Source organism: Cololabis saira, chromosome 3, assembly GCF_033807715.1.
Source record: "Cololabis saira isolate AMF1-May2022 chromosome 3, fColSai1.1, whole genome shotgun sequence".
Lineage (NCBI taxonomy): Eukaryota > Metazoa > Chordata > Actinopteri > Beloniformes > Belonidae > Cololabis > Cololabis saira.
In genome coordinates, this window is record NC_084589.1 from 19,803,090 (window position 1) to 20,300,374 (window position 497,285).

General features: G+C 39.2%; 9 protein-coding genes across 15 annotated transcripts; 3 read left to right on the plus strand and 6 right to left on the minus strand.

Moving 5' to 3' along the window:
• Window positions 1-13,194: 13,194 nt before the first annotated feature.
• Window positions 13,195-258,751, minus strand: cdkal1 (CDK5 regulatory subunit associated protein 1-like 1). Its single transcript, XM_061718279.1, has 15 exons — window positions 258,615-258,751; window positions 255,065-255,228; window positions 252,750-252,862; window positions 217,963-218,047; window positions 179,150-179,246; window positions 175,338-175,386; window positions 167,510-167,630; window positions 143,097-143,200; window positions 115,027-115,193; window positions 108,243-108,388; window positions 84,286-84,466; window positions 73,508-73,570; window positions 35,751-35,834; window positions 29,881-30,045; window positions 13,195-13,859 (listed from the first exon to the last, which is right to left on the minus strand). The coding sequence occupies exons 2-15, from the start codon at window positions 255,220-255,222 to the stop codon at window positions 13,707-13,709; spliced, it is 1,686 nt and encodes a 561-aa protein (XP_061574263.1). The 5' UTR covers window positions 255,223-255,228; window positions 258,615-258,751; the 3' UTR covers window positions 13,195-13,706.
• A 172-nt stretch (window positions 258,752-258,923) lies between these two features.
• LOC133426961 (transcription factor E2F3-like) lies at window positions 258,924-274,062 on the minus strand. The gene is made up of 8 exons (XM_061716425.1): window positions 273,553-274,062; window positions 270,711-270,822; window positions 269,844-269,974; window positions 266,861-266,949; window positions 265,919-266,077; window positions 263,611-263,725; window positions 262,719-262,860; window positions 258,924-262,407 (listed from the first exon to the last, which is right to left on the minus strand). Exons 1-8 carry the CDS (start codon window positions 273,832-273,834, stop codon window positions 262,112-262,114), a joined length of 1,326 nt encoding a protein of 441 aa, XP_061572409.1. The 5' UTR covers window positions 273,835-274,062; the 3' UTR covers window positions 258,924-262,111.
• A 5,875-nt stretch (window positions 274,063-279,937) lies between these two features.
• On the plus strand, window positions 279,938-294,349 carry mboat1 (membrane bound O-acyltransferase domain containing 1). Its single transcript, XM_061716426.1, has 13 exons — window positions 279,938-280,226; window positions 280,459-280,604; window positions 280,920-280,997; window positions 282,463-282,558; window positions 285,540-285,595; window positions 285,966-286,020; window positions 287,508-287,700; window positions 287,863-288,055; window positions 290,420-290,523; window positions 290,687-290,751; window positions 290,842-290,974; window positions 291,094-291,245; window positions 291,659-294,349. The coding sequence occupies exons 1-13, from the start codon at window positions 280,137-280,139 to the stop codon at window positions 291,828-291,830; spliced, it is 1,533 nt and encodes a 510-aa protein (XP_061572410.1). The 5' UTR covers window positions 279,938-280,136; the 3' UTR covers window positions 291,831-294,349.
• A 2,970-nt stretch (window positions 294,350-297,319) lies between these two features.
• LOC133426993 (transmembrane protein 65-like) lies at window positions 297,320-332,948 on the minus strand. The gene is made up of 8 exons (XM_061716427.1): window positions 332,721-332,948; window positions 331,673-331,976; window positions 312,007-312,051; window positions 309,196-309,263; window positions 308,535-308,589; window positions 305,159-305,201; window positions 299,952-300,057; window positions 297,320-299,495 (listed from the first exon to the last, which is right to left on the minus strand). Exons 2-8 carry the CDS (start codon window positions 331,938-331,940, stop codon window positions 299,349-299,351), a joined length of 732 nt encoding a protein of 243 aa, XP_061572411.1. The 5' UTR covers window positions 331,941-331,976; window positions 332,721-332,948; the 3' UTR covers window positions 297,320-299,348.
• A 2,248-nt stretch (window positions 332,949-335,196) lies between these two features.
• LOC133427009 (protein MTSS 1-like) lies at window positions 335,197-384,534 on the minus strand. 6 transcript variants are annotated; one of them, XM_061716432.1, is made up of 17 exons: window positions 384,015-384,534; window positions 381,060-381,121; window positions 373,539-373,612; window positions 352,599-352,683; window positions 351,651-351,742; window positions 351,383-351,457; window positions 350,085-350,096; window positions 346,657-346,814; window positions 346,330-346,437; window positions 346,065-346,162; window positions 342,915-343,044; window positions 341,591-341,713; window positions 340,563-340,805; window positions 340,153-340,371; window positions 338,928-339,087; window positions 338,569-338,829; window positions 335,197-338,425 (listed from the first exon to the last, which is right to left on the minus strand). In XM_061716432.1, the coding sequence occupies exons 1-17, from the start codon at window positions 384,084-384,086 to the stop codon at window positions 337,980-337,982; spliced, it is 2,418 nt and encodes an 805-aa protein (XP_061572416.1). In that variant the 5' UTR covers window positions 384,087-384,534; the 3' UTR covers window positions 335,197-337,979. The 6 variants fall into 6 exon arrangements, with proteins under 6 accessions (XP_061572416.1, XP_061572412.1, XP_061572418.1 ...); XM_061716428.1 differs by having other exon boundaries at window positions 342,915-343,173; XM_061716434.1 differs by lacking the exon at window positions 350,085-350,096.
• A 4,606-nt stretch (window positions 384,535-389,140) lies between these two features.
• On the minus strand, window positions 389,141-398,751 carry mal2 (mal, T cell differentiation protein 2). Its single transcript, XM_061718280.1, has 4 exons — window positions 398,482-398,751; window positions 395,736-395,906; window positions 390,685-390,885; window positions 389,141-390,349 (listed from the first exon to the last, which is right to left on the minus strand). The coding sequence occupies exons 1-4, from the start codon at window positions 398,596-398,598 to the stop codon at window positions 390,278-390,280; spliced, it is 561 nt and encodes a 186-aa protein (XP_061574264.1). The 5' UTR covers window positions 398,599-398,751; the 3' UTR covers window positions 389,141-390,277.
• A 6,456-nt stretch (window positions 398,752-405,207) lies between these two features.
• colec10 (collectin sub-family member 10 (C-type lectin)) lies at window positions 405,208-417,800 on the minus strand. The gene is made up of 7 exons (XM_061718281.1): window positions 417,618-417,800; window positions 415,442-415,513; window positions 410,936-411,007; window positions 407,356-407,409; window positions 406,943-407,038; window positions 406,498-406,709; window positions 405,208-406,361 (listed from the first exon to the last, which is right to left on the minus strand). Exons 1-7 carry the CDS (start codon window positions 417,718-417,720, stop codon window positions 406,128-406,130), a joined length of 843 nt encoding a protein of 280 aa, XP_061574265.1. The 5' UTR covers window positions 417,721-417,800; the 3' UTR covers window positions 405,208-406,127.
• A 51,045-nt stretch (window positions 417,801-468,845) lies between these two features.
• LOC133440940 (tumor necrosis factor receptor superfamily member 11B-like) lies at window positions 468,846-487,661 on the plus strand. The gene is made up of 6 exons (XM_061718282.1): window positions 468,846-468,979; window positions 477,589-477,816; window positions 478,284-478,428; window positions 483,989-484,201; window positions 486,116-486,340; window positions 486,433-487,661. Exons 1-6 carry the CDS (start codon window positions 468,932-468,934, stop codon window positions 486,825-486,827), a joined length of 1,254 nt encoding a protein of 417 aa, XP_061574266.1. The 5' UTR covers window positions 468,846-468,931; the 3' UTR covers window positions 486,828-487,661.
• A 2,702-nt stretch (window positions 487,662-490,363) lies between these two features.
• On the plus strand, window positions 490,364-493,398 carry LOC133440941 (tumor necrosis factor receptor superfamily member 6B-like). Of its 2 annotated transcripts, XM_061718285.1 has the most exons (5): window positions 490,364-490,436; window positions 491,192-491,585; window positions 492,302-492,481; window positions 492,572-492,653; window positions 492,746-493,398. In XM_061718285.1, exons 1-5 carry the CDS (start codon window positions 490,428-490,430, stop codon window positions 492,978-492,980), a joined length of 900 nt encoding a protein of 299 aa, XP_061574269.1. In that variant the 5' UTR covers window positions 490,364-490,427; the 3' UTR covers window positions 492,981-493,398. The 2 variants fall into 2 exon arrangements, with proteins under 2 accessions (XP_061574269.1, XP_061574268.1); XM_061718284.1 differs by lacking the exon at window positions 490,364-490,436 and having other exon boundaries at window positions 491,138-491,585.
• The last annotated feature ends 3,887 nt before the right edge of the window (window positions 493,399-497,285 follow it).

Here is a 497,285-nt window from a genome sequence, read left to right on the forward strand (position 1 = left end):
ACTTGACTTTGCTTTAACTACCACTGGACTCTATATTTAGATGAAAATGCAAAATATCCAGAGCTTAAATAATCATTAGCTGTTGAAAAGAAAAAACTAAGTTTTAGACCAGCCCTACGAACTGGTCAATAACCTAGGATTGATCGCAGTTGCTGCAATGTGGACACAAGACAGACATGGAAAAGCACAAAAAAGCACCTTGATAAAAGACATGGAGGATCACTTTCTTTTTCCTTCTTTTATGGTCAATTTAAAGGGGACCTATTATGGCATTTAATGTATATTTTAACAGGCCTTGAATGTCTTAAAAACAATCTAAAGCTTGTTTTTTCTACATAAAACAGAAGTTCAGCCTGTGGGCCGTGTCTCTAGTTTTACTGCTTCTAAGCCCACTTTCTGTGAGTGATCCTGAGGGGAGGGGGGGGCTATGATAATGAGGCTCTGTGCTGATTGGCTGACTGAATGACGTGTAGCAGGGGAGGAGACAAAGCCTCTCTCTGGCTGAAGAGCCGGCTGCGTACACAAAGCGTGTCCCATGCGACGGAGCTTTGGCGACAAAATAAATTCCATTGCTTTATTTTTTTGTATTGAACTGTCCTAACTGGCCGCGAGTTTAACGGTTTCAGTGTGGACAGAGAGCGTCCGATGTCACGCAGCTCAACGCGATAGTCGGACGCTCGCATTCAGTTACACGGTTTAAACGGATCTTAAAGCCTGATTTATGGTTCTGCGTTAAATTGACGCGTACCCTACGCCGTAGGCTCTGAGTTGGTGAAACGCGGAACCATAAATCAGCCTTTAGTTACGTGAAGAGGGATCCGGGTCACCTCGTCTTCACACTAATTCACACAGGAAGATTTAATTGCATTCTAAACAGGTACACCACAGTTATTTACTCCGATTCCTTATCGTTTCACTTATGTTAGAAGACAAATGAATCATGTTAACTGTAAAGAAATCACAACACTGAATTTTCACAAATGGCAACTTTATTGTCAAAAAAATAAAAGAACATAAGTTGAATATAAATAACATGTATGCACTATTGCTGGCTCAAGGAAGGACCGTGCATTTTCTGAAGGTGTTGTTGAACAGCTTCAGGTGCTTGGAAGATCTGAAACCATGAACAGAAGAAAAATGTATTACTAATAAAGCTCCAGTGTTCCCTAACACTCCGTTAGGGAACACTGGAGCCACCGGGGCCCGGGGCTCCTCACCGGTCCGGTCGTGAGTGGCCCCGGTGCTCCGGAGCTGAACTAAATACTTAGCCCATGCAAAGATCATACTTGTAGACAAATAATAACATAAAAAAATAACGTCACTTACCGCTGACTCGTGTGCAGTTGCCGGGTCCGTACTGTGGGAACTGATCCTTTTATGAGGGTAAATGTTGATGCAAAACCTAATTTTTACTGAAACCGGTGGAAACAGTCACCGCTTCTAAACAATGGCTGAAGCTCCAGCCAGCTTAGTTAGTTGTGGGCGTGGTTTCAGCAGCGGAGGCCGAACCTCTGCGCCTACGGTGACATCACCATAGGCGCAGATTCTGAACGGCTCGTAAAAACCACATGACACTGAAAGATTCAGCTGTGCAGGGTGTACAGACACTGCAGAATTTCATGGGATTTCATCTTTTCTGTGTTGGCAGGGTGAGGGGAGACCACTTTATATATGTTAAAACAAGAAAAAACGTGTTTTTCATAATAGGTCCCCTTTAAGGGAATACATGTGATTAAATACATCGTAAAAGCATAAACATTATTCAGATTACTGAGACGAGCTTTGAGTGTGCAAACCTACCGTGTTCAGTTTATTACAGACTTTTTTAGCATAATTAGCATTTCTAATAGATACTGTATGTTCTGCACTTAAATGCAGTAGCACCTTTTTAACCTTTTAACCATTCACACAAACGCAGTCATACAGCACTTCTTTCTGTGTGTATATGCACTCTCTCCATAAAATACCGTATGCAGTGCTTTGAATCTAGTCGTTCCCAAGCAACTGTGTTAGCAATCAATGTCTGCTAGTAGAGCTTCAACACGTGGTGGTGTTAAGGATTGATCTGCCCTTCCTTCCAGTTTGGTAGACGGGCTACGCCGCCGTCGGAGCTACAGCTGCTCCGTGAGACAGAGAAGAGGTCTTCAAGAGGGATTTTCCTGACTCCACCTGTTTGACATCTCGGTCTGCTTAAGAGCCCTACAGTTTACAGGGATGACCTTAAGGGTTTACGACGTGGGTAGAGAGAAAAATGTGAAAGTGAATGAGCAGAGGTGTGTCAGAGGTGTGACCTAGTCAACCTTCCTAAAGCCCCCAAGTATGCATAATGGCACCGGAGTATGTGAGGAGAGGATCTACTGCTCGCAGCCGCCTGTAATCACTCGGCTCCCAGCTGCTGTGGGACTTGTATCTGCCCATGCAGAGAGAGAGAGAGAGAGAGAGAGGGAGAGAGAATACTTACTTTCTAACAGGCTTTGAAACAGGTCCAGCTTCTCTGGTCAGTATACCTTTAGTGAGAGTGTGAACGCTGCCCTGCCGTTGCACTGTGGGTTGTTATAACGTGCCCTTTGCATTTAGATATAGGGGGTAACTGGAGCTGATGTGAATGCAGACTAGGTCTAGTGAAGATGCAGAACCACTTTGGAGAGGATGTCTGCTCCATTTATGATACAAATATTTTAGCTTGTTGTGTACCTTCATTCGTTCTTCATTGTACACAGAGACAGGAGCAGATGGGTCAGTGGGAATGGATGATTTGCAGAGGTGTCAAGTAACGAAGTACAAATACTTCGTTACCTTACTTAAGTAGAAATTTTGGTTATCTATACTTCACTGGAGTAATTATTTTTCAGACGACTTTTTACTTTTACTCCTTACATTTTCATGCAATTATCTGTACTTTTTACTCCTTACATTTTAAAAACAGCCTTGTTACTCTATTTCATTTCGGCCTTTATTAAAAACTATCCAGTTAAATTGCTCCATCCGGATAGAGTGAATTTGGTTGTGGTTGTTTCAGATGTTCTTGTCCAGTTTTGTTCTTACATCCGTTGCCTCAGATTCCTGCAACTAAACTTGGATGTACATTCCAATAAAGGTTAGGATAAATGATAACATGCCTCTGAAGTTTGACTTTTTGCACCATTACAATACTTATAGGCAACTAGTCATCATATCTCCTGCTCTCTGAAACACATGTTAATGCTCAATAGTACACATATATGGTTCTTTAATATATTTGCATTATACTAAGATGCATTCATTTTCAATGGCTTTTGTCCTTAATGGCTTTTTCCCCCCTTACATTACTTTTACATTTATACTTTAAGTAGTTTTGAAACCAGTACTTTTATACTTTTACTTGAGTAAAAAACTTTAGTTGATACTTCAACTTCTACAGGAGTATTTTTAAACTCTAGTATCTATGCTTCTACCTGAGTAATGAATGTGAATACTTTTGACACCTCTGATGATTTGTGACAGAATACAAAACACACACCCAAGGTCCAAACCACACATATATACACGCTTTAGGATCATTTTTTGCTATGAAATCCTGACTTTTGTATATCTGAATGACGTCAAACATTTATTGCCGACAATATCTGGAGAAGTCAGTGAGTTCTGCTTCTTTTAAGTAGTAAATCAAAGCTAGCTCTCATTCAAATCTGTGACCTTTCACATTGTAAATGAAACTGTCGGGTTGAAGATGAGTTTTGGTTTAATTCCCAACTTGGTGCTCTTCCTTCTTCCACTGTTGATGTTCCAGTGAGCAAGGACTTCTGCCTTCAGGAGCAGTGCAGCGACTCAGTGAACTTCAGGATCGCGCAGCTGCGTTTTGTGGGTGCCGTTTGTGAACGTGCACCTCGGACTGATGTAATAAAAGGAATTGAGCTCAGTTGACTTTCTCAGGATGAAAAAAAGATTGATACCCCATAAATGCTGATGACTGATACGAACACTCACAGATTATGTAGCAGCGTGTAGCCTGCAGAGTATGCCAAAAGGAATCGGATAGAGGGACTGGAAAGTGGAGATACTATTAAAACGGATGTAAATCAAACTTCCCACCAAGACTGGAAAGTGAAACCTGACTTGGGCGATAAATCTTTAGTAATGTAAATAAAGCAGGGGCATAAATTTGATATAAGAACTTCAGTATCAGATGGCAACACTAGGCCATCTCAAAAACGGCCTTTGAAAAGAAAAGAAAAAGAAATCTTAGAAACAAGATACAAATTAGTTTGTTCTAGGAAGAAGAAGATGAAGAAAAAAGGACAGAAAGAGAGATTATTAGGAGCAGTAGTCAGCACGGGGGAGAGGAGGAGACAGGGATTATGGGTACTTTTCTTTTGCACCCTCATCACAAACAAGTAAGCCGATCATCAAGAGCCAGCCAAGCCATTAATATTCAAGGAATTTTTATTTTTTTTAAAGCCCCCCCCCCTTTTGCTGCACAAGGACCCTTTCAGTGAGCCGAGGCTATAAACAGCTTGAAATCACTTTGACAGCCTGATATCTCACAGAATACACACGCACACACACGTACCGTGGGGAATTTTAATTTCAACCTGTGAAATTGTAATTGCCTCTCCTGTCAAAAAAAGCCAGTGTTCTGGATTTTGCCATTATTACTCATTATTGATGTGTTTTTTTTTCTTTGCCATTTTGAACTCTTTTCTTTTCCCTCACTCTCACTCACTCCTGCACTTTGTTTGTCTCATTGTGAAGAGGAGCACCGGCATGAAATTAGTCGGAGCTGCCAGTGACAAGAGCAGGGCCGCCAGGAAAGGTAGAGTAAATGGAGAAGAAGGGAAAAACGGAGGGAAGTAAAGTGGAGATTAACAAGAGGGAGAAGAAATTGATCCATTGATAAAAGGGGAAGACATCACACCGGGTGAGAAACCCCATGACATAGAAAAAAAGAAGGAAAAGATTAGATGGAAATACCTTAAGGACATTCAGATGCTGTTATTATTTTTTTCCTTTTATTATTATTATTATTATCATTATTATTCCATCTCTGACTCCTCTTGTTGTGAGGCTGCCCTGTGAATGACTTCTCAACTCTGTTTGGGTGATTGTTGTGTTGAAAAGTGTCAGAGAGGCTGCCTGCCTTACAAACTGCCATCAAAGGCTACGCTTGAAGCACATACAACAAAACAAAACAAAAAAAACTAAATCTGCCAAAGCAGAATGCAAAACAGGCATGAAAGGTGCACATTTATATTGAATTAGTTCTGATATTTAGTCATTTCCAACGTGTCACAGGTTCCCTCTCACTCACACGAATGAAGAGATGATTATTAAATAAAAAGGTTCCTCTTATCAAGGCTTAAAGTACAGTAAGAATATCAGTGTGGAAGTGGTAGCTTTTTTAAAATGTGTTTGTGCGTGAGGTGTTTATGCGCTGGCTGGCTCGCCACTAACCAATGATGGGGGGGCAAGAAGGAAAGCTCCCCCATTTCTTAGAGTATGTGTTACATGTACTGCCAGTACACGAGGAATGCAGGGATTAGTGAGATTGAGGCTTGTGTTTCTGGTCAGAAATTTACATATGCTCATAAATGTGATGGGATTATTGAGCTTTGAAATATTTCTTTGAGGTCTTCCTTTTCTGAAGTAGAGTGATTGTGCAATATAAATATATACTACAAAAAAGTGCCAAAAGATTTCTGTGCTGGATTTTTTGGAAATAAATGAAAGTAAATACACCCACTTAGATTATTCATTCAGTTCTACTAAAATAAAAAATAAAAACAAGCCTTTTAACGCATGAGTCCTCTTAACTTTGGATTAGTGATGTCTAACTACACTGACTTTTTATCCCAAAATGAATGTTTATTTGAAAGCATTCATTGGGTTTATGAACACATGGTACAACAAGGAAGTCCAATGATTCCAGTGCAGATCTAAGAGGGGTTTTATAGATTCAAAGAAGTCAGAAATGTGTCTTGGATCATCCGCACAACCACTTGTACTCGTAAAAATTAACAGGAGATGCAGCCTGTTAGAATAAATGATTTAATATGACAAGAAAGGCTTACAGTAATCAGAATACTGTGATGGAGGTTTATCTCTTTTAAGTACCCTTACACCAATTTAGCTATTAATTTAATCAAATGAAATTTAACTTGTATTGATGTCAGTATAAAAGAGGGAGAGGCTCCTGCCAAAAATCAAGTTTTCTAAAGTTTGCTACATGGAAGCAGAAAAAGCTGTCTGGTAATGGATAGTGATTGATGAGCTTCTTTGACCAGTTCTGGGCGCTGACGGTGGGAGATGCAGTTCCAGAATTACCGGGTCAACCAGCAAGCTTTACGACGGTACCGTCATGGTTTGGTCCATTATACCACCCCGTCTGCTGCCAGATGGAGTGGTATTATCCACTAAGTTGATGTAAACAATGGAGAAAGACATTTAAATCTTGATACAGGTCACACAGCTTTTACTCTGTTTTGTTTTCTGAAAGAATTAAAAAAGAAAAGTATACCATTATTTTGTATGCATGATGAACAGTAATTCTGGCCCAAAGGTAAAATAAATAATGTAAACCGTCTACGATGTGTGCGTGTTACCCTCTCAATGAAATGTGTCAGAGGGAGACGAGGACGTGCACACCAGGTATGATGCATTATAGGAGATTTACAGTTCTGTCTATCACATGTTGTTCACTTTTCCCTGAATGCCACTCAAAAGATGAACTACTCGCCTGCTAGATAAAGGTCTCTCCTGTTTGTGACACAACTACGCAGGTGTCGTCAGTCTAACCACTTTTCCTAATGACGACAGTAACTTTCTGGAAATGAAAGTGAATCAGTCATCCACGTGCTGCTGAGCCGGAGCCTTCATTTGTCTCGTAACTGCTCACAATGCTCAAAACTGTCAGCAGGAGAGCTACAGCTTCCTCTGCTCTGATTAGTCAAGCATGTATCAGGCTTGAAAGCTCTAATTTGACTGCATGATGCACATTATTGCTTCTCAGCAGAACAATCCAGTGTAAGTGTTGACCTTACCTTAAATGAAAACTCATGAAATGAAATAATATGTTCTCTTCAGGTTGGATAGAGGTCAACGTGAATACAATTAGTTCACTTTTGATGCTTTTAAGTGAAAATGTGCAACATGAACCAAGTTATCTACACTTGACATCCTATAACGTTGGACCATGGTTTTGTCTTTGACGTTGAAGGAAACATGTTTGCTCAGTGGTTATATTTCATTGTTCCTCTTGAATGGCCTTTTCTAGCAGAATAACTCCCTCCTCTCACAGATATGCACATCTTGCCATCCCTTTCCTGTCGTGGCTTGCCGATACAGCAGAAAAAGTCAGCTTCTTCTTTAACCTGACATGTTGGACTGGTTGAAAAAGAACAGTTGGTGGGTGGGTATTTTGGCTCCAGAGCAGCAGTAATACCTAGTTATTTTGGTCAAAAGATGGAGAGGAGACCGTGACTTTGATATGATTTCAAGTAGTGAAAATGTATTTGCCTGGATCATAATAAAAACGCCACGAATTTATAGGAGGTAATAGTACTCCTGCCATGCATCTGAGAATATTCCCAGGAGATATTAACATTGTTTCTCTCCACTGTGAATGTGCAACATTTCCTCCGTGAACAGCACCAAAGCAACAATTTACCATGGCAACAAGAAAAAAGCTATCTGAAGTCTAAGGCAGTGTACAGTTACTGCCATGACAACATCATTAAAAGTTTTTAGATGCTAATCAAATATCGGCACAAGGAAAACAGCCATATGACCTCAAGGTGATCTCTCCTCCTCTCTCGCATAAATCTTATTTAAAGAGATGCAACTCACATTTGTTCTTTGATTTAAAAAAAAAAAAAATCAACTCGGAAGGTTCATTAAGATAAAACCGGGAAGATACGGTAATTAACAAAGTTTTCCGTCTCTGTGACTTTTCGGACCCTTCTTACAGTGAACATGTGTTGTCTGGCTGTAGGCGACATTTGTTATTTGAAAAAAACTGGTCCATGAGAAGTAAAAAAAAAAAAAAAGAAAAAAAAAAGGCTTGTTGAGCACATAATTAGGTGTTCAAAACCTGGAACAGGTTTTTGACAATGTTCAAAAGCTTATCAAAGAGATAGCTGAAATTGAAAGAGAAAATTAATATATATAAACATGAAGAATGCGGCATTATATGTTTATTCATTATGGAAATGAGGTCATAGTTAACTCATGAGGTCTTTCCGATATCAGAGGTTTTTTTTATTACCTTTAAATTTGAGGTCAAAATTATTAGCCCCCCCAAGTGATTTTTGCTTTTAAAACACAACTGAAAAATCAATCAGGATTTGATTGTAACTTGAGAGATTCTAGCTTTGGGACACTTGACTGAGACAGAGTCCTCTTGTCATTCTTGTCAGGAAGTGATATCACCATGTGAAAAAGTATCATGGTGTAAATCAGTCTGGAACTTAGAACATAGTGAATCTGAACGGGAGCCACCTTTTCTGAGGGTTGCACTGTCTAGAACAGCTGTACACTGCACCACTGCCAACTACAAGGAGACACATTTTGTTACAAAACAAGCCTGGCCGTGGTCAAAGCACTTCAGAAGTCTTGTAAATCTTTGAATAGTGATTTTGTCTGCAGAGGTGTTTGCAACTGAAGTGGCCTCTTCTGGACTCTTCCTAACGGCGGTCTCTGAGGACAGAACATCTGCACTGTTCACTCAGCAGCACATCAAAGTCACACCATCTAAAACACCGTTCTGGAAGTCTGTCCTCAGGTCTGAGGAGAGCAAAGTTGAGTTGTCCGGGCACATGGAAGCTGCGCTGTTGCTCGGTGAAGGAAGAGAGAGAGGTCTTCAACCCTAAAACATGGTGGTGGGAGCAAAATGCTATGGGGCTTTTATTTTTGATGATTTTGGCACAAAATCCTTGTTCAGGTTCTTGATATCATGAAAAAAAAGGATCATGTTGATACTCCGAGGACTAATGTAAATAAATCTGCTGTTAGTTTACTCTCAAGAACAAGACAGGGACCCAAAACATTTTAAAGAACACCAAAATCAAAGTCCTGGGGTGGCCGTCTAAGAACCTAGATCTCAGTCCCAGAGAGAATCTGTGGAGGGAGCTCAAGGTGAGCGTCCGTGCTCTGAAAGAGTTTGGATGACCCACAACTATTTTCCATGGATGAACGGGCTGAGATGCCTTTGGAGATGCGTTTCAACCTGGTGAAACCATCAGCTGGAAGTCACAAAGTCACACTAGTAATGATTTATTGTCAGAGAGATAGTAATACTCATTACAAGTCTTGTTTCAACTGAACATGTCAGTAAAATAATTTAACTTGGAGACTTTTCTTTGTTGCAAATTTTAATTATAAACACACATGCAAAACTAAAGGGTTAGGTGTGATATCATCAAGGGGGCTAAAACTTTGACGGGTATTTGAGCAACTCTTTTTTACTTTTTTTTCCAAAAATCTAATAAAATCAAAAAAGAAATCAGCTCAAGATTATTAAAAAGAAGTTTATCATACATGAGAAACTTTTTGTCTGTTATGAAAGAAACACAGTCAACTCATGGTGGTGGCAAGAGAGGTTTAAACCATCCTCAAACGAACAAAAGCTCTTAACACCGAGTGGTCCTGCGGAGCCGACGCGTCTCCATGTGCTTATTAAAGCGTTTTCAAGTCCACTGCTGCTGTGGAGCCGCAATGACGACTTTGGTCTCCTGTCCCACCAGAGACTACAAAGACCCTTAACTGCTCAAAGTCAAAGATGGATGTTAAGTCCATCAAACACAAAAAACACAGACACACACAGATGCACAAAGAAACACAGTAAAACACAACTGGCAGGCCACCAAGACACTCAGAGCCAATCTCACCCCTCAAATGGCAGGCTGCGAATTCCCAGTGTGCTTTGCAGCGACAATTGAGTGTGTGTGCGTCTATGTTTGTGCGTCTGCAGATAAAAAAAATATACACAGCAATCACTGAATGCAGACAGAAGGGCCACCAAACTAAATGCTTGGAAAAGCTGGCATGAAGACGTATTTATGCACACATACACACACACATACACACACACACACACGATTAGGAATGGATATGCTTGCCAAGACGGTTTCTCCTCTGTTCCAGAAGGCACTGAGGTGCTTAACACACAGCGAGCAGACCTCAGCCTATATAAATAGAAAGACAGAGTGTGACACAAAGAGAGAGACGGCTGGGAGGTAAAGACGGAAAATCATGAAGCACGGTGGTCAACAAAATTGAAAATAATAAAAAATAATTTGTCACACTGGAGTGGGCTTGCATTTGCACTTGGGCGTAGTTGAAGGAAATTAGAAACCAGCGGTTTTCAAACATTTCCAGTGAGAGACACATCAGAGGGAAAACGTCCCTCTTCTATTTTCACGGCGGGTAATGGCAGGTGAATTTGTTGTGAAAGTCAAAGTGGAGAGAAAACAATAACTGCTAATGGAGTCAGATTAGGAAGAGGGATTCCCTCTGCTTGTGTTTCTCCATTTCTCAAACCAACACAGCGAGGTAGGCAGCGGCAAATTAAGGCAGTGGGACACACACACACACACACACACACACACACACACACACACACACACACACACACTATCAAGCAGGCATGGGTTATAGGGTGGTGCCAGTCACTGCTCTTGTTCAGCGCTGCCCTCGGGCTAAGCAGGCCTCATTTCTTCAACATTCACACAGAGAGGACAGTATTTTCAATTAACACCAAAATGTGAAAGCGCTGATCTTATAAATAATTTAATTGCACTTTCAGCAAAATTGTCTCACTAACAAAACTTTAAAAAAATATGTAGATGCCTTAGATGTTGGTAAGATTTTGAGCTTAATCACAGAAGAGAAAGAAGAAATGTAACGTAACCATGTGGAGGCATGCTGAATGACAGCATGGAAAATTGAATACGCTAAATTGGACTTAACCTGACAAGTTCAACTGTAATTATGTCAGGTTTTCCTCCACAAACTTCTGCTTTTTTTTTTCTTTTTTTTTTTCCAGCTCTCATCCAACCGAATCTTGAGGTTTGACTTGCTATTCATCCAATGAATAATTTATATTCAGGTAAACACACAAGCAGGGTCGACAGCACAGTTACATCTCTGTGTCAGATAAAAAAAAAAAAAGAAGATGGTGAGGAATTTACTTCGTTAGGCAGAAATGAAAAGGTCACCGCCTGAGATGGCAACTAATGAGAATCTCTGTCAGCTCACAGTTAATGTCAAGATCCTCTGTATTTGCTAAAACTTCATGCCTGTTGTTGGAATCAATCTGTATTTATGAATATCTGAAAACGCATTTAAGTGCACAGAACTCATCATCTGTGAAATTGAAGTTTAATCTCAAATTAATTGTGCTGGCCTGAACCTTCGATCACTTCTGTGTAAAAGGGTAACCGGCGAGCTGCAAGAGGGAAAAACACTTTCACACTTCCGTATGCTTTAGGATATCATTTGAAATAGTGTTGGATCTGCAGGACTTTGAACACACGTTTCTAAAGAACAGAGGACTGTGGAGCGGTCTTATGTATCAACATACATTTTAAAGAGATTGGATCATTTTCTGTCACTCATTTCAAAAAGTTTTCTTTCACTCTTTTGTTGGATATTGCAGTTTCTTGCACCAAATGGCAGTGCTCTTAAAGCTCTTAAATCAGTGAAATTAAATGAGGACAAAAAAAAGTGCATTGACGTTCAACCCCTTTCGCTGGCCTAGAGTCCAACATTTCTCGGCATCATTTCGAACCGGCCCCGCTGCACAGATGACAAATTGACAGCATCTGCCACCGAGACAGGAAGTCAGAACTCTTGCTTTTATTAGAAGCAACTGAAGTGAATGATGGGAGGAGAATAATGATCTCGTTTCGATGGTTTCTGCCTCCATATTTCACAGTAAGTGATGATCTCCTAACTATAAAGGGTCGTTGTTGCATCCATATTTCACTGGAGAACAATGCAGTGTAACTGGCATACACAGGGAGGAAACGTGCTTACAAGGCATCAAAAGAGCTGTATGGATGGCTGCAGAATAATATAGGTCACTGCCGGATGGATGCAACAAGCTTCAGAGATACATGAATTGTTTGATCACATAACACAAAGTAGTGTGTGTGTCGGTGTATGACATGCATCATTTGATTGGGCAACATAAAGCTTTGGCGCCCGTGCTTGCGTGTGGATTTACCTGACATGCATCATTTGCACATATAATACAACGCTGCGATGTGTGTGAGAGAGAAACATGCATCACTTAGGCATGTATCCTGTTGTCGTGCCTTACTTGTTACTTCAAAATATGCTACTGCGCGTAGAAATGCCTAATGAGTTATCTGAATGAGACTTCCAACACTTGTGTACTTTATGTCAATCATTTGTACTAATACGGCTCAGTGCGCTGAGCGGGCGCCATTCACAGAGGCTATCGCCCTCGTGCCAGCAGCGCAGGTTCAAATCCCGGCCTGTCACTCCTTCCTGCACGTCTTCCCCCTCCCTCTATACGCATTTCCTGTCCACCTACTTTGAGTAAAGGTCATTAGTGCCAAAACATCTTGCATTACACTGAGCAGGCAAGTATGTGTACACCCTCAGACACACAAGAAAAACTAGTTGGATATGTTTGGATATGTGCATTTAAAAAACGCACTTGTTTAGATAAAAAATCTCTCAGAAATGAGTGTTCGTCTCAGAAAATAGGACATGCGTTATGTAACAGAACCCCAGGGCTTGTGTGGACAGTTGGGACACAGAAACCATCCATGACAGCAATCATTTGGGAGGATTAATGGACACTTTGATCATTCTTTTGACAAATTTATTTTACGAATGTTTCTGACAATTGAGAAAAAAAAAACTAAATGACTACTAACTATACACACACCACACTGTCCACAATCCAATTTTTACATTGGATATTCACCTGCTTTGAAGTTTAAAAATCCTGACAGTTTTAACTGAAGTGCATCCGTGTTAGCAGATACTGTATCTGCAACTCGTACTGCTTTCCCAAAAGTTTGTGAATTTCATTCCAGAAGTTAATTCAAATCAATCAAGTCCATGGATTATTCTGGATCACAGAAATGTTTTCATTTAGGACGTGTGAGTAGTGGGAAAAAAAGATTGCTGTGGTTAGATACATTTCAAAGGATGATATCAGTGAAGCACACCTGCAGAAAATCGAGAAAATATTAAAAACTTTTATTTTTGGTAGTAGATCGGGTAGCAGATCAAACAAGTGTGGCAACAAAATGAGGATCAATAATCATTCACAAATTGCAATTTTCATTTAATCTATGAGGTAAAACCCACAAAACTGAACATTTTCATACAACCAGTTAAAACACAAATAAACATGTTAAACCAACCTAATTGACATTCACTATGTAGATCTGGAAACACACCGCCATCTTTTCAAAAATAAATACTTTGAAATGAATTTAGAATGTCATAAAAATAGTTACTAATTTCCACAAAAAAAAAAAAAAAAAGTTTCAAAACTTTTATTCACCCCCCTTTGGACACTCTCTCCGTCAGGATCCAAAGAGAGACAAAGAAGGCATGTAGCAAATAATTTATACTTGAACCAGATTTTAATCAGATCCTGCACCAAATCTGCCCGTATAAAAAGTATTGGGTGAAGACAGGGGACTGGTCATTACCCCTGTGGACACTTATATTTGATATAGAAGTTGGGCTCAGTACAGTTTCTCCACGATGAAGGCCAGGAGAGCGGCCGCCAGCGCCAGCCCCAACCCCAGCGTCTTCAGCGCCTCCCGGTCAACGCTGTAAGAGCCAATCATGAGAGGACTTCCAGGCGTTGAGGAAGCAAGTCCATTCACTGAATATTCCTGTGGAAAGAAACACACAGAAAACATGAGCCCTTTCAAGTCACACTGAGAAATGAGAGAAATGAAAAAAAAAACAACTACTGTATTTAATACTTCTTTATTATCACCCAACACCAGTTCTAATCTTATATCCGACAGGCTGCTTGGTCGGGGATTTTGCTGACTGCGGTGCTCTTCAGAGAGATCTCTGGGGAAGCTGCAGACACTGAGTGGACAGTAATCAAGGTGCATGACAGATGAGGCACTAAGACTATAAGTGTTACAGCCTCAGTCTATGTTCTCATTTGGTGAATCCTGGGGTCAATTTCCCATTAAATATAAATAACCAAACTTTAAAATTCTGTTGGAAATCTGAATATCCCTCTGATGCACAAACCGAGGCAAACAACAGGTCTGCCTTGTTGTCTCCAACACACATGGACGCACAGATCGCTGGAACTCACAGCGTGTCAAAACCATCACAGATCATCACAGAAATGTCTTCAGAATAAATCAGCTGGTCAGAGCTGCGAGCCAACCAGCAGAGTGGTCAGTGATCCGACGCGGCAAACGTCTCAATCGGAGCGCTGTGCTCGGTGAGAATGTGTTGAACCATTAAAATGACACCCGACGACGATGAGAGATGTCAGTGAAGGATGGGAGACGCTGATGCTGAAAGCAGCAGAGCAGCAAAGAAAAATGTAATTTAGAGAGGGGTATAGGAGGGGCGCTAAAGCCTCACTATGTGTTTCAATACATTTCATGAGTTCTTGACACATAAATTAGCCAAATTATAATTTACTGTGTCTTTGATACCATGTAAACATCATTTTGTATATGGACATACATTACCATACGTCTATTAAAGAAATACATCTATTAATGCCACGTTAAAAGAGGATCAATAGATTTGATAGCGTTGCGAGACATCAAAAGGGAACTCTGGGACTGATCTTTTGCCTTCTCTTGCTCACACATCTCCACTTAGTCTGAACTAATTTATTTCTCTCTGTTTTGACTCCAGAATATTCTTTCATTTTGTTGACAACAACTATAATAAACTTAAATGATTTAATATAGTTTTTATGGAGTTCTTTCAATATTTTCTGGTTGAAAGCATTCATAAAATCAGCCATTTGCTTATGCAAATGAGCGCATTTCAATTATGATGCTTTTATTTAGATAACTATGTAAGCACTTAATGTAGTTTTGCAGCAGTGCAGTTATTGCAGATTGGTGTATATTGAATAAGGTGGTGACGAGAAGTTAAAGAACCTTGTAAAATGATGAAAAAGTAATCATTTTAAAGGCCAAAGGCCTATGTTTTTGAGGTGGCACATTATTTTAATGTTACTTTGCTTAAGTGTTTATCCAAGTCTTGTTTATCCAAGATATTCCAGGAAAGTTGCTATTTAGGCAGTGATTGTTTTACGACGAATTTGAAAGGGGTTGGCATGAGTTGTTGTCATGCTGCATCTAATCAAATATTAAAGTACAAGTTTATTTTTCTGCTTATTCAAACAACCATCCTTTTCAGTTTCTGTTGGCATTTATATAATTTAGTTGGTATGGTCAAATGTGGACCAACAGCCCAGTTCTTGCTTTGTAGCCCTCCAAAACCAATCATAGTTCTAATTAGAGATTCATGTGAGCGTAAGAGAATTAAGGTTGTGTAAGAGCAGACCTGCTGGGACATTTGAACCTAGAGGAAGCTAAAAACAGCTCATGAGTTCAAGTGTTGACAGTCCAGTCTTCAACTAGATTTATATTTATACAGCTAATTCAAAACCCCAGATGTACATTGCAATCAAAGATCTTGGGTTTTCTTAGATGTGTGACAATCATTGTTGCAAATTAGCACCTAGTGTGTAGTTGTAGTTAGTGTAGTTGCTGCTTAGTTTGCTAAAACTACCAACCAACATGAGACAACAGGTTACCATGGCAATGCAAAAAAACACAAAGCTGCATGTGATGTCATCGCTACGGTTGTTGCTATGACACTGGTGGTTGCAATGACACTCCAATCCATTTGGGATTTTAACCACACTATCCAACAGTTATCTCATGTTACTTCAATTTTTTTTCCAATTAACAATTTTTTCTTTCTTATACAGTATATATTCCTTATTTATTTATGTTGCAACAATATAATTTCCCGTTGGTCATTAATAAAGTATTACTCAATTCAGAGCTGACGAAAAACCCAGGAAGGGACACATGGCAAGTATGCAAAACTGAAAAGTGAATAATGATGCTGATAATTATAATAATGATGATGATGATGAGGATGATAATGATCAACTCCTGTCAAGTATACGATGAGACATGCCAGACTAAAGTATGTTCACCGTGCCACCAGTACTCTTTGAAATGAAATAAAACAAATAAATATATTGTTCGGATGAAAATAAACTCAAACTTAAGCAATTAAAGACCATCAGTCATCCAACTGCCACATCATAGTTGATACAATCAAATATCGACCAATCAGAAGAAGGGGCGGGGCTAATTTGCACCAATTTTGTTCAAGAACTCAAAACTGAGTCCGATGACACCACCCACGACTCTTTATGTCAAACCATTCAAAGGTTATGGCAAAAAGTAGGAACTATTAAATATGGACCAATCAGATGATGGGGGGCGCGCTTTTTGGCGTCGTCGCCACCGTAACGCTTTTGACTGAGAAAAGTAATGCCCATCGTCGCAGGATCAAGACGCACATTTTGATGTATAACACACCTGGGTGCACGTTACGGTTCAGGCCGTATTAACTGCCGAAGGAATGGCATAAATTGCTCCAAAATTACATGATTAATTCAAAATGGCCGACTTCCTGTTCAGTTTCGGCCATGGCGCCAAGAGACTTTTCTTTAAGATACAGGTGTGTACCGATTTTCGTGCATGTACGTCAAACCGTATTGTGGGGCTTGAAGCACAAAGTTTTCTAGGGGGCGCTGTTGAGCCATTAGGCCACACCCATTAATGCAATTAAATGCATTAAATACCAAATCTTCGCCAGGCCTGGCTTGCGTGCAAAATTTGGTGACTTTTGGGGCACGTTTAGGGGGGCAAAAAGGCCCTCATTTCGTTGGAAAAAGAAAGAAAGAAGGAAAATTCCTACAGATACAATAGGGCCTTCGCACTGTAAGTGCTCGGGCCCTAATTATAATAAATAACAAATTGGTTTTTGTTTCTGATCTAGATTATATTCATTTCATTACGGGGCAAGTGACCATATTTAGTAACTTCAGCAGAACTACAGTCTGTGGTTATTACAAAAAAAAAGTTACAACGTTAATATTCCTTTAATATTCTCCACTAACACTCTAGAGTTGAAATTTTGAAGTTTCAAGTATGTTATTGACTGTCCTATAAAGGGATGTGGTTTTAGTGGCCAGATTAAAATGTTTCAGGATACACCTTAGTTTCTGTTAAAGTTGCCCTCAGGTCAAAAGTCCAGTACACTACATACAATCTGCCCTGTGAACTGGAGGTAGCACATGACAGAACTTGTTGAGGAAAAACACCTACTGGTAGATACATTATTCATCTGCATGGAGCCGGGTATCATTGCACACCTCCATGTGTGTGAGCAGCTGCGCAGCGTCCGTCTCAGTATCCTCCACATCACTGCCGGTGCTCTCTAATAGATGTGAACACTACTTAACCACCCACTCCTCTTTTACTGAACCGTTATGAATGGTTTCCTCTGTTACAGAACATAATGGAGGATGTATTCTATGTCAGACAACGCCTGCATGATACATCCATGGAGTATTTGCAGGAACTTCAGACAATAGGTGGAGGGAGAATCTTTAACATAATTCTGGGTGACAGATCCACAGTTATATAATGTCAGGATCCACGTGAGACTCCCTGATGGCGTAAGTGATACCCTCTCCAGAAATGTGATTGGAAAACTACTGTATGAGGTAGGTACTGTTATATAATATAGTCATGACAAGTACAAGTACTACAAATCTCAGTCAGGTTTGAAGTGCTGGCAAGAGACAGCAAGTCAAAAACCTCAATGATCACAAAGGAGCATAAACAGGATTAAAAGCATTATCACAATTATTATAATTTTTCTTTCATTTTAATGAATAGTTAAAAGAAATATAAAGTAGCCTGATAGATCAGACCCACATCTGGAAAGATGTAGGGTCTGAAAACGACCCGTGGGGCATTCTGATCCCAAGGGAGGCACCAACAGCTTATCAAACTGCCTGCATGCAGTTGGTTAGCGCTACGAACAATCAGAGCAAAGAACAAGGGGACGAATTCAGAGCGCCGTTAACGAGTCAATGGGATAATGTGTTGTGTAAAGGAGTTTGACGGAGTGAGAGAACAGTGTTATAAAAATGAAACAATGATTTTGACAGCAGCATTTGAGAATAAACAGTGAGCAAAAGCACTCAAACAGTAACTTTCATATCAGGGACTGTGTGTGATACAGCTGGCTACAGCGTTGGACAGATATACGTAATCAGGTTCAGATTACTTCCTTAATAGCTTACTTTATCATTAGAGCAAGCTTACCAGATACCTCTTACCATTTGTAAATGAGATGGGCCTCATCCACCACAATCCCTAAGAGATTATCACGGAAGACCTTGGTGGCCAACATGTCTCGCCATTTCGTCTACTAAAGCCAGGATTCAGGATTGCTGGATATCAGCTGGCATCGGGCACTTTGTTTGGCTCTTTCACAAGGTCCTCCATCAGGACGATCAACGGAGGGACAAACCACCAGTGGGTTTTCAGCAAAGTCTCATTTAGCTACCACAGGAGGTAACTGGTAAATTCAACTTTTGCCAGAGCCTGTCGGCAAAACAGCAAATACATCTACCTTGCAGAGGAATGATTTGAGTGTAATTTTCTGTTCAATTTTTAAACAAAAAGTTCAAGTCTATAACTGCTGATGGCAAATCTGATTTAAACATGCACCACTCCTCAGCTGCAGCAATCTACACTGTTCAGCTTACAACATTCAGCTTACAAGATTTTTGGCCATATGGATGGTAGCTAGACGCACTTGCAAAACGTTTATGTTTGCTTGCAGTACATCTAGGTTCATTTAACTGAGATCAGACAACTAATGAAAAAAAAAAAAAAAAAAAGAAATCGTTGCACACCTAAACCATTATCTTCCTCAGTGCTGACAGGCCAAGTGCACCGCCTTCTTCTTGATGCTTCTATTTATCCGTCTCTCTGCAGGTGTCTTAACAACGGGGTGCCTGCAGACTGACTGAATTGTACAGTCAAAAATCTATTACTGGTAGTGAGGATAAGTGAAAATCCAAGTACCAGTAGGTGCGTATCAGCACAGTGGGGGGAGATGGGTGGGGTGAGGGAAGAAAAAGAGAAGAAATGAGGAGAGGAAGAAAAGGAACTGGGAAAAATGAGAGATGTGGCTTTCAGTGATAGTTCACCTCCTGCTAGCTGCCGTGCTGAGTTTGTGCATTTGTGTACGAGAAAAAAAAAATAGTGTGTGTGTGTGTGTGTGTGTGTGTGTGTGTGTGCATGTGTAAACCCGTGGTGGATAATGTCTGTCTCTCTGCTCGCAGCGGTTGCACAGAGCAAAATAATCCTCCCTGAAAATCATCTAACACTATACTAGGGGTGCCGGGCTGGCGAACACAGCAAGAAACTTTTCCCTCAAAAGCCTAAGCCTCTCAAATGTCCCTCAGTCTCCTAAAAAAACAGAAGAAACTCCTGCTCCCATTCCCATGTGCACCTTTAGGTGTCTGGTGCAGCGTTCACCAATACACTGACATTTTCACTCATAAAACATCCAACACTGTGGCACGGACAACACACCATGGGAGTCAGAGAGCACAATGCACGGGGGTCACATTTCTCACATGATCCTCAGCAGCTGCCAGTGTCACTCCGAACACACACAGGCCATGCAATTGTGTATTTGTGTGTGTGTGAATGTAAATGGATACTGTAGCAGACTCCTTAGTCATGGCTGATTCAACAAAGCCAAGAAACAATCACAGTGTGCTGCAGCTGTACTCACAATGGAAGAGATGGAGGGAAGAGAAGAAAACGTGATTAGGGATACTGCTGAACTTCTGGTCAGTAGAAAAAAATAATATAGATGTTTGTACAACAACAGAAAGAAGACAGAAGCTCAGAGGGGCAACTTTAGGACAATATTTTTTTTACCTACTTTTTTGGAGACTCACCTCGACTCTCAAGCCATTTGTTTCCCTTTATGAACACAACGCTACCAAATATCTTAATATTTGCAAACATCTCAGCTGAATTTGCTCTGTCTTGAAACTTTTGGAAACTGCAGTTTAACAAAGACACACCTCCACATGCGCAAAGGTTCACAGACAGTATTAACCTGTTTTAATGCGAACTTTACATGTGAAGAAATAGTTTAATTTAATAATTTTAACTCAGGTTTGCAATCAACGAAGATACAGTTACAGTGACACTGTTCCTCCCATGATGCTTTGTGCAAATAATGATCACAGCGTAAGAAACAACCTTTGTGATGAGGTGTTTCTTGTTTGAACTGAATTTAATGGATTCAGTATGCACACGCACGCACGCACGCACGCACGCACGCACGCACGCACGCACGCACGCACGCACGCACGCACGCACGCACGCACGCACGCACGCACGCACGCACGCACGCACGCACGCACGCACGCACGCACGCACGTCATTTGAAGAGCCAGGACTATTGCCTGCTCTCACTCACAGTTTGGCTAAAGCTATAGAAATATCAGTTTTACATCACTACATATATTTAATGTCCCCGGTGTGCAAAAACTCTAGTATATGAAGATTTGAGCTAAAAATATGAATGTATCGGTTATTGGTATTGGACATGCAGAAGTAGCAAATTATCAGTTATCGGTATTGGCTTAAAGTTTTAATATTTTGCATCCCTAGTAATTGGTAATGCAAAAACATCAGTAATTCTGTCATTAACCCTGATGTCTTTGTGAGGATGGGGATACTATCTTTTGTATTTTGCATTGCCCACATGGGGAAATTACAGCTATTTTCATATCACTAAGAGAAAAAAAAAATATTAGAAAAAGATTAGTCAATGGCATCTTCTATTTCTAACAAAACAGCTTTTGGAAGATGATTTTTCATTTACATCTTTCATCTGCAGCACACAAACAAAGCTCAGTATAAGGGACATTTAAAGCCCTCTGACATTCAAAATGCACGAAACAGAGTGAAGCTTTGTTATGCGATTTGACAGGTTAGGTAAGAATACCAAAAATAGATGTGATTGATATTTTGATGGCTTAACATTTATTCCTCTTTTACCCTGACTTTGGTAAGGAAGTGCAGCCCATGTAATACAATTTGGCACGCTAAATGAAATGCTTAAAATAACTACGCCTGCAATTTTGAAAGCAAGACAAATTATTTGCTATTTGAGTAAACAATGTCATGCAAAGGCCAAGTAAAACCTTTAGACATTTTGAATAAAAAAAAAAGTTTTAAAATAGATTTAAGAGGATTATCTGTGTACTAACCAGAAAGGACAGCCTTATCTTTGATTTTTTGTTTTATTCTGGATAATAGGTTTGACAAAGTGAACATAACGCAATATCAAAGCAACAATTCCTAACAGTTACATATCAGCACAGAGCAACCAACAATCAGACCAGAGAAATACAGATTTTGTTCAGGCTTCAATGTGTGTATCAAGCATTGCTTGTGTTTTGCATGTATGTGTACTGGAAGTGTGTCACGTAGCCAGAGGCCAGTCGCAGAACAATGGGGGGTGGGGGGAACTGCATCAGCGTATATGTGCATTAACATGGACGGACAAGGACCGCCGTCTGTGCCTATGCCTTGTTTTTTAGCCTCTGAACTAATGATGTACGTGAGTGTAAGCAATATGATGCAAAGCACAAGCAATCCCACCCACTTTGTACTAGAAAGCTATAAGCTGACCACATCAGTGTTTCATCGCTATCTGTTAAGGAAGTACCTTGGGGTAGAAGAAAGGGGCCTCTTATCCCTTCATCAGGATCAAAACGTGCACTTCTCAGTAAAAACTCGGAACTTTGAATAAAACTTTGCACTGATGATTTCAGGTACATGATATAACCAAAGGCAGCAACAATGAGAGGAGATTATTGATCTGGGTGAAGATTATTATCAGCAAAGTGGAAAACTGTGTGTATGTTTGCGCGAGTTAGTTTTACAACAGATGTAAGCACCACTTCATAAAATTTGGGGATCTACATGTTGAAAATGAAGCTTCATTATTATCATCATCATCAATTCCTATGTCATCCTATTTGTTTGTCTGATTTGGCGTTATATATGAATACAATTATTATACAAGTAACCTAAATGTGTTTTCAACCACAAGAAGAACTGGTTAGTTAGAGCTGAAAATGTAAACAGAACCAATCATTCACAAAGAATTGTTCTTTCAATTTTGATCTGCGCAGAACAAATTTGATCAAACAGCAGGAAAAATAAGAAAGAAAGAAACAAGAGCGAAGCAGGCAGTAAAAAGCCCCCCAAAAACACTACATTACTGGTGTTTTCCAGAAGGCTAATTTAGTATCTCTCGAAAGCGAACATTGTCCGTACAGATTTCCTCTCAGGCTAAATCCCATGGTACATGAATGGTCACGCCAAAAACAAGACCGTTCTCCATATGCTCAAATTACAATATCATACAAATCGGTCGGTCAACAAGGGTGGAATAAAAAGAAAGTGTTTCTTCTTGTCAACGAAAGGGACAGCAATCACCCAAGCCAGGACTGACATGCATTGTAGAACCCTGGCTATGTCCTCATCTGTCCTCTCCTGGAATATGCCTATCCATTTATCCCTGCAGACTTTGAGCAGGGACTGCCAACAGCTCCTTAGGGATTATTCAGTACCAACAATTTCAGCCAACATTGATATGCTGACCTTTGTCTAAGAGCTTAGGTTTAAAACTATTACACTGACCTAACAGAGAGCTTTCCATCCCAGCTCATTTAAACTACGTAACTCATTATAATGTCAACGTTTCACAGTGTAACAATTAGCCAGTTTCATCCTGTTGGTTTGACAAGAGTATGCCTCTCAAGAAAGTTTCTGTTTACAAATTTACAACTGTTTTGTGGCTGGACAAAACTCTTTATAACCATTCATGAATAAGGCACAGTGTTGAACAAGTTGCTGAAAAGCGGTGTTGGCACGGCGAGTTTGTGCCTGGTTCTTTTACATTTGTATGTATTGGAGTTTCCTTAACAGAGAACAAAATTTGTGAATGGCATTATCCAAATGATTCCTGCTAACTGTCACAGTTCACCTCTGATCAAGCTGTTATTTACCAGGACACTGTGCAAGACCAACAGGAGGATAGAGGTTATTAAAAAAATGAATTCTTTATTTATGTACATATTTTTGGCATCCCTAAATAAGATGTTTTCAGAGCACTGATTTTATGAGCTGACAGGAGGAAATACTGCATAAATTTAACTGAAAATCTCTGGGTAGATTTTTTTTCCTCAATACCGGCTGTACTGACACTTTTGACACAACTTTTTTGAAACAAGGCAAAGTGCTTTTTTTTAAAAAAAAAAAAAGCAGATTCCCCGAGTACTGTATTTCATTGCTTACCACAGTGCGTAACTGATAATAGTTTTGGGAACACTAGAGACCCAGGTCCAAGGTACAGCACGGGATGAGACCAGCAGGTACCAGCAGTGATACACTTCCTGTTAGCTAAGTGACAAAATACTCCCCTTTTAAGAAAACCAACCACATATTTATTCATCCTGGAAGTAGACGTGAATTTGGCATAACCTGTAAGGTGTCTGACAGCCAGAAGAAGCATTTTTGCAACAGTTAAAGAAGCAAACTAAACTCTCTACCGCCAAACTCTCAGTAGTGTTTGCAGAAAGAGAGTATGAGGGACAGGAGGACAAAAGAAAACTCAAGGAAATTTGGAAAACCAGATCACCAATCAACGGCTTCAAAGCTCGACTCGAGTGTTGTTTAATAGTTCCTAACTTTACTAACTCTCCATTTTCTATGTAGTTTTACACACAAACTACAAATGTGCTCTCTTGTGGAAGTATGAGCTATTTTCTTCCATCGCTGCTGTTCTGGTGGTCTTTCTTGAGGAACTATGCTTTGAAAAGTGCTGATTATTAGAGGGCACTCTAAGCTGTTTCTCTGTCTCCTCATCTCTCCAGCTACTTCACTCTGCCCTTCACTGTAGCTTCAATTTTTTTGGCCTCTCTTTTCTATAAGTTAATTTCATTTGAAGACGAAAACAGGTAGATATTTCTCCTTTCTCTTTTCCCCACCATGCTGATGAGTGCCTTCTCTGCTATTTTATCCTACCAAAAGTCTCATTTACTGTCTGTCCCAGTCTGCTGAAAGGGCTGTTTTTGTGGATGAAGGACTGACGGACACAGAGGGAGGACAGAAGAGGGACTTTCCATTCATGTCAATAAAATATATTTGTCACAAAATCGGAAAAAAAGATATTTTAGTGAAGCTGTATAAGAGGATCAAATTCTTATCTAGTCTTTTATATTTCCCAGGTCATCTGACCTGATAATCTTTGTGGTTTTGGAGTGTATGATACTTAATAAAACCCAATACACTGGTGAAAGAGAGGTCACATGAAAAAAAGTAGAGTATCAAACTCACTGGTCTGAAGTAAAGCTGCCATAGATTGTTGCTCTGGTCATCTTTAACATTCAAATACTGGTTTTGATGGTGATGTCAACTTTACATTCATTTAGAGAGGGCAAACAATACTCCCACAAATACAGTATGCGACTATATATGTGAATAATTGTATAATTTTGGATTTATTTCATACGTTTGTCATTATATGTCTTATTTTCTACTCACCACTCTCTACCCATCCATCCCGTTACCTGTCAATATATTCACACATGCATCTACCCATCCATCACATTCATCAGCTCATCCATCAGCTGTGTGCATCTCAGCAGTCATCTCCTCACGTCAGCATGTATCCACATCTTTGAGTCTGCTCTCAAGTCCATCCATTTACAGCCATCAACACGGGCTTTCATACTCCACTCTATAGATCCATCTGTCTGGTCATATTGCTTCACTCCCCCACACATCATTATGGATGCAATCATCTCTCTCACTATTTCTGACATGATGGATCTCTCACTTTGCTCCTTTTTTTGACAAATACACATTACAGATCTTCAGTGGTTTCTCTGACTACCTACTTGCAACCACTCTCTTTTCATCCAACTGTCTTACGTTACTCCTTTACATCTTGGATAAAATGAAAGACTCTCCTCTTTCCACTTGCCTGTCTATCATGTGCCATTTCACACACTGTTTCTCTTTGCACTTATTTGCTCTCCAATCTTTTTCCTTTTGGGCAAAAACTAAGCAACTATGGATCCTTCTGGAAGGATGAGTATTTGTATCCCCATAAATCACTCATTCACCTCAAACATGCACATTCAAGTCAGTGTAAGATGGTATCATGCAGTCTCACAGAAAATACTTTATTTATTCATTTATTTAGTTAATAAGTGATGTAGTGCCCTGTGCATTAACTGAACTGAATGATTTTTTTCTCTAACAGATATAGATGACTTATTAAATAATTAAAATAATGACTTTCATCATTTAGTCTTTGTCAAAACACTTGAGAGTAGAGTTATCCAGCCATCCCATGATTTCCAAAGTAAGTTACATCACAAACCAAACTGTATTTGGTGGTTCCTTGGTAGAGATAAGTTCAAATAATAGAGTTATATAATCAAGAGTTACATAACTAACTTTAAATTGAACCTAGTTTGTTTAAAGTCTGAATGTATACTAGGACATCTGATTTCTTGCTTAGGTTCTTAAAAAGCCTTACAGTTGGAGGATGGAAATCCAGTTTTCCCAAATGTTTATAAAATGCACTATTAGCAGCAAAGGATTTCTACTTGGAAAAACAAAGTAAATGTAGCCAGTAGCAACAGTTCTTGACCTTTTTCATCCAAGAGTATAAGCAAGACAGTGGAATGGACTAAATGAGAAGCCCGAGGTTAGATTCCTGCCTTTGAGGGCCGCTGTCCTGCATGTTTTAGATGTTTCCTTGCATCAACACACTTGAATGAATGAATCACTACCAGCTTGTTATCAAGGTCTGCACAAGTCTGTCAATGACACAGTTATTTGTATCAGGGTGTTGATTCAACAACCGGATGACTGTCATTGGCAGACTCAACACTGTTAAAGAAGGTAAACATCTAAAACACGCAGAACAGCGGCCCTGTATGACTGGAGTTCAACACACTTGTTTATCAAACAAAGGAGGAATGACATGATTTACATGATTTTAAAGTGCTGCCTTAGCATTAATGCATCTGTGGTGCAGTGTGTTAACAACCTGGAGTACAATGCATACTGAAAAGTACCTTTATATTACTTTTCTATGTGGAAAGATGAAAAATGCCTTAAGAACAACAGATTGAGGAGCTGTCTATAACTGCTTTTCAAAATGAACAAATGAAGCAGCCAAAACCATTCAGCAAAATACAACACACTTTAAAGAGCAAAACTTTCTTTAATCATCTTGTGTTGGGGCCTGTCGTTCACCTGCTACACTATTGCATTTTACGCATTACTTGCACTTTGCAATAAAAAGTATTTTATGGATTTTGATCCTTAATATTTAACATTGAATGAATGAATGAATGAATTAATCTTTATTTCGGCTTGTACAGAACAAGATGAAAAGGAAGAAAAAAAAAAAATCAACATTTCTTTTGCCGAAAAGGTGTAGGCTGAAGCCGTAGCTTATAGTGCCTACCCTTTTTTCTTTTGATCAGCAAAAAATATGAGACATTAGCTTTTACTCAGTGAAAACAAACAATACATAAAGAAGAAAAAAAAATAAGTAAGACAAAATATAAAATTGACATTTCACATCCTAGAATGTTTTTGATAGTATACTTTATAATTATAGTGTTTTATATTTATTTACAATATTTTCTTTAAACAATTTCTTAAACTTGACGATAGAGCGACACATTCAAATTAAAGAAAACATTTCTACAGACACCATTTTAAACTAGTGGTGAGACGAAATCTGTTCTCTTAGCTTATAAATGGTGGAGAATCATGTATGGGTTTGTAACTTGTACTTTTGCTTTAAATAGAAACTTATATTCAAGAAAAAATTCCTGCACACAATTTACATGGTTGGATTACAAATCTGCAAGCATGAATATCCTGTACACTTTATTGGTTCCCAGTTGGCAAAAAGGAAGCTCTACCGGTTTATCTGCTGTACATCCTGATCTGCAAGCACGACTAGTTCTGCTCTACTACACTAACTTTCACCGAGCATCTTTGGACGAATCCATGTAGACTTCAAGACTAAAATGCCACTTCAAGTTACAGCAACTGGCTGCTTATGAATAAGGTAGGTTTTGTTTCTAACTGCAGGTTAAGGTAGCTTTATAACATTTAGGATAAGAGTAACTGTATTGTCTTAAGGCTAAGCAATACATGTCGTATTGGAACGTACAATAAGTTCAGACAGACTTTTTCTTCAATATTCTCATTCATTTGTATTTGGGACACAGAGACCCTGTATACCTTTCAAATTACTGTAAGCTCGACACCTTACTTTTTGATAAAGCTTATAGTTCGGGATGGCTCCCTTACTTATGCTGCTATAGGCCTCGACTGCTAGGAAACTTCCCATGATGCACTTCTCTTTCTGTTATCTTCTATTCCACCTCAGTTAATGTCACTATTGTTGTTGGTATTAACCTGTGTTCCTTCTTCTCAGCAGGTGTTCCTGATCTGGTCTTTCCACGTGACACACGGTGCTGCTCGGGACAGGGGATTGTATCAAATAGGTTTTGATGAGATCTGTTGGTTTCCTTAGTGGAGCAATAATTATTAGTGATTTTATTGACTTTGTATCGGGGAGTGGTAGTAGCAAGGCCCTTAACCCTAATTGCTCGGGCAAAATTGTGTTTGTTCCCTCAGATGTAAGTCGCTTTGGATAAAAGCGTCTGCTAAATGACAGTAGAAGTACTATCAACTGGACTACTTTAGAACTAGTTTAACTGTATTGTTGAAGTGCCTTGATGTGTCAATTATCAGGATTTGAGGCTATATAAATAAAGTTAAATTGAATTGAAATTCTTAATAAATAAGTAATAATATACAGATTCTGAACTCATGCAGCAGTCAAGGACATCACATATATCAGCGGGCCTCACAATGAGCAAGTCTGTGTGCACAGCTTGGAGATACTGCTGTGTTTCCACACCATTAGGTCAGTTATTGCATTGTGCACAAGTGTCAATCAGTGCCATTAAGAACCACCAATGCAAATCATAAGGACGATGGATTAGAGCTCATCAGCAGCATCATTGGAGATTCCTTAATATAACTGAGTCTTAATTGCACATATGCTGTAGAATTCAAATGGCAAGATTTAATTATCCCCCCACCCCCCAAGTTTAGATATACAAGTTTAAAAAACAAACCCCATCTACCAGTTAATCTCTATTTAGTGGCTTACGTTGGTTTTCATATTCTTCGTGTTTACCTCAAATCATCTATGAGTTTTTTCTCATGAGATCATTTCATGAATCCACATCAAATCCACATTCTCAATGCAACACAGTGCTGGTGTTACCCAGAAAAGGAGAAAAACACTCCACTACAGGCTAAATAAAAACTAAGAAACAAAACTGTTGCGCTTTTGTCTTTAAATAAAATCTGTCAGCTTCTTTACCTCTGCAGATGTGCACCATAGAGATAGATGAAATGTCAAACTATCAGGGAATGCATGTGTTTACAGAACAAAGTATAACAGTGTATGCAAAACAACATGTGCAAGAGTGTGGTAAGTGTAAAAATGTTGTTTAGGAAGATAGATCCAAGATACACGAGTCACATCTACTTCCCTAGAATAAGACAAAGAATATAGCTGGAAGATGTGTTTTCAGAGAATGTGAGGAAAAATAAGGGGAGGTGTTGCAGAGTAATGTCAGCATTTGTGTGTGTGTGTGTGTGTGTGTGTGTGTGTGTGTGTGTGTGTGTGTGTGTGTGTGTGTGTGTGTGTGTGTGTGTTAGATGGGCTGCAGGCTTTAAAAGGCGTCTAGTTTTCTAATGTTTAGTCCCCACTCCACTGCTGCACTCTCCACTGCTGAATGACGTTGCTCGGTATAGCACAAAACTCCTTCTCCTTCTTTTTAATCCCATTTTCTGCTATCCATTTTTTTCTCTGCTTGCTTTCCTCTTCATCTGAGTCCCCCTTTCTCGTGTCTCTGTCTGTTCCTTTCTTCCCCTCCCTCTCTGTCTGGCAGTAAAGGCTGATGGAGTGTGAAATTAGAAAGTGTATCATATTCTGCTCAGTGGCTCCGTGTCCTGAGCTATAAGCTACAACTAGTCAGAGTGAAAAATAACATGCAGTGAAACAGATACATTAACATGGTTTAGTGTGTGGATGTGTGTGTGTGTGTTTGCACATGTGTGTGGTGAAAAAGCAGATAGGGAACAGTTTAGCCTGTGACAGCTTATCTAAAATTACTTATCTCACGGATGATACACTACTGCTTCTTCACAAACTACCGAGTCAAGCCGGGATTAAAAGTACAGGCACATATATTCACATCATATTCATGTGCTGAGTGCACAAAATGTGAATAGCCTGCTGGAAACACAGATTTCATTGCGTTGATAAGGAAGTAGCACAGTGAGAGCTTGAAGAAACGTAGAATGGAGATCATACTATTGGCTGAAAATACTTGTACACCTGCCAGATCAACTGACATTATTTACATATTCCTCCATGCTTACATGACACACACTTGCAGTACCAAGGTTTTGATAAAGATGTGAAGGCCTTATAATGTTATCCCTGCAATAGCTTTGTCTCCAGGATCCATCACAATGTTTCTGAGATCCAGCAGCTGATTTACTATCAACCATAATAAATCCCTGACCTTCACCCTTATGCATGTCTTTTACAGCCCATTAATGTTTTCAAATCTAAACACATCCACGTGTGTGTGTTTACCTGCATCAGACCAGAGACTTGTCCTTTTTGAAGTGGTGCAGCGATGGAGGGAGTGAACGGTTTACTGTCTTCTACTGGCTGGCCTTTCATGAAGTGCTTTCCTGCCTCATAGATGTCCACCTCAATCATCTTACCTTTAAATTCAACCCTCTGTGGTACCAGCACCTGTAAATAAAGACACAAGTTCATTTAACAAAGAAAAAAAAGAAAAGAACAAGGACTATATTAAAACGTATAAAAAGTATTGATTAGGGATACCATTATGGCAGTGATTGATGGTATATTAATGGTCAACGTTCAGTGATATATCGTGATTTTCATGTTCATTGATTTTAGATCCATCACTAAGACTACTGAAGGAATAGTGGTAAATAAACATCAGTTTTACCAAAAGATCTACAGACTGCACATATCTTTAATTGTCATCTTTTTTTTTAAACCAACTACTGCTCAAAACAATGTTTTTTCCCCACATTTCAATTTTTGCTCCTCTTAGTTTGCCTAAAAAAAAAAGCCGTTTCATTTTTCGGGAACCCTCAAGGTCAAAAAGCAGCTGGGAGATAAACCGGAGGGATTTGCATTTGACTTATTATTTCACCATGGCAACTACAAACCTCGGCTGATCACAGCAGGAGGTGAGACAAAACAATGAATTATAATTACACCTTCATGTGAATCAGAATGTGTTCTTAATTAGTTATCCCTGAAAAAAAAAAAGATTGTATAAAAATCCCTTTTCCTTCAAAACTATTTTCTAACCAAGCATAAGATTGACAGGCTTACAATGATATTGGCACAATTATAGCACTGAGTTATTCCTTTTCTTCAGCTCTTGTTTTCAGATCAATCTCCTTTTCTGAACACTAATTAGATGGTTTGTTTTATGTGATTATTGCGTGGATTTATAAGCAGAGATGTACAAGGTTATGCAAATTAGAAATCACAACTTCAAGTTTTCTTTGTATATGTGGTATGATTTTACTCTCACTCCAAGGTGAAATATAATTGCTCTTTATGTATGGAGCAATGTTTTAAAGATTAAAAAACATTAATGTTAGCATTAAGTCAGCTAAGCACCTTGGTAAACTAACACTGCAGCAACACTCAACATCGTTTCTGGCGCGCCTACCATAAACAACCGCAATTCTTCATGGTTCCTACACAAATAAGCAGCTTATTTGAAAAAGTGCTGCCCCCACATACGTGTCATTGGCTCTAACTGTGAAGCTACAATTTGCGCGGCTGATACCCGTATTGACACATGAAAAGTAGAAAACTCTCCAAACTTTTGACGAAAGCAACGTCGCCACTGGAATACACAGAACCCACAATTCACTTCAGAACTGCTTGATGCCACTCCAGAGTGGATAAAACAAATGTGAAAGAAAAAGGAATAATGACATGGGCTATTGCAATGATGATTTGGTACAAAAGCAGTAGGTGACACGCAGAGTCTTTAAGGAGCAAAGATTATCAGAAGATATCCACTTTGTCAACAAATGTGTGAGGAAAATTGTCATTATTAATATTATTTTTAAGTTTTTCAAAGGAAGCATATTTCTCCTTCAATGTATAATATGATTAGATAATTAAATGAACCTCAAGGGGTTTTAGTGTGCAAAGACCAACGGTGCAAGGCTAAGCTGAACAACCTGATCTCTGATCCCTCAGACGGTGTCGAATTGAGAACAGGCATTCATCATCATATAATTACAGGGACAAGGGCTTACTCCGGGAAACCTTTATCAAGCAATATAACGGAGGGCCGCATTCACAAATGCCTCTTTAAAACTTCTAAAAAGATACCCTCATATTTGTCCCTTATGTACCATGTCCATTGACATCTTTGGTTGGGAGACCTCTGTGACGGACCACCACACAGTGGCAGAGTGTTTTGTTCTCAAATGAATTAGTGTTCCAGATTATTTTTTTCTTCATTAATTTTTTTTTTAAAGAATTCTGCCTATGAAGAAAAGATTAAACGATTTACTTTTATTTAAGTACATGAAAGCCATAGGAGCTTTAAGACAGTGCTTATTATCAAAATGCTGTTTAAAATGCTGTTTAAACATTCCTCCTTTTATATATAGATCAGAGAACAATATAAGCAGTCCTGGATTTAGTTGGAATTTCATTTCTCATGTCAGCAGGGATGCTACATGCTGACTCACATCATCTGATGGTCTGTTTAACCATCACAAGTCACTGACGGGGCCAGACAGTATCGTACGAAGTGGTGGAGAGCTTGTCCCTGGTGTGATGGCAGGACTGCACCTGCCTCAGTGTTAACCTGCCAGTCTTTATCCAGCTGGTGAAATATGATACGAGAGGGAGCACAAGTCTAACAGACACCAAGGCAGTGCTACACCTGCCCTGTCAACACACCTCCCGCTCAACTGCAAGCTTGCGCAAGTGTGTGCTTGTACTGCTGCGTCCAGCAGCCAGACAGCAGGCAAAGACGTGAACCAGCAGGGTTGTGGGTTAAGTAGATGTGAGTATGTGTTTCTGTGTGTTAGTGACGGCCATTCTTGGCTCATAACGTGATGATTAAAGGATGAAAGAGCATGTCCAATTTCATTAGAAACCCCTTCCCCTACCCTCAGATTCAACTACACACACACACACACACCACAGGTTGGATACCTATTACAGGTGCCAGCACAGATCTGATCATGTGCAACCAGGAGAGCTGTTCATACTTCTCCTTATCACCCACTTCCCTCCCATCGAAGCTCACCTGCTACCCATTTAACTTCTTTCCTGTTTAACTGTCTACTCTGCACTTCTCATCCTTTATTCAAACTAACACTGAGGTGCTCATTCTGAAAAACAGTCATATAGATTAGAGTTAATAGGGATAAAAGAGATACAGCATGAACATAACTGGACCAGGTGTGAGTGTAGCCTTTGATGGTTAAAGAATTAACTGGAAGTGTCTGCGTATCCGGTGGGCGTAGACGTGTCCCTTAGGGGACAGATTTAGAGACAAATTGGTGCATAGTTTCAACACAAAGTTCTTTCTTTTCTCAAGTTAAAAAGTAAATTACGCGCACAAGAGGGATTGCAAGTAAAGACATCAAACGCATCTTTAAAGTTCAATCAATAGACAATCAAGCCTGGATATGCAGAAATCCACACGTGTGCGGGAGTGTGCACTCAAAGAACACTTGCATGAGACGAGCAACACTTGTAACTTAAGTTTATAGCCTGAAGAAGGAGGTGCAAAGCAGGAGGAAGAGAGGGCAGGACAGGGGAGGGGAGTGGAAGAGGAGAAAAATTATTACCATCCCATGCCCTCTCAGCTAATAAAAAGCATAACTTCAAACATGTTTCTGATGATGGTTAAAGCAGGAAGAAATTGATTTATTTGAAGATGTTTTAAAGTGAATTTTTCTCAGGTTGACTGGATGTCTTTGAAGCCACGTGAAAGTGTGTCTATGTGTGCGTATGTGTGGAAATTTCATGTCTTTAGGGCTAACCTTAATGTTAGTACAGTGAAGGAAAAAAGTAAAACGTATTGCTGTTATCAGCTGCCAAATGCTCTCATAAACACCGTAGGGTGTGTTGCATGTATGTGTGTGCGAGTTTGATATTATAGCTAACCTACTTTAGTCAATACAAGCTTAAGCCTCTGACACCTGCTGTGAGTACTCCTGTAACAGCCAAAGCAAACCCTCTGATCTGTTTCCCTAAGTGTGAAAACGAGGAAAGAGTTAGTTTCCTCTAAACAACTCTAAACACACACACACACACACACACACACACACACACACACACACACACACACACACACACACACACACACACACACCCTCATCAAATGTTGAGTGTTTTACAGTTTCTTTATCCTATACATTATTCACGCAGCTGAATTTGTTAATATTAAGATTCATCACACATGCAGAAGTACCATGGATAATATACATATATGTCCCTTACTTTAGATGTGATGTATATCTACAGAACAACAATTAAGCCATACAGTCCTGCAGTTAAACCCACCTGGATCTTTGCAAAAGTACTGCAGTTAATATACTTCTGCTGACAACAAGGGATCTAACAACCATGTCAGATGACACCTCCTCTGGTTGTGGAAAATATGTTTACAGGAGTATTAAAGTATCAAGCTAGCACAACCAAACAGTTAGCTGAAACTAGTAAAAATTAAAATTAAAGCTGCAAGCAGCGATGAACAGGCCCTCGCGTGTGCAATTTGCACCAATTAAGGTCAAGGACTCAAAACTAAGTCCGATGACACCACCCACGACTCTTTATGTCAAACCATTCAAAGGTTATGGCAGAAAATAGGAACAATCACATATCGACCAATCAGAAGAAGGGGCGGGGTTAATTCACACCAATTATGGTCAAGGGATTCAAAACCATTTCCGATGACACCACCCAAGAGTCTTGATGTCAAACCATTCAAAAGTTATGGCCGAAAATAAGGACAACCAATCAATCATTGGCCTGAATTAGGCGGGGCTAATTCAGGCCAATGAAGGTCAAGGACTCCATACCGAGTCCGATGACACCACCCACGACTCTCTATGTCAAACCATTCAAATGCAGTCAATAGGGACAACCAAACAGAAGAAGGGGCGGGGCTAATTTTCACCAATTATGGTCAAGGACACAAAACCGAGTCCGATGACACCACCCACATGTCTTTATCACAACCCATTCAAAAGTTATGGCAGAGAAAAGTTTTCTAGGGGGCGCTGTTGAGCCATTAGGCCACGACCATTAATGCAAACCATGAATTAACAAATTTATCACCAGTCCTGGCTTGCATGCAAAATTTGGTGACTTTTGGGGAACTTTCAAATATGGACCAATCAGATGAAGGGTAGGCGCGCTTTTTGGCATCTAGCGTCGCCACGGTAACGCTTTTGAAAGAGAAAAGTAATGCGCGTTGTCGCAGGATGGAGACGCAAATTTTGATGTATAACACACCTGGGTGCACGTTAAGGTTCGGGCTCTGAAGCGGCTGAAGAAATGGCATAAATTTCGCCAAAATGACACGATTAATTCAAAATGGCCGACTTCCTGTTCGGTTTCGGCCATGGCACCAAGAGACTTTTCTTTAAGTTGCGACATGATACAGGTGTGTACTGATTTTCGTGCATGTATGTCAAACCGTATTGTGGGGCTTGAGGCACAAAGTTTTCTAGGGGGCGCTGTTGAGCCATTTTGCCACGCCCATTAATGCAAACCATGAAATATAAAATTTTTCGCCAGGCCTGGCTTGCATGCAAAATTTGGTGACTTTTGGGGCATGTTCAGGGGGGCAAAAAGGCCCTCCTTTCGTCAGAATAAAGAAGAATAAAGAAAAATTCCTACAGATACAATAGGGCCTTCGCACTGTAAGTGCTCAGGCCCTAATTAGAGATCACTTAATCGATTGGTGAAACCTAATTGAGGAAAATCAACATTTCCACATGTGAAAATTGTGACTAAATGGCTGTCCCCTTGTCTAGCCTTAGAAAAAAAAAAATACTCATCAATGAGGCGATTGAAACAAAAAGGCTTTAATTTGCTAAGGGGGGCATAAAGGTGTCTGTGAGCTGGAAACAAGCCATGTGGCCTGATACACACAAGTTTAACCTGTTTCAGAATTAAAGAGTGGCTTATGAAATGATGCACTCATCCTGCCTACTGTGCTGTGCTTATGATCTGATCTTTGTTTAGACAAGTCCGTATTCAGCAGCATTCTGTCCCCCAAAAAAACATGTCAGATTTTGTGTTTATACTTCATTAAAACATCAGTTTCTCATGGATGAACCGGTTCTCCATTGAGAGCCACCCCCTCCCGCCAGTGATCATGAGACTGGTGGTTGATTATAAACATATCCTGACAACTATCTTACCTGCTGGTAGAACTTGTTGTGAGCCACATAGTATTGGGCATCAAATGACTCTTCTGTCACCAGAACATGCTGCCGTTCTCCCACCTACAGAGTGACAAAGAGAAAGAAACGACAAATATGAAAAACTAAATTCGATGAAAATCGCTTTCCCGTTGGCAGTCTATGTGCACAAAAGCACCATATATTTTCCAGTTTTATTAGACAGAAGCAGAATTCCTAACTTATGCTTCCATTCACCAACATAAGAAACTTTTCTTTTACAGGTTTGTATTTTTTCAAGTTTTATTTTACTGAAGCTCACTTTTTCATTACAATCTCAAGGTTTAGAAGCCACTTTACTTTTAGTACAATAAGTGAGAGTGTTGAGAGGAAGGTGGGTAGAGTACAGTTCAAGAGAGAACTCAATTAAAAAGCTCACAAAGCACTGAATTAAAAACAGTCTATTCAGGCGATCAGATAATAACACAATAGAAGAAGACCTCCCAATGTGGCAAAATGAAATAGTTGTTTTGTCTTTGTTGTTGGACAATGTTGTTGACTCAAAAAAGGAGAAAAGGTGAGGAAATGGGGAAATTCTTTTAAAGTAATGCAGACACAAATAAAGCCAAACAGTATTGATTTATACGGAAAGAGAGATGTCTTCTCACAATTATCAAGTCATTGACAAAATTGAATACTGTTTAAAAAAAATGAGGTTCTTGGTTCATGGCTGGATCTCCAGTCATTACATGTATCATCGTTGGTGTTGTTTACATTTCTCCCAGACCCAAAGCATCTCCTGAAGTGTTTTGATTGATGTACAACTCATTTTTGGTGCGGCTACATCTGTACGCCAGGTAATTAAGTCTTCGTTGTCGCAGTCTAATTGCTGCAAGCACATTCATGCCAGCTGAAAACATCATTTATGGCTTCCAGGCGCATGAAAACATGCTAATGTTCCTGTCGTGTAAGGAACCACCACAGAAAGTTCAGATCCGAGGTAGCAATTTAAGAAACACTGCTGCAGAGCAAAACCACCTGGGTTTTGAACATGAGCAGCACATATTTGACAGCGTTAGGAACAAGGTGTCCTGTGGGCTCAGCAGGCAGCATTTGCATTTTAGGTCTCTCTGTGATGACTCCTGTTCTCTATAACTGTGCTGACTGATCACTTCCTTAGTAATATGTCAGAGCCTTAGAAGTCCCGGCTCTGACATATAGCCCAAGGTCTTTCTATTTTTGCAGACACCCATAATCCTTGCTTGTTTCATTCTTTTGCTTCTTCCCCTCTTTATTGTCTCTTGGCGTTCCCTTTGTTGTGCATTCCTCTTCCATCCAATAAAACTAACTTCCTTTTCTGTTTTCCTCTGTTTTAGTCTGTTTTTTCTTCTTCTATATATTCTCACTTTAGCACGAGTGTATGAAAGATAATGTTTTATAACATTGCCGCTAAATTTACAGTGATTTGCTGTAGTTGGTGCTCCAAACTTTTCTTCTTTCTAAAGTTCCTTCATTATTTTTTTCCGAATACATATGTTTTCTATTTTTGTAACATATTTAATACATTTGGTATTATGGCAATTTAAAGACTTCAAAAACGTTTCTGTATTTTTTTTTCAAATTTTTTGTGAATGATATAATAATAATATGTGAAAGGTGGACGGCTCTAAAAACGTCATACGATATATTTAACATTAAAAGGTTAAAATCAGGCTCAAGTGCTAAGGGTTTGCATCAAGTCTGTGGAGAGTCATAGCAATATAAAAACAAGCCTGTGTGCAATACCAGAGGAAACCTGCGGCAGGAGATAGACAGACTCAAAAAAGACCCTAAAACCCAAACTCACTTTCCAGAATAAAGTTAAAAATTTTTTTTTTTATTGTACTGTCAAGTAGAGAACCATCATACATTAACACACTTCTTTAACACAGCGACAAAACAATCCGTTTATGATTCAGTGTTCATTCATTTTGAACTGTAGATAATTTAATAAATAAAACAGATACAATGCAAACACACACACAAAAAGTGGAGGGTTACATTTCTTTTAGGATAATGTATTGTACATTTGTCTAATGTGCATGAATCTCAAGTGTCTATGCGCTTCTCATTTTAGCATAATTGCCTATAAGACACACTAAAAACCAGAAAATTAAACATTGCTTGATCAAACCTTTGAAAGATCACAATCTGAAATAAAGAATTTCTGTTAATTTATTTTATTTATAATCACTTCATTATAGTAACAATGGAGGCTTATTAGTAGAATCATTTTTTTGCAAATTTTTCTATGCAGAGCTGTGTGATCTACATTATTTTGTATGCACGTTTGAAATATACATATTGATTTTGCTTTGTATGACCGCCCATCTTTTCTTGCAGATTTAGCCTCGTATTTACTCCATCTGTTGAGAAACCTCAACATACCAAATACAGCATGAAAGCCTTTGTACACTGGGGGCTTTATTTACTTCCACCATCCAGAGAATAACATCCCGTGATATGCAGCAGATCCAGTGCAGATTTGTGGGATCATGAGTTTAATTGATAATTAATCCTCATCATATCAAGAATAATGAGAGAACTGTGGCTTTGAATTCTAATCAACAATTTCATTTGCACACCCAAACAATTTCTCTACATCTGTGGCCTTTTGAGAAAGAAATTGGATTTTATATCAAACAAAAGTGAAATGTGAAAAAGGGTTAGATTTCGTTTAGAGGAAAGGCATATTTATTTCTACAGTTCAAGATGTGCTATAGGCCACGGGAGTCTATCCTCCTAAGACCTGGCGTACGCACGTTAATTAATATATCATATGTGTTAACGGGAGCCCAAAGTGACAGGAAAAAAAAAATTTCACTGGGTCTTAGGAGCCTATTAATGCAACTATTATGGCCTGCTGAGGAACACAACAGAAATCTGTGTGCTTGTTTGTGTGTGATTGGAAATAATAACAAAGTTCATCCTGGGTCACCAAGTATCCTCCACTGACTGGCTAAACCTACAGCATATGACCATTATTTAAGACAATGCACAAACATACCTTAACAACCATATAGACAAAACATGGCAACGGAGCATCAAGCGCTGCTGACCTTTTCTGTGCCTGCTATCAGCTGTTGTGCAGCTACAATCTGCATCTAATAATTTTGTAAATATCTGCATTAGAAGGAAAAAAAAGCCATCATTAAGGTAACATCCAAACTTTCCTACCCTGTTTTGTGCATGGATGACCGTTGAGTATTGATGGCTGTGTGATATGCAGGTGAGGTGATGTAATCAGACATTTTTTGGGACACGGTCTTTAAAATGCTTATGTAGATCATTTTCATCTTTAAAGTAACATTTTAAAACAGAAATGTACTAATGTGGCCAGTCTGATCCATCTGAACAGATTCATAACTTCGAACATAATTTAGTTACAACCAATTTGTCCTTCAGTAGGTAGGGTTAAGAAGAGTAATATAGATTAATTCCCTAAATAGAAAAAAAACATGTCTCAAATATGGATGTGGAGGTAACTTCAAACATTAATTTCCAATTTTTGAGAGTCCTTAAACCCATCCTGGATTGATGACTGGTGCAAAGTGACTTACAGGATTATGAAACATACACAATTTTCCTGGGGCTTGAAAAAAAACATTACTGGTTCTAATTAATGTTTAATTAATTTAATTTGTTTGCCCCCCCCCTCCTCTTTCTGATAATAAAGAGTATAAGTGAGCAGGGACAATAATGCTTTGTCCTCCTCTTTATTGAGTACTCCATATAGTGTATAAGAAATGCAACCCCATGGTACCTACACACACAGACTACATTACCAGAAAAACAATACAGAAAAAATTGTTAAATATGTTATGCAAATTGTTCACAAACCTTGCGAGATTATCACAACATATAATCACCACCACACTCACACACAAACAAGCACACAGATTTCTGAAGCCACTTGTAGAAAGAGACTTTCTTTCCTGCAAAACAATAGCTGTGGGGAGTGATTTAACAGGGATAAAGAAAGAAACTCTGATCTTTAGGAGATTCTCTTTGAATGAGCTTCTTGAAAGATGAAAAAAAAAAACCTCCTCTGTTGGTTTGGGTATTTTGTTTTACCCTCAAAGTCAAATTCAAAGAGACTCAAACTTTTTAGACTTAGCCAGGAAAACTAAAGGGATTAAGAGCAGCTTTAGTTAAATGTTTGCAGGGCTAAATGTACAATACACACAGATCAAAGTTACACAAACAGACAAGAACTCACCATAAATACTTTACACAGTAATTTTCCAAAGAAAGAGCATCTAAAAAAGACGTACATGACGTGAGCTCGTTGTTTTTGTTTTTAAAGAAGATTCTGTAAGAAAAACTCCTGAGTGAAACAAGAAGATCCTAAAAATTGTTTTCAAATCTTTGCCGTCATAAAAACATTTTTCAAAGCTTGCCACTTAATTTAAATACTTATTCAGATAAATCCCAAGGCATGGTTGTTTTTTCACAGACACCTGCAGCAGCCAGAATTTTCCCTTTTTTCAACTCTGCTTCTTTTTTTCAAACTATGAGAAGCTGTAATAGTCTGGTTCATGTTAGGTTTTGAGTTATAAACTGCTCTGTTCAGCGCGAAAGCCTGTAATAAGCTGTTGAATGTTACAATGAGCTTTTAAGTTGTAAACTGTTTTGTACCTTACAGAGGATGTGTTGGAAAAGGGGAACAAGAAAGGTTTGTGGGAACGTGAGTAGGAAGTTATTAGCAGCGGATACATTATATGGCTACGTTATGATTCCGTAGCACGAGTTGTGGCTGTAAGAATAACTCTGTTCTTTTGTTTACTCATTAAAATCAAGAAATTGCCGCCCTTAAATCATCTTTAGGTATTAAAATCCAAAAAATGTTCTAGAATTGTGCTGTCCACATGAAGGCACATGGACAAGTGGGAAAACATGAACCCTTGGGGACCTCGGTGAGAGGTATAATGTCACCTGTGGGGAGTAAATGGTTTAGTTCACTAGTCTTTTAAGGGTGAAAAGTCACTATAAATAAAACAAAAGTTGGGCTGAATATTGACGTTTCTTTAATGAACAAATACATGTTTTTTCTAAGATCATAGTAGTCATGATGTTAGTTTGTACTTTATTATACTGTACGTTGCTTAGCAAGTCTATAATGACAAATTATTAGCCAATGATTGTTGTGTAGACAGCCAGTTGAAATTGTAATAGATTTAGAAATAATCACAATGTTTGGTGTATCTTATACTGCATTCTTTAAATGTTTTTCCACACGGATCAACACAAGAGAACAAAGCTGACAAAACACTGTAAACATTAGCTGTAAGTTTAAATAAGCAACTAAACCTTTAAAACCTCCCCAAAAAACGAATTCTGTGAGTAAACTTAAGGTACATTCTGAAATTACCTCTCTAATTTATTAGCAAAAAATCACATGCACTAGTCATGTGTTTTACTGAGATGAAATGAAAATAGTATTAAAAATATAAATACAACAAACTGCTTTTTAATGCATATCTGAGAATGATCTGAAGAAATGTTTAAAAATACAATATTTTTCAACACTGCCTCAGCAAAGCAGCCGAGTCTACAGAGCATCTTCCCCATGCTATCCTCCCGACCTTGTCAAAGAGGCATTGCAGCAGACATCGCACAATACTTATGCAAAACCTACTTATAACTTATTTTGACATTCTCAAGCGCCAAATTTTGTACACAGGAATATGAATAAATATACTTTATGAAACTCATGCTGACACCAAAATTAGAACATTATCTTAATTAGAATAAGGTCAGCCGTAGTCCATATACAACAGTGAGCTTGAGTTCTGACAGAGGGGATAGAGGAAATCTTGCTCTTTCCTTGCCCTTTATATATAGACTACTTTGTCTTATTTTCATGGGTCTCAATATATTGGTAGAAATGATGGCTACCAATGACTGAGGGAACATTTTACTTCCATGGATGCAGTGCATGGGACAAGAAGCATTTTTCTCTTGAGTGAAAGTTTATTCCAAAATATTTTGAAAGAGAGAAAATCAACTTCATACCTGAACAATCTCACCAGACTTAATCACTCGCCAGCAGATGATTTCTGTGTATCAAGGTCTGTAGCACCGAGGAGCCAAAAATATTAAAACCATGTGAAATGCTGTACTGTGATGTAAATGTATATCTCTTACGCCAACAACGGGCCCTTGGGGCTATCAAATTGAATTAAATTAACGGTGCGAGTGAAGCCCAGAGAGACTGAGAGAAAAATCAATGTTAGGAGGAGGGAGGCAATAAGAACACTTAAATAAATAAATAAATAAATAAGAATAAAGAGAAAAAGTTTGAAATAAGACCAAGCTTCAACTGACACATATAGACATACAAACAACTAAGAACAGTGTTTCTTTAGGCTGGTTTAATACCAATTACCCTAATATACCTGTGCAAATGCACACTGGGTCAACGCCTCACTAGCTGTGTGTGTTTCCCCATTTCTGTACCTTGAGGCATACACAGACCTCTAATGTTCTCTTGGCACCTGTAGCCATCCCTATCCTCCTGCGAACTGTTAGGGAAGTGTGAGAGGTTTTTTGCCTTAACAGTGCTGTGCACCTGCATCAAATCTATAACACCGCTTCAGGCCCTTAAAGCATTCCCAAAGCCCACCAACCCAAGCCTCTGAACACACACACACATGCACGCATGCACACATGTTTGCACACCCACTCATAAAATTTCATACAGAAAACGTATACTCTGTGTACTGTACATTTGTTTAGTACATATGGCATGGTTACTTATTTCAAATAAATTACATGTAAGAAAACTGTCCAAATAATCAGGAAAGGACAGATTAGCAGCTAAAGATGTAAAAGCAATTGTGAAGAATACCTAAAAGAACATTTTTTAAGTTAAAAGAAATAAACAAATAAATGCAATTCAATTGAAATGATTAATGCTTCGATTGCATTGGGTTAGAGAAACTAACTAATCGGCGTTAAACTTACTCAAGCTTTTCCCTACAAGATTTTTCAAGAGGGAAGAATTTTATCTTTTTTGTGCTCAAATTAAACAAACATTTGTGGTTAGTTATCATGAATATTGAGGTCATGAAACTTATACACACAAGGTCTGTCAAATGTTAAAGCGAGAAAGTAGAGAGAATTGAAAACAAAGAGAAGGTTAGTACATAATGCTCCGTGACAGCAAGTTTGGCATTCAGCTGCGATAACCTGCTCTAAACATTCTCACGGTTCTTCTTAACAAGCTCACAAAACACCAAAAAGAAATCGTCTCCCATCAAGGTTTGTTTTTTTTGTCAAAGATATTGCTCTGTTGATCACAAGGAGGGAATTTTGAGAGTTAGTATATCAAATAGATCATTTCACTCTAATCATCGTTTATGGATGTTAAAAACACAATCCAGATGTTTAACAACTCAAAAACGGACCTGGTTTTCTGTAGAACATCCACTATTCCAACAGTGGTACAACTGCTTGAGTGAATTATATCACGTTGTAATTTTCTACCATACTCTTCACACTTCTGAAAGCATTTCTTGTTTATGCTTACATTTGGTTCAAATCTTGTCTCTGTGATATTCCCTTTTACACCAAAATTAGTAAATCTGCTAAAATGAAGACAAAACAACATGCCTCTCTTTACCATTTCCAGAGGCCCTGTGATTATTCTTGAAATAATTTGACATCAGTATTATTGGTAACTACGGACAATTTTATAGACTACAACACCGACAAATTAGAAACATTTCAAGTGGTTTTGGAAATGCTTAAAACATAATTTATTTGCATTTTTATTTCACTGCATGCAATGTGGATCCAAAGTATTTCATGTTTTGTCTTTACTATTTCAAAAATGTTTGACTGGACTGTGGGAACCATCCTAATGTGGCTGCACCGAATCCTGCCTATTTCTTGTTTGAGCAATACATTTAGTTCAGCAAACATTTTAACACTGATGTTAGGACTGTGTGGGCTTCTGCAGCTCAGGGACAAGCTTACAAACAAACAAAGCAAAAAAAAAAACCTAATCACTTGGGTGCTACGTTTCCAACACTGTCCACAAAAGCTGGTGCCTCACTACCGTGGAGACATTTAACTGGCAGTGAGTTGAGATTGTACTTTTTCATACTGAAGAGAAATCATATCATGGATATGTTTATCCAGAAAAAACGGTACCAGTTTAGATTAAAACTAACCAGGAGAACCACTGTGGGTGATTATTTCTAACAGTGAAGCATAGAATGAAGACTGTGATGAGATGCTGAGGATAAAAGGTATTGAGGGAAATGACATATGCATGAGGAGTATTGTCAAAAATATAGAGTACAGACCAAAAGTTTGGACACACTTCCCCATTTGTTTGAATGAGAAGGTGTGTCCAAACTTTTGGTCTGTACTGTATATTGAAAAAAAATGTGGGAAGATGATACATATTTTGAGTCCCAGAATTGTAAGAGATAATGCACATGGGGTGCAGTCACGTTGGTTTGATCCAAGTTAGGTCTAGCATGAGAATCTGATCTCAAAGAGACTTTTCTAATAAATATAGTTAGGAATATATTTTTCACTGCGTCCTGAAAGAATTGGATACAAGACATGTTATAAGGGTTACAGTGACGTGCTAGTCCCAGACTAACGAGTTATACAAGGTCAACAGATCAAATGTCCTTGAACAGTATCCTGCAAATATATCACAAAAACTGACTATGACTTTCTACATTTAAAACAAAAAGTTTTAACATCAGGATGGCATATCATACTGCCCTCTGATCCAATATCCATAACACACCTACAAAGTAAACAAAATATACTCAGTTAAGCTAAGCCTTTTACCTCTTTGATTTTTGTCATCTTTACAGAAAAGACAGTCAAGTCTACCACCAGTGTGACAGATCTGGTTTGTCAGCACAGACAGACAGATTCATGTCTCTCTCTCTCTCACACAGGCCTGTGACAGAAACCCGTAGGCTGTTTTGTGTCTGAGATGCTGGAGTTAATCACATCACAACAGAGTCATGGCAGAAAACACAGAATGAAAGGCTTAGAGACATCACATACTAAGATATATGACACCACACAAAGAAATCCTAAAACAACCAAAAACTAAACTTTGTAATGAAAAAGATTAGCCCTGAGAGCAAAGATTAGATAGGGTCAAGAATGAGAGACGTGCAAGACTTAGAAACAAGAATGAGAAATATCTGCGTTGAATACAAACAAAAGTTGCGCAGCATAGGGTGCATGAGTGGAAAATATAATGGATGGAAATTACAAAGTTTACCAAATGTAGTTTTAGCTCTAACATTTCATTTAATATTTGAAAGTCTAACATTAATTGGCAACAATGGGCATGTATTTCCTTCTTGTGGTAAAGTGATAATCTCACACAGCCAAAGTAATCGGAAACATTCAAGACAACTTTATCCATCCACCACAGGTACAAGTGGAAACCTGCTGAATTTTTCATGGGTGTCTCTGTCTCTGGAGTTGGGTGTTGGATGGAATAGGCCCATGACATTACAGCATCTCTGTGTGCAGACTGTGTGTGTATCCAACTGTAGCATGAGCATGAGCTACCCTGTGATAGTCCGGCTGATTGGCTGTTATATCCCTGTGGGCCTAGAGGCCTTATTTGTACTTTTATGAGTGTACATGTATGTACAAAAGGGGAAAAAAAGAGAAAAGGACAGGGAGTGCATGTATAAGTGCACACATATATTCCCTCACATGAATCTATAATTGCTGGTGATATCATTACACAGACAAACAATATATTATTTGTATTGAGAGAGATGCCTGAGGACACAACAAGTCATGCAAACATAGGAAGGCCTGTCTACCAAACTGGTATGACTGCTGTTTAAGGACTAACCCTCCAGTTGTAACATTAGAATGAAAGAAAGTAATTGATGCGATAAAGATGTAAAAGAAGAACCTGAGCTGCAAGACTGTCATGGTGGCTCTGTGGGATGAGCAAGTGTAGTCCTAAAACCTGTTTGTGTTAAAAACTGTGACCACTGATACATATTCTCTCTGGGTTTCCTTGCTTCTGTTTTCTTTTTCTTCAGATTTGTATCATTATTTGTATAAATATATTGATATTATTTATGCAGATGGTGCAGATTTTTAAAAAGTAGGCTTGTTTTCAGTCTTGTAAAGATAAAAATGTCAAGACCAGAAACCCACAACCAGCCATATAGCACAAATTCATATGTCCCCTGCACAAACACTACTCCAGTGATAAGGCATCTAAGACAGAATGAGAAAATCTTTCTAACAGACAAACAAAAAGGACAGACAGTGAAATTGTAAAAGAGAAACTCAGTATATTCTTGAGCAGTACACTGAGAATTAGTTTTCAATCAGCTTATGTTTATTATTACGTTGTGCTATCAGTGAAAGAAAAAAAGAGAGGAAAACAAGCGTTTTCTGATAGAAATGTCTCGTGCATCATCTGACATTTATGACTACCCTGCAAGGATTAGAAATAGCAAATAGATAAATGAGTCCTCCATTAAGTAAAAATGTCCACATAAAATAGAGCTTGTGGCTGTCACCATGGAAATGACGCATACATGGGGGGTGTGGGGTCTGAGTACCTGATCTTCCAAATAACAGTCCCTTTTGTGAGGCTGGTAGTGTACACAAAAATCTTCACAATATGTTAATGGATAGCAAAGGTAGCAGAAGACTAATACATACAAGAATCATGATCTCAGTTTAATAAAAGGTAAGTGATTTAACTTGGTTTCTAAACTCAAACTCTTTTTCACATCCATTGAATACATTTCCCTACTATCTGCTGGTAGGTGAGCAAGCTTAAAAATGACTTCATAAATATTTAAACAAGTAAGTAATAATAATAATGCTGGCTCTGTAAACTGTAAACAAAGAGTGGGAGAAGCCTACTACCAAACTACTGCCTTTAATGAAAGATGACACAAACCCACTATCAGACATATGCCCACTGGCCACATCAAAAGTTACACCTTGCTAGTACCAGGTTTGACTCCCTTTGCTTTCAGAATTGGCAGTTCTTCATGGAAAACATTCATCAAGGTATAAATCATAGATTTCTCATATTGACATAATAGCGTCACACAGTTGTTGCAGAACTGTTGGCTGCACATTCATGATGCCAATCTCCTGTTCCACCAAATCCCAAAGGTGCTCTATTGAATTGAGATCTGGTGACTGTGGAGGTCATTAGAGCAGAGTGAACACTGTTGTGTTCAAGAAACCAGTTTGAGATTATTTCAGCTTTGTGATATGCTTCGAACATGTCAACAGACGAAGACAGTTGAATCTTTTCTAAGTCCTATGAATAACTAATTATCCACAGTGTTTAACAATTGTTCAAAATAATGTGCTCTGCATTGATATCAAACTTGACATCAATTTATGAATGAAATGTAAACATAAAATAAAACATATATATGTAAAAAATCTCCTCACAAAAAGTGAATGACAAGATTTAAATCCATAGAAAACGTATCGGAAACTGTACCAAACAGTATAAAATAACAGTAGAGGTTAATCAATAATAAAAATGCAAAAATAAAGACAAAACTATCAATCACAAATAATCACCATGCTCAAGGATCTTTCTGAATGGATTGAGTTCAGGTATGCAGTGTGACGGCACTCAGGCCAGCCACAAGGATTCTAAAATTATAATCATGCACATTTTAATATTCAACGGTTCAATAATATATACATTCATTGTCACTAAAAATTTAACTATGTGCAAGACGAGACGAAAATTCTGAGCTTTTTTATTTGTGTACACACAGTCATAAAAACATTTTTAAATATTAAAATATTTCTGAGGCAAAACATTGATTTTCTAATAAAAGGTGACATAAAACCAAGCGGGGCATTAAAAATCAAACCAAACCTAGGGATATGGTAGTTGGATCTCTTTTAACTCTGACCAAATACTGAGCAAAACTATTCATTGCAAAAAATGAAGTGAGTTTTACCCATCCATCATCTGTACTCGTTTAATCCTATTTTACTGAATCCTACCACTCAAATCCTGTCAGTCCATCGCAGGACCACATATAGACAAACAACCACACACACGCGAACCTAGAATCCCCAATTAACCTAATTTCGGGATGTCCCAGAGGAAAAAAAAAAAAAAAAAAGAGCAAGCACCGAGAGAATATGTCAGGATTCAAAACAGCGGCCTATTTGCTGTGACGCAATAGTGTTAACCACCCTGTGCTGCCCCAAGTTCTTGTCATTTTTCAGTCTTTTATTAACCATAAAAGTACAGGAACACGTGGGTCTGGGAGCATTAATCAACCAAAAGAGAAACATCGTCTGTATTAGCTGATTTTAAAAAAACAAGAAAGATTTTATTTATCAACAAACAGTTGACTTCAGAAGGAGGAAGTCTAACCAGCAGCCCACCTACATCTGTGCGTGTGTGGAGAGGTTACCCAGCTTCAGGTACCTGGGCCTGCACAGATGCAGACCTCAAATGGAGCTCGGACACCTCAGCCTGTGAAGAAGGCCCAGAAGTAACATTATTTCCTGAGGATCCTCAAGCGCATCGACCTCAAAAGAAAGTTGCTGACTGTCTTCCACCACTGCTCTATTAAAAGTGTGCCAACACTGCATCTTAGTGTGGTTCGTGAACTGCACCATTCCACACAAGATGGCACTTATAAAGGATCAATAACACCACCTAAACACAGATACCCTTATCTCTCCCTCATGGACCTCTACCCCACCTGTTGCCTCAAAAAGACATGCTGCATCATGAAGAACTGTACACACGCTGAACACAAAGCTGTTCCGGCTGCCCTTTGGGAGGAGATTCAGGCCACTATGATTGTGCAACGATAATAAAGATCCATCCATCCATCCATCCATCCATCCATCTCCTGACATACATGAAAGAATGAGAGGAAATTGGCTGGAACTATTAAATACTTTTAATCAAGAATCTAATTTGCTGATAATTTTTTCAATGTCATTAACACAGAAAAACATGTCATCATAAAGATGAAACCCAAGGACAACATTTTTAAAATGATCTTATTATCAAAGAGTTGCAAATTGATTTTTTTGCTGATCGGATTATCAATTAAAGGACTAATCTTAAAAATAATCAAGACAGGCAACGAAAGTCCTCATTAGTGAAAGTCAGGTTGGCTTCAACACGATGGGACTTGAAACAGAAAATGGCATTCAAAGGTGGAATTACTAGCACTTCATTGGTGTTGATTGATTTGAGGCAGTGAGGGGGTCAGGCTGAACTGACTTAGAGCATGCACACACACACACACTCTTACATTTACATACACACATGGACATAATGAGCATTAATCAAAGGGAGCAAGTAGTAATCAGACAGTGCTTAAAGAGCCGAGTATGCTCATACAGCTGTGTTTTTCAAACCCCCAGCCATCAGAAGAAGACAAGACAGACAAAAAGCCCATTTTCAACATTCACCCACCACCTCAAAATAATCCTGCAGCTAACATCACAAGACACGCTCACAAGAGGATTGTTGTTTACAGATCCAATATAGCCTTCACTTCAAACAAGTATGCTAATGAAGTTGCAATGCTTACGCGTACCTGGCTTTAGTGCGAGGTCTGGCTTTTAATGGTCACTGAGGTGTGTGGATATAATACAGCGGGTAAAGTGAAGCATCTTTGTGTTCAGATTTTATTATCCTTGTGCTTCAACACCAAAGGGAAGAGCTATGAACATGAAGCAAACAGTGAGTGAATTTCCCGCATAAATACATGCATTCATTGTGGTGTACCGGCACATATGCAAACAAAGGAATGATCTTTGTGACTGCCGAATAATTTGAGTATGTGTGATAGCAATCTGTGCCTTTGTGATGACACAATTATGTATGTGACTGCATGCACTAGAGAACATGTGGTTTAACATTTGATTCCATGCATCTAACCAGTGTTTTTGCCTTTTTGAAGAAATAATTTTGTACATAGAGCTAAGGTCAGCTGTTTAAACAATTTGACAAATCTATACATATGCTGCTCTTTTAATGTTGTGTAAAATAGCAGATAAAAAAAAGGCAGCAACAAAGCGTGTATTTTTTTGTGTGGGAGTGTGTGAATGCTTATTTAGATGTTTTTATTTGCAATAGATAAAATAATTAATCCTATTACTGTACAATTGAGCCCCAGCAGATGCCAGGACTCTGTGGCATATGAGTGTTAGGGCTATCAAACTGCCGATGTTATGTGTCTTTGAGAGACAAGCCACAGACTGAGAATTGACTACGGTTTGAATACAATTTTTTACAGTTTAAAGTTTAAACAATTTTCAATCACCATCTCGAAAAAACAGAAATACACAATTACAGACCCACAAGAGCATCTATGCTTGGCACCCGGGGCTCTGTAAAAGTCTATATAAAACAGATGCTTTGAACCGTGCATGCACATTGCCGCTAACACATCCACCCATATGTGTGCACATGTATGAACAAGTATTAGAAGATGTTACCCTCTACAACATAAACACAGACACTACACAAATATTTGCCAATGCATGCTCAATAAGCAGCAGTGTGATGAATATAGTTTCCTGAATTATGCTTTATGCATCATCAGATGTTCATTTTTTTTCCTCTTCACTTTGTACATCAGATGCTTCAAAATTATTAGGATTTTCTCATGACTTAACAATGATGAGCATGTATGTTTACTGTACCCAGCATGTTATGCTTCAATAACTGGAAAAATCATAACTTTTAATTCATGTTAGCATCATACACAGTGTCTTAAACACAACACTCAAATTTAGATTAAAAAAAAAAAAAGAGGACATCGCGTTTCATTGAAATTCTCTAGAAATTCAAAGTGTCTCTCTGTACAAATCCTGAAAGTGGAGAGTAATAACACTAAGGTAGGTGGAGACATTAATTTAATACAAGACTAAAATATGGAATGGGTCAAAGAGGCATAGCAAGAGTTGAGTTGTGTGGAGTGTCCCTTTCGGACCAGCTACTGTGGACATAAATACAATATGCGTTCCAAAATATATGTGAAGATCTTTGCACATGACTGACCTTTGCTGCATATGGTGTCTTCTGAGATAACATAACATAATATACTTGTATAAGCTCCATTTGCCAAAGGCTTTTGTGACCTTTTTTTTTTTTAAAGCAAATTTACTTTACTCTTTAGTCGCACATATTGCATATAACATCTCAACTTGCCCGTCCGTAGAAGACTTGATACATACACAAGCCTGTGTATCCAATAAGATGCTATGGCCGATTTGCCAGCTCCATATACGTCACTGTTAATGGGCACGCACCTCCGTGCTCTAATGTCAACAGGTCAAAGAAAGGAAATTGCTTCACACTCCACAAGATTAATAAAATAGCCTCAGCCTTCCTTAAGTCCTCAACAAACTACTCAATTTGTTCCATACTTTCACGTAAAGGTTACAGTGTCATATATGGTACATTACCAACTTATGGCCACGATAAAAGCCCCAAGGCCTTGCATTGCTTGTAAAATAAGCTGTGAAATGCAATAATGCAGTCATCGAATGATTGTTGACATTTTGTTTAGCCTGAAAGGAAAAATACAGGCGCACACACATGTACAGTATCTATCAATCCAGTTAACAACATTAAGTCATCAATGCAGCAATTGTGAGATTTTAACTCAAATATATCATCCATCCATGATCTATACCCACTTCAGTCCTATTCAGGGCCATGGAGGTCTAACAGCGCTTATAACAGCTGTCAACTGGTAAAAAGTGGAGTACTACCTGGACAGGTCACAATATCATTTCAGGTGCACACGGAGACAAACAACCACAGACTCTCACACATAATGAGATTTTAGAATCCCCAATCAGCCTAAAGTGCATGTTTTTGGAATAGAAGGAGGAAGCTGGAAAAAACCCAGGCAAAGCATGGAAACTTTCAAACTCCACACGGTAAGGGCCCACGTAAACCAAGCAAACTGAGTTTCTTCACCATTGGCATGTTCTACAGTAAATACACATATAAGTGTAAATAAAATCCCTAAATTATAGCCACCACCTGAAAAAAAAAAGATCCATCAAGTGACAAGTGGCAAACAGCTGACAACTGGCATCACAGTTGAAAGGAGAATAAGATTGTTTGTAATGAGACACTGAATTCTTATACAGCTTACACCTGATATGTAGATGTTTACTCTTAACAGATGAATTATCCTCAGATGTATCACATAGTCCATAATGTTCTTGCCTATGGGACATTAAATGAACTGGTTGTCTTCGCCCAGATTTAGCTTGGGGACTTCTTGTCATTACTTGTGCTGTCTGGATGGAAACTACTCTCCAAACAATGTAATTACAATGTGGCCTTGCAGTGACTTGTACAGACACAGCCTCCGAGTACAAGCAGTCAGAACGCACTAAACACTCACATGCACAAGGAACGGCATGGCTTTTCAAACAGAGCCATAACAGAGAGGCTACACACACACGCACACACACACACACACACACACACGCACACACGCACACACGCACACACGCACACACGCACACACGCACACACGCACACACACACACACACACACACACACACACACACACACACACACACACAACAACCGAAGCAAAGAGAGTTTGCAGAGACCCTGATTCAAGGATACACGCAAAGAGGAGGCAAAAACATCTCGAGATATGCACGCACAAAGAGCTGTAAGGACACTTTGACTTAATTTGTTTATGCTGCAATTCCTGGAAAGGACTGTGCTCAAGGCAACACATCCCTCCTTCTGCATGAGAGGAGATGACTAGAACTGGTCTGGCTCTTGACTATTTATTTATTTATTTCCCCTTTACATCTAATGCCTCTAATGTATTTACCTGTTGTCATGAGATTTTCCTACATCTCTGTATCCAACAGGTAGAAAATGTACGGTAGTATTTTATTACTTTTCCCATCTCTCTTGGCAAATGAAATGAATCATTTAAAAAAAAATGTTTTAAACATCTCTAAATGTTCCAGTACTGTGTCAACAAGATCAAATGTATATTAATTATGATTTGTATTACAAAAAAAAAAAAAAAAACACATTGAAACCAAATGTAAATGCATTGGCTGCATATGGAAACAAACTGGACTTAAATGTAGTTGACAGGAATGGGAACCCACAGTTGTTTGCATTTTGCCTTGTCTCACATGGACAAGGTTCAAGGCACCGAAGGCAACACATGGCAAATAAAAGCGCTACAGGATTACCATCAGAGAGTGAAAGAAATTCCCTTTCTGCCAAACAGTGACAACACTCAGTTATGTAAGCTACAGTAGGGACAATCTTCTTCAAGTATTGGCAACCTTAAAGCACATCTGGAAAATATACATTAATGGGAGTGTGACCTGATAGCATGAGACCTGTTTTATGTTGAAGTGAATATACTTGTATGTACTGAAGTAATTAGATCATCGCAAGTTAAATTGAGGCCTTCTTGTTTTCAAATAATTAAAATAGCTGTCTGATTTACCAAATTTTCATAGCCCTAATCTGTCAGGCCTATTCCTTCCTATTCTTGTATTTCTTTCTTTTTGCTTGATATAAAATGTTTTTAATTTGACAAACAAATCACAGAAGCGTGTCTCTATCGTGAATTGGCTGTATCTTTGTGCTTATAAGTTCAAAGAACTCACAAGCACAAAGATACATTAAATACACAGGTGGCTATTAAGCACTTGATCTTCCCAGCTTCTTTCAACAAAAGTGTCATGTCATCAAGTTGGCTGACAAGCCCTCGGGCTGCTGCTCCCTCCTTTCAAAGTCGCCTTTATTTAAAGTAAACAGCAGAAACACGTGCGATTCACAGATAGATGGTTTAGAAAGATAACAAAATGAGGAAAAAAAGGGGAGACAAATTAAGGTCACTAAAACTACAATGTGTGAGTCTGCTTAAATGTTGTAAATGTAGGTATAACGTTTGTGTTCATTTGAAGAGGTGAAAGCAAATGAAGGTGGAAAACATGTAATAAAGAATTACATTTTGATTTCTTTGAAAGGAAGAAGTTTATTTTTTATTTTTTATTTAGTATCAGGAGAAAGGAAATGTATAAAGGTTTTGGTTTTTCACAGACCCCATGTGCACTTAATTTGCTGTAATTAGTATTGCTAAAAACCTGTGGTCACGTTTGTAAATAATTAAGACCAACAAGGACGAGTGATTATCTACTAAATGTTCCCTGTTATTGGCACATAATTACAACCTTGATAAAATGCTTGATTACCACCTGAACCCATTCACCTGTTTTCGTTTTTGTTTAGTTTTTCCCCCCCAAACCTTTTTGCAAACATAAAATACAGCCATCAATGGAAAACACTGTTTGCTCTAGTTAAAAGGAAGAAAATCCCCAATGCTTTTAATGGGCTCAGACTCCACTTTTTCTCTGGCAAGACTTCAAACAGCTATACCTTGTTTCAACAAGTCTGGCTCTCATATATCAACACAAAGAGAAAGATGAGCAGCATTCAAGGATAAAGTGAGTAAGAGATGGTGAGCAGAATGACGAAATATGTTAAACCAGAAACAAAGACATAAAAGAGAAGAAACACCAAGACAAACTCGTCAGTCTTCGAATATAAAGAACAAAATCTACTTATTTCAAAAGAATTATAAAAGTGAGAAGACAACATAAAAGATGTGAGGAATTAAAACAAAAGATCATACACTCTTTTGCTTTCCACTTCATATCGACTTTTTTTCTCTTTGTACAACAGTCATTGCTTTCTTTGGATTTCAATACATGCTGAAGTCAGCTTAAGCCCCATTTTAGGATTGGTTAGATTTTTGTTTTTTTGATGTTGTCTTTTTTAAACAAATGTACAGGTTTTCAAAAAAAAAATTGACCAAAATTGTAATAGCGGTCCAGAAGAATCCAAAACATGCCATCAAGTGATTAAAAGCCACCCTAAATAATCCATACACTACATAAAAGGTTGTTCATCTTGGCCACTTATGTTACAATTGGTTTGACCAAATAAGTCAGAAAGTAAATTAATATGTTAATGGATAAAGTACATGATGCGTAATGCAAATATGACATTTGTGTAAGAACAAAAAACTGAATAGATTCAGGCCCATATCGCAAGAGAACAGATTTACTATTTAAGTGGTGAAGCTTTCCTGTGTATGTGTGTGTTTTTCTGTATTTTGGAAGCATTGTTACATCTTTTTTTTCTTCTCTCTCTCTCTCTCAAAATCCGTGTGTAAAGGCGCCGTCTACACACACGGAGCGCCGCCTTACAACAACACAAGCACACAAGTGTGCATATTTAAAAATATAGCGGGAACAAAACTTAGTTTGATTGTACTTTATTTAAGATATTACATTAATCAGTTGTCAGAGGACTCAGCGCGTCAGGTTTCATCCGAGCCTGATCAGCTGAGACGGCCAGAGCCCGCAGCTCTCTGGCTGCGGAGCAGCCGAGTCTTTCCGATGCTTTTGCGAAACCCCGAACAACAGTCCAGTCCAGCAGACATGTCAGCCCTGCATCTACATGTACAATCCTTCAGCAGTAAACGACGGAGCCCGCAAGGCCGAGCGGCACCGACCTCCCCGGCCGCGGGGATAAATCACGCCGCACTCGCTCGCTCTGGGCGCAGACCCAAGTAATCGATCCCTGATCCTGGCGGATCTTAACCTACTCTGTGCAAAATGAAGGATTTACTCTGTAAATACACACCATTTCTCTTACTATTACACGTAAAGCTAGCTGAGTGTCTTCTCCTCATTTGGTCGGGAGTTGCTATGCAGTCCCGCGGCCCTCGCGGCCCACATGTACAAAACTGAATTTTTTTTGCGGCCCACTAGGTGGCACACGCGGCCCAAGTGTGGGCCGCGGCCCTATGGTTAAGAATCACTGGATTACAGGATTGTGCAGCAGAAGCTTTTCTCAATGTCCTGTGGTCAAAGGTTCCAGGTGAACGTAGCCACACTGTAGTTCACCGTTACCTTGAACTGGGCCTGGAACAGTTTTAACATCAATATATCACCCATGTCTGCTAATAGCAGCTATTTATTAGTACCAAAAACCTAACTAAAATGCCTTAACGCACTAATCTATGCACAACACATTGAGAAATTACTTACCAAAAATTATGGAGACAAGGCGTATAAGCTGTTGAAACAGTTTATTGTCTTTTTTTCTCTTCAGTTCCATTAATTTTAAGTCAATTCATTTCCCAAGGTGATTGTTTTTGTTCTTTTGTTCAACTCCTTTATCAGTTAGTGACTCTCTCCTGTATTGTCCAAAGGCGTCCTGGCTGTTTTGAGGGAGCAGTGAGTAATGAGGTTTGGCCGATCACATCGCTCTCAGAGGGGTGCAATGGTAGAAAAACAAAACACCAGACACGCTCGTGAAGAAAAGATATGGTAAACAGCAAGATGCTGCACCTAAATTGGAATTTAAAATTCTCAAACTATGAAAGAATGTTTGTTAGATACCATCAACAATTCAGTTTCAATCTTCAGTAGTGGAAAATGTCTTTTGCTTTTGCCTTGATATAAAAAGAAAAAGATAAAAATCACACTAAGCTATACCAGCCAATCTAATCCATTAATAAATAGTTGCCATCGTACTAAATATTGAGCCCTCACTCTCAAAAAATCTGAACAAACCCTTTAAAGCTTTTTTATTTTGAGCGTCATCTGATGTGAGCTTTATCCGTGCACTTTATTGCTGTAATGTATACAAAGCTGAATTATTGATCAGATGTTGGCAGCAGATTTATTGTTCTACACTGCATTGACTGGCATTGTATCTAACCCCAAACATTTCTGGGAGCAAAGCAATTTATACGTTTTTATTTCTGTATTGATCTATATATATATCTTCTTAAAGAAAGGATGAAAGGTAGTTTTCATTCTCTATTTCAGAAAGATTAGTCTATACTCCTAAAGGCCTTAGTAAATGAATAATAAAATCAATTAAAGCTGCAAGCAGCAATGAACGGGGCCCTCGCGCGTGCAATTTTCACCAATAAAGGTCAAGGACTCAAAACTAAGTCCGATGACACCACCCATAACTCTTTATGTCAAACCATTCAAAAATTATTGCAGAAAATAGGAACTATCACATAGACCAATCAGAAGAAGGGGCGGGGCTAATTCATGCCAATGAAGGTGAAGGAGTCAAAACCGAGTCCGATGACACCACCCACGACTCTTTATGTCAAACCATTCAAATGTTATGGCAGAAAGTAGGAACTATCAAATATGGACCAATCAGATGAAGGGGGGCATGCTTTTTGGCGTCTAGCGTCGCCACGGTAATGCTTTTGACTGAGAAAAGTAATGCGCATCGTTGCAGGATGGAGACGCACATTTTGATGTATAACACACCTGGGTGCACTTTACGGTTTGGGCCGCATTAACGGCCGCAGAAATGGCATAAATTGTGCCAAAATTACACGATTAATTGAAAATGGCCGACTTCCTGTTCAGTTTCGGCCATGCCGCCAAGAGACTTTTCTTTAAGTTGCGACATGATACAGGTGTGTACCGATTTCCGTGCATGTACGTCAAACCGTATTGTGGGGCTTGAGGCACAAAGTTTTCTAGGGGGCGCTGTTGAGCCATTAATGCAAACCATTAAATATAATATTTTTCACCAGGCCTGGCTTGCGAGCAAAATTTGGTGACTTTTGGGGCACGTTTAGGGGGGGCAAAAAAGGCCTCATTTCGTTGGATTTTTTCGTCTTTACGTACATTTACAAAAGGCAAATAAGCTAATTATCTAGCACAATACACCACAGCAGATATTTTCATCTTTAAGCATTACCCTTACAGTAAACAATCAGCAGCGTTAAACACATTAATGGTTTCGTAGTCACTAATTTTAAGATAAAAGGAAAGGTTCATTGCCTATATGGTATAGGTAAATATCTTGACACATGCACGCACGCACGCACGCACGCACGCACTAAAGAGCTTTGCTGAGCAGGATGTGTATCGACTGAATCAGAAAGCAGTCACTCTCCTGTCGAGGAAACAATTTAGCAACAAAGGCCCCAACACCCCTCCGTCATTAATTTCTCTGCCACACTGGCTCTCCTCCCCAACACACACCATCCACATGCATCCTCCAGTTGCATGTTGGTCATATAGTATGCTGGAGTAGCTGAAAACCAGTGGTTTGGCTCACCGATAATGGTATATGTGAGTATATACTATAATCTGTGTGCATGCTTACTTATGAATAAAACATCCAGGCTTTAGTCTCACCAATGGAGGAAAAAAAACACTGCAAAACATTTTGATGGGGGGAGGTGGCACCAGGGATATAGGACAAGAGGCAGGCGGCGATGGAAAGGTAGCAAACACTGAGATTTTATTTAATTTATTTCATATACTGTATAAAAAGAACAAGGAAGAGGCAAACTACCCCGTCAAGACTTCATAAAACTTCAATTTTCATATATTTTGCAAGATAAAATGTTCTTCAGCTGGTTCTGTAAATGTACAACAACGCCATGCATCTTGCTTTTGGTTTTGGGTAATATAGGAATCTTAAAAAATAGTCTCCTGGTGAGAATAGATTTGCGTGTCATCTGCGTAGTTATGGTAACTCCACATATTATTTTTGTTAGCTCCGATTTGTAGTGACTTAAAGACACAAAATAGTCCCTGTCTTTTAGACAGTGCCAGAAAGTCCCACCCTTTTCTTCAACCCGTCTATGAAGATGTCATTGTCGAATGCAGCACTGAGATCCTGTAAGACCAAGACTGAAATGTTGCCACTATCCGTATTTGAGCAGATGTCATTAAAGACTTTAAAGCTTTCTCAGTGCTGTGATGTGGCCGGAAACCTGACTGGAAAACGTCACAACAGTCATTTATAGTTAGGAGGTTATACAGATGCTGAAAAACAGCTTTTTCTAAGATTTTTTAAGAAAGGGAAGGTTTGATACGGGCCGATAGCTGTTCATAAGTGACCTGTTTCTTTTTAAAAGTGGCTTAATGATGGCTGTTTTTAGTCACTGTGGAAAGCTACCTGAAAGCAGAGATGTATTTAAAATGTCTACAAGATCTGAGTACAAACAATTTGCAACACTTTAAAAAAATCCTGTTAGCAGAGTATCAAGGCAGCAAGAATTCAGGTGATGTATGATGTCATACAGGTTCTTGTGAGTGATTGGACAGAATTGTGTCATGGTTTCTCTCATTGGACACAGAGGCAGCACATATCCTGTATCTTGTCAGTAAAGAAGAGGCAAACTCATTGCATGCCAAGTTGGGTAGAAGTTCAGGGTCTATTGACATGGGGGGATTTGGGGGGATTTGTTAGTCTGTCAACAGTAGTGAACAAAATGTGTGCATTATTGTTGTTTTTGGCAATGGTATCAGAAAAATATGATTGCCTTGCAACCCATATTATGTATGCTCAGTGTCTCTTTGTAGATGTAATGAATCTGTAATTTATCTTTCCGCCATCTGCTTTGAGCTTTTCGACACCCTTTTTCTTGCTCTGACTCGCGCATCATTTCTCCATGAAGGTTTCTTTTTAGCAGTGATCATCTTCACCTTGGTGGGAGCAATGGTATCAGTAATACTAATCATTTTACCGGTGAATGTATCCATAAGCTCTTTAATTGAAGGTGAGTGGAGGAGGGGTGAGGACGAGTACATATGAATAAACACTTCACAGGTGATTTCATCTATGTATCGTTTCTTGAGGATCCCTGCCTCGAAGCTTCTGTTGACATTAATAAAGCTCTCAAAGAAAATACAAGAATGGTCAGACAGAGCAATAACTGTCACCATAACCTTAGGATATTATTAATTCAAGACAATGTCCTTTGTTGTGTGTTTTTTCCATCCCATGTTGAGTCAGTCCAAAATGATCATGAACACAACACAGTTCTTTTGCCCATATGTCCTGAGGGTTATCATCATGGATGTTAAAATCCCCAACAACAATTACACAATCAAAATCAACACGGATGTATCCAATTAAGTCCAATATCTAGTTTCATGATGAGTCTCAGTTCAGAGATCTAATGAAATCTTATTGTCCTTGATTAGGTTGAAGGCAAAATTACAGGCGTCAAAAATAAAGTAAATCCTCTATTGGGCTTCATATATCTGGACATCATAAGATTAATCAGACTGGTAAATAAAAGCTTTCAGATTTAAGTAAGTACATGCTCAGGTGCCAACCTAAGTGTAAAAACCTAACCCTGTGTTCACACTGAAAGCGTCACGGGCGTCATAGGCAGCCGGCTGCCATTCATTGTCTATGAAAAAGTTGTTTTGGATTGACAAGACCATAATGCACAGTACCATATTCATGAAATGATGACTGTGGATTCGTCCCACAGCCTAAACTTGGCTGGAAATTGGGTTATACAACAAGACAAATAACCAAATTGTACATGCAAGTCTACAACAGAGGCTGGACAACAACAACAATAAATCAATAAAATAATCAATCAAGGAGTTACCATGGCTGGCTCTTCACACCTCAGCACTGAACCAGATTGAAATCCTGTGGTGGAGAAAATAATGAGCGGGTCAAAAGTTCCCCATTATAACGTGAGAAACTTATGACGTCAAATAGAAAATGATTTCTTTAAATTATTACTCATTAAATGTTTTTCTACAAGCTACTCATGATTCATGGGGTATCTTACTTCAGAACATATTTAATTTTGCCATGATAAGTAAAACCTTTACATTGAAAGAAGGTATACTTTCTATTTCATGACTGCAAAATCTAATCAGTATTTTCTTATTAAGACTAAAAATGATTTCTTACTCATTCAAAAACTCTTTGGAAAAATGTTGGCTCCAAACTAAATTTGCCTAAGGATGCAAGGGAAGATTCAGTGACCGAATGAAATAAACATTCAACACATTAAACTAAAGTAAACATGTTTCACTTTTGAGTTTCACAACTGAGAACCTGATGAGGGACTGTAATGTGTCATACAGCAAAGTAATTTAACCTTCCTCTTGTGTTAGGGTCGGCACCAACCTGTTTTAGTTTTTAAATGCATAAAAGAATCACTTAAAAAGTGTTAATTACATCAAGGCCTTTTGACTTGGAACCTTGATTTTAACAAAATTAAGCAAAAAAGATTTTTTTTCACTACATTATAAAATGCTCTTGTTGAAATTGTGCTGTCAGCCAACACACTGACAGACACGTCATCTGCCAATCATGTAAGCTTCAGGTGATGCTCATTGGTCCACTATGCAAAAAAAAGCTGAGCCTGGAATCTACAGATTTACACAGCCAAAGGTGCAAGTGGCGTCCCTGAAAAAAAACAAGGAAAACATTTGGTCCTTGACATGACCACTAGACTTCAGTGGTCATCTTTTTTTTTTTTACCAGCTATGACCTTGGACAAGAACCTCTCAAGTTGAAACTTACCATGGGCACAATGAAGAAAAGTAAACCTGAGTTGCTTGCTGAAATTTTGCAGGTGAAGGACAGGGCTCCACTTTCCTCAAAGTTTGCTTTTACAGACACCATCACTGTTGCCTCATATTGTCCAAAAAGAAATAGGAATGTGATACTTCTGTCTACTCTTCACAAAGATACAGCTGTGTCACACAATTATCCTTGACTATGACAAAAACAAAGGAGGAGTGGACAACCTAGACAGGCTAACAGCCACCTACATTTGCCAGCGAAGGTTGTGTTCTGCAACATCCTTGATGTGTCTGCATATAATGCATTTGTGTTGTGGATCCACATCCACCAAGGGTGGAACTCAAATTAAAAAAACAGTGTTGAATGTTTCTTCAGGGGGAATTCCTTTGTCAAGCCACACATTGAGCGAAGGGAACAGGTGCCCTGAGACCCAGATGCTACAGCCTTTGTCAGACAGTTGCAGAGCTCACCCAGCACCCCGTCTACACCATCAGCAATAAAGAGAGAATCTGCATCAGCATACTCCTCAGCCAACTCTGCCTCAACACCAACTGGAAGAGCCAAAGCCACAACTCCAGTCAGGCCACCTGAATCTAAAAGACAGAGGTGTCAGGTCTGCCCAAGCAGCAAAGACAGAAAGACAAATGTATTCTGTTTTCAATGCAAAGAATACAAATAAAAGTAATTTATTTGTATTGGTTTGATTGGTTGTTGTTTATTTGAACCTGCACATCAATGTTTTGTGTCAAGCGATTCATTTTCTTTGTGATTAATTAATCAAGATCTGTAATTAATTAATTAATTAATTAATTAATTAATTAATTAATTAATTAATTAATTAATCATTTTTTAATCTCACATAAAAATTGCAGAGAGAAGCCCTCAATTTGAGGATAACATTATTGTGGCAAATTAAAAGATTGATATATAACAACAAAAAAGTGGCTTTATAAAGTAATTTAATTGTATTTTTAACAGACTTGAACAGATGCAGTTCTAGCTATTTACATCCACTTGGCAAGAACATTCACCAGCCTCTCGGTCGCAGACGTGCACGCGCTGCTCTCCTCGAGTCTATTTTGGGGAAGAGCGTTGCTGTGGCTCGATAAATAGCTAACATCTTTGCTGCTAACGTTAGCTGTGGCTGCGCTCGCGACCGGGTGCTTTGCATTTATGTGGTTAAACTTGACCTGCTTTGGTGGTGAGCAAAGTCCTTTACACAATGAACACATATCTCTCTACCTTTATCAATGGTGCCGTCGGGGAGTTTTAGAAAATGTAAATTCCCCATTCAGTGGACCGACAACCTTCACATGTTCCTTCATTTTCACCTCTTTCCTCCGCTACTCACCACCCCCCCCCCCCTTCCTGTCCTGCTACAATGGGAGTCTACCAGCGTATCTAAGCACGCCCAAACACAGGGACCATTGGTGTCCACCATGGATCTATTATAAAACTGGAAAATGGCCGCCCATTCATTTCAATGCATTCTGTTCAGCCAGCGCATACGCCGAAAAAATGTCTGACTTCCAGGTTTACTTCCGCGTTATGCGGCCCATAGAGCATGCGCAGTTGAGTCACCTCCCATGATGCTCTGGGGCCTCCCATCATGCCCCGGGGCAATTACGCGAATATTAATATAATATGTATTAATATAATATATTAATTAATGTATATTATTACATGTATAGTATTACATATATTAGTAATGTATTAATATAATATAATTACATAATATATATTAATATAAACATCCGTGGAATGCACGGACACGGCTGTGACGTCACGCCCAGAAAGAGACTTTTCCTTGACTTTTCTGGCCGTTATAAAACATTTTTGACGGATATAAAGTCCATGACTTAAAAATATAGAATACAAAGATTAGTAATTGCCGGGGATTACAGCTGGAGGTGTCCTGTGAACAGTTTTAGAGGCTTCTCTTTTACTATTGCGGTCTATGGGAAAAAAGCTTTCTGGGCCACATGGGATTTTTGGTTGCAGTACCGCGGCTGGCCACTGGGAAAAATCGGCGTGCCTTCTGAGCGCCAGACCCGGGGGCTGGTGTCCACCCACAACTCAAGCAAAAGAAGCCCACCGAACAAACACAGATTTCAAAATAAAGGCAACTCAGAAATTAAAAAAATAGATTAAGCAATTAAAAAACATTATGCACTAAATACGCTTGTAATTAATTAATCGCAATTAACGCGCTAATTTGACACCCCTAGTTTTGTGTTCAGAGCTCTTGTGTGTTTGATGTGTTTATATTAAAGTTCTATTGCTATCAAAAATATATTCCTTTACATCTTGAAGACAATATATATGGGTGGAAACTGACCCGTAACATCATAGATGTTATTAAATAAATAAATGTTCCCTTAGTAATCCCACAATGGAGAAATGTATTTAACATGCATTTAACCCATCTCTAGTCAAATAGGAGCAGTGGGCTGCCATTTGCACAGCACCCAGGGAGCAGTAAGGTTTAAGAGCCTTTCTCAGTGGCCCAAAGTGGTTGACCTTGGTTGCAATCCAGGGGCTTGAACCTGGGTCCCCCCTCAGTAACCACTAGGCTACCACTCCCCATCAATCTTAAAATGAAAAAAATAAATCAAGCAAATTAATTTCAGAGATACAGTATGTTCTATACCCCTCAGTAATATCAAGGTAACACAACAACCTTTTATTTATTTATATAATTCTCTTGAGGTCATTTTTTTTTTTTTTTATAATAGCTATACTGAAAAAAAGGCCCAGAAACCCACACCAAAATATTAAACGCAACTTTATCATAGTAAAGGAAGTCTTACAAGGTAGCCAAGAGATGAAAAAAAATATTGAAAGATAGGTAATTGTTTTTAGGGTATTTTAATGCTAATTTAAGACACACCGGGGATGGTAACAGAAAGCTAACACAAGAGGAAGGTTAAGACCCCTCTGTTGATTGTTAACGTGTTCATATGTTTTTCTTTTTTTTTGTACATGCTCATATACCTGAGCTGAGGTTAGTGATGAGTAAACATAACTTAGTTTTTTTTTTTTTACTTGGAAGTACAACTCCTATATAATTGGATAGACAAGACCAAGAAATATCAAATAAATATCCCAGTAAATTTATCATCTGAGTTGCATTTATGTAAAAAATTCTGTGTGACAACTAAAAATATAAAATCGTTATGTGATGATGCATTAATTAAAACATTTAAGAAACTGTGTAAATATTTGAAAGTCAGACGTGTGGCTTAACGTGTGGCTTAAACCTTCCAGGGTATGAAACTATCAACATACATTTTATACCATTTTATACTTTTTGTACTGTAACCTTGGATACATAGTGTGCACACACACACACACACACACACACACACACACACACACACACACACACACACACACACACACACACACACACACACACACACACACACACACACACACACACACACACACACACACACACACACACACACACACACACACACACACACACACACCTTTTCCACTAGTACCTACTCGGCTCTACTCATCTCAGCTTGACTTAACTTGGCCTAGTTTCTTTCCCATAACAATTCAGCACCTGGAGCAGACGCTGCTGTGACGTATTTGATTGTGTTATCTAAACGGAGAAAACAACAACACTAAAGATGTAGAACCTGGAGGAGATGATATATATGTGCTGCTGGGTCTGTGGCTTGTGTTCAATATCAAGTTAAAAAATGAGAGTGAGAGAAGCTTTGAGCGGCAAGGCTTTTTAATTTTTTTTGTTTGTCTCGGCGCTGATGAAAAGTCCGTTGGTAGCCGCGAGCAGCTGAGAAGTGACAGAGCTCCTGGAAGATCTTGTTGTTCCTTATCGCCCGTCCAGATCCCTTTTTAATTCTCTCCTCAGCCACCAGGTTTAGGAACATCTGCACCTCAGAGTTGGATTATGAAACTTTTTTTTAATGAGACTTTTGCGCTGCCATTGCTGTCGAATAAAATGAACAAGAAGCCGCCATCAGAGTCACTCTTTCGCTGATGTCCACATCCTGAATCAGACATCTGACTCCCAACCCCCTGACCCATCGGTGGCATGTAGTGTGATGATGTCAGATGCAGCCCGACTAGAACCTCGGCAGAGTAGTTACAGAAAAAAGTATCTACTCGGCACGACTAGACCCCTAGTGGGAAAGCGGCAAACTGAGTGGAGGCGAGCCGAGCCGGGCTGAGTAGGTACTAGTGGAAAAGTGCCAATAGAGAGAGAGAAAAAGCTTCAAATAGGTATTTTCTTTAACAGAAGCTGTAATATCATCCTGTAAAGTAATCTATTACTCAGCCCTCATTAAGTCACAAAGGAATAAGTTATTCAACTGTTTGCTCGCAGAGGTCTTGAAGTTAATCAAATTATCTTCAGGCAGTGCAGCTGCTGTAAATTAGAAGAAAAGAAAACACAACCTAATATTTAATAAACACTGTATAACATCACTCCAGGTCTGTTGTTTAGGGCAAAACAAGTGGCCACACTTAAAACATGAGTAAAAAAAATTAAAACATTTTATACAAATATACTTTATACTGATTGAATATTCATTTCAGAAATATTCATATTTCAAATATGGTGCAAACAGAATATCAACATAAAAATCAAAAATGATATCAATAGTATTTGTAGGCAAGAACAAAATAACCCAGCAAACAGTGGGATAATTTAGGTTCAGTATTTAAGGGAAATAATTGGGCATTTCCAGACAGATCTGCAAGACTGAGTCTACAACAAAACAGAGAGCACACATACCAACAGATACAACAAACACATACCAACAAACAGCAAAGCCTGAGGAAGAAATAAAACACTATCACCATTTTTTATGTTTTGTGTACATTCTCCACTTTCTCCTTTTCTGCTCTGAACAGTCAGTTACTTAACTGGAAAGGAAAATGTTGGTGACAAATGTCAAGTGAGACAAAAGTGGAAGCTAGCTCCTTTAAACAATAAGTAACAGCAGCTGAAAGACCCATTGCAAAAGATTAAAGTAATCAATACTGCGAAATGGAATAAAAAGGAAGGATATTTATTGTTCTGTTGAGTAGGACCCAGCCAGAAAATATGAGTAAAAAAATAAAGATCTGTTGTGTGGTGAAAGAATTGCTAGACTAATTCACTTTTTTTCCTTTCAAATGATAATTATGTCAAAAACTACGAGGCAGAACAGGAGTTCAGACTAACTGAAAGGGGGTGTTTACAGCATGTAATTAAATGTTTTTTTCTATAAATGCCTTCATTCCCTTGTTAGTCTCTCAAAATCATAACTCCATTTAGCCACCTCTGCTTCTCTCCCTCTGTATTTGCTGTTGTGCTCTCCGTGTGCGTATGTGTCGCGAGCGGTTGGGCAGGTGCAACAGCCCATGTTGACAGCTTGTCCCTCCTCTCTTGCCGCAGGGAAAACTGTCACCCCTGTCATTCAGGCCTATGAACACAGAGTGGAGACTGTCTGTGTGCGCTCTCTGGAGACTTGTGTGGTGAGAGGCAAGAGGTGTCCTGTTAACTCTGCCAGAAACGGCTGAAAGTAAGCACACTCACACACACGGCTGACAATGGCTTCACAACTTCAACCTGGAAGGGCAGACCCTTCAGGGAGCAAAACTTTACAACAGATGACACAGTGATGCAGCAAAGGGGCAAAGGTCTCGGTTTGGAGTCTGTTTGTGTACTTTTTCTAATGACACACATACATACCGGTACACTTAAATAGAGTTTTGGCAGTTGAGGAAAACGATAAATAAGAAAAACATTCAGATAAAACTGCGTATCAGTGGACACAATTAAACTAAGAACAGGAGAAGCAATGGCACGTAACAAGCTTGTGAAGCTGACAAGTGAAAATCTTCCCATCAGACAGGGATCCCTTCAAACTTCGCTGCAATCAAAGGGTGAAACACTGGATGTGCTCCATGAGTCCATTATTAAATGCGTCTGAGCATAAGGAAGGATAACTGAAACAAAAAACACTCTTGAAACAGTGACTGCGTTTACATGCACTCAATAACCCTTTTAAAACCTGAATATTGGCAATAACCCGAATTTGCACGGCCATGTAAACACCAATAACTCCTTTGAATAACCCAAATTTGCTCATATTCCGGTTTTTAAAAACCCGAATATGACCCCGGGGTTACTCCTTTTAAAACCTGAATATTCGGTCATGTAAACGGAATATCCCGATCAAACGGAACATGAATTTGTTTTCTGCGCATTCTCTGTTCACAAGGAATCCTGTTCTTTTAAGTCCAGGAAGTTCTTATAAACACGGCAAAACGCAAGACCACGCCACACTTTTGGAGTGAGGAGGAGACTAATCACTTTATAAATGTAATGAAGGATATGAACATTTTGGCATTTGTAGACGGTAGAAAGTACGGGAATAGCGAGATTTACAAGAAGGTGAGCGAAAAGTTGCGCGAAGCAGCATTTGTTTTGAATTTGGATACAGGAAAAAGAAGCGGAAATTAAGCTAATTGCGTCATGATGTTCTCCGCGCGTCGCTGGTTTGATCCAGATATCCCAAATGATTAATTACCATGTATACAGGGATAGTCCTGTTTGCTCACGCATGTAAACGGAATATTCTGAATGTTTCAGTAACCGGAATATTAGCAATAACCCGAATTTTGACTGCATGTAAACATAGTCAGTGTTTTTTGTCTTTGATGAAAAATGTGTTTTGATTCTGAAACATGTGTATGACAACAAAATTGATGCTTGAATTTAGAGCTGTTACAGTTCATGGATGATGCAAGGTCTGCACGGGCCACTTCCAGATCCGATTCATTTTTCTGATTAAAGAAGAAAAAAAAGTTTGGTGCGACGGTGTGGATTGCGCGTAGTAGTGTCGAACATTCGGAACAGGAATGTTCCGAACTGTAGCAATGGGTGCAGGGCTTGACAAAGGGTTAATTAAAAATGCCTTCTCCACCTTTTAAGGTGCAGGTATGAGACCACATTTGATATGGAGATGGCCTGCACTGAATCAGCACATTGTTACATTTTTGTGGTGGTGCACGTCTGGCTGCAGCGCTCCTGTGTGCAGAGAGTGCAGAGTCTCCAGCTGCAGCAGACATACACAGCTGGTTCAATGTGGAAGCATAAATTATATTACAGGTGATAAAGCATAAATATCTTTAAACGTGAGCATAAATCACCTTATATGTGATTTATGATTTATTTGAAGATGAAGGGAGTAAACGGTTATGGGTGAGGAGGATCGCCACACAAGGAAGCCATATGAACATGGCAATACACTGAGCACGGCATATTAAATAGCATTTTTTAAAGTAGGTTTCTGATTAAATTTAAGAGAAGCCTTGACTTTCATTAATTAAGTCTAATGGTGAACAGTGTGAGTATTCAGCCTCTTTATAGGACTTGATTTATTTTATTTTTTTAGTAGCCTATTGACGTTTTCATTTAATTTTTTTTATGTTATAATTTAAGTGAAGACACGTTCTCTGTTGCAAAAGTATCTAATTAATGTAGATTTCTTTTATACTTTTTAAATGCCATTGTTTTGTAATGATTTAAAAAAATTTACCTGTTGAATGTTGTTTCTGGATTTAAGTGTTTTCCTTTAAATAAACAAATAAATAAATTAGGGGTGTCAAATGAACGTGTTAATTGGAATTAATTAATTACCTGCATAGTTAGCGCGTTATGTTTTTTTAATCGCTTAATCTATTTTTTTGAGTTGTTAGGGGCAGAAAACAACGATCAGTCACACCTTGAAGTAGACATTAATTGGCTGCCCTGTGTTTGGCCGTGTTAAACGTACGCTAGTACAGTAGACTCCCAGTGTAGCTGGACAGGAATGGGGGGGGGGCGGAGAGTAGCGGAGAGAGGTGAAAATGGAGGAACATGTGAAAGTTGTCGGTCCAGTGAATGGGGAATTTACATTTCTAAAACGCCCAGACGGCACCATTGATAAAGGTAGAGAGATATGTGTTCTTTGTGTAAAGGACTTTGCTCATCACCGAAACAGCTCAAGTTTAGCCACATAAACTCAAAGCCCCTGGTCGCGAGCGCAGCCACAGCTAACGTTAGCAGATTTTACCACAGCAACGCTCATCTACTAATTAAATTGGAGGAGAGCACCCAGTGAATGCGCACCTCTGCGACAGAGAGGCTGGCAAAAGTTCTTGCCAAGTGGATGTAAATGGCTAGGACTGCATCTGTTACTTTATACATTATAAAGCAACTTTTTTGTTGTTTTTATATATATATATATATATATATATATATATATATATATATATATATATATATATATATATATATATATATATATATATATATATATATATATCAGTCTTTTGATCTGCCACCATAATCTAATGAATTTAAGGGAAAACACCTCAAGTTGAAGGCTTTTCTCAGCAATGTTTAGGTGAGATTAAAAAAAGCGATTAATTAGATTAATTAATTAAAGACCTTAATTAATTAATCGCTCAATTTCTTTAATTGCTTTACAGCACTAAAATAAATTAAACAATCCAATTTGTGGATCAGAAATTGCAGTACAATATGAACTCTGTAGTATGTGATTTATTACAGTCCTACTTGGATTGGTAGAAGAAATATCCTTTAATATATTCGTGGCATTGTGTGCTTGATCATTAAACGTTACCACAAGCCTAAATTTACTACCTGATTTACCAGCCAGCCAATGAGCTAGTCTACATCTCAATTATTCAGATATCAACCAGAAAGTTGTCCAAAATGTTGGTGCGTTTACTGTTATTAATTACTCTCAAGTACTTTATCTGTTACTCGGCTATATTTAATCCATGAAACAATATATTTCCTGATTTTATTCAGACAGTCTTCTTTATGTGTTTAATTTGTCTTGCACTAATCAAAAATCTCCATACATGCACAGTGCAGAATTCCTGTCTGAATATCAATGCCACCATCTAGAGTGCATTACTGCTTGTCATTAGCCCTCCGCAACTTGGTTTGGTTCTTCCGAGGCGTTCACGGCCATTTACATGTGGCCATTCTGCATTTACATCTCATTACCTGCTGACAATATCATATACTTCAGTCATGAACATGGACTCCTGTTTCTGCCCATTGGTTTTTCATGTCTTTAATTGTGCATTTCCAGGCATATTGTTATAGTTTCTCTGACTGGGAAGAGCCAACAGTATTTACCACATGTCGTTTTGAATTACCTTCTTGAAAGAGTTTTATAATCAGCTCTATTATTTCATCTGACAGTTCTCTTGTTGGGCGTCAGGTGTCACGTCAATCAGAAATGTGCAGCAGCTTGTCAAGGTCTTGATACAGTTATTATTTTTTAATTCTAAATCAGGTTTACCCAAATTTTTTCAGTCAAGATCCTCAAAAAATTGCAATTAGGTGTAACAATTTACAAGTACAACCCAAAATAATGGTCAATCAAATATCCATGACTTTGTTTTTCTATTTTTGTTGTGTATTGGTAGTGTGGTACTATTAATACTGTACTTTACAAGAGCACCACAACACACCTCATGTAGGACAGGGGCAACAACAAAACAAGCAAGAACTTGTTTTCAAAAACAAAACACCTGGTTCCAACACGGCTCAGTGGGTTACACAGTCAATCCCTGAGAGTACGTGTGTGTAGTGCGTCTGCATGTGTGTCTGTGTGATTGTGTCCGATGGGGGCCCTGGCCCTAGATAAAGTGCTCTGCCAACTTTATGCCCACTGGTCTTTTCAATGCTGATGGATGGGCCTTTTTCAGCGCCATCTGGCCAAAGGATACCTCACATTAATCATCACAAACACACAGACACACACACACACACACAGACACACACTTCTGTTTCTTTAACATACACACTATAGATGAACACATCTGTAATTCATATTTGGACTGAAGAGAACATTTAACACACACATCAGTCTACAGCTGAGAGCAGAAGCAAAGTGAAGGAACAGGGAAAAAAAAAAAAGAAAAAAATACAACAGAACACATGCAAGGATGAAATGTAGTACTTTTAATGCCACTTTCTAAAATATTTGTATTTTGCCCTGCCATATCTCTTATTTGTAATTCAGAGTTATTCATGGGAGATTAAGGAACAAGCTAAAGACTAAAACAATTAATTCCTTTAAAAACACTGATTAATTTGGTCGGTTGCCTAAAGCTGCACAAATTCACTTCCCTATACGACCACGGTCTCCCCCAACTCACTCTTCATTAATGATCTTTTCATAGTTATCAGGGGAAGCTTATTAACAAGAAGTGTAAGAGACAAAACCCTCTCTCTCTCCTATCTCTCTATACACACTCAGTCTCTTATCCATCTCTCTATCTCTCTCTCTCTCTAACACACACACACACACACACACACACACACACACACACACACACACACACACATACAGAAAGCTGTGTTCATAATCGCATTATGTCCTTATATAAACCATAAGCAAAGTCAAACACCCAGGGGAATTAAATGTGAAATGAGAGACATTCTGATTTGAATTCTATATAAGGGATATATGGTCTTAATACAAGCGGATTAACTTAAATTTTTATATAAACATTATTGTGGTTTATCTGGAAAAATTATGCTTGACATCTGATATTCTCATTATTAAATCTTATCTCACATCTGTTTTGGTTTATTTGAACATTTATGCAATCTATCGGAAAAGAATAGGAAAAACAAACAATGTATCTAGACGTTCAGCATCAGTGAGGATTTACAAGAAATGTCACTATAGGATATGGGCGACAGAGACTAAGACCTTTACTGGTGTCTGAAATCCTATTAATCACCAGTAAAATTCCACATGCAGTCACGTTTCATCTTTACCTTTAATGCCAAAAAAGTGGACTACATCAGTCCAGCTTTGAGGTCTGGCTGGCTGTCTGGCAGAGGCAGCCAGTGTAAAGTGTTTAAAGTTCTGATGCTGGTCTTTTAGTTCTTTTTTGTTGAAGTTTTAAATCATGCTTTTTATTTATGTTTTAATGTCTTTGTAAAGCGCTTTGAATCACCTTGTTTTTGAATTGATAGAAATAAACTTGCCTTGCCAAGACAGACTTACGTTTCCAATATTCCCTCCTCCAGTGAATGAAATCTTACATGTTCTCCACAAACAAGTGATGCATGATGGAGCAGCTTTGAACAGCAAATACAACAGGGCACAACTGGTTTTTCCAATATGTCTGAGGAAGGGGTATGCTCACAAACACTAAATATATGACAGACACCTGATGTGTTGATTTATTTGCTGCATTACTGCAGACAGAAGTGTGTTTCTTTGTGTGGGAGGCAAAGATGTATGTCTTCCGTCGTGGAGACGTGATCTCTCTAAAATTACTTTAATTAGTCCATAATGTAAAATGCACCATAGGCTCTAGACCCTGACAAAAAGAATCCCGGCTGAACAAAAGCTTTGTTAAAGAACAATGTCACACCTGCAAAGATGGTTTAAATCACTAACATGTTTAAGACACTTACTCTGCAGTTACAGGTCAGACACACTCCAACATGACGTCTTACTTGTTCTTGATTTTTATGATAAGCTCATGAAGTAGTGTTCGCACTACGAGTCAGACACTGGGTGGAAGTGTCTAACCCATCCTTGACATCAACATTACAAGGGCAAAGTAAAGGATGTTTTCCTCTTTCTTCATGAATAATACAGTGATGGGTTTTTTTCATGAAGTTGTCACTTTCAAAAGCTTTTTGAGAATGTAGTTAACAAATGGTCTTCCATAAAAACTGCAGCCACAAGGCTCCTATTAACATAAACACGCCTGAAAAGTGGTCTGCTGTCACATATCAACCTGATAACCATTCTCTCTCTCTCTATCACACACACACACACACACACACACACACACACACACACACACACACACACACACACACACACACACACACACACACACACACACACACACACACACACACACACACACACACACACACACACACACACACACACACACGAGTATACAAGCAGAGACACACAGCTGATTAGATCCATCTCTCACTTCAGAAATCTCTACAATGTAATCAGGAACAAACACTTTTCCTGTCCTCATCCCCGGGACTGTTGAGAAGAGGTGTCCATCTCGGGGCGACAATGAACCAAAGCCATCAATATAATATGAAGACAGGGAAGTAAAAGAACTACATCTGATATGAAATAAAGAGCTCTGGTCTATGGCTGATTGATGCCAGATACCCGGGGCTCTGATCATTCAGGAAGCAATACAGACTAAATAAATGAGAACAGCACATATTTGGGCAAACTGAGATGTATATACTGTAAAAAAAAAAAAAAGGAGAAAGAAAGCTGGGGAAGATCTTACCTCGTGGTCGTAAGGGTTGTAGGAGTGGAAGAGCTGTGACAGCTCTTTAGTCCTCTGCTTCTTCTACAGAAAAAAAAAGACATGAAATGTTTGTATAAACTACTCATATGATGAACATTAAGCTATAGAAGTTGAAGCCTGAATGCATATACAGTATCCATAAAATACTGTACATATGAAAGATACCCTCGGTGTCAGTACTACTCAGCCCTTTTCTTTACAATAACATCCTGATTGCAACAGATTGAGAAAACATTTGATGGATTCACTTTGCCTCATTTATTCGTTCTTAGATGGACATCCTTTTATTTTTACTTATGATCTAATATGTGGCTTCTTGGCATTTTCCCAGGCTTCTGTACTTGCCTTATGAAGCAAAAAGAAAAAAAAAAAAAACATATGGCGTTCATATGGACATACAGTACAGCTTCATTCATTAGTTGATAAAGAGACTTAAACACAACTAATAGCTGCACCAACAGTGTTCATTAAATCTAGTGTTTTGACAGTGGGAATACCTTCTATTTGTACCCTAGCAGTGGCAGAAAAATAAAAGTAATGCAAGGACAAAGTGTGAGACATGAGTGTTTGATTTGTTACAGTTGTTAATGCAATCAGTTACACGAGGATGATTCAGTTACAGCGAGCGCTAATGAGCTTGTTGATTAGATCATGTTTGGCTAAAGGGGAAAGATGTATACTATAAATATGTTACTGTAGCTGAATGGACTATACATTCATAGCATTTCTCCTTCCTCCTCTTTTCCTGTCTTTTTCAGAGTTTGAAAGTACAGAGCTGGATACAGTCTGGTTAGGCCACATCTGTAAATATCAATGAGACAACTATCTGCCTTCACACACACACACGCACGCACGCACGCACGCACGCACGCACGCACGCACGCACGCACGCACGCACGCACACATTTACAGCATTTTTGTTTGCCAAACATCTGCAGCCTCAGTATACAGTAAGTGAAGACAGCTTCATCTGAATGCATAATACATTTTTTTTTTAAAATCATCAATTTGTCCAGTGTGAGTCAAAAATGTACATGCTACATTGACTGGTGTATCTTAATTTTTTGTATGAGTGTGAGCATGAATGGTTGTGCTCCCGTGACACGCTGATGATCTGTCTGGTGTTCCCTGCCTCACGCCATGAGACAACTGGGACAGTCGCTTGCCCCCTGTGATCCAGAACAGGCTGAAGCATGTATAGAAAATGCATGAATGAAAAGATGGATTGAGAAGCTATTGTGATGCATAAGGCTGCAATGATGATCTTAGATTTGAAGGAAAAGAGCTCCAAAAGAACAAATGGAAAAATGGAGCGACGTAAAGACAGGTTGTGGCAAGTAAAAGGACAAGATATTAATACAAATACAAATTCTCGACTAGTCCCTGAAGGGAAATTAACGTGTGCAGTAGTTATAATTTAAATCTCTTCAAAGTCATTGTTGCGGTTTATTGCTGTGTCTGTTCTGCAGCGGATCTCAGGGAGCCTCTGAGTGAAGACAGTTTGCTGCAGCAGCTCTTCAATTGTTACTAGCTTTCACTGTTTATTTTTTAAATGTCTAAACGTAGTCTCTTTACTAATATCATTGGTTTTGAAATGTAGAGTTTATGTTGCAGCAGATCTGTTGCAGCCTCTGCGTGAAGACACTCCGCTGCTGAATCACTGTGATGTGAAGAGGATGTTCAGCGTTTTATGAAGTTCACTCCGTAGCACATTCAGCTCCAGAGGGTCCAAAACAGTCCCCAGAACAGAGCGAGCCTTCTTCATCGGTTTGTTTAGTGTATTTACGTCACTGGCTCTGATGCTGGTCCTCCAACAAATAATTGCCAATGTGAATGGACTCTCCACGACAGACTTATAGACATACAACGTCTTGCTGCAAATGCTGAAAGACCTTTACTAAGAAGTACAGTCTGCTGCCTTTCTTAAAAACAGTATCAGTGTTGTATTTCCAGTCCAGTCTGTTGTCTAGGTGAACACTGAGGTATTTCCACTTCTCCGCCACCTCCACTGAGTATTTCTGCAGATGACAGGACTCCAGCGTGTACAAGATCTTAGGTCTAGATGGGTTACGCTGTTAGGATAGAAGTGCTTTAATATGATTTCCATCCTCCTCACTTTTGACATGTACTGTCATTCCTCTCCTCTCTATTAAGGCACATCCTTTGCTTCCCATAGTATATTGCTTTAATCTGTTTGTCTCATCTGCGTATCTCTCCACTTCTTTAGAGTCTCCGTGGGACGTATCTACACATCTCTCACTCTGCTCACACAAGGCTCTTCTGATCCACACAATCCTGTAATCATCAGCCTTGTCCTTCTACCATCCTTTTGTTCTTGTTTTTATGTGATTCCCTTCCTCTTCTTCTGCCAGAGGGCTACACAGAACCTTCAAATCATTTTTTATTTTATTTTCTTTGACTTTCCACGTGGCCCTCAGTTCTCTGTATTTTGCTCCTTTTGTTTTCTACAATGGGAGAATACTCATTGAACATTCAATCTCCACTACCATCCTCCCCGTTACAAGTTTGCCCCTCCACAATTCTCTCTTTTTCTTATTCTGCCTGGAGCACCTTGGATGAGAGCCACATTTACTGCATTTCTTTTTTCAACACTATTCTCGCCCCTTTTGCCACTCCATCAATTACATTATCAGTCTCTATTCTGAGATACTCGCCTGTAAATCTGTGAGACAGATGCTACTACAGGTACTGATTTTGAAAATTTGGAGTTTTGTGATTTGAACACGACACTCCAAATGGACAAACATGTTAGTTTTTAATATTTATATTCTATCTGGTTATGTGCAAAAAAATCATTTGTTTTGCTAAACTTAAAAAAATAGAAACATTGTCAACAGACAATTTTTTTCAGAAATGAGTTCCATACAAAAAGCTATTTTACTTCATGAAAATACGATGTGTAGCATGTACAGTTGAGGACGATATTATTAGCCCCCCTATGGAATTTTAAGTTTTTTCAAGTTTCTGGCAAGATCCTTTTTAGCAGAGCAAGGCGGTTCTAACAGAGCATTCCTGAACATACAATTTGTCATTATATGGGCCAAAACATTTATATTTGTGCACCAAAACATTATAATGTAAGAAAAAGCTAAAATGACTAGGGACATTATTATTAGCCCCCTTTAAGAAATTACCATTTATTAACTCATCACACATTAAGTCATGCTTTTATGCAGTGATGTGCTTATCCTTCACAGGTGATGTGCATAAAAGGTAATCAGGTCAAACAGGTGATTGCACTCAATTCAGTTAAGTTAATTAACTCAAGCCAAAACATGGTATAAAAGCCTCATTATGGAGCTGGCAGTTGAGGAAGCAACATGCCAAAAACAAAGGAGACCAGTGTGGACCTCAGAATAAGAATTATAGATGCCCACAAAGCAGGGGAGGGATATACGAAGATATCCAACCATTTCCAGGTGTCAAGGACTGGAGTGAGAGGCATCATTCAACGCTCCAAAGACAGCAACACAGTGCAGAACAAGCCTGGCAGAGGTAGAAAGAGAAAGATTTCAGAGAGACTGGAGAGGAAACTAGTGAGAGACGTGTCTAGAGACCCCAGATTAACTTCCAAGGCGCTGGCAAATGACTTGGCCACATCAGGAATCATTGTCTCGAAGAAGACCATAACTAGAGCTCTGCACAGGAATGACCTACGAGGGTGCAGACCAAGAAAAACCCCACTTTTGAGGAAGATGCACCTTCAAGCCAGACTTCAGTATGCTCGAGACAACCTGGAGAAAGATTATTCATACTGGAAGCGTGTCTTATGGTCTGACGAGACCAAACTAGAGCTCTTTGGCCACAGGGACACTGCTTACGTTTGGAGAAAAAAAGGACAGGCATTCAACCCAAAGAACACCATCCCCACAGTGAAGCATGTGCCGCTTTTGCACTGGTACCACCTCAGCTCGGTTCTACCGTTTTGCGCTTTCGCACTAGGGCTGAGACGTGTAGAGCCGCTCCAAGTCGGTACTTTTTTCTGTAACCATTTCAGCCAGGTTCTTTGCGGGCTGAGCAGGGACTATTTCTGACGTCACCACCCTCCGCGCCAGTGATTGGTCGGGGGGCGGGGACGTCACCACCCTCCGCGCCTCTGATTGGTCGGGGTGCGGGGCCGTCAGACGTTTGAATCAGGAAGCGGGAGTCAGCGCGAGAGCGACCCGCGGCTCGCAGCGATTTTATTATGAAGCGCAAAACGTCTGTTTGGTGATCTAACTCTGAGGTGCAGATGTTCATAAACCTGGTGGCTGTCGAGAAAAAAATAAAAAAGCGATGTAGACGGGCTGTTTTACTCTCAGCCGCTCCCGGCTCCAGCTGATTTCTCATCTGCGCCGACATGAACAAAGCGGTTGCGCAATCGAGTACGTCACAGCAGCTTCACCACAACCTGCCCGCTTCTCCCCTGGCAGTGCGAAAACACACGTGTGGAGCCGTGTAAAGCCGAGCCGAGTCGGGCCAAGTAAGTCCTAGTGCAAAAGCGGCTATGGTGGTGGGAGTATTATGCTGTGGGGATGCTTCAGTGCATCTGGAACAGGAAATCTTGTCAAGGTGGATGGAATCATGAATAAAGAAAAATATTTGGCTATTTTGAAAGAGAAGCTTAGGCAGTCAGCTGTGAAACTGGGTCTGAGACGTCACTTCATCTTCCAACATGACAAGGATCCTAAACACACCTCCCTCTTGGTGAAGAACTATCTCCAGACGACCAAAGTGAATGTCATTGAATGGCCTGCACAAAGCCCTGACTTAAATCCAATAGAAAATCTGTGGGGTGACCTAAAGAAACTTGTCCATGCCAGGCACCCATCAAATCTAGAGGAACTGGAGAGATTTGCCAAAGAAGAATGGGCCAGGATTCCTCAATGAAGTGTGAGAGACTTGTTGTAAACTACAACAAACGTCTGCAGGCAGTAATACAGCAAAAAGGATACACAATTGACTATTAGGGTGTGGGGGGCTAATAATTTTGACCCTGGTAGTTTTTGTGTTTTGTACAATATCTTCATTTCTGAGTGGAATATAAAATAGTGTAAGCATCCAAAATAAAACTACAAAGTCTACAAAAAGCTATGTTCAGTTTATTTTGCTCTGGTTAATATCACTTGGAAAACACTTAGAAAACAAGCACTATTTTGTAAGGGGGCTAATAAAATCGTCCTCAACTGTATATGCTTGTGTTTGTCTTTTTACACGTGTGTGATTGCAGTAGGCTTGGGAAGAAGAAAGCTACTGTGTCTACATGCCTGTGGATTTGTGACTGTGGTGATGATGAACAAGGGTTTGTTATTATGAAGTCCATCTGTTGTTGTCGCCAGAGACAGGTGCTGCATCTAACGGGAACTGACATTACCTCCAGACACTTCCATTCACCTACAGATTCCAATACGCGAGAAGTGTTGACGGAACCAGAGACAAATGTGCTGCACTTTTTCTTTTAATATTATTTGTTCTTTTTTATTGCACCAATCACCACAACAAATGTTTTGTGTGTGTTAAACTACTTGGCAATAAACTTCTTTCTGATTCTGATTTTGATAAAACAGTTACATGTTACAAAATTATTCCAGTTTCCTTAAAGGGGACCTATTATGAAAAACACGTTTTTTCTTGCTTTAACATATATAAAGTGGTCTCCCCTCAGCCTGCCAACTCAGAGAAGGAGAAAAGCAACCAAATTCTGCAGTGTCTGTACAGCCGCCCGGATGAGCCATCCAGTGTGATGTGGATCTACAAGCCGTTCAGATTCTGCTCCCTTTCGTTACGTAACCAAAATGCGATTTACATCGGTTGGCCTCCGATGCGTGAAACCACGCCCACAACTAACTCTGGCCAGAACAACAACAACTAACTCCGCCAGCCGGAGCTTCCGCCATTTTTTCGTAGCAGTGTATTGCGTCATTCAGCAGCCAATCAGCACAGAGCCTCATTATCAAAGCCCCGCCCACTCAGAATCCCTCATAGAGAATGAGGTTGGAGACTGGGATGATAAAGACATGGCTCAGAGGTAGAATTTCTAATTTATTTAGCAAAAACAATCAAAAGTTTGTTTTTAAAACATTCAAGGCCTGTTTAAAATAGGTATTAGATGCCATAATAGGTCCCCTTTAAAGTTTTTGGTTGGACATTTTGCATGATGTTTATACTGATATGTATTGGTTGCTACATAGTCCATCCCAAGTAAGTGTGTTACCCTTAAAGAACTGCTTAAAAATCCTCTTGGTTATACATTCACATCAAATTTTATTCCAAGCCTTTGCTCACAAAAACCTGTCCTGTTAGGCTGAATGAGTCCAATCTCCTGTGAATAGGTAATAACACTTTTTGGCACTATATTTTACATTTTCCACTGTTTTTGGTGAACCACAAAGGAAGGTTGATATTCTTGGTAAACACATCACATAACACAGTGGTTTCATGAAATAAAACTGATAAAAGTAGAATAAGACCATCAGCACGGTGTAATGTTGTGTTATTTTTTCACTTGAAGTTGTATTTAACTGGTTATAAGACACTTTAGTGAATATTTACAATGTCCTAATACATTAAAAATTTTAGCACATGGCTTCTTTTTCAGTGTGTGTGTACACACAAAATACAAAAATACATACACAAAAAAATGTCTATTTAACATTTAAATGCCTGTTTAAATATTGACATATATTTGTATGTTAAATACTTTTTTTTTTATTAACATTTTTTCTGTAAGCTTTGTTCGTTACTGTTCCTGCTCTTAAGCATCAATTAAATTCACCCTCAGGGAGCCTTAAATACGTAATGGAGATCTTTTTCCTTTCACATCCTGTTACTGTCAGTCCCTCTGGCTAATGAACACCATGCTGGTATAATAAAGAGGTGAAAAAAGCATAATCTCAATGTGGCAAACAGAACTTGTGATCATTAAAATGCAAAGTGTTAAATTTCCCATTATTATTACTAGGTGCTCATTAATCAAGTACAGGACCTTAGAGGTCTCAGACAGCAACTTAACCATTCACTCAACTTTAATACCTGTTCGACTGCCTTTAACCAAGTGATATTATTATCTCTCTTGATATGTCTGAGACGATAGTCTTGAATGGAGACGGTGGGTGGAAAATGCATGCATGCACTCGTCTGATGTGTGCCCATGCATGTGTTTGTGTCTTTTCTCCGAGATAAATGATAGTGAAACCAGAAAATAGAACTACGCGTTGCTGGCAAGCTGTTTAACTTTGACAGCTGCTGCACTGGTGCCACATGGGTAATAGAGTTTTTAACCAATTACAACCTGGGGAAATTAAAAACACTGTCCCACTAGAGTAGCTAATCTCCTACTCTATCACTTTGTCTTTTTTCTCTTTTCCTACTGCAGCTGCTCCTTCTCAATGTGTCCTAACCAAGAGACACCCAAACACACACATGCACACAGCCTCCATTCAGCGAGTCCATTTATCAAGGCTAAGTTCTAGTCACTTGGGGATGATTATGGAGATCCAAGCTAATAACGCTCACATCCTTTTATTCTCAACATGCTCCCTTTTCTCCCTCCAACCCCTGTGGTCCCTTATTCTGTCCATCTGGGTCTATTCTCCCATACATCCATTTTCTTATACATCATTTATTATAGTAGGTATTAGGTTAGACCCACAAATACCACAATGGACCTGGACCTCATAGCCGGTGGATGCTTTTTTTTTTTTTTTAAGTAAACCATATGCGCATTACTAAATACCTGTGTTTTTCTCATCTACTGTGTGTTGTGTCATGGCTGGAAATCACATTTCTGAAGGTGAAACAATTAGTATCATCCATCACAATACACAACCATATAAAACTGGTAATATGACAGTGTTTTCTGTAAGCAGCCACTCCGGTTTTCAACCAGCAACATGTTGAAAAAAAAATCTTCAAAAGCAATATGATGGCATACATTTCATGTAAACCCCTGTTATGTAGGTATGCTGTTCCACAAAAGATGAATAACAAGTCTAACAGAATCTATAAGAATTTCTTTCTTGGGATGAAAATGCATTGTTTCTTGAGTGTATTAGAAATATGAAAGTGCTGTAAACATACTAGAAACTTCTTAGTGAACCTGAGTATCTCTACTTCCTTTTTCACTTTAATGGTAGAAAAAATATAAAAAAAATGTCAATGTACACCTGACATCTGTACACCTGACATCTTCATAACACTGAGTTGTCTGGAGTGGTAGATAGGTCGTGGTAGATTCTCCACCTTATATGAAGTGCTGGTATTTGTTTCTTTCTGTCTCTTCTTTTCCTCCATACATCTTATCCTTCTTTCCTCCTGTTTTACTTTCTTTATCTCAGGCCTCTGTCCCTATTCTATCTAGTTGTTCATCCATCCCTCCTGTGGCTATTCAACACAGTTGTGTTCCAGACAAACCATCTGGTGCACTTTATTAATGACTGACCCTACACGGGTTAGACGTCGCCTTGCTGCCACCACTCACAGCGTGTGTGTGTCCATGTATGTGCGTGAAAACAGGTGCATGCCGTCTGATGAAGTGATGCTGTGTGCACTTTAGCCACTGAAGCAGGTGTGCTGGTTACAGGAAGCATAACATATTTCTTCTGACTCCCTGTCAAGGATAAATACACAGAAAAATGTTGCCTTTGTGCTTCAAATAATTTGAAATTTCTGAATTCTTAGTCTGGCACAAATATCAATATGAATAATTAATAAAACTAGATGCCAATACAGGTTTATGTGTTTAAGAAAATGCTGATTTGGTAAGACTTTGGCAAAACAAGTAACGCATCACTGTCTGATACTGAAACAGCTGCCAGCAGAAAGAAGCCTTGAACAGATTTGTGCTGACATGCAAATTGCACAAATAAAAACACGAGAACAGATGGAAAAAAAGGAAGAAAAAATAGAGAAAAGAGGAGAATCATAAACATGGCAATGTGGTCGTGTGGGGGCTGATCCCTCTAAGATATACTCCACTTCTCCTCAGAGGATCAGGAGGAGGAGAAAAAGGGATTGACTTATGAAGACGCTCTCCTTGAAAGGAGATGTGTCAACACTTTGATGGTAACGGGTGAGAGTCGTGATGCAAGAAGAGACTTAATACACAGCACAGGGTACAGCATATGTAAGTGGTTAGACAGAAAAAGGTCAAAGTATACCATTTCAAATATATGTAAAACATAAGTAGTGTGTGTGTTATGGTAATGCTTTATTAATCCAAGAATTGTTGCAGTTGGTTGAATAATAACGTGCAGCATCTTTGGGACCAGAATCCCCATTCTTGGATCATACAGGGACAAGATGAAACATGGATTTAATCAAGGAAGTGCAAAAAAAAACCCCAAATAAAACAGCATGCACACATGTACGCACACATACTCATACATGCATACATATGTTGTGCATAAACTCTAAACCCGCTCATCATCTGAGAGTGGTTGCCCTCTTCGAACTTGGGTCTTCCACCAGAAGCTTCTACGCCTTATTTTGATGTTCCTAAAACTATAAACTTCTGGACTGAGATTGTTTATGTTGTTCTTGGAATCCGCTGGAGCCACTCTCAACCCAGTTTGGAGCTCACAACTCCAAGTGCTGATTTTACCACTGGTATCAGCGTTGCCTTCTTTAGTCAACCCTTTCTACTGTTCCACCTTCCTTGTAGAGGGGGCGGCTGATGATTGTTTCACTTTGGAACTGGTATCCCTAGCAACTCTTTGCAATAAATCAACCAGTATTTGGTGCTTGCTTCCTCTGGGGTTACTTCCAATTACCTTCTGGGCTGTTCTCATGTGTGGAGTCATGTGCTTACTCATCTTGGCTGCCATGATCCCTGACAGGAGCTTCCATGTTGTGTAGAACAGGTTATTGGCTTGTATTTGGATGGGATTGCCCCTCTCTGGGGTCCTTCATGATGTGGACAGCTTGGATTAACCATGCTGGGTGTGTCCCATCTGTTAGCAGCTAGGTCATTTGTGTTGCGAGGCACTCATGGAGTGTGGTTAGTTTCTTCAGCCAGTAGGTGTGTATCATGCCCAGGCCTGGGGCTGTCCATCTCTTCATAGTTGAGAGTTTGTGTTGGGTGTTGCCATTGTGATTGTGACTGGTTCATGTTCTGGGAGACTCCTGTGATCAGCTCTTAGATCCACTAGCCACGGGGCACTGGTGTTGTGTTGCCTCTTTCTCTTATATATTTTTCCAATACTGTTCAATCTCAGCCTTGGATAGATAATTTCTCATATTCTTATCCTGCCACTGAGTGTATACTTTGGATGGTCAAATTGAAAACATCCTGCTTCTTCCGCTAGCTGCCGGTTGTGTCACATACTTTCAGAGTTGGGTTGCCAAACGGCGAGTCTTTCGCAGATTTCAGTGTCTCAAGTACTGAGAGATTGTGGTACTTCTTAGGCAGTTGTCTCTTCATCACAACTTTCAGCTGTTCTGTCAAGTGCCATTTCTGTGCAGTCTTAACCTTGTTTTCAAGCTCTCTCTTACATTGCATAAATCTTGTAACCGAGGACCTCTGAAATCACTGCTTCTGTACTGCGTACTAACTGATTGTTCTAGTAAGTGTTGTTTGTAGTCCCGCATCATGCAAAAAAAGGTTCAAATGCAATACTAACCAACAAGGGTCAATATCTAGGGCTTTATGCCACCTGGGTAACTAAGAATATGTTGTGTGCAGACAAACATACTGTGCAGAATTGTCACCACATAACAACAGTCTTCTCCTAACAGAAAACTTCCATGTCCTCACTTACCACATGTGCAGGCACTTGCTCCATTTTAGCAGCAGGTGTACCAGGCCTGGGGTAGAACTGGTTGATGAAGAGACTGGGGAACTGATAGCATTTCACTAACTCCACTGTCTCTTGGAAGTCCTGGTCAGTCTCACCCGGAAAACCACAGATTATATCAGTGGCAATTGTTACACCAGGTACTCTGAAAAAGAAAAAAAAGAGGGGGGGGGTTGCAGGTTACAGAACTGCACAAAAATAAAAATGTAATTCAGTTATAACAAGTTTTCTTGTGATACGAGACTACATTATTATTGTTAAAAAACAACAGATATTTAGAAAATATCAATAGGATTGCATAGAGCAGCTTTGAAGATAATGTATAAAACACCTGGCGACAGGCTCATAGCATTATTGCATAACAAGCAATACAACAAAATTACTCTAAAGTTTGCAACACATGTACATTTTTCAGCTATTTACATGTACCTCAGCATTACCAATGCCTTTCTCTATGGACTCATTCAACCAATCAAAACCTGATTAGCAACCTCTGCTGCAAATCACTGGTTACAGGTTATTGACTCATTAGCTCATTCGATTCATCGTGGCCAGTGGGATGGTATTGGAAGGAACACATTGATTTCTTCTCCTACGTTATTGGCATTGATAGCAGTTGGGTGGAGGAAAAAAAAAAAAACCCTTCAAGCAATGTCATCACTATCTGTCAGAAAATGTACCTCTGAAGGCCATAGTTGACCTTCCAAGTGAATGAACATTTTTTCTGAACATGCTGCCATTAAGTTTCAATGATTAAGCTTGATCCAAAAGTCATTTATCATTTTCTCTGACAGCTCAAGTAATTGTCAATTAACATATAATGCTAAATTAGCATTATGAGAGTTCGGTAGGAAATGGCAATGTTATGAAGAGAGTGCTATAGTGCATAGCTTGCTAAACATAGCCAGACTTTTTTTGACAGATGTATCTAAGGAAACACTAAAACCAAATTAAGAGATAATCCGGTCTACAATGGCGATCAGCTCGACACTTGTTTTACAAGAGAAGGCTGTTTCATTTAAGTTACGAGTTTGTCATATTGAGGTGACAATGAAACATCATGAACAGTAATGAAACTCTTGAACTCAGAGCCCCTTCAAACAATCCACATTAAACACCTTTTCCACATAGGAAAAATACTGCACACAAAATGTAACACAAACAGAAAAAACAGAAGGAAAAATTGAATAAGGTAGAAAAATAAAGTAGTAGAAAAAATAAATAGACAGAAGGAGCAAAAAGAATGTTAAATAGATGTAATGTAAATATAGAACTATCAAGAATACTGTCAGTAGTGCCGGAGGATTAGTATACTGTAAATTACAAAGTCATAATAACACCCATATATTTGTAATTTTTTTTATTAGCGTTGCAAAATTTGAAAAGGCTGGATCGAAACAGCCAAAACATCCATGTAAGGGGGACATCGCAATTTCTATGTATATTATATATACATGCATCCGGAAACTATTTACAGCTCTTCACTTTTTCCACATTTTGCTATGTTACAGCCTTATTCTTAATTTGATTAAATTAATTTTTTCCTCAAAATTCTACATACAACACCTCATAATGACAACGTGAAAAAAGTTTTTTTTTGAGATTTTTGCAAATTTATTAAAAATTAAAAACAAAGAAATCATATGTACATTCAGTAAGTATTCACAGCCTTTGCTCAAAATTTGTTGATGCACCTTTGGCAGCAAATACAGCCTCAAGTCTTTTTGAATATAACGCCACAAGCTTGGCACACCTATCTTTGGGCAGTTGTGCCCATTCCTCTTTGCAGCTCTCTCGGTGCAGTCATTTTCAGATCTCTCCAGAGATGTTCAATCGGATTCAAGTCTGGGCTCTGGCTGGGCCACTCAATGACATTCACAGAGCTGTCCTGAAGCCACTGCTTTGAAATCTTGGCCGTGTGCTTCGGGTCATTGTCCTGCTGAAAGATGAAGCGTCGCCCCAGTCTGAGGTCAAGAGCGCTCTGGAGCAGGTTTTCATTCAGGATGTCTCTGTACATGGCTGCATTCATCTTTCCCTCTATCCTGACTAGTCTCCCAGTTCCTGCCGCTGAAAAACATCCCCACAGCATGATGCTGCCCCCACCGTGCTTCACTGTAGGGATGGTATTGGCCTGGTGATGAGCAGTGCCTGGTTTCCTCCAAACATGACGCCTGCTATTCACACCAAACAGTTCAATCTTCGTCTCATCAGACCAGAGAATTTTGTTTCTCATGGTCTGGGAGTCCTTAATGTGCCTTTTGGCAAACTCCAGGCGGGCTGTCATGTGCCTTTTACTGAGGAGGGGCTTCCGTCTGGCCACTCTACCATACAGGCCTGACTGGTGAATTGCTGCAGAGATGGTTGTCCTTCTGGAAGGTTCTCCACTCTCCAGAGAGGAACGCTGGAGTTCTGACAGGGTGCCCATAGGGTTCTCGGTCACCTCCCTGACAAGGGCCCTTCTCCCCCGATCACTCAGTGTAGACGGCCGGCCAGCTCTAGGAAGAGTCCTGGTGGTTCCCAACTTCTTCCATTTACGGATGATGGAGGCCACAGTGCTGACTTCATGCTTGGCTTGTGCTCTGACATGCACTGTCAACTGTGGGACCTTATATAGACAGGTGTGTGCCTTTCCAAATCATGTCCAATCAACTGAACTTAGCTCAATTTTGAGCTTTATGTCAAAGGCTGTGAATACTTATGTGCATGTGATTTCTGAGTTTTTTATTTTTAATAAATTTGCAAAACTTTCGAAAAAACTTTTTTCACATTGTCAATATGGAGTGCTGTGTGTAGAATTTTGAGGAGAAAAAATTAAATTAATCAATTTTGGAATAAGACTGTAACATAACAAAATGTGGTAAAAGTGAAGCGCTGTGAATACTTTCCGGATGTACTGTATATATATATATATATATATATATATATATATATATATATATATATATATATATATATATATATGTATATACATATATACATACATACATATACATACATACATATATATGACCCAATCCCAATGCAGCCCTCTACCGCCATCCTGCAGGGATCCTGCAGGGCCAGACGTGTCCCCCCTGCTGAAGCCAGTCCATGTCCAGGCCCGTCTGAAGTTTGCTAGAGAGCATTTGGATGATGCACAAGAGGATTGGGAGAATGTTATCTGGTCACATGAAACCAAAATAGAACTTTTTGGTAGAAACACAACTTGTGTTTGGAGGAGAAAGAAAGCTGAGTTGCATCCAAAGAAAACCATACCTACTGTGAAGCATGGGGGTGGAAACATCATGCTTTGGGGAGGTTTTTCTGCAAAGGGACCAGGACAATCCGTGTAAGGGAAAGAATGAATGACGAGCCTTGTTTTTCACGTGAGGGACAGGCCGCCCCACATCATGACCCTACCGCCAACAATAGATGTTACTCTATCGGTGCAGCAATCAGCATAGCGTTCTCGGTGTCTTTTCCACACTTTGAGCCTACAATCCAACTGCTCGTGGCAGAATCTGGACTCATCGCTGAACAACAACGTTCCTCCACATGCTCAGATTCCAGTGCACATATTGCTAACACTGGTGCAAGACTCAATAGCAAAAGCAAAATAAGCTTTTTGGCATCGACGGAGGCACATTTTTCATAAGCACAACCCACACACTCAGCTTTGTTGCTCATTCTACAAATGCATGTTCCTTATACATGTGGCACCATTTAAAGGGAAAATAAACAGGATTTTTCAACTGTATGAGTTTTGAATTCTGCACTTCTTCAGCATTTTGGCAAGTTGAAACAGTTGAAGCCAGTAGCTGTTTTTTCCCAACTTTCTGCAGTGGAGCTGGCTGACAAGAACAACAAGGACTTCTCCACTATTTATTTGATTTAGCTAAAACTGTCATGTCCAGCAGTTGTTCAATGTTCTTCATATCTGGATGGATCAGGTCACAACAGTGGGATAAAATGAGGAAGTACACACTGCAGCAATGCCAGTAGGGGTTGGATGAAACTGAAATGAAGTGCGGAGGGACAGTCCATTTAACGCCAGGTCAGACAGACACGAGTCACAAGTCTTTGCACTGCTGCCCTCTTCATGCCCTTATATCCACATGTGTGGCTGTCTGTGTGGATAACTGTGTGTCTGGATGGATTTGTGATGCCTGTGCTCTCATTATTCCTAGCTCAGACTAATCAAATGTGTACGTGTGTGTTCTCATTACCCTTCTCCAAGGCTAATGACATATGTGTGTGTATGTGTGTAAAATTGAACTGCAGTTCTGCTCTGCTGTGTTCAGGCTATTTCATTAAATGATAAAGTTTACTGATGACTCCAGTGGGATCATTATTTACGTGGCTTTCCGTTTATCCCACAGAACCCACCTCAATCTTTACAAATGACCTGCTACACAGACAGATAGAGATTATTTTGCATTGCAGGTTTTAAGACGGATGCCTTGGAATTTACTTAATAAAGCTTCACCCTATCCACCATGTTTACACACCCCTTATAGATTTATATCCAACATCAGATATTTACCTACAGTGATTTAATTTCTTCCCAAGTGAAATAAAAACTAATCAAAAGTGATTAAGGGAAGTAGACAACGCCTGTGAGAACGAGACTGAGTGTGATGGCACAGCTTCATGCAGCTCTGCCTGCTCATGCGTTTGTGCATGTAAAGGATTTTTCACTTGAGTTAAAGAGAGAATTCATTACACATGTCAACGTTTAAAACTTATAGCTAAACCCAGAGAACACAGATAATTAACAACAGATTCAGGGTGATTCTGTTTCTCCTGACAGCTTGACAGCTCTACTCAGGCAAACATGCCATCATTCACCTATCTCATTCTCTTATCTTCACACTTTTAAACATGTATCTTTAAACATATCTGCATTTTTCAGACGTTGAATTTTTTATCAGCAAACAGCAAGAGAGCTAGTGCTAAAGATTTTTATCTTCCATCCAAGCGGCAGTGCTCACAGCCGTCACTTTTACTACTTCTTTTCACTATTAGGTGGTGAACTTTACCCAAGGGTCAGAATGACAGCCATCGTTTCCTTTTATGGCTTTCATCAAAGTGAAATATTTATGTTATCTGCTCAGTCACCTGACCTGACATATCCTTAACTGACACCGACAGTCCCTTACTTCATAGTTGATGGTGGCAGCGGGTAAGGAAAGTGACTGATAACCAATCAGACCTGTTTTGTTCTCTCTCTTTTTCACTCCTTCCGTATAAATTGAGCTGCTACATGACAGCACCATTACCTACAGCTGCCACCTCTAAATCAGACACACTTAAGTGTCTGAGTGATTACAGACACTAATCACAAGTGTCCTTATTCTGGCCCCCTTTCATAGGTTCCATCTGTCTCCCCTTTGATGAAAGAACATGCTCTGGTAGATATAATGAAAATTAAGCAAAGTCAGTAACATGTTTTTCATTTGGTTAGTAAGCATGATGATGAAATTATGAATAAAAAAAGTGAAATTCAAAGAACAAGGAAACTAAATTCAAAGCGACGAACCGAGACTTGGAAATTAACACTGTACAATCATAAAAAAATGGGTGCTGAATTTTCATTAGCTCTCCAAGAAATGTACACGTATAATTCCAGTGGCCAGAGTAATAAGTGCCTCAATTGCACGGGGGTCACTTCCCTCGCACTTCACCATTTTTGTACAAATCAAATGACTTATCTGAGCAGACTGTACCTTTCAGGAGGTTCTACATAATTATATTGATGATTTTCTGATGCAAACCTGTTCAATTGGCTTTTAAAATGTGCAAAGTATGGGCTCTTTGTAAATGGAAAAATAATTGAAAATAAAAAGATAAATGTAAAAAAGAAATCTTTAACCAAAAAAATATTCTAGTATGATATTTAGTAGGATCAAATCTGAACCTGCTTTCACACAATTGGTCAGAGTTGCATAATTCTCACTCTAGCTGCTGTTCTTCTCCGCCTCACATTTAGCTAAACATTATAGTAATGCTGTCAGGTACAATACTCAGTTTATTTAGGACTCACAGTTGCCGCAAGCCAAAAGCTTTGCAAACTTTTTATATTTGACAAAAAAATCTTCCCAAAACACATCTCCTCTCATTAATGTTCCCCCATCTCCTGGTTGCTGCCATCTTTCATTTCACTGTTTGACTCCTACGCTACAAAAGCGGATGTGTGCCTCACATTATCATTTAAGAGAACACACACACACACACACACACACACACACACACACACACACACACACACACACACACACACACACACACACACACACACACACACACACACACACACACACACACACACACACACACACACACACACACACACACACACACACACACACACACACGGCAGCTTGGTATCTTTCTGACACATAAATAGGTAAATATTTACTTTTCAAGATTGTTTTCCTTCTTATTCCTCCATCGTTCCTCACATTTTTCTCTGAAAATCTGTTCTTTTTTTTAACATATCATTTTTCATGCATCTTTTGTCCCAGTGGGCTTATCACAGAGGTGATCAACAACATCTGTTCTGCAAACATGCATGTATGCGCATGCACATATGGAGTTTAAACATGAGATAAATAGGCTGCAGTCTTATGTATGTGATGAATAAAAAGTCGTAGGGCCTTGAGATACAAAAAGCTGATTATAACACAAAAAAGGTATGCTGTTTGAAGCTTATTTAAGTTTATTGCACATATGGAATCTTAATAATGTAATTTAGTCTTTTATAAATGCTTACTACTTGTGAAAATCCTAACTCATCCTGATACAGCACTGTGCCTAAAGGCTACTGTCCCTTGCTATGTCGCCTCTTTGCCTTCGTGTAGCAAGAGCAGAGATGACAGGTTAAAAATGCAGAAGACTACTGACTTGTTTTCTTGCCCCATTATATCCTTTTAGGGTTTTCAACCATTTCTTCCACTCTGAAGCAGCTGTAAGAGTCTCACCCAGCATTAGTCTTCATACTTTATTTTTAGTAATTCCATATATACAACACTAACCCCTGACCTGTACAATGAAGGCCTCCTCTGCAGCATTGTGCTCACACAGTTTGCATCCACTTGTCCCTTTAAAAGGGGTAGATCACCAAAAATAAGTGCAAAGCTGTTTGCAGTTTCAGAGAGACAAAATGAAAGCATTAGGAACTTTAAATACCATTAACATACCACTAACAAACATTCAGACTTATTTGTGATGCTTAAAAACCTTCTTCCTCCCATCTGTTATTTCATTCTCTGTTCTATATGGAGGCGACTCACAAGAGCTGCAGGACCTGGTCGCCAAGTCCTGATTAATATGCAACTGCATGTACAATATCTAAAAATCCTCAGCTCTCACCCGCTGCTATTCCACCACTGAATTAAGACAGCAACCCACAGAATCCACCCACTGCATTCGTCCGATGAGAACCAGTTTAACCGCCTAAGAGTCAACAGCGTTGACTGACTGACTTCCCTCCGTGGTGCTTGTCCCATGGGTTAGCTGCTGTATAACTGCCCCATATGAAACTCTCTTGCCCACTGGTATTTCAGCAAAGTTAATAGTTGTCATAATTTGTTTTTTCAGAGTGATTTCAGTTTATTCATTACTTGCAATTCACTTCTGTCATAGATGGCTGCACCAGTGTCACTAACGTGTCCTCCTCAATAAAAGCAAGAAATGAAGAACATACTTTAGCAGAATGGAGTCCCATCCTTCTGGTGGACTTCCAGGGACATTCATAATTTCCGTGGTGGCTCAGACTAAGAAAGAACCTTTAAGATGACGTATAAAAATGTAATATTGGAAGGCTTATACTCTTCAATCAAATTACACTGGTTCAACATTTTTCACCTCATTTTCTCCTGCATACCTGCAGTCTTGATTATAGTTATATATTTATTTATTTCAGGTTTAATTAGGGCCCGAGCACCTTCAGTGCGAAGGCCCTATTGTATCTGTAGGATTTTTTTTTTCTTCCTTTCTTTCTTTCTTTTTTTCTTCTGACAAAAGGAGGGCCTTTTTGCCCCCCTAAACGAGCCCAAAAAGTCACCAAATTTTGCATGCAAGTCAGGCCTGGCGAAAAATTTGATATTTAATGGTTTACATTAATGGGCGTGGCAAAATGGCTCAACAGCGCCCCCCGGAAAACTTTGTGCCTCAAGCCCCACAATACGGTTTGACGTACATGCACGAAAATCGGTACACACCTGTATCAGTACACAACCTAAAGAAAAGTCTCTTGGCAACATGGCCGAAACCGAACAGGAAGTCAGCCATTTTGAATTAATCGTGTCACTTTGGCGCAATTTATGCCATTCCTTCGGCAGTTAATACGGCCCGAACCGTAACGTGCACCAAGTGTGTTATACATCAAAATGTGCGTCTCCATCCTGCGACAACACGCAAATTTTCCATGCAAGCCAGGCCTGGCGATAAATTTGATATTTCATGGTTTGCATGAATGGGCGTGGCCTAATGGCTCAACAGCGCCCCCTAGAATACTTTTCTCTGCCATAACTTTTGAATGTTTTGACATAGAGAGTCGTGGGTGGTGTCATGGGACTCGGTATTGAGTCCTTGACCATAATTGGTAAAAATTAGCCCCGCCCCTTATTCTGATTGGTTGTCCCGATTTTCTGCTATAACTTTTGAATGGTTTGACATAGAGAGTCGTGGGTGGTGTCATCAGATTCTGTATGGAGTCCTTGACCTACATTGGCCTGAATTAGCCCCGCCCCTTCTTCTGATTGGTTGTCCCTTTTTTCTGCTATATCTTTTGAATGGTTTGACATAGGAAGTCGTGGGTGGTGTCATTTCTGATATGCTTATGGGGGCGGTGGCCGTGAGTGCGAGGGCCTGTTCATCGCTGCTTGCAGCTTTAATTAATATTTTGTGATCTAATCAATTTATGCATCATTGCACATTTATTTTTATTCATAGTCCTTCTTTGCTGCAAATGCTGTGCAATTCCTTTTGGATGTGATTACTTCTACAACTTCATCGTTTTATGGTAAAAGATGCCATTTATATAATGTTCTTATAAACAATTTTAAAAGGGACCTATTATGAAAAACAGGTTTTTTCTTGCTTTAACATATATAAAGTGGTCTCCCCTCAGTCTGCCAACTCAGAGAAGGAGGAAAGCAACCAAATTCTGCAGTGTCTGTACAGCTGCCCGGATGAGCCATCCAGTGTGTTGTGGCTTCTACGAGCCGTTCAGATTCTGCTCCCGTCGTTACGTAACAACGGGCGCAATTTACATCAGTCGGCCTCCGATGCGTGAAACCACACCCACAACTAACTCTGGCCGGAACAACAACAACAACTTTGCCGCGGTTCAGAAAAGGTTGGAGACCACTGCGTTACAGTAACGCCGTTAGTTTTACGGTAACTAATACTCTAACGCATTACTTTTTAAATTCAGTAACGCAATTACCGTTACCAAACGGTGCGTTACTCCATTATTTCTGGCTACAGTGAAGCTTTTTTCCCCACACGTGGAGTCCAGAGGAAACATACTGTGTGCATTCAAAAACATGAGCGATCATGAGCCAAGAGAAGGTGAGTTTCGCGTGGAGATATTGTCATTACAGTAATCCCTGGTTTTTCGCAGGGGTTAAGTTCCAAAAAGAATCCATGATAAGTGAAATTCTTTTTACAATTATTATAGAAGGCTTCAAATTGCAGAGATCAGCACCGTCTCGCACGTATTTCTCTGCTCTTCTGAGCCGCTGCATCCTGACTCTGTAGCGTCTTTTTCTCCTAAAGCCGTGGTGCAGGTGTGTTTTTTCGAGAGAAGAAAATAGTTATAGGTAGTTGTTGTTGCTATTTTTTCTTCTGGGCAAAAAGATTCTTATAAACCGACATGCCACCATCGGTTATATCTGAGAACTGTAATGAACGATTCATCAAGGTCTCGTTCTTCAGCTGCGAAGAGTGAAGAAGCGGGGAGACTGTGTAGAATGCAGAACATGATGCACAATGCAAATCCATACAGTACCTGCTGAAATGAAGGCTAGGGGGCCATGAAATGGGAGCATTTTAAATAATGTTTTTATTTAAAGTAACTAAAAAGTTACTTTTCATAGTAACGCATTACTTTTTGGTCTAAGTAACTGAGTTACTAACTGAGTTACTTTTTTCAATGAAGTAACTAATAACGGTAACTAGTTACTATTTTTCAGTAACTAGCACAACACTGTTTATTACAAAATAATAATTTCACGAGGCGTTCGCCGGAGGAAAAGAAGCTTATTAAGGAGCTTGGACTGGACCAACCAGACCTAAAAATTAGAAGAGAACTCTAAGTAGAGTTTATAGTTGTGTTGTAAACCCCACTCGCCAGTGCGCCCCCCCCAAAATGTTTTATCACAGCCGCCACTGCTTCCTACTGTCCTTTTCTGGCTTAAAGGAGCATGAGGCTCCTTTTAAGAAATGAGACTCATTAGCGCCACCTTCGCCACGATGGCTGTCGGGGGTACTGCAGCCAACAGCGAAGCCGGCATGGGAGAACGGGGAGAACGTGCATGCAGCGTCATTTGACGTCACATCCGCAGGACAGTCACAATTGCAGCACATTTTGCAGCACACAGCCTGTTCAAGGCAACGGAGAGATACACTAGAGGGCTCATTCTTTTTGGTTTGGAACGCTTCATCGGACATTATTACTACAAAACTTAAAACGTATACGAATTTTTTTCATAAATCCTGCCTCATGCTCCTTTTAAAAGGGAAAATAAACAGGCTTTTTCAACCGTAAAAGTTTTGAATTCTGCACTTCTTCAGCATTTTGGCAAGTGAAGACAGTAGCTGTTTTTTCCTCAACTTTCTGCGGTGGAGCTGGCTGACAAGAACAACAAGGACTTCTCCACTATGTATTTGACTTAGCTAAGACTGTCATGTCCAAATACGCTAGAGGGCTCATTCGTTTTGGTTTGGAACGCTTCATCTGACACTATTACTAGAAAACTTAAAACGTATACGAATTTTTTTCATAAATCCTGCCTCAAGCTCCTTTAAGGAAGAAAATGTTTGTGTTTGAAGTGACCTACAATCTCCCAGACGCCAGCTTCGTTTGGTTTTCAATCACTGTTGTAACTTAACTTTTATTTATTTGCCTCCGCTGTAACACCGCTGTGTGCATGCGCAGATCACCACAAACAAACAACTTTATTGAACTCACTTTACGTGACAGCCCACACTCCGCACCCCCACATAAACCCATAGCTTTCTTCATATTACCAGCGTTGTCGCACAAAATTACATGGACCTGTTGCTTGCTGATACACCGGTTGTTTAACATTTTTTCCATCATCTGTTTGATACGCTGGTCAAAATAATGAGAATGAAATACATATCCGATCCCTGATCGGGATGCAATGTCCGATTTCGATCAAGTCTGAAACAACGTGATCGGGCCCGATCGGATCGGGACATCCCTAGTTGGAATGATCATTTATCTTCCAAAAACACCCCACTTGATGGTAGTTTGACATAGTTAGCAGCAATAGTAGAACCTAAAACTTAATTCTAACTCAAACCCATCATTGCACTGGAACAACAGGCATGTTTTAGGGTCGTTTGATGTATATAATAAAAATGTACTTTTGTTTGGTGGGCAGCAGATGAACTCTTCTCTTTCAGAGACAAGAGGAGAGGCAGCACAAATCTCATTGCTGTGAAAACCCTACCCATCATTGTGCGGCAAAAGTTCTTTCAAGGTTGGGTAAACAAACCTAATTTTTAGTTGTGAGGTTTGTGAGAATAGATATCCTCTGCTTCAGATAAACTAAAAACAGATTGAGCTGAGATCTAATTTATAGACTTCTTGATTTTTCCCCATTTTTGCCTCAATATCTTTGCTTCTCACTCTGTTTTAACAAGGAGAGTGTCAAGGCAGTTATTATTCATCAGTATCACACATCACACCTCTATCACCCTTAGATCTGGGAGAAGCAGACGTGTCAAAATGACACCAGGATTTTTTTCCCCCTTTCTTTTAACTTACTAAGCCTCCACCTCAGGAAAAATCCACAAAAGTCAATTCACACCAACCTCCATCCCTGATCCTTTTCTCAGTGCTCCATCTCTTTGTGTAATTTGTGTTATTTTGCAACCTGGAATTACACATAGTATTTTTTCCCCAGCAATGGTGCCAATCTTCAATACACCTACAACGATTAAAAAAAAAAGAAAAAACCCTGAACACCACTACAATCTAAAGGCCACAACAAATTGGCTTACAGAGTTTACATGAGCTTACAAAACAGTAAAAAAAAAAAATTGAATTTTTTGATAAGATTAGACCTGAGAGATTACTTAAAAATGTATCCTGGGTTAAAGAGAAGGAAGAAGGAAGGAGGCTTCAACAACAGACTGTGGTGGTTTGAGGAATTCCAGGAATAACTTATTTGATAAAGACTTTAAGAAAATCAGTTTAACAATTGTTCTTTTGTTAGATTTATGAAGTTATACTTCTACATGGGGTAGTTGTCAGGCATATCTGAAAGGTCAAGGATGTTTATGCCTGCAAGCCACTGGTTAATATTAATGAGCATGAGCCAATTGGAAGTCATCAATAGGTCAGAGGTTATCTTTGGGTAGCAGATGCAGGAAGTTAATATAATTAAAAATGCATCATGTCATCAGTGATAGGGAAAATGTCTTCCCCACTTTTTTTCACTTCAATTGTTGAGCTTTTAGTGGTCTTTTTGAAAATGCCTACATGGATGTTGCTGCACGTCTGCTCTAAGTTTTTATTGATTTTCACGAGGAGATAAAACATTGTTTTCTTCTCTTTTACTTCAGTGTTGTTTTTCCCTCCAGAGCAATTCTGAGGACAATTTCTTATCTTAAAAGAACAACAGAGGAGAACAAGGGAAGTGAGATTAAAGATAAAATGAAAGTGTGAACAGACAGAAACATAAATTACTGGGGAGGTTTTGGTCATTACTAACATCCTGGTTCTTTGTAGCAAGATTGCTACCATGAAAACAATTACCTTAAAATTTTCCTGTGTCCCTCCTATCACACTGCATCTAGAGCTTTGATGGAAAGTGTGTAATCAATGTCTTGGCTTGCTTCAGTTGAGAATGATTTCCACTTATTTCCACAATGTATACCATTTTTAGTTGTGCTTTCAGAAGGAAAGGAAATCAAAAAACTGCATCTTCAATAACAATCTTCCTGTCAAAAATAATTTGTGCCTTTCTGACAGGCAAACTATGAAGCGAAATAAGTGCACTAGTTAGGTCTGTTGAGTCTAAAGCCAGGATTACCAGAGGCATGAAGGTGTCTTTTTTTTTAACCTGGCTAGATTACCATGGTAACATGCACTGCTTCAGAGCAGGTTATGTTCAGAGTTTCACATAATTTACTTTTGAAATTCTTCACTCTTTATGTTCATGATCATATCCCTGATTAAGCTGTGCTGAAACAGTTAGAGGTACTGAATGCTTATATCTCACATCATAACCAAATTAAAGTATTAATTCAGGATTTTAAATAATTCACAAGTCCTTTTAAAAGATGGTCGGTGTATTTACACAATGAATTTGTTTGATTTGTTTGAATTTTGTATGATTAAATTTGGCAAATCAAGGTTGATTCTGCTCTGAGCGTGTAATGATTAATGTAATATAGATTACGAAAAGATTTATTCAGTAAAATTCAAATATAGGCTGGCTCCAAAAGTGGCTCCATTGATAAAATGTCCAACTTTAGAGCAGAAATAAACATACTTGAAGCCTGGTTAAAAAAAAAAAACATTTTGGTCCGAGTCGTTTCATTTCACACCCATGACAGCTCTGATGGAGGTGAATCATTTTTTTTTTACCAAAATGGGAGGTTTTATTTTTGTAATAGATTTAATTTGAATATGATTGACAGTCAGCTCAGCCAATGGCTAATGTATTTATGGTTCAGATGAAAGTAAAGTTATTTTGCTTCTAGATCGGCCAATTATGTATCTCTCCAATACATTTCCTAGATGAAACTAGTAATAGCATGTTAAAACCTCACAGATGTAATTACCATAAGCTAAAATAATTTCAACTGAATAATTTGAAAGCAGAAAAGGTGTTAAAACCCATTAAAACCCATGTTTAAGATCACTTGCTATCACAGAGCACATCCAGCACGCACACACTGCTGCTGCTGCTGCTGCAGATTGATGCCATTACCAGCGCCACAGTTCATAATTATTATAATTTATAAGGCAGTTAAAATAATTAACAAGTTACCATCTGGAAGAGACACTGAGAAATAAAAGGACCACTGCTGTAAGAAAGTAGTGATGTCAGCCTATTTTCTGTTTGAATTTTTTGACAGGCTTGTCATGCAACAATCCAAGAACAAGCAGAGAAAAGACTTTGTGAGCACAAGTACAAGAAGAATAGCTCAACCTGGAGCACAGGACATTTGAACTTGTAGTAAATCTGGGTGCACAGATACAGTCCTGAAGTGGAGGAGACACTATCTGCAAGCAAGCAATCAGGGATTGGTTTTGTGTGTGTAAAGACTGTTAAGGGAGAGCAGCTCAATAACAGAGTGTGAAAACACAGATTAATGATCTCACGTCAAAAAACTACACTCTAGATTAAATATATATATATATGTAATATAACCATACAACTCATCCATCAAAGAGTCCTGACAGTACTTGGAAAAGTCACTGTGTCAATCTTGATGCCCTAAGACCATTACACAAGGAGGGAGAGTGTGTGCAGCATCTTACCACCACAGTTAAGGACAATAGTTGTAATAGGTGTGTTGTGATTAAAATGAGTGGTCTCTATACACTGTGAAGATTGAAAACTCAGACATTCGTACAGTGTCTGATAGGTAACAAGTTGTTTCTCCATGCAAAATACAATTTGACTTAAAAATGCAATTAAATTCCTTCATTTTAGTGGTGGCAGGTTATTTTTTATCCTAAATTCAAATGGTGTATACAGGAAGACCACACGAGGGTAAACAGTATGTTGACAAAGGTTTGCAGCTTTGCTGTGACCTCACATGTCTCTTATCCTTCCAGCCCTGTTCTACATGCTGCTCCCCCAAGCTCCGCAGAGCTTAGTGAGAGCGTAGTGATAAGAGGATACAGGCCCATAACTCTGTGAAGCAATAAAGACAATCTCTGAGTTAGAAGGACTGGAGTCATCACCTGTATTTAACTAAGTAAACAGGAAAGAATCTCACTGGAAAAAAGTACTGCAGTGATAAATATGTTTAATCTAGCAGCAAGTTCTTTATACCCTAACTTATGTAGTGGGTATCTTCTCATTCACAACCACGTGAGAAAACACATCTTGTGGTCATGGAAACGAAACATGGGGTAAAATAATTGAGAATTGATGCAACAACAGAAATTAGGTCAAAAACGGTTCAATGTAATGCTGAAACCTGGGACAGCGGTGAAACATCATCTTCAAAGGAGAAAAAAGTAGTCGGAAAAATAAATCTTGAAAGAACATGACTGCAGTTAACGCAAACTTCTGATGAAGTGTAACTCAAAAAGTCAAATAAATCACATATTGGGACTAAACAAGTGTATGAACCAAGAGAAAACTGGTGAGGCTAATCAAAACTAAAGGGTATATTTTGTCAAACTGGATTGTGGAACATTGGAAAAAGGTTCTGTGGTCTGATGAGCCCAGATTTAGCCAGTGTCATATTAATGGGCATCTCAGGGTAAGGAGAATACCAGTCATGCCTGGTGTCTACAGTGAAAGCATGCATATTCCAAGAATAAAATGTCAGGATTCATTGGGCTCAAACTGAAAGAATGCTAACCAGACCATGACACTTCATTTTCCACACATGGATCGTTCTTAACCCCATTAGGTCCTGCACTTCCCATCTTTACGCATGAGGTTAGTCAACCAACATCCACATAAAATCACAGTAAAAAAATATATATTGCAGCTCCTGATGGAAATAAATGTTGTAACATTGAATAAGCTTATCAAAATAATGCAAAAAAGTTCTAGTATCTAAGGTCCATAAGGTGGGTAGGTAGGTAGGTAGGTAGGTAGGTAGGTAGGTAGGTATCTATCTATCTATCTATCTATCTATCTAATCAACCAACGACCCACCAGACATTGTATTTTAGACAATGAAATGCATTGGACTGTTGAGAGGAGAATTGTAATTGAAAAGAAGTGTGTGTCCAGCTAAGATTCACAGCTTTAATAAAAACTTTATTGCCTTCCATTTATTTGCTAAAGTATCTAAATCACAGTCATAGAAAATGTCTGACAATGCAGTGTTCTGCTTGGAAAGCCCAAGTACTGCCATTCATTTGGATGTTACTTAAACACTTGTCATCCACTTCAAAATTGCTTGAGACCAAGAATGGTACTAGAGATTGGATTTAATACTTTAACAATTGTACAACTGGTAGATCTTAGATTGTCATTCCTCAACATTTAAATGTTTAACAGCACTAAGACTCATATCAAATATCCCTCCGTGTGACAGCAGTGTACATGGATTTCAAAACAGACAAACTTTGAAGTAGTAACAGAGCAGAAGTACTGCCACTGAGGATGAAATAAATGCCACAAATGGTGAGTTAAGAGAAATTAAACTCAAATGCATCAATTTAAATAAAGAGATTAAAGTCTATAAACAGAGAAATTGTGAGTGGTAAAATGCCTAAAAGACCAACTGAATCCAAGTTGAGTTAGATTGCTAAATATTACTGAGCTCCTAGACGTCCTCAAGTTTCATGACCTCATGTGAGACAATGTGCTCGCTTACTGGGATACATGAGCACACACAAAAGGAACACAAGTTATAGTTCGTCACCTGACATGTCATTGTGTATTTGAGATGCTGCTTAGAATTTCACATTGCACTGCTACACTACCTTACTTGCAGCGACGTATACCTGTGAAGATGTGCGTACCAGCAACTTACAGCAATAAGAGAAGTCAGAACAAATCTTCATCATAAATTAAAAGTGCATAAACTTGATCTGGATAGTCATATGATCATGTTTTTGACCATTTTATATCTTATTGACTGGCCTTTTACTACTGCTTCATCCCCTTTTACTAAAGCTTACAAGACACTGTCTTCCACTGTCTTCCAAGATTGAAAATTAATTAATTTGATTTCTAAAAATCGGTGAAAAAATTTGTTTTAGTGTCTGTAAAGAGAAATACATTTCTGATTCTGGTTTTATGAATCTAAATTTATCTATGAAAAATAATTTCATTTGATAAAACAGTCAACAGAATGTGACTGAGTGAATGTAGCCAGTGGCCAGAGGGGGTCCAGTTTGGGAACCACAGGATTTCATCTCTACTTTTTGCAGATGATGGTCTCCTGATGGCTTCATCAGGCCAGGACCTTCAACATGTGCTGGGGCGGTTTGTAGTCGAGCGTGAAGCAGCTGAGATGAGAATCAGCACCTCCAAATCTGAGGCCTTGGTTCTCAACCGGAAAAAAGGTAGCGTGCCCTCTCCGGGTACGTTGAGAGTCCTGCCTCAAGTGGAGGAATTTAAGTATCTCAGGGTGTTGTTCATGAGTGAGGTAAAGGTGGAGCATGAAATTGACAGATGGATTGATGCAGAGTCCGCAGTTATGCGGTCGGTGTACCGGACCATTGTAGTGAAGAAGGAGCTGAATCGAAAGGCAAAGCTCTTGATTTACCGGTCAATCTACACTCCCACCCTCACCAATGGTCATGAAGTTTGAGGTGTGAATCAAATATAAAGATCGTGGTTACAAGCAACCGAAAAGTAGATTTTCAAATATCAATTAAAAAAAAAAAAAAAACACTTGGTGGATTTTATCATTGTAAGATGGATGTGAACACACACGTCCAACACACCATTATGTTAAAAAAACAACAAAAGGGAATTTTGCATTCGATAACCCCTTTAATAATAAGCAGATTGAATGAAGAAATCCTTGAAGAGACTGTGAAACATCTCCAAGAAAAAAAAAGAACTCGTAAATCTATCAACATTATTTTGGTGAAGTGTGTGAATATGACCTGGGTTTCTCTTTTTGCCATGTGCTCTCTGAGACCAGTGGGAGGCACCGGGTTTCAATGTCAGGCAAACCATTTTAACAAGCAAACACTTTACATAAGGTCTCAATATCCTTTTGATGCACGAAGATGAACCTCCTACTCTCCTTTTCTTCTTAAAGGCAGGAAGGAGAGGTGATATTCTCTGAGAAGCTTAATACTACATAAAAACAACTTAATGAGGGAAATCTTGTCTCCTGTAATTATAATTAAGCTGTTTGTAGCTTGTGTGTGTCTGTGTGTGGTTTAAGGGAAGGAAATAAGATTTAATCTTGAGGAAGTATCAATAAGACAACGATGGGTTAGGAATTGCCAAAAGTCATTATCCACATGTTAGTTCTCGCTCTGTGCACACTCACACAGACAAATATTCACACACCTCAGTTTCAGACTGCTGTGAAGTTAATGAGTTATCTCTCCTTGTTTCCTGTTGTTTAAAGTGAGCCAGTTCACAATGCCAGATGCATCGACACACACAATGTTTATACAGAAAAGAAAAGCTCCTTCCCTTGCACACTCCCTTGCTCTTCAATTAAATATCCTCTATAGACAAAAAGGCAACAAAAGCAAACATAATACATTGAATAAACAAAAATGGCACTCATTCAACCCTGCTGTTTTTCAATCTCTAACGTATAGTTTGTCAAAAAAAGGAAATATGCCCAGATACACATATGTTGAAGTTTGTTACATGCTAAAAATATTAATGTGTAACCTTGGGCACTAACAAGCAGGCACTGACTGGTGAGATCAAAACAATCCAAGTCCACATGCGAGTCCAAGAGCGGTACGTCCCGTGCCTACAATTACTGAACCAGGCAGTTTGCTGTACGTCCTTTGCTGTGGCTAAATAGGAGTTTAAAATCAAAAACAGAGGGTCAAAACAAACACTGAAACCAAATGCCTCATTTACTTTACTTGTTGAATCATCAGGAAGAGGGAAGGAGGCGAGGGAATCTGTCAAGTCCCGCCAGTGCATCAGGTTATCGCGGTAAACTTTTCTCACTCATTGGCCTCTTCCTGCCTCTGTTACCCTCCCCCACTTTAACTTTTCCCTGCACATGTCTCACCTATTTTTTTTCTGTGTGTTGCTTTCTGTGTCTTTCCTATGCTTTTAGGGAAGTTTCATCCCTCCCTCCTACGATAGAAGTGAAACATTACCTCTAGTCGATACCTTAAACCCTTAAGTGCGTGAGTGCTTGTGTGCAAACCAGTAAAGATATCTTCAACAACAAACATAGCAAGAGACTGTCTCCACGCTGTAAACACACTGCGTTGTCACGCCACTGATGCACGCGTCTTGCCGTAACCCAGAGAGGTTTAATAAAACCCTGTCACTCCTCATGACTAATGGCAATGACTAACACATGAACTCACGCACAGACAGGAGGCAAACACAATACACAACTGTCTTGGAGTTGTTGCACTCAAGGAGCACTGAGACGGCGATACACAAAGTTGATCATCAACAGATTATTTCCACAGTCACAGCGTCTCCCTGGCTGCTCATTGCAAGAGACGACTAACACGTAAACGTGCCTCATCATACGAAGAAGCCAAAGCATTTGAATGTATAAAAAATAGAACAGAGTTAAAAAAAAGTGTATATATATATATATATATATATATATATATATATATATATATATATGTATATATGTGTAGAGAGGAGTTTCACCAACTACTACTCCTACTGTCATTTAGCAGATGCTTTTATCCAAAGCGACTTACATCGCAAACACCATTTGGCCTGGGTCCAAGCCCACCTCTGTAGCCACTAGACTACCACTCCCCTGGAGTCCCCAGTCCCTGTACAAAGCAAGAGCTTGCTACACATTGCAGGTTGTGAGATGGATTTGTTCCTAGTGAAACTCAGACTCCATCAGGGCTGCCTCGTATCACCAATTCTGTTCGTAACCATTTGCAAAATGTGATAAACATGCATGTAGAAGTTCTTTACATGACATGGTTGTGTAATAATAAAGATAATTTACTTATTAAAACCTAACAAGTCATTCCATCTCTTTAAATTAAACAAACCCCATGTAGTGACACAGGTCCTCACTGCAGCATGTTTGTACGAATCTCATTCCCAAGTTTAAAAAAGAAAACTTATGAAAAAAGACAGAAACATAAGGAAGTATTGTTTTGGTGTTTTGGGATGATCGCATTATAAGGTGTAATATCAATGAACGGGTCTATTTTCATACATAAGGCGCACCAGGTTGTAAGGTGCATGATAAAACATATAAAGCGATACAAAACAGTCTGGTAAATTAAACTTGAACTATTCAACTCATTCACAATAACTCAGATTATTGTTCAGTTGTAACTAATACAGAAAAACATACTCACATTTTAAATCATTCATCTTCTACAAATCCAGAAATAAAAAGTGGAGGTGGTAAGCGTCGTACTACGTCCTATTCTCTGATTGGTTCACCACTACCAGCGATAGTGGACACCTAAAGTTAGTGTGAGGTTGGAACAACATTGTATTCCAACAGTTGATCATAAGTGGATTATAATATAGATTTGAAAATCGGGTTTACTCTAAATGTAAACTTGCTTGTCAGCACGACATAATTAGTTATCTAATGTTGTCTCACGTTACAACCCGTATCCAACCGAGGACCGACTTTAATGTGTCAGCTAAGAATGGTCCGACAGTCAGAAAAGCGGAGCGGCTTTATCGCTACCAAAGTCTACCGCTAAAACTGCACTATTTTTGAGAACAGTGTACCACATAAAATTGGTTAGAGGTCAGTAGGTGCAACAAAATTCATACATAAGGTGCACCTGATTACAGGGCACCCTGCTGGTTTTTGAAAAAAATTAAGGATTTTAAGAAAAAGTTTGGATTTTAAGTGCGCCTCATAGTGCGGAAAATAAGGTAATATGGTAAAATTCTTCTGGTCTGCACATATACCCAATCAATCCCAAATTCACAGGCACACAGCTTTTATTCCTTAATTTCCTTTTATTTCTTCCAGGCACTTAATCTTTATCCCCAGTGGTTCAAACATATTTAATCCTGAGGAGCAGTTCAGACAAAATTTGCCCAGACATTATAACCAACTGTGAAACAAAGTGCAAAATTCTCTGACCATGTTCACACACGATGTAACAGCCTTAACTCAGCGTAACAGGATTTTCACCATACATCATTAAAGACTTGTTCATTATATTTAAATTGACGGAAGTAGAGAAGAAAAATAAGACGGAAAGAATTTGGTTTGTACCAACAGTCAAAAACAATTTAAGCATTTTAATTTTAATTACTGTTATGCTGAAAGATGTAATTATTCACGGCAGAAAAGGATTGAGTTATAACGGCCAAAAAACAAAGAGTTAGTAAAGCGAGAGTATATTAAATACATATTTCATCAGTGCACACAGATGGGATGAATTTATTGGACAAACATTGCACAGTAAAGTAGTAATTTAAGCCAAATAGTTAACTTGCGAATAGAGATATACTGCATGTTCTATTCAAATAATGTCATAATCCGAGGTTGAGGGGGCCAAACACAGGATAGAAAAAAGTTATAAACAGGGTAAATTAGTATGTGATCAAAGGAAACAAGTAAAGAAAATATTAGACCATAGTCGTTTCCAGTGGCAAGCTGGTCCCAAGGGAGAAAAGACAGACCAAACGCAATTAACACACCCTGATGAATCGGGGAGGAGGAGCAGGAGCACCTTGTCCAGGAAAGGTAACTCAGAGTGATCCTCCCAGAGGCAGAGCTGGGGGTTAAGCACCCTGACAACCGACTGATGGGCAGGCTATGACCCAGGGGGCTTTGGTGAGAAAAACCTGTCAGACCGTCTGAATTGTTGCCAAGTTGACTCCCCAAATGTACAGATAGACAAAGAGATCAAGCCTGCTGGATATCCCTGTTTGTAAGGCCCTTAACCTCCACCTCCAAGCTATGTTCCAAGCCTCAACTGTAAAGCAGCTGCTAAGAGGTTTCATCTTAAAGTCTGCAGTCCCTGCTCTGGTATCAACCTAAAAATGGGCATCAAGTGAAGGAGGCAGCCTAGCTGGAGGCGGGGTACTGTCGCTTTGGGATTTAGAGGACCCTCAACTTGGAAGTAGGATGTTTTTATGTAGCCTATGGAGAGGGCTGGGTGACACAGGGTTAAAATAAAACCTCTGATTTCTTTGACACCAAATCTGATACTGATTAAGTTATACTCTCTAACTAAATAAATAAATAAGAAGTCTCCTCCTTTGCTTCAGGAGTGAGGAGCACAGTGCCCCCCCAAGTGTGACATCTTCTCACTAGATCTACTTCTCACAGGATACTGCAGGGTGTGAGTGTTACACATACACAACAGCGACAGCATGAAGATGAGAGGACTTAAGCTCAATCACTACCTCTCTATGTGGCACCCACTCCCTCTTGCTCGCTCACACACACCTATAGACGAGTATGCTCGCTCTATTGGCCAAAAAGAGACTTTCACATAAAATGTGATGATGCAGCAAACTCCCTCTGGGGTAGTGTAGAGATGTGGGTGACTTCTGCTTTCAAACATTACTCATGTAATAGAACTGGCAAATTAAGTTTTATTTCTCTTTTTTACTACTTTCTTCTGCAACTGCCAGAAACTGGCATCTCGCTTCCTCGTGGAATTCTGCCAAATCTAGGATTTTAATGAGGAACTCTGAGCAAAGCAGATGCTGTAAAATGGCTTGATAATAACCTGTTAAATAAAATTAAAGGTGTTGCATTACAGTAGTGATGACAATAAACATATTAATGAAGAACAAAACATCAACATTGTCTAAATAATTAATATATGATGATGCCAAGAGTCAGTTTTTTCAGCTGTCATGGTACTGATGTCAGATGTTGAGCCTGGCACTTCCAGCTCAGCTTATATCATCCTGAATTGTGTTGGCTTCAATAACGGTGTAGTTAATATCTAATACTGTAATAACACTAATATACATGCAGCTATTATGAATAACACTTGTGTCAGTCTTTATTACATTATCTCAGAACAGAATTAGGGAAATATGTAAATGTTAAGAGCTTAAATGGCAATTCAGCTACCGGTACAGTTTGTGAGCTGAGAGTAGTAGAGGGAACAGATGGTAACCTGACTCATTTTAGCTACTACGGCACTGAAACTACACAGGAGGGATTTTCCCACTGTTGTGGGAAATTTGCTGTCAAACCTAATCACTGATATCTTCAGATGCCCTAAGTGTACAATGACCCGTGTGGTCACTTCTCTAATCAACAAAAGAATGTTTGCTGCTCTTTGATTGAAGCTTCCCTTTTTGGAATTTCAGTGGCTGGATTGGTGGTTAATGAGTGGATCTGTCCGCCAGCCGTGGGTAGTGTTCTCCCCCTTCATGACATCCTAAACCACTGCAGTCTTATAAGTTTAATTCAGAGACAGTGTAGTTAGTTTTTTTTTTTTTTTTTCCAAATTGGAGATCGTTATCTTGGACAAACAATATCATGCTCCAATTACTGTAACTTCCCACAGATAAACATACTTATACTTTATCCTGCGATAATAGCCACAGATTTTAGACAGAAATACAAAACAAACTAATTTTCATATTAACTCCTTCAAAGCATATTATCAGAGCGTCAGTTGAAGATTTATTTACTAATCTGACCCGCACTGCCTAAATTAATCATATTCAAATTTCATATAATTGTGTCAGTTATATGGTAATCTTTTTCACTTTTCAGGCAACATCAATTCTATCAAATCTTGATATATTCTAGACATGTACAAATTCAGCTGTAATATCCATGAGTGAACCTCACAATGTTTTGAAGGGAAAGCCATTCTTGGAAGGAAGATAACTTCTCCTTTCTGATGGACAAAAATTCACAGCCATTACCACATCCAACATTACCTCTCTTTGAGGAAGTCCACCACTCTTTTGAAGTCATCGATGCAGTATTCTCTCTTCATGTCCATCAGTACGCTATCTGAAGCTGACTGCACAGGGACATGAAGGAAGGCATAGACACGCGGATGATTCAAAATCTTTGCCATCTCCTGGAGAAGGACAGTGGAGAAAGAAGCGATGGGAGAAAAGAGAAAATGTAGCATCAAGAAGTGAAAGGTTTTAACTCATTTGGAAACTGGAAATAATCACCTGAGACACACTAAAGGAGAAGGACAATTCCTTTTACTCTCTCCTCTATATCTCTTTTTATTACTTTGCTAAAAGAAAAGAGAAGCAGCTCAGTGGTTTAATTGTGTATCTACAAGATCTGAAGTCACAGGTGTCAAGGTTGATACAACACATGTCCTTTATTCCTAGAAATGACTGTGGCATTCACAGCCTTACTTTAATCCAAATCAATGAAAGGAAAACAAGAGAAAATGTGTTTTGTCTGCAATTAAATCAATGAGGAATTCAGACTCTCTGTCTTTACTAATATGGCACACTATGTATTCTTGTTTCTATAATATAGAAACCAGTGTTTGTGGTTAAAATCTATTAAGGTAAATGTGAAAATGAAAAAAAAAAAACTAATGGTAAAATGTGGAGTGAACAAAAGGCTCCCATTTTCAAGGTCTTTCACTTTACTTTAATCATGTAGATACCCACCACAAGCAAAATATAAAACGTTACTAGGAAAAAAACTGATGATCTGAATGATCTGACAAATGGCAAAATGTATGCTATACTGAACAAAAAAGACCTTCAAAGACCTTCATTTTGTTAACGATCAATATATTTTATTTGAAAGAAAATCTAAGCCAACTGTTTTTCTTCATTTAAAAATCAATCAACATGAATACCTAAGAAGGAAATGAGTTTCTGAGAGATCAGGATTATCTAGAGGCTACATAGAATATTAAATCTGTACATTTTCCGTCCCAGCTGTTAAACTTTCACTGAAAGTGTGTGTGTCTGTGTGTGTGGTTAGGTTTTGTTTTTCCCTTCATTTTTATATTAATTTCCTCTCTAAATGAACTGGAGAGACTACAGATGTCAGATGCTCCTAATGGACATAATCAGTATGCTATCACCACCATACTATGCCTCACGAGAAATGAAAAATAAAAAAAGGGGGAAGAAGGAATGATTTAACGATTTCCTACAAGAATGTACTGATTGCAGTCCGTCTCCTCAATTAAGATCTATTGTTGAACGTTCTCTCGTTCATACAAACACTGAAGCATGTCTGCACGAGCACACTTGCACACGCAGCTCAGTTGCAGCACCACAGGGGGTTGACCACTGGAAGCTCTAAATTAGAAAGAATTAATTTGGTTGGAAAATGGAGCTTGATTGGTGACAGAAATCAGGCTGCTGCATGTGTATGTGTGTGTGTGTGCGCTTTTTCGAGGCAGGAAAACATCTGTAATAAAATATGACTTTATGTAAGTTTGTAAGGTGTTTCAGTAAGGCTATGGATTGCTGCTTGTCTCAGTGTAGTATAGTTGCATTAGCATATTTCACATTTCTAATAGTCAACCTCCACAGACCACAACCTCCAGGGACAACAAGCGCAGAATTGATAACTAAGGAAATATGAAATGTAAAAGCAGTTTGCGTATGTTGTGAAATTCCAAGTGAGAAACAAAGGAGAGGGATACACATGTTCCAGTCTGTAATTTTGTCTTTGCCCATTTCATTGATTCTTAGGAAAAAAATAATCTCACGAGGAAAACAAAAATATTGCTCACGCCTCGGAGCCTCTTCACCATAATATAGCAGTCAAAAAAGAAAAAAGAAAAGAGAAGTAAGAGTAATACAAAACATTTACTGTATGTTGTACTATTATACAAATGTATTGAAACACATGGCGAGTCAAACATTTACCAAAGCAGCTGCCAAACACTCCTAAACAAGGTAGCCGGAGACGTGGGTTCTGCAGAACTGCAGCAGTAAATCCTTCTAAAGAGTGGCGCTCCGACCAGGAGCTCCATTCTTTAGAAGGGATTTCATATGGATCCAGACCGTTAATAATCATTATTTTCTCCATATACCGCTCCCTGGCTTCCTTGTTTAAGGTATCCCAGTAAATTCCAGTTCCTTTCCAGCAGTTTAACATCTTTTTTTGCGTTCCGTCTGTTCACTTGGTGAAACAGAAAAGTCAGTTTCCGGCAGTACGCGCTGGTGCTCATGGGAAACGTAGTGTTCTTTCTGGTAAAGCACTACCTCTTTTGTCCAAAAGATGGCGCCGAACTCAGAAAAGCTGAAAGTTCCGTTGTGCTGCTTTAATGCAGTTTCCTCAGTGCCAGTTAGTGAAAAGGCAAGAATGCAACAACCAGAGAGTCCCTTTGTCTTTCCAATGAAAGAGAAAAAATGAACAAAACACCAATCAAAGGTTATTTTCAGTACCACAGTTAGAAAACAGTCATTTTTCAAAATATTGAGGATTCTTTTTTGTGGTTTGTCCTGTTCCTTTTTAAATGTTTCAGTTCTTTCAGCCTTTTCAAGATGTGCACAAAAAATTACTGCTGCTTCAGAGGATTGTGAGCAACGTCTGAATGACACGTCTGATGGATTCTGGTCAAGCTGAGATGTGCTTTAAGGATGTTCTTTAACGGACATCTGCAATTTTATTCATCTGAGCCGATCTGATTGCCACATACAAGATGGGTACTTTCACACACCATTTACAATTTCAGCTTGCATAATGGATTCCATCTCTCTCTCTTTCTCACACACACTTCCATAAGTAGTTATCTACATTTATTATATAAGATTAGATGCCACTTTATTGCATGTGGAAGTAAGCTGAAGATGAATAGACAGAATTATGGGCTTATACACATCTACCTACCTACCTATTGTACAGTACAGACCAAAGGTTTGGACACACCTCATTCAAACAAATGGGGAAATGTGCCCAAACATTTGGTCTGTAATGTGTGTGTGTATATATATATATATATATATATATATATGCCAGATATGTGAGATTATGAGTCTACCCATAAGTTTCTAGATGAAAATCCCACTGTAAGCTGCTTGTTTAAAGACAATTCTCTCCATGTCCTTTTGTCTTTTTTGGAGCTGCATATATACTGTATATAGGAGCGGCTGATTTGACCATGCAAGTTCGAATGGCTTGACCACAGTTGGTCTTCGCGGTTAAAAGTGAGGAAACTTCTTCATCAGTGGAAGGGAACTCAGTACTATTGCCAGTATTATTCTGACCCGTCAACACATTCGGGAGGATGTTAATAACTTCTTCATTGTTGAGGACTGCTGCAACAAGTTATCGTGCCAACTCGCTCATGTCGATGTATTTCTTGCAACATCCATATGAAATAATGCTATACACACAGAAAAAACAAGATGGCGCGAGACACTTGGTGATGTCCGACTTCATTCAATATATACACTTTCATTCCAAATAATCATGTTTCATTCAATATATTATTTATATATATATATATATATATATATATATATATATATATATATATATATATAGAGAAGGATGGAAAAGAAAAAAAATAGGGAATTAAACAGACTTTTCTTTCCATACAGCTATTCCAAAAGAAACTACTGACAGCACAATGCAATCAACCAAAATGACAGAGATAAGTGGCCTACGAGAGGTGACAGGGCTTTTAACTGCCCCAATCAGCAAATGGTGCTATAAGGCTGACAACATTCGTCAAAAAAAAAATGTGCCCATAGAAAGAAATTGCATGCTCTTATATGACAGAAGGAGACAATGCCAGTGTTCATCTGAGTATGTGTGCAAGAGGGTGATCTTTAACTGGATGGTGATAAAGTTACTTGGCCTTCTCATCTATCACAGCCATTCAATATGATGATCTTTTTATAAGTGCTTTTAATCTGTGTCCTTTATTTAAATATTATCAATAAATATACTTTAGAGACTTGGTACTCATCATCATCACACCATTTGTGTTAATGTGATGATGCTCAACACAGGGAGATTTTGAGGAGAGAGAGAAAAGTTGATAAAACTGGGAGGAACAACATGACAGACGGACAGCCAGACAGACAGACATTCACAAAAGAAATGGCTAGAAGAAGAAATGAAAGATTAGGTGAAGAAACACCAAATCAAAGAAGAATGAGAAAAGTTTCATGAAACTTTTTAAAATATATAATTTCTCAAGCCTGTCAGGTACTGGACCTCTAATCACAAAACAAAGGAAAATTCAGGGTAAGGAGAAAAATTGTGTCTGACAGCAAAGGAAGGAAAAATAAAGGAAAGGGGACAACGGTGCAACAAAAGACAATGACAAGTTAAAGAACACCATTCTTATCTTTCTTTATGTAGGTTAATTGACTGAGGAATTGAAGAAAAAAAAGATATAATTCTATTCAATACATGGACGTTAACAGTAAAAGAGGAAGTAGCATATGAAATGATTCTTAACATACACACACAGACCAAGCAAGTGTGTCATCCAAGTATATTTCTAATTATCAGTTAATTGTTATTTCGTATCATTAGGAGGGTGGTTTTTTAATTGTAATGTAGCCAAGCAGAAACCCTACCTATACATGAGGGGGGCAATTAGCCACCTCCATTAACCCCTGGTTAATTACAACCTCCATTGCTGCTTCCCACAGCACTTTTCCCAGTCCTCTTTACCCCTCATCTTTATCCTCAGGCCTTTATGCCCCCCATTTTTTTTCTAATTTCTTTCCTCATTCCATTTATCTACAATATCAATCATCTTTGATCATTTGATTCAAACCATCTGAGTGGACAGATCTTTTTTTTTTAATACAAAAGTTTTTTATTTATTTATTTTTGCAGGTTACCAATGCCCTATTTTTGCTCCTCACTTCATTCCTTTACTTCAGTTAAATTTTTCGAAAAGCAAATAAGCCAAAGGTCTTTTGATGAATGAGAAGAATCTATTACTTTTCTACTACCTTTGTTTTTGTGGGTCAACAGCAATCAAATTTATACAAATAAGTGTCAATGAAAAATAAATTTAAATAAATTACAAATCGCATGCGTCGAAGGTCATCTAGATGCTCTTCAGTTGATCTTAGTCATGGGCTGCGTCCAAAATTGCATACATTTTTTTTAATAAAAAAATAAATAATAATAATATTGGTATATAATAATATTATATAATATCATCTTGTTTCGGCAAGGATAAACATAGTGGAGCGGTGCGCTGCTACTGCTGCTGTGACACGTCACTTCCTCCCAACGGCAGGAAGTGCCATGTGCTCTGAATAGTACGTCCGAATTAATGCACACTACTGATATTTACTCAAAAGTGTGCTGAACTTAAGTATACATTTTAGTATATACTGTTAAATATGGCATTTCGGACACACCGATCGTTTGTCCAACATGTTGCTACAGTAACTCTGTGGAAGGTTTCTTTAATTAAAAATCTATGTGGGACAAAGTCTCAGAAAGGAAGGTCTATGGCTCACCTTGTTGCTGACAAATTACATTGGAAAGGTGGCATTGTGGGTGTACCATGAGTGAATGAGAAAATGAAAAGACATGACTTTACAGAAGAAAAGGAGAGTATCAGATTCAATATAATTTTTTAAATTATTCTTCTGCATCTTCTACACAGTGTATGGTAAAGGGAAGGCTCTGTTAAGGTGATAAACATGCCTTGTATTGCTGTTTCATGGGAGCTCTGAACGTAAAACTATGGCATCAAGAAGTGCGTACAGTACATTAACCCAAAACTGGTTAAAGTTTGACGTTTCCACATGTGTGTGATTATTTCATTTTGGGCCTTGGGACGAAAAATGTCTGTAAAAACACTACACATTTATGTTTCATTGTTGTAATTGACTATTTTATTGTTGCAATTGCTACTCCCTCTCTTTATCCTTCCCAAGCATCCAACCACCAGCAGATGCCAACGGCCTGAGCTGATACAGTCTTGTCAGCTGATGGCATGAATTGAACAAATTTCCCTGCGATACAACCAGATTTTAGAGTGTTAATAGATACGAACATGAACAAGGCAAAAAGGTGGAGATAACTGATTTGTAACACAGTTTAATTGTGACTTTTGATTCAAAAGTCACAATTAAACTGGTTATAAAATATTGTAAAAAGTACATATTTTGCATACAAGCAAAAACTTAAAGGCAAAAATAGGGATGCGGGGTGGAGGAGGGTGCTAACAATGCCCATTGTTCCATTAGAGAAGACAATAATGGCTGATAAAATGAGGCTGCTAAAGAGGACACAATGGCCCTTAATTGACTCATTAGAAAAGAAAGGAATGAACTAATGAGTGGAAGAGGAGGTCTGCAGCTAAACTGCTTGGTGAGCAAAATGTGGGGTCATTCAGCTTATTAAATCTAGCCAAACCAATATTGTTTGCTATGAAGCAAAGAGGAGAAAAATTAAATGTTGAAAAGGAAAAGGTCTGAAGTGCCCCAACATTTTAGTTTTATTCGCCACAGATGTATCGTTATCCATGATGTTACTTTTGAGTGAAACAGTAGGCTCGATAGCTGTATTGTTTACGGGTTGTAAGGAAATACATCTATTTACACAGTTAAAAAGTGTCCTTTGGGGGGACAAACTGAAAGTCCTGGACCTATAAATCATTAAGTGCACAATGATTGGTTTAAGGCTGTGATTTGGAAATGGGAAATGGTTATGGTCAGGAAATTGAGTTATGCCAGTGTAACATCCTCTGAAGCTAGGAAAACATAATTTAATTGGCCTGTGTATCAAAGGGTATACCTCGAGATGTTCCAGGATATAAGGTGGGTTGGTCATACCCAGCCTCAGCATGGCTCCTTCAGGAATCTCTTCCACCAACTTCCAAAGTAATGACGGGAGGTCTGTTCCAATGTCTCGTCCATAAGCACCGGTGTCTTCACTAGTCAGCCAGATCTCACACACTCCCTCTGTAAATTACAAGAATCACAATGATTAGCCATTTATTTTATTTTATTTTTTATAGGTCTACAGCAAAACTGATATATAACTGTACTGTGGCAGTTAGGTTAGGCATCACCCTAACACGGGTCATGAGGGCCCCACCCTGGAAGCAGGCATGGGGGAGGGGGTCATTGCAGAGCGCATGTGGGTCCGACACAGTGTGTTATGGGCAGCATTCAAAAGCATGTGCCTTGGTGTCCTGAACGCCACCTTTCTGGTGAGGAGGGAGCCTGAACTTGTATGGTTGAGAGGTAACGACTAGATATAGTCAGGCTAGCCTCAATGTACAATATGGGTAATGGAACAAATTTCCTTAAGAGGGGCAAGATCTCGTTCGCTCTGGGGACGCCCATGGTAAGAGGGGTCAAGGCTGGAGCAAGATGTCGTAATATTACATTTTATTTATTAGGCGCCTTTCAAGGCCAATATGTCAAAGATTTAACCTCAGTAGACAAGAGGGTAGCTTGCCTGCACCTTTGGGTCACGGAATGGGTTCTGTCGTTTTTACTTATGCACTAAACACTAGTTTGGAATGCCCAGCCTTTTTTTCTAGTGACAGCTTGTCCATAACAAACACTGTGTCCAGACATAAAGGTAATATGTGCTCGTGGTACCAAAACACACTGGGACCCCAGGTGAGGGCATAACTTTTTAAGAAGTAGTACTGGAGCGTGTGTTCAAATTGTATGTCAATCTTTCCTCAGCCTCCCTGTTAAGGTCTATGCAGGGGTGTTGGAGAAGAGAATAAGATCGATTGGCAAACCTTGAATTTAGGAGGAAAAATGTGGGTTTTGTCTTGGCTGTGAAACATTGGAACAGATATTTACCCTTGCTAAGATCCTGGACGAAGCATTGGAGTTTTCCCAGCCAGTCCACATGTGTCTTGTGGACCTGGAAAGGGAATTTGACCGTGTCCCTTGGGGTATTTTATAGGGGGGCCCCAAGAGTACTAGAGGTACTACAGGAGAGCTACTGGGTCCTTTGCTACAAGCTCTTCAGTCCCAAGACTAATAGAGTGACAGTTTGGTCTGTAATCCCAGTAGTAAGTCAGGATTTGTACCAAGTGAGAGTTGAACTCCATCAGGGCTCCCCTTTGTGACATGCTAAAGAAATTATATCTCTCAGCTGGTGTGGGAACACTGCTGTATTCCCCTGGAAGAACTGGCGGAGGTGGCTGGGGAGAAGGAGCTCTAGGTCTCTCTGCTAAAGTGACTGCCCCCTCGACCCAAATTCAGATAAGAACAAGTTAATGAATAGATGGAAGGACGTGAACACTCTTCATATAGTATGCTTTTTAACAAATAAACTGTCAATCTGTCTCTTAGGAATAGTTCCCTTGTGGGCCTTCTAACTGTGACTGAATCGTCTGTACAGTTAAGATAATCTCAGATTTACATTTCCTTAATTGAATTTAAAATAACCTCACCTACTGAAGGTAATGAATACCAAACCCCTAGGCAGGCTTTGGGAAATTTGCAAAAGATATTATTTTTCAAATGTATTTATTTTTATAAGTGAATTATTTTATACACATTGTTATTTTATCATCCAATAAAATGTCCAATAAAGAAATAAAAAGTATCTCATTCCTGATCTGAAGTTTTTCAATACTTTTTTCATGTGCATCTTGGCTGTTTTTGTGACAAATGGGCAGCTGTAAAAGAACAAGGCCTGATATGAAATACTGTAATCTTTTGACATGGTTAGAATAGTCATCCTTATGCATGACTGTTTAGCATGGCTGCAGCAGTTTATAGCATTTATGAATAAATAGGAATAAGTATTGACAAGATAATGATAAGAAACAAAGCCACTAAAAAAAAAACACTCATACTTTACTAGAGAGATGTTGTCTGTTTTGTGTTAAATTCATCATCACCACATCAAACTTAGATGTTATGTTCACACTGCAGTCCTTAATGCTCAATTCCGATTTTTTCCCATATCCGATTTTTTTGTGTGGCTGTTCACATTATCTTTTAAAATGTGTCCTATATCCGACTCGAGTGTGAACGCATCGCGGCCCTGAACTGACCCGCATGCGCAGAGGCGTGGGATGATGACAATGATGGGTTTGCATCCAACAGGTGCCTGTGAACTGCCAATTATCCATCAAGCTCCACAATTATCATGTTAACATTAAATCAGATAGATTTGTCAAGGACGTTTCTCTTGCATCTCTATCATTGTGCGGACATGAATTCTCAGAGTTTTACGGGCGCGGGCGGGAGCGGAACACACACGTTGCGGGTGCGGGTGGTAATGGTCAGAAATGCAGCGGGAGCGGGATGAAGAAAACAGTCCCGCTATAGCAGGATGAAGAAAACAGTCCCGCTATAGCAGGGCTCTAGCTCCGCTCCCCGGAGTGTCAGCTCTGCTCTCCGGCGTTCAGCTGGGTTTATCACCTAACACACGGTCCAGCTCGTTGTAAAACGGGCAGGTTATGCAACCACGACCGCTTCGCTGGTTTGAATCCTTAGCTTTTTTATTTAGTAATGCTTAAATTCAGCGGGTTGTCTCGTCTGATCTGAGGGGTAGGCGAAAAAGAGGTGAGCGGTGGGGAGGGGAGGAGGAGAGGCGGAGGCGGCCCGGAGGGACCCCCGCCGTCTCCCGTGTCTCCCCCGCGGCTCGGGGCTCTGCGTGTGACGTCAAAGTCGCATTAATTCCGACCTGCCTGTTCACACTGAGGTCGCATTGCAAAACATCAGACCTGTATCCGATTTAGAACCACATATGGAAGCGACCTGAATCTGATTTGAAAAGATCAGATTCCATGTGACTTGTGCTGTTCACACTGTCATAAACAAATCGGATCTGAGTCACATATAGGGTTGCAAAGGGGTGGAAAATTTCCGGTAAATTTCCGGAAACTTTCCATGGGAAGTTAAGCTGGGGAATTTTGGAAATATTCCAAATTGGAAACTTTCCATGGGAATTATGGGAATTAATGGGAATTAATGGGAATTATTGGGAATTAACTGGAAATTGGGGGTAATTTAAACAAACTGTATCATATCCAAACATAAATTTAAATATTTATTTTGTCATAAGCAGATATCCATGCAAGATAATAAAAATTAAAATAACATTTGAATATTGTGATAAAGTTCTTTATTTTATGTAATGCAATTACAAAAACAAAAATGTCATACATTCTGGATTCATTACAAATCAACTGAAATATTGCAAGCCTTTTATTATTTTAATATTGCTGATTATGGCTTAGAGTTTAAGATTAAGATTCCCAGAATATTCTAATTTTTTGAGATGGGATATTTGAGTTTTCTTAAGCTGTAAGCCATGATCAGCAATTTTAAAATAATAAAAGGCTTGCAATATCTCAGTTGATTTCTAATGAATCCAGAATGTATGACATTTTTGTTTTTGTAATTGCATTACAGAAAATCACAATATTCAAATTTTTGAGACAGTCCTGTATGCTTCAATGTTGAACCAATGTTTTATGACCACTACAGACCCTGTGCCTTTACCTCCGCTTTACAATGATCATCCAAAATGTATCTTGGATGGAGGAATGCACAGTGCCTGTAGGGGGCGTGGCCTCAATAGCCCTGCAGTAAGCAATGTGCTGCGTGCATGTGATTGAGGAGTGTACTTGCATTAAATCTGGTTGTTTTAGCCAAGACTATGCTACAATATATTTTCCCCAACTATATTTAAGTTCCCTGTTAAGGGCCAACCTTCAATTCTGTAAATTTCTTATTTATTCCCGTTAATTCCCGTTAATTCCCATATATTCCCGTTAATTCCCATATATTCCCGTTAATTCCCATATATTCCCGTTAATTCCCATGGAAAGTTTCCAACTTTGAAAATTCCCGGAATTTTGCAACCCTAGTCACATATGAGCAAAAAATCGGATTTGGGTCACTTGGGAACTGCAGTGTGAACGTAGCCTTATACATAGTGCTCCAAAATTGTGTGTACACTCATGGTTTGAAGTTGTTTGAGTTGTAACCTTGTCTTGCTGCACATTTCTTCTCTATAAGTATGGGTGTCTCATCCAACCCGAGAATTGATGACTACCGTATTTTTGCGACCATCAGACGCATATGAATTGCGTGTGAATTGCCCGTGATTGCCCGGCGGCGGCTCCGTGGCAGGGCTCCTGGGGCGGACGGGGAGACTCGGCCTCCCTACAGAGAAGGAGACGCTGCTCCCGGGGGGAGCTGCACCGCGGAGGCGGGCCCAAAGGACGGAGGAACCACCAACCGAGTGGCAGCTGACACGTCGGCCGCCGCTTGGTTGGCGGGCTCCGTCGTTTACTGCTGAAGGTTTGTAGATGTGTGGGCTGACGTGTCTGCTGGGTTGGACTGTTGTTCGGGCTTTTGCAAAAGCCGGCATCATTTCCGAGGGGCCGCACGGCACGGAAAATGACTCGGTTGCTCATCGCGGCCAGAGAGCTGCGGGCTCGTGCCCGTCGCAGCAGTTCTCCCGGTCTCAGCGCGATCAGGCTCGGATGAATGCAGAAATGGAGGATGAAGATTTTGATGGGTTTGATTAATGTAATAACTTAAATGAAGTACAATCAAACTAAGTTTTTAAGAGGCTACTGGTGAAGCCTCTTTTTCCCATGTCTTAAGGCTTCGAGGCACCGTCAGTGACTATAGGTTTCAAGCCTCAGACAGACCGCATTCATGACAGTCAGTGACAAATGTGAGGCAAACTTACAAACATTCATTGAGAGAATATGAAGGTCACTCTCAGTGAGATGTGACTCAATGTAAATATAATGTAAAATACAGCAACACTGACTACACAAGTTTCACTAGGCTGTCATTTGGCTTCAGGCTTGTAAGTGTCAGCTTAACCTATGCGTTAAGATGTTATGTCATGCAGCCGCAGAACAAAAACAGACTTACAGATGAATAAGCCAAAGAACAGCGACATAAAGATAGATATATAAAAATAGCAATTATCATCATCACTTGGACAAAAACAGACTATTTATGTATATATAAGACATAACTAAAGATGTTGGCTGTGAGTTCAAAGAAGCACATGGAGCAGAAGCATTACAAATGATGAGACTGTTCATCATCACAGACATGAAGATCCACATGAAGCCATCTATGTCTGAAAGACCATCAAAACCATTCATCAATCACAATGGGTCCATCTCCCACCTCTGTACCTGAGGGCCATTTCAGAACTGCTACAAAGGCCCAGAAGGTCCAACGTCATACAGGGACCCATTAGGACATATTCATTTACAGAGAGCCTATGCTTAAATATATTGCATTTCTAGTAGTTTTTTTTTTTATCCTAATTTATTATGGTGTTTTAATCCTTTGAACCCAAGCGACAGAGTTAAATTGAAATGACTTTAGACCTGAACTGGTTGCTCTAAAAAACAAAATTCCCCACATTCCAGCAACACAATAAAGCTGATATAGTACGCTTATGTATTGTCTGTTCTAATGTACCTTTTATGACTCCTTTGTTAAGTATGTTTAGAGGACAATGGTGTATCAGTAAAGTCTCATTTTTACTCAAGGCTAAAGCCATGCATTGATCTCCAGATAAACCCAATAACCCGACCAGTGATTTGCCCTCTGGCTTGCTTCTTGGTTCTTTTTATATTAAATGTGTTAATGGTGTTATTGTTGGCTTGAAATGCAGGAAAGGTAGCCATCAGGAAATGTCTGCTTTCTCTCCCCATTCCCTATCTGGTCTAATTCAAACAGCACAGGTGCTTCCTCGGGGTGTAGTGCAGGGACGGGCTGCAGTTGTCAGACATTAAAATTTCTCATAAAGATTACATCAGAAGTTATGGCCTGTAATCAGAGACATTTGTAAACCTAAAAACTTCATTATATGTGCTCGTGCCATCTCAGAAGTTTGTGTTTTCAGTTAACAGAATATAAACTGGCATAATCAGTTGGTGAGTGTCTCACTGAAACTGCACCAGTATAAGAGGTGCTGCTCCACAACCGGCCCTTGATCCCACAACTGCATGGACAGCCAGGACACATTTGAACTTTTGTATGCAAATAATGTGTTAGAATGTAACATACAGAAAGCCAAATCACTTAAATAAAGCTCAGAGGGAAAGAATTCCATTTCATGCGTGTTCACACTGCACACCCTTCACCTATGTCCTTTTTTCCATGTCACTTTATGATTTTCTCTTTACGTCAGAGCAGATACAAACAAGGGAGGGGAGCAAGACACTTCCTAAAAGCTATCAACAGCAAATTTACTTTAATATAACAATGAAGAGACATCACAACAATCAGAAAAACAGATGGAGAGAGGAGGGAAAAACTGTATTATGTCAACGTTCCATTTGTTTTTGTCCAAGAATAACACCATCAGTATGCCTGACTGCACAATACACACATCAATCAATCATCACGCCAGTTCTGTGCTAAATACTTGTTTGCTGTGCGCATATATTGGTGTGGTGCACAAATGCAATGTGGCTTAATGGCAAATATTGCTTTTGCGCTTGCATGTTCAGCAGCCTTCTGGTGGCCAAACCAGACTATGAAAAATGTGTTCCCTTCCAAAGAACAAATTAACTTTTTTCTTTCTTTCTTTTTTAGTTTTGAAACAAGTAGGGCAAACACAGGTGCAATTTCCATATCTACATCAACTCTTCAGAGGTGTACATGGCATTTCTGTAAAACTCCTTATCCTCCTCAAAACAAGACAAGTACCAACAATTGCCGAACCCCAGCTGTGAAGCACTGTTAAGGATTGGGAGTGTCTGCTGTAGATAAAGATGGTGACTTTTTTAAGACGAACTGAACTAGAAGATACTGTCTTTAACCCCAAATAGTGGTGGGCAAGATAAGCTTTATGCTTCAAGCCCAGACCTTTTCGGTCAAATAATCACAATGTTGACCAGGGAAAAACCTGTGTTATCTTGTTTGTTGATTTTTGTTTGTGATTGACCGAAATAAATATTGAGAAAAAAATAAATAAAATACGGTCATGTTATTTATTTAAACAAAGTGAAAAAAACAAACAAACATTTGCTAAGTTGGAAGTGTTTTTATATGTGTAATACCTGAGCCAATCAGAATCAAAATGCCTTTGTTGTCATTATATCTTAAAAAAAAAAAAAAGCAACATTTGAACGCTATCCCAAATAAACATCTCATACTCATCCGTACCATTCATAATAAATAATGCTGCAGGGGAAAAAGAAGATAGAAAAAGCTCTCCAAAATCTCCCTTTTCATCTAGTCGCACTGTTTGCAGTTTCTGTCTCCCAGTTTAGTCTGAACAGCAGGTGGAGAGCTGTTGAAACCCACTTCTGCAACCAGAGCCTGGTCCAAGAGATATTGCTTAATTGCCATCAGTTCTGATTTGTATTATCGGTGCTTTGAGCTCTACATTTTATGTGCCAGACAATTAAGCGGAGAAAAAGTTTGAAGTTCCCTTTATATTGCCCACCTTTTTACTCCTGCCCTACTTTCTTGACACCTCTTCAGCACATATGGATTTGAGGCATTGGGGCTTATTCTGGGATTAGCTGGGATCTGTAAAGTTCAGTCAGCTACCCATTTGTAAACAACTTTCATGCTGCCATGGTTACTTATCATAACATGTTTAAAAGAGAGTATTTTGAGCAAAAGGCCTTGAACTGCATCAAAACCCGAAAATAGTGGAAAATATAACAAATCTTTTATAAGGAACATTAAGTAGTAACAGCAACCAACGACTTCAATTGTTGCTAATTCTCTGCAATATATAAGACAAGAAGAAGCTTGCCAAAATAATATATACAACTGCAGGAAGAGTGTATGAAATATTCATAACTTTATACAAAACCTCCCTTGATTACTCATGAGCTCTGGCTCAATCCTCATCCAAGTTCTTCTTTTTGTATAATCTATGAATAAAGCATTCTGAATTGACAAATGACAGTTTGGTTGTCTTTTTTTTCATCCATTCCCTGACTGGACTGATTAATTATCAACCATGCAGGTTAAAGAAAACAATCAATAAATAAACCAGGTACAGTCATTACGTTGGTAGTGTAGGTTATATGTTCAGCTCTACGCTTTGAAAATTAATGTCACCCGACCCAAAATAGGGTGTAATACAAATCTTGGTGTGGGCTCCTCTGCTACCTCTATGCTTTGCAATATTTGAAGGTGAAAACAAAACTGTGCCGATTAAATTTGCACACAGTCGATCTTAGGAGAGATTGTGTGAGAAAAAAAGCCAATAAGCCAAAGCAAAACATTTAATAAACACCAGAAATGATGAAGGAACATGTTTTATTTGAAATCATGATATTTGTCTGCTATGACATGGGCTGTTTAATAAACTCATCCCAAAAATACGAATTCACTCAAAGTAGTTAATGAGTTAGGAATGGTCTAAAAAAGTCTACAACTTTTCTTTAGCAAGAAAAATACTTGGATTCACAAAACGTATTATTATATTATTTAACTGCACTTACTTTAGTTATTTATTTTATTGATCTGCTTTTCTGGCTGATAATATATGAAAGAAAAAAATACATCTTTATAGGCTTATTTTCAACAAAGATGTATGAAGAGTGTTAATAAGTTTGTTTGTAATATCGATTCAGAAATCCTGACAATTTCAAAGTACTTAGAAATATGTTATCCTTCTATTATATAATTTGAATACAAAACATATTAAACTTCTTCTTTAGAAAGAATGACTTTACATTTGTACATTTAGACCTTCCTCAAATGCAAAATGAAGAAAAACACAATGTAAAAGCTGCTGCTTGAAGCTATCAGTTCATTTGTTCAACATGAATATGTATCAGACAGAAAATTTAAATTGTCTTAAAGGGATGGGAATTCATAAATACTGCAGTAATTTAAACCAAAGTCTTTTCAAGAAATGACTCATTTCTTCATCCTGTAAAACAGACACACACACACACACACACACACACACACAGACACACACACACACACACACACACACACACACACACACACACACACACACACACACACACACTTCAATTATAACTATGCAACACTTCTGCACAGCACCAGTGGCTGCAGGGCCTGTCTGACCTTCAATCACATTAGTCTCTATCCTCTCCTCCCTCAAGAACTGCTTCCCTCTGGCTGTCTTCCTCCACCGTAAGCCTCCCCAATCATCACGAGGCTGTAAAAAAATCTAGGGAATATATCAGCAACCATGTTTTTAAGGTTTTTTTTAAAATATATATATATATATATATATATATATATATATATACAGTATATCTGTAAAGATGATGTATTCAGAGGGGAAAAAAGTGATTTTGTATATGGTGATATTAAATTAAGAGGATTAATTTGGAAGAAACAGCAAGGTGCAAAAATACTGCGAAGCATTTATTCTGTTTTTCAAATGTTTACTGTAGTAAATTTAAAAACACGTTAGTGAACAGTTTGGGACAAAATCTCCCACAAAGATCAACTGAATATTCTCTATTATTGTTCTCTATTTTATATCTAATTCTCTATTGTTACTTACCTTAAAAAATCCACAGACTAAACAAATCATTTAATTACTATTTTGATTGGTTTTCTCCCTCCTTGACTCCTTCTTCCAAAGATAACACACAATCGTAAGTGATATCACTTACCAAATCATTTCAATTTATCCATTTCATTTTCCACCAAGAAAAAAAAAGAATAAAACATTACATTTAGACTTTAAATTCATAAACTTTACTACATTTCCACACATGCAGGCAGAAACACACCCATTACACAAATTTACACACGACTCATGCGTAAGAAACACATAAAAAGTTCAACTGCAGTAATTAGCGGCTTAATTTGGAGCAATGAACATTGGTGTGGTGCGTGGGTGTCTTGGCAGTGTGCATCATCTCCACACATTAACATACTGACTTAAGCAAGTTTATCAAAATACATGTGGATATACATTCACGTATTCTTGTTTCACATGCATGTGTATGTTTTTCATGTGTGGATATACATTTAGGTCTTAATCAACAGCCCAGAGGGCCCTTCATATAAAAACATCAGTTTCAACCCCCATTTACCAAGTGAAGCTTTGACCTGCTGGTATGACCTTCTGCGTGCACCTGTGAATAACATTTAGATATATTACAGCTTGTATATGTGACTGTGTGTGTTTATGCATTGTGTATTGCTACCAGCAAAAAGATGTACGTCTGAAACGTCTGGAAATTACAAGTAAATAGGTGTGGTTTGAATACCTTTGGCAACCGTTTAAGTTCCCCATCCGTAATAAAATTGTAGATCAGTTGTGTTGTGTTTGAACTTTGACGGTTATGGTTTTAGGTTTGGCTAAAAACGGGTTTAACAAACAATGGATAGTCACCACTGAGGGTTCTGTTGGAATCAGTGAGACTCGATGTTCCTGATTTGAGACGTGGGAAGATAAATACAGTATATATACAAGGTACATATGCAGGCTACTTGTAAGAGTGGAAGTGGACCAAAAATATAGGTGTCTGGCTATGTGAAGGTCAGTTTCTTAGTTGAAGAAAAGTTGTGACAATAATGAAAATGTAACCCTCTAAGGGGACAGGACTTCCTTTTCTTTTGTCCAGTTGCTTTGTGTGAAGCCTCTGAATTATCATGACCTGGATGACAAAGTGTAGCCCCAGTGTAATGGGAAATCCAATAAAATAGAATAAAATAAAAGATTCTTCCAGTGACTTAGACTTCAACTTTGTTGTGGACATCATGAATATAGTCCCTTCTACAGCAGATTGTATCAACACACAATTCTGCAAATTGTGATTTTGGAGGAATTTCAGTGTGAAAGGCGAGAATGCAAGACTCAGGAGTGATCTGAGATCTGAGAAAGCACTGCACAAAGAACAATCAATCCTCTTTAGAAGATATAATCCTATATATATATATATATATATATATATATATATATATATACATATACACACACACACACACACGCACACACACTTGACATTGTTACTTAAACACTTTCAGTGGTGAATAGATTAAATGGTCACCTGCAACACTATCAAATATTTAAAATAAATAAATACCAGTATTTTACAGTGAATTATATTATTGTATGAAAGTATACTGCCAACTCTGTCTTGAGATTTGACCCAATGTCAGTGTATCAAGATAATGAGCTTGTACCATACGCCATTAAAGGCACATGACTGGAAGCTCAGAAGGGACAGCAGGCTGATGGGACAAGTGGATCAGACGAGAGGGAGTGTGACACGCAGAGTGTGAGGGGAGAGGGAGTCCAAGGAAGCTGCAAGGGCAGTTCTCATTTCGGTATGCTTCAGAGACCTCAGCAACTGGAAAGTGCTTCGGGCATTACACAGACACACACACACACACACACATGCACACACACACACAGATTACATATGGAAATGAGGTCCAATTAAAAAGTCATTGATGTAGTAATGGTTCATATGAGCTGTCAAGAAGTCATGGCAATGGGGACACGCACAAATATTTTCAATAGCAAATGACACACGGACACACGAGCCAGATACACAAATAGCCATGCACAGATAACACCACAGTTGTGTTATTAATAATGAATAATAAGGTTTAACTCCTTACAATTCAAGGCTGTTGACCTCATTTGAGTGTATGTGAGTGAGTTTTGTGGGAATGTGTGCTCTTGTGGAGGCACTAATTTGATAAATAATAATATGTCTGGTCAGTATTTATGCTAATATATTCATGAACCACCAGCAGGCATCGTGTTTATGTTTTTTAATTCATTTAGAGAGCATGTGTGTGTATGTGGGTGTGTGTTCATATGGAATTAGTTATTGCAGCAAAGCCCAGGCGAACCCTGCACTCTCCCTCTTAAAATGAGTGTTTATTAAGTTAGTGTTAGCTAATGCAATAACATGCATGCATTAATGAAGAACTGTACTATAGAACATTGCCCTATTATGTACAAATGTGTATGTAGATATAAATGTGGGGCATTTAAGTCTTTGTAATAATGACTCTGGTAATTTACAAATAAAAATATGGTTTGAAATAAATATGCCATTTGCAGAGGTACTCTTCTCAACCTCAAGGGACACCAGAAGCACCAGATGTGCTCAACCTTTAGTTGATCTTTCAGATACAATCGCTGGTCACTCCATTACACACAGTTTTTTTTTCCACCTGGTTAAGGATTCTGAACAACAGAAAAGCCTTTGGAAAAAAAAACAACTTTTTTTCTGCAGAATTGCTCCTGGTCTTTTCAAAATAATACAAAAGTATTTTTCGTCAAATGCTACCAATGTACTTTGGAGAAAAAATAATAATAATCTGAGCAAAGTATCTTCCTCCATGTGTTTGGTAAGTCACCCACATTTGTTCTGGCAATGTGCTTTCCTTATTTTTTTCTGTGATTAATAGCTTTCTTTCAGCCACTCCTTCAGGAAGCCCAGCTTGTGTACAGCATGGCTTCTAGAGGTTCACTCAACTGTGGAGCTCTCCAGGTCCTTCAATGTTCCCCTTTGTCTTTGTTCCTCTCTTGCCCTCCTTGCCCAGTCCATGACTGTTGGTAAGCAGCCTTCTTCTAGCAGGTTTATCATGGTGTTTTTCATTTTGTGACAATGAATTTAAAGAACTCTGAAAGATTTTTTTAAGTTGTGTAGATTTTTTTTAATACCAGTCCAGAAACCTGATTTGTGCTCGTCCAGAACTTGAACTGACAAGTTTGGAGCACTCCTAAGTCTGCACGCTGTTGCGTTTGGTGGTGCAACTGCAGCCTTTCAGGGCATGCTTAGGTATATTGGGATCATGTGACATTTAAAGTGTACGCAATCTAACTTATGATATAACTTCTGCAGGCAAATGGTAGCACCAGAACATCTTTACATAACTCACTATTGTTTTCTGTTTTCTTAAATGTGCTAAAATTGATATAACTTCACCAACTCGGAGTATCTTGGAAAAGCTTGAAAAACAGACACTAAATGAAAATTAAATTGAATTCCAGGCTTTTATATAATGTTTTTCAGCTTTATGACATCATGAGAGAATGTGAGAAAATGATGACTGCGGTAATATACCATCACTTGATCTCAGGTCCAATCTTATATGTATGTCAAATATCTCACACCGTGGCTCTCTTCGTCACTTTCAAAGGATGGAAAATGCACTTTTTTTTAACATAATGGTGCGTTGGAAACGTGTGTACACATCTATCCTATAATCAAGAAATCCACCAAGTGCTTTTTTTTAAATTGCCATTTGAAAATATCCTTTCTGAAATCTGTTTTTGATTCCTGTCAAAATGATGTAGTTCTGCACAAGCCCCTACAACGAAAGTTGGTTATCAAGGCCATTTTACCTTAGACCTGCCCTGAGTGAGCTATCAGTTAGCAGTTAGCTTCTCAGCCTAAAGCTGCACATAAACTTTCACAGAATAAGATCTCCTGGATATTTCTTCCACTTGGTGCTTTGCAAGGTGAAAATGCCAAGTAATCCTGCTGTGGGTCAAGTCCCCAAACAATCTTTAAAAGCGGCCTGAGCAATCTCATCTTGACTATCATGAGCACATTTATACCTGAATCTAAAAACGAGGGTAGAACGGGGCCTGTGTTAGCTTACCACTGTGATGTCAGTAAACTATCTGAGATTTGTCAGACAAAGAACAAGTTACAATTCTGAGACTTAGGACTTGTAAAAACTCTAAAGGATACATTTCTATCAAAGAGTTTTATGGATGGTTTTCAGAGAAACTACCACCACTCCAGAAAACCAAAACAGGAAGCAAAGTAATTCACATGCCCGTTTTAACATACATGGCTCAAACTAGCAGGCAAAGGCCTTTAAGAAAATATTGTGTCCCTTACACACAAATACACACAAATATGCAATGTTAGGTGAAAGGAACTGGACACACTGTGTTCTGCAACGTTACGTGACACATGTGGTGACAGGCTGTTCAGTCAGACAGAAGAACTCAACAGCTTCTTCATCTGAAGAACTGGAGTGACAGCAGCTTTCGCCTGAGTGACATGTCCGCGCATGTGCCAGTCAGTCGGAAACACAATGAAAACCATACCCAATATTGAGTTTAAATAACTTGGTTTTAACTTAGTTTAACTCAAAGTCTCACACCAGCATTACTGTATATTTCAGTCCCCTTTTCCTAGAGTTTTTATGACCACAAGTCTGCACTCTTCCCAGACTAAGGGAGAGACTAGTATTGACTCTGTCCAGTCGTACATCTGCAGTTACCTCCACATCTGGATGAAGGTCTCTCCTGCTCTTGTCCGGTTATTCCAGCTGCTACTAAAGATCAACCACTAGTGTGTGTCTGCGTCTCCTTATAGGCTGGACAAAAGATAGTGATTTGCATCTCGGGATGATATTCATAGAATCAGGGAAACTCCAGCAGTCATATACCTTCATACTCTTCTTACTCACTTTAGTCTAGAAGGATCCAATTCTGTGTTCCACATTCTTGTCAAGGCCTTGAAGGGGACCCGTTTCTTTTTTAGACTTCTGCTAAGTACAAATGTCCTTTTCACTACCCTGCTCCTGGGTCATGCATTTCTCCACCCCTTTTTTTGTTTTCGCACTCTCTTGGTTTGTTCCTACGATAAGACATTAGTAAAAATAAAAAAAATAAAAAACTTTTTTTTTTGTTTTTAAAAGAAGCAAAATGTGTTCTTTAATACATTTTGCCAAATACTGTCATTACAGTGAGAAGATCACTAAAGCTCAATGCCAAACTGCAGCAATAGTCAAGCAAGGGAGAGAGGGGGGAGGATGAACACTGCAGACATGCCCTAACATGTCTGAACATGTAACCAGCTGTAGAGGCTAATCCATGTCATATAGTGTATAACGCCTTCTCTTCTTTGCTGATAGAAACAGTCCCTGCAGTTTTCAACCCCAGTTTAGTTGGTTAGTAGTCCCACAATCAAACCATTTAGTAAAGTTAACACAATATACATGGTATGTTCATCTTAACTTGACCCATTACATGTGTTTTTTGTGAACTTCCACTTTGATGAAGTTATTTTGCTTTCTAATGTCTTAAAATCAACATCTGTAGCAATTCACCTGCCCTTCTCAATTTATCACCTTTAGTATTTTCTTGGTCTGCTTTGCCCAATCTGCAATGCATCAGTGTGACTGGGAATTATTAATCTTGCAGCAAAGTACACGTTCTACAGTGAGCTACAGTTAAATAAACTAAATCAAAAACAAGACAGCCTATTCCTAAACCTAAATCTATAGATTTATTTCCCAATGGTATTTCAAAAGAAAGTGAGCCAAAAAAATGTGTCTAATGACAATGTAGTAATCTAGGTTAAACTGTGAAAATACATCCAAGCTAACAAGGAAAATATGCTGTAAAACAACCACTGTTTAATAAGGCAGTGTAATATCAATTGATATCACTCTCATATAAATCTATAATATATAATATGGACCATCTATATTGATGTGAACATGGTTAAAGCTTGTTCCTGACTCGTTCTTCCAGTCAATCTATTTAATCCATATTGTCGCATTAAATTTGGACTGATATTTAATATGGACTAATCCGCAAACAACAATGTGGATAAAAAAAAGTCTGTACTACAAATTATTTTGTTCATTGTTTTAATTGAATATGTAAAGTCTTAAATTTAACACTTTTTTTAAAACATTAAATAACCCTGCACCTGCTTGATTTGTCAGACAATGCCACCAGCCACCCACCTACTTGATTTGCATATGGTCCATGAACATGCCATCTGATAACACTGCAAACTAAATATACACAAACAGCAGGCAAGTACACAGTATTTGGATACTGTATTGAATGTGGATTAGACTGTATTCAAATATCAAAACAACCTTTAACTAAATTTTTTTAAGCTACTACATTGTTTTATAAGTGTTGTATTTCAACACTTTATAAAGATGGCAAGCAATATTAAAGGGGAGCTATTATGAAAAACACGTTTTTTCTTGCTTTAACATATATAAAGTGGTCTCCCCTCACCCTGCCAACACAGAGGAGGAATGCAACCGTACAGCCGCCCGGATGAGCCGTCCAGTGTGATGTGGCTTCTACGAGCTGTTCAGATTCTGCTCCCTTTCGTTACGTAACGACGGCAGCGATGTGTGAAACCACGCCCACAACTAACTCCGCCAGCCGAAAAAAAAAGCCATTTTTTCGTAGCGGTGTATTGTGTCATTCAGGCAGCCAATCAGCACAGTGCTTCATTATCATAGCCTCCCCGCCCACTCAGAATCCCGCATAGATAATGAGGTTAGAGAATGGGAAGATAGACATGGCTCAGAGGCTGAATTTCTAATTTATTTAGCAAAAACAATCAAAAGCTTGTTTTTAAGACATTCAAAGCCTGTTTAAAATAGGTATTAGATGCCATAATATAGACCCTCCAGGAATCCGCGATTCCGTGATCGCGGAATTTTTCGCGGATTTCACGGCTGTCCGTGGATTTACAGACCTTCCGTGGATTTCTACGTCTGGTGCAGAAAAATCACTTTTACTGGGGTTAATATTGCATATGTCCGCGCTGAATATGCGAATTATGCGGGGCTCGCTTGATTTCACCGCATCATCGCCGACATTTTCGCATAAAGTTTGGAAAAAGGGGGGAGTGTTGTGAGTGACATATCGGGACGCCCGGTCGCGACGTGCGGGACCCGCCCGGGGACCTCCGCACCCCCCAAACAGCAGCTCTCACCCGCGGGGGTGAGAGGAAAAAGAGAGTCCCCCCGCTTGCGCGGGGGGCGCGGCTGCCGGTGGACTCAGGATCCGCGCTGACCGCGTACCACTGCGCCTGCGAGGGCCGGCGGAGGCGGACGCACGTTCCCATCCACTTGGGGGATAGTGGCGGCGGACGCGTGGGGGGGGGGTGACGGAGCTCTGTCTCGTCCCCCTCGTCGCGCCGGTGCGCCCGGCAATCACCCGAGCACCGAGCCGCGGGTGGAGAGGAGCGTCTCTCCTCTCCACCCGCGCTCTCCTTTTTTTTCTCTTACGACCTCAGATCAGACGACCCGCTGAATTTATATATGGAAGAGCTCAGCGCAGAATCCGCAACTTCCTGCATATTTCGCATAGGCCTATTTTGCAACTTTCCGCATATTCCGCAACTTACAGCATATTCCGCAATTTCACTGCATAAAAGCACAGAAAAAACCCGCACATTTAATCGCATAATCAATGATTTTAGCCCGCAAAATCAATGATTTTAGCCCGCGGAATCAAGGATTTTAGTCCGCGGAATCAAGGATTTTTGCCCGCGTTTTTCTGGAGGGTCTAATAATAGGTCCCCTTTAAAGTTTGAGCTGCACTGATGTCTTCCTCAATGAAGGTTATGTTTTTGGTACAATGCTCTGTTTGTCAAAAGTATTGCTCAAATTTATAAAAACTTTAAATTAGGATGGACAAATTAAAACTGAAAAACTCCAGATGTAAAGAAATATCTGAAAACAGGATTGTCTTTTTTTCTTGAAAGTAGCCTGGAGAGAGGCCCGAAACCTAATTTTATACTTATATTATCATGTTTAGAGTTACGGCATTGGCTTTTGTTCCTCTAGATTAAAGTTAAGGTACTATAATTTTGGGAGGAACATATCCTCGCACTATTTTTGGAAAGATGCTAAACAAACATTCAGTCAAGAGCATACTAGATAACTAAAGGTTAAAGTGTAACGCTGCTTCAAACATTCTTGGCAATACAAAATAAGTCAAACCTATGATCTAGGCCTTTTGACAGTAAAATAAGTTTCCAAGGAGGACAAATGGCCTGTTTTCTAACAGCCAAATAATGCTGCATCCTAAAGGCAGTTTTTTTTTCTCCAATAGTTAAGCTGATGGAGTCTTTTCAAACTTCAGTGGTGGAAAAACAAGGTTTGTTTATCAAGGGGCAATGCCATGTACAACCCGCAGCACAAAGAGCGAGTTTGAATTAAATGAGTCAACATTTACTAGAGGACAAGTACAATAGTTTTCAGCATTTGCATAACATTTCTCTGAGGTGTCTGTGTTTGGGCATAATCTGTATATGAGCGTGTGCATCAGCTGTCTCCCCTGTAGTCCTTTCATGTCACCCAACACTAGGGGCTCGTGGCTGTGGCTATGGGTGGTCCAATAGTGAGAAATGGTTCCTGTAGGGGGTGTGAAAAGACCCCCTGATGGTATCAAACTATATATCACCAAGGGACAAATATACACACACAAATACACAGGGCTGCAAATCATACAGCGAGGATGTGGGTGTTTTATATTCCAGCTACAGACACAAATATGTCAGAAAAATGAAGGCTTCACTTTCAAAATATCCATCAATGCTTTTAGCTTCCAAGACTAAACTAAGTATCTTTCTATATTTACTTATCTCCTTATTCAAAGCACTGAACTTGTTAAAACCACCTTGACCTAAGACACAAGCATACCAAAAGAAGAAAAGGGAAGACTTAGCCATTTTACTTGACAACTATCTTTTTATCTACCTTCACATTCCAGTCTTTTATTCAAAAATGTCCAACTTCTTTTTTTTATTGAAGAATGCAATGTTCCCTTGACCAAAGTCCTGACAAAAAGGTTGAAATATGGGTTGACAAGGAGGGTTGCTCTCCATGCAGCTGATGGGATTCTGATGAAACTGAACCACGGTTTAGTATCTTTCAAATATGTCGGTCCTGAACATCTCTGAAGATTACCAGGGTTTTCTCATAAGAAAAAGGAAATAAAGACAGAGAGAAAAAAGCGTAAAACATGTCTATGCAAACTGGATCAGGACAAACATTTGAGAAAGGATAAATGGATGGACAGTTTGCTGTATAATATTTTAATTTAGTACAATTACACTGTCATTTTCTTTCTAGGTCTCCCATGTCTTGCTAGTCAGGCTTTCATTTTTTTAATTTGTTTATACACAGGAAAGAAATTGGGCCATAATGACACTCAACAAAAAGATTTGTTGGCCGAATGCAGTCCTGGTAAGAGAAGAGAACAGCTGCCGGTCCAAAACTCACTCTAAAATCAGTCACAGTATCACTGAGTAACAAAACGCATCTGCTAATGTGATTCAAAATATGATAAAAGTGATGAATTGGAGCTTTGATTTAAGAGGTCTCCCAAAACCATTCAAAAATTACAGTAATTTAAAGCCAAGCATCTACATTTCCAGGGGTTCAAATCTATTTGGACAAAGTGACATAATTGTAAATGTGAAAATACATTTTAATATTTGGATGAAAATACCTTCTGTCTTCAGTTTGGCTTTCATTAATTTAAAAGTATGCTTTGTTGGGTTGAGCTCAAGCAGCTCACTTGGCTATTGATTTTTATTCTTTGCCTTCAAAGTCTTGAGTTGCTTTCACAGTATGTTTAGAGTCGGTAGGCGTGTTTCCACTAGCGGGAGTTCTGGGTAGATTTCTCGGGCCGGGCCGTGTGTGCATGTTTCCATTACCAGAGACAGCCCTTTACAGGGCAAAAAAAAACGGCCTTGTAGTAGGAGAGGTACTCAGGTGGCCCAAGAGGAACATCCCGGCGGGGGGGGTTCTCTGCTGATCAAGATTTCTAAATTATGTTCAGCCCTCCACGTGTCCACAAATCATTTAAGCATTTGGTCCAGAGACATCTTGCTACAAGTTTTGTTTTGAGTTTTCTTTTTTCTTCTTCTCCATCTCGTTTTATGCTGCTGGCCATCTGCAAAATGCAAAAAATTTGTATTACCGCTACCTGGTGGTCGGTTGTGCATTTTTTCCAGACAAAGGCTCTTGTGTGGCGCTACAGTGTCTGTCTGGCAGATTTACTCTGAACTCCTACTAGTGGAAATGCGCCTATTATTAATTATTAATTAACCAGCTCTTTCTTTATTTTTAAGAAATTACCAAATCAGTGATTTGGCAACACCTAAGGTGTTTGTCATCTTTCTTATAAACTTAAGTTGTTTTTTTGTCTTTTCTTTTTTTCAGGCTAATAATGACCTTCACTTCCACTGATATCTCCCTGGACTTCATATTGGTAGCTTCAGTCAATCAGCTGCCAGATACCAACCCAATACCTGATATGAACTCCCAACCTTTTATCTGCTTCATTTGTCTTAAAGTAAAGTGGGAATAGACCCACTTTTCAGTAAATTGTCCAAATGCAGTATTTTTGAATGGCGGTAATTCCCAAATGGCAAATGTTACATTTATGGTGAAACATCAAAATTAAAGATGAAGGCCTGCACTGTGATCACATCTTCACAGTGCAGATCACACCAATCCATCAAAAAACTGTTCAAACTGTCCAAATGACTCTGGACCTGACTGCTGATGCAGTAAAGCAATGGTAGTCATAAGTAGAAATCTGGGAAGCAATCATTATGAATAAAAAAGAAAAAATGTGAAGGATCCATAAATAAGAGCAGGTGGTACGTAGCGACAGCAGCGGAGTAAGACTAAAGGTATATTAGTTGAAGAGTAAAGTACATCACTTTTAGGTCACGTAACAAGCCAAGCAAGACAAAAATGTTATAGCTTAATTTTGAAGGATTCATCAATAATAACACGTCCTTGATTCTTTAAATTGCAGATCATTATAAATATTTATAAAGTTTTAGTAACACAAAAGGGGGCGTAATTTGTTTTTATCTTTTGAGACTTTCATAGACTATCTAGAAGGAAGTTGTTATGTGTTGTAATCAGCAAAAGTGCACTGAACAGCTTACACACAAAGATACAAAGACACATATTTAGGGAGGAAGAACTAAAAGCCAAATGTGACTCAGAGGACAGAGTTAAATATTTTATCAGCCACAATCCGACTCTTAGTGTGTGTGTGCGTGTGTGCGTGTGTGTGTGTGTGTGTGTGAGAAAGTGTAGCTACAAAGACAAGAACAAGGCCAGAGATGCGAGCACATGGTCCGCATGTTAAACTAAGTCTCCGACTGCCACCTATTGATTTAATGGAGAACTGTTGTCCCATCCCCCACTCTGGGTTGTGCAACAGGAAAATACAGTAGTGCACACTGCCTTTATGGAGGAGAAAAAACGGATATAAAGTGAAAGAAAACATGCATAGGAGGCACATAAAGAGTTTAACATATGTCACAGAAAGAAAAAAGAGAAAAAAAATACAGATATTCTATCAGGAGAACATAAAAATATTTAACCAAAAACTTGTTGTTTAGAGGATCATTTGAGCTCATCTGAAGCCATCTGAATTTCTTTGAAGATTCACTTGCTTTTTCAGAATGCATTATTTCACATAGCCCAAACATTAATATATTTTTATTTTTACCATGGTAAGAAAAAAAAAAGAAAACTCAAGGTACAGATGTCAATCAGGGTTCGCTTAGACTGATCGCGGTGTTGTTGAGACTTAAACACGATATACATCACACATACAATGAGAAGCAATGGTAAGAGTGCAGATGTTGCTGGTAGTAATAAACAGCAATTAAATCCAGATGCAGAACCTTATGCATTGAGCCTTTAGTAGGGCAAAGATAAATGGCTTTTTGCAGAAAACAAAAAAGGACCTTAAAGTGATTGTGAAAGGTTTTAAACTATTTTGCATTAGCAAAGTGGAACAGGGAGAGGAGGGGTGTGGACAAGTTCACAGAGGACAGAGCAGATGGTGTCTGCTGGACTTACACAATCAGACACACACACAAGTGCACGCAAACACAGAACACACTGGTGACATAATAGCAGCATGCCAGGTGTGCAGTTGGTGGCCTGCAGTCTGGCATTGACTGTGAGCTGTGCGTGTGTGCCTGTGTGCATGTGCTCCCTTTGTATGAAAGGGGCCCCCTATTCAGTACTTTCTGCTGCCAGCTTGGCACTAAATCACAGGACAAGAGGACAAGACGGCACACACACGGGCACACACACAAACACGCGCATGCACACACCACCCTCTGTTGTCTTTTTGTCCAGCCTAGTGAGAGAATTAAAAGAGGTCAAACAAGAAAACACAGGATGAGACACAAATGAAGGACAGGAACAGTTTAGTTGAACTGTAAGGACAGACTACGACAGCATTCAAGATGACTCTCACCTCTCCTATCTGGAGTCTCAGAATGGACATTGTACATGTCCATGCATAATGAGCGGTGGTAGAGTTGAGACTGTGGCTGAACCTTGCCTGTAGAGACAACCTCAGGAAATGCACAAGTGTCTGTGTGTCTACATCAGACAAAGCTGTGATCTTACTGGATCATCAGTGTCTGAACCTAATAATTATGGGATTTAAGTTATATAAACTCCTGCTCTTAGCATTTTAATAGTTATTTCAGTTGGTCGGTTGCAATTAAAGCACAGGTGGAACCGATATTATAAAGAAAAGCCCCGTCCCACCATTGAGTCTCTACTGTATGTGCCTGTTTACCTAAACCGGGTATGTTTACATTTAATGTACAGTAGCTAATGACTGGAATTTTTTCACAAGTCAAAATATACACTATAATAAAAATTTATTGAACTGACTTCCCAACACTGACTGTACAACAATGATCCTGCTGACTGTAATGAGATTTTTATCATTTGTAAAAGGGAAGTAGCAAATTGTTCAATCACTAACAACCTCAATATTTTTTAAGCATATTAAAACTGATTTTTTTTCTTTATTAGAATCATTTGTCTCATCTCATTGAAATCATTTCAGATATTAAGTAAAAAATTGCTCCAAATGTGCACATCATAATTGGAGATATCAGCCTCACACACTGCTTAATATGTGTTAACAGCAACATGTACATGCAACTGTCATAAAACTGCTGGGGAGCTTTCATGATTTTGCTCATCTAATTTTGGATTCTGCTTCATTTGCACAGCTCAGCGCACACAACGAGATACCACTGTTTGATACAGCTGTAATTGCATAATGTATAGCTTAGTTCTGGTGATTTGTTGCTGTAGTCTGAGCTAATTCTCAGGTGAAACACAATTGGAGAAACCTCTATCTGAGTTAAGGAAAAGAAAAAAGGGGAAAAAAAAAAATCAGCGAGTTAGTAGGCCTTGAAGCGCTTCAGAAAATCCATTTTGGTCTCTCCATGAGAGCTCTTCCAGAGGATAATGAATTTGACTGCTTCCACACAGGAAATTTGTGTTAGTGCTTGCATACTCAGCACTTCTCCACGTCTTTCCACTGAACACTTTGATGACTCAACAATGATCAATATTCTATCAATATTTAGATCCCTCTGCTTGTCTCCCTTAAGTTTGAGCTTTCTTTTAATCCTATTACCTATATCTAATTACTATAATTAAATAAAAAAATAATGTGTGTACTTTACATACCAGATTTTCTTTTATATATTGAACTAAGAATTTTGATGACGCTGCCAGGAAATTAACCAAATGAACCCTTTTTTTTTAATGTTTTTGTTTCTGCATGACCCCACAGCTCACTATGCTTTTTTTCTAAATTTGTAATGACCAGAGACCTCCAAAAAGTTAATTGCATATTCTTAATAGGATATAGAAAAATATATATATATGTTTGAGAACATATATAAAACTGACATAATACAGACATGTCACATTCTCCTGGCTAGTTTTAAAAACATTTCATTCAGTCAGAAGCTCAGATTTCCATTGTACTATGACACAAACTTGGATCAGACTTCACATCATGCTGCCTTTGCTGTACCTCAGAAGTAGGTAACAATCCAATAATACCAAAATTAAAAAGAGACATACTCTGTATAAGAGAGGTGTGGAGCAGTGTGGCTAACTCCCCCCACTAAAACGGGTTAATATGGAAAGAGATTAGAAAACGTGCTTGAAAAGGAGGGTTTTGTGACATATCCATGTAGCACTTGACCAAAGCATATCAGTAACATGTCAGAAAATCCCTAAATCAACTTTAGGGAGACAAAAAAAAGATAATTCTCCTTTAAGTTGAAATTCAAAACCAAATTTCAATTAAAACACACAAAGGTGAATGATCCGCACAGCCGGAGGATGGTTAGAGGCAAACTTTGGCAGCCATCTCTGACCATGCTTCACGTAGCTGCAGTGGTGGATGTAAACAGGAGCTGACACCTGTCACAGATGCTGTAGTTAGCCAACAAGCTAGTCTATACATCTGTCTGTCATATGTCATCCAGCTGCAGCCCAGAAACTAAGCAGCATCATTACTGCTAATATCTGGATTCAATAGGGTTGCCAGCAGCTATGTGTAAATAAGAGTAAAAAGAATGTCTGTAGACATTAGGAGGTATTTATGCTTGCAATACATATGCATACAGTAATAATAAAAAAAAGAATAAATAAATTGTGATGTTTAAAAAAAAAAAAAAAAGTCTGAAGCTGTTCAGCTTCATGTGTATTACTTTACTTGCTTAGTGTTTGGGGGGGGGGGGGCAATATTGCTGATTTCAGGTCTCAAATGTGTGTTTTCTACATGCCAACTATAGTTTGAGCCCAAAATCAAAGCTGTGTCGTGACTGCTCTGATGCATGACACACACTAATGCAGTGTGTCATGAGCGAATGATAGCGGCGTGTCTGCATCTAGGAAGCGTCACATCCTGTTTCAGACAAGACCATTTCAAAAACATCCAACTGACAGTTTAAAATGACAAGGCGTCGGCCACAGTGAGGGTCTGAAGATCAACAAAGCAACCCTGGCACCTCGATCTGTGTGACTGGCTCCTCTCCCCCTTCACTTCTCAGAGGCAGCCCGGCCACCATGTGGTAGCTTACAGGTTCAAAAGCAGCAAAGCTTTGACTTCAACATAAAGGAAAGACATAGCACATGTGAATGATGAAAACAACATATTTGAGAACACGATCAAATATGTGTGTGTAAGACCTCACTAATAAGAGTACTTTTACTGAAGTTGTTTGGTTGATGCATTTCAGCAGATTTACTGCAGGCCTTAAATTCCTAAAGTGACTAATGGAAGACTAGAGTCTAAATCTTATAGATCCATAAGATTAGATTATAGATTCTTTTATAATCACATGTGGATCAAAAATGAGTTATTTTGTCACTGGAATAGACAGAAAATAAGGGACTATACTGTGAAACTCAAAATTATTTGTACTCATGTTTTAACAAACATGCAAACAGTCTTTCTTCTGGCCAGATAAACAAGCCCAAACCCTCATCAACAAGTCACACACAAATACGCACACAAAATCAGCTTCCCTCCTCACCAATACAGTCATACACATGCACAAACTTGTCATTTCCTGTGACATTCACATCCTCCATTACCTGCATGCGTGAACAAACCTCTCTGGTTTTTGAATAATTCAGATTGCTTTAAAAGCTGTGCACTCACACTCTCCCTTCCTTTTCCAGATGGAATGAAAGCTATTTACCTCAAATCGCATTTGAATATATCTCATAAATCCTTTCAAAAGTGCCCTAAGATAAACCAATCAAATACCCCTAATGCAGGCTGACTGGCCAATCAAAATTAGCAGTTCATACTTTCAGCCCATTTTTATTCAAAATAAATCAAATGGTAAATCAAATTGCAGGGTCTATTTGTAAGGCTCCATTTGTTTGAGATAAGGAAAAGGTGGCTAATAGAGTGAGACGGGAAAAAAGGGCATTGCTGCAATGCCGTAATGTAATTCAAAACCTAACAAAAATATTTGATTGAGAAAACAGTGTGCCTTTCATTCCTAAATGGGGGAGATGACTCTATTTGTTTAACAAAGGAGAAATATATTATATGTGACAGACAAAATATACATTAGATGGCCAAAGGTTGCAGAAGGCAATTTATTCCTGAGATGAAACCTGCCCATCACACTCACTAGTGACACTGTGTGTGTGTGTGTGTGTGTGTGTGTGTGTGTGTGTGTGTGTGTGTGTGTGTGTGTGTGTGGTTGCAAGCGTGAGAAACAAACGGGGAGAAAAAATAATCAAGAGAAGTTGGATGATTGTTTCTTTCAGAAACAAGTTAAAAGGTTTAAAGTTAGAAGTAACAGTTTCTGTCACCATATCCATGAGGAGCAACAAAGGAAAGATAGTGAAACCTAATTTCTTGCTCTACGTTCATTTCCATCTTCATCGTATTCCAAGTGAATGCTGCTCTAATAACTAGGATCTGGTTGTTTAATTAGCCAATTCTTGTTCTGAATACCGCCAACTGTTTTCATGAGTGCAGTAACTTGATTGTACTTAATTTTGTGACTATTTCACAAATGGAAGTCGTTGCTGGGTATCGGTTTTAATACCGACACAGCAACATTATTCATAAAGGGCTTTTTTCAAAATAGTGCACCTCCCTTCAATTTTGAACATCACTCTCAAGGATTATGGAGGTGCATTTTCACACACATGACCCGTGTGTAAAAACACTAACCCACACCAAGTTTCAAGCAGCTGGTGAGTTTGTCCTTGACTGCCCAGCCTGTGGCAGTGGCATACATGCAGCTGTTTTAGACGGTTCTGAGCGGGATTTAGAAAGACATGTCCTTGTCAAGGGTATATTCCTTTCTTTATTACCCCTATGAAAACTTTGAGACTGTCCACTATCGAATAAAAATTGTTTATTTGTCTTTTATGTTATCATGACCACTATTGGGGGTGGGAGGATCATCTCCGTATGAAAGAAAGACTTTTATAGTTTTAGTTTTTTTTTTATTTTGTCCCTGTGAAAATGATTATGTAAAATATGATCAGATGTTTTTGTGCTTGTGTACATTTCCAGACAAGTAAATCTAGAGTGAACACTGCCCCTAACCATGGCACACACAAGTTCTGTTTTAAGCAAAAAGTGAAGGTCTTTTTTTTAAGCAAGAGGCCTGCGCTGGGTTTTACACCAATAAAACATCTGTTAGCTATGTGAGCAAAAAATTTGGTTAAAGCCTGTGAGTTACTTTAATACTGATATATAAAAAAAACATGCCAAATGGGTTAGAATACCTGCTTTCAATTTGTTGAAACAAGCTCAGCAGTCGCATAGACATACACACTGGCTTGTTCACCTGCATGCTTGTTCTGTAGTTTTTGGGGTTAGTTAGTGGTAGCTTAGCTTAGACTGTATTCAGATCTCAAGATTTGGGTCGATTGCTGCTCGTGTTTTGGTCGGCTCCGTGTCGGTTTTGTGTTTCATTTGTGGTTTTTGTTGCAGATTTCCAGTGCTCGACGTGTGCCTCCGTGTGCTCTTGCTTCCTGGGTTAGCAGTATATATATATATATATATGTCTATATATATGTATGTGTATGCGTATATATATGTATATATATTAAATATAGTAATAATGCACATATATATGCCTTAGGTTTTTACCGGCATGGTATCAACCATTAATATGTGTGCAGACAAGGTAAAAAAAAAAAAAAAACAAGCTCAGCAGTAACGTAAAGAACAAGATATTCAAATGGAAAATAATAATTATTATCAATAGTATTAAAAGTAGTAGAAGAAGCTGCAGTCATAGTAGAAGTAGTAGCGGTAGCAGTAAATTGTTTTATTAGTCGTAAAAGGGATGATAAAGTAGCTCCTGGATAAGATAGAAGGCCTCATGGGTTATCAGTGTGTAGACTTGCCCTTGACTAACCTGCCTTGGGCTCTGACAGAGGCGTAGCCTGCTGTGCAGTCAGGAATTCAGAGTGTGCTTTTAAGGAACAGATGCCAGGGCACAACAGCTGTTCCTCTGGCTCAAACGAGAGCCAAATGGCTGCACCCTCTACCCAAGAACAAAAACGTCAACATGTGTTATTAAAACTACCCCATCTTAATAGGACAAACAGTCGAACTGAAGCTCCACCCATAAACAAGAACCGCACTTAATCATAGGCAGTTTAAAATATAATTTTAACTAAACCACTTTACACTTTCAAGAATGTCACCCTCAAAACTCATCAATACAGTCAACCCTATTGCATTTCAGCAACTGGTGGATTTTTTTTAATTTTTTTTTAATGGTTCATCATGTAAACATTGCATGTGTCCTACAGGATTAATGTACTCACCCTGGAAAGACTGCCGCGCTCTCTCCACAAGCTCCTCTATAGGATAGCTGGCGAGATCTCCTCGAGCATGTTTCGTCTTGCAGTACGTACACGCATTCAGACACCTAGATCAACAGGAACAAACAAACAGAGACAGAGAGCTCATTAAGGAAACATGGAGTATTTTCACTAATGACTTGACAAAGCAGACTGGTGTAATCTTTGAACAACATGCTGTAGGTTTTGATGCAAATGCATGGACTGCACCAACATTGGTTTATCGCTGGACCGCATTAGTTTCAGTTCAATGTTCAAATGAATTGAAGAGCCTTTGAAATCACATGTGTCAATAAAGTGGCAGATGGGGGAAAAAGAGGGGGCCCAAACAGCTTTTTTCTTTCTCTAAAACTGTTTCATAAACCTTTAGTTTGTTCCAGGCTGATCGTGGACAGCTGTCTTTCAGTCTGAGGACTCAGTGCGCTGTTCTGTCTTACAAAAGTACAGAAGCTTAATTCAAATTAAGTGTGACTAGAGGGAGGTAAGACAATGAAGCGGCAAAAAAAGTATGACAAAAAAAAGAAGAGCACTGCCACACACTAGATGTACAAGCACAGAAGAGAATCAACTCTTGAGGAGACTTTGCTCACAATGACGGAGAGTTTTCATCAAATTTGTAAATTGACACGGAGAAGTAGTAGAAATTTCTCTCTTAAAAGCGTTTTACTACAAATGAGTTTAACTTTTGACATCTTATTTGTTTTTTCATTGGGTGAGAAAAAATTTTCCATCCCCAATGTTCTGTTTTCAAAAACACTTAACGTTTTGCCAATAGTTGTAGCTGGATGCAGACATGGTGAGTTCCTCTGAGCGCGGCATCCCATCAGCAAAATAGCACATATCAAGGGGTGGTTTTGCTGAAGGCCCCTGCAAACACCACTGTGACTAATGATGGCTCACAGTTGAGCTACTCATAAAGAACACAACATGACTGTCTAATAACAGAGCATTTGTGATGTAGCTCCTGATCAAAAGCTCCTTTTTATCTTTAATAGGAGAGCCACAAAGTTAGAACTGCTTTCCTGTAGCATACATTCACTTTACAGAAATGACAAAAACATTGTTCTAAACATTTACATCATCATGTAGAGCAATGTAGAGAGAGCAGTCACTATGAGATATAAAGCAGCTTAAAACTCAAGAGGACATTAACTGATTCCCCTGAAACTTGACACAAGTAGGACAACAAATTTACATAATTGTCCTGTAAGGTATTCAAGATGATATAAATATAGGGGAGTGATTAAGAATACCATTTTCTCCATTACTAGTCATGATATGATGTCTGTCACATTGACAGATCGTACTAGGGAGTTTTTTCCTTAATAGTTTCCATTACCCATTCAACTGAGTGTTGAAAATGAAACAGGTCAAACTGAGGTGTTTCAGAATAAAAAGTAGTTCTCTAAAACTACAGATAGTGTGGCTCTGTGATTCATTTAATAAACTACTTTAAAAAATATAACGACTTCTTAAAACAAAATGTAGAGGGAAAAGAGAAAGAAACATCAGTTTGCTGTATGTCGCTCTTATTTTTACCAACATTTATCAGTCAGACTGATAGGACACCGCAGGACATTCATACCAGGGCTAGGCCTGGTTCGATCACAGTCAACCATTGCTTGCTGGTGACCAGATTCTTTGTCCCTGCCCTGGTAACACAAGAACCGTTTTTCAAAATATCGTGATCTGTACAAATGTATCTAAACGAATAATATAGGCTGTTAGTGATTACACTGTGAAGAACCCACAGTCTACATTTCTGAAGGCACTTTTTACTACTGCTTGTGTACAACCATGTACGGCCTTCCTTACAGGAACAACTGCGACTATACCCCTCTAATTATTCTGCAATACAACCAAAATGACAGGAGCATTATTAACGTCACAAATCACCAAACACAAGAAAAGACAACAAAGCTATCTATCCATCCATCTCTCCCTCTTAGGGTATTGCTTATTCTAGCTGAGGGCACTAAAGATGGTAGCTAGGTCACAGGACCTAGCTGTGGAGAAAACACAGACAGATGGGGCCCTATGTGCTCACACACACACACACACACACACACACACACACACACACACACACACACACACACACACACACACACACACACACACACACACACACACACACACACACACACACACACACACACACACACAACACCAGGGGGTCCATCCATCTTAATGTGATCAGGCCCAGCTGAGTGGATCACACCAACATTAATCTCAAGAGACAGCCAGTGGCTTGGCTGTCTGTGTGTGTATTTGCATCAATTATGCGCATGTGTGTTCATGTGCCTGTGCGAGCACACTGCTGCCGACCATTTGTCGAGTATCACAACATCGCATTAGCAACTTCGACTTCTCCATTGGCCTCAACAGACTGCGACAACTAGTCAGCACCGTTAGACTAACAGTGACTGAGGGAGAGGAATGCTGCCAGTCTCCCTGACACCCTGTACAACTCTGCTGTGAGCTCAGATTTGAACTGGAGGACACCAGACACCATATATATTTACAATTTCACTCTATTTTTGCCAGAAACATATGTATAACTTAACAAGATATTGATAAGAAAATAAAAGCCACCAACATCTGCAACACTCCAGTGGTGTGAAGGACAAGTGATAAAATTTGAGATAAATATTGGACGCCCTTATCAGACTCCATCTTTTACCTACTTTGCTTCTGTCCTCTTTCCACTCTGTTTCAGCTCTGTTAATTAAACCACAGTGGTGGCTCCGGTACCTGACAACAGTGTAATTCATTAATGTGTTGTGTAGCGATGAGAAAGGCTACCACCCCTGTGTGTGTGTTTTGGTCAGAGAGACTATTGTGAGACTGCAGCCTTGAAAATGTAACAAAGACAGGAAGGCCCTCAGGTTTCTCTATACATTAGTAAATCTCCAGTGACACAAACACATAGACTATCGTTCCCTTTGCGGGATCTCCCTCGTGGAGCATCTTAAAAGACACAGATTGGAAGAAAGTTGAGAAGAAGATCGCTTTTTTTCTGTGATAAGCACTTAGTGTCTACACATTAATTAGAAAACTGCTCTATGTATAAACAAATTGGTCCATTGGTGCATTTATATGAGAGTTCCTTTGTGTTCATGGGGTTTTGTATTGTGCCAGCTTCAAAATGTAATTATGAAAACAAAGCTTAAACTGTGGGGAGGGGGGGTCTGAGTGCTTTGCAAATTGTAAAGCAAGATTATTCATTGCACTTATTGTCAAGACTGGAAGATGGGTAAAGTGGTTATGTGAGCAAACAAAATATTTCAAACTCCTATTATATGGCTGAACAATGCCTCAGGCTTTCAAGTTCACTGTTAGTGTCATCTCAAAGTCAAAGTGGAGGTGGCAAAATAATGTGGAGTCAACGAACAAAGAATGCTGACACAATAGACTGAAGACCTATTAAGAGCAATGAATAGAAGATGATTAGTAATTCAGAAAAAGCTTGGCAGTTAAACCCACTTCAAATTACACATGAATTTTGCAAGCACACCAAAGGCATAGATAAAGACAACATTTCTTGAATCTTGTACATTAAACCGTAATGAGGATTTTTGGGTTTAACAGAAGTTTCTCATCATGGAGCTGAGCCATCTTGGCTCACCTTTTCAAGCTAAAACAAATTGTGTTTTTTACATGAATATAGATCTGTCCAAACAAAGCAATATTTTTATGATCCGGCCCCCTGACCTGTTGGGATCTGGATAGGCCTCAAACTCTGGGCCAGATAAGGATAATAATAAACTTGGAGGTTTCTCCTTAACATTTCACATTATAGCTACAGTATGTATGCACATTTGTCTAGATGTGATTTTTCTGTGTTTTACTGAGCGTGTCTCAATGCAGCTGGAGCCCACTTCTCGTGGTTTTCAATAAAGCCTTTGTGTCTGACCTACTGAGTTCTGTTATTGAGTCTCATATTCCCAGTACCATACGTTGAAAGAGCTCTGTGTCAGACTGTGTTTTACAAAATCTGCTGCATGCCGACCTTAGCTTTCTGCAACTACTACAACAACTTTCTTTGTTGTTTTGACTGGAAAAAGGCAGCATGTGTCAGCATGTACGAGCATAAAGGATTTGTGGCTGAAACTACAACCCCACGTCTGCGTAGGAACTGTTTTCTCCCAACTTCTTGTTTTGTCTGTAGGCAGACCTCGAGGCACTGTTTGTTCTAGATCAATCAGCCCGTTGTTACTGGACGAGAATGGTATGATGTTTATTATTTAACATCCAGGCTTACTGATAATCGCAGTAAAAGTATTTTATGAAGATATGATCTCACGTTAGACCTACAGGCAGGCTGATTTACTTCATGACCAGCTAATCAACGATCTTGCTGCCTGCCTGCCTGCCTTACTGATCACTTCATTTACACAAAGTCTGAATAACTAGCAAACAACAAATTATTGAGGCAAAGAATTACACCTGCTCTAAATACCTACTGCTCGACTGTCTCAGTGAAGCGCTTTTCAGATATGGACATGTGACACTGCTGGCTTCGGCTATCCATTCGTGATAATAGTTGATCAGTGGAACATAGTCATAATGGTCACATTGTAGTAAAGAGCTGTGGTAAAAATCAAAGCATTTGCTCGCGGTACTTGATATTTTATGACCAATAGAATCAACCCAGTAAGCATTCTGTTTTTGAGAAAAACAACTGAAAACACAGCTGTTAGCCATGCAGAAGTTGAGTTAACAGGTAATATATTGAAATTTATTTTTATCATCAATTCTATTTGTGAAGGTTTTACTTTACCTGCAGCACAGAAAATACTTGTTAACTCAAGGCAAACAGTCTTTCACTTAACCTGAGTTTACCCTCTATATTGTATCTTTATGGTTTATGTCACAAGCTAGATGGTGGACCTAATGAAAAGACATTGGGGTTCAAACTTTAGAGAGCACTGTTGTTTATTAAGTGACATGTTGTCCAGCACTGATCAGTTAATTTGACTTCCTATATATTAAATTTCAGCATGTTAAATGGGATAAACGCTACCAGTTTAAGGAGTTTGGATATCAAACCCATGTGATCCAGCAGATTAATGGCAAGGAATGCATGTATGTGAAGGGCTTGATTCACAACTTTACAGTAGAACCGTCTAATAGAGCCTCCAACAACAGTTTTAGCTAAATGTTTGTAAATTTAACTGTTAAATCTATAACTGTGGCAAATGGCAAAGTCAAGGATTAGTAAATGGTACATCAGATTACATCACAGATATGTCACTCAGTATATTGACATGCACAAACAAAGTCAAATTATTTCAAATAATTTCAAAATTTTATGTAACTATTGTTCTCTGCTGTATAATATACTTTTTTGTATATGATGGAAATATGCACGTGTGTATGTGTGTATGAGGAATTGTGGGTATTGGGTGGGGAGGGGGGGGTGTAAAGTGTTAATTATAATTATTGTAGGTTTAAGAGGGGAGGGTTGCTTATAAGCCCGTCGGGCTTCATGATCTTTCCTGCACATTTTAACTTTGTTTTATTACTGCTATTTTATCGATGCTTGTATGTTTGTAAGTGCAAACGAATAAAATAAAAAAAAATAAAATAAAATTATTGCCACAATATTAGTGGCAGACGCGGCAGGGATGAGAATCAGCACCTCCAAAACCGAGGCCATGGTTCTCCACCGGGAAAGGGTGGCGTGCCTTCTCCGGGTGGGTGGAGAAGTCGTGCCTCAGGTGGAGGAGTTCAAGTATCTCGGGGTCTTGTTCACGAGTGAGGGAACGATGGAGCGTGAGATTGACAGATGGATCGGTGCAGCGTCCGCAGTTATGCGGTCGATGTACCGGACCGTCGTGGTGAAGAAGGAGCTGAGTCGAAAGGCGAAACTCTTGATTTACCCGTCAATCTACGCACCTACCCTCACCTATGGTCATGAACTTTGGGTAGTGACCGAAAGGACAAGATCGCGGATACAAGCGGCCGAGATGAGTTTCCTCCGCAGGGTGGATGGACGCTCCCTTAGAGCTTAGAGCTCGGAGTCAGCTGAGGTGGCTTGGGCATCTGTACCGGATGCCTCCTGGACGCCTCCCTAGGGAGGTGTTCCAGGCATGTCCCTCCTCCCTAGGGAGGTGTTCCAGGCATGTCCCTCCGGGAGGAGACCCCGGGGAAGACCCAGGACACGCTGGAGAGACTATGTCTCTCGGCTGGCCTGGGAACGCCTCGGACTCCCCTCGGACGAGCTGGAGGAAGTGTCCGGGGTGAAGGAAGTCTGGGCATCTCTGCTGAGACTGTTGCCCCCGCGACCCGGTAACGGATAAGCGGCGGACGATTGATGGAAAATTATTGCCTCAGTCAGACTAATATGAAAGTTTTAAAAGCCATGTATACACCTTAGCCGGGCTGTAGTGGAACCAAACTGGAGCTCTTGAAATCGAGCTATTAGAGGCAGATAATGCAGTTCTAATTCAAGCTATTCCGGCATGTATACACAAACGACGGTTAGCCGAGCTATTGACTGCCCCGGGACTCCTCCTTCCAGAAGTGACAAGACCGCCGAAGCGGTAATAACAGTCACGGCATCATAACAGCACAGAAGTAGAAAAAGAAGAGAAAGACTTTGAATGCATCTTACCTGCAATGATCAGGCTTAGTGTATACGAAAAGTACAGCGCTGCAGCATCATTGGCGTTTATATTTCCGCATGTTGTTTTCCTCCTCCTATGTTTGCTTAAAATCTGCCACACTTGTTCACCATTTGTTGTAACTAACTGGAAGAATGCAAACGCGAAAGGGCGTGTAGCGCCATCTAATGTCGCTGAGTCGAACGCACCGCACTCATTAATTCGATTCACTTCACACGCATGTACACTCGGATTTCTTGGAAACTCCAGTTAAATCCTTAGCTCAATTATTGCCATAAACTAGATTTAGATGTGCATGTAACTACTGATCAGGAAAGTCCTATTTAAAAAAGCTTGTCTTGGGTAAGATGTTTCTCAGGCTGATAGTAAGATACTCTTCAGCTAATTCTATGACCTTATTAACTTTCTCCCACTGAATTGGGTAAGTGAAGCTACCTTGTAATTGTACAACCTTAAAAGTCCCATTAAAAAGGGTCAAAGTTCCTGCCCTTTTGGTTCAGTGTAGATGTAAGCTTAGTTTTTATTAAAGCTAAGATGGTCTTTGACCTAAGTTCAAACATTCTTTTTAAGTTTAATGAACTGGATAAAGTCAAAAAAATAGTCCAATGAATTAAACAATACACCACAGCTACACTTTACCAACAAAATTACAAGCATCAAATCAAATATTTGATCACTGTGATGTTTTCGTCTCACAACTGCTCATCATTTACACCTAAAGGGAAACATGTAGGAAACAGCAATCAGTTGTGCGCAAGTGTCCTTGTGTGAATTGTTTTTTGTCCCAATCTGGGACTAATTCAGTTACTCAGGGGTTCTATGGTGTAATACCTTGTAATGACACAAAAATCTCATTTTGTCCAAGGAGACATCAATCTTCTGGATATACTGTGGGGATCACAGTCTCTTCTAGTGAGTGCGTGTGGAGAACGTTGAATGGACATGGTGGGTGTGTGTGTGTGTGTGTGTGTGTGTGTGTGTGTGTGTGTGTGTGTGTGTGTCTTGGGCATACATTTGTGCGTATGTGTGTTAAGCAGCGGGAAACAGGGAAATGGAATAAAATGTTCAGACCACTGGAGCTGAAAACTACCCATACATTGGTTTGATAAACAGCAGGCAAGGCCACTCTGGTACACGGCTAGAAGATGTGTGAGGGTGTGTGTGTTCGTCAGAGAGAGTGTGTGCGTAGCTGCATATGATCATTTGTGTGTCAAGAAGGAAATAGAAAAAGAAAATGGGAATTTCTTTGTGGAGGAGTGAGTTTGTATGTGCTCTATGTGTGCTAAAGTGGAAAAATCAAAAGGGGACAGTGTGTATAGTGTGCATTCAAGCATCTCAACAATTTTGCACATGTATGTACGTGATCAGAAAGCTTAAAGTAAACAATCCCCCTTCCTATGGAAGACCGGGAATGCCAAAATCCAAATATAAAAGACACATGGCTCAGTAAATAATCCAATAAAAAAAGTATGTACTGTATATGACGAGATCGAATTGATAAGTCTGTTTTAAATTACGGAATTCATTTCAATTTCTATTGATAAAACAATTTAAAAACTGTGTCATTGAAGTTGTATTTATTAATTTCCTAATCTTTTTTTCCCTTCAAATCTATGTTGGTTATTTTTTTGTCTCTATAGTATTTCATTCTCAAATTGTTGCATTTTAATCATTTGTAATGACATTTGTTTGTAATATTTTTATAAATGTATTGTGCCTCTTTTTTATTTTCCTATTTCTGTTTGACTGTGTTGATCCAATCATCTTCTGATACAGACCCTGTACTGGATTGTGGGGACATTCTGAATAGAGATCTCTGGAGACCCAGGAATCTACCTGGGGGTACACCAAGTCGTTTCCAAGCCAACTAAGGCTCCAGCAATTTCTGGGTCTGTCCACAGGCTTCATTCATATGGGAAATGTCCAAAGCAATTTCCTGAAAGACATCTGAATATCCTTGTGTTTCCTTTTTACTTTTCTGTATGTATTTCTGTTCAGCCATGGAAAAGAGGGGAGGTTGCCTTTCAGTGTTAGTCCGGGAATGTTTTTTTTCACAAGATGTACAAAAGAGGCCCACACTATTAATAATCACTATTAATAATCAATAAATAATTGTGTGTAAAAAAAAAAAAAAAGGCTCTTGGAATTAAAAGTTGTTTGAAGAAGGACATGATGGGTAAGAAGAAAAAGGAGAGCTTCTGGTATCCTTCTGATGAAAGCTATTGTTGACAATGACACAAATTTGTATTTACGGTATTTAAGTAAGAAGTGCAAATGATGCATAGGAAGGAAATACATTATTTTTTAATGAAAAAAATGGGCTTTTACAGTTCCCTCTTTGTGAGAAGATGGAAAACTGAGCACTGATATTAGCATAATGTTGTGCATTCTAAGGAAATAACTGCTTCACAGAAAAAAAAGCTATGATGACTTTCATATATTATATTTTATTTTGATGGAAGTGACAGTTTAAGTGGGTTACAAGAATATGAAATGAAATAAACATGTTTAAGAGTTCCTTATTCATATTTAAATGTATTAAATCTAATAATGTGGAAAGAAAAGTAAATAGACTGCCTTTGTCACTGTGCCTTAGTCACACTGTTCATGGATGTACAACTCACAAATGGCTAAAAGCCACATTTAACAATAAGCATGTTTGTCTGTATTGGTGTAGCTGTAGCTACATTGTAACTCTAAGTTGGCCTGTCTTGTATTTTTGGTTTTGTTTTATTTGCTTTTTGTTGAGGGGTGGAGGGAAAGTCTTTGCCAAGGGGCACACAAATATGACAGACACAGTTTAATAATAATAACAATTAATTATTATCTTTTATTTGTCCCACAAGTCCTCTGCTTTTAACCCATCACTACTTGGAGTAGGAGAAGTGGTCTGGGTAGATAAGTGTTAGAGCTGCATTTCTGACCATTACCACCCGCAACGTGCGTGTTCCACTCCCGCCCGATCCCGCAGTGTTTACATCCGCTCCCGCAAAACTCGCCTTTTGCGCACGCATCAATTATGTGATTGCGGTTATAGCAACGGGAATAGGTTGTGAGTGGCTCAAATAACACTAATAACATAAAATAAACAATGTTAATGAATGAAACAAATTACTGCAATTTAACAAATGAATCGCTTTGCCATTACATTGCTGTTGAGGAAGAGAATGCTGCTGACCGACTGCGCTCCCAATCCCTGCGTCTCTCTTCCAACATGCGCCCACAGACACTAAATGCAGTTTCTCCAAATATCTGACTGGCCTTGCTTTGTCTTTGTTTTGTAAAGACCTTGTTTGAGGTTCTTTTCCACATAATTGATTTCCATCTGGTCGCTAGACTACATCCCGATTCCACAGTGTTTTTCTTTGTCCGCCCGCTCCCGCCTGCAGCAAAATTCAAACCACCCGATCCCGCGAGATTTGCGTTGGGTCCCGTGGGACCCGGCGCGAACCCAATCCCAATGCAGTCCTCTAATAAGCCTGGCCAAAGTGGTTCCCCTCAGTTGCAATCCCAGGGACTTGAACCTGGGTCCTCCAGACTCAAGCCCATCTCTGCAACCACTAGCCTCACCCATGAGCATTCAAATGCACCAAAATCCACTATCTAGAAGACATGAAACCAAAAACAGCTATACAAAAAGATACGCCCGGCGTTTCTTGCACATGAACACAGAAATGAATGAGTATGCACTTTGAAAGCAACAGAAGAAAATAAAGTTATGCAAAGATCATTTTAAGACTCATTTGGAGCTAAAATATTGATTGAAAATAATGTCAGAATAAATCTAACCAACCTCCTCTGCAAAGCCAACAAATTAAACAAAATGTGAACTGTATGCATGGAATTTTTACAGGGACACATATGGGTGAAAGAAAGGGAGATTTTGCATTTGAAAGTGTATGTTTGGGTGTCTGAAGTAACTTCTGAATTAATACAGCCTTGTTATTTTTTTTGTGGGACACCTGACTGTGAAAATATTAGTGAGCGGTTTGGACTTGCAGGGCATGGCGACGTCACTTATGCCCCACCTTCGCTTCCGGCCTTCTAAAGTTTTCTCCTGGCAAGAGCTTAATTGAGTGATTAGAGATTTCTCCACATTCAGGATGGATATTGGAGTAGTTGTGGCTATAAAAACATAATTCTTTTTTTTTTTACCTTGTCTGCACAGATATTAATGATTGATACCATGACGGTAGAAACCAAAGGCATATATATGTGCATTATTACTATATTTAATATATATACATATATATACGCATACATATGCGTACACATACATAAATATACACATACAAACCCAGTGATTTTATTTTATTTTTTTTTGGGGGGGGGGGCCAATTCAGGAAGCAGGAACACACGGAGGCACACGTCAAGCACTGGAAATCTGCAACAAAAACCACAAACAGAACACATAACCGACAAAACCGACACGGAGCCGACCAAAACAGGAGCAGCCATCGACCCAAATCTTGAGATCTGATCACAGTCTGAGCTAAGCTACCGCTACCGCTACCTAACCCCAAAAACTACAGAGCAAGCATGCAGGTGAACAAGCCAGGACCAGGAAGAACCCGGAACCCAGGCCACCAGCAACCCCACAGAGGGGAGAAGTAGGAGGGAGGCAACCCACCGCCAGCGAGCCGGCGGCGGCCGAGGGGCCCCCACGGCACGGGAAGAAGCAGCCAGAGATCCCGCGGCGGCGGACCGCGACCCAGGCAATCCCCGGCCACCCGGTCCGGGCCAGACACGTGGCCAGGAGGCCCTCACCCTCCAGGCCAACGACCCCCACCCGGCAGGGGGCCAGCCTGCCCGGAGAGACAGAGCCGCGGCAGGTGCACCCGCCCCCACGAAAGTGGCCCTCCAAGACCAGAGGGGCGCCCCTCCGCGGAGGCAGCGGGGGGGACCGGAGACGGGCTCGGAGAGAGGGAACCCCCCAGCAGGGCGACACCCGCGCGGGCCCGACAACGGAGGGCCCCAGACCCAGGCATCCCATTCATTCATCCATTCACCTATCCGATACCTATACTAATAATAATATGATATACTATACATAATAATAATATTAGTAATAATAATAATAATGATAATAATAATAATAATAATAATAATAATAATAATAATAATAATAATAATAATAATAATAATAATAATAAATATAATAACCATCCTTGTATAATATAATATTTATAAATTATTAAATTTTGTTGTCCTGCCAATGGAGACCCAAATCCTCCATGGCAGGACCCTTCCACACTGCATTCTCACCGACACAGACGCACAATCACGCACAGTTTCCACCAGCATAAAAACATAATTCTAACATGGCTTTCAGGACTCTCTAACAGCCTCCTATCTCCAGCGAGGATTCCACAGGTTTTCAGTTTGGTACTGCTCTTTTATGCAACATTTTCAGGCACCTCTTCATAACTCTACATCACAAAAAAGTGGATATGCTAATTACACCCCTTTAAACTTGCTGCAATGAACAGATCTGTGAAACTGTGGTTGAAAAGGCAGCTTTTGCTGGGTTATTTTGAGCAAAACATGTCACAGAGATTTCATTAAGACCTTAGAAAATAGTGTCAACATTTGAATAAAAAGGGCCTAATTTGATTTTTTTCAACAGGAGACGATAGAAGTCTATATTTAACTAGGTACAATAAAATAGAATCAAACAGTGGATTGAGTAGGCTACACAACAAGTTTTATTCAATTTGTCAATGCAAGTTCTAAAGTTTTGAAGTGTGAGCGCCATAGATACTGTACACCTGTAGTTATGGCAACTACCCAAATTGTACATTGATGTGTACCCCTCCACAAATGTAACTAAAAGATTCAGCATTCAGATTAGATTAACTCCCTTTGACCCTCTTGTTGTTTTTTGTGACTATTTAGAATATTGATATTATGTTTTCTGTCAAAGACACCTCTGGAAAAAACACAAGGGAATTGTAATAAAATGTATGACATCCTGCCTGGCCAGGAGGCTCACAAGAGTTTTCTTAAAATCTGCTTACCTTTTTATTTCAATGCTAAAATACACTCCACTACCCCCCTCCCCCTGCTTACTATGCTCAAACACAAAAAAATGAAGTAGTAGCCTGAACAGCTTCATCCCAAACGTTATTGTCCTCTGCTTCTCTATTACCTGACTGCGTTATCCCTTGCAAGCTACAAAGAAAGCAACTCAATTTCTATGGAAATTAAGTCTAAAGAAAATATAAGGTTTTGTTTCCCTATCTGAGCTTGCATCAGAAGGATCTGGCCATTGCCGTGTTACTTGGGGTGTATCAGGTCAAGAGCAAGAGCTATTAAATGCTAATGTTTCAACCCCTTTTTCTCAAGGACTTTATTTTAGATACGCCAAGCATTGCTGATAGAACTGAAAAGCCAAGTGCTATGTATTTTCTGCCTCTTCAGTGAATCTAAACATTGGTAATACCAAACAATTGTCTTTCAGGTGGTTACAGTCTTGAACTGGAAGATTAATCTACATTAGGTGTTAGCCTGGAGAGTGGATGAAGAAACTGACGTAAATTGCAGGCAACAAGCAGCTTTCACACTGAGCCCCCTCAGCTAACAAACGTATAAAAGCACATGCATACCATAATTATCTATGGTTACTACATGTGCAACTGTATAAATGCAATGACCGCATTACAGAGCCAATAGATGTATTAAAATCATATGTGTGCGTGTGTGTAGGAAAACATATAAATAAAGAGTAGAAAACTGCACAGAAGTGACCGGCTAATTTGAATAATAAAACGTTCAATATCTTAATTTTTAAATGACATTTAACATCCAGCCTAAAAAAGAACCATAGAATAATGTAATATTCAACATGGCTCATTGAGAGGGCTGAATTATATTTCTGTAGAAGATAAATATCTTACCATTCATGTTAGAGGTAAAAATAAATTATTTAATTAAAGGGAGTGAATTTAATAGAAGAACCTGAACAAAGAAAAAGAAAGATAAATGTTGTTTGGGCTGCAAGGTTATTTATTGTAGACTGGATAGGTGAGGGCCAGTACCTCAGAGAGCAAGAAATTTCCCCTCTCCTGTAATAAAAGCCAAGCCTATTAAAATGAGATCCTTTGATGGTTGCCTCTATTCATGAGACATCAGCGTCTCTATTTGGAAACCATTTAACACTGCAAGAATTTCAAGGAAAATTAGGAGCAGAAGGTTGCCAAAGAAAACATCAGCCCTGAAGTGGCTGAACATCTCTGATAAAAGGAAAATCATGATCAAAAGGTACATGGAAAAGTTTAGGGAAAAAAAAAAAAAAAAAATTAGTATCGATATGTATGCTCATAGGTCAAACATTTTCATTAACATTCACGTTTGTCTTTGGTCAGTCTGATAATACACCTAGAGTACTGTTTAAGAGTGAGCTCATCGACTTAGAAGCCGACTGCCACAGCTTATTTCTCTGAACGATCTCGTCTTACCTGCCTGCCTGGAGGAAACAGTTGCTGAAGGTTATTGATTTGGGTTTGAAGCACAGGATCACTGATGCCCAACTTAAGCATAGTGTAACAACAATAGAGATTATGACCAAACAGAAAACAGGGAAAAGATGGCTAATGAAATCTGAGTAAAACAAAAGGAAAGTTTCACATAAAAAGGCACAGCGAGAAAAATAATGCCAATTTTTTAATGTCCCAAGAAAATCTGTGTTTTGCCTTACACTTCTACCAAAAGTTGTTCCATGTTTATTAACGGTATATTTCCTTTTGAGAGAAAGTTAAGTGGTTTTGCTTCAGCGTCAACAATTTACAACCTCAAAGTTGGAGTGGTTTCCAGAATGCAAAACTGGGACTAAAAACTGCATCAGAAATGGAGCAAAGTCTCTTAAAACCTAATGTAGAAGGAACGCAAATTTTCCCCTTCGGCTAATTTGTTTGCATATAAAAACTACGGATGAAATAATTCAAGGAACAACACAAAAATAAGATTTGCAGAGGGTGAGTATCAGGCCAAGACAACACTTTGACTTTGTTGGGTTTTTTTGTTCTTAACTCCTGTTTTATGTTAGCAAATACGTCAACGTTCGCTCTGTTCAAGTGTAATGCAGCCTACACTGACACCATCTGACGACACAAAGCAGTAGCCCTTGTTACTTACTTACAGAAGGAAACCTGAACCTTTGTATCACTGCTGTAGCAATCACATTAACGAGTGTGAATCCACCAAGTGCTCAAAACTGCAAGACAGAGTTTTCATAATAATGGTTGGCAATATAAAGTCAAACTATGATGAACCGCTTCTTCTTTATTCTAAGGATGAGGCAAATCTCAAGAAGACAGGAGTCATCCCTTTCTGAAACAGTATTACTCAAGTAAAGCATTCCTTGCATATCCTTTCATTGCATTGTTGTTCATGTCACATCAAGTGGCAAAAGCATTCATTTCTATACTACCACCACGCTGCCCTTTGTGTTGATCTTTGCGCAGGCTGGCATCTTTTTTGAGGAAAAATAAATGAGCCTGAGTGCAGTTACATTTAAATAGGAAGGATGAAAGACAAAAGGAATGATATAATTTCAACATGTTTCATCAAATCTATCTTTACTCTCCATCTCTGTGCAGGATGTCAAACTAGCTGATGCAATTTTTTTTCATATGTAAATCTTATTTCAACATGTAAGAATTAGAGGAGTGTTGCAACACTGAGTACAAGCTACTATCATTGTATCAGTAAACCAAGCAAAGGAACAAGTTTATGAGACAGAGAGACGAGATGGCTATAAAACACATGGTAGTTGTGTTTAACATCAGTAATGATGAATAATACTGGTGGTGCTAGTGGAGTCAACACTGAGCTGAGGAGGTCATCACTGCACAGATTATGGATCCACAAATCCATCACAGCAGCACCCGCCGGCATAATATCTTGGCTTTCTTTTTGCATGGTGGAAGAAAGCAGACACGCCTCATCCACTTATTAATTCTATGATTGAAATGTCATGAGCTATCCTTCTTAACATCTATAAGTATACTACACTCACTTTAAGAAAACAAATTAACCAAAATGAACTCTGCCACAAAAAAAAAATGAACCAAGCTATGCAAGTACAAAACTGCTGTCAATTCTACATGCTGCTAATGACCTAAACCTTGAAAGAAGCACTCAGTGCTTCAGTTAATTTATGTATGAAGTAAAGAGAGCCCAAATAAGTCTGCTAATAGCCCTGGAGAAACCTGACATAGTCCCTTTAATACAAAGCCAGAGGCTATTGCAGGCCTTGCAGGACTAAGTTATTTCCTGATGGGGATAAAATTACCTTGGTGAAAAGAAGCCAATCTAATTTGGACTTAATAGGTGCAAATGAAATTAATATGCAACTTAATGAAACTAATATTGTGAATCAATTTGAACGCAAAATTTAATTTTCCTGGGTAGTCCCAGGTGAGACACTATGCCCTGCTGTTGTGAGGATCTGCATTAATAAAGCGAGGGGGATAATAAAGAAGGGTTATCTGCCACACCGAGACCAGGTAATCTTCTTTTGGGGGGGAGGGGTTACTTTAAAAATATTAAAGTTAAGATGATCATAGTTTACTGTTCAAAAGAAGAAAAAATAAGTATCTGAAGGTTATAGATCTTATAGATCTATAGAAATAGGTCTTAAAGAAACACCACCAAGGAAACACCGCTTTGGGGCACTCAGGAGACGTACAGGATTTCTAGCAGCGCCTCAACCTGCAACGCTAAGATAATGATCCTTGATTAGCTTCCCATTTACATACATGACTTTCAGTGTTCAAAAGAAAAGGAATTTGGAAAAAGCCAGAGACTAATTTTTTTAAAACACTGATTGAAAATATGAATCAAAGGGGTATATGACATTTTTAGATAAAAACAAACAAAAGAGAAAAAGTGTAGAATTCCAATGTAATTAGTGACCAACTTGTTTTTCTATGAGGAAAACTGTAATTTTGACTAATAAACTAACTTAAAACTCTAATATCTGAGCACATTTACATTTTTGTTTCTAGATTTCTGTTAAATGACATCAATTGAACTGACAATGTTCTCCTTCGTACACAACATCCCTTCCATGAAGGGAGGATTAACCCGAATCGTAATAATGCTGACACTCTCGCAGTGACAGAGGACACAAAACTTCCCCTGTCTGGGTGTGAAGTAGATTATGAGAGTGTGCAGCCGGATTTTGATACAAAGCGTTCAGCAACCTCTCCGTGTGAATCTAAGAACCATGCGTTACGATAAAGAACAATGGACCATGTGTAAATCAATATAACTAGTTTTCTAATACACTTCTTGATTGACAATTTTTACACATGATTATGTCATCCATGAACAAAAATGTGATATGTGTATTATGTTTTGTAATTCAAGGCCACAGATCTGTGAACTGTAAAGAGTTAACAAAAAAAAATACTGTTGTATATTGACTGTGTCATTTGGGATTGCTTTAGCTCAGCAGGAACCTCAAGTACAGGGTACCACCTACAAGGGAAATCCAAAAAATAACAAAAAAACATGAGTGTAATCAAATCAAGCCATGCTACACCATGCAATGGCAATGGGGTATATGGTGTACCCATGCTGTCACATATTTGTTATGGTTATGTACAGGCATGTGATGACAACGGTTCTCCTTCAAGAGTGTCCATAGTAGTTTTATCCTGATACTACACACACACACAACATGTTTGTTTTCTTAATCAAAACCCTGCAAAACTGCACTGGTTTTTACAAAATGTCATCAGTGTTTTGCCTCCACCATTTAAGATTTATTTCTGGTACTTTAATCACTTAATGTGAAGAAGACTTGGACTCTTTCATAAGTCTCATGACACACATTTCTACAGAAACCTGCTGGTGGAAAATTAAAAACTATTTATATGGTGCAGTGAAGCAGTTCTTTATTAACTGCATCAAAACCTTTTAACCTTTTGATTGCCATAACAATTATTTGGGCTTTAAGACTTTCAGGATCTGAGGACATCCAGTGGATGTGGTCAAGTCTGAAGCATGACATCAGCCGTGACATTTTAACAAGAAAACATGAGATAGACAAGTTAAATGATTCCACATGCCCATCCAAAAAAAGACATTTGGCGAGAAACTTGGGATCGAGAAGAAGTTTAGATGAAAAGTACAAATGATGTTGCGCATGTGAGTCCTGTGTCACACAAGGATCTCTCTGTTTGAACAACTGACAAATGTCACCAATGATGTCACCACTACCTCAGAGGAATACAATGAACACAGATTATCTAAAAACAGAACATACAAAGGACACATTCTTTCTCATCTCAGTTTTCTAAATTAATTAGACCATGTCAAATTGACACCAGTTTCTGAATATTTCAAACTAAAGCCAGAATTGATCGTCAGTTAAAGAAGTGTTATTTTCGACTTTTTGGTCAAAAGTTGATTTATTCTGTAAAACATTTGTGTGATCCACTGATCTACTAAAAGGCTTCCATTGTAAAAGGTAAAAACAAGGGGATTTATCTGTAGCCAGTCTAACCCTTTTGAAAAACAACATCTGGGTCAGATACAGACCCCCTGCTGGAGGGATGCTGGCAAGGCTGACATATACACACACACCATAATTTGAATATATCAAAAAGTATATTAGGGGGTATCAAATTAGTGCGTTAATTTCAATTACTCAATTACAGCCATATTTAGTGCGTTATGTCTTTTAATCGCTTAATCTATTGTTTAATCTCTAACTTTACTTTTTCTGTTTGCGAGTTGCCTTTATTTTGAAATCTGTGTCTGTGCTTGACTTGTTGGGGGTGGAAAACTCTGGTCAGTCCCAGCTTGAAGTGGACATTGATTGGCTGTCACCGTGTGTGGGCGTGTTTAGCTACGCTGGTAGACTCCTAGTGTAGCTCGACAGGTGGGGGTGTAGCGGAGAAGTGAAAATGGAGGAGCATGTGCAAGGTTGTCGGCCCAGTGAATGGGGAATTTACATTTCTAAAACGGCCAGACGGCACCATTGATAAAGGTAGAGTGACATGTGTTCTTTGTGGAAAGGACTTTGCTCACCACCGGAGCAGCTCAAGTTAAGCCACATTAACGCAAAGCACCCGGTCGCGAGCACAGCCACAGCTAATGTTAGCAGTAAAGATGTTGCCACAGCAACGCTCTTCCCCAAACTAGACTCGAGGAGAGCACTGTGCGTATGCGATAGAGAGGCTGGCGAATGTTTATGCCAAGTGGATGTAAATGGCTAGGACTGCATCTGTTCAAATCTGTTAAAAAAATAAATAAATGACTTTATAAAGCCACTTTTTTTGTTGTTATACAGTCAGTCCGGAAAGTATTCAGAACGCTTCACTTTTCCCACATTCTTTTATGTTACAGCCCTATTGATAATAGGAATAAATTCATTTTTTTTCTCAGAATTCTACACAAAATACCCCATAATGACAACATGAAAGAAGTTTTGTTATGATTTTTGTAAATTTATAAAAAATAAAAAACTATAAATATCACCTGCATAAGTATTCAGAACGTTTGCCATGAAGCTCAAAATTGAGCTCTGGTTCATTCTGTTTCCACTGATCTCTCTCAAGTTGTTTCTACAGCTTAATCGGAGTCCACCTGTGGTGAATTCAGTTGATTGGACTTGATTTGGAAAGATACACACCTGTCTATATAAGCTCTCACAGTTGGCAGTGCATGTTGCAACACAAACCAAACATGAAGTCAAAAGAATTGTCTTCAGATCTCCGAAACAGGATTTTTTCGAGGCACAAATCTGGGGAAGGGTACAGAAAAATTTCTACTGCTTTGAAGGTCCCAGTGAGCACTGTGGCCTGCATCATCCTTAAATGGAAGAAGTTTGGAACCACCAGGAATCTCCCTAGAGCGGGCCGCCCGCCTAAGCTGAGCAATCGGGGGAGAAGGGCCTTAGTCAGAGAGGTGACCAAGGACCCGACGGTCACTCTGTCAGAACTCCAGCGTTCCTCTGTGGAGAGAGGAGAAACTTCAAGAAGGACAACCATCTCTGCAGCAAATCACCAATCAGGCTTGTATGGTAGAGTGGCCAGGCACAAGCCTCCTTACTAAAAAGCACATGGCAGCCCGACTGGAGTTTGCCAAAAGGCACCTGGAGGACTCTCAGACCATGAGAAAAAAAATCCTCTGGTCTGATGAGACAAAGATTGAACTATTTGGCATGAATTCCACGCGTCGTGTTTGGAGGAGACCAGGCACCGCTCATCACCTGGAGAACACCATCCCTACAGTGAAGCTGTATTTTAATAAATTCACAAAAGTCGCATCAAAACTTCTTTCATGTTGTCATTATGGGGTGTTTTGTGTAGAATTCTGAGAAAAAAAAATGAATTTAATTCTATTATCAATAGGGCTGTAACATAAGAAAATGTGGGAAAAGTCTGAATACTTTCTGGACTGACTGTATATCAGTCTTTTGATCTGCCACAATTATGTAATGAATTCAAAGGATATATATATATATATATATATATATATATATATATATATAAATAAATACATCCATAAATAAATACATTAATGCATATATAAACAAAGTCATTGATAAATAAAGACTAATATTGTGAAGCACAAATTTTAAACAGGAAATGTTTGGGTTGTCTTCTCCTTAGACCACTGCTGCTTTGCTGCATCCAGATTAATCCTTATTTTCTTTTAAACATAAGTTATATTTTAATGGTACGTCACCTTTAAACTTTTACATGGTCACAGGTTTACATGTAAAACGTGTACGTCTGACTTCTGATGAGTGTGATGCATGAGTGTGGCTCTCATGGGTCAGTGCAAACATAGTAATCGCACCAAAACGTTGTACCAAAACCACATCAGGTCTTAGTGTACCCTTCAACGAACTATGATGCAGGCCGTTTGTGGTGTGAAAGCTCTGCAACCTTAATTTGTTCCAACTAAGCAGTGTACTCCACATGTTTGAGATTAAAAAGGCTTTCATAGTCAGCTGGGCAGTGCATTGTGGGTTGTGAAGGAGCACATATACAAATATGGCAAGAGAAAATAACACCAGCAGTTGCGGACAAACAAGTTCCAGATGCAGTTCTGCTTCATTTACAAGCTGTATAGTTTGCCTAGGGTCGTAAAAACAAATATATTGGAAAAAAAAAGCCAAGCACTGGGGTCAAAACACATTGTAGTTCTGTTGCCATGCTTTTCAGCCTTTCACTTCAGGCCAGTTGTCATGGATACATGACGCTTAACCGAGACTGATATTGGCTAATGATAAGACTGGTCATTGTCAAGTGGCTTGTGGTGCAGCGCATGTGATAAAGTGAAAACAACACTTTTAAACATGAACCAAATTCTAAAAACCAATCTATTCTGGTGTGCACATATGAAAACAACCTGGGAGTCTCAAAAACTCCAGCAACAAAAAACATCATTCTGGTTCCCAAAAGGCATAAAAAAAGGAAAAAAGATCCTGAAATCCCCTTACTGTTATTAAGACATTTTATAGTCTTTAATCAAGAGCTTATTATCTCAAATTAAGAACATGCTTCAATGGTTTTATGCTCAGATATTTTACTGTGTTCCCTCAAAAACTCTGCCCCTGTGTATATTTCAGGGACTACTGCATGGGATTTTTAACAGGACTGCTTCACAGAAAAGAAAAAGCTAGTTTTACAAGTGTACAGATAAGCCTGCATGTAAGGGAGAAGGACTGACTAGAGAGCAGGACTTTTTAAAGTGGAACAGTGAATCTGAGAGCAAAAAGCTCAGAGGTGAAGAAGAACATATGTGGACAAAAAAAATCGACTTTCTAAGAGGGGATGTCAAATATTATTCAGCTAAGAAAAGCATTATTAAAGGAAAGCAAGATTCCACAGAAACACTGGAACTACAGTCCTTGAGCACATGCTTGCCACACCAGCTGTCCTCGTAAAGGCAACAAGCTCCCATTGCTGTCACTGCGTCTCTTTGTAAAATTTACAGGCAGGTTTGGTTGATATGAACCTGAAGGCGTAGGTGTTGTACAGAATATAAGTTTGCAACTAAATGGCAATTACTGTTCGATCTCGGGGCGATCGACCAAGGTCCAAATAAATTGATATTTTAACAAGTTTTTTTTTAAAGTCAGTCATTGTACTGAAGTGATAGTGTGAACCCATGTTATTTTAACTTTGAGTATACGAAACGTGTATAAAAAGGACCGTTTATACAAGCAGTGTCTTATCAGACATCTCAGTGTTTCCTCTACATTCATTCAGCAGGGGGGATGTTTTCTCCTTGCACGGCTCCGGAGAGCTGAGGAGCCGCTCAGCGCGACACGGGCAGCCGAGCATTTAGGCTGATTTATGGTTCCGCGTTACACCAACGCAGAGCCTACGGCGTAGTGCGCGTCACCGTATACTCTACGCCGTAGGGTATGGCGTAGGTTCTGCGTCGATTTAACGCGGAACCATAATTCAGGCTTTTCTCTTCCAGAGCTGAGAAAGGTCACCTAGTGTGCTTAAATGTGGCCACATGAAATCAATCACTATCATCAAAACAAAGTCAAACAAGACTTTATGACGTCATATTTCTAACAATAAGTGAAAGTGATGCAAAGTAAAGGAGGAGAGGATGAAACATTGCAGTCCCTACACCTACAATTTAATATAAAGGTGCGCTAAGGGGCCCCTCCTGCTCAGAGCAGCTCATCCTGGTAAAACCTGGTAAGACCGGGTAAAAAACTGTTATGCAAACTTTGTCATATAGTCAACACAGCCTCATCTTGCTGATGTTTACATGTTATTTATTTAATGTTATTGTTTTTATTTATTTTTTACATTTTCAACTGGTTAGAGTTGAAGTTGAAGTAACATTTATTTATTGTTCAGGGATTGTTCTTCAAAAGTTCAGGGATAAAAGCCAATAAATAGGTTTTGAAAGTTACATTTGCTGTCAAGTGGTCATTTGTGTACGCCGTACATTTACGCCGCCGCCGCCACCCCCCCGGGAAGCATGCCCCCACTGCTGAAAAAATTCCTAGAGGAAACACTGCATCTCCCTCCAATTACTGTCATCTTAAGTCCTTACAAGTGGACTGCGAAATGTGGTTCTAACGCCTGGATATTTAATCATAAATATTTAAATACAAATGCAGCTCTTTGGAAAGTAAGGCCATGAACTTTTTTTCTTCTACATCTGCTCACAGTAGTTTACATGACTGTTAGTGAACTTATGCAGCACTATAACAAAGCGGTACATACATTACAAGGAGCATATATTAATTGCCAACTCAAGTAGTTCAAACAAAGGGATTTTGTATTTCTAAAATTAGAAAAAGATTTAAAGACTGTATTCCTAGCATTTAGCTAAAAGGAAATGCAAAAAAAGAAGAAATGACTGCCTATTCATAAAAAAACTCAGTGTCACATTAGTAGCTTACATTAAAATTCAAGCCGCTGATGTATAGACGTGGGAGACATGCGACAGGATGATTGATGGATTATCATCAATAGAGGTCCAGCACAGTGAAATAAGCCCGTCGTATGTAAATGCTAATGTAAGTATACATATATATATATATATATATATATATATATATATATATATATATATATATATATATATATATATATATATATATATATATATATATATATATATGTTTGTAAATTATCTGTTCTAATATACAATATATTTACAATATCCAATCTGGCTTTCTACCAAACTTGATTTGCATACCAATTAGGGCTGGGCGATATGGACCAAAAGTCATATCTCGATATTTTCTAGCTGAATGGCAATACTCGATATATATCGATATTTTTTCTGTGCCATAATTGGTGTTTCCCCCAAAGCATTATAGCATAGCATCTCTGTTAGCTTCATTTTTTTCTGAGGCAAACCCTTAAAAAAACAGTTTTAATACAAAGCCTCGTGCCAAATGTCACACAGGTACCTTTGTTAACAGAGGTCTGCACAATATCAAAATGTATAAAACAAATGAAATAAAAATAAACTGCCTGCATATATAGAATAAAAATGCTTCTTGAATAAAATAAGACAAATATCCCTTTCCTGCATAACAATTAAATTAAAATACACTATTAATACAATGTAGACAGTAACAGGCAGACTTTTTCACTGAGGTTGACAGTTGTGCAAATAACAAAACATTTGTGCAAATCTCAAATAAAACATTCAAGTCAAATTGTCACAAAATAAGCTATATCAAAATCATAAAAAAAAAAATGTAAAAAAAAAAAAAAAAAGTTTTTTTTTTTTTTTTTTTTAAATCGATATAAACGATATTGTCTCGTACCATATCGTGTTTGAAACTTTATCGATATATATTAAAATCTCGATATATCGCCCAGCCCTAATACCAATGTATGACAAAAGTGCATGCAAAACCATACATACAGGACATGTGCAACACATTTTGATGGGACTAACTAACACTGTGGGTGTTTGTTCCTCTGCTTTCGGAATGGAATCAAATGGCAGCTTAAAAAAGGTCAGGCAGCTGCTGGCTTTCTATTACAGTACATTTACATCTGAGTAACAAAGCACTATATGTACATAAACAGCAGATTACACAAGTCCAAATCAAACCATGTAGCCTGATAAAATTACTAGCACAGAGGGGTTCTGCTAAAGCACTTGGGCAAAGAGAGATGGAGAGCAAGCGTATATGCGCACACAGTCAACCATAACAGCAGGGAGGTAGCAGAATTGAACTCAAAGCTGAATATTTCATGAGCTGTGTTCTCTGTTTGTGTGTCTGTGTTTTACCCAGTGTTAATGGAGATGATTTCAATGAGGGGGTTCTTCCTAATCTTGGGCAGGTCCAGTCTTGCTCCTCCAAGTCTCCGACCTCCACCTTTCTTCTGACCCAGCAGACGAACTGAGTGACCTGGAATCAACACACAAATACCACATCACAACAGAATCTTTTTCTAAACTAAAACACACACACTGTGAGTCACTGGAGTCACATGTCCCTCGACCAGACCCAACCTGGAGCCAAGCCTAGGAAAGGGACTCTATGCGAACTGGGCTTTACCCATGGGGTCTGACTGGAATAAGCCTGAACAAGCGACGTGGGTTTGCCCTTCTGTGAGCCCACCACTCACAGGACAGTGAGAGTGGTGGTTCTTGACTTGAATGCGGGCCTGATGAAGTGTCCTATGGGCAGTACCCAAAAGCATTCACGGGCTTCACGTTCTGATCCTCGGCTTCCAAAACTGGCTGTTGATATATGGAATTTCAGTTCTATGGTGGAGAAGGCGCCTGAAATTGTTTGTGAAGTTGACAGGTTGGTATAGTCGGGCTCACTTCAACCCACCATTGGAGTTATGGAACCAATCTCTTCGGTAGAGGCTGGACCTTGTTTCCACTCTGGAGTTTGCCAATGGTAGAGTCATGGGGAGCTGGGGTGGGCTTGGTTATAGACCCTCGGCTCAGGCCCTGAACGTTTTTCCTAGTCAGGGAGAGGGTAGCTTACCTGCTCTTTTCAGTTGGAGAGGAGCTTCTACATGTGGTTTCTGTTCAAACAGCAGTCTGGAATACCCAGCCTTCTTGGAGTCCCTGGCAGATATGCTGGAAAATGCTTGTAAAGGGGACTCCATTTGGGGATTTTAATGCTCATGTTCAAACATAAGTGTGATGAGTGCATGGGGCATAGGGCTGGGCAATTTTGGACAAAAATAAAATTCCGATTTTTTTCTCTGAAAAAACGATTTTCGATTTCGATTTTTTTGGTAAAACTACAAGAGACAATGGAATAAATTGTTTCAAATATTTTATCTTTATTTAAAAAAAAAAAATAGCAAACAAATTTCCCTATTGGGAATGAAGTGCAATTGAAAGATACTGTAAATCCTCCTTGAGTTTAGTAAAGTGACAACATTTACAATTTTCTTGACCAAACAAAGATGACCCGACGAGCTGTCTGTAATGCAGCCAGCTGCAAAAAAGGAAAATCGATTTTCCGATTTTCCTTTTTTTAACATCGTCTTGATTAATAAATCCGATTCAGATTTAAAATCGATTAATCGCACAGCCCTAATGGGGCACCAGGGCACCCTGGGTCAGGTTGTAGTTCAACAATCAATTTTATCACTGGATTTGTTATGTATACCAAAAATGATATATGTTTTTTTTTTTTGTATGGCACCGACGAATTGCACCTGTACTAGGAATTGAAAAGGACCAATAAACTAAACTAATGTAGAGAAGAGGTAATGGAGAGGAGAGTCAGATTGATCGTTGAACCTCAGATTCAGGAGGACCAGTATGGGTTCCACCCTGAGCGTGTAACTGTGGATTGTATCCCTCGGGGTACTTTGTGGAGGGTGCTGCAAGAGGATGAAGTACTGGGTTTGCTGCTGTGAGCTATTCAGTCGCTGAGAGGGATCCATGCAGCATGTCCAGAAATACACACTGTATTAGTCTGTTGTGGTGAAGGCAGACCTGCGCCAATAGGCAAAGACTTCTATTCACCAGTTGATCTACACTCCTTTCTTCACTTATGTTCACAAACTGTGTGTAGTGACCAAAAGATTAAGATCACAGTTACATGCAACTGAATGTGTATCATCCGTTGGGTGGATTAACTTTTCCTTAGAGATGGTGGAAATATCAGTCATCCAGGAAGGATTCGGGGTAGAATCGTTGCTCCTCCACATTGAGAGGGGCCAACTGAGGTGGTTTGGGCACCTGGTGAGAATGCCCCCTGGACTCCTTCCTCTGGAGGTCTTTGAGGTATGTCAAACTGAGAAGAGGCCCCAGGGCAAACCCAGGACACGCTTGAGAGATTATATTTCCCAGCTGGCCTGGGAAACCACAGTGCTGCCCTGGTGGGAGGTGGCCAAGGAGAGGAAGGTCTGTGTCTCTCTGCTTCAGCTGCTGCCCCCCGGCCCGATCCCGGATAAGTCGAAGTCAATGGATGGAAGGGCCCTTTTGATGGTCCAATAAATCCGTCTTGAATCAAAACATTTCAATGTTTATGCAAAAAAGACAAGGCCCCAGAATTGTAGAAAACCGTGCTACTGACACAATTTACTAAGGACACAAGTCAAACAGAGTTATCAAAATAACTCACAAATTTGAAATGTGGGCACCAACAAGCATATGTGAATTACATTGATTTTAAATATAATCACCACAGGTGAAGAAAAGGAAGATGGCTACCTTTAAACTTGATATTTTATAAAATAGTCACAGTACGAACTTTGTGCATATCATGTGTCACATAAATAAATAATAATCCAGGGCTGAGTCTAATAACTAATGATGTCCAGCTTTTTGTCATCCATCCTAATCACCCAGTAGGTTATCAGCTGGAATTATTTAAGATGGAGGCACTGAGGGATGGAATTGTCTTCCTGTTTTCATCCGCTTTTGGAGGGTCTCCTGGGAGGGTGGGATCAGGGTGGGAAGCATAGTTATCAATTGGTAGATAAAAATGACAATCTGCCCTAGAGGATCACAAAAGAGCCAATCAGCGAGGCGTGACTGGTTGTAATATCCCAGTACAAGCAAGGAAATGAAAGAAAGAAAAAACTTTCCTTGTGGAAAACAGCTGAGATCTTGAGCACATCTGGTCAAGCTTTCCTCTGCACATGTCTCATCATAAAACAAGGAACCGAATGATACCTACTCAAACATTTACACCTCTGCAACTGCTCCATCTGCTGATTAAATATTTGCTCATTTTATTTATCCATTAACCACTGATGCAATATAACTACAATCATAACCAAATTATCTCGTGTTACTGAGTTAAAGTTCCATCATGTATCATTTAGAAGAATATATAAACTATTATCAACAATAAGCCAGAAGAAATACCCTTAATATATTCAACATAATACATAAATAATGTTTCATATACTAACAAACAGTACAACAATACATTTGACAAATACTGCTAAATTCAGGTGTTTTTTTTACCCTTTAGAACCACTGAGGGTACCAATAGAAACTTAAATGTTTACAGGTCCTTTGTTCAACCACAATTTGTAAGACATGCAACATTAATAAGGCTTACATTAATGTAGCTATTGATTTGTGATCAGCTTCTATATTTTATTGACCACAGTAAACATTTGCTTTGGTTGACAAAGCACAAGTACCAAATATGTCATTTGAAGCAAAGACTTGTCAGGGGAACGCAATCACGGTATATCGGGGTAGATTTCCAACATTTTCCTACACATTATGAGCAGGTCTATTCTGATAGAATTTGAAAATTGTTATTCCATATTTTACACCCCCCCCCTGAAAAAAAAAACAAATTTAACAAATAAATGAATAAATAAAAAATGAGCAGACCCTGTCAATGTGACCACAGATCAAGACTCAAGAAATAATCTCATTGCCATCACAGAGTTGCTCCAGGAAAGGCACCAAAAGTCAAATTCAATTTCAGAGCCTGAAGTCTATCATGGAGAAGCAGGGAATAAAATAGCCAACAAGAGGTCCTGAATAAAAGCAGTACAAGCTTCCCTATTTGTCATCTAAATTACGGAGTTAAGAATGGTCAGCACTAATGAACAACCTCACATAGATACAGACACAACATCCTGTGTACCAGGTTTTCTTCTTAGGTATTGCTCTTTCTCAGATTTTCTCCAGCAGTTTTTTAAGTCTCTTTTCTCTGCAAAGCAATAACTCATTGTATGCACTCATAACAATCATAACATTTAAGCATAATAGCGGAAAGGTGGGCATGAGGAATGAAAGATGGATGGAGAGCTGAATGGAAGGATGGATAAATGACAATTCACCCAGAAGAGCCAGATGGATGCGTCTCTGAGACAGCCAGAAAACAAAGAGGTGACCTGTCACCCTGTGTCTGATGTCACATCAGTAGATGGGCTTGTTGTGCTCTCTAGCTCAATCGTAAAGCAGTCAGCAAAATTTGGAGGGGAAGGGATATGTTGGGGTAGAGGTGGCGTAAATATAATTGAGTGGTGTTTATTCCCTTTTTACATAGTTTGAAATCAGTGGGACTGTTATGGAAAAGTCAGTTTATCCTCTTTAGTCAAATCACTCTTGGTGGGTAATAGCTCACAATGTACAGTATATTTCACAAATTCAGTAATAAGAACATAATTGTAGCCATCTATCATCTATCAGAACCGTGAAAAAAGCACATACCGTGTTTTCCGCACTATAAAAAGGCATACTTAAAATCCTTAACTTTTCTACTAAAACGGCAGTGCGCCTTATAATTAGGTGAGCCTTATGTATGAATTTTGTTTTTCTTAGTGACCTTGAAACAATTTTATGTGGTACACTGCGCTCAAAAATCTGTCAAAATGTTTTAGTCCAATTTTGGTAGCGACAAAGCTGCTCCGCTTGATTGATGGTCGGACCATTTCCAGCTGACACATTAAAGTCGGTACTTGGATGGATACTAAGGGTGGGTTAAAAATATCGATATTTTATCGATATACATGTGTAGGAACGATTATCGATACATAAATCCAAGTATCGATTTTAAAAAAAATTGTTTAATTTTTTTTTATTTATTTATTTTTTTTATCATCTAGTGCTCCTTCCTAAGTCAGACGTGGGCATTGCTATCCTCTACCAACCCGGGGAGGCCCTGCACTGAGCCAGACAGGGTGGGGCTTCTCTGGCCGGAGGTAGCGCGTGGAAGGATCACGTTATTCCATTATTGTAACTAGAATATCAATATCGTATCGAATCATATCGGAAATCATATCGTCTTGGGACCTGGTGTATCGGAATCGTATCATATCGGGAGGTCAGTGATGATACCCAGCTCTAATGGATATGGGTTGCAACGTCAGACAACGTTAGATAACTAATCATCCAACTTCTAGTCAATGTTACCTTACTGTAATTAGACTTCAAGCCAACATTAGGTTTTTAGCGTAAAGCCAATTTTCAAATCTATATCATAATCAAATCCTAATTAAATACAACGTTATTCCAGCGCTGTCAGAGTACCATTACTGGACAGAGAACAGTACTAGTACGACGCTTACCTCTGCAACTTTTTATTTGTGGATTTGTGGAAGACGAATGATTTAAAATGAGTGTATTTTTCTGCATTAGTTACAACTGAACAATATTCTTTTTTATATATTTTTATCGCAATTCTTTTCCCATTTTTATCACTCAGTGCTCCTACCTAAGTCAGTCCTGGGTATTGCTCCCTCTACTTTTGCGGGGTAACTCACATTAGCTACCCAAGGGAACACGGGGAGAACAGAAAGGCCATTTCACCAACCCAGGGTGTGGGTGCTGAAGTCCTGGGGGAACTCAACACATACTCAGCACCCACAGCTTCCTCGGTGGGACGCTGCGGGTGCTGAGACGGCTGCACAAGACAGCTGCACTATCAGCTGTGCCACCGTGCAATTGAACGATATTCTGAGTTATTGTGAATGAGTCAAGTTCGGCTGTTCTGTTTCGCATTATATATGTTTTATCATGCGTCTTATAATGCGCCTAATGGTCCGCAAAATACGGTACTCATTAAAAAACCCACGACAACTTGATGCTTGACAAGAAAGAACTCCACACTGCTTCTTTATGTCAATTCCTTGGAATATCTAAGAATGACTTGAAATACATTTGAAGGTGTTAACTGTATCTTGACACATGCTTGTCATTTCTATGCTCTCCAGCCTTATCCTTCTACTTCTGTTTCATTTTTTTCAGCATTAATCCAGATAAACCGTTTGTTTGTCCACACAAAATCAGGATCATGAGGTTATGTGGGATTCATACATCCTCTGATCTTTATCTAAAAACATATATTAGCCTATCTATCTAACCTTGTATGCTTCCTGTTTCTATGTGACTCACATACACACCAAGTCTTTAAAGGATAAAAGAATTTGAAGTGAAAAGATGTATTCCAAGTCTATCCTCTCAGTGAGAGGAGAATCAATATTAGGAACCAAATAAAAAAAACAAAGTTAAAAAACAGTCCTATATATTGGATATTTAAAAATTACAAAAGAGTATTTTTTGCTTTTCTAAAGAAAATTAGCTTCTGAAACAGTGAGAAATAAATAAATTGAATAAGTAAGTTTTACACCCAGCAAATCACTTACATTGTAAAAAGGTAAGCAACACAAGACTGAGCAGCAGTAATTGTAACATGTGCAACTGTATAAATTGAGTTCACACCCCCTAAGCAAACTCAAAGTAATGTTGAAGGATAACAAACCTTCTCATTTACAACAGGTAATAACTTAAGGTTTATGTTACTGGATGCAGCATAATTAAAAGCAGTTTTGCAGCAGTCAGGCTTTTGTACAGACTGACAGATGTAAAGCTCTTCATAAACCAGAATCTAAACAGAATAGACAGTATTACAGCTCGAGAACCAAGTTCATAAAAGCATACTCTGTACTCTTGTCATGTGGAAAACAGACCTGCAAGCAATTTTGGAGCTGCAAAGACCTGCGACTATTAGCAGTTCATTGAAGTAAGTATTTTAGTAGCCATTATGAAAGGCAAATCCCACAGCTTGAAGGTTTATGCCCAGGCCTGCGAGACAAAATAACAGCCCTCAGTTTATACGAGGTCATAAAGAACTGTAATGATACTTGGGAAATTGGTTTCTGGGGAGGGGGCAATGGTGAGAGAAGGAGGGAGCAGGGCAGTAAGGAGGTAGAGGGGGCAAAAGAGCAGGGAAGAGATCATAAGATGTTCAAAAATAGTGAAAGAAAACAAATGTGTCTATATTATAGCGCAGAAGGGTTGAAAAGTCACAGTGTGTACAAGTGAATGTGCGTATGAGAATTGGCAGGCAATTTAAAGTTGATGGCGCATTGTAAAATTAAGACAGAGTTCAGCTGTCCTTCATTAAAATGAAGCCTGCAGTGCAAACTCGTTACTCATACACTTTCAGAAGCAGTGTAAACTCAATCTGTTCTTTATTAGAGAACAGCTGGGGATGTATGACAGCTTGACTGGACACTCTCTCCGTAAACTCTCTCTGACCTTCATTAAACAGTTAAGTGCAGTGACTAACAGCTTAAATGCATGAACTAATCACTGCCATGTGAGTCTGTCAGTGAGCTTCACAGGCAGAGATCACCTATCAAGCACCTCAGACAACAAGAGAGAACGGATGCAAAAGCAGCTCAATGAGTTTGATATCTTAAATACTAATGTGTGTCTTCATACCGTTAACCTTCAACAAATAAAACATGTTTTATGTGACCTTTGTTCAGTAAAAAACTAATTAATATAAATCTAGTCGCTCTGCTCTGTCAAATTTTAATCACAAAGCATCTGTTTTCATTAATATGCCATGGACAGTTTTATTATGGATACCAATTTTAAAAAGAATATTAAAAATGTCTCGATATTGTTAAATAACAAAGCGATTAAATGCATTTCTAGAATGGTGTGATATCTTCTATTGACATTCAAATCCATCTTAGCTTTTGTATTCTACTAATTAGTGCTGCTTTGATGAAGAAAATTCATATGAAGCTGAAACTCCTAAACTTTATTTTTTATTCAGTGAGAGGATTTTCATTTATTCATTCATTCATGCCTTAATCAATGCTTTGCACCTCGCCCACCCACACACACAGGTTCTTAGTCGTACATGCTGAAATACCTTTAACAGCCTCGTCCACTACTTCCACGACGCGATCAATCTGTTGGACCTGAAATACAGACAGAGACACATGGGAAAAGCTTATTGATGCTGGCGAGTCCACACAGCCAAGCACATAATATTGACAATCCACACACACAAAATTATACAGGCTGGGCATGTAAATATCCACAAAGGCAACATGCAATAAGTATAAAAACAAACAAGTGCCAAACAAGATGCAATGACCACCAACTTTCTCCAGTCAGGATTAAGAAATATGGATTTTTGTAAATGCCACTAAGTGTGTTTTTACACAAGTGCAACACCATGTTTGGTAGCTATCGACAAGAGTATTGAGACTGCAGAAAGGACAAAGAACAGGTCAAAGAAAAACAGGAATATAGATTGGAATGCAAAGAACCACATGTGATAATGTAGAATCATATCATTATAATCACATTATCTACTCAGATTAGACTATCAAAGAATAACTCAAAGAACTGTATTATACCAGGGATTTCTGACCAAAATGTAAGCTGAGGTAGTGGACAAATAAAGCTAATAGCCTGCATTTCCTACAGCAGGAAAAGTAACATCCATACACTGCTGGCCTAAGTTACCAATCATGCTGTCTTCAACCACTGACTGTCAAAGCCACTTATTCTGTATTTTTTGTAATATACAGAAATATAAAAAAAATAATAAAAGCATGCAGCCTAGATTGGCTTTAATGCACTAACATTCCTTAGCCTTGCTTCACCTTGACTCTAATCATCACTCATGACATCTTGTGACTGTTTCACACTCGTATTCCTGATAAATTGTGTTGGTTTTTTGGGGGGGGGTTTGTTGGTTTTTTTAAATACAACAACATTCTTTCATAGTTGATTAATTATTTCTGTTCCCTGCACTATTTCACCTTTTGCCACCATTTTCTTCCTGGTGAACTCATTTTGTAAGGAGGTTTAATTGTAGACCCGTCTGTACTGGACACAGACGAGATGTTACGTAAATCCAGGGAAACAACAATAGGATATATTTGCATGTCTGTAAACTGGATTAGGCCACATTTATCCCTTTCCAGGGGTATCAAAGTGAAGAGCCACAAAGTCAGGCTACCGTCATCAGCCTAAACTTTGTTCCTGCAGTGAAAAGCCACAATTGTGGTTACAAATGTTAAGTATTCCGAGTTCATACTGTTTTCCATGCATCAAAAAGAAAAAAAAAAAACTCTTATCAGAAGGCCGAGGCAGCATGAAATTTTGCCAAGGCAACCATCTCACATTTCTATGCAGGTAAAAAAGTTATCATGGACGGAAGAAACAAACTGCAAAAGCTCCAATATTCCACAAATCAATATAAAGAAAATAAGTAAATCCGATTTGCCACCATTTAAATACAATCAGGCTGTAAAAGAGTTCAGAAAATTTCAAACAATCATTTTATAAATTACTGTTTCGGGAGAATAATAAGAGGGAAAAAGGGAATGAATTAAAGAGATGTAGGAGGCATGTAAAGGGGGAAGATATTTTTTTTTTCTTAAGTATTATCTCCTGTCGTTCCTCCCAGCACCTCTGTTGAGATATATACGCTCTGGATCTTGCCATTAGCTCTCCGTACTTCCAGGTCCATTAAGCAGTGAAGCCTTCATTCAAAAAAATTTTTTTTTTAAATCCCATGGATGCACACTGAGCTTTGCAAGCACCAGTTGCATGCGTGTTAACACTGAAATAAAACCCATTTACTTATAATAGCCAAGCAATCTGGACTCATTCAGAGTTGCTCTGAATGAGTGTGTGTCTCCCTCTGTGTGTGTGAGGTGGGGGTCCCTGCTTACTTTAAGAGTCTGGTAGTGCATACATTTTTGCAAACTAATCCAGATTTCATTTTATTTATTTATTGGTTAAGTATAGATGATTTAAGTAGGTAATTAGTGTCTTACTGCAACAGACTACTACCCAGAGGGATGAATTTCCACTTTTTAGAACAATCAGTTCAAATCTCTTAAATTGCATAGCAGTTTGAGCAAATGCCGTATTAAATATATTTACACTGCATCACTGTTGCACCAGGCAGTTATTTACTTTGCCACTTTGTTTTCTTTATCACAGAATGCAACATCATGTCACGAAATGAACCAGTTTGTGTAGATACCTTGTAAGTCTCTAGTGCAAAAGTGACTGTGTAAATTTGCTAGAAGCACTACAACATTTATGAGGTTTAAGTAGGTTTAGATGATGAAAGTTGGCTCCTCTATGACCCTCCCTCTTAGTAGCTGTTGGCCTAGCTATCCAGCATAATTTCCCCTCAATTCACAACACAGAGAGCTGTAGTAGGGCACCGACTTCCCCCAACTACCTCTCATCACCACAAACAGATTCAAAAATAAAAAGGAAATTAAATTGATGTTTTTCTCACTCAAGTTCTAATTTTAAACCTTCTAAACAAACTTCTATATTTCAGCATAAAAGTATATTTTATTGTTTGTGTCTGATGTTTGTGACAACTTACATGTTTATTTCTTATTTTATTTACAATGTGTGACATTTCCAGCTCCTAAAGTAAAAGTCTGTCTGACGTTACGTTCCAAAATCCCCAAATTTCCAACTTTGTTTACTGGTCAGATGAGTTGTCATTTTGTGTTCTAAAAATATAATTATGCCTCAAGAAGTAGACCCTTACATAGCATGTCTTGAGAGCAGTGGTGGATGGGATCTCATGCATACAAGATTGCTTACCCAATGAAATCCTGCGATTACTTAGCTAGTATTGTTTGTACATGGGTAAGGCAGTGTGTGATCTCTGTCAGATACAGGATGTGACAAGTCGAGTTCAGAGAGGGGAAATTCACCAGGCTTGCGTGACTGCCTGTGTACCTTTCCAAAGTAAACTGTCATTCATTTTACAGAAACTTCTGACAGCGAAACAGAAAAACAAATGCACACAAAGGATGCTGAAAACAAAGGTCACTTAAAAAGGAATGATTCAAAACGAAGAATCCTTTTTGTGACTAGATCCCTTCGGTAGCCGTTAGTACAATCACTATGCACAAATTCTCGACTTGTTATTTGCATCCCATTTGCATAACCCACCAACTGCCATTATGCAGTTGATTGTGAGTACCAAGGAAAAAAGGAAGTGTGTGTACACTGTCATGCATTTCCATCCCTGTTTTATGAAATGCAAGTCTATTCATGCATTATGTGCACGCATCCGTGTATGTATGACCACGTTTGGTAATGAAACCCAGAGTCCAGGTTTTGCAGAAACTGACATCAAGTACCCTATAATTACTGTTAGATATTTTAGAGTTAAGATTTTAGAGTGAGGATTATAATTGGGTTAATTAGTATAAAGATTCAAGGTAGAGGAACCTCGTCAGTCCTGCTCTAACATTAGAATTAGTATAAATTACATATTACCTGATTTCATGCGATTTACTAAGTAAAATTGCAGACCATAAATGTATTATTTCCTGGAAAATGAAAATCCAAAGATACACCTCACTGAAAGTTAGCTTCTCATTACAGCAGCAGAACAGGTCAAACAGCTACCAATCAAGAGATATTTCAGGTAGAGAGAGGGAAACATTCAACACTTCAGTATGCAAGTCCAAATACTCCAACATCCAGTTAATTTGTTATTTTTACCAACTACATTTACACAGATTCTTTTGTAGTTCTTAATCAAACTCTTTCATAGATTATTAGACAAATATCAAGACAAAAAAGGTGCCATGCAGAAACATAGTATGTGTTGTATGAACGCTGAGGACTTTGGTGTAAGAAGGTCCGTGTATAAAAGGCCCATATGTAAAACAATACACGTACCCCGATAATGCTGAGACCTTTGAGGTATTCCATCCGTGGCTGGGCTTGGGGAACACAACCGGCTACGACAACCTTTTTCTCCTGTTCCTGGGCTTTTCTGTATAACAAAAACACACACACAAAAAAAAAAATCATTAGATTAAATAAATACACACATGTAAAAAGTACTAGCATCCTGTATTGAAAAACTGTATTGAAAAACTTCCAGAGGAGCCAACACATATTTTTGCAATTTCAAGTAGAAATTCTTCTTTACAGACTTTTCACCCTAAATATTCACATGGCACCCATGTAATATGGGCCAAAAAAAAGACACCCTTGCCACCCTTATGGTCATTTATTAAGTTTATTAAATGCTGATAATGCCAAATCAGATGAAACTCATCATACTTATCGCAAGCAGTAGATGCTAGGAATTACCAGTATGAATTTGTAATATATCTTACAATTCATTTTGTAATTAACAAACCATGTCACAAACTAAACAGAGGAAAGATTGCAGATGGAAAATAGTGTAACAAACCACAAGGACAGCGTGTGTGCATGATCTATCCAGGTTTTCGTGTCACCTCCAGTTAGTGGTTGTGAGATTTGAGACACGCGGCCTGTCTGACACAAGCTTTTGGAGGAGCTGCCCAGCCTCTGCCATAAATCTTTAATAATGAAGCCTCCTGACAGCTGGAATGGGGCAGGGAAGGAAGGATGGAAGGGGGTAGGCATGTAAGTGACAGAAGAATTGTGAAAGGAGCCCAGGGAGAAGCTCTGAAACTGGATAAAAACTGTCACTTGTGTTTTAATGCAGGCTGTTTGTATTCTCCAGCAAAAGGAAGGGGGGAAAAAAAGTACTGATGGAGGTAGGAAGGTTGTTTGAGATTATAGTGTGAAGGCAGACGTCTCAATGGGGAACGAGTTTGCGCTGTCACATGAGCTGGAAATGAAGGGATTCTTGAAAAAGTAGATAAGAGATTTTAAAAAACATAGAAAGGTAAAGACTGAAATGAAATAATTTCATGACTATTCTGTTCGTAGTTTAAATTATTTATTAAAGTATAAATTGTTCACATAGAATTGAGAAAACGTTAATTTCTCCCCCCGCTTTGATTCGCTAACACTATATACATGATTGAGAATATTCAATTCAATTCAGTTTTATTTATATAGCGTGTGTTACAACACAAGTTGAACATGACCCCAGAGCAATTATTACATAAACAATGGCAGGTAAAAACTCCCCTAGTGGGAAAAAACCTTAAGCCAAACAGTGGCAGAGAAAAGCTCCCCTTTAGGAGGGAAGAAACCTTGAGCAGGACCAGGATCATAAGGGGGGACCCTCCTGCCGGAGGCCAGGCGGAGCAGGAAAAGAGAGAACAGACAGAGAGAATGAAAAACAGAGAAAGAAGAGGCACAGACACAATGGTTGGATGACCATAGACACAGAACACCGAGGTGGTCTGAGGTTGGGACTGCAGGTCAGGATGTCAGTAGGTATTCAACAGTGGGACTGTGGGATAAATCTTGCCAGCAGGAAGTGAAATTGAATTATTTATATCTGAGTGTGAAGCATTCAATTTGAACCTGAATTGGTGATTTAAATAATTAATTTTCAAATCTGAATGGACCAATTTAAAATGAAATCTATTGGTCTGAGTGTGTACCATGATGAAATCAGAACTGCATTTCATTCTATTGAAAAACAGTTCATTCTCACTTTCCAGTTTTACTTCTCTTTATTCAAATTCAGTTTTTCTATTACATTTTTTCCGCCACACATATGGGTCCTTGTGTCAGGCAAAACTCGTCAAACGCAGATGGGAAGTCAATTTTATGACAGAAACGTGTTTTACTGTCTATACCTGGTGTAAACACCTGGATGAGTGATGTCCATCGACCAACGGCCCAACGCTCAGGTTTATAAACAAAAAAATAAAGGAAGTCACAACATGAATGACAGGAAGACTAATGTATGTATTAAAATTATGTTTGCTAAGGCAGCTCCATGTGTGTCATCTCTCTGACAATTACATGCATGATATAGCATGCATGATATAGCATAATGCATATCTGTGTTTCACCCCATACAAGTAATTATTGGAAATACGATGTACCCAGCGGCGTACTGGCCAGCTGGCATACCGGGACAAACCCCAGTGGGCCGACCTGATCACTCCCGGCCCCCGGCGGCCGTTCCGGTAAAGTTGGACGGATATTCGCAGATTCCCACATCTGCGGTCTATTACTCCTAAATAGAGAGATCTAAAAGCATGAATGTTGCCTTTGTCCAACCATTGAGACACAAACAATAATCTACAAGCCAACTGTCATCAAAACGAGACCTTAACTGCACAAAAGACAATATGCAACTGGCTGTATGACTTACTTGTGAGCCGTATACAAATTGTGATCCCCAAATAAAACTTCACCAACTGTAGTGGCAACAAAATAAAAGCAGACAGACATGTTATGTTGAGGAATTGAATGGACAATTTGTTCCTGTACCTTGGCTTCGTGGTTAGCACTGCTGACCAATACATTCAATCCAAAATAGTCCATCCAGACTTTAAAAGGGGACCTATTATGAAAAACACTTTTTTTCTTGTTTTAACATATATAAAGTGGTCTCCCCTAACCCTGCCAACACAGGAAAGATGAAATCCCATGAATTTCTGCAAGGTCTGTACCCCCGCCCGGCAGAATCCCCCAGTGTCATGTGACTTTTTTGAGCCGTGCATCGACATTTAACCTCATAAAAAGGATCAGTTCCCACAGTACGGACCCGGCAACTGCACACGAGTCAGCGGTAAGTGACGTTATTTATATTTGTCTGAGTATGATCTTTGCATGAGTTAAGTATTTAGCTTATCTCCGGAGCACCGGAGCTGCTGCCGGAGCTGCTCACGGAACGGACCGTCGAGGAGCCCCCGGGCCCGGAGCCCCGAGCCCGGAGCTCCGAACCCCGGAGTTACGGACTCGGGGCTCCGGGCGCCGGCGGCTCTATTAGTACCGTAATACATTTTTCTTCTCTTTATGGTTTCATATTTTCCAAGCAATGCACCTGAAGCTGTTCAACGACACATTCAGAAGACGCACAGTCCTTCCTTGAGCCAGCAATGTTATTTATATATTTTATAGGGCTGTTCGATTAATCGATTTTAAATCTTAATCGCGATTATGTAATTAGAACGATGTTAAAACGTGAAAATCGTAAAATCAATTTTTCACTTTTTTTTTTTTTTTTTACCTTGTCTGCACACATATTAATGATTGATACCATATTAATGATTGATGGAAATACCTCTCAATACCTGCGACAAGTGCCCCATCGGAGAGGCTCTTTAGTGTAGGAGGGGGCGTTGTAACATGCCACCGGGCATCCCTCAAGCCAGATGCGGTAGACCGGCTCGTGTTCCTTGCAAAAAACTTGCAAATGTGAATAGCAAATGTAATGACTGACATTACACACCTCTACCTCCTTCATGGGTTGCATTATTATTTAGCATGCAAAGACCCAGTTTAGTTTAATTAGAAAATGTCTTGTTTTATTTAATAGGAAATATAACTTACTGTATGTTTGCAAGTGCTGATTTGCAGATTTTTTTTTTCAGAGATAAAACTTTATATTTTATTATATTTTTTAAAACTTTTTTTCAACTTATTTTACAGAGTTTTGCACTTTATTCATTCATTTTTGGTTTAATAAGAGCAAAGTTTGCACTTAAAGCCCAATGGGGCAAATGTTCAATAAAAAAACAGCATATTTGAAATCATTTCTTTGCCTTTTGTCAATTCACAAAATAATCGTAATCGAAAATCCGATTTTGAGAGAAAAAAAAAAAATCGAGATTTTATTTTTGGGCAAAATCGAACAGCCCAAATATTTTAACGATAAAGTTGCCATTTGTGAAAATTCAGTGTTGTGATTTCTTTACAGTTAACATGATTCATTTGTCTTGTAACATAAATGAAATGAGAAATCGGAGTAAATAACTGTGGTGTACCTGTTTAGAATTATATTAAATATTCTTTTCTGAAGACGAGATGACTAAAGGCTGATTTATGGTTCCGCGTTACACCAACGCAGAGCCTACGGCGTAGGGTACGCGTCGATTTAACGCAGAACCGTGGACACGCTTTGCTACGCAGCCGCTGCTCTTCTCCCCAGAGCGACGCTTTATTCCCGCCCCTGCTACACGTCATTCAAGCAGCCAATCAGCGCAGAGCCTCATTATCATAGCCTGCCCTCCCCTAAAATGAAGCACAGAAAAAGGCTTTAGAAGCGGTAAAACTAGAGACATGGCCCACAGGCTGAATTTCTGATTTATGTAGAAAAACAAGCTTGTTTTTTAAGACATTCAAGGCCTTTTTAAAATATACATTAAATGCCATAATATGTCCCCTTTAAAAGCAATTGTTCAAATCAATAAATTCAGGTTCAAATTGAAAGATTCACATTCAGATATGAAGAATTCAAATTCACTCTGGCATCCTACTGGCACAAGATATATCCCAGAGGAGACCCTGTTTTTCAATTAAAATGCCAATATTTATTAACATGGCACATTGGTAACTTAGCAGCTGCTGGTATCTGCTGCTGCTGGTGATGGATCTGTTATGTGAGTAAAATAATTCATTTATCAGTGTTTTTGAATACATTGTAGAGCTCTTCTTCTTTGGAAGAGGTTTGAAAAACGAAACACCTTTTCACATAAGAGCATAATTTAAACAAAACAAAAAAAAAAAAATCTTTCTCCTGATTTTAAATTTAGGTACATACAACTTCAGATGACCAAAAGCACACAACTTAATACACTGTCATTATTTATTTAACAGCAACTATGCTGAAATGCTGGAACAGTGTGTGGGAAAAAAAGTTAACAATGAAGAATGTAGGTAGCAGCCAGGTGCTAGTAATCGCTGCTACTAGACTGATTGATCATCATCAAGTTTGACCACCTATATCGATGCACAAGTTTTGTGGTCTGCAGCTTTCAGGTGTGTGTTAACACAATGCCCAGGAGGAAAGACTTCATCAATGATCTGAGTAAAGACAAATCTGCTCAACATCAAACTGGGAATGGTTATTGGGCCATTTCCAAACAATGGAAGCTGCTCATCTGACCATTGTGATGGTTCCTGCTGTAATGGTGCAGTGCATTGAAGGATGTAGTACACTATAAAGTGATATACCATCCAGGTATTTATCATACACTGCAGATTGTGGAGTTGCTTGCAACCTTTATACTGTGGCAAAATAAATATGCCATTTTGAAAACAGCCTGTCATTTTATTTATAAGTGAAAAACATTCAAGATATGTACTAATATTCTCAGGATTGAATGTCTCAAATTCATCCTACGATCAAAGACATGTAAAAGATATTGGACTTCAGTTAGGGCATGTTTGGGCGCATCAACACCTCATAACAACCTGTCAAGCATTGTGATGGAGAAGGGATTTTCGCTTGATTTGCAGCCACAGGATTCAGACCCCTTGTAGACACTGAGGATTTTTGCAGACATTTTTCCCAAAGTTTTCTGAAGTTAAATTTGAGACCACATGGCCAAACATGCGCCTTCTAATGGCCCTTTTCCACTAGTACCTACTCAGCTCGCTTCTACCCGCCACGCCCCAGTCTTGCGCTTTTCCACTACGGGCCGAGGCGGGTGGAGCCGTGCCAAGCAGATACTTTTTCTGTAACGAGGCTGCCGAGGTTCTAAGCGTGCTGAGTCGGGCTGGATCTGACATCATCACCCTCCACGCCACCGATTGGTCGGGGGGCCGTCAGACGTTTGAATCAGGAAGCGGGAGTCAGCGCGAGAAAGCCTCGCGATTTTATTATACAGCGCAAACGTCTGTTTGGTGATCCAACTCTGAGGTGCAGATGTTCATAAACCTGGTGGATAACGAGAGAATTAAAAAAGGGATGTAGACGGGCTGTTTTACTCTCAGCCGCTCACGGCTCCAGCTGATTTTCTCATCAGCGCGACACGAACAAAGGGGTTGCCCAATCGAGTACGTCACAGCAGCTTCACCCCAACCCGCCCACTTCTCACCTGGCTGTGGAAAAACAAACAAGGACAAAGTGGGTGGAGGCGGTACTAGTAGGTACTAGTGGAAAAGCGCCATAATTGGCTGAAAAAGAAAATAATCCAGGTCTCATCATGATGATGCAGTCAAAGTTCAGACTTCAGCCCACTTAAAATGCTGCTCCAGGACCTAAAGGGAGCTGAAGGCAAATGAATGCCCAAAAAATCTAATCAATTACATCAATGTTGTAAAAAAAGGGCTGTCCAAAACTGCTCCACAACTACAACTACTTAAGAAAGAGAAAGCCTAACAGAAAATGATTGCTTCAAGTTATTGCTGCATGTATTAACTTGCAATAAATAGGTGATATATATTTATGATGGTTGCAGTAGTAATACCTATATTTGCTTTCATTTTAATATGTATAATTTGTTTATGAGCTGTGAAAGGTCTGCATGCAGCTTCATGTTTGTGAGACTCTTTGTCATTGTATGAACTCTGCAACATTAGCAGTCATAGCGGCTGTCAATAACAAGTCTTTCTTAAACTCTGCCACTATATCTGCTATGAGTGCATTTTTCTCCTTCCACTGTTTGCCATTAAGAAGTCACACTGGCATCAGTGCACATTCAGGCAGATGCACAGTAGGGGTGCGCCTGCATAATTGACTTTGCCTCATGCCAAATTGCGCCCAACGTTCCTTTAATGCGACTCTCGCTTCCTTCTCATGCACTCACAGCCATAGCTGACACAGCGAGTAAGCAGACTGTGCCTGAGTCGCTGCCTGAGCACCCTGGGGGGAACAGGCCAATCACGTCGCACTTAGTTCCTGGGTGGGATGAGATACAAGGGGATTATGCGATGCAGTTGCCGCAGTAATACTTCTGAGCCCATCCGAAAGCTTGTTGCCAGTGACCCAGACGAGAACAGATGTCCCCCCCAAAGATCAGAAAACAGGGAGTGTTGAACGTCTGGCCACATGTGTGATCCTGCACACATTCTTCCTCGACTGCATGTCTGCATATCACCTTAAACCTCACGCCTACAGCCAGATCAACACTTTGTTACTGCTCCCCACAGTTTATAGACCACATACACACACCTACACATTTCAGCGGTCGGGGTTGGTGATAGTGAGCGTTTAAAAGGCCCATGCATACATGCATGTCCTCTGCAGCATGTATGGCAGCGAGAGCTGCGCTGTACATACTTGTTTTTAACAGCTGAGTGAATACAGAGAAACAGTCAAATTAGACCAGACTAAATGTCCAACTGAATTGATCAGGTTGACTTTGATATGCCTTGTGCTAGTAATATGACATTAAGATAACTCTAGGCATCAGACGGACCAGGGTGCTTGACCTACATACTTATCAGCATTCTCACAATGAAATCTGACCTGAAATAGCAAGTTTCCCTGCGAGAAGTAAGGCAGTTTTCTATCAAGATATCTAAATGGAAACCACTGAAAAAAGTGACATTATCAGATAACATAAGCTAAATTACTAATGTTCTCACACTTTCCCATCTTAAAATGTATGTAGGCAAAACTTAAAAAGTACTTTGATGCATTGACCTGTATCTCTATTTTATCATGCTTGCAAATAAATAGGCAACTAATTAATTATGAATTAACCTTATTATTTTGTTGCTCATATGTTCATAGATTTTTGTGTTTCTAGAAAAGATCAACTAAAACTCAAATGCAGTTACCATGATAACCATCTAATGTGTGTTTTTTATATATTTTTTAATTTAGACTTTTAATCAGGTGGAAAACATTTTAAATTGGTAAGCATTTGTGTGTCCTCTCAGACTGCCCTTGCTGCTCAGCATCCTCAGTCCTATAAGGTTACAGATTCAGCTTCATAGTGGGGGAGAGGATGAGCTCATCACACACACACACACGCACACGCACACACACACACACACCCCTAGCCATATGTTCTTCAAAAAATGACGCTTTAAGGATGAGCTCATACTGGTGGATGTAAAGAACTTTGTACAATTAAGAAGAACAGATATGCATGTTATTTATCTCACCTAATTATTTCATTCCCCACAGCATATTTAATTGTACAATAGTAATAACAGATTGCATTTTTCTCATCTTTTATATTTCCCTTCATGTCTTCTTCTTTTCCCTTAAATACAATATCTGCTGTGTCCTTGTTGCTCTGTCTTCCTCATCCTCTAATCTGCACTCTGACGGTCATTTCTGGTTGATTTGACAGCGAGTCAGCCACTCTGCACACACATGACCTCCCTACATTAGCATAAGCAGCAAGGGGTGAGGTTAAGTACCCATCAAGCCTCTATAATTAAGATTTGAGCCAGTGTGTGTAGTTATGTGTGTGCTAGTGAACAAATGTATTAAATTTCTCCTTCACATATTTTTTTTATTTTCCACAATCTTCTAACGAATCAGTCCTACAGTTGGTCACTGTCACAATTTTAACTTCACAGTACACATTAAAATCTAGCACTTCACCTGATTTTTGTTCCACTGGGGAGGAACGTCCATGTATATTTGGTTAATGTTTTATTCATTGTTTCATATTCATTTCCCTGTGTGTTTCATTGAAGCAGCAGCAGGAAATGTATCTTCACTGACTGACAGCACCGACTGAGCAAGTGTGGAGAAAAACAGTTTGTTGCAGTGGTTAGGAACGTAGACTTTCTTATGAGAATAGGTGCATTGGCATAGTTTACCAAAACACTGTCAAATTACAAATATTGCAAATAAAACAGAAGCTAACACTCGGCCTATGGGGTTTCATCTATCCATCTACCCATCCATCCATTTTCTGTATCCGTTTTATCCTGTACAGGGTCACGGGGGTCTGCTGGATCCTATCCCAGCTCATTAGAGGCGAGAGGCAGGTGTACATCCTGGACAGGTCGCCGACAGAACGAAGACCAAAAACACACAGCTAAAACCACCCAAAAATGGTTGAGAACAAAACATTGGACTATTCGTATGTGGTTGAATATATATATATATATGAGGCCTGATCTAAATCCAATTGAACGTCTGAAACATTAGTTGAGTCAAAACATGCAGTCTGGAGAAGAAACCTTCAAACCTGAGACAGCTGGAGCAGTTTGATCATTAAAATGGACAAAATACTTGTGCAGTGGTGCAAAAGTCTCAGTAGGCGTTTATAGATTAGACCCTGTTACTTTCTTGCATGAAAAATGTGTGTTTAATCCACGCTGGGCAGTGTAAATGCCAGGCGTGTCATTGCCAACCTCCTTCCTAAAGAAAGGTTGCGGGGAGGAAAGAGGAATCAGGAGGGGTTACGTTATCCAGTGGTACTATGTAACATCACGACCCTGCTGTCTATTTGGTTGGATACACAAACACCTGAGGAGCTGAATGATACACTGCAGAGCTCCAGAATAACAATGGGATTCCCCCCAAATCTTGTAGCACGAATTAAAATATGACCACCCCAGTTCTTTCGATGCCACTCCTGCTTTTGTGGTTCGTGATCACACAGAACTTATTTCCAAGGTTCTTAAATTATTAATTAGCTGATTTTTGTTTCTTGCAAAGCCATTTGTCATTTTAGTTGCCAGTTGCTCATTACGATTCCCATAAAATGCAGATTTTATTGAGTCCTCAGCTCTGAGGATAAGGAGCTTGCGGATCTCCTTGTCTTCAAATAAATAAATTCCAAGCACAACTCGCCATCTCGCATATTTCTGTTTACATCAGACTTGAGCGGGGTTTAAGTGTACCATCTGAGGAGAGTTATTTACGGGGCCAACTTGACACCCAACCATGTGTCGGTTAATGTAAAAGGGACATGAGACACTCTAAATTGGGGTAATAAATATGGGGTACCCAGCAATGTAAAAGGGGCTAGTGAGCATTACATAAATGCCTTGACTGCAGTGACTTGCACAAAACACTGTGTGGACTAGCTTCATAAGTTTTAGTTTTTTTAACCTTTACATGAGGATCATATGTTATGCAGCATTTATTCAGTCAACTTTGCAGGAAGAGCTTTTTTTGTCTTGGTCTTAATACAAGCAGGTGCTAGAATAAGCCAAAAGAGAAGGGAAAACTAGCAAGAGAGTGAAAGCTGGAGATTACTGCAGAATGAAATGAAGACAAATAAATACAACAGCACATCTTCGTCACTAAACTAAAAAGCTGGAGAGGAAGCATGACAACGGATATCAAAAGGAAATGAAGCAGAGGGGAGGGTGTTGTTGTCAGGTTTTCATTGCCCCTATATATGTGCAAAAACCAAATATCAAAAAAGAAAATCTGTAATGCATATGGCTGTAATTTAAAAAAAAAAAAAATATATATATATATATATATATATATATATATATATATATATATATATATATATATATATATCAGAAAAAAATGTTTTTGGCCTTCACAAGATGGTTTTTCAGACAATTGGATAATCCAGTTTAATGGAAACGCTTTTTGCAAATTTCTGAAGCGCTGGATGTGAGGTAGCCGGTCAATCTAAGGTGATCACAATCTATTTTCCAGCAGCTTTTTGGCCTTAGTTTTAAGACATAGTTATGCTACAACACTATTTAATCATTCAGCATTACTGAATTACATAGGGGGCTTTCCCTCTGAATAATCATTTGAATGATCATCCGCTGCCTTCATCATCTGACTCATTTCTCAACAGCGTTAATCACACTAATTTGTCAAAACACAAAATATTTGTCCATCTTCCTCAATGTTGAGATTTTCGTTTTTGTTATTTGAAGAGAAGTCTCACAGGATGGCACACAGTGTTACCAAAGTTACTACAGCGGTAATTTTATTGCAATTTCAGAGTTTTGAAAGTGTAATAGAAACATAACCTGTGAAAACAATGAAAAAACAGATATAGGATGGTTCACTTAATTAATCAAATATTATTACCCGTAAAAGTTGGTTAGGGTAAGTGATATTTCACAAATTTCAGTATTGCATCTCTTAAGCACTAAAAACAAGTTGCACATTTTTGCTAGAATCTTGTTTACAATCTACACATTTTTAAAATTGTTAACAGCAGCAGCAAAACTGAGACAAAGGGACTACTTGACAATGTCCAAACCTATTGGAGATAAAACCTCACACAAGAAAAACACTGACATGTTTTCAGTTTTAAAATTTATTAGGATTGTGTTTAATAAAAGCGCTCATATTTGAGCTGTGTTTTACAAGATAAAAGTAATCTGTTGGCCAATCAATGCACACCTATAACATGGCTCTTTATAGCGAGCTCACACAGCCCTCTGGAATGTCGGTGATAAGATGCTGCCCTATTGTCAACATGGGCCTTGTAAAGGTCGGTCAAAGGAAATGCAAGGCTTTCAGATTATGGCTTTAAAAAGGGTAAAGAAAAAAAAACTGGCAAAAAAACATAAAAAGCTGTGAAAGGGATGGTACCACTCTTGTTAAAACAAAGAATAAATAAATCAGTGTAATGTGTAATAAATATTGTATTACTGTAAGTGAGTTGTATTCACTGTTTGAATGGCTCATAATATAGAAAACCATTAAAAAAAAGGCATGGCAAGTGGAAAAGGCATAACAGGCATCTTCACAGATGGGAGCGGAAACTGCGCTAGAAATGGGCACTCAACTGAACATCAAAGAGGAGGATCTAACAGCTGAAAACTAATAAACTGCATTTTTTTCCACATTCCCTTCACTTAGAGGTTTGTCTGAACTAGATACAGTGTTATAATCTGCTGCCACTCTCCCATTTATCTCTTAGTGGTCATCTCTTTGGACTGTATTCTTTGTGTGGGTTGTTCTCGTATTCAATTCTTATTCTCTCACTTTAACAGCATAGTACAATCATTGCTTCGAAGACACCACGCTGAATTTGGCTTGAAAAAAAGTCTCATGCATGATTTCTGCTCTCTTAAATCTTTACATATTTGCCCACGTATTTAACTATTTTTAGTTTATTTGGGTAACTGTTTGCATTTATGCCACAACAGAAATATATCCCAGAATCACATTTTTGTCTCACACAGCTATAAATATGCAATCACGTGTAAAAAACCTAAAACGTCTTTCGATTCTTCAAGTATCAGGGCATATATAAAGGAAAATTTGTTTGTTTTTTTAAAGTATCTAGTCTTTAACAGGGTGTTACAATTATATAAAAGTGACCTCATATGAACAGGAAGACATCACACAGGAAATTGATAAAGGATTTACCTGATACAAACTAAACGGAAACAAACTAAATAAACACTCATGGTAAACAGTTTGTATCCCTTCAAGGTACCGTAACGTTTTCCTAGCATACAGGCGTTTGATTGACTTTATTTTTATCTTACTTAATACCATAAATATATATAGGTATGCCTGGTTTGTGCAGATGTCAGTTTGTTTTAGAGCAATTATTTTGATCCAGAAGGTCAGAATATGGTATAATTTATGCTATGGCGACACCGGTGAAAGGCTATTCTTGGATGAATGCCTTCAGACAAAATTAGTCCAAGCATAAATAATTATGACTCGTTTCAAGGTCAAAAAATACTATAAAAGGAAGGATTTGAATAGAAAATGGCACGTTCAGTGACCTGAAATACTTTAACAATCTAAGCAAACTAACCACAACCTAAAACGTAGAAAGACAAAATAATTACACCATTTTATTACGTTTGAAAGACAATAAACCAACATGGAAAATATTTTGATGCAATATTGCCAATTTGTGAGTTTATTTAAGGGGCACAGAGAAACTGCTGCAATTTTTAGTTCAGTGGATCGTCCTACAGGCACTTTTACGTCACTGTCCAAAATTTACTCTTCTGGTTTTTTTCTTTTTTCATAATACTTTGAGTCTTAGTCACCTCTACTATAAAGTCCACTGCAACTCTGTGAGCTTTCTCCATCATTGTTGATGTGTGACATAGTGCCATAACATGATCCACAATTGTGTCAAGGGACAACCGGAACAAGAGTCCAAAGTTATCTAAGGGTGCTTTCACACCTGTCCCGTTTGGAGCAGTTGTTCCGGAACAGGGAACGTTTCCCCCTAAAGATCGGAACATTTGGTATATGTAAACACAGCAATCGCGCGCAAAACAAGCGAGCCGAGATCACCTCGGAGAGGTGGTCTCGGCTCGCTTCCATTCGAGACCTGAAACGGTACATTTTTTTTATTTGGAGTGAGAACATAATCGACACAGCAACCGATACAACTCCATTCATTGTGTATGTGCGACCGCGGCACAAGGAGAAGAGTCGGCGCAGCCTCTACCATCTTCTCTCCTATTGGACGTGCCGAGATGTCGTCCAAGCGCGGCACGGTGAAATAATACAATGTTCAATTCGGGCCGGTAGCACATAAATGAATGGGTAAAGCCTGAATTATGGTTTCGCGTTAAATCAATGCAGAGCATACGGCGTAGGCTCTGCGTTGGTGTAACGCGGAACCATAAATCAGCCTAAAGCCGGCGGCTGCGGTCTGCGCTGCGCTGAAAGAGGCGTGTTGTTTATCTCAGGGTGTGGAAGAGGAAACTCCTTCCGCGTTCATTTGACCAATCAGAGAGCATCTGGTTCGCGCTTGGCATTTGTTATCAGCTTTGAAACGGTACAGACATTTGCCTTGTGAACACAAACCCCACAAACGAGAAACGGAACAACTGTATCGATTTAGCCCCTGAATCGGAACAAAACAAACGGGCCACAGGTGTGAAAGCACCCTTAAGATAGAACACACTTCCTAAAAATCAAAGAAGTTACGTTGTCATGACATTTCTTCGTGTTTTTAGTGTTGATTTCTTCATTTTCTTAAGTCTTCATGTCTATATACATGAGACGCCACTACTGCTAAATTTGATTTGCAAAGTGCTTGTTTGGTTTGATTTCCAATTCCATGGCTTTTTTTTTTTTTACATGGCTAGGGATAGTTATAAAGTTATAAAGCCAATTTTCTTTGGACTAGGGGAAAAAATGATTGTTGTGCCACTCTAGAGTAATGGAGATAAGCTATCACACAGCCACGTGAAGAAGGATAGAATGATGATTTTATTTTTTTTATGTACATAGTATCATAACGTTAGCTGACAGGATGGGGTAGCCAAGACACTAATAATGTATTTCACACTTTTATAAGAGATTGCTACCTTGCTGTTTTTGACTGTCTCCCTTGCCATCCAAATTGTAATAAACTACCTGTGTTAACCATATGAAGAAGCAGATAGATACTTAATACTTAAAACTGGCGATACAGTCAAGATACTACAGTATGTCTTGAAAAAGTGTGTCTTGTGTTTCCTCCTCTGTTACCAAGTTACTGCACCACTGCTTAACTTATTTACAAAAACGTGAGTAATAGTAAAGTACAAAACCATGCAGACTGTGGCATTCATGGTAGAATTAATGTCTAAGAGCTATCCGTGTGGTTTATTTCCCTGCATACAGTGTGATGTGGCTCTAGAGTGGCTCACCAGTCCCCATTAAACTGTGCCTTCTTTATTCTATAATTGCATCACTCATATATAAAACTGCTGAACCATCACCTTCAAGAAAGAAATGTGGTTAGCAAAAAAAATCTTTGAATCTTGCAATTAATCTAATTGAAAGAAATCAACAGCAGAGCCAATTACAGTTTAACAGTGGAAGTATTAGTTAAAAATATAAGAAAGAGCATTTCCATACTAATAACACCAGGTAACACCTTTTTTAGCCTTAAGAAGGCCGCTTATTAATCAAGCTAATGTACAGAAAGGCTTTAGTTTACTGGGGAGCAAATAGACTGGACAATGAAGCAATGAAAAAAGGTCATGTGGTGTGACTTTCTACCCTGTTCCAGAATGATGGATGCATCACAAGAAAGGTAAATACAGGGATGTCACTTATCAGTCATGTTGCCTAATGTGCAAACCCGTGGGTAAAGTGTTATGATCTAGGTTTAGCAACATCATATGCCCAAAAGATTTGGTCTATTTTTTATCTGAATAATACATATTTTTTTCTCTGACGGCATAGGAATATTTCAAGAAGACATGCAAACTCCACACAGAAAGGCCCTTTCGCCAACCCCACCCAGGGTGTGGGCACTGAGTCATGGGGGAACTAAAACGCACTTCAGCGCCCACAGCGAGAATTGAACCCAGGACTTTCTTGCTGTGAGACGGCTGCACTACCTGCTGCGCCACCGTGAAAAGGTCTATTTTTAATGTGAGACATTCAATGTGCAAAAATTATCAAAAATTGCATTTTAATTCTACATTCATCAGCTTACCAGTTTCAAGACTTCAAATTTCAACCTGCTTTACATTTTTCTAAAGTAATAAAACACCATACAAAACTGTTACACAATACGTTTTACACCAGATGTGTGAAGATGGCATGAAGAGATATGTTCTGGTACCTCATAAAAGACAAATGCACAGCCAGACATGCAAGTTTTCTCATGCCACTGCAAAACTGTGCTGGTATTTGGGCAGCCAAGCAGAGTCCAGTCCCTTTAATTCCACATGTGGCATGATCCCCCACAGCATCTTTCCTTCCATCTGTATTCTGCTGTCTGTCTGTTAGTCTAACATCACCTCAGAGTTTGAACATGCTCGGGTACAACTGAGGCACTGACCCACCAAACCCAGGCTTTACAAAAGCTGGCATATTGCCGTGTACGTTTCCAAGCCTTCATCACTCATTTCACATGTACCTATGGATTAGATGTGGGCCTTGGGCTTGTGTCACGTCTCGCTGTTTGGTACAGCTGCTTCTTGGGAAGTTTGCCAACATACATGTGCTGGTTCAGTGGAAATAGAAAAAAAAAACAACCTACTTAATTAGCTGCTGGAGTACTTGACAACATTTTCAAAGTACATACGTGTACATGTATATTATAAATAACCCTACAGAATGAAGACTGTGACCTCTCTATTACCCTTATCCCCGAACCACTTTCCTGCTTCTTTCTTAAAGTTGAATAACTCCTCACTCGGTTGTCTGATTTCTACTCCCACCTTTTCTTTTCCACTGTGTGTATTGCTCCGTTCAGGGATTTGGTGCGAGGCCAACAAAAGGTCAAAGATCTCGCCGTCATATTGCATGACTCCCTGTATGTCATAAATGTCTCCATACTTTAAACATATTGAATCTGGATGTGAAATGTATTGACAGAGACTTTGAGAAAGTATTTGTATCTTTATTAGTGTGTATGCAGCACTGCAAAGTTCCCAAAAAAATGTGTTGTCACTTTTCACCCGATGGGTGAATACTTCTCTCATGCAAGGGGAAAGAATGTCATATTTTATAACTTGAAGCTAGTACATAGTTTCTCAGCGATTCAATACTTTCCAGGTCAGTGCTTGTTTAGCTAACACCCGCAAATGTCATCTTTTGCAATTGTCAACGCAAAACAAGACCATGGGGAGACTGTTAAAAGCATACAGGTGCTCCTCAGGAGGAATCACGAAACTATAACCTGTCAATTCCTCTTTCTGTAGAGTATTTACAGTTGAATATAGTTAATAAATGATAACTAAAAATCATGCACAGCTTTCCTCTGGATGCGTCTTCTTGGTTATATATTTGTACACTGAAAAAATACAGTGATTCTTACGTCTGCTTTTATTTTTATTATACTTAAAACATTATTAACTAGAGATGCACCGATCAATCCGCAAACAATCAATATCGGCCCGATAATGGCCCTATCGGTTTTGATCGGAGATTGGTATGCGCTACGGGTCGTAAATATTTCACTGATAAATCACCGCTGGAGTTTTACCAACGATATACAGTCCAAAGCCTTACACAGGACGACAGTCGTGTCAGACTGCTTCATGAGTAACATTTGGAGTTCTAGTGTTAAGAGTTGTGCTTCACTCACAATAGTTTCCTCACACGCGGCGGATGCTATCGCTAAAGCGTTCACAAAGCTTAATAATTCATAATTCATTTTTATTTTAAGATTTAATTCCTCTTTCCACAGGAAAACTAAGGTTTATAGTTTACAACTTGTATCAACTTTTAGAGAGTGACATGTCAAGCTAGCAAGCTACACTTGCTCTTCGTAAGCCAAGTCTAAGTCGTCTCTAAAGGGTGAAATATTGCATATTGCCTCAGCCTGAAATTATTTCCTAATTTTTATACCTAATAATACAATGTCAGTGTTGAGTACATGAGACAACACTATTGATGAATGTATGGATTTCACGCTGTGATCGGTGATCTGCAATATCGGGATCGGCAGATACTGCTTTTGGAGATCGGTTATCTGCCCTCAAAATCCTGATCGGTGCATCTCTAGTATAAACCCAAGTGTTTTAATGTTTTCTTTGAACCAATAATCATTATTTGATTTCTTAATTTGGATCCTTTAAATGGACTTCAGGCCTGCAAAATATCTAAAAAGGGGTGGAACCATTAACCATTTCCAACGTTGTAATGTTGGCTTTTTAAACAACACTTAGAAGGCGCTCTAGCTTTAAGAGTCCCAACTAATAAAACATTTTAAGTTATTTTGTCTTATTCTTCTGCCAAAAATGTCTTGGAGGACATTGCTATGTAATTGAAGATCAATGTGATATAATTTCAATTTGGGGATTAATTATTGCAGAATTTAACTGCATTTTTTTATTTCAAAATTCGCCACATCTTCATTTTCTTATTCTATTAAGGAGGCCACTCATATCGGCATCATCTTCTTCCTCACCTTGTTATTTGGAAGAACAATCACGTTTAATCAGATATTGATGAATGTTGGATTTTGATGCAGCTTGGACAGAGATGTAAGATCACAGATTTCCAGCTTAGGCTTGCGCCCTTGTCCTTTACACAATGTAAGTCCTCCAGATTCTTTGAATCATTTAAAAGCAATGTGTTGCTATTTTTCTCAAACAAGATATGAAATCACAATATAGTTTATATTATCTCATATAGCCTCAACAGCTCTCAACAAACAATGTAGTTGTACTCCCACCATAAAGGACTAACTTTTCTGTCCAGTGCCTGGAGGGGTGTTTTAATATTTCTCCCAAGAATGTCCGTGCTTACAGTAGTTCTGTTGTAGTGTTTCCCTTCATTTCTTACTACACTGAAGCTAAAATGTTTCACAATTCACTTTATATAAAAGGCTTTACTGAATCATGAAATGTAAATTACTCAATTTCTTGGCAGGAAAAAAAGAAAACATTCTAGTTGGAATATGAGGCAACACAAAATAAGAGGGGCATTTCGAACTCAGTTCTTTAAGTGAGCTATACAACTTCGGCTTTAGACATATACGGTTAGAGTGAATATAGTGTGAAGATATGAATCTAAGGTGTAAATGGGTGGCTGGATAATTCAACTCAGAGCTACGTTGTGAAATAAAGGTACTCGTCATACCTCAGAAGCGAACTAAATAGGATGTTTTCAGACAATGAGAACTCCAAACAACGTATAAGAGCTGTATTATGTGGGAGTTCAAGTTAGTCATTTCAGACATTGAGATATATTTTCACAAGTAGAGAATTCTTTATATTTTCAATCTATGTCCTTTAAATAAGACTTAACCAGTCATGCAGATTATTTTATTTCTGTTCTGTAAAGTCTGGGTGAAGGGCGTTTTCATGCAATGAGTTGCAGCGTTTGCATGTGCCCGTCTTAATTTCACTCTCGTCCTAAAGCAGCTAGAAGGCTACTCCAGTATTTTTATAGTATCTGCATGACAGAAATACACTCACACAAGCAAACGGGTGTATTAACAGAGGAAATATCTTCATACCAAAAAAGAAGCATTTTGTTATTAATGACAAACACACATTACAAAAAAATAAATGTGAGAAGAGAAATAAAAACTGAAATGCTCCATAAAATTGTTTAAAAAATAGACAATAAAAAACATTATAAATCATTTCTAGTATGAGCACTCTAATATGACTCCTGATACCATAGATGACGTATAGACTATATACTAGGTCTCTCAATCAATGATAATCAAGAGTACTCACACACAGACACATGTACAGAAAGCATCTCCAAGTCCCACAGACACAGCCGGGTGATTCATCACTTGCTGCAGAGAGAGCATAATCTCCATAACCTTTGTGAGCCCTCTGACCCTTCTCTGTATGACCTTTTCCAAGTGTCACTGCAGATTTATCAAACAACATAATGAAAGTTACAAGCATCATCACTCACTAATGTTAGCTCTCTCACAGGAAAAATACAATACATACAGGCCAAACAAAAATAACATCCTGACAGCATCCTGCTGGGACCTCCCATCTCAACATAATTCACCATAATCATATCACAGCCTGCAGCTCACATCAAACTTAATCTTGCATGCCGGACCCACTGCTTCACTTGTTTTTTTTCTTTTCACCTTCAAATCCCTATCATTGTCTTTGTCGCATATTATGCATGCATACATATAGTACTGTATGCTCCTAGTCTATTTCTATCTGAACTCAATCTGTTTTGTATCAACCGATTCACAACAAAAATAATTTCATAGAATTTTTCAGAGGGCAAAAAATTTCAATTCAAATCTAATTAACTACAGTGGTAATCAGTCAAATGTGAGTTTTGTGAGAATTCAGTCGAATTCAGTAATGTCTTGTGTGATAACATCTAATTTAATCTGCAATTTCAAAAATGTGGAAATTATTAAAGAATTTAACCAAATCAAGATCAAGTTAATTATAATAATCTGAAATCTTAAAAACATACATCTATTCTGCATCACCAATTTCATTCCTGATTCCCATAGTAATGTGAGGTAAAGCCCATCTCCCTAAAATCTGAATTCGAATTACAAGAAAGTATTAAATATGAATTTGATGTCAGGACTCATTTTGGTTAAAGTTAAATCTTCTGGCTAGAAAACCCTGGACAGAACATACTGGCAATCAGGACCTATGCAAACATACAGACACCAAAGAAACACAAATGAACACTGGTCTTATTTGCTCACTATCACGCCTTTTAATAGCCCTTTTATTGTCACGGTGGAGACAGCTAAACTTTAATGCACTGATATGCTTTATTATGCCAAAAATATATACATAAATTACCAAATCTGGAGTCGTTACTACTATAGTTGCTATAAAAATGTGAAATTTCTTTCCCAGATGTCATTTACAAATAAGATATCACTTTTTAAGTGTAAGACTCACATATCAAGTCTGTCAAAACCCCTACAGAGGGATTTAGACCCCTTTCCTTCTAATAAAGCTCTTACAACAAGTAGACTGATCCGCCAGACAACGAAAACAGTTCATGTGGAAAAACTGGAAATCCTGTCGCATCAATGTGGGTTTATGAGCACAGTATAAAAAGAAGATGCTGGCTCTGGTTGAAAGAAAAGTCAGAAAAGTAATGTATTCCTGCTTTGCCAATTGGGTCCAAATGCATCGACACCACCAAATCAGACTTAAATCAAGTAATTTAGCCTTTCCTAAAAAATATCATTAAAACACCAATTCCAAATTCAAACATGTAGATCAATTGACCAATGAATTTAGCAAAAATAAATACAAGTTTGTTATGTAGAGGCAGCTCAAATATTTAAAACCCTAATCTAAAATTAAATGGAAACATATGGGCCTACAATTTGGCTCTAATTTTAATCTGTTGACTAGATTGTGTTATAAGATTTTCTCACTGTTAACACTTTATAAAAAAAACAGATCGGTACAGTTCAAAATGCAATCATTTTTTTTTCCTTAGTCTAATTTATAAGTTAAAATAATCAATATTGTTGCAAAATTTTGAATGCCTTAGAATGATTACAAGATTATTTAAATGCTCTCAATCTAACTCAATCATTTTACAAAATCCAGAATGAAACTTTCAAATCAACTAAGAGACCCAGTCACTTGCCATATACAAGGGTGAAAGGTCCCCCTTTATCTTCAATCCTATATTAACATGGCCTCACATGGCTTAAATCCACAATGGGGGATCAGCGAAAAGGCCGGAGCCCAGTGGGGGGGCCTTAAGAGCTCAGCCATCTGAACAGATGAAAGGCAGGAGTTGTTTGTGATTTCGGTTCAGGTAGAACTTATAAGGATAGCACAGGTATGACAGGCTATCATTATACAGCCATTTATTTAAGGTCAGTCATGCACAAACATCAGTTGAGTAACACAACCAAACACAGAAATACAATAAATATAAATTTGTTTTCAAGCAGACTTAAGCTTTTGCTCAATTTGTCAAAAAAAGCTTAGGATGCTATGCCACACTTAATCGGTTTGTAAGCGCATTCATAGTGTCTACCACACAGATTACTTAGTATCTATCACACTAATGATTAAATCGCAGTAGAAAGCCCTAAATCTGTTAAATACATTAGTACCAAAGAGTCAGAAAAATTACAAACTAATTTTATTTCACATACATGCAAACGGAGAATCATGGTAGAAGCCAAAGGGAAGCCGTGTCTAACATGGTTGGACAGTGAGAGACGTTGTGGCCCAAAGCCTTCAGTACCATACTGAGAGCCTGCCAGCATTGTGGCCACAAAACACCCCATATATTCAGGCTTTGATACAGGAGCCACACAGAGCTGAGCATGAAACTCAAATCACTTTGAACAGCAACTATGGCATGTTGTGAGTACAATCCAGCAGTACACTTACATGTGTGACTACATAAAACGTGCAGACTTCTGAATAGGCAAAGGACCTTCTCCACTGATTTCCATCAGTGACAGCTTCTGAATCTAAGAAAGGCAACCGTATCATCTAAACGGGCAATAAATGCCCTTTTTGTACATGCTTGTCCATCTTTTCAAGGCAATTTTCAAACTAGCGAAGGGGAGTCTTGGCAGTTGTGCCAAACTAACAGAATATTGTATTTTCCATGAATGTGTTATTTCCTGTTGACACAATCATACAAAAAACACTTGTGCTTTGCATCTTTGAAGTATTTCTTGTTTTGGCAACATGCTCTCAAGACTCCATCAATCAGAAAACACAAAAGGGTAGAAATAGAACTCACCATCTACGATTGTTTACAAAAATCATCTCTTTATATTACTAGACATGTTTACGGTATATTTTATCTGTTCTTCAGTAGATATAGATAGCTGATTGTTTTTTTCTGAATAGTGTAAAATTAGTTGACTACCAGAACAAGTGGCCGAAGGGCCATATCTATTTTTTGTTTGTTTTTGTTGGGGTTTGTTTGTTTTTTTAAAGTCAAGAGAAACACATTAGATGAATGTCTGTTTGGTACAGTAAATAATAATAATAACAATATAAATAATAATAATAATGATTATTATTATTATTATTATTATTATTATTATTATCATCATCAAATCCCATTAGATTTGTACAGACTAATGTGATTTCTATCACTTCTTTCGTCCAACAAGACAATGACAATGTTAACGCTGTAAACTCTGCCGTCATTCTCTCTTATGAAACAACCATGTGTGATGAGAGTATTTGTCTTAAGTGTCTTAGGTTAAGCTGAAACAAAAGTACCCAAATTAAGACCAGCAGCAGGTGAATTATTTTAAAAGGATATGCCTGCTTGGGCTAGAATGATAATGACCTGAACACTGCTTCATGTCAAGTTAACAACATCGCATTAGTGTGAGATGTACCAAAGGTAATTATTGAGGTAAAGCTTTCAAGATTCATTATTTGTCAATGAGTCAGCGTCCCGACGCAACGAAATTACATTCCAGTACAGCCCATCCAAAAAGAACACAAAAAAAAAAAAAAAAAACAACATACCGGTAAGACGTACAGTGGGGAGAACAAGTATTTGATACACTGCCGATTTTGCAGGTTTTCCCACTTGCAAAGCATGTAGAAGTCTGTAATTTTTATCATAGGTACTCTTCAACTGTGAGTGATGGAATCTAAAAAAAAAATCCAGAAAATCACATTGTATGATTTTTAAGTAATTAATTTGCATTTTATTGCATGACATAAGTATTTGATCACCTGTCAACCATTAAGACTTCCGGCTCTCACAGACCTGTTAGTTCTTCTTTAAGAAGCCCTCCTGTTCTCCACTCATTACCTGTATTAACTGCACCTGTTTGAACTCATTACCTGTATAAAAGACACCTGTCCACACACTCAATCAAACAAACTCCAACCTCTCCACAATGACCAAGACCAGAGAGCTGTGTAAGGACATCAGGGATAAAATTGTAGACCTGCACAAGGCTGGGATGGGCTACAGGACAATAGGCAAGCAGCTTGGTGAGAAGGCAACAACTGTTGGCACAATTATTAGAAAATGGAAGAAGTTCAAGATGACGGTCAATCTCCCTCGGTCTGGGGCTCCATGCAAAATCTCACCTGGTGGGGCATCAATGTCATGAGGAAGGTGAGGGATCAGCCCAGAACTACACGGCAGGACCTGGTCAATGACCTGACGAGAGCTGGGACCGTTTTAAGTTTTCTAGTAATAATGTCAGATGAAGCGTTCCAAACCAAAAAGAATGAGCCCTCTAGCGTATCTCTCTGTTGCCTTGAACAGGCTGTGTGCTGCAAAATGCGGATGTGACATCAAATGACGCTGCATGCGTGTTCTCGGCGTTTGAGTCATGGAGGCAGCTTCAACTTGAATTGGGACTGAAAACAGATGCTGACATGGCTCATTTCCTACTGACCAGGTAAGATAACATTGTAAGTCATATTTAGAGCTTGATTTGAACGGCGCTCCCGTGTCGGCTTCGCTGTTGGCTGCAGGAACCCCAACGGTCGCGTAGCGCTAATGAGTCTCATTTCTTTTTCTTGCCTCATGCTCCTTTAAATCTAATGCTCCCCGGGAGAAATGTTTGTTCTCTCAGATGTAAGTCGCTTTGGATAAAAAGCGTCTGCTAAATGACAGTAATAGTAATCATTTACTGTAACTGTATGTTGTCAAGCTAGCACATTTAAAAGTAGACTTATGGTTTGTTTTATTTAAAAATCTATTATGTCATTACCGATCTGTGAAGATTGGGTCTGAATTTGCACTGCACTGAACATCCCCCTCTTAAAGACTGACCCTCCTCTGGTGAGGCAGTTTCTGTCTGAACAGGTCCTGAATGGCAGCAGCATCCCCAAATCTCACCGGCTTCAGGAGTAATTCCTTGGAGATCTTAACTTGAAGGAAAAACAACAACTAAAGCAAAAACTGTCATGGAAACCAGCTGCAGTTACATTTGACAAGACACCAGATCTTGAGGGGAGGTGTGTACCGTATTTTCGCGACCATAAGGCGCTCATAAAATTATTTTTTCTTTTTAAAAATGTGGTGCGCGCCCAATGAAACGGTACGCCGTATCTATTACCTGTATTACGGTAATGTAAGGCGGACGGCCACCATGAGAACGGTAAAGGGAGAAGGGGCATGTGAAGCACCCGTGAGTTGCGGACGTGATAAAGACCATCCTCAGACGTTAAAGGGGGAAGGGGGAGGTGTGAAGCACAGAGCGGGTGGAAGAAATGAAAATTGAACATTTTCATGGAGGTCCATCTTGGTGCTTTCGCTTCATGAAACGGTGCCAGCGCAGCAGCAGCGCCCGGCAGATTACATGGAAAAGATGGAGAGCTTCCACTCATTCTGCAGCCATCACATCACCGACAAACGCATCCAGCCCAGACACATAACCAACATGGACGGGGTGCCGCTCACGTTTCACATGCCGGTGAATCACACGGTGGAGTTAACAGGGACCGGCGCGGTGATAGACGGGACCGGCGCGGTGGATAGACGGGACCGGCGCGGTGGATAGACGGGACCGGCGCGGTGGATAGACGGGACCGGCGCCGGGGAGAGACGGGACCGGCGCCGGGGAGAGACGGGACCCGCGCCGGGGAGAGACGGGACCCGCGCCGGGGAGAGACGGGACCCGCGCCGGGGAGAGACGGGACCCGCGCCGGGGAGAGACGGGACCCGCGCCGGGGAGAGACGGGACCCGCGCCGGGGAGAGACGGGACCCGCGCCGGGGAGAGACGGGACCCGCGCCGGGGAGAGACGGGACCCGCGCGGTGGAGATCCACACAACGGGGTATGAAAAGTCGTCATTTATTATTGTGCTTGCCTGCCACGCTGATGGACAGAAACTGTATGGTGATTTTTAAAAGAAAAACTTTGCCTAAAGAGACTTTCCCAGCCGGAGTCATTATAAAGGCAAATGAAAAGGGCTGGCTGGATGAAGGGATGATGATCGAGTGGCTGAGGCAGGTCTATGTGCGGCGACCCGGTGTTTTTTTCACACATCATGCGTGGGCTAACGTGTCTGCTGGGACTTTTGTTCGGGCTTTTGCAAAAGCCGGCATTTCCGAGGCAAATTAACTTTTGGAGAAAGATTATTGGAAAAAATTCTAGCATATCTGGCTGACACCATTTTCTTGGATGTATGCAACCACTCTACTGTTTCAATATCAGTTGTTGAAACACATCAAGACTATGACATTGACAATGATCATTATTATAGTCATAGTTTATGATACAGACAATGCAACTTACATGCTGAAGGCTTATCAGGAAGCCCTGAAATCTTTGTTTCTTCAGTCAGTGGACATAACCTGCATGGCACACATCATGAATTTGATTGCAGTGCCTTCCACAAACCATTCACCGATCTCAATGCATTCATGATGTATTTTAGTCAGATGCTCTTCGTGGCAGGGGGGCGAAAACCAAGGTAACTGTCCTACTTGACAGCCAACCTGGAATGCGGTAAAGCAACAATGGCGCCCAATCCCTGTGCAACCTGCTGGACCCCTTGATTCACTGCTGCAGAGTACCACGGAAGACATTTTTCTTTTTACAGGGAGTTTTTGCAGTCTGAAATACAAGTGTGCATGACTGAGTAAAATCAAAGTCATCTTAAGACCCAAAATAAATAACTAGTTAAATAAGTTCGACCTTTATTATTATTTTAGTCATTATTTTACTTATCTTTCTTTCAGATGTGTGGTTGTACTGCTCCACAATTGGTTTAAAAGCTTCAAGAAATATTTGAAGATCATGTGCAGGCCATGTCTTTGAAGGTCCAAATGCACATTGTCAGACAAGTGCAAGTTAATGTTGGAAATGCTGGATATTTTCCAAAGCAGATGTCCTGTGGCAACAAAGGTCTTTGATTATCCTGAAGACCTGCAAATGAACCTGGCTGCAAACAAAGTCCTTTGTGATGAGGTGTGTGCCGAGTACTTTTCTCAGGTCCCGTTGCCTTAGGAGCAGAAATCTAACGTCCTTGCCCAGGTTGAAGTGGCATTCAGTGCAGCTGAAGACAAGCTTGCCAAATACATGACGAATGGTCAACCTGGCATTTCATTTCTGAAGCAGGTGACTGTTTTTCAGCCAAGATCCATTCCATTTATTCCAAATAGTCCCTGGAGCTATAGTGCTATCACTGACTTTTTTGAGTACTTTCTGAAGAATTGATTAGCTTTTGATGGTGAGCAGGTTGGCTCTGCGCTACAAAGATGCAGTTCCAAACTCGGCTGATCCTGAGTGTAGTAACGGTACTTATGAGCTTTTTCTGTCAAGCAGAAGACGCTACACATCAAGTAACAACTTGAAAGCGCTGGTTTTCTTGTACCATTATAAGCATCTGGAGAGTGATCTTTTGGAAATAAATTACCAGCCACTTCATGATACAGACATATAAAATCACAGTAGGCTTTTAAAAGTAAACCTGCTACTTCATGGTGAATAGTTGTTTCAGCCAATTTTAAATCTTGACAGAAATGTGAAAAGTTTCTGTTTAGAAATACATGCTGATATTTGTTTTCAGTCATTTTGATCTGTTCATCCTTGAGCAACGGCTTTTTATGTTTCGTTGTGATCATTTTCTCACCAGAATAAAAAGACATCTTAATTTAAACTGTTGAACAGATGTTAATATATTTTCCATTGAGAGCTGATATCTACAAATCGAGTTTTCCTTTGGAAACTCAATCAAAACACTGATAAAAACCTTTGATGTAGTCATTCTTAACTTGTTATTTTATTTAGCTTCTCAAATATATTATTTAGGATGTCCTAAACGTTAAAGCTGTTCAGGACACGGGTTATGTCAGTGTCTGCTAATATCGAGTTCAGTTCTTTCAAGAATAAAAATGTTTGTGTGACCAATCTCTCTGCTTTTTTCACATCTTTTTTTCTATATGTAGATTTTGGAAGGAGTTTAATGAGGAAAAAATATCGCAAAACCTGGAGGGAATGATAAGGTAAGCACACCTGCAGCTAGTCACTGGTACTGGTTTGAAGTTTAGATGGCAGTTCATTACAATCAACCACTTACAATGTCCTGATAACTTTCATGCCTGTTGTGCCAATTTGAAAAGCTAAATTACAACTGCACATTCAGCTCAGAGTTGTCCTTTCAACAACCAAACTGAACTCAGGCAATCCTGCGGGGGATGTTCTCCGCCAGTGAGCGAGAGGGTTGTATAAAAATGAAAAAGGAATATCTGGATGCCAAAACTGACAACCAGATGTCCACCTAATGAACAAACATCCAGATATGCTTCACTTGGTCACTCACTCTGAACTCACTGTATCCTGTATAACCTTGGGGTATTTCATCATAAAACCATTAAAACAAAAACAGATTCAGCCAGAGATGAAAACAGCCAGAACTAAATTGCAAACAGAATTGCCAAATAAAAACTGCTGCATGAGGTCTATATTCTGTGCAGGTGTTTTTTATTGCCACGAACTCCCGCTCAAGTGTCAAATGTTTGCTGTTTTACTATGAAAACCACTTTATGATGAAAGCACTATAATAGTGTGTTGTGAAATAAATTAAAAGAAATGTAAACAAACATTACAAAGAGGGGTATCGGAAGCAGACAACGATCCATTAAAATAGAAACCATACACTCAATTAGTCTAAGTTGATCGCTTCATTTATAAACAACTAGAGAACACTAGAGCAACTAGAGAACCTATACAAAAGGAAATACATTTCCAAGGTCATTTCTGGACAGCCTTAGCCTTGGCGTGGGTCTCATACTGCCTTGGCCTCAGGAGGCCTGAACTCAGCAACATGCTTTACAAGTCCCACTCTTTGCCCATGCCGTTTACTTTCTGTATCAGTCAGTTTCTCCTCCCTGACTATTTTTGCGTCTCTGTGTACCCGAAAATGTAGGCTAATGCCCTATAGAACTGACAGATTAAATGCCAATCCCTAGGTTGAACCAAAACCAGCCCTAGGCATCAAGCAGTGTGTGTGTGTGTGTGTGTGTGTGTGTGTGTGTGTGTGTGTGTGTGTGTGTGTGTGTGTGTGTGTGTGTGTGTGTGTGTGTGTGTGTGTGTCCAGCCAGATACAAATCCATGCATGTGTGTCTGCTGTCTACTGGAACACAGACATAAAATAACTGCCCTAAGTAAACAACTCTAAAGGTCACTGCAGATTTCAGCTTGTTTATACCTCGTTGTCATGTCCTGATGAAAAAGTAACATTCCTGGCCTTAATGTCACTCACTTCTATGTATCAGTTCATGTACAGGCAGACAGAATTTTGACTGATATTTATGAAAACATGTGCTGAAGCAGCTACCCTGCTGGAATGCATGTTTTTCAAAGAAAATAATGGAAATCATTTGCTCCTCAGTTATTTTAAAAGTAATAGCATTACCCACGCTGTAAATAGTCAACTGTGATCCTGGACGTTTGAAAACACTATCACAGTTATGGACAACACAAACACAGCTATTATTTTACTCTATACTGTGATCTGATACCTGGGCCTATGCTATGTCTATGAAGCAGCACATACACATCTGCCATAAACACACAATATGAGCACAAATGCTCTTCTAGGGGTTTGTTCTGTGAGCGGTAAGTCCCTTTTCAATTAACATTTATGATTTTTTTTTCCTTTCTCGTGGTTTGTTCATGAATATTAAAATCCTTATGAAATGAATATAAATACGATGTGGGAATTTATGTTTTTTGAAAACAGACGTACAGAAGTCAGAGTTGGGATCTAATTCATTTAGTATACATTCCCTTGTTTATACAAATTAGAAACAGTGAAGTGGATAAATCCAACACACACACACAAATACAGAGCAGTTTAACCAAATGCTGTTAAGCAACTGATTCTTTAATGCATTCCACATGTATTGATTTGAGAGGTCCCTGACATTGAATGAATACAGACTATGGCATTTGAAAAACACACACACACACACACACACACACACACACACAAATATACAGATTAATTGACTTTTTAGCATTCAGAAGCTGCTCTGTTAGCAGTATAAACTAATGAGTGAATTTCTGATTTAAAAGAAAATAAATTCATGTGAGGGGGTGAGCAGGAGGGCAGAATGAACATGTTAAAAGGAAGTGCCAGCTTGTGCCTGAATGCTGACTAAAATGAGAAAAACAAAAGCTTCAACTCATAAAGATGAAAACAATGTATAAAATCTAAAAAAAAAAAATAGAGGTACCCAGCAGAAATTAAAAACCAGGTGAAAAAATTATATGCTTGGCAATAATTATCAGTCATCACTAGGGGTTAACGGTACACAAAAATCACGGTCCTGTACGTGAGGTCACAGTTCGGTTTATTTTTGGTATAGTAAGGGGGAGGGGGGTGTAAAAACGGCTTTTTGTTTAATTTTACAATTTTTGTAAACAACGTTTTATACATTTTCTTAGAAAAATGAAACAAAAAAAAAAAATATCCCCCCTTGCCCCATGACTTCAGCGCCCACACCCTGGGTGGGGTTGGCGAAAGGGCCTTTCTGTGTAGAGTTTGCATGTTCTCCCCGTGTTCCCTTGGGTAGCTAATTTGAGCTACCCTCACAAAAACATGCAGCAGTCCTGGGCTATACATGCCCCCTCTGGCCAACCGGGGCGCCAGATGGGGTGGGGGGGATCTGGCCGGAACAACCTGATCCTTCCACGCGTTACGTCCGGCCGGAGAAACCCCACCCTGCCTGGTGAAAAGATGCGGCCTGCTCACTCCTCAGGTTAAGGAGGAGACCTGAGCTCAGTGCAGGGCCCTCCCGGGGTTGGTAGAGGATGGCAATGCCCAGGACTGACTTATGTAGGACCACTGGGTGAAGAAAAATGGGAAGAAAAAACTAAAAAAAAACGAAAAAATAAATATTGGGTGCGCAGACGACAAAATATGACGTTATATATATATATCTTTAAGTTGGTGCCATCTACGCATCGCTACAGGCCTAGATGTTCCATTTCAAATGTGTTATGAGGGTTGACGTGTTGCCAGAAACATGCCCGATTGTTGTTGAACAATGCCGGCACACTACTGTCGTCTCATCTACTTATCCATGTCCATTTTTGTTTTTCACAGGGAAACTGAAGTCTTCCCAAACAGGGCACCTTTAAGATAAAGGATGGCTTTCAAGCTCCGGCATTTTGGTTGCATCAGCCGTGACGTCTGCTAGCGGGGGAAAAAAAGAACTCACGTTGGAGTCCAGTGCTGACTACAAACTTCCAGTCCACCACTTAAAGCAGCACAATGTAACTTTCAGCTTTTGTTGAGTTTGGTGGCTCCTTTGGACAAAAGCGGTAGTGCTTTACCAGAAAGAACACTACATTTACCATGAACACCAGCGTGTACTGCCGGAAAGATCCTGTCACCGTCGCGTGCATTTGTTTTGAGAGTGAATGAAAGAAGACGGGACAGACATTCAAAACTACTTTTCTGTTTTCAGTGGTCGTTTGCAGGATGGATAGCGAAGAGGTAATGTATCTATTTTTGGCTAAACAATATAATATGACGATGTTGAAAATCACTAAGTTCAACTTGGTTTTATTAGTGAAGTCACCCCCGCCCCCCTGTCCCGTTTCAGCGAGATAATGCGCCCCAAATTGCAAACTCATACGCTAGTCCAACATACTTACTGACAAAATAAAAAAATACTTTATAACCTGTGAATAACTGAATGCCCATTCCTTATATTTTGCAGATCAGCCCTGCACAATTTTACAGTTCTCAGGAAAAATACTAGAAATGTTTTATACATTTTCTTTGCATTGCATTCTTTCCTCTAGTGCTGTAATTCTATTCAATTGTATTATTATTTTATAAAGCTTCCTCATTGCGAATTACACCATTTTATGATCACTATTATTATTCTATGTGTCTGTTGTTGATATTGTCAGTAATTTTAGAATGACCAAAACCACGCCAGCGAGTGAACGCCGGGCCAATGTTTATTCTTGTCCGGGCATTTAGCTTGTTACTCTCCCGCTTTCTTTTTTCGCCTCCTCCAATAAAACTTTTATTTTCTTCGTTTTTTTCGCTGCTTCGGCCATGATACCAGCTTCTGCTGAGCTCTGCGCTCCACGCCCCGCCCAGCTTTCGTCTCGACTACAAGTCGGGAAGGAGGGGGAAGTGACGTATGCCGTAAAGCAGTCAAAGCCGTAAAAATGTGTAGTTTTTGAGTGTGGAAGGGTTCCTACGATGCTCCTCAAAGTTACATAGTGCCAGTGAAGGAGATACAGACCACAGATCACAATGACTCTGGAAATATCATATTAAGGTGGAAAAGTTACATAGTGCTGCTTTAATATGTTCGTGTGGGAACTCGGATTTGACATTTGTCTGTTAACTAGCTACTGTTAAACATTGTATTCGGATCAGCACACATCTGCACTGTACCGAAGCGGTTCGATACGAATGCATGTACCATTACACCCCTAGTCTTCGACAAAACAATGTTTTTCTTTAGAACTAAGTAGCAACACAAAAATATTTGGCCAGACTATATGGTTAACATGAATGGTTTTGTGTAGTTTGATCTGGTAATTTACCAACTAAGTTCCAGTTCTCCAGTGGTAATAAAACTTATTTAAACAAAGTTTCTGCAGACCATAATAGAAGACTGTTGGGACCCATGGTGGCGCTACTTCAAAATCCCTGGACACATTTACGATGTCACTGATGTGACCACAAATGCATCACGTTTGTCACATTGATGTGTGTAAAAACTCATTCAACGTCTGTATTTTGACATTAAGTAAACCAATTTAGTTTAAAAAAGACAATTTGATAAAAACAAAATCTGTTTTTCAAGAACTTAAAGTGACTTTTTTTTTTAAATGTCTTTTTCTTTAATTACTTATGTATTGTGATTGATTTGTGAAACACAGAATTTTATTCTAAGCCTGACATTGTCACAGATTTATAGAGGCTTGTCTATTAATTGATCTTAAGAATAAGGTGTCCCAGGTTACCCTGAGGTTTTTTCCAAAAACTGAATCCAACTAAAAAGCAATTAACATTTTTCACAGATGACTGCAGTGAATGCACAGGTGTACTAGAAACAGCTGCTATCCCCCTCAGTAAGTTGAGCTGTTGCGCTTCATGGCCAAATCTGCTGGGTTACATGTACTAAAAGAAACTAAAAGAAAACAAGCCATTTCTTATTAATTCCACCTGTGCATTACCTGCCTTGACAGCTGAGAATGCCTGCTCTGAAATGTCAGCAGGTTGCTCAGTGTTACTTATGTTGGGCTCAGGGCATTCATCATCATTTTGAAACCTCCGTCACTGACAACAGAAAATGGTTGGTCATCTAGTCTGAAGAAATCAATATCAATATCGATCTCTCGATATGGGGAACTGACTGTGTCTTTTTCTCTCTCTCTCTCTCTCTCTCTCTCTCTCTGTCAAAGACAACAGGGGCAGCAAACTTTTTGGATAGATACATTTGTGTGGTTTAGAGATCCATAAACTGTAAAAACAATTGACCAGCCATTAAGTCACATGACACAGTGGTTTCTGAAGAGCAGTTTTGAAACCACCTTTTCTTCCTATTGAATGCTGCCTTTTTGCTCAGGAAGTTGATGGGAACACTCCCACCGTGTGTCAATCAGAGTCAGCTGTGGTTACCAGCTCTTTCAGCTGATCCCTACTGAAATATCTGCAGAGCTACCGGCAGACCTATACAGTGGAATATCCTCTCTGACATGTTGATTCGATGGTGAAATGTTAAGTCTACTGATGCTAACACGTGAGTTTCCCCATTGAGGGAGTAATAAAGGACTATCTTATCTTATCTTATCTTAAATCAAAATGACTGCTATGTTTAGCCGACGCTGGGTTAGTACAAACTTCTGACTGATTTCGCTAAGCATGACGATTACGGATACCAAATTGATAATGGATGTTAGCCATTACCCAGTGGCAAGTAAATCATGTTATAAATAAATGCATTGCTTTATACACTGCCTGTCCAAAAATGGTGCATACTATAATATTTCACTGGATCCCCTTTAGCTTGGATTATTTTCAACTTTTTGACAAAGGACGGAAGGTTTTATGCCAAAATATCTTGGTTTTTGGAGCTATTCATTTTCCCATCCATCTTGATAAGTGCCCATGGTCCAAATGATAGTAGTTGTAAGCCATTTACCTAATAGCTTTACTTTAATCCGACCGGTTAACTACCAATTATAAAAGAGCACGCAGCCACGCAGGCACGCACGCACACACACAAAAAAATTAGCAAATGAAAAAATGTCCTAATTTTCCATTTCACATTACGATAAAGATAAATCAAAACACTTTACTTTTTGAAATACAAGTGTGTCTTTGTGGTACCAGGAGGTGTAGGCATAAAGCCAGCGTGTGACTGAGCGCGAGGGAGCCCATGTGCCTGCCTACTTCTCCAGTTTTTTTTCCCCCCCTCTGTCAATCACATGCAGAGAGGTAAAAGAAAAAGAAAAAAAGCTCCCAAAAAAGAAATGACAAGTGGGCATTTTGATTCTGTATGATCCGGTACCCACTAATTCTGTGTCTCAATCATGCAAGGGGTAAATAATGAAAGGCAGAAAAAGAACTCTTATTTCTCTGGCGAGTGTGTGTGGATGTGAGCGAACATGTCAGTGGGCAGAGGCTCCTGTGTGTTCTTTTGAGTGAATAGAGCATTAATTGCATTAGCATTACAACTGGATGGTTTCCTGTCAAAGAAAACTCTGGCATGGACGAGGACATTTTAATAGACCTGATGTGTGTTATTATTTTATGATTTCCAGTTGACATAAACTGACATTTTTTTTTTATTGGAAAAGAAACTGCATGACAGAATGAACAAAAGGAAGCAGTTACTACCAGGATGCAGCTGCGGAAGACAAGAAGAAATCACTTATCAAGGCGGCCTTATGAAACTGTTCCCCACTGAAATTGTAATATTCCATTACAACAACATACTTAAGTCTGATCATTTCTACCAAAATGTATAAACTGGCAGATGGCTTTAAAATTAAAAATACAAATCACCTACAGGAGTAAAACATTTATTCATATAACTCAAAGTGGACCTTGTGGTAGGGGACTATCTAAACATCTAATACACATTAGGGCTGGGCGATATGGACCAAAAGTCATATCTCGAAATGTATAAAACAAATGAAATAAAAATAAACTGCCTGCATATATAGAATAAAAATGCTTCTTGAATAAAATAAAATATCCCTTTCCTGCATAACAATTAAATTAAAATACACTGTGCAATTAAAGCGACACTACGTAACTTTTCGACCTTAATATCATATTTCCAGAGTCATTGTGATGGTACATCAACTTCCAACAGGTTTAATAAACCTCTGTCATGGTCTGAGGGGGTCTGTATCGCCTTCACTGGCACTATGTAACTTTGAGGAGCATGGTAGGAACCCTGCCACACTAAAAAACTACAAATCTTTACGGCTACGGCATACGTCACTTCCCCCTCCTTCCCGATTCGCAGTCGAGACGAAAATGGGCGGGGCGTGGAGCGCAGCTCCGCAGAAGCGCATAACCCGTGGCTGCGTTGTGGCTGCAGCAGCTCCACACAACAGACGTGGGGAAAAGATCGCTAATGGTTTAACTTTTCACCGGTTTCCTGCTCGGAGGCAGAACCACGCAGGCCAAGTATCTGATATAACAGAGTAAAAGAGTGAAAGAGTCGTCGGCTCGCTTGGATCGCGGCTGTAACGACCAAACACCGGCTTCCACACAGTAAAGCCTGAATTATGGTTCTGCGTTAAATCGACGCACACCTACGGCGTAGGGTACGTGGCGACGCGCAACGTATGGTGCGTGTCGCCGCGTACCCTACGCCGTAGGCTCTGCATCAATTTAACGCAGAACCATAAATCAGCCTCAAACCACAAACACTCACACAGACCGGGTCGGATCAAAACATGGGTTTTATTCCCCACTTCGCCAGCTAAACGCAGTTGCTGGCCAGCTCTCTGCGGTGCAATTAACCCCAATCTTCAGATAAAACTAGTTTGTTGAGGAAAAAATATTAACTCTTATTTGTAGCTGCAGAGGAAAAAAATAATCTCACGAGGAAAACAAAAATATTGCTCACGCCTCGGAGCCTCTTCAACATAATATAGCAGTCAAAAAAAAAGAAAAGAGAAGTAAGAGGGATACAAAACATGTACTGTATGTTGTACTATTATACAAATTTATTGAAACACATGGCGAGTCAAACATTTACCAAAGCAGCTGCCAAACACTCCTAAACAAGGTAGCCGGAGACGGTGGTTCTGCAGAACTGCGGCAGTAAATCCTTTCTAAAGAGTGCAGCTCCGACGAGTAGCTCCATTCTTCAGTAGGGATTTCATATGGATCCAGACCGTTAATAATCATTATTTTCTCCATATACCGCTCCCTGGCTTCCTTGTTTAAGGTATCCCGGTAAATTCCAGTTCCTTTCCAGCAGTTTAACATCTTTTTTTTTGCGTTCCGTCTGTTCTATTGGTGAAACAGAAAAGCGTCCCGTCTTCTCTCAAAACAAATGCACGCGACTGGACAAGAGTTTTCCGGCAGTACGCGCTGGTGCTCATGGGAAACGTAGTGTTCTTTCTGGTAAAGCACTACCGCTTTTGTCCAAAAGATGCCGCCAAACTCAGAAAAGCTGAAAGTTACATTGTGCTGCTTTAATACAATATAGACCGTAACAGGCAGACTTTTCCACTGAGGTTGACAGTTGCACAAATAACAAAACATCTATCTCCTAAAGTGGCTATATTCACCAAGCTCGTCTGAAGCTAAAAAGATATAGGAACTGCATTTTATTGCACTACCAACCACTGGGGACCGGCTACAAAAACAAGTACATTTCCACTGACTCCCATGTTAAAAATACCAACTTTATAGCAGTAAAAACATATTTAAATCCATCCATCTAAGGACAAAACCCGCTTATTCCAATTCAGGGTCAAGAAGATAATTACAAGCTGCTTTAAAAATAAGTAAATACAATTTTAAAAATAATGTAAATAAATAAAAATAAAAAAAGAATATAATAGAACACCTTCGGTCTCTATAAATAGATTTCCAGCACTGGATGCTGTTTCACTATCAACATTTAAAATGAGGATGTTTGGCCAGATTTGACTGGATGTAAAGTAAAGCAAGTAAATGTGAGCATAAGCCAAACCAGCAAAGCTGAATAACTAACCTGCAGTAACTGAACTAAGGTGGGCATATTCCAAATGGTTTTCAGGAATCTAGACTTGATCAAAATCGGACGTTGCATCGTGATCAGGGATTGGATATTTATTTTATTCTCATTATTTTGGTGTATCAACAAGCAACTGGTCCACGTAATTTAGGGCGACAACGCTGCTAATATGAAAAAAGCTATGGGTGATGTGAGGGTGCGGAGTGTGGGCTGTCACATAAAGTGAGTTCAATAAAGTTGTTTATTTGTGGTGATCTGCACATGCGCACAGCCGTATTACAGCGGAGGCAAATAAATAAAAGTTACGTTACAACGGTGATTGAAAACCGAACAAAGCTGGCGTCTGTGTTGTCTTCCTAAACTGAACACACGCCACAGGCTGTGTTGCATTTTTGCTGACTTTGCATGCACGAGGGATTGCTTTATCAGGCAGCATGATGGACACCCTGGCGACCGCAAGGAAGACTGTAGGCCACTTCAAACACATACATTTTGTTCTTTAAGCCAGAAAAGGACAGTAAGCAGTAAGAGTACAGTGTAAAAATACATTACTGGCCGTACTTTATGATACTGTTGCTCTTTTATTTGCTTATTTGTTTACATGCCTGCTGGGTATTTTAAGTTGAGCTGCTGCTTTTATTTAATTTAAAAGGGGACCTATTATGGCATCTAATACCTATTTTAAACAGGCATTGAATGTCTTAAAAACAAGCTTTTGATTCTTTTTGCTAAATAAATTAGAAATTCAGCCTCTGAGCCATGTCTTTATCATCCCATTCTCTAACCTCATTATCTATGTGGGATTCTGAGTGGGCGGGCGGCTAGGATAATGAGGCACTGTGCTGATTGGCTGCCTGACGCAATGACGCGATTCACCGCTATGAAAAAATGGCAGGAGCTCTGGCCGGCGGAGTTAGTTGTGGGCGTGGTTTCACGAATCGGAGGCCAACCTATGTAAATCGCGCCCGCCATTACGTAACGACGGGAGCAGCCCATCACTCTGGACGGCTCATCCGGGCGGCTGTACAGACACTGCAGAATTTGGTTGCTTTCCTCCTTCTCTGAGTTGGCAGGCTGAGGGGAGACCACTTTATATATGTTAAAGCAAGAGAAAACGTGTTTTTCATAATAGGTCCCCTTTAAATTTATGTTGAAATTTCCATTATTTTTATGATTAATAGTTCCACTATTATTACTTGACCATTCAAGCTACCTCGAAGAGAACTGCACTAAGTGCTAAATGATAAAATGAGGTGGATAAAATAAAAATAGGGGACAACCTAGATCTGTTTATTTTGCATTTGTTCTTTTTTTTAATGTGTTACGAAAGTATCGGATCGGGACTCGGCAGATAATCAAAGACAAATGACTCAGAATCGGATCAGGGCCAGAAAATCCTGATCGGGACATCCCTACTTTCAACTGATAGTCTTTATTAATGGCATCTAATATATTTATACAGTGAGATCTAGAGTTCCCAGCTAAACTCAGTAGCAGAATCCCAATTTTACACACCAAGCAGCTCAGTCTCACACAAAAGCACATATCCGCAGGGTTTGTGTGCCCCTCATGGAGGGAAATTAATAAAAATGCTAAACAGTTTCAAGTTTAATTTCTCTGTGCTTATGCAAATATGTGTGTTTCTTCCTCTCCGCGCGTGTGCATGCGTGTGCATGCGTGTGCATGCGTGTGCATGCGTGTGTGTGTGTGTGTGTGTGTGTGTGTGTGTGTGTGTGTGTGTGTGTGTGTGTGTGTGTGTGTGTGTGTGTGTGTGTGTGTGTGTGTGTGTGTGTCCAGTGGGACTGGTAGTACGTGGAATCTAACATGGGAAACATACTAAAAAGATCTAATAAACACAAGAACACACGTTTATGCATGAGAATAATTGGATTTGCAAAAAGGAATCACGATTGTTTTCATGGCTGTACTGGAGTAGAAAGTCATATTAGTCAAAAACATTTGCAGGATGAGTAGCATTCTTTAATTGTCATAAATTGAATCTTGATGGGCCAAATAAACATTATTCAGGCTGTTCTACTGATATACTAAATACCTATGAAAAAAATTATTTTCAATATTCTTTTATTGTTTACCGAGTGACATAACACCGACATTACCAGAAGCTTGTCTAAATACAGAATTCTCTCATTTCTCATCTTAATTTCTTCACTTCAGAAATAAAGATCTAGTTTCAAAACAAGTTTCACAGCTATATTTAAAGATATGATTATTCAATATTTCCAGTAGTTAAAGCTGCTGTGACTGATTCATTTTAAGAGAACATTAAAACCTGTTCGAGAATATTATTAATGTTCATCCAATGCCCATATAATGCCCTTATAATGCCCTAATCAGCTCATGTCAACTCCCCAGGTGAAGTTATAAATATACAGGCACTGGTGTTTGAGTCTGTATTTTGTGTAACATACTTGATTGAGTTCCTGAAGTGGTCCTCAGCTGGGTTTTTCACTGTGCAGCTGTTTAGTAACCACAGGTCTGCTTCTGCTGGGTCATCTGTAAAATGAAGCAAAGTTGAGTAAATTCTAAAGGATGAAATTGTAAGAATGACTTCCGCAAATGGCCAAAGAAAAAAATCCTATCATATGTACAGAATCAGACAAGGCAATTTCCTCTGTAGTTAAAACATGGATGGGTCAACATGTGCACATTTTCTTCAACTTAGATTTTAACCTCTACAAAGGTGTGAAAGAAATAACTTTGTTTAAACAACAAAACAGTGTAATTATGTGTCTAAGGGTTTAAAGTATTATGGTACAGTATAAATAACAGGTGTAGAAGAATTCATGAACAGATGTGAACCTCAGTTATGTTTTCCTTCAGTTAAAAAAAAAAAAAAAGAAAAAGCATTAATTTTCCCCGTTTACTAAAAAAATATATTTTAAATAAAACCAGTCAGACAATTTCAGCTTTGAAAATCATCCAACTTTGTTCTAAGACTCAGCATGACCTCACTTTAGTAGCAAGTTGATTTGGCGGTAGGGATGAGTAGCTGGGTAAGAACTGGTGCAAAAATGGGACCAGTTTAGGACTGGTCTGCATTAAAGTACTAATTGGCTCCAGGCAGATGGTACCAGACGTTTGGGATAAGTACCCCTATTGTAATATAAATTTTTTTTAAATTATAGTTTTGTCATGTCAGACAATAACCCGGCAAAAAGTGCACAAACACCTGCACAACTACTGTAAATGAAGGTGAAGCAGCTTCTGCAACTTGATCTACAATCCAGCTTCCATTAAGTCTGCGGTTATTAACTTGCTGCAAACTAGGGCCATTTAAAACTCTTATATTTTATGTTTTTAAATTATCCCAAAGCTGCTGCAAGTCACTAAGCAGCCTTGTTTTTTTAACCACTGCAGCTGATTATCTTGTAATAACTCTTAGCAACACAATTCACTGGACAACTGCTCATATGTCAAATGCCCACTGCTACTTGGCACATCTGTTCTTTAATGGGACTGCAGCACTTCAGATGTGATGTTTGATGAAAGTGATTCATATAAAAGTTAATAGGTCCAATATAACCGAAACTGTCATCACAAAGTGTAAACCATAAGAAGCAGACACATTGTCATGTCTGAAGAAAAAGCAGCGATGTTCACTTAAACATATGCTTGATCAGCATGCACAGCACTTTCCTACTCTTTTTGATATTAAGTTCAGTCCCTACTCAAGACAATGGTGGCAGGCTTATCATGGCACTGCCCGCAGAGCTGTCACACACAAAAACACACACACACTTGAAGAGCTGTGGCACCGCGGCAGTGGGAAGCTAGCGGCCTGCTCCTTAACGCCACATTGAACTAGATATTTCACTTAGAATCCATTTCCGTGTTGCAGTCAAGCATACAAACACACAAAAGCACACATATACACACACACACCATTCTCAGAAATTAGATAATCTGATATATACAAAGTGTGTGTTTCTGTGAAAAACACAGCATGTCCAAGAATGTGAAGAAAGGAGAGATTACCAACCACACCACATCTTGCCTGAGGAAAAGTTGTTCTCCTCAAACCCCTCTCTCCCTCAACAAAGAAAGCACACCGTTTATGGAGGAAAGGCGAGCTACTGTGTTAAAGCACCAAATTTATCAAACAGGATACAAGACAAGACAAATCCCCTCTCATTTTCATTTAAGCTAAACAATCCATATCAATACTATATAATACTGTATAATTGATTTTCTATGAGCTTAATTTGGTTAAAAAAAACATGCATATCAACATTTTAAATAAAACTTTTAATCCTGATCAAATTAATATAGAAACCATATCTTCTTTACAATATATATGTGCAGAAGCTTTAACTTTGAGGTGTCTGATTGGATCTTACAGTAAGCAACACTCGACCTTTTTTTCCTTGACATAAAACACAATTACAGTCCTCAATAAAGCACAAAAATGGTATGAATCACACTGAAAGATAAGTCAGGAGGTATAAGGTGTGGGTCTATCTTAGCTTTTGTCTGGTTGGAAATAGGAATACAAAAACATAGTTATTCTAAATGTACAAAAACTATGTATGAAAATTTAGGATAAAATGAAAAACTGACAATCAGTAAAGCGAATTGAGAACCAGCAGAGAGAAAGAGATAAAGAGAGTACGTTCAGCAGGCAAAAAAAATGCTAATTATCCCTTTCTTTATTAGCCTGACAACCAACACATACACACACGTAGGACTGTGCTGGGAGTGGTCTCAGCTGCGTTGCTGCTGCCGCCTCTCTGTCCCAAGGGAGTTTTCTCAACCGACAATAACAAGCTTTCCATCAGTTTAACATGCGCACAGGACACACACACACACACACACACACACACACACACAAAGACAGAGAGAGAGAGAGAGAGAGAGAGAGAGAGAGAGAGAGAGAAACCAATCATATCTACAGATTCAGCACAATTTGTCTGCAAACAGATAAAAATTACAGAGAGAAAATAACACCAGTGAACAGTACACTGGGAAATAAATGCGCCGGAGATGTAATGCTTGGATTTTTTAGATTTCTAGTTTTTTTTCTTTGCAATATACCATCAACAACAACTCTTAAATGAAAACTAAATTGAAATTACTCTTTAAGAGTAATTAAAACAAATGAAATAGTGCTAACTTCAAACATGTAGGTTTTAAAATATAAAACTCCACAATGGCTGTTGCTTTGAAAAAATACACTGTAGTTCAAAGTTAATCCCTTTTCAAAACAGTTATTGCTGACATACTTTGATTTACAACACAGCAAGGGAAAAAGTCACTTTTGCATTGCTTGTAAAAATTGCCCATATTTTTCAAAAAAGGCTGGGCTATAAAAAGTCACAGAAACTAGACTCAACATGAGGACCACATTAGCTGGCCACTTACAAAACCTTTCACATTTCCAGTGAATGTTGTCTATGCTCCTTTTTTCATCTCAAAAAGAAAGACATTATTGCTATGAATCATGTAAATAAATGAATTGACACTACTCATGGCTGTTATAAAAGCATAAATCACACTTGTCATTGCATTATTGCAATAATCAGATTGTATAAATCACTTTGTAAAAATCCAGATATATGTAAACAGTACAAATAAGTAGGGGTGTAACGGTATTTGTATTTCTCCCGTAACTACAGAGTACGAGCGTCACGGTTCGGTGCACGTAGTCACATGACAAATACATCTGAGTGAGTACTTAAAAAAGTTGAGTCCTCGCGTAAATCCAGGTGGCGATAATGAGCCTGAAAGATGTCAGCAACCGACATTACGGAACAAGCAGAAGAAAAAGAATGGAGTGTGGAGTTAGAAGAGCCGCCGGCTTTGTTTAAATCACGCGTGTTGTTTCACTTAGGTGCTACTGGCAATACATCAAACATGCTAACGCACATAAGACGGCACCCCGACATGCCAATCACTGGCGCGAGGAAAAAGACGTGTTCAACAACGTATCCCTTCTGTTCATTCATTTTGTTTTATTCTATCTATTTTTAACTTTTTTATAAAAGGAGATTGTTTTTAGGTTTGCATTCTGTTCAAAATAAATGAAAAAAGTTACCCTTATACACGTCTCATTTTTCGTTTCTTTTTTCCTGTTGTACCGAACCATGACTTCTGTGTACCGTTAAAAATATACAGTCAGTTGAATTAAATTGGTCTCAAATTCTAAAAGAAAGGTAATTCAAGAGAAACTCAATAGTTTCTCAGACATTTTTGATCATTTAAAGGGGACCTATTATGAAAAACACGTTTTTTCTTGTTTTAACATATATAAAGTGGTCTCCCCTCACCCTGCCAGCAGAGGGGAGACGAAATCCCATGAATTTCTGCAAGGTCTGTGACCCCCCGCCCGACAGAATCCCCCAGTGTCACGTGATTTTTTTTGAGCCGATTAGAATCTGCGCCTATGGTGACTACACCATAGGCGCAGAGGTTCGGCCTCCGCTGCTGAAACCACGCCCACAACCAGCTCTCTCCGCCGGCTGGAGCTCTGCCATTGTTTAGAAGCGGTGGCTGTTTGAACAGTGAGGGAGAGTAGAAATTAGATTTTGCATCGACATTTACCCTCTAAAGGGCTGAGTATACTTCTGCGTCACACACACGCAGAGCACACGGCGCACCCGTGGTGCCGTCACGAATCGTTCAGAGTTCTCCGTCTCTCCGTTTGGTCGCGGTGCAGTACCCCCCGCGGCCACTAGTTAGCGATCTTTTTCTGAATGGTTTATCCGACTTTTTCCGGTCACAGTAAATCAAAGAAATAAGGACAACTATTGTGCAAAAAACAAAAACAAAAAAAATCACATATAAACGAAGAAAAAAGCCCTGGAAGTTCACTACTGATTCAAACCGGAAACCGGAAATGCTTCGCTTTCAAACAAACCAATCACAGCCCTCTCGGTCTGCGTGTGGATGGCGTCTCCTCGACGCGTAGTTACAATTTTCGGGAGGTGCACGTCACTGACGGCGCATGTGACGGCGTGTCCTCTGCGTGTCCAAAAACCACACGCCGTAGACACGGCGTCGTTTTGACGCAGAAGTATAATTCAGCCTATAAAAGGATCAGTTCCCACAGCACGTACCCGGCAACTGCACACGAGTCAGCGGTAAGCTCCTTTTTTTTTATGTTATTTATATTTGTATGATCTTTGCATGGGCTAAGTATTTAGCTTAGCTCCGGAGCACCGGCGCCGCATACAGAGCTGCTCACGGACCGGCCCGGCTCCAGAGTTCCCTAACGGAGCCACTCACTCGTTAGGTAAATTAGTAATACATTTTTTTCTGTCTGGTTTCAGATCTTCCAAGCACCTGAAGCTGTTCAACGACACGTTCAGAAAACGCACGGTCCTGGGCCGCTCGGTGGCGCAGTGGGTTAAGCGGCGGCTCATATACTGAGGCTACAGTCCTCCTCCTGCAGCGGTCGCGGGTTCGAATCCAGCCCGCGCACCTTTGCTGCGTGTCTCCCCCGTTCTCTCTCTCTACCCCTTTCCAGTTTGCATCTCCAATAAAGGGCCACTAGAGCCCAAAAAAAATCTTAAAAAAAAAAAAAAGAAAACGCACGGTCCTTCCTTGAGCCAGCAATAGTGCATAAATGTTATTTATATACAACTCATATTTTATTTTTTTAACAATAAAGTTGTCATATGTGAAAATTCAGTGTTGTGATTTATTTACAGTTAACATGATTCATCTGTCTTGTAACATAAGAAATTATGAGAAATCTTCCTGTGTGAAGACGAGGTGACTAAAGGCTGATTTATGGTTCCGCGTTACACCAACGCAGAGCCTACGGCCTAGGGTACGCATCGATTTAACGCAGAACCGTAAATCAGGCTTTAAGATCCGTTTACAGCGTCCGAGCGTCCGACTATCACGTCGAGCTGCGTGACATCGGACGCTCTCTGTCCACACTGAAACTGTTAAACTCGCGGCCAGTTAGGACAGTCTAATACAAAAAAAATAAAGCCATGGAATTGATTTTGTCGCAGAAGCTTCTCGCATGGGACACGTTTTGTGTACGACGCAGCCGGCTGCTCTGGCCGGAGCGAGGCTTATTCTCCTCCCCTGCTACACGTCATTCAAGCAGCCAATCAGCGCAGAGCCTCATTATCATAGCCCCCCCCCCGCCCTGAAAATGAAGAGAAAAAAGGCTTTAGAAGCGGTAAAACTAGAGACAGGGTCCACAGGCTGGATTTGTGATTGTATGTAGAAAAAACAAGCTTTAGATTGTTTTTAAGACATTCAAGGCCTGTTTAAATAAATAAATAATAATAAATAAATATACATTAAATGCCATAATATGTCACCTTTAATGCCATTAGTGATGATTGATTTGACACAGAAAAATATAAATGGGTGTAACCACTTCTTTAAAATGATGCCTTAAATGGTTCCAGCAATTACGCAACTCTTCTTCTTAATGCTTCCTATGCCATCAGCATTTTAAAATATCCGACCAAATATCAGATTAGATAGGTTACCTTTTGGCAGACAAGTTGCAATATCAGTGTGAAAAAGAAGCCAGGTGTAACCTTTGAGTGACTCAGTATCTAAGTGCTCATAAATTCCCACCACTGGAAGATATGCGGGACTGTTAGACTCTTTCTGGAATCTCCTATTTGTATAATATTTGCATAAGCATAGACATGCAACCAATGGCATAGAAGTAATTTGGTTATTATTTGCCTGTTGTGCACATCAGGTTAGTGTGTGAGTTTATTGGGACAGAATGTGCACAAAACTGTTGACTTATCAGATGAAGTGGGGCCTAAGGGGCAGACGTGCATGCTGGTGGGTGTGTATGCAAGCATGTTGTGCACAGAGTCTAACATGGCAGTATTATAAAATATAACAACATACATCTTATCAATTCGTTATATATATATATATATATATATATATATATATATATATATATATATACCGTATTTTCTGGACTATAAGCCGCACCTGTATATAAACCGCACCCGCTCTATTTTTAAAAAAAATACAAAAAGATATACAAGCCGCACCTGTATATAAGCCGCACCCACTTTTATTTAAAAAAAAAAGATATTTAGCCGCAGATATTTCTGTTGTTAGATTAGATATTTACTACATGTACAGAAGGATTTTGAACTGTAAATGATGTACATGTTTGTACCTAAATAGATCCTTTCCTAACAGTGTCTTTTAACACGGCAGCAACTTTGCTGATTAAAACTGGACTGAACCAAGAGAAAATAACCGCTATTTATTTATCTATTTATCTGTTTGAAATCTGCTTCTACCTACTTTTATCTGCTAAAGAAGAAGTAAAGTATTCTTCTTTGCATTTATTTTATCTTAGTTTTTATTCTAATTCCGGTTAGCACTCCTCCGAGCGGTGGAAGAAAAATCCACAGAATAGCCGCACCTTTGTATAAGCCGCATGGTTCAAAACCTAGGAAAAAAGTAGCGGCTTATAGTCCAGAAAATACGGTATATATATCTTATTAGACCAGTATGATATGTAAATGGGAATATATCTAGAAATCAATATGTACTTAAGTCTGCTTTAAGACTTTTTTTCCTCCTCTTCTTCTTCTTCTGCAACAGAGCCGTTTATTTTCCTGCTGTCTCAGAGTCGACAGAAAACGTGGAGCTGAGATTTTCCTGAACATACTATCCCCTTAACCTCAGCGCCCTCTGTATCTGCACCCAAATATCCTCATCACTTGTGAGGACATATTAAAACTATTTGAGGAACTAAAACTTTATCCTTGATCGTAGGATGATTTAACAAAGTCAGGATTTCTGACTTTATAAAGTCAGAATTATTAAGAAGCTGTGAACAATTCTGTTGCAGCACAGAGGTGTTTCTGTTTTTTCAAAGTTGAATGCTAATACGTGTTGCAGCTGGTAGTGCAGCCGTCTAAGAGCAAGAAGGTCCTGGGTTCAATTCCTGCCGGGGACGCTGTGGGCACTGAGTGCATGTTAAGTTCCCCCATGACCTGGGTGGGGTTGGTGAAAAGGCCTTTCTGTGTGGAGTTTGCATGTTCTCCCTGTGTTCCCCTTGGGTAGCTAATTTGAGCTACCCTCACAAAAACATGCAGCAGTCCTGGGCTATACATGTAGGTGACTAAATACTTATTTTACCAAGGAATTTACCAATTAATTCAGTAAAAATCCTACAATGTGATTTCCTGGATTCTTCCCCCTATTCTGTCTCTCATAGTTGAAGTGAACCTATGATGAAAATTACAGGCCTCTCATCTTTTTCCTTTTTATGTTTTATCCTATACACGAATCATACACCAACCTCAGAAGATTGGGATTTTTTTTGTGTTTTCATGAATAAGAAATATGAGGAATTCCATCCATTTTATACTGCCTACCCTGCTATGCAGACACTTTTGTGCATGTGTGTTTTGTTTCAATTTGCTTGTATTCGTATGGAGGTATTTCTATGTGTGAAGATGCCCATACCAACTCAATCTTTTGAAAACATTGCCACTGACTGAACCAAATTACTAAATCAAATCCATGAGGTTATTCCTGGGCATGATACTTTAAATCACATAGAAAGGGCCTGTTGGATCCACAGCACCTGTGGTCAGTCCATGTGCGTGTTTGGGGAGACACATAAACAAGATCATACATATATTTCAATCCCACTGTTCTTTGCAATGAGAGAAAGAAGTTATGGGAGCAGGTGCAATAACAAACTAAGTATAGATAGAAATGCCAACAAAACAAAGAAAAGAACAAGGACTGGATGGTTGCAACTGCAGATAAAAAGAAAAAGATAAGTAGCACACACAAGCATGGAGGAGCATCACTGTTAGGAGTAAATAAGGTGAAAGCAGGGGAAGATGTCCAAATGAGATTTACTGTAAGAATAATCAAACAGGAAAGCATGAATGAGTAGAGTTGGAGTAACATAGCATCCAAAGTTGATATGAAGTAGCATGTTTATCAAAAATGATGATTAAAAAAAAAAAAAAAAAAAAAAACATGATTTTGTACATATGTCATATCTACTTTATGTGCAATTACACAAACATTTTGCTTCAAAAACACTTTAAAATGATGCAAGCTTTGCAAGTGTAGATGCTGATTTTATACGCAGGTGTATGTGTGCTGTACCCCACAGAGACAAACAGAGGCTCAGCTGCAGGGTCGGAACAGCCGGGAAACATTAAAACAATAAAACGCAGAATGGGAATAGGGTCATTTCCCCAAACTCCAACGTATCTACTGTATGCAGATGTACAAAAGGGCAGACATAAATCTACACATCTATAAGTCAACTGTTTCAAACATTTTACTAAAATGTTCTGATAGAATATGGTTTAAATTTACATTTTCCGATAGTGATAATATTCACTCACTTCTACACATTTCTTTCTTTCTTTCTACCAGTGTTTTTCATATGAATTCAGCATGTCCAATTGTATTACCCACGCTCCATTTTAAAATGGCAGTATCCTTGACTAAGTACAGAAACAATCCCCACAAATTTCAATGTTTTGTCTTCAATTTTTGCTTCAAGTAAATGTGTGTTGTTCTGCTTGTTTGGTAGCACTATGGAGCTCCCAGAGTGATTACTCTGCAAACAGATTTGTTTTCTTCCTGCCAGGGGAGTGCTTTGCTCTTTAAAATATTGTTGACTACAACAGTATCTGTCTTTGGGCTTTTCAAGCAATTCAGGGACAGTTGTTGCAGTCATACTGTGTATGTTTTTGCAGGAAAAGGAACTCTGGGCCCTCTACTGTCCAAACACTATAATTATCTCTCTATGATTGATAGGCGCCTTACACAACTAGAATTTCACTGAATATCCATATCAAGCTTTCAAACTGTGATATTCCTCACAAGCTATATCTGAACACAGTCAAAGATGCATGTCATCAATATCAAATGTTGATGACATGACAAGGAACCTAAATAATGTTTTTTACCCTGGTTATGAGTCTGTCCAGTCAATTTCTGTGTAAACTACACCAGAATATACAAGCAAGCCAAATGTTCTAAACCAAAATCAGAGCAGTGGAAGATCAGACTTTCTAATCCGGTTTTCAGCCCTGGTATTCGATATAAGGGCTAAAGCCGAGAAATTAGAGTGTGTTTGACTGGGTGTAAGACAGAAAGAGAAGAGGCGGAGAGCAGCCCTGGGGTCAATATGATGCTCCTGGTGCTTCACAAACCCCTCAATGACCCACTTTCTACCTTCCAACCCCAGCCTTCCCAAAGCACCACCACACCCCCAATTACCTCCACATGCACACACATACACAGCTTTCTCCCTTGTTATTTCTGCCCTCTACCCTCCAATCCATCCCACACATAATTTCTTCCACTGTCCCCCAGCCCCTCGAAAAGATTGCTCATCCTATACTGATACAAACACAGACACACAAACACACAGGACAAGCTGACCTTGAGATACAGTGAGTAGAGGGGATACAGGGGTAAGAATGCTGGAACAAGGGGTGGCTTTGGGGTGAATAGACACACTTGACTGAGCTAATAAGGGCGGTGTGGCTGATAGGCTGACCAGACAGCTGAGTGCCAGGTTTACTGGCTGGGAGGGACAGGTACACTGGAGGGCAGTGCTAGGGCAGTGACCCACTCACCAGCATTATGCATCTCAGAGTGAGGTCACTGTCATGAACTATGTCCTCACAGAAATTTGGAAGCAAGTGACAATTACTATTCTTGGCACAATTTATCAGTGAATCATTTTATTTACAAAATATCATGAATATATGGGGGGAAATGCAAAACAAAAGACCTTTGTGTTTAAAGTTTAATCCCCTAGATTTGTATCTTGTCTAGAAAACTCAATATATTTTAAGTGTAGCATGTGATGCATTTAATGCCAAAAATGTACTACATTTTCAATTCAGCCTTCATCCTATGCAGCTGAAAATATGCAGGTGGCCGGTGTGTATGTATATATTGACCATGTCTACATGCCTAAATGCATTGAGTTGCTGCCATGTGACCAGGTGCACCTAATAAAGTGGTCAGTGAGTGTGCGTGTGTGTGTGTATATATATATATATATATATATATATATATATATATATATATATATATATATATATATATATAAAAAGAGTTAGGATGTCAGGAAAGACAAGCTGGATTTGTTTGGTTAGGACACCCAGATTCCCAGCTGAATACATTTTTTTGCCTAAAAGGTTCCTGTTCCCCAAGGAAAAAGTGAGGATGCATGCATTCCGGTTGATAGGTATACTGGCCACTGTTGTGGTAATATATAAAATAGTTTATGGGGGACATATAACTTTCATATCCAGTCAAATTTCACAAATAAGGACTTGCGTAAGTAAGCATATTGTCACAAACTGTCCCACGAAGACATGCACACATAGCTCACACAGATGGACACTAACACACATTGTGGCCTTCGGGTTTGGCAGTTGGTCTTTCCGTCTAGCAGCCACTCAGCTGTGGATGATAATGCAATCAACTGTCATTAGAGAGATGTTGGCTGACTGCACATATGTCCACATGCAAACACACACACAGACACGCACACAAACCACCACTGATACCTGTCAATCATAAGTGGAAAAATTGCACACACTGCTGTATAAGATCTGAAAATATAAGTGTTTTCACTGACCCTTTTCAATTCTTCATTCTTAGACTTAACACGCAAATGAAAAAAATTATAGTGAAATCGATAAATTATTTTAAAAGTGAAAAATGATCCACATGTATAGACACAATTCATGTTAGTACTTTTCACTGTTCATTACTTTTCCCTCATGCACACACAAACCCAGTGTCGCAGACTGTAGTCCTTTCAGACACTACTTTTAAGTGTCTGAAATTCTCAGCTGTATCACTATGTGCATAATCTGCAGTCTCTATTGAAGAAAAATATTTCTAGGTGGGAGTGTCTCCATGTGTCAGTAAGCTCTAAGAAGAAAGGAGGGTATACGGAGTTAGGAACAGCAGGGGTCCATGATAACACTCACATCAACAGTTTGACAACATCTTGGGAAGATCTATTCACTTGGGATTTTTCTCCTGTCCTTAACAACTGTGAGTACATTACTATATGAGAGGGAGAGTCAGTTTGACAGGTTGAAGCAATAAGAGACGGGAACAAAAATGATGAAGGGCTGAGAGGGAGGGAAAGCATTAAAGCAAGAAGTAAGAAAAAAATGGAGGTGGAGCAAGAATGGAGATGACGAAAATAAAATCAAAAGACTCAAGACAGATGAGTTTGAGAGGGAGGTAAGAAAAAGGTAAAATATGCAGAAAATAGAAGGTGAACAAAATAATGAGGATGTGTAAAATAGGCCCAGCATTATAAGATTGAGATGTGGTGGGGTCTCGGTAAAAAAAAAAAAAATGATGATGATAAATGCTCCATGAAAAACCAGTGACTAACTTGGATTGGGGTGGGGATGGCTTTACTCTATGGGGCAAGAGGATCTAGAGAATCTGTCTCTCTTACATCTGATCACGAAGTCACACCTGGGTGCAGACAAATATCTTGTCTTAGACTAAAAGTACACAAAACATCTGAAATGGCACCACAAACAAAACGTCAATCAGATATCTATTGACTCAGGTTTGGACAAGTGGTGGAAGTCCTTAATATATTTGTTGACAGAACCAGTGGATGATTTGTAATTACCGGTAAAGTAAGTGGGACACTGCAAAGCAAGAATATAATAATGGATAGATACAAATATTTTGAGGCACTTTGAGGCTGAGTAATCCAAGGTAAAGGACACAAAAAGGCTTGTGGAGAAAAATAAGTGAAAATAGAAAGGGAATGATACACTCCTGGCAGTGGATTCAGTAAGATCTTAAATGTGCTTTAAGGATGATTTATTATGCTGCATACAAGCAAGGGATGGAAACCAGGCCTTTTGCCATTACATGTCTCACCTTGCAAAGATAGGATGATTTGAGGCCTCAGGTTCATGCAGTAATTGGGGCCAATCACTAGTCTGCAGCTCAGACAGAAAACCATTATGATCATCAGCACAGACATGAAAAGATATTTCACATAGTGAGAGAGGGATTATTAGTGTCAAGGGCACAAAAGTCATTGTGTCTGGGAGGAAAAAATGACCACTAAGGTTAGTGACAAAGTAATATAGCTGAGATTTAACTTGAGACACACTTCAGAGTGACACACGACACACACTTTCACTTTTTAGAAGATACGTATATTTTTTTCTGAATTTTCCTTTTTGTAATTTTCTTTTTTATAAAAAAAACTGTGAAAGATAATGCCTTGGGAAGTAGTGAAGGTCTTTGATGACATTTGTTTAATTGTTCATTGCACATGCATTTTGTTGCACACACAGACATAATTACATGTGTCATAACATCAGTGTCATGCTGTCATGTCATGTCTTACATTATTCCAAGAAATAAAATCAGTTAACAAAGAGATTTAAGAAAAGACAGAAAAGGGGAAAAATGTGACAATAAACAGAACCATGCAAACTAAGACGTTTATCAACTTCAACTGAACTCAGATCAATTCAGGAATGTATCAAACATAATCCAACCAAAACATTTAAATGCAGCACCCAGCATATTTCCAACATGAGATTTACAGTACTCTGGTCAAGGCTGGAAATGTAGTCGGTCAATTTAAAATGTTTAAAAAAAAAGTTACTTTTACTTAATAGAGCTCCTTCAAAAAAAAAAAAAAAAAGTATGAAGTACTGAGAACAGAACAAGGACCTGAACAAATTCAAAAATCAAAACTCAACATGCATCTGTGATGCTTAAAGTGGAACAATATTATTAAAAACCAAGTTTTTTTTATTCGGTTTTAGCTCTATAACTGTTTTTCATTGGCATTTTGTCCAAAGTATATGTAGAAATATCATGTATTTATGGGAAAACATTCTGGACAAAACAAATTACCGTACTACTACATTAAATATTAATCAAGTTGTCAACCTGAGACCTGTCAGCCTCCAACTTGAACTTCCTCATAGGTTTAAGCCCACCCCCCAACTTACTATGAGTGCATCTGTACTTGAATTTGAACCCAACAGTATCCTGATACTCAAGATTGAACTGACGCTCCTCATCATGTTTGAGATTCTTAACTCTTACATACGTCACACTACAATTCAAATAAATACCTAGAACATCATCTCTTTATCGTAATAAATGATAGCAAACATCGAAAAATATTAACCTGTAAACTTAATTCGGAAACTGTAAAAAGAAAAAGAAAAATAGAGAGACAGAGAGCGAGAGAGAGGTGTGCCTCAAAGCCAACTGACAAAGTCATGCACATCATGGTAACCGCAGGCAGTTCCCTATTTCACAACAATAACAGACTAGACAAATATTGGTACACCATTTTACCAACATTACAAAATGTGACTATATTTGCTGTTCACTCTAGGCAAGGGCAGTTAATAATCAATAGGATGTGTGCCCCCATGTGAGGCATGAAAATTTTACAGAAAGAAAAACGAAGGGCCACTGGAAGACCACAAGTTAATTTGGTGTGTACACAAAAAAGAATGTGTTGCAAGACTGCGAGGGATCAAGTTAGTTTCTCCTGCTCGTCACCTGGAAGAGAGGGACAAAGAGAAAGAAAGCTACGGGGGCACCTGTATGTAAAAGCTCACCTGCCCTCAGTGACTTGTGGCAATAAAGGTTGAGCCTTTGTAAAAACAGAGGTGGTAGCTAAGAGAATCTGTCCTCAATAGGTTTCAAATAGGAAATAGGATAAATAGGATTCCCCTATATTCATTGATGTGTCTAAAGATCTATTTAGTTTTGTTGTGATCACATTTCATGATTTTTATGGTTACTCTGCTGTTGATTTAGTAGAGAAAGCTGTATATAACACAGACATGGGACCTTGCATGCAAACATATGCCCTTTTGTAAACCGGTGCTACTAAACACAGTTTACAGACCTGCGCTCCATGTGGCCTTTAAAGAAAACAAAACAAGATTTAAGAGTCCGGTCTGCACATGTTCGTTTCCTTCACCCGCCACATGTTAACACACACCTGGCAGCAGCAGAAAGTTGCCAGATATTCACGCAGATGTTTCTTAAGATACAATTAATGCACAAAATTAAAAGTCATTAATCTTATAGCAATATATAACTAATAGATAATCAATGCCAAATGATAACTCTCTTAAATTTTATGGAGGTTTATTAACATATTCATCCGTCCTTCAGTCAATTAAAATCTTCTTCTGAGAGTGATGCAGTAGGGATTGTTGGAAACCTAAAAGAAAAAAAAATGCTTGAATACCCATTTATTATTTGTGAATTTTTCCAAACTCCTGTGTTGCAGTGTTTTGTGACCACAAAGAACAATAGTCATAAAAACAAGATGACAATAATTTATGTTCCATCAATGTCTTCACAATTAAGACATGCTTGCTATTTAACCACCAGAGCATTCACAATCAAGAGCACAGAAAGATCACCATCTTTCAAAGTTCACACAGAAGAAACTGACCCATGACACATATCAAAAGGGAACTTAAAACTTGAAAAAGGGTTCAGTCAGTAAGAGGAACCAACACTTCTCTCTTACATTATCAGATATCTATGAAAAGTTGGAAATCAAATTAACATTTGCTGATTTTTTCAGTAATATAGAATAGACACAAAAATGTGTGGCTTTATGTCAAATTGTAGCGTCTTTTTTTCTTGGGGTGCCTTTCATGCAGCTAGCACAGAGAACTTGTAGCCTCAGGTAGCTATTGCATTAACTGTTTCATATATTTATGCTCCTTGTGTGAAGTGTCCTAATTCGATTAATAGTATAATTAAAACTTCCACTTTGTTTTTATTTCAGTGTAAAATTGAAACAATTTAGGTCATCTGGTCTCTTATTCCCAGTTCCAAGCTGGGGGACATGCAAATGTTATGCAAATGCAACAAGAAAAGTGAAAACTAGTTATGGGCCTTGGTGATAAATAGTGAATTTAGCCTCTTGGCATTACAAAAACAGCCAGTTGGGGTTCGTATGCAAATCGAATGCAAATAGCCGAGATGCAGGGAGTTCTTATTTCTTCTGATGCAAAGAACAGGTGTTGTGATGGGTTAGAAAGAGCAGAGGTTATAAAGCCAACTTATGTCACCATCACCTGACAGTAATATTTAATAGTCACTCGACAACGATCATAGAAATGATAGAGGAAATTAAGGAAATGAGGACGAGGGCATGCTGTTTCAAAAATAAAGAAAGAAAAACTATAAATCACTTATGTTGAAAACAAATATAGAAGGAGAAAAGGTGCCAATGAAAGACTAAAGCACACAATTCAAGTGTGGAAAGCAGAAAATGAAACGTATATTTCAGAATTCAGGAAGAAAAAAAAAAAAGAAAACCAGTAGATGGAAAGGAAACCAAACTTTTAGCAAAGTACAAACCACAAACTGGAGAGACAACAGAACCTGAAACTGTGTGAAAGGAACAGATGCAGAGAGGGAAAAACGTGACAGAATGTATTTGAAACTCCTAAGACAAAGGAACAGTTATGGTATAAGCTCTGTAAACTGTAAATATTCAAAGAGTCTGCTGATCTCGCGTGTTCATAAAAGAGGTGATTGGATGCAGTAAATTCATCTGGAAAGGCACTTTGTACACACAACACATGATAAGCTTAGTGGACCACCTTGTTCAACCAGAATTGTCTCTTTAAATTACACGCATCGCTAGCACACATTCTCTGACCGTGCGCCACCAGCCGCTCCACCATGATCACTATAATGCTCTTAATTGAATACCAGTGCTGCCCCGAGCACATCACCTGATCTCCTTACCTGCTAACACGTTCCAAATGAACACTGTCACATATTTCCATCCTCCAGTACATACATCTAAAGGACTTCTTTCAGGTGTGTGTGAGTATCAGAGGTTAGCAACTATTTAAGAATCCTCCAAAATATCAGATTTGACAATCTTACTAAAAGGCAAGTACAAAAATAACACACCGAGCAAAGTATTTGGTACAACTATTTGTTTTTCTTATTCTTTGAGTCATTACAGCCATTATTTTCATCCATACCTTCTCATTTTTACTTTCCAGACACATTTCATTAAGACTAAATCGGTATTTCAACATCCCTGCTAGACTGCTAAGCCTCAAAGAAAAATTAATATGCTTAATCTCACCATTTGCCAACCAGGCTTTCATATGCACAAGAGAGTTGTGGTATTTATCAAAATCTGACTTATGACAAATTAAAAATGACAAGGAAATGGATAATCCTATGGGACTGATGCATTTTAAAAAGACAAGCCTGCCTTTGACACCAGTTCGTGCATGTGTGTTTGCATTTACAAAGATGCTTGCAAGTATAAGCACCACCATGCACTTTTGAATGGCTACATCAGGTAGTTGGAAGAGTCAAAGTCAAATCCAAGACAATGACAAGCCTTCTAATTAATAATTACTAAATGGGACAATTTTAATGTTTTCCATTGTGAATAATGCATGCCTTTAACCCATAAGGTGTGTTACTGCAGGGTCTGCTTTTTACCAGGGAAAAGGTTTACATACAAAAAAAGGAAAAAGAGGGAAACAAATCTGCAATACAAATACGCCTGAAACAGTTGTGAGGACAATAACAGAAAACAGAGAGATGGGGATGGAAAAACACAAAAGTATAAACACACATACACACAAAAACACTTTTCTTCTAAGAGATTCCATTAAAAACAGATGGCATCAGAATTATCTGATGTCCTGTCACTGTCTTTTTATATGCTAATCCAGCTCCTACACACGTCTGAGTCCCTTTAATCAGATATCAGGTCAGAGAAACTAAATCAAGCCGAGACAATCATGCTGCCAGGGAATTACAATACACAGAGACAGGTAGTCAGACAGGAATGTATCAATGTGCGTAATGTCAGGCAAAGTCTGGAGTTAGAATAGATGGATGATGTCATTTTCTTTTGAAATATCATTTCTGCTACACTCATTCACTTAAAAAGAACCAACACATCAGAAATACTAGAAACTTTCTTAATCGTAATATCCACTAATCACATATGCCAGCATTCGTTCTGTCACTCAAACGTCATTGGCACATCAAGAGCCCTGTTTTCTGCATATTTCATGTGTTGTATAAAGCCATTATTGTTGCTTAAAGCTACTATTTGCGGTAATATTTATACACTTTGCATCAAAGTGAATAATTTTTTCAAAGTAGGGGTGTAACGATTGGTCGACGTTATCGACAAAAATCGATGATGAAAATAAGTCGAATTTAATGATGAATTTAATTGTCAACTATTGTCGGTTAAAAAAAATTAACAGAGTATGGCATCGCCTTCCTTCCTATCTCTGCTGAGAGTTGCCCATGCGCAATAAAGTACAGCACCAGGTAAACAATATGGGGGCGGCCGATGGGACACCACACCGACTGCCAGTAAAATTCATTAAAATATGTTTTATTTGAATAGAGATGCACCGATCGATCGGCAACCGATTGGGATCGGCCGATAATGGCGGAGAATAATCGGAGTTGTCAAAATAATGGTTCAAAGCAGGCCGATCCGACGACGTTTACAACACCAAACCGCCGCCCGCGCGTGCGTTCCCACATCTCAGACCGAGGTCTCTTAAGGGGGCGTGGCCGTCTCTACAAAACATCAACACTGAAAATGGAGTCGCCGGTATGGGAGTTTTACAATGTCCGAAAAGGACAACAAATTTGCAGTTTGCAAGGTATGTCCAAAGGAGATAACCTGAGGAGGAATGTTACAATAGAATTTAAACACAACGCTGTGATAAGACATTTGAAAGTTTCGATATCAGGATCAGCAGATTCTGCTTTTGGTGATCGGTTATCGGCCCTCAAAATCCTGATCGGTGCATCTCAATTTTTGAATGAAGTGTCCATCTTTAATGTCTTTCATTTATAATTAGCGCATCACTTAAACAGCCTCATACAAAATTTAAAAGCTGAGACCTAAATAAGAGCAATTTAATAATTTAGAGAGTCATAATCCGATTAGTTGACCAATCGTTTCAGTAGTCGATGATTAATCGACTATCGGAATAGTCGTTAGTTGCAGCCCTATTTCAAAAGGGAAGGCAGTGGTGGCTTTGACTGTTCCATCCCTCAGACAATACCAGAAAAGTCAGTGTTACCAAAAGTTAAACTGTTAAAGTTTATAAAGCCGTTTAGCCACCCTCTGTTTAACATTTAAATGTTTTAGTGCAAAATCTTAAGCTCAGAAATATAAGCGTGTCATAATAGCCCTACCCAACCACTGACCAAGACTAGAGACACATTTACCTAAAACTATGAAATGATTAACAAAGAAAGAAAAAAAATCCCATACACACACATGATAACAAGAGCCTTCAAAGTAGGAATTTGTTGAGTTTTACCATAGAAACCATGTGTGAATGGAGGGGCACACACGGGCAAACACACAGCAATCATCACATCAGATCGCAGTGTCTGTCTGACAGATTAGGAGAGCCATCTGTCCACTGTGCAGAAAGTATCAGCTCATCAACAAACTTCACATGCCCCCCTCAATGTGCATGCATCCGTGAGCTTGAATGTTTGATCAGCTTCTGAAGAGTAAAATTAATTTCTGAGACTGAAAAAGGCGCATAGAATAAACAGCGTAACAAGTACAACAAAGCCTTTTCCCTGTAAGTTTATGCATATAAGCGCATTGTCTGTCTCACTGTCTAAGCTGAGGGATGTAAAGCATTGCAAACATAGTTACTTATTCAATACTGTCCAGCTAAAGCAAAAACACACCACCAACACACGCATTACCCTTCCAACACAGACACTCACACACAAGACCAGGAAATTACTTGTGGCAACACTTGATGCATAATCAATACATACCTATTAATCTCTGTCCTGGTTAAACATTACTTGTATTTACTCTGCTAACTTCACCCTGTATTGATCTAGATTGCCAATACCACCACAGGATGAGAGGAGAGCAAAGCTGAAGAAAGGTTTACAGTCTCAAGGTAAAGTAAGCCCCGAAAACCTTCAAACACTAACTGAGCTTAAAGCTTCTATTCGTCTATACTGTGTCTCGTGTGGACAGTAGATACAAAACATGTATTTTATGAAAAGCAGATATATATACTATTTATTTCATGGACATATACTGTCTCTTGTATGGACAGCAGATAAAGTATGGCCTGCAGATGATCAAATCAGAAAATCATCATCTGAATGGCAACAAAGGAACCATATTAAAGACAAAATGGGCAAACAGGTTTTAGTTTAAGTAAATGCCAAATACTGTATAGTTTGGCATTTACAGATGTTACCCAAGACATATGCACTAGTACAAGTTCACACCATCATGGACGCTTTGAAAGTGTGTTAACATCAAGAGTAGGGCTGCAGCTATCGAATATTTTAGTAATCGAGTATTCTACTGAAAATTCCATCGATTAATCGAGTAATCGGATAAAACATATTTGTTTAGTTAAAGAGCAATTATAAATATACATAAGATGTTAGATGTTAATTGACATCAAGACTCAATTATATAATACAGTAGGTTCATGGCTGTGCATTTAAAAACCCTGAACTTACACCAGTCGACCAAATTCACTGCCTTCACTCAAAAAACTAAGGATCTTACCAAGAAATATTCTTATTTCTAACCTAAAAATGCCATTACACCTGATAACACACATCACTTAAAATGTTAGGTGTTTTCCCATGTGTTTCAATTGAACTTTCATTTGTGTCAAGCAAATTTTAAGTTGTAGTTAAGTTTTAAGTTAGAGTTTTGGCAGTGTTCAAAATAAAACTATGAGACCTGCTGTATTGGAGCACATTAGACACCAGTGCTGCTTGTTTTATCCATGAATGACTACAGAGATAAAATGAAATGAAAACTACCCAGTTAGCTTTATTACGTTTTTATTTTTCTGACATTTTCTGCCTTTTCTTTTAGTTAAAACTGTAGCGGGAACAGAGGTTTATGTACCGGGTAAATGCTGATTTATGGTTCCGCGTTACAACAACGCAGAATGGTGCGCGTCGCTGCGTACCCTACGCCGTAGGCTACGGCGTAGCCGTGGCAACGCCAGCCGGACCGCCGCTCTCCGCCCTCGCCGGAGAGCGCCGTAGGCTCTGCGTCGATTTAACGCGGAACAATAATTTTGGCTTTAGAGGGGGAACATAGAGAACGGACCAGAAGAATATAGCGTGGATTAAAAATAAAAGTTAAGCACTGAGCTACATGTGTCTCCCGTCTGGGCCATTGCAGACTGCCTGAGCATGATGTTACTAAAACCAAACATACCCGCCGCCTCTTTCTCCCCCCTTTAACGGCGCAGCGTCAGCGTGTTGTGTCGCATTAAATGTGGTCCGGGCGTAATACGAGGATTTGAGCTGGTGAAATTAAACGAAAAAAATAAATTAATTAAACGATTCCTCGAGGCAGAGAAAATTCCTCGATCATTTTTTGTAATCGAATTACTCGAATTATTCGAGGAATCGTTTCAGCCCTAATCAAGAGTAGGGTTATTCACCCTGAGCCTTAAAAAGGTAAAGTATTAATTTTTGTTCTCAAAAAGAAGTTCAATCTGTTATTCATCAGACCACAGGAAAGTCTTCCTTCTTTGCCTCATTTAAAGGAGCATGAGGCTCCTTTTAAGAAATGAGACTATTAGCGCCACCCTTCGCCACGACCGCCGTCGGGGGTACTGCAGCCAACAGCAAAGCCGGCACGGGAGAACGCGCATGCAGCGTCATTTGAGGTAGTGCTGAACGATTAATTGCATTCGCGATAATATCGCGATGTGATAAAACGAGATTTCCTAACCGCAAAGGCTGCGATTTGAACAGTCACGTGATCTGGTCACGTGATCTGGTCACGTTGCCGGCAGGGAAAAAAAGTCAACAGTGCCGCATGTCCGCGTGTAACCTAAATCTACCATGGTCTCAGTGTTAGGGCTCAGCCAGGTGGGGCTTTATAAATATATGGGCTTTATAAATGTATTAAATATATGAGCGCGGAGTCGGCGTGGCGAGGAGCTGCGCGCGGCGACAAGCACGAGCCGGGCGCGCCCCGGCGGACATTGGAGTCGCGCAGTGGAGGCTGATTTATGGTTCCGCGTTAAATCGACGCAGAGCCTACGCGTAGGTTACGCGGCGACGCGCGCCGTATGTACTGCGTACCCTGCGTTGGTGTAACGCAGAACCATAAATCAGCCTTAAGTCGCGCTGTGAGCCTGAACCTGCAGCTCGTCAGCTCATCAGGAGGGTTAAAGAGCGGTGCTGCGAGTTGTTCATTGCTGGTTCGTTTTGTTAACTCTGAGCTTTGTTGGTTTGTTTGTTAGTTTGCTGGTGGTTTTTTTTCTCTCTGTGATTTTTGAGTTATTTGTGAAGAAGTTCTGAGTTCCCTGTGAGGAAGGTTTTTTCGTTCCCTGTGAGGAAGGTGTTTTGTGTTTTTCTATTAAACTACGCCTCGTTTTGGCTAAAGTTTAACCCGGTTTGGTGTCGTGCGATTGGGTTCAGAGAGAACGACCACCACAGATGTACCGGTATACAGATGTGTGTAGACGTGTTAAAGAGGTAAAGCCACAGATTTGTCTTCTCTTTATTGTTGTAATCTGTGCTTTAAATAAATCTAACATTGTTTATTATAAAACAGACTGATTTATTGCTTGTGTAGTTGAAAAATACTTGAGAACAGAACCTTGAAAAAAATAATCGCATATTAAATCGCAATCGCAATATTGAGGAAAAAAAATCGCAATTAGATTATTTTCAAAAATCGTTCAGCCCTAATTTGACGTCACACGAATTGCAGCACATTTTGCAGCACACAGCCTGTTCAAGGCAATGGAGAAATACGCTAGAGGGCTCATTCGTTTTGGTTTGGAACGCTTCATCTGACATTATTACTAGAAAACTTAAAACGTATACGGAATTTTTTCATAAATCCTGCCTCAATCCTGCCTCATGCTCCTTTAATCTTAAATAAGCTCATGCCCAAAAGAAGACCTATAGAAAGCTATTCAATGTTGGTTTTCAATGTCGTTCCCTGCATACAGAGATTTCTCCAGGTTTTATTAATCATTCTCATCATATTTTAAAATAATCAGCATCTCTGGGATGTTTTGTCATAATTTCAAAAGATTTTTTGTCTTTGTTCTATTGTTAATGATATAGAATCAAAATGGTCTCACTGTTTTTCATCATGTTTTAAACAGAATACCAATCTTTTTGGACAGAATATTGCAGCCCTGAAATACTTGTGAAGGCCCCTGACTTTTCTAACCAACCTAACCATTTGATCAAAAGCCTGGCTGGGCCTCACAAGGCTTATAAACTCATACAACACACAAACACTCATTTGCACACATCTTGCTCTTCACACACAGGTAGCCAATGCTTTTATTTCAGCAGGTGGCCTCACATGAACATCCACAAGCTGCGATTCAGGTCACCCCTGCTTTCTATTTCAGCAGGTGGTCAGTGAGTAATGGCACTGATGGCTGAATATTGGACGCTTGGACAGAAAGTGGGGATTATCTTCCAAAACACCACAAGACGGCTAAAGTGAAGAGAGAAACACACACACACACACACACACACACACACACACACACACACACACACACACACACACACACACACACACACACACACACACACACACACACACACACACACACACACACACACACACACACACACACACACACACACACACACACACACACACACACACACACACACACACACACACAAAGAAGACATTAAATGGGGCCTTGAAGTGTCATTTACCACAAGTCCGTGAATGCCTTTCTCAGTTTTTTTGCTTTTTATCCAAGATACTCACACTCTTCATCCAACCTCAGAAACCGCCTGGCATACCACATTAATTATTTATGTTTTTCAACCTTCCATTTCCTCATCACAAGAGGAATTGCATTTGTTTTCCTTACTGACTCAAAACGACAGCAAAAATGAAAGTGTTGGGGGCAAAAAGAAGACAAAAAGGTTGCTTTCATACAACATAGTTATCGGAAAACAAAAAAGAAATGACAAGTATTCAAATGCAAAATACAACTTATATTTTTTTTCATTGCACACACACGCTCACACACAAATACATGTACCTGTTTTCCCTTCAAAGATGAGTGACTCCCTAACATCGCTCCATTGGACAATGAAGACATGTAATCGTCCAAGACTATTTTCTATATTCATCCATCCATCCATTTTCTATACCCATTTTATCCTTTGCAGGGTCACGGGGGTCTGCTGGAGCCTATCCCAGCTCATTACAGGCGAGAGGCAGGGATCGACCCTGGACAAGTCGCCAGTCTATCGCAGGGCCAATTTTTTTTGTAATCATTATAATAATTATTCTTTGTATTTAGTTTAAAAATCCAAAAATCCTCACTTGCTCACTCACTAGCTAATAAAACTGTATTTATCCTTTGGTGAGCCACAACTTTAAATTAAAAAAGGAGTAAGCTAAGTAAGTAAAAATTAGGTCAAACTTGAAGCATCGTAGTTCATTTGTCTCTCGTCAATAAATCCCATATATCCCATATATTTTAGCTCGTCTTTTTTACTTCAGTTTTTGTTTTAACAGCAACACCAGACCCAATGCAACTTTGTTACAACTGAAATAATTTATCTTGACATAACACTTGTCAGACTGAAGTCAAGCAAAGCTAAGTTTGGTTTCTACATGTCAGTGTTTATTTTGTATACATCCCATGTGCACACTGTCCTGTCTACTCAAATAACACACAAGGGAAACCTGTGTAACCTGTATGGGTGGATGATTTTAAAATCAAATCACAAATACACTAGCTGCCCAAAAAGAAGAAGAACTGGGAAAAAAAGCTATATACAAATATTTTGCAATACTTCACACATTCAAGTGTCTTATCTCATGTTAAAACATTAATTTCCCTTCAGAGCTGCATTAATTTTTTACCACAATCTTGTACTGACGGGAGAGATGGGAGAGTTGGGCCGCTGCAGTTACCGGTAAGTCTTTTTCAACATATCCTAAAGACTCCTGAAGAGAAAGGGGGGGAGTGGGGGGGTCTAAATTCTTTGGTGGTCAATCCATGTGTGAAAATCATGTCTCCTGCTCTATGAGCCACTCTTTTACAACTGAACTCAATGAATTCTGACACTATCATCTTCATATGTGTCTGAGCTATCACAGAAGAAAAAGAAAATCAATTGATGGAAGAACCTGCTCATTCGGTATCTTCAGGTGGTCGCTTAAACATATTTTTTTGGACACAACGTTGCTGAACCGAGGCCTGAGCAACTGAAGCAAACCCAGATCATAATGTTGCCAGAGTGCATGGTAGGTACTAGGAATGATGGCTGTAATCACTTCATTCACCACTCATACCCTGATGCTCCCGTTCCTCTGGAAGAGAGTAAATCTGGACTCTGGCTACACAGCCGTCTATTTACACTGTAGACGTGGACTTCCTCTTACTTTCACAATTAAACATTGCAGTGAGTTCTCCTGTTGGTTTTCTTGGATGAGTTTTCAAACATTTAAATTATTTCTCATTATGGTCATTCAAGCTTTTTCCAGATCACATTACTTGTTAGAAGATCATGCTCCACCATTATTTCAAGAGTTTAAAGAATGCATTAGTTAGTTCTTAACCCAAATCTAGTGGTTTCAGCAGTCATCTTAGATTTTTGTTTGCTTGATGAAACTAACAATTTGTTAAATAGAGTAACATCTCTTCTCAACTACAGGATGTATCATCTGACAAATGGCTGTTAGAAGAAATGCAAAGCTCATTGCATCAGTGATACCACTGCAGGTCATTTTCTTTGTAGACTGTTTTGTTAAGACTCCAAGATTTTGGAAGGTTATGAGAAGAAAAGTCAGCAAGACCTGACAGGTTTTGCAGTAGTTATCCCCACAATAGGAAGCTTCTGTGTATGTAGCCAGTTTATTCATGTGACCTTTATGCACTGCAGTTTACCAAAGGCGCCATAAATGTGTTCTTATCAATAGATAAGACCTGTCAAGAAAAGAGGAACAGAGAATGGGTGATGTACATCCAACTAGAAACTGCAAAAACATATCCACAGGCATACTCTGTTTGCTACTGAGCAGCTCTTTTTGCAACACTGGCCTTTGCTAAATGGCATCTGACGCAACCTGTTGCAGAGCAGAGATGTTATTACTCGTTCAATTTGCTACAGTGCAGGTCTGATGCCCTGAAGTTCCGTTTTAACTTTCAGTCCGTTTTACACTTATAGCCCCTTTCATAAAGCATCTTTGAAAACGTTTATCTAAGAATCATCAGTGTTGGTGTAACCAACTTGAGCTCTGCCATTCATCTCCTTTTTTATTTACCTCCTCTGCTCTTCAATTTACAACCCTGACTTCCTCTAGCTGCAACATCAACTTTCCCTCGGCTCACAACTTATCTCATTACTGGCATCCCTTTCATGATATTTCCACGAGATCCCTACAGAGTATTTGTAGTCTGTAGAGTATTCAGACTGTATTCCTTAGAGAACTGGAAGTACTGACTGGCTAAACGGTAACAGGGACATTTTCTGCCTGTATATTAAAAAAAAAAAAAAAGCAACTCTCTTGATCTCTTCTGTAGATCTAAAGTCCACATGAACAAATAACTAGACACCAGGAACACGTAATGAATATGTTTTTTCTCATATGCTTGAAGTTGGAGAAACCAGGATAAAATACAAAATAATGTATTTTGTGCACTGGATGGCAACTGACCATGAGGAATCACTCAATTCTGCTCAACTTTGTTCCCGTCTAAATGTTCTGTAAACAGCGGGCAGGGATGCTCTGCTGAATTAACTGTATGTTCACTTTATTTTAAAATGACTTTAATCTAAGGATGTCAAAGTTGAACATAATTTGCACTAAGTAATTAAGGCCACTATACTTTTTTACACGAGGTTAAGGCACACACATTTCAGCAAATATGACCCTCAGCCCAACTGGTAGTTTGGAGAAACGGAGGCAGCTAGACTAGACTGTAAAACACAATGCAGAAAGCATCAGTCACGCCTTGGTTTTCTGAAGAGCGGTTTTAAAACTTCTTTTCACATAAATACAAGAGAATAAATGCAAGAAAATAAAGAATATACAGTACAGACCAAAAGTGTGGACACACTTTCACATTTGTTTGAATGAGGTGTGTCCAAACTTTTGGTCTGTACTGCATATACTTTTTACTCGTACAGGGTGCCACCACATTGCTTATCAAGCCGAAAGAAAAATGCTCACCTTTTTGATTAATCACGATTAAAAAATATAACCAATTTGACAGCCCTACTTCAAGCAATACTCATCAAGTCTGTAGGTAGCTAATGGAGATGGATCAAAACAGTCCAGTAATATCTCTCATCATTTAGTTTATTTTTTTCCCCTCAAAACAAATAAGGTATGGCCTCAGTCTTCTATCATCCTCTCTCATTCCTCCTAAATCACACATACAGAAATAACTATATTATAACGCAAATGTTGAAATGTGAACTTTTGGGTTTCCATCTTTGTAATATGCCCTGAGATTACTTTTTGTTTATTCATGCTATACACCAATAAGAGTTCTAACATTAGGATCTCCTGTCTTGTATGAGTCACTTCTACTTGACCAGTCACGGTGTTAAATAAGAATATCTGGAGGTGTCCTGGAGTGTGTAATACTGTGATAGCAGCAACACATCCTTCAGGCCCTGTGGGTTGTGCAGTGCCATCAGATCCCATCTGATTGGTATTTGGAAAGTTCTAGAGGTGTAAAAACCTCAGACCCTGTCATATTTTCTGAGGGGCCCAGTTTTAGCCTGCTGTCGATGCACTTACGACTGCGCAAGTGCTATTGCCTTGTGGGGTGGTGTGATAAGTGATAAGCAAAAAACAGTTAATGCAGGAGACAAATGTCAAACCCAGCATTCAGAATACGGCAATGTGGCAATATGAGCAATGTTACTGTCAGATGTTATGGTTAATCAGAACGTAACCGACTCTTTCAATTTGTTTTATATGTGATTTATAACTTGGCTAAGATAACATAAAAGTGTCAAAACATTGAAGTTTCCACTACTAATATAACTTATGGCAGCAAGGGTTTGTTCTCATCGAGAACTTTTTGATGCTATTGAAATCCCTTTCCTCAAAGTAATCAAAAGGATGTGACCTAGAAGAAATTCCCTCTTTACCCAGCTTATGCAGCTTTCCCCCTTCCTCTTTAGCCACAGTTTCCTTGTGGGAATTTTAAAACAGGATGGATGTGAATCTTAATCTTATGCCTTATAAATGGTTCCTGCAGCCTAAACATGAGTCACCTTGTTATAATTATCTAAATACACATGCACACACAGCTATCCATGTGGGCCTTGTGATCCTGCTAATGTCCAGCTATCACTCCTGCTTTTGTTTTTGTGCTGTTTGTTCTGGGGTTTGTTTGGTTGTTTGTACAATTCTGAGACATTTAAAAAAGTGCATGCATTTTTGTGTACATAAAAGAGACAGACAGTCACTTGATTTAAATACACATGCATACATACTGCACTTCTTCCAGAATTGAAAAGTTTCTTAAAATTACAACCTCAATTTTTCAGTGCATGTGTAGTCAGTTAAGTTATGGCGTTTTTCCACTAGTACCTACTCAGCTCTACTCAGCTCTAGCTCGGCTCGACTCAACTCAAGTTTCTTTTCCATAACAATTCAGCACCTGGAGCAGAAGTAAGTGGGTTGGAGCGAAGCTGCTGTGACATATTTGATTGTGTGGTCTAAACGAAAAAGACAACAACACTAAAGATGTAGAACCTGGAGGAGGAGATGATATATATGTGCTGCTGGGTCTGTGGCTTGTGTTCGATATCAAGTTAAAAAATGAGAGTGAGAGAAGCTTCAAGCGGTGACGCTTTTTAATTTTTTTTGTTTGTCTCGGCCCTGCTGAAAAGTCCTTTGGTAGCCGCAAGCAGCTATGAAGTGACAGAGCTCCTGGAAGATCTTGTCGTTCCTTATCGCCCGTCTACAGTAGATCCCTTTTTAATTCTCTCCTCAGCCACCAGGTTTATGAACATCTGCACCTCAGAGTTGGATCATGAAACAGACTTCTGCGCTGCCATTGCTTGTCGAATAAAATGAACAAGAAGCCGCCGTCAGAGTCGCTCTTCGCCAATGTCCACATCCTGACTCAGACGTCTGATTCCCAACCCCCCGACCAATCGGTGGCGTGTAGTGTGATGACTTCATATGCAGCCCGACTCAGCCCGCTTAGAACCTCGGCAGAATAGATACAGCAAAAGTATCTACTCGGCACGGTTAGACCCCTAGTGGAAAAGCGCCAAACTGAGGCGAGGCGAGTAGGTACTAGTGTAAAAGCACCATTACAATTTTTTTTTTAATCAGTTTTGTCCTAAAATTTTCCTCATCTTTATTGCTGCCACTTTTATTTAATCTTCACCTGGCATTATTTTTCTTTTGCACTCCTCTTTTCTCCGCTTACACCGCTCAGGTCACATCTTGCTGCTCAGATCACCCCACTGTCCATCTGCCTCTCTTTACTCTTAGTTTGTATTTTCTCATTCCACTCTGCCTCAATCCTGTTACCCACCCACAGTTCTGTTTCCCCCCATGATTTTTACATTGCTGTCTTGTTCATCCTTTCAGGATCACTCTCTCTCCAAATCAGCAAAGCAAAACTGAGGGAAATGCACACAAAACATGGTGGAAAGACGGTACGCACAGTCTTTTTCAAAGGACGTGTGTATTCTTACAGAAGGATGACTGCAGAGACAGAAACAGAACTGTCTCTCACACACTTTCCCTGTACGTATTCCCACTATGTCTACAACTGTGTGTGAGAAGAGTAAATGTGTGTAATCTGGCTCAGTGTGCCGACGTGTGTGGATATTTGAGAGGTGGAGCCAGACATAACATTGTAAGTTTTCATTGGCTATGATACTGCGGCGTGTAATGTTGCGTAGGGCACAGTCAGCCAATCAGAAGGTCGTCAAACACTCATTTTATGAATGAGATGGCATGCATGCAAGGTACACACACTCGGAGTGAGACTACTCTACAGTGATGTAATACAATTGCATGGAGCAGCAAAAGCGCTTGAAACAAATGCAATACGAGCTCAACTGGCTGATGTTACTTCTACTCAAACATCTAGATCCTGTCTCATTACATGCATCCTGTATTATCTGGAAAATTATGTGATTCATGTTATACGTCATTAAAATATGTTGATGGTAATTTTATAAATGTGAAGGAGGCTGCCAATGAAAGAGCAAAAATGATGGACTACTTTTCCTTAAAGAGCAAGATGTTTCAATTTTCCAAAAGTACACAATGCTTTTCATATCCTTTGAAACAAGATCCTTGCATTTTCTATTGAATATCTGTAATACTCATCGCTCCTCCCATAAATTTTATCTAAACAGCTCACACCCTTTCACCGAAACCCATATCCTTTAACCGTCTGTGACCAAAACAGGAACTGAGAATGCCTCATTTGGCTGACATTGTATACCAGGGAGCAATTTTGCCTAACCGGTATGTAAAATCCTAACTGAAGAGCTGAGCATGTGGCTGGCTGTGCAGAGGATACTGGGAGGGGTCAGGACCAGTCAAAAACAATCAAAATATTCTGGTGTGACTCCCAAGTGTGTGCAAGTGTATACGTATGTGCATGCACTCATGTCTGACTGTATATGGTTTTCAATTGATTTGGTTTTGTTTATTTATGAGGGGACACTGAACATTGGTTAAGGTGCATATTTAAGCATGTCGTGAAAATGTGCCACACTTAACCATATAGACTCATTTTCCTCTTTTGTCTCTGCTAGATTTAATGGCATGTAAAATATTCTGGGGAAAAAGGAAAAAATAAAACTAGAAAAAACCAACAATAAAAAAAAATGTTTAAGCATAAAAAGGTGATTTATTAAAAAGAAAGAGACACCAATGCACATAAATGATAAAATAATATTAACATTAAAAATATATCTTGGATATTCTTTTGTAATTTAATCTGTCTGATATGAGTCAGATATTTTTCCAGAAATTTCTCCAGACATTTCTCTAGATATGCTCGATAACAGAAACATGTCCGTCCAAAGGTGCATTTTCTGCCTGGTCTATTAGAATCTTTTCAGTAAGTTCTTGAAAGCAAATTATGATTTTGTTCAATCAACTTTTTCATCAAAGTAGGAGCTAAACCATGAATGATACACAAGTACAATATATGCAGATTTAATTATGTTTTCCCAGGTTAAAAGCTACATTTGGTTTAATATCAATTTGATTACTTTACTATTCGGTACAGTGCTCTACCACTTAAATATGGTTCTTTTTTGTTAGTGCAATATCACAGGTAAACAGTGCCCCCTCTGGCTGCACAAAGAAACAACAACTGAGTATAAGCACAGACAAAAGTGTTGACACAGGACGGAGCAGGAAATAATACAGGTGGTTCTCATTCCCTCTTTACATTTTATGTACGGTATGTCCATTTCTTGAAATAGCAAGTTATGTGTATAGGGGGAAAAATTGAGAAAAAAAAAACAACACACATTTATTAAAATCATAACCATAGGTTTGACATTTATATTAGATTAGATAAAGCTTCATAAATCCTTGGGGAAGTTCCCTAAAGGAAATTAGAGCTCCAGCAGCACAGTGCCAATTAAGCAGGATAAACAGTATTATAGATAAATAAATAACTGTAATAGAAGAAGAAAAAGCAGTAATAAAAAGTTGTAATAGAATAAATACACATTTATATTCACAAAGTTGAATATACAATGTTGAAATTCATGCTTTATACACACATCAAAATACTCTTAAGCATGAGCAAAGGTGTGGATTTTACTGAAACAAAGTCACCTATCATTTTAATCAAAACACATGTCACTTTCATTCTTAAAGGCTAATAAAAGAATTAACAGAGGTGGATTCACTGAACATTTCTCATCCTCTAAGCCACAATGGAGTGAAAGTTTAAAATGTTTAAACCCATGAATGGTATTTTTTTCAGAAGGATGACCTCATCTTGATGCTGCAGAGATCTGCTGCTCTTTCAGAAAAAAGCTCCTCTGTGGGCCAAGGCTGCCACCTACAGACCAACGTAAGAACTGCTACTATGTTTCACATCAGGTGATGTCATAGTTTAAGAAAGATTTAGAGAAGGGAAGCAAAGACCAACAAGGGAGGGCAGGAGTGTGAAAAGGAGAAAACAGACAGAAAAGATGAGAGAGAGAGAGAAAGATAGAGAGAGAGAGCGGCAGAGGAGGTGATGTCATGTTTTTAGAGCAGTGGAAGCTGTCTTTGTCCAGACCCCTCATTAAACTCCACATAATGAGACTGGATTTGATCAGACGACACTAAGGTAAAGTCTGATAACCACATGATTAATGTTTTACACTTTTAAGAGAATGATACATATGTGTATCACAAATAAAATATTAAGGATGTTCAGTCTAGTCAACAACTATACACTGCACCATTCAGGAGCCTATTGTGGTGTGATTGTGGAGAGACTTTTCCAGCCTGCCGAATCCCTATGAATACCTGGCATGCCGTTTGAATTGACTGCACTGTCTTCCACAATGTATGATTCAAAACAATCACCACATGTACCACATGTAACCTCCCTAATTCCAGAGAACCTAATTAATTTCTCTTCCTAAAAATCTCTCTGTTAATAAGTGAATATTTTCAGGACAAAGAGGAGATATAGGGGGAAGCTACAAAGAAAAAAATACAAGAAAGGATACAAACAATGGTAAAAGGCAAAGGTGTGGAAGACAGTATTAACAGTGAGCTAAATGACACTAAAAGTGGCTTAAAAATGTTAATGACAAAAAGGAAAATAAAAAAGAGAAGAAAGAACAGAAATCCACCTTTTCTAAAAGATCCAGTACAGCATATTTGGGTGACGGGTGAATCAGAAGATTATGGAGACCCATACTTTGACCCTACTCAAGCAGAGCAGTAACATCTATTAAAATAGGGTGTGTCTTCTGATGGTGGCTGTTTAAGAAATGTGAAGCGACTCACAGTATAAGGGTTAAATAACTCGGTGCCATATGAAATATATTACATCACTGCAGTACTTTTCCAGTGGGAGGCCTATTTGCTGAATTAAATACAAGTGGTAACTTTGGTGTGTGTGTGCTCCCTCTTTTTCTACTTGCTCCCCTGGTACCAGGACCACTCTCTCTTATACGAAAATGCCCATACCCAGAGTCAGAGGTGTAACGTGAATTGTTAAGATTAGTTAAACAGTTGAAAAATACTCAGGACATGTTGAACCTTCATAGAGCAGGTCCAGTCCAGCTGTCATGGTAAATAGGAAAGAATGCACTATAGTTTTGTTTTGAATTCAATGCAACTTCTTGCAAATGCATTTCATGGAAAACAAACACATTCCATCAAAACTACATTATTCTTTAACCTTATTTTTATCTTAAAGAATAACAGTAGTAACCAAAATAAAAAGGAATTGCCTTCAATTCTGTATCTGTCTCATAAAATAAGTTGCAAGAGAAGTGAAGTCTTTCAGAAGTACAGACTAGTTTAATAATTCTGGAGTAAAATTTAGTAAAATTGTTAAACACTTTCTGGAGCTACATTGTAGTTACTGCAAAGTCCTGCTTCAAATGAAAGAAAGAGACTGTATCAAAATACATCCAAAGATTGGACAATCTAATATCTGAAACAGCAAGTTTTAACCTTATTACCTGAGAGAGCATTGCATTTCACCCACTTCCATCTATGTGTGCTGCGGACTTTAAAGACAACCGCAGAAGCAATGTGTACTGTAATCACATTCTGAGACAGACAGTTTTCGTGCGTAGGTCAAAGTGGGAATAGAAAACAACTGAATACAAAGACAAGGCTTCGACTTTCACATTTTACTGAAGTGCAGATGGATCTCTAGGCTGACCATTAGCGCACCCAATATCAAACTTTGGTAGTTGTCAGAACAAAGAACCCACTACTAAATGAAGGGAGAGATGAGCCAGCAAAATCAAGACAAACTGTGGAAGAAAGGTGTATAATGTCAGCTCATGGGGCAAAAACCTACAAAACAAAAAGAGCCAGTACGTGTAAAGAGATCAAGGATCTAAACCACCAGATAAATGTAAAATATGGTGGTGAGTGTTCAGGATTAAATTGTCTACAGTGCATGCGTGTGTGAACAAGTAGGTACATCCAAATTTAGTGGTGTCACCTATGGCTATGGAGAACCCATGGAAAGAGAAACACCAAAGGATTTAAATCTTTGTTTTTGTTTTGTTTTTTTCTCAGTCTTTCCACATTTACATGCTGCTGCACAATAGAGGCATACAACATAAACACACACTCATTATGTACAAAGCTAGATGTACAGATAATCACAAAAGATCTTTCCAAAATTTCCGTCTCACTTATGACTGGCTGTGACAAACATGAGGTCATACAAAAAGCAGAAAACACTTAAGAAATATATCATATTTGACAAACAAATGCAATGCAAATCATTCTGAAAAGGGCATCAACTGTCACATCTTATTCTTTTAGTCTGTTAAAATTCTTATACCTATGTATGCAAAATCACATATCCTTTACAAGACCAGAATAATCTAGAACCATATATGTCTGGCCTTAATGCAAAAGACATGCAAATACCTGAGAAGGAAAGGTAGCATTAAATACAATCAAGTTTGTTAATGGTTTTTTTTGTGTGTTTTAGAAGTCTAATTTGCCTCCTCTGAGGCTTTGTGTGTATATTATGCTGATTTATTTTGTTATTTCCAGGCATTCAAATTTTATCAGTGGTCATTTATAAATGAAAAATCCTTACATTGAAGTGACCATAATCCAAACAAAGACCACAGGCACATAATCCAAATTTGCAAATTATAACTACATTTATATTAGGAATAATTCTGATAGTACAACTTTGTTATGTATACAATGTATTCACCCCACTTGAGATTTTTTTTTAAAAGTCCTCCACTAGACTGAAGTAAGAGATTAATCCCAATGTAAGACTGCCCCCTTGTGTTTAATAATATTAACACATGCAGCCAATAAAATATATCAATGCACATTTTGTATTTCATTTATTTCATCTATTTATTAAAATTAAAATCTATGCATTCATCTGCGTTACAATAACTATTCTATCTTAATTTTTACCATGTTGTTTACCCAAGCGCTGCTCAACAGACCACCTATAAGAAAAACTACCAAAATTAAACAGTTTCTTACCAGTCATCTTGTAACCACTGGCAGCTAGCTGCCCGGCCATGTACTCTCCATCTGAGTTGTTATGACTACAGCCCCACGTTTTCATCCAGATCTTTTGGGTGCCAGGAATGAAGCTTAACACAGAAAATATTTAAAGATGTTAGTTCTGTGAAGTGAAATCCTAAAATCTGTGCTTAAACCAAATATTACAGCACAAATCTCCCATAAAAACAAATACTGCTTCGTCAAATTCAATTCAATTTTTTTGCCCAAGTGTAGTGTATGAGTTTATAAAAGATATTTCAAATAAAACCTAAGAAAAGCACAAACAACCAGACAGAAACCATCCGAAAACTTGAGTTCAAAAACGATTTTGTGACGTCAAAGATAAATGGACAAATAGCACCTACTCATTAAAAATAAACAGACTAGTGTGTCAAAAATTTACATTTGGCACTGGTGCTGTGTTAGCAAAAGTGGACCCTCTTTTAAAAAAAAATAATACAATTATTTAGGACTGCTGTGGGCCAACTTGTAGGATATTAGGATTGGATATCAGTCCTGATAATGACAAACTATGCTGATCGGTCATTTGAAAACTAAACCGATCTGTGTTGCTGACTTATGTCTTATACATAGATTATATACATGTTCAGTTTCAGCTGCTGAATTTTATTTCATGTATTTAACGTTGATATTATTTTATCCTGAATTTAAATGCTCGTGGACAATTGAATTTTTTTTTTTTTTTTTTAAATAGTTCATTACACTTATGTTACACTTATTTTCTTTCATATTTAATAACGAGGGTTCAAGGGGTAGGAGTTTATTTTACTTTTTTACTTCTTCCTACTCCTTTTTCAATCATGACACATTTGCTATTATTTTTATTAATTCGCGTCTACTTTGTTTACAATGGTACATTTATTATTTAGTGATTATTATTGTTCTTTTTTATTTCATTGATTTATTGTTCTGCTGTTTTATTTTTTTTAATTTTTTGGTGAAAATAAAAGATATCAATCAATCAATACATCTGTGTTATTTTGGTACATTTTCTATTCAGAAATGGTTATTTGTTTTGGAAAGAAATGTTGAAACCAGGCCTGATTCCACATGCTCAGGTGTAAAAATCATTAAAGGGGACCTATTATGGCATCTAATACCTATTTTAAACAGGCCTTGAATGTCTTTTGATTGTTTTTGCTAAATAAATTAGAAATTCAGCCTCTGAGCCATGTCTTTATCATCCCAGTCTCTAACCTCATTCTCTATGCAGGATTCTGAGGGGGTGGGCGGCTATGATGATGAGGCTCTGTGCTGATTGGCTGCCTGAATGACGCGATACATCGCTACGAAAAAATGGCGGAAGCTCCGGCCGGCAAATTGCATTTTGGTTACGTAACGAAAGGGAGCAGAATCTGAACGGCTCGTAGAAGCCACATCACACTGGATGGCTCATCCGGGCGACTGTACAGACACTGCAGAATTTGGTTGCCTTCCTCCTATTCTGAGTTGGCTGGCTGAGGGGAGATCACTTTATATATGTTAAAGCAAGAAAAAATGTGTTTTTCATAATAGGTCCCCTTTAATTCAGCAAGTATCAGATTTGAACCAATACACCAACCCCTGGAATCAGTACTGAAACTGAAAAACTCAGATCGGTGCATCCCTACCAACTTCTACAGGCTTTTGTCTTTATTTCAACACAATGTATCATGGGAAATATATGAAGGGTTTGTCACCACTGATTCTACACTACTTTTCACAGTGCAAAAATATATATCCAGAGTTCAGCACTAAATAATGGAGGACTCACCACAAAATATTGAGCAGTGAAAGATGATTATATTTTGGTGTTCACCATTTTCAGTCATGTAAATGTAGACTTTTAGTATTAAACTACACAAAACTAAATGTATGTTTTTCGGATACAAAGATCAATGATTGGGATTAAACATTTTGCAACAAAGAATTTTGCATTGAAGGGTGAACTAAAATTTCAGCAGGCATATGGAAATTAGCAGGCAACAACTATACAAAAGACTTCCATGAAAATATTCCCCCTAAAGGAGCCGATATTAGCTTCTATGGTCAAGGGTGTCATTACTTTTTAAAAACAGAGGAACATTCTAATATTATATAATTTTACATATTTGGTGACTGAATGGATCACAGTTGTGCTGTGCCATTAACTAATATTAATATTAATAAGTATATTATCTATATCTGTAGGCACAATTGAAATATTAATAAGTATATTATCTATATCTGTAGGTACAATTGAAAAGAGGATCAAATCTTTATCATATGATGGCATCAAATATTTGACATACCTATCAGCTTGGAGTTCCTCATTGCTGTGAAGCTCTTTCTTCTTCCTGGACCTTGGTATAATGCTCTTTCTAGCAGATTGTCTTTCATGAGGAGTGGGGTCACTGGAAGACACCATGTCCTCAATGTCTTCAATCAGAGAGTCACAGGCGGATGGCATGATGATCTGAAAAGAAGAGTTGTGGTCAGCACTGCTCGAGAGCTTTTGTTGGATACATCAGGTCTGTTCATATTCAAGAACCTAATTAACAAAAAAATTTAGTTGAAATTCATTCTAACATCAATGGTAAAAGAAACATCTGCAACAAAAAAACAACCTTTAACCCACTAATGCCACTAATCTAAATTTATCCTGAAAAAATGGAAACATACACCCATCTTTTCTGACTGTTTTTTTCTAGTTTTGAATTTGGCAGGGGTCAGTGTCACAACTGGTAGCATGAGATAATGCCTGGACCCTGCAGATGCAGGTATTCCAACTTCTCCAGGATGGCACATAAATAAGTGCTGTTGTCATAAGGTTTTCTGTGCCTCCCAGCACAGTCTCAAGAGCATGGAGGTGATTCCAGGAGATGACAGCTGCTTTAGGAGAGCTGGACAGGTCTGAAAAGTTATTCAACCATCACCAGGACCAGGACCAGTATCTGCTCCTTTGTGCAAGCACAAACACCATGAGAACTGCCAGAACCCTACAAAATGACCTGATGTGAATGTCTCTGACCCAACAAATCAGAAACAGACCTCGTGAGCGTGACCTGAGAACCCAGCATCCTCTGGTGCAGTGTTTCCCAACCCGCGACACACTGCTCTGCATGTTTTGGATGTTTCCCTATTCAAACACACCCGATTAGATCATTGTCAACTTGCCATCAAGGTATACACAAGTCTGTCAATAGCACTGTAATTTGAGCCAGATGTGTTAGGAGTAGGGCATCATGTAAAACGTGTGGAGCAATGTGTCTTGATAACAGGGCTGGAAAACTCTGCTCTAGTGGGCCCTGTGCTCAATGCCCAGCCCCATGGAGCTTGGTTGGCATTTGTCAGAGAACACCGCAACTGGCAGAGGCACCACTAGTACCTTTTGCTTTTCACACAGAGAGCAGGTTGACGTGACAGATATGCAGAGGTCTGGATGACCTGTGGAGAATGTTATGCTGAATGTGACATCATTCACCGTGACCAGTTTGGTATTGGGTCAGCAACGGTCTGGGGAAGCATATCCATGGAGGGGCACAGAGACCTCTGCAGGCTAGACGCTATACAATGGCAGCCTGTCTGCCATTAGGTATTGGAATAAAATACTTAGACCCATTGACCGACCCTCTGCAGGTGCAGTGGGTCCTCGGTTCCTTCTGGTGCATAAAAATGCCAAACTTCATGTGGTGAGAGTATGTAGGCAATAGGGGTGTAACGATACACTAATCTCACGATACGGTACGATACACGATATTGAGGTCACGATAACGATACGATATTATAGCAGTATTTACAATACAACCTTGCATGAGGAACATATGACTAGAAAAAATTGTCTTTTATTTGAAAGACACAAAATACTAAACAATGCTGTGCGTTTGCCCTATTGTTACAGTTTGTAATGCTTTATAACTGTTTAAGTTTTAAAGAGAAAGCCAGGCCAACCATTTTCCACAAACTGAACTAAAAGAATGTCAGGTTTGCATTATGCATCTTCAGTTTCATACAAGTAAAAATACTTTGCCACAAACTGAATAGTTTCTCTCATGTATGATTTGACTTTTTTCTTTTCCAGAAATTTAACAACTACAATTAAATAAATAAATAAAGTAAATAAATACCTAAAATTTTACATCATAAAAAAGATTGATTCATGCTCACCTTATAAGTGTAAGAGGAGATTTATTTTTGTTGATAAGGTTATTTTGGTAATTCAGGGTTCATTATTTTATAAATATATTCTTTATATTCTGTCTACACAATAGATTAATATTAATAATCCAATATCGCGATACACTTTGTCACCTCCACGACACGTATTGTGACGTTTTTGTATCGCAAAATTTCATGGCACGATATATTGTTACACCCCTAGTAGGCAATTCCTGGAAGATGAAGGAACCAACCCCACTGACGGGCCCCCACAATCGCCTGGCCTAAATTGATCAGAACACCTCTGAGACACTGTTTTGGTCCATCAGCGTGGGAGTGAGAGGGGCAGGGTAACGGCCCGGGCAGGCGGGGGAGAGGTTTGTCCGTCAAGACTCCTCTCCCTGGCCCTGCCCCTTCTCAACCGTTCCCCGACCCTGCACCCCACCCTGGGACTTGATGATTGGGCCGGAGCTTCGGGAGCTGCGTGCTGGCCTGCGGTCCCCACCCCTGGTCATCCCGTTGCTGCTTCCACCTGCCTGCTGTGCTGCTGCGGTCCCTGACCCCCTAGTCTGGCCTTCAGCAGTAGGGTCCCCCCTGATGAGCCTGGTCCTGCTCAAGGTTTCTTCCATCCTAAAGGGGAGTTTTTTTCTTGCCACTGTTTGGCTTAAGGTTTTTCTCCCACTAGGGGAGTTTTTACCTGCCATTGTTTATGTAATAATTGCTCGGGGGTCATGTTCTGGGTCTCTGGAAAGCGTCTAGAGATTGTTGTATTAGACGCTATATAAATAAAATTGAATGTAATTGAATCAGACACTACTAGATTCCCACAGTGATGCCCTGATCCCGATCTGGAAGGGGATACCAGAAAACATCCTCCATTATTTAATTAAGAGACCCAGCATTGTCAGGCATGCATACAAACTACTGAGCACCATTTAGAGTTGCTGCAATGACGTTTCACAAAAGGGACCAGCCTGCAGGACCATTTTTCCACTTTCAGGGTGTCTGTAAACTCAGCCCTATGTAGATTGAAACCATCCTGTCGTCTTTAAGACTTCACCCAGTTAACAAAAGTGTTTATGTGCAGAAAGACTTTTTTGGTCGTACTGAGCTCTGTTATGTTTTTAAACTGTTCCTTCAGCTGTTTGAGCACTGAGTAAACAGCGCTTAGATGTATTTTTTAGTTTTAAAACACTATAAATGTAAGTTTATATGGGACGTATGCCATTTAGCATTCATATTTTTAAAATGGCACTTGCAATACAAGTCTAAATAAATCATGGCCTACAAAATAAACTATGACGTCTCACTATCTCTGCAGGTCCCTGGAGGTTAATACTAACATAACCTGTAATCTTAACGCCTCGTCTTTCCCTTTATCGACAGATAACAGAGGGATAAATACAGAAAGTTAACGTTTCAGATACGAACCTTTCAAACTAAATATATCTAATTGTACCTCTTTTACATCCAACTTCAGCTCTTACGCTTGCTAGAAGGCTCACACTAACGTCAGATGAAAGAAACACCTGCATAAACGCTTAATTAGTAACGCCACTGCTTAATTACCAGCTGAAACTCATTAGCAACTGTTATTATTATTATTGCCAGCTAACGCTAGCCACGATGCTAATAGCAACCACTATCCACGTGGGTCTGTTTCTGTGCAAACAGATCCACTGAGAAGGAACAAATGTTGCCTACCTGACTTAAAATGCTGCAATTAAGTCCGACAAGCTCGAGTCCCGAGAATAGTGTACTTCAAAAAGGTACAAGTGTATTTTATTCCCACAACAAAAACAGTAGTCAAATATCAGACCGCCATACTTCTTGCTGTACGGTAGACGAAGAGGGACAAACGAGACAAACGCGTTTCGCACATATGGCAACAAACTTTCTGAAGCGTGTTAAAGATTTTGCCCTGCTGTTCTCCCCGCTTCTTTATAGTCACACTCACTCTCCACTAGAGCAACTAAAAACCCAAACCACAAACATAAGTTATTTATATTGCCTTTATTCATTTTTTTTCTCCAATTACAAATACCAGGAGTACAAAAAAAACAATTCCATTTTACCCCTCCCACCCACAAACAACTCAAATTCCTCATTTTATAGTTGTAGGAACAATTGTTAACTAAATGAGACATCAAAAAACATCCAATTAGTTTACATTAAACAATTAACATCACTTTCACCCATGCATTCAAACTGCAAATTTCTCTTCTTTCTTTGTAGTTAGTAGAACCAGGCAGCAATATTATAATTTTACAGTCAAGTTTTTCCTATCAAATAGTTACTTTTCCACATATAGAGAATATTTATGGATAAGTATACTGTATTTGGTAACAGCTTAACAACCATCAAAAAATAGCTGGAAAAATCAATGCTGTTTCAATCTGGACTATAGTTATTATATTAAGCTTGATAACGTTCTGTAAGATCTAATCACACATCAGAATCATACAATAGAAAACAAGCTGCAATTTTATGTCACCCATTATATAAAACACTAGCTTCAGTGGTGTAATAAAACCTTTAACATTCCATCAAAAACTATAGGGGAAAAAGTACAATCTTTCCAAAAAACACCCCCCACCCCATCCCCCCATGACAAAAATATTTCAACAGGGTTTTGGCTGCTCGAAACAGATGTAGGACACATTTTAACTAAATAAATTGTTGAGCTTAAAAGGACAAAATGGAGAAATATAATCTTAAATACATTTACAATACACAGATGACAATAGTACGCTGGTAGGGAAATTTTTGCAAAAAAAGAAAAGAAAATGTGCTTCAACTTCATTTATTTCCAGTAATGGCACTGATGACACAATGCCAATTGAAAGGGTTCATGTTAGTTTTACAGTTCACAAGCTGTTCTAATAGACTTGAGAACTCTTTGAGAAAGGGGAAATGGCAGAAATTTTGACGCATCAGACTCCTTGACAACAATTCAAAATAAAAAGAAAAAATTCCACAAAACAAAAGGGTCTCTACACAACTCAGCAAAGGAAAAACCTAATAATTGATTCTGGGTCAGTGGCTTATATACCCCAAGTCTCCAAATGAACAGCAAAGGTGACATGTAAATTCATAACTTCATGTATGAATATATGTTACTTTTGGGGTATACGTGATGCTTTGCTGTTTACTAAGAAACACTGACAAAAGAACTAAATAACTTACTGAAAACATCAACGTAACACACACAAAAAAGAAAATTCAATACATCCATTTGACTTTCAAATGTGCATGCCATTAAAAAAAAAAAATATGTGATGGCATGAAATTGGTTAATGAGTAAATGTATTCTCATTTTGATATCTGTGGATGCAACATCCAACATCACTGCTAAAACACAAGGACAACTTCTATGACAAAGGGGTTTTCAGACTCAAGCATCATGGCATTGAGGAGTTTTCAGACTCTCAAGCATCATGGCATTGCCCTCTACACTCTATCCTACTGTTCAACATTTAGTGAGAGGTAGCCTACAGTACCTTGTGCATTGCAAAAAGAAATAGAAAACTATACATCAGTTTACACATGGCTGGCTTACTTTTGAGCAAGCGGGATCTAACAAAACTCATTCACGCTGCACACACAACTACTCAAGCGCACACCAATCAGGTCGGGGGAAGTCGTGACTAGCAGCAGATCGATTATCTGTGATCTCTAAAGGACGAAGCTTCAAACAACAGGTTTGCAGCTTCTATTTCAGCATGTACTCAAGCCTTTCTTGATGAACCACTGTTTAAGAATTCAGTGACTCTATACAATAAGAATTAAAATTACAGAACACCCGTTCGTTTTTTTTTAATGATTTTTTTTCCCAATGTGTTTTCAAGAAGAACAATTACATGCTCACGTCTCATATAGTGGCTATCAGGTCCTTGGTTCCTTAGCCAACCATAATGTCATTAGTTATTTCTAAGTATTAAAAAACCTTTAAAATTCCAAAGTTCTCAAACCCCAAAAACTGATACTTAACAAGACTACCTCTGCGCGCTCTGAACGGGCAGTGTGCACAGAGTGTAAAGCGATTCGAACTTAAATTTGCAGAACACAGTAACTGAGGAGGCACGATGGGAAATGTGGTCCTAACAAAAACAGCAGCAGCAGCAAAATTGAAAGAGATTTGATTCCTGAATTCATGGCGCATTAAAGACTACGTGCTGGAGATGATATTCAAGTTAACATATCAAGTGTCTTCACAGGGCTGATACATTTAAGTACATCAGGTGCTTTTACTAAAACCCCCTATTACTAGGGAGTGATGGCTTTTCTGGGATCTGTTCGTAATCAAAAATTAAAAATGTCTTCCTTATGAAATAAGACATTTTCATGGTGAATATCTGTCACAGTAAGAAAGATCGCAGATGAAAGACAGATGCACACTTGTCTTGTTTAAGAGCATTCGGAGAATATGCATCTACTTTTCCCAAGTAATCCAAAATAATCTTCTTTGCAACTTTTCTGTAAAGCAATGATGTTCAAATGCACACACAACTCGTGTGATATGCTCGGGGAGGTGCAGAGATGAGAGAGCTTACCAAAACCTCTGCTTGGCTTTCCTGTCAGTCATCTCGTGCTATGACTGCCATCTGCAAATTTTTATTTTTGTTTTATAGCATCTAATTTCTAAAGATCTCAACATCTGCACACAATTACGCCTACTGAAAAGTCATCAGTGTAAACCTCCCGTCACAGATCATTGGTGCAATAAAATAAAATCAATAAGAACTCTTTAGAACCTCCTCCCCACAACACATGGCATTAACCCGTTAAAGGTTATTAACATCACTCTGTACACCCGACAATGTGTCACACAGAAGATGCAAATAAACTTTAACCTTTATGCAAGAAACTCATTTTACACCAACTTCCATCTTCCTTGCAGGTTTGGTTTTGCCTTCTATAAAAAGGTTTTCAGTGATCATACTGCCATGCTAAAGCCATAAAGCCAACTCATGTGTACGGGATATGAATATGTGTAATAATGCCAGGCGGTGTGGGGTGTTTTGCTTTAAACTGTTCTGCCTTTGTTGGTCTCTCTGCACAGTCAATTCCACAATGCAACACATACAGAGAGCACACTTATACCACCCGTTAAATTGCTGATGCCATGCAAAACATGGCATTTAGTCCCTGTGGGACAGAAAAGCCCTCAGCGTCTCATCTCCACCTTCTTTTAGCTAATGCTAGCTGCACAGAAGATCATCCAGGCCAAGTGGGGGCATCTTATCAAAGTCACAGCCATCAAACAAGTCGCTTATTCCTTGGTCATCTCCCAAGCCTAAGAGGTATTCTTCTTGCTCCAGTATGGGGGGGCCAAGGTTTAAGAAAGGCCCTAGGGATGAAGAGATCTGTTCCTCCGTCTGCTGGAGAAGACTTGTGTAAGGAGACGAAATGGGGGAGAGAGTCGTGACGGCAACAGCAGAGGAGGCGGCAGGTGGAGACAGGAAGGAGCTAGGAGAGGTGGTTGTGCAGCCTGAATCTGTGAAAAGAAACAGAATACCTTTAGTTCCTCTTTAGTTGCCAACTATTACATCTGTAGCAACAGCACAAACAGGCTGGTCTTTGGTAGCGCAGGTTTACAGCCTAGGCTTGTCAGGACTCTTACAATAGTTGCATAATCATGCTGTTATGGTATTTTATAGGGTATGATTGTGATTAAAGGCAGGATTCAATGGAAAAATATAACTTCAATAAACACGTAAGCCATAAAGAACTTTCTACATGTTTAGAGATTAGTGTGATTCTTTAAACACCCACATATTTCATAACTGCTATCAATCTGAAACAAACCTTGAACAACTTTGAGGAAAGGCGAATTCCCATTGATGTCTGTGTGGCTATTTTTTACAGGACTCCTCATGTCATTCTCCTCATCTGGGCACAGCAGCACTTCTATGGGACCCTTGGTGCTGGTCAGGTGGATGGATAAACTCTGGAGGGAAGAAATACAAATTGAATCACCACAGGTCATGAAGTTTTAGAATGGGCACATAATAAATCGGTGAATTGATTTAAACTGATGCAAGAGCTCCAGGTATAGAGCCAAAAGTGTCAAGCTGATACATCATTCTAAAATGCCTGGGGCAAAAAAAAAAAAAAAAAAACACTGTAATAAGACTGGAATTCTGAGGGCCGAGTCACTGGATTATATTTTATTTTTACTTTAAGGTAGCTAACTCTTTTTTATATATATAGTAGCTAACATTTGTTCAGCATCCTTAAATGAGAAAAGAAAAACAATGTTTTGTAATTCAAAAAAAGAACAAAAAAATGGTTTGAAATACTGGAAGTCAGTCTCTAAGTTTATGAACCAAAGAAATAATAATAAAAAAAAAATTCTGAAAATCATTTTCCAGAAAATGGAATATCCAAAGATAATATTTTTAAAGGACAATAAAAGGGAAAAAAGCATGTCTGCAAATATTTTGTAAAATAGTTTTCCATGTTCACATATACTGCTGTACAGGACAAAAGGGACAGGAGTGGTCTGAAAAAGTATATCAATCAAACTCCATTAAAACAAGAACTGTATATGGCAAAAAAAAAAGAAATTCAAAACGTGTTTATCTGGGGTCACCAAAAAAATATACATATTATGAGCACAATTCAAGAGATGACAGAGGAGGGAAAAGTTTGATCGAGGACAGAACAAGTCTTTGCACATCGGTGCATGTGCACCAACCTCGTCAGGGTCTGGTACTTCCAGTTTGGTGTCTGTGGGAGCTTTGATGACTATTACAGTCTGGTCTCGGAGGCTCCCCACTTGTTTGATGTCTTGATACGTTACATAAGCATACGTTGAAACAAAAAAGTTAAAGAAATGCAAACCAAAGTCAATATCAGTACAGGGCATGTGGACAATGAACACACTGTAAATGCATACTATACAAAAGATAAAATATTACGCTTTGAATATTTTTTTTTTAAACTTGCATACTGGCCAAAAGACGTATCCTAAAAGAGTAGAAGTAAAAGTAAAGTAAAGTTAAAAAAAAAAGGGGGTGGGTATGTATTCATTCTGAAAGACACAGAAAGGCTGTGCTGGAACTAACATCTCCATGAGTATTTGATTATTTATAAAAAGGAAAACTAGTATATATCCATGTTTTTCTACACCTTTAAACCAAAATGAAAATAAGTTTGTGCTTGCTTCAGCTGTAGATTTTATCTGGCATTTTGCCAATAAACAAAAATGTTATACAAAACTGTTACGACAAGTAATATTTCTGTTTTACTTTTAATTCAGTTTATCCTTTTAAAAAAAACATGTTTTATCCATCTGTATGTCTCAATTGTTTATTTCAGACAATGACCAGGAACTTCGACCTGATTTAAACTTCTGTGAAAGGTCTATTAGCAGCACTGGTAAAGGCCTGTTAGAGCCTATTTAGTAAACAGAGTAATTTTGACAGATAACTATTAACATTTGCATTGAATTTACAGCCATTTGAACAGAGACTGCGGTACAATGTCTTACTGGAGATTCCACTTCCGAGCTGTGTATTCACAATGAAACCACGAAGGCGCATTATTGCTTCCTCAGAGTGCGTATTCACACAGCATTACGTCTTTTCTCATTACCGCAGTTTGCAGCAACCAACAACTTACTAATGCTTGCATTTGCTTTATCCAGCCAGCACGGAATAAAGTACAGCGCTGGCTGATGACGGTCTTAATTCCTACCCGGTTGTATCTGTGGGGGGGCTGGCCTTCCTGTTTTAGTGTTTCTACTGCTGCAGGAGGGAGATGCAGTCAGCTTTAGCCAACAGGGTTGTGTATGTGGCCAGAGCCCCAAGTTGAGAACAAAGTTCATAATACAGCCAGTCCAGCTGGCATCTGCCTCTCCAACTATTTCATTTGAAAATGTGGTGGCATTTCTTTCCACTTGTCTCTTGGACTTTGCCTTTTTGTAGTCACACAGTTTTGGCAAGGTGTTCTGAGAATGGGCCGTCTTCCCCCGCTCTCACAGGCCATGAACTCTCATTTTTCCTTTATTGATAGGACATCAGTAGTCAACTTGTGCCGAGTTATGACAAGACAACAGCATCCGGACAGAGATGCCTGTATAAACAGTCCTTTTTACACTCTTCTTTTACATATAACCTTAATATTCAGTTATCTCACATTTTGTTGGTCCCCAACACAATGTGGTTTAAAACCCTGACCAAACGAAAAAAGTCCTAGGACTGTTGTAAAAAAGGCAGGTTCCTTTACCAGTCTTGGAACAGCAAGCGATCAAGTTTAAAAGGAGTTTGGATTTGAAACATTGATTCAAGCTTTAGTTTATAACACTACTACATAAGTAATGGTCATTTATCTGATAAGCTTTGAAATAAGATGGTAATTATGTTTTATTTACACTGTTGTCTTTCCTGGGAATATTCCTAACTAATAGAGACCGTTTTAAGATTCTGCTAATGGAAGCAAACTCAGGAAAACTTTCATGAAATTGTGTCAGTCATTTAATTGCACTTTTTCGTCAATTAATTTTTTCCACTTTCTTTCTACTGGCCTTTTTTTTTCTTCAGTTGAGTAGCAGTGGATTTATTACGTTTTCCTATTACTATTGTCATTTCACCATCGCACTGTGGCAGAGATCATAACCTTGAGATTGTTTCACAAGTCAGTGTGATTGGTCGAACACCCTGGTGCTAAGAATCATGGATGAACACAAGTCCTCAGTTTGGAAAAATTAAAGACACTGTAGAATATGTGGAGCCATTAAAAACCACTTGCTTTATAATTCATGTACTACATTATTAAAGATTAATCACATTTGCCACGAATAAGGACTCAAGTAGTACTCAAGTGTCGCCACTGCATTATTTTGACTTGTGAATAATCTTTATATTAAAAAAACCTGCTTGTGGGGAAAAAAAGAAATCCAACACAGCTTTTCACTGACAACACTTGTCCAACTCTTTTTGGCGAAAGGAGGCGCAAAGTTAATATAACTTCCAGGATAACCAAATCCATAAACAAAAGGATATTTTTGGTTGCCTGGCAACTCGCTCATGTGTCTCATCTCAAGGCTGCATCTCTGGATGAGTTGCTCGAGTCTCTGCTCCTCTTCAGTCAGCGCAGAAACTTCCGCCGTCAGTATTTGTCTCTGGCTCAGGGCCCCCTCTACCTCCAACAGACTGCAGCCCCTGCGAGCGAGACAAAGGAGAATGGAGTGAATTACAGCAGATTTATTACTGGCTCGGCCTACTCTATTGTAGCCAATTTTTCACTTTCTGCTCACACTTTCAACCACTTCATTGAGTAGCTTCATAGAAGCAAAAAGGGGATTGTAGCAAGGTCACAAAAATAGCCTGAGAAAAACATGCAAAAGCACTATAATGTGCTTTTATTTTTAAAAGAAAAGAACATCTAATCTACTACTAAAAGAAATTATCCAGAAATTATTAGAGATGCATCTGTAGAGATTTCCAACTCAAGTGAGTCAAAAGAAATCACATCCAATGTTGAGGAAAGAAAAAAAAAATCAGCACTGAGTCTTAAATTGTAAAATAAAATAATTAAAAAACAAAAAAGAACAGGTAGCGGATATCCATTAACTGGCAAAAATTAATGCATTTCATTTAATCCATTCATAAACAGAATTGTAATACACCTCCACAAACTTTGCTCTTAGCGATGCCTTAATAAACACAGACAGCAAGCTGACGGTTGCTTTTCGGTAACTTAATACAATATCAACCGAAAAAAAGACTGAAGATGAAAATTTAACCATGAGACGAGAGCAGAGATGGAGAGAAAAGAGGATAAACAAAAAAAAAGAGAAATCCAGGATATGTTATCCCTACATTTCATTTTCTAATGACTTTCTACAACAACAAAAAAATACTTTGTGGATAATTTGGAGCTACGGTCCAAATAAGAACTAAAGCAAAGCTTCTTACAGGACCATCTGCAGGATGACTACTTACATCCACTGAATGTTATTCTTGGATTTCTTCTTGATAAGATGAATACCTTCTAGTACATTGGTGATGTCATACAACCTCCTTTTTTGTACCTGAAAGATAAAACAGATCAAGTTAGTTGTGCATTTTGTGTTTGATTAAACAATGTCAATTATCAGTCACAGGAAATGGTTCCTTAAAAAAGGTTCCTGTGGTGAAAATGCTTTTTTTTCTCCAGTTTACTTACGGTAACATATTCTAACCCCCTAAGGAAACCTCCATCACCGAATACTGGTTCTGGATTTCTTCTTGGTATAAAATTTTGCAAATGGCGAGTTTTTCCTCGCTCTGTGTATCAACCCTTGAAGACTGAGTATCGACCACATGGAGAAATGAGTTATTCTAGGTAATAATATTACCACAGTTGTTGCAGAAAAGTTTAACAAGAGTTTTTGCGATAATCCATCCATTTCCCTCCGCTTATCCGAGGTCAACTCGAGGAGACTTTGTTGTTAGGTTTAGCAAAGTCAGATCCGAGAGAAAAATAAACAACCATGAGAAGTAAAATGAGAGGGAAACTGTACAGTATCTGAATGAGCCAAGGTGGGAGACACAATGTCTGTAATGTTGTCTCCTGCATTTCCCAGCATGACTGCACCAATAACAACATCTGATAAGTGAGTAGATGTAAATGCAATAACTATTGTCATAGAGCTGTCCGCATACACCAAACATGATGTTGCAGCAAAGTCCATTAGATACTTGATTCAGTTTGGCCTGAAGCAACTTTTTGACTAAAAATGCAGCACAGTTACCTTTAGCATTAGCACAGCCTTGCAAGAGTTCCCACAAGACACGTGACTATCAGTTTCAGGCCCTTAAATACTGGCGGAAGATGTCCCTCTTTTCCTGCTCTTGGTGCCTGTATGTAAAAGCCACTTTCTGGAAAAAGGCATAAAATCTGATCCTTTCATTCTTTTTCACTTCAGGTTCGGGTTGACAAAAAGGCATAAAGAAGGAGAAACCACTTGTGTGTGTTTAGGACATCCTGACCAAGGGAGATGTGTGAAAATTTTTAACAACTTTCTGATCATGTTGTATGTGTGCAGGCCCTTCACAGAAACAAGGAAGAAAACAGTGGAAACTTTTGTCCACACCACATATTATTCTTATTTCACTCTCTTTAAATTATTTAACATTACTGAATTGGGGAGATACAGAAATAGGAAAACTTTAGTTCTCAAGGAGAAGATGAAATCAGGAGCTATATAATGGTCAGATTTTAGAACGACTGAAAAAACAGTTGAACGAACACGGCTGGAACCACATACTTTTACATAAAGGAAAGGACGCAGCTGGTAAGGAATGCCTGGACACTTCCAGCTTGAGTTTCCTTAGGGCTTTTATGGCGCTTTTCCACTAGTACCTACTCAGCCCGGCTCGGCTCGCCTCCATTCAGTTTGCCGCTTTCCCACTAGGGATCTAGCCGTGCCGAGTAGATACTTTTTCTGCAACTTCTCTGCCGAGGTTCTAAGTCGGGCTGTATCTGACGTCATCACACCACGTGCCACCGATTGGTCAGGGGGTTGGACAGTCAGACATCTGAGTCAGGATGTGACATCAGTGAAACAGCGACTCTGACGGCAGCTTCTTGTTCATTTTATTCGACAGGCAATAGCAGCGCAAAAGTCTGTTTGGTGATCCAACTCTGAGGTGCAGATGTTCATAAACCTGGTGGCTGAGGAGAGAATTAAAAAGGGATCTAGACGGGCGATAAGGAACGACAAGATCTACCAGGAGCTCTGTCACTTCATAGCTGCTCACGGCTACCAACAGACTTTTCAGCAGACAAACTAAAAGAAATCTAAAAGCATCGCCGCTTGAAGCTTCTCTCACTCTCATTTTTTAACTTGATATCAAAGACAAGCCACAGACCAGCAGCACATATATCATCTCCTCCAGGTTCTACATCTTTAGTGTTGTCTCCTTCGTTTCGATCACACAATCAAATATGTCATAGCAGCTTCACTCCAACCCGCCTACTTCTGCTCCAGGTGCTGAATTGTTATGGAAAAGAAACTAAGCCGAGTTGAGTCGAGCCGAGATGAGATGAGTAGAGCTGAGTACTGTAGGTACTAGTGGAAAAGTGCCATTATTTACTGGACTGATACTGTTTGTGCAGCTGAATCTGTCAAGCCACCCTGTTCAAACCTTCCTGGTCAACTTATTCACATATCAGTCCACTGCACATACCGTCACTCAGTGCGGTTACATGCACATCTAAATCAAGCTATTGGTAACAATCTAGCTATGGATTAAACTGGAGTTTCCGAGAATCCAAGTATACATGCGTGTTGATATTCTGGCTTTTGCGGCTCGTCACTTCTGGAAAGGAGAGTCCCGGGGCAGTCACTAGCTCGGCTAAGCGTGGGTTGCGTATACATGCCAGAATAACTCAAATTAGGACAGCATTATCTGGCACTAAAAGCTCGATCTCAAGAGCTTCAGTTCTGCCCGGATAAGGCGTAAACATGGCTTTTAAAAATTTGAAATCGGTAGGATTAAGGCAACAATTCGACTTTCTGTTAGAGCATGTTAACGTACTGACTGTTTCATCCACACGTCTCCCATGCGCATGCACGCCTACACACACACTTAAGCCTGTTAAAGGGACCATGAGACTCCTACAACAATATGAAGACAGCTAACATAATCCTCTCCTCCGCCATTATCCTTTTGATTTACCAGCGTGCAATGAATGTGACATCTTACATCACATTTCACACGCACAATGTCAAGTTGCACTTCATCTCAGGAATAGCAGTTTTGTATCAGTTTTCCTCTCCTGCTTGGGACATTATGTAATTGGAGTAAAATCGGTGAGTCACTTGTACGTAAATGTTACAGAACACCAGTATGTAAGCACCTTTAGAAAGCATTTTAGTTGTTGTTTAGTAGTCTACTATGGGTTGTTTTTTTTCATTCCCCCAAATGGATATACATTTACCTGTAAGGTTTCAGCGGCAAGGTTGAGGTCCAAAACCCCATCAGAAGACTGAGCGAGCAGGTCCACAAACTTCTTTGTCAACAAGCCCAAAGAAGTGTCATATCGCGTCTTCTCCGGTGGCGATTTGGGTGCTAGAGTAGACAAAATGTGCAAAAAACAATAATAATTAGAAGTCAACTCAAGTGATTCATTCATGACTTTTAAAATGTGTTATTAATTATAAATAAGCATATAAATCAAGTATGTTTCTGTCATCAGAGGAATGAAGCATGTTAATAACAGAGCACAGACTGCAGCTTTGACAACCTCACTGCCTTAAATCAACAAAGACAAGGAGACAGCCATATGCGTTTCATTTTACAAGTATTCCTGAAATTAAAACAATTTTTCATATTTCTGAACATGCAAGTAGTTTCCCCATTTCAGTGCTATATTTCTTGCATGTCATTTCCCCCGTATAGCATGTTAAAATGTTGTTTTTACTTTTTTATGACAAATGAGAATAAAATTATTCTAACTCAAACGTGTACATCACAGCATATCCCTAAAGACAGTTTTAATTTTATCATTTTGAAATCCCAAGGGTTGAGCCAAATTGATGACTGTCAAATTACTTTATTTGACTTCCCCTTATTTCACTCCCTGATTTAAAATCTGTGTGAATCACTCAAAGATAATTAAAGACAAAGCCTTTATTCATGGAAATCTTTAATGTGATGCCCCTGCACAGGAATCACATCACGGCTGTATAAAAGCATGCGCCACCTCGTGTGCAGAGTGGACCTAAATCAGTCTGCTGTTAAGCTCTGAACAGACTACAAACAAGATGTCTGGCATCTTCTTCGAGCCTTTTCAACTTCTTCTTACTTTTGGGCGTCTTTAGCTTCGTCCCGTTGGCTGCTCCTCTGCCTCTTGGAGTTCGGACCGGTTCGGACTGGTATTGGTGGTCTGAATCATCGAGCGCCAACCGCCTTTTTGCCTACAGGGGAATAAAGAGAAGAAAATATAGTTGTATTTAGCAGGGATCATTTCACAACAATTCCGTGACAACTTCTGTGCTAAGAACATACACCAATCAACCTCAAGATTATGACCAACGGCAGGTAACACAGGTGAACACTGCTCATGATAATACAAAGCTGCCATGTTCTTCTGGGAAAATCTGAGGCTTATTTATACAAAATTGAAATTGACGCTTACCCCTGCGACAAAGGTTTTTACAGACCATATTCCTAAACATGGCAACATCACTCCTGCAGTGTCTGGCTCCACCCCTCAACACGTTTTCATTAAGTTCTCAAAGGAAATAAAGACACTAGGTTCCAACGGGTCTCAAAGGACATCCGGCAAATATGCCAATTTCCAACAGACCACTTACACCTCAAGTGATCTGTGCCCAAAATCAAACAATCGTCAGCCCTCTTCTAACGTTTCATTTGTGTAAGTGTGTCTGAATAACAACTAGAAAAATGAATCCATTACAGAGCCAAGAGTAGTTATCCAACTGTCTCAGCATCACCCACAACCAAAAATCCAAACCGCCCTCATTTTGATGTGCATCAAAAATCTGTGACAAACTATTTTCCTTTGCTCTTAAAATCAAACTCTAATCAGCAGTTGTAGAGCTTCTATACGGTTTCATATACCCACCGTTTAATCTGACTTGGTTTAATTCTTCTTCCAAGCAGAAGTTGGAAACTCTGAGCGTCACTTGTTATATGCATCATCAGCAGGGCAGGAATTACAACACGTTGGCTCTTCCAACACCATCCGGTTACAAATTGTTATTTTCATGACCTCTAAACCCCAGTGTCGTGGAAAGAAAAGAAAAAGCCAAACTGCGGCAAAAGCTTTCAATTTATCCCAAAACCACTGCCTTATGAACAACCTCTGGCATGTTTCGGTTTAGTAAAGTGCATCCTTAACTGTAGTTCTGTGAAGCAAACTAAACCTACACAAATACCTTATGAATGAGGCAGCTCTTGGATGGACACTAAAGAAATATATTCAGAAGAGATATGAAAACCCATAGCTAAAAGAATATTGTTCTCTTTGAATGAGGTTATTAACAAACAACTCGTCACTTGTAAGCTTTTAATTTAAATTACATAAGACAACCTTTTTTAAAAATCAATATTGCCATCAAAGCAAATATTCATCTTAACTTGTGAAGTATAGAGTATCTTTTAAAGCCTAATCCATTTCCAACATTGTAGTTCAATTGACCCAGACTTGAAAACCACGCTTAGCTCTTTATTTTGCTCATTTTAAGATCCAAAACCACTTAATATAACCAGTTTTGTTTTTCTCTCTCCATTGAAAGGTGTTTTTCTTTTGAACCACCAAGATTCTAGTCTTTGCAGGATGCAACTTTCCAAACCAGTGTCCTGTAGACCCCCTGTCCTCCAGGTTTTGAGTGCTTCCCTGCACTGCCACATCGTTGGAAGTAAAGTGAGTAAAACCCAGGTCTAGAAAACAACTATTTAACCAATGTGTTGCAAAAAAAACATCACACTCCTTTTAGAGTCTTTAGGCAACAATTTGCAAGCCACTGGGAGTGCATACTGGCTGTGATCTTCTATATATAGTCCTTGCAGAGCAGAAATCAGTCATTCTCGAAATGATAAATGTATAAAACACCTAGAAATCAACTTTATTTACTCAACTAGCACAAGACTGAGAATAATATGTCCTCTGACAGTCAAAAGTGTCAGCCATTTTCTATGAGCAAGCAGCTCCCCTCACCAGCCTGCCTGCTCATGGCTACAGCCCCAGATACAGGCTGGTTTAATTCATGAAATATGAAAACCAGTGGACAGACATGCAACCCTAAATACTCCCGACTAATCTGTGTGATTAGTGCATGTTGATAATACAGGAAACGTTTGCAAACCTGCTCCAAAAGCGAGCAAACTCCAGTTTCACTTTACTTGGCATGAAAGCACCAAAGCGTTCATTTTATTAATACAAAAGAAAAACGTGAAGCACTAAGAAATAATAAAGAAATATCAGCGGGGACAGCGAGTTATGTTTAATCCACCGTCATCAATACTGCTACTAACTAACTAGCTCGTACAGCTAATACACTTTTGTGATCCAAGTTGGTTTACAATCTTGCAGAAAGGACTTGGAGAAGCCTTGCAGGGAAGATTCAGGTCTGGGGCTTTCTGAGGACAGGTCTGGCTCTGGGGCTGGTTTTACCCGAGTATGGGCTTAGAAAGCTGCACATAACAAGTGAAACAAGCAGCAAGGAGCCCAAAAGGAGCCCAGCAAAGACAGCAGAGCAGCTACTAGGCCAGCTCGGCTCCACCGTCTCCATCTGGCTGCAGGGCTGAAGCCTGAGTTATAGTTCTGCGTCAAATCGACGCAGAGCCTACGGCGTATGGTACGCGGCGACGCGCAACCTACGCCGTAGCCTACGCCGTCGATTTAATCCACCCTTGAAGCGCAGCCGAGCGCTGGAAAGTTAGCTAGCCCGCAATTAACACACGTGTCCCCCTTTCAGCAACACGCTCAAGTCACTTAAACACCCCTTTAATTCCTAATAAACTCAAACAAACCCCTAACCTAAACCCTGTGGGTAACTAGCGGGGGTTAGTTAGCTGCTAGGAGGCTAACGTTAGCAGCTCGCCTAGCCTAGCAGGCTAACTCTTGTTTTAGTGAAAGACAAGCTGGATAAAGATGATTCTGGTGGCGGTGTGAGGTTTACCGGTGGTCTCCCCAGAGCAGGTCGCTGTCCCACTCCGTTAGAGGCTTGTTGCGGAGTGGTGTAAACGCTGTTAACCTGAGGCTCGGATAGGCACACACCGGGGGTCTGTGTAACGTTGCAGGGCGGTGGGGTGGTGATTATTTGGATGTATGTAGTAGCGTTGGCTTGGCCGGGGTTTAGGCGATCCGAGAGAGCTGTTAAAATGATATTATTGTCCAGAGGAGAGCCTCCGACCCCTGCTAAAATCACTTTGTCCGGAGCCGAGGAGATCCCTCTTCTCATCTTGCGTTACTCGGGGTTCACCCCTTCTCTCAGAGTCTGAACTTTTGAGCCCGTCTATCTGCTAATCCGTCGCGATTTTTACAAAAATAATCAGACCGAAGTGAAGACGAATGTCTGATGGGTCGACTTTTAAAAAGTATTTTTTCTCAAGTGCGTGCATTTAGGCAGATGCAACGGATTTAAAAGTAGCGCAACTCTCGTTTCTCCCGTCTAGAAATGGCTTCAGGAAACGGCCTGATGAATGAAGGGATACGGTTTACGCGCTCAAGAGCCCTCCCGCGAAACTCAGATTTCCCGGGGAAAATTCAAACGAAATTTACATGCGGGACCTGATTGGACGCCCGTAACTGAGGCCCCGCCCACTTTCGTGCTGCATCAGCCAATGAGAGCTCAGGATTTGCTTCGCCACGTGTTCATTGGCAGGTGTAAACATGGGACGTCACTCATCACGCCTCGTGTATTATGGGGCAGGGCCGCATCGCGGCGCAAGAGACCCATTTTTCAGTGAAGACAGGTTGGAGCTGTAAATAAAGCCGCCAAAAAGAACTATAGATGGATATACGGGCTCTATTGATCCGTTGCTGGAAAATCCCGGAAAAACTGAACCCATATTCGCTGCCACAATAGCAATACATAGAGATTATCACATATGTTAATATTTATTGCAAAAGCATTACTGGGTAAACTACCTCTGTACATATCAAATGTATTAAAATATTACTCTAGTAGCTATAACACTAGATCATCAGAGAAAATTATCCTCATGGTCCCAAGCACTCGAACAGAGTGAAAATCGGCCTTTTCCTTTTATGCAGCAAGCTTGGAATGAGCTACAACACATACTCAACTTGAAATTTACCCTCTCTTAACATGTTCAAACATATGTTAAAATCATTTTTCACAGAACAATGTCATTGTTTTTAATCAAGTGTCATTCTTTGTCATTAATTCTTTTTAGCTTTCTGATCCTTGTATGTTTTATGTTTGTTTGTTTCTTGTTTTGATATGTTTTTACTTTTTTAATAAAGTTGTCCTTGTATGTATTTTCTTTTATATGAAACTGAATTTATTTTTCTGCTGCCATCTTGACAAGGACTCCCTAGGGGAAGATATATTGTATCTCAATGGGACTTTCCTGGATAAATAAAGGATAAATAAAAATAAAAAAAATTATAATCGCTACGAGTATTAATTCAATTCAATTCAATTCAAATCACACTTTATTAGAGACACATCTCGAGAAGAGGTCCATAGTAGGCCTACCATAAAATTATACTAACATACAAGATATAAAAGACAACAACAACCACAATACAGAAGACTTAAAAACAACAGTGACACAAAAAGAAAACAGTGTCAAACGCAAGTGTACAGACATGAACGCCAGTGGTTCCACAACATGGATGTGAACCTGACTGAGCTAAGTGCAGGATTCATTAAGCAGGTAATAATGCTATTTAAAGAGTTAGATACTCTACATATAAATGTATATATCAAATTCTTTAGCACAGCAGCACAGGTTGGTACTCCAACACTAACAAACAGATGACTGGCACTACAGCTCCTTGGGACTTTAAGAGCAGCCTCATACAGTCATTATAAGCCACAGTTTAGCCTCTGCATGCTGCTTTTCTTGTACCAAGTGGCCAGTGTATAGGGATGTACAATATGTCTTAAAGAAATTTTAACATCCACCGAGCACATGCTGAATTTGCGCAGCAGCATATTAGCTTGGGCATACATTCTTCGACACAGTCTATAAATATCTCTGTCATCAGAGAGATCATTAGTCATAAAATGACCGAGGTATTTCACCTCGTCACACTCGGTGAGGGCAGAGTCTGCCAGAGAGAAGTCAGGAAAAGCTAACTTTCCATCTCCCCGGCTACGGACAATCATCACATTACTCTTCTTTGTATTAAATTTAATATCATATTCAGACCCATACTGAGAACATGTCCCTCAGCAGCTGCTGGAGGCCAGCACTACCGTATATGGACTGAAAACAACAAGATCATCCGCATACATTAAGTGGTTGACAAGTACATCACCTATCATGCAACCTGTTCCACACTTATTCAACTGTACAGAAAGGTCCATATAAATATTAAACAGGACCGGTGACAAAATCCCTCCATGCCGAACACCATTGGTAACATGAAATGGAGCAGATATAGAGCTTCCCCAATAAACTCTCATAGTCTGCTGTGCATACCAGTAAACCAGAATTCTGACAAGGTAACCAGGAACATCTCTCACACTCAATTTGCTAAATAACTTTTCATGGTTAACACGGTCAAACGCTTTTGAGGCGTCGATAAAACACATAAAAATAGTGGTGTTTAGTTTCCTGTATTTATCTACTATTTCCTTTAAGGCAAATATGCACAAATCAGTGCCATGATGATCTCGTTTGAACCCAAATTCGTTATCAGATGTTAAAATATAGTGTTTCAGTCTCTTCAATAAGATTTTCTCCAGAATTTTAGATAAAGTACTAGCTAAGGCAACAGGTCTATAGTTTTCTGAGCTATTGAGTTTACCCACTTTATCTTTAATGACAGTCACTAATAAAACAGATAACATAGAATCAGGTAATACACCGTGTACTAGAAATCCAGTAAAACGTATGGCAAGCAAGACATAAGGTTTTTTACCAGCAAATTTAAGATGCTCAGCATTGATTTTGTCTAAGCCACATGCCTTATTACAACTTAACTCTCTAGCTGCTTCCTCTACTTCTTGAGGGGTAACGGTCACATTTGCATTATCCTCTATTTTACACAATTGAAACACATTACCTTTCAGGCAGTTAAACAACTCATGGTACTGCTTCTGCCATAACTCATATATATTATCAGAGCCACTCACACCATCAATATTAGATGGGAGAGACAGATTACAATTATTTATGGCCCTGATTTTTTCCAGAAATCATACACATTCTTGCTTTTCATTTTTTTAGCCAATGAGTCAGACCTCAACATATTATCATGCTTTTTAATATAACGGAGAGCATATTTAAAATTAGCATTAGTATATTTGTTATATTCAAATGTTTCTCCATGCTTTTGTCTACCTGACTCTATCCATGATTTAAAAGCCCTACGGGCCTCGGCATGTAGCTCTTTAACATAATCATTCCACCCTGGCTTACAACTGGACACAGATTTAGATTTAGATTTAGATTTAGATTTAGATTTAGACCTACAAAAGGGCTTACTGGCCCCTTTGAGAGGGTCCACAATAGAATTATAAAAAGAACACAACTCATCATAGTGTTGCAGATTATTACAGTTTACATCATTACACATGACGGCATGTTTTGGTAGTACTATATTTCCCAGCAAGGTATCAGACCTGCCACAATATTTATCAAGATAAGCTTTAGTCAAGTTGGACCAGTCTAATTTCCCTACATCAATGTTGTCGTCCACTGACAGTAGTAATGGTAGATGACCCACATTTATCCACATTGAGAATGGTATATGGTCAGTAGTAGACAAATCATAATGAATATCATCGGTGGTAGTGTTATTTTAATCTTTTAAATATTTTTGCACAGTATATTGCACAATGCTGAATTTCCACATCATGGAATTGAAAAAAAAATTACTGACACAATAATTTTATTGGTATAGTAGTACACTCTATCTATTTCCATGCTCAGTCAGTGCAAACAATATGGTGTTAATTCAATCTCAGAGAGAAATGTTGTCCGTTAAGAAAATATATGTCTCAAAACAGCATAAAAATCTACGCACAGCAATAGTCATACAAGGGTTTTTAACAAGATTTTTTTTTTAATTTGGTACACGGGGCAGGTGTGGCTTTAGTATCTTTATTATCCAGTTTGTGTGCAGTAAAGAAGATGGGAAATCATTCTTGAATTAGTAGTACTTTGTGATGCATGCGGTTCACTACATTTGCCACCGTGAGCTATCCTGCTGAGCTACCAGTCCCCCCTTTGCCTGTTTAGGTTTCCTGAGTGGTTCCCCCACCAACCCACAGATGTCTTTGATTCATGATCACGATTCCAGAGGGGGGAGGGGAGTCTTCTGATGGCTTTCAGTCATGTACCCCACGTCTCACCCCTATGGTCTCATCCAGCGTTACCTGGGATAAGCTCCATCCTCCTGCAACTATGAGCTGAATTCAATGGGAGCAGAGTATGGATCAAACACTAACATTTTCAGATGTTGCAGATTAGAATATTCCAATATTTTTCTGATACAGCATGTTTAAATTATGTTGTGGTGTGCTGTTACAGAGCTGCATATGACTGTCACAGCAACCAGCATGATCTATGTTAGCAAGGTATATACGTTTTGTAAATAGACATTGAATTGTGATGGCAGGATGACAGGTTAAACCATCAAAATAATAGAAGAAGCACTGTCCTTTAGAAGGATAATAAAGCTCTTTAGGCCTCAACGTTTCCTCTGCTCTTGACAGCTGCGCTCACTCTTAAGAAAAGAGGACCAAATATCATCTTTTTTCTTCACAGTGATTCCTTAATGTTTTTTATTATTCTTGGGAAAAGGCTAGCATTCAAACTAGAATTCATAAAAGTATTCAAGGACACTATTTTTCCAAAATAGCCACAAGCGTAGTAGGTAGGTATCAACATTTAAAATGAGTCTCAGTGACAGCTGTGCTCATTTGATAAATATTTACTCCTAAACGTCAGTAAATAAACTTCCACAGGTGATCTCTCCCACCACCAGCCACTGTGTCACACACATACACCAGTTTTGTTATAATAACAGGATATGACTGATTCACTGTTATCCACAAAGTTATAATCTTTTCAGTCACAGTCTTTGGCTCCTGTCACTAAAGATCATTGCTGATTGGAATAACATTCAGCACTCATGTTCAAGAGTTTTATTTTCTTAGATTTATTTATTGATTTGGCTTTATATTTTCATTTCCTTGTTCTTTATTCAGTCAAGAAGATCCCATTGACATAATTCAAAGGAAACCTCACCATGATAGCAACATAAACCTTTACACAAGAAAAATAATTTAGTAAGCATAGTAAAAAACACAAAATGGATAAAATGAAACAAAAACTGGAAGGTTAAAGAGGTTGAATACTAACTACATCCTAAAACAATCCCTATTAGGAAAAATAAAAATGAAAAACATGGTACCATGGAAACACCCTTTGCTGATTTAATGAAATGTGGTAAGTTAAGACTGCTTTTAATGCTTTCAGAACAATAAAACAACAATTTTATCATTTTTTTTGCCACCAGAAGAAAATCTCACACCAGTATTGGTGTGACTACCCTTTCCCGCCTTCATAACAGCATAAATTCTTCTACACTTGCAAAAAGCTTTTAGGAGCTAACCTATAGGAGATTATGCATTTGATTATTTTCTATTTTAAAATTGTTTGTTTGCTTCCTTATTGGCTCGAGGAGGTATCACACTTAAATGGAAGGAGTCCACACCTCCTTCTATCTCACATTGGCTTAGAGAAATAATGTTATGCATGAATCTGGAGAAGATTAGATATACTATCTGAGGATCAGAGAATACATTTTACAGATTGTGGCGCCCTTCTCTGCATTTTTTGAGAAACCCACAACGTCTCCCCCTTTTTTTTTTTTTATTTAATCTATTAATTTTTTTAATGTACTTATTTATTTAAATCTACTTAATTATTTATCTATTTTCTAACTCATTCATTTGTCTGTAACTTTGCTATGCTTGACTCTTTATTCACAATGCTGTGTTTATTTCTAATGGTCATGGTGTTGTTTGTCCATGTTTGGGCAACGAGGTGTGTTGTGGTCTGGGTGGGGACTGATAAGGGAAAAAAAAATCTTCCTCCTGTAATATTTTATTCTTGACTTTTCATTAATAAAAAGACCTTTGAAAGAAAATTGTTTGTATAAATTGTATTTTTTTCTTTAACGACTCTTATTTTGTGAGCACCAACCGGAAAGGCTGTCTCTTAAGGCTGATTTATGGTTCCGCGTTACACCAACGCAGAGCCTGCGGCGTAGGCTACGCCGTACCCTACGGGCTTTATTGCGTGGGGGGGCGTTGACAGGAGGAGAGAGGAGCAGGAGCAGGCAGAGCTGCAGAGCTGCAGAGCTGGGAGGAGGAGGAGGACTGATCCCAGTCTGTACATGGGACGAGTCTGGCTGGTCACGCGCCCTCTCGCACTAAAATGATGTATTTCAGTCTCAGAAAGTTGTGAACAGTTGGTCAGAAAAAGAAGCAAAGGGAGAATTTGGATAAAGTGAAGCGCCGCGAGAGAAAAAAAAAAAACAACCAAACTAAACAGGATGGGCGAGCCAGTGGACACAAAGTTTAAAACTACTGGATCTGAGCTGCTGCTGCCTGTCAGTGAACACCTGGGCTTCTCTCTGGACCAGGTAGGACTCAACCTGACCCACAGCCATGTGGAGTTTAACAAGTCCCACCGCTTTGTTTTCAAATGTACTCACTTTAATGTGGGCGTGACAAGGGATTAGATATAGGACCACAGAATATATTTTCTATCACACAAGTTTTCTAGTGTTCAGCAAAAAGCAGGTCCAACATTTTGAGCAGCTGTTTCCCTCCATCATCATCATCATTTTCTTCTTCTTTCTAATTTCCTCTCAGGTGAATTTCCTGGCCTGCCAGCTGTTTGCCCTGGCTGCAGCCTTCTGGTTCCGCCTCTACCTCAGTCCCCGTCATGCCAGTCCCCTGGTCAGGCATGCTGTTGCCACGGTCCTGGGCATCGTCTTCCTCATCTTCTGCTTTGGCTGGTATGTCTGATACTGTCTCACACACTCACCCATTCATTCTCTATTATGTCTCTACACTACTCCATCCTCTACACTCAGCCTGTCAAATGACTTGATTGCCAGCATGTGATTTTTAACTGTCTGTCATAGCTGGCCTCTGTCTGACAAGGGAGCAGAAGTGTACGAAGTATAATTATTTGTAAAAGGTCTCAGCTGTACTGATGCACATTGACTCTTTATACACATACGTCTGTTTTGAATGAAGACCAATGCATATTTAAAGTACGGTAATACTATTAAGGCACATTGTGTGATGGAGGTTGTTCTTCTCTGCAGGTACTCTGCTCATATCCTGACCACTGTGATTGTAAACTACTTGATCATCGTTACAGCAGACCTTAACAATGTACACAGGCAAGTGTTTGTTTTCACACCTCAGGGAAATTCCCACCAGTCTCCCACATGGCCAAGTATTGTTTGCAGACCAGAGTGGCCTGTCCGTGTCACCGTACTGGATGAATGACAACATTAGGGGGTGAGGTGGGAGGGGTGATCAAACCACCATTTAATTATTGGTTTCAACAGAAAGCAGCTTGAAGTGTCTTCACTGAACAGCTTTATCGAGTTGAAGACATAGTGTATCAAGAAGTTTAGAATTTGATTATGACAACACATTGAAAAGCTTTTAGAGGAACACATTATCTTCATCCTTAATTACATGTGGTTGGAAATTGAGGATACTAATTATTGAATTTTTTTGTTTTGTTTTTTACAGAGATGTCTGTGTCCATTCTTGTTGAAAACAAGATTTAAGCCTCAGTTTTTTGTGAGTGTGCCGTTGGTATGACATTTTTAGATTTGTTTAAATTTTTTTCAACCCGTTGGTCAGTGAAGACATCAGAAAAAACAATTCCTTTGTCCTTTGCACAAAAAGGTTCACATTTTGTGCATCTCTAGGATTTTAGATACTTCTTAACTTTCACCGTAATGTCTATGTGTTGCAGTCGTAGGTATTGTTGGTTTCAGGTGGAACTTGTCAGACAAGAATAGCCCAGAAAGGATCACAGTAGAGCGGGTTGATGGCATTTGTAACAATTATGTGATATTTTAAAAAACAAACCAAAATAACCTTCTTTTTCCTTTACCATTTGTTCTCCTGTTACATTCCCACGCGGACGTTTTGCACTGCTGCGCTCACATTGTCTTGGTGGTTTAATGGGGCTCATAATGCAGTACTGTCTTAGGAAGTAACAACATAACATGTAAAAAGCAGCCAGATCTGCCAGCCAGACGAGACAGCTCGACAGATGAACAAATCCCATGTCTGTCTCATACAAATGCTTATTTCTCTCTTTACTGGTACTTTTATATGGTGTACTGGATATGTAGAATATTGTAAATGGTTGCAAGGTTAGTCATCAAGTTTGATATAGTGCGTCAGTCTTATGCAGCAGGGTTCAGTTTCTTTTGTCTTTTCTTCTCTTGAATGATGAATGTGGTATGGTTAAGTAGTGGTATTCACCGGTGCAGGATATTACAGGATATTACTGGGGAGCAGGATAAGAAAACTTCAGGCAAAAACCAAACTCAAAATATTCCTACGTTATATGTGGCATTTATACACCTCCAGTGGCTCAAGATAATGTGAAAAGGTGAACCAGAAAGGAAAAAAAAAAGAAAAGAAAAGGTGAACCAAGGAAAACTCAACATGTTCTTGCATGGAAAATGGGTAGTGATTCTGCCGTTGCCAGGGGCAACAAGGCTGAAGAATGAAGCTGATCTTCACAATATCCCCATACTTTTGATATCCAAATTTTCATCAAAAATAAATAGCTTTGTTTTTTGGCTGCTTTGCTTATGTTTACTTCTCCGCACGCAGGTACTCCATGGTGACAGCTATGGGCTATCTGACGATGTGCCAGGTGAGCCGAGTCTTCATCTTTAACTATGGAATACTTTCCACTGACTTCTCTGGGTAAGGAGAAACTGAATTGTTTTGTCTGCTCATTTCTTATCTGTACGCCACACCCTCCTGATTACAACCACGTTCTTTTTCCTTTTCAGTTGTAGAGCAAGTCTTTTGTCGTTAGTTAATGCCTTCTTGTATTTTTACACTGTGGCCAGTGCCACTGCCATGCGTAAATAAGAAACCAGTCATTAAAAAGCAGCAACGGTTATTCTCTTTTTTTTTTTTGTTCTTCAGTTGAGATTTACAGTTTACTAAAAATAAGGTACTTTCTGATACTTTGAAACAGTGTAAGAATAGTTAAGTTCGTTTTTGGATTGATTTTCTTCATTTGGATGGTTATGTTTCATCGTCATATTATTCTTTTTAAGTGTCATGGAGAAATGCTAATATATTCAATGTTATATACTGTATGTAATTGCCTGGTACATATAACTCCTTTTCATTTATTTAGGGTGGGGGCATATATAATATATATATTTAAATTTTTCTTGTATCGAGAGCATGTGTTTGGGTGCGCAAAGTGACAAAAAAGTCAAAAATCTTGTGATACAAACTTAGACATATCCCAGTGTGGCCAACATTGTCAGCAGCCTCATTTATGCTCCATGCGGCTTCGGTCTTAGCCAGCCTGTTTGTCAGATCGTGTTAAGGTGATAAACCAAATTAGGGATGCAGCTTGCTTTTTTTTGCCTTCCCTCCATGGTTTTATATCTGACATGAATGGCTGTGAATCTCAGGGAACACATATGCAAAGCATGTGATGGGTCAATGTGCTGTAGCAAAAGTTTTTTTTAAGACGTGACAGGTTATTATTGTCTCTGTGAGTTTTCCGGTATTCCTCTGCACAAGTTGAGAATCTTTCAGTTTTTGCGACATTACTCTTGTGTACTTTTCTGACTGGACAGTGCTGAGTAAAAACCGAGTCTGCAGGCCGCAGCCACGCAGTGGTGGGCATGTTGGGTGGCATCCTGAACATTTTTCTTTTAAAGCCCTCTGCTAACTCATTGAGCTGGCACTGCCAGCCACACGGCCTTCCCCCCTCTTCCACAGCTTTCCATGCTGTGCACACAATGGCACCCACTCACAGAGAGGAACCAGTGTGTGTGTGTGTCTGTGTGTGTGTGTGTGTGTGTGTGTGTGTGTGTGTGACAGGGAGAGAGAGAGAGAGAGATAGTTTATATGTGCTTTTGTGAATACACAAAAAAAACACACAAATTCTTTGCACAAAGTTCTGTTTCTGTGAATGAAATTAGGAAAAGGTGTGTTAGACTTCCTGTATTGAAACTTATTTTCTTCCCTTGTTGCTTCACTGCTACCGTTTGAAAGCTCCCACGTGTGATGGCACTGCATATGTTGGCACTATTCTGTTTCATTACGGGGTGAAAATGTGGTGGTGCGGGTTTCAAAGAGAGAGGAGGATTCAGTGAAACTGGGTGCGGGAATGAACCACATTGGATTAATAAGTGACCTGATTTGCCTCAACTGGAAAAGAATGAAGTGATTCACCGGGGAAGATAACTTCTGTATCTTCAGAGGCTGTGCAAGCTCAAACTTGGATAGTGATTTGTTTAATGTTAGTCAGTCAGTGTTATTAGATAATGAAAACGTTGCCCTCTTTCACTAAAACATTCTGCTGACCAGGCACGCTTGCTGAGCTCTCAGGGACTCTGCATCTGACTTTTAAAACATTAACTTAAATCTGAAATCTTGTTATAATTTCCCACCTTCATCCAGCTGAGTTTGTGGGAATAAAAACCACAGCAATCTCTTTAACTGCTAAAATAATTCACCTTTGGATGACAAATTTAAAGCAAAAGGTTTTTTTTTTGTAAAGGGTTGAGCCAGAACAGCTTATCAGTCATTTTGCGTGTTCATTGGAAATTCACAGGAGGGATTACATATATTTCTGTTTAAAGTGTCCCACATGCTCCAAGCAAAATCTCACAGAGGTGCTCGGCTAAGATAAGATAACTGTGAAGGCCTTTAACATATGATCCGCACTGATTTCATACCCGCCAAACCAGTCCAAGAATGCACTCTGGATGAGGGTGGAGTTGTTTCAGAGGAAACTTCTCTTATCAGCAGATGAGTTTTCATTATTGGGTAAAAAGTAATCACTAAGAATAGTTGTGCATTGATTTCCAGTGATTCTTGGACCAAAATCAAGCCTTTGACATGCTCTCAGCGGCACAGTGGTGACTGCCTTCCCTCATCGTTGTCGTCCATCACTCAAGCCCGTGCAGTACTCTTAGTGCCCGCCGGACATACTGTCTCTTCTGACCTCATTGTTTTTACCAGATCTCAGTCGGTTCTTATGGAGTTATCGAACATGCTTGAATGTTTGCAGTGAGGGGTGTATAGTAATAACCGTCTGGATGAAACTGCCTACACACTCTGACATGACTGTGACTCACTGAAGGAGGAGCTGCTCCTCTGTTTACTTATTGCACACGTGTAATTCTGGTCAAACGTGCACCCCTGATGTTTTGCCCATCAATCTAAATGCAGATATCACTTTCATCAACTTGCATTTTGAAACACTTGCCACTTGAGTGGTCTTTAGTCCCTTTCAGATATGTAACATGCAGGTACTTCTGTCAAAGCAATGCAAGCGAATCATTCAGACCGTAGGTCACTTTTTCATTAACATTCCCCAATGCCTTCATTCAGACTTGCTTGTGAAAGACGCATACTAACTGAAGCTGCTTCTGTTCGTTCCTGAATAATGAACGCTCCCTTAAATTTGTTTAGATATTTCTCTTTTGCCGTCATGATACAAAATCAGAATCAGCGGGTCCGGCTCAACATTTCCTCTAAATATCTGAGGACAATAACTGATGTTGATTTAGTCATTTGGCCATGCAGGATTCTTCAATCACTGTTTTCACATTTTCGGTTTGCATGTTGCTGAGAAAAAAAAAAGATTCTACAAAGAAATTAAACCAGAAAAAAAAACAACTAACGTACATGGTTTTTTTTTTGCTCAGGCCTTTGATGATAGTAACCCAGAGGATTACCACACTGGCTTTCCAGCTTCATGATGGTAAGAAAAACAACAGTCAGCACACAAATAAACTCCACAGATACCAGCAAAGCTTTTGTAGTCAAAATTGTATGAATTATTTAAAAACTGCGAACAGGCCTTTAATGTTTTAACCCTCCATTCAAACAGAAAGGACACAACTTTTGCATCTTAACAGTGGTTCCAGTTTTATTGAATGCCCCAGTAAATTATGACAGTATGATCATGTGCAAAACTGAAACACAAAATGTTTCAGTCAGAATGTTTTATTTCACTTGTATTTTTGAACTGTGACTTCCAAAACTATTTCCATTTTTTTTTTTTTTAAAGGAAGTTAAATTATGATTTAATGACCATGTGAGGATGACTTTTTTTTTTTTTTTTCCCCCAGGTATGTGTAAGAAAAGTGAGCAGCTGACATCAGAGCAGAAGCTCATGGCTATAAAGTAAGTTTCAACTGTAAAACTAACTCATTGTTCTTTATGTAATGTTTTTCATAAGGTATTTGCTCAAAGGCCGATACTTTCATTGTAGAGCACAAGTCTTTCCCCTTTCTTTTTATTGGAATTTTACTTTAAGCGATTTTGTCCTTTCTACCTGTCCTTCGTGGTGCATGCTGGGCGCTTCACGCTACAGGACAAAACGATGTGCATGCAGAGATGCGTGGCTACTTTTAATGCTTTCAGAGTGCATCTGAATAAACTCCTTGTTTAAGGAATAAATAACTTTTTCTCTTTCTTCACACGCCAAGGACAATGCCATGGAGATGAAATCATGGTGAATAGCATGGAAAAAGCATGCTGGGAACTTAGAACCTTTGCATGAAACATTTCTGTGCATGTTGAATGACAAAATCGCTTGCAGTATTGTACGATTCATGTAATTATGAAATACATTTTTCAAAAAGCAGTCATAAACTGTAATGTCCCAATTGTTTGATAAACCTGGACGGGTAGATGTAGTAATTGTGTCATGTTGTTACCTTGCTCAGTGATTCCTGTGCTACCTGTAGAGTTGGTTACCACTTAAAACTGTCATACACGTACAGTATTGTGAGTCTTTCATAACAGACTGCAGCTCAGCTTGTCATAGCTAAAATACCGATGGTTCTCTAGATCAGTGGTTCCCAACCTTTTTTCCTTGGAGCCCCCCCTACTTGTGTCTTAGACCAGCCGGGCCCCCCCCTCAAAGAGTAAAGTGATTCGTTACAAATCTTTAATAGAAAAAATGAACATTAATTATGTTTTTTTGATACATTTTCCTTTGGTTTACCCTTTATACATATGACTTTGTTTTTCTCACTTCATTTTGTGTCACCAATGTTTAAAATACACACAAAAAACAATTGCAAGGACATAAAAATATTTCAAAAAAATGTCTCTTAATATGAGAGCAAACATTTTTTAACATTTTTCCTTTAACAACCTGTCGGAGTAGTAGTATGATTAAAGGTCGAATAAATATATAATAATACGTTTTTAAGTTTTTATCCTGCTAAATAACTTAGGATTTTAAAATGACCAAAATATATTTCTAAGTGGGTTTATACAGACTTGGATTACAGTATTCCATTAGGTGTGTTATTATGATTTTTTTATTTATTTAACATGCGCAAATATAATTTTTACAACTACATATCCTCAAAGCAGACAAAGTTTGGCGCCCACCCCAGAGATATCAGGCGCCCCCCCAGGGGGGGCCCGGACCCCAGGTTGGGAGACACTGCTCTAGATTATGTATATTTTGTACTTCTTAATAGTTAACAAGACACTTTACCACAGTTTCATCTACCTGGTATGTGTTTTTCTCATTTTACTTTAAACTTAGAGAAAATATACAGTCACAATGTGACATTTCACCTGAAATAATCTGTAGTAATGCTTAAAAGAGCCCGTTGCTCGGTTTTTAGTGATTTCTCCGATTCTCTCTGCAGTGCGAGGCCATCTCTCATTGAGTACTTGAGTTATAATCTGAACTTCCTGAGTGTCTTGGTGGGGCCGTGTAGTAACTATAAGGACTACATAGACTTCATTGAGGGCACACACATCAGCAGGAGGCTCAAACAGCACCCTGGGACTTGTAATGGACAAAATGGCTATGAAAAGACTCCAGACCCATCACCTGTTGTAAGTTCATGAACGTGCTTCTCTTGTTGTATTCACAGATATGAGAGTGTCATTTTTACATACCTCAAATAGGATTGTGGCATTCGGAGTGTGTGATCTGTTCCATCGAGCCACAAAGCATATTTTTAGCAATTCTCAAAGATTATCATCTTCTCTTTACAGAATGCCGTCCGTCACAAGCTACTGGTCTGCTGCGGCTGTATGCTCTTCTTCCTCACTGTGACGCGATCCTTGCCAATAAAGCACAACGTTGACTCCGACTTTGTCAGCTCCGCTCCCTTCCTGACCAGGCTCACTTATGCTTTCTTCTCCATACAAGCCGCAAGACCCAAGTTCTACTTTGCCTGGACGCTCGGTAAGCCATGGTTGCATTTTAGTTGTAAATTGTTTGCTGCTTGTTGGGATAGAAGGAAGACCATATTTGATCATATCAAGATGACATATTTAAATAATAAAAAATAGTTTTGAAATTTGTACCAGGAACTTGTTTGGAAAAAGTTGAGAGATGGTTGCGTTTGTTACTGTGTTGCAGAAGTCAGATTTAATGTCACTCTAAAATCTGCGTCATTCAGTAGTAATACAGCTTTTATGGAGGTGCCAAGTACAATTAATGAGCGCCAGTGCATTTCTATACTATCATAGATTCTGCTTTTGAACTCTGTAAAGAAATTAATACATGTATAAATGAGAACCCAGAGAGGGCAGCAGTGTTTCTGGAGTTTTATGGAAGTTTTGTTTTGTTTTGTTTTTGTTTTGCACGGTTGGGATTTTACTTGCGTTTGTGGGTGTAGCGATGAACTGCAGTTCATGCTGTCATTTCCACAACAAAATTGTGTATGATTTGTCATAATTCTGTAAATTTCTTAATGGTATTAAACACTACATAAAATCAGTCTAAGCAGCCCTGCACTTGACTGTCTGATACTCTGCATATATGTGTACCAAACTCAGAGTAGAAGAAAGAAAATTAAGAAGAATCTTTGATCCTATTAATCTCCAGGGTTATCAATCATTCCTGTCCTCGTTTACATCTAGGATCAATGTGGCAAAAAGGGCCTTTTATCATGACAAAGTCACCAGCACTTCTGACTTTTCTACCTTCAGCCAGCACTGAATCTTCCCATCTCCTCCAGCAGCCACAAATCCATCTTGCCACTTTTTTCAGTGATATGATGGTGGCCATCAATAGCTTGTTTACTGTACTTGCCATCCTACTCTTTTAGCCAAACGTAACAGTCCTGCATATCCTGGACTGATTCCTTTTTGCAATTGCATTTCAATCTCTGAGTTTACGTCTCTCTCTGAGAGCTAAGTATGTAAACTCCTGAATTGATGCCATGTCAACTACTACATGTCAACTTGATCCATACAAGACTGCTCTGAGCCGTAGCCCCGTCTGCTGCATCAGCGATTACAGATGTCTTATGTCTTCTAAATCCGTCAGCTGCCATTGTCATTGGCAAAGCACTCTCTTGGCTTGAATCGTACGTCATCGGCTATGCATTCACAGTGTCATGGCAAGCCGGCCCTTTCTTATCGCCTCTCTTCAGGGGTTCCCCAAGGCTGTGTGCTGGTGCCCTTTTCTGTTCGCCATCTGCACACTTTTTCCCACCAGATTACCCTGCCATCTTGGCAAGGATATCCACCTGCCTCTCTTGACTCTTCGTCAAGGATGATGGCGCATCACCTTTCCAAGAATGACCTCTCGTTCATTCCTACCACCAGTCCGTCCACCAGGATTTCAAAATCATCATCACATCTTCATTCATGACACTTTCCAAGGTGCTGAAAAATCTGGGTGTCATGCTGATTTGCATTGTAAAACATAAAGAAAATCAGACCGTACCTATGTAAGTGCATCACCCAAGTCCATGTACAGGCCGTTGTTATCTCCCACTGTGATTACTGACATGCCCTCCTGGTTGGTCTTCCAGCTTGTAGTGTGAAACTTTAGCGATGGTCCAGTACACGGCAGTGTCTGGTTTACAGTGATCCTATAAAGGTTCATTCCATTCCATTGCTGATTAACCTGCACCGTCTACCAGTAGCAGGTCCAATCAAATTTGAAGCAGTTCTGCTGTAATACAGAGTGATATCTGGGTCGGCTCCCACCTACCTCACCTCAGCCAGGTTTACACATCAGTGCCATCCCTACGCACGAGGCACTCTCAGTCCAGAAAGTTCTCAAAGACTTTTCCACCATGGTGGAGCCACATATGGCAGGTCTTCACGAAGCTCTTGAAGGTGCACCTTTTCTGTCTGTCAGGATTTAATTCTACTCTCCTGTGTACTTTGTTTGCACTCTTTTACACAATTGTGTTTTCAGCTTGCACTTAGTCTTTTTCCCTTGGAAATTTCACTTTTCACATAGTGCAGTCTTCCCTATACCTTTTGGCTTAATTGTATTCCTCTTTTTTTCTAGGTCCCTTTGGACTAAAGCGTCTGCTACATTACACGTAATGTAACGTTGAAGATAAATCCGCAAATTATTTGCAATATTTCACTGATGACCACAGTACTGATAAAGATGTATTTTTATTTTGCTCAACTATTTGGACACATGGCCCTCTTCGTCTGTACTTGTCCTTCCTGAGATGCTATTTTAGTACTCAAGTCTGACTGATTCACTGATGCTCTTTATTCATATTTAATATATTTGGGCATGTTTCTTTTGCCTTTGTCGTTGTCTTACTATTGGATCACTTTTGTTTTTTGTCAGCTGATGCGGTGAACAACGCTGCAGGTTATGGTTTTCTGGGCATAGACGAGAGTGGAAAGCCATCCTGGGACCTCATCTCCAACATCAACATTATTGGGATTGAGGTAACTTTAATTGTTCCACATAAAACATAAATACATGTAAAAGGAAAAAAAAACACAACACATTGTTCAGTCGTGCTTTGATTTTGGCCCAAGTCTGATGTTGAACTAAGAATCGCATTACATTTGCTGTACTCATTGAATGTTTTGGGTTTCTTTTTTCTAGACAGCAACTAGTTTCAAGACTTTCATAGACAACTGGAATATTCAAACTGGAATTTGGCTGAAAACGTGAGTGTGGAAAAGATGAACCCAACTAGTTTCCAATTGAATTTAACGAGTACTTTTAAATGTAATTCCAGTGTTTCCCCCTCTTGCCAGGGTGTGTTATGACCGAGCCTCTAAGCACCGGTTAGCGCTGACCTTCGTCCTGTCTGCCCTGTGGCACGGTGTTTATCCAGGATACTATTTCACCTTCCTCACTGCCATCCCCATCACCATAGCAGCACGAGCTGTGAGTAGTCCCAATTCAAATACCTCAACTGACCACTGGAAGAAAAATCATACGACTAAAGTTAAGAGTAAAACCTATCTTATTTAGTAAATGTCTATTCCTCTCTATTTCTCCATCAGATACGGAAATCTGTTCGTCACTACTTCCTGGACTCCGGAGCCTTGAAGTTTGGATATGACATCCTAACCTGGACCGCCACCCAGCTGGCCATCTGCTACACCGTCATGCCGTTTCTGCTTCTGTCAGTGGATGAAACTATGGTTTATTACAGGTATGTCCTGTCTGACGTTAATCACTTTATCCTTTTAAACCTGATTCATGTGGTATGCCTGCATTACTGTACATTTTAAAGAAACTTCTCCCTGTGGAGGGTAAAGATGATAAAACCTGCTGTCTCCGTATGTTGTTGATGAACACATTTTGTCTGTATTGTGTGGTTTATATTTTTGTAATGATTTATGAGCTTGTTAGTCTGTTTTGGGGAATGTTTGGCAGCTTGATCAAACGTGTCTTTAGTTTAACAGTCATTCTGATGAGCTCAAATGTACCGGGTGTTAAGTGACGGAGCAGCTGTACCGGCAGCTCCCTCTGCCGTGTCACATTTGCCTTCTGATCAGCCTTTCTGCTTACATTGCTTAAATGGTTCGGAACATTCAGCTTGGGTTTTTCCTTCTTCTTCCCCAGCTCCATGTACTTCCACGTACACATCATCAGCATTCTGGCTGCGATCGTCCTGCATCAGAAACATAAACCCAGAAAACCCTCGGCCACCCCAAAGTCGTTCCCCTCCTCCTCGGATTCGTGCTCAGCCCAGTGCCAGCCTGTTCACTCCAACAACAATGACAAAGTAGACTGAAAAACATCCCTTCTTCACATCCTTTTACCCAGCTCTCAGTACTCTCACAAAGACAACTCAGTGTCCTTGGAGGACCTTCAGCCTCCTAAGGAAACACTGCGCTATTTATTTTTTTCATGTCGACCATACATATTAAGAAGAGAGGACAAGAAACAAAAAAACTAGTTTTTATATTGCAATACAGTGCAGGATTTGTAAGTTCTGCCACTTTGGGACGACGTTACACAACATCAGCGGCTGACTGTAAGGAGAAAGATTAGCGGAGGAAATGTCTCTGCTGCCACCACTACCAGGATCTCTGTTTCCCAGCACTTTCCCTCCTGCTTACCCCGACTTTCAATAGGTTTTTCCCCCTTATGCCAATCTGAAACAGCAGTGTGCCTGCTCCATGAACATGAAAGGAGAAAGGGGCTCACTTTCTGTCCTGTCCTCAGTCTGCGTGTCCCAGTGACTGGTGGGAGCTCTGCTCGCACAGTGGGAGAGCTCAAATACCAGGACACGTACACTGAAAACTCATCCATAGACAGATATTAAGAAGAAAATATGCGCATACTTTCTCAAACATGGTCGAACTCGGTCACACTGCGATGGCACACAAAGGCGGCCATTGTGAAGCCACAAAAGAGTGTGCCAAGTGGGCAGAGAGCTGCATCCACTGCACCCACTTAACCCGGAGGATGTTTTAGATGTGCGTTTGTGCCTGATTTGATCTGTTCACAATGTGTCTGATACCTGATCCCACGACACGAAGCAATTAGATGAGAAAACCTCAATGAAACTGAAAGCAACACATTTAAAGTTTCTTTTTTTTTTCTGTATGGGTGATGGCATTGCACGGTGAAAGAATAGCAAGAACAAATTTGTATTTGGACTCAGCTGGAGTGCGATGCCGAGCTGCTTCTGTAGTTTCCTGCAGGGTTGAGAGGTTTATCGAATGGAGACATCTGGTGGCTGCTGGACCGTCTGAACTGAGCTGAAGTAAACAATGACAAGTCATCAGAGACTGGAACCAGCAACCTTCAGTCTCCTCATGCACCTTACCAACCCCCAGCTGAGAGCCTCTCTGTCCACTAATGTCTCTGTCTTTCACTTTTTCGTTTGAAACTCACACTAGCTTTTACCTTTGCACAAATGAAGTTGATGAAACTGAAGTGTATGTTTGGATCACTGATAAGTCAAGTTCAGTAAGCAAAAAAAACACAAAAAGGCTTCACTTTTTTTTTTCTTTGTGGGGACTTTTAAATGTGGTTCTGGTGTTAATGGTGCTGTATCTGGACTGGTGTAGCTTTCAGGTACATTTAAATAATACTTTTTTTCATAAGGGTTATTAGAAACGCTGCTAACTGATTGCCTGGGTACAAAAATCGAACAAACAAACAAAACATAACATTATGCTTGAAAATGTCTTTAAATGCTTTATATAGGTTTCCTACAAAAAAAAACCTTCATCCGTTTTGTCCGTTTCATTATGCTAGGAACACAATCTTTATCCATTTTGTCTTGAAATATAATATGGAAAAACTTGCAGTGTGACTGTGCCTTGTCGTGCCTAAACTCATAGACTGACTCAGACTTCTACCTTTTTTAAAGAGTAAACCCCTATTTAAAAGAAAAGCATAAAGATTTACTTTAAAAAACAAAAGTCCCAACTGATTAAGCTTTGCTCTAACAATAACCCAGTTTACAGAGAAGTGGAGGCTTAAAAGTAGGGGTGCACAAGTTAACTTTTACTGAACAAGAATTGCAGGGGAAGTATTCCAGATTTTAAGAGAAACCGCCCAAGTTTGCCCATGTAGAACAAGTTCTTATTAAATCTTCCATTATTTTTCATCAAAGACTCCAACATTTGTTGTGTTGGTTTTATTAATGCTTAAATTGCACAGGAGAACCTCCTAAAGGAGTCAGTGAAGTGTCTGTAGTGATAAGTTTGGGGGACTGATAGACCCCAGATTTCTAGATATCATTTTACCATTGACACCTGAATGGGGTGGTTATATTTACTGAGGGCCGACTGCTGCACACTCCTTCGTGACGACTTTCCAAGAGCCTAGTAATGGTCGTAAAGGCGTCGTAAGCTTTTAATTTAGTGCTAAATAATGTGTTTGGGGACACAATACTGTTGGACTACATGTTGAGGATGTGTTTTTAGAACAGGGAAATACGTGCCATGTGTTATACCAGTGTGTTGTCAGAATGAGCAGCTATTAGAAAGATTTAACACTGATTTTGTGTGATTTAGATGTTCTGACTGTGAGAATGTGACTTTATGTCAGTGATACTTTTATTATATTACAGTTGTTTTTGTGTGTGTGGTTTTTAGTACTATGTGTTTGGAGGAAAGTGCAAGTGTTATTAAAGAAGTCCCAGAAAGAGAAAAAAACCTCAGTGAAATGCATATCAAGCATTTTTTTTTTACATATTTAACAAAGTTTGACTAATGCTTTTGTAGTTGGTTCGTTTTTTTTAATAGCAATGACTAATTGTGAAGAAGACAAACATTTTGTATTAAGACGATTTGAATAAAGTGTGTCTTTTAGGAAAAACAGAAACATCTCTGTCACATTTCTTTTGTGTATGTTTGCGCCTGACTTCCAGCAGGGACTCAAACCTTCTCCATGCAACACCTCTCCCAAGCCGTTTAACCTTTGGTGATGATCTCCAAGTAGCTCCTGCTCTGTCCCCTGTGTCACAAGCCCCTGTGGATGTGTGTGGGTGTGACTTGATCCTGCCTGAGCTCACAGAAAACAGGAGGAAAGACTGCAGGATCAAAATAAGAGATAAATATCATTGTAAACCTGTCAGTTGCTGAGTGTTTGATGGTCTTTTTCAGTCAAAGGGACTTGGCTAGTAAAATTACTGTATACCACATGAACATGGAGCTTTTAAGGACACACTCACCTGCATCTGTTCAGTCTGCAGCTTGCAGCATCTGAAGGGTTGAGAAAACATAAAGCTGTGGAGCATTAGTCGTTACATTTGTATTGCTGTCCTTTTCTTGCCCAAAAGTATTCATCAGGAGGTTTGTGTGCTAAGTGGTATGCAGAGATATGAGCACCTCTGGCCAAAATATTGTTTCAAACTTTTATGCTTCAAAATTGCTTGCAAGATTTTACATAGTAAATCAAAGCCTGTGAGTTGCAAAACCATTTAAATAAAATAGGTTTTCAAGCGTTTTAGCAGACTCTCCAGTAACACCTGCACAGTAATACCTTTAGGGCCCGATTTACTAAGATCCTAAATAAAGAGTACTAAATTGCGTGTGCACTGAAAAAGTTTGCGCGTGCTGTTGTGTGTTTTGCGGGTGATCAACTAAGATTGCGTGCGCAATTGATAACAGGTGCAAACAGCAGTATTTAAATGAGGTGTTGCGCGTCTTACGGTTTGCGGCGCAAACTTTGCGCCATGGAGAGTTGGATGGAAAGCAGGATATAGTCGCAAGCGCAAAATGAAATTTGACGAGTTGGAGTTAGAGATATTAGTGGAAGAGGCAAATTGTTGTGCCGTATTCAGCACCCCTGCCGTGAAAAGCACCCCCTCGTATATTCAATGATAAGTAGACCAAGAAAAAAAACAACACACTGACACTTCAATATATTTATATATACACACTCACACAAACACATACTTAGGAGTTTATATTATATATATTTACAAATATTATGGAAGACAACACAGTAAGCAGGCTATTAATTAATGACATCAATAACCATTTACCCGATTTTTGTTATCTGTGACTGTGATTGTGGGAAAGTATGACTATTGTGGAATCCATGAGCGCATTTAAACATGAATCATTAACACAAAACTGGACGCTAAACAGAACGTGACACGGAATGAGAAAATCATTTTTGTCAGACGAGGGGGTGCTTTTCACGGCAGGGGTGCTGAATACGGCACAACACCGGGGTATGACAGAACAAGGTAAGCGCACAATAAGAAACACTTTTTTCTCCATGAAAAAACGTGATTTATTTATTATCACAAATAAAAAAAATGAATGTGCCTCCTGTGGCAACCTTTTGCTGAATAATACTCGATTTAACATTCAAATAAAATATTTCTCCTTTTGCATGTGGAGATTAGCACCTTCCTTTCGAACGTATTAAATACAGACGCAATCACAATCCCCGCAAAAACTTTCAGGCTTGGTAAATCTCATTGCGGGTGGTAAATGGAGATATTTGCATTTTGCCCTCCCAGTTTTTAGCGATTTCTGGCGGGTACGCCCCATATTGATTATTCATCAGGGCAAAAGTACTAAATGAATAGCGTGTGCTATTTTGCTCATTTGAGAGGCGCAGTCCTCTTTGCACGCTGTTAGTAGATCAGCTGGCACTTTGGTTTGCGGGTGATGTCAAGTTTGCACACGTTTTTACACACGCAAACCTTTAGTAAATCTTAGTGTTTAAAATAAAATAGTATTTTTTTAGTGCATCCTCGCCATAGAAGTCTACATCAGAAGCCAGATGGATTTTAGAAAAGGGTGCTGTGCCTCATTAAAGTCAAAACCCAGCTTCGTGGCTTCAGCAAAGTATATTTGGTGAAGAAAGTTTCTGTAAAGAACCACTCTGCAACTGTTACTAATGGAGTTGGATCCATGTTTCAGCCAGTGAAGCAATAAACATGTAAATAGAAGGCCGGATTGATTGAATGAAATACCAGAGAAAACAAAAGGAAAGGAGATGGTTTAGAAATCCAGGATGCTGCAGATTCAACGGCTCATATTGGGATTATTCAGCCAGGAGTGAGCCAAAGCTCGGCAGTCACCATTCAAGGCTTCCTGTCCAGCTGCATGGCTGCGTGGGGGGGATGGGTGGGGGAGCTTTACTGAATACAGCAGCAGAGCACAACGCATAGTGAACACAGCTGGTAAGATCGTTGGTGCCCCACTCACTGCCCTGAAAGACATGTACACCACCCGCCTCCACCCGTGCAGTCACCCTGCACGCAGTCTGTTCACCCTCCTGCTGTCTGGAAGAAGGAGAGACTCTCAAAATCCTCAATCCATCAAACTCAATTTAAGTGGAAAATGTAAATAGATTCTCATTTCACACCATGAATTAAGTCAGAAAATAGCATCACCTGCACTGCCAGGTGTATAATATTGGTTAAGATGAAACACGGGAGGAAAGCAGGTTTTTAAGAATTTCATGTAGAAGAAAAGTGACCACCAGAAATCTCAGGCGTTCCTGGAGTCAAATTCCTGATGTAGTTGAAGATCTGTGTCTGAGTTTGAAGGATCACTGAGAAAACTGTGCCACCTTCAGGCCTCGACAGCAAGTGGGCGAACTGACGATCGTAGGCCAAAGAAGGCTCCAGGAAATCATAAATGCTCGTCTCACCTGCTTCTGCAGCAGGCAGCAACAATCAACATGGATAATAGAGTTAATGTGCTCTTTCAGTCATCTTTCATTTAAAATGTCGACCGTCAGCTTTGCAGCTGCAGCTGGAGTGTGAATAATCTAGCAGCAGTCCTTTTTCTTCTTTTAACTGTTTTATTAATTGCTTCCATTGCTGTAGACATCTATCATCACACCTTTTTGTTTATCAAGCAGCTATTCTTCATAATATTATTTTCATTATCATTTCCACTGTAGACACTATTCAGCTTTATGCTGTAGATGCCTGTTCATGTCCCAGCGGACGTCTTAAATCCTTCTTTGCGAGTCCTCTGCTCAGCTACAAAAAACAAACTTATTCTGAACTTTATCTGCCTGATGTCGGCCCTCTAAAATGGAAATGCATGACCCTTGTGCTTTATTACAGAACCAAAAAAGTATATCATAAAACTAATGTAACTATCTTTTGCACGTCAGTCTGGCTTAAGTTTTAATTTTCAATTTCTGCAGTTTCCTTATTTATTTACCTCCAAAGATTCATGTTGTCCTGTAAAACTTAGGGACATTCTCAGTTTTTTCAGTTTTTATTATCATTATTAGTCTTCATTTTTTATTATAGTTCATGCAATGTGGAAATCAAGCAAGCAGACCAGAAATTCAAATTACACAAATATGTTAATTTCATTGTACATTTTCTTCATTCTTCACTCTTGAGGATTTTTTTTACCCACACTGTAAATAGTTAAAATAATCATATACAAGCTAAGTCTCTTATGTAAGTGTGTCAAGTCTTAAGAACGTGTTCAGTGAGTAAAATAAAGGGCTCATAACGCAATCAGTTATGAGATGAGTTAGAGAAAGCTGTTGGGATATAGTGATGAAGGCGTACTTTATCCTCATGAATTGTCTGTAATCTTAAACATTTTCCTTTGTGTTAGAAAGAGTACACAATGAAAAAAAAAAGATTCAACTGCATAAGAAACATTCAATGTGGCTGCAGATTAGTTATCTGTGCCAAACAGGTGACACAAGAGGCCAAAAAGGATACAAATAAAATAGAATTAAAAAAAAGAAAAATATATAAATATTTCATAACAATAGATATATGAGGATCAAATCTAAAACTCTGAGGGTTTGAAAGTTGTAGAAGGAGAGAAATCAGGTGAACTAATCTTGAAGGTTCTGCCAAACTGAAACGAGACGGGGCCGTCAGTCTGTCCACCACTAGAGGGCAGCAGAGTCATGATAACGGAGCTACTGGACGGTTGCATTAAGGCTGATTTATGGTTCCGCGTTACACCAACGCAGGGCCTACGCCGTACCTTACGGCGTAGGCTCTGCGTCAATTTAACGCAGAACCATAATTCAGTCTTTAGGAACCACCCACTGGACTGTAGTGTTTGGCTCTTGGACCAGAGAGGTCAGGGATTACCTCGCCATGGCAGAAATGTTGTAGGTACGCTCCAGGAGGCTAAAATCACGGCTGAAGTTTTGTTTTTGTTTCCTATTTTCTTCATGAAGCTCTTCTCCTCTTCTGACTTCAGTTTAATTGATTTTTACATTTAGTTTACATGGCAGGCATTAGTGTATATCGCTGCTTTAACACATGAGAAATAAGAAAATGATACATTATCAGCTCTGCGATGACCTCCAGAGCCTTGGCTGCCATGGCATGCTTTCTACACTGAAAGACACTATTCGTAACGTTAAGAAGTGAATGGGAAACATAAAAAATAAAAAAAATAATCAAAGCATGACTTGAAAACTAAATAATTGCAAGTGCATTGCTCTTTGTTCTTCTGACATCCTGTGTTAGCTGTCAACATTTTAAGACAGAAAAAGATTTTTCTCTGAATAGGTTGCTATAGAGTTTTGTTTCACTGGACTGGTTCCAAAGGTTTGTATATACTTTAAAGAGAACTGAAACTTTCAGAGGCATCTAAGTATCTTACTGAACAGACTCAGGGTCAGAGGTCATCCTGCTGCGGTTCAAGAGACGACCAGTTTCCTGTGCTTAAGTTCAGAGTAAATCAAATCCTCCCCAGAATACCTCGGACAGATTTATTTAGGGTTATGTGCCCGTTTTCACTGCAGTCGTCGAGGAAAGTCCAACCAGTCTCAGAATATGCCAATTTACTGATTCCAAACTGCAGTGTTTGTCTGGAGCGGGTCGCCGTGCTCAGTGTTTGTTGCTCTCTGTGGGAGCAGGCGGCGACTGCGTTTCGTCCTTCGTCTTCGTCTGGCCCTCTTTCTTCTCATCATCTTTGAAGAAGAAAAGGGGAAACATACCGAGGATGCAGCCGATTCCCACGCCGATGGCTTTGCCCTGCACACGGAGGGACAGTAGAAAGATGAAAATAATGAGCTGAAAATGAAAAAATGCCCTGTCTACTGCAATAAATAAACATAATTTGTCAATTTTAGGAACAAGCAAATTCTTGAAAAAATAAAATTAGACACTGACTTCACCTTCTACTTTGACATTTCCTAACTTAGACAAGATGAGTCAGCCAGGTGCCGTCGGGTGCTGCTACAATGACTGAAGATAATTGCAATTTACACTTGAGCGGTCGCAGGATATTAAAAATAATTCAGGTCTAATTTCCTCTCAGCTTGAACTCAGTGATCCAAAGGGCACATCGAAAAGATTTGTGTTTTTGTTGTCCCTGTGATGACCCCGTGGTCCCAGCATCATTACATGGTAAAAAATAAAATAAAAAATACATATAAACATTTTGGGGTCTCCCTGCAGATTAGAAAGGAGACACTTTGTCGTACGAACCGAGTGACAGCTGACTCTGGTCTGCCACATATCCGCCTGTTTTGGGCTCAGGTCAGGAATCCGCATCCCCAAACGAGACGCCAAAGCCTCCACGTAACCTGCGAGCCTTAAAAGAGGGAGGCAGATGGATGTCAGACATGGGGAAAAGAAGAGAAAAAAAAGAAGCAAATATCAGACACCTCCATAGTAAATCACTTTTATTGAGTTAAAGTTGCAAACAGGTGATACATTCTGTCTTTGCTTTCACACTTGGACAGTTATTCACTTCTTTCATTCCAACTTTCATGAGATCTGTTCATTCTAACCACATGAAGTGTGAGGGGTTTTATAGGAGAGGAGGTGAACATCGTGGAAGAAAACGTGTCACACAAGCTCACATCACACAACACTCATTTAGTCGAGGCATCAGGCTGATTCTGTAATTTGTTTATAGATTAAAATGACATCGGATTCTTCGAGTTTGCTTTGTTGCTGTGTGCATAATCGTCCCCTGCTGATTTTTTCTGCACGGCATGTTACAGTCCATTAAACCGCACATGGAATTGCATGTTTGCACCCACTGTGCGACAAACGCAATCGTCCAAAGTTGTTGATAAAGGCGACAAAAGAAATCGCTGGATTAATGTTCCACTCGGCTCTTTGCTGCTGCCATCTGTCATAAACCAGACAGGAAGTGCTGAAATAATGGGGAGAGTGAGAGAAGAAACCTCCAGAGGATATAAGACACCATCATTTCCCACTTTGTTCATGACTTCACACGGAGGACAGAGAATCTAGTCAGTCATCCAAAACATTTTACACTTGTTTCAGTTGTTAAGCTGCATCTGATATGAAGCCCCTGAAGTACTGTTCATAGATGTATTAATTACTTTTATGTCCTTACAGATATAGAACATGGTGGTACAGTGATGTGAAAAAGAAAGAGTAAAGTATTATGTGTGAGGAATTAAGAAATAAAAAAATCTCCTGTCTTTATCAGGTCCCATGCAGCCACCTGTGCTTCTGGCTCAGATCCCTCCTGATCCCCGCCTCACTCGCTCCGTCTTTTGTAAATAAATACCACAGGGATGGGCGCTCTCTGGGTGGGAGGACTGAAAACATGTTTCTTATATGCCATAATGCCATGTTTTTCCTCTGCAGCAGTTTTGACTGCTGCTTATGGGACTGCACTGATATTGTGCTTGCATTTCTTTTTGTTACAAATACTTCAGATAAGCTCCACGGTGCCATATTTTACGCAACCTTCACTCAGTATCCCTTCTTGATTAACGTTGAATGATTAAAAATTAAAAACGGAAATATCTCTTCTACAGAAATACTCAGACGGTGTCTCTGTGAGCTTTAATCCTGCTTGAAATGTGTCTGGAGCTTCCATGAGTGCAGGTGTCCCGGCAGCAATGTGAAGATGTTAGAGAGAAGCAGCTCTGGGTAAAACTCTCTGATCTAATATCTCATGGTAGCATAAGCTGCATCAATATCCACAGCAACATTATAAACTCTAACTTGTGTCGTGACCCAGTCTCAAGTGTATGAATGTAGAGCAGGACACACCGCTGAGAGCTAGAAAAGGCATCTGAATGAATATGAGAGTCAGGTTTGGTTCAGGCTCCGGCACTAATGGCTCCTCACTTCACTGAACACACAAATGAGCTGCGGCTTGAGCTTTCCAGTTTGGGGGCATGATAGCAGCAGCCCGCCAGAGAAAGAAAAAGATGAGCCTCCGTCTGCTTGTGTGTGTGTGTGAGTGTGTGAGGTTTACACATATCTACACGTTATGCAGAAATTGTTGCTATAGAAACTTTAGGACTGATCCTTCCAGGACCTAAATGAATCAAAACTCATGAAAGTCAACTTGCTTCAGACTCATCATCTGCTCTAAACCAGGCCAGAGCTTTCAGATATATCTGTTCCTCCAGCTGCAAACAACACAGGCACCATCACTGATTCCATTTCATTCCAAATATTTCACACACCCTGCACCAGCAGAAGGCACTAACAAATCATCTTTTGCATCAGAAGATCAGACGTTGCCGTAATAATAATGCTGATGATAAAATGATGAAATCTAGTGAAGCTTGAGTCCCGAGTCACTTGAGAGAAGCAGATAGCAGCATGAAACAATAAACAAAATACACCAGCTAGTATTTGAAACTGATTTAAATGACAGTCCTTCAACTTGAAACTCAGATGGAGTCAAAATATAAGCAAGTGTCCATCAACAAATGCACCAAAGAGCAAATCACTTCCCTCTGCTCGATGACAGATGCTGGCCCATTAATCTTCCTCGAGCAAAAGAAAACAGCGTGACAATTTCCACAGGGAAATGAATAAACTGTTAAGCCATAATATTATATCAGCACCACAGATTAGCACATAATGAAAAGATAAGTCTTAAAAAATGTAAAGGTCAGCTACTAAATTATTCATTGCCACTGTCAGCCTCTTATGATGCTTTTATACACGAGTTGAGTCCAATTTATTCTGACAGGAATTGTTGTGTGGAAGAACTACAGACCCGAGTGTGACAGGGTGATGTATCTCAGTGAAGGAAGAGGCTGGGAATCGAATTTGAGACTCTACTTTTTATGCCCTAAAGCTCCACGTTTTTCTTCTTCTTGTTTTTCTCTGACTTGGATGAAGGCAATAAAACCATACTGATACTGGCGCCTGATGTGCCGCTTCGTGTCCATGAGAGACGTGAACAGCACCTGAGGCTGAACGGGACTGAAGTACCGGCGAGAGCAAGCCGATGGTTCAGAATGACCTTTAGTTGCAGAAATAAATGAAGGACTAAAATGTCAAACACGTAAACCGTGTTCAGAGCAAAGTCAGACACAGCGCAACGCAGAGTAAAAACACAAAGAAACAGAACTCAGTTATAGCCTGAGGGAGACAGACTGGAGGACAGAAACTCTCCCCCAGAACATAAAGAAAAACATAAATTATCACTCTTCAATTACACCTCAGGTTAAGATTGAGCTTTGTGGATTTTCACTAAACAGATACAACTTGTTTAGTGAAAAATGTCACTCCTGTGTGCTATGACTGCTTGACTTGGTCAAAAAGTGCACGTATCTGATTTTTTCTCTCACTCTGTCATGATATTATCATCCTGCGCAATAAAAGTAAGTCTAACAAGCTGTAAACAAGTGCTTTCTCAGCTTTCGGTCTTAGTCCTTTGTAAACAGAGATAACTTTAAAGGAGTTACCTGGGAACTAATCCTCTCTGAGCTCCTGAGGGAGGGCGTACGATGGAGTCGTGAAGAAAGGCTATAAGCTAAGAATACTCTAAAAACATCAAATCAAATTATTTATCAGTTAAGGAAAATGAAATATGATGAAATATGTATGAGAAACCTAAATCAAATCAACAATTTTTGTGACTCATCAAGGTGCACTTGGGCACAGTCAGGGATTTTCCAGGATCACAATCAGGAGTCTGATTAACCAGTTATCCCAAAAAGGGCTAAAGACCACCAATTTCATGCCATTTCAGCCCTGTACGCTTAACGACAGTCGTTAACTGTATGAGGCTTAAATCTGGATGAGGAACGGCCTGCTACCAAGGTCAGGTTGTGGACAATTTCGCCTCACAGGTCATCCAGCCTGGAAAGACGGAGCGCAGCGACAAGACACGACGTAGTTATATCAGCAAGTTCTCTTTCAGGGAAAGATTTCAAAACAGATGGGGGTGTCAAGACGTGCTGTTCCTGCTTGATTGAGGAAACACAAGGGGAACATGTACCACTGAGGAACTGAGGAAGGCAGTGGAGCAGATGAAAAGACGCGGTATCCTTATGTCCCTCTGACGTAGAAACAAGGTCAAGCCAGGTAGGAGCTGGGTGCAGAAAAGGAACAGCAGGAGCCCTGGATTGATAAGTCAAAATCTGAAATACTTTGCCATAGAAGGAGGTAGTTTATCTGCTGGAGGGACTGGAGAACAGAATAATGACGAGGTTTCTGCAGACGACGGTGAAGCATAGTGGAATATGGCACTGAAATTACACGACTGGATCTGGGGATTTAGTCAGGATTTAGAAGTGCCTTCACTGCTGAGACACACAGACAGATGCATAAGTATCTGTCAACATAACTAGGGAGACATCTGATTGGCTCGAAATTTATTCTGAAGCACAACAACGAGGCATCAATATCATTAGAAAACCATCTTCAGAATCTACATAGAAGAACGAGGAGTTCTGAAAAGGATGACGAGAAACAGTTGATTAAGCATTTTGTATATCCAAAATGAGGGTGGTAAGGCCTTACATAAGTGTGAACCACTTACTATTTACCTCAGCAAGAAGTCCACTGAGGCTCCTTATCAGGTTTCAGCTGCCTTTGAGGCCATCGACTCACTGAGCCACTCAAGTACATCGCTTATAGAGCATATTTAAACCTTTCCATTTTTTAGATGCACTTTGGCTGCGATGCAAATATAACAGTGAAGGACACACGCAGGAGCTCCACTGAGACCGAGCAGCAGATGAACAGCCTTCACTCTCAACGGCACGAATCTATCAAAACCTCGAAGGAAAAAACAATCTGTCTGGTCCAATCAATTCTCACCTTGAAAAACTGACCACAAAAAGGCTCTTTTATGCTACGATGACTGAATGGCAGCAGAACCGTCTGTGTCACAACTGGACCAATCCATCACACTGACAAGTCTTTGCTGTCTGCGTGATATTTTTACAATTATCAATCTGTTTTATCACAGGAAGCTCAGAGCCGGTCCTTAATAGAGTACAAAAGATAGTGAGATTGCTTTTATTCAGTTTTTATATCCTGTTGAACTGGAGTTTTATTGTGTAGCGATAAAGAAGTTTAGTCTATGATATTTCTAAATCTGTTATCAGATCTGAGAACCAAAATAAGGTAATTCGCAAAATTAAACTTGAAAAAGAAGAAACTGTGCTTCCAGGATGAGTTGGACTTCTTAATGATCATATATAGATAATGTTGAATAAATGTTATAATATTTTACCATATTTTTCAGGTAATATATATGTTCACTTCAATATGCTTTACTCATGCACAGCTTGGCATTAAAGAAGTGGAGATGTGATGATGAAATGCCTCCATGTCAAAAAAACCTAATTTAAATGTGTCAATGTGTTTACATGCGAAAGAGCCATTTCCAATCTGCAGTAATTTGCACAGACTGGAAATTTGGAAAGAACTTGCGTGTATGTTGGGAACCTTACCCGAGTCCTGCCAGATCAGATACCAGGTTGCCAAGTGCAGCAGCTGCAGAGAGCAGAGAAACGTGATTATAAATCGTGTTTAAAGGACTTGAGGCTGATATCCAGGACTGGAAAAAAGTACTAGACACACATAAAAAAGAAAAAGAGAAGTGAGAGCATTTTCCATCGTCTAGAAGAAACAGGCAACACCACCCCGCAGATATCTGATGGAGGCTCAGAGTAAATCCACTGCTTTACCAAATCAGAGGTGTTTCAGCCCCCTGAGGAACCCCTTCACAAGGATCCCCAAGCGCAGCCCGCTGGGCCGAGATTCTGCCGTTAACCCAGGACGTAGTGGGATTTTACTACCCAACTAACGTCTTTTCAGAAAGACACATGAGCTGATCTGGAGAACGAGGAAGAATGATGAGTTCACCCTTCAGGCATCAAGGTTTTGGTGTCTGTGGTTGTAACCAGATTGTAATACTTAAAATATATCTAAATGTACAAAGGTATATCTATTAACATCTGGGTATTGATTTCTAAAGGATATTAATGCATGAATATACAGTAGAAAGTATGAAATTAATATACAGAGTATATGATTGATCTTGTACGTATTCGTAGTCGTACATGTTCATGTGTCATGACATTGGATGGAGATCTGCAGGGACGCAGATTAATTAAAAAACACAATTCAAACTGACGTCAAAAGCTGGAGATATATTAGCACTTTATCTTTATCCTTCCTCTTACACGTCCTTTCCTTTACATTCCTGTGGCACTTCATGTTTCACTACAGTTCTTCAGAGACCACTTGCAAAAATAAATAAATTAAAATAAAATAAAATAAGAATATATACGTCAAACTATAGCATGTACCAGTAGGTGCAATATTTAACCAATATTTAACAATAAACCCTGATATCAAAGACACAAAGAACAAATTAAGAGAAGCATTTCTTCTATAGCGTATGAACAATAATACTAGAACACTCTGGGCTCATTAAAGGCGGAGGTGGTGGAGTAGCCGACCTGGAGGACGTTCCATTAAAGGAAATACTTGTTCTGCTCCATGATTTAGTAAAATTGCCTCTTCAGTGGGGAAACTGAGCCTTGTATTCTCCTGATAGCTCGTGACCCCGAGATCAGAGCATTACTGGATCTGCCGCAGCAGCAGCAGCACTGAAATCCTCCGTGGAGGGCTTGAGCACAAAGCAGTGGAGCATTCATTGCCATGGCAACATCCTCATCAAACTCTGGTGTGGTGTCTCTGGTGCGCTACTGCAGTGACGAGGTTGGGAACAGTTGGAAAGGAATTCAAAGTGTGGACACATATCAGACCATGATCAAACTTCACCTGCAGAACCTACGTTAAACTTCGGAAAGAACTTCAAATAAGACTTAAGAGAGCTGCTCTGTCATTCGGGGAAGTGTTTGCTGTGGGCTTTGTGAGCTTCATGGCTGTTATCTCACAGAAAAGGGACTCTTATGCCTGCTGGAGTAAAAGAGAGATAATACGCTGCTGGTTTGTCAGTGTTTGGTTCAAACGAAGGACACAAATCTTCTATCAGTGGGGGTGGACTCAGAGCTTATCACAGCTCACACTGGTGAGAGGTGGATCTGGATAGGTTAACACAGTGAAAAAAATGTACCTTCTCCTACAAAATGTGTAAAAAAGCCTGATTATGTGGTAAATCGACTCGGGAGAGTACAAAACAAGGTCAAGCTGCACATTCAAGTGTCTTTCCCTGTCTCTGCACCCTGTGCATCAGATTTCCTGTTAACAGACTGACGAGAGGTTCAGTCACACTCAGGGACTCAGACAGAGTAATTCACATGCGGGTTACCATGGAAAAGATACGGCTACAACTGTTGTGGAGACTCAGCACCACCAGTGACATCAGTACACCGACACATGGTGGCAGATATAACGCTTTTGTTATCGCTCAAAGTTGTGTTTTTATGTAAACATGTGTAAACATGTCTGACCAGCTTTCAAAAACGTGATGCTGGAAACATGTACCTTACTCAGCTTGATTTAATCTGAGATGCAATCAAACTCTTAAACAAAGGAGACGTGTGAAACACAGCAGGTGCAATCAAATGGATCTCGTCCTTGATTGGGAAGTCTTAATGGAATGTGGAGGCTTTTTTTTTACTTTAAAAAAAAGTTTAATCTTGTTTAGGAGTTAACATATCGCTACCCCTGTTAGAACAATGTGATTAGGCCAAATCCATTTTCATCAAGCTCCCCTAAACACATTTGCCCCCTGTTATGTGATTAACCGTCCTCTACAGACCGGCCACTCGTGCTACATCACTCTGCTCTGGATTAAATAATAGCAGCCTCTTGATTTTCAGTGTGATCGGTCCTGGCTAGTTGTTTTTTTTTTTTAAGTATAACCATTTCTTTGAGGATGGGATAACAGCTAAGCTTATCCCTGTGCCACTGTCAAATGAAAATGATGTTTGGCATCCGTACAGGTTCACAGGAAATGGAGTATAAACAGAAAGCTCAGGCCTCTGCACCTCTTCTGGTGAAAGTCAGATCAGTTTACTCAGTCTGTTTGATGTTGAAAAGCTTAACCAAACCATCACCACCAGAATCAGAGGAAGAGAGTAAAAGATTGTAACGTCAGGCAGGATTTAAATATCCCTTTCCATAAATCCCCCTTTTTTCTCTTTACTTTCTTGATGCAATGAGAATAAAATGTTAGTTAAGCAGAGTGCAGCAATATTCTGCATTTCTTCATAATATTCCTCTAGGCTGCTTTTAAATAGCGTATTTAAAACAGTGATAGTTGTCATGGTCGAGCTTGCAGTACTAGTACCATCCGTGCTTCTCCTCTTCAAGTGCTTACATAAGCACAGCTCAAGAGATATCAAGTATTTCTACTTGATACACTATACAGGAACAAGTGATGTCAAAATGAAAACATGCTTCTATGAGCTAACTGGACATCACTGTGACATTGGTTGTTCTTTCTCACTTTTTTGGTTCATGGTAAGCGTGTCACCTCTGAGTCAGAAGTTGTTTTTTAGATGTGCTAACATTTGGCCTGACATCACTAATTAGCTTGTAAACATGGAGCAAGTCTTGCAGTCTTCAAAAGCTGTTTCTAAAGCTTAACTCAGTCTGAATTAAAACTGACAGACTGAAGGATTTTTCCACCACACTCATTTTATGCCTGTCCATTCATCAATTAATTTGACTGCCTATAATTATGGAAATATAACAGAAAAACAGGAAGCAATATAAATATGACAGAGATGCATTTGAATAGATGTGTTTATCCATATCTATGCAGAGATGACCAAAATTAAACCACTTAACAGTTTGAAGAAAATGACTTTCATCAAATGAAAAAGAAACAACAATGATGAAATGTCTCACCTGCCATTGTTGAAATGCCAAGAATCACACCGATAGATAACTCAATATGTGTGCCCTGAAAAAACATAAAACAGGTGCCCTAAGTTAGTTGGTAAGAAAAGAAAACTTGACAATGTGGATTGTCAATCCAATTTAGTTATTAAGTTATGGCAAATAATTAAGTTATTTCAATGTGGTGTTAAGAGAGAAGTGTGAAAAGTCTCTTGTAGGGGGCACACTTTTTTGTCTTATAAAAATGGGTTGTACGTTCAGAACAGTACAGGTATGATTTCAATGACGCCTTCCTCTGCCTGGGAAGCTTTTATCCTCAGCATGTGTGTATAAATGATACTTGTTCACTGTGTGGCCAGAGCTTTTCATGTGAACCAAGCACCTCAGTCACAACCCCAGGCTGCATACGAGCTTCAGTAATTGCTTTTTTAAGATTTAATGCAATCTGCCGGTTATTCGTTTATTTCTTTGAACACCTTGTGGCAGACAAATGACTGCAGCAGTTCAACTGCAAGAGAAAATACAAGTTTCAAACCAGAAAATGATTATATAGTTTTGTTTTCCCTCTGGGTTTTTCCAAAGCTTCATGAAGCATTTTGAGTGTGCACAGTATATTGTTTATGGTCAGGTGGAAATCAGGTCTGAGCGGCTGCACAACGCTGACACTCACAGCAACGATCATGATGCAGTTGTCCAGGAATCCAAATCCAACAAAAGGGATTGCATTGTGCAGCAGAACTGAAAATAGAGCAAACACATTCAATCATGAGCAAACAAAAGTAAAGTAAACCTAGAATATAGATTGCATTTCATTCTCAATAGGCATAAAAAACAGGGCTGGGCATGGCTTAATCCTCGACAATTCCACATTCTGATCTAAACTTTTAGTCCTAATCATAGTAAATAATACAGAAGTTCAGCGATCGCCACGGTGTGGCCCTGATATCCATCTAAAACAATTAACTGGCCTCCACCGGCAGGATGCGATGACATGCCATGTAGTCATAGCTGTAGAGGAACGTTTCTGGGGGGAAGTTACTGGATGTAACTCCACTTCTCTGAATGTTGTAGCTCTCAGCATAGAGATGATAAACAACCAACTACTGACAATAGAAATAAAATTAATATAAAAACATCACCTTCTGTGTAAAAATGATTTTTAAGCTTTTTAACAGTCACTGCTCATATTTGGAAATGCTAAAGTCAACTGGTTTAAGGTTTATTTATATTTCTTTATAATCGATTCTCCTAAATAGTCATATTAAATTACATCATCCATCAATACCTGCTAATTCCTATTTACCTGGCATCTATGAATATCTTTATTTTCTGAAGAAATGGCAAAATAAAGATGGATTTCATCATTTAGATAAATTTCCGCTTATTTTGGTTACTTATGCCTTGATGTTTCAAATAAAGAACTTACTCTACTCTTACTGTAGCAGAAAAAGATAATCTTTTCTTCCAGAGTTCATAAACAGCTTCAGTGAGTCTCTGAATGGAAATATGTGGTGACAATATGAAACGTAAAGACTTGCTGTGTTGAAGGAAACCATGAATCTGTTGGTTCAGTGACAGCAGCTGAATCAGTGTTTAGAGTTTCACTCAGCTCTGTTTTCTTAAATGACACGTCAAAACAAGAAATACAGCCCGTTCAGCACAACCCAGCAGAAGAAAAGGGGTTTTTCATGTGAGGTGTGTGTTTGTGTTACACACTGAGCATGAGGCAAATGCGTGTTGATGTGAAGAATCTCAGGATTTCATCAGCAAGAATAACCATAAATATGCCATGAGCTGAGTACAGCAGACAGAAGAATGTGAGCTCGTAGCTGAACAGGTGGATTTCACACTGTAATCTCAGTGGAAATAATCAGTGGTATAACATCTTACACCCCACGTACACCACAACTTCAAGGACATGTTCTGCACAGGCAGAAGATTCAGGGAAATGATTCAACATAATTTATTAGAAACTGCCTGAATAAGTCTTATTTACAAGCTAGAATCCCTGCCTTTTTATTGTACAAATCAGTTTACCAATTTCCATGTATCCATCCATGGAGACGCTCTTCCTCCGAGTTGAGCCAGAGCTCAAATGTGTCAGTTGACAGTGTTTCGAGTATGGATGACTTTAGTTGAAAAACGTGGATGCCTCTCACGCGTCTTTAATGTGGCATCACAAAAGACACTATTCGTATCCATTACCCCCCAGATTTGCGCAAAACCTAAATATCACAAAAGAAAACCTGTGATGGAACCGGCTCTAATTCGAAAAAACTGCCAAATATCACAGAGACTTTTTACGCTTTCACAAGGTGGTTTTTCAGATGTTTTCATAATCCAGTGAATCGCAAAAGTGTAATGGAAACCCCTTTTTGCAACAGCTTGATTTGGTAACGTTTCTTTTGAGTCGACATTAACAGCTGGGGGGATGTTGGAGTAACACAACCACTAAAGTGATATTGACTCTGCCCATGCTCAGTAAGTTTCATACTTTGAAATTGAATTTAAAAAAAGAAGGATAAGAGGCGGGACCATGTCACTACAGCTGAAATTACTCAAAGAAATAATTCTGAGCTGTCAAACGTACTTTTTGGAAATTTTTCCTGTTGTTTTTTTGAAACTGGATTGAAACATTCATTTAATCTCCACCTTACTGCAACAAAGTCAGATTTATCCATTTCTTGGGCCATGTGCTGTCCACGCTCCTACCTCTTCGGGGTGGAACGAATTGTCATTAAACGTTTGCCTACCACGCAGCGATCTGTAGCCTACTGTCACTATCTGCTCTCTATTTGGGGATAATTCCTCTTAACAGCCAAGACTCACTGCTGAACATCAACTTGCTGCAATCTGTCTGTTAATGTCATTGGTGAACACTTCTTTTCACAAGAGACCTTTTGCAGAGCAGCTACTTAATGTGAAATGTTAAAGGTGACATTAACAAAATTATATTTCCTTCAAACCATCTGGGTGCTTCTCACATACTGCAGACTGCGCAGCTGCTTCCTTGCAGCGTATGATGTATTACTTCTGGCAAAGTCAGAACACATTAGGATTATGATACGATGTTGCAAAAACAGCCAAACAACAAATAAAACCAGAAGAAACCATAAAACCATACATCATAGCGCCGATTTAAACCCTGACTATTGATGTATGCTCTTGGTTATTTATTTATTGTTCCTAATTGTGGTAATCTTGTGCTCATTTATTAATTGGGTGAAAGCAGTAAAAAACTTCCGAATACTTTCATCATGTTGAGCCATGTTGTGCTTTTGTTTCTTATTAACTCCTCCTGGTTGTTGACCCTTGCAAGGCGCTCTGGTGCGGGTCGTTTGTACCGAGCCACAGCGAAGGCCCTTAGCTCCTCAGAGGGCTTTCCTAACCCATAGTACCTTGCAAGGGTTAAATGAGCACCGCACTGCCATTTTTTAAGAAACATATAACCAGGAATAAAAACAAAAAATAGACTTCTTACCATATCTTAACTGGGCTTTAGTAGGTGGAGCGATTTCCATCTGCCCTGAAAAGAAGAAGGAGAAGGGGATTAATAAAGTTTCAGTCTTCTTTATCCTGAACTTCTATGGAGGAGAAAAGTCAGCAAAAATGCAAGATATTTCTTAAATGGCACAGCTCTGTTTGGACACAAAGAAGGCAAAGGGCAGAAGGGAAGAAAGGAGAAAGGAGAAAGGAGGGAGGAGGAGGAGGAAACAGCCTCTTCTTAATTGCCACTTCCCTTGAGAGAGACATGAATAAGGACAAAGCAACGTCAGAAAACAACTCTGCTTTCTAAATGGTTTTAGAGGATGTCTGGATTTGAGACGTGTGGTGCCAAACAGGGGTAAAGAAAGAGAGCAGAGGCTGTGAAAGACTTGAATTCCTCCTGTCATATCAGTCAACTTAAAGTGGCATAACTGGTGTAATTTAGAAGAAAAAGGCAATTATGCTGAGATATAATTGCTTTTTTTTTTTTTTTAAAGCATTGTGACACTTAAGTTGAAACGAATATTAAGGGGATGTAACCTCTATCTGGAACCAGACACTGCAGAATAATTTTAATGAACATATAATAAAGTGTCAGACCAAATATGCCAGATTTAACTCAGTCACCAAACAGCGAGGGAACACGAGGACCTGCTCTGAAATAAAGAATAATTACTCTGGTTTTAAGGCTGTAGACTGGATCATTTCCTTTGCAGGTTGTGTTAAACCAGACTGACTCCCATGAGTTTAGTGGATATGTAGGTCCACAAACTAAAGTCTGTTTCATCACTTCTAAGTGTTATTGCATGAGCACAGGGTAAAATCAGGTTGGAAGGCACTGCATTTAATGGTGGTGAAGGTACCTGGACTCCCAGCAGAGTCAGCTTCAAGTGCTACTAAACCCAAAACACCAATGTGCATCCACACAGGCAATTACACTCAACACATCCCCAGTCTCCAATGGCCTTGATACAAGTTAGAATAAATGCAGATACAAGCAAAATTGTTAAAATCAAGTATTCACCAGGAAGCGATCAGCTACAAACAGGCTACCAACTGTAGCAAAAACCACCGTCCCAGAAAGGAGGTGGCCACGGTGGGCCAGATTTGCCAGGCGAATAAAGATTTAATAAATGGTGCTGATGGGAGTGTCGTGTTCTGCAGGTGAAATTCCAAAAGTGGTGGACAAACATAGCAACCAGCTAATTTCATTGATTACCAAAGTCCTCAACTTGCAGCAGCAACTAGCACTGAGGTGAAATCAAGAGATGTTTAGACAATCAAGAGCCTGTAATTCACCAGTGGCAAAGATGCACCTCATTTCTTGCATGAATCTATGTACCTTGTCATAATAATTACATTTCCAGTCACTTTAGAAACAATGTACAGACTCTTTTAAGTCTAAGGTATTATATATCTTGACAAAATAAATAAACATAATTGTTAAATAAACAAAGGCATGACCCTCATGACACCTCAACCTTGTATCTGAATAGTTATTTTACTTTTTAAGTACAATATGATTCTTCAGATGGTTAAAGAAATTCATGTCAGGGAACAGTTTGTTTTTTTCCCCTCTTCCTGTTTTGGAGGAGCGGTGTGGGTAGAAATGGGTAATGGTTGGGATTGTTATCGCTTTTTTTTGTTCTGTATATTTAAAAGTAATAAATAAAATATTGACTGAGAAAATAAATACACAAAGGCATAGTGTAGTCCATTTGAAACTGTATTAACCTAATTCAAGTAGTAAAACATTTTAGTTGAGAGTGTACCATCGTTTCCCTCTCCAGACTCGTGTCCACCCCTGTAATATATTCCAACAATTTCTAATTTACAAAAACAAAACCAAGTTTAAGATGTGAAGAGAAACTTGGCACTGGATCCATTACTCCCTCTCTGATAATAATTTACCAGAGTGCCTCTTTAATAAAAACCGACAATCACCTTTGAGTGACTAGTTTGTGCCGGGTGCAACACCACCATCAAACTACACCTAATTGTTACCAAGAGCTTCAGCTTAAGGTCTTGTGACATTAATCCTTGAAGGGATTCCACCTACCCTAAGAAACATCTGCCGTCTTTCCTCCATCGTGTCTTTTTCCACCTCCTCTCCCTCCTCCTGACTCGGTGTCAGATTACTGGTCTCATACTAAAGTCTTGAGTTCAACCACAGTCTCATCTCTTATCGCTCATATAACGGTGGACGGCCGTCAATCTGAGCGACAGGCTTTTTACTGATATTGTAAAATGCTGCAGCATATTAAATATCAACACCATGAAGGAGACTAGATACAGGTCTTTGCCTGCGGCTCCTTCGGCATAATTGCGTATTGTTAGTTTCAATTTCCCTCTTGAGCATCATTACAGCTAATAACTCATGGCACAGTTGTGGAAAATCCTCACAGCATCAATTATCCCAAAACAAGACAGAAACCAACTGGCAGTCATGAAGATTGTTTTGTCCCAGACACCCTTTCCAACAAATTATTGCTCATTCAAGCGTTGGTTAAAGATTTAATTAAAGATTAAATCTGTAAATCCACCTATACTCATCAGAGAGAAGATGTCAAAGTAGCTGGTATATTAATAGCATAACCATTTGCTCTGAAGCCTTCCTGCCTCTTGCCCATTACTTCACTACTACTACCGTCACATTTTTCAGTTCATTCTGTCCGTCTGTGGATTTTTCTTTCATTATTTGGTCTCAGCCTGCTAAAAAATAAAATAAAAAATAATAATAATATTAATAATAATACTACTACTACTACTACTACTAATAATAATAATAATACATGTTATTTAAAGGCGCCTTTCAGGATACTCAAAGTTGCTGTACAAAGGACAATAAAAACATGGCAATCAATTAAAAACATAGCAAAGTACAATACATAAAACAACAGTAAAGTGCAATAATGAGGTCAAAGGTAAATGTGTGCAAACAGCTGGTACTATGCTCATATTGTTGAACGTTGCTAAAATGCAGTTCTTGATCAGCCAATAACTGTTGACGGGAACAGAGCAGTACATCAAATGCATCATCCATCCATTGTTCAGTCAGAGATGGGCTGCATTTTTTTTCATCACTTGAAAATAATGAGGCCAAATAACAGTGCGAGAAATAACAGAGGTGAGTCACTGTGCCGTCAAAACTCAATAGTTAAATACAGAGTCCGTTCAAGATTTTACTCTGCCAGTCTGCTGAACTTCATCCAGCCATTTATTAAAACGAAGACAGGTGACACGGTTTGTATTGCCCCCAGAAGTCCTGTGGTCGTTACATTATTGATTGCATGGAGTCTGGTATCCCTCAAGAGCTGCCGTCTTCAGAGACTTTCAGGAGTGCTGAAAACATTTAATAGGCTGGGCTGAGCCACTAACCAGGAGCATGATTAAACACCAAAGCAGCCAAGTTTCAATCTTCTCAGTCTTTTTCGTATTATCACTCTCCTGCACCTGCTGGAGCTCGTGTTTACAGAAAAAAACAAACACTCTGTGACACTGGTTTTGACACATATTTTATTGGATATTTTAATGGAAATTTCCCCGACTATATGTCTGCAAATTTATCAAATTCTCAAATATTTCACATCACAATATAACCTTTTACGTGCAATTTTTGCTAAAAGTAAAACTCAAATGGAATTTTGACTAAAAAGCTGAATCTGTGAACGTTTGTACAGTTTGTACATTCAAAGTCATTTTCAACAGTCCATTTGTGTTTCTGTACTGGTGCTGCATGAAACTGAAGTGTGGACGGATATGTGTGATGGAAACCAAAGACCACAGCAAAAACTAGGGACCTAGGGATAACATTAAAAATACAAGTCTGTCAGCTCTTTTTGTCTTTCTATCACCTCAATAAAAATGAAAAGTATGGAAGGGGAGAATTTCTGCATATTCAGGTATAAGCGTGAAGATGGAGAAATAGGAAGAGCTCCTGCAGGGGCCATTTCATTATCAAACAAAGCACTATAATACAGTTTATTTTTGTATGTGTGTCTGTGTGTGTGTGTGTGTGTGTGTGTGTGTGTGTGTGTGTGTGTGTGTGTGTGTGTGTGTGTGTGTGTGTGTGTGTGTGTGTGTGTGTGTGTGTGTGTGTGTGTGTGTGTGTGCATGTGTGAGAATCTTGCCTTAATATGGAAATTGTGATCGAAAGAAAAGAAATCCTGTTTTCCTTCAGGGGTATTGACATTCTACTTAAAAGGATTTTTATTATCTGAGGCACCGCTGTGTTTATTTGTGTCATGTGAGATTATAAACGTATTGCATGAATGATTGTCGCCTAGAGATTCACTTCTGTGAGATTGTGTTTGTTGGACACAAGACAAACAACAGAAAGTCAAAACCACTCATCACTTTTTTACCAATTACATTCTGGTCAAAGTTGCGTATACACGTAGCAGGAGCAACATGGTAATGTGGAATGTATTTTTTTCTGACCATAGACTCAAATATTGTTGGACAGATGATCCACAACGTTTTGCCATGGGTTTTCTGAAGAGCAGTTTTCATGTCTCTTTTTTATTCATAATGTGGGGCGTCATGTTGGAAATGGGCAAGCAGGCACGTGATGCTGACTCGAACGTCACAACATTATGTCAGTCAGTGTTAGCCATGGTTGCCAGGTCCATCAGCCCCTCCATGATGGAGGAGCTGCTGGAGAATATTAACATGTTACAGAATATTCTCTTTCACGTATTGTTTTGGTGATGAAATCATAGATTTGTTAAGGTGATGCCGGGTCTCCGGTGTCAGTAATGGTTTGATGAGGACCCAAACGCAGGAGAGCGGGAGGCAGGAGTTCACAAAAAGCAGGATTTATTCAACAAAAACAAAACCATAAGCGCTGCTGAACAGGATTAAAAAAAACAGAACTTAAAACAAGAATCCCAACTATGAAAAACCTGATGGGGAAAACACGGAGGGAGTAAACAGTATGGACCAGCGAGGAGCAGACAAGACTAGGACCCCGTCCACACGCAGCCGGGTATTTTTAAAACCGAATATTTCCCCCCTCCGTTTATAAAATAATTTGTATCCACATTACATCGTTTTAAAAAAAAAAACCCTTCCACACATAACCGAAGATCTGTGTTTTCGACCACATTCATAAGCATTCTATACTGTAGATCATCTGCGGCTCCCGGGGAAGCTGCGTCTCCCTCTCGGTCACCACGGAGCTGCCGCGTTATCGACGCATCCCTTCGCCGTAGCCTACGGCGTAGGGTGCGCGTCGCTGCGTACCCTACGGCGTAGGCTCTGTGTCGGTGTAACGCAGTAAGCGGTGGTCAAGAACAGAGAACATTTATTTAATAAATAGCTTGGAGAACAGATGCTGGATCATCTGTAGTTCTGTAGGAAACAAAGGTCGCACGTCAGAGCAGATTTGTTGTTGTTTTGGCGCATAATGTGACGTTCGAAAACGCAAAACTGCGGTTGTCTCTGTCTACACGCATCTACATAAACGGAGTTTTCAAAAATCTTCACTTTGCCCGGAGTTTTTTTAAACATTCCTTTATTTGCATTTTCATGTGGATGACAGGTCCAAACGTAGGAAAATATCTTCGGTTTAGCAGATACCCGGCTACGTGTGGACGGGGTCTAGAAATACATAAAGGATAACGAGACACAGGTGCACACAATCAGGGCAGATGGGAAACAGGAGGGTCAAGACAGAACTGAAACTCAGGGACATGGGTTTACAAAGGGAGTACCAATGAGCACAAACTGAGTACCAACCATCAAACCATCAAATCAACCATCAAACTTCTGAGTTGCCAGTCATGAGGAACTTCGATTCGTTGCAGTTCCTTGATTGGCCGATAGAAGCTGCAAAAGGTTCAAAGATTCAAGGTTCACTTTATTGTCATTCCAAAAGTCCAAGTACAAGTGGAACGCAATTTCGTTTCCACTGGCTCAAAGCAAGCAATAAAAGCAATTAAAACACTAAAAACTCACTAAACACTGAAAGATAAGGAGCAAATCAAAAAGCGAATCAATTTCCACTCACTCCCATGTTAAAATGTCTCAATGGTTTGATTTCACACCCATGACATCAATGAAGGGGCTGAATGTTTTGTACCATGCCAGGACAATTTATAAAAAGCATTAAATTAAGTTTGTAATACGACTGATTGACAGTTGTCAGTTGATTGACAGCCTTATTGGATGTGAAATCTAATGGAGCAAACCGTTTTTTGAATCAGTATTTAAATAAGTTTATTTCTAATGCAAAGTTTCACATTTTAATATGGAATTCAATAGAGGTGAATTTATATAAAGAAAAAACATTTTATAAATTCACCTGATATGGTACAAAATGATAATATACAGTAGCAACACTAGAAGTGGATTCAAAATATAATTACATGGTATGAAAGAATCAATTCTTGTCTTTGGAAAACTTTGATTAAATATATTGATCCGCTTCAGTTATTGATGACTGTATATTATTAAAGGGAACCCTGCATATTAAGACATGTAGTCCCTAATTAGCCACAATTGTTCTCTTATACTAAAATATGTTGTTAGAAACACATAAAATAATCTAATTGCTTTAAAAATCTACAATGTTTATTACATATTTTGACCTGCGGGAGGCGCCATGTTTTACCTGCGCAATGTATTCTGGGGGCGATGACGTACGACGGTGGCTCTGGGAAGATAAGCCCCATTAGTTTAACTGGGACAGGTATCTAAAACATAGTTGAGCAGCTCTCTCCCGGCCGTGGAGGCTGACGAGGGAGCCCATAAGACGTCTCGGTTCAGGCAAACTGGATCAAAGTTCTGTGATGCACGGGAGATCTGCAAAAATGATCAATGTTGTGCGCATCTTACCAGTGCATTAGGCTCCTGCGTAGACGGCGTAGCCTACGGCGTAGACGGCGTAGACGGCGTAGCCGGGGCTCTACAGCCCGCAGCGCTCCGCCACCCGCTCTCCGCTCTCGCTGCCGCCGCCGGGATGGAGACGCCGGTGGGCAATATGCACGTTTGAGTGGGCATAGCCCCCCCTCTCCCCCCTAAAACCGGCCTCGGTGCTGGGTGATGACAGACCCGACGCTGAGGGGACTGGCCCGGGACTTTGACGAAACGGGAGGCGCAGACTTCGCTTCAAATAGGCAAGAACATCTTTATTTAATTTAATGACGCCAGATCTGGCTGGGGTTTTTATTGTAGCATCGGTTATCTGCTAGTTGAAATGTGTGGTCTGTTAGTCTATCTGAGTTTTATGGTGTTTTTATAGTTCATGCTGTATGGGGCTGCACTTTTTTTTAATTTTATTTTACTTTTTTGTAGGTGCGCCGTCACCTTAATGTTCAGCTGTGTTTTCATCTGTGTTTCTGGTGCGCCGTCACCTGTTTAGCTGTGTTTTCATCTGTTTCTGGGTGTCAGAACAGTGGACGGGGGTTAGCAGGAGCCACCGTGTGACGTACTACCCAGAACGTAAAAAACAATGGCGACCTACATGTTAAATTATATTTTCAAATTTTATAAAAACGAAGACATCAACAAGGTTTTTTATATCACATTGTTATAATTGATACCAACATTTATCTTTTAAGACCTACATGTCTTAATATGCAGGGTTCCTTTTAAAACCACACAGCTGGATGTGCTTCAGAAATGGTTCAGCAACACCGAAGAGAAGCTACAGTTCACTCCCGCCAGAGTTATTGATCACAACCTAGTTTTAAAATCAGAGAGTCTACTGTTATAAAACTGTCTATAATAATAAAAAGAAGTTATAAATTGCAGCAAATTACTATACAACTACTGTTACTATTATGAATTTTTAAAAAGTAGATAATGATAGATAATAAAAACCATGACGCAAAACATTGTTTTAAATATGTGGAGCTTTTTGTATTAAAAATAAGGATAATAAAAAGTAAAATAAAATAAAAATTGTTTCTGAAAAACCTAAACCAGCGAAATTGGTATCGGCAGGTCACACTCAATAAAATATATCTTTCTGTTTGTAAACATTTCATACCCAACACAGAGCCAGACCTAAGGGCTTGTGATTCGCACACGAAAGGTCAAATGTATTTTTTCCTCTGTGAATTCACCAAGTTCTGTGCTGCAGGAAGAAAAATAACGAGAGCAGTTTTGTTCACTCACTTTGACAGCTGTGGAGCCCCTTAAACAGGTACAAAATACACAAGATGATGCGGCTCTCCCTGATGAATGTTGTATCACAACAGATGGAGGACAAGGAGAGATGGAAGTAGTCGTGTTACATGCTGGAATTGTGTAGCAGCTGTTGTTGTCACCTTGACAGTCTGTTTGTGTGTGAGAGACATAAAGAATGACACAAAGATATGCCAGTATGACAAACACCAACAGTCTTAGAAGGTAGAAAATATAAATTACTGTTATTTCTGCTGCTAAAAATGACTCTAACGTCCTGATATCGTACATTGTAGCTCTGTTTGCAAAAACGTTGAGATATATTCTTATTATGACAGGTCAAAATAGAGTCATCCATCTCCTTGTGGACTGGTTGTGCTCTGTTAGTCTGTGTCATTATGATTGTGGCTGCAGCTCCTACTCCTTTTTCATCCCGCGAACCGAGGCCATTTGTTTACAAAACATTCAGACTATGACTAAAACTAAAACGAAGCATCGAGCTTCATCTTTGTTGTAATATTTTTGTTTAAAATAGATAGTTAAGCATTTTGGGAACAGGTTCAAGAACACCAGCATCAAATTATTATGAGGCTGTTATTTATTCTAATGGAAAATCTTCATGATTAAATAGCTAGTTTTTGAGTCTTACTCTGTCCTGGTGATAACGATGAAGAGATTGACCGCATGTCTGAATCCCAAAAGTTCTTCAAAAATATCCTTTCGTATCATAGAAGCACTAAGGAACATTGTGGAGGTCAATTCTGCCATGACGTCCACTGAAGCTTTGTGAGTTAGTTTCATCGTTGTTGAAGGATAACATTGTGCTGTAAAGCAATACACAGTTGTTGGAAGACACAACCGGGAAGGGAGTCTACAGTTACTTTGGGTGGTTTTTCCCAAAAGAAAGGATGGGATAGCAGGAAAGCTAAACAATGATTCCTAAAAAACTTAAAGACTAATTCCTAAAATTCCTGAAGATTAACCTGAACTGGTATTACAGGATGTGCCGGACACCTTCACGCATAAGCACCATACTGTCTGTGGTTCTTCTGGCAACGCCGCTGATATGTACACCCCCATGTGTTCAGAAGTGGTATTACTACATATAGTGGCTTTAAATGTTCTTAAGGTATTTCAAACTACTTTAAATACAGGATAAATGTGGATACCAAAGTTTTGCATGAAATATGTGTATCTACAGCTCACATTGAGAAAACAGCAGAGACTGAGGCACATCTGCTGCAGCTCTCAGAAAGCCACTGAATCTCTGAATCATTGTCTGCATGGCATGCTTCAGCTTCAGATTAAGTTAGGGGCTATCTCCAGAACAAACTGGAGCATTAACAAATAAATGAAAAACAAATTTGTTTTATTAGTAGAAAATGAAACCATAATGAGCCTTCAAATTGAGATATTTTGAAGTTATCCATGAATGAGCTGCGAGTAATAATACCAAAAAGCAGCCAGTGAAGTTATGTTTCCCTCAAGGTGTGTATTTTGTTATTTTCTCATATTAAACCACGCACGAGTGCAAAGCAGACAATACAAGCCTGGAGAGAAATAGTATCCTTAATATCTCTACTGTAACTGCTGGCTTTGGAGCTAGAGAGCTGCCGAGAACAGGGTGGTAGATTACTGCAGCCTATCTCCTGCAAGAACCGAAGGAAACTGGGTGAAAAGTGAAAAAAGAAACTTTTGAGAGAAGACTACACAGATCTGTCTTCAGAGGTCATGATCTCCCATGAAAAAGGGAAACAGGTTTACATTAAAAAAAAATCACCTTGAAAATCAAGAGCATCCTGCTGTGCATATTAATAATACCTAGGCTTCATCGGCAATAGTCGAGTGTGAACGGGTGTAACTGTTCACTGTGATTGGGGAGAAAGTGCGAGGGCCTCCAGTGGCTACAAGGAGAACAGCAGCTGTGTGGTCGAGTGAACACATCAAAAATAAATGATGATGTGCCAAATTTTACCTTGAGATTTATTAGCCAGAGTCATATGACAGCCAGAAAGTTTAAAAAAAAAAGTAAAATCAGAAATGACAAATATGTAAAGCTGTTTGTAAATGAGCTGCATGTTTGTGACTTTACCCAGTGGTATTTTATGGGCCAAGGACTGTTTCCTTCACTCCTAGTGGGCATCCATAAACAGATGTTTTTGTGTTTGTTGGTGTCTCTGTCCTCCCATCTCCCCAACTGGTGGAGCCAGAAGGTGGCACTCACTGAGTCTGGTTCAGCTGGAGTTATTTTTTATTTCTCTCCACCACTATATGAACATAATTACAAGAAACTGGATTTAATTGGAGTTTTATAATATAACAGGATTTTACTCTACGTAATTGGAAGATTGAACTTGTTTGCTTTCCCAGTAAAATGCCTTGAGATGAGTTTTATTGCGAACTGGAGCTAAATAAATAACCTGAATTGAATTGGTTACATTTAAAAACAACGTTATTCATGATACTTGTCGCAGTTCTTGCCGGCTGTGGGCATGCTGGCCGTGGATGCAGCTCCAGCAGACTGTTATAAGCAGAATGTGTTGGGTTTTTTTTGTGGAAATGCCAGAGGAGGTACGGATGAGTGTAACATCTGGAAAAAATTAACAACCGTCCGCTAGAAACTGAAAATCTGATGCAGTAAATTGGAGCAAATTGGTTGGATATAACTACGAAAATTACCTGGGAAGGTAATGGGAGCAACACAAAACAGGGACTTCATCACTCTCTCCAATCATTTCTGGGCATCAACTACAAATTTTGGATCATGTGTCAATAAGTTTGTAATCAACTGTATTTCAGAAAAGTTTCCAGCTGAAAACCACCCTTATTCTCTAGCATGCTGAGGCTGATTAGTGACCGAGAGTCCATTTGTAGCAGAAAACTGCACTACAGACTACTGAGTGATGGGTTTTTGCTACAGAAATGACAAGAAGAGTCACAGCTATTGTCTTCACAGGAAACAAGTGAGTGAGAGAAGAGGAGAGGATGGCTTTTGTTTCTGACAGTCAAATAGCAGCATAATAGCAGTGATGTGCACCTGTGCTGCCTCCATCAGCATTCAGGGGAGTGATATCTGATTGTGTGTTGGTCATAGACAGTTTATACCTGAGGACAAAGTACCCTTCTGCAGCATCATCATTACATTAGCATGACAATGAGGATGCGTGATCCGGTGGAGTTTGAAGAATAAAAGGGTTACCTTGGGCAAATAGCCTTTGAAAAAAAAGGAAATAAGATCATATTGTTTTTCATTCAGCCTAAATGATTAAATAAAACACCACCATGCATACTGAGCACAGAAAATATTATCTATCTAAGTCTTGCATGTAAAGAAACAAACTGGATGGAGAAAATGTGACGCTCGATTTATTGTTTCACACTGAATCTGCCAGGCATCTATGAGAGATAAAAGAAAAATGAAAAGAAAAAGAAAATGAAATCTGTCGAGAGGTTCAAGCTAACTTAAACCTCTCGACATATTTCATTTTTGGAAGAGAAATCAGCTTCAGGTGCCTGAGATGCTGAACGAAACAATGTCCTAGAGAACATCCAGCAACGCCTCCCCTCTGACTGCTCCAACTAAGACTGCCCCTCTCCATCTAAGAGCCACGATGGAAAACTCATTTCGTGTCATGTTTTCCCTTCATCGGCTGCACTGTGGGACCGCTCCCCGCACGGTGGGTGTAACGCCGAAGCCAAACACAGACGATGACAGCCATCCAGATGGAACAAAAGCATCTCTCTCCTCTATTACTAATTAATTTCTCTGTCTTTGCTTTTGCATAACAACTAGATTTCTGTCCTGTAATTGAAATGATCATTTATTACATTTTTTTTTCAGTGTTAAAATGTTACTTTTTAATTTCAGGTATATTCTGAATAAACTCCACTTCAGGTACATATTTTGAGAATCTTGAGTGAAATGGTAGAGACGATAATTAAACGGCAGCCTGCTTTCATTTTATTCAAGAGTGGTTTCTTTAGTCATCTCTTATTTTTTGTTCACACTTTTTCTTGTGTTTGATGACAACTTCCCTGCAGCCTACTCCGGTCACAGAGTGATGCAGGAGATTTCAAGCAAAACAATGTTCGCATGCACAGGGGGGATACCATGATGTTCCTCGGCCAGCCAGGAGATTTAATGTCTCCTCCATGTCCTGGGTCTGGCTTAGGGCCTCCTTCCAGGTTTGAAACACCTCCCCGGGGCGATGTCCCGGAGGAACCCTAATTAGAACGACCTCAACTGGCTCCTCTCTGTGTGGAGGAGCAGAGACTCTGCTCCGAGTCCAGTTTCCTGACTACGTGAGCCACAGGAAAATACAGTAGATCGACCCCTAAAGCGCGAGTATCATTTTCACCACAGCAGAACAAAGTCCCATCTTATTCTTCCCTCACTCTTGGACTGGACCCAAAATACTTGAACTCCTCCAGTCTAGCACTCTGAAGCATGAATTATGAAAGCCTGCATCAAAAAAAAATTTTTTGAAAACAAAAATCTGATTTCTTTTGCTTCAGTTACACAGACTGCAGGGGACTACATGTGCCTGAGCACGCAACATAAAACAGTATGAAACTTATCTGACTTTTATTAAATGATATATTATGGTAAATCTGTGAAAACTTTTACCTTTCATGCTTTGAAAAACATGGTAACATATTTCTGCAGGTTTTAACATTGCAGGACTGAGGCTTATACCGAAGCTAAGACTGTGTTTTTAAATATTTCTAACAAGAGGGACGTCATCTCATTATGTATTCATGGTTGTAGGGCTGGTATTAGTGTTTCATTGTACTAAGGATATATGTTTCAATCAAACAAATCCTAACCCTACAAAGAAATCTACTGGGGGTTTTCCCTCTACATTTACATTCCAGGCTCCTAGAAAACATCAAAGTTGCTGCTGCAGACATTTTGTGCAGCCAGGTATCTTGTACACATCTTCCACAATTCCCTCATCCTTCTTATCTCCCATCCTGGCCCTCATTATCCTGACCGGCTGCATCTCCATCATCCTCAGCTCTCATGTCTCTATTATTCGGCCCCCAGACAGTCCGACAGACTGTTCTCACTAGAATCATAATCAATGGAGACCGAGGGAATTTCCTGGACTATTGTATACGCTTCCCTATTTTTTTTTAACCTGTAGTCAATAAAATATGACAAAGTTATCATTTTCATTTACAAACAAACTACATGATGCAATTTGTTGGTTTCCTCAGCCAAGTAATAAGTATTATTGAACTGATTTGATTCATAGCTTAAAAACTAAAATGTTTTAAAAGCAAATACATTTTTAAATAATCTCTTAGCAGTTGAAGCTTCCCCTTTGGGGATGTTGCATAAGCAGCCATTAAGAATCTGAATGGACTGTCATCTTAATGTTCTGATCTAATTTAAAGCTGTAACTGACACTGTAACAGGAGACTTTCTCAGTGCAAAGAGTTGAGCTGACATAAAATCACATCTAAAACCAAAAACTAATCAGAAGTACCATCTGCATGGATTCGCTGCTATCTGACCTTGTTTCTACATTTCTGGTCTGATTCAAAGTGAAACACCATGTCCAGCTTTGTTGGAATAATGTGATGACTCGTGCATGTGAAAACAACCTTGATGGCTGCAGAATCGCTATTAACACCTCGGAGAAACAGCCGTTCACCAGCGATCCTACTCCACCGCACACCTGGATGTCTTGTGTTGACACGAGTTTGGTTGCTGCTCTGCTTACGTTGCAGTTTCTGCAGCCTCTACTGGTACTGTACTGTAGTGCTCCCAGGAAATCAGAGTCATATCCAGAGAAAACCAGACCAAATCTTAAAAAGGAAAGAGTGAGGATATCTGGCCAGGATCACGCTCCAGTCCAAAGTCTAAACCTCTGAAAAAGAACACAAAATGTATCCTCCTTACAAATATTTTCGCCATTGAGCTTTTCTCTTTTCTCCAGTCAACCAAACACACTCTCTTTTAAGAGATCTTGACTTATCTTCTTGCGGGAACCATTTTTCTGTACAAACAACTTCAAAACATAAAAAGAAAATGGAAATGAACCAGGAAACCTAACAAAACAAAACAAAGCTTTGCAGCTCTTGCACTGCTTTACGGTGTGCTATGTCTGACATTTTTTTTTTTTTAACTTCAGTGAAATTTAGATGTCAAACATATCTTCCAACTGCTTTGATTATCAGGGCGTGGTACAGAAAACTGTTGATTATGTTAAAACGTTCATCAGATCATTAGAAACTTTAACACAGCAGTTCTACGTGGTATTTACAGTTTTAAGTGCTGCTCCCAAGTGGACGAAACATCACTTTGGCTCAAGTTAATATGTCTTTGTTTTAGACTTCAATTTGTGAGACTCAGAACTAGATCCTGAGATATGTACCCATGGACACGTACAAGCTGTCCTCCGTGTGTTTTATGTTTTTGTTATTTGAAGCAGGCATTTTGTAATTTAATCAAAAGCACTCTCCAGAACAGAGAGAATGTGCTCCGTAAATTGTTCCGCCATCTCTTTGACATCTACGGCTTTACCCTTCAACACCTCATTAACCCACTGAAAAATGTCAGAAATATTCAGTGACGGGGAGAGACATCCAGCAGCCTGCCTTACCATTCAGCTACTTGTACATAAATGTGGAAAAATAAGGGTTTAAAGTTCCTCGAAACATTATGGTGAACCTTTGATAAGGCTGTTAAAAAAAACAAACAACCAAAAACAATCTTATTGCTGGTAAAAGAATCAGCCACAGTCAACTAGTCACACCGACAAAATTAATTTCTAAGAACGTATTTAAAAAAAGCCTTGTTTCAAGAAAATGTAAAGACTATTTTATACTATATTTCTAATTTGAAGAATCCTATTCAATAAAACTTTTACCTCATTAATAAAACTCTTTTTGCTTAAAATAAGACAATTTTGACTTGATTTATGGAATACTAGGCTCATTTCTAGATAGGCTTCTTTTGTTGTTGTTGCAGCAGTGCAGCAATCAGTGATACAGCTTGCCTGCAGCCCTTAAGCAGCATCTATAGCAGTAAGAGAATCCCTCAGCTTCTATAGTGTGAAGGTGAGGATGTCAGCAAGCTCCCGCCAGGCCGTCCTCACTGGCGAGAGCAGAGCAAAGTAAATGTCCTCTGTGCCGTGGCATCTCGTGCCCTCACTGGCCTACGTCACCCTCATATTTTCAGTTGTGTTATTTGAAACTGAAAGTCTGAAATAACCATGACGCAAATCACAAATCAGACATATTTTACAGATTTGGTAAGTATTAAAATAGGTCTGGAGTCAAGATTTCCTCATTCCACTTGATCAAGATAAGTACAATGCTTTACTTTTGGCAGTGGGAGCGTGATAGGAATGTGTTCGCTGTGAGGTTCATGAGGGATTAAGTGCTGTTAGCACCTTGTTGATCTTGCAGAGTGTTTGTGGTCCACAGAGTACAGCTCTCAGCCAGCGCTCAGGATGCAATGACCTGCATTTACAGGGAAAATAATGATGCTCTATTGGCATCACTGCATGAGGAAACACCTTTAAGTCCAGTCGGGATTACTACAACCAGCAACGCTGCAGTCAGTCAGCAGAAGCATGACTGGCCTGCCTTTTTACTGCAAGTGTACACTGACAGAGGAGAAGGCTTTTATGACCCAGCCAGTTATGAGACGATCAATACCATCATATATACCACAAACACCTGCAGCCCTGTTACATGCATGGTTTGTTGCAGGCTTTTATGGAGACAGAATTATGATGCTTGCAAAAAAAAAAATGCTCCTTTAAGATTGCACTTTCATTTCATCATGACACTGTATTACAGTACATGTGTGCAGAGCAGTCACATGATGGGGTGTGCAGAGTAAGATAGGACAAAATAACTCAAATACTGAAGCGCTTGAAAGCCTGAGACAGAAGGAAAAGTCAAAGCGTTCAGATTCAGATTTCCATCAGAATTCTGGGAGAAAACTGCCTGAAGTAAGATGGGCACTTCAATCTGATGTGTTTCTTGGAAACAAATTACTTTTTCTCCTTAAAATCTTCTGCCAGTAAGTGACCAGCAGGATCTCTGTTTGTAAAGTATAGACAACGACAGGAACAGGAAGATTTGGTGCCAAAAAGACATTCGACATCAATTGAAGGGACATATTTCAGCTACAGAAAAACAATATTGACTGAAAACATGTTTTATCAAACCTCCTTGCACCTGATCGAGTCAGAGATGCAGTTATCCTCCATCAATAAACAGGTCCAGTGAAAAGGCCAGGCCTTACTATGAAAGGTATTTTATCAATACAATAATGAGTTTCTGTGAGTCAATCACCCTCATTCATCTCTCTCTGGATTCTGTGCACTGAAACCAAATATATTGTACATCTTTTCAAGTCACAAACTGTTCCAATTCACATCAGGATCCTTGTATCATTTCCTTTTTGTATCCCACCCCCTTCCCCACTTGTCTGTCTCTCTGTTTTCATGAGTTCCTGTTTGTTTGTGTGGGTCGTGTTTGTGGGCTGCTGCTGGTACACCTGCTCCCCACCAACTCCTGCATTTTCAACGCCAGCTTTCTCTCCAGTCATTGGCAGATTATGATGACACTCACAGTTTTAGCTAGTTGATCTCAAGCCATTTCCTGACGAATTTCCCTGTAGTCCTGAAATTCCTTGTGTCTTAAACTCTCCCGTTATGTGTTAGCTTGCTCCGGTTCCCGGCCACCATGATGCTCGCCTTCAGCCGCTGATCTTTTAAAATCCTCAGCCGTCCTGATCACTCACTTTATCCCCACAAACAAGGTTCGAGGTTCCAAGTGTCATTTCCCACCTGCTCACTCTGATTCACTCGCTCCCCACTGCTCTGCCTTTCTCCAGTGCTCTCCAAATCCCCTGCTGCCTTTCTTCTCCTTCATGGACCGGTGCAGAAAACTTCTAAAAGTGCTTCCTTGGTCTGCTGCATTTGGGTGCTGCTGACTTCTTTTTTTCCACAAAAACTACCTTTTACTGAGAAGTTAGAGGAAATAATGATTCATTGTAAATCAACAAAATATGAATCCATTAATATTGAACACATGTCTAGGCTGTTATTTATGATGGTAACTTGTTGTTCAAAGCCTCACATAGCGTAAATGACACAAAGCATTATGGACTATTCATAGTAATGGATATACGATCAACATTCAGCACTACTATATGCTTTAAAGACTTGTGTTCAAGGTTGTGGGTCAAGAACATCATTATATTTATGTACAAACAGGACTAGATGGGTGGAAAAACTAATGTATAGATTTCTTGATGATGTCAGAGGAAATCTATGACATATTTTACTTCAAAAGATGTCTGAAGTTGTGCTGCAGAGTTATCCCAGGAGAATAATCATTTATCCATTGTGTGAGATAAGAGGAAACAAAGCTTCACTAAAAACACTTCCCTGCAGCGCTGCAGGAGGAATGAGACAACATCTATTTGTAACTTAAATTCTGCTACTTAGAGAAATGATAAATACATCTTTAATTTTCTTTGTAATATAATGTAATTATATAAGAATATAAATGATCAGGTTCTCCAACATACAATAAATATGTGTGTGCAGGGGTTTTTTTCTTCCAATTTTCATCCTAGAATTGAACAGAGATTAAACAAAACATCCTTAATTTTACGTATTTTGTTTCTGTCAAAGTAAATTATTTGTAATATAGATTTTATATTGATGAACAGACTCTGTGGTTCAGCTCTGAAGACAAACATAAAAAGGTGACCGCAGCTTGAAGCAGCCCATCTCATAAAGCTTTTTCATCATCATTCGTGTTGTTCCTCGTCCCCTCGCTCTGCTCGCCTCGTTATTGATCAACTTCTTTCTCTCTGCATGTGCGAGATTCTCTGCAGCCACAGTCCTCTTAAGCTTGCACGACTTCTTTCTTGGGTTTTCATACAACCAAGGTCAATGCCTTAACCCTGTCTACATACTGAGAATTGATTATAAAAAACACAAACAAATAAGCAGCACCGAGGTAGTGAACAACCTGCACTGCAAGCCAGCCATTTGGGAAACAAAAGATAGAGACTAGACAGCCCCAAAACAAAACACCCAGAATCCCTTACATTGATCTAGAAATGAATAACATTATTAATAAGAAAGAAGTAGTAAAAGACATATCAGAATATTTTTTAGGCTGATAAAATACAACAAAACTAATTCAGAATACAGTATATCAATGTCTGGTCAGCTCCAAGAAACTCCAAGAAATCTTTTTCAGGGAACTACGTTCACTCACTGATTATCTTTTTGACTGGAGAATATTAAACCGCTTTTTCCCCCCCTGCAGAGATGACAAAAGACCGCAGCCTGAGATCCACACTCACAAGTACTTGGGACTCTACAACACACCAGACTGCTAAGTCACTGGTCCGTTGAGAGCTGCATTAAAGACAAAAAGAAAGAAGCCTGCATGTTCAGTGGCAGTGCTAGCTAGTAATCATTCCTGCTGTCCAACAAACACACACCAAACAATGTTTATCTATGCACACTTTATCTGGCAGAGTATTAGATCCAAACTAAGATGAGAGGCAGGTTGCTTCCTGGATAGACCATATGTCCATCATAGGACCAGCACACCAACCCACACAATCATGCATGTCCACAATCACGTTTAGAGACAAATTAGGATCACAGATTGAGCAGACATCTGTGTCTGTAGGAGGAAATCTGAAAGCATTTGATATAAACCCACATAAATACATAAGCCAAAGCTGACCAGGAGGTTCAGAATCAGTATCCTCCTCTGGAGGCGTCAGTGACAGCCACCGCACCGCCATACTGCTCTACAGCACATTCACATCACAGGCTTATTTTTACAGCATGAAGGTGAGGATGTCAGCAAGCTCCAGCCAGGGCGGCATCACTGCTGGAGCACAGGAACGTGTCCTCTGCGTAATGACATCTGGGTGCACTCATTAGCCATCATCACACCTTCAGTCATGATAGTTGTGGTGATTTCTAACCCGAAAGTCTGAAATAAACATGATGACTCTACAATACACAAGGAAAAGGAATTAATTAAGCGCTGTTAGTTCTATGAACAAAAGGTGAGGACAAAGAGAGGTGAATATAGTAGCCATAACATGTTTACTAAGGCATTAGTCCAGAGCTGGTGGATCTGATAGATGGGGAAACAATTATTATTCTAAAATTAACATCTGTAGATTCAAACAGGTAGAGGAAAGATCGGGGTCTCGGCTTCAGAGCAGCACTTGGAGATGAACAACTTCACATTAGCCTACTCTAACTGAATTCTTCCAACTGCATGAGGTCTGCCGGATTGATGAGATACACTGCAAAACTAAAAACAAAAACTATGGTTTAACATCATTGCATCCCTCACACAGAGAGGGAGACTGATGGAAACAGGTGATAAGAGAGTCCTGGATAAACGACTTAACAATTACACACTTTATTTGATCTCAGATACCTGTGTGGTATTTTGCAAATACAGTATTGCATGTCCCCTCCAGGCAGAGGCAGGATTGTGGGGTAACCCAGTCTTACCTTGAGCTATGGCTATGGACTCGAACTTGTGCAGCTCCCGCAGCAGACAGGTGCGCTCTGTCGGGTGGAGGCTGTAGATGAACTCCTTGGCTCCTGTGGGTGAGTTGAGCGGCTCCACGGGCTCCTTGAGCGGGTGTGTGCCCAGGCAGCAGCGCTGCAGCAGCGCCCCGGTGGGGGGCCGGGGGCCCCGGAGCCCGGCTCGGCTCAGCCCGGCCCCGGCGGTCAGGGTGAAGGCGGGCCGCAGGGCCGCTCTCAGGCACGGCAGCATCTCAGAGAGGAGGGGGGTGCAGACACGGTAGAGAACCTGAGGAGGACAACAGGCTCTGGTTACCTATGTGAGGCTTGTAGCACCCTAAAATGTAATAATAATTTCCTGAAAATGTAATAACGCCTAAAAATTTAATAAAATTTGCACTTAACTCAATTGAAATGTAATAAAATCCAATAATGTAATAACATATCCTGACTGATATTGTAATAACATTTTTACCGATGATGTAATACCTTATTACATTATTGGGAATTTATTACATTTTCAGGTGGGTCTTTTTTTTTTTTTTTCCAAAACTGATATAATACTTGACAGATAATGTAATATATATGTTCATTTTCAGTCCAGAGTTCTACATTTTGTGTTTTAAGTATCTAAGAATGACTATTGGGTTAAATTGCGTTTTTACATTTTCAGGAAATTATTACATTATAGGGTGCTACAAGGCTGAACCCACCTCTAACCTGATTTATGGTTCCGCGTTAAATCGACGCAGAACTTACGCCGTGGGTACGGCTACGGCGTGGGTACGCGGCGACGCTGTTGGTGTAACGCGGAACCATAAATCAGCCTTGAACCACAGGACAATCGCTGCACGGTGATGACATGACAACCCACATCCTCCAACAGCAGTCCTGGAAAATATACAGTACGACGATATAACCTGGTATATAGCTCGGTTTAGACACATTATAGGAAGGCAGCATTTAAAATGCGGGGAAACGTGTCCAAGCAGCAAAAACCCAAGCAGCAACTTGACTTGTCCTGTGTTTGTACCTGAGTCGATGCTCCGCTGTCCCGTCCAGCAACCTCCAGCAAGCCCAGACAATTACAGCAACACCGCCCTTCTCCCGCTCCGAGCTCACACAAACACCCACGGAAACCTGAAACCTCCAACCGGGTGATGTATTCGTACAAAAGAAATCACATTTTCGCTAGGTTCTTCTGGTTAACCTCTAGCTGGGAGCGGATGGGATGGAAAACGTTTCCCAATGGCAGCGTCTCTTTCCTCCGCACGTAGGGCTGACGTCACCGGCGGGACGTACGCACATCCAGCGCGGACAGATGTTTTATTTTACCCTCAATGACCATGAAAGCGTTGTTCTTTGGTGTGAAAATGTGCCGCAATATTTTTATAAATAATCGCTATTATTGAGTCACGTGGTTGCATTCAGACTGATATCTGAATATAGACTACTAGATGATACTCTGATGCATTAGTGAGACGAAGGGAATTGAGGGGAATGAAGGTTGCTTTCACTTTTCATGCTGTCACTAGAATATGGAGGTTTGTGTCCTAATTAAATATTCAATCAAAAAAAAAGATTGCTTCAATCAAAAAATATATTTTCAATTAAAAAAAATTCCCTTCAATCAAAAAAATAATTCAACCAAAGAAAAAAAGTATTTGAATGCAAAAAAATATTTGAGACCCAAAAAATTGCAAACACTTTTTTTCTTTGATTGAAACAGTTTTTTTTAAGTGATTTTTTTTCATTGAAAATATTTTTTTTTTCTTTTTGAAGCAACTTCTTTTTTGATTAAATGATAAAGACACAAATGTCCTACCCATAATATGGCCCAAACACAAAAAAACACTACTTCAATCAAAAAAGTTGCTTCAAACAAAAAACGTCACTTCTATCAAAGAAAACATTTCCAAAGAAACACAGTGTTCAAATGCATTTTTTTAGTCTAAAATATTTTTACGCATTCAAACATTTTTTTTCTTCTATTGAAATGTTTTTTTTTTATTTGATTGAAGTGAATTTTTTTTAAATTGAAAATGTTTTTTTTTGATTGAAGCAATCTTTTTTTTTTTAATGAATAATTAAGACACAAATCTACTTCCATACTAGATACCAACTCCCCTAGTCAGGTCTGTATCATACTGGAAAGTTTAATAGAGTCCGTCTGGTGGGTGTGTTTTCATTCATCCCTCCGCTACTCGGAGCATTTCCTCAACCAGCACAATCCACACCCAGACGAAGAATCTGACGGCTGGAACAGACAGAGAAAGGTGTACATTTTGCACAAAAATTTAACTATTTGTTCAAGTCGTCTGTGTTAGTGATAAACGGGTTGTTTTAATTACACAGTGGAGCGTCTTCAGCGCTCTAAAGATGACACGGACACTGGAGAAGCTTTATAGAGGAATGTAGTAGGAGTTGGTCATGGTGCTTTGCCAAGCGCGCCCCCTGGTGGCACAATTAAACATCAACATTGTTATTTCTAATGTGACGTTTATCAGGTGATGGGGTTATTCTGTTTTGTTATATTCACGTGGATATAAGGTCTCAGATCATTTAGTTATGCAAAAATTCCAAAAGATCGATGTGAAATAAACCTATTACAAGTAAACTGAGAGAATGAAAAACTGTATCTTACCCTAAGTAATTAGTTTGTCCCCAAGAGTGTTGACAAAACCCTTCTGCTCTAGTATTCATATACCATGCTGTTTAAGTATTTCCACAGTGCATTTGAACGTCTTTATGGCTTTAATTGGCAAATATATCAGATTTATTCAGAGTTAATATTTACAGCATCAATCAATCCTCTTCAAAAATTTTGCAATTCACTCATGGCATACTGGGTAACCATTTCTAGGCCAAAATCTGTCCAATGAAGAGCCAGTCTTATTATTTTTATTTTAATATAAATATATAAAAATAGTATTAGCACTTGTCCCACCGTTTCAGTTTTGCCACATGTTCTCAATGAAGTTATGATGTGGGGCGGATCCTGGACATAGATCCACATTTCCAATGCTGTGATTACTGAGTTGCTTCATTATCACTTTTGCTTTGTAATATCATGGTCTATCATGCTGGAATACACGCAGGTCATCACCAGATTGTTTCTGGATTGTTTTGGTGAAGTTGCTCCTTCAGGACATTTTGATGATTTGTGAAGATTGTGAAGATGAGAAGAAACCACAAACTTGGACAGTGTCAGGATGTTTCACTGTTGGCATACAGGATTCATTGTAGTGTTGAGCCTTCCCCATGCAGACAGCTGACTTCCCAGATTTTTCAAACAGCTGGAAGGGGCTTCATTGGAAAAAACAACTTTGCACCAGTCTTGTGTTGTACAAAAATTGGACAGCACAAGACTGGTCTCATGCTGCTCTCAGCATAAGACTGGTCCCATGCTCCTCTCCCTACAGTTAAAAACATAAGCCAGGAAATTTATATCATTAAAAGAAAAAAAAAAAAGAAGAAGAAACTTTGCTCTGAGAAAGATGATCTGGACGGATGTTTGACGCTTTTATAGACATGCTGGTTACACATTTGTACAATCAAGAGCCCAGTAAGTCAAAGCAAAATTAGTATATATATATTTTTATTGTATTGCTTAAGCTGTAAGGACACAAAACAATAGCTACATTTAACCTCCTGAAACCAAATGCATCACAGCCTGAACTTAACAAGGACAGACAGAGAGATCAACTCTCTTCTGAGGGGCAAAAGAGATAAAACTAACTAGAAATGGGTTTAACTATAAGTTCAAAACTTCACAAACTATAAACTTCTTATTTATAGAATATACTGACATTTGGTAATATATAATATATATTTATGCTAACAATTTAAATATGGGGGAATTACAGGTTGATAACATGGGTTTAGGATATGAAGACAAAAATAAAATCAATAGAAACGTTTAAAATTCAATCAGGGAGCAGTTGTCATGTTGCCATCAGTTTTAGCAAATCTGGTAAAATATTTTTTGTCAGTTCACTCTCAGGTCAGTCATCGCAAAATACGTGACCATCTGAAGTCATTTTTAACAAAGGAAAAATAAAACTTTATGTTAACAATCAGAAAATGAAGGTTGTCCAAGTCTGCTTGTTAAAAAAAAAGACAAAACCCAAAACACTGATGCAAGTCAAAACTCAAACTCAGTATAAACAAGTTGCTTTCACACCAGCATGAATTTAGATGAAAAAAAGAAGTCTGAATATTTGTGAAATAAGGGACTTCAGTGACTAATCGTTGAAAAGATGAACAACAACTGTATAACTGGTATTTTACGGTCAGTAAAAAACAGACAGATTGAGAAAGAAGACTAATATTTAACACTGAAAAAGAAAATAAATTAAAATGTGAGAAATCCTGGACTAACTTTTACCACTAAACAATATTTACACTTCCATACACTTTGTAGTAGCCGTGGTCTCACAGTGCTTGAACTTAAATGCAAATCCAATGATAGTCTAACTAGTGACGCTAACAACCTATTTAGCTTATAGTCTATCGCTGCCGTCTGAGGGTGAGCCTCATAAACACAAAAATGAGACTATTGTCCAGAAAAAGAAAAATGAAAATGTATAAGTAAAAATAACCATCCCTAAATGATAAGGTTTTCTTGTTTTCAGGGTCACACTTTCAGTACATACTGGACTTGTCACGTCTGATAGTCTGACAAGAGATGGATGTTATTGATGTTAAAGTCTAATTGATCAAAAGGACATAAACATACTTGTCATATAAATTTATAAGAAAACAAAACGTTCAATTTGACAGAAATCGGCTTTAAAGTGAGAACTTTCACAACATCAAAAATACTTTGCTTCATTATCTTCTATAAAGGTTTAGCAATGTCTATATAAATTTGATATAATGTGTTTTATACTTGGCACATAGACATTTATTAGTAACGCTATGAGTAATTAATCTTCAGCAGGTTGTAAAATCACTAATAAATGGAATTTAAAAAAGAAGGGGATCCTATATAAACAAGCCACAAAGAGTATCTACAAAGCTCAGCATGTAGATATCAGAATAAATGAAGCACACAGAATCGAAGACATTAAACCAATTCACTTATTATTGCTTTGCAAGATGAAGATCGTTCTATCTTATTTGATTATGCAAATTGGCAGTTGACCTAAATATCAGTTTTTGGGGAGCGGGCAGAAAGTTGGGACGAGACACAAACAGAATCCTCATCAGCTGAGATGTGCAAAATTATTCACAAATTGTGTAAATACTTAAACTAATAAAGCAACCAGGACATAACATAATGTCTAACAATGTTACTATTTTACACTGAAGTGACCAACAACTCAGGTTGCTGCACAGTCTCAGTTTCTTTGCCCTGCAGCTGTACAGTCCGCGGTGGCTCAGTGGACTTTTACACACCGCATTTTGGTTTTCAAACCCAGTGGAAGAATAAAGCACCATCCATTGGAGCCTTGGAGGATTAGCAAACCGTCTTCCTTCAGCCAAGAGGGCGTGATTCTATGTAAGATGTCCATACAGATCAGTTGGCCAGTGAAGTCGATGCTTTCTAGGGAAGATCAATAGTCCAGTATTGGTGTCCTGTAGTGCTTGAGATGAATGTTGTCAAGTCTTCAGACAATCAAAATGCTTGTGTTTACCTTTTTTCTACATTGAATTTCAAAAGCACCGAGTGTGTGCACACTGGTTATTTAACTCAGTTACTGTCCAAAAGGGTGAAGGAGAGTGTGTCCAAAATATGTCTTTTCTGTCCTTTTAAAGACACTGTGTGTTATAATGCTTTCCTGTTATTCATTGGTGTATCTTTAAGTTCTGAACTACCACAACAAATCTGCGGGCCTGAAACACTTGAGTTCTTTGGCTAAAATCCAGTTTGAAGACCTACTGTATGTTGGATGTTAGGTCCTGTCCTACAGCTCAAACAGACTTGTAAAATGACTCAGTTTATAAAACCACAATCAGAGGGTCCTCTGTTCCACTTCTGGTCAAATATCTGAGTTGGTTTTACAGTATTTTTAAAGCATCATGTCATATTTGAATATGTGGACCTGTAGAATAGCATATCTACATATTGTGAGTCGAAGGCTCTTGCAGGGAGAAGTTCTCACAGGCGAAAATTTACAGCAGATTTCTCAATTAAGCAAACGAAGCAGCCTTTTCTTTTTGTACTTTGGACTCCGATGAACAATATTTCTGTAAAACTTTTTTCCCCCCAAAATATACAGATGCTTTACAGAAGGAGCTCCAAGTCTACGACAAGAAGCCACATGCCTCTTGTGATACTTGCGTGCTATCATGCCATTCGCGGTGCAGAGCGATCATTGGTGGGTGCTCTCTTGAGCTTGACTCCTTTGCGGATCGCCACCAGCATGTCTCCTTGCTCCTGGTCTCCGGCGTCCTCGCCTTCTCCTTGCTGCTGATGGCTGGGCAGGGGTACAGAGGGAGGATTGGTGGAGGCCTGACCCCTCCAGGACTCTACAGGGAGCGCTCCACCGTTCTCTGGTCCTGTAAACGTTGTAGAACCTGGGCTTTCCTGCCCTGCTCCCACCTCCTCTGCACTTCTGTTCCCATTAACCGTCGCTGGCACATCGGGCACAGTAGGAGTTTTTACGGGGACGACAGGAGTGCGGATAGGAATGGGGCCTGCACCCACGGAGCCCGAGCGGCGGGCGGAGGGCTTGGAAGAAGGGGTGCGGCGGATTGTGGCGACCCCGGGGGTGACTATAACTGGACTGTGGCCTGTACAAAAAGGAAAGAGTGGCATTAATAGGTTTTCTTTGAATAATTCGTATGAGATGTACTCAGCCTTGAAAAAACAACATTTCCAACTGTACTTCAGTGGTTATTTGTGTATGTACTTGTAGGAGTGGGAGGATATGGACCTGTAGGTATAGATGAATAAGCTCCTGTGTGGCCTGGCGTGGAAGGATAAGGCCCCACATAGTAGGTCCCCTGTCCAGGAAAGGGAGCGTGTGTGCTGGGCAGGCCGGCGGTGGAGGCCGGTCGTTTGGTCTGAAACATGCGTCTGTAGGACTGACCGATGTCACTGTTTCTGGGGATGGTGGAGGACTTGTCAAAGTCAGACGTCTGCTGCTGCTCAGGCTCTTGGTCTCCAGCCATAGAGAAATAGTCATAGTCCGACACTGTAAAAAAAGAAAGGCAAGGAGGTATTAATGTACTGAAGCAGCATCGTATACTATGATGATTACAGAAAACAAAGGCTGGGAGTGAACTAGGAGACCTTGTGAAGGTATGGTGTCTTCAGAGCAGCAGGGTGTGTTGGTCTGTGTGCTGTAGCCACTGGAACACTGGATGGAGTCTCGACTGGACCTCTGCGTGTCCAGCTCCAGACCCCTGGACAGGGCCAGGGCCAGTTCTTCATGAGCCTCCATATCAACAACCTGGACAAAAACAGATGGAAAAAAAAACAAAAATACAATACAATTCATGAAAGCCATTACAGTCATTAGGAGCAAACGATACAGTAGTTAAACGGTAACGTTATTGGCAGGAAGCTATATCGTCTGCATGGTGTGACGGGAAACATCACATGTCTAAATGTGAGGTCACCTAAGACTTAAATTAAACGACAGACTTGTATAAACAAAGGTCTGATAAACAGCTTTATACATTACTGAAAGTAACAGAACGTCATCAGTGACTATTGTTAGTAGGAATTTGCTTGTATTTAAATTTTATTTTTATTACAAAGGAGTCCCTATACAGGACTGTCTTAGAAAATTAGAATATTGTGATAAAGTCCTTTATTTTCTGTAATGCAAAAATGTCATACATTCTGCATTCATTACAAATCAACTGAAATATTGCAAGCTTTTTATTATTTTAATATTGCTGATCATGGCTTACAGCTTAAGAAAACTCAAATATCCTATCTCAAAAAATTAGAATATTCTGGGAATCTTAATCTTAAACTGTAAGCCATAATCAGCAATATTAAAATAATAAAAAGCTTGCAATATTTCAGTTGATTTGTAATGAATCCAGAATGTATGACATTTTTGATTTTTTAATTGCATTACAGAAAATAAAGAACTTTATCACAATATTCTAATTTTCTGAGACAGTCCTGTATAGGAAACATGAGCAGAAACATGTTTGTATTATGTGGTGCAGTTTGCCAACAGATGAAACAAGTAGTAAAACATTGAGATCACTGAACCAGAATAAATCAACAGGTTACGGAGAGTTTCACATTCTAGTGCACAAGCACACGAGTCTAAAAGAGAATAGGTGAACGGAAAAGTATGACTGTGACCGGTTAGTCACTCAGTAACATGTTGTTGTTATAAGAGGCATAAAACAGTGAGTGAGTAACTGTTGGAAAGACCAAGCGGTTAAAAAAATGGCAAGCTCTGTTGATTAGTTGACAACAAAAGTGCTTAACCAGATAACTCATTTACAATAACTGAATCAAAACTTTATTTAGGGAGAGACAAAGAAAGTACCTTTAGAGGTGTGGACATGATCCTGTTCTTCTCTTCTGACTGGCTTGGTGATTGCAGCGCAGCAGGAGGTGGCGCTGAAGTCGAGGTTTGGCCCAGTAAGGGAGCGTTCCCACCGTTTACTGTCCCATTATTGTCCACCAAAGCTGGTGTCTCCTTGTCTTTCTTCCTCCTCAGTGTGTTGACCATAGGCTGGTCATATGGACCTGGCTTTGCCCAGTCCTGTACAGAAAGTTTATCTTTATTGTTAATTGTCCACATTTCTCAAATGTGCCTTTTGTGATAATTTAAGAATCTTTTATTTTTTTTCCTTTTTATTTTAAAAGCAAGCTGCTGAGCCTCTGTATATGAACAAACTTGGAACAAGGAAGACAGGATTATGTCGATCATCAAGTTTGAGGAGAAGAACAAACCTTCCAGCTGGGCACTTTTGATGAAGGGAACAGGGTGGAACCCACTGAGCAGTAGGGGGTGTAGTCGGGCAGCAACGCGGAGGCAGGACGGGACCATGAGCGAGCGGGGCAGGAGGTGGAAGTGGTAGATGATGAGGGAGGGAAGAAAGGGAAAGCAGTTCCTGACGCTGAGCCCAAACTGCCCCCATTACTACACAGGTAGGGGGAAGTTGCCGGACTGTGGTGGTCAAAACCGTTGGACAACTGGTAGTGAACGTGTCGGTGGGAGGAGGGATGGTAACAGAGGCAGAGAAAATAAAGAAACAAACACACAATGACATAAATTAAGGAAATGATGAAAAGCAAAATGATAAAAACAAAGCATATACATGACAGGAAAAATAACTCAAAGGAACATAAAAAAATGAATCTGTGATGATCAACACATAAAAATATAATCAAACAGGATTTGCTGAACTAAGTGAAAACTGGAGAAGTCTTTTCAAAGAAACCAAGGCAGTAGGGCTGTGCAATTAATCGATTTTAAATCTAAATCGGATTTATTAATCACAATCGATGTTAAAAAAAGGAAAATCGGAAAATCGATTTTCCTTTTTTGCAGCTGGCTGCATTACAGACAGAGCTCGTCTAGTCTTTGTTTGGTCAAGAAAATTGTAAATGTTGTCACTTTACTAAACTCAAGGAGGATTTACAGTATCTTTCAATTGCACTTCATTCAAATTTGTTTGCTATTTTTCTTTAAAAATAAAGATAAAATATTTGAAACCATTTATTCCATTGTCTTTTGTAGTTTTACAAAAAAAATCGAAATCGAAATCGAAAATCTGGTTTTCAGAGAAAAATATCGGGATTTTATTTTTGTCCAAAATCGCCCAGCCCTACAAGGCAGATTGGTGTCTTCTTGATTTCTAGATTTCTGTGATCAAATTAAAGTATACACCTTGTATAAGCAAATGTTGGGCTTGGAGTGAAAAAAATAAAAGTGTGTTTAATGCTTATGAGATTCAGGGTGGAAGGGTGCTCTTCACCTCGTCAGTACCGTGCTGAGATGCAGCAGCAGCAGCAGCAGCAGCGACATAAGAAGGGGAGCTGCAGTCATTGAGAAGCTGCCCAGTCTCTGACATCTCAGAGGAGCTGGAACTGGGACAAGGCTGGGACAAGAGAGGGGTAGCAGCAGGCAGCCAAACAGCCAACCAGGAGGACAGAGATGGGGGAAACAGACAGGCATGTTTGGAGGGGAAGAGTTGAAAGACAGACTCGTGGTCAGGCAGACACAAGCACTGGGAATCAGTTTGTTAAACAGCTGAGGCAACTTTTCCAAAAGGTCTCAGCAGTTAGTGAGAAGTACTTCCAAATGAATGAGGAGACTGTACGGAAGATGCACCGGCAGAAGGGTTATATTAACATTCACAGCATGGACAGGAGCACCGATATGTTAGTGAAATTGTCATGCAGTGTCTTCACAGTTGTGTGCACGAGCTATTGAAGCCATGACAATTGTACCAACTTTTATACTACAACATTTCAATTAAGTACGAAAATAAATGTGTCGATTGCTTCAATACAAGAGATGAAAGCTTGAAACTGGCACTAGAGTCTTTTTCTGTCCATAAGTGGAGATCAAGAACAGATAGAAATCAAAGCGAGATCTGTAAAAATAACCAACCAGACTGTTCACTTTCAAACACCAACTACTGTAACTACACCCAGAATGAGGCAAAGGGAAGGCCAAGTCCCAGGACTGGACTGTAGATGGGTCGGACATTGTTTCGCCAGACCATCTTCGGGGCATCGTAAAAACTTGGAGCATAACTAAACCAAAACTGAGAATATGAAAACCTCAACCACTGCAGCTGCTCTCACGGTTTGGTTTCAAACCACAAACCCCACTCAGACAATCCCTCGGGCTATCTCCCCGGTAATTACCTCACAGCTTTTGTCTGTTGGTTGGATTTAACTACCAAACGGAGACCTGCTGATAGAGCCGTTTTTCTAATGCATGTAAAACATGCTGGTGACATTGTAACATGTAATTTCATTATGATTCATTTAATGTAAATAGAACAGAAAGTCTGCTTAAGCCTCCAAGTTTAGCCAAACCACAGTCTGCCACAGCGGTCAACTTTTTAAAGGCTTGGTGGGCCTGATCTGTTTTGCCCGGGGCCAGAACGGAGGCAGACTAATTTACTGCAAGTTTATGCTACAATAATAGCAGTGAAATGACTTCACCATGATCACACAGACACTTACTGCTGCCAGATAACTGTCTCTCATAGAGACTGACTCTCGCTAGGGAGTTGGATCCAGAATTATGGATGAGCTTGGGTATCTGTAGGGTTTTTTTTTTCTTACCTTTGTTTCTGCTGGCATTGGCGAGGATGATTTGGACGATGTGTTTTGGTCTTGTGATGAGGAAATGAAGCCCGAGTCATGGGAAGAGATGCTAGAGAGCCGAGCTGGGGCCTGCTGGGGTAACGTGGAGCTGCGGTATCGATGGCGGGGGTGATGGAATAGGTGGTGTGAGGAAGAAGAGGAAGAAGAGGAGGAAGGAGAATGAGAGTGAGAGCCACTGGATCCTCTGGAGTCACTACTGTTAACGCTGTTCAGACTACTGTGAAAGGGGGAAGAGCCAGGAATGAGGGGAGGACCAGAGGAAGAGGTTTGGCAGTGACAGGATAGGTAAAGAGAATCACAGTCCACCAAAAGTCATGGATTTATGATGGAAGATAGATTAAATAGAAGTAAAAAAAGAATAGAAGTCAAAATATGAAGGCAGAGGATTGGGGGAATGTGGAGGAGACAGGGTGGGAAATAATTAACACGGCACACCAAGATGCAGCAAGAAGTGACTGAAGACAATGTCATCAAACCAACATAAGAGGCTCTTAAAATTAAGTCAACAACAATTAAAGCCAGGAAATCCCTGATTACATGCCACTTAGTTCACACAAATCCCCCATGAAAAGCATAAATACAATAAACACAAAGTCTAATTCATATCAAAATCTAACAATATGTACAAAGTCAATGGGTAAGTGGACAAGAACCGTTCAATTATAGCTTGCTTGAAACGCTTGTGTACTATGATGAGGCATTGCATCGTGTTTGTATTAGCCACACATGCTCATAAAACGGAAAAACTTCAAATGCTAATTATCAATATTTCTGTTTCCTACAAAGTTGGAATGCAGCGACAAAAAACAAAACTGAGTGGTACATATTTGCAAACCATTTAAATCTTAGAGTGCACCTTATAATGAATGTATTAACCTATTAATTAATTTCATTTTGTGAATTAATAAAGTATTGAACTAAATATTGTTATGCTCTCTTTGAACACCGTTGCTAATAAAGTTGGTATAATATTTTTAGGAACTTTTCCCTTTTTAATTCCTATTTTCTTTTACATAATTTTATGAGAAGAGATAAAAAAATGTTTTATTTTAACTTTTTGTGCAAGCTTATTCGGGTAAATTATCAGTAAGGCAAGCCAAGTTTATTTGTATAGCACATTTCATGTACAAGACCAGTAATATACAGACTGTATTTGGTTCTTACTCTGGGTACAGAAAGTAGGGGTGACCCTGACGACGAGGGTTCTGGTGGCTCATGATGGACCAGGAGATCAGAGATGTATTTTGGCCTGAGACCATTCAGAGGTTTATAAACCAACAGCAGGATTCTAAAATCTATTCTGTGACAGACAGGAAGCCAATGTAAAGATCTAAGAACTGGAGTTATGTGGTCCACTCTCCTGGTTTTAGTGAGGACTCTGACAGTATTCTGAACTAACTGCAGCTGTTGGATGGATTTTTTAGGGAGACTTGGGAGAACAGCGTTACAGCAGTCCAGTCTAAGATAAAAGGTTTGACAAGTTTTTCTAAAGTCCTGCTGAGACATCAGTCCTTTAATCCTCAATGTGTTCTTTAGGTGATAATAGACTGACTTCACTACCATCTTAATGCAGCTGTTATAATTCAGGACTGAGTCCAGACCCACTCCCAGATTTCTGGCTTGGTTATTGGTTTTTAGCTTTACTGCCTGACACTGAGTGCAGTCTTAACTTTCTTCTTTGGCTCAGAACACTATTATTTCTGTTTTGTCTTCATTGAATTGAAGTCACTGACTGACTGACTGATTTTCTGAATTTTGTCAGTAAAGAAAGATGCAAACTAATTGCAGGCCCAGTTGGATAAGAGTTCAGGATCTATTTACATGGGGGGATTTGTTAGCCTGTCAACAGTAGTGAACAGAGTGTGTGTATTATTGTTTTTGGCAATGATATGAGAAAATATGATTGCCTTGCATCCCTCAGCTCCTTATTATATATGCTCAGTCTTTCTTTTATAGACGTCATAATGAACCTGTAATTTAATTTTCCACTACCTTCAGTTTTGACACTTTTTTCAGCTCTGACCCGTGCAGCATTTCTCCATGGAGGTTTTATTTTTATAAAAGCAGGGATCACCTTCACTTTGGTGGAGGCAAGTAAGATGATTAGTTATTAAAATACATCCATTAGAGGGTACGTTTCAGGAGTACGTCACACTTCAATTTTTTAACTGGTCATATACAGGTTTTGCACAATTTTAGATGCCGCATGCTTTTAAATTATCTGTAAAGTCATTCTGTTTCAATACCATTTTATACATGCCCCAATTTTTTTTTTTTTGTAATACATTTTGCAGAATAGCCACTGTCTTGCAATAATTTATGTATTACATTTTTTTTTGTTTAGTTTTTTTGAATACAAGTAAAAGCTATGCACTACCAGAGCAAAAATTATGTTAGAAGAAAAAGATCTTACTTGGTTCTTTTAGTGGTCATATCTAGGTCTAGGTCATATATAGGATATATAATTCAAGGTTTTGAGTCAAACATCACCACGGCACCAAAGACAGCTATAACAGCTTAGATGCAAAGCAATTCAAAACCCAGATATGGATTAATGCCATTAAACCATTAAAGCAGTTCTAAAAAAAAAATCACCAAAAGACACAAAAAAGCAGAGAGAAGCGAAGAGTGAAGAAAGAATGGTCTGAACAGTTCATATCTCAGTCTTTTGGGTTAATCCATACCATAAGTTTGTAGCAAATCATGACTATTAATATAGTTGTGAATAAAAATGAAAAATGTGAAAATTATTCCAGTTTATTTTGACCAGTAGGTGGCAGGCATAACTTAAGGAAAACTATTTTGCTAACCTTAAAATGACAGAATTTCAGATTTTAGTAGAGCCAAAATATAAATCCATAATTAATAAAAATAATCCATTGTAGTGCTGTAAACCACTGACTAGCAGCAACAGACTCCATACAGCTTAATGTCCTCTTAAGCTCTTGGAGACTGGTGACTATTTTAAGTGGAATCATGAAATCAATCAATCCTAATACCTTTAATCTCAATTGCAAAAGGTGCAGAAGGTAAATGTGTGTTGAAAAACAAAGTCTCTCTTTCACCCATCTGAAAACACAAGGTTTGTGATTTGCTACATGAGCTTACCTGCACATGCTGGACTTCCTGGACATGGTGGTACTGGGGGATGAGGGTGGTGTTTGATATGACCAACCACAATCTGAGCCCTTTAGGTCCAAGATCACCTGGAAGAGAGAGAAAATATCCATACTACTCATAAATGTTGCAAAGAAAAGTAACTAAACAAAGCCAGAAGGGAGTGCAACACATTACATAGACAAAAAATTAAATAAAATGTATAAGATTGTGTTTTTTTTTCTTTCATCTTTTTATCTCTGATGTTTTTTCTTACCTGTTCACTAGCAGGGGGGAGCTTATGCGGGTCAGAGGTCAGGCCCTTGAGGTCTTCAGAGATGGTCTGAAGATGGATAACCTCTCCCAACATAGATATCTCCTCATCCTACAAGAACAAAGAGCAGAGACAGCAGAGATACTTTCACGTAAAACAGATAATTACAGTGTGTGCGCTAAATTATCCTAAGTTCATGAGTTGATCAACTCTAAAATAAGACATTATTTTATAGTGGTGTAGGAGAGCATTCCTATAATCATCTAAAAGGGGGAAAAAAAAGAGTATGCAACAGGTTTATCAACAAGCAGGTAAAAGTTATGTACCCACCACTACAGGCCGTAGCATGGCTACAAAAGAGCAAAATCTCTGCCTCTCCTCTATGAGAGCCTTCCTCAAGGCCTGCTTTTCCGTCTCCTCCAGGAGAATGTATTTATCACTGACATCCTGCATTGCATTGTCCAGCTGGGGCTGGATATCACCACGGCCTTGGAAACACAAGCAACATATTTGTTATTACAAGTAAAGCAAAAAGAATACTTATCCTACAGTAGCATGCATACAGTGTCACAAACAATGACTATGCAGCAATGATTGGGCATTTGCAGACATTTAATTTAGTGTTTTTGATCTCCATTACATCTTTCCAGTGTTGATTTGAACTTTAGTTGCCAATGCTGCTGTTGTGAATACTGGCATTTGAATGTCTGCACTACTTTGCCTATCACCTCAGGTTGAAGGATCACTCTTATCACTGAAGTGTTTCCAGTCTCTTGTTAAGAATTGGCAAAAAAGGTTATCTACGTCAGGCTAATCTGTTGTTTGTCAATCTAGAATGACAAGATAACTAAAGTGAGAGACAATTTGAACTATCTATCCCCTTCTGTCTTTGTCAAATACTTAAATTCCTTGGAGAAACTCGACAGAGGTCAGAAACACTGTGTGTATTCGCTTTTACAACGACAGGAGTGAAATATACCTACAAGACCATCTGTTTCTCATACTTTGTATATGCATGATTTATACAAATATGTAAATCCAGAGTAAACCATTAACAACTCAAGGTCTTATTCAATACGGCTCATCTTTGTGAGGTATGTGTCAGCAGAAATGTGTGTTTTGATATGTATTTTTGTGTGCACTGTGTGTGTGTGTGTGTGTGTGTGTGTGTGTGTGTGTGTGTGTGTGTGTGTGTGATATTAAAAGAGGATACCCCCAAAGCAAATCAAGCCCTCTTGAGGTCTCTAAGGAGGCAGGAAGTCTGGCAACTGACCCTCACTGTACAGTACAATATCTAACCACTCAAGCTGCACTTACACATACACGTGTGCACACAATTTGAACTTTGATAGATCAAGGTCAGGCTGACAGCGAACAACTTTGCAATCTCTTTGTTTGATCTTTTGTCTGAGTGAAGACAACAAAGTGTTTGTCGTCTGGCCCTGCATCATGCAAATCAATGATAAGGAAACAAGCAAGAGTTACACAGGCAAATCATGCTGAAGTCCTCAAATGTAAATCAATACAGAATGAACAATTGCTGACAGAATGAGATACATTTCAATAGAAATATTAAGAGGTTTCACCAAGGTTGTGCGGGGGAAGTTGAGTGCTAGACTGAATATAAGTCTTGCTAGTGTTTAAAGCAGCTCCTCTATATTACATTATATTACATTATAGACCCCAAGACGAAGTAAATCGACTGTAAAGGTCTGACTGGAAAGTGCATATTCAAGTAAATACAGCATATTTAGTCTCATATTGATCCAGAGGGAGCATTTGGATCACTCCAGTGTACAATTATATTGTGCAAAGGTTTGTGGGGAGCTGGCTGTATGTCTGAATGTGAAATAGCTTTGACAGGCCTCACTCATTAAGCTGGTTCCCACAGCAAGATCAAGTTCATTAATGGCATCTTTGGGCCAACTTGCTGTCTTGTCAATTATTTAGTTAAAAGACTGACATTATCATTAAGAGAGAGAGAGAGATTAAGAACAGGTTCACACTCGTGTTTTAAACTTTAAGTCTAAGCTGTCCTTAACATTTTTTGTCCACTAGTTCAAATCTGTTCTCTCAACAAAACCAAAGTGTTTTGAGAAAAGCACCAATGCAAGATGAGAATAGTTTATCTTCAACACAAGAAAAGGCAAGTATTTCTTTGTTGTTGCTGTTTTTTGAGTAGCTTGAGCAATATTTGTACTTTTACTTCTGGTAAAAGTTGATCTATTCAAAAGCAATGCAGTCCTTTTTCTGTTCAATTACTGTACATCAACATGTTTTAAGCTAATGTCAAAAGCAACACCCCTGATTTTATTGAGACTTGCCGAATATGCTGTTTGAGGTTAATCATGGCTGCTAACTGGGCTGGCAACATGCCGGGATGAACTCCTACACTGCAACTGTAGAATCTTACAAAGTAAGAACTGATTAGTACTTAGTCAATTTTTTTTCCCCCCAAGACTTGGAATGTAAACAACTCTGTTTTTCACCATTGCTGGTCTCTGTGCAATAAACATGTGCATCTGTTTAACTGTGTAAACAACAAGCACACTACTGCTACTTCTTATTTGCCTTCAACCACATCTAAACACTGAAAATCACTGAAGACCTGCGCTCACTGGCTATAATTCAGTATTAAGAGACAGTTAAGTGCCGGTTGCACATGCTTTGAACAGTGTGTTAGGCTGACATCACATGTAATAAAACAAGAAAATAGTGTGATGTACCTGGCATGAGAATTCACTCTGAAGCACTAATCCTTAAAATCCTGCACCACCTTTTTTCACATAAATTCTTAACAGTATCACATGTCATCTAATTTGTTTACTCCTAACAGGGGAACTTGAGTATCAACGACCAACTTGAGCTTTTACTGTTTCCTACACTGGTTTTGAATTATTTGACTGAGGGTGTCAACAGTGTCCTCACTCTGCGCTCATGGAGATGCATGTGCATCCACAAATGAGATTAGTGTTTCGAGCTTTCACATGGTCAGTGATTAAATTAGAGTTTCAATTAGAGACTATTACTTAGTTCTGCTGGGGTCTTGGGTCAAACAAATCTCTCCTAGGAGACAGATAAACATCAGATGTTGCTTAACTTGGCCCAACCCAGGTTTATTTTTACAGCACTTTTCCATCAAAAGTTGTAACGACATTCCTCATCATTTCCAAAGGTGGGACGTTGGTTCTGTGGTTAGGTCTGTCACTTGACAGAGAGAAAACTTATAGTCCAGACCAGGTCCGATGGACTTTGGCGAAACAGCATGAATTTTATTGTTAGATCATTTTCTTTTCCAGCTTGATGTGTGATTCTGTGGTTAAACACAAGATGATAATGTAGCATCATTAGCTTTGGGTGCACGGACTGTGGCAATTTTGTGTGTAATTTCATCTCCAGGCCGTTTCAAAAAGTGGGCACAGTGGGTCATATTGGTCCTCACCTGTATTAGTAGGAGCCATTTTCACCAACTTCATTATTGCCTTTAACTGGCATTTTCCAACTCAACACAAGAATAGAGCCAGGCTCTGACAGGCAAGGTTATATGTTGGGAAGACTAAACTGGCAGGGTCTTTTCAAGTAAAAACATGAAACGGGAAAAAACTGACCATGCAAGCATTCTCTAGCTTTTACTTTTATTTAATCTTTGTATGAAGTCACTATCTACAGCTGCTCCACAAGGAAACCATGATGACTGATAAAGCACTGTGGTATAAGCAACAGTATTGACGGTGTGTCTGTTTCACAAACTGACTTACCAAGATTATCAGCTGCAGTGCAGCAAAAGGTGACGGATGTATCAAAACCACATAGAAACAAGCAGAGGAAAAAGATGCACATGAACGGAAAAACCATAAACACTTGGCCCTGTTCCATCATATTAACGTGCAGGCTTTTGTAGCTATAAGGTTGGAATATGAGAAAATGTGATGCTAGAGAAATTAATTGAAATGTTTCTTTAAACCAATACTACTATCAGGTGTTTAAGACAACCATGATAAAGATACAGATATTGGTTGAATTAACACACCAGAATTACTCCTGATAGCTGTACGAAAAACATGTTGATTTATCTTAACAGAGACGAAACACAAGAACTGAATCAGGGCTACTGGTTAAGCATCTAACCTGATCATGCTGATATATGATAACTTTTTGCATAGTTGGTACCTGCAAAAGTTTCATTTTCTCTAAATCTAATCCAACGATTTAAAACTTAAACTAGGAATACATAACAAATGGAGACTAATCTAATTCCTTTATGTGCATGTATAGTTCTTTTGTTCAAGGTAGGAGGTTAATGTAGAGCTTGAGCCTAGAGAACTGCAGAGGAAAAAGCCTCTGTCCTCTTGAACAGTCTTACCAAGTAAGGTAATGTTTAACTTTACCATATCTGCACGACTACCAGTCAGAAAGAACTTGTTCTATATACATGCTGTGTAATAAAAAAGCAAAGTCTCACATCTACAGTTTAGAAAGGCAAACATTTTTCTCATGTTGATTACTCAGCTGGACCATTTCATACACTTAACTTTTCATAATACTTCTCACATACTTACAAATATCTACCAAAGATTAACAGGAACTACACACATCAACTAAAGAAGACAAATCGCTTCACAATTCACCCAGAGGTCACAGTAAAAAAACATTTAGTCTGAAGTCTGTCAGGTAGAACAAATGCATCATTTATGGTAAAAGCACAGGCTCAGTTTTCAAACAGTTGATCCATCTTCATTGCTACTTTTGCATGAAACCGAATAAAATCTTTAAAAGGGAACACTATTAAATATTGAAATTTAGGAAAATGTATTTCATTTGTTGGTTGTTCATCTGAAAAGTCTCTGAAAGAAGTCTGAGAATGAAGGAGTTTAATAAGGAGGTACAATATTGTAAGTTGTCAAATCATTAATTTCCAAAGGTAGCTGTTTTTATGCACTGATAATAAAAACAAAAAGCTACGGTGTATTTATGTTAGTGAGGCATTCATTAAATTCAGCTCTTATTTTAGTTCAAGAAGCTTTAGTTTTCAAACAAAGAAATATTTTCTTAATACCTTTCTTTGCTTTCTTCTGGAGTTTCAGAGTGTCTGAGGACTTCTTCTTAATTTCCTGCCGAGCTCTTTTGTACTCTATTTCAAAAGACACAAAGTTAGAAACGTCCTATTTACTGGTTTAAGGTAGATCTAAATTACACCTTTTGTTGGGGGAGACAAACATATAAAAATTTGTGTGACAACACGAATATCACCTAGTGAACTAATGAAAAAAAACAGTTCATTGCTTCACGTCATTTGATAGTGTTATTACACTTGTTTGTCCGACCTTTTGCATGGTCCTTGTCCAGTGTGTTGACACCTCTCTTCCACTCCTCCATCTGTTCCTGCAGAGGGTTGATCAGACCCTCCTGGAAGCACCTGTGAAAACAGCAGGCTAGTCACTTCCAATCTGCGCTCGGTCTGATCAACTAAATCATTTAAAGTGCCTATTTTTCTTTGTCTTAAATAGAATACATTGGTATGAATAGATAGCAATTAGAAAATGAAATCGTATCATTTCCCCACACAATGCTAGGATATGTTTTATAATCAAATTAAAAGCCAGACAGACTGTCAGACTTGCAAGACATCAAGTCTGGTTTGTTTGTGTGGCATGTAGGCTTGTGTCAATCATAAACAGACAGAGAAGAAAAACACAGACGGGGAGAAAAATGTCTCCCTTTGTCTGACTGTGCATCACAGGAGGAAGTAAGAAGCCTGTGCAGTTAGATCTGTCAATCATTACCCAAGTGTGTACGCCTTCCAAGAGGGATTTGTGAGTGTGTTGCAGGAGCTGAGTGTGAGGTGGACAGCTGCAGTTCTCTCCTTGTAGACATCTCCACATAGGGCATGTCAGTGGGTGGCTGGTGATCACAGGACCAAAGTACACGGCCCTGCTATGGAGATCCAAATGGAATCTCCACTGAAATGCCAACTGAAATTAAAGAGTCCCTTGTCTGTGTCTGTGTCTGTGTGTGTGCTGGGGTGAGATGGCAAAGATCTGCTGTGCCCCTCCTTACTGAGACACTGCAGATGCACATGTTACCAGACAAATCGTCTCTTTTCCCAGCATTCCACATCAAGGGGCAGTGGTCATCCACACACCCAAAATGTCAAATCATGGAGTGATTGGTGAGGTAACAATTAGGAGTAGAAGCCATTTTATTGCAGATTAACTGCAACAAGATTAAAAGTATGAATTGTGTAAACTAGTAATATTAGCAATATTCCTTACGTGGAGAACTGTTTGAGCTTAGCTTCTATGCTGCGATGTCTCATGCACATCCTGGTCAATGCTGATCCAATATCTTTTGTGCCACCTGAAAAATAAACAAAAGAGAGAAAAAAATATATTTAATAAATTCAGAATAAAAAACAAACAAAAAAAACATTAGTACTCAATTTCAGGAGCAAATCTCAGAAATGAAAGCTCACTGAACTACTAACCAGCATCAGGACATTAAGTGCTGAAAATATCAGCCGCGGTCAAACTGTGCCATGAAAACATTTTATTATGGTGTCAGATCAAAAAACAGACAGGAACCGCAAGACGGAGCGAAAACGCTATAAAAAAAAATCCAGTAAAAGTTTGACGAGCTATTTTTAAAATGTAGACTTAGACAAACAGATGTCTCTGAAAGAGAACATAAAGACACAAAATCAATTCAGGTCATAATTTTATTCATGTCCTATTTAAATTGCATCCCTTTAAGACTCATTCTTTATTATGATGTGTAGTATTATGGGTTATTGCAGATAATCCTTTCTGACCTCAAGTACACAAGGTTCGGGCTTGGACCTAAATATAAATTACCTATTAATTCATTTTCCATGTGAAAAGATGTATCTGTATGTACTAAACAGAATGTATTATTCCGTAAGTGGGTTGTATAATGCGTGTTATGTATTGAATGTCTACAAAACAAAACTGAAAGCACTTAGCACTTAGCCCACTTAGTAGCAATTATACTGAAGTACAGCAGGTTGATGTTAATACTGTTGATTGAAGGAAGGTGGCGAGTTCAAAACTACCAGGAAAAAAGGTGTCAAAACACTGACTTATGAATTTGACAAACATATATGTGAAGAAAAGGTACAGCAGATAAGGGACCTGGGCCTTGTGTCACTGTTCTACAAAAATTATCACCTGAGCTGATTGACAGACGTACGGTTTCGCTTTTCTGTATGACGGGATAACTTCTCAGTGGGATCACTGTGCACTTCTACGTGTATGTGTATATTAGTTGCCCACACATTAAAACTGTATGGAGATACTGTGAAATGCTGGCCTGAGTATTATAAAACAGAGAGATGCTCTGTGTGTGTCTGTGATACTCGAATGTCAAGTGTAAAGTCCCCTCCAACAGAGGAAATCATTCTGCTGTCAGCACAGTCCTTACTGCATTCACAGACACTCACTCGTTTATAGACAATCATCTCTGAGTCTTTTACGAGCCGAGCAAAACAGATGCAAGAGGCTTCTGGCAGAAAAGTAATGCATGAATTGTGTAAATGGATGCAAATTGTAGTGATGAATGTGGTAGTATGTGGTAAAGTACAGAATTTTTAATTACAGTCTCCAAATGTGTGAAAATAAGTTTAAGTCCCATAAAGAAGAAAAAAAAGGCACAGCTCTGTGTCCCATCACCTCTGAGTAACAACTTTTTTTAAGTGACACAACACAGATTAGTGCAAGAAAACAGGAAAACAGGAAAACAAGAAACTTTGTTAAAACTTTGTCAAAGAACTGGTTTTCAAACAATCTACACAAAAGTCCTGTCAATGTTAGTGCTCTGTAACAGAAGCTGAATGTGACATTTGCATAAAGTATGTTATGGTTTTTGTTGTTTGTTTTTTTTTTAAATGTGGTTTACAACGTTGTCATCGTAGTTGTAATAATACTCTTCAAATTCGTATTGTTTCCTGTCCCATTGAGCCCAGTGTTATTCTGACATTTTCAATGCTTGCTTTTACAGGGGATGTGACTATTACAAAGACCGTTCTGTCACACACCATCATAATGCTCATTCATTCCTGTTACTTATTTAGTCATCACATCCATCCATCTAGAAGTCTCTCTCTTGCCGTGACTACTTGTTATTTTAGAGGGTGTGGCCGATCGATGTCACGCTGCCACAGAGACGCCACACAGCCAAAAAGAGAAACGTTAGTTTTTCATTAAAAAGTTACGAAAGAATTCAGGTTCATAATGCAAGAAAAGAGTTTGGTTTCAGCTGATTTATTTATTTGCCATAACCCCACCCTCCCTTCTGGACTCAAATGAGGCACACAATCAGCAAGTGTGCAGAAAAGACTACACTGTTGCACACAGACTTTGTGAAGTTAGAACCTAATCTTGGACGGGTCCCACTGAATATTATATGTTCTTCTGAGACACAGAAATTATGTTAACATTAATAAAAGTGTACTTTTGGTAAAGAAGCTTTACCCATGCCATGAGAATAAGCAAGCTTAAAGTCCATGCGTATGAGCCTTTCATGTAAAAACCCATCAGACAGTTGCAGCATAATAATCACATAACTATCTTGGATTAACAAACTAAGATCTTCCAAGGGAAAAATAAATAAATACTTCCAAGGAAGAAACTATCCTCATTTCACAACCATTTATTCCTCTCATAGTTGTTGGCAGCGCCATGGGGCCCTTGTTTTATCTGCCAGTTACTATGGAAACTGTATACAATATGTATGCATTTCGTCTGTGCCTACAACAGCATGACTTCAGTTGTTTAACCAGATTAGAACCCCTCAGTTTCCATATTTAAAGAAGCAAACATGTACGGTCCTTGCACATGCTGTCGTTTAGAAACGAGACATCTAAACACCAGCATGTGAAAGGACTGGACGTGGTATTTTTATCAACCTCCAATAAAAGTAAATTACAGTGCATGTACAAGACATTTTCATGTTGTAAGATCTTGTGAGCGTCTGAGCATTACTACATTTGCAATGTCGTGACAGGAGTGTTTTCCATAATATCACACTGTTACTGGCATGTTACGTATTATGAACTCACACATACATTTCTCTGTTTCTGGAACATTGGTTTGTTGCTCTAAGCAGAAGGTGGCTGACAATACACTAAAAATCGTCTCCCCCGTCTCGCCCTCAGTGACCCCTGGATTAAAAATAGCTGCACCGGCACCTCCAGTTGCCTGTCTCCCTCCTTCACACACACACACACACACACACACACACACACACACGTTTGTGGTAGCTGGCTGTAGGTACAAACAGCTAGTGTGTGTCGTTTCATAGGCTTTTAATTATCCGTAAAACCCCCAAATAAGCCAAACACACACACATACAACCGAATGTTGTATTCACAATTACATGTATGGACATCTATGAATTGACACGTTTTTTTGTAAAGCTACAAAGCAAATATACAGCTCCACAAACTTTGTGAGAAAAGGTCTACATTTGTCACAAAACAATTCAATGTTTTATGGTAATTTCTCTGGAGTTTAATTTGGTTTGCTTTTCAGTAAGCTCACTAACAGCTTACAGTACAAAATAATTCACAAATGAATTTCAAACCTTTTGCAGGTGTTCAGAGATTCAATTCATTTTGAAGTAATCAACAAGGACTAAACACAAAGTTGTTGATCTTTATCCATTTGTTAAACCAAGAAATCAACACTTCTCATTTATGGAAAACAACATCCCAGTCTCTGATATTTCGGCTTTTTGCATGAGCAAGTTTGAGGACATTGTGACAGAAGGTCATCCTTTCCCCTCACTGTGTGAAGTGCAGTAAGACAGTGAAAAAGAAAGAGGGATTCAATCTGACGTCAAGTTGCCAAGTTTGTATCTGTCCTCAGGGTCCCCCTTTCCCAACATCTCGGGAATGTCACACTGTCCTCACAAGAGAGCAACTGTGTGTATGTTTCTGCACTTTGTCAGGGAGCATTAGAAAGAGAGGTCTTCAAATGTCTAGTGAATTAAGAAGCTCGTGTGGAGATGTGCTAGAAACAGACTTTAAAAAGAACCAGTTTTAAGTGTTTTTGCTGCCTTACATGAAAGTTGTCAAGTACAGAGGTTGCTTACCAATTTCACCTGAACTCAATGTCTGGGGAAAATCTAATGTATTTGTCCCAAGGGGCAAAAAGTATATCATTGTTATCATTGTAAGCCATCCACAATAATTTGAACTAAGTTTCTTATTTCAGGGCCTGCCAGGTCGGAGATGGTTTGTAATTTATGTAAATGATGGTCATGGTAGAGAACAGAATTGGCCTCAAAAATCTAAATTAACTGTGATATGTTTTTGTCCAAAACTCCAATATACCAACAGAAACTATTAAATATATTTCAATTTTGCAACAAAACAGAACAGAACAGAGGAGTCCACTGAATATCATTGTAGTTGTTAAACTTTTTTGTCAGTGCTGAAATGCAGCATAATAGCATCAGCATGAGGTTACTTAAAATGCTTTGATGCATAATTCATTTGCACAATCTTGACATCGTTAAACTACAATTACTCATCAATCTGCTTTCTTACAAGCCGAGTTCTGGTGTTTACATCAGGTCAAATCCTCTCCCCGGAGCTGACATCTGTACCACAGTGATGCTCTACAGACTAAACATAATTACCTTTTTAATTAGATGAACTGAACTAGAACTAAACAGGTCTGTATTGCTAGATTGCCAAAGAACAGGTTTGCGCAAATATTTTTGATAAGATTTAACCTTGTAGGTTGTAGGTAGGTAGGGGGTTGCACTGTTAAATTATTCTGGATAAATACTGGCTATAAACCGATAGATACCCCAAAACTCATCTGGATCTTGATCTTTTTTCACCACATCATACTTACATAAAATCAACACAGACAGACTGTGTTTTCTATCTGCATGTTTCAGCAACATGCATAACTCAATACTTTCCACAGGATTAATAAAAGATGAAAAACGGCAAAATGTGATATAGTCTGAAACCATCAGTGACAACGCAGGAAGCATTATAGTACAGTATGGTCATCTGCTTTAAGTCTGTAGTTAAAATCTACACATAAATCAGGCCAATGTCATCAAATCAAAGATGCGTACAGCAATATATAACACTATTGACAACCAAAATAAAATGATAATTATAATTTACAGGAACTGAACTCAGCTGAGAAAAATACCACAACATGTGTGTTTTTAAGCAGATATACCCTTTCTATCAGAGTACCGAGGGAAATCTAGGTAGAGAGACTTGTGAGTAATTTTGGTAAGCAGACAGTGGAACAAAGTTAGCGAGTGATCGATGAGCTCAGTTGGTCGAGCATCACGATAAATTCATATGAAAACAGAGGATTAAGAAAAAAGGGAGAGTCAAAGAGGAATGGGGAGGGGAAAAATTGAGAAAGTGTGTTGGGTAGTTTTACATATGGAACTGAGTTTGGCAAGCCACAACCAACTCTGTGCATGGACACCAGATGGCTGCTGTTAAATACGGGCCAGCGGTTACGCAGATAAGAGACTGAAGAATACGTACAGCTGGATACACAAATGCACTCTCCCAAGTGGACAGAGGTAAGGCAATCTGTGCACCAGTTAATTAGAGAGCTGGAGAAAACGCAGAGACTTCAAGCCTTGATCTAAAAACTTGTTTTTTTCTTCTTCATTTTGGTCTTTGAGTTGAATGAAGATTGCATTAATCACCCTTAATTTTTTTTAACCATTTACTGTTCAAAAAAGGGAATGGCAAAAGTTTGAGCAGAGAGATCAAAGATATTGACAGGTAATTATCAATAATAATCATTTCCTTTGATTATTCCTTATCAGAAACTAGAATTTCTAATCTCCAGTGGAAATTTGATGCAACATTATGCTCATCACTATTTTACATTAATTTACTACAGGATGATTAGTTGAATTTTGAACTGAACAACTCATTTCAGTATCTAATAGAATCGCAAATTCGCAAATCTTAAACATACAGACTCCTCGCTGAGCAGCTGACATGCCCAGATTGATTCACCCACACAGAACTGATATTGGCTGGCATTTCATTCACTGATTTATTCCTCCGCTCTGTCAGTCTGCAAGGACACTGTTTGTATAAAGAATACAATATCTGAAATGAGTGATAGTCAGAGATAAAAGAATCTTCAACTTGATTGTGTGCACAGAAAGTCAACCTTTAAATGAATTAATCAGGTACTTATAAACACGATGTCAAAACACTGATAAAACCAAGAATTATCTGTGTAGCGTAAATGAGTTAAGTCATTTTAGGTGCACAAATTTCTCAAAGGCCAACCAGTTGATCTATTCCATTAGTATGCCTGGCTTCCTTGGCAACGAAGCTCATCTCTTCATTCATCAATAGCTGCTGACAGATAGTCAGCTTGCCTGTCTTGTGTTGCCTTTCCACATACACAAACGCACACCCAACAGTCAGCAAGTCTAGATTCAATGTGCATGACACATACGACGTGGGGGCGAGCAAACACACACGCACCTGCTGTAGTGTGACGAGTGCTGACACCAAAAACTCTAGACTGTCTGACTATAGTTCAACAGCTGTTATGTAAAAACAGGAGATGGGAAAGGGAGACAAGAAGAGCAGGCTTTGAGGAGAAATGATGACGACTGTAGATACTTTGCTATATTTCAATGGATTATGAACATGTTAATTAACTGAACTAACTAACAAAAAAGGGGGTTGAACTCTGTTATTCCATAGTTAAGTCACTCCATCCATCCCAGCAGTGAAAGATGCTGACATCACAGCAGCACTATTACTGATGTTATATGGACTGACTTTGAATTTTAGTGTTAATGAGGGACCCTAAAGTAAAAATAAATGCAAATATCTTGATTCATTTTGTATTTTGCGAGATCAGTGTGGTAGCTGCCAGTTACACATTTGTTTTTATAGTACATGGAGTAGCTTCTAGTGTTACGCAGAAACTAAAACCTCCATCGTAAAATCCGCTGACAAAAAACGCGTCCATTAAAGAGAGTCGATCCACAAAAACCTATGATGCTGCCTGCCTTTGCATCATCGTCACCAAAAGAACAAAACCATTTGCAGGGTGACCTCTGGGTATCTTTGATGAATGGCAGCTGAATGTGTAGGGTGATGACAGTATTGATCTACATGGGCAATAAGCCAAGAAAAGTGTCTGATTGCTCCACTGCCTTTTCCTCCACTTAATTTCTTTAAATCAAAAAACAAAAAAATAGGATATAAAGAAGACCAAATACATATTGGTAAAGACAGTAAAATGTGAAAGACAAAAAGTAGAACTGAAAATGTCAGATGGTATTCTACCATTGCGTGGTTTTTGCATAGTGCTAATATAGGCATAATACAGTCAAAGAGGCAGAATATAAATAAAAGACATGCCCCCACATAAACTACTGTAGCAATATTCTTCCTCCATTATTCTCACTTTTTTGCAGTTTCTGTCTCTCAATGTAGTGTTATGAATTGGTATTCAAGCACTTGATAGGAAGCAATTAACATGACAAGAATTCATACCTCTTAAGTACAGAAACAATAAGCTCTAATGACACTTCTGCTTGTGCTCAAATTCAAGTTAAGTTTGGTAAGTGCAGTAAAAGCACATTTGAAAAAGATCAATGTTCGGGGAATAAAGTATTATTTTTGATGCTGTTTACCTAAAGAATGTAAGATTAGACTTTTTTAAATTTGTATTTCAAAACAGTACAGAAGGAAAATGATCAAAAAGCAGTGAAAATCTTGTTTAATTTCATGTATTGCTTTTACTTACTCTTTTTTCTATAGGACAGCCTTTTATGTTTTTTGATGAGTTGAATCTCTTTACCATCTCATTATTCCTGTCTGTGATGTGTGAAAGTAGCGCTGTAATGACTTTATCTAGTTTGTAGTATGCAGTCACCTGGTTCAATGAGCAGTCAAAGTCAACAACAAATAAAAGTCATGATCAAATAAACGCCTACATGGGAGCAAGGGACATGCCATGGGAAAGTACGGTTATTATACAGCCTGTATCTCTGCAAATGTCTTCTCTACTGATAAGAATGAGAGTGAGAGGTATCTGACTTATGCAAACACTACTTGTTATAATAGCAATAAAATTCTCTTTTGGCCTCTGTAATCTTCCCATTTCCCAAGATCGGCAGCCATGACAATGGCATTGTCTTCATCAGTTCACTTTTAAGGCGTTTTTAGATTGGATCCCGCTAATATCACTGGATGATAAACTGCATGTTTAACGCGCGTTGGCAATGTAATCGCAAGGCGTGTTGTTTGTCACCTTGGGCCTGAAGGCGAGTTGAGGGGACGGAAGCCGAGTTGGGCGGCGTTATCTGCAAAACACAATGTATTCTGTGTGGGCGTGTAGAAGGACGTATTATCCCCCACATCAGCAAGATTAATACGCCCTCAGACAGGTGTAATTTTCAAAACAAAGATGGATGAAAATTGGGAAGAATGTTTTATGGGCGGATTTTTGCTTCTTGCAAAGACCCGCCACCCCGTGTAAGTTCTGTTACATTAGACCTGACCCCCGGTTAAGGCTACCCCGCGTCGGTCAATGTAAAACGGACACACGACATGCTAGATCCACACGTTCAATTAAGAAAAAAAAAAGAAAAAATCAAACTTGTCATGACAGGCCTACTTGACAGCTGCTTTACTTCTGTGCATTACTAGCAGCTATCAAATATTTAAAAAGCTATGGATATACTGTAATTAGCTCTAAAGAGTAAAACAACACAAGATTTTCTTTCTTTTTTTAAATAAAACTGGAAAAATGTGACTAAACGACATGCTTTGCCCAGATATATTTCAACATTTTGGAACTCAACAGCAGCTACACGTCTGCTACCCAGTCTGACCAGTTTAAGACAGCAATGGGGTCATCTTAACATGTTATGAGATGGCCAAACACACACAAACACTCACGCACACGCAGGGAGCGAGAGAGAATAGATTACCCTGGAGCCCTTCCTTGCTCTTTTTTGGGCTTTGGTGCTCTACTTACTAGTCTTCCTTTTATGGTGTGACACACATTCTGCACAGAGAGACAGAAAGAATTTATTGGGACCTCTACTAATGAACTAAATTGACTGGTTATTTTGGTACTGATATGCTTATTTATGGTATGCTGCACTGAGAACACTGTTACTTGCAGCATATGGTCAGGACGTGCACCAAGTCTGATGCTAAGGTTAATCATTAAGAATAAAAAGGACAGAGGTTTATATTTTCACAGCAGTTTCTGAGCAAACTAGTCTGAGTCACAAGGTCTGAGTCATGTTTGTCGTGTTCGCAAGACTACAGTCAAAGTTCAGACTGCAAACAGTAATTCTTTACAGCATCAAATATGTTTAAGTCCAATATCTTACACGCAACCATCCACTATAATAAAGGAAGCTCTTAACTCCAACTGAAAAGGAAAACAAATAAAACAAAAAACAGGAATAGCAAGAAGGGTTGAGAGGGTGTACCTTGAGTAAAAGCTTGCTTTTAAAAAAATATATTTTTGAGAGATCTGTTTAGATTAATACAAATTCATCAGGAAATACAAATGAGTCACAACATGTGAATACAAATATTTTGGAGTTGTTTGAAACACATACGGGAATAAGACACTCAATCAATTACACTCAATTTCAAACTGAATTGTGGGCACAAGAGTTGGAAGCAAACCATCGTAAAGATTCACACGTGAAGAAGAAGAGTCAAGGTGTTCCAGTCAAACTAATTACTAAATCATGTGGAGAACTTAGTTTTTTATACACTGCTTTTACACTTTTGCTCAGTTTTGGTTAAACAAACAACAACACAGTGTTATATGTCATGTGTTCATCTGTTGTATTTACCCTAGTTTTGATTAAAAACAGATTAATTTATCACATCTGCTGATACAGAAAGCTTTAACAACTAAAAGGTGTGCAGTTAATTTTCCTTCTGGCTATACCACTCAAAATTCAGTCTGCGAAAAAAGAAAAATAAATAAGGATCAGACATCTGTTATTGAGACATGTTCACAGTTTATAATGTTATTGAAAACACATTCACCTCCTGCTGTTTCCTCCAAACAGGAGGTAATGATGCTTGACAGTGAAAAAAAAAAAGACAGAGGGAAAAAGTGTAAATTACAATAGTCACTGAAAAGTAGCAATAACAATACTGACTAAGTATCACACGATACAATAAACCAAAAACTGTTTTCTAACAACCTCAACTGAAATTGTATTATATTATTATTATAATTTTATTGCATTTATTAGAAGATGACAGCTGAGATGGGATAAAAGAATTAGTCTTCAATCCTCTACTACAAACAGCTCAGTTCAGAAGCTTTTTATCTTTGTGGATGGAAAGAAAAGTAAACTCCTTCCTAATTATTTGGGTATTAAAATGATTAAAATGGGGGGGGGGGTTAGAAAAAATAACTTTTAAATAAGTGCCAATATCAAACAGATCTTTTTTTTTTTTTTTAAATCACTGGAAAATTGACTAACACGTTTTTTACCAAACAGAGTTACAACCAGACAAGACACTGCATTGTTGTTAACGCAAAGATGAAAGCACTGAAGACACCACTTACTTAAAACCAAACATCAAAAATATATACAAAGTCTGGCTCTCAACCTTTTGCCGTCAGTATGTGAATGTGCCAGTGACCTTTCCTTTCTACAGAAAAACCTTGAGGCTTCGGTCTCTGAGATACTAGTGATAATTCAAACCAGAGGCAAGCTAGAGAGTTCACTGTTTGTCAGGGAACACAACACTGCCTTGTTTGCAATAATGACCACCAGATTACATCGACCATGAGCCTGTGCATGTATTTGTGCCTCAGTGCATGTGCATGTGTATGTGCAAGAGCCCCCTGTAAAGTCAAAGCGTCAGGACTGGAGGGTCCGCCACAATGTCACCCCACATCCAAACGCCCACAGGAGTGCACACACTTCACACAAACGGATCATTCATTCAGCATTGTATGAAGTCCACTGTCTTCTGAGGCTATTTTTTTCTCTATCATTCATGAGATGATTAGGAACAATTCAGAAAGTTCATCAAATCAACCCGTTTCAACTTCAATATTAATTACTCATTTATCAATCACAACAGTGGGCAAATTATCTGACGCAGCCCGATGATGTGTTAAATATTTTATGAAAAATAGAGAGAAAAAGCTGTGAGATATATTTGGTTACTGTGCATACTATTTTCACACATTGAAATATTGTTACATTTAATACTGCAACAATATACATTTTTGAATAAAGTAATACGGTCGAGCAAGTTCACCTAGAATTTTCATGCTGCAAAAGTCAACATGTCCACTTACACAGCAACAGGTTAATAATGGTTATCCTATTTGTTCGTGTGATTATATATGTGTGTTTAAGCAAATGTTTAGCTGTTGTTGCTTAATTCCAAAGTATTATGCGTCAGACTTTTGTTTTTTTTAACTCTGTCACTCTTCACAACTTGGCTCCGTCTCTCATTGTTCAGTGTCCACTGCTAGATCAGCTGCAGAGAAGTTTTATAACGATAAACAGAAAATGGGTTAGTGCCGCTGTGACAGACCAGCTGCGTATACACCTGGCTTTAAAACAGTGAGATAAACCTTAAATTGTTCTTTTTGATCCTTGTGAAAGTAGCCTTTATGCACCAGAGGGAAAATTCTGAACAAGTGAATAGCCTAATTTTCTTAAATGTCTTGTTATGTAGTATTAACAGTAACGCAAACTTGACCATCTTCGGTTTTCCAGGTGCAATATGTCATTTAGACTCCAGGGAGTATATTTCCTGGAACCAACATAATCTTTCAGCTTAATATTTGGCTGTGAAGGTCTGGGAGGCAGCGCTCTGAGGGCATGTTACCATCTTTAAATGAAGCTCTGTGTGAGTTGCCGTGTGCGCTGCCTTGAACAAAGGCAGGCTGTGTTGGGCCACAGTCATACTGCTGCGTTGTTGGTTTGAGTTTATGTATTCGATGTCAAGCATTTAGGAGAGAAACCTAAAATTGGCACACTCTCAGGCTTAACACACACACGTGAACAAGACACAAAAGGGCACTTTACTCCAGTGCTTTGAAATTAACAAATCGGCACACGTCTACACAACAGATGGATGCAAATAAGCAAAAAAAAAAAAACAACATTGGCCTGGTTTCCTTTTAGTTTATCAGGAACACATATGCAAACAGGAGAGACGTTGTCAGAAAATGTTGCAATAGAGAGTAAATGATTGTTGATAAAAACAACAGGATCAACAGATGTGCGTGAGCAACAGGTTTCATATCAACTTTTGCAAACAGTGTTTGGTCAGATGTACATTTACAAGGAAAAGTGGCTCTAAAAAAGGATGCATTTCGTATTTTGAATCAGGCTGAAGTACGATATTTGCAATCTATCTTATCAATGATGCTAAAAGTCTTGAGCTTGTACCAATGTGTTGAGATTCCCAGGTTACCCCTCAGGTGAAAAAACAAAAAACTATAAGACATGTTGGGATGTCGTCTCCTGATCGGTGTAGAATTATGTCAAAGCAAAGAAAAAAATAAAAATCCAACACAAAATAGCCACTTTCAACGCCTTGTTTTGCATCTCATACACACGTCTGAAGCTGAGACTTTATTTATGTATTTATTTATTTATTTTTTTAACCAATGTGTTTTGAATTTGGCTTAGTGTCCCTGTCAGATATTCCAAAGCCAAACGTCACTGGTCTAACCGGGTTCATGTTTAAACAAAAACAGAGCAAACAGCCTTGACACCCACAAGCGCTTGGAGAAATGACAACTCAGGGAAACTTTCTGTTTCAAAAACATACCTATTCTCACTGCCCTGAAACCAGTTTCATGCCCTAACTTCTTTGTTGTACACTCATGTAGAACTGAGCATGAACATTTACCCATGATTTACCATTAACCATGACCACATACATTTAGGAGCTAATAAATCTCTTCTACCCCCAGATACAGTATCAAGCAGCCTGTGGTAAAAATGTTTTTGAGAAGGTTCCTTTTTTCCCAGCAATGTGTTTTCTCTTAAAGAGTCTCGCCCATAAAAAAGCCTTAGAAATCAATTATCTCCGAGCATGAAGGGAACAAAGATAATTTTTTTGTTATTTATTCTAAGAAAGCCAGTCTCTTGATTTGCTGTGTTGTATATGTACATGGGTAGACATGGCTGTGCAAGCTTGAATCAGTGTGTGTGTGTGTGAGACTGTGAATTTGATCGATCACCTGATCAATCCACTGGTGGCAGTGATCTGAAAGAGTCACAGAATGAGCTTGAGGTGAACAGAGGATAATTGATCATTGAATAAGATGCACAGAGCTTATATTGGAATTTGATCTAAGAAGGATTGACTGGACAGAAGAAGGGAAGTATACATACTAGGCTATGTTGAGTCCTGTATTGAAACTGGAAAAGAGGACAGAACCCTCTCACAGAGGGCTCTGAGACAGTGGGCTAGTTCAGGATCTCACTGCTCTGTAACGGATGCCAAGGCATGAACCGAGAGCGGCAAGGAGGAAAGAGTCTGATATTTTTTTTCCCAAGGAAATGTGTGGGACTCTGTCTGCTGAGCACAGCAAGCATGCTCAGGGAAATTATTCAAATACAGTTAGAAATAAATCATCATCTGCTCTACAAAAGTCTTATGTTCAGTGAAATCTGACTTGGGTTTAGAAATCCATTTAAACCATGGTAAACATCGCATCACAAGAACATAAGTCAATGTAAATACGACAATGCATACTGCAGCACTGAATTACTGAACCTTCGAATCAACATTAAAGCATCAGCTAACGAAACTGGAAAGTCAAAAAGACTGCTGACTAATCTGTAAAAATGTTATCTACCATCACTGGTGACAGGCATACTGTAGGTATAGATATCAGATGTGACACATTCTGCCCTACAACAACGGTGGCCAAGTGGATTAGCAGATGACCGATAACAGAAAAAGGTAAATCTTTAGGCGTTAAACATAGGCATTCGTTTACGACCACATTCTGTTGATAAATATTGGAAAATCAACATGAAATTAACAATTATTTGAATAATACTTGCTGTTTTGGCTTCAATCAGATGTCACCCCGCCCCCCCGTTTCAAAGCAAGGTTATGGACTGCACTGTCTGTGACGGTCTGATTTTCTGAATTACGCATACTCAAATCATTCCCGCATCAAATGACTACAAGAATAATTAAAGCTCATGGATTAGACCACACCTACCTTCACAGTGTTATTTCAATTCATTCAAATATGATTTCCACTGCTCTCTTTAATGGTTGCAAAGCTATTGTATTGATATAATCTGTCCACACAGACATATAAACATCTGCTAAATCACTCGAAGACACCATTGTGGTAGTTGCCATAACAGAAAATGTCTCCTACACTACGTTTAGTCATCAAATCACACACATAAACATACACACAAGGTGAGAACAAAACAATATGCTAACATGTGTTATATAAGGCGGAATCTGGAAGAGGCTGTCTCAATGCAGATTACAGAAGGAAGAAAGATGTAATGTTCACGTTGTAACAAGTAGAAAAAAGCTGCAAAATATTAAACAAGCAACCCTGGTTGTTTGTCTATATATGTGGCCCTGCCATGGACAGGTGACCTGTCCAGGGTGAACCCCTGCCTTTAGCCTGTAAAAGCTGGGATAGGCTCCAGCAGACCCCCGTGACCCTGTTAAGCAGTATAGAAAAATGGATGGATGGAACAAAACCAGTATATTACTCTGGTCATTACAGCAAATACGGCAAATCCTTTTTTAAATCGAAACACATCTAAAAAGCTTTAATATTCCCAGGCTCCACTATCAGGTTATTTTTACTTATCTCAGTTTTTGATCTGAGTTGTGGCATTGCATGTCAGTTCTTGTGCACAACTTAAAAACTTAATTTCCATAACTCTCAGCCTCTGGCTCTTCATGTAGAGGGAGAGACCAGAATTATTTTGAGTTACTTTTTCAGTCATACTGTGCTTCTTCTCGTCAACACAGCAGTGTTATGGTTTAACTCGGTGCAATTCTCTGTTTCAATTTTTACTTTTTATTGTTCTTAATTCCATGTTCATTTTTATATTTACCTTGCTAAATCAACAGTACCTTCAATTTCGCTGTACCTTTGGAATAAAGAAAGTAGCAATGACAAAGACCATCACATCTTATCTCTGTCTCCAATGGTTCAAATGACAAAACCCATCTAGTCCTTTGTTGCTGCATATATAATCAGCTTTGATTTATAATTGTTATAACATGTTATCAACATAACATTACAGCTGTACAAAGATATTAAAAGACAGAGAAAAGTCTATATATTTGATAAAGAGGGACAAATTCAATGTTTTCCAGCAATATTTACATTAATCATCAAATTTGAATAGATCAACTAGATGAATGTGACTCCTTAAAGGTTTTGCACGACAGGCCTCTACATGCTAGCTTTGTGACAGGTGTATATTTCATCTCTACAGAGTCAGACTTGCCCAAAGAGAGTCATCACTATAACTGTTGACAGAGCCATTGGGATTAATATTACCACAGAGGCCCACAGGACACACACCACACACTCACAGTTCATGTAGACAGTGTCCTCACAGCTGACATCCCACATGTGATACAACCCTCTTTTTCATAACTCTTTAAAACCATTATCATTTGGTAACAGTAAGAACTTTGTTGCAGTTGTGAATGTGTTTTAAACAGTCAAAGAACCAAAGTGGCAGTTATAAAGGCATTACTAATCCTACACACAGTGGGTTATTTTATAGTTATTATGTGTCATTAGTTTCTAATTACTTCTGAAAAGTGGTAAAACTCCCTCTGTGTAACCTGAGTGAATGATAGGATGTTATACAATGTTCGTTTAGGGCATGCATCGCTTTGCTTGTCAAAAACAGCACAGTAATATCAAGGAAGGTCATATTGGCCTTTGGCTTTTATGATAATAGCCTTCAACAGAGGATGGTTTTATTCAAACACTATGCGATTCATAAATTGAGTAAAAACAGAAACATTGCATTATTCATATCCATGCATCCCGACTGCTGCCTGGAATGAGATCACCTCTCTGTGTAGCCCTGTCGCTGTCAGCTGCGTTACTGGCACTGATGCAAAACCAATCCCCCCTCTCATCCACTCAGTTACTCTCTCACTCACCTGGTGAATGAAGTATTATAAAGCAGTTGCATAGTAACACAACAATACACAAGCAATCAATCTCAAAACTGACAACTATACGAAACCAAACACCTCATTTGATAATTTGATATGCATCAATAATTGGATACAAGACAGAACGAAGAGGATCCACGAAGACGCTAAACAGATACTTCATGAAAAATCCCCTTCTGGGGAGTAGATTATTCTGCAGTTAGCTGTTCCTCTGTTCTCATGCCCCTGCCATCTCTTTCATGGCTTCAATGAGTCTTTGTCTCGTTCTTTACCAAGTTTTTGGAGGGAATATTCTGGAGCACATTAGACTGACATTCATGTGGCACATCATTTTCTACAGACAACACTCCAATCACAAGTCTACTTTTAATTTAAATAAACCTTCTTAAGCATCATCATTGGTAGAACAAAAGTTGTACAAAGATTGACATGATTCTGTTTTTTAAACTTAAGTTTAACCAAGAAAGTACTTTTTTTTTTTTTAAATCAAGCATAAACAGCTGAAATATTTTCTACTGACAGAAGCACTACACTGTCCACCAGTAGGAAAAATAATATCAAGAAAAATATTCAATTTACAAAATTGACTGCTTTTCTATCGCATTTGGGAACCAAGAGCATTATAGAAGCATTCATCAGGTCGGTGCCCAAACACATCTGGATCTAAATCTGTAGTTAAATCTCAGCACCTTCAACTGAAATCTAATTAATCTCACAATCCAAACATTAACTGTATTCTTCTATTAAGTATCATGCTTTTTCTCTCAACTAATTTAGATACCTCTGGGTAAATGCCTGTTAGTCATTTTCATAGGCACTAAAGTGTTTCTCGATTGAGCCAAACTAAAAACAGAATTAATCAGTAGCACTTTCACATGAGTGTAAATTAAATTAGACCAATTAGAGTAAACACTGTCACACTGCTTCAAGGCAGTGGTAACTCTGTGCTCCTGGGAGGGTTCTGGCTGGTTATTGTATGACGAATCCAAGGGAGTGGGGTGGGAGCAACGGAGGACTGCATTTTCACATTCACTATATTGTGCAAATTGAAATTAAAATATCTCACATTGCAATTTATAGCTTTCTTATCCTTTAAACTGAGTGTGCTGTTCATAGCTGGGAATTGTACTAATTCTTAGTTATGAGGTTATACACTGATGGCTTAATATAAGAAATGAGGATGACGGTATGAATATAAGGAGTTAGTTTTTCAACCTAAATACCAGGGTTTACACTATATGTCCAAACCATTGCAAAACATGTGACACGACCAAAGCTATGCTATTCACACTCAGCAATAAATCGTGCTAAAATAAACAATGTCCCAAAGACAAAACAGGAAAACACAGAATTTACCAACATGGGAAAATTTACGTTGTCATCGCAGTGAATGTCGATAATGGTACATTTTCAATGTATCGCCCAGCAATCAGCATAAAACAGAGTTTGAGTAAAGCCAAACAATGAAATCTTTAAGACCAGGACACACCGACCCAATAATCGGCCAACGGACGCCGTCGGGCAGTCGGGCGAGTTCGGTGACTGGGTTGGGTTGGTGTGTCCCGGGCAGTCGTATGTTGGGGTCTGCGTCACCGTTCATTTTGGCCGATTCGACATGTAGAATCGGCCACTAGCCTCTATGACCAATCTGATTGGTGGATTGCTAGCCCTTGACTAGCAAATCAGAGTTAACAAGAAATGACGATGGTAAACATACTAGATACAGAACTACACTCCATCGTGGCATCGATTTGGATTGTGTTTGATTGTATTATATTTTCTTTATTAGCCAGCGTACTTTAGATCCTTTTGGACTTCTATCCGAAATGAAAACAATGACTGATGACAGTGGGCTCTGTTCAGAACAGAAGACTAGAGCAATCTGTCATTGCCGGTTGTTCTTTTCTTTATTTTTCTTTCGGGGCGACATCACAGATGAGCGCCACCTGCAGTTATACGGACGTATTATGCCTGGCGCACGCGCAGAACGTACACTCCAGTCGGTGTTGGGTTGGTGTGTTAGGGAGTATTTTTTGGACCGACTCGGGGAGACAGGAGCCTTTCAGTCCGAGTGCTTTTCTGCCGACGGTCTGCCGTCGGGTTGGCGTGTCCCGGCCCTTTAAGTCACTTCTACGTTGTCACCAATCCAGAGAGTAACAGCACTAATCATGAAACAGACACCCTAATTGGATAAACATGCCTGTAATTAAAAAAATATCATGCAATAAAATAATGTTAAATTCCAAGAAAATAACATTTCCTATTGTAGAAAGTTACAGATGTTGACAGCAAGGATCTCCTGCTACAGTCTAGGTTGCAATAAAAAGATTTTACTGAAGACAGTTGTTCAATGACTATGTTGTGTAGAGGATTTGCAGTGTTGTCCATAATATTTTACAAACTAGTCAGCATTTTTCTTTTTCATTGCACAATACTCAGCATAACCATTTCACAACAAATTTTGACAATACAATATCGTACAAACAAATAACTAATGGAGTTTTGACATACCAGAATCTCTAGGACATTAGAAAAAAATCACACACTTAGTCACAAATGAGTATCTTTTTTTTTTTTGCAGCAACGTGAAAGCCTAATGTTAGAGGTTTTCCCAGCCAATTGTATGGAATATGCGCATTTCAATACCACAAGAAAACTAAATCAACAATCCAAGGAGAGCCAAGATGGAGGACTGCTTCTTTTAACTATTTACTAATAGGTAATTTTTGTAACATTTTGGTTACAGTTGTGAAGAACCACTATGCAATATGAATCCCCTTTATATCTTACAGTTTCTTAGGCTGTTTGCTATTTCATTTATCCAATTTGTGATCTCTCTCTCTCCGGTTACAATTTTTCATCATGAAAAACAGCAAAATCCAAAAAGGAAAACTAAAGTAGTACTAATATAAGTTACTGAAGAACACTGACAAGTCATACCGGTATCAGTGAGAGTTAGAAACTCATGTCTGCCCCTTATAGAGACCAGCCACTAAACAGAAGCCTGGTAACCTCAGGAGCTTAGGTCCATTAAGGACTTGGTCTTTATTTGAGGAAGTATGCTGTACCTTTGAGCTGCAAACAACTGATTGTCCTGCCAGTTCCTGATGATGTCTGTGGGAAGCAGTTTAAGACTTGAAGGCACACATGTAGACCAGATGATAGAAAATGATAAAGAAATTAGGAAAGAAATGATATTACCTGTATGTAAACGGCAAGATTACTTATCAGTTTCTTGTTAATCATTTTCAACAGAAAATTGCAGGTCTGTGCTCTAATTATTATAAACAAACATATACTCCACTCTTTTGAATTGCTGCTAAAATGATCTTTTCACTAAGCTGAAAGATGAATGACCACCACATCATTCATTATAGAGACACATCAACTGTTTTCCGGATAAAGTAGGTCCCAGCAGCAAAGTTTGGTTTGGTGAGAAATGACCCCACACTAAATCTTATTTCAGAGCTTCTTGATTTTCAAAAGGATATTAAGACTAGCTGGGGGGACTGATTTAAACTTCTATCCAACTTTTCATTCCTCTGAGATACTGTGAGTATAGCAACCACAAAAACCATATTACTAGTGCCACTAGAATGAGCTGAATTTAGATGTAATGAGAAAAACTTTCTTTCAGAGTTGCTCTTCTGCTTTCCAGAGATGTTTCAGTATCATTCACAGTGTGTTCAAAAGTCCTTGAATTTCCTCAAGACCTCTAAAACTTTATAAACATTACAAAAAGAAAATGAACATAAACATGGTGCCTTTTCTCAATATGGTAGTCATTCTCTCTCCAACATGCTGTGGTCATTAGCAGCAATCAGACCTCTTGAGAGAAAAGCCAACTCAGAGTCTGACCTTTTAAAATCACCACGGAAAAATCAAACAGTCCTGTGTTGAAGAAAACCGCCGTTAGGTGGACAAAGTATACACATGTGCCCACATAACTGCTGGCACAACAGTTAGATTAGGTGCGAGTCTGAATTAAAACTATTGCAGAAATTCATATTTTCTCCAGTTATCTGATAGATGGTTCAGGAGGCAACCTAAAACTGATGGATTCTATGAGGTCCAAACTGTTGTTAAAAAAAGGTTTTTATTTCTATCATTTGATCAAGACAGGTGAGATATACACATTTGAATTAAAGTATAATTATCTTCCATGGTAAGTCCATGTAAGTCTTAAAAGAATCATGGCTTATATGAAATTATAACTTGTGAAGCCAGTAGTCTAAACCTGATCAGAATCCTATTGATTGACATGAGTGGAAACAGAAACAGAAATATGGTCTGCATCAATATTCAGTACAGACACTTGCTTCTGTGCTCAAGTGTATAGGAATGCCTGAGCTGAGCAACAAATGATGAAATGATGAATGTCATGAGATTTTGCTATCCAATACGAAAGGGAAGCAGGGTGAGAAAAACATGAGAGAAAGAAGAAAACTGATGCAACATACTTCAGCTAACCAAACCAGAGCCTTTCATAGAAAACACATATAATGTGAGAGTGAGGGAAAAAACGATGACTCCCTTTACTCCTCCACCTCCACTTGGCTGAATTCCGCCCCTGCTCCTTCTCGCTGCTGTGAGTGAGGTGATGAATGTGCGTGTCTGTTTCAGTTCCTATTAATAGGATAGTGCATGGCTGGAGGTGTCCAAGCAAGGGAGAGATGAGATCTCTCACTCTCTCCCTATCCCACTCTCACACATACAGAATTAAAGCAGACTAGAGCCCAGATGTAGCAGAGGTGGGGTGGGGGTGGGCAAATGAAAGCAGAGAAAGGGGGTTAGAGGTCGAAGACAAAGCCAACAAAAGAGCTTCAAACAGCATGCTGATGGATTTACTGCTCCAACTATATAGCCTACAACCCACATAACTTCTTAGCACAGTGGGGTGAAATACTGAACTTCTACAGGACAGATGCCAAAGACAAACAGTGACATGACCCTCAAATCCTGGGTAAACTATTTTAACTCTTACAGCACCATTACTCGGGGTGACTATTCCTACCTTTTGAGTTGGTCGCCAGGTCAGCCACCTTCTGAAAAGCATCCAGGAAGGCTGCGACAGCAATCACCGTTGCCCTAGGACAAAAGAGGACGACAGAGGTTTGTTATGAAGAGTCCGAGTAAGATAAGAGGAAAAAAAAATAGAAAATCACATCTACAGATTTTAATCAAACTAGTTTTTGTTTATTGTAAGAGAAAAAAAAGAGAAAAAAAAAAGATGTAAATTCCAGGACAACAATGATGACAAATGCTGGATCTCAAAATACCAAGAATTGTGTTGAAATTTACTCTCACACAAATTGTAATTGCTGATCACTTGTAGTGTTTATGTACAGGGGTTGGAAGTCAAAGACCAAATGATCAAAAAACTTATCACACCTCTACAATAGGATTATGCCCCATTGTATGAGGAATGTCAGTGTAATTGCATTTTAGAGTTGTCCTTACTAACAGAACAAGAAAACGATCAGCATGCGTTGTTATGATGTCCAATGAAAAGGGGGCTAAAGCAAAGACCCAACTCTCACCCACTTTCCCATCATCTTTTTACAATTTTTTACAGATGTATTGTACTAAGTAAAACAAAGTAAAACCAAGAACAGCCGGTTTCCCGACTGACTGCCTATCTGCTGTCCTGATGGGGCAGTTAATATACTAGTTGGAAACAGGCAGCTTACTGGCAGGCCAGATGATTGGTTAAGTTGCAAACACTGGCCTGCTTCAGAAACAACAGAGCTCTCATGATTAAGATCACAGGTATGACGATAAAAGAAGCTTGGAGTGAGCCTGTGCACTTACGTGATATCTGATCTCTCCAACAGGCAGACAAGACTATTTTTCAGTTATACTTTTTTTCCCCAAAGCATGTCTACCCACAAAAGATTGTTTGTTCTTAACCTGAGCATGCTAATTTGTTGTCACTTCTCAAAGGAATTCCCATCAACAGTTCAGATACCTCTCTCAGCTGGTCAGACCCAAAGCCGAGTAAAGGATAAGAGAGCATCAAGGGTGATTTACACATAAAACTCAAGTGTTACAGTTGTGCTCGATGCAGAAAACAGACCCTTTCGTCCGTCTCCTGTGTAGTTTACGCATGTCATTTGTTCTGTTTTTTAGGGCCCTTGCGGATCCGTTGCTTAGCACAGCAAGCGGAGTAATACAATCGGAAACTGCAGGGGGCAGTGTCGAGCAGGATAGGTAACGTGACTAGTAAAAAAAACAAACCAGAGAAGAAGAAAAGGAACAGGAAGAAGAAGTAGAAAACGGAAGACAACCGTAGACATGGTGGGAGAGGCTGTGTGAGTGTGTCCACAACTAGAGCATCTACGAAATCATGTGGCCTGGACACAGGGACAAGCAGCTATTGAATAATAGTTAGGAGGAGATTGCTGGCAATTTGGGAGCGAGTCCAAAGATGGCGAAAGATAAATGGAAGTGTGTCCATTCAGGGATGAGGGAGTGATGCTCCCATACCTTCTCTTTTGTACAGTAATACTTTCCTAATTTGCTAATTTGCAGTAGAGTTAAAAACAAATGCTGTGTATTAAGTTTTGTTTCATATATTTGTATTTATTTGCCTAATATAGTTCATGTTTGCTCTGCACTTTTAATAAAAACATTTATAGAAAACCTCATCCACATTTTCATTACTTCTTAAACTAGAAGTATAATATCAGACACAAGAGGAATTCACAAAAACACTTCCTTATAAAAAATGATCCCATATGGACTAATACAGCCAAACTTTCTGGGAAAGTCAACTCAAAGGACAAAAGGTTCTGTCCTGGGGCCTCATTTAAAATGGACTGCGTAGGAGTCATACTAAAAGTGCACGTACGCTCAAAAGCCGAAAATGCCGGGCGCAAAAAAAAATCCGGATCTATAAAACCGCGTGCACGCAGACTTCCACGTAAGGTTCTCTTTATAAATCACAGTCCAGCTGGAAGGCTGCGCACGTGAATCGGCTGGTATCCCCGCCCTCTACACGCCCACTTTCTACCGAAAATGGAATCATTTTGCATATGAATGAGCCTGCTGAGCATGCGCAGTGGCTTCCTGCAACCTGTTTGGCTTCAGAATGAATGAATGAACGTGTCGAGCCACCGTGTCACTGAATTTCACTGAGATCTGAGATCTAGATGTTGTTGATGAGGAGGAGGACAGGAAAACCACATTATTTTGTTGTCACAGTAAAAGTAGAAAAATAAATAGTATAAAATAAAGTGAGTGAGTGGCAGCACGCCGTTGCTGCGCGGAACGCCGTGAGTTCTCCGGTGCAACAGGGGGACACACGTCCCCGTCTTTTCAAAATCATGTTTATTTTCCCCTTACTTTTTACAGTTTAAAAACTAACGGTAGGCTCAGCCTTAAATTGCAAATTATCAAGACACTGTACGAAAGCGATACGAGAACGGCCCCGCAGCCCCGCTTCAGCCCCCCCCCCCCCCCCCCCCCCCCCCTCCTCCTCCTCTCCCGTCTCCCCTCAGAGCGGCTCAGGGCGGGTTTATGGTTCTGCGTCACCAACGCAGAGCCTACGGCGTAGGTGCGCGTCGCCGCGTACCCTACGCCGTAGGCTCTGCGTCGTTTTAACGCGGGGCCATCATTTTGTCACCATACACCTGCACGTAAAGGTTTCACGCGCCCGTAAAACTCATATATATGAAAACAAATCTGAGTCCCTTTAGGGAAGAAATGAGGGGCTCCGTGGGGCTCCCTAAACGCAGCCCCTCATTTGTTCTGTCCTAAAGCGGTGAAGGAGGTTCCCGGCGTGTCACCGCGGCTGCAGCAGCACCAGAGTCCTGACTGACAGCTTCACACACAGAGGAACACGATCAGCGCTATATTATTTTATTTTATTATTTTATTATTTTAAGTCTGATATATTTTGTGATATGAGATGACATTATTAAGAGTATGACATGAATCTGGCTTCATTTCACCACCTCAATCCCTGCGTCGCCAGTTCCCCGTGTCTTAAGTAAATTCTTACGGGAGGGTCCTAGTTGCCGTAAAGATAAGCAGATTTTTCGGTTAGTTTTTTCTTTTTAGATCCGAGGATTTGCGTAGAAGGCGGCTTCCGCAACTTTCAGGCGCTTTTTCTGCGCAAGCAAGCTTTATAGATGAGGCCCCTGTCCTTTTGTGTTTCTGAATTTAATTTTATTACACCAAATTATTAAACAACAAACAAACAAGAAAAAAACGTATCGGTTTGGGAAATAATCAGTCAGTGCAGATATTTATGGTGCACTGAGCCATTTTGTTTAGCCATTTGTGGTGATCTCAGTCCAATTTGCATCTGAACTCAGTACTGCTCACAAGTGGATGAACGTAAGACGTAAGACAACGCTTGAAACGGACGTGCCTATGTACATGTGTAAGGGAGCAGAAATGGGCGTTTTGGATTGAAAATCAAAAATGACTGGGGTGATTTTGAAAAGGATTAAATGTGTATTAAACAGACACTTTACATTTTACTTTTAAATGTATCAAATGGACAAAGCTTGTGTTGTGTTGAAAGCACATACCTAATGCTTCTGCATCTGAATCTTATCGGACCCTTTTAAGATTGAAAGTGTTTCAGGTTATCAGGACAGTCTGATAGAATCAGGTAATACGACTCAATCAAAAAGGTTATTTATAAGACTTTTTTTTCACATGGGTTGGGACAATAATCCTCTTTATTACTCAAAAAAACTAATGCAGTATAAGTTAACAAGTGCTGTGTTGTCACAGAGCTGACCATGAGACCTATGGGTGTGTCTTGCAAATGGAAAAAGAAACATACGCACAGGCACACACAGATTCCTTTCTATTTAAAGCTGTGTGTGGGCACCATAACAACTTCCAACTGATATCTGCCTCAGCTAATTTATTACATAGACTCCTTGGTATATAGGTCATATTTTACAGGCATTTCATTCAAGGTAAATCTGTAATATAAACCAGGTTGACATGAATAATGGCTTGAAGCCTGCTTTTAGTATCACTGATTACTTACTAGTTGTTCTGTGCTTTTAAAAGACGGATGCCAAACGAGGTCATCCATTCACCACACACTCATCTTAAAGCTTTACATTCCAACTCATTTAACTGTCCAAGGCAAAAAAATATATAATTTCCTCTCTGCTATTTGGCCAAATCTCCCAAACACTTTTTTAGATGTCCTATAAAGGGGTTCAAGTCTGTGTAGTTCTCCAACGGTGACATGAGTGCTACACTACCACCGGTCTTAATATTTGCACACACCCCTGCTCCGAAAGCAAGACAAATGACTTTAACATCAATTCCACAAGGCCTTGGCTAAGCCAATCCAAACTCACCATAGGGAATGCCATAGAGCGGTAGAATGCTCTTTACGACAATGATACATTCAGTCCTGCTGCCCTCATCTATTTATGGTTCAGCAGAAACTGGAATGCAAGAGGAGTAAATGCGAATCATAGAAAGAGCTTGTGTTAAGTGAATTTGCGTTAGCCCTGAGTATGCTTTAAGAGATTTTAATGGTGTTTAAGTGCCCTTTGTTCTGTAATGCACAAATCAATCTCCTGTCAATGTGTTTTAATGCACTACAAACCCTCCAGTATGAGCTCAAATACATCAGATGGATCTTGAAGCTTTGAGGTGGTGCATTTCCACACAAATTAACTTTCAACCAGAAACAGAGGAGGCTGGCAAGCCCAGCTTTGATACAGCTGCATCAACCATAGACAAATTACTGACAAATGTAAAGAGGACTGATTACAAATCAGTTAGTTTGTATTCCTCGATGCTTTCGTTCTTCAAAGCTCCGTTCGATATGCAAGCATGTGTGCGATTGATCCTTAAAACCACAAAGGGGGGGAAAGAAAAAAGACCCACAATTTTTAAACGATTAAAAAAAAATGACAGACCTGCCCAACACTGTAATTAGTTGACGTCCTGGTTGCTTTGTAAGAGGGGAGCAGGGGGGCTAAATTACAGAGTATACTGCATTTAGATGTTATTATACAGACATGTGCCACTACCACTACTGGCTGGTAACATATACAGACCAAAAAGGTTAGGTGGGACTGCTTGTGTTTTACATCATCTAAGTGTGTGTGTGTGTGTGTGTGTGTGTGTGTGTGTGTGTGTGTGTGTGTGTGTGTCCTTTTCTGTGTAGTCCAGATTACAGAGGTCTGTAGGTTGGGACATGAGGAGTTGTGCTACAGTCATTTTGGTATTTGTAGTGGCTAAAGACAGGCTTTAAGACAATTTTTTTCTTTTTTTTTTTAAAGATACCATATATTAATTAGTACTCTGGCAAAAAGGGCATCTTTATAAGCAGCAATGTCCCACAATTTCAGCTTGGTGCGGTGTAGAGGACTTGTTTACTGTGTAAAGAACTCTAAAAATACCAAAATGTTGCCTTCTTTACATGAATGACATTCAAATAATTCTGAGAGCATCAGTTAAAGGATTCTATTGGGACCAGAAATAAATAAAGGTGAATAACAAAGATCATACAGTATGATAAAGCTAGTTTTCATGCAGGACCACCAGCCCACTTTTGGGTCCATCACACATGCACTTCATTGTGGATTATTTTCTTTAAAGATGCATATCCCCAACAACAAATACTACAGAAGGGTTTTTCTTTGTCTTTTTCTTACATAATTTTACAAATGGATGATGAGCTTTTTTGTGTTATATATATATCACAAATATTGGCCATAGACACAATATTTCCATAGGTTAGCAGGAAAGAGTATGAACCTCCGATTCTTATTGCCAGCATGAACACTTGCTTTTCCTAAATGCTGTTTTACACAAGAGAGCATTCAATGATTTTCCTGACGTATTATTAAGTAGTTAGCAGGGTATTATCTGCAAGACCTGTGGAAGGAGTGCTTAAGACATTTGATTACTTATAAGCAACACCTCTGAAGCATGAATGGAACCTTTTAAGGCTATAGCACATTTGTGATAACAGCGCCACTATGGTAGCCTGCGGGAAGCTTATTTTCATAATAGGTATCACCGCCATCAAGCTACCCACGACCTTATAGGCAAGGATTAAAAGAAAAAAAATAATTCTGTCATGATGAGCGTGGAGTAAAGCACTACAAAGTGACCAGGGGGTAATTTTGGACACAGTCCTGGATTTGTCCATTTAACGCTTTCCTGGGATCCAGACTAAACATTCAACTCCCAAACACTCTCATTTGCAACATGGTGACAAATACTCCCCAGAAATTTAGCATGCCGGGGTCACATATTTAACCCCTGAATGCTGGAAATACTGGAATAACATATCACCAATGATCAGTCTTAATACTGAAAACTGAAAGAATTGGACACAGAGTGCCCCCTGATAAGTATTGTTATATCATCAAACCTTTGTACGACTGTCAGTAATGGTCCACACGAGCATGTGTGGATACTTAATGACTATGGAAATGCCTTTCACTGTTAATCAAAGGATAACTCAGACCATGGGATGTCTGTATTTCCAGTGGTTGTTGGACAATAGGCTTTTCTTTCAGCTGTCATAGGTTATTTGTCTTTTGACACGTGGCCACTTAAAACCAACTAGAGAGGGGACTTGGATTCACATTTATTGTTAGCATAAGACTTGGGATTATTTTGGAACAAACTGTGTAAATTTACATTATTTAAAAAAGAAACAAAATCAGGCTAAAAGCAAAAACTAGTGAGCACACTGAATAATCTCAGTAAAGTAAAGACTGGGCTTTTGTGTAAATGTTGTTCCTAACACAAAGCTGTGCAGCCTCTTAAAATTTGATCATTCTTATGAGGAAGGCAATGATATCAAAAGTAAAAGCCCAGTTTAGATTCGAAATCGTGATAACATTTTAATTTTTACTTTAAAGAGTCCCAACATGAGGGTACCAGAGATGTTATGTATAATCAAAGTACCGGTAGTACAAAACAAACCTGGTAGGTTTTTACCAATATTCATTAGTGCTGCCTATAGCCTTTAAATTTTAGTTAAAATGTAGTTAAAATGTTGACCTAAGTTCTTGAAAATAAACAAATCTAAATTGGTATGCATATCCATCAACAAATGTTAATAATGAGTGATCATATGATAACACAAATGGTGGCATCAATTTTCCAGTCATGAACCATTAAAATCTCACTGCAGAAGAACATACAACACTTCAAAGACACATTTAATACATTTGAGGAAAAAAATAGTTTCTTATTAGCCCACACACATCTGTTTCAGCAGCTGATATGTTTTGTCATCCCAGTGAAATGGAAGCTTTAGTGAATGTCTAACGTGTTCACTTTATCTAAATATTCATTAATACATTAAACCCATCACCATCTGATTTTGTGACATTTTCAGATGTATTTGGCATTTACATACTCTCACCTACTCTCAAACCACAGCATAAATACAGTTTGTTTAGAAATAGAAAGTAAAAGCAAAGTAAAAAAAATGAGAATGAGAATCTCCCCACCCTTTAGCTTTGGGTTCTATAGTAGAGTTAATGCTTGTCAACAATAAAAGTGTCGTATGTATACATGTTCTCACCTGAGCTGCGACTGCAGCTTCCCTGCCTTGTTGGTAAAGTCCTCCCAAATAGGGTAGCTGCTCTGTGGGAGAAAAAGATAAACAATCTCAGATTTCACCAGTCCCACAGTTACATAACAGCTCGATGTATGATGCCTCACCGTACCTGCAATGCTGAACTGAATGAAACCCTGTTTGAATGTTGCATTAATACAGCCTTTATCTCACATTACCAAGCATACTTTTCCACCTTGTTTCCATTACATTTTTAAGGTTTTTTCTGCATTCAAACTATCAGATGGCAATTTGTTTGAGGTTTGCATGCATCTTAACAAGAGTATCCAAACAGTTTTCCTCAACATCACTGGATTTTGCTTCATATTTTCTATTACACCATATTCAATTGAAAAATGGACATTACCGTCATGTTCTGCATGTTAGGTTGCAAAATGGGTCATGCGCCTCCTTTGGAAAGATTCCAACACAATGAGAGCACTAATACTATGCTATAATGAGCCTGGGTCACAGTGGGACACTAACATTTTCCTAATTCAGGTCCTAGCCTGAAAATAGTTAAAAAGCTCTCTCTCAAAGCCATCGCAGAGAGCAAGTGACATAATGCATGTAAAGGAGGGAGCTTGCTGGCTTTTAAGAACGAGAAAAATGGTGCACATTTTTGTCACTGATGTGGAACTACTGTCAGGAGTCTAAGGAATGTCATGTTTTTCTGTCATACATAACACCAAACAACCAACTCAACTCAATCAACCTACAATGCCTCTTTCTCTCCGCTTTCTTTAAATTAAGCCCACTCTGGATTACATCACTATTGTTCCAACCAGTCTCTACCTACTCGCTCGTCCTTGACTCTTTTCACGTACATCTCCCTTTCTTTCTCTGAAGAGTGTAATGACTGATGAGCTTTACATGCGTTTCTTCGACAATGTCTACCTCATTTAGCTGACAAATTAGGCCTACAGTTCAAACCACAATCTATCATCATACTTAACAGCTGGCACAATGTCCAAGGGTTTGAATGCCGAACTTTTAACTCCAAACATACCTCCAGTCATTTGGCACTAGTGGTCTTCTAGGTTTAATTTCCTGACCCTCCAGAAATATTTTCCTCAACAGCGAGGGTGCAAGTTCGGGTCTTTTTTTTTACAGTCTTTGCTAAATGACTACACCTCCAGTAACTTGTTCTCATAAACATATGTTTGAACTGATGATCTTGGAATCTGCATTTGTTTGAAAATGTTTCCAAGAGACATTCCTGGCTTGAGCAACTCTACAACCCCTCTTTTATAGATCTGCAATGAGCTCCTTGGACTTTCCCATTGCACTGTGTGCTAGTCGGACCGAGGATTGCTGCCAAACAAACCTTTTCCTTGTTGACACAGAGACATAGCAGCTGCAGTCAATCATGATCACAAGTGGGAACTTATAAGGCTTTGGCAAGTTAAGCAATGTCCTTACATCAGCTAATGAATCACGTATCTCAGTGTATTGATATTTTTAATGCATATATAAATTTGACCCTATGCGGATTTTCTTTTTCAAACTACATAAAGATTTGAGCAGCATTGACATGTTTATTTTTAATGTAAGCTATATGCTGCACTGTCCTTTTGCTTAAGAAAACAGCTCCAAGAAATCACTAAAAGCTCATTGTTCCTATCAAGTCCTTAAACAATGTCTGACCCATAAAATGCATCAACAGGCATATAAATATTTTGGATAAAGGCATATTTCCACTAATGCCACCTATGAGTAACAGCAATAGACAGGGGAACTATACACCGAAGTGGGGAATGGCACATTGAGAGGTGCTGAATACCTCAGTAGTATTCATAACAAACTTTTTGACTCCAGTAGACCCACTGGCTGACCATTTGACCTGCACATGTCAAAGTCTTCATGCTTTGTGGATAATTTTCTGCCCTGACAGCTACGTTCCCGACATTCCTTCAGGCGACTTCAACAGCTGTGCTATCTACTAATTGTCTCATTACCCCGAGCTCTGTCAGAAATAACATGAAAATAAGATGCCCTCGTTTTGCAAGATTGCCCTAGTTGGATTTTGAATAGCCCCTGCTGCATCAACTTTAAACTGGAACGATACTTTTCAAGGGTTACAGAAATGAAAAAAAAAAACAAGGTGTATTTAGATATAAAACATTTGGTGATGCTGCTTTTAGCCACTATGCTCCAAAACAGAACAGCCTGCTGGATCTGAGGAGCTGGAAATGTGGACATTTTCAAACGTAGACTAAAAACTCATCTCTTTGGTCTGGCTTTTATGTAGCATCAAATATTATAGTTTTATTCTGTTTAACATTTTTTAGAGGTATTTGTTTTATTTATTTATCTATTTCTTGTCATGTTTTTATTATTATTATATTTTATTGTTGTGGACTGATTATTCTTTAGCCTTAATTCTTGAACTTTTATCATTATTTCATTTTAATTAACTATATTGTATGTCAGTGTGCATTGGTCTCCCAGTTTTTATTTTTATTATGCTTATTTTTCAGTCAAAATGTTAAGCACTTTGTATTTCATGTACCTGGATGAAAGGTGCTATACAAATAAAATTTGATTGATTGATTGATTAAGAATATAGCTACGTACCAATAATGTCAACCCAATTTGATATAAATCGATAGTAGCTATTAGTTATAATATAATAAACACACACATTATATATATATATATATATATATATATATATATATATATATATATATATATATATATATATATATATATATATATATATATATATATATATATATGTAAATGAAAGAGAGAGAGAGAATTAGTCAGCTATACGGTATCAATCGACATTTATCAATACAATAATAAGGTTGGAGCTCATTAACTGTGTTTTTCCTACTGCAATGTGTGTGATGCTCCAACTCCTCCGTGCATGTGGTGTGTTTTGGCCAACTTGAGGTCCTAGTTTCCCAGGCTTACCTTCATGTCTCCGATGAGCGTCTGGAACAGTCCTCCCAGCGCGCTGCACTCCCTGTCGATAACAGCCTCCATTTTCAGGACCGACTCCAGCGGTCAGCCCCGATTCAAGAGTCGCTTCAGTCCGCCACCTCCGCAAACTCTCAGAGAAACAAAAGATACGGGGACCCCCCCAAAAAAACTACAAAAAACAACACCGCCTAACTGCTCTGAAACTAACCAATAACTTTTTTTTAAATTCTAATCCCAGTCAGACACGTAAACCAGGCTCAGTCCTGCTCCACCGTAAAGCGCTCCAAATCAAGTGAAGCTGCTGGGACGAGAAGAGACATTTAAATCCCCCTCTTCCCTCCTCGCCGCCCCGCTCAGATCCATGACTGGGACCGGGTTTACAATATTTTATCAGTCCGAAAGGAAAATAAGTAGTACTCCAAGATGTGGGTGTAGTAATAATGTCCCGTAATAACTCCGTAAGGCAGGTAAACAAGGACAGCCGCGGTCCTCCTCCACCTTCTTCTCCACACAGAGAAAACGATGGAACTGCAAACAGCGTCAAGCTCACAAGACTCAGGAATAAAGAATAAAGACCATCAGGTTTCCGGTTACGGATAACCATCAAAGAAACCGTTCTTAAAGGTGTTGTTTTTTTTAATTCCCAAAGTTAAATCACATATAGAAATTAAATAATTTTTTAGCAAACTATGTAAAAATAAAATTTATACTCCACTCATATTTTGAAGCAAATTTTTAAAAGTAAAGCCCGGTGTTTATGTTTTATTATGAAAGAGCCTTTAGAAACTTCCGGTTTTTGGGTCGTACAGGTGAGGTCTGCAGCGAGGAACTGCCTTAAAGAGAGACAAGACCCCTGTATCTGTTCACCAGCAAAGCAATGCTAAAAATAAACCGAGTTAATTTATACTAAAACAACTTTAAACGCTATACAAATGTTAAATATTTATATATTATATTAGTTAGTATAGTTACAAAAAACTGTCCCAAGTCTACAATCAATGTTTTTTCATGCCCATGATTCAAAAATGGTGAGGGTGACATGTAATATTGCAAAATTGCTTTCTTTCTACTTTTCAAAAAGAGACTGGATTAATCTACACAAATCAAGCAACAATGTTCAGTACTTGTAGCACAGAAACTATTGATACAGGGCGACACCTAGTGTCTGAACTACAGATGATAACATAAAAATATATATATATTTTTTTACTTTTTCGGCGCCATTGTTGACAGTCTATGGTTCAGTCGTTTAAGGAAGACCTGAAAACAACGCATGTTTGCAAGCTATTTATTTTGCATGGACTTCCATTCATTTTGTACAGCCTGGCTCAACCCCTAATCTGAACAATCAAGTCTCAGTTCACAATTCAGCTCTAACTCCAAATCCAGATGTTACCCCTGCTTAATTAGGAACAGGTTTGGACGCCACAAGATTAGACTGAGAGCATGTATACAGACAGACAGTGTAAATATACTGTGTAAATGTGCATAAATATAAATTTAGCACAAAAAGCAAGGGGATTTGTGTTTGGTAGATTATTTCTTTGTTGTAACAATGCTTCTTGGTAATAAATCTTATACAGTTGGAAAGCCTGTTTGTTTCCTTTTTAAATTGTGCCACATTTGTAAGGCACGGGCGTGCATTTGTGGGATGAGCTGCAGAGCTAAGTACGTGGGTTGTACCTGAACATGTAGAGGAACATTATGTTCAGTGATGATTCCAGATTCCGCATACGGCAGTTGGATCATAGGGTCAAAGTGTGGAAAACACTATGCTGAATACTGCACTGACAGAGTAACATCTTTTGGTGGAGGCGGTTGGATGGTGTGGGGCAGCAAATCCCTCCCTGGAAAAACAAGGCTCGTCATCATTGGAGGCCATCTCAATGCAGAGAGATATCAAGATTCTGCAACCAGTGGCGATACCATATCTCCACAGTCTGGGACCAAACTCTATCCTCCAAGATGACGTTTGTCCCCACAGAGATTTATCAGAGATGACCTCCAGAGTTTGGGAGCGGAGAGGATGACATGGCCTGCCAGCAGTCCTGACCTCAACCCTATGGAACACTTGTGGGATCAGCTTGGGTTGCTGTTCATGCCAGAGTGACCAGCACAACCAGTTGGGCTGACTTGCCACTGATGCTGTTGAAGAACGATGCCATCCCACTGCAGTCTGACCAGGCTGGTGAGGTGCATGAGGAGGAGGTGCCAGGCTGTTGTAGCTGTGCATCGTTCTTCCACACACTACTGAGCAGGGGCGCCACTAGGCCCTTTTTGGGGGGGCTTGAGCCCCCCCAAAAGAAGTCTCAGCCCCCCTCAAAAAATAGAGACAATTCTTTTTTTTTTTTTTTTTTTCCCCCTCTGGTGGTCACTGGTGGATTACACTCAATGCGCTGTGTGTGAGTTCCCCCCTCTATGTTCTTAGGGTGTGCTGACAAACATTTAGGGGGGTTCAGCCCACCAGCCCACCCGAAAAGTTTCTAGAACCGCTACTGCCAGGCGCTCCCTCCTCCAACTATGTGCCTGCCAGACAGGTGACTATAGGCAAGGCTACCATGACACACCCAGCCAGCCAGCCAGCCAGCCATCATGCTAGCTCGCAGTAAAGCGGGTCTAAATGGATGCAATGTCTTTTAAGAAACAATATGGGCATAAGTGAAGAACATATTTTCAAACGGGTGTCTTGTTTTCTGAATGAAATTAAGCCCTTCAGAATCGCAAGTGGCTGCTTTACACAGCCTGTCTGATGTGATGATGACGATATGCTATAACTTGGCACGCTTTTCTTTCTTTCTTTCTTTCTTTCTTTCTTTCTTTCTTTCTTTCTTTCTTTCTTTCTTTCTTTCTTTCTTTCTTTCTTTCTTTCTTTCTTTCTTTCTTTCTTTCTTTCTTTCTTTCTTTCTTTCTTTCTTTCTTTCTTTCTTTCTTTCTTTCTTTCTTTCTTTCTTTCTTTCTATTTTGAAGCCTACCAACTTCTGACCAGTCAGATTTGTAGAAAATGTGTATGATTGATTGCTATATAAGCTGATTCACACACAAGAGTTTGAGTGAATCCAAAAAGAGACAATTTGCATGAATGTGTGATGAAATGGCCTTAAGTAGCCTAACTAAATAATACAATGTGATTTTCAAATGTTCGTTTCCAAGACAATTAAGTCTTAAAGTACATTTTCTCAGATTTATTGGTGTCTTTCTAGTCACACAATTGAATAGTCAGTGTTTCCAATACACTGATCTATTTGTGGTAGTAGGTACACCCTAAATAGATTTTGACCCCCACAAATACTGCCACATATTAATTTCAACTAGTTGACTGCAAACTCCTGCTTTAGCTTACAGTATATTATTATTCCAGCCAATAAATTAGGAAGTTCCATTTGATTTGATTTAATTTTACTTTTGTTTTGCCTACAAAGCAAAATGTTACTTTACTTGAGTCTCCCCTGAAGTGATTTTGGTATTATTTATGCAAGCAAAATTCTACCATAACCTGTATGCAGAATATATATAAGGAAACAATTGATGTGTATAGGTCTTCATAGATCTAGTCTCTTCATTTTGACCTCAAAGTGCACCAGATTGATCCATTTTTACTTAAAATCTACAAATTTTTCTTCCGGGGGGGCATGACCCCAGACCCCCCTAGGGGTTCTGTGGTCCATGAACTTTGGGGAGGCTGAGCCCCCCCAAAGCTCTGATGCTAAAATCGCCCCTGCTACTGAGGCTCCTGTTTGTTAAATAGATCAATTGTGAAATTGCCAGTATGTGTTGTTTCTTCAAACTTCTATCATCCAATCAGCCAAATACCAGACAAGAGTCAATGGCAAAATCAGTTGTTTGGCAGTGGCAGAGAAGATTTGGCAAATTTTTCATGAGCACAACCCACATACTCAACTCTGGTGCTCATCCCACAAACGCAAGTTCCGTATAAATGTGGCACCATTTAAAAGGGGAGAATTGTATATATGTGTGTGTGTGTGTGTGTGTGTGTGTGTGTGTGTGTGTACCCTTTTTTTTTTAATTAAATGGACTATTTGTGAGTTTATGCCACCATACAGTAGGTGATAAAGACCATAAAGGTTTGGATGGACCTGCTGGTTTAAAAGGGAATCCAGGTAAGAACATTTCAGGCCTTTTATTTCACTCTATATTGTGTGGCGTTAAATATACTTCTGCTTTATTTACATGGTTAAATAAAGCACATTTGAATAAATCACTATGATAAAGAAAACCAACATGTTTGTGGGGAAAGGTAATCTAGACATTCTTGGAAGGACTTTCTACTGCAGCAACACACTAAAAGAAAATCATTTCTATATATAAGATTCATTGCAAAGAAGCACCGGCTCCTCTCAATGTTGAGGAGCTGTGATTGCTCCCAGTCTCCACCAAGCCTCTCACCCTCTCTAAGGTAGAGCCCAGCCAACCTGCAGAGGAAACTCATTTCAACAACATTTATCCGCAATATATTATTCTTATGATCAAGTCACAGTTCATTAACATAAGTGAGGGTAGGAACATAGATTGAACGATAAAGTCTTGCCTTTCAGCTTAGGTCCCTCTTCACCACAACAAATCAACAGAGACTCTGCACTACCCCAGATTTAGCACCAGTCTGGTTGTCAGTCTCCCGTTAGTCTTTTCTCACTCATGAACAAAACCCTGAGATTCTTAAACGCCTCCACTTGAGAGGGGACAACTCAGAGAGGACATTGCACCCTTTTCTGACAGCCATAGTCTTAGATGTGAAGGTGCTGATCCCTAACCCAGTTGCTTCACAGCTGTGAACTGTTCCAAGGAAAGCTGAAGCTCCTGGCTTGATGAACTCAGCAGGCCCATAACAAGCAGAGATGGAATCCTTTTGCCACCAAACGAATGCCTAGATATTCTGTTCATAAGTTATTAATAGAATAGGTGAGAAGGGCAGCCTCTGCAGGATTTGTCAATGTTTCAAAGACGTCAACCAAGAGAGCCCCACGCTATCCAGAGCCTCAAGCAGATCCCATCGTCCCCCAGACCCCTGCCGCTGATGCTGCTAATGATGCACAAAGAGGATTTTTTAAAAACTTTTATTTCTCTTTTTCTAAAATATAGTTAAAATGTCAAAAATAGTAAGTGTCAAAAATAATCAACATTTTTAATTTCAAACCATTATAAATAATATATCTACTGCAAACCAATAAGTGAGCTGAATAAATCATGTCCTAAGACTCTTGAAGATTAAAGCATTTAAATAATGCATCAACACAGTTAAATATAAACACCTTTATAAACACTAAAAACAGACTATTAGCAGTAGACATAACTAACTAATCCATCCGTAGATTAAAAAAATGAAATAAAGTACCTTTAAAAAAAGAATGATGGCAAGATTATATGATTAGTTTACAATAACTCATCTGTGACAGATTTATTTACCCCAGAACTTGTATATATTGTAGTTATCGGTACATCACTAAAGACAAACAGCATCCAGCAGGGTTTAACAACAATACTTGGTAATGCATGGCAAATATTGACTTAAAGTGTTTAACAGTTACAGTGCTATTAATAACAAATGAATACCCGATAAACAGTCTTTACAGGAAGAAATCCAAATATCAGATTGGCCTCCAGTCATGTTAAACCTGTAAGGAGTACACAGCTCCTTGACAGAGAACATTTCTCAGCTTACTTTTTTGTCTTTGAAATGAATTTTGCCATCAAGTTGTCTGTTCTGTGCTATGTGTGGACACATTTTCAATGCTACTGATAACAGTGCTTTTTTTTTTCTTTTGCAGTGACATGAATTATGAAGTGGGGCAATAATTGTTTGATTTCACAAGTGAAAATAATTTCTAAGGCACTTTTTACCCCCAATCAAAAATTTAAATCAAGGCCCTTACAGTCAAGAAATGCTGTATAATATACAGTACAAGATCCACTCTCCATTCTTATTTAATTTACCAAATAAGTTTGTGTGTTAAGCGATAAAAAGATAGGAAAAATTAAACTAACTTGAAACTGATCCTTTCAGTGCGTCAGAGGGAAAATTTATGTGGGCTGAAATCTTGTCATCTACACTATTCCAATGCCTTGTTGATGTAGTGATTGGCTGGGGGATCCAACCAGGATAATAATGCAACTGACTGCAGGGGCAACTAGCAACTGAGTGCAGGGCATCATCCACCTCAATGAATGAAGTGGATGATGGTTGAAGATACGTTTAATTTATGAAATAGTTACAAAATAAGTTTCTGTGGTTTTTCTTGTTACTTCCTCCACCTCTTGAATCCCATCGCCAGACTGCAGCCATAGAAAAGCGTCACCACACATGCAAATATCTGGGAAAGAAAGGAAACAAGTTAACTAGCAATAACTTATATACAATTTAAAAAAAAAAAAGACCAACTATTGTCTGACTTAACCTGCTAAAAATGAACAGTTAGCTGTGCTCAAATATTTTACTATGATAGTATTGTATTCAGCATAAAACAGAACAATAAACAAATGTAAAAAATGGCATTGTAATATTACCGTACATTATAAAGTATTTTGAGTAACTCTTCTACTTGAGCTGAAGTAGCCTTACTATATTTGGTCTATGGGACTCTAAACTGTTTAATTGCAATACAAAGACAATGCATGTGTTGCATGCAAACATATTCTGAGGACTCACCGTGGCCACCACATTAATACTGTACTGCCTGTAATTCATGACAGCGAATATATTGCCCCGAGGGTAGGTTATACACAGGATAGATTCAGTGCTGTTGGAATGTATATTAACATGGGCTCCTCCATTCGCTGCTGTAGTTGCTGCCTCGAGGACAAAAGCAGCGAAGTAGAACAGCAAAGCTAAGAAATGGTAAACCACATCCTGAAAAAAAGGGAGAAATGTATTAGAAATAAATTAAAATTTGACTTTTTGCTTCAAAACAATAACAACAAAGAACGGCAAGTCCTTCCAAAATGGTTTCAGCTGAGATGTTACATCAATTTCTCCTTTTATATTAAAAATACATCTTTGTAGCTCTCAGTAGATTAAAAGACTGCTGTGTGATTGTGGCTTGCAGTGTAAAGTGCTTTGAGTGTTTAACAAGTCTAGAAGAGTTCTGTATAAATACAGTCCATACAACAACGTTGGAGCTTTCTTCTGGAGTGCAAATCAGCATTACAACACAATACCAAGAACTATGGCAAGAATAAAAAGACAATTCTGTAGAATCTAGATGTGTTGTGTTGCATTCTGTTTCCACATTTTACTGTAACAGAAATACAATTGGAAACAAGAAAAAAAAAAATCAAGAAGCTTGTTTTTATAGAGTAACCTCACCTATCAGCAGTTGTTTAGTTTTGAAATTATAATCATGCATGCATGCAACGTATGTCTGCACCATGTTCTGCATATTTATTTGATGCAGGTTTTGTCAGAGGCCCTTTCTGACAAAAGTCTTCATTTTTTCCCCGGGTTTGAGAACACTGAGGCCGCGTTCAGACTGCAGGCAAATCTGATTCATATCTGATTCCTTCTCATATCCGATTTTCAGGGCTGACTGTCCACACTGTTTTTAGCAAGTGTCCATATCGGATCTGGCTCTGTTCAGACTGGGCCACATCATTGACTGATCTGATGGGTTGCCGTAGCAACGACGTCGGAGCGGAGGCGTCACCCAGCGCGTGTATTGTGTGAAGTCATGTAATTGCGACATCAAAAACAATAACAATATGGAGCCAGCTCACATGCTGTTCCATACCTGTAAAGCTGGGCATACACTGTGCAATATTTTAAATCGTTTGACACTGCCCCATCTCACTCTAATCCTCCCGTCGGACCTCTGTTACTGGAACTCGAGGCTGGTTTTGGGGCAGGGGTGGGGGCTGTGTCCACCCAAACGTGCGTCCGGCCCACCCGATCAAAGGTAATGGGGATCCTTTATTTTTTTATAATTTTATTTTTTTATATATATAAAAAAATATATATATATATATCTGTACCGTTCCTGATTGGGTCGGCACTGCGCATCATTTTTAGACATAACAATGAACGCATACGGCAAAAGTTGTGTCTCGGCGGAGGGACAACGTCGTCCCAGCAAAATGAGAAACAGAGAAAGGTGTTCAGAACAAAACCACCAGCAAACTAACAAACCAACCAACAAAGCTCAAAGTTAACAAAACGAACCAGCAATGAACAACTGGCAGCCTCACCTCCTGATGAGCTGACGGGCTGCAGGTTCAGGCTCTCAGCGCGACTGATAGGAAGATATGAAGGCTGATTTATGGTTCCACGTTACACCAACACAGACCTACGGCGTAGGGTACGCGGCGACCGTACGTGGAAATGCGGTCTTTTTTTCTGCTATTAAAACATTTTGTAATGTGAATTTGCAACACTTAAACTACAAATAATAGTTTTTGACGTGACATCAGAGATTGTACATGCTCTCTGTGAAAGGATGAGTAGCTCCACAACTGGAAATGGGCGGGTGGTTTGGAGCGTCTGGGACAGTCATATCCGATCTGAGTGTTTGGAGCTGTTCAGACTGAGACGCATCTGCCCAAATGCGATATGGATCGGATATGAAACTACCTCCCGGAGGTGGTTTCGATCTGGTTTGCAAAAATCGGATCTCATGCGGTTTGGGACTGTTCAGACTTCAAAAGAGTCATCCAGTTTCAATCTGGATGGGCTAAAAATCGGATATTTGCCTGCAGTCTGAACGCGGCCTCATGTGACCCCGTGTGCATAATTATTGTGTACATCTATATATAAGTCTATACTGTGTACCACTTTTGCTTCGCCTAATTTTATTTTGAAATTACCAAAACATTCCCTCAATTCTGTTGACGACTGAACCTTGTCAAGAAAAAGCACCAGAAATGTAACAACCAGGACAATTATTATACAAAGGTAGAATTCACAACACAAGTGAGTGGAAAAGGGAAGATGCAAAAATTAACAGAAAGAAGTGAAACAAAAGCAAAGAGAGAGATTAAAGAAAGAAAAAGGGAAGGAGTTAGAGGGGTGTGCGTTGCACTGTGAGGAGGTTTAACGTGAGTTTGTGTTGCCTCCTCTGAAACTGCAGGGACTACAGGCAAGGCTTTGTTGTATTTTCGTGTGAGCTCATCATCCATGTCACTCATTGTTCGGCTGAAAACAAACAACCCCACATGCCTGGTGAGTCCAGGGAGCAGGGCCTGGAGCCTGAAGAGAGGCTCGCTCTGTCTGAAGGTCCAGACAGACGCCGCTCTACTACAATGACATTACTTAAGAACACAGCCCAGTTTCTTTCTTTAAATCTTTCATCACAAAACAAACAAAAAATGTTAAACACTGTTCATCTTATGTGTGTCCTCTACGCTTTTAGACTTTTTAACTAGCTATTAGTTAACAGTAACCTACGTGTGTTTAGGTGTGACTAATGTCATGTGTCACCTTACCTACAAAAAGGGAGTGTGTGTAAGGATGTTGGACAAAAACATGGCACCTCTGTGGGAAACATGGCCTTTTTTAAATCTGCCACTTATCCAAATCATCCATTGAAAAATCCAACGCCAGTTGTTAGTTTATGTTATGTTATTTTTTTACAATTAGGTTCTGTGGTACCAACAGACTGGCCAAATAATAGCAATCATGGTATTATATATAGACACAGCATAGTAAGCCTAATTAACTTACAGTTTTACCAACAAATATGATCTCTGTCTCAACAGCTGCTGTGATCAAATACAGTTATGTTAAAGTTAAGTATCAGGGTTTTTTCTTTTAATTACCTGATTGAATTTACCTGCTGTTTCAGATCAAACATCATGAGATTGCCAATGTCATGAAAATGTCATCAGTTTCTCCTTTTGAAATGAATATAGTATGTATATTAAGAGCCAATTTGTAGCTTAAACGGATTGACGCCTGCTTTGTAATCAAAGCAGGAGCTCAATAAGGACTATACATGAGTAATATACCAGTGTAGCTCAACAATTCATCTTGAGTCAAGACCAACATTTTCTTCTGTTGTTTTTTTCTTCTTTATAATTAATGGCTAGGACTCTACGCCCTGGTGGCCAATATTGAAAAAAAAAAACCCACCACAAATACAGAAGCTCTACTTGATTTATTGTGTTCAAATAAAACATTGCTGCTTTTAGATTATTTGAAGGGTTGGACAATGTTGATGTTTCATAACTTTTTCTACGGCTTTTGCACTTTTATTTCAAATAATCAATGTAAAAAACTGGCACGGTTTGTTTCAGTTCTGGTTTTATTTTGAAACCCGTCTTTGTGTTTCAGTTCTGTCTTGACTTCCCTGGTTTCCATCTGCCCCAATTGTCCGCACCTGTGTCTCTCAACCCTTCTGTGTATATCTGGTCTTGGATTTCCCTTGCTCCCGGCTGGTCTGTACCGTTTCATCCCTCCATGTTTCCTGTTAGGTTTTTCACTCTGCTCTCGTGTTTTTGGTCAATCCTGCTCAGCAGCGCTTTTGGGTTGCTTTTTGATATTAAATAACCTTTTTTTTGGAACTCTGCTCCATGGTCTCTCCTGTGTTTGGGTCCTCATATACCAAATCATGACAGAACGGAAACAATAAAGACACAGGTTTCAAAATAAAACCGGAACCGAAACAAACCGTGACAACAATAACAACCCCCTCTGGGGCCTGTACTACGAAGCAAGTTCAACATACCCAGGATATCTTTTCCTTATCCACTAACCCGGACAATTGCAATCACGCTAAGCGGTCACACGACGGTGGTTATCAACTCGGTATATCAACCCAGGTTTCTCCAATCTGGATATGAGCGCGTGCACATAAAAGGGGCAGTGTTTTCAGCGCATGACCAATCGCAAGCATGGAGAAGTCCGCTGTCAGAGCCGCTTATTTCAGTAGCAAAGAGCAAAGGATAAATTACACTGTGATTTAACTTAATATTTAGACTTAAAATTAAAAGTTCATGTCGTGTTCAAATTAAACGAGGTCTGACATTTCATCCTCTCTCAAATGACCCATACCTTGTTTCTACAGTATATTTACAGTTTGTACATAAAGGTTTATTTGCAAAAGTAGTTTTCTTAGAAAGACGGAGTGAGGGTATCTACAGCAAAGACAAACGTACTCGCATACCTCTCTGTCAGGAGAAAAGAAATGATAAAGTGTTGATACTTGGGTATGAATTGCTTAGTTTCTTGACTAATTCAATTTTTGTTGAAAGTCAGCCCCCCCTTTTTTTTTTTCCTCTCACGATCCGCGCACCGAGCTCCACTGGATTCTCTTCGAAAGGGCATGCCATTTTCCAAGAGAGCTGATTGGTCAGTGGGCGGTGATTTTATACCCGGCGATCTGTATCTGGAACATAACCTGCTCCGGAGCAGGTTAGCTGTTCAGCATAAGTTACCATGGCGATGTACCCCGGTAAGAAGTGAACCACCGTCGTAGTCCTGAAAACCCAGGGTTAAACCTGAAGTTACCTCGCTAACCCCAAATCCCGCTTCGTAGTACAGGCCACTGATGTCTGAATCCCTATCAGCTACCCAGATGTATATATCAGATATATCATTGGATTGGAAAAAAAAAAAAAGTGGGTCAGGTCATCTGCACCTGGTGAAGCCTTGACAGAGAGACTGATGGACAAACATCCAGAATTTTGGATAGCAAGCTGTTTCAGTTGATAGATGGCTGGAAGAAAGAAAGAGGCCAAAGCCTTAAACCTAGCTATTTATCTAAAGCTTACCAAGAAGTTCCAGTCTGTGTTTATGCGGTCAGCCAAGCCAGTGATGAGGAGAGCGAGGTAGGTAGAAGAGAGGACGAAGGTGGTGACAGACACAAACATTACCCAGCCCTGCAACAGAGGTACAGGCAGATCGGAGGAAGCCACCAGGATCCATACTAGACTGCCAAATATCTGTGGATACAAATAAACATGGTTACTGTATCTAATCTCCATCTGATGTACTGACAATTTAAAGAGAAAAGCCTGAGGGTGAAAATGTAATCCATCTGAATAAAAAAAAGAGAGAATAAAATGACTCAAGGAGCCACATTATGCAACTTACTTACTCTTCTTGTTAAACTGTTTCCAGTGTTAAGTACTGTCTTACAGCCACTGATGTGCAATATTTGACTATGATTCACTGGAAAAATCCACTGGGGATCTGAACAACCATTCCAATGTTGGCGATAACTGCAGTTCATTTATGGTATGTTAAAATTCAAATACCCAATCTTCAAAACTAACGAAAACACCCATAAATATTTCACTTTGATCCATTTAGTGAGTCATTATGTCTAAACACAATGGACACATTTGCAAACACACTTATTGCTTCACCTTCCGATACATGTGGGACACGTTCAGATTCCTGTGCTGATACCAGGGATCGGTTTTGTTTGTTCCCTCCCAAACGTATCAGGGACATGTGTGAAATATTCTGGTTTACGGCATTGATAAATATTTGTTTATGACTGTTCTGCCAGTGTGTTGTTGATGCAGTGACTGTGCTCTCTCCAGTTTGGACCAAAGTCGCTGAAGGGAAACACAAAGGAGGATCTTATCTTAAATGTATTTCTTGACCTATTTGTTACTAAATGCATATATTTAAGATCATTCTATTAATAGATGGCATAAGACCAGATACACAAGAGCTATAGAAATGGTTAAATACAGATACTGTATAAAACTACTGGCGATGCTAAATTAAAAAACTTTCGAGAGGGTTGTTTATGAGAGGCAAAGGCCTCCCCAACAAATTGGAAATGGATTCAACATTAGGTAGGCTTACATTTTTGATAACAGCCAAGAACCCGCATTTGAATAGCTGTTTCCACCTGAGAGCCAGTTAATAAAGGCCTTGATCTACAAATAGACTTCTAGATGAATAGTAAAATCATCAGAAGATTAGAGGTCATATATAGATGCAGTGCAGGGATCACCTTGCAGGCTCGTGGCACTAACCAGAACTTATCTGTGATATGTTATTATTGCACTCATATTAATTGTGAAAGGATGTATTAGTCCGCGTTATAACTCACTGATAATGTTTCATTAATAGAAGAAAGAATAGGTCAGAGATGACGACACCTGCAAGACACATTTGCCTGAATTTTGGCTGGCAAGCACAGCTAAAGCCTTATAGTCCATGGGCCAGAGCCCAAAATTTCACTTGTCAGTACCACTCAAGGTGACAAAACTTGCTTATGATTTTTGAAAATATCTATGTCTGTAGATTATATATTTATTTTTATATTTATTGGTTAACCTTCTTAACACTATCTTAAGTACACACAGAACTTGATAGCCTAACTATAATCAGATCTTGACATATTCCCATTAATAACGATGTTTACAATATTGTTATGTGTATAATGTTGTTTATAAAACTAAGCTGGTTCCTTATCTCATTACGGTGTCCTTTATGTCGTGTATTTGCATGATAAAGACCAGTTTGTGACATTAGTGGCTGTTATAGTTTCATAGGAGCCTAATGATGCTCTTCTAGTTTAAGGCTCACAATGACCTGTAACAATGATATAGTATATGGGGTATATTATACATTTCTTGAATCCTTATGGTCCTGTGAGTATTCCAGTTTTTGTATTTTGTGTCTCTGTTGTCCTAGATGACACAGGGCTAAAAAGATAGTATATCATTTAGGCAAAAATTGTGTAAAAATGTGTGTTGTTTATAGTTTAAAGAGCTGCAGTGACCTCTATGTTGGTCAGAAAGATTCACATGTTAGCTTGAATGAATGCTTAAAAGGTCCCCTTTAAAATGATACCAAAGACAATATTGTGAAACATTGACAGATATCCTGTACATGAGTCTAAACCAGGATATGCACCAGCATCTAAAATGTAATTTTCTGAAGGGGGTGGGTAACTTCATGACTGATAACTATGATACAGCTGCCACTCAGGAAGGTTATCATACCAAAATATCATCTACAGCAGGGGTAGGCAAGTCCTAGAGAGCCGCAGTCCTGTATGTTTTAGATGTTTCTCTGCTTCATCACACCCTGATACAAAGGTCTGTGTCATTAACAGACTTGGATGACAAGCTGATGATGACGGTTAATTAGAATCAGGTGTGGTGACGCAAGGAGACATCTAAAACATGCAGGACTGCGGCTCTCTAGGACCAGGGTTGCCTACCCCTGATCTACAGACATTAGATATTTTCAAAAATTAGAAGCAAGTTAGTTTGGTCACCTTGAGTGGTACTGATATCTGGGCTGGCCCATGGACTAGTAAAGGCTCTCACACTGACGGCTAGTGTTGCTGTGGTGACAACCCAGACACTAAACAACCCGCAGCCTTCATCAAAGAGGAAAAACGTGTTGGTCAAGAACTACAAAAATCCAAATGAAGTTAATCATTAACTTTATCAATGATAAATAACAACCCTGCATGCACCAAGATAAGTGGCATACGATAAGTTCGAGTGTAATGTTAATGCCTCCCGTTAATGAAATGGTACCTACTATCTCTGCACAGATCAGCGCTCCAGAGTAAGTCCGCAACACCTGCAGCCCCAAAGGTAAGGACAGAGTCGGCGCGGGGAACGAGGTGGCGGCGGGGTTGGCGGCTGGCTCCGACATCTCTCACTTCTCTCCTTCTCCCCCACTTCTCTGGCGCTCGCTTTTTCTGGTCTCTCTCTCTGAAATGACCCGCTGAACAAAGGACCGGGGCAGAGGGAGAGATTCCTCCGGAGTCATGTGTCCCCGAACAGGTCGGACAGGTGCTGCGGCCACTCCCTGCAAACACATGCTGCATTCACGGCGCTGCGGAAGGGCCAGCATCCAACCGTCCGTTCAGGTGAATTCATGTCAAAAACACGAGTATCAGTTTAAAAAAAAATAGGTATTAGTATACATTCATTAAAAATACATTAAGAGTTATAATATACATACATCAAGATCACTTTGCATATGCAGAGTGCATAGCCTGTAATTTAAAGGGGACCTATTATGGCATCTAATACCTATTTTAAACAGGCCTTGAATGTCTTAAAAACAAGCTTTTGATTGTTTTTGCTAAATAAATTAGAAATTCAGCCTCTAAACCATGTCTTTATCATCCCAGTCTCTAACCTCCTTATCTATGCGGGATTCTGAGTAGGCGGGGAGTATGATAATGAGGCACTGTGCTGATTGGCTGCCTGATTGACGTGATACACCGCTACGAAAAAATGTCGGAAGCTCCGGCTGGCGCAGTTACACCGTGTCCTAACTACATGCGATGCGAGCGAGCGTCGGCGACAAAATCAATTCCATTGCTTTATTTTCTATTGGACTGTCCTAACTGGCTGCGAGCGACGCAGCACTGCGCCGTTTTGAGCTGAACATTTGTCGGACGCCCTGCTTCTATTTTCTTCCTGTCGCGTTGAAAGCCGGTTGAAAGCGCTGTAGGAAACAGTCATGGATGAGGAACGGCTGATCCAGTTAGTTGAAATGAGACGTTATCTCTATGATACCTCCTCATTTTACTACAAAAACCTCAATAAAGTGGCAGCTGCTGGAGGGAGATGGACAGAGAGCGTCCCATGTCACGCAGTGCGACGCGATAGTCGGACACTCGCATGCAGTTAGGACCCGGTGTTTAGTTGTGGGCGTGGTTTGAATTTTGGTTACTGTGGCAGAGTGGAGGAGCTCCAGCCACTCAGGCTGACGGGACACAGCTGTGGCCCGTCAGTCTCTCCACCCTGCCAGCCTTGTTAAGGAGGACTGGGAGACTGCAGCTGGGTCAGACTGAAGCTGAAGCCTGGTATGCTGAGGTGCTTGTGCACGTGTGGTGGTGATCTGGATCTTCTGCTATAATAAAAAGGGTCTGCACTAAACTCCGTGTCTCTCCATCCTGTCCCCCGTAGCACTAGCCTTGCTACACTGGCGCCCAACGTGGGGCCCGATAGGATGGGGAAGGGGGGCACGGAGTGGGCCCTGGAGGCGCTCGCCCAGGCCATGGCGGACCTGACAGCCGTGTTCTGCGACCAGGGCGAGCGGCAGCTCGCCGCGATGGAGGCGCTCGTGGCCGCGGGGCGACCCACCCCTGCACCACGCCGGAGGGTCGCTGGAGCAGCGCAGGAGGGGCTGGAGGCGCCGCAGCTGAGAGGCCGGGAGGCAGAAGCTGCGGGCCGCCAAGCGACGGCTCCCGAGGAGGTGGGACCCGCGGAGCTGCCCACCCCTGCTCCACGCCTGAGGTTCACCGCGGCAGTGCTGGCGGCGCTGCAGCCGACCGGCCGTGAGGCAGTGGCTGCAGGTCGCCAGGCGACGGCTCCTGGGACGGAGACGGAGGTGGAGTCAGAGGTGGAGTCAGAGGTGGAGTTGGCTGTGGAGGCGGAGTCTGAGTCGGCTGCAGAGGTGGAGTCAGAGGTGGAGTCAGAGGTGGAGTTGGCTGTGGAGGCGGAGTCTGAGTCGGCTGCAGAGGTGGAGGCGGACCAGCAGGGCGCCGTGACGGAGAAGGCGGTCCTGGACATACCAGCTCCAGACCAGGGCTGCGCCGTGGAAGAAGCGGTCCTGGAGGCGGACCAGCGGCCGGCGCGGGTCCGCGTCACGGAGGAGGGGGTGGTCCTGGACGTACTGTCTGACCCGAGGCCACCATGGGCCCGGTCCCGAGAGCGGCTTTCTCGGCGGTCGGCCCGTCGCCAAGGACGGCCTCCCGACGGGGCTAGGCGGCCGTCTGAACCAGGAAGGCCCGGGGGCGCAGACGGCTTCCTCTCCCGCTCCGAGGGGGGCGGGGGGGGGGAGTAGGCTCGGCCGGACAGACCCCGGCTCGAGTTTGGCGTTGGGGTTGTGTGGCAGAGTGGAGGAGCTCCAGCCACTCAGGCTGACGGGACACAGCTGTTGCCCGTCAGTCTTTCCACCCTGCCAGCCTTGTTAAGGAGGATTGGGAGACTGCAGCTGGGTCAGACTGAAGCTGAAGCCTGGTATGCTGAGGTGCTTGTGCACGTGTGGTGGTGATCTGGATCTTCTGCTATAATAAAAAGGGTCTGCACTAAACTCCGTGTCTCTCCATCCTGTCCCCCGTAGCACTAGCCTTGCTACAGTTACGTAACGAAAGGGAGCAGAATCTGAACAGCTCGTAGAAGCCACATCAGACTGGATGGATCATCCGGGCGGCTGTACAGACACTGCAGAATTTGGTTGCTTTCCTCCTTCTCTGAGTTGGCAGGCTGAGGGGAGACCACTTTATATATGTTAAAGCAAGAAAAAACGTGTTTTTCATAATAGGTCCCCTTTAAATGTGTTAAACATGTGTTGTTTGTTACATGTGTAACCATTCTAAAATTAAGACTATAGTAAGAATAGATAAATAATTGATATTTGAATCAGTATCAATCAGCAAGTCATTGACATGTTAAGCACCTCTTATAACCAGAGAAGGGTTTCATTATGCTGCTCTGATAAGCACATCTAAAATATGGTAAATTCTGATACTGTTGTTGAATGGAAAAAACATTTTTTATGGCCCCTTGCTGATTAAATGTTACATGGGCTACGCAGTAGACTAACTCATGTTCACCATAAAAACAGGGGGCGTTGCTGTACAACACACCTACATTTTGATGACAGACTGTCCTGCATTCCTCACCCTCAATGTCAATTCAATATGACTTCTATGTCACTTCCTTTGTAAAAGTTTATATAAATATTTTGTCCAACACCAGTGAAGGCAACAGCTTTCCACACACTGTATCACTGTTTGGGCACTTGAATCCCCTTATGCATGAACCAAAAACAACTTCCAGCAGACACCACAGCTCTGGAACCACAGTGAGAGGAAAAATTAAATTGTTAGAATCAAGACTAGAGCCAACTCCGGTTGGAAATGAAATGAAATGTTGGCTGGGAAACAATGATTTATGAAGTGCTAAAGCTCAAACATACAAGAGCACTGTTAAGCAAAGACGTTATAAAGGTAAACATTAGTTTAAGTTTTGAGTAGCAGCTGAGGAGGGAAGAAAACAGAGTTTCAAACACTCAACTTTGAATACATTCACATTAAAACAGCCCTGTAACTCCAACGCTACATGGCATCACCTTAGGAACAGTATATATATTTTCTTAAGTGAAAGAAAAAGGAACAAATTGCTGTTGCAACAGATGACAAAGAGCAGTTTCTTATGACAAGTCACAGTTAATGATTAGCTTGGATTTAGGTTATGTGAGCCAATGTTGACATAACCTCTGAGAGGGCACTGTTTGTTGTAGCGTGGTTAGCGGTTTGATCAATTTTTTCCAGCATCTAGACAAAAGGTTAGGAATTCTTTGGAAGCACCTGTTTTTACCTTCTGTACATGGAAATACATGTTGTATGCTGGTTATTTTGAACTCTAAATTATTTGGGCTTTAAAAAGCTTTTTTAAATGTTTTTTTTTTTATGGGTGGGGGGCATCTGCTTCAAATTTGAAACTCACACAACGGGCACACAAACCTTTGGAATCTGAAAAAGAGTAAAACAAGCAAAAACAGAAACAGGCAGGACAAAAACGGCAACCATTCCAGGTCTCAAAAACTGAATCAGGAATTCTGCAATTATCCGTCCCAGAAACTGTGGGGTGAGCATGTAAGTGAGTGAGTGAGCAGGTGTGTGTGTGTCTGTGTACATGTGTGTGTGCGAGGTGAAAACAAGGCTTTACCTGAATTGCAACAAGTGTGGAGGAGGGAGGGCACAACCCGAGAGACCAGAAGCTGGCAAGGAAGAGACCCGAACCCAGGCCACCAGCAGCCCCACTGAGGACCAGAAGAGGGACAGGAGGAAACCCTTTGCCCAGAGTGGAGCACCTATGGCCATGGGAGAATGCAGCCAGGAAACCTCCAGCAAAGGACTGGGACCCAGATGAGCACCAGCCACCCAGATTGACTGTATTCTTGATTTTCATCAATCGTTCAGGAGTGTTACTAAAAAGCTTATGTTACAAATGTGTGCTGATTTCCAGACCAGGGGCCTCATCATCTCAAGAGTGCGTAGGATTCATACTAAAAGTGCACGTGGGCCCAAAAGCTGAAAATGGCGTGCGCACAAAAAATTCCTGATTTATAAAACCGTGTGCACGCACACTTGCACGCAATGTTCGCTTTATAAATCACATTCCAGCTGGAAGGTTGCGCAGGTGAATTCGCCTCATACCCCGCCCTCTACACGCCCACTTCCTACCATAAATGGGCAATGCAAACTACATGATGATTGTATTTGCATATAAATTAGCCTGCTGAGCATGCGCAGTGGCTTCCTGCAGCCTGTTTGGGCTGTGCGTGAGGATGAATGAGACGTGTCGAGCCACCGTGCCACTAAAGTTCACGGAGACTGAGATCGAGATGTTTTGGATGAGGTGGAGGACAGGAAAACCACATTATTTGGTGGTCACAGTAAAAGTATAAATAGTATAAAATAAAGCGAGTGAGTGGCAGCACGTCGTTGCTGCGCTAAACGCCGTGAGTGCCACGGACAGATCTGTTGCAGAAAAAAAAAGAGGTGGTGTGATTTGATGGTGGAGGCCAAGAGGTACGGAGCCCCTAAAGGGACACCGATTTTTTTTATATATACAATGAGTTTTACGTGCGCGCGTGAAACCTTTATGGCTGATTTATGGTTCTGTGTTACACCAACGCAGAGCCTACAGCGTAGTCTCTGCGTCGTTTTAACGCGGAACCATGATTTAGGTTTTACGCGCGTGCGTAAAGGTTTCACGCACGCGTAAAACTCATTATATATATATATTAAAAAAAATCTGTGTCCCTTTAGGGGCTCCGTAGAGTGGCCCGGCACTCATTTGTTCTGTCCTCAGTCACTCTCCAGTTGTCGTGGTGGGTGACGAGGAGGTTCCCGGCGTGTCCTGCACTGCGGCTGCAGCACCAGGGCGATCCAAGCACTGACGCTGTGCTTCAAACACAGAGGGACACGATCAGCGCTATTATATTATAAGTCTGATATGTGATGACATTAAAAGTATTACATGAATCTGGCTTAATTTCACCACCTCACCCCTTGCGTCGCCAGTTCCCCATATCTTCAGAATGTTCGTGCGCGAGGGTCAGGGTTGGCGTAAAGATACACACATTTTTTGATTAGTTTTATTTTTTTAAATCCCAACCTTTGCGTAGAAGGTGGCGTGCGCATCTTTCAAGCCCTGTTTTGTGCGCAAGCAAGCTTTATAAATGAGGCCCCTGGGCATTTACCAGTCAACATGGCTTTCATGAAATAAAGAAGAGAGTGAGAGGATATTTTACATCAAAAGGGATCAAATACTTGTTTGAAGAATAAACAAGGGTTGGTGAGCTTTGTTGAAGCTGCAGAACCGAGGAATGGAGACCGTGATGATTGCGATGAAGCTGAATCTGACCACAAGAGTCACTGGGTCATGAGCAAAGTCAGCAAGAAGAAGATAGGTATTGATGGAATGGATGTGTTGTTTTTCTTTTACAAAAAATCTTAGTCAAATACCACAGATTGACATTCCAGATGTATTTGCGTATTGGGTGACTGTCAATGGCGAGCTGACAAGCTAAAATCATTCAGGGACCAAGATGGTTACAGTAGGTTTGTGGTCAGATTTGGCTTCAGCGCAGTCTTCGCGGTCTTCATACCTCCCTTCTGCAGCTGCATCAAAACCCACCAACTCTTGTTTTTTCTCTCCTATTTACTGTGAAATGTCCTCAAAATCTCTTCTTAATTATCTTAAACCAAATGTTAATCAGAAAACTCCTCTTCAAAACTTCAACTTTTAAGATCGTGACATGCCCATGCCTGCAAACCCCCTGTACTGTCACCTCATTTGATGTTTTGCAGTTCTCAAGTTGCCCGTTTGGCATTGTACCTGGATGGTTATGACTATGTCAGCTGCCAACATAGTTAGCAATGATGGCTTTGGGAAACACCCCCTAACAGTTCAAACTTTTTTAACAACTCAAACATTTTGTGACAGTTTTCAGGAAACAGTTGGACTTGATTATTCAAAACTTGAACGTATACGCACCATTAAGTAGTGAGTATACATTCACCACTTTATAAGGTATACCAGGTGAACCTAACAATGTGGCCAGTGAGTGTATGTAAACATTTTAAACATTTTATATGCTTTTCTGCTTTGAGATCTTGGTTCTAAGATGTCTCAGGATCTTCATGATAGGCTTGGATTTGATGATTGTGAATGGAAGATCTCTGAAACAGAGTAAGAAATTCTGGAAATCCATGAAGAAAATTATTGGCCAACATCCCAGGCTTTAATACATGTTGAAAAAAAAGTGAAATAATCACATAAGAAAGAGAGAGAGAGAGTGAGAGAGATTCATAATTCTGGACATGCCATCTCAAGGGAGAGAACAACTACAACAACAGAGTTAAACTTAACATATAGGACAATGTTTTATTAGGTTTTACTGCTTCGTTTTCCCCTATGTTTGAAGATATTGTTCAGTTTCAGTGTTGATTCTTTACTGTTTGTAAGTGTGGGGGTACGTAACTGTCTCTTTCTGTGATAGCTCTGCAGTGGACTGATGACCAGTCCAGTAGCTGATGCATTTTGCCAAATACGGAGATAGTCTTAAAGCCTGTGAATCTGAACAGTTGATGTGTTTAACCTGTAATGGATGTTTGGATACACAGGTGAATCTGTTAGAGGAAGACACATGCATTCTAACTCATTTACTCCTTTTATGGTTACTGTACTTGAACTTCTGTGCAATAAAAGGTAACTATAAAAATTCAATTCAAAACATTTAGCCTTAAGAGATTAGAATGTAAAAGCTAAACTGTTCAAATACACAATTTTTAAAATAGACAGGGGGAAAAAAAAATCACCATAATGTATTACACTAGGAGTCAAATGTATATTGTGCTGTGAATTGTTGAGTCAGTCTTGATATTTCCAAGAACTTAAATAAGTACTGTATGTGACTGTTAATTTTTCAAGAGGAATCTCAAAATGCTTTGAGCTTTATAACTCATACCTCTGCTGTCTAGGAGCCAATGTCGTAGGTAATGTTCCCAAAAGCTTTCTTTGATAAGAATAGTTTTCATATACTGCTCAGACTGGTGGTACATTTTATGACCACTGACTACATCTGCGAAGAAGCTACATTTCTGATGAAGTTATTTATATTTTTGGTCTTGTCTGGAATATTTATCATGCTCAGGCAGGCATCCCTCTTCTTCCTCCTCCTCTTCTCCTGCTCTTTGGGAACTCACAGATGAAAAACATGGTGGCCTCACACTCCACATGGCCCCATGTCCCAGTGCTGAGCAGCTCCACGCAGCTGCTGTTTCTGCCAGGAGACGACCTGGAATATTCATTCTCGTCCTGGCTCCAGGCTGCAAACCCCCCCACAGGGGTGGAGTCTGCATACATATAAATGCTTGTTCCCGTCTGTTAACAAAACAAATATAATTGATAGTGAAAATATTTCTCCACTCTTTAATTCATCTATCACATCAGCATTAAAAAATGTCACGTTTACTGGCAGCAGCATTGCCACTGAACTCTTAAGGTTATAAGCTCTTACCATGTCCTTGCTTTGGGCATGCACTCCCACGTAAACCCTTGTCAGTCCTGCCTGACTGACGTAGTCTGCCATGAGACGGTTGGTGTTGTTGGTTTTTGGCATGGCCAGGGTTCCTCCTCTTAGCCTGCAGTTCATCGAAGCCTCTCTGAATCTCTTGGAGTCCTTTACAAGCAGGTAGTACTTCTCCTCTGTCTCCCTCAAGTCCAAGACAACTGCATGGGAAAAGTCTTACTGTTAAATCAGGCTTGGTCTAGGAGCCTGATTTTTCTTTATTCCTGTCACAATATTGCTTTCACTATTGATAGATTTGACTGTCACTGACTGGAACTGTGAACAGGCACAAACACGCTTCAAATCTGTGGATTATTTCCATTTCTGGTTTTCGGACATTTGACTCTCAAGCCATCACTGAAAGTAATGCTTTTAAAAACCGATGAGGACTAACCGTTCTTCAGAAACTTGACAGTGTTCTTGAGCTTGCCTACATTGACATCCAGCTGTCCAAGTACCTTCCTGTATCTGCCACAGTCGCATGTTGTGCCTATTGAAGGAAATAAGGGGTTAGCAGTACTCATCTGATATTCAGTGAAATTGTTCTGCTGCATAATCATGAACTTGGTTAAACTACTGTATCTCTAAATGGATGAAGACATCCGGACAATAGGTAATGATTTTCTGTTAGTGTTATTGCACTAGGGAGTCCTTCCAAGAATGTCTAGATTACCTTTCCCCACAACAAGTAGTTTTTTCTTTATTATGGTGATTTATCCAAACGTAGTTTATTCAACTCTGCATAGCAGTTCAAATGCATGCAGAAGTATGTTTAACTTACATTTTTCTTATTTGAAATTTTCTCACCTGGATTCCCTTTTAAACCAGCAGGTCCATCCAAACCTTTATGGCCTTCATCACCTATGGAAACATAAACTCACAAATAGTCTTCCATTTAACCCACATATATATTCAGGGGTGCAGCTTGTGAACAGGCAAGGCAGGCAACTGCTTGGGGCCCCGAGTTGTTGGGGGGCCCATGAGGCCCCAAAAAAAAAAAAAATGTTTTTTTTTTTTTTTTTTTTTTTTTTTTTAATAATTACTTTTATTACAAAAGTGTTTCCTATCAGGGGTTTTGAGGACTAAAAAAGTATTGAAGGCTGTTTTTACTGTACAGATCTCAAAATGTGGTAACCGCAATGACCACATCCTCCTCCTTAAACAAACATAAGGCAATTATCAATGACATCTCAGTAGCCAGTAAGAAACCTCCCTTAAGGGGCCCCATGTTGTCATTCCCATGATCACGGCCATCCACCTGTACGCAGTGTAAAAAAAAAACAAAAAAAAACTACACAGTGTCGTGTGTGTAAATTAGCAGTGTGTAAATAAATATAAATTTCATAAAGTTTTCGTTGGTGTCAGTTTATTATAACATAACGGTGATGAACGCTGGTTTGAGGGGCCCCCTAGAAATTTTTGCCTAGGGCCCCAACAGACCCTAGAATCGCCTCTGTATATATTAACTTAACTTAAAACATAAGGAATTTTGGTCACCAGCCTGGTCACACACTGCTGTGGGATGGCATCGTTCTTCAACCATCGTTCGTCGCAAGTCAGCTAAGGTGGTTGTGTTGGTAACTAACTCTAGCACGCACGGCTATAGCTGATCCCACAATGTTCAATGGGGTTGAAGTCTGGACTGCTGGCAGGCCATGTCATCCTCTCCATTCCCAAATTCTGGAGGTAGTTTCTAATGAACCGGGCTGTGTGACCAGGCTGGTGACCAGCATGAGGAGCAGGTGCCAGATGGTTGTGACTGTGTATCGCTCTTCCACATGCTACTGAGGCTCCTGTTTGAGAAGATTTGGCAAATCTTTCATGGACGCAACCCACAGACTCAGCCCTGCTCATCCCATAAATGTATGATCTTTACAAATGTGGCACCATTTAAAAGGGAAATAAACAGGTTTTCTAATGATATAAGATTAATTACCAAGAAGCATTGCCACAACAAAGAAATAATCTACCAAACACAAATGTCTTTAGTTTAAAGGGGACCTTTTATGAAAAACATGTTTTCTCTTGCTTTAACATTTAAAAAGTGGTCTCCCCTCAGCCTGCCAACTCAGAGAAGGAGGAAAGCAACCAAATTCTGCAGTGTCTGTACAGCCGCCCGGATGAGCCACCCAGTGTCATGTGACTTCTACGAGCCGTTCAGATTCTGTTCCCGTCGTTATGTAACGATGGGAGCGATGCGTGAAACCACGCCCACAACTAACTCTGGCCGGAACAACAACAACAACTCCGCCGGCCGGAGCTTCCGCCATTTTTTACGCGTCATTCAGGCAGCCAATCAGCACAGTGCCTCATTATCATCCCCGCCTCAGAATCCTGCATAGAGAATGAGGTTAGAGACTGGGATGATAAAGACATGGCTCAGATGCTGAATTTCTAATTTATTTAGCAAAAAAATAAATAAAAAGCTTGGTTTTAAGACATTCAAGGCCTGTTTAAAATAGGTATTAGATTCCATAATAGGTCCCCTTTAAATTCACAACACATTTTAAATACACTTTTATTTTTGTTTTTGGTCTTTTTTACTCTTCAATCACATCTCAGTGTTTAGAGAGAGCTCTATGACCAATCGCAGATTTAAGGAGACGCCCATTCAGATGTTTGCATTGTTAAGTAGGATTCTATCCTACTTGGGCTTAAGAGAGGCATGTTCCTAGATTTTCTGTTTGTATGCTAAACATACTTTAAGGATACATGGTTGTCATTCAAACGTTGATAAAACATGGCTGAGGGTGCCAAAGGCTTTTGCGCACCGCTGTATAACCTGTATTAAGTTCAGGTTATGTGTACATGATGCAGTTACAATATTGTACCAACAGATGGCTGTATCATACATGACAATTATGTCTGCACAGCCTCAAAGAGTTCCTCAAGTTTAGTGAACAACGTCAGTTGAATTAATTGTTTCTAATAGACGTCAACATGCCAACACGATTATGTAATGTTCTCTATGCTTATTTTGGGTCAATTTGAGAAGTAGGCAAACTGTTTGATTCTAAGTTGGACTGTAGTCTAAACTGTATTGCAAAAGATATTCACTTACACTTAAGTTTTACAGTGGAAATTAACCCAGCTGGCAGTTGCAAACTTTGGGGAAGTGGTCTGCAGTAAACACAATGACCTAGTTTTCTATGAGGAACAACCGGGAAAGTGACAGACTGTACTTCAGCAGCCTCAGCAAGATTTTATTACATATTGATAGAATAGATATTGATAAAAAAATTAACAGCAATCCACAATTCAAGCCTCCGGCAGAAAATATGACAAGTTGAACGTAATAATAAACTGGCATGTACCACCTCTTGGACTAAACAGGACAGCTGACTGCATGAACTATTCCTACAGTTAGTTGGTTATAAACTGAATACATACACACAGTTTTACAGTCTGTAACTTCCGGTTGTTGTCCTTGTGCCCTGACTAAATGTACGTTTTAGATAGTCTGAGAAAAAGCAGACAGACAAATGAAATATACAGCAGAGGGGTAGCAGTTCCCTCACGTATCATAATGATCCTGCATGTTTTGTGAATAAACACCATTAAGCTAAAGCAGATGTTGAAATTCAACTCGTGATAAATGAGGCTGTGCAGAGACTCTACAAAAGAGCAGGTGCATTTTCTTTTGTAATCATTCTGTAGTTGGTATTGTCCAGAAAACATTTTTTATTTTAACCAGAGTACTTCATGGGCTCCGGCCTTGCGAGATCAAAGAAAGTCCAGAGTTGTTACCTCACTTCTTGTCTGTGTGGCTGATGCACAGCCGCATTCCTGGTAGCGTGTTAAACATAATGAATACTGAGAAGTGCCTTTTTGAAAAGGCAGGGGTACATGAATCCCCATAAAAGCAGAAACAAAAACACTCTGGGGAAAGCAACTACATGACATCATACTGGAGAATTATGTATCTTGATTTAATTGGATGTGATAACTATAAACCCACAAAACTCTGAAGAGAATGGTGCACCTTTTAAGGAAACTATCTTTAGCTCTGAACCATTTAGTTGCATGTCTTAAAGCATTTTCTTGTTTGTGCAGAATTTCCCATTGGATGAATGGAGCAGCCGTCCAAACTCAGTATTGTTTCATGAGAGTGTAATTTCTTTTTATGGCAATCTGAAGTCATTAAAGTTGTTTATAAAACTCGCAGCTACTATTTAAAAGTTTGCTGGAGGAAAAGAAGAATAAACTTGTGGGTAAAGATTTTAAACATTATTTATTAATTGATCCCATCTTTTAAAAGAAACGTTTCAAGATCAAGACACATTTCAAAAGGCATCTAGGAGACCATTAAGGGGAAAAGAAGGATATAAAATCAAAACAGACACATTTATACATTTTTTACTGTAGCTTAAAATGACTTTCCTCCCACCTTTCTCTCCAATGGGGCCCATCTTTCCTGTTTGTCCCACATTTCCATTAAGGCCTGGCTCGCCCAGTATGCCTGAAAGAGAAAAAGAAGGAAGAGTGAGAGATATTTAAGATGAGGTTAAGAAATTGAAGTGACACTAAGAGAAGAGGCACATGCCATGTTGTGACTTTAGGAACTTCCCACAAAACCACCTGACAAACTTGAAGGATCCCTTACTCTTAGGTAATTTATTCAGCTTGTCATAATGTGACTTTAGTGTGAGATTATACATTTTTCATGCAGATAAATTGGAGATTAAAATAAAAAGAAAAGATACAAACTTGATGTCTGCCAATTGAAAGTATTTTGTTAGATGTGTGTATTTATTTACTGTTAGACTACCATCTACAATTGTTATTCTATTATATTTACAGGCTCCAAACTATTATTGTCATCACAGTGACTGTAATGAATTAATTTCTGCTTACTGGAAATGGCTTAGATCATCATGAAAGACGCTGACATACTGACAGCATGGGATTTTTCATGCCGCGATGAAAGTGTAGGATGTAGAAAATCAGACAGAGACCGTGCGCATTTGTGTTCATATGTGTGCGTGTGTGTGTGGGAAAACTGCAGAGCAGACAGAAGCTTTCTGCCAGACCTTCACCAAGTGTTTCCTCAGGAAACTATTCAGCTCAAAATTGATGCCATTTCAAATGCTAAGTGACGTATTGTAGAAGCCCACTGCTGTTTGAGATTTGGCAAACACACACACACACACACACACACACACACACACACACACACACACACACACACACACACACACACACACACACACACACACACATGCAAGTCAGCTATTCACAACTATTTCCCATTTCCCACGTGCTCATGTTGATTTTCTACTTGGTGATTTGCGAGAAGTGTTGGCGGAAAGTACGAGGTCTTATGGATTGTATTAGGTCCAAAAAGCTTTAGTCTTTGGACATATTTTAATATTATCTGTATGCAATTTTTGTGGAATTTTTTAGGAGAATGCCACAGAAGCACTCTCACAGAGTAAATGTTTTGACAATACTAACCTGAGAACTGATTGTGAGAGGTGATTATAGGTGTTTGTTTTGTGATACATGAGGAAATTGAATCTGCTGGTCTCTTTGTTATTCACTTCATGTCCGCTACAGCTGATTGATGTTGTTTTGGCAGTGCTTACGCTTGCCAGTTAAACGGTCTACCTAAACATCTAGATAACAGTCCTTCCTATCACTGCACTCATTCTTTGTAAAGGCCAACTTCTCCAACAGGTTTAACGACCGGATTGTCCAGCTGCTGGAGCATAAAGGAGATGAAAGCCACATTTTCAGTGACTTCAAGGCACCTAGGCTTTACAGACTCACTCAGAAAAATCTAGATAGAGTGTTTATTTGTGTGTGTATTTATTTATTATTTTTTTATCTAAACTCTAAATTTCAGCTCCTATCTCGGCAGAGTCTTTATAATACTATACAAAGCAGTAATTTTATGTGGTTGGAGTGAACTACATCACTGGCGTACAAGCTAAAACCGGACAGAAATGTAACCTTAAAAACCTTGAATGAGGTTAGGCTATAAGACCATAGTCTGCTTGTTTAGCAAATTTATTTCCCAATACATAGATTTATTTCATCTAATGGCGGTTCCCTCCTGCTCCAAATGTTCCATTCAGTAACAAATCGTAAATCAGTAATTCCCAACTTCCAACAAGAAAAAAGAGTATTGTAAAAATATGATGAAAGTATGATTATTATTAATAATAATAATTTATTTTCTTTAAGAAACCTGTAATTTGCTGTAAGCAGCAAAACAGAAACGCAAGAGTTACTACTCTCCCACTCTCTAAGTTACAGCAAATGCGGCATTATCTAAATGTGTTGATGGAGATCATAAATGGAGATAAAGATGTGGACGGTGGATAATTCTACGCTTATCTCGGTTTGTGATGTAAGAACATCCTGTAAACATTATTGACTCTCTGACAGATATATTTAATGATAACAGAGTTATGTCACAGCTTGTGAGTTATCATATATGCTTTCAAGCATAGGATAAATCTTTTTCATATTTTCTTTAGGATGATTTAAAATATTGTTTTCTTCATCAAAGAGCAAATATGACTTGTGCTTTTTCTATAAAAAACATACCAGAGGATTAGAAAAAGCACTGGTTCACATAAACTAAAGGCATTGGGCTTCATTGTATTGTTATTGTTAGTTTTACACATGCTTGCCATCCCCTCAGGTTTTTTTAATTATAAAGTTATACAAAAACCTTCAGAACAGCTGCGATCAAAGAACTAAAGTTTGTTGTTGTTAATAAGTTTGAAGAAGCACATAGTTTTTGCAGCCAGGCAAAGCATTAACATTTATGCACTCCCTTTTAACATTCAAAAATGTAACAACTGTTTCCTATAACGCTGCCTTAAATTAAGGCTGGGAAAACATGCGTAATTTGTTGAGCTGCAGACATATTACAGTTATAAAATCATTGTAGAAATCCGGATTCATGCCTGTCGGTAAGTACACAGACAGACAAAAACCATAATGACTGGCTTTGCTGTAATGTTAAATAATATCCCCAAAGTTGAAAAGCTGAAAAAGTACAACAGTCTTGCTGTTTGTTCCACACAGGCTTCATGGGAAACTGCAATGTTGTGTCTGTTTGTGTGAAAATATGTGCACATGTGAACCGTGTAAAGTTATTGATTTGCACATGTGTGCAGTAAAAGTGTGGCTCTATAAGCACGGAAATCTGTAGTTTGAGTCCATAAGCTTTCATTCTTTGTGTGCACACTGCAGACTGCATGTGTCAGCGTGAGTACACGTGAGTGTGTGCAGACATATTATATGGCTGGTTGCTTGGCAAACTATTCTTCCAGCCCATTTGAAAAAAACACATGGTGAAATGGGCCTTGTCTGGCCTTTTCAGCAGCAATTAAGAGGTCAGTATCTGTCTGTTTGCCTGCATGTCTCATAGTGAAACATAAGCTGAGACCTGAAGAAAGTTCACATATAGCGGTCTGCGTGCAGACATGCTAATTGGGGAGCAGTGCCCTACACCAACAAGAGCAGTTAAACTAATTCTGGATTTATTTTAGGGTTTTTTGGAAAATCACAGCTAGTTAGTAGCACCTAGTTAGCCTAAGACGGTGGAGGCTTTCTCAGCGAGGTGAAAAGCGCAACAACGGAAGGATAGCCATGATTACAGTATTTAAGTGTGGCTGGGCCTCTCACCCATCATTTGCCCAAAGGTGTGATTAGAGGTGTCTTCAGTCGGGGTATGTAGAAAGTGACGTGACAGAAAGGGAACAAGGCAAATGCAAATGCAACCGTTACATTAAGCTATCCTGGCTGACTTTAAAGCTTTCAGTAAGAAAAAAAAAAAACAGGAACAAAAACAAAAATAATAGCTTTGAAGACAGCCTTTATCTTTATGTTGACATGTGGAGTGCAGAAAAGCCCATTCATGACTTTTCCTCATATGCCCTTCAGTTGTCTAGAGCGTTTGTTAAATGTCAGCGAATGAAAATGTGTGGGTCATGTTTACGCGTGGTGCAGGGTTACATTTACATATATTCAAAACACATACTATGTCAAATGGGACATGAACATGGAAAATCTATTTTGGTAGCATGAGTGTTATTGAGGAAAAGAAGGTGTGAAAAAATGAGAACCTATCTTTGAGACAGTTCCTTAAAACAATAAGAACTTTTTTTCAAGAATTTTCTAGAGGATATTAGTTATTTTGTAGTAAAACGTGTTCTGATATTTCAAGATAGAAACAGTCTCTGCATTTCAACTGCTGCTTGATGAAGAATAAGGCTTGAGGGAGAAAATAAATAACTTCCTTTAGTTGACGTAGTAATCCAAGTATTCCAAATTACTCACACATTCCTAAAACATGCGTGTTAGTATAAATGATGATAAGGATTAAATGTGATTGTTTATCTATGTGCGACTCCATGATAAACTGGTGACCTATCACTCGTCTTGCCCTATGGTGGTTGGGGTTGGGACCCTGAACAGATCGAAGCGTGCATAGAAAATAAATGGATGGATGATAATTAATTCAAAACGATGAATTTTGGTTTCTAATACACAACTCATCCAGCTATCAGTTGGCAGTGAAACAGGTGTGTTCTAGCAGTGATCGATGTAATTAAAACATATTGATGACATCCTGCATAGAACCTGCTGATTTCACACATCTCAATAAGGATTACTGCTGCAAAGCCGCAACAAAAAGTTTACTAAACTTTTCTGTTACCCTGCGATGGAATGGCAACCTGTCCAGGGCGTAATCAACATTTTCCTGGGTGTATATGTCTAAATCTTGAACTGAAGTGAAACTGAAATGCTAAATTGAGGAGTGCAGAGAAAGTTTGGAGAGAACTATTTAGGAGCTATTTATGATCAATGAAATATCCAGGACAGCTTGTTTTTGTTCTCTCTATATACGTGGTGTGTAGCCTACTTATGTTCATACCTGGAAGTCCTGGTGGTCCATACTTCCCCAGTTTCCCCTGATCTCCCTCCTCTCCAGTCTCACCTTGGTCTCCTAGATTGAAAGGAAAGAACATTAAGTGACATGCTTAAGAAGTGCTATGCAATCATTTTTCAAGTAAACCATTAGGAAGACAATACATTATCAACACATCAGCAGGCCAGGAGCAACTACAGGACATGGCTCTGATGAATTGTGTCTGTGTATGAGTTCCAGGACAAGTCCACTTATGGATTTGGGTGCAAGTCACTGTATGGGAAGACTGAATCATTTGTGCTTGTTTAGAATCATGGGACTGACTCGGCGTATTACAATTTAATAAAAAGCCTTTGCCAAACAAATGTAAATTTGGGAAGTACCAGTGTTACGACAGGGCTAATGAAGTAGCACAATTTTGTGTAAATGCAGCAAACAATTAGCATTTCAGGCCTTCCCACTGAATAATGAAATAATGAAAAACTTTGTGAATGTCTATTAGAGCAGTCATCTTTTTCCCAGCTGTTGAGGCTTATTCAGGATAACTATTGTAAAGTTTGAAGCTTGGAAAGAAAGAACCAGAGTAATAATTTTCTGCTGCTAGCTTACCTGAAAGCAGTTGTAGCATTGAGGTACGCCAACTCCACTTTCATATGATTCTGCTGCTATGACATTTCTTCATTTTGTGAACTACTAAATTAAGCACGTAACATTTCTAAGAAGCCCTATCGACAGTAGCGGATCGCATCTTTGTATTCAAATGTTTTAGCCATTGGAACAATTAAGATCAGCTGCACATTAGGGGGTCTTAAAATCAGATAAATACAAAATCTGATAACCAGCACATGCCTTTGTACACAATTTAGTTATTTATTGGACAAAGACTATTACAAAATGCAGAAACAAAGGGTGCAAAAGTACTTGCCATGACCCAACAGCATTTAGACATTTATGTCTGAATACTTTTTGAACGTGAGTGTATGTGGTCATGGTGCCACATGAAATTGACATCCGTTATGTCAAGATTAATCTGACAGTAATTTCACATTTAGAAATGGGAGAAGCAAAAATAATTATTTAGAGAAGGGAAAGCTTGTCCAGTGTTCATCGTCATCTAATTGTTCTTAAAACGAAATTTTGTTTTGTTTTAAGTGTTTTGACCAACATTCGCCAATAGCTTTTCATAATACACAATGTTGGCTAATCTATTTAAAAATGATGTAGTCAGAGTACCAGTAAAAGCAATAAAAGTACCGTATGTTTGTTGAAAATGGTTAAAGTAAAGAAAAAAAAGACGTTTTGGGTTGTATGAAACATAGAAAATGTACGCCTGACGCCCACTGAAATATGCACTCAGAGACTGACTGCGGTCTGTAGTATCTGGATGAGTCTTGTAAAAATAATCAGTTCACTCTTGTGGCAGCTGTCTAAATACACACTGACACAATGGGACTTTCTGGCCAGTACAAAAAAAAGACTGTGAAAGAATATCTGATGTTACAACCACCTCTCTTTGTAAAAGGTTCATGCCAAAACTTGACTTTGTATCTCAGTCTAAGCTTTTTTCAAACTAGAGGGCAAATGTTTATTTCTACTGTGAAAAACTGTAAAATTTGATCAAAAACCCTTTTACATTTACAATGTATTTTTTTGTTTTGTTTTTAGGTGAAAACCTCCTCTTAAGATTTCATTTGAGCCAGAACTATGGACTATGGACTTTTTAGAAAAAAAAAACAACAAAAAAAACCCAAAAAACAACCGCATAGCTCAACTTTGTATTTTATTAGCTCTGTCTGTCTGAATCAGCAGGGGAGCGAGCTACTGTTGTAAAATGAAAAACACACACAGGGAGGCATTTCCTCCAAGAGTCTAAGGGTAAGCAGACAGTTAGCTAATAAACCATAAACTCCAGGATATTTAATGCTTGGTGGCTTTATCATCAGCTCTGTAGACACTTAAACAGACTATAGTTTTCTCCCTAGAAGGTTTTACACTCACAAATAGTGTCAATGCTCCAATTCCTTCTTTATGATGTCAGAACACAACCTTAAAAAACTAAAAATACCAATACAAATACATTGAACTAACAACATAAACACTACAAATATCTGAGGCTCCACAACAGCTGATATGTGTATATTTAAATATACATATATTTCATGTAATACATGCTTTGGCCTACCTTTAGCACCAGGTAGGAGAGAGTTGGTGCAGACTTCTGGAGATGCAGACATGCAAGTAAACAGAGCAAAAGACACGCCGAGCATCAACAGCCAAGACATCATGAACCAGGCAGATCACAGAGGAAGATTTGGATTTTCTTTTCGTTTTTTGGTTGCTAAACCATGGAAGGATCATCTCCAGGGTGAGTCCAGCAGTTATGAGAAAACACATTAGGGTCAGAAGAAAGCTGTGCTTTTGTTTATAGAACAGACACACACACTGAAATACACACACATGTTCAAGCTTGTGTATTGAGTCTTATCAGTTACTTGACAAACTGTCAAACAACACACTGCAGGCAACTGCATTCCTCTGCAAGTCTTGCCCTATGGATATCTGACCATTAAAATACATGCCAAACTCTTGCCAAAGTTCAGACAGATACCGGAATAGAGAAATTAGTGAAAGACTATATATATATATATATATATATTTTTTTTTATTAAATTAAATTGTAAAAGTTAGATTAAAGTACTATTTCTTTTTTTTTATTCTTTATATTTCATCTGTTCACCTTTTTTTATAAACACAGCTCTTGGGAGGTGGACTGATGAGATTTTCTGAATGTGTATATAATTGAATATTGTTCCAAAAATAATGATGAGGATTTGCACATTTCGGTGGTTTTAAAATATGGTGCTGATTTCCGCAGGCCTAAAGCTCTTTTTTAAAATGTTTTCTTCTGGAGAGGATATGTGGAAATTTGAGTCACAGATGTAACCCACCTGCGTTATGTTTTCACTTTCTTTAACAATACACCAAAGTGACAAAGGCTTGAAGCATGCTACGAGTGCAAACTAACACATGTTTCACATTTATTCAAGGAGTCTTCTTTTTTTGAATAATAATAATAATGTTTATTTCCTGTCTTCTTTTTGAAGCTGAGTGAAAAATGTACTAAGTAGCTTCTGATTTGATTATTTTACTATAATTCAAAAGCGGGTGAACAAGAATAAAAAATGCTTTCTGCACACAAACTCTTGCTTAAGTGTATCCTCTGGCTGGTCATATGTAATGTAAACATGAAGGGATTTAATGTAATTTCAAGGCCTTGCAGGGACAAAGAAAGGGGCACGGAGAGGGGCAGAGGGATGATAAAAGGCAAAGGAGAGATTATGAGACTGAGCAACTGTCAGAGAAGAAGATGGAAAACAAGAAGCAGAACAAGGGACAGAGAGGATCCCAAATAAGAAAAACAATGTGGTCTGATCCAAATGTCTTGTTAGATGGAGGGATCTTCTCATTCACAAGGTATGATTCTTGGACGTAAGAAAAGTCAGTAAGAAAAGTCACTGAGGGCGAAAGCGTGCTAACATTCTTAGCTCTGTGAACTCAGGGAAGTTCATCATAATCAGACTGTGGGATTTTTAAGATGTCACGTAGAAAAACCACCATGTGGCATCTGTTGTTTTCTCTTCTTCCTTTTTTTTTTTTTTTTTTTTACAGACAAATCTTTCAGGTACATCCAGCAATGTCTGAGGAAAGAAAACATATTTCCATTTACAAAGTTAAATTTAATTTTTACCTGGTGGAAAAAACTCTTTAAAACCTGGACTCCAACCACTTTTGGACAAGACACAATCATTAATCAGTTAATGTTTGTGCTGTTTGTTTTTGGGTCTGTCTTTGCAAAATAGCTCAAACCACACTGACATGTTCTTGAAAATATCACAGACCTCACAGACTTTGTGTCAAGGACAGAGTCTGACAGCAGTTTCTTTTGGCCCCATCCAACATTTGCTGCAAGCTTCAAACTCATTATGTTGCCTCTGCTGTGGAATTTGTTGATGTTGAGAACTGTGTACTTTAGGGCAAAAACATTTTTATGGCTCTGGATTTTGTGTTGCTAACAATTGCTGACTAGCTCTTAAGCTTAATGAAAGCTTGAAAGACAACCAAGGCCAGCAGATTGGGTTGTGGCCAGCATAGAGAGAAGAAATCATCATATGACAGTAACAAATACAGGCTTTGGTGGTATTATAGAGTTATTTCTTGCTTGATTTTTTTTAGAAAATAAATAAAAAGCCGTCACTCTGAGAAATGCCTCACTATTCCCAGAAAACAAAAGATTTTTCACCTGAATTGGTCATAGCGATCTTATTGCCTCATGAGGGTTGAAGAAGGCTCTAGATAATGGATGAATGTACGAGTTACACAATGTTTAGCCTGAGTACAGATGCAAAGCAACTTTACTGTCATGCATTCACCAGCTGAATAAAACTGCAATTTCCTATGTTTCTGTCTTCCTCTGCTTTGTTCTTCATCATCAGCCTTCAAGGGAAATATCTACCTCCTTAGATGCCAAATACTCCATAATGTTCACCAGATGGTGCTTTGTTTGTCCTTCTGCTCCCTTTAAGGTAGACAAGTTGTGTACTGTGGATGTATCTTAGCATTTTATTATTATTATTACCATTATTAATATTATCTTTTTTTTTTTTCACTAGAAACAGCTGACCAAGTGTGTCAAAAGCAAAATGTGTGAGATCTGCAAGGAGATAGGACAAAACAGGGAGGTTGTAGGCTGGAAAAAGCCGAACAATGAGCCTAAAATCCTCACTGAAGCCTGGAACAGCGTTTCCCATGTGTGTTGCTCTAGTTATTAATTATCCTTTCAATTTTTGTGGATTTCCCTAATACACTGCCGCAGGGAAGGTCTGGGAAAGTGTAACATTACACAAATATGAGTGTGCGGTATCCGCACACACAGTAACATGTACAGTACCCAGGAACAGCCCTGTTATCCTGAAGCCTTAATTGTTTACATGTGCTTCAAGATTGCTTCACTAATTAAGAAAGTGATTCACACTCCTGGATTGAGGGTTGACTCTGTGCTGGTAACCACACCACAGAACAACACCGGGTTCACTGCCGCTCATGATCCATGCTGGGATTGCATTTCGTATTTAATAAGAGCAGTAGTGGCAGAAACTGCCCACAAGTACATCGCTGACAAATCAGTCAACGACAACTTCAGCACATAAAACATTCACGTAACTTCTGCTGTGAACCACATTAATTTACTGTACAGCATGTGTCATTCGGCTCTCGTTCTTCCTGGTATCAGTGGTTTGAGCAGGCCCTGTCTCAGGAAAGCAGCACAACACACAACGTGCTGGACAGTCACTGTTATACCCTGTGGGATGTATTGCTTGGAGTTTTTTTAATGTATTTATCTTACCGCGGAAGGTACCATGATCCGTGTCAATCAGATAGTTGACAAACACGGAGAAGTATTGAGATGTTAAATGTTCATAGGATTTTTCAGATAAAAAATAATAGGGGTTTAATGGCATATATATATATATATATATTTTACTTTAATTTGCACTACTTAGGCAAGACTACTTGATATCAACTGAACTTCTCTTGCCAACCTCAGGATGGTTATAACTTATAAAGAGTTTTTATTGTAAACTTTACACAAAGATCCAAGCTCATCCAAGTTATAGGCCACTCTAGGCCGCCTGACATGCTGACCTCAACTAACTAATGTTGGAAAGACCCTTCCAGTCAGAACCGCTTCTTCCACCTCCCACCTTCCATTAAAGGCTAAAAAAAACGCATCTCTGCATCTTTTTCCATGAAATAACCTCCCACAGCATAATTTTCCCCATTACAAATGTTCCAGTAAACAAACACAACCTTTTCCAATGCCAGATTAGTCAAATATGCAAATTCAAAGAATATTTGTTGTACCACTAAATAGAGCAAAATGTCCCTTTGTTGTAATCAGGAGTTGAAAATAGTTCAAACCCAAACCAACATTTTTCTTTTTGAAAGTTGGACACAAAAATGCTGCAAAAAGAAACGTTTTGGTCAATAGTACAGAGCAGAAAAGAAAAAGACAAAGGTAGGCAGTTGTATAACAGTAAATACATCAAGACTTGGGACAGGCTTTTTTTCACATAATAAAATGTATAAAAGCTGTGGCAATTTGAAATTAAGAAAACTGATACAGTGGCACAGAATGCTCTTTAGTTTTGCCACATTTACCTGATTTTCCATGTTTGCCACTAAGGGTCTCTCAATCAATACAGTAATAAGAGATCTAGTTTAGTTTTATTGTGAAGTGACATGGGATTATGAAAGTTTTTGTCCTCACCACCATTTTCCAGTAAAATCTAACTGTATGCAATCATGAACTTGGACAAAGAAACATAGATTTCCTCTCCCTAATAGCTTGTAAGTCATTTAAATATAAAAAACGAGATGTAATGTTAACAAAGCCAAGGTTAGGGTGAGAGTCCACAAGTTTATTTCCATAGCAGATTTCATATTCAATGGAAAGTCAAGGTGCTTTACAAAGACATAAAGATGGAAAGAACATAACATTTTAAAGAATGAAATGAATAAAAAAAGCATAAAATGCAGACTGAAATGTCAGAGAAGAACACACAGTGAGCTCTCAAAGGTTTTTGAGACTTTGCGCCAAAATCATGGTCTGTTTCTTTGCTCCAGAGCATATTTGCAGTCGTTCAGCAAATAGTTGCAGCCAGATTCTTGTTTGCAGACTTCTCCTCTGCTTTCAACACATCAACCTCACATCTTGGACGGCAAACTCTGCTGTTGTTTCTGCCTGGATGAGCAGTTAATCCTGTGGATAATGGACTTCACAGATCACGGAGAGTACTATCCTCCCAGACGGGTGGTAGATCTCAGGCGGTTCCCCTTAAGGCTGTGTTCCCTCACCTCTGCCCTTCATCCTCTAAACTGGTGGCGGTAGATCCACACATGACTCCCAACAGAAGTTACAACTACAATTGACACCATGCTTGTTAAGCTTGGTGAGGAATACAAATATTTGAAAACCATCTTCAGCAAACTGCTGAAATGTTCCTTCTTTTCTTATTATCAGAAAATGTCAATGGAGACAGTACTGAAGGAAACTAAATTCTGTTGGAGTTAGTAAGAACATTTTATGAGCGATTCCTTCATCAAAAGCGTTTTCCTGCCTTTGAGTGCCTCCCCTCACGGGTCCACTGCCCCAGATGTAGAACACAGAGGAGAAGAGCAACCTTTCTAGAAGCCTGCTGCTGCTCGAGATTTGGCACACACACACACACACACACACACACACACACACACACACACACACACACACACACACACACACACACACACACACACACACACACACACACACACCCAAGACCCCTTGAAGAGTGCTCCAATCACATTAACACCCCCCCACCACCACATTTCTTCAGTTTTTTCTGGTTGGCTCGATGCCTAAAGGCAAACATGAGTTCAAAATGTATCTGGACTTTCCTTGTATTGATTTCTACTTAGGTCTAAAGCACCCAACTACAAGTGTGAATGCATCATTTCTATGTCTATTTATCACTGTGTAATGTGACATTGAGAGATTGCATATTTCTGTGAAGCCAGGCTATGTTATCCATGTTTAAAGATTATGTAGTGGCTAACACTATGAGAAAAACAAGCAACAATATTTTTTCTTGTGTTATTTTACCAATTTCATGTTTACCTTACAACCCCATTTAATCATCCCATTGCACGAGCTAAATTCCTCTCATGTGATGAGATAAAGTTAAGCTTACATTTGAACAGCAGAGTTCTCAGGGAACATGTGTAAATAAGCAGGGAAGCACAGAAAAAAAACAAAATAAGCTACCTTTTCCACAAAGATATATGTACCAAGTCTTTATGACCACAAATGTTATAAATTCCCTGCAAGCATTACACTGACATGAATTTTGATAAAAAGGAACATGTTGAAATGTGCCTGTATCTAGCATGAACAGTGTTAACCTGGTTGGTGTGAAGACTTAGGAATTGCATATTGAGCAACATGTTTTTAGTTTCTGCATGAAAACCAAGTGACATGTTCAACTTTTCAATGAAAAGATGCTACTTTCTGAAGAGAATCAGTCTGACATTTGTTTGACATGGAAACAGTACGAGGGAAAGTAATGTGTATGAAAGTGTTGTGGTTGGGGTGATGGATGGGTATTTATGTCTGCCTTCAGCTTTGCTGACTTTGGTTCAATATCCAACTCTTCCAGGAAGTATTTTACTGAGCGAAGTTTTCGTTTATAGGCAAAAGTTTATTTTATTTAACCATGACCAGTAGCTTTCCCCAGCCTACATAAACTGTTCAGTTGCTAAGCCTCAACTTGAGTAGCATTTACTTAATCCTAACCCAAACCAAAATGCTTTCACCATTACTTTAGCCAATTGTTTTCAATCGTTGGTGAGAAAAGGGGAAAGCCACTATATATTCATTGCAAAATCTGGGGTTCAACCTGTTTATATCATACAATCTAATAATGAATTTGCTTAAAAGACTGAAAAAGGCTATTTTTAGAAACATTTCACTACCATCTTGATATCTGCTTTTCTTTCCAGGCTCTTTATCCGAGGGATTCAACCAAAACTAGTTTCCAGACACAGTTTTACCCTCTGGATAAAACATTCATCTCAGGGGAAATTTATAAGCAGCAGCAGCTGAACTACTTGAGTCAAATCGTGCCTTGTGTGCGCTACCAGCTGCGACAGCGAGGCAAGGCTGATATCAGTTTCAGTTTTTTAGCCTGACTTTCTGTTTCTCTGGATATGTGTATGTGTGGTTGTGATTATGGCAAGATGTGTTCACACCAGCTGTTGTGGAATCACCATGAAGGCAATTTTGAAGACTTTGGCAGGTGTTTAAATATCTGTTTCTTTGTCTGTTGACATAATAAGGCATCAACAGTGCTAGATTAAGTCATGAAACCTTATAGGTGTGTAGCTGAGGTTAAATGGTTTCCAGTAGCAAAAGCTGCATCTTTATTCAACATTGCAATAACTGATCTTCCCAAGTGCATGTGGAACATTTTGTCACTTAGTTCCTGGTTGTTTAATCTTTAACTTGCATTTGATATTTCTAATTTCTACAAGTAATATTTGTCGAGCACGTGTGTCTGTGTGCTCATGTTTGCATCTCCTCTGCATCGACAGTGTGCATGCATGTGTCAGCGTAATCTTAAAATCACTGGAGCATTTTGTTCTGATGTGAGACCTGATCTGCTTTCATTTGCATTGTTTCAGCCGCAACTTCCCGGAGAAAGTCCCCAGGGGAAGTTTGATCAGCTTCCCCGATCCCTTTAAATGTATACTCAGTCATTTTCTTTTCAGAGTTAAAAACACTTCAACTTTTTTTTAGAAGGGAGTGGGAAGGCAACACACTCACACATGTTTTTTTATTTATTTATTTATTTTACGTCTTTTACGAGGAGAAGTATTCATCAGCCACATCAATGGTGCACCCTCACAATGAACAGGCAGACAGACTCAAAACTGACATTACCGGATGTGTCTTCTTTGGTCTTATAACCAAATTAAAAAAAGGCAATTTTACAAATATTTTACTAAATACGCTGATTAACATCTGCCCAGAATGACATGGTATTTCTCTCTGCTGGGAAATATTGGTTACTTCTGAAGCCAAAACTACGTGCATAATACCAAATTTTCCATTTCTATTTCTAGAAAGGATAATTTTAGTGACACAGTGAAACGATGTCGACATGAGAGCCTATTCCAGTAACAAATGAAGCAGATCAGATCATTTTCTCCTCCTTGACATCAAACAGTGGAGCAATGCTGTCTAATACCATCAGCACACACAGACACAACTGCATTTATCCTTTCAAATTCTGATCTCATTGAGATAATCACCCTATGGTAATGTAACCTTCAAGGATTTGACACACAGCTTCAGAGCCTGCATCGATTGCGCAAATGTCTATATCTCGCTCTCGATGAAATGTAAGATTATGTAGGGAGCCATAAGCCACAAATTGTTGTGTGCAAGTAGCTGGCAATATTAAATGATGTGAGTCAGATGGGTGTTGAGAAAACCACCTCTGGAGTCTTCACCATTTCTCACGACTCCACCTCACAGCTTTGGATGTTGCAGTGTTTTTATAATGTGCCTCATCCAAACCTGTGGTCACCTTCAATATTAAAACATTCTTCCTGTTCTTTATGATTGACTTAAGCCTGAATTCCTCCCGTGTGTGTCGGAACTACACCTAGGAGTTCAGAGATAATCTCTGGATAGGAATCAGTGGCAGCAATAAGCCTCATTCACACCACATTATGGTTTGTGGAAACCTTCAAAATTTTCTCAGCGAATTATTGTTTATTGCGCTCCTTATTTCACAATAGGTTTAGAACCAGAATTGCTTTTTCGTAATGTTACTTCACCAAAATGTGATCCATTAGATATTGCAATAAATAAAAAAAAAACTGTGACTTGATGACCAATTTTAGTTTAATATCTAATCTCACTTTACTGTAACATACTTGCCTAAAATTTGATGTAGTCTTGTTTGAAGGAAGCTGTAAAGCACTTTGTTTATCTTTATAATTTGAGTGTTGTTATGCTCACTAGACATAACAGGCTGCCAAGAATACAGGTAGTCTTTGGTGATAATCTTCTTGTCCTTAAGGAGATTTAGAGAACAAACTGAACACTTCCCCTGTGCTAGTTTGTCTTTTGCAAGCATAGACTGATCATCGTTGCCGTGACTTTGAGTTACTATAAATGCTAAAAGGTTGTTGCCTTGACAACATGACACAAAACAAAATATCTAGAAAAAAAAGATGCCAGTAAGTCGTCCATTAGTCTATTTTCTTTTTAGCACCTGAGACTTGTCTTAGCAAGGGTTCTTTTGATTGTTGGATCCAGCAGCTTAGCAATTTTGGTCATTTTTAACAGCCCTTTAAACACAGCCCAGGCACAGTTGAATGGATTAAACAGAAAATGATGGAAAACCTTTAACAGTGCTCCCATGCCACTGTGGACAAATTAGTGTTTTGGAGAAATCCCCTCAGTCCCCTGAACACATTGAAAAAGCGGTTTGGTTGGAGTTTAAAAGCTTCCCGTTCTTCTACATCAGCCTCTTGGCAGCTCGGTCTGTTTGTCTCACGCTGAGTCTTCGGATGGTGAAACACACATGCAAAAGAAATTCTCACAACTGAACTGCCCAGTGACCTCATGCCATCTTTAGGTTCTCATTTAGAGCAGGCAATCCCCCCGGGAAAAGATTTCACTTCAACAGAAGTGGCAATGCCAATCTGTAAAAGTGCTCTGTACCGTAATGGGTTCAACATTCATGCTTTTCCTTTTTGTAGAAATTCAAATAATTTACCAATAAAATGGTTTGTATCGAGTGAAAGCTGATACGTGATTACAGCACATTATCAATGTGACGACGAGGCTGCACCTTCTTGTTCCTCAAATTACTGTAATTTCTGTCATGTGATGAAATACTTCTTTGTGAGTGTGAGTGGATGTGGTGAAAGTAACAGGAAACAAATGTAGATATTTTTACAGGTGTCGCTGACGTTTTTGAAAAATAAACCAAAAACAGCTTCCAAAGAATTCTTCCTTTCAAGTACAAGAATATTAAATGACAAGATACTGCAAAATCTGCTGGAACTTCTCAGAAAAATAAAACTTAGACGTGGCTATCGACCTTGGAGTACAACAAGGATACTACGGTTTCACTTCACACCATAAATCACTGACACAGAAAATTGAATTTGCGGTAAATGACTTATGGGATGACAACGGGAGGCTGGAGCAGCTTTTGAAGACTGAGGTTGGAGCCACTAATGTTGCTTTAGGGACGTCTAAGGCCTGCACGCGCCCTTGTGTGTAAAAGTGTGAGGGTGTGTCTTATACATGGATTTCATTTTGTGTGGGGATTTTGAGTAACAATTGTAATCTTTGGTTTCACGTACACATCACAGACTTATTAAGCTCGCTGCGGTGTAATTACGGGAAAACAGCTGAGATTTCCTCTTGTTTCGAAAGCACCAGGGTCTCTGCTAAGATCAAGTGTATCTGTGCTGACAGCTCCCGCAGCCGACTGCATTGCAGTTTGTAGCATGATGTGTGGGCTGAGATCATGATGTGTGGCTTGAATCTGGGATGTGTGGTTTTGAAAGGCTGCATGAACTATGCCTCCACCTCCGGTGACAGTTTGAAAGACAGACTTTCTCTGCTTGTTGCTCTAGCATTCACCCGATAAATTATTTGGAAGGGTAAATAGTTAAACTGTGACAACAGGAAGGGTGCGGAGCTGAAATGTTGATGTTGCTTTTTTTTTCCCCAACAGAAATCGCTTCCAACTGATGCACAGTGCCATGGAAAGTACAAATGCTTGTCAGGAATAATCATGTTTCATTTAATTCTTTTTTGACACAAACTTGAAAAAAAAACATGCACAAAAAGATTAAAAAAACATGTTTCTCTGTTTTTATGCACACATTTGTTCATGATCAGTCTTTAAATGTAGTATTTATTGTTTGCGCCAACACATGTCTTGTCCTCAGAACAGTCATGAAAAAGAATTGGGATAAAAAAGTCTGATAGGTCTGGTTTGTCCACACTATAGAAACGTTTTATTGTCACAATAAAGACATTGGTGAGATGGATCTTATTTGTTTTATTGTTGTTTTGCATTTTTGTCGCTCACCCTTGAACCCACCCATCCGTCATCATTTATACCCTCATCAAAGCTGCTCAAGATCACAGATGTTTCGTGGAGCCTTTCCCAACTAAGAACTGGCAACACTGAACATGCGCCACTTTTTATGTCTAACCCCAACCAACTACAACTGACAGCGAAGCTGAAAAGTTATCAATCTTTTTTCAGAGGGGACTTCTTCTGCAATGTGACAGAAGTGACAGTGATATTGCAAAACATGACAGTGTAACTCTTTTCCAAAGAAAAAAATTGGAATCTTTGGAAATGAAGCAGTCTTTCAGCTTTTGGTTACTGGTGAAAGTTTCATGTCACGGTAAAATAAAGATGTTAAGTGTAGAAATTGAAAAAAAAAAAGTGACCTCTTTATTGTGGCACAGCTACGGTTCACATTGTGCAGCAACAAGGGTTATTATACGGTCAGGAGTGAGGCTGCACTGCTTAAAAGTTCCTCTGCAACTGAGATTTTCTGTGGTCGGTTGGTCTTTTATGAGCTTCAGTTAATTTAACCACGAATCAGAAATAAGTTGTTGCATCTGTCAGAAGGGGAATCCAGTCCCTATGTGTTAATATGCAGCTCCAGATTGAGACAATATTGATCAACATACATATATGGATTTATTCCAAGAGGATATTTGCTATTTGTGTTTCAATTCCCCAATAGAAGCCACTGAGCTTTAATTTACATCTGTGAGAACTGCTGTCCAAAACCTTACACAATTTCACTGATTTAACTGAAAGCAATACTTTACTCGAAGCAGAAGAGGCACTTCATAAACTTTACAAAACCATTTGAGTTAAGACCATCTGCAAACCTCATGTGATGAGTATCCATTAAATCATCATATTTTTCCCCCTATGCATGTTTCATTCCATGACACATTACCACTGTGTCTTTCCTGCTTGTCTCCTGAAATTTAAAATGGGTCTGATGACAAAATAATTTACACATGGGCTTTTCCTCAAGTGAAAGGAGAAAAAAAAGAAGTGAACCACACAGGATATGGTGCTGAGTGAAACAGCTGCGGTAAAACGCTGATCATCACTGTATATGTTGAGATCGTAAAAATGTTTGTTTTTTTAACTTCATCATGTAACAAACTCCTTGTGAGAAACAGACTGGTTTCTTGTTTAAAACATGCTTGGACAGAGGAGGTGGATGTAGAACTAAGGTATATAGACTGTATAACTCAGGAAATAATAGGCTGCAAAGCCACTTTCCTGCGCTATAACTGGTAAGATAATTCATACTGTTATAGTATTAAACTTACTATATATTGGAAATGCATTCATTTAATAATTTCAATTAGATATTTTTTTTTTTTTAGATTGACCATCCTTCTGAGCTTGAGAGAACAGTTCTCTTTTCGATGGTAATTTAACAGTTAATCTTACAAATGTGAAAGATGACAACCATGTCTGCATATGTGAGCTGTGGCTGAGTGAGATGAAAAACACGTAGGCTATTGCAGTATTGCAAGGCTATGTAGTTTCATAGTTCAGAGTTTTAATATGACTTTTCTTTTTCTTTAATGAAAGTTGCCAATATTTTAGAGTGATCTCAACTGTTTTTACTTTAGTTTTATGTTTTCGCTTTATTTGGCTATATCATTAGCATGGTGGCAATGTTAACTTCACAGGGCTCAGTAAATAACATTGTTCATGACAAAGCTATTTTATAACCTGTGACAGTTTATGTAGTTTGAGTAAGTGGCTAGTGAATATGTTAACAAATTACCATAGTCAAGAGTGAAACATTTCAAAGTGAGCAATTACATAAGTTGAAATAGAGAGTCACATTGTTTATACAAACATTTGTAGTACAAATACAAGAATCTAATCAATGCCAATCCTTACTCACATTTGATTATGTTCTCTGTATTATTACAGAATACAAAATATGACATGGGATTAAAGCTTTTTCCATTTGAGATAGATAGTAACTTGCATTGCCTTGGAAACCAAGTCTGTCATTTTACTGGTGTCGCTCCACAACTTTTTCCTACTCATTATATTGAAGGTGATCCCCTAAAATGGATCCTTAATTTTCATTCACCATTTTATTTTTTATAGCAGGAAAATTAAATCTGGTCCTAAATCCTTTCTGATGCATCTCATGCCAAACCTTCATGGTATGAACCAACCAGTTCAGTGTTGCAGAAACTGAAGGGAGCTGAGGGAGAGGTAATAATGATGATCATGAGATAAAGGAACTTCATCATAACTCAACAGGACGAAAGATTCCACCAGTTTTAGAGCAGGAATGAATAGTTGTGTTCATTGACTGTCTATCTATGCGTTTCTTAAGGATTCATCTTTTAGTTGTGTAAACCTTTTGCCTTGTAGTTTCCCCATTTTGCCAGTAGGGAGTGCTGGAGCAAGGCCCTCAGACTAATGAAAACTATGCTTAACTAAAGTTTAACTTCAACCTAGTACTTAAAGGGCAGTGGTCATAGGCCAGCCATTCCAGTTTTTAAAGGCACACTATGTAACCATATCCCTCTAGACCAAAAGGACTAGCTTATCGAAAGAAAGTTCATGTGTAAGACACAACAAAGTGCATTGTAACCACACCCCTCCTTTCCTCTTCCCCTTCCCTTCAAATTTCTCTCCTCTACATAGTGTTCACAACATCAACAGCAGAAACAGAATACAATGAGCGATTGTGAAACAACTAGCACGATAACTTCTGCGTAAACATTAGCATGTTTAGCAACAACAGTTCATCTTATTTAAAATGCAGATGAGACTTTGTCAATCATGCAACCTGGCTTTGGGTTCAGACACCACATGATCTGACAGACTCTGTCACCCAGTGCTTCTCAAAAACGTAATTTAAAATAACTTTCCTAATGTTCTGTGCATGCAGTGCAGGGTGCGTTAGGACTAAGACTAAAATTAAATGTCTAACAGCAGTACGTGCACCAGAAATTGTTGTGGTCACATCTTTAATGTTTTGGAGATGCAAGAAAGACACTCAATAAACTTAGAATACTTGCACATAATGATCCCACTTATTTGGATTTATTCTCCTGAATAGCTTGAGTTCAAATACAATTTTAACATGAACTTGCTGTCTATTACCAATCTAAAATTCACAGATTCTTCGAGCCTTCAAGCCAAATTTATTAAGTAGAGTTTAAATGGAACATAGAATTCACTCCTAAATTAACTTTCATAAACATGCCTTAACATGTCTAATGTCTAATGTCTAATGCTTTTCCCATAAGATTTTTTCTTACCACAGCTAAACATATATAGTATTTCTTGGGAATATGTTTTTCTTCACGTCTTCCCTCCTTTCCTTCTACCCAGCCAGCGATGACAGGCTGTCACTTACACATACAGGTTTGCGTATATGCTGTGAGTGGAACAGAGTGGAACATATGATACAGCAAACAACAGGAAGGGAGGGGATGAAAAAACGACCAGCAGAGTGAAATAGATGATTTATTTCATAAAACATTGGACACGTCAAAGAAATGTTCATTCATGCTGTTGGCTTTGTGTTTGTGTTTATATTGGTGCCTTTTGCACCTACAGCAGGGAGTGTTTCTCTGAAAACACAAAAAAAAAAACAACCAACAACTTAAATTAGCTTGGTCTCCAGCTTGGACACATTTTTGGACAGAAAAGGCAGGAATTTTACTGACGATATATGCCACTATTACTCTTGTTAAGAACCTTATTTTTTGACAAATTACGTAAATCAGTTTGCAGTGGAAATAAACTCCAAACGTTTTTTAGGGATTTTCACACCATTATTTTCCAAATAGGCTTGTAGTCTTTGGCACATGAAGAAACTGATGTACTAAAATAATGGAACATTTGCTTGTGAATCTTTGTCTTCTTAAGAAAATCCCTCCATCGAGGTCTTCTTTTCTTCATCTTGTCATCATTTTAGCATCTCTTTGCCTTTATACAGGGAAGTAGGAAAACTAAATTAACTTTCTCATGCCATTCAGTCCTCCGGTTTTCTTGTTAAATGAGCTAAATTTGTCACTGTCCTGCCAGTGAGAGAAACAGAGGCCCAAAGTAAAACCAGGAGAACAAAGAAATACTGTGTTTTGGTCTTGCTGGTTCTGATGAGAGAAGCATACTGAGCATTGGCAGTGCTGCACATTTCTCTGGAGAGAGAGCTTGTTATAGATGAAAAAATGACATCATTAAAGCATAGGTAACACATGAGATGTTTGGGGACAGAGAGCGCAGTTTAAGGGTGCTTTCAGACCTGTAGCCCGTTTGTTTTGTTCCGATTCAGGGGCTAAATCGATACAGTTGTTTCGTTTTTCGTTTGTGGTGTTTGCGTTCACAAGGCAACTGTCTATAGCGGTTCAAAGCTGTTAACAAATGCCATGCGCGAACCAACTGCTCTCTCATTGGTCAGAACTGAAAGCGGAAGGAGTTTCCTCTTCCGTACCCCGGGAAAAACAACCAAGGTTATAACCCCTTTCACATAGAGGGCGCAAAGCGCAGACCGCCACCGTCAATCCCATTCATTGTGTATGCGCTACCGCGGTGCAAGAGCGGACTGCTCTGCCGCCAAGCTCAGCGGCGCCTGCCCAAATTGAAAATTTTTTAATTTGACTGTGCCGTGCTGTGACGACATCTCGGCACGTCCAATAGGAGAGAAGGGAGAAGAGAGAAAGTTGTGTCCAATAGGAGAGAAGGGAATGGAGGCTGCGCCGACTCTTCTCCTTGCACATACGGTATACAATGAATGGAGTTGTATCGGTTGCTGTGTCGATTATGTTCTCACTGCAAACGCACCGCTCCAGGTCTGGAATGGAAGCGAGCCGAGACCAGCTCTCCTAGGCGATCTCGGCTCGCTTGTTTTGTCCCGCATCCGAGCGCGATTGCTGTGTTCACATATACCAACTGATCTTTAGGGGGAAACGCTCCCTGTTTCGGAAACAACTGCTCCAAACGGGACAGGTGTGACAGCACCCTAACTTTAGTGATATGGCACCTAAATGCTGTGTCACCCTATCAAATGATTAAATACCAATATAAAACAGAGGTTTCTTTTTGTTTGTTTGTTTGTTAGTTTACCAACCAAGTCACTCAGTAAAAGTTGGCAGGTGAGTTGTCCACTACTCAAATAATAGAATGATTTCTGCCATGCACCAAGGGCAGGAAGGTGTTCAGGGAGGTGATATCTGAAAAGAGAGAGAAAAAAAAGCTGGAACATAGCCAATAGTTTCGACCTTAATAAAAGCGCCAAAAGTATTGTCTTATTGTTTAATAACTTGGTTGATGATTCAATAAATCCTGTAAAGACCATGATCCATTTGAAAAGTCCAAACATAGATTGGTACTTTATAAGGGTGTAAATATCATTTTGTTTCCCAGGTGTAAACTTCACACAGCCGAGATGTGTATTTTAGAGCCAAATTTGGACTAGACTCGAGGGTGTTTCCCTGTGCTTTTTTTCAACCAACTCACTCAGTAACAGTTGGCATGTGAGTTGGCCACTACTCAAATGATGACAAAAAAGTCCTGCCCAGTCTTATTGCCTTGGGCAATGAAGGTTGTTGGTAATGCTTGCTGTAGCTATTTAGTTTAGTGAGGTGCTTCCCTAATGCAGTCTAATTATAGTGCTTAAGTTTACAGTCAATGGCATATATCAAATATAGTCTATACCTGCAAGATCAAGGTCTTTACTGTAAAACATAAACATACCTGCTTTGAAAACTGCTTTTTAATATTTGATAATTTTCACTTTCTGTTGACTCTTGTTATCTTTAACCATCCTCTACCTAATTTAAGGTTTACTTTATTAAATCCAATTTTTCTCTGTCATCTGCATGTCATCGACTTAGAAATTAGAACATTCACTAGAACGGTTAAAGGCTCACTGCCTCAAAAATAAACCTAGAAGAAATCCCTAACCATTTCCAGTAAAGAGGGCATGAAAGGATGGCGCAACAAATCTTCGAACTGCAAAGGACGCACTTTACTAATTACTTTCATGTGTTGTGAACGACAGTAGATAAATCATCTCTAGCCACACTACTGCTACAAATATAGTAGGCTACTGCAGTGCAACAACTGAACCTGGTTTTGGTCATTAGTGACGGGATCAAAGCCCACCCTTGCACACGTGTGGTTTCAATTTAGCGCAAAAACCGTCCTTCTTTGGGGCAAAATCACTGTGGTAGTATTTAGGCTCCATACATCATATTTGACTGGGGTTTGAGGGTTTCTCCCTGCAGCCACAGTAGCTTGGAACCCCAATGATATTTAGTCATGGTCGCGTGTCTGGAAGCTGAGCAGATTGCCACTTGTTGGTGGGTGTGAGTCACCAAATTGTTGATGATGTCCTGGTCAGATCTGAGCCACGATATGACAAGAGTAGGCTTGTCTGGCAGGTGAATAAATAAGTTCAGCTGAATCATTACACATGAAGTTGAGTTCATCATCTAGCAGGGACCACGTTGGATGTCTTTGTGTGACGATGGATTCTGCAGTCATCATGACAGACATTATCAGCAGTTTGAAGAGGAGAACATTTTGCATCGATGGGAAAAATAAGTGCAAAGTTTAAAGTTGATCACACAAGCGGACACACATATAGACACACAAGTGACCCATTCATCAAGGTCTGTGGAGTCTGGAAACTCCCCTGTCACAGCCAAACACACACACACACACACACACACACACACACACACACACACACACACACACACACACACACACACACACACACACACACACACACACACACACACACACACACACACACACACACACACACACACACACACACACACACACACACACACACACACACAGTAAACTCTGGAACCTGGAACACTGTGTAAGACACATAAACAGCTCACTTGCTGAATTTGTCTGCCACATTTCACACACTTAAATAATCTACTGGTTTTCATGTTTGACATGCAAAGCTTTATATAATGTCAGGGGTCTGTTTTTAATGCTGTCTAAATCACTGAGGCCTGTGATTGCTATGGATTACTGACATGTATGGTTTCGTACTGCCTGAATTTGGTTTAGTCATGGGTGTGGTACGCTTTTGTACTTTGCAATGTCTTTTAGTGCCATTCAAAAAGGCTAAATTATATCTATCCATCCATTAGCTTCTGCTAATCTGGCTTTGAGTCACTTGGCCTCAATGTCTCAACTTCTCCCCCCATCTGTAAGGGAGAGTCCGAGCAGCATGCACAGGAAATTAATTCAGCCACTTGCACCCACAATCCTGTTCTTTTGGTTTGTAGAAACATAGCTCAAACAGCAAAAAGACAGCCTTGCCTTTTGAGGCCACTGTTTCTTTACCACAACAGATTGCTATAGAGTAAGTATTGCTGCAGATGCCCCAGATTTTCTCGGGAGAGCTCACCAGGGGCAATAGTCCACAACAACATAACTCCTAGAAACATTTTGTTACTCAAACCCCTCCACGTTGATAAAACCAGCCGATACAATCGCAATCCCTAAGGGGCCTAAAAATATCTTGGTTCTGTACCTGCTGATGACTGAGGAAAGGCAAGAGCCTATCCCAGCTGTCATCAGAGGAGAGGCAGGGTACACCCTGAATGAGTTGCCAGCTCATTGCAGGGCCGCAAAGATTTTGAACATCTTTGCCTTTAATCATAAGTTTCTCATGAAATACGTGACTCAGTCGAGTCACGTATTTCAAATCCCTGGAACTCAAGACTACACCTCAGGACATATTGTTGTATCAGTGCACATGAATTCATGTGTTCAATTTCATATTTTCTCAAAAGTATCATCATATTCATGAGAAATTAAGCTCCTCCACTCAACTATTTCCAATTTCCCTCTTTTTCTTAAATTCTCAAGGCCTTCTGTCTCTGCACATTGACAACATATTAGTTTGTTTGGTCTTTTAAGCCAAAAATATGTCTTTGATTACTTAAAAGGTCCATTCTTGCGTAAAGGAAGGAGCTCTATGAACTTATATGCACCCTGAATTTTAACAAACTGTCACGAGAAAAACAACTGAACTCGTCTTCCAGCTGACCGGTTGACAGCCTCCAGATATAATGGCAGAGAAAAAACGGTGAAGGGAGAGGAGGACTGAAAGTGAAGAGGAAGAAACTGGAACAGTGTGTGACCACAGAACGACCGTAGATGGCTTTAATATGCCCCACTAAAGAGAAGGGGAAAGCCAGAAAAACAAAGGGGGTTTTGGAAGCACCTCTTTCGCAAGCGACCTGGCCAGCTGCTCAGGCAGGGTGCAGGCATGGTGGGTGGAGTGTGTCACAAACATGGACACTACTGGAATGTGATTTCCCGCTCACTTTTTCTTTTCCGCTTCTCCGTCCACTTTCTCTGTTCAAGTTTAAGGATCCCATTTAGTCTAATCTTGAGAATATTTATTTTTTCCAATTTAAATTATATTTGTTGAAGCATTAAAAAAAATGAAGTGGCTGTAAATTTCTTTACTCACCACCAAATCACACTAAACCGCTTGATGGCTTACAGTGACTGCTCCAGTAAGCAGTAGGCATACTCACTGTTACAACATTTTAATGTGAGCAGGCAACAATGAAAAGGAGCTACCATGACGGATTACAAAGCCACATCAATTGGTTTGATTTCTGAGAATACGCACGTTGAGCGGGGTTAAATTAAGATGATATTTCTGTCTTTTCTTTGGCTATTTCAATCATATTACCCGGTCTTGAGGTGAAAGAATAAATGACTAAAACAGAAACTTGGAACAGTGGCAGGAACCAGGGACGTATAAACCATATTTTTAGGATGAACTAGAATCTACAGTGAAGGAGATAGTTGAGTAAACACCGCAGAAAGACGAATGTACACACCTAAAGAAGCCTAGGTGCAGACTTACATATGTAAACACACAGAAACACACAGACCACAACACTTGCAACAAAAACCCACAACACACACGTGGAGCTTCGATGACTGGAACATGACAACTTCAAGTATATACATAGAGGCCTTTTGAGCCATACCCCAGGCATTTACCAGAAACTATATTAGCAGTATGTATTCTAACAAGATGATTATATGATTATTACTAACTTGGCAAGAAAATAAAGAGTTTGAATCAATGAAAGGGCAGTGGCAGTCAGAGGGAAAATGACATGAGAGACTGAGGGTGGAGTTCTGCCAATATGAATGGGCTCAAATTTCAAATATTTTCTGATCGTTACAGACACACACACACACACACACACACACACACACACACACACACACACACACACACACACACACACACACACACACACACACACACAAAGATTAGGATATGTCAGTGTTGACAACATAATAATATAACTTGTTTCCTTCGTTAGGACTACTACCGTGTGTTGACCTCAAACAGCTTTCATCAAACATAATGAATGCCTTTGTCTTCGTGTCAAGTTTTTGTTTGCATTTCCAATCAAAACATACAATCTGTTAAAGTTGGAAATGCTGTTCATAGGTGTGGTGATGTGACATGATGCACTGAGGGAAGAAGTTCAAGCACACATGACGTAGTTTTTACATCATTCCAACATTTGCTCATATTGCAGTCTCAAAGGTTCACTTCCAAGGCAGTTGCATCACTATCCAATTTCATTGAATCCTTCCAAATAACACAAGTGTTGATAAATGATTTGAGACTGCTATTGGCCATTTTAACCTGCATCCACACTCAGATCCAGTTTCCAGATGTTCATTGATAAACTATGGACCCAATTTGGCCAATCCAGTCACCCTGGCCCACAATACACAGCCATCTGAATGGGAGGATGATGGAGTGGCCTTCTCCCCAAACCTCACTGCTGCTTTGAACTTCCAGAAGGTTTAGAAAGAGGCTTAGGAGCTCAGCTCATAATATGGTCACTGGTTAACCACCAGCGACCACACTTTGCTCTCTGATGTTGCCTTCAGAGCTCCATGCAGCTGGCTGTTGGTCGAGGTTTGGCTCAACAAAACTCTTTGTAGTGTGGCAGGTTGCAAGAAAGCAGGGAATGTCCCTTTGATGGATTTGTACCCCCCCAAAGCATATTTGATTATAAAGAAAATAAATCTGGGGTAACTCTTGACAAACACATTTTTACCAAGATGCTCTTCAACTGTCATTTCAGGAAAAAAGAAAACACATTCGAGTCAAATGGTCATTAAATATGGACTGCATAGAGTTCATTAAATTGAATATGGATTTGAACAAGTTTCCATTTCAACAGCTGCTACTGTAAATATGATTAATACAGTATACTTTGAGATATAATTTAACAGGGATAATATAGCAGGGTGAGAAAAGTCAATAAGTATAAAACGAACTAATCGGTCAAACTTAGGACTGCACTGGGAAAAATAAGCAAAGATGAATAAATCAAAGAAAGATAAAAATAAATCAAACCTGACCTTTTTTGAGCAGCAGACCAGCTAACCACATTCTTTAAAAGGAACCCTGCATATTAAGACATGTAGGTCTTAAAAGATAAATGTTGGTATCAATTATAACAATGTGATATAAAAAATCTTGTTGATGTCTTCGTTTTTATAAAATTTGAAAATATAATTTAACATGTAGGTCGCCATTGTTGTTTACATTCTGGGTAGTACGTCACACGGTGGCACCTGCTAACCCCCGTCCACTGTTCTGACACCCAGACACAGATGAAAACCCAGCTAAACAGGTGACGGCGCACCAGAAACACAGATGAAAACACAGCTGAACATTAAGGTGACGGCGCACCTACAAAAAAGTAAAATAAAATTAAAAAAAAGTGCAGCCCCATACAGCATGAACTATAAAAACACCATAAAACTCAGATAGACTAACAGACCACACGTTTCAACTAGCAGATAACCGATGCTACAATAAAAACCCCAGCCAGATCTGGCGTCATTAAATCAAATAAAGATGTTCTTGCCTATTTGAAGCGAAGTCTGCGCCTCCCGTTTCGTCAAAGTCCCGGGCCAGTCTCCTCAGCGTCGGGTCTGTCATCACCCAGCACCGAGGCCGGTTTTAGGGGGGAGAGGGGGGGGCTATGCCCATTCAAACGTGCATATTGCCCACCGGCGTCTTCATCCCGGCGGCGGCAGCGAGAGCGGAGAGCGGGTGGCGGAGCGCTGCGGGCTGTAGAGCCCTGGCTACGCAGGCTACGGCGTAGCCTACGCCGTCTACGCCGTAGGCTACGCCGTCTACGCCGGCTACGCAGGAGCCTAATGCACTGGTAAGATGCGCACAACATTGATCATTTTTGCAGATCTCCCGTGCATCACAGAACTTTGATCCAGTTTGCCTGAACCGAGACGTCTTATGGGCTCCCTCGTCAGCCTCCACGGCCGGGAGAGAGCTGCTCAACTATGTTTTAGATACCTGTCCCAGTTAAACTAATGGGGCTTATCTTCCCAGAGCCACCGTCGTACGTCATCGCCCCCAGAATACATTACGCAGGTAAAACATGGCGCCTCCCGCAGGTCAAAATATGTAATAAACATTGTAGATTTTTAAAGCAATTAGATTATTTTATGTGTTTCTAACAACATATTTTAGTATAAGAGAACAATTGTGGCTAATTAGGGACTACATGTCTTAATATGCAGGGTTCCCTTTAACACTTCATCCGTCTTCAGCATGCTGTAATCCCCTAAAGAAAACCAGTAAACATTAGCATTTGAAGTTTTGTATCATACAGTTGCTGTTTGATGTCCATCAAGCCTCTTGGTCCAATCTTTCCATTGTTTGCATTATCCTAAAACACACCAACATGTGTTGATATTATTCACTTCTGCCAGGAAAAATAACAAGCTTCCTGACAACTGATGCTCATGATGAATCATGCTCCTTTCACATCTATCTGTCAAACCAACCTGCTAAGATGGGTAAGGTGGGGTTATGTGAAAAGGCTGGAGAAGAATTTATTAATTGATTCAGAATATCACAAAAATGATGTCATACTGTCATTTTCCTATACCGTAGTAATGTCCCGCAGGTCAAATGACACTGTTCTATTTTAAATCTCAAATCTAACCAAACATAGAACATAAATAACAAATTAAAGTGACATTAGAAAATGCATCAAAAATTAAAAAAAGAGTAAAGTCTTGTGTCCACCATAACATTCAGCAATCATATCCCCACCACCCCAAGCAACTTTCATTTCAGTTGGTATTGTAAATAGTGTAAACAGTGGTTAACCACTTTATCTACATACCAATAATCCATTCATTATAGTTTACTATCTTATTATTTTATTTTTACATCCTACACTTTGCCCAATGGATTTTCCTAACACAACTTTTATTCATCCATCGATATGAAATCACAAGTGAGATTCATTTATTTGTGATTTTCCAGTTGTTTGGTTTTTTACTCTCTGTTTCAGACCTTTCTAAATCCAAATAAAAAAGGTTGAGCCAACTGTGTCATTTAGCTTTGTATCAGGTGACTGTAGCTGGGCTTAATTGCCTCACCTTAATGACAGAAATGCATCGTCCCTGGGTGCCAGAATTTGCAGAACCAGTGCTGCCTGGTTAATTTGCAGAGCAATAAGGAGATAATGAAGGACTGCATTACTTCTGTGAAAGCAACGTTGACACACAGAGCCACTGATGCTAGAGAACCAAGCGCCCTCAGAGATAATCAGGTTTAAGCTTGCCTAGATTCAAGGTCCTAGGAGACTTGATTTTGTGACGTTAATGACACACACAAGAGCTGAGATGGCAAAGCAAATACTAAGAGAACTTAATTTGTACTAATTGGAAGCTTGGTGGGCTGATTTCGTGCAAAGTCACAGTCATATAAATCTGAAGGTTAACACCAACACCCATTGATTTTTTTCACTATGTAGTTCTATAAAAATACAGAGAGAACTGAGATAAACAAATAAGCTGGATTGACTCAGCCGCTGCAGTTCTGGACAAGAAAGCCAAGTCATGAATAGTGCAAGTTACTTGATTAATTTAGTTTAAAACTAGAAGGTAACCAAACTACTCAATGCCTGCGTTGTAAATTTACCACTTCACATCTAAGCAGTTCAGTTTGGTTAAAATGAACAGATAGTTGCCCTGTTTTCCCTTTCAATGTGATTTATTTAGACTGATCCGTGACACAATCATTTTCCTCAGCAACCATGCCCTTCGCATCAAAAGACAGACAACAATACAGTTTTTTTTAATTTATTTGTGGGTTAATTTTATTTACTTGGCCATTGTTTTAACCATATACACGAATCCGGCGACCGGTTTGTGTGCGCCGCCATCTTGCGGCGGCGCCATCGCTGCGGTGGGAGGTGTCAATCTGCCACCGCAGCGCTGTTATTGTAACCTGACGCTCTACAGCATCATTATAGCTGGATTGATGATGTTAGACAGTGGCCTTCCATAAATAATGAAGGTATCTTAAATTAATGCTGATGTTAATTTATAAATAATGATTTGTTTGAGCGATAAGCAGGAAAGAATAGAGGAATAGGGAGATAAGGGAGTGTATGATTAAACACTGTAATATAGCTCTCTCCACCTCCTCTCCTTACGAGGCACGTCTGCACAATTAAATATTACCTGTTTATGTTTTGTTTTATTTTAGGTATCCAAGAATATTTTATTGATCGCCTGGCGTCCGATGACAAAAAAAATTAACTATCTCAGCTCCAGATGATACAGAATACATACATACATAACCCCAATCTGCAGATAAAACTAGTTTGTTGAGGAAAAAATATCAACTCTATTTGTAGCTGCAGAAGAAAAAAATAATCTCACGAGGAAAAGAAAAATATTGCTCACGCCATCGGAGCCTCTTCAGCATAAAAAAAAAGAAAAGAGAAGTAAGAGTAATAAAAAAGATGTACTGTATGTTGTTATATTATACTAATTTATTGAAACACATGGCGAGTCAAACATTTACCAAAGCAGCTGCCAAACACTAAACAAGGTAGTAAGACTGTGGTTCTGCAGAACTGCGGCAGTAAATCCTCATCGGAGCTTCATTCTTTAGTAGTGATTTCATATGAACCCAAACCGTTAATAATCATTATTTTCTCCATATACCGCTCCCTGGCTTCCTTGTTTAAGGTATCCAGGTAAATTCCAGTTCCTTTCCAGCAGTTTAACATCTTTTTTTGCGCTCCGTCTGTTCACTTGGTGAAACAGAAAAGTAGTTTTGAAAGTCCCTCCCGTCTTCATTCACTATCAAAACAAATGCACGTGACGGGACAGGAGTGTTCCGATGATACAAATACATTAAGAGAGCCTGGCAGGGAGCGGAGTAATAGATCCATACGTATATATGTATATGGGCTGGAGCGGAGGAGCGGAGCCACCACCGCAGTAATGGCGGCCGCTCGACTTCCGGGTTTCGCCGGATTCGTCTATACATTAGATTAACTCTGAATGGATATTGTTTCGGACTTAAAGCAAAGTTGGGCTTCAAAAAAAAAAAAAAAAGCAAACAAGTGTGTTTGTCCAAATTGTTTTCTATTACTTTAATTGGGATATGAGTTCAAGATGTTTCAGTTCTGTCAAAGCGGAAGGAAATTTACAAGGAATTCAAGCTTTGTGGGTCTGGTTACCAGTGCAATGTTATCACCAGAAAATCTTTTAAATAAAATTAGAACGAGCCTTGGTTAACATCACAGTGTGAAAATGCGCTGCCACAGAGAAACTTTTGATTCACTCTGTAAATATGCGGCGTCTCGGTCTAGTCATAGACCAAGGATATCCTGCCGGGTTTGGTTCATTGAATGGGCACTTGCACATCAGGGAGCCTGTTTCAGTGAATCATGCCACTAGGTTATTAACTTGTGTTTTCACACACTGGAAGAACCCCACCCTCACACACAGTTCAGGCTCTGGATAGGAGGCACTTCCACTCCCTATTTCTGCATCAATTCGTCAAATACTTAACAAGTGACTCGTATGTTTGTCACAGTAGATATAGTCTTTTTAAAGTGGGGTGAGATACACATTTCACAAGCTGGTGGCTTCCTGCAGGCCGCAGGAAAGTGAGAGTTCTCCCACCTCAGTGAAAGCAGACTGCAGTTGTGCTATTCACCCTAACTACATTTTGAATCATTTTTCATTTCTTTCATAAAGGACCTCGGCGTCTGAGCCACATCCGTTTGTTCTCTCCACAAAAAGGTTTGTACAACAACTAAAAACCTCTGCTTTTAGTCATTAAGTAATAAGTGTGCAAGCGTGGAATGGAAATGACCCACGAAAAATTATATCAGTTTTTGGTTTAATTGGTCATAAAACATTTTCACTGACAAAATGAAACTTTGACCTGATGATGGTTTACAATGGAAGGGAGTCTTTTACATCAGTGCCAGTTATCATAGTTTTTGGGATCTTTCAGTGTAGTCTACAACAGACAGACAGGCATTGCTGTCCTAAGGTGCACTTTAACCCAACACACCAGACGGTCTACTTATGTTATTATCAATGTATTTTATATTTGTATTTTGATAAAGAGGCTGACAAATAAACTTGGATGGTCATTTAAACATGGATGGTGATAAAACAACAAGACTAGGAGTGTCTAGGACTTTTCCACAGTACTGTATCATTTAAACTGTTGTCAAATGAACAAAGAGACATGCATTTTTTATTTCATTTTCCTTTTTCTTTTTACACTTGCGGACACTGATATTAAATGGGTTCTGATTATTTTTCTGATAAACCTAATGAACAAAATGCATGCCTTGGAGCTATATGTCTGCTGCATTATATGTACAGTTTCATCCAATTCAAATAAATTTAGCTCAGGTAAAGAGTGTGAATTAAGTATGTCATCACTTCACAGCAAAATTCATGTGTGGACACTTTACATAGAGAACAAACAAGCTCAAGTGCAAGTACGATTAAATACAGTCCAGTTCATATCAGTTCTAATCCAATTATCTTCCAGCTTAACCAAATCAGTATAACCCATCATAAGTTTAGCCACATAAACATTTAAACATTTTGTCACTCATTTGTTCTTTGTCCATGAAAAATTATCAAATTATAGGAGGATGCAATACCATGCCCCAGCAGATAGTGACACTAATGCACCAAATAGTCTAGACTTTCAATTTAACAGGCAAACGGAAGACTGAAGACTGGGCTAGATGTGACTGATATTACACAGAAAACTGATTAATAGCAGTGTTTTGTGTCTTGCTGATAAGGCACAAATCTTTTTCACAGATCTTGACCTCTGTGTTAACATTGATTGCTTTCTTTTAATTCTTGCTGATACTCTTTCATCACATATCATCACTGACAGTTTTCTCCACCCGTTGCAACTTCCACATGCTTCTTCAGCTCTTTCCACATTTTCTGTTGCTCTGGACTTTTGACCCCATGTACTGTACTTAAGATGAGTACTTACGATAAGGATAAGTAGGATCATTTAAAGTACCAAGTACTTAAGTACTAAGTACTTAAAATCTATCATCACTTCTTTATCCAAGGTGGAGGATTTTAAGTGCTTAAAATCCTCCATCTTCTTTATCTCTGCTGCCTGTAGCCTCATCGTTCCACCTATCATTCACACATGTGTATTCTGTTTTGCTGATCCTTGATGAAGTCCCATTTCCACCGTAAACTCCTCTGTCACGCCACAGCACACCTCACCACTTACAGCTCCCATCCTCCACCACTCTAACATACTGTACTTCTCATCTCTTGGCATCCTGTCATTGCTTTCTCAAGGTCTACAAAGACACAATACAGCTCCCTCTGACCTCCTCTATACTTCTCTATCAATACCTTTAAAGCAAATATTGCATCTATATTATTCTCTCTCAGCATGAAAACATACTGCTGTTATCAAATGATCACTTCTTCCTTTAGTCTAGCTTCCACTACTCTTTCCCATAACTTCTTTGTATGGCTTATCAACTTTATTATTGCCACGATTCTGAAGATCTCTTTAAAAGAAAAAAAAAAAAATCAACACCACTTTTTCTCCATTCCTCAGGCATCCTCTCACTCTTGTAAGATTTTGTTGAATGTCCCAGTCAAAACCTCTACTGCCACCTCTCCTAGACACTTCCATTCTTCCACAGCTAAATCATCAAGGCCAATTGTTTTTCCACTCTTCAACCTCTTCAAATTGCTCCTCACTTCAGCCTTCACAATCTCTGCTACCTCCTGGTCCTCCTCTTTTGGTTGTATTTCATTTTTTCTCCATTCATCAAGTCCGGTTTACTAGCTTTTTTAAAACATTTGTCAGCTTTATAACATCTGGTATTTTTATCAATGTGAAACAGTTTTTGAAAACAAACTAAATTGAGTTTGTTGTCCCGAATGTGTTGATTGTTGCCCTACATGGCTGATGATTACCCTCAAAGATTGTACAAAATGCCATCTTTGGGCATTCTGTACTCACAGTAGAAAAACGTCCACACTGAAAACATGTTTACAAGGCCATGATCTGCTTACATACTGGACAGAAAAATAAAAGATCAAGAATAACATTGCTTTATCAGCCAGTCACTGGTCTGAGCAGATGCAATCGAGCAGCAACAAGTTCCTTATCCACCAGCCTCTAACTATAATTTCTAAACATACAGCTATTATTCAGCATTGCCATGCTTAACATTTACATACAACTGCTGAAGGGTTGGGTGTTTTGATTAAAAAAAACTTGACATGAGCTACGATAGCTTTCCCGTCCACTTTTTTCTAGACTAGATGAAGCTGGTCTGTGTTACGGCCCCAACCCTACTAACCACACCAAAAAGTGTTTTCTCCATCTGTTGCTACTGTTCATCATGGCTGTACTCATGCTTGGCCAAATTAAATAAAACTCAGAGGTCTGGGGAATAATAAAAAAAAACAAACAAAAAAAAAACATTAAAATCTTTAGTCTGTCACTGAGTTGCCCAAGGAAACAACGTTGTTGGAGTCTAAACAAATGTCCTGTGGTGTAGGTTTATTAATACACGGTGTAGCTTTAACATGATCGTGGTCACACACCTCCTCCTGCTTTTACGGTAGCAACCCCTTGTTTAATTGGCTACTAAAAAGCTTTCTCCACAACTGTTTTGGTAAGTTGCAAGTAAACCTGCCAACTAGTGCCCACTCTGCTCTTTATAGGCTGACTGTTATTAAGGCTGACTCATTTCACTTGAGCATTATTTTCAGGCATGCGTCAGTAACAGCCAGTTCGTATTTACCTCTAAATAATATTGTACTGTGTTTTGAATGTTTTTTAAAAGATGTATGACTATGTTTTCAGCCAGGTATGGTGTCTGAGAAAGCTATATATACTCACAAAACAAAATAAAAATTTTATGTGCAATTAAAATGTTTTGGGGAAGTAATAGCAGCTTGTAAGATATTACGTAGGCAGACACAGCAGACATTGGGAGTTCCCAGAGTTCAATATTAGAGAATAAGGAAAATAAAATGATTCTGGGATGATAATTTACACTGTACTCCCAGGAAATCAAGCAAAAGGCTCTCACTTCTACAGAGAAACAAATGCAATTGCAAAATTTACAAGATTATGAAAAACAAGTCATGTAGACGGGGACTGACGAATCATGTCGTGATTAAAAGTAGATGTGTGTATCATGGCCTCCTGATTTCCCTGTTTTGTACCGTTGGTAGTCTAGTTTAGGGCTTTGTTAAGCATGTAGGAATGGTTTGGTTTGGTTTATTCTTAGCTTGCATTTGGTGAACTGACTTGAACATTCTGTCTTGTTGACCAATTAAAGCAGCACAAAGGAACGTTTGCCGTTTTTAGCTCATTGGGTCACCCTTGTGTTGTGAAAGTTGCTTTCACAACACCAATGTTTGCTTAGGTTTTTGTTGTTTGGATGCTGTCTCATTTTCTTCTCTGTCATTATTTTCTTGAGTTTCTTTGTTACCTTTCCACTGTCCACTGTAGCTCTGAAGGATAATTCCACCGTTGTTGATGCGTGACGTAGTGTTGTATAACAATATGCACTTGTTGCTAGAGAAACAACTGGGAAATGAGTCTAAAGTTACTTTTGTTAGTTTTAGCCTTTAGTAGGGACATGACACTACAAGAGTAGGACAACATTTCTTGAAGGTAATGAAATAGTCCTTCAATACAGAATTCAAACTAACAGTGTAATATGAGAGAGACTTGCTGTTCTCCTTTAAAGTGCTTCAACTTTACTATATACTCAGGATATTTACTGACCTTGAACACATCAGGCACACTGGAAGACCCAGCACCTTGCCCTAATGTGGATACTTTGGCTACGTTCACAAAGGAAGCAAAAGCGACCCAAATCCCATATCTGATTTTCTTTTGGCTGTATGAGCAACTCAGATGACACAAAACCCACTTTTTAAACATCAGACCTGGGTGACTTTCATATGGGGTATTAAATGGGATATGTATCCAATGTTTTCCAATGAGACTTCAGTCTGAACTGTCAGGTCTCATCTGTCTTTGACGTCACTATTATGGGAATAATGACAATTCTCCACTGGTGGGACTTTTTGATTTAAATCTTGGGTAAAGCCAGTCTTGAAATGATACTCCACTCCTGGCTCCAATTCCTCATCCACAGACATCTCCGTACAGATGTTGAAGCCATCGCTAGACACATAGCCAGTTAAAAACGTCATTCTATTAATCTGTCCACTTCCATGACACAAAAACTTCCACAAAGAAATCACACAGGCTTCCTGTTAATGCATCCGTTCCCCTGATGTACTGCGTTTGACTTCGTCCTCCTGCGCATGCAGGTCACTTAAAAGGGGATGCTTGTTCACAACAAACTCTAATATGAGATTAATCTAAAATACTAATGTGAACAACCACAAAAAAAAAAAAAAATCAGACCTTGGTAAAAAAAAATCTTAGTTGAATATTAAGCCCTGCAGTGAGAACATAACTTTTGAAATGGGGATGTGAACATTTGAGTCACATCTGTGTGGATGTTTCTTTAATCATTAAGTAACATGAGAAAACATGGAGATGACTCATAGAGAGAAAAGTGCCCATGTTGATGGAAATAACAGATTTTAGATCGATTTTTTGGGGCTAATTTCAAATCAGTGTCCTGCCAAAACCAGATTTGAATGTGATGATAGTTTGAAACAGAAGGGATTTCTGATATGAACAATGCAGTTTTGGGCTCAATTGCCCCAGCCCTGCCATTTATTGAAGTGCGCCTGGTCAAGACACTGAACCCCACATTGCACCAAATGCTTCTGTATTTAGACAGCACATATAAGTGTTGTATGTTGGTTTTCGTGAGAAAGACATTGAAAAGTGCTTTGTAGACTCCAGTCAAGGTTTAAAAGGCACTATAAAACAGAAGACCAGAACAAAACTATAACCATTTTTCAGTGTTTCAGTAGATGCAAAAAGTAATGGCCCAACAGACATAACCACAAGGTGCTGTAACCTAACACACAGATAGTTTGTGATACAGAACCACCTGATGATGGTTCTGATGATGATTGTAATGTTTCTTAACATGAAAATAAAGAAACTTGGGTTCTTCTTCAGGTTTGTTTATTCACTTGTGAACTGCAGCACATCTTACAAGGCCCAGTCATGCACAGTCATATAATGTTTGTACCCAGAGATAATCAGTACACCTGGATAAGTAACTAGGCAGGACTGGTAGTTAATCTGCCCTCTGGTGGTCAGGAGTACTATCACTACAATGATGTTTTGGCCACAATGAGACAGTTTGAAGATCGCATCTCTTGTAATTGTTATTTTGAAAAATCTTGCTTCCTAACAATAGTGCTGCTAACCGTGTTTTGACAGCAGGGAGGACATCTTACGGAAGCGTATTGCATTCACTTGAGAAAAATAATTCTGCTCTGTTTTTCTGAATTAACGAGATAATTATCTCAGAATTCCGTGAAAAGTTATCGGAATTCTGAGATAATTATCTCGTTAATTCAGAAAAACAGAGCAGAATTATTATTTTTTTTAACTTTTCTCGGAATTCTGAGATAATTATCTCGTTAATTCAGAAAAACTGAGCAGAATAATTTTTTTTTTAACTTTTCTCGGAATTCTGAGATAATTATCTCGTTAATTCAGAAAAAGATTTTTTTTTCTCAAGTAAATGCAATATGCTTCCGTAACATTTAGAGCGAACGCAGTAAAAAAGGTGTTTTACTCAAATGATTACACAATTTCAGTGATGACGAGATGTATACGCTATTTTGCTTACTAGCCAGTGACTGTATTGACTGTAAATCCAGTCTTCTTCAAATCCAGCTCACAGAGCATTACAATTACAAGTCATGCAGGTGATTCTAACTATGAGGACCTCTGTCAACAATTACAGTAATAGACCTCCGTATTTGTCCATCCCTGACTTATAAGAGCTGTCTACCACCACCACCACTGGTTACCAGCAGAGGCAGTAGCAGGCCCACACACCAGTTCATGACAAGTCTGTTCTGGTTATCTCACACGGCCTTCCCAGCAACAAAACACTCTGTGATTCCAGTGGGGAGCATTCATCTATGTTTCCTTTAGCCTTTGAATGTGGCAATAAATAGTTTCCGACCAGACAGGGATCACTAAACTGTTTTTAGAGGATTCACCAGAGCGTTGCTGATTATGGTCTCCAAGGCTGCATTTACTCGGGAACGAAAAAAGAGGAATCATCTTTTAAACTATTTATGGCACAAATATGCTTTTTGAAATAATGTCTCAATATAAACATCTTGCAGTTTTTATAAACTTGTTCCTTTTTCCCTCTCATCGCTTCTTTCTGATAAATTGTCTCATTAGTAGTTCTCCAAAACTCCCTTACTGATTCTACAAAACTCTCTGAGAAGGAAGATTCATTTTGACCTATGGTCCTAATTAAATCTTATCATCTGTCAGAAAAAATATTTCATTTATTACTTTTGAACACTTTTCAGACATTATATTTTGTCCTTTAAGAATAGTTTTTGTCAACATAATCAAAACCATTTAAGAAAAAAAAAAATAAATTATCAGCTTCTATATTTAATTATCAAAAATATAATACGTATGTTAACTGTCCGTAATATTTACCTACTGTGCATTTATTCAAATTTAAAAATAATTAGATGAGCTCTCAAAAATATCATTGACCAAGAATCTCTGTAGCTAGTGTGCAATATCATGAAATGTGTCTGATGGAATAAAAAAGTCCTCTGATTTAATCCTGTTATGACATGCTGTCCATGAGTCATTATGCACAATACCATGAGTTAAATCCCAACCATTCATTTTTTGATACTTGATCCATCCTGTTTAGAGCAAAAGCCTATTCACGATGTCATTGGGTGAGAAGAGGTGAACGTCTGTCAGAGAGCCAAATGATAACAGGAACCATGCACACTCTGGTCAGCGTGAATGTTTTTGGAATGTGAGAGGAAGCTGGACTACCAGGAGAAAACATTTGCAAGCAGACAGCTAGACCTAAGCACTCTGGCTCCACAGCTTGAGGGTTTGAATCCGCCAAATGGGCTCTGACGTGTGTATAGTGTTTGTTTTTCTATTTCTTTTTTTTTTGCATGTGTAAATGTTTTGTTCCTGCCCTTATACTCAGATCTTATGGTCCTTCCTTTACCAGTGATAAATCGTCACATAATTTGTCTCTTAATGTGTTGCTCATGTCATTTCCAAATAACTTAAGTAGCCAGAGAAGTTGGCCACAGTATGACTGTCAGCAGACAGCCGTTGTGTTCAGAAAAGGAGACCTTGCTGAAATGAAAATCTCCTATGGATGGAGGGGCCGAAGTTTAACCAAATTTCACCTACTGATAACCTCCCTTTTAAACAAATATGTTTTTAAACCCCAGTGGAGCATATTCATTGATATTTATTTATTCCCTGTCTCTCCAAGTCTCTTATTATTTATTTGGTTTCAGGTGTATATATCAGATACATCTGTTTTGTACTTCTATCTTTTCCTGCTCTCCTTTTTTCATTTTTGTCACATTTTCTATCATTGGACCTATCAGTTTTCCTTTTCTTAACAGTGATCTCTTTGACATTTCCAGTCAGCCAGACTCCAGTTTAAACAAGTACATTTTTAACACTTACAGGCAATATGTGTATAAAAAAGAATGAAACATCTGTTTGTGCATTTCAGTACAATCTAGTCCTGTTTTAAGTTCACACAGCCATGGTTCATCACTGTAAAACTTTTCTCAGCTTAGGTAAATCACCAAAGCAAACAAGTGTAATTGGTTGTAAATGCAGGAGGGATGTTGACTGGAAGTCATGTGCTTGCCACTGTGCCTCCTAAATAAGCAAATCCTGCTAGGAATAGGAATAAGCTAATTAAACAAGGAGAGCCATATAATTTAAGGATTTTCAGGATTTTCCTTTACAAATAGAGTACCCCCGACCAGCTTGTATCATGTTTGTCTATCAGCTTAAATGCTGAAACTTTGGGAGGATGGGTACAGCAAGGTATGAAATACGTGCAGAAAGAAAAGTGTTGAGCCAATCCCATTGGATGTTTAATTCATTCCAATTTTTTATTATAATGATTAACTACATTTAGCAACACACCGTCTAATCAACCATCACAATCACTCACACCTACAGTACATGATGTTTATACAAAAAAAATACCTAAAACTTTGCATTTAAGATACATGCAAACATATAACATGTAAACAACCTAGATAATGCAGGTGGAAGATGAGCTACTCATTTTTGCATTTACATTTTTAGTTGGATCCAAACTGACCCAGCTGCTCTGCACATGTTCTGCCATGGGCTTTTACCTGGAAGTAACACAAACACCTGGGACAATATCCCAATATCTCATGCTTTTATATTTGTAAAAAGATGTAAAGAACACAGCACCTGCTCACTGCTCCAGGCCAGTGAGAGAGCAAGACAGCATGGTAGAAAAAAAAAACAAAGTAAGAGAAAAATTAAACATGGAAACAAGAAAAAAGTTGTACTGCTTTGACTGACCCATGGGAGCTGGCTGACCCAGATGTTAAAGTGTCCAACGTTGCAGCAGAAATAATCATATTTTACAGCTTGAAATAGCTTACTGTGTGACGGAAATAACGTGAACGTGTTCTAGCTGGTTTTCGGACCTGCTCCTTCTCCCCATTTGCAATATGTTGCTGTATATTATGAGGAAAAAGAGGCTTCAAAAGCCCTCTTCAGATAACCTATTTGGGACATCACAGGGGGTTTGTCCAGTTCTTATACAGTCTATGGTAACTTCATGTTTGTGTTATTTTGACAAATCGTGGTTTCGGGACCAGTTTTTTGCTGTCAGAACACCCAATATACACAACAGGAACTGATGGCTGTACTGTAGAACAGTGTTTCCCAACCCTGGTCCTCGAGCCCCCCCTGTCCTGCATGTTTTAGATGTTTCCCTGCTTCAGCACACCGTGATACAAGTACCTGTGTCATCAACAGAGTTGTGCAGACCTTGGTGACAAGCTAATGAGGACCATTAATTAGAATAAGGTGTGTTGGTGCAAGGAAACATCTAAAACATGCAGGACATGGGGGTCGACGACCAGGGTTGGGAAACACTGCTGTAGAAGACATACTTCGGATACCCGTTTCAAGTGACTTTCACCACGCACACAATCGTCTGGGATGGACGACATATAGCAAGTGCAGGGGGCTCCCCATGGATTGTTGTCGGTGCAAGGAGGCGGCGCAGACCGAGAAGGGAGAGGAAGCAGAAGCGAGGATGCAGGTCCGGTGTTATGCTAAGGATACGAACACAACCCTACAAGCTACCTCTACCCAGCCTGTGCCTGGCCAACGCCGGATCTCCTGGTTACAAACCGACCCCAGACTTTGAGACTCAGCACGCTTGGCAACAGCTCCCCAGAAGGTTGGGTGCTGAGCCCCGTCCTGTACTGTCTCTACACCCATGACTGCATCCCAGCTAATGACAGCAACCTCATTGTGAAGTTTGCTGATGACACACAGTTGTCGGACTCATTTCTTAAGCTTGAGTTATGGTTCTGCGTCAAAACGACGCTGTGCCTACGGTGTGTGGTACGCGTCGACGTGTACCACACGCCATCCCTGACGCCGTCACTGACGTGTACCTCCCGAAAATTGTAACTATGCGTCAAGGCGACGCAGACCAAACGCAGGCCGAGAGTGCTGTGATTGGTTCGCTTGGAAGCAACGCATTTCCGGTTTCCGGTTTGAAGCAGTCGTGAACTTTCAGCGCTCTTTTCTTCGTGTATGTGGGATTTTTTTGTTTGTTTTTTTGCACAAGAGTTGTCCTTATCTCTTTGATTGACTGTGACCGGAAAAAGTCGGATAAACCATTCAGGAAAAGATCGCGAATTAGCGGTCACGGGGGGTACTGCACCGCGACGAAATTGAGTGACGGGGAAGTCCGAAGGGTTCACGACGGCGTCACGGCGAGGGTGTGTGCTCTGCGTTGGTTTGACGCAGAACCATAATTCAGGCTTAAGGGCAATGAGGCAGCTTACAGAGAGGAGCTCCTGAAACTGGCAACTTGGTGCACAGAGAACAACCTGGCTCTAAATACCAAGAAAACCAAAGAAATCACAGTGGACTTCAGGAGACACAGCACAGACCTAATCCTCCTCTACATCAACGGCGAGTGCTTGGAGAGGGTTCACACCTTCTGGTTTCTTGGTGTTCTCATCTCTGATGACATCTCCTGGACAGACAACATCACAGCTATCACCAAAAAGGCCCAGCAAGATTAAACTTCCTGAGGGTCCTCGGGAAGTATAACTTGGACACCAGCCTGCTGTTAACATTCTACCGCGTGTCCATTGAGAGCCTGCTGACATACTGTATCGCAGTATGGTTCGGTAGCTGCACCACAGCGGGCAGGGAGAGACTCCAGGTCAGACTCGCTGTCAAGACGGCACAGAAGATCATTGGCTGCCTTCTTCCCCGATGGACATCTACACCTCCTGCTGCCTCAGCAGAGCCAAGAATATCACCAAGGACAGCTCCCACCCTGGCTTTGAACTGTTTGACCTGTTGCCCTATTGCCCTCAGGGAGGCACTATAGGTGCACCAGGACCAGGGCAAATACACTCAGAAACAGTTTTACCCCAAAAGCCATCACTAGCCTGAATTCCAACATGCAGTGACTACAGTCTGACCTCAACCCCCTCCACCTGTACTTGATTTGACTAGGCACTGCGTATTACGTAATGTGTACTCGGCAATGTCTTTACCCTCACCAGTCGTGCAATAATTTACATGCGGTGCAATCACAATACCTCCTGCAATTCTCTGTGATCTGGTATTCATTATTTATTCTTTTCTACTTGGATGTAAATATATATCACTTACTAAATTACGTGTTGCAATGAAGAGTGGAAGAGTGAGATGCTCCAGTTTCATTCTATGCATGTATAAGTCACTTTACATGTGTAAATGACAATAAAAGGCATTCTATTCTATTCTACTAGAGTAAATTTCCGCTCCGTAAAGATTCCTGAAGGCCACTTTTGCAGGCCTGTTCCTACAATTGGAGACACTTCAACATTTCAGGCCCTGAAAACTTACCCAGAACCCCCGCTCATTGAAACACACCTATAGAGTAAATCTCACGACTCTAATACTTCCAATTACAGGACAGTAACTTGTGTTGTTTCAAACAACATAAATACAACTTGTTTGTACACCACAGCAAATCACAGAAGCTGAAATTCTTGTAATATGAGAGTGGCGACCAAGTGTACAACAAAACAGGAAAGAACAACTAGTTAAATCAACAAGTGAACTGTTGTTTTGAAATGAAACAGGAATAAAGCTGAAAATAAAGCTGAATAGAATATAAATTCCTTAAAATATTAAACGTGAAAATTTAAAGGCCAGAGTCCAACCTGAAAGGAGACTAAAACCAAAACCATGACATTTAAGTTCTCTAGTCTTTCCAGATGCAACAGTTCGAAGTAGCAGCAGTGTCTACACTGTAGCCTGGCTACTGGCTTGCTTTCTCTGTTTGGATTGACTGCAGAAAGAAGGATGGCATTGTTTAATCAGTAAATTCTTTATTTCCACTTCTGGGACACTGAACCACATGAACTATGGTATATATATAAAAAAAGGTATTAACATACATTTGTTTATGGGAAAAAAAAAGTATGATCATCATTTTGGAATTTTATTAGGAGCTGGGTTGGTGATATGATCTCATGGGGATTACCTGAAAGTCATTACATTTTCCACAGGTTTTTATAAGAAATGTGACTCACTTAAATGAAACTGCATGCGTTGTTGTGCCTCTGTTGAGCTTCTGATTTTAACACCGTATTTTCCATTAAATGTTTAGTTACTTAATCCCTGAAGGGACTCTCAGTCATTGTGATAAAAATTACCACAGCTTTGTCAACTGTAATTGGTTATATTGTGTAATTTTTTGTGTGTTTTCGTTTTTTTTTTTTTTGTATCCGCGATCTTGTTCTTTCGGTCATTACCCAAAGTTCATGACCATAGGAGGTTTTTTTTGTTTTGTTTATAGGTTTTTTTGCTAAATCACATCTGACTTTTCTTTTCAGCCTTATGACGGCCTTCCTTTGACTTTATATTGGTAGCTCCAGTCAAACAGCTGTCAAATATCAACTCTAAACCTGATATCAACTCTCAACCTTTCATCTGCTTCATTTGTCCTGAACAAGGTAATGGATCGTACCGAGCCAATTAACTTATTTTCAGCCAATTGTTCAAATACCCTTGAGAGTCATTGAAAATGGAAGTGCTTGGCTTAAATTGACTGTTAGGCTATTCCTAAATGGTAAATGATGCACATATGTGAAGCCTCTTAGAGCAGAAAATCTGCACTATGATCACATCAACACAGTTTTATTTCAAATCCATAGTGGAGGTGTACAAAAACAAAATCATAAAAAATCTGTCATTGTAAAAATGCTTCTGGATCGTACTGTATAGGGATTATCTATAATTATTTTAAATAGCTCCCAAAAGATGAAAATATATCATAGTTTCCATCTTTGTAATAAATGTAAACAGATATATATAAAGAGTTGTGTTTTTTAAAAGTTATACTGTGTTCTGTAATAAAATAAAATGCAGCCAGTGGGTATAACTTCTTTATTTCATTATTTCACAATTTTGTTGTCGAACTAAAATAACACTGATTGCAACACAAAGTATTGTCCAATCTTGTTTGTACATAAAGTTAACAAACCCTAAATAATAATTATACTACACATTGTAGGCCAATAATTGTTAATAAACTGCTCTATAATTGCTTGTTAATTTCCACCTCATATCCTGCACCTTGACACTTTTTTAAAACACATTTCAAACCAATTTCAGAGGAAAGTCAAAATCTGGTATGTTGAAACATAAAAGGGAGTGAACAAAACGTGGGTCAAATGCCAACATTAACATTGTTGTAGTCTAAGAGTTAGCTTTTCCTACTCAACACTGACAGTTTCAAAGCACATGTCCCCCTTGTCTTGTAATTGTTTTTATCATCCATTAGCCACGGCGTGCAACACACGCGCCCACCCACATACTACACTTCATTCACTCGCATGCAGACACATAGGCAGACAGGCAGATCCTTTCAGCCAAATTAAGTTCCCGGTGCTGGGAAAGCCTTGTGGCCTGCATGTCAGTGGCATCCTGGAGAGAGAGCAGGAAAACATGCTGCTGTTTCAGAGGCTGCTGGCCTGTTTGTCATCTTTTCCAAGGTTACTAGAAACGGTTGGAGATTAGCTCAATGGAAAATACTCACAGAGATAATAATGGAAAAATGCAACCACACAAAAACGTCGACACAAGTGGAAACCCTGTTGTCAAGTCTTGATTATGTCATTTTTGATCAAAATTACCTAACACTAAAGGTAAAATAAGCGTCAGTGCAATAATGAGAGATACTCAGAAAAGTTTCGGTTTTGATATCATTTTTGGAGATAAATCACAAGAAAAGACTCATTTAGTACAAAAAAAAGCTCTCAACAGGATAGCACATTGATCTGTCGTTTAGCTGCTCAGTAACTGAATGAATTTCTGTGAAATTGTGTGATATAAGCTCTGCTCCTTCACCATGAAATGAAAACTCCAGTGTCAGTGCAATAATGAGAGATACTCAGAAAAGTTTCGGTTTTGATATCATTTTTGGAGATAAATCACAAGAAAAGACTCATTTAGTACAAAAAAAAAGCTCTCAACAGGATAGCACATTGATCTGTCGTTTAGCTGCTCAGTAACTGAATGAATTTCTGTGAAATTTTGTGATATAAGCTCTGCTCCTTCACCATGAAATGAAAACTCCAGTGTCTCTTAATACTTTAGAAAAAGCCTAAAAGTCTTGGCATCTTCATCAACCCTACATTCCTCTCAATACTAATTCAAAAATAACAGTAGACTAACATTTGAAACTAAAATGAGGATTATTATTGAAGCTAAACATCATATTTTGAATATTAAGGTCCCTTTACTTAGTAATACTTGAAATCTGTTTGGCAGGGATGATAACCTTGAGACTTTCCATGAATGATGCTGGAAGCTTGGCACATCTTTTTATTAAATGTTTTCCCCATTCTTCCTTGCAGAAATGTTGAAACTCATCCATTCTCAGGAAAACACTTTTAAAGAGTTTTCCTGAAGCCACTCCAGGGTTTTCTTACTGGTCTGCTTTGGTTCTTCAACTTGTTGATCCTGAGCAGTCTGGAAACACCTATTTCTCTGGATGTTGCCATATTAATCTGCAGCCATCTTTCTCTGATTGGTCTCAAAACGTCAGCCAGCCACAGAAAAATGTCCTTGTAGAGTCATTTCTGCAGTTATTTTAATAGCACTAACCCAGGTGTGCCCTAGTAAATGTGTACTGCAGTAAGGCATTAATACAGTATAACACAGAACATCTGTAGATATCTTAAGTTTTTATATTTAACGACTTTCCAAAAAAATCATCAATGACCACATGAATGTCTCTTTACTTTACAACTTCATTGTAAATAATTTATTCTCAATTAGAAATTGTGTGTATCATGAAATCTGTCCCATGCTTTTTAAACATTTGGTTTGAAGTTTTTGGTGCCACAACTGCGATCAGCAGATTCCATTCATTAATCACCCATAGCATCATCATCACCAGCCATCATCACTTGTCTCCCTGTTTGTAGCTTTAATTACCCTGACCAGTCATGGGAATGAACACACCACTTCTGGGGGAGTCTGGTAGCTCGACCATGGCCATATTTTGGGGTGTTTTGTCTGAGCATATTTTTTGAATCCTTTTCAAGTCACCTCTCTCTCTCTGTCTTTTTTCCCCTGTTGTGCCCTGCAGTCTTGCAGGGGGAGATTGCTGGCAGACATGTTAAAGTCAGGCTGGTAAGAACATGCAAAGAAAATTCTCTACTTAAATACATTTCTAAAATGTTTTAGAAAGAGGTCATCAAATGTTTGCCAGATTTCTACAATAGTAATGATTTTTATAGTTATCAATAACAGATATGAACCCAGGGTGCTGGTTTTCCTAGCATAACATTCATTTAAATTCAAACTCAACAATACTTTATCAATCCCAAAAGGTGATGAATTAATTTGTCACAAGATGACCCTCACCCTATTTAACCTATCAGTGGACGTAATGTTTTATATATTTTAGTTGTTCACTTAAACTTCTTAATCCCATGTCGAACATAAGTTTGCCACAAATTGCTTCCACTGTCAATCATGTGCAAGGTGTTGATCCAGGTATAGCTCAAAGGTAACATTATTCTTAGCTCTTTGTCAGGAGTAATCTATTACATACAGTAGTTATAATGTTTTTACCTATTCTTTGTAAAAACCAGTTGCTCTACCTTATTAAGGGTTGACCCAAGTTATTATCATCAACCTATATTGAACTATTTACTGGTATACATCCATACTAGTTCTGACTTGAGTGGAAACCAATAATGATGCTCATATATGACTCCACAAGGCCTCTGGGAGGCAGGACACATCAGTCACTGCCTCCAGGACAATGTGGGCTTCAGTATCTTGCCCAAGAACAGTTTGACTGCAATGGAAAGTTTGCAGTCATACTTGTAGTTGCTGTTTCTTATGATGTATTTTTGTTTTGACTTTTGAGCAGTTCACCTTGTCAATAAAGGTTTTAGACTTAACATCTTACTGCTCTTTAAAGTGGTAAAACGATCAAAGGCTTATCATACTTCATAGGGCTCCAAATAGCCAGTTGATGTACAGATCTTTTCTTTGTTTTCTTTGCCCTGAGGAAAATCTTGTTTGGGAAGTATTAAATATTAATGAAACATCCCGTGTGGGTGTGTTTGTTTCTTTCTTTATTTTTTTACTCTTTTATAGAGCTGTAATGGGGTGAAGCCTGACAGTATACAGTACAGTAGCTGCACAGTCAGGCTGTCTTTATTTTGGGTCCACGCCACTGTAGATTGTGGCTGGTGAGTAAGACCTTCTTTGCCACGCGCTCATTTTGGATGGCAAACATTCGGCACAAATACACACACTGAGTGGTTCTTTCATGAAACGGATTAGATAAACAGGTTACCCTGCTGCTGACTCTTGTCTGTTGACTTTCTCAAACCATTACTTTTCCCCTGCTGGCAGCAAAATAATTAAAAACCTGTAAAATGCCTCCTTGTAATTCAACTGTGAGCTTATCTGAAACATGTTTTACAGGAAGTGGCACTTTCACAGCAAAGAATTGTTTCTAAACAGATTTTTTCATTCTAAAAAAAGATATACTATATCTGTCTCTCATGCTATACCAGTAATGCGTCAGTGCTCCTGACTTCTTGACCTCATGAATATCATTGCTTTTATCTGAAATCTCCATTCTTATTGATGCATAGCTCATGGTCTAGTTCACAGCCATGTTTATGGGGACTAGGAGGCTCAATATCACGTTTCTCATACGATACAATACATGTGTTGTTCCAGTTATGCAATGTCAGTCTTCTTTAATTATACAATTTCCCTTTCAGTGTCTGAAGGTCTTTCATCTGATGGGACTCGTTTCTGGAACACATTGTTGGCAGTCAAGTATTTAAACATCGTTAAAAAACAAAGCACTGTGACGGAAAGTTTGTATGAAGTTTAAAAATCCGATCCAAAAAGGCTCATGATGGCCAGAGAATGACAAACTTGAATGGAAAAAGGTACAATACATTCAGTATTTAGCAGAGGCCAGTGAAGAAGAGAAAGCATATTTATAGACTGGAAATACTGACAAATAGTAGTAAACGGTTATGAGTGTTTTATTGACTCATGTAAGAGTTTTCCTGGTACAGTAGCAGTACCAGGAATATGCTTTTGAAAACAGATACTAATTATATGATCACTTTTGGAATTGCAAAATGTATCATCTTAGTCAGGAAATTGTTTTCAATTAATATTATGGTCTTGAATTCATTCATGCAAGTAGCAGTTAATTATTTTACTTCTGGTACAGTAGAAGGGGCCAGATAATACAGCCTAAAAAAAGATTCAGAATTTCCAGAAAGACACGATTTCAGTAAGAGTGCAACATGCAGTATACTGTATATCTCAGTATTTTCTCTTCATTGCGAAGGTAATAATAGAAAGCTATTATTATTTACAATTTACCTGCTGTCAAGTACAGGGCTGTGAAAAAGTATTTCCCTACTTACAGATTTCTTTTGCTTTTACCTTTTTTTGTCATTCATGTTTCAGATCATCAAACACATTTCTATATCAGATAGACATAACCAGAGTAAATGCAAAGTGCAGTTTTTAAATCATGATTTCATTTATTAAGTAAAGGAGCTATCCATACCAACTTCCCCCCTTAAACCTTTCTAAACCTATGGACTGGTAGTGCCACCCTTAGAGGCAACAACTGCAGTCAAGCGTATGTGATAACTGGCAAGTCTTTCACATTGATGTGTAGGAAGTTGATTCACTCTTCTTTGCAGAATTGTTTTAATTCAGTCACACTATACGGTTCCCGATCATGAACAGTTTGTTTAATGTCATACCACATTACAACCAGATGGAAGTTCAGACTTTTACTAGACCACTTCAAACTCCTCATTTTGCCTCTTTTTTTTTGTTTTTTTGAACCTCTGGTGGACTTGCTGATGTTGCTTTGGATCATTGTCCTGATGCATAACCCAATGAAGCACCAATGGCCCCAGACCATCACAGCACCTACATGTTTGACTGCCAGTATGGCGTTCTTTGTCTGAAATGCTGAGTTAGTGTTACATTAGCCATGCACCTCCAACCCTGCACCTTGTCTCATCACTTCACAGAATACTTTTCCAAAAGTCTTGGGGATCATGAAGAGATTAGCTGGCAAATGTGATGCACACATGTGTCTTTGTGTTCTTTTTGGTCAGCAGTGGTTTTCGCCTTGGAACTCTCCCATGGATGCCATTTTTGTTCAGTCTCTTTCTTATTATTCAATCATGAACACTGACCTTAACTCAGAGAACTGAGGCTTACAGTGCTTTAGATGTTATTCTCGGTTCTTTTGTGACCTCCAGGATGAGTTGTTGATGCACTCTTGGAGTAATTTTGGTAGGCCGGCCATTCCTGGGAAGGTTCACCACTGTTCTATATTTTCTTCATTTGCGGATAATCGCTTTGACTGTGGCTCACTGGAGATCAAAAGCCTTAGAAATGGCTTTGTAACCTTTTCCAGACCGATAAATGTCAATGACTTTGTTTCTCATCTGTTTTTAAACCTTTCACGTCTTGCTGTCACACATCTTCAATAAGAGGGATATTTTGATACTTCAGGTCTGGGTCTGGCTAGTGTGGGGGGCAATTATTTTTTTCATTAAGGGCCAGATTGATTTGGCAAGCATTTACTCCCATATAAATGAAGTCAGCATTTAAACCTGCATTTTGTATTTGTGTTATCTTTGTCTGATGTATCTTATTGAGGTTTTTCCCGTTCCTGTTATCAGACAAAACAATCAGTTACAATTCACATCAGCCAACAGGAATCGCTTTTGCAAAAGTCAACATTGTTTAACCTTATTCCCTTGGTGTTTTTTCATCTGTTTTTATTTTGGTTGTACCTACATATAAAGTGTTCACATGTAGTTGAGTTGAAAGCCAGGCTACTCAAAGTTTAAGGCTTGTTGCTTCTTTGAGGAAAATATGCAGACAAAATAGCTAAATGTTGCAACCATAAAGAGAAATTATTATATGTAGCTTATCATGTCAATGAGTTTTGAAAGAATTGGTGTCCATTCTAGCTGAGTGGTTTACATGATGCACCATATCCAACATCCAAGATGATCAGCAAAGTACAGAAGCAGCTTCACATTCTCTGGAGACTGAACAACTTTAGCAATGACAAAAAAAGAAAAATCCTTAGTAGTCTGTAAAGTTGCATTGTTCAGAGCATCCTGACCGTATCCTAATGTGGTATAGATTGCAAACGCCTGCAGAGACTGGTCATTGATGCCTCCCACCCTCACTGCAGACATTAATCTCCAGAGAGTACACTTGAGAACCAGCTGCACGATTTGTGATTTAGCTGACTGAATTGCTGGACTATGTTGATTGATAGTAGTTTTTTAAGCTATTCTGTAGTCCATGTGGCTATTTTGACACTAATAACATGACGGTTCCTCAAGCTGTTCAATCTGAGGGCTCAAAGGTAATTAAAGAGTCGTTTCCCAAGAATCCCTGAATCATCTCATGTTTTCATGCACAGCAGATGTTGAAATGCTTAAGTTCTGTGCAATTTTGCATTCAGGAAGATTTTTTTATTTAACTGACTGGTTATACTGGTGGAGTTTGGCACAAAGCAGAAAACCATGATGTCTCCGTGTTAAGACACACAGAGCCTGTGGACGATGCTCCTTTTATATCTGATACTGACATCCTCACCTGTCACTAGTTAATCTGCTGATGGTAGAATCTTCCAAAGCAGTCTCTCTGTCACTCTCCTAAATTTGTGAATGTGTTGCTGGTATTAAATTCAAGATTTGATTTAATGTTTGAAATACAGTTGTACAACAACTCAAGAATGAACTATATTTTAGTGATTTTATTACATTATTATGTTACGTTACATTTTTGCGGGTTGATTGGTCAGGGGGGGATATAGTCTGTAAACTCACCTGCAGCTCTGTCTGGTTGGAATGTCTCTTGGATGCTTTCAACCTGTAATTACTGAATGAAACTGATCCCGCGAGCGCTATAAAAGAAACACTTTTCCATCAGAAAGATATTCGAGAATGAACCTCATTGCATGCGTCACTCTTAACACCACGCAGCTCACAGGCCCAGAAGAGTTTCCCCTAAATCATTTTCAGAAACCTCACAAGAGAAAACAAGGTGACCACATCAGCTGCTGCTGTGGAAATCCAGGGATCCCTCTGCTGTTTTTTCTTCTCAAGGTCACATGTGACTCACTGTTTTAACTGGCAAGACTTCCATCGCTGGGCACAAACTCTGCTGGAACCCTGCTATTTTTTTTTTCAGTCCCGTCTGGCCGTGTCTCTTGCTGCTACTGCTTTCGTCTTCTTTATAGACACTCATTGTGTTCCTCCTAAGTCATCACGGCTGAATGGCTCTGTTTTTTTTTAACCTACTCCGAACCAGCCTCCCTCACCCCAACCCCCACCTGACCCCCTCTCTCCCCGTCCACCTTTTCTCCTGGCACTTTTGCCCCATCCTGATCATTTAAGTATCCTGTTGAGGCTTTATCACCAGTTAGACAAATAAAACCTTGTCCAATGTGATTTCCATCTGAAGGCCTGGACAATGAGAGATATGAAATATCCTGAAACAAGAACTCTGAGGTGGACCACAGGAAGGCAAAGAGTAGAATATGAGAAGGTCAAGATCCTTAACAAGGCAACATCCTTCTTCTGTGTCTGTGCAAGAACACATATGAAAGTGATGTGGCCAGAGTTTCCTAGAAACCATTTGCACTGGTGTCACCTTATTGCATTGACATCCAGGAAAAATAAGGCAACCAAACAAAAATAGTAAATAGATGCCACAAACCTTATTGAAACTGTCCACTTTTTCTCTCTACGGCAGGTATTTGTTTTGATCTTCTTATATAAAAATTGTGAAAAGAACCGACAAAGACCAAGACCAAGAATCAGTTTAAGCCAGTGGTTTTTTTTTCTTTTGGAGCCCCCCCTACTTGTGTCTAAGACCAGCCAGGCCCCCCGACCCGTACGTACTAGCACCAAAATAGTCTTTAATTGAAAAAATGAACATTAATTATGTTTTTTTGATACATTTCTCTTTGGTTTAGTCTGTATACATATTACTTTGTTTTTCTCCAATGTCACCAATGTATAAAATACGCACAAAAGATTATAAAAGAACATACAAATATTTCTGAAAAATGTCTCTTTTAATATGAGACCAAATTTTTTTTAACATTTTTCCTTTAACAACCTGTCGGAGTAGATTAAATGTTGAGTAATGATATAATAAAAAGGAATTAAATAATTTCCTTTGTTTGTCACCAGTGTATAAAAAAGACAAAAAATATTCAAGACATTCGTAAATTATTCCTAACAATGTCTTATGAATGACTCATTCATAAATATATTTTTATATACCCAGGGGGGGGCCCGGACCCCAGTTTGGGAGACACTGGTTTAAGCAAATCCTGATAGACTGTATTGTTCGGTGTAGAGGTTTTTATTTTTTTTTATTTTCTCTTACCTTGTCTGCACACATATTAATGATTGATACCATGACGGTAGAAACCAAAAGTATATATATGTGCATTATTACTATATTTAATATATATACATATATATACGCACACATATGCGTACACATACATAAATATACACATACAAACCCAGTGTGTTTTTTTTTATTTTTATTTTTTTGGGGGGGGGGGGGGGGGGGGGGGGGGGGGTGACGACATCCACTGCCAATCCAGGAAGCAGGAACACACGGAGACACACGTCAAGCACTGGAAATCTGCAACAAAAAACCACAAACAAAGCACGAAACCGGCACGGAGCCAACCAAAACAATAACAGCAATCAACCTAAATCTTGAGATCTGATCGTCGCACTCTGAGCTAAGCTATCACTACCGCTACCTAAACCCAAAAACTAGAGAGCCAGCATGCAGGTGAACAAGCCAGTGTGTATGTCTATGTGTGTGTGTGTGTATGTATATGATCATGCGTGTATGTGTGTGTGTGTGTGTGTGTGTGTGTATATGCAGGTGTAGAGGTTTTTTTAAAATATGCAGAGGATGAGCATGACTAACTTTGCATTACAAGCTGAAGGTGAGAATAATTTAAACAACAACAAAAAAAAAAAACCTGTCTTTCCATAGCAAACAACTAGCATCTCCTCTACTGATTTGGTAACCACAGCGTCATCTTCACCACTGTGATGAAAAGATCAAAATAAACCAGTTTCTGTCAGTACAAATAAAAATAAATTGAAATATACAGCAATGGATTGGTGGTTACACTGAAGAAGTGATCTCTGGAAAGCGTCTAGAGACAACATCTGTTGTATTAGACGCTATATAAATAAAATTGAATTGAAAATTGAATTGAATCTCTTGTGGGTCTTCATGCTACCTTGATTAGGCAAGAGACTGTTGAAGACAAACTGTCACAATTTGCACATAAAACCCAGAATAACTTGAATGAAATAACCAATCCCATGTTATTTTCCTAAAACGCACTGATCTTCTTTCATGTCTCTATTATAGACTAAACTAGACTAAAGTTATGTCTTATGGGACTGGAGTCTATCCCAGCTGCAGGACACAGAGTACATCCAGGACAGATTGCCAGTCCATCACAGAGCCTCATTGAAACAAGAAAAACAAACACCATTGAAGTTGCTTCACACTCTCCAAATCAAGCACTTTGTACAAGTTTTGCCTTTCATAGAATCTCACCTGTTAATTTCAGGTTTGCTTTATTTGCATGCCTGTGTAACAGCCTTTGTCGCGCGAGTTAACAAAAATCTCATTGTATCTGCGTCAGATCACCATCAACACAACAGTTATCAGTTCCCTTTTCTGTTCATTCATCCGTGTTATGAATGGGATATAGTGGGATACAGTGGCTGACTCACTTACTCTTAGATCATGCAAACAGTACTCTTTATTTGTGAACAGAAGATTCTGCAGGTCTCAACAATAATAGGCCACTGCAGTCAGTGATCCATTATCTGACAAACAGTATGCAAACCAGATGTCGAACCAATACAAAGAACTAATCTCTACATCTGTGCAGCTAAATTTAAATTAGCTACACCTAAATCACCTACAACTGTAGTCACTTACTCTGGACAGTTTATGATAGGCTTTATCGTTTAAATTGACAGTTATGTGCATATTGCATCAGGAATATAAATACATACAATAGATGTACACAGAGGACGCAACAATATTCCTGCATGCATGATTCAGTACCAAGTTCTCATATATGGAATGAGTGAGGCACTTTATATTTGGATCTGACGGGAAAGGACTTCACCTTAAATCCATTTCGAAAGGCTATTTAAAGTGTAACAGGCCAAAAGTAGCCAGTAATTTGTGCACATACAGTAAAGCGCGTCATGTGTTTTAATGTATGCATGTGTGTGGAAGTGTGTTTTTAAGAGATCAGACATCCAGCTTTTGCTATACTGTTATTATGGCGTACCGTGACCTTGATGCTGAAAGATTTATCCAGCATGTGTACTTGTTTTATTCTTTTGTAGCTATGATCGAGCGAACGTGTGTGTATGAGTGAGTTCAGTCATGCTGTGGTCAGCTTTGACCTCACCACTAACATTTCCCTCACATGGCTCACAGTCTTGTAGGTGGGTGAGTGTGTTTTTTCTGTGATTACGTTGAGACCTTGTGCTTCTATATCATTTGCGTGACATTTTGTCATCCATCTGCAGGGGCTGTACTGGACAACAGCGAAAAGACAAATGGAAAACCAGAAATCTTTTGGTTCCTCTTACATCAGACCTCTTGCATCAGAGTGGTTGTGTTGACATCATAGTGTGGGTGAGTCCGTCATACAGTTTGACCAAAATGTGGGCGGTTATCTTTTTGGTTGGAACCGTAATAATGATATTCAATCTGACATGAAATACAAAAAGTTTATTTCTTTTGAAAAAAATTTAATTGAAACAAATGAAAGTAAGGAAGTTTTAATAACTTCTCAACCCAGTGGCTAGGTCAAATAATATACATCTTATGTTAGATATACTGTACACCTCTCTCTCAGGACTATAGCAAATATAAATTATGTATTTCAGAAAATATAAAAAATGTATTTACATAATCTATTTTTACTCTTGTATGTAAAGTCCACAAAAATATGAGGAACAGAGTTCATAGCAAAATAAGTTTGGATACTACAAGTACTAGAGACTAAGCTTCTCACTCTATGGAAAGCTCAGACATCCTGCAGAGGAAATTCTTTTGAGCTACTTTTAATCTCGTTCTTTCGGTCTCTACCCACATCTCTTGACCTTAGGGGAGCATAGGAACGTCGATCGACTGGTAATTCACCAGGATGGACCGATGCAGCGCCCGCATCACTGCAGATGCTGCACCGAGCTGTCTGTCAATTTCCCTCTCCATTCTTCCCTCACTCGTGAATAAGACTCCAAGGTATTTGAAAGGGGCAAGGTATGATCCCTGACCCAAAGAGGAAACACAACGCCTTTCCAGTTGAAGATAGTCTTGGATTGGGAGTTGCTGATTCTCATCCCAGCCCCTTCACATTTAGCTGGGAGGTGCTCCAGTGAGAGTTGAAGGTCATGCCCTTATGAAGCCGACAGAACCACGTCATCTGCAAAAAACAGAGACACAATTCTGAAGTCACCAAACAGAATCCCCTCCACTCTCCGGGTGCGCCTAGAAATTCTGTCTGTAAAATAATAATAATATTATAATTATTATATTATAATGCCCCCTGTTATGACACCCAAAAAAATAACGCAAGCACATTTGCGTTATTTTGGGGCTCCTAGATAAATATTGGTTAAGCTGGGGTTCCCTGTAGCTCAGTGGACACCACTTCATGTTCCACAGGTGGCAACTGCCAAATCAACAGCAAGTGACATGCATGCAACAGCATGCATGTCACTTTAACTTGGGACTTATATCGGTGTGATGGTGAGCATTCCAAAACTCCAGGCTGCAGATACTGTAGCTCTTCTTGCTTTGGGGCTCAGCTGAGATGGTTCTCATTCATGTGAAAGATGATAGGCTACTCTGTGCTTTTTATTTTGTCTGCATGCACATTATTCTCTGGTACAAATAAACACGTCAGTCTTTGTATGTACCTGTACCTGTGACAAAGTAGAAGTCAAAATATTTGTACATTTGTAAGGGAAACTGTGTCCTTAGTCACACTGATCAAATGATTTTTATTCCTGCTTTGACTTTGTGTAACACATAGATAGATAATATGTAAAAACAACTTTTGCAGCATTTTTGAATTTACTTTAAAAGATCTGCATATGAACATTGTTTCTACTGTGTAGGCTACATTTCTATCTTTCAAAATGAGAAAACATTAGTAACGAAAAAATGTGACAGATTTCTTCTTTTTTATTTTGGTAGGCTTCTATCACGTGACAAATCAGTTCAGTCCAGTCTTGTGAACTGCTTATAAAACTTTGGGTGGATTCATGAATGGATCCAGATTCCGCCTGGATTCGGTGCTTCAGACGCTTTTCCCGTCTCCTTTTCGCCTACACCATTCACTACTTTGCGTCATCTACGTAACTCGCGAGGATGCAGGATTGAAGGCTGCTTTATTTTTAGGACTGTGCGCAGCAGAGTGGAGGGCTGTACGAGGTGGGTGGGCGCACGCTGTCACTCCTCTCTCTCTCGCAGTACAGTATAAAAACGGATCTGTTATGGAGACCCCATCACATCGCAGTTCACTTTTACGCAGAGGAGATGAGCACACGGACAGTGACATCCAACCCGGCCATGAAACTAATGTTGGTGAGTAACCGGAGTTTTTCTCAGCATTCCCAGATCAACGCTGGATTACACCCTACATGCGCTTTTTACAGTTCTTCCTTATTCCTAATTTATTTTATAATTTTTTCAGTATAATGACTCTCTCTTGGGGTAGTCATGTTGCGCTGCGCTCGGTTTCAGCCACACAGGGGATCGGCTCTTGCCAGAGCAAAAAGCAGACTGCGGTAAACCTGAGTTATGGTCTGCGTTAAATCGACGGCGTACCCTACGGCGTACCCTCTGCGTTGGTGTAACGCGGAACCATAAATCAGCCGTTTATGCGGTGTTGCGTTCAGGGAGTGCAGTGTGCGTCTGGGTCTGCAGGTAGTTTGATGGTGCCCGGATTATTATGGAGGGATCAGTGGTTAGTCTGTGCGGTGTAGTGTCCCCAAAATGCAACTAACCTCTATGCTCTTGATAAGAGAGGATGATCGTGTTTTGATAATAGGTTAGTGTTGTAATAGTTTATATTTAGACCATTTGGGTGGAATCTTATCTTATTTGAATAGCTGATACATGAGATTGTCTTTGCAAAGTGTTATGATGGTAGAACAGAAAGTGGTCTATCACATGGTCTATCTGATCCACTTTGTGCAAACATCTGAAGCTGAATGTATTTTAAAATGAAACTCAACGTTATTAAGTTAGGGTTGTTTGTTTTTGGTGATGAATGGAGATGACATTTTTCAACCTTTTTGAATTCTCTGTATACGTACAAACAAGACGTACAACTGTCATGCCTGACTGAAAGTTTACTTTGGCTCATATTTCATTGCTTTTACCATAACGAATGAATACTGACATACTGAGTATGACAATGGTGAGCTAGGTCTTACATGTGTTGTATGCCCCCGGGTTCTCAGCAGTTATTTGTGTGTGTGTGTGTGTGTGTGTGTGTGTGTGTGTGTGTGTGTGTGTGTGTGTGTGTGTGTGTGTGTGTGTGTGTGTGTGTGTGTGTGTGTGTGTGTGTGTGTGTTTTGCATGTAAAGCTGCATTGGAGCCTTTGCAGGTTTTACATATGCTAATGCACAGATTGCTATCAAGTCATACACTGTTGCTCCAAAACAGTAGATCTATCCATCGTGTGTGTGTGTGTGTGTGTGTGTGTGTGTGTGTGTGTGTGTGTGTGTGAGAGAGAGAGAGAAAGCGTAAAGACAGGAGCGTTATTTTGTTCCATGCATGGTCAGGTATAGGTCCTGCTCGTATGATGTGTTGCCTCATTGTGTGCAAAGTGTAAGCTAGTGACAAAGAATGAATGTGTTTGAATGTGCTCACTACTTTTTGCCAGCTCTTGACGTGGTATCAACATTGCAAAAGCAGTTCTTTAACTCCATGCATGTCATAGCAGGCAAATTGTTTGCTCTCCAGTCTCTAACATGCTGTCCTTCACTTCATTCATTTAACTGGCTAGACAAACATCTTTTTTAGCCAACTAATGAGTCAGTCGTCCATTCGCTCAATTGCTCTTAACTGTCAACCTTCAGACAATAATTCAGTCTGCGCCCCCTCCCGCCTCGTGCATCTCTCTTCGGTGTCACCGTCACAGTCAGTAAATATTTCACTGCAATTCTCTGTCCAAATCATTACTTTGGTTTAACAGTCCAGCAGTAATTGCACCTCCTGCACCTGTGTGCTTTTCTTTTCCCTTTCATGATCCAGACATATGCCTCTTGTCTGTCTTCTTAAAAAAAAAATGCACACATTTTGTTGAGGCTCTTTCCCTGAATGATGTCAGTGGAATATTTAATGTGTCAGGTTGTTTATTTGTATGAGGTTGGATGCCTTTTATGTACTGTGAAACAGCACGATAATGGAACTCTTTTTAGAAGAACGGGCAATCAGCCAGCCAGGGCTGAAGGGAGACAGTTAGCTTGCAGTCATTTATCTATACATCTGGCCTGTAATCCCATTTTGAATCCCCTTGCAGGAGTCAACCTAATCCATCTCTACTGTTATCTGTTATCTATTATCTGTCTTTCCTTATCTTTAGGCCTCCTGTCCTAACTCTGTTGTGGCCGTTAGCTGGAGCCACACCAACTTCCCTAAACCTCACGGCAGGTTCACACGCAGAGCAGAGACACCACAGAAAGGTCACTCAACCAAAAATGACCTCTAATTTGTGTTTTTATGTTTTTCTTCAAGACAAACAATGAAAAAAGTGAGGAAGTGAGTGAGACGGGGAGGAATTAAAGTAATAAAGAGGGTTGTGTGTAAAGGTCCAGGATCAACATTTTTTAAACAAACAAGTAGCAGTTTATTCAGAGATCAACACTCACCTGCAAAAGCTGCTGCCCAGCCCGACTTCCCCTTTTCCATCAACAGCAACGCTGATAGCAGAAGTCTCCGTCTGTGTGTGTCTGGGAGCATTTGTTAGTCTGGCAGAGTCATGGCGAACTAACCGATGCAGGGTGTGTGTATGTGTAAGGGTAGGGCTGAGGGATTAAGAAGCAAGAAGTTCAGGAGGTGAAAAAGGAGACATAAAAGATACTGCATTAACATCACAGCCACAGACAAGCCTTCATCTGTGTTCTTATCTCACTACTGCATGAGTCATATTAAAAACAGCACAATCTGATGCAAATTTCTGTAATGGCTCATTATCTGATGTTTGATGTAGTAGAGCACAAGGGAGAATTAATTTAGCTTCTTTGGAATTGGAGAAGGCAGTTCACAAATCTTCCAGTTAAAATGCATGAAGCGTTCATAAAGAAATCCTGCTTTTTTAAAAATATTTGCGTTCCGGTTTGAGATATCAGTCTTAAAAGTTCCAAACAGTCATCCTGGATTTAAGTAAACGTAGCAGTTGTGAGTCCTATAAATACCAACTCTCCTGGATTTGAAAATTAGAAGTTCTTTGTGTACAGTTTTGTGGTTTATTCCAGTGGTTCTCAACCTGAAAGCTGGGCTCATCCAGCACAATGAAACTGCAGGGCCCTGTGATGATTAAAGGGCAGGGGAGGATAGGCCGCAGCTGGATGTTTTGCTTCATAAATTTGCAGTAACTTGTTGGAATTCCATTTAGAAATCGGGGCGACTGGGAGAAAGAGTCATCAGGTGGTTGGTGGTTCAATTCCTAGACTTGTAGTCCATATCCTTGTAGTCCATTGTAGTCCTTGGACCAATCACTAAAGTCCACTTTCATCAATGTGAGATTATATATGTATCAAAAGGTTTAGACTCATCAGATACATATCTGTGGACTAAGAGTACGATAGGTGGATGTGATTTGTAGTGTAAAAGCATTAGTCAGACACAGACCATTTACTCCGACTCCTTTACTTGAACCGTGCTGTAATTTTAGCTTGTTGGAGCTAAATTATTATTTGAAATAACTTATTTTCTTCTGAATTCCCAGACATAATGAAGATTAAATCTTGTCATTTGTGCCAGTCAGTATTATAGTTTCAATTGACCAATATTTTCATGAAAAATATATCTGCTGATTTTTGCCACAATCAACTGCTCCATCATTTGTTTTTAAAATGTTTCTGAAAATGCCATCTGTAATTTCGCAAAGCCAAAGTGTTTTATTTGGCCAGCTACACCATACCTAAATGGTCCATGTCTTAGGATTAATATAATTTAAAAAAATCCTATTTGTTTTCACATCAGCTGAAAGTCAGGGTTCAGCTATTTTACCATATGATCTTGAACCTTTGACGGATTTCCATGTTAACGTCCGCTCCTTAGCCTGAATAACTCGACTGATGACGGGAAGCTTTAAGAGTTCAGCGGCGCATTGCAGCCCTGCAGCTTGAAAGGATGCAGCGAGTATATTATGATGTGGCAGCTTCTCCAGAAGTCTCTCTGCATCTCTGCATGGGGGAAGAAAAAACAGATTCCATATTCACATGAAGTAATGCACACACACACGGGTCCACACACACACACACACACACACACACACACACACACACACACACACACACACACACACACACACACACACACACACACACACACACACACACACACACACACACACACACACACACACACACACACACACACACGCGCTGGAATCCCCCCTCAGACCACCTGCGCTCTACAGTTAACTGAATCCATGTGTCTTATGGAGGAACTGGTGGAGTGTGGTTTGGTCCCTTTGTGCCATGGCTCCTCTCCTCATGCCATAAGTTTAAAGCTGACCTCAGGGAAGCCAAACAGGGAATCGCTTTTTAGTCAGCATGTCAGTATGATCTAAGTTCAGCTTAAATCTATATGTTGAAAGCAAGTTAAATCCTTTGGCTAATGTCCTGCCGTATTTCAGCTTCTGAAGAAGAAGTCCATGTTTATTATCTTGCAGCATAACTGTGAACCCAGTTAAGTTGTCGTGTCTTCTAAAACAAGTCAAAATGCATGAGACTGTGCTATAAAGTTATTCAAGCTGTCAAGCAGATTTGCGTTTTGTGACTGCAGAGACTTGCAATGAACGTCTTTGTTATTCCACAGTTTTTTATCCACGTGTCAAAGTGTTCATCCCTCAACACAATCAAAGTATTTTATAAGCTTGTATGCAAAGAATGTGTGATCATTTTTTTAAGGTGTTTTCTGTCAGGTGTCTGAACTCTGCAGCTGTGATGCTGCAATCCATCTGTCAAGTTTTGCCTAAAATGATCCACCATCTAATAGGTTATAGAAGAAACAAAAGCTCACGTGTGTTTTCAGACCCATCCGACCAACGGTCAGCTTCATTCATGACCTGCATCCCTGTCAACATATATCAGCATAGTGACGCATAAACACATTGCTCACAATTTCTCAGCAGTAAACATCTGTGTGGTTTTTTGTTGTTGTTGGGAGCATGGTCCAGTTTCTGGATACAACAGAGTCATGCATATCGCCATCATTTACTGACTGAAACATAATCATGCTTGTTTCGTTCAATGATAGAGCAGCTTTTAAAGAGCACTTTCTTTGCATTTAAACAGTACAAACATCTAGTTTCAGATATCTATATATATCTATATATATATATTTTTAGCAGCCAGTTTTATAGCACTTGTAATCATTTGCATCATACCTGTCCTTCCTTGCCCAACAGCTTCAGAAAATGATTGTCACCTCCATGCATGCATCCATCTTTTCCTCTCAGCTGGCCGCGCTCCATGTAGGATATGCCTCTCGCAGAGCTTTGTTCTGAAGATGCTAACAGTATAATTATGGCTGACATTTGCCCTCAGCTCCTGTGTAATTTGGGTTTCCAGCGGTCATCCATGATGTCGTCAGATGGCGGCTTCTAAGGCAACAAGGCGGGTGAAAAGTTCAACATTTCTTTTAACTGTTGATGGACACACTCAAACACACCACGGGACATCTTCCGGACTCTTAAAGAAAAAAAAAGAAAAAGTGAAAAGCTGATTTTTTTCTTCTTTTCAGTGGCAGAAACCTACTGTGCTGGCTGGACTACAAAATGAAAACAGTATATATTCCAAATTTGACAAAAAAAAGTTTTATATTCTAGTAAATATACATGTGTCATATATAATCTTTCATCCAGTCTAAATAGCACGTTAGTTCTTACTATAGTAAAACACTTAACTTTGCTCTTCAGAAGTGGTTACTTGATATAAGGGGACACAAATGTTGAGCTTTTTTGCTCCTCTGTATGAGTGATTGCTCTGAATTTGTATTTATTTATACATTTATATATTGTACTTTTTTTTCTATACATATTCTCATCACAAACCATCACATGCTTGGTCAAGAGCCGTTTCTATTAGTGTTCAGTGCACATGATGTCCCTTTATTGTCACTTTCTGACTCAAGCAGAAGATGTTCACAGCTGCATATTGTCAGTTATTAAAAGAAATGAGATCACATAAGGCGATGAGAGTGCAGGGAGGGGACAGACACATGGTTAACAAGCGTTAGATTCATGTTCCAGTCCAACATTCACTACCGCTTTTCTTCTCCTTTTATTTCTGCTTCTGTTTTGACTTGTTTTGCTCTACTACTACATTGTTACACATCAAAGTTACTTGTTGACTATGAGGCAATAAAGGTATGTGGTTAGGTGTGGGAGGGCAAAATTGGTGTTAAAATACATATTATTGCATCGAGATTTAACCAGTTTCCACGCAATCCATCTATGTCTAAAGGGGACATTTTGGGGGTGAACTCTCCGTCCTGTGGCGACACAGCTGAGTCTTGTGCAGATGCATGTGATGTGTCGTGAGTGAGAGTGGGTTGTATTTCCACAGACAGTTGCGAACTGGACAAATGTAAGAAGTTCAACTTGAACCGCTGAGCCACATGAGCATTTTACTAGTTTCAGCTGCACGTTTTAGGCTCAATCTTACTTTCTTCTCAAAACATGATCACATTTGAGAATGACTTTAGTCTTTTTTCTTTTAAATCTTTATTCGTGTCAGTTATTTTTCATTTAACCGCTTCTATTAATGTGTATTAAGAACCTGAAAAATAGGATCTGATTTCCGTTAGTTCTGTCTTAAAATGTGCCAGCTCTTCCAATAAACTGACACTGATGTGAAGCTATGATTTAAGTCAGAACAAGAAGTTTAACTGGATCCAGATTTGAAAAAAACTAAAACAAACAAACAAACCTAAAAAACAGGTGACCTTCTGTCAGTGCATCAGTCTGCTCCACCCTCATCAGTAGATGTGGTTTGGTGGCCTAATAGTGCATGTATACACTTCTCAATTAGACGAGCAAGGCTGTGATTGTGGGTTTATTTCCTGATGAGGCCACCCGTACTACAAACAAACTCTTGTCGTCATGGTACCGCTCAGCGACTTGCTGCAGATGAAAGCGTTCCCTCAAATGCAGTGTTCAGAGTTCGATAGGTTTTGCCGGGAAAACCGCTTCGCTCTCCAGAGCGTTTGAAGCTTTGGTTTCTATTATGGTGTGTAAAACCCATTCGTCTATTTTTACTGTCGTTTTCAGTGACTTCCATTGAAAAAGGAACCAGAAGCAGATAATAAAAACGGAATATATGCTCCTTACATGTGTAAAAAAGGTGATTAGAAGAAAACACAAACACAGTTACTTGGGAATAGTGCCTCAAAGTAGTTTGGAGCACAAACAGCATATGGCGGGTGGTGAGGACTATCCTATCTCCTCCACGTTCACACCCCCTCAGGAGCACTCATAGATGTCTTATTAAAAAAATCTGAAGCCAAACTTATATGTCGAGCCTGATACATCAACATTTGACAGGTTGTGTTTTGTCACTGGCGAGTTTGAAGGTGAAGCAGATGAGTTCAGATAAAGACATGCAGGAAGGGGATCAATGGTGTGTGGTGGGGTAAATTGCAGAACAGAGTGGGTGAGTGTTTTTGTTCCCTGGTGGTGAATGGGGAAAGCCCAGTAACCTCCAACAGTCCTCTTCATGCACAGCAGCCAGGAGAGTAGGCCGCAGAGCATGCAGACCAACTCTGAGGAAGTCAGTAATTGGAAGCGAACCTCGACAAACATGCAGACGCACACGCGTAACAAACACATTCCTTTGTGTGTGCACTATTGTGCTCACATGTGCAGATGATTTTTGTGTGTGTGTGTGTGTGTGTGTGTGTGTCTGTGTTTGAATTATTTCATGCATTTTTGAAGATGCACACACAAACACGTTAGCTTAAACAAACACACACACAGAATGCATACAGGGTTTATTGTTAGTTAGTTATCCAAGCAGTGAGGATGTATCCTTGCCAACGGAAAAGTCCGCAGACCCAATGGAGAAGGCGCTCGGAGGAAGGAGCCTGGTGTGTGACATCTGGTCCGCATGTGGCCTCTTTGTGCTACATGGCTGCATGTCAAACATGCTCATCAACTGATATCATGTATTTTAGGCCTGACCAAAGATTTTCGCATCTTGCTCAGGGGATGATACACAGGCTGGGGTTTTGAAGCGACGGCTAAGATGGTTCGCCTCTGGGACTTGATGTTTGTTTGTGATTAAAGGCAGAATGGGTGTGGTGTATGTTTTGTTCTGGGACTGTAGTGCAGCACGACAGATCACACTCAAATCAAGGCAGCCTATCTAACAGAGCTGCTGACGCGGATAAATGCTAGTGAAGTTTTATAATCCTGCTCAAACATTCATTTTGATTTAGTATGTGCAGAGTGTTGGCATGGGAGAAACATCTGAACTCATTTAAAAGTTTTGGGTAATGTGTTAAACTTAGGAAAACAGATGCTAGAAATGCAACGAAGTAAAAGTGATCCTATAATTATAACTTATAGTTGTGATAAAATCTTGACTGAAATAACAAACACAAGTTGGGCCATCATAAAGGGATACTGTTGCGTATTAAAATTTGCAGAGTTCAAGTATACAACTGATGTATGAATCGTCCCAGTGCAGTAATCCCTGCTAATCATACTGCTGCTCCTTGAACTCCTTGAAGTAAACTGCTTTAAATCACGTCCAACAGGAGATTCATACTTTGCTGCTGTGAGCTTTCTTTCAACTCTTTCGCCTAAAAGGAAGTTTTGGGTTGGCGAGTGCTCCAAAGTTTAAAAGCATTTGAACCTTATGCCAAGGAGGAACTTTGCATGAGACGTGTTTCATTAGAAATGTGTCACTGCTGTTGAGTCACTGGTAAAATGCATTTTTTTTCTTCTTTTGCAGCTCTTCACTGCATCACTTTCCTGGGCCTTTCAGCCGCAAGCTGTGCCACCAAAGTACCAATATCGAGACCCTCTGACGTCCGACCTTTTATTTTGCGACCAGTGCCCACCCGGCACAGCCGTGAAACGACACTGCACCGCAGATACGCCCACTGAGTGCCAGCCCTGCCCAGAGAGGCATTTTGCTGAGAACTGGCATTGGGGAGACACGTGCCAATATTGTACTTCGGTATGTGCTACACCCAAAAGACATAATAAATCTTAGTAGCAGACATTTAAGTTTCTTTGCTCTGTAGCTTTTTTTTTTTTAAGGCCTCTTTGTCAGCTGATACTGTTTGTTTACATTTTGGCATGTGGCAGTGTCTCCACCTCAGTTATTTTTTACTAAAAATAAAAGTCTTAACCTGCCTATTGTGGTGGAAAGATCCTCCCTCAAAGATTAGATGTTTTCCACTTTGCCACACCAGAAAAATTATATAATCACCACTTCATCCCTCTCTTGTTAGCATGTCTGTCTTGGGATGCTTTAACAGTCTGTGTTTTGTGTCACTGTTCAACTTTGACATTGAAGACAGCGTATTTGTTTTATTTGTCACTGCAAATCACATTGTGCATATGAATCAACGTTTACTGTGACTGAAGCCCACATCATAGGTTCATATGTGTGACTATTATCACTGTGTTTGCTGGGTTTAGGTGTGCAAAGAGAGACAACTAGTGAAGCAGCAGTGCAACAGCACACACGACCAGCTGTGTGAGTGTGCTCCAGGTTTCCACCTCGTAGTGGAATTCTGCATTGCACATGTTACCTGTCTGCCGGGCTATGGAGTGACAGCTTTAGGTAAGCTCATGGCATTTAACATTACCGAGGGGGAAACTTATGATACTAACAGACTTCATTCTTTTCATATAACACAAAGCTATTTTGCGGGTATTCCAGCAGAGGTCAGTATAAGCTGATTTGAAATAGGTATATATACTAAAACCAGAGAAAATTAGGAATTCCAGTCGGGAAACCTAATAAGGTGTGGTGAGGGTGCTGCATGCCATTTCCCTGCTCCTTTTCCCTTTCCCCCGTATTTCCTGGCACACTTACTCTCTCTATATAAATCCATATAATTCCCAAAAAATAAAGTATTTTCTTTCAGTGGTTTACTTTAGTGAATAAAAGATCACTTCAACGTTATCTTTTAAACGTAAAAAAGGGTGCAGTATGTGTGAATGTGGGCATGTTTCAGTGTTTTTCTTGCTTTTAGAGACAAAATATATCATTGTATATATGCTGTCTTTTCCTCAATCATCTGAAGTCATCTCTTTAAATGAGTTATGTCAAGATAGATGTAAAAAAAAAACAGAGACACGTCAAATATATCTTAAAAGTAGAATATACTCTTTCATGGATCACTGGAAGACCTTCTGTCTTTTACCTACTCCTCTTTGTCAGTTTTATTCATATTCATTTAACTTTTATTTAAGCAAGCTTTCAAAATATATTTTTAACAAATGCCTTAGCTGAGAAATGCAGCAGCCCAGTTCAGCGGAAATGTGCTGAACTACTACTATACACAAAATAACATATATATTTAAATGTCATTAAAAATAAAGAAAATATGAAGCATTGTAATTTAAATATATTTACATCTTAAAAACTAAACCTTGGAACATTCACACCAGGTCATCACAGACCAAATAGGGGCCAAGACAATCATAACGCCTACATACAGTATCGTCTCCTCAAGATTAAGGTTATTTAGCAGCAGAGTTTTATAGATGGAAAAATGCCAGTGTTTTAGTCTAAGGGTGGACAAAGGACACCATCCAACCCAGGCATTCAATGTGTTCTAGTGTGATAAAGTGTTTAGGTTTGTAATCAATTAAATTCAATTAATTTCAATTCAATAAACTTTATTTATCCCTGAAGGGCAATGATTACAGTACAGCCCATCCAAGAGAACAAATAAACAGACAAACAAATTTGCTGGGGGCAGCAAAAGGCATTGAATTGTGCTTGACAGCGATGGAGTGTTATCAGCTTGGTATACTGTAGTTCTGACCTAACGCAGTGTTAGGAGTGGGCCAAACGGCCTAGACTCACACACGCCTACTCTTGACTCTTTTGAATATCTAATTTGTAATTAGTTTGATTTTTGGCATTAACATTTTAATTCAAAATGAAAACTTTCCTTTTATGAAAATAAATCATGTGAGGTCTGGACCAATCACAAGTCAGGACTCCCTGTGTGTCAGGACCTAATGTTCTCCAAGCAGGCTCGTTTGCATCTCTTATTTTCAGTTAGTTTATTGCTTACAAGCAACACATGGGAGTGATGTTGATATGTTGATAGCACAACATAACCATCGCACGCACGAGGCAGCCTTGAAACAGCCAAAATAGCTGCAGAATTTGTTGATATGCCAGGTAACCGCCAACTCCAAAAAGCAGAAATCCTGTTATCAGAGATCCAAGTATGTAGACGTCTTCAACATCCCCGACCCCCAGTATGGACAGTAGAGGTGTCAAGTAACGATGTACAAATACTTCGTTACCTTACTTAGAAATTTCCAGAAAAGTAGAAATTTTGGTTATCTATTCTTCACTGGAGAAATTATTTTTCAGACGACTTTTTACTTTTACTCCTTACATTTTCACACAATTATCTGTACTTTTTACTCCTTACATTTTAAAAACAGCCTCGTCACTCTATTTCATTTCGGCCTTTAAAAAAAAAACTATCCAGTTAAATTGCTCCATCCGGATAGAGTGAATTTGGTTGTGGTTGTTTCAGATGTTCTTGTCCAGTTTTGTTCTTACATCCCTTTCCCCTCGGATTCCTGCAACTAAACTTGGATGTACATTCCAATAAAGGTTAGGATAAATGATAACATGCTTCATAAGTTTGACTTTTTGCACCATTACAATACTTATAAGCAACTAGTCATCATATCTTCTGCTTTCTGAAACACATGTTAATGCTCAATAGTACACATATATGGTTCTTTAATATATTTGCATTATACTAAGATGCATTCATTTTCAATGGCTTTTGTCCTTAATGGCTTTTTTCCCCCTTACATTACTTTTACTTTTATACTTTAAGTAGTTTTGAAACCAGTACTTTTATACTTTTACTTGAGTAAAAAACTTGAGTTGATACTTCAACTTCTACTGGAGTATTTTTAAACTCTAGTATCTATACTTCTACCTGAGTAATGAATGTGAATACTTTTGTCACATTTCTGATGGACAGACACGATTCTCCACTTCTGCCGGGAGTCCATCATGTATCCAGCAGCAAACTTCCTGTTGGGGCAGAGCGCTCCCCTCTGCCCTGTCTTCTCCTCGAGAAAATATTAACTCTTTATAGAGTAAATATTTCAACAATGTAGCGTAGAATATGTACAAAAACTGCATGCATATCCTTGGATTACAAAGAAAAGGAAAATAATTCCACATTTTTCATCAAAGTACTAGTAGTACTGTGATCATTTGAGACCACACCACCACTTGCTCAGCTGGGATGTGCATTTAACTACAGTACTTGGTCCGTTTAAGGAACCATAGTGTTTGAGCCTCAGAGAACTCAGATTGTCTCGGTTCATATTAGTGAACTTCTGATGATGTACAAAAATGACTGTAATTAGACACAAAAGCGTTCCTGGCCTCTGTTTCTAACACTTCTAACACTAAAAATGTTATCACAAATACTACTGATCTAATTCCATTGATGCAAAAGTGTTATACTGGCCAAAAGAAAGTTCCAATGCTTTACCATCTAATAATAGATTGTTGTTTTTTTGTTGTTGTTGTTGTTTTTATCTCTGGAATGTTCCTTTAAAACTTTCTTCTCAAACTTATTTACTCCTTGTGAAATTACATTCTTTATCACAAGCCAAAAAAAAGTTTTCATTTTGACACACTAGAACAAGCAGAAATATTTGGTTATACTTGCCGGTATTGAGGAATGAGAGTTCCCCCCTAAAACTTTTCTACTCAATTTAACATTTAATTCAAGCAGGGGGAGATGGACAGTGTAATCACAGTGGATCTGTAACCTAATATTATCTTCAGATTCTCTCTTTGCTGTGTCGCCAGTGATTGTTGGCAGCCTAGATAGAGGTCGATGCTGAATTTCACATTGTAAAGAGTCAGAGTAATGGTATTTCTGCTGGAACCACAGCGCAAACTGGCACAACACTTCTCATGACCTCATCTTTGATCTGAAACCAGAATCCAGCCACAGGAGGGATGAAAGAACATTTTCCAATGGCTGTGGTTATCATCTGACCCCCGTAGTGCTGATAGCACTCAGAAATTAAAACAAAAACAAAATGAAAAAAAAAAAAAAACATTTTCCACAATGGGACTTGAAAGTGTGATGAAGTTCAGCAGACATGAGACAGCAGTTCAGGGGATTCCCCCCGGCCCCCCTTGAAGATGTTTAATTTGTAAATTGTTTTAGATCAACCACAGGATTGTGGCTAAGTTTCCTAAAATGCCTTAGATGACTTTTTCTTTTGATTTCTTTCATCAGCTTTGATTCCTTGCTGTTTCTCTGAATTCCATTCCATATGATTTTCCTGTCTCATAATAGATACATAGTTTCATGTATTATTTTAGGAGAATTTCAAGAGAATGGGCCTACCACCTTGTCCTGGTGGTGGGGATTGGGTTCCCCAGCGACCCTAGGACTTTAGTTGTCAGCGCTGCCCCTGGTCCTGGTTAACTCTTGTAGACATGAGGTGGATTTCCAGGGCCTTCAGGTCAGGCAAAAAGGCCCTGACTGTTGTTCATGCTCGTGAAAGTTTGAAGGACCCAGCCTTTCTGGAGGTTGTGCGTGAGACAGTGAACGGTGCACCACATGGGGACATTGTTCTGCTTTGAAACTTTTAATACTTATTTGGGCAAAAAAGTGAAATGAAACCTGAGGCGTGTGATTGCGAGAAATGGAATGTGTCTGACTGCGTCAAGGTAAAGTAGAGAGCTGAGCTGTCAAATGATCACACCCTGGTGGTGAATTGCATCAAGTAGAGAGGGAGAATACAGGACAGGCTAAGGGGAGGCTGGGAACATTTGGAAAAGGCCCCAGTCAAGGAGATCTTCAGAAACTTCTCTAAAAGACCCTCTTGGGAATCCCAGAATCTGGAGGTGGACATCTGAGGAAGATCTTTTCCATACAACTATAAGCATTTGAGCATTTAGCTTAAGAAACTGTTGTGTTCAGGTACCCACGCTAAAGAAGAAACAGAAATAAACCTGAAATTAGAAAGTCACGCTAAAAATATAGTGTAAAGCGATATAGAGAGAGAGATATAAGAGATATAAGATCCCTCAATACTTTTATAACATGTTGATTCTCAGTAAACAGAAAGAAACACAACAAAAATAAAAATGTGAAACTTATTTTTTAGCCATTATGTTAGAAAAACTGATAATAAATGTTACCCAGAGAATTTTGTCAGTTATCAAATTTAATGAAATCAGCATTTTAGCAGTTATTTTTTTTTCACTTAAATACATGAAGCAAGCACCACTGTTGTATATGACATGTAAAAGCATTTGTTAAAAGTGCTAACGCATCAGTTTTTGCAGAGGAATTTCTGAGAAAGAAAAAATGTGTCTGTATCAGCATATATTAGAATCGGGCTGACACATTCTCAGCTCTGTGCTGCATGTGTTGTGTCATCAGAAGTGCAGGAAACGTTTGCCGTATGCATATCAGCTGGTGGTTTCATGTTTTTCATGTTAATGATATAAGAACAACGTGCCATTAGAGCGGGAAGCTGATGAAGAGGTTAATTCTGAGCTGTGGCGTCATCCCACGCACTTTCACTTCTATGCGTCAGTCATAAAAATAAAATGAGGATGCGATTACAACACTAGTTCCACTGTATGGATAATCTTGTGTCCTACAGGTGAAATATCCGAAACAGGCTTTACAGTAATAGTGACAGGCTCTGTAAAGCGGTGTTAACGAAATATCATATCTGCTTGGATTGAAATAATAATCAATAAATCATTTTATTGTACAAAAAACCCCAATAAAAATCCAAACTGAAATCTAATATTCTTTTCAGTCTGAACATTCATCATATTAATCACCCTACGCGTCAATGTAAGTCACATTCTGTCATAGTAAGAGTAAACCATATAGCAGCTGTGTGGGCGTAGCGAGCAATTCAGATCTGAGTCACTCTCAGAATTACATGGGCATTTGTCATCATTACGAGTTATCATGTCACTGCGGTCATAATTCTTAGAATCACATTAGCTTCGTTTTTCATGAAGTAGGTCACGTTCCTAAACTCCGAATGATTTGTAAAACCTTTAACACCTTTAACTAGCTATTCAGCAGTGCTGTCAGTTTCAAATCGTAAAACGATGATCTCCATCTGTCTTCCAGGTACACCGGTGAGTGACACTGTCTGTGAGGGCTGTCCCGACGGTTATTTCTCCACAGGTGGTACGTCCACCGAGCCATGTCGACCCCATAAAAGCTGCTCAGAGTTGGGACTGAAGACCCTGAGGTGGGGCACGTCTACTTCAGACAGCCTCTGTGGCTCGAAGGAGAAGCCAACACTCGAGTGCTTTCAGCATCCTACTGTGTGCCATAATGGTGAGAACACACACAATATGCTGCACAAACTGCGATCAAACGGATGGTTTTTGGGACAAAGGCCATGTTGGATTAGGGTAGAGACCCCCCCAGCCCCCATCCCCTCCCACGAAACAATGTTTTATGTAAACCACAAATGTCAACAATTCAAAATCACTCACAATGAAATTATTTTAGACATGTGGTCATTTTGCAGTTCCCAAAGGCAGGGGATTTCCTTGGTCAGGTTCGTTGTCCAGATTCCATTCTTTTCCACATTCTTGCATGTCTGAAAACCGACACAAGAGAGGAAAGCCAGGCGTTCAATTGGATGTTTATTGCGCTGCTTTCAAAGTGACCCATGATGGATCAATTATTCCATTAACTGTCACGTCCTCAAACACAATAACAGAGGAAACTGAGTCAAACACAAGATGAAACACAAGCAGGGCTTGTAATGCTTTGTTACACTCAGCTACAACAGATGCTGAAACATCTTTTCGGAAAGGAAGCCTCAAATACGATACTAACTTCCATCAATATGAAAAACCGCACTCATACACACACACACACACACACACACACACACACACACACACACACACACACACACACACACACACACACACACACACACACACACACACACACACACACACACGCACACACACTGATATGGGCATCACACTTTGAAGAAAGAACACAAAGCTGTTGAGCTTCAGGGAGGGTGATGCTTTCCTCAAACATTCATTCACAAATTGTCTTCCAACCACAAACTGTCTGCAGCGAACCCGAGATCAGTTTAACCTTTTTTTTTTCTAAACAAATATGTGAAGTTGAGAGCAGTGGGATTCCCAAAGTTGTTATAAAATTTGGATAAACCACAAGGATTTCATTGCCAGATAGAAAATGAACCACAGTTACATCATAAACAAATTTCAGATTCAAGTCAAATGTCCCATTCATATTAAAGTTTACCAGAAGTTGTCAAAACTGACAACCCAACCATTTTTTTCTGTGTTTCCTCACGTCTTTCATGCTCTGCAAGTCAATTAACAAACATTTTTGCACGCACGTATGCAAAACATGTATGCATCACTTTAAGCTCCGGTTGTCCCCCCATGCACAGTACAAATCGGCGTTGTCCTCAGCAACAGCAGGAACATTTAAGATTTCGCAATTCTCAAATTTGGCTGAAAAATACCTTGCTTTTTGCAAAACCACCCTTGCCTTATAAGGAATGCTCAGTACCCAAGCTGATTCAAATTAAAAAAAAAAAGAAAAAAAAGAAAAAAGCTGCTTTGTTCAGTTCAGTGCAGAGCAACACGCAAAGTTTAACTTGGCAAGTTAGACTCGTGTCAGTGGTGGTTCTCTGCTGTCTACTGGGAGCAGATAGAGGGGGTATCCGTATTTCTGATGTGGTTAAATTACAGGAAACAGAAACAAACACATAAAAACTAATCCAGAAATGACCAGACTGCAGGGATATTATTTATTAAGAATAGAGGATGTAATGTGCCCTGTTATGTGTCATCAAATAAATGTATTAAATGTATTAAGAATCTACCATGAAAGCATGTTAATTTCCACTCATCTTCAGCTACTATTAGAGTTTTTTTTAAAGTTGTTGTCTTAATCATTGTTTTATTGCAGCAATAATGGTTAAAACACTGTGAAGCAATTATGTTTTAATGTCAGCAAACTGAGTCAGAAATGTGAGTTACAAAACAAAATTGATGTAAAATGTTTCGACCATGATCATGCCACCTCCACTTTCTGCTCATTATTTATCAAGGTGGCCTTTAACTGCCTGTATATTACATTTATTTGTATGTTCAAGAATATTATTTTGTGTTATGCATTGAGCAGTTAGATGTCCAGCAGAAGCACAGTCCAATTTTAAAGCATTGTTTTCTCACTAATAATTCATTCCAGATGTGACTCTGTGTGAGGATGCGGTCTTCCAGTCGTTAGCCTCGCTGCAACTTTCCTCAGTGCCCCTGGAGCGACTGCTGGAGAGTCTTCCTGGACAGAGGGTGGACCACAAAAGCCTGGAAAGACTGAAGAAGTCCTGCTCACCCCAGCAGCAGGTGCTGCAGCTGCTGCGGCTGTGGAAGGAGCAAAACAAGGACCAGGACAAATTGTATGGCATTATACAAGGTACGGATCATGTATGCATTCATGCATGGATTGAAGTTTGGCTCTTTTTTTTCCTCTTCTTGCATTTTAATATTGCTGTTGCATATCCCCAGGTGTGAACCACTGTGAGAGAAAGGTCTCCCGCTGCAACAATCTAAGAAACCTGACCGTCGATGACCTCATGAAGGTAACCAACAGCCTCCCGGGGATCAGAGTTCAGGAGGTGGATGTGCAGGCCGTTGTCTCTACCTGCCTGCCCAGGCAGTACATCCTGCAGGTTCTCCACCTCTGGAAAGCAGCAAACTACAACCTGGATGTAGCTAAAGGTCTATCTCACAGTCTGAGGGTGCTGCGCAGCCAGGGAGCACCACGCTACCTGCTGAAAGGGCTCAAGAAGATCAGCAGGATCATAGGAACCACCTCGGCACGCAAGATGTATGAGAAGATGTTTGTTAACATGCTTCAGGATGAGTCATGTTTTAAAGCTCATAAGCCATTAAATGAGTAAGATATGGACGCAATCAAGAAACTACGTATTCTACAGAAAAACCAAACACTAATTCTTTTACAGAGAACACTAAAGGGCATACACATGGTTAAGCAGTTACGAGACAGAGAAGCAGTTTGTTACAGGTTTAAAAAAAATAATAATGTAAAGCTATGCAAATAGACGTGCTGGTGTCTACAACAAAAGATAAAATTGAAAGCTTTAATCTTCTTTGCCTCTCTGGTTTTATATCCAAATGTTACAATACAATGAAGAAGTTTTTATTCAATGAGGTATCAAGGGATGCTTATATCATTACTTTCAGTCTTCAGTATACACAGTGTGTGCAGTGATGGATCTGACAAGTCACGAAAAAAACCAAACAAACAAAGAAATCATACACCTGGTGTGTTCATATATCTGTATCCTGGAAACCTTTTGGCCGTACTTTGGGGAAACTATGAAAAAACTATTTAAGATGTACATAACATTCTGTTTTATGGGAGATGGGCCAGCAGATTCTGGGTTTTTATCTGTTTTTTTTTCTTTGTTTGTTTGTTTGGGTTTTTTTTTTAATTCTTAGTGCTTTCTTGTTGTTTGAGAGCAAGGATTTGATTTCATAATGAAATATTTGTATTTCCTCGGCTATCCTTTGTTGGTTTGTTTGTTCTGGACTGCTGACTATTAAAGCTCACCTGAATTTTTTTTCTCCTCTATGAATGTACAAAGGAGTGCAATTGTTTTGTTTTATTTTGTTTTATTTTTTTATTTTTTTTATTTAAAATGTATTTTTACTTCCTGAACATGTAAAAGCTTGTGTAACTTACTTTTATCAAGTTACTGGATTCAAAATGCTGCAAGTTCATGAAGTGATTTATATATATATATATATATATATATATATATATATATATATATATATATATATATATATATATATATATATATATATATATATATATATATATATATATATATATATATATATATTTATATGTATGTATATTGTTTTATCACTTTTATATTATAAATGTATGATCTGTATTGTATATAAGCCTGAGTGGTCCTCTTTAAGCTGTTGTAACTACATTGTGAACATGAGAAATAATTTGACTAAATTCAGTGTAAAAATGTATTGTTTCATCATAACTAAGGAATGAACTGAGACATTGATAGTTTACTTTGGCTTTTCTGCTGTCATTTCAAACTGGAAGCTAAAAAAAAAGTGTGTTTTTTTACCTTCAAATTTTTCTTTTCTCTTTATTTTTATTCATAAGCTGATAGGACTGGCACACTACCATCAGTAACCACAACCAGGAGCTAATAAATCATAATCCACGTTTGAATTTTACTAGCGAAGTTTCATGATCCCTCCTTAATTGTTTGCAGAGGAAACCTCATATCAAAAGGATTATCGTCTTTTTTTTAAGCACATTTTCCATGGAAAGTACAAATATATAGTTTTTATATGGCTCATCGCAGTAACACAAGCAAGTTTGTTACTTTTAAAAGTTTGCATAGTGTTAATAAAAAAACTAACATTTTCTCTTCAGTGCGTGGCACTAAAGATCTGGAAATGTTTCCCATTTTAGATCAATTAGGACTCCTGAGTCTCACTGTATGACGTCACATTAAAAAAAAGAACTGTGGATCTTTACAAGTCTGTTTTGTCTGCGGCTACAATTTCCAGATCGCTGAAATTCCTACATTTATCTGTTCAAACAATGTGACGCAAGCAAAGACTTCATGGGTTTCCTGACATCAGGCTGTATTCCTTCCTTTAAATTTGACCTTTTCTGAGAGCCTGCACCAGTTTCCCCATGTGTTTTCAGTTGAATTCTCCATGAAAACTGGAAGTGGTTATCATGAACAAGTGGGGTGTTTTCATATAATTAAGGAAAAAGAAGTTATTTGTCTGTAATTACATGTAATTACATATGTCAGGCTCCACACAGCTTCTTCTTTTCGAGTCTGTTGCAATCTCAGATGTCGTTCTGCCAGTATCTGGCGCAGGTCACAGCTGTTTGGGTGGGTTCCTGCACTGGGGGGCATCATAACAGTCCACAGTCTGAAATGCACTTGTCTTGATTTGAAAACTGCACTGATTTCAAATACAGAAGCCCTACTTGCTGCAGAGGTTAATATGGCTTTACTGTCACTGCAGACAGATGGGATTAAAGTCTGTGATTGATCTTTATAAGAATATGTGTAAAAATGATTGGAGCTCAATGTACCCTTGCTGTAGCTTGCTGAGCATTGATCGAGCTTTAGCTATTTTCCAATAAAAAAAAGAAAAGAAAAAAGTCTAAAATCTGGTCAAACTGACTCACCAAAAGAATGAATTTGTGGGGTACTCACATGCTCAATCATGATATATCGTTGTGTGCTGTGGAAACAGGATGAGAGTTGAAACCAGGATACTCATTTGACTCACACATCTTTAAACATTGAGTCAGCTGAATCATAAAGTCACTGAGACATACTTCAAAGGAAAACGTGACAGATTCAATGCGACAATAATTTTGATTTTGTCAAATATCATAAAAGGTAACTGACATGTCTGCACGTAGATTTCAGTAAAAAAAAAACGTTTCTTAGAAGCTGGGGAAATAGGAGTTTTTCAAGTTGTGCAAAAAAGAGATTCCCTTGAAGATTTCTGTACATAAATGACAAATATTTCCGAGTCATGAGTTTCAATATATTACTGCAAGTATCACTAATAAAAGTGTGTCATGTTTTACAAAGATCACACTTATTTGCACATAATTTGCACATAGTCCATTTTAAATGACAGAAAACTGTAAAATGTGTGACTTTACAGTGAAAACTTGACCTCCATAACTTCAAATATCATAAAAAAAATATTTGTGGACCTCTGTTATTTAAGTTTTTTTGTTTTTTTTTTTCAAACATGGCCCTCAGGATCACTGCCCAGCATGTTTCAGGTATTTTACTGCTCCAGCACATCTGATTCAAATTAATAAATCCTCTTATCGTGGAGTCTGTACAAGTCTGTTAGGGAGGCATCTAAACATTTAAAACCTCTAAAACATGCACGGCAGTGTGTCCTGAAGACCTGGACTGATGAACATTGTCTATAGTGAAACCGTTTATCATATCAAGTGACATTATTTGCTTCACTAATAGCAAATGCCAGCATATTTAAATGAAATTTGCAGACCCCAGACATTACTTCTTGACAGAAGAGAAAATGTTGTGTTACATTCACATCATTTTATTTCATTAGTATAAAGTCAAATATATAATATTCAGGTGTCAAATCTGCTTAATACTTAGCTCAATTAATCTTAAACATAACAAATAACCAGAAACAGCTTAATTCCCTCTCTATTAGATAAAAAGTGATCCATCATGTTACACTGCTACAACATCATCCATAGCCCCTCATTCTAATATTTTCTAAGACTTTCTTATCACCTTGATCTGATCTTTAAAATTTCTTAATTTTCTTATGTGAAATGTGTCATCGCTGCAGATTTAACAACTCATGAATGACAGTTCACAAGCCCACGCAAACTGCAGTTCCTCATCATCACTATAAAAGGAACCTAATCCCTACATGTACTGTATGTCAAACCGTAGTTGACAGAAGTAAAGACTATGACCATGGTGAGTATTGAACATGAAATAATTGTATAAATTTTGAAAGGAGGCAGTGAAGGATGTGTATTTATAAAGCTGATGATAGACAGCCTATATATATTATTTTTGTATTTTCTTATATTTTTCATTCAACATTATTATTTTCACATGCTGAGTGTTTAGATAACAACTAATGAGTTCAATTCAAGTATTTTATAATAATCAGTAGCCTATACATATGTATTTGTGCTTCTAAGCAGTGGAAGCTAAACATCCCATTAGATCAGACGGTTAGCAGATATATGTTCTGTCTCTATATTTTCAGAGTAAAAATGCAACTGGGCTGACTTGATTCAGTTTAAAAAGTAGATGTGACATTAATGTGAAACCAAGATATAGATGCCTGTATATTTCCTTACAAGTGGAGATATAAAGTATATATTCAAAAATAACACATATCACAAAAACTTCAATTTCGTGAAAGTGATTTTAAGTATCTGAAAATACACATTTTGGTGTAATGACTTGAATCACCAGGTATATGTAACATATTATTACATTGTGCAGGCTGATTTATGGTTCCGCGTTACACCAACGCAGAGCTTACGCCGTACCCTACGGCGTAAACTCTTAATTCAGGCCATAATTCAGGCTTTACGTAACGCTGTGATTCCTGTCCAGTAGTTGGTGTGAAGTAGAAATGCTGCATGCCACAGTTATGTGGGCGAAAGCGGTACCTTGGTGCAGCTAGACTAACATCAGTAATGCATGTCTCTCCGCAGCTTTCCTTGGTAGTGATGCTCCTGTTCCCTGCAGTCCACCACGGACTCCCCAGCTCCGCAGTTGACGTTCCCACCTACGAGCACCAAGATCCGTCCACAGGGGAAACGCTGGCCTGCGAGAAGTGTCCGCCGGGCTCTCACATGGTCGCCCACTGCACCGCCAACACACGCACCAAGTGCCAGCCGTGTAAAAGCGACCACTTCACGGAGTTGTGGAACTACCTGCCCAGGTGTCTGTACTGCAACAACTTCTGCTCACACACCCAGGAGGTGGAGACGGAGTGTTCTCCAGTCAACAACAGGGTCTGCCGGTGCGTACAGGGCTACTACCTGATGGATGACTTCTGCATCAGACAGTCGGAGTGTGGCGCTGGATACGGTGTTCAGTCCAAAGGTGAAATACAGTCTGTACACATGTGCAAGCCAGGGAATAAGATACAACCTCCCTCACTGAGATATAGCACATGAACTACCAAAACATTATTCATTTATTGTTTATTTATTGTTGGCTTTGTCTAGAACACAACAAAACCCATCAAATTAAAAGCATCAACATATAAAAAAAGCAAAACAATTTAACAATCTCATCCAAAAATAAAACACACAGCAAAACAATGTGTTGGAGAGGAAACAGGAGGAAGCAGAACGCTTATTTAGTCCTGTCCCTTCCTCACAATATCATATCATATATGCCATATATAAAAAAAATTAAATTAAAAGAAAAGAAAGAAAAGACAAAATAACAAAAAATAAATACAACACACACAACCAATAAACAAGAACAAGGCATAATTAAACCGGTCTCCTACAATACCCTAAATTCAAAAATCCAATCTCCCAGTCACCTCTATGATGATCCATGACCAGCCATGAATGCAGTTATATTCGTATCGTATGATCCATCCCACAAGGAACAAAATAACAATCAAAGAAATACATATGGAAGGCAAATTGAGTTCTTTAGAGGTCCGCATTCAATTATGATTAATTATGATTATAGTACGTTTATATAATGATAGAAAAATGACGGAAGTATGAGGATGAAAGTGCATGGTAACTGCTCTCACAGTGGGATTCAAATACTCAGTGGCCGTTGTTATCCTCTTCCAGGTACATCAAAAGAAGACACTGTTTGTGAAAAGTGCTCCGATGGCTTTTTTTCCAACTCGTCGTCTGCAGTGGATTCGTGCGTAAAACACCAAGAGTGCGCAGGCGGAGAGCTTGCGCTCCTCCCCGGTTCAAATCTCCACGACACCGTGTGTGGCACCTGCAAGGATCTGGAGAATGGAGGTTTGTGTTGTGTGCAGTGAATTGAAATGATAACATTTGACAGTCTATAAAAAGCATTTCTGTGACTAATAAAAGCTTCAATCTTCTCAGGTGAGACGCTGAGGACCTTCCTCGCAGCGTTTTTTAGCGCGCACAGGATGGGTGTCAGAAAAATGAAGAGATTTGTTGCCAGGTGAGACTAAACTTGGATTTGTTGCTCTTTTTAATTTCTGCCATTTTCGTTTTGTTTCACATATTTCATAACCTGCCCTTTCCATGCAAAAGAAACATGTATAGCTCGGATGAGGAGAGGGGGGATGAAGACGCGAGCCTCACCGAGCAGAGAGGCCCTCTCCTGGGCCAGATCAGGGCGTGGCTGGCCGACGCCCCGGTGGAGAAACTGAGGCGGATCCCGCAGATGCTGAGGGCCGTCCAGGTCAACTCCATGGCGGATAAACTTGACAAGAGATTCAGTGAGATCCAGGAGCAAAGCCTCGATTGTACCTTAACTCTTAAATAGCTCTAAGTCATGTAAGAGTAGATATATGAGTAGGAGTTGTACGTATTTTATTATACATCAACATTTTCTCCTGTGATTTATTTGTATTTTAACATATTACAGAGACTGAGCTACCTTTTACAAGATGATTTTTAAATAAATAAAGCTGCGTAGTGAGATTTTGTCACTGAAATGTTCATATGAATGTCTTGACTTGGTGAATGTAATGAACAAAATGTCGAAAACTATTATTTCTGCTGATTTTATGAATGATTGTACGTTATTATTTTGTGTATCAATACAACAACAATAACAACACGTTTCAAAGGTGTATGAATCTTTACAATTACAGATGAAATATTTAAATGTTTTGACCACCAGTTGGAGCCATTATATTATGCCTTACATTGTGCACAACTACTATGTATGCAAAACTGAAATAAAACAAATACATGTGATGCTCAACTTGAGAAATTACTTTACTTTTGATTTGATATATATATATATATATATATATATATATATATATATATATATATATATATATATATATATATATATATATATATATATATATATATATATATATATATATATATATATGGAAACTTCTCTAAAACGCTTTGGTAATCTGCAGTTAAAATAACTCACCACAAGGTGACGCCCCCCCCTTTCTTTTGCCTCTGCCTAACAGTGTGAATTAAAACTTTGCGTGCAACGTTGTATATTTATCTATTAAGGAGCAAAAACCCATTGAAGCTTGTTGTTTCCTGGCTTCACTTCAATAGCACAAATATACCTGACAAGCATGCAGATTTTTCTCTGTTGACTTTGACTGGAGTGTTGGAGTGTGGCACAGATATTAGTTGAAACAAAAAAAGATGACGTTTAAAGTTTTTTTTAGTCTAGACCGCCAAATCAGACAATGTTGGAATGATATGTAAAGTGCACATAAAAACCAATGAAGAAATTTTTATATTTAAATTGACTTCAATCTCTTTTCGGTTTTCTGCCTTAACACAAGTCACACTGCCCCATCCACACAGTGCTCTCTTAAAGGGGACCACGTTTTTTTCTTGTTTTAACATATATAAAGTGGTCTCCCCTCAGCCTGCCAACTCAGAGAAGGAGGAAAGCAACCAAATTCTGCAGTGTCTGTACAGCCGCCCGGATGAGCCATCCAGTGTGATGTGGCTTCTACGAGCCGTTCAGATTCTGCTCCCTTTCGTTACGTAACCAAAATGCAAACCACGCCCACAAGTATAAAACCGTGTAACTGCATGCGACCGTCCGACTATCGCGTAGCAATGCGTGACATCGGACGCTCTTTGTCCATCTCCCTCTAGCCAGCTGCCACTTTGTTGAGGTTTTTGTAGTGAAATGAGGAGGTATCATAGAGATAACTTCTCATTTCAACTAACTGAATCAGCCGTTCATCATCCATGACTGTTTCCTACAGCGCTTTCAACCGGCTTTCAACGCTGTGCAGTGCTGCGTCGTTGCATCGCTGCAGCCAGTTAGGACAGTCCAATAGAAAATAAAGCAATGGAATTGATTTTGTCGCTTACGCTCGCTTGCATCGCATGCAGTTAGGACAGGGTAACATGGTAAATCCGCTGGCCGGAGCTTCCGCCATTTTTTCGTAGCGGTGTATCGCGTCATTCAGGCAACCAATCAGCACAGTGCCTCATTATCATAGCCCCGCCCACTCAGAATCCCGCATAGAGAAAGAAGGCATAGAGACTGGGATGATATAGACATGGCTCGGAGGCTGAATTTCTAATTTATTTAGCAAAAACAATCAAAAGCTTGTTTTTAAGACATTCAAGGTCTGTTTAAGATAGGTATTAGATGCCATAATAGGTCCCCTTTAACCTGTAGAGATATATTCAGATTTTGTGGAGTGTATGCAGTCTAATTCCCTAAATCACCTTTATAATCACTTGTTGACAAAAACTGATGGGAATAAAATCATAATTTGTCTTTTGTGTCTTTCATTTCTTTACTAGCCCTAAATTGCCCCTTTTCCAACTTTTTGGGAATTTGTTGCATGCCTTAAATGCATATGAATAATAGTGTTAATATATATGTATAAATGTAAATTAACAATATTCGTATATGCCTATCTATCTGAGTCATTGTCAGTCATTAAATATTGTGGAATGACAACCTGTTTGCTTGACCTCATCCCAACTAAACCGTTTAAAGATACTTTAGCCCTCTTTTTTTTAAGGTTTTCAATTTTTTTAATTTTTTTCAATCAATATCTTGATGAAGAGAATAAAACAAACCAGCTCCAGAATATCATGAATCAATAAGTGAAAAGCTTCTGTCTGAATTTTAGGACTGACATGAACAAACCAGCAAATGCTTCACATATAGAAAATAACCACAAAATCTGTCTCTTTTAACGATACTACAATTTAATAATTCTGGGGTCATTAATAATTATTGTTATGATGTGTTTCCATGACAATGGAAAGTGTTTTACTACGGGAAGCAGCAGATGAAGCTGTCTAAAAACCATTTAAAAAGGAAATAACAAAGAAATAAACCACCAAACACAGATTTCCTGACTTTTTGTGCTAATTTGATAATTTTGAAGTATTTTTATCGGATTATTTTTTTTCCTTTTGATACAGTTCTGTTCAAAGGATTTCTAATCACAACTCTGACATTTTTAAACATTTGTTATGATGAGTTTCCATGACAATGGAAAGTGTTTTACTAACAGTTAAAGAACTGTAGTTTAAATAAATGTTCTCTATGTGCAGATTAAACTCTGAATAAAAGTGTGCTTTTGTAATAAGCAGGTGGAGATGATTGATGGATGGATGGATGGATGGATGGATGGATGGATGGATGGATGGATGGATGGATGGATGGATGGATGGATGGATGGATGGATGGATGGATGGATGGATGGATGGATGGATGGATGGATGGATGGATGGATGGATTTCCATACAAAAAAAGAAAGAAAATAACATATTCTTAGATGTGAGTTTTCCTAAATCTTTTAGTGTTTGCAAAAATCGAAATCGTATGCAAATAAAAAAAAGAAAGAATCACAAGCTTGTGCAGATATTGTGTACAAAATCAACGAGGGAAAGAGCTGCAAATCAAAGCAGAACTGAGCTCATTTTCTGAGAACAAATGCCACCAAATGAAGCATGACACCACTATTATATTTTGGATGTAAAGAAATACTCTGGGTTTTTGCAGTAACATTCTGCAGAGTAAAAACTGTTATCTTTCAGACTGTCAAATCACCGGATGAATATTTGATTCATGTGTTCACATTTTGATTCTGAAAGCTATGACAAGAGAAAAAAAAGTTTCTTTATGTGAACACAGGAGCTTTTTTGAATAAATGTCCAGTTTCAGACATCTAGGATCTTAATTACAGAAACAGTAAATGTAGTTCAGACTGGTGCAGGACAACTTTTAAGATACTTGTAAGATTGTATTTAATTCTAGAGGCATGCTTTTGGGGACATCTGTAAGAAAATTACAGACAAATTGGCGAAAGATCACATATGTTTCAGCTTATACTAAACGTAATAGCCGTCCCTTTTCATAATCAACAGACACTCCATCCCCTTTTACAATGATGCAAAGAGCTGCTCTTCATCACTGCCCTTTTCTGGACACAGTGCCAGTGCGTTGGGTTTCTCCAGCACCCTGACCTCCCAGTTGTGCTCAACTGTGGTCAGACCTTGACTAGCAGCAGATAAACTGTTCTCTGCAGTTTGCTGGTCTTGCTAGCCCAGAAGACTATAAGCCAGTTTTCTCATCATTATTTGAAGTTTTTTTTATTATATTTTTTTATTTATATATATATTTTTTTTTTCTCTAGCCGTCTTTAACGTCCCTCTTTGACGAGATTCATAATTCATTGTCAACTGGTTATGCACCAGTTATTTTAGTTAACTTTTGTGAAACCACCTCCCAAATAGTCTTGATGCCAAAGAGTTACACAATTACATACCCATTTTTAACATTCCTTTGATGTCAAAATCCTTGAAAAAAGTTTTCTAAGACAAATAACTGGTTATATGGAGACTGTAACAGTTTACATGACACTTGGTCCTGTAGGCCTACAGGACATAGTGTGGAATTGTGAAAAACGCTACAGCACAAAGAGCAACATAGTCAGACAACATCATACCTGGAAAAAAAGCTGGACTACTGCGATACCATTTTAGCTGGATGCCCAAATAATTGTATTAGAATGCTTCAGTTGTTGCCAGAATTCTGACTGGTAATGCCCTGTTTTGGCACATACATTGGCTGCCTGTGCAGTATACAATCCAATTCAAAATT

Coding starts and splice junctions, on each gene's coding strand:
- cdkal1 (XM_061718279.1), bottom strand. CDS start 255,222: ATGCCATCCGCCTGTGACTCTCTGATTGAAGACATTGAGGACATGGTG. Junction 167,631..175,337: donor AGTGGACGAGGCTGTTAAAG/GTATTTCAGCAT, acceptor TGTTGATTCCAG/GTCACTCAGTTCGTCTGCTG. Junction 13,860..29,880: donor AAGTCTCTGGTCTGATGCAG/GTAAACACACAC, acceptor TTCTTTCCACAG/GAATATTCAGTGAATGGACT.
- LOC133427009 (XM_061716428.1), bottom strand. CDS start 384,086: ATGGAGGCTGTTATCGACAGGGAGTGCAGCGCGCTGGGAGGACTGTTC. Junction 339,088..340,152: donor TCATGTCCACACCTCTAAAG/GTACTTTCTTTG, acceptor GTTTTTGTCCAG/GTTGTTGATATGGAGGCTCA. Junction 338,426..338,568: donor TTATTCATCTATACCTACAG/GTCCATATCCTC, acceptor CTTTTTGTACAG/GCCACAGTCCAGTTATAGTC.
- LOC133426961 (XM_061716425.1), bottom strand. CDS start 273,834: ATGAGAAGAGGGATCTCCTCGGCTCCGGACAAAGTGATTTTAGCAGGG. Junction 270,823..273,552: donor CTGCTCTGGGGAGACCACCG/GTAAACCTCACA, acceptor ATTCCCCTGTAG/GCAAAAAGGCGGTTGGCGCT. Junction 263,726..265,918: donor GAGTTGCCAGGCAACCAAAA/ATATCCTTTTGT, acceptor TTTTGTTTCAAC/GTATGCTTATGTAACGTATC.
- LOC133426993 (XM_061716427.1), bottom strand. CDS start 331,940: ATGCTGCCGTGCCTGAGAGCGGCCCTGCGGCCCGCCTTCACCCTGACC. Junction 305,202..308,534: donor TGGCATTTCAACAATGGCAG/GTGAGACATTTC, acceptor TGCTCTCTGCAG/CTGCTGCACTTGGCAACCTG. Junction 300,058..305,158: donor TCTGATCTGGCAGGACTCGG/GTAAGGTTCCCA, acceptor CCCTCTTTTAAG/GCTCGCAGGTTACGTGGAGG.
- mboat1 (XM_061716426.1), top strand. CDS start 280,137: ATGGGCGAGCCAGTGGACACAAAGTTTAAAACTACTGGATCTGAGCTG. Junction 285,596..285,965: donor GGCTTTCCAGCTTCATGATG/GTAAGAAAAACA, acceptor TTTTTCCCCCAG/GTATGTGTAAGAAAAGTGAG. Junction 287,701..287,862: donor CTCCAGACCCATCACCTGTT/GTAAGTTCATGA, acceptor TTCTCTTTACAG/AATGCCGTCCGTCACAAGCT.
- LOC133440940 (XM_061718282.1), top strand. CDS start 468,932: ATGAGCACACGGACAGTGACATCCAACCCGGCCATGAAACTAATGTTG. Junction 468,980..477,588: donor CGGCCATGAAACTAATGTTG/GTGAGTAACCGG, acceptor CTTCTTTTGCAG/CTCTTCACTGCATCACTTTC. Junction 478,429..483,988: donor CTATGGAGTGACAGCTTTAG/GTAAGCTCATGG, acceptor TCTGTCTTCCAG/GTACACCGGTGAGTGACACT.
- LOC133440941 (XM_061718284.1), top strand. CDS start 491,174: ATGCATGTCTCTCCGCAGCTTTCCTTGGTAGTGATGCTCCTGTTCCCT. Junction 491,586..492,301: donor ATACGGTGTTCAGTCCAAAG/GTGAAATACAGT, acceptor ATCCTCTTCCAG/GTACATCAAAAGAAGACACT. Junction 492,654..492,745: donor ATGAAGAGATTTGTTGCCAG/GTGAGACTAAAC, acceptor TCCATGCAAAAG/AAACATGTATAGCTCGGATG.
- colec10 (XM_061718281.1), bottom strand. CDS start 417,720: ATGATGTCTTGGCTGTTGATGCTCGGCGTGTCTTTTGCTCTGTTTACT. Junction 415,514..417,617: donor TCTCCTACCTGGTGCTAAAG/GTAGGCCAAAGC, acceptor CTTTCAATCTAG/GAGACCAAGGTGAGACTGGA. Junction 411,008..415,441: donor TGGACCACCAGGACTTCCAG/GTATGAACATAA, acceptor TTTCTCTTTCAG/GCATACTGGGCGAGCCAGGC.
- mal2 (XM_061718280.1), bottom strand. CDS start 398,598: ATGTCGGAGCCAGCCGCCAACCCCGCCGCCACCTCGTTCCCCGCGCCG. Junction 390,886..395,735: donor ACACAGACTGGAACTTCTTG/GTAAGCTTTAGA, acceptor CCTTTTTTTCAG/GATGTGGTTTACCATTTCTT. Junction 390,350..390,684: donor GTATTAATGTGGTGGCCACG/GTGAGTCCTCAG, acceptor TTTCTTTCCCAG/ATATTTGCATGTGTGGTGAC.